At 40.1% G+C, this 576,716-nt stretch overlaps 4 protein-coding genes and 2 long non-coding RNA genes across 10 annotated transcripts; 4 read left to right on the top strand and 2 right to left on the bottom strand.

Moving 5' to 3' along the window:
- Positions 1-49,465: 49,465 nt before the first annotated feature.
- MBOAT1 (membrane bound glycerophospholipid O-acyltransferase 1) lies at positions 49,466-89,319 on the bottom strand. 3 transcript variants are annotated; one of them, XM_087707394.1, is made up of 14 exons: positions 89,119-89,231; positions 87,605-87,653; positions 76,611-76,756; positions 75,870-75,947; positions 69,316-69,411; positions 63,900-63,955; positions 61,929-61,983; positions 60,309-60,492; positions 59,595-59,787; positions 55,294-55,397; positions 54,506-54,570; positions 52,525-52,657; positions 52,172-52,323; positions 49,466-51,111 (listed from the first exon to the last, which is right to left on the bottom strand). In XM_087707394.1, the coding sequence occupies exons 4-14, from the start codon at positions 75,917-75,919 to the stop codon at positions 50,973-50,975; spliced, it is 1,227 nt and encodes a 408-aa protein (XP_087563520.1). In that variant the 5' UTR covers positions 75,920-75,947; positions 76,611-76,756; positions 87,605-87,653; positions 89,119-89,231; the 3' UTR covers positions 49,466-50,972. The 3 variants fall into 3 exon arrangements, with proteins under 3 accessions (XP_087563520.1, XP_087563518.1, XP_087563519.1); XM_087707392.1 differs by lacking the exon at positions 87,605-87,653 and having other exon boundaries at positions 89,119-89,319; XM_087707393.1 differs by lacking the exons at positions 69,316-69,411; positions 87,605-87,653 and having other exon boundaries at positions 89,119-89,318.
- Positions 89,320-102,208: 12,889 nt separating this feature from the next.
- On the top strand, positions 102,209-136,605 carry E2F3 (E2F transcription factor 3). Its single transcript, XM_087707391.1, has 7 exons — positions 102,209-102,558; positions 124,561-124,672; positions 125,362-125,581; positions 127,848-128,003; positions 128,625-128,739; positions 130,930-131,065; positions 134,267-136,605. Exons 1-7 carry the CDS (start codon positions 102,223-102,225, stop codon positions 134,530-134,532), a joined length of 1,341 nt encoding a protein of 446 aa, XP_087563517.1. The 5' UTR covers positions 102,209-102,222; the 3' UTR covers positions 134,533-136,605.
- Positions 136,606-140,404: 3,799 nt separating this feature from the next.
- Positions 140,405-466,364, top strand: CDKAL1 (CDKAL1 threonylcarbamoyladenosine tRNA methylthiotransferase). 3 transcript variants are annotated; one of them, XM_087707389.1, is made up of 17 exons: positions 140,442-140,481; positions 142,440-142,522; positions 144,134-144,173; positions 148,031-148,202; positions 151,707-151,819; positions 213,400-213,484; positions 243,011-243,107; positions 246,797-246,845; positions 257,772-257,892; positions 281,725-281,828; positions 355,261-355,427; positions 361,834-361,979; positions 383,104-383,284; positions 384,100-384,162; positions 432,861-432,944; positions 434,618-434,782; positions 465,871-466,364. In XM_087707389.1, the coding sequence occupies exons 4-17, from the start codon at positions 148,036-148,038 to the stop codon at positions 466,060-466,062; spliced, it is 1,734 nt and encodes a 577-aa protein (XP_087563515.1). In that variant the 5' UTR covers positions 140,442-140,481; positions 142,440-142,522; positions 144,134-144,173; positions 148,031-148,035; the 3' UTR covers positions 466,063-466,364. The 3 variants fall into 3 exon arrangements, with proteins under 3 accessions (XP_087563514.1, XP_087563516.1, XP_087563515.1); XM_087707388.1 differs by lacking the exon at positions 142,440-142,522 and having other exon boundaries at positions 140,405-140,481; XM_087707390.1 differs by lacking the exons at positions 142,440-142,522; positions 432,861-432,944; positions 434,618-434,782 and having other exon boundaries at positions 140,405-140,481.
- LOC148049257 (uncharacterized) lies at positions 149,225-150,288 on the top strand. The gene is made up of 2 exons (XR_015695687.1): positions 149,225-149,505; positions 149,793-150,288. It is a non-coding gene; the product is annotated as an uncharacterized LOC148049257 (long non-coding RNA).
- Positions 203,131-211,832, bottom strand: LOC148049256 (uncharacterized). The gene is made up of 3 exons (XR_015695402.1): positions 211,618-211,832; positions 203,461-203,600; positions 203,131-203,285 (listed from the first exon to the last, which is right to left on the bottom strand). It is a non-coding gene; the product is annotated as an uncharacterized LOC148049256 (long non-coding RNA).
- A 93,776-nt stretch (positions 466,365-560,140) lies between the features above and the next one.
- On the top strand, positions 560,141-564,824 carry SOX4 (SRY-box transcription factor 4). The gene has a single exon (XM_014057900.2). It carries the CDS (start codon positions 561,098-561,100, stop codon positions 562,391-562,393), a length of 1,296 nt encoding a protein of 431 aa, XP_013913375.2. The 5' UTR covers positions 560,141-561,097; the 3' UTR covers positions 562,394-564,824.
- The last annotated feature ends 11,892 nt before the right edge of the window (positions 564,825-576,716 follow it).

The raw sequence follows: 576,716 nt of genomic DNA, 5'->3' as shown, positions 1-576,716 counted from the left end.
CTCTCTTTGTCCAACAAGGCCGCAAGATGCAATGGCAAACATCTGTTACTTAATTTTGGGGAAAGACAGTGCTGCTTTAAAGAGTTGTAGGCAGGGTTGCACTCCGAAGCGAAGCACATTTTGGAAAATGAATTTAAAACACTGTGCAGTTCTGTTGCTGACATGGGGTTGCTGTTTTTTTGCTTTGGGAGTATGGAGAGAGTAGCAAACCTGAAGATTTCTGGGTCCCCTTGTTAAGCACAATACATTAGAGTTTTGCAAGGAAAAAAAACTTAACATTAAAACATAACTGGGCTCTAAATGACTGCCCTGGATAACTTTAAGGAGGTATGACATGATCCCTCCACCCCTTCAGTGTTAAGACCTTTATTTTGGACTGTAATGTTTATTGGGCTCACTTGTGTGAGTGGAGAATACAGGGTTAAAAATGGATGAGGTGATAGGCAAATTTCTAACTATATCTTGCATTATAATGCCGTAACATTTTTGGATATTGGGCTGATATATACCAGTACTTGTACTTTGTACTTGACACCTCTTCACCCATTGTGAGTATAGGCGACTTCCATGGAAATTTGACGCCACTGTGATACGGCGATCCATGGAAGCTGTTTCGGCTGGATATACCCAAGAGGACGCCAGTCCCAAGGGTCGACAGAGCCCGATTGGTGGGAACGGGGGGCACCACGTGAAGGCCGGGTTGTCGTTTGATAGTTGAGAGGCTTTGCAATAAGCGTTGCAATGTATATTTTGCGCATCAACTATCCTTGCCCGCCCTTATATACCAGTGCCTCGATATCTCACAGAGCAAACCTGGGCACTTCTAGCTCTATTCTGCAAATAGAATTATATTTCAAAGTCTCCCGTATAGTCCATTACACCAAACTCGTGTTATTTGCAACCTACAAGCTGAAACCATTTAAAAGCAGGATTCATCAAAAGCGCTTTAATATTTCATACCCACTGCCTGAGCTTTAAGCTAGGGTTCAAAGGAGCAGAAGCTATTAAACACAAACATACGATTGTCTTTGAAAGCAGCTTTCCCCCCCCTCCCCAGCCCTTCAGTCTTCCAATGAATGCACCCCCCCAGCATGATGCTGGGGCAATAATTGGAGATGGACCATCCTATATAAAGTGCAAAGCTTCTCAGAATCTGAGCGGGCAGCTGATTAAAAATTCCTCTTTCCTTTCCCCAAGGTCCGGAGGTGTAGATTCATGAGCCAGGATCTCGGCTAGAACAGGTGTCTATTGCTCTGTAAACAGCAATTAGGCCCAAATTTCAGACTTTTTCCCCCCTCTTTTTTTCCCCCCCTCAAATCCCTATCTGAGGAAATGCCCAGGAAGAAATAGTTGCTGTAATGGCCAGGGGTATTGTGTAGCATTATAGCCTCCAGCTGGGCTATTACATACTATAGACGGGTGAAGAATACAAGCACCTGACAGATGTGTTCTGTTAGCTTCATTAGGAAAGAAACAAAGAAACTCCTCAATTAATAGCAGTGGAGCCAACGAGAGAGGGGGGGGAGTGGGAGGAATCATAGCCTGTTATTTAAACAGAGTCAGAGAGCCTTTCACTGGTGGCTTAATATGATTCATTAATAAAAAAAAACAGCTTTCTGAATGCCCAGTTTAAGTCAAAAGAAATCACTGGCATTTTTTTTCCACAAAAAAGGAAGGGCAAAATGACAAGCTACAGTTGTTACATTCACGGAGGGGTTTGGGAAGGAGGAAGGGTCCCAGGCTCCCTTAAAACCAGGAGGTTGCTGGTCCCATTTCCCACATTAAATGCTCCCCCCAAAGTCCCATTAAAAGGGCTTTAAGCTGAATGCTTTTTCTGGGGTTCTATAACCCAGTTGCAAAGGTCTCGAAAAACTATGATTTACAAACTCTTAAAATAAGCGCCGGGGGAGTGGGGAATCTGCCCACAAAACCAAAACTCCCCCCCCCCCACAAAAAAAACCACTATGGAATTCTGCTACAATCGTGTTAGCTATAATTTGCTGTAGTTTTTTCTTGAGATAAAATGGGGGTCTCTCGCTTGTTTTGCTCTAAAACGATGCATTATCAAGACACAGGGCGACAGAATGTATTTTTCACTGCGTGCATTGTGTATCTCTGCAGAGGGTTCTATAGGGCATTCCTCTTTTTAAGAGAAAACACAAGACAGAATTGTTGCTTCTACTTCTAAATATGGGAAATGGGAAAAATAATGGTTTTTTTTAAACTTTCTTTAACAATAACTACCAGATTGTTATAATTCCAAAACTGCAGTGTGGTTGCCATTCTGAAGGCAGTAAGGAAGAGATTACTTTGATAGAGATATGGAGAAAACTGTTACCTATGCAGTGGTGGGATTCAGCTGGATTGGGTCGGTTCGGGCCGGTTTGGTGGAACTGGTTGTTAAATTATTTGAATCCCACCAACCTATGCCAAAGGAGCTGAAGCATTTTTCTTTAGAACAAAATAAATAAGGAAGTGGCTCAGGCAGCCGATACCTCCCTTACAGGTAGTCCTCGGCGTACGGCCACAACTGAGACCAAAATTTAATGGTTATCTGGTTTGTTTTTTTTGAGGTCCAGGTATCGTAGCTCTACTTTAGGTTTCCATACTCTGTATATTTTAACCTGTTAACATTCTATCCTTCCTTTCCATCAAGAGATTTAAATGGAATCTCCCTTCATTTAATCTCTTTCAACAGCAACTTTAAGAGGGCTGAAGAAAACTACTGGATCAACATCTCTCAGTGAGTTTCCATGATGAATGGATTTTAACCTGGGTCTTGGCAATCCAGTCCGATATCCTTAACTGCTACATAGCAAGCAATAGCAATAGTTAGACTTATATACCACTTCATAGGGCTTTCAGCCCTCTCTAAGCGGTTTACAGAGTCAGCATATTGCCCCCAACAACAATCTGGGTCCTCATTTTACCCACCTCGGAAGGATGGAAGGCTGAGTCAACCTTGAGCCTGGTGGGATTTGAACAGCTGAACTGCTGAACTGCAGTCAGCTGAAGTAGCCTGCAGTGCTGCATTTAACCACTGCGCCACCAGTACATCATACTGGCTCGCTCATTGTCTACAGTGGGAAGATCTTTGTAAGACATAAAAACTCTTACGAATATAACATGCCATATTTTGATCACTTCCTATATTTACAATGCATGTTTGTAGCCTCTATCTTGTCTTATTTTAGTTCACCTGTGTCTTTCACCTTTTCAGCATCCATACTGAAAATTGTTCTAGCTCCATTTCCTTGGTATATTAAAACAGCATCTTTGCCAAGCCCCAGTTCTCTGCTTAAAGCATCATAGGCTTGGGCATTTTTTATTTATATGTGATATCAGAAAATTATATTTATTCTCAAATGGCTCAAATAATGTAGCATTCAAATGAACTGATAGAAGTAGCTGAGAAAGTACTTTAAAAAAATTTCTTGCCCTTAGTCCCCTTATTGTTCAGTTTTTCTGTTGAAAATTGCAAAATGCATGTCATTCAGAGTATGGTTTTTTTTCTGGTAAAGAATTAATGTCAAAATGATGCCTGAGCTAAGTATCAGCCACCATATCCAGAAATATGTGCCTACAATATGGGTAAGGGGACCAGTTCAATGTAGGAGCAGATTTTCAAGCAATAAATGTGTGTGTGTATGTATGTGTGTGTGTGTGTGTGTGTGTGTGTGTGTGTGTGTGTTTATTTGTGCTGATAAATAAATAAAGGGAGACTAGTATAGATCTATTTCAAGCTATTTAGCTCTCATCAGCTAGCCATACCCTTACTGGGATTTGAACCTGGGCTATATTACATACTAGGCAGAGATCTTAGCCATTAGGCCACAGGCTCTTATCCATTATCAGCGAAGCCAGGGTGAAAGGTATCTATTAGATTTTTACAACCCCTGGTAAGCCCCAATTATGGGAGGAAGCTGCTTCCATCATCTGTCAATCGGCTCGTCACAAGAGTCCATCACGACAGAAACCCAATATTTTTATATTTGTGTTTTTTTATTTGTGCTGATAAATAAATAAAGGGAGACTAGCTGATGAGAGCTAAATAGCTTGAAATAGATCTATACTAGTCTCCCTTTATTTATTTATCAGCACAAATAAAAAAACACAAATATAACAAAGGCAACAGTAAAAATATTGGGTTTCTGTCGTGATGGACTCTTGTGATGAGCCGATTGACAGATGATGGAAGCAGTTAGCTTCCTCCCATAATTGGGGCATAACAGGGGTTGTGACTTTAAATATATACCTTTCTCCATGGCTCAGATGATAACGGATCAGAGCCTGTGGCTTAATGGCTAAGACGTCTGCCTAATATGTAATATAGCCCAGGTTCGAATCCCAGTAAGGGTATGGCTAGCTGATGAGAGCTAAATAGCTTGAAATAGATCTATACTAGTCTCCCTTTATTTATTTATCAGCACAAATAAAACACAAATATAACAAAGGCAACAGTAAAAATATTGGGTTTCTGTCGTGATGGACTCTTGTGACGAGCCGATTGACAGAGAATGGAAGCAGTTAGCTTCCTCCCATAATTGGGGCATACCAGGGGTTGTGACTTTAAATATATATATCATAATATACACATAACGTAATTTGTTTTCGTAGATTTTCACGGGTGTAGGTATGCTGGTCTTCTTGTATTCTGGTCTTTTCCCGTGTAAGATTGAGATTGTCTTGGCAACATTTCGGCGAGGTCTCACTCGCCATCTTCAGGCTGGGTTTTGGGCTTAAATCGTGGTCGGAGCTGCCGTCTTTTTATAAATCTTGGTGGGGAGGTGGGGAGTGCTGGCTTTGTTTCAGTAAGTGGAATGATTGGTTGTGTGGTTGTGTCATGATTGGTAGACAACAACGGACACACAGCCAGCACCTATCAGCACTAATCTACCAATCATGATACAACCACACAAGAAATCGCGGAAGGTCTGAAGGGTGGTGAGGGTACGAATCTCCACGGGGAGATCGTTCCAGAGGGTCGGAGCAGCCACCGAGAAGGCTCTCCTCCGGGTAGTTGCCAGTCGACATTGACCGGCTGATGGAATTCGGAGGAGGCCTAATCTATGGGAACTTATTGGCCTAGTGGAGGTAATTGGCAGTGATTGTCCAAAAGATGCTTTTTAGGAGGCAACTGGACTTTCTTGTTTTTTCTTTGAAGAGGTTTCATTGCTCATCCAAGAAGCTTCTTCAGCTCTGACTGGATGGTGGGGAATGGAAGGATTTATATTCCTTGCAGACAGCTGGTCGTTTGCATCCTTTTAGCGGGTCATTCACGCACTTGGAATATAAATCCCTCCGTTCCCCACCATCCAGTCAGAGCTGAAAAAAGCTTCTTGGATGAGAAGTGAAACTCTTCAAAAGAAAAAACAAGAAACTCCAGTTGCCTCCTGAAAAAGCACCTTTGGGACAACCATGACCTGGATGACTGAGAATCTCTATAGACTTTTGTCTATGTGATTGCTTCACTCAATGCTTCGCAATCCCAGCACGCCCAGTTGTGGTGATGAAGTAACCGTGTGCATTATTAAGAGGACAGAGCCCCAAGTAAAAAAAACTGTAATGTTAATGTGTACTGCATTTGATGCATTTCATATTTTGATGCGTTGAACTTTCCTATGTTCATGTTTCAATGTTCCTTGTTCCCACTGTAATTCTGTCTTCACATGTTGGATTTCCATCCCCTGCATCAGCAACTAGATGTCCTAAATATATCATAAATGCCATTTTAGTACTACAAAAGATCCCCAGTTCTTTCTCAAGAGCATATTGAATGCCATTTAACTCGAGCCGTTCTATCATCAATCATTTTATCCTGCCTATCCAGGTGGTTTTCTTGGTAAAGTACAGAAACGGTTTATCACAATCTTCTCTCATATAGCAAGAAATGATGCTTTTACTGTTGTCCTTAAAGTGACCATCTGTTTCCAACATTTTGTTCTACCCAGTGTAGTTGCCTGCTTGTGTATTCCTATTCAATGCCAACGCAATGAAACGCTGTGATGTTTCATCACTTTTGGCATTGTGGCTTATACAGGACAATGTGTTCCAATTCTTCAGCAATACAGAATTTACTTATCTTTATGAGAACACTGATTAAAAGGAAATCTATAAAATGCCATAATATTAACATTATTCCACTTTAGCCATTTGTCTAAGGAGACCTACGGAAATCAGTGAGAAAATTTAGACACAATTCTAAAATCTGAGGCAATCTATACACTTTATGTAACCTAAAAGGAAACAAATGCCAGAATGTGAATATCAAAATGGTATGCTAAGAAGATATCGTCTTTAAATATGTCATTTCAGCATGCTCTGTTTATCGATAGGAACATACTTCCTTCAATTATGTCACCAGCTTGCCAGTCGAAGCAAGAGTTCCAAAAGAGACATTGCCTTCTTTCTGGTCCATTTGTTTTGAACAACAATAGTTTGTGATTCTATGCTAATTAATAATCCTATAGAGGACAGAGCCTACCGAATCCAAGCTAGTTGTGTCTCCAAGGATTGTATTGGTTTTGCAACGCTTATAGAAATAGAAATCAATCCCATTATTTTTATTCTAAATACATGCATCTCTAACAAGTGAAAACATTTAGTTGAGGCACAGTTGCCTTTAATTCTGCTTTTTAACTTACAGGGACAGCAGAAATTCCTGTAATTTTAATCTTATTTTCTAGGATTGCCTAAATATTAAATGCTGTAAGCAGCATTCGAGAAGATGTCTTTTCCAAGCGCCAATTAAACTCCGTGGGACTCCTAAAGATTCAGTTTGTTGTAAAATCTTAATCTAGTAGATAAAATAAGTAGTACATAACAATTAAACAACAACAAAAGTGACATTTTGCTTCTCCCACCTAGACATTAAAGTTAAGGCAAAATAAGAAAAAGAGGAACTATTTAGTTAGATAAGAGTGCTTTTTTATTTATTTAAAGGACAAAAAGCAAAACATTGCCCCCCAAAATGAATTCAAATGTTTCCATTTAAGCTCTATTAAACCCTATTTGTATAATAATTTATACACACTCATCCAGATAACAACATATGAAGGACTGTCTGTTTTCCAAACTGCGGAAGAAGAATGATGATATAAGTTAAGAATTCTGGACACTTTGGTTTAAATAAAATTCAGTAGCTACAGTACATACCAAGATAACTGATCCCTGAACTTTGTCCCAGGTCCATTATTACCTCTTGCCAAAGTGACCCAAAGTTATGCAGATTCTCCTGCAGAGTTCAAAGGAAGGAAAGAGAGAGAGAGAGAGAGAGAAAGGGAGAGAGAAAGAAAGAAAGAAAGAAAGAAAGAAAGAAAGAAAGAAAGAAAGAAGGAAAACACATGGCCGGCAAGCCACTCCCACCAGGTCACATGGCCGGCAGCCACTCCCACAAAGAAGGCCACACCCACAGAATAGGTTCCAAAAATTTTCGAAACCCACCACTGATGAGAACCAACAGTATGATTCCTCACATGGCACTGTCATTTTAAAAGCTGCAGGAACTTTAATAAGTGGATTTTTTGTGCCAGAACAGCCTCTGTCTAGTGCAAGCACCGCAACTACCAGCTATTCATTAAAGGAGCTTCTCCTCAAGACGCTGTGTCAGCAAAAGAAAGTGGAAATATTCCTTAGAGAAAATGGGGAGGAATTCTACATATACCCTTCATTGTTTTTAACAGCTTGGTTTTATTGGGTGTACCAAAACCGCTTATAAAATGTGACAGCATTAGAGGCTGACTGAGATAAATGAGTAGTGGAAACAGAGCCAGCAAATTATGAAATCACATACAGCAGGGGTATCAAACTCAAGGTCCAGGGGCCGGATCCGACCCATGGGGTGTTTAGATCTGGCCCACAGGGCCACCCTGGAAACAGTGAAGGACTGGCCCACGTGTGACTCTCCCAAGCTCCGTTTTCACTGGCAGACGGTTGTAGGATAGTGTCACAGCCGAAAATGGAGTTTGGAAGCCCGTTTTCTCTGGCAGAGCGTTTTGGCCACCACAGGCACTGCTGACATGAGTGACATCAAGCTGGCCATACCCACCCTGGCCACGCCCACTCCCCCCCCAAGGTCAAACACAACCCTGATGTGGTCCTCAATGAAATTAAGTTTGACACCCTGATATATAGCATGATTTCATAAAGGTGAACCAAATGATCAGGAGAGATAGCTGGCCTATTTGTGCTCGGTGCATAGGACTATTCAATCCTTCAGGAGGTGCTGAATCCCCTGCCTCTTTTTGCTAATGCGAGAGAGCCTGCAACATGTTCCAAAATTCGCCTTTAATCTTTTAGGAACAATCCAAAAGATTCTTCAGAGAGCCCAAAGTGGAGTCACGGAGTTATTTCTAAGCAGCACTGAGATGGACTCCAGTGTAGAAACAATATATTTACTTAATGAAAATTTTAAAAATGTCTTGGAGGAAGGAACATTCCTGCAGTTGATTATTAAAAAGGAAAAAAAAAAAAGAACAAGTTGTTGCTAAATAACCAAAAAAAAAACCTCTTAGTCCTAGATTTACCTGGAATATCTGATAAAGGATCAGTTTGCTTTCACAATCCATAAACTTCAATTGTCATGCAAAGATTTCAAGTTTATACTAACAGTTCACTGTAGCATGTGTCAGATAATAGGCTAAGAAAGTAAACACTGGCTAGCAAATATTTAAAAAATAAAGACAAATGGCCCTTGCAAAAGGCAATACTGTTAGATCCAAACGAATGATGTTATCCACCAAATTTTCTTATCTTTTCTTCCCATATTAAGCTGTTTCCCCCCCCCCCGCGCCCCTCATCTACCTCCCTTTATCTGGTTCCCTCCACTTATTTTCCCATATGTCTTTTCACTAGCTTACCCTAATATGGATTTAGAGGCATGAATGTTGCTGAGGAACAGAAGAAATTGAAGTTGCTTAGAAAAAATTCAGAAAGGAACAGGAAAAAAATAAGACCGCAATTACACAGGTGGAGTTCCTTTAACAAAAATGAAGAAAGCATTCCAGTTATTTAAACAATCACATGTAATTCTATTCCAACAGTGAAATGCACTTGCTTTCGAAATGTATTACAGCCTGCAGTACTTTGACACAAATGAATTAGTTCCAGATTAAATATTACTTTATAATTTCTCTGCAACAATATCAGAGTTTATGATGTGGTTCTAAAATGCAACAAATATCCTGAAATGTTGATCAGCTGATGGAGAAGCTTGGAGAAGCTATCTCTATAAAATTTGGAATATCCATCACCCACTGGCTGTCTTTGGATTTGTTTATTAGAGAGCCAAAATTAAAGATTCTGCAGTTCTATATTCCAGTGTAAATATTAAAAATTGTATACTTTAACTTAATTCTACTTAACCTAAACATGAGGTGCTGAAAAACAATGTTTTTAATGTTATTAAAGATATATGAACAAATAGAGATTTCTTTGATGGTTTCATGTCAGCCTGGAGGCACAAATAGTCTTCTTGAATGAACTTTGATGAATATTCTAATACCTTATTTTATTTAACATGCTTACAAAGAGTTTCTTCTATGAAGATATAGATTTGCAGGTGAGACAAAGCTGAGGAAATCAGCTAACACTCACGACTCAAAAAGGATTTTGACACAGTTGATTGTTACATTGAAAATAAAAAGACAAAATTCAACATGGATGGCTACAAAGACTGGCATTAGGTTTTAGAAGTCAATCAAAACAAAGCAGAGATAGCATATGAGACCAACATGGCTTAGCAGTAATACAGGTGAAAAGGGTTTAGATTACTTAATTTCCCACAAATGACTATAAAGTGGCAGACCAAATGAAGCTGAGCTATTCCATTCTTTGTCAGCACCAATATAACATAACAACAGAATGAACTATCTTGATAGATGAAGGCTTTTTCTTTATGGGAAATATTTAAGTCCAGACCAGGTAGTCAAGCATACCTGATGTAGTAACTTGCAGGATGGAGTCATGAATTAAATTTGTGTTTCTCAACTTTGGCAACTTTAAACTGTTGGAGTTCAACTCCCAAAATCCCCCACAAATTCTGGCAGTTGAAATTCAGACAGCTTAAAGTTACCAAGATTGAGAAATATTGAACAAGGTGGTTTCTAATGGCTCTTTCAAGTCAGTGGTTCTATGATTCAAACCAAATTTAATAGACTCCTAACAGGCTTTATTTCCCAATTCAAATAATAGAGCTATTAGTGATCTAATTAAATCTCCTTCGGTTAAGTGTGCTAAAATTTCACATACATTTTGAAAAAGTGAAATCCATTTTGTAAGAAATAGAGTCACGGTTTCTTTTTGTCTTAGTTTAAGTGTGATGTATATTTTAATATTATATGGTGACTTTTGGTCCAACCTACCTCACAGGGTCATTGTGAAGAAATATAGGAAGATGGAGTACTATATGTGTGCTTTGAATTCCTAAAAAAATTTGGGATATACATATGTGTTGTGACTCAGCAGACGTCTTCTGTGAGTCATTTCAGGATGCAAGATTAATTATGCAGCTGGGGCTTGTTAGGGGCATATTCTGGGGATGAAAGGACGGATGGTGCCACGCCCTAGTTGCAGGAGTCAACGTTCCTTGGTTTGTTCAACATTGATCATCAGTCCTGGTTTATGTAAGATACACTTGGAAAAGTGCTTGGTTTTCTGTAACCCTGATTCAAGGATACACTTGGAGAAGTGCATTGCCGTAAGAGAGATTTGTTTTGTATTCTGTTATCTCGTCAGAGACTGTATTTATGTTATATTTGGGCTCGCAGCCAGTTTGAGCCGAGAACTGATAAAGAGAGTTCCTTTTAAGTTGTTTGCCTGTCGTATGTTTAACGAGCGGCGAAGGGGGGACAGAACACATATGCATGCATGGTTGTGTGCCGAAGAAAGAGCAATAAAAGCAATAAAAATATCCAGCCTTTCTTCATTCACCATAAAGTCATTGCTTCCTTAAGAGTCACAAGATGGGTCAATTCCTTTGCTACTGGGTTGGGGAGGAAGTGAAGGATTATGAGAGTGGCTGGGAAACTGTCACAGAAAATGAAGATCATGTGACTTTAGCAGCAACTCAACAGTGTGATAGCAATCAGTAGCACTGAAGCAGCCATAATTTTCCTACATGTCATTCCTTTAGGAATCATTGATCCCAGATTTTGGACATATTCTATAAATTAGCTCATTTCAGACACTTGGATTCAAAAATTGTTGCCCTTCGATGCATCATTTCACCCAGATGAAGATCATGATAATGAGAGTTTTAGTAGAATATGTTCTCATGATGTTTTCTTCCTCTCATTTCCAGTTCACAACTCAGGTGGTATCCTTTTTTAAAGCAGTGTTTTCTCTCCTCTGATACAATTTTGACCATCCTCCATTCATGGTGGGAATGCAGATATGGCTATTAATAGGAAAGAGCGCTAGACTTCTTCCTTTAAATGTGGATGCAGTGTTCTAGATCCATATTTAAAAGAAAAGACAAGTCTCTTTGTCTATCAGTTTAAACTGGGGAAAAACCCACTGCCTACCAACCATATATTGATGCTTCTGTCACCAATAAACACAATAAAAGTTTCCTGCTAATTGTATTGACAGTGAGTTTTGCCTGATTATATTTTTGTAAGTTTCTATTCTATAATTTCTCTGTCAGGCCAGCTTATCATAGGAAGAAGCTTTAGGGCAAGACCGACCAATGTAAAAGCAGGAAAAGAAACGATCACTTTTATTTCCTTTGAATGGGTTTTTTTTTTTTATCGGAAGGGAACAGAAACAGAAGAGTGCATAAAATGATTCTTTCCATCTCATATCCCTTCCACTGTTGCTACTTCTTTCTTATCTTTCCAAGAATGAGGAATGAAATAAACTGCTTTCTCTCTGTATTTCTGTTTTTGCCTTTTCTCTTGCTCTCCATGGGTGGAAAAAAGAAACAAGAAAAAAAAGTATTGGTACTTTTGGGACACAAAAAGACAAAACCTACGGGGGGCTTCTCTCATAGGGACTTAGGAACTATATCATCAATATCAGGGAGTTTCAAACTTTTTATAATGATACTAGTTGGATACCCATGCTTTGTGATGAAACTATGTGATAAGGCTATGCAGGAGAAATTTGGTCACAATCCATTGGCTCAGTGGTGGTCAGTGATTGAAAGACATAAGGGAATATCACTCCCACGTCCTTGAGTCTCGAAGCAGTTCCATAGGTGGAAGGCATAGACATTTTAGTGAGGTACTGACATTTAGTAAGGAGCCCCAGACCGCTCCTGAATGAAGAAATGGTTTGAACCGAGGTAATGAAATGTGAGGCAACTGGCAGTTGGAACAGAGTTCTTTTCAGGTGGGGAGGGGGAGTAGAATGCCTTAGCATCAGAGCATGTTAATACTGTATAAGGAATACTAATGATCTGATGGTCATTTTGAAAAATCTTTTCTTAGCGAGCACCTAGAAGCCAAGAGGAAAATACGTACCAAATTTCAAGTTTGTAGGCTTTACGGTTCTGGAGATTTTGTGATGATGCATGAGTGGCATTTCACTTGTGTGTGTGTGTGTGTGTGTGTGTGTGTGTGTGTGTGTGTGTGTGTGTGTGCAAATGACCTTGGGAGAAAGGAAGGAAAGCTGTAGACTGGACAACTGGTGTTTGAAATATATCTCAGGCCACAGAAAGAGGAGAAGCATGAGAAATGTTTCTAAAGGGATCTTCCCCAATTTTCCTTCTGAAACATTTCCCACTCCTTCCCTCCTTCTGGGGATTGAGGTATCTTTTACACACTGGTTGCCCAGTGTGCAGCTCTCCCTTCCATCTCCCAACATCATTTGCACATATCATTATAAAAAGTTTGAAAGTCTTTGATAAAGATACAACTCCTAGGTCCCTAGGAGAGAAACCCCTCCCATCTGTTTTGTGATTCCATTACATTTTTTTAGGCCGTGGAACTTGTTAGGATTTCTTTTTTTAAATTTCCAGGATTCTTGATCAAGAGGCAAAGCTGTAGTGGAAGCGTAGTCTTTCCTAGAACCCATCAAGTTCTTACAGTTGAAAAATCTGTCCTATGTCCTCAGAATGCAAACTAGTCTTATCAAATCACTCCTCTCCTCTAATAGCCACTATTAAAACTTACCTATAGAGGAAGCCTCTGCTCGGAGATGTGGAATTGCTTTCTAGTCAAGAAACAGTCCAGGGTCAGTAATCACTTTCCTTGAGTAAAAATGTCAAGCGTTGAAGTTCTCTATATCACTTCTTATAGCAGTATAAATGGGGCTTTATATCACTGGGAGGAAGGGAAAACTAGTTTGCTAAAGAGACTTGGCACTCATTTCTAGGCCTAAAAATGTCCAAGATGATAGACTAAGGTGGCTCACATTTTATAGCAAGAGGAGACTCTGACTCATTTTTATCTGCTGGCCAGTGGCTTAAACAGGGAGAGTGTCTCCCCCAGAGACCAGTCTCCTCTTTCCTTGTGCACCATCACCCATTCATTTGTTCAATTTCCTGGCTGTGTTTCTTCACCTGCCTCGATAAGCTTTCTTACACAATGTCCTTGGAGATATACAGCAAACAATGTAATTTTTCTGGATTCATACAAGATGCTACCACTACAGCACTAACAGTTTGTACTTTGCCATTGGCAAACATTCGCAGAGAACATGGGATCAATGCAGTGGTGAAATCTAATTTTTTCTGTGGACGTGGCTTGGTGGGGGGGTGGGGGTCATGTGACTGGGTGGGTGAAAAAAATGATTCCGACAATCACGCGGGTCAGCTATAAGCCGCGCAATCATTGGACCCTCTTTATTTCACTTTTTAAAGCATTTCCCCCTACCTATTCCCCTGAACTGGCAGGAAAAAAATACTTTTGTGGAAAGTGGAAAAAATGGTTCCGACGATCGCATGGCTCACAGCTGATCCTCGCGATCATCAGAACCAATTTTTTCACTTCTTAAAGCATTTTTTTACTACCAGTTCGGGTGAACCTTAGCCTTAGGGTCTGGATGGGAACGAACAAGCTTGCACTCAATCCCGACAAGACTGAGTGGCTATTGATGCTCCCTCCTAAGGATGGTCCAGCTATTCCATCTCTTAGCCTGGGGGGTGAAATTATACATCCCTCAGAGAGGGCTCGCAATTTGGGAATCCTCCTGGATCCGCAGCTGACACTAGAACATCATTTGTCGGCTGTGACCAGGGGGGCCTTTGCCTAGGTCCACCTGGTGCACCAATTACAACCCTATCTAGACCGGGAGGCCCTTCGGATAGTCACTCACCCCTCGTCACCTCAAGACTGGATTACTGTAACACGTTGTACATGGGCTGCCCCTGAAGAGTGTTCGAAGACTTCAGCTAGTCCAGAATGCAGCCGTGCGAGCGATTGTGGGTGCACCTAGGTACACCCACGTTACACCTATCCTCCGCGAGCTGCACTGGCTTCCCATTGGTCTCCGGACATGCTTCAAGGTGCTAGTCGTTACTTTTAAAGCCCTACATGGTATTGGACTTGGCTACCTGAGAGACCGCCTCCTGCCAATCACCTCCCAAAAACCTATTAGATCGCACAGACTAGGCCTCCTCCGGATTCCATCTGCCAGCCAATGTTGGCTGGCGACCCCCCCCCCGGGGGAGGGTCTTCTCTGTAGCTGCTCCGGCCCTATGGAACGATCTCCCCATTGAGATCTGGACCCTTACTACCCTTCCGGCCTTCCGCAAAGCGACCAAGACCTGGCTGTTCCGGCAGGCCTGGGGCTGTTGAATTATCCAGCCCCATCCTAAGTTATGAATGTTGTTGAATTTTTAAGTGTTGTTTTTATTTTTTTATATTCCCCTTTCCCTTCTTATTTGTAAGCCGCCCTGAGTCTTCCGAGAGTGGGCGGCATACAAGTTAATTAATTAATTAAATAAATAAATAAATAAATAAATAAATAAATAAATAAATAAATAAATAAATAAATTTTTTGCTACCGGTTCTAGCGAGCTGGTCAGAACCGGTAGCATTTCACCCTGGATCAGTGTTTCTGTATGAAGGATGAACATGGGGGAAAATATATACATATCCAAAAGTTTGACGACCAGCTCTATTAATCCAGATGAAGGTTCCAAAACCAAGATGAATGTTTTCATGACTTTAACATGATTTTGAATCAAACTGTGAATCTCAAGTACAGAATACTTTGCAATCCAATTCCGAACTCACAGTGGGACTCATGGTCAAGTCAATAGTTATATATCTGCAGCCTTCAAGAGATATTGAATAATGTTTTTACGGACAAACATAGAAGTTTTAAATTTGATTCTTAATGGTGGCAGCCACAACAGTTTTGTTTTCAGCTGTTCCCAAGCCTCCTTGAACAAAGCAAAGCCCAGCTTTGGGAGGCACTGAGAATGTGTCTTACCCTTACCTGCTTTGATATTTTTCCTTTGCAAATGTTTCTTTTACTTTTATTCAGAATACAGCAGAGGTGGTATTCAGTAGGTTCTGACTAATTCTGGAGAATCGGTAGTGGAAATTTTGAGTAGTTCGGTGAACTGGTAAATACCACCTCTGACTGGCCCAGTGGTGGGTTTCAAAAATTGTTGGAACCTACTCTGTGGGTGTGGCCTCCTTTGTGGGAGTGGCTTGCCGCCCATGTGACCGGATATGAAATTATGAATTAGTACTTAGGTCGGTCCAAGTAGCTATTCAGAAACTCTGGCATTGAAGCATGCAAGTCTTAAAGCTGTCAAGTTACAAGATCCTTGCAAGTGGTGGGTTTCAAAAAAATTTGGAACCTCTTCTGTAGGTGTGGCCTGCTTTCCGGTCCACTGGTGGAACTTCTTCTAACTGGTTCGATAGATTTGATGAACTTGTTCTACCGAATAGGTGCGAACTGGTAGGAATCCACCTCTGGACTGGCCCCACCCCCATCTATTCTCTGCTTCCCAAGTCCCAGCTGATCAGGAGGGAATGGGGATTTTACAGTACCTTCCCCTGCCACGCCCACCAAGCAATGTCCACCAAGCCACACCATGCCCACCAACCCATGCCCACAGAACCAGTAGTAAAAAAATTTGAATCCCACCACTGGAATACAGTGCTCTTTTCTATGGCCATACCAGAGATGGGTTCCTACCATTTCATACCAGTTCGGCCAAGTAGGTGGTAGCTCAGCCAGCCACGCCCCCCCAAACTGGTTCTATCGGCTGCTCCATAGGCGGCGCCATCTTGTTTTTTGTTTCTATGCATGTGCAGAAGAAATTTTTTAGTACTGCACATGTGCGCATAGCACGCTTAAGTGTGCGTGGGTGCAAAGCACATCCCTGAGCAAACCGGCAGTAACAGAAGCCGGAACCCACCCCTGGGCCATACTCACCTATTATTGGACGCTTTAATTCTTGTGATGTGACTGGACAGAAGACTATTTCTAAACTAATCAACTTTTGCCTTGATACTCTTTGTTTTGCCAACTACAACAGTAAATACAATCCATTTTTCCAAGTTCTCTCTTTTTATACAAAGACCTCACTTGTATCAGAGGACTCTAATAAATTGTTTTTAAATGATCTTCCAACTCAGCTGCTTATTGGAAAAAGTAAGCCGAGACATAACCTAGATCCAGATTTGGCCACCATATTACTGTTCATCATGAAACCCATCACTGGATAATCTTTCCAAACCTGTTCCTTCAACTGCAAAAACAATCCTATTTAAACGTGGGAAGCTACGATTATAATCACTACATCATATAAAATCAAGTGAAGTGCAAATATTTTCTTGATCAGTTGGTTTAGACTGCAGTCCTTTGTGCAATTATCCCTTTCCCATTTAGAGTAATTGGCTTTGTTCTCTTTTGGGCTAATGGAATTGGTGTCAACTAGACTTACATCTGAATAAGCATGCAGAGGCCAGACTGCATAAATCACCGTGCTTTTGCTGTGTACCTTGGCAAAAGGAAAACGGGAAAAGAAAAGAAAGGAAAAGTATGTAAGAAAACATCACTCACAACGCAACCCTTCGTAATGGCGGATTAAGCCATTTTCTTTCTCGCCGGTGTGATTGCCACATGCATTTTGCCACTGGAGCTATCAACAGGGGGTTATTTTGGGTAGGGGCTTCTCTAAGTGCCTCCCAACCTTATAGGAAAGTCAGTAAAACAAATCCCCCCGCCGCCCCCCCCGCAAGAAGCATGTGAAAATATAGCTGCTTTGACAACCGACGAGGTCATTGTCTGGAGGGTGATCTGTGCCCATCAGAGTGTTGCTGGTTTTGTGTGGGGTGTGTAGCACGTCTTCGTTTTAACAGAGTAGCCTGTCAGTGTCCCATTTTTCAATGATGCAAGTCTCCCCCCCCCTCCCTTCAAAAAAAAAACCCCTGATAACGCTCTAAATAACAGGTGAGTGACTCCTGGTAAGAAGGAGATTGTCTGACCTCATTGTTTGCCTTTTCTCTCTGCCTCTTTGTTCTTCACAAATAAAGGTTTTTTAATAAACTGAAAGGTCCTTCGCTCCTGCCTGATGATAAAATGAAAGGAACCAGTGAGGTATGGTACAACGAGGCAGCGAAAAAAGAGAAGCTCATCAGAAAATAACAAAGGTGCAAGTTAAAGATAAGGCAGCTGTCAGAGATTAATCCTGCTTCCCTGATTGTTTTCTTTAATACCAAGGCCTGCAATAGCAAGCGATAAGTTTGCTGAGTAATTTGGTTTTGGGTGAGGAAATAAAATTCAGGTAAGAGTCATAATTGATTTCCCTTTTCTTTAGTTTTCTACACATTAAAACAAGCAGACAGAAAATGTCCTGTTTTGACTACAGGTCTCCTTTTCGCCCCTCTTCCTTTCCCCTAGACAAGTTCTCACACTTCTTCTCAAGGCGCTGCCGAAGGTGAGAGGTGTTGTGGCAGTGGTGGGTTCCTACCAGTTCAGACCGGTTTGGCCAAACCTGTAGTAGCTTGGCAGCCTGGGTCAATGGAACCGGCAGCGACCCAGGCCTGCCATCCCACTCCACGAACTGCCGGTGGCGCCATAGATACCGCCATCTTGTTTTCTGCTTCTGCGCATGCACAGAGCAATAGCAATAGCAATAGCAGTTAGACTTATACACCGCTTCATAGGGCTTTCAGCCCTCTCTAAGCGGTTTACAGAGTCAGCATATTGCCCATACAGTCTGGGTCCTCATTTTACCCACCTCAGAAGGATGGAAGGCTGAGTCAACCCTGAGCCGGTGAGATTTGAACCGCTGAACTGCAGATAACAGTCAGCTGCAGTACAGCACTCTAACCACTGCGCCACCTCGGCTCTAAGCAATTTTAGTTGTACTGTGCATGCACAAGCAGCACGCATCAAGTGTGTGCGATGCATCCGTGAGCGAACCCACCCCTGTGTTGTGCCCCTCGCACAGTCCACGCCCGGCTGTGGAATGAAACGTTTCCATCTTCAAGAAAATAGCATCCGGCTTTTCCCGTACCAAAAGCTAGCATGAGAGTCACAAAGACTCTAGGTGTCGGAACTGCCATCGCACGTCTGTGTGTGTTATCATTCGATGCCAGTCTGCCCTGAACTCTGCAGGGAGGGAGCTAGATGAGAGGAGGGACAGCTCAGTATTCACTTCACCTTCTGGAGATACAGCTTCAAGGTCAGACGGCTAGGAATGGCATGCAGCTGCATATGGCCAGCCCAAAGTTGAGACCTTTCCCAAAACACCGTATTCAAATACAGTTGGACAATGAGAGGCCAGCATGGAGAAGTGCCTCGGGGGGAAGTTATACTTGGACATTTTGGTGCATGGATTTCAGTTCTGGCTTTGCTTTGCTTTATTGTATTTCACTTGACCTTTAGTAAAGTGTACCTTTCTCAACAAATGAAGTCAAGGATGGTTCTTACTTAAAGGTACAAGTTGAGGCAGGACTCGCATCGGAGCCTTACCCTTAGAATGAAATAGCAATAGCAATAGCAGTTCGACTTATATACCGCTTCATAGGGCTTTCAGCCCTCTCTAAGCGGTTTACAGAGTCAGCATATTGCCCCCAACAACAATCCGGGTCCTCATTTTACCCACCTCGGAAGGATGGAAGGCTGAGTCAACCCTGAGCCGGTGAGATTTGAACAGCCGAACTGCAGAACTGCAGTCAGCTGAAGTAGCCTGCAGTGCTGCATTTAACCACTGCGCCACCTCGCATGCTGCTTGATTCATGGCTTTCTAAGCTCCAGAAAGCTTTCCTGCCCAGATTGACCAGGGCAACTAATCATCCCACCCAAAGACCCCAGTGGGTTTCCAATGATGGGGGTGAGCTTTGGGCCTATGTGTTTCCCATAGTCACTCACATCACATTATTTTCAGGGATAGAGTGAATGGTAGTATAAGTGGGTGGCTTTGATAACAAAGCCATTGAGAAGCCATTAGTGCTTCATCCTTTTTTTTATCCAAAACAGTACTGGGTTTTCAAACCTTTTTGTTTTGTTATGCCCAAAGATCTCATGCAACAGTGTTCAGTATGTCCTATTCTGCAGAGAGCAGGGATTTCTAAAGCTATCCACAATAGGGATTCAACCCCTATATGATGCTTATTGCTGTATTTTTAAGGAATAGTTTGCAGTCACTATCTGCATTTAAGACTCTGAGGACATGGAGTTATGCAGCCAGGCTACAGTTGTTGGGTTTGCTGTGGTACTAATGGAGTCCTTGGTCATTTGCCTTCCTTCAGTTTGGAGTGGTTCCCACATTAAAAGGAGGCAGGGCAACACAGGATCAAAATAGGCTGTTTCTGATGAAATGTGGCAGGGCGTCAAAAGTGGAGACTCGTAGCAGTGACAGCCTCCAGTGAGTCAAGAGAGGAAACCTAGCCAATTGGAGCACATTTTGGGAACAGGTCATGAGGAGGGCTGCATCCTACACAGTTGGTTTCTCCAGTGAGGAGGTTTTGGAGAAAAGGAAGATTTTAAACTTCCTTTAGAACTCAGACTGGGGGAAATGGTACCAGCGGGAACAAGAGCTGAGGTGGCGCAGTGGTTAAATGCAGCACTGCAGGCTACTTCAGCTGACTGCAGTTCTGCAGTTCGGCTGTTCAAATCTCACTGGCTCAGGGTTGACTCAGCCTTCCATCCTTCCGAGGTGGGTAAAATGAGGACCCGGATTGTTGGGGGCGATATGCTGACTCTGTAAACCACTTAGAGAGGGCTGAAAGCCCTATGAAGCGGTATATAAGTCTAACTGCTATTGCTAACAGTGCGCCGAGGTGGTGTCGAGGTGGCGCAGTGGTTAGGGTGCAGCACTGCAGGCCACCTCAGCTGACTGTTATCTGCAGTTCAGCAGTTCTAATCTCACCGGCTCAAGGTTGACTCAGCCTTCCATCCTTCCGAGGTGGGTGAAATGAGAACCCAGACTGTGGGAGCGATATGCTGACTCTGTAAACCGCTTAGAGAGGGCTGAAAGCCCTATGAAGCGGTATATAAGTCTAACTGCTATTGCTATTGCTATTCCTATTGCTAAATTCCCGCTGGTAGCAGCTCTACCTGTGACAGCTCTACCTGTGACCAAAGAACATGAGGTGCCTGAAGATACAAGGATTAGGATTGGGGTTAGGTGAAAGAGCTGAAGAAGCTTCTTGGATGAGAAGTGAAACACTTCAAAGAAAAACAAGAAAGCCCAGTTGCCTCTTGAAAAAGCACCTTTGGGTTAGGCGAGAGGTTTAAGAAATCTACAACAGTACAAGAAACACATAACCAGATCCACTCTGTGCTGACATTCAGAAGCTACTCTGAACCAAAGACAAACCCAACCCTTAAAAGGCATTCATTCTGTCGAGATAAGTTTGTAACAGAAATAAGAGATAAAGCCAGAGGTTCTGAACTAGGGACAAGGAAGACTGTATGGTAAAATTGTGTTCAACGTCAAATTCAACAGATGGAAAGAAAACTGGAATACCCCAAGTTTATTGCCAGCCAGGCTGTAAATATCTGTAGAGCCAAAGTCACAACACAAGCTCAGCTACAAGCCATTTCAGGAGATGTGTTTGTTCCTCCTCTACACACTGTGGGGAAAACAGAAACCTCCTTACTGGTGGGATGTGTTGCTAGTAAACACAAAACTCCAGACAGACGTGCACAAAATGTAAACATATCTATGCAATGTGAGCAAATGTGCTGGGTGTTCACTTCCACAAAGACAAAATATAGTTTATATCGACGAGGTAAACTACGTGGGACATGTCGTCATTACCGAAGGTGTGAAACCAGATAAGCGGACATTAAAGACTGTAGCCAAGATACCTGCACTTAGAAACAAAAGGAGATACAACCTCTACTTAGAATGATACCGCATTCTGTACAAATGTACACATGATGCCGCATTTGTACATTCTGTACAAATGTACATTCTGCACATTTCCTTAATGCAAAGGTTTTCAAACTTGGCAACTTTAAGACTTGTGGACTTTAACTTCCAGCTATGCTGGCTGGAGAATTCTGGGAGTTGAAGTCCACAAGTCTTAAAGTTGCCATGTTTGGGCCCCCCTGCTTTAATGAGTCTTCCATAATGGCACTCCTGAGACTGAATGAGAGTGGGCCCAGAGCACCTGATACAGAGGTGGGTTCCTACCAGTTCGCACCTATTCGATAGAACCGGTTCGTCAAATCTACCAAACCGGTTAGAAGAGGTTCCACCAGTGGACCCGGAAAGCAGGCCACACCTACAGAAGAGGTTCCAATTTTTTTTGAAACCCACCACTGGTCCTTGGATATGATTATTCTACACTATCATGCTCATATTTATAAAACTCAGGGCCTCTGTGAAAGGTAAGGATGACAACTGCGTTTGTGGTGCAATCAGAACATTGCACCACAAACGCAGTAGTCATCCTTACCATCCAACATGTCTTGAAGTTGTTTTAACGCAAACCAAAGATGCCTTTTTAAAAACAAGTTTATATCATATTCTTATGCATGCCAGTGCTGTGTGTGAGGTAATTTAAGGTGGTTCTGACAAGTGTCATCAGCATCTTCATATCCGGTCACATGGGTGGCAAGCCACTCCCATCCGGTCACATGGGTGGCAAGCCACTCCCACAAAGGAGGCCACACCCACAGAGTAGGTTTGAACAATTTTTGAAACCCACCACTGAAAGTATTGGAGATATTAAAAGCAGCTCACTGCTGCTCCAGTAGTGGGGCTCTTTAACTTCAAAGAACAGTTTGAAGGGTGAGTAGATGCCTTCCAAAAAGGGTACAGGAACCCATTGCTTGTTCTTTGTCTGCAACTAAAAGAAACCAAGTTCAAACACAGAAAAGCTTTTTGGCAATAGACTGCTCGGACAAAGCTTCATCAATGAATTTCTGCGGCCCAAATTACAGTTGAGCCAGAACTATAATCCAGTAGTCAGTTTGTTGGGGTGGGGAGAGATAACAAACATTGAAATTGAACTGGAACCAATGAGATTCCTGACTTCCAAAGATTACAGTACACTTTTGTGTGTTTTGCCGACATGTATAGTTGGGTAGTGGGTTGCTTTTCAAAAGATCCTGAAGTGCTGCATATGGGACATGATAGTTTCTCTAAAAATACAAAATTGTATATGCAAAACGGCGTATGCTTAGGGAGTTGTTGAGTGATCTCAGGCCTGTCAACCTACATGATTTAAGTTTTTGATATTCAGTAGGGAATCAGACTCACCCATTCCAGTCCCACGTTGTCAGTTGCAAGCAGTCTTTTATATCCTGCCATCACACAGGGAATGCTTATGAGGATAAGCAATGATACCATTACAGTGAAAAGACAGTAGAAGGGGATATAGAAAGAAATGTCCAGAATGGCATCCAGTACTCATGAACCATGGTCATGTGAAATGCCAACCCTAAACAATGGTGGAATACGGGGCATATCGGTGCCTGCTGGGAGCACCAGGTATCGTTCTGGTACAGTGCTCCGGAGGGCCCGCCCGCCCACCCTCCTTACCTGTATTTGAGCCGATCAGGGCTTCCGCGCACGGAGCACACAGTGCCTGCGCGATGCTCCGCTAAGCAGCTAGAGCATCATGGGCGGTAAGTACGCATGTGTGCACTACGCACATGTGCGTGCGTGCTGCGCACATTCATGTGGTGGATACCCGGCCCCATTGCACCATACTGGTTGCAATGGGATCCGGAACCCACCACTGACCCTAATGGAAGTCACTTCAGAAAAAAAAATAAGACATCTAAGAAAGACAACTCTTGAACATGCAATCAAGCATCCCCCAAATCAGCAGTGCTTGATTCTCTGGGGGGAAAAAATAGATGGACTCATCTTTCTATTCATCTTTCAAGTTTCAAGACAAACCCCCTTACATTTTAGCTTGCTATCGACCAATGTTCTTGGAAAGGATGAATTATAATATTGCCTGAGATTATGCTATAAAAACTATGGTATATGGACCAGTGACAAAATCTGAATTCCACCCTGGCCTAAATGCTGGTATCCACTGGCCTTATGCTAACAGTAATATTGGTCAATAAATAAATAATAATAATAAATAAATAAATAATAACTAAATAACTAAATAACTAAATAACTAAATAACTAAATAACTAAATAACTAAATAACTAAATAACTAAATAACTAAATAACTAAATAACTAAATAACTAAATAACTAAATAACTAAATAACTAAATAACTAAATAACTAAATAACTAAATAACTAAATAACTAAATAACTAAATAACTAAATAACTAAATAACTAAATAACTAAATAACTAAATAACTAAATAACTAAATAACTAAATCCACTGGATTTCAAAGCTAAAAAAGGAGGCGCTGTACTGTTAAGAAACACATGGCAGTCAATTTCCGTAAGTGAGATTTTTGACCTGCAACCGAGCATCAAGAGTTAAGGTTAAAATCCTAAGTTTTGCTGTTGCATTAATAAAACCTTTAGGTACTTACCTATCTTAATTTTGGAGTCTGAAGAGCTATAGGTCAACAGGCTAATACAAGATCAGAACACATTTTTTTCAGGGGAAAAAGTGACAATATAAAGGAACATATAGATACTACCAAGTACAGGGCAAATATGGAAAGAAGATTTTTCTAAGTGCTGATGAGTTTTTGATCCAATCTACTGACAAACGATGAATGCAATACTTTTTTCCCCCCAAGGTTGTTTACAGCACAACAGTTTGTCATTTGCTTTCAATGACAGTTTCAATAAACTGGGAGATTCATTGTTTCCAGGCAGAGAAATAGCTAGGAAATAGACACATAAAGCCGGTCACTTTACTCTGTATGTTGATAAGGACTTTGCAAGAAAGTAGTACTCTTAGAGTACCAAATACTGTTTACTATTATTTGTTTTGTTGGACACCTATGAAGGCTGGAGGGTCAGACTAAGCTCCTGAACAAAAGGTGGTGTATAAATTTAACAAATAATAAATTAAAATATGAGCTGGGGAATAAAAGGAACAAAAAAAATCCTATTTCTGATCGTGATGTGTTAGTAGGTATACAGCAGGGGTGGGTTTCAGGCAGTTCGCGGTGGTCCCCGCGAACCGGTTGGTCGGCGAACCCGGAAGTAAGTAACTTCCGGGAACGCCAAAGGATCCACCCGCCCACCCGCGTTTCTTACCCGGTTTTGACGAGTTCTGCGCTTCCACGCATGCGCAGAACGCATACAGCGCCTGCGCGATCCTCCAGGAGCAGCTGGAGCATCGCACAGGTGCTAGTACGCATGCGTGCACTGCGCTCGTGCACGAGGACATCGCCGGCCCCATTCCAACCGAACCGGTTGGAACAGGGCGAGAAACCCACCCCTGGTATACAGGGTAGAGAAACTGTCATAAACTTCTGAAATTGCATGATGGCTGTTTAAAGAAATAACTCGCCAGGGAGATTCTTCTTCTGGCTCTAGCTTCTACTACACAAGCACTAGCTTGGTTTGGGCCTCCACTTGTGATAATTATCTTACACAGATTCAGAGGTGGGTTCCTACCAGTTTGCACCTATTCGGTAGAACCGGTTCCTCAAATCTACCGAACCGGTTAGAAGTGGTTCCACCAGTGGACCCGGAAAGCAGGCCACACCTACAGAAGAGGTTCCAAAAATTTTTGAAACCCACCACTGATTTATTCCCTTTGAAATACAAGTAGTAAGTAGTAAGCTACTTACCTTCTGTAAGTAGCTCTTTTATTGTTTTGTGTACTTATTTTAATCTTATTTAAGTAGTAAGTGCACAAAATAATAAATTTCCTTTTTTATATCTTCTTTTTGTAGATCATCCATTGGGGCAAAGAATTCAATGACATTGTCTTGGCCACTCCCATCCGGTTACATGACTGCCAAGCCACTCCCACCCAGTCACATGACTAAGAGTGCATTTGGAGAACTTCACAGATAATGCATTAAAACAAACCCCCAGAAAATGAGAATGAATAGACGTGTGGCATTGGAAGAAAAAAACGTAGCCCATACGTGCTTGAGATAATCCTGAATGGCATAGGTGGACTCTTTCTTATTTCCAATTGACATCTAATAATTTTGTTTTACGACCTGAGTGTCTTCATTCATTGGAACCGGTTAAAATAGTCTCACAATCCTCAGGGAATTTTAATGGCTACATTTAGCAAATATGTCCCTTTATATGCATGTACCCAGCAACCCCTACTCACAGAGAGAGTTTGACTTGGCAGTGAGAAAAATGAGCTGCTTTCATGGCAAATCTAGCTGGGTGGGCTTGTGCACATGAACATGTGCGGCGCACGCACACACACGCACACACACACACACACACACACACAGCCTTAGCCTCAGCCAAACCTTATTTATTGTGACAAAATAAACAGCCCCCAGGATGCTCATCCAGCAGCTAATTTCTCATCTTATCTATTATGTGAATGAGATAGGAAAACAGTTTCCTGTTTTTCTCAGATATCGCTAACATGAAAGATACAGAATGAATTCCCCAGAAAGCTATGCAGCCAGATCCATCCACAGACTCATTTGTTTCAATGGGACGAATTAATGCCATCAGGGCTGTTCGTTGATGGGAAATAAGTCTATAAAACCTGCCATCGAAGCAACCTCTCAAAGGCTGAGCAGACTGACAGGCACTTTGTTATCTGCTTATTAAATATACCGCCTGGAGATATTGTTCCCACTTCACACCAGGGTACGAGAGATACCTTGCCATTTCTCGCACCAGAAAGCACAAATGCAAGCTGCTTTGCATTATGGGTATTTGTGGGAGTCCAGTGTTTTCTCTCTTTTTTTGGCCATGCTCTAAGTTAGCAATAGCAATAGCAGTTAGACTTATATACCGCTTCATAGGGCTTTCAGCCCTCTCTAAGCGGTTTACAGAGTCAGCATATCGCCCCCACAGTCTGGGTCCTCATTTCACCCTCCTCGGAAGGATGGAAGGCTGAGTCAACCTTGAGCCGGTGAGATTTGAACCGCTGAACTGCAGATAACAGTCAGCTGAAGTGGCCTGCAGTACTGCACCCTAACCACTGCGCCACCTCGGCTCTTGTTCCCCAACATTGCATCTAGTAAAGGTAAAGATTCCCCTAACACATATGTGCTAGCCATTCCCGACTCTAGGAGGCGGTGCTCATCTCCATTTCAAAGCCCAAAGGCCAGCACTGTCCGAAGATGTCTCTGTGGTCATGTGGCTGGCATGACGGCGAAGGTGCACAGAATGCTGTTACCTTCCCACCAAAGGTGGTTCCTATTTTTCTACTTGCATTTTTACATGCTTTCGAACTTCTAGGTTGGCAGAAGCTGGGACAAGTAACGGAAGCTCACTCCATTACATGGCACTAGACATTCGATCTGCCAAACTGCCGACCTTTCTGATCAACAAGCTCAGGGTCTTAGCCACTGAGCCACCACGTCCCTAACATTGCATCTATGGGGCCCAAAATTCCTACAGATATCTCCGTAGGCTTCTGACTAAGTTCTCTGCCTCACCTTGATTTGATTGTTGTACCCAAAAGGGGTCTTAGCCTGGCGTCAAAGTCAATAAAGACCACCAGATACGAGGAATGGCTTTTCCACCTTCTTTTATTGGAGTAGTCCAGCAACAGGGTCTCAGCAGCTAAAGGAGCCAAGACCTCAAACAATGCACAAGCACAAATTTTATACAGTTTTGATTAAGGAAGTTAACGCCCTAATATTCCTATGTTGGTTCCTTGACACATGTTCCTTTTGATTGGATTATTCTACTTCGTGACCCGGCAAAAGGGCGAACGTCAAAACCGTGCCCGACTAAACTGCGTCGCTACAACCGCGACGTCATCAACGCGGAGACAACAGCGCGGAGACAACAGCACGGAGACAGAAGGGCGCTTTACAATAGCGCGGAGACAGAAAGCCGATTTAACTTAAGGTAAGGGTTAGGTTTAGGGTTAGGTTTAGGGTTAGGTTTAGCACTCCCACCAGGTCACATGGCCGGAAAGCCACTCCCACAAAGGAGGCCACACCCACAGAGTAGGTTCGAAAAATTTTTGAAACTCACCACTGCGCCCCAGCCACACCCACCCACCCCAAGATCAAACAAAACCCTGCTATGGCCCTCAATGAAATTGAGTTTAACATCCCTGGCCTGTACAGATCCCAACAGCAAATATAAATATACTCATGCACATTACATATACATAAAAAAATTTAACAAAAATTAACAAAAGTAAACACTGATGTGTTTGGGGAAGTCTGAAACCTGTAGTTTAAACAAGTCCCCTTTAGACCCCTTTGACAAGTTCTTAAGCATCAAGACAACCGCAGCTTTCTCTTTTTAGCTCCAAATATGGGCATCTCTAATGAGGCTCCTGCTTCTCACAGTTTTCTTAAGCAGAGTGAAAAGCAAAGTGGCTCTGGCTAATTTTCAGGCAGTAAAAAAATATAAAGAGTGCAGTGAGATGTTCTGTTTGTCATCCAAAGCCAATCCCTCAAGGAAACGGTTCTACTGCATGACCAAATCCGTGTGGAATTTTCTGAAAAACAAGCAACTGTTTTGGCCCTTCCACGCACCAGGCGCTAAGAAGCGAAGGCAAACAAATCATTGAAAACAATGGAAATATAATCTGCTTACTCGAAATTAATCCACATTGTATTTCAGTAATTTCTTCCTCCTCTAACTAGAAATCTTTGCCACACAGCCCATTGGTATGCTGCAGAAAGCTCTTCTTGGAAAGCATCTCCAAAGTTTGCAAGACAGATGACACAGAGTGATGGAAAAGAACAGCCCATCGTGCCAGCAGCCTTCTTTTGAAAACCCATATTTAATTAATGAGATGCAGTCAACTATTCTTCAAGGCATGTTATCGAACCGATACCTAAACTTTATGCAGCGTTCAAACACTTCTTATTTAGCAGTTACAACAACCCAACAGAAAAATAAATGAGTTTCCCCACCTCAGTCCCACCCCATGGGTACTTTAGTCCAGAGGTGGGTTTCACATAAATTTACCACCAAGTTCACCGCACAATGAAAATGTGAATATGCGGCTTCCACACATGCACGTGGCTTTCTGTGCATGCGCTTTGCTCGCGCACGCAGGTTGCACGCATGCATGCAGCTTAGAAAATGTGACTAAATAGAACCGCATAGTGCCGGGGCGGGGGGCTGTGCCCACCTGCAGGTCGCCACTATTGGTATTGGACCTGGGTACTTGAGAGACCGCCTGCTGCCAATTACCTCCCATAGACCCGTTAGATCGCACAGGGTCGGCCTCCTCCGGGTTCCGTCCACCAGCCAATGCCATCTGGCTACCACCCGGGGAGGGCCTTCTCTGTAGCAGCTCTGGCCCTTTGGAATGAACTCCCCACGGAGATTCGGACCCTCACCTCTCTCCAGGCCTTCCGGAAAGCCGTCAAAACCTGGCTGTGCCGGCAGGCCTGGGGTTGATGAGTTCCCCTCCCCTCTCGACTTGTATGGCTGTGTGATTTTCGTGTATTTTAATTACGTGTATTGTGTTTGTATCCCCTTTCCCCCTTTCGAGTTGTTCGCCACCCTGAGTCCCTCCCGGAGAAGGGCGGCATACAAATAAACTAAATCTAAATCTAAATCTAATCGCCCAAATCGGTCCAAACCAGCTGAATACCACCAATGCTGTAGTCCCTTGGTAGCCTTTTAATTTTCAGGACTGATCAGATGTCCAGCAAATGTATATTTGACTGTTTTCCTGATGCTAATGCTGGTTGAAAAGTAGACATTTTGAACAGAAACTGGGAAGGAGAGAGAAAGAGATGGGTTTTCCTTTTCTTGAGGTGACAATGGGAAGCCAACCACCATGTAAGAAGGCTTGGGAGAGGAAAGGAAGTCTTCAGTTTTCCTTTTTCTTCCAAAAAGTCTACTGAAGATTTTTTTGGAGAAATGCATTCAATGTGTGTACTGTGTGCATTTGTGACTGACTGAATGAGCTTCCTGTAAGAGTGACATAAAGGGTGTGCATTCCCTGGGAATGTTTTCCTGGAGTATTACTATTATTTAAATGTGCCAGATTGCAATATAAGTGACTTTCCAAACTGCTTAAATAGAATGCAACTTCCCTTTCAGGAGAATGGAGTTAGAAGGCTTAGTGCTTCTACCTTGTGCAGTGAGTGGTGCAACCAATTCCCCATCCTATTAATTTAAAATTCCCTTGTGCTATTAACCATAATATTGTGCTTTGTTTACATAACTTTGCTCACACAACAGGATTAGTAAAAAACAACAACCATACACCCTTCTGTTGTCCTCTGCAACTCTTTAGCTAAAATATCTTAGGTTTACTCTGCTGTCTAAAGTGCTACATAGTCACCCTGGGTTCATAACTACAGTACTTCTAGAAAAGCCTTTTATACCGGTTAAGAATCGGCTCAAATCCCAGCATCCCCATCGTTATCCATGTGCAGAATATTGATTTATCTATTTGCTGATAGCGTCTGAATTGGAATAAAGCTGTTTTTTGTGGTAGTGCAAGTCTACAGAGGTTGGAGATGGTCTTATATTCACCTCCATCTTCTGATCTGCGCTTCGGACTCCTGTTCATGGAACATGTCTGCAGGCATTTCCCTGGTTCTAAGCATCACAGCAACATGCTCCATAGATGTACAAACCTCTTTGATCCAAACCTGAAGCATTGATCCAAATCTAACTTCGCTTCCAGTTAGGAGGATCTGATTTCCAGAAACTGCCATGCTGGCTGAGGAATTCTGGGAGTTGAGGTCCACAAGTCTTAAAGTTCCCATTGGATGTGGCACGACAAAACCGCGCTCGTCAAAATAGTGGTGATAAAATCGCGTCGCTAAAGCCGTGACGTCATCACCGCACGTCATCACCGCCGCGACAACAGCGTGGCAACAGAAGGGCGCTTTAAAACGGCGCCAGGGCAGAAAGCCGATTTCAATTAAGATAAGGGTTAGGATTAGGTTTAGGTTTAGGTTTAGGTTTAGGTTTAGGTTTAGGTTTAGGTTTAGGGTTAGGGTTAGGGTTAGGGTTAGGGTTAGGGTTAGGGTTAGGGTTAGGGTTAGGGTTAGGGTTAGGGTTAGGGTTAGGGTTAGGGTACTGAGTGCTTGGGAATGCGCGGATTTGCCCTCCGCGATTATGTCATCGCGGTAGGGTCACGTTTTTCCTTAGTGCTTCGAACGGTGCGAATTAGTCTTCGCGCTTATGTCTCCGCGGATAAGGGCTTCGAGGATTTGTGGTGGAACCCCCATTGGAGACCCCTGCTTTAAAATCATGGCAATTCAATCAAATGCATTTATTTGATAGATATTGGGTCCAAATTTTCCAGTAGGTTTTTTTAATAGCTAAAGGGGAATTAGACCCAAATCTTCCCAATAGTGACCCAATGCCATAATGACTATAGTGCAGTGTTGGTGAACCTTTTCGGCACTAAGTGCCGAAACGGGAGCATGCGTGGGGGGGAGCACTAGAAACCGGAAGAGCAGCTCCCCACCGCTCATGTATGTGCCAGGAAGCTGAGTTTCCAGCCGGTCCATGTGCGCCAGTCACCTGGTCTTCCAATTTCTGGCACACATACATGTGGGAAGAACAGCTGGCTGGCGCGCATGTGCACACCAGAACCCAGAAGAGCAACGGGAGACAGCTGGTGTGCCCAGAGAGATGGCTCTGTGTGCCACTTCTGGGTTATTTGGCTATAGTACATCACATGTTCTATAACATGATAATCAAAATAGATTCCTCTCTGTAGAATTGAATGTGATAGCATTGAAATACTTTGCAGAAACAGACACTATCTATTTTGCAACTTGCAGAGAGAGCTGGGGGAGGGGATGAGTGATATAATGAGTCCTTTGACAGTGACAGCAATGGCCAATGAGTTTTATCACCTCATTACACTCCCTATTAGAGCTTTTTAACATTAATCTGAATTTTACTCATTTTCTCCTGTGTCAATTTCTTTCATGCGGCCAGCCATAGTCCTTAATTTACATGTTGCCTTGGGCACTTGGTTCAGCTCTCAGAATTTGGCCTTAAAGTTGACCAATCCAGGATATTTTCTTGGATCAATCATAGCCTTTGAATTCGGCATGATTGTAGCAGGCTTAAATCCTTTAATAATAAGCGAATGGATGTCCGTGACCCGTCAAAACCGCGGTCCACAAAAGCGCGCTCGACGAAAACGTGTACGTGACGTCATCACAGCATGACGAAAAAAATTTAAAATTGAAATAAAAATAAAATTAAAGCAAGCCGATTCACATAAAGGTAAGGGTTAGGTTTAGGGTTAGGGTTAGGGTTAGGTTAAGGGTTAGGGTTACGTTTAGCGTTAGGTTAAGGGTTAGTGTTAGGTTTAGCGTTAGGTTAAGGGTTAGGTTTAGGGTTAGGTTTAGGGTTAGGTTTAGGGTTAGGTTTGGGGGAGTTAGGGTAAGGTTTTTGCTTTAATTTTACATTTATCGATCACAGCGCGATGTTTTCGTCGCGCTGTGATGACGTCACGTACGCGCTTTCGTCGAGCGCGCTTTTGTCTACCGCGGTTTTGTGGTGGAACCATGGATGTCAGGCCAATACATGGCCCAAGTATTGATTGCTTTTAAGAATGGGGCTATCTATAAGGCCAGTCCTCATTTAGTGGCCACAGTTGAGACCAACAACTGAGTCATAAAGCAAAGTAGGTGCTAAGTGAAACCGTAACTGTGCTTATGATCTTATTTCAACTTTTTGCTATGAAGGTCATAAATAACAGGATTGATTGCACGGTTACTTTTTTTATCACTGTCATAGCAACGAATGACCACTAAACAAGGTAATTGGTAAAAAGGATTGCCTGAAATGCTTTTTTCTCCATGCCAGCGTTTTGTCCTAAGACCTGGACTATCTCTGTAATGTTGTATCTCATTCTTGCAAGTCTGCTTCTGCTGCCTCTTAACTTTACACGACTGCCAGCAAACTACAAAGCTGACACAACTGTGCTGTTCACCTGAAGTCTGTGAAAAGTGGTCCTTCCTGGAAAATGTGAAGTATACCTCTAGCTACTGACCCGTTTCTCCCCAACCTACCAATGTTAAGATGTGTGGGTTCAACTCCCATCTTTCCCCAGGGAGCTATGTTGGCTGGAGAAATCTGGGAATTGAAGTCTACAAGTCTTAAAGTTGCCAAAATTGAGAAACACCTTCCTGTCTCCTGACAAAACCAGGGATCAGAGGTATCAACCACCCATAGGAGCAAACCAGTGTTCTGTGATGTAAAACATTAAGCAGCTTTGAAAAGATTTGTATTTTAGTTGGAATAGGACAGAGGTGGGTTCCTACCAGTTTGCACCTATTCGGTAGAACCGGTTCATCAAATCTACCGAACCAGTTAGAAGAGGTTCCACCAGTGGACCCGGAAAGCAGGCCACACCTACAGAAGAGGTTCCAAAATTTTTTGAAACCCATCACTGGTCCTTGGATATGATTATTCTACACTATCATGCTCACATTTATAAAACTTAGTGCCTCTGTGAAAGGTAAGGATGACTACTGCGTTTGTGGTGCAATCAAAACATTGCGTGTGTTGAAGTTGTTTTAACGCAAACCAAAGATGCCTTTTAAAAAACAAGTTTGCATCATATTCTTATGCATGCCAGTGCTGTGTGAGGTAATTTAAGGTGGTTCTGACAAGTGTCGTCAGCATCTTCATATCCGGTCATATGGGCAGCAAGCCACTCCCATCCGGTAACATGGGCGGCAAGCCACTCCCACAAAGGAGGCCACACCCACAGAGTAGGTTCGAACAATTTTTGAAACCGACCACTGGAATGGAGATTTTGCAGGATCCTTCCCCTGCCACGCCCACTAAGCCATGCTCACTGAGCCACATCACCCCCACCAAGCGACGCCCACAGAACAGGTAGTAAAAAAAATTGAATTTCACCACTGAGCAGGATGCATAAATGTTGGCTCAGATAAAAGACATCCCTTGCCTTCTCCTTTCCACTATTTCTAGGTCTGGGGGGAAAAATGCATCACCATGAGTCGGTGTATGTTCCTCCTTGCTTGAAGAAAAAAAAAAGTTTTGCACTTGCAGCCAACCAGCCAGCAGACATCTGTGATTTCTGGTGCTCTGGTGTTAAAACAAATGTCAAATGCGTATGTTTAGATTGAAATGCTCGCCTCTCATTAAATAACCAGACTCAGCCACACAGGAGACTTGGGACACCGTTTCTTTGGACCGTATTACTGAGACAGTCCATATTGCTGGAGGTTGACTTCTTTTCTAAGAGGGCTCATTTGGTTTCCTGTCACGGCCTCCCAACTGTTCCTAAAAGTAGGGGTGGGATTCAGCCAGTTCGGACCGATTCAGGCAAACCGGTAGTTCTGGTGAGCATTTGGCCCCGCCCACCCACCCCTGTGCTTTCCTAGCCTATATTTCCCTGTTTTTTTACCTCAGCTGATTCGCGCGGCACAACAAATTGCCGTGAAATGCACACTCACTGAACCGGTTGTTAAACGAGTTGCATCCCACCACTGCCTAAACGGGGTCATCTTTCCTAAACATGCACCTTGCTCCATCTACCCATTTCTGGCAGAGGCAATTCGCAGTGCATTTTGGGAAATTCTCTTCTCGCTATCAAATATTTCGTTCAGACTGTCCTCCCTCCATCCCCTGAAGTTGGACGTAGAAATGAAGAAAATGAAAGGTATTTCATTCAGAATGGTATTTGTCAACTTTAAGATTTGTGGACTTCAATTCCCAGAAATCCTCAGTCAGCGTCAGTGGTGGGATTCAGCCAGTTCGCACCTGTTCGGGAGAACCGGTTGGTAACTTTCTAAGCAGTTCAGAGAACTGGTTGTTGGAAGAAATCTCATTTTGTTTCTTTTTCCACTTTACAGGGCTAATCCTGTAAGGAAGGCAGGAAGGAAACATTCTGGTGTTGTTTCTAGCCTAATCTTTATTGCCCTGCTTACAGAAACTGCCTCTCCGGTTAACCCTTATTACATTGTAACAGCTAAGGTGAAGCCCCATCAACATGAGTGATGTTGAGTTGGCCACACCCACACAGTCACATGACCACCAAGCCCCACCTACCCTGCTGGTCATTAGGGCAGAGAACCGGTTGCTAAATTATTTGAATCCCACCACTGGTCAGCATGCTGGTTCTTCAGTTCATGTGTCTACCATATGCTCCTTGCCAGATCTATAATAAATCAGATAGTAAAAGCACAAGCAATGTATTTATTTTATTTCCTTTTTGTATGGAATGGGGTAAGTGACCTTTATAGTTCCCGATTCCATAGTATTTTTTTTTTCACTTTACTGTTGATCAGCAGTGGTTTCCTTGTGGCATTTTCTATATGATCTAAGTTTTCAAGGTGGATCAAAGTAAAGATGAGCTCTTTGGGAGAACTGAGGGGTAGAAATGGTGCTGATATAAAGCAAGTTGTAATAGCCAAAATATAATTTTAATGAGTCTAGAACATGGACTTCTAATAATATAGAAAGTTTAAGATTTTGTTGAATGGCCAGGCATAATAAAGAGGAAATGTTAAAGTGGCAACATGCTTGTACTATATATATTTATACCAGTGGTGGGTTCTGGATCCCGTTCCAACTGGTACGGTTGGAACAGGCACGGCGGTGTCCACATGGATGCGCGCAAAGCAGGCACATGCATCTTACCACTTCCGCGAGCCTCCGCAATGCTCCAGCTGCTCAGCGGAGCGTCACGCAGGCATTGTATGCAGTGTGTGCGGAAGCACTGAAGACTTAAAAGACGGGTAAGGAGCTGAGGCGGGCGGGTGGGCCCTCCGGAGCACCGTACCAGAATGGTAGCCGGTGCTCCGGGAAGGCTCCGGTACGCCCGTACCAGGACGTACTTCCTGCAACCCACCACTGATTTATACCGAATTTTAGACTTTTTAAAAAAATGGTAGCAATGAAAACAAATAATATTTCTGTCTTTGTTTAGAAATTCCTGCATTTTCTAGAGTTTTCCTCTCCTCTTTTCCTTACAAACATCGGTCCTTGTGTTGTGAAGCAATGAAGGACTTGTAGTAACTTCTTTTCTTTGAACATATGAAGCAACTTCAGTAATTCCTTAACTTTCTATTTGTCATTTACTACTTGAGATCTCACGCTTAAATCTATTGAGGAGACCTAGACTGATTTAGCCGTGAAATGCACTGAGGCAGAAAAAACCAAGTATGCCACCTTGAGCCTTTCATGAATGATGAACATAATTGCATGAAATAGAGGACAGTTTTTATCATGCATACTAGAATTAAATGATAGGTTTTTATTAAGAACTGGCTAATGTTATTTTTAGGGACGCAGTGGCTCAGTGGCTACGATGCTGAGCTTGTCAATCAGAAGGTCGGCAATTCAGCAGTTCAAATCCCTAGCGCCCCATAACGGAGTGAGCTCCCGTTACTTGTCCCAGCTTCTGCCAACCTAGCAGTTCGAAAGCATGTAAAAATGCAAGTAGGAAAATAGGGACCACCTTTGGTGGGAAAGGTAACAGTGCTCTGTGCGCCTTCGGTGTTTAGTCATGCCGGCCACATGACCACAGAGACTTCTTCAGACAGCACTTGGCTCTTTGGCTTAGAAATGGAGATGAGAACCGCCCCCTAGAGCTGGAAGCGACTAGCATGCATGTGCAGGTGAACCTTTACCTTTACCTAATGTTATTTTGGCAATGTGTGATTGAACCATGGATAAATTATGTTACCTGTCTTCAGTTATATCACAAGGCTTTCCCAGATGGCACCCATCCACTTTAAAACCAGTTAGGCTCCATCACTCTGGGAAAAAGAACCGCATTTACCAAATTTACAAGATAGCAGATCTGGCAGAATATTACTCAGAAACCACAGTAAACTTACTGAGGTTTACATGAAGAGAATTTATGTGTGATAAATGTAGTATGAATGTATTATTTTTAATAAAGAATATATGTCTGTGTGTGTATAGATAGATAGATAGATAGATAGATAGATAGATAGATAGATAGATAGATAGATAGATAGATATAGATATATAGATAGATAGATAGATATATAGATAGATAGATAGATAGATAGATAGATAGATAGATAGATAGATAGATGATAGATAGATAGATAGATAGATAGATAGATAGATAGATAGATAGATAGATAGATAGATAGATATAGATATATATAGTGTCACAACCCCTGGTATGCCCCAATTATGGGAGGAAGCTAACAACTTCCATTATCTGTCAATCGGCTCGTCACAAGAATCCATCACGACAGAAACCCAGTATTTTTACTGTTGCCTTTGTTATATTTTGTGTTATATTTGTGCTGATAAATAAATAAAGGGAGACTAGTATAGATCTATTTCAAGCTATTTAGCTCTCATCAGCTAAATCGAATCCCAGTAAGGGTATGGCTAGCTGATGAGAGCTAAATAGCTTGAAATAGATTTATACTAGTCTCCCTTTATTTATTTATCAGCACAAATATAACACACACACACACACACACACATTTATACATACATACATACATACATACATACATACATACAGATTAGGAAGTTCTTAGGCAAATTTTGAACTACATGATAGTGCTTCTAATGCTTCATGATTCTATAAAAGCATGATTTTATTTTTTTTCTGTAAACCTTCACAGATAAATGTATCTTGCATACAAGAAATGCTGCTGTCACTGATTTATCTCAGTTTATCACACACACACAAAAAACACCCCCGTGCAATCATTTTAAAAAGGATTTGTAGGGCTTTCTCGGGTTGCTTGAAGTAGATAGCACATTGGATACTGAATAAGGAAAATGTCAGTACCACTGAGAATTTGTAGTATGCAGTAGGTAATTTTAGAATGTTACATGCACACAAACACACATAGGCACACATATCTACCTTGAAATGCATGTTTCTGAAAAAATAGTATTTAGAAATAAGATTCCCAGTAAACTACTGTTGGTGTACAGTTTGATGTCACTTTAACACATTTTAATTATAATTTGTTCCTATACAATTTCGAAACCAATTTCGTTGTATTTAAGTACAATGACAATAAAGATTATACTTATATATTTGTTTCAGAATAACTCTTAAGATATATTTTCATTTTAATAATCCATAAATACAACATACACACACACACACACATCCCTCTAAAGCAGTGTTTCTCAACCTTGGCAACTTGAAGATGTCTGGACTTCAATTCCCCTCGCTGGCTGGGGAATTCTGGGAGTTGAAGTCCAGACATCTTCAAGTTGCCAAGGTTGAGAAACACTGCTCTAAAGGGAAATTTCTGTTTTCTGCAAAGCTCTTACAAAGAGTGAGGAAAGAGTGCCATCTTCTGTTACAGCAGATGTCACAGGAACAGCTATTAGAATAGAGTAGAATAGAATTTTTCATTGGCCACGTGTGATTGGACACACAAGGAATTCGGTGCATATTGCTCTCAGTATGCATAAGGAGAGTAATACATTCAACAAGAATCATAAGGCACAACACTTAATGACAGTCATAGGGTACACATAAGCAATCAGGAAACAATCAATATCAATATAAATCATAAGGATACAAGCAACAAAGTTAGAGTCCTGCAGTCATAAGTGGGAGGAGATGGGTGATAGGAACAACGAGAAGGTAAGTTTATCCTTACCTTTCACAGAGCCACTGAGTTTTATAAATATGAGCATGATAGTGTAGAATAATCATATCCAAGGACCAGTGGTGGGTTTCAAAAAAATTTGGAACCTCTTCTGTAGGTGTGACCTGCTTTCCGGGTCCACTGGTGGAACCTCTTCTAACCAGTTCGGTAGATTTGACAAACCGGTTCTGCCGAATAGGTGCGAACTGGTAGGAACCCACCTCTGCTGCCTACCAACTAGAAGTCAAAGGCCGGCAACCTCGTAGGCTTCCAAAAGAGAGATGGCAAGACATCATCAACAAAGGCATCCAAGCTGCGGGCCTGTGTCCCGGAGATGCAGCTTGTTAAGTCCTCGGACTTACGAATGACAGCTCTGCAAAAGCTAGGTGCGCCAGAGCCAATCAGGCGCGACCTGCAGTTGCCGGGCTGTCAAACGCGCGGCTATTGGTTTCCCTGTCTGACAGCTCCGTATAAATAGCTGTCAGACAGGGAGGGGGTGCCGGTCTACTTGTTCATGTTTGCAAATGCCTGTTAATAAAGTTGATTGACTTTAACTTACCTCAGACGCCTCCCGCCTGGTTCTTCTAGGGAACTTAACACTGGCGACGAGGGTGGGATTCGAACCCACGCGTGCAAAGCACAATGGACACACAGCTGACTGTGCAAAGTGGCATTCAATGATCCAAAAAGCGGACCCTGCATCTGTGGGAATACGCTAGGACAAAGGAGATCCAGTCTTTTTCCTCCTAATTTTTTTAGAGCTCCAGTGGATCTTGACAAATAATAAAGCTCTACTAATGCAATCATTAAATACTGCAATTATATTTCTACCATTTCTACCATTTTTTCTGATTTCATTTTCATATTTTGAGATTGACAACCAAAGCACAAATAATATGCAAATATGCCTCTCCCCACCCTCCCCATATTTTAGGTTTATGTCAAATTGATTCCGGAAGGCTTTCTTGGTTTCTTTTTTTCCTCTTGTTTTTAAATGTCAGTTGTGTTATTATCCCCTCCCCCCAGTGGTGGGTTGCTAATCCCGTTCCAACCGGTTCGGTTGGAACGGGGGCGGCAGCGTCCTTGTGCACGCGCGCAGTTCACGCATGCGTCTTAGCACCTGCGCGATGCTTCCAGAGAATTGCGCAGGCGCTGTATGTACCATGCGCCTGCGTGGAAGCACAGAAGCCTTCAAAGACTGGTAAGGAGCGCGGGCGGGCGGGTGGGCCCTTCGCCGTTCCCAGACGTTACTTACTTCCGGGTTCGCCGACCAACCGGTTCGCGGGGACCGTCGCGAACAGGTTGAAACCCACCCCTGCCTTCCCCCCACAAATTTCTATTTTTTAAAAAAAACCATTTCAACATCTATTTAGTAGCAACTGGCATTCAAAAGAAAAATCCAAAATATTGGTAATGTAGCAATGTTCCGGATCATTACTAGGGCAAAATGGCAGAACATTACAAAATGATATGACATCTCTAGTATCCCCCTGTGAAAACATTGAACAAGTCATTAGATGGAAAATAGCCAAGTGAACTCATTAACCATGGTACTAAGCCAGAATGCCAAATCATTCAAACCTAAACTCAGGCTCCAATCGAAAAAAGATCAAACGCACAAAGAATAACTCTCTTACTGAGTTGAATTTCCAGCTTTTATTTTTCTCTGCAGGAGTTGCTTTTTAAGAGATTTTTTGTGGAAATATTGGGTAGGGGTGGGATGAAGACTAGGGTAGTGCCAGAGGTGGTATTCTACTGGTTCAGACCGGTTTGCCTGAACCGGTAGCAGAAATTGCGGCTGGCCCCGCCCACTCATCCCGGCTCTACAGCATCCCATTTAGGCCCTTTTTTTAGCTAAAAGTGCATGCGCGGAAGGCTTGGCACATGCACACTCACATTTGTAAACCAGTAGGGAAGGTAAGTAAATACCACCTCAGGGTAGTGCTTATGGATGGGGATAATAATACAGATAGTCCTCAACGTAAAGCCATTCATTAGTAGCCATTTGACGTTACAACGGAATTGTGACACATGACACTTCTTCATAGGCAGGATCATTGCAGCATCCCTCATGGTCACGAGATCAAAATTCAGATGCTTGGGAACTGGTTTATATTTATGACGATTGCAGGGTCAATGTTGTTAGGAATATAATCTAACGGTTGGGTTGGCAATATATAAATCATGTAACAATGTTGTACCTGTTTCTTTAAATCATGCTGTAAAATGTGATTAGTTGCTGTTTTCCTCAATCAGCCATAAGAGGGAGCCAGAATGACTGTTAGTTCTCTGTTAGATGCTGGGCTCATCTGATCTGAGTTGGCTGTTAGAAAGTGCCGTGAGTTATTGTAAGTTCTGCAACTGTTAGCAAACTTTGAGTACTGAACTGATTATATGATACTGGACTATGTTATTTGGATTATCCCTTAACTAAAAGATATTGATGACTGCCTGAATTATCCGTGCATGACTTGAACTGTTTGATGGACTCTGATACCTCTATTTCCATGAAAGTAAAAGCCTATTTAACTGCAGTGTCTCTGTATGCTGGTTTGTGTGTTCTCCAACACAACTCTCACAATGCTTATCTGAACGTACTCACTCCCCCAACGGGGAGCTTACCTAACAAATGTGATCACCTTTTGTGACCTTCTGACAAGGAAAGTCAATGGGGAATCCAGACTAAGTTCATTGTTAAGTGATTCACTTAACAATTGTGCCAAGAAAGGTTGTCAAATGGGACAAAGCTCGCTTTACAACTGTCTCCCTTAGCAGTAGAAATTTTGGATTCCGTTGTAGTCTGGATTAAGATGTACCCAGTTGGTAATTGTTAGGTTCAAATAAGACAGGATGTTTTAATATCCATTGGCCTTTTGTGCTTGAATTTTTAAAAAGAAATAGACCGAAAGAGAAGCTGGGCGTGGAAAGAGCTAAGCCAGGACTGTCCAGCATAAACTGAAGTTTTTGATCCTTAATCATCTTGCTTGCATAAATTTATGGGACCAGGAAGGAGAACTATAATCCTTCCATATATGGACCTTCACAGTATTTCAGTCTCAGGCACAAACACACAATGCTTGCAGGCGAAAATCAGAAAATAATGTTTTTGCAATTACAGTCCACAGCTGCTGCAGTTCCAGGATGCCTGCTATACACAGGTGCAGCCATTATGACAATGAATAGTAGACATTAAAGGTGCCATCATCTATAGCAGTAATAATAACACCAGGGTTGAAAAAAGGTATTTTCATTTGCAGCCGAATGTTAAGAGAGCAAGGGAAAAAACAGCATAAAATAAAAGAAGCAATTCACAGCCCTCTTCGGTGACTCAGATGCTACTTAGAAACGTTCAGATTTGAAAGAAAATTTCAGGCACTAGGATATTAGCCCAGCGGGTGGAAACCAAAAGCAATGAATGGTTTTAGGTGAATCCTTTTTAAGCATCCAGGAGAAGATAACATAATAGTTCCTGCCAAAGAGGTGCCATATTGCAGAAAAGCTGGCAAACACCATATAATTGCTGATCCCACCTGAAGGAAAATTAATGGAGAATGTGTAAACCCGCTAAGATTGTACAAATTTTAAAGGCATGGACTGAAATTATTATTTATTTTCTCCATTTTCTACTCTGCCAGGAAGAACTCAAGACAGCTAACGACATTTCAATAGCATTGAAATGAAGACTAAAATGAACAGTCAAATACTCCCAACAAAGAGATTATCAAAGCCCTAACAGCATCTCACAGCCCACCGGATGTTAGATTGTCACAATCTTGTTAGCCAGGTTTATTCCAAGTTAGAAAGAGGATCCATTTTAATGTACTAGCTGACAAATGCGAGCTAAAACGCACGTGCCCAGTTTCCAATAAACTTTTTTTTACCTTTATACCTGCAATAAACCTAACTAACGAAACATTTACCGATCCTGACTTAGGAGAAAGGTTAAGGAAATACAAAAGAAAGTCTATCTGTTCTTATTGAAGATGTGGAAATAAGAATGTAGCCAAGAACCAGTAAAGAAAAATGATAGACAAGTGAGTTTGGGGAAAGGGCAAGTTTCACAAGATTCAATTTTATTGCCGTTGCCGTTTCCCAAGGCTCACAGTTGTTTTGTGTGGTTCCAGATGGAACCCTTGAAAGTAAGTAACTCATTCATTATCATCATCATCATCATCATCATCATCATCATCATCATCTTCATCTTCATCTTCATCATCATCTTTTAACAATCCCATAATCCCTCACAATGTGGAGTCTGGGCAACTGAATGGCGCTAGCAGAGTATTTAATGGCTGGATGCCCTTCCTGTCACCAATGCAGAGTTTTGCTCAGCAGATATATTCTCATTATGCATAAACAACAGCAATGAAGACCGCTGGGAGCGCCATCACTGTTGTGACTCAGCAGAAGTTTGCTGTGAGTTGAGTCGGGATGCAGGAATAACAATGCAGCCGGGGCTCATTAGTGTGGTCTTCTGGAGATAAAGGACTGATGGTGCCACGCCCTGGTTGCAGAAGTCAATGTTTGTCGTTCGTTCATGGTTCATTGTTCATCAGTCGTGGTTTGTTTGTGAGAGGCACTTGGATAAGTGATTTGCTTTCTGTAACTTTGATTCAAAGAGACACTTGGAGAAGTGATTTGTTTTCTTTCTGTACACCTGGTTTTGCCATAAGAGCTATTTGTTTTGCATTCTGTTATCTTCTTGCCAGAGACTTTATTTATGTTTATTTTTGGGCTCACAGCCAGCGTGAGCCAAGGCTGATAAAGTTCTTTCTTTTTAAGTCTGTCTGCCTGTTGTCTTTGAACGAGCAAAGAAGGGGGGACAGAACACATCACTAAGCAATATGGGTCACATGGTGTTGCGTTTCACAATCACATGATTTTAGTGATGGGGATTTAGCCCAATTACTGTAGCTAAACGAGGACTACTTAATATCTACATAATAGATATTTTTATTTAATTTATTAAATTTATTTGCTGCCTATTTCATATTGATTTCATACTCTGGGTAGTTATCATATCAAGAACCGTATCTTAGTCTGGTGATCAGGCTAGTGCTGCATTTTGCACCAATTGCAAGCTTTAAACTTTAGAATAAATAGAGTCAACAGATAGAGAGACCTCATGTCAAGGGCTAGATTGCTCCTTGGTAGTCCATGAGGCATTCAGCAGACTTCCTACCAGTTACCTAGGAATCCATCAGACGTGTGGATTGGACTGTGTGTTCATTTTGCCATGGTTACAGGCAGCAATGCAGATTGCAAGGGAAGGAAATAAACCTATGATAAGTTCTTTATTTTCCTTTTGCAGACTAAAAGTAAAGATCAGCGTTTAATTTTTTTTCCAATTTGATTGGTTTTATAGCAAGATTTTAAAAAAATTAAGAATGCAAAGTTACAGTGGGAGGGAGGGAGAGAGAGGGGGGGAGAGAGAGGGAGGAGAGAGAGAACTGATCGTTTGGAGATATTCCTATCTTAAACGGCAAAGGAAGTGGTTAGTAGGTGGTCTTGGTAGGTCTTCAATTTTTAGAGTTTTATTCGTCTCCCCAAAATTCAGATGAGCATCAAAGAAACTAGAATACTACCTTTTGTAACCCACTTGTAAGTTGTATCAGAAAGCCATAACATCTGGCTGTTTGTCTCTTTCTCTCTCACACACACCCAATGAACCAGTGGTGGGATTCAAATTTTTTTCTACTGGTTCAGTGGGTATGGCTTGGTAGCAGGGGTGGGTTTCAACCGGTTCGCGGCGGTCCCTGCGAACCGGTTGGTCGGCGAACCCAGAAGTAACTAACTTCCGGGAACAGCGAAGGGCTCACCCGCTCGCCCGCGTTGCTTACCCGGTTTTGACGAGTTCTGCGCTTCCACGCATGTGCAGGACACATACAGCACCTGCGCGATCCTCCAGGAGCAGCTGGAGCATCGCACAGACGCTAGTACGCATGCGTGCGCCGTGTGCATGCCACCGGCCCTGTTCCAACTGAACCGGTTGGAACGGGGCGAGAAACCCACCCCTGCTTGGTAGGCATGGCATGGCTTGGTGGGCATGGCAGAGGAAGGATACTGTAAAATCTCCATTCCCTCTCCACTCCAGGGAAAGGATACTGTAAAATCTCCATTCATTCCCAACTCCAGGGAAAGGTTACTGCAGAATCCCAATTTCCTCCCAATTAGCTGGGACTTGGGAGGCAGAGAATAGATGGGGGCGGGCCCAGTCAGAGGTGGTATTGATCATTTCTCCAAACAACTTTCTGCTACCAGTTCTCTAGAACTGGACAGAACCTGCTGAATATACCGGTAATCTCTGCAACGAATCCATATACATAATATATATTCCTGTGACCAACATATTTTCAGTCCTTTCTGCTCTCTGCATATATACAACATTATGTTCTGAATGTTACATTCCTCCTCTCCAATAATTAAATCATGACAGCAGATTAATTGGATTTAAATTCCAAATGACTACAAAAGCAGAGAGATGAGTCAGTAGTCTATCCTAATGGGATGGTTTATTAAGAAGGTTTCTCCGACTGACATACAGAACAGGGTTATACATATTTATATTTAATTAATTGAGTGTTGCCCTTTCTCTATAATGCTGCCCTGAAACATTAAGGTATTGAGAAATAAAAGTCAAAAAAAGGTAGAACATTTTATCATTCATTAGATACAGGATGATCTCCCAACCCCAAGTCCTCTTCAGAATGCCTGAGAGAAAAATCGTATTACCACTTGGCATGTAATTTCGCAGAGGATGAAGAAACAGTTGAAATAATGACTTTGTAAAAGACATGTCTGGTTTAAAATCTGATGCAAACTGACTTCTAGATAAGCTTAGCTTCTCTTTGAACATGGCTCAATAGATGCAGGTAGACCTCGAGTAACAACCACAATTGACTCCAACGTTTAAGTTGCTAAGTGAAACATTTGTTAAGGGAGTTTGCCCCATTTTTAATCTCTCTTGCTACAGTTGTTAAGTGAATCGTTATAGTTAAGTTACTAACAAGATTGTTAAGTGAATCTGGTTTCCTCATGGACTTTGCTTGTCAGGTTGCAAAAGCTGATCACATGATCCCAGAAAGCAAGTGAATTTTGATCAAATGACCATCGGGATGCTGCAATAGTCGTAAGTGTGAAAAAAGGTCGTAAGTCACTTTTTTCAGTGTTGTTGTAGCTTTGAACAGTCACTAAAATGATCTGTTGTAAGTCAGAAACTACCTGTAGTTTTATTTAATTAAATGAATTGTAGAACTCAACCCAACTGCTATGGCTGACTTTTTAATTTCTTTTTTTTTTAAATATATTTTTATTCTTTTTAAACAAAACAACATATATAAAACAAAACAAGAGAAGAAAAAAGAACAACTTTCCTCCATTTCATCAAGCATGTCGTTTGGTTACAAGTTTTTGTGCATCAATTCTTAAGTTTAGGATTAACATCACTGGTTTACATTAAACATAACTGAATGCTTCACTGTCATTGAGCATTATGTGCTCAAATTACCATTAATATTCTTTCATTTGTAACAATCCTTATTTCCTTAAATTCATAATTATCTATCAAATAACAATGAGTCTTTAAAGTATTATAGTATCACCTATCTCTAAGGAGAGTTTTTAATTTCTAAGTTTCTTTTAATTTCTCTGAAAGGATCATTCTAGAAGTTTTAGGAAAAAAACTTAGCTGGTTTAGATTCAGAAAGCTGAAGTGCCATATTCTGGAAGAGACCAGATTGCAATCTATCTATCATCTATCTATCTATCTATCTATCTATCTATCTATCTATCTATCTATCTATCTATCTTTCTTTCTTTCTTTCTTTCTTTCTTTCTTTCTTTTTTCTTCCTTCCTTCCTTCCTTCCTTTTCTCTCTCTTTCCTTCCTTCCCTTTTTCTTTCCTTTCTTTTTCTCTTTTTCCCTCCCTCCCTTCCTTTTCTAAATATTTATTTAAACTTGAATGCCACTCATCTCAACAGAGGTAATTCTAGAAGACTTACAGACATCCAATTAAAATGCATTATAAAATATTAAAACAATAAATAGTAATAAATTTAAATTTCAATTAAAATAAAACTAACTAGGCTGGAGAGGAAGAAATCAAACTATGGAAAGAAAGAAGATAGAATGTTCTCTGTCCATTAGCCACCTCCAAAATGTCCCCCCCCCCACCAGTGGGGCCCCAGGCTATTTGACACAAGAAAAGGTTCTTCGGGATGCCGCCAAGCAAATTTCCTTTGGTGACGCATGTCCCTTCTGCCAGTGCAGGTGGGTTGGGTCAATCCCATCGGGGTTAGTCAGTTTCTCAGATAGCCTGTGTTAGGAATATAATCTAACGGTTGGGTTGGCAATATATAAATCATGTAACAATGTTGTGCCTGTTTCTTTAAATCATACTGTAAAATGTGATTGGTTGCTGTTTCCTCAATCGGCCATAAGAGGGAGCCAGAATGACTGTTAGCTCTTTGTTTGTTAGATGCTGGGCTGGTCTGATCTGAGAGTTTTGGAAGCTGACTGTTAGAAAGTGCCGTGAGCTATTGTAAGTTTTGCAACTGCTAGCAAACTTTGAATACTGAACTGATTATATAATACTGGACTATATTATTTGGATTATCCCTTAACTGAAAGACATTGATGATTGACTGTCTTATCTGTGTATGACTTGGACTGTTAGATGGACTCTGATACCTCTATTTCCACGAAAGTAAAAGCCTATTTAACTGCAGTGTCTCTGTATGCTGGTTTGTGTGTTCTCCAACACAACTCTCACAACGCTTCTCTGAACATACTCGTTCTCCCAACGGGGAGCTTAAGCCTAACAGCCTGGAGCCACATGCCACATTGCGACTTTTTTCCCCTTCACTAAACCGGAGGTGGCTGTGGCCAGTGCGTGATGCATCCGTCCCCCGCTCCGTGATTTTGACACTCCTGATGTAGGTGTTAAAAAGGGTAGAGAGGGTCCTGAGCCATTCAGCATGCCAAAAGAGGTGGATTGGCCCTTTCAATTGGGGCTGGCCTTGGAGAAAGGAGCCAAACCAGTGTTAAGACTGTATTTCAAAACCATGTAGCCAGCTCAAAAGGATATCATGGTCAATGGCATTGAAAACAGTGGTGGGATCCTGCCAGTTTAACAACCAGTTCGGTCACTGCGTGTTGCTAAAACACTTATCTTCCACATTACTTCTTGGGGAGTAACACACCTGAGGCATGGCAATCTGCTCTGCTGCTCTAATCAGCTGAAAGGATATGTAAGTAAAGGGCGGGCAAACTGGTTCACTCTCAGCTGATCATTGGAGCTACCGGTGCACCCAAACCGGCTGAATCCCACCCGATTGAAAATCACTGAAAGGTCAAGGAAAGCAAGGATGGATGCGCGGTTCCACCACAAAACCGTGCTCGACTAAACCGCGTCGCTGACGTCATCAACAGGGCGACAACAGCGCGGAGACAGAAGCACGCTGTAAACCCTAAACCTAAAATTAACCCCTAAACCTAAACCTAACCACCCTAAACCTAATCCTAACCCTAACCCTTAACCTAACCCTAAACCTAAACCTAACCCTTAACCTAACCCTAAACTTAACCCTAAACCTAACCCTTACCTTAAGTTGAATCGGCTTGCTTTCAAAGCGCTATTTAAAGCGCCCTTCTTTCTCCGCGCTGGCTGTTGTCGCCCTGTTGATGACGTCAGCGACGCGGTTTAATCGGGCGCGGCTTAGTCGAGCACGGTTTTGACTGATCACGGGATGCGCAACCATTATCCAGCTCTTGCCAGAGATCACTCTCAAGTGAGGCCAACGCTATTTCTGTCCCATAACTGAGCCTGGGGGCTGATTTTAAGGTGTCTAGATAATTTTTCAAGACCCTCTGAAACTGCCAAACAATAATCTTCCCTATCATTTTCCTTAAGGTGGGGGACTAGATAAAAATTGTCCAGATAGGACTTAGAGGTGCCTTTTTTTTAAGGAGGGGCAAACTAGGGTCTCCTTAAAAGGTCCCAGAAACATCCCTTCCTTGCAGTGTAGAATGTATCACTGCCTGAACCCACCTGGCTGTCACAGTCCTGGCAGCGTTTACATGGAGGTTAATTGCATATAATGAATTTAATTTTAATTGCATTCCATTGTAAAAATTAGGTTAAATTAGCTTTTACTCTTGCCCCGTTATTTTTTGGAAGGAAGACTTTTCCACTCAAATTTAATTTTTGGCCTAAAACTATTGCACATACTTGTCCTAGATTATCTAGTTATACTTATTTTGCTATTTGGAAACTGAGACCAATGTAAAGTGGTTTTAGTCACGTTGCAACTTAAATAGCTCGAGTCTGAGATTATTTGGATGACCATCTGTATATCAATGAACCCCAGGTTGCACTCCTATGTATTTGCATGATGTATGTCCATTTCCAGTACAAAGCTAAAATAAAGATACAAGATGTGGCAAAAAAAATGTTTAGGTTTCTCCATTGCTTATCAATCTTTTTTTTAAAAAAGACAAAGTTAATATATGTATGTGACCACTAGATGGCACTACTGCTATGTCTCATTTAAAAGCAGATACCTTTAAAAATATTATCAAAACAATTCTAATAGGAGTGGAGAAACTCTCATTCCATAGATGTTATTAAATTGCAACTCCCAGAAACCTTCACTATGAATTCACTGGCTGGGTCATTTCGTTTTTCTATTCAAATTAGATACTACAGGCAGCTGATTCCATAAAAAACCAAAGTAAACATTCAAAAGCCAAAGACAGTTTTGCATTTAAAGGCCAGGTTAAGGAAATGTATTATTTCCTTAACTTTTAGAGGTGGAGAGCATGAGGGACCAAACAACTCCCAAGGCAATTGCTCGGCACAGAGGTAAGGAAAAATTTCCTTTCCACGTGGTTGATAAACTGGTTTTCCAGGTGAAAAAGAAAAGAGTATCAGTAAGAGATACTCCTTGAGCTGACTGAAGATTCCTTCCTTCTGATTCATCGAAACTCGTGTCAATATGAAAAGACTGAAAATTTGAATTTGTATACTTTTAAAATAATGATTATACCACGGGGAAGATCAAGATGGACTGTATAGGCATGGAAGAATATTCATTTTCATTTAGGGACAGAGCACCTGAAGAAAGAGGAAAACAAGATTTATACCTTTTAAATGTTAATATTTTTGTTTTCTTGTCCTGCTGAATGAGTCCTTCTCAGATCCAGAACAAATCAGCTTATTTTCTGTTTCATACATTAAAATCATATAGAGATTTTTAAACCATTAATTCAAATTCCATATAACTCTGGCAACTTCTGGCAAACCAGAAATTGTCAAGACTTATACTGTTAGTTCTTAAATGATTTGCGGATCTACATTACGACAATTAGATTCTAAGATACTGAATAACCAGGGCTTCTGTGTTTCTTGTTTCTAATAGGAGCCCATTGACACGTTAAAATTGATAATCTTTTTAAAATTGCCCAATCAATCATACTTTTACCAATGATTTTATTACTGCATTTCAATATTTTTTATTGACATTTGTTGCATTTTTAAATCTGACTAATTAAGAATTTGGAAGACCACTCAGAGAAATTGTCCAGAATGCATAACAGACATAATGGTACAGTTCATAAAAACATAGTAATGAAAACTGATAATACTAATTCCCAAAGCAGTATGTTCTGGGAAGTGCATTACATAGAAGTCGCATAAACCAAGTTTACATGAATTACTCATGTTGATTTGGAACACACTGGCTCATTAATCTTTTTCTTTTTTAAAAAGAAAAGCTGCTGATTTTATAAAAGGAAATGTGAACTTATTTGTTTTTATTCTCTGATATGAATACATGGCTTTTGTCGGTTTCCACTCTTAATCTGAAAGTTTTTTCCCCCAACAATGCAACTTAACAACAAGCAGCCAACAAACACTCAGACAAGCTGAAAGTTATTCAACAATCCAATTGCTTAATTCTTATTAATTTCTCGTGTTTCCTCGTAGCATTTCTTTCTTTTAGAAAAATGCAAAAAATACTTCGCAAATTCTAGTTTAAAAAACATTTTTAAAATCAGACAATTTGAAAGAAGCATATTCTGTACAGTTCAAGTCAAATCATTAAATCATAAAATTGTCCCTGAGTTATTTCCTATAAAATTTTGCTTCCATGTAAAAAATGCTATAATGGAATGATGGTTCCATGATAGGCATCCTTCATTATTCAGCCTAGAACAAAGATGAGTAGTACGTACTTCAGATCACACAGAACAGAGGTATCTAATTTTACATCTCTAAGGAAAACCAGGACCACAAGATTTCACAGTTCTTTATCATTATTTTCCAATCAAACAGCACATGCTTTTCAATCCAGGTGAATAAATCTTGAATGTTAAGATCTGAATATTCCTTTTTACCAAAGATGAAAAAAATCATAAACCTAAGAGCTTTTGATATGTTATGAGCAGCTGTTTATAACATTTTACAGTCTATTCCTTGGGAACAATACTTCCAGAGGTTTTTGTTTTTATTTTAACCAATTTGAAAGGTTAACAAGAGAAAGGAAAACCTTAGAACAGTGTTTCTCAACCTTGGCAACTTGAAGATGTCCGGACTTCAACTCCTAGAATTCCCCAGCCAGCATTCGCTGGCTGGGGAATTCTAGGAGTTGAAGTCCAGACATCTTCAAGTTTCCAAGGTTGAGAAACATTGCCTTAGATGTTAGGTGAACCAACTTGCCTGAACAATAGATAATATATGTTTTCAACAAATGAAACACAAGAATAAATATTTAAATGCAGTAGAAACCTTCATTAAAATAGCTTCTTTAATTTATAAAAACTTATAAATCTTGCCCTTGAAGTATGTAAACATTACCAAGTAAGAGTTGTATTTCAATAAAAAGTCCAGTTCTATCACGTCCTTTAGAAAGCGTTTTAAATGAAGACATGGTATGCCTTCTCTGTAACTTTTGTTTGATGATCTTTTGGAGGATTTCCAGTCTCACTTTTGTTTCTTGATTTTATTGCAGCTGTGTGCCTCCATTCCAATGGCCTGGTTCCCTCTGCTGAGTTTTTGAGATTTGTTTGGTAGCACCAGTAATACCAATATACATAAAATATGCATATGGAAATACAGCGATCTGCAAGTGAGGAGAGACAATGTAAACCAGTTACCAACTGCAAAAAACGTGGCTTTATTAAACCACTTTAATAAGTTCCATCTCTCAGCCAAAGCCCATCTTGACAGCTGAAGTGATACTCTGAGCAGATAATTTAAGGGGCTTTACACGGGACATTTCCTGTTCATCTGTTCACACACCTGTCTAGTCATTCTTTTTTTTTTCTACGTAGAAAGTTTTTATTTTCCATTTTCATAGCATATAATCACATGTATACTATTACATAGGCAATATCATGTTGTATTATTAAGTAATTACGTCAATTCATCTTACCATCAACTACCAAAGAAAAAAAAAAGAAAAACCAAGTTATTGGCTCTTCTGCTCTCCATACACCATATTTATACCTTATCCGATACTTTCTTCCCGCTCTCTCCTCCCCCTTTCTACATCCTGTCTTCCCTCCATCATTTTCTACTCTACTTCCCCTTCCTTTCTCCTTCTCCTCTCTCCCCTTACCACTCCTTATAAACCTCATCTTCCACCCTCACCCTCTCTCCTGTCCCCCTCTTCCTATATTTCTTCTCTCCTCTGCTTCCCACTCTTCCTCTAATTCACTTGGTGTATTTCAGCTTCTGAGCAAACTCCCTTTTGTGTTGATGGTTTTTATAATTCCATTTCAATATACATAAAAAAGAAAAAATAGCAGTATACATGTACAATCATAATACCTTAAAATCCAACACCCCTCCTCCAACTTAGTAGACTCCACTCCCTCACACCCTGCCCCCAACCCCCCCAACCTCCCCCCCCCCCGACTTCCCAGAACCAATACAAGGTATAAATCTTTAACAAAAACAGTTTAAAATATACTTAAAGAGAAAGTAGAAAGTTAATAACGTCTTTGAATTGAGCTTAGCTCCACCTTGCTAGGCTAACTATAAACAATTTGTATCATTTCTGATCTTAATCATAAGCTATCTGAAATTTCCTAGACCCATATTTATTTTGAATATAGTCAATCCATTTTACCTGTCCAGTCATTCTAATGCACCATTTGAAACTAATATAAATAACTTACTTGTATAATTTAATTGTTGGCTCAACAGCAAGAAGAACAAAGGGTGCCACAGTATAGCACACCGATAGCTGGGTTGCAAACCAGGTGACCATATCATAGCCCACCTTGAGCAGTTTGGATGAGATGAAGACGGGTCGACAATTGTTCCTAACCTTATAACAAAAAAAATTGAAATGTTTTAAAAGAATTTTCACATGGTGCATCTCAAACAGATTTCTAGTCTATGCATATGCCGCCTGGTTTTGCTGTAACATATGAAAATATTTGCTTTTTTCTTCCTATTGCTAATTAAAAAAAAACTTTCAAAAGCTGTGAGGAAAAGGAATAAAAAAGGGATTAACAGGGATACGTACTCTTCTGGCTGCTAGTGTCATAAAGATGCCAGTGGTAAATGTAAAATAATATCCAGGATAAACACCATGCCAAAGAGCTGAGAGAAGAAATGTTAAGGCTGTAGGATACCAAGAAGTCCGATCATAACATACACTGAGAAGAAAATTAGAAAAAGAAAATGTATAAATATGCAGGTTACATGCAATTATATCTGAGTTTATTACTGTATCATAGAATCAGAAATGATACTCATTGTCTGTTTCAAACAAAACTGTTCTTAGAAGAGTTATTAAGGACTAGATGGTATTTACTGACTATTTCCCCTATTTCACTACACATAAAAGGAATGGCAAAAAAAATCTGATTTTAGATATCATCATTAATTGAACTCGGATATTTCATACTTCGGTAAATCTGAAATCTTAAAAGAATAAATATCTAGAGCACACAGTGGTTGTGCGGCTTTTGCAGTACAAAACTTTACTTTTTATTTTAAATTTATTGTTTTCTCGTAGAAAATAAAATAAAAAATAGTAAAATAGAAAATAAAATACAAAATAGTAAAACAGACAAACCCGTTCAACCCCAACCATAAAAAAGAAAACAATAATGTACAAAAAGGAGGAAAGAGTGGTCAATTAAATTTAACATTTAACATGTAGGATCCACCCTGGCTGGTTGCCAAAATAATAGAAAAAGCAATAAATTCTCCTCCCCTTTTACATATTGTATGTATGTATGCATGTTACACTAATTTTCAAATCCCTCTGTTAAACCTGTTATTATATTTAGCATGTAGAAAGTCCACAAACCCATAACTTTACTTTTGATCAGAAACTTACATAATTTATATTTACATTTTAGATTACATAATGGTTACCATTATTTGTAGAGAAGTGTTGCTAATGTGCAAAGCATCTTATGTTTGAAGCAACTCTTTTACTGCCTTTGTCAATGTTTAGAAAGATCATTCCTAAATACCTCTGACAATAATCTACGTAATAGTTTTTTTTTTTTTTCTGAAAAGGGATTTTTATCCTCCTCCATCAACACGTGGAATTAAAAGTGGTCAATGGTGTAAATTAAGAAAGCAACACTATTCCTGTGCAGCAAATGAGGAAAACATTTCACAAACATTTCTGTACCAAAAGCTCAAGCCACAATCATTTCAGTAAACAAGAAATCACTACATTAGTGATAATAACGGAGTGCACGTGTGCGCATGCACACACACCAGGGGTGGGTTCCTGCCAATTCTAACCTCTTCTATAGAAGAGGTTCCACAAATCTACAGTGCCGTTTAGAAGCGGTTTCAGCTCCCTCCCCCCGCCCGTCCGCACATCATCAAGATGAAGAGCGAGAGGAGGAATTCTGGGAGTTGAAGTCCACAAGTCTTAAAGCTGCCAGGTTTGAACACCCCTGGGGGGGGGGGTTCTAAAGGGTTAGGGGTCTTGTAACTTGACAACTTTAAGACTTGCGTACTTCAAATGCCAGAGTTTCTGAGCCAACATTTTCGTTGCTAAGCAAGAGCGTTGTTAAGTGAGTTTCATCACATTTTACAAGTTGGCCATGCCCACCCAGTCACATGGCTGGCAAGCCACTTCCACCCAGTCACATGGCCGGCAAGCCACTCCCACAAAGCAGGCTACACCTACAGAAGAGGTTCTAAAAATTTTTGAAACCCACCACTGACACACACACATTAACGGAGGATATAAGCGGAATAATACAAAAATTAAAATGAAAGTGTTTTATCCCAATGTTGTGTGTCAATTTTCAGAAATGGACATACAGAGTGCCCTTATTTGTAGGCAGTATCATTTGAAGTTTTATCTTAGAGCCAGGAGCATATTGTGAAAATCTTTTTTTTCTTTCATTGTTATAAAATGATGAGAATTTCAGGGGGGGAAATCTTTTTCGTTTTCACTGAATGCAACACTGTAAATAAGAGATTGAACCCCTGTCAAGGAAAACCACAAAACACTTAAGTTTTTTTTTTACCGTTTAAGCCAGGCAGTTGTTTGAATATTCCAGTTTTCTAAGTACATTTTAAAACTTGTTGCCATCTAAGAGTGAAACAAGCATGCATTATTATGTTTCCTAATACTAAGAATGTCAGTTTCTACCCATATTTTAAGTTATACTAGTTCTGTATGTTTCATTACAGCTATATTACACCCTATAGTACACTTTTTAATTGGCAAAAGACAATTTAAAATATATCATTTCACAGGTTTTGCAATTAAAAAAAACATTTCTGGGGGAAAAAATCCGGTTACTATATAGCAATAGCAGTTAGACTTATATACCGCTTCATAGGGCTTTCAGCCCTCTCTAAGCGGTTTACAGAGTCAGCATATCACCCCCAACAACAATCCGGGTCCTCATTTTACCCACCTCGGAAGGATGGAAGGCTGAGTCAACCTTGAGCCGGTGAGATTTGAACAGCCGAACTGCAGAACTGCAGTCAGCTGAAGTAGCCTGCAGTGCTGCATTTAACCACTGCGCCACCTCGGCTCATATATTTGGATATGAATAAGCAGCTTTCTCCTTTGGTGGGGGAGAGGGAAGAGGAGGAAGAAGAGGAAGAAGATGATTTAAAAGCCAGAATAATGGCTTTTGCCCTTGCCTGCATATTGCACCAGTGCAGCAAATCTTCCTGCAAGAAGTTATTGCATGAAATTTGGACTTTCTCCACTTTGTTTAGACAAGTTCTAAATATGGGGTCTGGAACAATTTTCAGTTCCAATGTTATCTCTAAAGAGGATTCTGACCATACTTCAACTTACCTCAATATTCCTGATATTCAAATTGGACAGAAGATCCCAGCGATAATTGCCTTTCGCATCCACACCGTTGAATCCAAAACCGGCTGCATTATTAATTGCATCAGCTGAAAAAAAAAGAGGAAAAAAAAACTTGGGATGAAATATAAAAACCTACCTGACATATGTCCTTAGAATGATCCATCCGATGTTATATCTTAATGGAACTATTTTTGGTTCACCGACAAATGCGCGCCCAACAAATGCGCGCCGACAAAACCGCCGCGACAAAACGGCAAAGTCAAAAGCGTGCCCACTAAAGCGTGTCGACAAATGCGCGCTGACAAAAACGCGAAAACAACGGTAACAACACTAACCCTTACCCTAACCCTAACCCAAAAACCCTAATCGCGCTTTTGTGGGTGCGGTTTTGTCGGCGCGCTTTAGTGGGCGTGCTTTTGACTTCGCCGTTTTGTCGCGGCGGTTTTGTCGGCACGCATTTGTCGGGCGTGCATTTGTCAGGTCATGCTATTTTTCAATTTCCACGTTATAGGGAATTATTACTAGGGAAGATATAAAATAGTTGTTTTAGAAACGATAAGTTAAATTCAGGGGTGGGATTCGACCAGTTCAGACCGGCTCGGCAAATCTGTAGCTCCTAAGATCAGCTGGGAGCGAACCAGTTTGCTCTCACAAGTGCCCGCCCGCCCCTGCACTTTACCTACCTTTATCTTCTCAGCTGAGTCGCGTGGCCGAGTGGATTGCCATGCCTGAGTTATTTTCCTTCCCAAGCAGCAATCCGGAAGGTAAGTATTCTCTAAACCTTGTGCGCGTCCTGGCGCATGTATGCACTCAGCGAACCAGTTGTTAAACTGGTAGGATCCCACCCCTGGTTAATTTTCCTTTGTATATATGAAAGGCATAATTGGTTTTTGGAAGCAGGCCTGATTTGGAAAACAAATTCAAGGAAGCAGAAGCCAAATGTATGTAAATATACTGTATAAATTAACAGAACAACTGTTTCTCAATGAATGTAACAGCATTTTATTTAGAATTCCAATTCAGTTTGTTTATGTTCAGAATTATCAAATCAAATTAAATCAATCTATTTTTAAAGTAACATTTTGGAATATGTAATTGTGGACCAAAACTAATACTCCGAAAACAATATTTTAACTTTTTTAAAAAAACAGCTTTGGAATTTTAAACACTTTTTAAATTTGATTTCTAAATATATATTTTTTTCAATTAACATTAGAACAGAATGATCTTTCATTAAACATTCTCCAATAGCAAATCCATACTGTTTTCCATATAAAAAGGAGGCTATCCTATTTATAAGCAAGAATAACAGCAGTTTTATTTGATTGACAAAATATTACATTCTGTAGATAAACTGTGTTGAGAAAAAAGGGGTAATTAATGCTACTCAGTTAAGAAAAATGATAAAACTTTAGGATTTACTGATATAAAAAAGCACTTTGCTTTTCTCCTTTCCCAATACAGAAAGGTATTTACTATCCCAATTGCTCCACAAACTCAATTCTACATTTTGTTTCTAACAACAGAGGAACAACATTCAAACCAGAGGTGGCATTTTGCCAGTTTGCACTGGTTTGGGCGAACCATAGTGGTGGCGGTATGAAGCTCCGCCCACCCACACATCATCACGGACCCTCTGCGCATGCCCAGATGCGATTGAAGTGAGCGTGCAGGCTCCTGCTACCAAACTGATAGTGAAGATAATAGGATACCATTACTAATTCAAATTATCTAATGTATCCTTTTGCATTCTTCTACTGATGCATTTTAATTTTTATGCGCATTACCAATTTGTTGATTAAGGGAAAATCCTTTGCTATGGAGGTTGATCTGTGCAGGACATTCACAATATGATTGCTACCACCTTCAAGGAATATTATGAAGTGAAAACACAAGCTTTGTTTATCCTCCAAAATAAAAAAAAGGAGTCAGTTCTAGCTTTTATTTGGGAACATCATACTCTGGACATTTTAGGACCTGAGTCAGTAGGTGACTCATCTTTCCCTCAAACTCTCATCATGAACTGTCTACATACTGTATAATTGCGTAAGTCATAATTTATTGGCTTTTCTCAATGCACTATGCCAAAACTAAACCATAATATGATTTAGAAGATGGTTTGTACCCTTCACAGAGCATGACTTGATCCAGTATTCCTGTTCCATCCTGTTTCTGTATGGATTGTTTTTAAGCCTTAAAATATCCACTGAACTTTAAGCCAGCTGAGCTTGAAGCCAGCAAAGTACAATGGCTGCTTAACTTTGGGACTTGCAAAAATGCAAACGCTTCTTACCCTACAGCTATATTTTAAGCAACAGTAATCTGTGATATGGTGATAGGGCAGGAATCTTTTTTCCCCCTTGAAATGTCTATCTGATCTTCTCAGAAACACTATTTTGGGAAAGGGGATGACGGGAGAAGCAGGCAGAAGGCACTTCTCTTTCTTTCAAAAGGTATCCAGGAAAGGGAAGTAAACCATATCATTAAAATACTTAGGGGCGCAAGCATTCTCTAAAAGGCGCTTCACTTTCCAGCAGTTGGGTGTAGAAGCAGCCTTTTCTCAGCCCAACTCACATTTGGTGAAGAAAGCAAAGGGAACCACTTTCTAACATGCAGCTATGGATGCCCCAAAATCAGATAATTTCATTCCTAAAATTAGGCTCTCTGGATGACTTCTATCCTGAGCGAGAATCGGTTAGAATTAGAATTACGATCCTCTGCATATTGCCCAGACGTGCCGCGCACAGTTGAAGCAAGCGTGCGGGCTCCCGCTACAAGGATATGGTAGGATATGGGGTCTACTTTGCCTAAACTGTCCCGGTCCTGGAAAATTTAGACCTGCCTTTGCTAACCTGATGAATGTGAGCCCCAAAGATTTCATTTCCTATAACAAGTACACTCACAATAAGTGGGAGATGATCCAACATATAAAGAAGATACTAAAACTTAATTTTAGTGTTGCTATATTTATGGGTGTTGCTATATTTATTAATACAATGAACTGAAAAACTGTTAATGTCCTGGACTGTGTGCTTAACATCACATTAAAAACTGTCATAGAACTGTGAGGGCATGTTCAACACAAAATAAGTAATTCTAAATAAAAAATATTATCAGATATTTAACGCATATATGAATTTTAGCTTGTCTGATATCCTCTGACACTTATTCGGACTGGTAAATAATTTCTGTTAATCAGAAATAATGTACTTAATGTTAACTGTATAATACAGCAATATTCCATGGTTCTGTATCACATTTGTGCCTTAATGGATGAAATGGAAACATCTACATCAAATACGGGTAGTCCTCAAGTTACAACAGTTTATTTAGTAATCGTTCAAGTTTAAGTTTGTAAGTTTAATTTTATTTATAGGACACCCAATCCCAAAGGACTCTGGGCGGCTTACAGAAGGAAAAATAAAATAAAAAAATAAAAATAAAATAAGACAAGTTAAAACGACACAGATACATTCATTTTAGTTGGGGCTGGACCTCAACAATGAGGTCAACAGCCCCAGGCCTGCCGGAAAAGCCAGGTCTTGACAGCTTTTCTGAAGGCCATGAGAGTGGTGAGGTCCGGATTTCTGGGGGTAGTTCGTTCCAAAGGGTCGGGGCAGCCACAGAGAAGGCTCTCCTCCGGGGAGCCGCCAGCCAACATTGTCTGGCTGACAGCATCTGAAGGAGGCCAACCCTGTGGGATCTTACCGGCCGCTGGGAGGAGTGTGGTAGTAGGCGGTCTCGCAGGTATGCTGGTCCTAGGCCATGTAGGGCTTTAAAGATAATAACCAACACCTTGAATTGCATCCGGAGACCAATGGGTAGCCAGTGCAGCTCGCGGAGGATAGATGTAACATGGGTGTACCTAGGTACACCCAATATCGCTCGCGCGGCTGCATTCTCCGAACGCTTTTCAATGGTAGCAAAGTTACAAAGGCACTGAAAAAGTGACTTATGACCATTTTTCACATTTATGAGCGTTGCAACATTCCGATGGTCACATGATCAAAATTCAAATGCTTGGCAACTGACTCAAAATTATGATGGTTGCAGTGTTGTTGTGTGATCCCCTTTTGTGACCTTCTGACAAACAAAGTCAATGAAGTATCCAGACTCACTTAACAGCCACGTTACTAACTTAACACCTGCAGGGATTCACTTAACAACTATAACAAGGGAGGTAAAAAAAATGGGACAAAATTCACTTCACAAGTGTCTCACTTAGCAACAGAGAGTTTGGGCTTCAATTGTGGTCTGAAAAACCATCTTAAAATGAATCTTACCAAGTGTCCAAGCAAAGTAGTATTTGGGCTTTGAGGCTTGCATGACAACATATAGAAAACCAAGCCTCGTCAGGAATGAAGACTGATTCATAAATTGATCGTCAACAATGTAAGTTGCTGGGAAGGTCTTGGTAAGCGTCAAAAACACTACCATAGATAGAAGTGTGATAGCAAGTTTCTGCAGGATGGCTCCCTACAAAGGAAAACAGAATAAATTATTGGTGTGATTACATCTGAGAGAATATAGCCTTAAAAAAAAACCTGTGTTTTAAGAATTGACCTACTAAAAGTATGATTCATTGTCTATACTTCCTAATATTGGGGGGGGGAGGTATTTTCTTCTGGATTATTACTATTAAAAATTATATGATCTCCAGATGTGGAGATAGCAGCACTGCTTCTTAACAGCCACATCTGGGGAGCACATATATAAACATAATCAAGTCCTCCTTGTGAGCTTCTCATAGGTTTCTTGTCTCCCTACTAGAGGTACAGAGTGCAGGACGTGAAGGTTCTTCTTCTAAACCAGGAAAGCTCTTTTTATATTTTCATCATAACGGATACTGTTTATTGTCAAAAACCATTTCCGCATTTCAGAATAAAAGCTTGTGATTGTAAGCCGCCCTGAGTCCCCTCAGGGAGAAGGGCGGCCTATAAATCTTAATAAAATGTCTAAAAAAATGTCTAAAAATGTCTTAGCATTTTGTGGCTTACCACTGGAGAAGGATCAGGAAATCTATCGCAACTCCTCTGTTTCCAACCGGACTTCAATAACTTCATCTGCACGTGTCTCCCTTCGATGAAATCTATATAATCCTTAAAATTGCTGCATGGGCCAGCAATAATACTCAGGAAGTTGAGCTGATAACTCAGATACTCTAATAGGGAAGGTCTTGTCCTGTCAAAACAATCAATATGTATATTTCAAGTATTTTTTTTGAGGGGGGGTAAGCAGCAAATACTACGTTTAAATAAATGGCAGTTTTATTTTAAACATAGTTCAAAAGTCTGAGAAAGAAAAAAGTAGTGAAACACATAATAAATTTACAAGACACAATTGTTTGGAGGACAATGTCAAGAGTGAAAATCCTCCTACAATGTTGGAGATTGATTATTTCATGAATAAAACAATTTGTGCAGTCAAGAGAGACGACATAAATAATTCATCCATGAGGTTGTCTGATTAAGCAATTACTGTATTTATACACAGATATTTGTATGAAGGGACATGGTAGCTCAGTGGTTAAGACACTGAGCTTGTTGATCACAGATTCGGCAGTTCGAATCCCTAGCGCTGTGTAACGGAGTGAGCTCCCGTTATTTGTCTCAGCTTCTGCCAACCTAGCAGTTTGAAAGCATGTAAAAATGCAAGTAGAAAAAATAGGGACCACCTTTGGTGGGAAGGTAACAGCGTTTCGTGCACCTTTGGTGTTTAGTCATGCTGGCCACATGACCATAGAGACATCTTTGCACAGCGCTGTCTCTTCAGCTTTGAAACGGAGATGAGCACTGCCTCCTAGAGTCAGGAACAACTAGCACATATGTGCGAGGGGAAACCGTTACCTTTACCTTATTTCTATAAGGATGTAAAATCAAATATTTTCAATTATGGGTGCAATTTCTATTATCTCTGCTACCATTTCACTTCTTGCTAGAGCAGAGATGAAATGCTTATTTATAAATGCCTTTTCTGGAATTGGGGTATTGCAGAAAACCAGGAACAAATGAGTACAAGTTTATTCCACTCTAGCTCTTTACAAGAATCTGAACTACTAACAGCTAAGGCAAATTGGCGGTAGTTAAGAATCAATGGAATTGGCTGGACTTTGATCTTTAGCGGGGGCGAAGGGACTCCAAACTGATGACATGCTTGACCCCCTCCCTTGGGCTCAGCCTGGTCATCTCCTGCAATTGGTTTAAATAAGATGCATGATGTATGTATGTATGTATGTATGTATGTACGTACGTACGTACGTACATACACACACACACATACATATATATATAAAATAAAGCTAGAATTCAAAATATCCTTTTGAGAATCTTATAATACAAGACACTCAGTTTAGATATTTGTACGTGAATCATAGTTGTAATGGGAGAAAGTAAAAATCAATCCTATTCTTTATACATGGAAAAAAATCTTAAAGTGAAAGTTTCACAGAGAATAGATCTGTAGAACATAAAATAATAAATCCAGAATGTAAAAGTGCATGGATAATTATTTACATTTTATTAATGCTAAATAGAAACTGCATACCAGAAATAAGCATCTAAAATAACGCAGATATTAGATTTTTTTAAAATCATTTAAGTGCCACTGTATTTTCTTACTTTATAGCAAGCTGCTTCTGTTCAGGAGTTAGATCTTCAGCTTTTTTACCTATTCCTATCAAAAAGACATAATAATTAAATCAAACTTTGCAAAAAAGATAAGACAATAAAAATCAATTCTAATCAAAATTCATTCATCAATAGATGCGGCATCTAACATTTATTTTCTGAGGGCTTCAGAAAGGGGATCTGGGCTTTTGAAACTACTTTAGACAATTCCTAGAAATTATGTTGGCTTATGGATAAAGAAATGCTTGATACATAATTTATTATAAACTTATATTAAGTGAACTTTCATAGTTCGTCTGATTAGGAACTATAGTCAGCAAGGGACTCCAGTTATGCCAATAATCTTATCAGACTCTAAATAGGTAAAGAAATACAGCTCTTAGTAGAATGTGTGTTTTTCTGCCAAAGGTGCTGGGCACTGCCAGGGATCTTTGTTTAAAAGAATAAATAGGTGAATGGTAGCTAGAAACTTACCAACAATAAAGGTAGATCGTAGTACAAATTAGTGTAATAAAAGAATAAAAAGCAATTTTATTGTCCCTATAAAATGAGATGAGATTAACTCCACAGTTTTATATGAACGTATTAAAAGAAAGTCTCATTGAATGGATTTCTGAGCAAAAATAGGAGCATGGGAGAGATGTAAACAGAATGTTTGATTCTTATTTGGACCTACACTGTCTGGTCCACCAATGCCCTTAGGCATTCAGATGTTAGAATTGGCTTTTTTCCAAAAAAACGTTAAGCAGAAAACTAAAGTTTATCAGGAAATCAGGAAGTTGAGAAATCCAGGACCGTTTCATACAATTATCAAGAAAGCTATATCAATGTGATAATGTGGTCTCTCAGGAGCCAGTCTTGATTTGAGGGAAAATTTAATTTTTAATCTTTTTTTTTTTTTTAAAAGTTAGACTCAACCTAGTTAGATTAAGTAATTTTGGATGGGCCAAAAGTTCACACTGTATATTACTGACATGACACTGAAGAGAAAAAATGATTTAAATCCTCCCCCCTCCCCCCCCCTAAGAATTTCAGGATGAGCCGTGGTGGCACAGTGTTAGAATGCAGTATTGCAGGTTACTTCTGCTGATCACTGTCTGCCTGCAATTTGGCAGGTCGAATCTCACCAGGCTCAAGGTTGGCTCAGCCTTCCATCCTTCCAAGGTGGGTAAAATGAGGACTCACATGGTTGGGGGCAATATGCTGACTCTGTAAACCGCTTAGAGAGGTCTGCGAAGCACCGTGAAGCGGTATTGCTATGGCTATCTAAATGTTCTCGTTTATTCCCGTCTCTTTCCTTGTAATACAGGTAAGGCAGAACACAATGTTTCAAAATACTGTTAAGAGAATGTTAAACCTACAAATGTTTGTTCTAAAATAAATATTTATACTTCTGCTGTCAAGGGGGAAATGAAATTGATAACTATTTGTGTAGAAAGGGTCTATGCAGCTTTTAAACTCTTCCATAACTAACAAAATCATTTAATTGGTTAAGGAATCGTTGTTTTTTTTTTGTTTGACAATTATATCTTTTCCTTCAAGGAGTTATATAGGGTGCATCAAAGTCTTTCAGATAGTTTCCATGGTTGAGGTTTGACTAAGAGCTGGAACTCCTGAATCCTGGTGAGTCATTAGCTACCATACCTTTTTCATATTTTTTTTAAATCCTTCCACAAATATGACTCAGTCCATCAAAACAATTAAGGATGCAATTTCTTATGATTTATACAGATTATTTGTAATGCTTTCAGTTCCATTTATAAAAAACAGAACAAATAAGGGTTAAATAAGCAAAACTTCAGGGTTTTTAAAATTATTATTACCAAACCTTAATTGTAACAAGATGACTTCAAGATCTTGGCAGAGAAAACACATACTGACTAATTTTTCCCCAAAGGCTGCCAATGCCTATTTAGAGAATTTAACACACAAGATGGCAAATGAGAAAATCATCTTCCTTACCATCGTGAACCTGGAATGCAAGAGTTGAGATCTTTTGTGTTACAATCATCAACGGGCTGTAATAAAATGCAGAAAGATAGCATTTTGCATGCTCCGATGTGTTCACATTTTTCACCTTAATGCATTCTTACGATTTAAACAAGCCTCAGATAAAATATTTTTACACCAATTCCCATCAGACACAGATAACATGGCAAAGACAATGGATTATAAGAATTATACTCTGAGTATCCAGAAATGCTCAGGATATCTCCCTGTGGCCACCAGTATATATACCAGAGGTAGGTTCCTACCAGTTCGCACCTATTCGGTAGAACCGGTTCGTTAAATCTACCGAACTGGTTAGAAGAGGTTCCACCAGTGGACCCGGAAAGCAGGCCACACCTACAGAAGAGGTTCCAAAAAATTTTGAAACCCATCACTGATATATACACACTGTGTTCACACAGCACAGGAAGATGTAATTTGCTTAAGCCTGGATTATTGACTAAACCACAATGACTCGCATTCATATAACCATCATAAATCATAGTTAACAAACTAAAAGAGATGGATTCACCCAGTGTAATAAAGCAAAATCGAGCCAGCTCAACTTTGGCTTGTGTGAGCTCAGCTATATAGAATTATTTGTATCATGACAATCATCCAAGTTAGGAAATATCACATACTAGGCTTCATATGTGTCTGAAAAAGTGAAACTCGTGTCTTCCCTGTTCAGAACTGATATTTGATATGGGTTTGACATTCCACAAACGGCAATACTCATTGGGAATCTATCATTTTGTGCACAAAGACTTTCCTGCCATACAAACATGCTTACGACTGCAGCGATAGTTCAACGGTAGAAAGAGGCCTTTATACATCAGGATTCACCTACTGAAATGGGAATCTTACAACGCTACTCTGAAGACTGCTTAGAAGTTACAAGCTGCATACAATGTGTGTATTTGCTACATGGCATGAAGGGCAAACGACTAAATAATATATTGTTGTTTTGTTGGTAGTGTACATGTATAACTTAATGTAAATGCATACTTTATACAATTTTAAAGGCTTAAATTTCAATACATGCTCTTTCTTGCTTTAGGAAATTTGTTCTGAATGGTAACATTGCACAGTGGTGGCAAAACTACAAGGCTATGTATTTAAAACAGCTGCTCAGCAATAGGTTGATTACATTCCCTTGTCAGCACATCTTCTCGATCAATTACTTGGGTGTTTAAACACACAGCTTACAAATCCAGCCAATTTTGTAGCAAATTCATTACAAGTTGATCTCCAGGTACACATAGTTCAAATGACATTGTATCTTCCCAAATGTGCATGAGTATGGTATATAATTAACAAGCACTGTGGCTTGCTTTGCAGAGAAACATTGTAATCAACTTAATCTGTGCACTTTCAGCTACACAACAGAATTTGAATGACTGCCAAGATATTAGCTTAATTTAGACATCCAATTCTCTATGTCAGTGATTCCTAGCTTTAATTTCTCACCTGTGAGAACAATGTTTTGTGAAGAAGAAACTATTACACGTGTTAAATGAGAAGCCACCCTAACAGCACGTAACACTGTGAGTAGGGTGATCACTTATCATTCCCTGTACTTTTTCTACTACTAGAAGCAGTGAGTTTGAAAAATTAGTAGCAGAATAATAAATGCCGAATAATTCTGTTAATTCTATTGAATGCTTTTGTACCAGAGACAAATTCTTCGTGCATTAATCACACTAGTATCAAGTATTCAAGGCCTTGTGGGGCTGGCTGATATGGTTAGGAGATATGATGCTGGCCAATGCTTGAGGTGGCACTTAAGCCAGCGCTAGCCCTGAAGTAGGCGCTCTGGGACAATGGCAATGGGCTGAAATTACTGAAGGGTGGCACCGCCAGGGAATGCTGCCTCAGGCTTTATACCAGAGCAAGCCCCTCACTTCCTAGTGCCTGCCATGGGACCCACTCTGTAGACCATACCTCACTCCTTGTGGCCTGCCTGGGCCTCCTACCTTTTTCTACATTGCAGTCATGCAAGATCCTCACTTAACGGTTCCACCACAAAACCGCGGATGACAAAATCGTTGACGCGACGAAAGTGCGTACGTGACATCATCACAGCGCGACGAAAACATCGTGCTGTGATCGATAAATGTAAAAATAAAGCGAAAACCTTACCCTAACCCCCCCAAACCTAACCCTAAACCTAACCCTTAACCTAACCCTAAACCTAACCCTTAACCTAACCCTTAACCTAACCCTAAACCTAACGCTAACCCTTAACCTAACGCTAAACGTAACCCTAACGCTCTAAACCTAACCCTAACCCTTAACCTAACCCTAACCCTAACCCTAACCCTTACCTTTATGTGAATCGGCTTGCTTTAATTTTATTTTTATTTCGATTTTTAATTTTTTTCGTCGCGCTGTGATGACGTCAAATGCGCGCTTTCGTCGAGCGCGCTTTTGTGGACCACGGTTTTGACGGGTCACGCACTTAACAACCTGCACAGTCCTGGGGTTATCATAGCAACTGGAATGGCACTTATTTGGTCATGTGGTCACATGTGGTTGCAGTTTATGACCCCATCACTTAACAGTGAAAATCCTTTGTCCCAATTGCCTTTGTAACCTGAAGACTACTTGTACACATACCGTATTTTTCAGACTATAAGACGCACCAGTGTATAAGACGAATCAGGATTTTGAAGAGGTAAGTAAGAAAAAAAAAGTTTTTGCCTTCCCTCAGACCCCAGCAGCATTCTGCAGACTTCAGCAGGGCTGGGGCAAGGCAAAAAAGCTTCTGTTTTTGTGAAAAACGGCCTGTTTTTCGCAAAAATGGGATGTGGGGGTGGGGCTTTTTTTAAGTAGGCAGGCACTGAGGGAACGATTCAACAACCTGTTTTTATTTTGAACAGCAGAACATTCCGAACGCGCGGGCAAGAACAGCGCCCGCCTAACAGCTATTTATACTGACAGCTGTCAGGTGGGGAGCCAATCAGACAGCGGCTTTTCTCCCGCCAGCCGCGCCAGAGCCAATCAGATCTTCTCTGGGCGTGGGCTGCGGCTGTTGGCTGCGTCGGGCCGGACGCAACAGCTTTGGGAGGCCAAAAATAGCTGTATTCAGTGTATAAAACACACCAACATTTCCATGCTCTTTTTTTTGCAGGGGGAGGTGCGCCTTGTACTCCGAAAAATATGGTAATTTCCAGGTGAAGCTTGGGTGAGAATGCAGGCAGGCTTTGAATGCCAACCATTCATTCAGTGACTGAAGTTATAGCGGTGCTGAACAAATGGCAAATATTGATCCCTGAAGCGCTACCCGCAGTCACTTGATCAATGTTTCGGTGCTTTACAGCCCAGTTGCATTTATGACTGCAGGGGCACTTCCAGTCCCCCAACCCGCTCTTCTGTACTTCATCTTTGCCCGTTTAGGACCCTGTGTAGCAGCACTCCTTGGTGGTGGCACTGGGACTGAAGTAGAGGCATAAGGCTTTTAGCGGTCTCAGTGACTACTATTGTCCCCGGGCATCAACTTTAGCCCCAGGGTTGCTAGCACCACCGGTAAGTGCAGCCTTAAGCCGTCCATAGCCATGGAATTATTCCAATGGAAATAATTTAGTTTCAGTTCAAATTTTGTCTTTATTCATTTACAGAAGTTTTGATGCCTTTCCTTCCAATACTTTTGAGATTTCTTTGTGTAATTACCACATGTGGCAAAATAATTTTTGTTTTAACATTTCCAATGTTGGTTGTTACGTAATTTGTTAGTCTTAGATCTCTGTCGATTTAGGGACACTTTCTCAACCCAACATTCTTGAAATGTATCCACCTATGCTGCTATGGAATTAAAGGCTTTGTTGTTGAGGACGCAGAAAGTCCTCGACTTACGACCTAGCGGCTAGCAACTAGCCAAGCCGTGGCCTGATTGGCTAAGGCGCGGCTTGGCTAAGCGTGGGCAGCTAAGGGGCGCGCTTATTGGCTTTCCCTGCTTGACAGCTCCATATAAATAGCTGTCAAGCAGGGAAGGTGCTGAATGACCTGTAAATAGTTCTGACCTGTTAATAAACTCTTCTGCGTTCTTCAGTCTTGGCTCCTGTCTCGTCCTTCCACCGATCCTCTAAATTTGTGACCCAGAATATCTAAAGGAAATGTTCCCATTGCTGGCAACAACATTTCTAAAACTCCTATCTGCAATGTACTAGGCTCATTGTACAGAGTCTATTTCCCACAACCCTTCATAAGTATGTTTACCATAAATTTGCAACGGAAGCCACAGGAATGGCTAGATTCAAAACAAGAAAGGGCCAGGAATCCTTTGGGGAAGGTCTGATGAAGATGCATACTGAAATGCCATTTTTACTGTACAACCATTAAAGTTGTAGGATTTTTCTGATTAAGCATGCTTTTGTATGTCTGGAACATTGGAAAAGATGAAGTGCTCCAACTGGTCAAATATCTAAACAAAGAGCTCTTGTCAAACCTCTTCTCTTTTGTCTGAATTATAAACAATTGCTAAAACTGGGGGAAAATAAACCAAGATAATCTTCTTGTTTAAAAAATAAGACATTAAAAAAACCTATATTTATAAATGTATACAATCCTAAAAAAAATACAAAAAGAAAATGGACAGCTAATGAAATGCAAGATTTCTGAACATTTTAATCTTTAAGCAGGTAGAAAAAACACTGAAAATGTATTTTAATTAAGATGTTTGAATACATTCAGACTGGCCATGGTTAGTTACTGTATATTAGTAATCCTGCAATGTTTCAAAGATTATTTTCAATAGGTTACTAATTCTACCTATGTCAGGTAAGCCAATTAAATTGCATAGACTTAAAAATGGACTCAATACACTTCCAAGAAAAGAGATGCAGCAAAAGAACAAGAATAAAAAAGCACAATATTTATTCCCACGAGACACGTTATATAAAGTACATTTCTAATTTTGAAACTGTGGCAGTGGTTAGCAGTACTGCAGGCTACTTCTCCTGACTGCAATTCGTCAGTTCGAATCTCACCAGGCTCAAAGTTGACTCAGCCTTCCATTCTTCTGAGGTTGGTAAAATCAGGATCCAGATTGTTGGGGGCAATATGCTGACACTCTAAACTACTTAGAGAGGCTGTAAAGCACTGTGAAGTGGTATATAAGTCTAAGTGCTATTGTTATGGCTATTGAAACATATAGTTCCAATATTCATCTTCTCGCTTTTGGCCCTATCAACAGGCTTGATTCATTTGAAATGTAAATACTTACTAAAAGACTGGAAGATTATTTCCCTCACCAACAGTCTAAAATTCATCTAGTTCCATCATCTACATGTACATTTTGACATGTTATTAATTAAAATAAATCATATGATACTGAATTCCTCTCATTTCTATTTATTATAGTATAAAAATATGTATTAGTACTACTTACCCTGAGAAATCTGTAGTGAGAATACCATACTGGAATATATATATTCGGCTAATGTGGCACAGTGTGAGGTATCCCATAGCTACCAAAAAAGAATACCTAGAATCATATGCATTGATAGTATGAAACAATTTAGCCAAAACACTGTAATCAAAAGTACAGCAAGCACAGTAGAACCTGGTTCCCAATACAGCTATTTATTTTACTTAGGTTTGCTTGTATATATATTATCAAAAAGTTTCAACAGCAAATTTTATGGCTTTCTTATAATCTGTGGCAGAGGTGGTTCTGATGGTTCCACCACAAAACCGCGTTCGACTAAAGGGCACTCGACGAAACTGCATAGCTGACGTCATCACAGCACGACAACAGCGCGGAGAAAAACACACGCTGTAAACGCTAAACCTAAAATTAACCTCTAAACCTAAACCTAACCCCCCTAAACCTAATCCTAAACCTAACCCTTAACCTAACCCTAAACCTAACCCTAAACCTAATCCTAACCCTTAACCTAACCCTAAACCTAACCCTTAACCTAACCCTAAACCTAATCCTAACCCTTAACCTAACCCTAAACCTAATCCTAACCCTTAACCTAACCCTAAACCTAACCCTAACCCTAATCCTAAAGCTAACCCTAAACCTAACCCTTACCTTAACTTGAATCGGCTTGCTTTCAAAGTGCTATTTAAAGCGCCCTTCTTTCTCTGCGCTCACTGTTGTCACCCTGTTGATGACGTCAGCAACGTGGTTTCTGTTGTGTATTGAAGAAAGTCCTCGCTGTTACGAATGACAGCTCGGAAGCAGCCAGGTGCGTCTTAGCCAATCAGACGTGCCTGTCAGTTGCCGAGCTGTCATCAGCGCGAGCTGTAACACGAGCCAGGTGCTTGCAGTTTAAAAGGCAAGCCGTTTAAACTGTTAACTGTCTTGTTAGAGCAACAACCTTGCTGATTGCTCTATTGTTTTCAGCTGTTCCTGCAGCCGCCCAGCCGGCTTCGTTTAATACATTGTTGTGAGTTTTGTTACACTACTTCAGCTACTGAATAAAAGGTTACAGTGTTTTAAAGGACCTGCCTGGTTTTTTTTCAGTTACAATACTGGCGACGAAGACTGGGGACCTGTAACCTGAAGAAAATCAACTGCAATTTTCTTCTCTCAGTTGTTTAGAGTTCTCCTCACCGTCATGGCTGGTATGCCTACTTTTGCACCTTTTGGAGTCGGAGGTGAGACTTGGGAAGCATTCCTGGAAAGGTTTGAGTGCTTCCTGATCGCAAATAACCGCCAGGGTTATTCTCAAGCACGAAAGTGCGGATTTTTTCTTACAGCTTGTGGTCCGGAAATGTTTGCCACCGCAAGGTCTTTTGCAGCCCCAAGAGCGGTTTATGACCTCTCGTGGCAAGAGCTCACAGATGGGCTTCAGGCTTACTATGCCCCTACCCCCTCCCAAATAGCAAGACGTTTTGCTTACCGCAGGCGCGTCCAAAAGCCTGCAGAGAATGTCAATCAGTTTTTGCAAGCTTTAAGAGTTGCTGCAGCACAGTGCGATTTCCCTGACTTAGAGGCTAATCTTGCAGAACAATTTGTCTGTGGATTAAAAGACATTTTCCTCAGACGCCGGCTTTTGGGCAAGCCTAAAGTCACGTTAGTTTATGCCATAGATGAGGCTCGTGCTGCGGAGTTGGCAGATTCGTCATCCAGCGAGATAGAACGTTACCTCGCGCAGATGACAGTTGCTGGCAGTTTACCAACGGGTCAAGCCTCAACTGCCTTGGTTCCTCCTCCACTACAACAGCCAACGTACATCACCAATTTAATTGATGAGCTTGCCCCTCTTCCAGACTATTTACTTAATTTACAGGTGGACAGGATTGGGGCACAGCCCCGCAGACAGCAACCGCGTCAGCAGCAGTCTATCAGCCGTCCACTTTCTAATTCAAATGCCTGTTTTAGCTGCGGTGGTCCGCATGCCAGGGCTTCCTGCCCCTTTAAGGCTGCAGAGTGCCGCCGTTGCGGGAAAAAAGGACATTTGGCCAAAGTTTGTAGAGCTGCTCAGCCTGCTACAGCTGCATCGTCTGCTCCTCCACCTCCTTATGGGACAGCTGCTTCAAACAGAAGTCCTCAGCCCCGCGCGTCTGCTCAGCGACAGGATAATTGCTTCAACGTCAAGCAAGCTGGCCTGCCGTTTCCTGATGTCTCCATCAATTCTTCCTCAGAGGGTACGAACAAGATAATTGTCACTCCATTGATCGAAGGTCAACCTTGCAACATGGAAGTAGACTCTGGAGCTTCCAAATCCTTGTTATCGTGGGACAAATTTTCTCTTTTGTGCCCCCATGTTAAACGCTGTCACCTTTCTCCTCCTGACTCTATCTTAAAGGACTATCAGGGGTCTAGCATTTCTATTGTTGGTTCCTATAATGTCAGAGTTTCTTATGGGCAGCATTGTACAACTTTGCCTGTTTTAATTGTGCTTAAGCCCTTGCCATCCATTCTAGGTTTGGATTGGTTCAGCCCACTGGGTCTCTCAATACATGGAATTCATTCCATGACAGACACTTCTGCTGATGTGGCATTAGTTTTGTCAGATTACGCTGACATTTTTGATGGCCAGCTGGGCCGGTACAAGGGTAACCCTATCTCTCTCAACTTGGATCCCCAGGTTGCTCCCATCAGACTGAAGGCCCGCAGGGTGCCTTTTGCTTTAAGGCCCAAGGTTGAAGCCGAGCTCGACAAGCTCGTGGCACAGGGCATACTGGAGCCAGTCGACCATTCACCGTGGGAGACCCCAATTGTCATTCCAGTGAAGGCCGACGGCTCCATTAGGGTCTGTGCCGACTACAAATCCACCATCAACCTCGCCTTGCAAGCAAACCCATATCCAGTCCCTGTTGTACAACATCTGCTCCATTCCCTGGGGCAGGGTTGTATTTTTGCCAAACTGGATATGGCGCAAGCCTACCAGCAGCTTCCTGTGGATGACGATGCGGCGGCTGCCCAAACCATCGTCACCCACCGGGGGGCTTTCCGTTGTCGCCGCCTACAATTTGGCGTATCCGTTGCCCCGGGGATTTTCCAGAGTCTCATGGAGCGGTTGCTCCATGGGCTTCCAGGAGTGGTACCATATTTTGATGACGTCCTGATCGCTGCAAACAGCCGATCAGACCTCATCAAAGTTCTAAGGAAAGTCCTCGACCGTTTCAGGGGCGCGGGACTTAAATTGAAACGCAGCAAGTGTTTCTTTGCTGTTCCCCAAGTGGAATTTCTGGGCTTCACAATTGACGCCCAGGGAATTCACCCTACCCCTTCAAAATTGGCAGCTATCAGGGACGCACCTGCTCCAACTTCCAAGGCGCAGTTACAATCGTTCCTGGGGCTTTTAAATTTTTATGCACCTTTCATTCCACACAAGGCTTCACTGGCCGAGCCCCTGCATCGGTTGCTGGACCGATCAGCGCCTTGGCAATGGGGCAGCCGCGAAGCACAAGCGTTCGCAGCTGTCAAATCCCTGCTGACGTCAGATGCAGTCTTAGTCCAATACAGTGACAAGATGCCTCTGACTCTAGCATGTGATGCCTCGCCCGTGGGTTTGGGAGCCGTTCTGAGCCATGTCCTGCCCAATGGTTCAGAAGCTCCCATAGCTTTTTACTCCCGGACACTGACATCAGCAGAAAGGAATTACAGCCAAATTGACAAGGAGGCTCTAGCTGCAGTGTCAGGAATTAAAAAATTCCACGATTACTTATACGGGCGGCATTTCACCTTGTTTACAGACCATAAGCCACTCCTTGGGCTTTTGGCAGGTGATAAGCCGACCCCTCCTATTCTATCCCCAAGAATGACACGATGGACGGAATTCTTAGCGGCGTACTCCTACGCCTTACGATACCGTCCAGGCAAGCAGATAGGGCATGCAGATGCCCTGAGTCGCTGCCCACTTCCATTGAAGGAAGTTAAACCAGTTCCTTGCCTTTCAGTTTTGGCAATTGCAGAGCTAGAATTGCCTTTGTCTGCTACAGACATAGCAGCCCACTCTCGGTCTGACCCTACTTTGGCAAAACTTCTTAATTGGGTCCTGAGAGGTTGGCCTTCTGGTACATTACCACCTCAATTCAAACATTTTAAAAACAGACAAGCAGAGCTTTCAATTCATTCCGGCTGCCTGTTGTGGGGCGACCGTGTGGTCATCCCAACGGTCCTGCAACAACAGATTTTGCAACGCCTTCATGAAAGTCATCCTGGGGTCAGTAGAATGAAAGCTCTTGCTCGCAGTTTTGTTTGGTGGCCAGGGTTAGATGCCGACATTGAAGCCTGGGTTGCCAAATGTGAGACATGCCAACAGTCCCGGCCTTCTCCTCCTTCCTCTCCCTCCCGGGAATGGGAGATGCCTCGAGGGCCTTGGTCTAGGTTACATATTGATTTCGCTGGTCCATTCCATGGGCAGGTTTTCCTTATAGTTGTGGATGCGTACTCTCGATGGGTGGAAGTATTGCTAATGCACTCCACCACATCTGACAGCACGGTGCGAGCTTTGCGACGGTTGTTCGCAACCCATGGGTTGCCAGACACAGTGGTGTCTGACAACGGCCCGCAATTTACAGCCACAACTTTTCAAACTTTCCTGGCTGAACTAGGGATACGACATGCGCTGGTTGCCCCTTACCACCCGGCAAGCAATGGCCGAGCGGAAAGGGCGGTTAGATCGGCCAAGGAGGCTTTGGGCCGGCTAAACCGTGGTGACTGGCAGGCTAGGGTGGATGCTTACTTATTGGCACAGCATTCCACACCTTGCCCTCTGACACAGAAGAGCCCCGCGGAGATGTTGATGGGCAGGCGCCTGCGGACCACCCTGGATAGATTGCATCCCGTCTATTCAGGAATTCAGTCTGGCAACCTGGGGCCTCCAACCCCATCCCGTTCTTTCCAACTGGGGGATCTAGTTTGGGCTAGAAATTATGGAGGGGACTTGAGATGGGTTCCAGCAGTTATATCACAAATAACAGGACCCGTTTCCTATAGGGTTGACTTATCCGATGGATCCTCATGGCGAAGACACCTGGATCAATTGAGGAAACGGAAGACAGCAGCCGTAGCTTCTCAAGCGGATGTTCAAGGGTTTCAACTGCAAGTTCAACAAAATCTAGCCGGTGTAAATGCTCCTCCCATTCCAAGGGTTCCAGATCCTTATATACATAGCCCAAACCCCTCAGAGGCAGACTACCAGCCTCATGCCCCTCCAGCATCATCTGCCACCATGTCTCATCCACACACTTCACCTTTTAGTTATGCAATTCCTCCACAAGTACCACAAGGACATCGTTGCCAGGATCCGCCTGCAATAGAATTAAGGCGGTCTGAGCGAATCCGTCGTTCCCCTGCTTATTTAAAAGACTACGCGTGCTTGCGCACAGCTGGGGGGGAAGAAGTGTTGTGTATTGAAGAAAGTCCTCGCTGTTACGAATGACAGCTCGGAAGCAGCCAGGTGCGTCTTAGCCAATCAGACGTGCCTGTCAGTTGCCGAGCTGTCATCAGCGCGAGCTGTAACACGAGCCAGGTGCTTGCAGTTTAAAAGGCAAGCCGTTTAAACTGTTAACTGTCTTGTTAGAGCAACAACCTTGCTGATTGCTCTATTGTTTTCAGCTGTTCCTGCAGCCGCCCAGCCGGCTTCGTTTAATACATTGTTGTGAGTTTTGTTACACTACTTCAGCTACTGAATAAAAGGTTACAGTGTTTTAAAGGACCTGCCTGGTTTTTTTTCAGTTATTCAGTTACAATAGTTTCATCGGGCGCGCTTTAGTCGAGCGCGGTTTTGTCGTGCCACGGGTTCTGACCAGCTCTGGAGAACCACTAGTGGAAATTTTGAGTAGTTCAGAGAACCGATAAATACCACCTCTGACTGGCCCCGCCAGTCCAAGCTGACTGGGAGGAAATGGGGATTTTGCAGTAACCTTCCCCTGTCACACTCACCAAGCCACCACACCCACCAAGCCAAGCCCACAGAACTGGTAGTAAAAAAAATTTAATCCCACCACTGATCTGTGGGTTTATAAACTATAGCTAAAATATAACCAGTCTCAATAAACAATAGTTTTAGCCATCCTGTGGAATTGATGCCTTGATTTGGTCTATTTGATGGGGCTGCTATCAATCTTATGAATGTGATTGTGTTATACCTCCTCCTTCTTACACTTCCGTGAATTAGGAAGGTGTCTCTCTGAGCCATTTCAGAGTATTTTCTGCTTGTTGTAGACTTAAAACAATCACCTTATAGGGGAGGTGTGTGACACAGGTATATTTAATAAATAAGTCAAAATATGCAGCATTTCAACCCATCACTCTGGCATTGGATTTTGTAATCGGGTAATCTTTCTTGCTCTTTGTAATAAGTGCATTTAAACAGTACTCCACAATGCCTTAAAATGGCTGAAATAAGAAGTACCACAAGACAAGAACACAAGATCATGAGCAACCATTAATTAGATCAGTAAAGGAACATAAAGGAACATCAACATTTAAAAATATTTCCGTTTTTAACACTTACAATAGACTTACAAACTTACCTATGAATGTTGGAAATACTGGCCATGTTCATGATGAAATAACTTATCATCACTAAAGTAAAAATATGGATGGAGTACCTTGGAAGAGAAGAAGAAGAAGAAATTCCATTTTCCAAAAGTCAGTAATAGCTAACAGACAACAATACTTTTCTGAATTAACTAAAAGTGAAGGTGTCCCTGCGGATTTTTTACTCATTGTAGGGTGCTCATCTCTGGTTCAAGACCATTCAGCCAGCATTGTCTGAAGATATTTACATGGTCATGTGGCAAGCATGACATAATGGAGCACTTTAACCTTCTCACCGAAGTGATACCTATCTACTCCCATTTGCATGCTTTCAACTGCCTAGATGGGCAGGAACACAAGTGGTACTCATGTTGTACTCGGGTCTCAAACCTCGGCTGCCATCTTTCCAGCCAAGAAACCCAGCATCCTAACCGCTGAGCCACACACCACCCTAAAATTAACTAAAAGTTGTGTAGAAAGAAAGAATCCAGTCTGAATCAGTGTTCACTTTTTTTTTTTTTGAAGTAAACTCCTTTGCTCTTGCTCTCTTCCTCTTAAATCACAGACTGAATACATGCTTCTTTCTTGGAAAATGTACCTGCTGATAAAAGAGCTTTGACGTTTTGTTTTCATAATGTTACGGTTGCCCAACGGAAGGTTTTACAATTCCCAGCATACACAAGCTACTCGATTCATAGTCACAGTGAATAGAAAGTTAGGCAGGAATGACTCACCAACCAAAGCAGAAGAGGGCAAAATATATTCCCAAAATTGTGGCAAATGCATGACGAACGCCGGAGTTGGCTTGACTAGGCTTTAAGTACAAGCGAAACCAAAATGCAGCCAAGAGTGCGCAAAGCTGACAAGCAACGAAATTGACCTAAAGGAATATGAAAATAGACTGGAATCACTCATAATCATTAGCAAGAAGGGAAAAAAAACCTGACATAAAATCCTGGAGACGTTGTAGGAAATTTCTCATCATCATTATCATTCTCCTTTAAAGAAGTGGGAGAAAGGAAGCACTATGTTTACATATATATAAAGCTTGGCAATCCTGCAAATGAGTAAATTGCCTTTGATGTTTATTTTAAGCAAAATAAGTCTCTGCCTTCAATCCGGCTTGGTTTTAAAAATCCAGACGTTTAGGTTAAATCCAGATTCACAGGGCCGTTCTACATATGTTTATTTAGACATAGATCCCCTAAGTTCAGTGGAGTTTGCAAGCTTTTTAAGGAGGAAGGAAAGTTGCTCTCTAAAAACATTTCTTTGAATTCAAAGGCAAGCAAGAAAATTAGCCAAATTAATTCCAAAGATTTACTCAAAGTAAATTAATAGACGTACCCCGCGGCTTGCTATTACAGAATCAAATTTGCAGAATTAAAGACTGGAATACAAACATACATATTCCACTTGGGCAATTCCCCATGAGGTTTTCATGTGCTAAAATAGGCATCACCAACAAACACACAACACAAGCTTTTCTGTTCTCTAGAATTCTTTCCCTGGCAAAATGAGAAAGGCATTATGACTTTTTTTTCTTACTTCATTATTTCTTCCTCTTGCCATTTCTGCAATATCTTGCTTAATGAAAATTTCTGAGAATTCAGAAGTCTACATATACTTTAGGTGGCTCAGTTTTAATGGGATAGGCATTTCAAGCCATATCTAGCACAAAACTGTGCTGAAATCAGAATTTTTAGCTACGATGCACATAAAGTAACAGAGCCTTATTTTAGAAAATGGCAAGCAGTTGCCTGCTGAAGGCAAAACAACCAGAAGAATAATTTATTTTGTAGAATGTTGGTTATTCTGAAATAGAAAATCATAATCTTCTCACAAAAATACTAAAACATATATTTATTAATTCATATCTTATTTGAATTAAATTGCAATTGAATATTTTATTTGGCCAAGTTTGTTTAAACCCACAAGAAATTGGTCTTGGATGCAAAAGGTCAGTGCACATACAAAGAAACAGAAAAATAATAATAAGTTCCGGGACTTGCAAATTGAAGTTGAACGACTGTGGAAAAAGAAATTGTGTGTTGTCCCGCTTGTAATTGGAGCCCTTGGAGCAATACCTAAAGGGCTACCTTACTATTTGGAAATTTTAAATTTATCAGACTTGAACATTCTGATTCTACAAAAAACCACCCTACTTGGAACAGCTTATACCCTCCGACGCTACCTTAACAGTTCCTTGGTCCTTGATTAGGACTCGAGCTGTTGAGCTACCAAACAGCCCCAAAGGCTGTGAATCTCACCAAAGATTAACCACATAATAACAACAACAACAACAACAACTGTCAATGGTATTTGTGATGCATTTTTGAATGTCCAGTTGAGTTTCATGTTGTTGTTGTAATAATAATAATAATAATAATAATAATAATAATAACTCCGCCGTTGCCGGTCCCAAGCCCGGATGAAAAAGGAGGAAGGTTGGGATCAGGTTGGCATCTGGTCCCGTAAAAAAAACCCCGCCAACCCATACAATATGGTGAAAAAACCGAATAAGAATTCCATACCGCATCGGTCGTCGCGCGGGTTAACAAGGGCCGCGGCGGATGTTGGGGTCCCTGGACATCCGTCGAGAAGTGGGCTACAAGTGGACCAGCCAACAAAACGACAAAAATATAGTGCAGATGAAAACCGTGCCATAATGGCCTGTTACTACAACTCAGAGCCAGAAAAAAGAGGATATTTAAAGCGAATGTATGAATTATGGAAACAACAATATCCAGATTCAAATGTTAGTGAACAACGACTAGCAGATCAAAGGCGATTTATTATACGGAATAAAGTGTTTAGTGAAGTTGAACATGAGGAGATTCAGGCAAATTGCAAAACCCAAAAAACAATATCACAAGCGGAAATAACTGATATTCAAGACACAACTAAAGACACTATAGTAGAACTCCCAGAAGAAGCTCTCGGGGAGGAAATAACATCACCACCACTAGAACCAGTTATCATTGAACCAACTGATGAACTAACTCAAAAACAAAAAGAATTGAAGGATAAGATCATGGAACATTTTCTACTTAATGAGGAAAGGCAACGTTTACCATCACTAAAAACTGTGCCTAAGAAAATTTTGGCCCCTATCATGAAAATGGTTAATGCAGTGTTTTCAACAATTGAACCGGGATCCATCTTGGAAACAAACCAGTTAATGTACAGCGCAGCTGTAATAGTCACTAATGAACTAGGCATTAAAATTAAAGTACCTAGTCACACAACAGAAAAAGCATCAAAGCCAAAGTGGAAAATCCGTTTAGAACAAAAAATCAAAAAATTAAGGGCAGATGCTAGTAACTTAAAGAACATGCATGAGCAACGGCTTAAAAACAACAAAATCATAGATCGGCTAATCAGAAGATATAGATTGGATACAAGAAACATCAATGAAGCTGTAGAGATTGTAAAACAGCAGATAACAGCAACAGCTAGAAAAATTGAAAGATATGAGGCACGAATCATCCAATATAAACAAAATCAGCAATTTCGATCAGACCAACGGCGTTTTTATCAAAGTCTTAATGTGAATGGTGACACCAAAAGTGAAAAACCAGAAAAGCAGGCCACAGTTGAATTCTGGAAAGAATTGTGGGAAAATGCAAAGGACTACAACAAGGAAGCAAAGTGGATACATGACTTTGAGAAAAGCATTGGCAACAAACAAATGCAAGTATTAGAAATAACAACTGAGATGATCAAAAATCGAGTTAAAAAGGTAAAGAATTGGACATCACCTGGAAAGGACCAATTACATGGTTTCTGGCTCAAATATCTGACCAGTTTACATGCAATATTGGCCAGGCAACTGAATGAAATTTTACAAAAGGGCCAAATTGATGAATGGTTGACAACTGGAAAAACATACTTGATTCAGAAAGATCCAACTAAAGGAACAACACCTGAAAACTATAGACCAATAACATGCTTGCCAACAACCTTCAAATTACTCACAGGCATTATTGCAGATAACATGATGGATTATTTGGAAACAAACAACATCTTGCCAGTAGAGCAAAAAGGCAACAAAAGAAGGAGCAGGGGCACAAAAGATCAGCTTCTAATTGATAAAATGATATTAGAAAATTGTAAGAACAGAAAAACGAACTTGAATATGGTCTGGATTGATTACAAAAAGGCATTTGACTCACTGCCACATAGTTGGATCATAAAATGCTTAGAAACAACTGGCATTAGCAAAAATATTACATCCTTTACTGAAAAGGCAATGAAACAATGGAGAACTGAGTTGGCAGTAGGGAATGAGAGCTACGGAATGGTTAATATCAAGCGAGGAATTTTCCAGGGTGATTCACTTTCACCTCTTCTCTTCATCATCGCAATGATCCCACTATCAGTAATCTTAAAAAAAATGAGATTAGGCTACCAAACAGCCAAAAAAGCTGAAAAAATTTCGCATTTACTATATATGGATGATTTGAAACTCTATGGAAAGTCAGAAATAGAAATCCAATCATTGACAAACACAGTCCGAGTATTCAGCACCGATATTTCAATGCAGTTTGGCATGGAAAAATGCGCCACTGTATCCATAAAAAGGGGCAAAATCACTGCATGTGAGGGAATTGAAATGCCCAATGGCCAATTAATTAAATGCAAAGAAAATGAAGCCTACAAATACTTAGGCATTCTGCAGTTGGATAACATCAAACATGGAGAAGTAAAAACTACTGTCAGGCGAGAGTACACCAACAGAGTTAGGAAAATTTTGAAATCTAAATTGAATGGCGGAAATACAATCAAGGCCATAAATACCTGGGCAATACCAGTTATAAGATACACAGCTGGTATAGTTAACTGGACACAAGCTGATTTGGACCTTTTGGACCGAAAAACCAGGAAACTAATGACAATGCACTACAGTTTACATCCACGTGGTGATACTGATAGACTATATCTGCCCCGAAAATCAGGTGGCAGAGGATTATTACAAGTGAAGCAAACAGTTGAAGAGGAAAAACATGCACTGGCTGATTATTTAAAAGAAAGTCAAGAACATCTATTAATCGAAGTAAAGAACAAAAATCTACTGAAGGCCCAACAGACAAAACAAGAATACAGAAAAGATGTGATAAAATCAAGAATGGAGAGTTGGCAGAACAAAGCACTGCATGGTCAATTTCTGGAAAAAATAAAAGATAAAGTGGACAGTGAACAAACTTGGTTATGGTTAAAAACAGGTACATTAAAGAAAGAAACAGAGTCACTAATCCTGGCTGCGCAAGAACAAGCTATCCGCACAAATGCCATTAAGGCCAAAATCGAAAAATCCTCTGATGATGCCAAATGCAGACTTTGCAAAGAAGCTGATGAAACTGTTGATCACATACTCAGCTGCTGTAAAAAAATCACGCAGACTGATTATAAATTGCGGCACAATTCAGTAGCACAAATGATCCATTGGAATTTGTGCAAAAATTATAATATTAAAACAGCAACAAACTGGTGGGAACATCAGCCTGAAAAAGTCACAGAAAATCAGATGGTCAAGATCTTGTGGGATTTCCGTATACAAACCGACAAAATACTGGCGCATAATACACCAGACATCACACTGGTTGAGAAAAATAAGGTCACAATCATAGACATTGCAATACCAGGTGATAGCAGGGTCGCCGAGAAGGAACATGAAAAAATCGCAAGATACCAGGACTTAAAAATCGAAATTCAACGACTATGGCACAAACCAGCAGTGGTAATTCCAGTGGTAATTGGCACACTGGGTGCTATTCCAAAAGCACTGGAATTACATTTAAAACAGTTAAAAATTGACAAAATCACCATCAGTCAAATGCAAAAAGCCGCACTGCTTGGATCTGCACGCATATTACGAAAATACGTTACGACGTCCTAGGCCCCTGGGTGGGGCCCGACTAGTAACCAATGCCAAATCCGGCGAAACAACTGGCCGCTGTGATACAATTGTATAATAATAATAATAATAATAATAATAATAATAATATTGTATAATAATAATAATAATAACGGACAAAATACTGGCGCATAATACACCAGACATCACACTGGTTGAGAAAAATAAGGTCACAATCATAGACATCGCAATACCAGGTGATAGCAGGGTCGCCGAGAAGGAACATGAAAAAATCGCAAAATACCAGAACTTAAAAATCGAAATTCAACGACTATGGCACAAACCAGCAGTGGTAATTCCAGTGGTAATTGGCACACTAGGTGCTATTCCAAAAGCACTGGAATTACATTTAAAACAGTTAAAAATTGACAAAATCACCATCAGTCAAATGCAAAAAGCCGCACTGCTTGGATCTCCACGCATATTACGAAAATACGTTATGACGTCCTAGGCCCCTGGGTGGGGCCCGACTAGTAACCAATGCCAAATCCGGCGAAACAACTGGCCGCTGTGATACAATTGTATAATAATAATAATAAGTGGCTGATTATTTAAAAGAAAGTCAAGAACATCTATTAATCGAAATAAAGAACAAAAATCTACTGAAGGCCCAACAGACGAAACAAGAATACTGAAATATGTGATAAAATCAAGAATGGAGAGTTGGCAGAACAAAGCATTGCATGGCCAATTTCTGGAAAAAATAAAAGATAAAGTGGACAGTGAGCAAACTTGGTTACGGTTAACAACAGGTACATTAAAGAAAGAAACAGAGTCACTAATCCTGGCTGCGCAAGAACAAGCTATTCACACAAATACCATTAAGGCCAAAATCGAAAAATCCTCTGATGATGCCAAATGCAGACTTTGCAAAGAAGTTGATGAAACTGTTGATCACATACTTAGCTGCTGTAAAAAAATTGCGCAGACTGGTTATAAATTGCGGCACAATTCATAGCACAAGTGATCCACTGGAATTTGTGCAAAAATTGTAATATTAAAACAACAACAAACTGGTGGGAACATAAACCTGAAAAAGTCACCGAAAATCAGATGGTCAAGATCTTATGGGATTTTCAAACGGACAAAATACTGGCGCATAATACACCAGACATCAGACTGGTTGAGAAAAATAAGGTTACAATCATAGACATTTCAATACCAGGTGATAGCAGGGTCGCTGAGAAGGAACATGAAAAAAATTGCGAAATACCAGGACTTAAAAATTGAAATTCAACGACTATGGCACAAACCAGCAGTGGTAATTCCAGTGGTAATCGGCACACTGGGTGCTATTCCAAAAGCACTGGAATTACATTTAAAACAGTTAAAAATTGACAAAATCACCATCAGTTAAATGCAAAAAGCCGCACTGCTTGGATCCGCATGCATATTACGAAAATATTTTACGACGTCCTAGGCCCCTGGGTGGGACCCGACTAGTAATCAATGCCAAATCCGGCGAAACAACTGGCCACTGTGATACAATTGTGTTGTTGTGATAATAATAATAATGGGGAGCATTATTTTATCTTGGATCTGTGTTTTGTACTACATCGCTGATTTTATCAGTAAGTTTAACTTTAAATACCCTACAAAGCTCCTGAGATTCCAAATTGAACCTTGGAACATCTCCTCTTCGTAGACCACCCACTGTGAAGCTGATAAAGTAGTAATTACCTGCCAGGAGAAGACAATGATGAAATCCATAAGTCAGCACAACATGAAAAGGGAAAGTATTTCAATTAACCTCTTTCAAATTAAGCGTAGATGTGAAGATTCTTTCACATGACAGTCAGTTACTCTTATAGTCTTCTATATGACGGTTGAAGAAAATGGTAGCTTTGATATAGACCATTTTTTCTCTGTGCCTTAATATTACTAATATATTTCTGATTATTCTGTTCTAAACAAGGAAACTCTAGTTCTGACCTTTGGATCAATCTCCTTCTGGGACACAAACATATGGGAAGGGTTTCTTGTGGGCTTAGAGATAATTATCTTATGGGGAGACTGTCATTAATTGCCATCAGTTATAAGAGCTTACTTGGTCCAAACAAACTTCTTGGAATATGTAGGTAAAACCTCATGCAGTTTCTCTCACCACACCATTCCCACACAGTAAAACTATTTGTACTGTGATAAACTGAAAAATTTTGAATCAGCTCCATAAACAAATAAAGAAGGCACACTCTGAAAGCAGTGCAAAGAAGAACAAATATTATTAGAGGACTGGAGGCTAAAACATATGCAGAATGATTGCAGGAATTGAGTATGTTTAGTCTAATAAAAGGAAGGACTAGGAGTGAGATGACATCCATATTCCAATATCTAAGGGGCTGTCACAAAGAAGAGGGTGGCAACCTATTTTCTGAAGCATCTGAAGGAGGGACAAGATGGAAACTAATCAAGGGGGAAAAAACCAACCTAAAACTAAGGAGACATTTCCTGACAGTGAGAACAATTAATCAGTGGAACAGCTTGGTCTCAGAAGTTGTGGGTGCTCTTATCATTGGAGGTTTTTAAGAAGAGATTGGACAACCCTTTGTCTGAAATGGCATTGGATCTCCGGCTTGAGCAGGGGGTTGGACTAGAAAACCTCCACAGTTCCTTCCAAATCTTGTTATCACAGCGGCCAGGTATTTCGCCGGATTTGGCATTGGTTACTAGTCGGGCCCCACCCAGGGGCCTAGGACGTCGTAACGTATTTTCGTAATACGCGTGCAGATCCAAGCAGTGCGGCTTTTTGCATTTGACTGATGGTGATTTTGTCAATTTTTAACTGTTTTAAATGTAATTCCAGTGCTTTTGGAATAGCACCCAGTGTGCCAATTACCACTGGAATTACCACTGCTGGTTTGTGCCATAGTCGTGATCAAAATTTGGATGCTCGGCAACTAGTTCATGTTTATGATGGTTGAGTTGTCCTGGGGTCTTGTGATCTTCTGACACACGAAGTCAATGTGGAAACTAAATTCATTTAACAACCGTACTACTAACTTAACAACTGCAGTGATTCACTTGACAAATGTGCCAAGAAATGTTATAAAATGGAGCAAAACTCACTTAACAACTGTCTTACTTAGCAACAGAAATGCTGGGCTCATTTGTGGTTGTAAGTCGAGGACTATTTGTGCCATTTGTTTAGCACTATCGTAACTTTCAATGTTCAGTTAACAAATGATTATTAAGCAAGGAATACTTTTAGCTTCTACTTAACAAAGAAATGACTTCTACTTAAAACAATAACAACATGTGAGTCTACATTCTGCTCATGGATGACAAATCCCATCTTCTCACCATGGGCCATATTGTCTAAAGCTGATGGAAATTAAGATTCAGCAAACTCTGTAATCTTGCTCTCTCTAAATATAAAAAAAAATCAGAGAAAGAGAAGAAAAAGCGGATAATATTGCCAAGATAACATTTAGTGACTATTTCTGCCACAGTGAAATAATTGAACCTGATAAAAACAGATAAACGTTAATTGATAAACTGTCAATTCATCTCTGGCAAGTCCATAAATTCTTGTTAAAACAAACGTCACACAAACGTCACTAGCCCTAGCCGTGCTTAAAACAAACGTCACTAAACGTCACTGAAGCATTCACTTTAAACACAAACGTAGCATTCACTTTAAACGTCACTGAAGCATTCACCTTCCTTTCGCGCTGCCGTCGTCGCGCTGATATCGACGCGGTAATGTGGGCGCGCTAATGACTAAGCGTAGTTGTCGACGCGTATTTGTCCGCGCTGTTTTGTCTAGCGCGGTTTTGACGTGCCACGAATAAATGCTATGAATTAATTAAAGACATACATTAACTACCATGAGATTGTATGTAAAAATATACATTTATCAACAGCTGGGACTCAGAAAAGGAACAAAGGACACTACACAAGTCTGAAATTCCTGAAATTCAGTGTATAGATGTGGTCTACACAAAGACCATATATATCACAATAAAAAGGTTTAGAGAAGTATAATGAGTGGAATTGGTACAAAATAGATTTAGTTAGCTGTCCTAGCCTTTTATTTCTTATCTTAATTTTACTTGACTACTTCTTACTTCTCTTCCATGCTAGGCGTACTACTGTTTATTTTGAAAACAACATTGTGGATGTGCATTAAATTCTACTCATAAAAAAAGATCCTATGACTGCATAAGAATAAAATCAGTCTTGCCTGAACTAGTTCGCCCTTGCTTATGGTTTTTTTTTTAAACTCCTATAAACAATCTACACTTCTATCTGGTTTATCAGTCAGTACAATCCAGTGAACCGATTGCTGTTAACCCAGCACATACTTCCTCATTGCTGAATGAATACACGTTTCCTTGTTGTGCAAAAAAAGCCAAAAAGCTAACAGGTGCCGGAATAAAAAGAAAATCTAACATACAAGCCTTAAGAAAAACATTTAAAACAGAATTCAAACACAACTACAGCTACCTCACTCTGCTCCCAAATTTATCAGTCCATACAAGCAAATACACTGCTCCAAATAGGTTTACTCCCTGCAAATGAATTTCCCTCATAGGAGTCAAATTTGCAAGGAGTTGCAAATAGCCAAAAACAATTGATCCAAGTGAAACCATACCGTTAGAACAGAACAGCGCATAAAACAGACTACTGTCGATGCTGCTGACACACACAAGAGTTACTTTGATCTAACAGCTCAAGAATGAGCATCATTCCAAGAATCCATGAAAAATTAGCATAACAATCTGAGACAATCTGTTCATGAAAATATCCAAGATGTGGGAAGGCTTAATATATTAATTTTAAAAATTAAAACTTGTAAGGATATGTTAAAGCTATTTCCTTAAATATTTGTGACCGAACTAAAAGCTTGTTTCTCAATATTTTACAAACTGTTGCTGTAATGCAATTGTCACGTACATTGTTGCACAATAAGTTTGACAACTGTCACAAGACAAGGCCAAGACTATGGCATACCATAATATCTGTATTTTGGAACAAGTATTTTTTTAAAAAGAAAACTAAGCATCAAAGTCACAACTGTTCTACTATAGGAAGTGGCCAGTAAGCAAAAAAATGAAAAAAAAAAAATCAGAGCACGGTCTTATTTATTCAAAGTCATCATGCATTGGATTTTCTGCAAGGATTGAGGCCTAGTGTCCTCTCTGCACCTGAGATTCCCGTGACCCGTCAAAAGCGCGAACGTCATAAGCGCGCCGACAACACCGCGGCGCTAAAACCGCGATTTCAAAAGCGCGCCGACAACAGCGCGCCGACCGAAGCGCGATTTCATTTAAGGTAAGATTTACAGTTAGGTTTAGGGTTAGGTTTAGGGTTAGGGTTAGGTTTAGGGTTAGGTTTAGGGTGAGGGTTATGTTACAGCGCGCTTCTGTCGGCGCGCTTTAGGGCTAATTAGTCGCTAATTCGTCGCGCGGTTTTGTCACCGTGCTTTAGACACCGCGGTTTAGTCAGGCGCGCTTTTGTTGTGCGCACATTTGTGGTAGAACCGAGATTCCTGCTATATTGGCTTTGTAGAAATGAAACTTCGTAGCCTTCTAAAGCCTGATTACAAAGTCCAGTTTGGCAAAAATAAAAACAATGGCTATTTCTCATTTGGGTGTAGACATTAAGGAAGATGACAGCGATGGAGGCATGAAGAAGCTGTTGGCAGGCAAAGGAGGCAGAAACATTTTGTAACTCCACAACAGTGAGATAACATCTGGAGGTAGTTCAGTTCCTCAACTCACTTAACTATAACAAAGAGAAGGAAGATACAGAACAAAATTAGACTTGCAAAATTCTGTAATTACAGTCAATACCAATAAAATAAGTTTCAACCTTCTGGTGGAGTTGATTTCCTGGTGTGGTCTATCTAGTACGGTTGACACTGAAGACACAAAAAGCCACAAAGTTTGGTTAAAGTTCACCATATAATAAGAAGTAAATGATAGGCATCATATTAACCAAGATGTCGGGATTATAGTGTAACATGAATAGAGCCTAAGGATATCAAAAATTCTCTCCACTGATGGTCATCTAACACTCAACAAGGTGACATAGCAAACCATGACTTTAGCTAAGTAGAGAATCAAAATGAGAGTTTTAGAAAGCACATTTGACACTGCGTATTGTCTTTGCAGTGAAACAAAAGCAATTGAAGCATTTGTTTCATTACAAGTGGCACTTTATAATCAAGTCAAGTGCAGAGTCCCATACACATGTATTCTGAAGCAAGTGGAACTGATAAACTTCCTACCTGCCAAAGTATTATAAATATATATATATTTGCATATTTTCTTCAGTCCGTGAAAGAAGTATTTTTAAAGGAATAAACCTGGGGCAAGGGACTTCATTAAAAGTAACAACAGTTTTAATGAAGTTTTACCTCCCTTCACCTCAGAGCAGTGGCCAGATTAGTCTGAATCTGGATAGTTTTGCCATGAAAAGGAGAGAAAAAAATTGTGTTTGCAGCACTGCCATTGTTCTTTAAAAAAAAATACTTTGCTAGTCTTTTACAAAGCAAAATAGAGACAGATTGTGGATAAGGAAGTTGCATATGTGATTAATAATTTAAAAAATATTTTCAGCAGTGCCTTGTGCTGACACGCTCCCTCCCTCCCTCCCTCCCTCCTCCTTTTCTGTTACTATTTCCTGCCCTTAATTCGGATGTCTTTCCCTTTTCCCCCTTCAGTCCTCTTCGGGGTTCTTAGACCCAAACTAAATCCCATCCTATCCTATCCACCTCTGCGGGTGGAAGCCCATCTTAAACTCTCCCTGCGGGTATAACATTGGAACTCAGGACTTATTTTTGAGCAAACATATGAGAATTTGTTGCTTGAATGTTATTTTATTTGTACAGCCGATTGCAATAAAGCGATGATCACAACGTCCTATCAGACACAGGTGCCTCTTTTCAAGCGCCGGGAAAGAAACGCTGCCTCGCCCTCTCTAACCACTGAGCTCTACTTCCCTCGTTTTCTAGCAAAAGGCAGAGCAAAACGCATCACCCATTTCAGCTATTCCCACTCGCCGGCGATCAACGAAGTGTCCCCTTGCCTTTAGCTCTCGCACTCCCTGGACCATTGAATCCAAATCCCAAAAGTCCTTTTTTTCCCCCCTCCAAAGGCAACCGGACTTCCTTGACTTGGATTTTTCTTTCTAGAGAACTGAAGAAGCTTCTCCGATAAGAAGCGAAACGTTTTCAAAGAAAGACAAAATCCCCTCCAAGAAAGTCCAGTTGCCTTTTGGAAAAAGCCACCTTTGAAGGGGGGACGACGGGACGGACAACCGTGACCTGGATGCCTGGGAATCTCCCTTTCCTTGCAAAGGGAAGCCGCGATCGGTTCGCTCACCTGCTCGAGGGGGATACCGAAAAGGTCGCTAATCGGGTGCAAGAAAGTGGAACCCGTCGTTCTACGGGGAATTCTGCCTGCTTCGGTCATCCTGCATCCCGGCCGGCCGCAAAACGCCGCCTTCGCTTCCTCCGGACCCAACCCAGCGCTGGAACAGACTCACACACAGACAACACACAACCCAGCACCAACGCAACCGCGCGCCTCTCGCCGCCTTTCTGATTGGCCTGCTGCGGCTCCCGCCTTGCTTTCCCCCCCGCCAGTTCCGCGCACAGCTCAAGGCCCGGCGCTAGGGGAGAGTCCCAGGGACTTTGGGCCAAAAAGGGAAGCCAGCTCCTCCTAAGCGGGTGAGGTCTGGGCTGCCGTCCAGATTTTGCGAGGGAGAAAACGCCCCAGGAAGGAGGAATGTGCTCGGAAGCGGCGGGGTTGTGGTCGCTCTGAGCGCCTGCTGCTATAACCGCCCGGGGAAGGCCATCTTTCCGGGTTTGGCTCGGAGCGACAAGCTTCACTTTGCTTGCAGCCATTCGAAGCCAGCAAGGCTGCATGTTGGAGCGCTGGAGGTTTTTTTTTTTTTGGGGGGGGGGAGGTGTTTCCCACGCGGGTTCAAAAACAGGTCGTGAGGAGGTATGCGTGTACACGCAGCCCTGGTCTCTGTGAACAGATTGAGGTCTGGGGGCGGTCCAGCCGAATCTTGGGTGTTTCCAAGCTCAGGCTTCGTGGTCGTGGAGAATTTGAGAAGTTCCTCTTGCGGCCAAAGTGAAACAGCCGCCAGTCTTCCCCCCCCCCCCCCCAGGCTGCATTTAGAGAAGCTGGAATTCTAGTGCTTTTTTTTTTTTAAGTGTAGGACAGGGACCTCCAAACTTAACAATTTTTAAGCCTTGTGGACTTCAACTCCCAGAATTCCCCAGCCAGCTAGGGAATTCTGGGAGTTCCCCAGCTGAATTTCAATTCTGGGACTTGAAGTCCACAAGGCTTAAAAGTTGCCAAGGTTGGAGGCCTCTGGTTTAGGTGCTTAATTTCTGAGTTCGGAGGAGAGGCTGCTTGCAGGGCTACCATATCTGGCCTGCGGGGAGACGGAAGGCCACTGGACTGGTCTCAGTTCCGATTTTGAAGCCTGGTGCTTTATTTCATTTCTTCAACTTTGATGCCTCACTAGGTTTTTTTGTGAGAACCTGAAGGGTGCACTGGTTGAGACATCAGGGTAGAAACTGGGAGACGGGCTGCTTTTTAGGCAAAAAGATAGCTGGGTGACCTTGAGCCAGTCGTTCTCTGGCGAACATTTTTCTAAAGGCATGCCAAAACTTTGCTCGGGCACACTATTGCGCGTGTGTGCCCCCCCCAACCCACAATTTAATGTGCATGCGTGCACACCCCTATTTATACGGAGCTGTCAAGCAGGGAAAGCCAATAAGTGCGCCCCTAGCGGCCCGCGCTTAAGTCAAGCGGCGCCTAGCCAATCAGGCCGCGGCTTGGCTTGTTGCTGGCTGGTAGGTCGTAAGTCGAGGACTTTCTGAATCCTCAACAATCCCCCCTACATGGGGGTGATTTTTCGCCCTCCCTAGGCTCTGGGGGCTTTCCTGAAGCCTGAAGAGGCCTCCCTCCAGAAGCCAGAAATGGATCGTTTTTTGCCCTCCCCAAGCTCCGGAGGCTTTCCAGAAGCTGGGGAGGGCGAATACGGCCTCCCCCAGCCCTCTGGAAGGCCAAAAATCAGATGGCGCGCACCAGAGCTGATGGCTCACATACTAGCAAGTATGGCTACGTGTGCCACCTGTGGCACGCGTGCCATAGGTTCACCATCACGGGTCTAGAGACTCACCAGGAGTGAGAAAGTGGCTTGAAAGTGCCTCCACGCACAAACACATTCTCTCAATGGCAGAAACGCTGCCCAAGGCCAGTTCTCTACAAGTATCCTTTGACTGCTGCTGCATTTATCTACAGATCATTTCCCACAGGGCAGGCAGTTGTAACACAGGTTTTGGTGATTCTAGCGTGCAAATGACAACGGTACATGCCAAATTACAAGATTGCTAAGCAGGTGAAAGGCAAATAGGCTATTCATATAGCAGCTTTTTCATTCATGGGATAGAAACAGCTTTCGGAGGCCTGTCATGGGCCCCACCTAGCTCAAGTTGTTGGCTACTCAGCATTTCAGGAATCCCTAAAGTTGCTAGGGTTGAAGTTAGAGTTTTCTTCATAAAGAGGATATGATGGAATTTCCTGAGCCTGAAAATGACAACAGGCCTTGGGTTGGTTTGCTCAATCTGCCATAAAGAAGACCAGAGCAGTAGGAAAGTATTGCCTTAATAAACTCATTTGAGAACTGAAGGCAAAGTAACACATATAGTTTTCAAGGTTTTTTCCCCCCTTCATCTCTATAAATTGGGAGTCTTGCTTAACAGAGTATCATTGAGTGCGTGACCCGTCAAAAGCGCGGACGACAAAAGCGCGATCGACAAAATCGCGCCTTTGACGTCATCACAGCGCGACGAAAAAGATCGAAAAATTCAAATAAAAATTAATAAAAATTAAATTAAAGCAAGCCGATTCACATAAAGGTAAGGGTTAGGTTTAGGGTTAGGGTTAGGGTTAGGTTAAGGGTTAGGGTTAGCTTTAGAGCGTTAGCGTTAGGGTTAGGTTAAGGGTTAGCGTTAGGTTTTTCGTTACTTTAACGGTTAGGTTTAGGGTTAGGTTAAGAGTTAGGTTTAGGGTTAGGTTTAGGGTTAGGTTTGGGGGGCTTAGGGTAACGTTTTCGCTTTATTTTTACATTTTTCGAACTTTTTCGTCGCGCTGTGATGACGTCACAGCGCGCTTTTGTCGAGCGCGATTTTGTCCTACGCGCTTTTGTGGTGGAACCCATTGAGTGCACCATTACTGCTTTTTGGGGTATAACTTTAATAAGCTCCATAATTGCACAACTTGCTAACTCATTACCCTCCTTGTCAGACTTTTGTCTTGCTTCAGTAATATCAGCTTCCTGAAGTCCTTAGCTGTAATACTGTAAAAAAAAATAATTGTGTGACTTGCAACGCGTGATTAGTGGGCTGTTCATTACCACATAACTGACTTTCTGAGTAAAGGATTTTAAGAAACTGTACAAAGAAATTCTAATGTAAAACAACAATGAAAGATGATCAAACTCATAGTGTGTTTTTCAGAGATCTTTCCCACTTTGACACCCCCTAAAATTTGGTGCCGTAGTAGGGGACTGCTTACATTGCCCAGGTGTACAATCAACTCTTGACTAAGCACATATTAACACAAGGCAACAGTAATATGGATGGTGCACATTCTTCATCCCCCAGATGTTCTGTACTGAAGAAAAAACTTGGCTTTTTCTACTTTGCAGAAGGCAACTGTGGGCTGATCTGACTTGGGGAATGGTTGATTCATTCATTATATGAAGGTTTTAGCAGGAAAACATTGTCCCTTCATGGTAATGGGGAGCATTCGTAGGTTTTACTGGGGAGCGGGCAAAGGAATCCATGCTATGATCCCTTTCATGAATTCTGCATTCATAATACTGCAATCTCACCGTCAGTCTAAGATGATACAATACAATACAATAGCAGAGTTGGAAGGGACCTTGGAGGTCTTCTAGTCCAACCCCCTGCCTAGGCAGGAAACCCTATACCGTTTCAGACAAATGCCTATCCAACGTCTTTTTAAAGACTTCCAGTGTTGGGGCATTCACAACTTCTGGAGGCAACTTCTGTTCCACTGATTAATTGTTCTAACTGTCAGGAAATTTCTCCTCAGTTCTAAGTTGCTTCTCTCCTTGATTAGTTTCCACCCATTGGGTGGAATGTTGAGTCAGAGTTCATAACTTCTCTTATGTTTCAGGTTTTAATATATAACCCAGGAGACTGCTTGACTTTGCTGTACCTGAATTAGGAAAAGGGAGTGTACCACCTCGCCCAAAACTCCGATAAATAACCCAGTTAACCCACGTGGTTTAGATAACAGGACTTGGGCTACGTCTAAGAAACAAGCAAAATGCTTTAAGCAAAAGCCATGTCAAAGTTTATTTTCCTGTGTACACTTAAGTTTTCTAAATACGTATTTCAGTACAAGCTCAATGACTATGTTTTATGGCAGTCTTGAATCTATATCAGGCATGTTTCAGATGACCGCTTATTTCCCCACTTTAATATCATAGTAGATCAGTGCCACCTTATGGTTTATGCAGAATATTACACTGACAGCTAAAATTCTTCTTTTTTCTTTTAACTAAGCAATGTCTATTTCATGTGACATGTGTCAGTGTTCCAAATACCTTGCAGAATTAAATCACAGTCGAAGGCAAAACTACGCTTAAAGTTCCAATTTAATAAGGCAGGCATGTTGGCATCGTGCTGTGGGATTCCAACTCTGGAAGTTAACATCAGAATCCCACCCAGTTAAAAGTTCATGATCTTGTCCCCACACCCACAGTCCATCACATGGTCCAGTCTTCTTCCACGCCGGCGTCTACACCCAACTTCTTCCGGTCAGGTGTGAAAGTGCGGAGACAAAGGATGACCTTGGCTTCTAGTAAAGAATGAAAAACAATACATTCCACAATCTCACTCCTGTCTATTCCCCCCTCCCATCGACTATACTAAAGAAACAGCATAATGAAATAAGAGAAAGTGTGGCAGGCCAAAATTCTAAAAGGAATATAACCATAGATTTGCATTTGAAGTATTTATGTTTAAAATATTTTTACAGTTTTACAGAGCCAGTTTGATGTGGCGCTGGCCTAGAAACCAGGAGTGTGTAAGTTCTAGTCCTGCCTTACGCATGAAACCCAGCTGAGTGACTTTGGGCCAGTCATTCTCTCAGCCCAACTTACCTCACAGGGTTGTTGTTGTGGGGAAAATAGGAGAAGGAAGGAGTAGTAGGTATGTTCACTGCCTTGAGGTTCTTTTAAAATAATTAAGGGATTTTAAAATGCCAGTAGAGAAGATTGCAAATGGTGATCTCTTGTTTGTGGGGTGCTTGGCAACTGGCCCGAGAACCAATTCTATCCCAACCTCTGAAAGTTGAGGCAATCAGAAAAACATTTGACCGGAGTGAACAAACAAATATTATATATGGAGAAGGCGATCTGTGATCTATCATGGTTTATTTAGACTTGCTAGAGCGCTCAAGCTGAGCAGGGAAAGGACATTTTCTGCAAAAGACGGTGGTTCTAATTGCAAACCTTATGAGAAAGGAGAAATAAATAGTGCCTTAATTTCAGGCGATGCAACTAAGGAAATGATGGGGACTTGCTGTACTTACCTTTATACTATCCATTTTCTGGAATTATTAGTGATTATTAGAGGAGAATAAGCAATCCTTGAACTGTTGGGTGAAGCTTTTCTCTAGGACAGTGAGTGTGTACTTGTGTAGTTAAACAAGTTTATAACCACAGGGACAGATTATACATTGTGATTTGCATATCCAAAGAACATTAGCCACAGTCTTTTTTGCAAATACAGACAATAATAGTGGGTGGATAGATAATATATAATAGAATAATGATGGAAGTCGAAATTAGGGTACGCACGAACCATTGTTATTTAGTCTAAATATATTTATTTATTAACTAGCTCTCTTGAAAAGTATCCAATGTCAAAAGTGAAAGGAATAATCATATGTCATAATCATCCATTTGAAAAACTTTGTTTTAAGGCTCTTTGAAAACATGAAGCTCCTTTTTCTTAAAAAAAAAAACCCAAACCTCTCTGCTTCTATTTTTCAGTGAATCATTTTTAACCCTATAAATTTAGCTTTGTATTATCTGAACCAGGTAGTCAATTTGGAGGCATTTCATTATTGTTAAAAATGGGTTGAGGTGAAAGCACATTGCAATTTTCACTTGTACTTCAAAAATCCAGAGAATTGGGAAGTTAACATTGAACCTCCATGTGAGATAACCTGTAAAATGTCCTCATATTTCATAGACTATTGTGGATTTACAACTCAATCCCTGCATTTACAATTTGTGTTCTTCTTCCAAATATAATCTGGTATTTCTTGAAGTACACTGAAATAATTGAAATAGAACCTAAGTACCAACAGCAAACCAACTATGGGCACATTGCTTCTTATTTGGTAAGATATGAAATTATTATCCACAATAGGATCTACTAGAACTGTGATTTTAAGTGCAACTTTACCTGACTGACATGTGACTTCTTTTCCTCGTCAGATGCTGGCAGTGAATTGCAAATGGCAGTTACATGACCAAGGGACCCTGTGACCATTTTTAAATACATCAAACTCCCAAATCACAATCACGTGACCCTGGGGCTGCTGCAATGGCTGGAATTTCAAGAACTGGACAGAAGTCTCATTCAGCATCTTTGTAATTTCAAGTTGTCACTGAATGTGTTACTAATCAAGGACTAATTCTCTAATTCCAAGTTTCCATTCTAGAATGTATACAATAATCATACACATTATTCATAGGATTTTTCCATGTATAGCTTTTACTTTTTCCTATTATCAATTTTATAGTTTAATTAATATGTGATAGAAATTGGATATAAAACATCTTATAGTACACAGTTGTTGCTTATATATATATGTGTGTGTGTGTGTGTGTTTTATTTGTGCTGATAAATAAATAAAGGGAGACTAGTATAGATCTATTTCAAACTATTTAGCTCTCATCAGCTAGCTATACCCTTACTGGGATTCGATTTAGCTGATGAGAGCTAAATAGCTTGAAATAGATCTATACTAGTCTCCCTTTATTTATTTATCAGCACAAATATAACACAAAATATAACAAAGGCAACAGTAAAAATATTGGGTTTCTGTCGTGATGGACTCTTGTGACGAGCCGATTGACAGATGATGGAAGCAGTTAGCTTCCTCCCATAATTGGGGCTTACCAGGGGTTGTAAAAATCTCTAATAACCAGCAGATCTAAAGTATCAAGTGGCTAATATATATATTAGCCACTTGATACTTTAGATCTGCTGGTTATTAGAGACTTGTTAGTCATCTCCTTTTATTTTATTGGTTTTGTTCTTGTTCGTTTGAGTCAGTATTAACTCCTTGGCAACTGCCTGGACAAGTTCCTGAAATTTTCTTGGCAAGATTTCAGAAGTGGTTTGTTATTGCTTGCTTCCTAGTGCTGAGAGAAAGTGATTAATTAGCCCAAGATCACCCAGCTAACTCCTGGTTTCTGTTCTGATGCCTTAACCACTACTCTAAATTGGCTTTCTTTGATTGCTTACAGTGGTTGGGGGTTTCCCCACTTTTTCTGTTCTCTTTCTAATCATATTTTATATTTCCAATGTTTATTTGTATCAGCATTATTTTTCTTTTTGAATAATAAGGCTAAGGATAGAAATACTAAGATTTACTTTACAATCATGCTATCTTTCCTTATCCCTGTATAGAATGACTTCTTAGAATTAGCTGTGAAGATGACCCCTACTGGTTGATATATAGGATACAACTTTAAACCACATAAAATGAAGCCAATTAGCTTTTCTGTAGAAGATCAAGTCTGCTTCTTAAGTATGATAGTAGAGGAAGTTCATAATATATTCTAAGATGGAATTTAAAAAGATGCTCTTCAGGAACCACTGAAACGTTTTCAAGTGAAAAGTTCTAATTATAATTAATAATAATAATAATAATAATAATAATTAGCTTAGAACACTTTATTTTCCTGGGTAATCTATTAGAAAAATAAACATCTTATCAATGTGATCATTGCATAGTTCTGTACAGCAGGAAATGGATTATGTGCCATCAAGTTGTTGCTGATACTTAGTGAATAGGCTGACTCAACAACAATCTGTTCCTAATCTAGTTCTTCTTCTCTTCCTACAATGTACTCATCACCACTGTGGCTGAGTCTATCCACCTTGCTGCTGTTCATCTTCTGTTCAAATAAATGGTCTATTTTTTTCAGCCAGTGTCTTGGGAACTTTATTACATAGTTTGCACTTTTAGAACCTTCTTAATTCCTAAATCTGTTACTTTAGAAGTCTTTTAGAAGGCTGTATGGCAGAACTCAAGACTTTGGGAATTCTAACTTGTGCTCTCAATCAATTTTAATCAGATCACTTTCACCTTATAGATTTAAATCATTCCACTGTTTTGACTTTGTTTTAGCTTGTGTTCAGCTTGCTTTGGACACTTTCAGCCAAAAGCCAAATGGCCATTATGTTTAAGAAAACCCAAACATGAATAATTTGCTAATGAGATCTTGCCAGAACAACTCAATGTTAGTGTTGCAGAGTGAATAGACGGGGTTTGCTAAAAGTTAGGACAGTGAATTTTTAAATTCTCAATTTTTATTGCTAATTACAAATCAATAACCAGCAACAAATTTGCTTTGGTGACATTCTGTTTTATATATTTTCTTTGTACTGAAACATGCAAAAAATAAACCTTTGATCAGTTTGTCAAAAAACACAGTGTTGGTTCAAAGGACACTGATAAGACTATATCTTGGAATCTATTATGAATGTAATCTATTGACCAAATACTCTCCTGCTATATTTTTAATCTGATCATTAGTTTTGCAAACTATGCAATAAATATGTTAAAGAGAAACATGTATAAGACACTAAGCTTTTCAAAATACCCTATAATATGTATTTTAATCATGGAGATGGTGTTGAGAGGTATAAAGGGTAATAAAAGGGAAAGAGACAAGTAGGAAAAAAAAAATAGGATGAATTTAAGAATTACAAAATTTCATGTACATTTATTTAGACTAGATGAGGAATGTGGATGTTGGTTAGTCTCTTCCAAATGTCAGTGTTAATTGCTGAATTTGGAAATCACAATCCAACTCATGCAGACAAAAGAGAAAAGGTGTAGTATTAACAAAGTCCTGTTAAAGATTTGGAAATCTGGCATTTATATAACTCAATGGCCCCCATTGGAAGATCCCAAATCATTGCTGGAAAAATAGTGCAGGTATTGTCTAATTTTGTAACAATAGGACCCAGCTTCTAGTTTGCATACTCAGCATACCCGCAATCATTTCCTGCATTGAGATTAGAGTATGACCCATGCCAGTCACTTCAATCAAGTAAGAAAGAGACATAGACAACAGACTAGTAGCAAAAGGGGAATGGGACTTAATATCAACAATTCACATATGTACATTAAAAAAACACAACAGAGAACCAGACGGTGCTTTCCAGCACTACTGGAAAACTTTTGTGGATAATTATTAGCATGGATAATCCCAAAGGGAATGCCCATTGGTTATTCCAGCCTTAAATTTCTTTAAAAATAATAAAATAGGGATGGAAATTAGGACAGCAGGTGATTCCCCTTTTATACCATGAAGGAAACTATTTGGTGAATAGGGTTGACATAACAATCACAAAAAGATATTAAAAGTGATACTCCTTTAGGAATTTCTCCCCTAAGCTATGGGTGTCCAACCTTTTGGCTTCCCTGGGCTGCGTTGAGTGAAGAGGAATTGTCTTGGGCCACGTATAAAATAAATAAGAAACTTTCTTCTTTAACGTATATCTTGTGTGAATGCATTACTTCTGCCGGTAGATGTCCAGGGCGATTCAGAGACCACCAATTGGATATGCCTGCCTTAAGTTATTTAAATCTTTATGCCTTTATCCCATTCCATGGAGATTGCTCTTCCCATTGCTGGGTTGAATACTAGTTTATTGATCTTCATCCAAGGTCAGTTCATCCTTTTTGCTGTGTTATGATCTATTTTGAAATTACACAAGACATGACTTGAAGTCTGGATGACTGTTAGAAATTTGAGAGGCAAGAAAATCAAGGTTAAAAACAAGGATTCATGCTCATCTCTTGGGCAAGTTATATACTAAACCTTACTGGTGTGCTTAGCAACACTTATGAAACTTTTTTTCTAGTAGTCCCTCTGGGTCAATCCGGAACAACCTGGTTAAGAGACTGGGGCACTTTACAGGAAGCTGTTAGTTGGAAAATACTGGATATATTGTTTTCATTAATGAAATGAGGCAATTATGGTTCTGTGGCATGAAGGCTAAGCTGGAAATATATAAAGAAAAAAACTTGGTGTAATTCCTTTAAACCAAAAAGTCCTGATAAGAAGGCCATGCAAACCATCTTTTCCCTTTGCATTGTATTCAACTTGTCCCCAACCAAATCAGAAGCTACAGGTCCTACAAATGTCATGTGGACTAGATGCTAAAACCAAACCATGATTAAGATATTCAACTAAGAAATCAGGACAGTGTGACTTCTAAGTTTCCCTTATACAAATTAGTGACTATGTCTTGTCTCAACTACCTGATAGGATTGCCTAAAATCCAAAATTAAAATAGTAATCCTGGTGATAAAATATTGCGAATTGACTTATGCATACCCTCACTGATAGCCCAAACTCTGCCTCAGCCCAACCATTTTCATAAGGTTATTGTTGTGCAAAGATAGGAGGAGGAGGTAACAAATGCCACCTGAATATCCTGAAGGAAAGATTGACTCTAACAATACATTAAAATAATAGCTGAGAAAATAAAATTAAAATGTTAAAAATGGATTCAAAATTAACTTATCATCTAAAACAGGGGTCTCAAAACCCTGGGCCATGGACTGGCACTGGGCCTTGGCATGCCAGCAACTGAGCCATGCAAAGAAGTGAAACCACGCCCCTATGATCTACAGCAGTGTTTCCCAACCTTGGCAACTTGAAGATGTCCGGACTTCAACTCCCAGAATTCCCCAGCCAGGGAAATTCTGGGAGTTGAAATCTGGACATCTTCAAGTTGCCAAGGTTGGGAAACACTGATCCACAGAAAAACCTTTCTCCATGGAATTGGTCCCTGGTGCCCAACAGGTTGGGGGCCGCTGATCTAAAATACAATCAATATTTGAAATTTATATCTGCTTAGATTAATGTGTATCTCTCCTAGCAGCAATGGTAACAGTTACTTCCAGTTTTAATAAATTATATAAATCAAGGGTAGGTCATCTCTTAAAAAAAAAAAGAAAATTTAGTATTTGGTATTAAAGGTGCTATTAATATGACCACTCAGTCATGTTATGTGCATATGAAGTACAGTATTGCAGTTATCCTCTTTTGATGCAATGCCAGCTCAAGGGTATATTACGCCCCTAGACTACCATGACCGATAGCCCCATCGCTCGCTGATGCAAATTTGCATTTTGAATTTTGGAAAGAGGGCAACAATGGCACCCTTAAGCTATGGTACCTTAGGCCATGGCCATAACCTAAAGCCAGCATTATTTGGGGGAAGGAATTGATGTATGTGTCTTTCTCATATTCTTTTAGGAATGCTACATTTACATAGATTATCTGTCTTATAATAGCAAACATGAATAGCTCTGCTGGATCAGGTCAAGGCACAGCAAATTCCATAATTTTGTTTCTCAAACCGGCCAAACCACATATCTTTGGGAGATGGAAACATACGCTTCTCCTCTACAATTAGTATTTGAAGCCATGACTTTTCAAGACTAATACTTCTTGGCACAGCTGTCATCCATACATTTGCCCATTCTTTCTAAGTTTCCCCATTATTGGTTATCAATATATCTCATGGCAATGAATTCCATGGGATAATTGTACTGTGTGAAGAAATGCCTTCATTTGTCTGTTCTAAATTTTTCCCATTCAGCTTCACTGATAATCCCCGATCCATGAAGAAAAATATATGCACTTTCGTAGCTATTTTCTAATAAACCCTACCATATAATTTGTTTTTTTTCACATTTACCAACACATTGAGTTGACATACAAATTGACTATCCTTGTGATCCTAAGATTTTTTTCCCTGATGAGCTCTTATTCCATCACTGTATAAATGAAGGGTGGAAGTGTTACTGAACTGCACATAGCTTGCATGTACAATTTTAAGATCCTTTTGGAGCTCTTCATTAATTGCTCTTGGTAAATAGTTTGATATCAAACTGAAGAAAGCTTCAAAGGAAAGGCACACACAAACACAAAGAGGATTGGAGTCACTTATATCCCCTGAAATCTGAATTACAATATCTGCCACAAAGTAAGGTAAATCTAATTCAGGTATGTAGGCAACACTTTGTATTTTTTTCAGTCTAAATCAGAACACTCTATCAAATAGAACCTAGTGCAAATTGCCATTAATTGAGTCCACCAACTGTTTGAATGCTTGAAAGCAATTTGTCCACAGATCTTCCAAACAAAATGCGGGTTTTTTTATGCTTAAATCACTTAAACAATTTAATTTGAATTTGTACTTCCAGGGGATAATTTTGTTTCTATTAGCAGTCTTTAGTGATCTACCGACAAGGTCAGATACCTATCAGATGACCAAAGGAAAGGGAGGGGTAAATCTTGTAGTCATTAAAAGTTTAATTGTGGCATAAATTACAATAGCCTTCAAGCAGCCGTTCCAGTGTAATTTCTTCCGAATCGAAGCTTGGATATCGGAGATTTTGTTTTTAATACTCCAGCAATCCACTGAGTTCAGTCCTACGTCTGTGACTCATTTTCAGTGCAAACCGGTAAAACAGGAGAAAAGTTCGGAGAGGAATAAAGACGAACGGTGGGAGGTCTCGGCTTTAAAAGTCCGGAATCCCGGCATCTCGAAAGGGAATCCCCCAACTAATCAACCAATCGGCAAGGACAATGCAAAACAGGGCAAACCCGTGCCTTAACGATCCAATGAGAAACTCGCAAAGTGTCCAAGACTCTCCCGATTGGGAGACCTGGCAGAGGGAGCAGACCAATGGCTTCACGATCCAGGCTCGGCACGCTGAAAGGGCGGGGCTATGCAAATCTGGTTTGAAAAGCGAGCGGGAAATCTGAGTTTCGCGGGAGGCTCTTGGCGCGTAACCCTTCTCCCTTCTCTTTATTCATTGTCAGCGGCAGCTGCCGCTGCTTCCTGGAGCCATTTTCCAGCTAGCCCCACACAGCGGGAGTGGCCGCAAAATCCATCCGCCGCATCTGCCCATAATGCGGGCTCCTTCGCCTTAGCAACGTCTCCTCCTAAAGCTGGACCCTTCCCCGGGATCCGCAGCCTGGACCATTTAGAGGCGGGCCCGGGCCTTAAGTAGCTAAAGACTCGGGAAGGCCCGGGGGGAAGGGGTGGCGAGCGAAAGGGGTGGGAGGAGACTCGGCTCCGGGTGCACATCCACCCAAGAAGGATGCGGAGGGGACTCCACCCGCACGGCCTCTCGGCTTGGTCGGCTTCGCCTCCCATGGATCCCGGAGGGAGCCCCGCGGTTGCCGTCAGCCTCCCCGCTCGTTTCGCTCCTGCCGTCGCCAACAGCGCTTTCATTCAGTTGCACAGCAGTTCCGGGGCATCCGCGCTGGGGGCGACTTGGGGCTCCAGCTTTCCCGGGGCTGATGGTGGCGCGGCGGAGGGCGCTCGGCCTACTCTCGTGAGCGGCGGAGGCACCTCCTTGTGCTGCACCCCGCACGGGCCCGCCGGACGGGTGGTGCTGGTGCATCCCGCCAGTGAAAGCGGAGGCCGATCCCTGGTAATTCCTCCTTCCCGGTCTCTGGGGGAGGGCTGAGTTTCCTTTCTACGCTGCGGGACGGGGGTGCGCTCCCTGAAAGAAGGGTGCCGTGGCCGCTTTTGTATGCGACGTCTCTCCCCAGTGCCACAAACTTTTTATCTTTTTTTCCCCTGGCGGGAAGCCACCATAGCCCGGCAGCAGGGGGGGATTGGGGACAAGTAGGGCGTCCCCAACTGATCGAAGTAAACCTCGAGGGTGGTAGTTCTCCGATTAAGGTGGGGGGATTACTGGGGGAGGGGGACAGTCCCCTTCCTTTGCCTTAAAGCAGGAACAAAGAGGCCGGCGTTGGAAGCAGAGCGCCCTGGCACAGGGGAAACCAAGGCTCTGGCGGCGTGGTTCGTGTGAATGCGCCAGAAGGCCGGCCGGGTTTCGACCTTTCTCTCCCCGGCGGTGGGGGGGGTCAGGGTCTGAACAGGCAGCATGGCCGTGGGGAAGAGGAAGGTTCTCTGTCCCGCTGGTCGCTTTTTTCGCTTCACCCCCGGACTCGGTGGTGACGTTTCGCACACGTGCGCCGAGGCCGCGTTTGTGACTGGGAGCCGGGCGAAGGAGGGAGAGAGAGAGAGGGAAGGAGGGGGCGCTGATCCGAGCGGGGGGGAGGGGGGACACACCAGAGCCTTCCTTTGGCCTGAGCAACCACACAGAACTGCACACATAACACAACAGGGTGCGCGCCTGTGCCCGCCTCGCCGCCTCTCTCGCCCACAGACACGCGGCCCTTCCCGATTCTCAACTCTTGGAGCTGTCGGGAAGGGGAAGGGGGGGCATTATTAGGCTTTGGAAATGCCCCTGCAGCAGGTAGGTTAGGGAAGCGTGTGTTTTTTTTGGGGGGGGAGAGGGGGTCGTGGTGGTGGTGGTGGGGCAGTTAAGGTGCTGCCTGCAACAGTCACTCCCCGAAGTAAGCAGATTCCGCTCGCCCAACAGAAATTCCCCTCAAGTGGGAAGGCTCCCTCTCTTCTGTTTCCGGGGAGGGGGGATGTGAAGTTGGGGTACTAAGTCCCCCCCCCTCAACACCCCCAAAGTGTCCCCTCGTGGCCTCTAGGATTCCCTTCTGCTAAAAATTACCGTTATGGAAACTCCCGCACTTCGCCCCCCCCCTCCTTCCCTCATGTTTTCCTCTGGAGTTGAGTTCTGGCGTTTCTGCTGTCACTGGAGATGGCTCCCTCAAAGTTGGCCGGTTCTAGTAACTGCTTCAGGCCAGCAGCCACCTACTTAAACTATAATATTTGAAATATCTTAAGGGGGTTTGGGTGAGGCGAGGTGGGTAGCCTTCCAAACGAAGCCTTCCCTTTCTTGTTCCTCAACTTTCAACCTCCCCCCCCCCCCCAACCTTTCCTGCTAAGTATAATTTGATTGTGTGTCTTGGCTGTTACCCCGAGGAGAGCAAAGGGTAACTGGGGGTGTTGTTGGGGGGGGAGTTAGTTGGAAAACCCTGTTGGGTTAAACTAAGAAGTGTGAGAATGTTTGGGTGTTGTGGAATAATTTAACTCCTTGTGCCCCTTCCTTGCTCTTTTGTGAAATGGTTCTTGGAAGTGCTTCCACCCCCACCCCCAAAAAAGTTCCTGCTTGTTGTAAACGAATACACTTGTCATCCGACTTGGTACACATATAGCTCGGAAGTTGAATGAAAATGTGGATAAAAGCGCAGAATGGAGATATGGGGGAAGACAGAAAGAAAATAAAGCTTTCCCCCTTTGGACAAGCGGGAGGCAATATAGGTAAGCAAAATAAAATGAAGGAGAATGGCTGTGGGTCTTGAATTCTAGGCCACCCCATCTTGGGCCTTGCTCGGAAACCTTTTCTGGTGAGGCTTATTAGATTTCAAGGCCTTTCACAGGTACAGTCAGAAGGCTACACAGATTTATTCTGCAAAGCTCCTTCCCAGCAAGCATATGCTGTTGGTTGTGGGCCTTTTGCATTCCTTTTTCTTTTCCCCCTCGTAAGATATGTTTGGATGATCAGCTATTTCATATGGTTTACCTCTCGAGCCATGCTTTGAAGCTAAAAGGTCAATATCTGTGTCCCTATATGACTTTTTTTAAAATTATATCTGTTTGGTTTGTCTTGGCTAGGGAAATTCACTCTAGCGAACCGTATACAGCAAGAGCAAAAACAAATCATACATTGTTTGTGTCATAGATAATCAGGGCTGACGATTGAAACTGTCTTATTACTTAAAATCAATTAAAGCAATTAGGCTTATGCTAGCCCCTTTTAAAAAATGCATATTCAGTTTTATCTTTTTGCAATAAGAATGAAAATATGAAACAGTAAAAATAGAAAAATGAAAACAAGGAATTGTTTTCTTGATTTAAATTTCTTTCTTGATTTAAATTTCTTTCCTAAAAAGTATGATGTACATTTCTGTATATGGGTTAGAGATGTGATATGAAAGAAAACCCTGATGGCACAATCAGAGTTATGCTAATTATTCTAAACATATCTAAATTGTGTCAAATACTAAAAAATTGTTTGCCCAACTCTTTCTGAATAACATTTATTAGTTCAATAAAAGTACTTTGTATTAATCCATGTTCCACTTTTATATTAAACTGTTGCATGGGTTCCTAATATGAAGACTTTTAGATGTTACTGAATCGAAACTTCTTTCTACTGAATCAAAACTTCTTTCTACTGGCTGTGCTAGTTACAGCAACATCTGGAAGGATGCACATTATGCATCCATGAATGGTTTAGTGTGAGATATTCACTGTTATATTCACAAGTTATGATTTAAACAACCCATGGCATAGTGGATACATGAACTTAAATCTGTTGAATAACAGATGACCATCTGCTTAGGATATTTGTTTCTAATAAAGGGTTTGTGCAGATCTTTTTTTAAATTAAAGAACAGTCAATTTATATTCTTATGGCAGTGTCCTAAATTGTAGCTATTAAAATTACAGTATTAAGCAAGTGTACAATCTATGTTGCAGCATTCCTTCTGTTCAGACACACTGTGTATTTTTAATCATCATGACTGCCATGATAATTTAGGTCCCGTAATGAAGAGTAAGGTATCCTTATCCAACTTGATGTTTTCCATATAGGTTGTGATTTCCATACCCAGAATCCCATTATAGTTTCAGTGTGTTTAGAATGAGATGGGAAGTACTAGAAATTATTTGTAGGATCACTTTTTCTCCATCTCTGCTCATCTCACCAGATCTAATAGAAGGGACATGTTTTAAATCTCTTCTATCAAACAGTATCTTGAACTCTGAAGTCATACCTTCTCAGTAGGAGCACCTGCCCTATGGAACGGGACTCCCTCCAGAGATTCAGATAGCCTCCACCCTGTTTTGCATTGATTACATGGCTGTTTCTCCAGGCCTTTGGGTCAGGAATTCAGATCAGCTTTGCTACTACTGGTGTGCTAGTTTGTTTATCCTTGGACATCAGAGTTATATGTTGTGCAATATTTTTGTTCTTAGTTTTTGTATACTATCCAGAGTCACCTGTGTGAGATCAATGACCATATACATCACACAGATAGATAAAGCAGTTTTAATCATAGTTTGCAGTTGCAGCTTTCAAGGTATCCTTGAAGGACCCCTCTCAGTGTCAAGAAAAATCTGTACACAGCTGAGTTTGAATTACATATAGTACCAAGAAACAATGACTCAGCAGTTATGATGGTGGTCTTATTGGTTGGAAAGCTGATAGCCCAGGTTCAAAGTCTGAGCACCACACAATGGGGTGAGCTCCCGTTACTTGCCCCAACTTTTGCTACCTAGTAGTTTGAAAGCATGCAAATACAAGGAGATAAATAGGTACCACTTTGGTGTGCAGCTCGGCATATTGTCATGCTGGCCATGACCATGGAAGTGTCTTCAGACAACATTGGCTTCCTCAGCTAAAAAAATGGAGATGAGCACAGCTCCCTACAATTGGATATGACTGGATAGGGAAAACTTTTATCTTTACTTTTATACTAAGAAAAAAAAGTACAACAGCCTCACTAAAATGAAGTACAGGTAGTCCTCAACTTAAAAGTGTTTGAAGGTATGACAGATCCTGAAAATGACTCGCTCATCTCCCAAAACTTCCCCATAATGAACAATGTTTAATAACCACTTACCTGCTGCATAAAAGGTTGTAAAATTGGGTACAGTCAAGTGATCCCCTACTTTACAATGATCACGACATGATTGAAATTCTGGGCTTAATTACAATCCTAATTCAAGGACTATCTCACGGGTGTCAAACTCTCAGCCTCATGTTGCCGTCATGTAGCATGATGTACTGTGGCGTTTTTTCCCTTTGTGGAAAGGGTACATGTGACCTCCGTGTGAACCATCCAGCCCACGGGCTGACAGTTTGACACCCCTGGACTACCGGCATTACTTTTCTATCTTTTATCTTTGTTGTATGTATTTACATGCAGTAAGAAAAAATAACCGAGTATTTGGTTCTTCCATATTTTTAGCAACTGCTTCAGGTTCACTTTCTGCTCTAGAAATGAATAGAAGCTGGAAAAATGTATGTAAATGCCAAAACACATCCATGAAAAAATGGAATCTATATGCATATTACTTGATAGACGGGGAACAGAAGAGACATTCAGGGTGTATGTTAGAATTCACATGGATGAATTAAAGCAAACATCTACAACAGTAGTATGACAGTTTCAAATGTTAAACTATCTAGCTTATATTTCCTCAGATCAAGAAAGCTGCTGATTACAATCTCACAATATGCATTTTTCTTATTTAAATGATTTATGGTGGGAAATTATTGGCATCAGAAAATGCTGCTTAAGATTTTAAAATGTCAGCTTTGCAGACAATTGCACAATACATAGATACAAGCAGATCAGCAATATCAAAATTAGTCATCTGTGATACATCGCTAACCTAAAAGTGGGTGAAGAGGAGAGCTACTGTACATTTTGCAGAAGCTTCCTTCTTCGGCTATCTAAAGCACATATTTGCAGATCATCAGGCAGATGGTTGTGTTCATGCTTGCAATAAATTGGTGCAGATACCCAATAAAAAAGGTTCTTCATGCTGTCAATACTTCCCGTAGAAATTAAAGAAGGAACAGGATTTTTGCCCATCTGTAACCTTGATGTACAGAGGCAAACAGATCTAAAATCTCTGACTGATTAAAAGCTGAGAGTCAAGTACTTGTAAGTACCGCTGGAAAGGTTTAGTCTAATTACCCAAATAAAAGCAGTTTCAGTTTGCTTCTCATTTTTACCTATGAATACGTTAACCATGGTTTATTCAAACTTATTTTTTGTTTTCTTTTGCACATAACCATAAACTATGTGACTGTATAGATAAATACTGTTTTGACCTACCTCAAGTTATAACCTAAATCAGTGATGGCGAACCTTTTCGACACTGAGTGCCCAAACTGGAATGCATGTGCACACACTGGAGTGTTGCAAATCCGAACACCAGCTGCCCGGTGCACATGCCCACAAAGGCCAGCTGGTCTTTGGGTTTCGGCACGGACATGCGCCCTGGCCAGCTGGTCTTCATGTGCTGGAGCACCAGAAACACGAAGAGCAGCTAGCTGGCACACCTGGTTTTTAGCCATTTTTCGGCCTGTTTTCTGGACCGTTCTTCGGCCCGTTTTCTGGCCATTTTCAGGTGTGAAAATGGCCTGAAGAACAGCCTGAAAACAGCCCAAAAAACAGCCTGAAAATGGTCCAGAAAACAGCGCTCCGCTGCCTGCGAAGACCAGCTGGCCGGAAACCAGAAGACCAGCTGGTGATGGCATGCATGTCCACAGAGAGGGCTCTGCGTGCCACCTCTGGCACACGTGCCATAGGTTCGCCATCACGGACCTAAATCATGGACAGTTTTATACATTTTTAGTCTGTTTATGCATTGTATTACGCTTTTTCTGTTCCCCTTATATCTGCCAATCATAGTAATATTCTAGCCCAGGAGTCCTCAAATTACGGCCCGGGGGCTGTATACTGCCCGCTGAAGCCATTGATCCAACCCATAAGGGACCACAAAGCTGCCCCACCCATATCGCCCCACCAACCCTGACCCACATTCTGGAGGCTGAGGTGACCACAAATGGACCCATTTTTGGTCTCCCCAGCCTCCAGAGAGAGGAGGTGGAGAGAGAGAGAAAGAGAGACATACACACATCTCAAGGTAACTGCATTCCTTCATTAACCTGCTTTCCACCCCCAAAAGCATAACAAATTAAAGTTTAATGTAATGTATTGTTTAATGGACTGCTACGTTGGCCATGACCACCCAGTCACATGACCACCTAGCCACACCCATCCAGTCAGTCTGTTTCCCCCCCCCCCAAACAGTCTGAGGACCATGAATTGGCCCCCTGTTTAAAAAGTTTGAGGACCTCTGTTCTAGCCCACCATCTGCTAGCATCACAAAATAGTTTCTATTTGCTAGTTATTGCCTTCGGGAAGCATTGCTGCAGGATGAGCCAGCTGGTTCTTCATGTTACCTTTGGATCCATAATTTAAGATTGATGACTACCTACCATTTTTTTCATAATGTCCAGATTTTACAGACATGTTGCCCCTGGGAGGACCATTATTTAAACTATTACAATCTTGGTTGCCACTTTATCCTTCAAATACCTTTATCTTGTATGACCTTACTTAAATTGGTGTTTCCCTTTCCCCGCCTACAATTATTCTCCTTTTTCTTCACTGTTATTCCTGGTCTACCAATAAGCTATTCCCCCTTCCCAAAATTATCACCTTTGCATTTCTACACTTAATATACTGGTTAACATTTTTAATCTTTAATATTCATTTTAAGACTATAAAGTCAAAGGGAATTTCATAATGATTCTTTTTAACTTGGTTAACAAAATGGTACTGCACACATCTCAAACTTATCCCTGTTTTGGAAAGAGACAAGAGTCTTAATATATTTTGTATTTTGGCATGATTAACACTATGAAAGGCATTGGTGTAGTCTATAAAGCAAAGAAAAACCACCTATTTTTATTTTCTTTATTAACCTTACATTAATTCTCTGATCTCATATATTTTCCATTCCTGAAAAGAGCAATTTTAAAATAAATCAATAACAAATATATAGAATTAAATGATAGCTGCCCAATCATTATTGCAAGATGGGTAGCTGTACAAATGTATTTAATAAATAGAAATATAGCTAAAATATATTTCCGAACCTACAAAATATAAAGTTAAGTAAAACAATACTTGGACTTACTCCATTTTGAAGGCATAGTTTACATTGCATCATTGGATCTATAGAGCAGTGTTTTTCAACCACTGTGCCGCGGCACACTAGTGTGCCGTGACATAGTGTAAAGTGTGCCGTGGGAGAATTACTTTATATATAGTCAATATAGGAACAGAGTTAATTTTTTTTAACATTTTCTAATGGTGGTGTGCCTCGTGATTTTTTTCATGAAAAAAGTGTGCCTTTGCACAAAAAAGGTTGAAAAACACTGCTATAGAGGATATATATAACTTCAATAATCTCATTTATAATGGATTTTAATATAGGCTTTCCATCTCACTTGAACCTTATTTGTCTCTGTTCTCTTTTGTGGTTATTAATGAGATCTTATGATAGCTTTAAATGTCGTCGTGATTTCTCTCACTCTTAAAAATACATCTCATCTTTTTTTTCTCCTGTATTGATATTTTCTGATTCAGGTGCATTTTCTTGTACTCTTAGTTGAAGCTGGAAAGCTGTTTTAAGTCATTATTTGCCATTTTGGTTATCCAAGACTTTCATCCTTTTATTTTTCCTTGGTTAACATGATAGCTTGTTTTGAAGCTGATTTGGATGTCTTTCCCTGTTTAAAACTTTGGGAAGTTTTTTGGTTGATTACATTTCTTCATTTTTTGTTACTTAATGATTTTAATGTTGTCCATCAAGTAATACCCAGCCTGTGTTTAAGTCGCTTGAATAGAATAGAATATAATTCTTTATTGGCCAAATGTGATTGGATACACAAGGAATTTGTCTTTGGTGCATATAGTGGTGTTAGCAATAAACTGTTGTAGTGACCTATTTTTTGCATTACATTATCACATTTTAAATATTCCTGTAATTTCAGAATTTACCATTTCTCCAAATTCAGCATTGCAGTTAACTATTACTACATCCTTCCTTGATGTTGTCTTTAGCACTTTTTGCACTGTGCCATAGAATTCTCAGTGTCTTCCATGTTATATTTGTAGTAGGCATATATACTAGCATTACACAGATGTTCAAAGAATATTCATTACTTATAATAGCTATGATCCAATCATAAACCAGGTTATAACCAAACATGTTTAACATGTCTTTTTTGTTATACTAATACTTAATTTCTTCATATGGTCTCATGCCACTATTAAGGGCCATCTGTTTTACTTTTTCCTAAAACATTAATTTACTTCATTACTATTCTGGTAACATTTTCCTTGTTTATCCTTTTCACACTGAATATTCTAATTGTTCATGTCCCTGTAAAATTACCATAGGCACCATTAAGATCTTGTTGGTTTAATTTGGCCATATCATCACCAGATTTACTTGTGAATAGTCTATATGCTTTGTAATAACTACAGGATTGCTGTCCAATTTGAGAGGCTAAACCTTTAGCACCCAAACTTGGGTAATTCTTTCTGCCACGTCGTACAGTTAGCTTCTTTATTTGGTTCTGGAATTCCTTCTCCTACATGGGTGGCCTTTCTCATGCCTGTAGATCTCAGCTTGCTCTTATTCACATTATGAATTGCCACTTAGCTTCACTTCTTGTCCTTTGGAATTTCCATGCAAAGGTGACCCTTTACTGCAAAGAATTCACACAAGTCATTGAAGTTTATAAATCATCCCATCATATCAGGATCCCCTGAAAAGATCTAAAGTGGCCGATAATATTTCATTTTGAGGAGTTTGATTTTTCTGGCAGTAATTAGAATGGAAATGCAAAAGAATGGCAGGATATATATTGTGGACACTGCACATTGAAATAGAGAGTAGTAGCATGTATTTATTATTAAATTTATATACTGCATATCTCATTTGACGGGGGGGGGGGCAACTCTAGGTGGCTATAATGCCAAAAATTACAATCCAAAGCTTCTGGTGGAATTGCTTTTGTGTCAGTAGTTGAAATGGAAATGAAATACAATCCAAGTTAAAAAAAATACCTAGGATTGGCAACAATATAGTTGGCAAAAGTACATTAGATAGTACCCCCTATGGTCATATCGAATGTACAACTTACAACTTGTGCTAAAACCTTCTGTTCAGAGAAAGTTGTGTTTAATCCTGATGTAACTCTAAATTACTTAGGATTAATTTAACTCTATTTAAATGAGTCTTATTTCTGGATTTAGCAACACAATCTACTGCTTGCAATTCTCTTTCAGGATTACAAACAAAGTACAGTTAGTAGATTTAACCATGATGAGGTGTTGAAGAAGGAAAATAGGATGGGTAGGGAATGGGCAAAGACACAAATCCTACAGAGTGGTACATATGTGATGGAACTTGAATGATGTACATTTTGTCGTTTTGACAAAATGGTTTGTTGAAGATACCGCTGAGTGTAAATCACAATAATATAATAGTTGAGAGCTGGATTATGCAAACTGGCAGCAATAAACTTCTATATTATCAAAAAAGAAAACTCCCTTGTGCCACAGCACAGAAAGGCTGTTAGAAAATCAGAAAATCTTTGCTATAGTGAATACAGAGATTTATTGATTTTAATTTTAATTGATTCTCTTTTTGGAATTTTTGTAGTAGCTTCCCATTACTTTAGTAAATCTTGCTAAATATGAGAATTTTGGTGGTGGGGGGAATCAAGGCAGCTGCTGGAAGTAACATCAATGCTAAAAAGAGAATAAAGCTCTGAAGCTTATGAGACTTTTCCTGTCTTAAGATATCCAGATTTCCTATATTAAGATATCCAAAAGGTGCTCCATATCATGAAAATGCAATGAGTCTTGTATCTATTACTAGAATATTAGTGTAGTTCGCTCTTCAAAACAATAGACTTATCAGGAAACCATACCAACAATTTTTGATAGTTGTGTTGTGGGGGTGCTGCTCAGACCACCAAAATGGACTGAGAAGTTGCCTTAGGGCTCACATTTTCCTACTTTTGGAAAACTATACAAATCAAATGATACACAGTTTCAAAGTTGTACTTTCAGTATGCTGCTATCCCATATCCCATGCTTTTTAAATATTGTTTGTAGTTGTTTGTCTGTTGTTTTTCCCTCCTGTTTGTATTTCCCCCCCCCCTACTTTGGTTTGTAAGCCGCCCTGAGTCCCTCCGGGAATAGGGCGGCATAGAAATGCAATAAATCAAATCAAATATCTTTCCTATTTGAGAGTGATAAGTGGGCAGAGCAATAATGTGATCTCAGCCAGATTGGCAGGACTGAATTTTTTGTGTATTTCAAGATTTTCTTTTTCTTTTTTTTACAAAAACCAAAATGAATGTCTTAAACCTTGTAAAAGATTCAGGAACCAGCATTAATCTTTAAACTTCTCCAAATCTGAAAAAGTGGCTAATTATGGGAATGGGAATAACAAATACTTTAAGCCTAATTTCCCCCCTACCATAACTTTAATCCTGAAATAAGGGAAGGAAGAAAAAAAAAAAGACAAATTTTAGTTCTTCCTGGGAGACTACATGCCATCTGCATGCTTAGGTTTCCATACAGATCAGCTATATGTATATGATGTATGTCAAGAAAACAGAATAGGACTTATTTACTGGCAAAAAAAAATGTCTATAAACAGGTGCAGGAGCTATCTTGGATGAATGAGTGGGTCAGTAATGCTTTGCCCCATAGTCTGTGTGGGACTTTCATTTCTGCCTCTTTGGAGTTCATAGACTCTAAAAATTTGCTACCCAGTTTCAGTACCATTATGTGAGAATTAGAACTGAAAATAGGTGACTGAAGAGTTGCTTGGTATTTGAAGGCCACTGTTGATCTATAGGTGACAGAGATTGATATAGGTGAACAAATGCATGTTGCAACCAGTTTACAAAGTGATCAAATTCATTCACGAGTCATACATGAATGACTGCAAAATCACAGATGAGTAAATTTAAGATATTATTTTGTTTGGGTTCTGTTTTGTTTAGTTCTTCTATTGAACTCCACTAAAGCTATCCTCATTTTTATTGGCCAAGTATGATAGACATCATTTCTTAAAAACCTCTGTAGTGCTGCTTATATTTAATCACAATACATTTTTCTTTCAGTATAAGATTCAATTAAAACAAATATACCCCTAATTTTAAAAGTTTATAAAAATTGTCAGCTTTGAAATGAAAAATCAAAATTTCCTAGGTGCATTTTGTATTTGCCTGTGGTACCTAGAGATATGCCAAAATCTTTTGGAATAGAAATTTGAAATTATTATTGAAAGATAATTTATTTATGTGAAAGAAAAATTTCATTTTAAAGTGTCTATTGTTTAATTATCTTTGTTCTATTTTTCACATTGGGAAATAATTCCACATACAGTAGATGTCTTGTCAAATAAGTATTTACAACTAAATGTTTTGATGTAGAAATTCCAAATTATCTTTTCTCACTACTACTGCTTTTTGCTGCAACTTCTCAGTTCCTTGTGCTGAATGCAGTTTTGTGACTTCAATGATAATGAAGAGAGAGAGACGGAAGGAGGAGATTAGAATATTCAGTATTATTTTCCAAGGTTTATGCTTTTGAGATTCCCACTTCATTAGGGTTCTGCTTCTTTCTGAAATATGATGATTTCCAGAAACTGTCTAAAACTGTATTCTCAGAACATGTATTTTAAAGTACCGGTATATAGCCATAAAATTATATTCTGAAACTTGAAGTGTAAAATCAAAGTTTCAACATGAGTCATAGTAGTAATACACGTATACCTCCAGTTGTTAAATTGCAAGTCCATAGGAAATAAAATTATTTAAGTTGGTAAGTATCCAGAATACCAAAAATGCTTCTGTTTTTCTCCAGAAGCCATTTTGGATAACTTAAATTTATTCAATTGTTTACAATCCATGGAAGAAGCCCAATAAGAATGTAAAGAATCATTCTTTAGGTTATTGACAGTATTGAACATCACTGAAAGGAATACCCAGAAATTTGTCACTATTACTCAATAAGCATAATTGCAGTTCAGCTTTTGTTCAGTAAGATTACTTTTGCTATTGTTCTACTCATACATTTCTTCCAAGTTTCAGGAAAAATTTACTGGTTATTACAAGAACTGCTAAGAATATGAATGCCTTTAGATTGCATTGCTTCAATATACTGAACATACCATTGGGATTTAAATCCTAAACAAATTATATGTACTGTTGCCAAAAATCAATCCCACTGAACCCAGTTCTGCTGATGGAATTGCATTGACAATATTAACATAAATTTGCTGTTCCACATAGGGTACAGCATGGTGGGAGAGGCAAGAAGAACATGAAGTCAGGGCACACTCATAAATATTGGTGATGAAGCCTCCATTTGATACTGGCAACAGGGAAATGGAATAAAATACATCATTGACCTCTAAGATGCCTTAAATGTATGTATGTATGTATGTATGTATGTATGTATGTATGTATGTATGTATGTATATATGTGTGTGTGTGTGTGTGTGTGTGTGTGTGTGTGTGTGTAATTGTGTGTTATTGTCAATATGTAATATAAAACTCAATGGCTCCCTAAATGGAGATCACACTGCAGAATTGGGGGGAGTGGCAGGGAGAAGATCAGCAGTCAACCCTTCCATCTGTCATGTTATCTCCTAAATGCCTTATAGTGGATAGAGGTAAATTCTCAATTATACAGCTATCATCACTCCCCTAATACTAATTATATCATCTAGTTATGGGATTGAATTTTTTTTTGCTACCTGTTCTGTGGGCATGACTTGGTGGGCATGATGTGGCTTGGGCATGGAAGGGGAAGGATACTGTAAAATCTCCATCCCCTCCCCATTCCATTCCCTGCCAATCATCTGGGACTTGGGAGGCAGAGAATAGATGGGGGCAGGGCCAGTCAGAGGTGATATTTACCGATTCTCCGAACTACTTAAAATTTCCGCTACTGGTTCTCCAGAACTGGTCAGAACCTGCTGGATGCCACCTCTGATGTCATGAACCTGTAAGAACAGATGCAATCGACACCCCGTAGTTGCAAAACAACAGCAGAGGTATGAATAGATGGAACAAAAGTAATTTTAAAATGGTCTTAGAATAACTGGCAGGAAGAGTTAACTTAGAAATTTGAGCACACTAGCCAGCCAAATCTCTCAAAACATGTTCAGATTTACAGTGTACGGTTTAGCTAATGTCTCACTTAAATTGGAATGTAAAGAACAAAAAATAGTTTCATCAGGATTGTGCACAGCTGAAAATTTATTTATTTATTAATTAGACTTATATACCGCTTCATAGAGCTTTCAGCCCTCTCTAAGCGGTTTACAGATTTGTTTAGCAAATTGAGTCAGCAAATTGCCCTCACAGTCTGGGTCCTCATTTCACCCACCTCGGAAGGATGGAAGGCTGAGTCAACCTTGAGCCGGTGAGATTTGAACCGCTGAACTGCAGATAACAGTCAGCTGAAGTGGCCTGCAGTACTGCACCCTAACCACTGCGCCACCTCCGCTCCTTAAATGTTATGTCAGACTGCAAGTAGGAAGATTAAACAATCTCCTGAGGGCCAATATTTTCCTTATTGAACTTAAACGCTCGGTCCCTTCTAGAGGAAAAACTCGCAATAAGGAGACATGCAGAAATTAATTCAATGCGTCAAGAAGAGAGATTTCTTTCACTTCTGGCAAATTACCAGAGTAGGTAGACCATTCACTCCCCTCCTACTCCCAGTCTGTCAATCCAGTGGCATTTTAAATCTGGGAGTATTTTACATGGACTCTGGTAGTAACACAAAGGAGAATGAGATCAATCTGGGCCAGGAATAAAATTAGTGTCCTCTGTGCAAGAAGTAAACCAATTGCTTAAGATGAGCAAAGCTGTAGCTGTTGATTGCTTTTTGTCTGAAATAATAATACTTGCAACTAGAGGGGGCTTCGGCTAGTATCTCTGTTGACATTCATTGATCAGAAAATATGGAGTTGGCAATAATATTTATAAAAAGGGAAATAGAATGAGCTATGCAATTATAGGTCTATGAGTCTTCTGAATGTTAGCAAATTATATGATAAACATTTGAACCATGAGCACCAATATTGGACAGACAGAACAGGCAGGATTCAGAAAAGGGAGCTCAACAATAGACATCCTGCAACAATATCTTTTAACACCTACCTAGTCCTGATCTGTAGGAAAGGCTCAGTACAGGTAGTCTTCCACTTATAACCATTCATTTGGTGACCATTCGAAGTTACAGCAATACTGAAAAAACGGATGTGACCATTTTTCACACAACCATCGGCATCCTCACCGACATCAAAATTCAGGTACTCGGCATGTATTTATGATGGTTGTAGTGTCCCAGGGTCATTTGAGCCCCTTTTGCAACCTGACAAGGAAAGTTAATGAGGAACCCAGATTCACTTAATCATATTGCTAAGTTCACAACTGCAGTGACTCACTTGACAACTATGGCAAGAAAGGTCATAAATTGGGGCAAAACGTACTTAACAAATGTCTCACTTAACAACAAAAAATTTGGGCTCAATAATATAAGCAGCAATAAAACAACCCCTCCATGGATCCCCACTTGTGATGCTCTGACAGAGTCAAGATCTACGATGGCAGGTATTGTATTCTATCAAAAAAGTTACTCATCCAGGCAGGTCTTGGCAGAAGAGCCAACCTATTTAATAGATTTTAAAAGCAGAAAAAGAATCCTGTACCAGATTGCGGATTGCTACGTCAGATGTTATAATTCCAGGGTATCTGTTGACAAGAGGGAATGGAACTCGGGAGCTATGGCAAGGCAACCAAGGCTTAGCCTTGTAGGATTACTGGAAGAACAACAACTGCAGACCAAGTATACTGTGTTTGAAAATTGCACCATTATCACTTGGCAATGATAAATTGGAACCAACTAAGATGGCCTACTTAAAGTGAATATTTGAACTGTGGAAAAGAATTTATCCACACTAAAATGCCATTGAACAAAATTTAGCAGATAAAAGAATATTTATTATAGAAATAAAATATTAAAGGATGCGGAACGGAAAGAGAATGTGAAAAGTTGTGAAAATGAAGAGCCAGATAACAACCATTCAAAATGAAAGAGCTAATGTGAATTACAGAAATGATAACTTAGAAGGAGTAATACAACAGATTGTGTCAGAGTCTACACTGAGACAACCTATGAACTGACCCACTAACAAGGGGAAAAAATGGAAGATTATGGCATATCCAGAATTATCTATAGCGAGGTAAGACTTCCATTGTTGAAAGTAGTGTCCCAAAAGAAACCTAGCACCTATCATGATGGATATGAATACAGCAGTGGCAGTTACTGAAGAAATCGCTATTGAAATTAGAAAACTAAAAGCAAAATATTTAAGTGGAAGATCAGACTGAAGGGCAAGATAAAGAACTTAAGATCAGATACAAATAATTTATATTATATAGAAAAGCAAAAATTGAAGAATATAAGAATCAAGACAAGTTTAATAAAATTGACTTAGTACCATATTTTTTTGAAGCTTTGGAAATCATAAAGCAACAAAAAACAGCAATAGCTGGGAAAATCAAACACTATGAGGCATGATTAATCCAAGTTATTCAAAATCAATAGTTTCAATCAGAAATTGAATCAGCAATTCAACCAAAGTATAGATGCCAATAAAATTCTGAAAATGGAAAACCAAGCAAAAAGAATACAATACTGTTTCAAATAGATCTATAGACATGTCAAAAATGCTATAATAAAAATACTGGATGGATAGAAGAATGCAGATGAATTTAGCAAAAATCAAATGTAAGTACTAATTACAGCAGAAATGGTTAGAGAGAAAGCTATTAAAAATGACATTTCCTGGAAATTTGGCTTAAATATCTGATTAGCTTGCATCGGATTAGATAGTTTACTAAAGTGTTGCATTAAAAAGACAGCAACTAGTTAATAATTGACAAAAATGTGTACTTGCAAACATTAGGAGAGGCATGGTCAACACCACCTAAAAGCTGTAACTTCACATTGTGTATAATATAATGATAATAGGTCTCAATAGATTGAACAAAAATACCAAATCAAGTCTATATATCTGACTATGTGACCAATCATAACTACAATAATAACACTGCACTTTCTTTTTCTAATACTGAAGTTATATGTCAACACAACTTTATGAGTGAAGTATAAGCCTCATGGTGTCCTCTGACACAATATTGAATTGTTCAGAAAAAATTCTTTCCCTTTCACTCTTTAATCTATATGTCAGTTCAATGATGGCCCCATATTTTCGTACTCCTAAATAATGGTACAAATCCCCCATGCTCCTCTACATTGATGATACTGGAATATCATAAGCCCCTTTGGACTGGGAAGAACAAGGGTGGTGATATTTTACTGTTGCAAATGAATTCAAGTGGTACTTAATTTTCAGGAATCTAAAATCTTTTGACAAAACAGCCATTCAGCGTTTCTCGACACTAGAAGGCTTAAAATAGAATTGGGTTTTTGCCTTTAAATCCTTAGCGTGTTTTTATGCACCAATTCAAATTTAAGAGACAAATTCTGCAATTGTACTAGTTATTTTGGTTTTAGGTTTTGTTTTCACATTACTGACTATAGTATTTTAGGCTTGTGAACCACTGAAATATAACTCTTTCAGTTAAAGGGTGGGGAAGATGTTGCCTTTCATTTTCATAAAGAAACATTTTTAAAAAGACACCATTGTAATTTATATCTGAACAATAAATCCACACATAAGTTTTACAATTGGCTGATATGTATTAGCTGAAAACATGTGATTCTGAAACCTATATATGTATATAAAGCTCTTGGCTGAAAAAAGTTGAATCAGTTTAGCAAAATATTCCTTATGTGACTTGTGTATAACATAGATTTTATTTTCATAACATATATTTATTCAGTTTGCATGAAACGTTGGTCTGCATATGTTTTAAATACAAAATTATAATGAAAATGTTTATTGGCTATTGTGGAAGGCATAAGTATCTCTCATGATAACAACTATATTATGTGAAAATACTCTGCTTCCTTTCCTAAACAGATGTCACATGATATGAAAGAGCTGAAATTCCCAGAATCCCAGTCAGTATGGAAATTTGATTTTATTGTATGGGATTTTTAGTGTCATTGTATATGTAGGACATCCCAGTGGGGATGGATGGTTATTTTCAAATGTTGAATATTTGAGCTGCAAGAGGTAAAATCTTCCACTACAGATGTTGCTGCTTAGATTTCTGCTATCAGTGGTAATTACGGGCTTGCATTTTCAGTTCATAGCTGACAGTGGTGTTTTTAAAGTGATGAGTCATTATAAAAGCTGCATACACCTCTCTCTCAGAGCAGGCTACAACACTTCTGAAGTTAAACTTTGTGAATTTTAAAAGCACATAGAAAACACTATATTCCAAAACTGAAATTCTTCCATTGCTTTCCATCATTCCCAGCCTGAAATATCACCTGAACTGCAAACTAACAAAAAAGCTCGAAGTCTTGGAAGAGGCAGAAATTGTAACTTTGTTTGAAAGAGGTAGAATTCTATTATAATTAAAGGATAATAGTAATGCACTGACCTGGGCAAAAACAAATTGGCCATATAAGCATATTTAGAATTGTCTGTGGGTAAAGTCATCTGAAATTCACTAATAGTAAACATTTTCCTACTTATGAAATAATTAAACCAATGTATCAGTGGGTGTATGACCGGAAAGATGTTTACTGACAAGTTGATTAGTGGGGAAACTGGGTTTGAACTTGCATGTTTTCCAGATGACTGTTGGTATGTTTTCCATTTCTAAACAGTCTTTGTTTTTGATGTAGAATTGGGCCTCTCTGAAAAGGATTCAGTGAAGCATTTTTAGTTTGCTGTCTTTTACTGTACTGTTAGAATACTCTCGCAACATATGTCATTTCTTGAGTATGCTTGAATAAAATCTCAAGGCTTCACCATTATTTGTAAATAACTACAAAAAGGAATTTTAAGGGATATGATTAGGTCAGAATATTTGACATTGAAACTTGTCATCCATTAGAATATTCATAGACCTTTTATGTTGCATCTAGCAATTGTTTGATGTAGCCTATCAGTGGCTTGTCAGTCAATAAGTCTTGTAAGCCTATAATCTGTCTTTGTTTTAACCAGATGTCTAAGAACAATATTCCAGGCAAAGAAATTCAGGATTATTCTTTCCTTTACATGTTTTACACAATTAGTTTGATTTTTAAAACAAAGCATAATAGCCAGATTGGAGTTCTATCTTGCCAGAAAACATTTGACAGCCAGAGATCTAACAGCAACTATAAAAGTTTTGGTAATGTATCAAGCAATGCTCCTGCAAATAGCTGAGTTAATAGGGTGTTTCTTAGAAATATGTTGATTTAGCAATTCTGGTGCCAATTTTTTGTGTGCATGTGTGTGTTCTGTGTATACATGTTTGCAAAAGTGCAGCGTCTTTATTATAAGACACATGGAGATTTTTGAGATAATACATTTATAATAAATCAAAATCTAGGATATCTTGTTGTTAAACATATGGTTTTATTTTTGGCCATCAATATTTGGTATCCTCTTGGTCACATCTTTAGTGTACCCTTTTTAAGTAATATATGGCCTAGTATAGACCAAGTGTCTTCTGACTAGTCAATGTAACTTTAATACATTATACGTATTAATATTATGTTTATATCAATAATATATTTATATCTACTGTGTACATCTCAAAAGTTTGCAATATGTGGCTGATCTTGTCTGTACTTATAAACTAAATAGGATTGGGCTTGGTTAGTACTTGGATAGAATATCTCCGGGGAAACCCGGAGCTATAGTCTAGACTGGGAAGTTGAAAAACATCCCAGAAGACGACAGTGGCAAACAACTTCTGGCTATTGCCAATAAACTGCATTGATGTGTCTATGAAGTCAGAAAAATACAATGTACTAAAATTGAGTAGGTAGGATTGAGCCTGCTCTATCAGAATTGTCTTGTTGTAACATGGTTGTTCTGGTCTAGGTAGCACAATGTAAAGTTTACGCAAGATGATTATGCCTTCATTGTCAATGGACAGAAATTTGATCAGTTTGGCTTGTTTTAATTACACTGGAATGATCTTTCAGACAAATAGAAGTTGGAAAGCTCCCAATGTTTTATGCCTCGCAGAAGATGCATAGAAGCAGGGTAGCCATTATAATCCCCACCACCACCACCAGCAATGCTCTTGAGAATAAAATAGAACAACACAAAGACTCTGAATTAAGACTAAGTAACCAATATGAACAGGCAAAAAGTTCAAAGCAGAGGTTTTGCAAGTCTTACTTTGGGTTTATCCTTCAAGCAACCCAGTATCTCATACTTTCTCAAAGTATACCTGAAAATAAGACAGGGTCTTATTTTCTTTTGACCCCCCCCAAATAAGTGCTTGGCCTTATTTTTGGGGAGGTCTTATTATTTTTGAGGTGCAGGAGGCCCCTTAACCTCGGCTCGTGGATCAGCTGATCCAGAGAGGGCCAGAAGTTCTGTTTCTGGCATACTCTTGCCATCCCTAGCGTTGGTGGGCCTGCCGTTCTTTTTCACATTTCACATTTTCACATTTTATTGAGATTTATAGGCCGCCCTTCTCCCTGAGGGGACTCAGGGCGGCTTACAATCACAAGGGGAGGGGGTGCAACCAAGAGACAAACAATAGTGAACAAAATAAAATGGTAAACCACAACATGCATTCAACAGTCAGCACTCGGGCGGGTAAATTGGAAACCTATCCCCAGGCCTGCTGGGAGAGCCAGGTCTTGAGGGCTGTGCGGAAGGTCTGGATGGTGGTGAGGGTACGAATCTCAACGGGGAGCTCTTAGTCTTAGTCTTAGTCTTTTTGCAGCCGTCACTAAGAGAAGGGGCGTGGTAGATAGAGTTTGTGGGAGCGGCCTCCGTGAGACCATTCCTCATGGATGGCAGGTACATATGTGGTGTGTGGGCATGTTCCCCCTTCCCCTCAAGAAATGGCAGGGACCGGCTGCACATGCATTTAAATATTTTAGGGGAGGACTTATTTTGGGCGGGAGGGCTTATTAAAGCGCATGTGCTCAAAAGCCCGATTGGACTTATTATCCGGGGAAACAGGGTAGAAGAGTATTCATTTTGATGATTTCCCATCAGCAATCCCTGAAGGAATATCTCAGAAGATCCTTCTGAGGACAAGAAAGACCCTGTCCGTGTGGCTTTGGAACATAGAAATTCTTGCCCATCTTCTTTTGTGCTGCCAATGGTATTTTTGTTACAAATAGAGCTTTGCTTGCCCCTTTGATGCAAAAGAATAATAATCAAATTCTCCACATTGGTAATCATGTAAAATACTATTTGAACAATTACCTGGCAAGTACCAACATTCTACCTAAGAGCATGCTGAATTTGAAGATCTTTTAACTTTATCTGGATAAATATTTTAAGATTTTTATTATATTACAGATCTCATGGAAGTTGATTAGCATTGTGATGAAAGCTTTTTCATTGTGGCAATGACTTGTTTTCTTAATAAAGAATTTGATAACTGTTTTAGTAAAATTTAGCCTAAATATTCTAGCACTTTAAATATTAATATGGTATGTTAAAATACAGATATATTAAAATATTATAGTACTTTTTGAGGCATTTTTGGGGTACAGTAATTTTTCAAAAGCATTTTATAGATATGGTATTTTATCTGATTGGTTTACATAATTTGGGGTTCCTAAATCACATAAATATTTTAGCTTCTAAACTTCCTTTTTTCTTAATATGTTGTTTCTTAACGTGTTTTTATTAATTTTTACCTGCCCAGAGTCGTGTATTTGATATGTGCAGCCATAAAATTGAATAAATGAATAACAACATATATCTTTATCTACAGTCATTTTAGGAGAACTTTTTTTCTTTTCTCACTTGGAGTTTATAATTTTATAATTTTACTTGTAAATCTGGATGTTGTATTGAGTAATGATTGCAATAAGACTTCTATTATGTTTATGATATACATAGATATTCTTTTTGAATTTAAGTATGGTGCTTAAAAAGAAACCACTTCTTTAAGATTTGGAATTAATGCTAGTATTGGTGGTTATATCCAGCGCCCACAGAACTTTATCTATAACTGTCACATTAAAGCCTACTATCTCACAACAGAGAAAACCATATGGAGATATCAGGAAATAAAAAATGAACACCGAATTCAGCAGAAGCAACTTGAGCATTTATAAAAAAACATATTACTCTATTCAAATTTTTATTAAGTAACCCTGTTTGAAAGTGTAGTAGCAATACTATGATAGAGTTTTTGTATCTATACACCTTTGTTAAAAGTCCAGATAGGAAACAAGGAATAGGCTTCTAAAAAACACAATAAGACTAGAAGGCATTTTTAAATTATGATTTCCTATTCAGTACCCCAAAGAATAAGCAATGATATCTTTCATCTTGGCTACTATGAAAAATACATGTAAGTTTATAAAGTTAATGGTAATTCTATGGGAGAAAGGTTTTACATTGTTTCAAGCTGTCTGTTGCATCCCTTAATTTAGCATTTTCCAACCTTTATCTATGTAAATTACTGCTCCATAGGTAGGTAGGTAGGCAGGCAGGCAGGCAGGCAGGCAGGCAGGCAGGCAGGCAGGCAGGCAGGCAGGCAGGCAGGCAGGCAGGCAGGCAGGCAGACAGACAGACAGACAGATAGATAGATAGATAGATAGATTTATCACAATTGATTTAGACTACAACTTCCATAATCCCCAGTGCTCATGCTGCCTTGAAGTGCTCAGAATCCTCTGCAAGTGGGATATTAGTTTTTAAACGATGCAAAACTGAGTTTGGATTTGTCTGATGCTGTTGAATTCTACTTCTTTGACAGGCAAAACGAAGATTGGAACTAGAAGAACCTGGACAGCAATTTCTACCTGAGGGATTGAGAACTCCGAAGGGGAAAGGCAGAGCTGCAACAAGAAGTCCAGAGAGTCCAAAAAGTAAGAAAACCTGTGCATAGTTATATGGAATGCATGTAGTCTCTTACATGTTCTTCCTGGGTAAATTAAACCTTGTGAATGAAAAGTAGTTAATTAATGCTTGCAGAGTCAGGATCAAAGCCCTAACAGACCCTGAGGTTTTAGCCATGAAAATTAGCCAAACTAATTACAGGTAATCCTTGACTTACAACCATTCGTTTAGTTACCATTCAAAATTACAATGGTTCTGAAAAAAGTACTCACAACTCTTTGTCACACTGAACGGCCGTTGCAGCATCTCCATGGTCACATGATGAAAATTTGGATGATTGGCCACTGGCTCATATTTATGACGGTTGCAGTGTCCCAGGGTCATGTGATCATCTTTTACAACCTTCTGACAAGCAAAGTCAAAGGGGAAGCCGGATTCACTTAACAGCGATATTACTAACTTAACAACTGCGGTGATTTACTTAACTACTGTGGCAAGAAAGGTTGCGAAATGGAGCAAAATTCACTTAACAGTTGTCTTGCTTAGCAACAGAAATTTTGGGTTCAATTATGGTCATAAGTCGAGGACTACCTGCAAAGTGCTGAAGTGAAACTATCTAAAGCGTTCTTTAATACAACTCATAAGGTACCTTAAAATTTTTTGTAACAAAATGGTATACCAGATTTCTGAATTGGCATTAAATGCTTTTTATTTCCAGCTCCCAAATCTCCTTCAGAAAAGACACGGTATGATACATCACTTGGCCTTCTCACAAAGAAGTTTATTCAATTATTAAGCCAGTCTCCTGATGGTGTGGTAGACTTGAACAAAGCAGCAGAGGTACTTAAGGTACAAAAAAGGAGGATTTATGATATTACCAATGTTCTGGAAGGCATTCATCTCATTAAGAAAAAATCCAAGAACAACATTCAGTGGATGTACGTATCACATTTCTTGCATTTTTCTTGCATTTTTCTTGCATTCTAGAAAAAGTTGACACTACTTTTCAACTTTGTAATTATGAGGGTAAAACTATATTTAGCTTAATTTTAAATTATTCAGGAAGTTGTTTTTAAGAAGGAAGAGATAAACTAAACTCACCAATCATTTTATAGGGTATTCCAACATATTGGATGGAGAAGGTGACAGTTTCCACAGACACACATAATTTGAGAACCACAATCTATTATACTTAACAAGCTTTGTAAGGTGTTCCATGCTCCTCAGAGTGCTAGACTAAGAAACTTAATAATGTGCCTGAAATGTTTCATGTATATGTTGATGGTTTATTCAAAGTTGCAGAAATATAAGACAGGACAGTCTTTTCTGTAAGTGTTGTTACGCATTATAGTTTATGGCACTAAACTCTTCTGTGATTAGGAATGGCATATTGAAAGAAACCTCTTCATGTATACAGACTATTACATATTTTTCTGCTATTGGGGGGGGGGCTCTGCTGTGGCCCTTCAGATGTTTAGCACCCCCCCACCCCCCAGCAATTTAACATTATTCCCACAAGGTTGTTCCTGTGCTGAATACATTGCATGTAACACAAAATTTACTTCATAGTTCCTGCTCTTAATACATGGGCCAGGATTGGATACCCTACTGAGCCATAATGTGCCTCTTTGTTTATAACTTAGTGTTACATGTGAACTATATTATTAGATATTAGATATTTAATACAGTGGTGGGATTCTGGGTTCGTGGCATGGCATGGTGGGCGTGGCAAGGGAAGGATACTGTAAAATCCCCATTTCCTCCCAATCAGCTGGGACTTGGGAAGTAGAGAATAGATGGGGGCAGGGCCAGTCAGAGGTGGTATTTACTGGTTCTCCAAACTACTCAAAATTTCTGCTACCAGTTCTCCAGAAGTGGTCAGAACCTGCTGAACACCACCTCTGATTTAATCCCACCATTTATATATGTAATTCAAGATAGTGAATATACTGTGCCTAGCACTTTTGCCTTCTATTTTCCCCACAACATCAGCCTTTTGAGGAGAGTTGGGCTAAGAGAGGGTGCCTGGCTCAAGGTCACCCAGTCAGCTTCCATAACTAAGGAAAGCCTAGAATTCACAGTCTCCTGGTTTCTTCACCAGCACCTTAACCACTGAACCAGACTGGCTTTCATACTAGCTTCATGCTTTGTAAATCATGGTTAATGGCTTTAGATGATTTAAGTACTGTCCTCCCCCATTCTGTCTTCTTGATTTGGATTGGATACAATTTATGAATCCAGCCATTGTATTATTTATTTATTTTCTCCCTTTATCATTCGTATAAATAACTCAAGGAAACAAAGGTACCTAATACTTTTTCTCCTCCTATTTTCCCCACAACCACCTTGTGAGATGTGTTGGGCTCAGAGAGAGTGATTGGCCCAAATTCGCAGAGCTGATTTACATTGCCTAAGTTTGGACTGGAACTCACACGGGTTCTATACTGGTGCCTTAACCACCACTAGACCAAGCCAGCTGTAACTCTTTGCTGGTTTGTATATATTGATTAAATTTATATGCCACCCATCGCACTATTGAGCAACTTTGGGCAGTTTACAGTGACATAAAATAACAGTATAGAACAATTAGAAAGTTAAAATATCTAAAACATTGGGCATAAAAAGTTAAAATTAACAGCAAACTGGATAACAATGAGAAATATGTAAATAGAGAAATATGTAAATCTTTTAATCTACCGTAGTCACCTCCAGAATGAGATGGTTCCATCAGGGGCTCAAGACAGGTGGAAGAGCCAGATTTTCAGGCCCTTTTGAAAGGCCAATAGGATTGGGGGAAGATTTCATCCAGAGGGGCATTCCAGGGGGCAGGATTCATGGCAGAAAAGCGTCTTATCCTGCAGCTGCAATTTCTTGGATGGGGAAATCGGCAGTATGGCTCTTCTGCCAGAGCAGGTGGGATAGGCCAATCTCATTGGGGTGAGATAAATTTTACAGTGATAAAATATAAATATTGTATCGATTCTTTTGTCTTTAATAACGTCCTTGTTGCTAATAAAGATATATTTTATTGGCCTTTTATTTCATTTTCAAAAAATGCTGTGCAACTCCATGTGTTCTTCTTTTGCTCTTCGTATTAATGAATTAGTTATTCCAAAATAAGAATCAGCTGGAATGAGACACACCTTTCCTCAGATTGGAACTCTGCCATGTGTTCCACGAACTGTTTGCTCATTTGTTTTGAAGGGGCTGCAGTCTGTCTGATTTCGGGGGCATGTTGGCACACTGTCAAGGCTTGTCAAAAGAGGTAGCAGAACTCAGCCAGGAAGAAAAGAAGCTGGATGAGTTAATCCAAAGCTGCTCTCATGACCTCAAGCTGCTAAAGGATTCTGAAGATCGGAAATATCCTTTTATAGTGAATGAAGATACACTCCTTTAATAAATATACTTCGTGCTCTTCGTTTTTTTTTTCCTTTTTTTTGGTTAAGGCCAGTGTTTTTCAACCTTCCAATGTGTGGACTTCAACTTCCGGAATTCCTCAGCCATCGTGCTTTCTTAAAATTGTCTAAATAGAAAAATACTGGCCTATGCTATAGGGCTGGTATTTGGCATATTTCATGGATGTGCTTAAGTAGTGATCAATAGCACACATGGGCCCTTATTTTAATATTGCAAAATATCAGCAAAAATGTCTTTCAAAAGACTATCAATAGAGAGTCTTGGGCTGACTTTGAGCCCAAGACTCTTCTCAAGTTGTCCCAAATCCAGGGACCACTCCTGCATTTTTGTGACTCAGCCTGGCAATGAGATTCTAGTATGTAATATCTAGATTGTAATTTGTTCACTCTTCACTATAATCTCTACATTACACATTCATGATCTTTTTTAAAAAAATAAAAAAAATAGTTTCCCAAATTAATGAAGGTAGGTTAATGGGGAGACAATATAAAAATGCCTACTAAAATATCTACTTTAGTTTGCTAGTTCTCAACAGCTGCTCAGCAATTCTTTAACACTGATTACATTAGCGTATGTTAGGTATGAAGATATTCAAGAAATTAGGAGCCTTAAAGACCAAACTGTCATACTTGTCAAAGCTCCTCCAGAAACAAAACTTGAAATGCTTGACCCCGAAAAGGTAAAAACTTATTTTATTACATAGCACAGTCATTTTTCTTTTCTACGTTTTAAAACTAACGTTTATTTGTAGGAGTGATTTAATGAAACAAGTTTTTATGGGTGACAAAAACCTTTATGTAACTTTGTTTACAGTCGTTTTTTCTGTTATATTTTTGCTTATTGATTGATTGATTTTTATTGATTTTTATCTCCCCTCATTTTTGTTCAACTCAAGGCAGCATACACACATCTAATGCTGCTCTCTCCTGCTTCCCCCACAATAACAGTCCAGTGAGGTGGCTTGGGCTGAGAGAATGATTGACCTACCAAAACTAGATATACCCAATTGCCTAAATGAAAGATAGAACTCATAGTCTTTCAATTAACTTTAAATAATAGTTTCTCTCTACTTGAACTCCATTCCTGGGGATTGCGTGGAGGCCTCCATGGTGCTTTCTTGGCAGCAAGATAAAAGTAGCCTTGCAGTTGTTTTCTTCTGGAATGAATGTTCAGTTTTGCTTTTTTAGAAGCCATGCACTGAAAAGGTAAATCAGCCAGTTTTCTAGATCCTGTCAACCTATGGGAATCTCTTCTTATGTTAAGTTCCATTTTACATATTCCATCCCATAACAATGCTGATCTACAACTATCCCATTGTATTATTTTTACTTTTCAAACAGCTGGAATTAGGCTTCTTTCTATAGCTAGTATCAAGTTTCTTTATATTCCGACTTACCTTCTTAGGATGCCTTACTGACTCTGCATCAAATCACAGTTACTAATGTTCTTTCCTTTCTCCTTAACTATCCTTTGAAGGGGGAGTGGGGTCTGAGCGATGATACAGAGCCCAAGTTTACCAGCTGAGCTTTCTGGCTGAGGCGGATTTTAAGCTGGATCTCTCTAGTCCAAGACCAGCTCTATAACATCTATGCCACATGTGATCCATGTTAAACAGCTATGCCTTTCATTGCTAGCAGCGCCACTGCCATTTGACTTTTTCTTTGGCAGTCTCTGCTGCTCATTTATCTCTCTCTCTCTCTCTTTCTGCCCTCCCGCAACATGCAGTAAATTATAAATTCTCTGAGATGGAACTATTGTATTTAGAAGTCAGATGCATGCTGTGCAGCTAGATATAGCAAGAACATTCCCCCTCAGTTCCACATTCCGGAGCAAACATGAGAAGGTTAGAAAAGTATTTTTATTAGGAAACCAGACATTCAAAGAGCACATTGGAAACCTATTTTATACCTGTATGTCCACCCAAACATTTAAATTCTGCATCTCCTGCCTTTTTGAAGCAATTGCTTTTTCTTCTCTCAGCCTTTCCATCATCGGTTCCATTCACTAAATGGCTGCCTCTGACATGAGAATCTGGGCCCACACATTTTGAGCCCTCATGCTGTGTTCAGAGCATCTTCTCAATCAGAATAGCTAAGTCATCCAAGCTTAGTATTAGTTGGGCTGTGCAAATCTTTAAGGGCAGCTTTAACAAGAAGCATCTCCTTTATTTCAAAAAGCGTTAAGGTCCCCTCACTTCTAAGAATAAAGCAGCCATGCTGTTTTCTTTAACTCTTGTATTATTTGGAAGAAGATGTGCTATATGCACATGGAACACATGGACAGAAATCTTTTCCAGCAATTGCAAGAGTTGTAAGAGAATGTAAGGCCTTGGATTGATCGGTTAAGAAATGGAGAAAGTTTCCTATTTTTTATTCACCGGATTGTCCCTCCTTATTAGTCAAGAGAATGGCTTTCTCAGTACCATAAGTAAGAGACTGACAAAATCTCCACTTTAGGAAATGCCAATTTAGATACGCTAAATTGAAGGTCAGGGGAGGGCAACCCCATAGTTTGAATTTCTATAACCTATGGTACCTTTTTTTCAATAAACCTCGGAAAAGAAACCCATGAAAGCATACTTTCTATGAAGGTGATTTGGCCAAGAACTTAGACAGGGAACATGACAAGACCTTGTTTTAAAAAAGACAGGGTTGCCTCATTGGCCCAACAAGGCACATGAATGCAACCTTGTTCCATCCCAATTCATATCTTCTGCTAGACCAGTTATTATCATTTTGCAAACTTTCAGCCTGCATTGGGCTTTTTTTTTTTTTGGCAGATCAACAGGTTAAGAATGAAAAATGTTCCACTAGTTATTTGCAGTACTGGCAAAAGGGATGCAGAAAACTGAAATTCTTTCTTGTTGTAGAATAAGCTGATACACTTATGTAGTACTCAAGGACCTATCGAGGTGTACTTGTGTCCAGAAGAAACCGACTACTCCACTCGAATAAAAACTCAGGATCAGGATCACAATGGAAATATCTCAAGAAACATTTCCAAAGGTAATCTGAACACAGGCGATAACCAAATATATGCAGAGCTTAAAGTCAAAGTATAAACTTTTGTACAACATTTTAAATGCTAGTCTTTAAAGTAAACAAAAGAACTGTTTTCCCTAATGCATTATTCTTGAGTACAGATTATGTTTTACTATTTTACTCGTGTTTATGACGACGTTTATAACAATTCCTAGTTTGCAACAATACCAGTGTTACTCCCACTCTGCATGCAATGTCAGACATAACACAATTTAGTCATAAATGCGTGCATTGGTTGGGAAATGATTTTTTTATGATCATATTTGCAAATCAAATCAATAACTGAGTAACTACTAAATAAAGAGTGAGTGAATTAAGGTTTTCTGCTTAACAGATAAATAATTTCATTTTGGCAATACCTAAAAATTAATCTGTGCCATGGAAATGTATTAAGTTGAATTGTCACATTTAAAAATAGTTTCTATTTTATCACAGGAGGCAGCATTTTTCTATATCGAATATGTTTGTCTTAAAGCATCCACCCACTTAGAAAGTCTCTACCCTCTGGCCAAAGCAGTAGAGCTTATCTGGGGAGGCCAGAAAGCAGGAGGAAGCATCTATCACTTTCTCCTACAGCCTAGGAGCTACCTTTGGACAACAACTGAAGGAAAAGGATCAGGGTTATGGCACACACTGCACTTCTCGCAATGCATTGCAGGCACAGCTTCTTCAAAAGCCAACCTTGACATTTCTTTTCCTGAAACCTTTGTTCCCCAGATGGATATGCTATGTAAATGACTGTGGGCGGATAATATGTGAGTGAGGGTGAAAGGCCTAAAGCCTCCTTTCCATTAGATTCTGCTAGGATTTACTGAATGCTTTTAGTATTAAATGAATTAAACAGAAGGTTTTCCTTGTGGAAAATTAATTGTATTTGAGGGTATTTCAAAGAGTTGTAGTGGCTAGAGTACAGCATTGCAGACTAATTCTGTTGACTGCCAGCAGTTCAGCAGTTCGATTCTTACCAGCTCAAGGTTGATTCAGCCTTCCATCCTTCCGAGGTGGGTAAAATAAGGGCCCAGATTGTTGGGGACAATGTCCTGACTCTGTAAACTGCTTAGAGAGGGCTGGAAAGCACTGTGAAGCGGTATATGTCTTAAGTGCTATTGCTATCCAGTGGCCAGTATATCTTCATTTCTTTCAATAGACCCTTAAATACCCTGATTTTCCCCCAAAGAGGGAAGGCAAACTAAATTTGGTGGTTTGCTTCATGTTGGCAAAGCACACACTAAAAGACGAAGTTTCTTTCTCATTCAGCTAGACCCTTTCTAGTTTTTCTCTTTTAACCTCAAGTCCAGAAGGAGGACAGCTGGAAGATTGAGATTTTGTGATTGATATTTATCCTGAAGTTTTATAAATACTTGCAAATTTTAAATACAGGTGAAACTCAAAAAATTAGAATATTGTGCAAAAGTTCGTTTATTTCAGTAATGCAACTTAAAAGGTGAAACTAATATATGAGATAGACTCATTACATGCAAAGCAAGATAGTTCAAGCCGTGATTTGTCATAATTGTGATGATTATGGCGTACAGCTCATGAAATCTCCTGGTAGACGGCTGCGTTGACCCTGGTCTTAATGAAGCACAGTGGTCCAAAGTCCTGTTGCTCCTTGGTCCAAAGTCCTCTTTTCTGATGAGAGCAACTTTTGCCAAAAGCACCAAAAACTGGTTTAATGACCACGGGATTACTGTGCTTGATTGGCCTCTCCATTCTTCCTCCATACTCTGGGTCTTTGGTTTCCAAATGAGATGCAAAAGTTGCTCTCATCAGAAAAGAGGACTTTGGACCACTGAGCAACAGGACTTTGGACCACTGTGCTTCATTAAGACCAGGATTAACACAGCCATCTACCAGGACATTTTGGTGCACTGTTTCCTTCTGCAGATGAGCTTTATGGGGATGCTGACTTCATTTTCCAGCTGCCCACACTGCCAAAAGCACCAAAACCTGGTTCAATGACTGTTGGATTACTCTGCTTGATTGGCCAGCAAACTCGCCTGACCTGAACCCCATAGAGAATCTATGGGGCATTGCCACGAGAAAGATGAGAGACATGAGACCAAACAATGCAGAAGAGCTGAAGGCCGCTATTGAAGCATCCTGGTCTTCCATAACACCTCAGCAGTGCCACAGGCTGATAGCTTCCATGCCACGCCGCATTGAGGCAGTAATTGCTGCAAAAGGGGCCCAAACCAAGAACTGAGTACATATGTATGCTTATACTTTTCAGAGGCCCGATATTGTTCTATGTACAATCCTTGTTTTATTGATGGCATGTAATATTCTAATTTTCAGAGATGGTGGATTTGGGGTTTTCATGAGCTGTAAGCCACAATCATCACAATTATGACAAATCACGGCTTGAACTATCTTGCTTTACATGTAATGAGTCTTATCTCATATATTAGTTTCACTTTCTAAGTTGCATTACTGAAATAAATGAACTTTTGCGCGATATTCTAATTTTTCGAGTTTCACCTGTAGAACTTTAACAAAGTTAAATCAGTATGATTCTTATATCAGTGAATATTTTCTCCCAAGTTTCAGAAATTTGGTGTCTCTCTTAGTGATTAAGAAAGTTGCATATAACATTTCTGATAAAGAATATGTTTCCTTGTATATGTGGCACATATATACTGTGTGCACTTTAATATATAGAAGGAAGCAAAGGTGTTTGAATTTCAGTTTGGTTTACAGTTTACACCTATAAAATATACATATTGGTTGGGGTTGTCAGATAAGGGTCCAAACTCCAAGTGGCTGCTAGAGAAGTACAATTTATCCTTTTCCTGCTATCTAGTGATTTTTCTGACTTTTTGAAGTCCCTGTCTGGTAGTCATGGCTGTTCATGGCTAAGGAATTAAAGAGCCACAGTGGCTTTCTTAAGCAGGACTGTACAGAACGGAAGAGATGATTCCACAGAAACCAACTTTGTAATTAGCATTGTCTTTTAATTGTGTAAATCCTGTTTATGTCACAAAGTCCTCTGGACTTAAGCAGTTCCTGAGGTGGAAGGTGTTGGGCTACTTTCTCTTTCTATACCTGTAGTAGCATAGTTAACTTTACAATAAGCTGGGTGGAAGACACAGCATTTATATGTAATAAAGTTGTGAAATGTTTCGGCATGCAAGTTTTGATATTTTGTTCTCTTACTTATAACAGATCTGAACTCTGATAACTCAGGAGGTCCTGACTGTTCAGAAAATGCCACGGCCATCTCCCCGTTAGTTTCTACCACTAATCTTTTGCAGCAGACAGAGGACCAAATTACTTCAAGTCTTGATGGCCCATTTGTAAACTTATTGCCACCTTTACTTCATGAGGACTATCTGCTTGGGCTTGATGAAGAAGAAGGGATTAGTGACCTCTTTGATACTTATGGCTTTGAAAAAGTACCTCCCTTGATGGATGGATTTTTATGCAGCTGATTTTTGTTTCTATTTTCTTTTTAAAAGTGAAAAACCAGAATACCTGCTGACATTCCACATTATCTCTCCTCTTATCTCCTAACCCTTATTCCATTTCAAAGATTAGAACGTATAGTATTTCATGTTTATATGGAAATACTTCACAAAATAGTACAAACGCAGAATGGCAGACTTTCTTATCAGAGTTACCTTAACCTCAAATTCAGGCAGCTACTGATTTAGTAATTATAATAGAACGCACAGAGAATTGGAGGAAATGGCTAACTCTATTTTACTCTGGTTTACTGTGGCTATACGTTTCATAAAGGGCTAAAGAACTGTTTTAGCCAAAAATAGCATTTTTTTTCCTTACGATTTCAAGTTGTGCCTTCTGTAAAACATGTCTGTTCAACTTTTTCAAAGAGTAACTACAGAGAAGTATGTTTGAAATGCACAAACAAAAATGTGAAATAAACTTCTTCCAAAGTTATCTAGAAATATGTAAACTTATCTATGCTCCATTTCTGAGCATTCACCTATCGCTGAGGACATTAATAAGCCTCAAATAATTTTTAATACAAATAGGCTTTAAAGATGTTGCTATCCAAGGTGAAATAGAGGTGGTGACCCCAGTCAATACAATATATCTGGGTAGCCTCTAAGTAACCTTTTAAAAAAATGAAAAGTTGTGCATATCAGCTGCTTTAGAAAGGGAGAGTAGGCCGTGTGGATTGATTCTAGCTTCTAGCTCTCTCTGTAGAATAGTCGTCTTTCCAAAGAGCTAGATTTACAGTATACAGCCCATCTTTGTATTTGGCTGGTGAAATGCACATCGTATCAGTTTCTGCATGTAGTTGTCAACCCACATCACCTTCAGAAGGCTGATGGTGATCATTTCCCCCCCACTAGAGAGAAATCTTGTACTGAGGAAGTCCCTTGTTATAATATAAAGCAAAGATGCCCAGTTCAATTTCACTGTTTGCAAAGTGCAATAGAACTGGCACGTGAAGTTTGTGGTACGAAGTGGGGCTCTGTGTTAAGTGCCTACTAGAATTGCACTGTGGGCTTTATTTTATTTTATTTTGCTAAGAAATACTATTTAAGCCAAGCTTCACTTTTTCAGTACTCTGTGTTTATTTGAGAAGGTTAGTTGCTTTCACTTTCCATTTTGGAAGTTGCTACAAAGCTGACATTTCACCCAAAGTGTAAATAATATACTTGTCAAGATTGTCCTTGCTGAATTTTGATTGATAGCTCTTTGCTGACATAATGTGCTTTCTGAAAATGGATAGAATTCATACATGTAAACATAGTTGTATGAAATGTTGTCACTTTGTTAATTAGTTGAATAGTTTAAGCAGTATACATTACTTTTTCTACATGATGCTTAAAACATTTCTAAAATGTTTGTTTTAAATAATATATGTGCAGGTTTTCTGGTACCATTGAAATGCTGCTACAGACACTCACAAATGAAATGGCTGAGTAATAGTATGAAAGTTGTACGATTAAGCCTTGGAAAATAATTGTGTAAAAAAAGGCAACACATTGAGAACTGTTAAACAGTATTAAGTGTGTTTTATATGTATACAAACATGTGCATAGTTAATTGGTTATTTAAGTTGTATGTTCTTAAACTATAGTCATATAACAGTTTTGTACAATAGGAATGAATTTGTAAAGCCTGCAGAGTATTTTATAGTTAGCTTGTTATTTCTTAAAAAAAACCATAAAACCTTAAATCTGTAAATAAAAAAAATGTAGTATTTAAGTATGTCATATGAAGAAACAGGAGTTTGTGTACGCATGAATACTTTTATTATATGAAGAGGATCTCTGGGTAGAATAAAATGAAAAGGAAGAAAATAAAATGCCATTTTGTACAATTGCATACTTCCCCCAGTGTATCAGCAAAATACTAACCTTAATATACTTTGATTAGTATGTTAGTTCTAAAATGTGTAAAATAATGTAAAAAAAAAAAAGCAAAAATAATTTTTCATTTGTAAAGGCAACCTGTTCTATAGGTGGAACTTTGCCTTATTAAATGTAACTGACTTTTAAAATGGTAATCAATAAAGCTTTATATCAGTACATACTGCATTAGTTTTTCCCCCCCGAGTAATTGTTTTCATCTGCTTCAAGTTACTTCAAATGCAATTTACCCCCAAAGGGATGAGCAACATATCCTAGTCATATAGAAGTTGACTGCCCATTCCACGTGGTGTTGGCAACAGTAAGATTTGCTCTTCTGCAACTTTTGCCATTCGCTGAACGAACCAATAATAAATTCTGTAACTTTTGTTATTGCCTACATTCACACAACACAAATATGAGAATGACGTAGCTAGCACAAAACTCAGTCTATTCAATTGCAGGTAGTCCTTGACTTAACAAACCATTCATTTAATGACTGCTTGAAGTTTACCCCCACCAGTTTATAAACAATGGCTGAAATCTTCTTGATTGTTCTATTGTCTCTCATTCAACATATGCAGATACTGTAGATAAATCCAGCATCTCAGTGATAAATACTGCCTAAAAATCAAGTCTTCCCCTGAGACTTAATGCCTATGGTGATCCTCAGTCAATCTAGGTCAGGGTTGTCCCAAAATGTTTCCAAAAGGCAACTGGACTGGATTATTATTTTTTTCCTTGAAAACATTTCACTTCTCATCCAAGAAGCTTCTTGAGTTCATCCAAGAACCGAAGAAGCTCCTTGAATGAGAAGCGAACCGTTTTCAAGGAAAAAATAATCAGTCCAGTTGCTGTCAGCTTCTGCTTTGCTATCGCTTCAGCTGCCATGAAACGGGGAGGGAGGGCATGGTATTTGGGAAGGGTTACTCATTGTGCTGGTGGAAGGTTCTGGAGTTCACCGACTGCTTTCGGACTGCGCATGCGTGGGTGTTTCCCGCCAGGTCTAACGGCACTGACATTCCATCTTCATGATGCCCTTTGAAGTTATCTTGCACCTGACATTTGGAAGACTTATGATTGGGCTGGGATTGTGATGCCAAGGGGTGGGGAATGGGCTATTCTATATATCAACTGCTTTCGCGCCTAATTAATCAGACTTCGCTATGCATTGCCTTTAACCATTATTAATTAGTAAAAGTACATTTGATTTCTACGCATGGAGTCTCATGGTCTTTCTTCCCTAATTAACTAATGGAGAGGAGCTGACAGTTGCCTTTTAAAGAAACACCTTCAGGTCTTCGTTCTTCATGGTCACACACACCAAGCTTATAAACGATGGCTGAAATCCTCTTTCTTGTTCTATTGTCTCTCATCCAACATACGCAGATACTGTAGATAAATCCAGCATCTCAGGGATAAATACAGCCTAAAAATCAACTCTTCCCCAGAGACTTGATGCCTATGGTGATTCTCAGTCAATCCAGGTCAGGGTTGTCCCAAAATGTTTTCAGAAGACAACTAGACTGTTTCCCCCCTCTCCTTGAAAACGTTTCACTTCTCATCCAAGAAGCTTCTTGAGTTCATCCAAGAACCGAAGAAGCTTCTTGAATGAGAAGCGAACCGTTTTCAAGGAAAAAAATAATAATCCAGTCCAGTTGCCTTTTGAAGAAACCCCTTCAGGTCTTCGTTCTTCGTGGTCACACACACCAAGCTTATAAACGATGGCTGAAATCCTCTTTATTGTTCTATTGTCTCTCATCCAACATATACAGATACTGTAAATAAATCCAGCATCTCAGGGATAAATACAGCCTAAAAATCAACTCTTCCCCAGAGACTTGATGTCCATGGTGATTCTCAGTCAATCCAGGTCAGGGTTGTCCCAAAATGTTTTCAAAAGGCAACTGGACTGGATTATTATTTTTTTCCTTGAAAACGTTTCACTTCTCATCCAAGAAGCTTCTTGAGTTCATCCAAGAACCGAAGAAGCTCCTTGAATGAGAAGCGAACCGTTTTCAAGGAAAAAATAATCAGTCCAGTTGCTGTCAGCTTCTGCTTTGCTATCGCTTCAGCTGCCATGAAACGGGGAGGGAGGGCATGGTATTTGGGAAGGGTTACTCATTGTGCTGGTGGAAGGTTCTGGAGTTCACGGACTGCGCATGCGTGGGTGTTTCCCGCCAGGTCTAACGGCACTGACATTCCATCTTCATGATGCCTTTTGAAGTTATCTTGCACCTGACATTTGGAAGACTTATGATTGGGCTGGGATTGTGATGCCAAGGGGTGGGGAATGGGCTATTCTATATATCAACTGCTTTCGCGCCTAATTAATCAGACTTCGCTATGCATTGCCTTTAACCATTATTACTTAGTAAAAGTACATTTGATTTCTACGCATGGAGTCTCATGGTCTTTCTTTCCTAATTAACTAATGGAGAGGAGCTGACAGTTGCCTTTTAAAGAAACACCTTCAAGTCTTCGTTCTTCATGGTCACACACACCAAGCTTATAAACGATGGCTGAAATCCTCTTTCTTGTTCTATTGTCTCTCATCCAACATACGCAGATACTGTAGATAAATCCAGCATCTCAGGGATAAATACAGCCTAAAAATCAACTCTTCCCCAGAGACTTGATGCCTATGGTGATTCTCAGTCAATCCAGGTCAGGGTTGTCCCAAAATGTTTTCAGAAGACAACTAGACTGTTCCCCCCCTCTCCTTGAAAACGTTTCACTTCTCATCCAAGAAGCTTCTTGAGTTCATCCAAGAACCGAAGAAGCTTCTTGAATGAGAAGCGAACCGTTTTCAAGGAAAAAAATAATAATCCAGTCCAGTTGCCTTTTGAAGAAACCCCTTCAGGTCTTCGTCCTTCGTGGTCACACACACCAAGCTTATAAACGATGGCTGAAATCCTCTTTATTGTTCTATTGTCTCTCATCCAACATATACAGATACTGTAAATAAATCCAGCATCTCAGGGATAAATACAGCCTAAAAATCAACTCTTCCCCAGAGACTTGATGTCCATGGTGATTCTCAGTCAATCCAGGTCAGGGTTGTCCCAAAATGTTTTCAAAAGGCAACTGGACTGGATTATTATTTTTTTCCTTGAAAACGTTTCACTTCTCATCCAAGAAGCTTCTTGAGTTCATCCAAGAACCGAAGAAGCTTCTTGAATGAGAAACGAACCGTTTTCAAGGAAAAAATAATCAGTCTAGTTGCCTTTTGAAGAAACACCTTCAAGTCTTCGTTCTTCATGGTCACACACACCAAGCTTATAAACGATGGCTGAAATCCTCTTTATTGTTCTATTGTCTCTCATCCAACATATCTTGTCTCTCATACAAGAGCCGAGGTGGCGCAGTGGTTAAATGCAGCACTGCAGGCTACTTCAGCTGACTGCAGTTCTGCAGTTCGGCTGTTCAAATCTCACTGGCTCAGGGTTGACTCAGCCTTCCATCCTTCCGAGGTGGGTAAAATGAGGACCCAGATTGTTGTTGGGGGCAATATGCTGACTCTGTAAACCGCTTAGAGAGGGCTGAAAGCCCTATGAAGCGGTATATAAGTCTAACTGCTATTGCTATATGCAGATACTGTAGATAAATCCAGCATCTCAGGGATAAATACAGCCTAAAAATCAAGTCTTCCCCAGAGACTTGATGTCGATGGAGATTCTCAGTCAATCCAGGTCCCAAAGGTGCTTTTTCCAGAGGCACCCGGACTCTTTGGTTTTTCTTTGAAGACGTTTTGCTTCTGAACCAAGAAGCTTCTTCAGCTCTGAGCTTATGTTTTTCCCCCTCCCCGAGGATGCCTTTTCCATCCTTTCCATTGACTCCACAGTGCTGGGGGATGCCGCGCAGATGATGTCCGAGGAAAGAGTTAAGCGTTCCTGACTTCGAAGGCTGACTTTCGCGAAGCGGAAAAACAAACGAGCCTAGTTTGTTCCCTCCGCCGTACCGTCGTAACGTCTTCCCGTGACGCGCGAAAGGGCGTGGCCACATCATGGCGCAGTGCATGTGCGGCTGCTCGGAGCGGAGCTAGGGAGCTTCCAGGTAAGCGCTTGGCTTATTAGGGTTGTCGCCGCTGTCAGAGCGCCGCCGGTCCGGGAGGGGACCTAGATTTGGTCTCCCGTGGGCTGGAGAATACCTTAGCCCGGTATTGGGTTGGGTTTCGGTCCGGTCCACCGGTGGATGAGATGCGCTGGTTTCTTGCTGTTTGGGGGTAGGGGGGGATCCCTTTCTGGGATCTCACCCGATCAATGGCGAAGCGGGTGATTCCGTATCTCCCAAGCAGATGGAGAGAATCTTATGAGGTGGCTAGGCCAGTGTTTCTCAACCTTAGCGACTTTTAAGTCCTGTGGACTTCAACTCCCAGAATTCCCCAGCCAGCTATGCTGGCTGGGGGATTCTGGGAGTTGAAGTCCACAGGACTTAAAGTTGCCATGGTTGAGAAACACTGGGCTAGGCATCCCAAACGACTTGATGGCATATAATCGGATATATTAGAAAATCGAAATGGAGAGGGTAGGAAGGGGAAGAGAGAGGGTAAGAGTAGGGGAGAGGTAAGGGAAGAAAAAAGGAGAGGAGGAAGGAAGGAAGTAGAGAAGGAAGGGAGAGAGAAAAGAAAAGAAAGAGAAAATAAGGTGGTGTCACAACAGGCGCTAGGGATGGTAAACAAAACAATCCAAACTGTACCATATAACCTTTTAAATGGAATAACAATAGTATAAGAATGGCAAAGAAAAAGAATAACCATGTGAATGTACACCTATAATTGTAGGTAAGAGAATAAATGACAGTAAGAATATAAAGCACAATATAAGTAAACAATATTTGGTTATAAATAGCCAAGTATAAATAAATATAGAATTGTACATAAAAATGGATAACGAATAATGAGACCATGAATGCAAGATAGAAATGTATAGAAGGGAAAACATTAACTGCAAAGAAACCGATATGGAACTGCTGTATGATATATGATGGAACTTTTTGTTCCTATGTTGTTTTAAGTCATGTGTTTGTTTTTGTTGATGTGTTTATGTGTTTAAAATAAACATTTATAAAAAAACCAAAAAAAAAATCGAAATGGATGGAATCGATGTTGGAGCGAAGGCAATTAATTTTTTTTCTAAAATACCCCCTTATCTACGACAGGTGGGTCTCATCACTTTAAATCTGTGTTTGTTACCCTGAGCAACTTGTAAATTGGGTGGATTTCAATTCTCAGAATTCTCCGGTTCGCATGCAATCACTCTATTGCAGCCATAAGACGGAAAGTAGAGTCGAGTCATGATTATTATGATTATTTTTTAAATTTAATTATGATTATTTAGAGTAGCTGCAGCATAGCAATAGACTTGTATACTGCTTCACAGCCCTCTCTAAGCGGTTTACAGAGTCACCCTATTGCCCCCCCCCCAAAAAAATCTGGGTCCTCATTTTACTGACCTCGGAAGGATGGAAGGCTGAGTCAACCTTGAGTGTGGTGAGATTCAAACTGTGAAATTGCAGCAGCTGGCAGGCAGCAGAAGTAGCCTACAGCAGTGGTCTCCACCTTGGCAACTTTAAGACTTGTGGACTTCAACTTCCAGAGTTCCTCAGCCAGCAAAGGGAGTTGAAGGTGGAGTTGAAGTCCACAGGTCTTAAAGTTGCCAAGGTTGGAGACCACTGGCCTACAGTACTGCATATCTTTCCTTTCCTTTTTCCCCCTTCACTTTTCATTATCCAGTGGACACAGAGAGGTGGACTCAGCCTTTCCCCACTTCTGCTCTCATTGATTCTAATTCTAGTCAAGTCACTATAGTTTGTACTGAAATGGCCAACAAAAACCCAGAAACTTGTCAATTTCACCAATCAGTCAAGCTGTTTATCAGAAAATGTAACTGGCTCCATTTGTTGTGTCAATGGATGTCAGGCTCATGATATAAACAGTGGGGTTGTGACAGGTTTGTGCAAAATGCACCCACCATAGCATATTGGTGTACACTCCTTCCCTGTGTTTTTGACAGGTATGCGAGTGTGGCTTTTCTGTACTATGTATGACTGGGATGCAGGAGTTAGAGTAAAGAGGATTTTGCCCAAGTTGCAAGCTGTGAGTTATAACATTTTTTTAGTTGGTGCCGTTGTATGCTGAATGAGAGCTAAAGTTTAATATGGGTTTAAGACTTGTTCCATCCCTTTTAAAAGTCTAAAAGCTACTGATAATTACTGTAAAAGTTTTAAGTATTAGGTTCGCTGACTTTTGTAAACCTCCATGAGTCTATTGATTCATTCATTTATAAATAGAGTGAATGAATGAATGAATGAATGAATGAATAAATAAACTACTGTAAGAAAGTGAATCACAAATCCATTTAAAAACTATTCGTTAAGCCAACTGAAGGTCACAAAATTCAATGTAAATATTTCAGTTCCCTTATCCTAGAGAAGCAGATAAATAAAGTAATAACGTGAAAAGGGGAGGTAGTCAGTGATGTGATTTGTTTTAAAATATCTTAAAATAGACATAACTGAAGATACTTAAATTAATGCTGGCTGGGTGACTTGGGCCAATATTTTTCTCTCAGGAAGGAAGCAGTACCAAACCAGTTCCGATAAAATGTGTCAAGAAAACTGCAGGGATGTGTCCAAGCAATTACTGATAATCAGAAATGAATGAGTGGGAAAAAATATTTGTATGTAAAAGCAAACAATGAATGTATGTTTCTAAGAGTGCACATTCAGAATGCATTGATGCCGTATTTAAAGATAACCTGAGACATTATAGAAAATAAAAAGTTAAAAAAGATACCAATTATTCATATCCACTTGCAGTGTGATTATTATTTTGTAGTTTTAAAACATTTATTAAACCAATTGATTTTAAAAAAAGAAAGTTTCTTTCCAAAAAATTCAAAATAATCCAATACAGTACATATGATAAAAACATTGACAATAACATAATATCTAACATGTTCTAAATATTTATATTGAGGGGAAAGAATCATAAAAGAGGGAAATTATCTCACAAAATACACTGGTTGACTAAAAAAATCAAGAAACACTGAAACCAGACACAGAATAATGTTTCAGTAAGCTGCACCTAAAATATGGCTAGGAACACATATTTATCTTAAGGTGTTTTTAAAAACATATTTTGTTCACATATTCATTTATTCAGAATCTATTCTAAGTTTTCTTTTTGTAACTTTAATTCTTATAACTCAATTTGAAGGAAAAAGTACTAGTTGTTTTGGATTTATTTGAGATTTTGAATTTCCCAAAAGCAAAAGGTTCTCAGGACACATAAATGTGCTTTGAATAAGTATTTAAAATACTTTTAAAAGTAAGTATTCACATAATAGGCCAGTGATGGTGAACCTATGCCATATGTATCAATGGTGCTACACCTCAATGTTTTGGGTGGAGCACCAGTATTCACCGACATTCAAGAACTATTTTTGAAAGCATGCCCCATTTTACTTAATTTTCAGAAGCTGCAAAGGCTGTGCAAGATTGGGCTGCATTCTTTGCATGGCCTCTGGACCCACCAGAAGCTGTGTGAGAGGGCCATGATCTCACACAGTTTTTGGAGGCTGTAAAGGCTTTGGAAAAGCATTCTCCAGAGACGTTTCCCTTTGCCAATACTATCAAAATGAGGCTTCTGTTTATTTCTCTTTGGTGATATAGGTGATCACTGTTAACAATTTTCTGTTCCTTTCAGGAAAAAATGCTGAAAGATCCCAATACCCACCAATATTAAGGTAAGGTTTTATTAGAAGATACTATCAGGGATATTGTATTTTGTTTCGATATGATTGTCATTTAGCTATTTGGAAAACAATATTTGATTCTTGTCCTGAACAGCAATTCACAGTATCATTTATTTTCCTACTTGCAGCTGCTGTTTTTATTTTTATTTTAACATTTCTATGCCACCTGTCTCCTAGTGACTGTATCTAGTACCTGTTGGCGAGTACAATTGTTCATTCAGCTAGGATTATAAATACTGAATCCCGTAGCTTTTGAATGACAAGTTCTGAGACTCATAGCCAGCCTGTATAATTGTCAGGAATTGTTGAAATTTAGTCCAAAACATTTAGTAGGTCACATATTGATATATATCAGAGTTTGTCAACACGTGGCCTACTAAATATGTATGTATGTATGTATGTGTGTATGTGTGTATGTGTGTATGTGTGTATGTGTATATATATATATTTGTTGTATTTGTGCTGATAAATAAATAAAGGGAGACTAGTATAGATCTATTTCAAGCTATTTAGCTCTCATCAGCTAGCCATACCCTTACTGGGATTTGAACCTGGGCTATATTACATACTAGGCAGACATCTTAGCCATTAGGCCACAGGCTCTTATCCGTTATCAGCGAAGCCAGGGTGAAAGGTATCTATTAGATTTTTTTTTACAACCCCCGGTATGCCCAAATATGGGAGGAAGATCACTACTTCCATTCTCTGTCCTTCGGCTCATCACAAGAGACCATCCAGGCAGAAACCCAATAATTTTACTGTTGCCTTTTTGTTACATTTTTGTTGTATTTGTGCTGATAAATAAATAAAGGGAGACTAGTATATTTAGCTCTCATCAGCTAGCCATACCCTTACTGGGATTTGAACCTGGGCTATATTACATACTAGGCAGACATCTTAGCCATTAGGCCACAGGCTCTTATCCTTTATCAGCGAAGCCAGGGTGAAAGGTATCTATTAGATTATGTGTGTGTGTGTGTGTGTGTGTGTGTGTGTGTGTCCCCTACTAAATACTGTGTATACGTGTGTGTGTGTATACATACATACATACATACATACATACATGAAATTTTATAATAACTTTGATATAAGTAAGTGTAGGCATTGGCAATTTCTAATTACTTTAGCCTGTTTTAAATGCTATAGAGAGCATCAGAGTGATGGCAATATTGAGTTTTGGGGACTTCCAGAGGGGATGATTTTCTAAAAAATTGATAGAGGTGCATTAAGAATATTTTGCATATCCCCCAAATCGATCAGATTGAAAATCACAACTTCAAATTCTTGTGGTATAAGTGGGTTTCTTAGATGTCTCTGGTGGATCACCATGTGTAATGGGCAGAAAGAATGACCTTATGGGACAGGAAGAAGAGCCGCTTACCAAGAAAGTGGGTCAGATAAAAGAAACCTGAGTCTGGGGCAGAACTGTAAGCTGAGAAAGCATCTCAGGCAAGAGCCTCCCTAGTTCTCATGTAGATAAAGGGAGGAAGAAGGGAAATGCATTCAGACTTGCAAGTTTCTCTTACTGTAATTTTCGAATAAAAGTACAGATAGCCCTCAACTTACAAACATTCATTTAGTGATCATTCAAAGTTCAGCACTGAAAAACGTGACTGACGACAGTTTTCACACTTACAACTGTTGCCGTAGCCCTGTGGTCCTGTGATCAAAATTTGTACGCTTGGCACTTGGTTGCAGTGTCCCTGGGTCTTGTGACCACTTTTTGTGATCTTCCGACAAGCAGAGTCGATGGGGAAGCCAGATTCACTTGACAACTGTTAAGTGTTAAGCTACTAACTTAACAATTACTGTGATTCACTTAACAACTTTGCCAAAAAATAATTGTTAATGGGGGCAAAACTATCTTGCTTAGCAGCAGAAATTCTGGGCTCAATTGTGATCGTAAGTCAAGAACTTCCTGTAGTATTGTCTGGCGTGACTTTGGTGTTGTGTTTGGTCAACCTTGAAGGGCTGATACCATGAAAGAGAGTCTCCTAACTAGGCCAGACCCGGCAAGGCTCCTATCATGCTTTCATCGGACTAAGAAAGTCGTTACTTTTAAAGCCCTACATGGTATAGGACCTGGCTACCTGAGAGACCGCCTCCTGCCATTTACCTCCCAGAGACCCATAAGATCTCACACACTAGGCCTCCTCCGGATTCCATCTGCCGGTCAATGTTGGCTGGCGACTTCCCGGGGGAGGGCCTTCTCTGTAGCTGCTCCGGCCCTATGGAACGATCTTCCCGTGGAGATCCGGACCCTTGCTACCCTTCCGGCCTTCCGCAAAGCGACCAAGACCTGGCTGTTCCAGCAGGCCTGGGGCTGTTGATTTATCCAGCCCCATTGTAAGCTATGAATATTGTGGAATTTTAATGTTGTTTTTTTAATTTTTTGTATGTTCCTCCTTCCTTTTTTATCTGTAAGCCACCCTGAGTCTCTTGAGAGTGGGCGGCATACAAACCCTATAAATAAATAAATAAGTAAGTAAGTAAGTAGATAGATAGATAGATAGATAGATAGATAGATAGATAGATAGATGATAGATAGATAGATAGATAGATAGATAGATAGATAGATAGATAGATAGATGATAGATAGATAGATAGATAGATAGATAGATAGATAGATAGATGATAGATAGATAGATAGATAGATGATAGATAGATAGATAGATAGATAGATAGATGATAGATAGATAGATAGATAGATAGATAGATAGATAGATAGATAGATAGATAGATAGATAAATAAGAAAGCCCTGCCTGAGGAAATGTGGCTCGCCCACTATTTTTTTTAGTGTGTTAGGCAAAAGCACCCTCTGTGTATTTGTAAAACTATTGCTGATAGCTACCCTGTTTCCCTGAAAATAAGCCCTCCCCAGATAATAAGCCCAGTCAGGCTTTTGAGCGCATGCGCTAAAATAAGTCTTCCCCTGAAAATAAGCCTTCCCCAAAAATATTTAAACATATGCTCAGACATTTCCTCTGGTTAGTTGCTTGCCATGTAAACAACACGAAGTGAGGAGGCAAGGGCGGAGGGAGGGAAGGGAGGGGGGAACATGCCCGATGTACCCCACATGCCCTTACCTGATGGCTGCTCCCGAAACCCTAGCCACCGTGCCCTTTCTGTCATGCTAATGGCCATCGCAAAAAGAGCAGCAGGCCCAGTGCGCAACATAGCAGCAGCCATGAGGTGACCATACTCACCGCCTTCTGCACCACAAAAATAATAAGACCTCCCCGAAAATAAGGCCTTATTTTATGGGTCAAAAGAAAATAACACCCTGTCTTATTTTCGGGGAAACACGGTATATAGTAGAAGCAAACAGTGGTTTGAAATGTATTGGTCCTAGCTAGTCCAGAACATAACAGGCTATAGATCTTCATATTCTTAAAATATGGTGCCGAGTTTCAGTACGGGTGATTTTTTTCTATTACTTTGAGATTAGTTCGGCTTTCCCTGAATGATCTTGTTAGCTGAAACCGTGGTTTCATTTATTCTTATTTTAACTTTCTGACATGAATGAACAGGTGGTTTTCAGGAGGGGCGGGACATGACAGGTCCCTAGGTGCTGTATGCAATTTGCATTATGGTTCAATTGATCCAAATTGCGTAATTTGTACCCTTTGGGCAATGATATCGTGATGTATGTGTGACATTATTGCGGCTTTTGCTGGAGACCTACAAATGGTTGCTGCTCTTTGCTCTTTAAAATGATCTGTTATCCTTGCAGAGTTTGTGGGAGGGGTCTATGTGTGTGTGTGTGAATAGTTGTGTGCTATTGTTACAAGGATAAGAAACCTTGTTTTATGCTTTTCCTCTTCTGCCACATATTTCTATCTCCCAGATAAAATGATTGCTGCTGGTGACCTTTGCCTTGAAGACATTGAAGATATTGTGTCGGCAGAAGATCCAAAGCCCTTTGATCGTCAGTTCAGTAGAAAAAACATTATTCCTAAAGTGCGAAAACGCCAGTCACAAAAGAACCTGGAAGTGGATGATCCTCCCCCTAGAGATAGGTACATATTTACCTTTCTTATAATTTGAAGTAAGATTTTGCCATACAAAGCACAAAATAAAGGAGAATATCTGAGGCTCGGGTAATGAGGCGGTCCTTGGTCCTCTCTGAGTTTGCTTGCTTGCTTGCAGACATGTCATTTACCCTAACTAGGTAACATCATCAGGGCTAGTAACAACACTAGCATTGATGATGTGACCTAGTTAGGGTAATGAAACATTTGCAAGAAAAACAAGCAAGCTCGGAGAGCACCAAGGGCCTCCTCAAAGTACAGTACCTTTAATTTGCGTTAGATTGAACTGTGTTTAGCATAGATAATTCTGCTTTTAACTTCGATCAACTTTCAGGGGATGAAAGACATGTGGGAATAAGGAATCTGAAAGACTGAAGCTAGATAGAAGGTTATAATGGTGATAGAGATTATTCTGTTCAGCAGGACACTAAAAGCAGAACTAAAAAAATGGAGACTTAACAGTTATCTTTATCTACAAGTCTTGCTGTACTGTCTCTTTGCAGGGGTAGGTTCTCTGTTCCCTGGGAAGGATGAGTGAAAAATACCATGTATCCTAGGAGTGCATACTCCAAGTAGAGTTACCCAAAATGTAAAGATCAGCTAGCTTCCCAACTAAAGCAAGCAGGTACCTATATCAGAAAGGTGCTGGGGGAAGTTTAGTGACAATGACAGAGGCATCACTTCATACTGCAATCATTCCTATATTTTACCAAGAAAACCACATGGCCGGACAAGATAAAATGATTGACAATATCATATCAGATTATGGGAACTTCAGGTCAGATGAGAGGCCACATGCTACTGAGGAAGAGCTGAGGACATTTCAGAACACTAATAATATTTATGAAGAGTAGATTACAGGACATCTAGTTGCTGATGGCACCATTCATAAAAACAAAGCTGCAAAGACATGCAGAACATGCCAACATCAAAGAAATGGGACTTAACAAAGCTCACAAACTATTGCACATTATTTTTAATTTTTAATATGCTATCAAAATTATGTTTAGGGGAGAGGAGGAGCCTATGTCGCTACGAAATAGTTGCCCGATCTCGATGCTCCGAGATTGCCGCCAATACTTTTATCGCTGGGTGGTCTAATTGGATCTAAACCGTCCCGTAGAGATGGTGAACAGGAAGACTACGTTCTGCTGGTCACAGGGACATCGCAAAGTCCCTGATTGATGCAGGAGAAGGTCTCTGAGCTGGCGTTAAAAGCTCAGCCCTCAGACTGACGAAGTAGGGACGGCTCCAAAATGGAAGGAAGCGGAAGAGAAAGTGTTTACAGCTGGTCAGGAATTTTTATCCATTTTAAAAGAGCCTGCCTATAAAAAACTTAAAGCTAATTTAAATCTAAGAATAAAAGAAATAAGCGGCGGAATTAAGCTTTGGATGGTTTTGTTCAGTGTGTTATCTTAATTTTTAAACGTTATTTTCATGGATGGCATTTATGCAAACCATTTGAAATGAATGGATCAAGTTTTCTACTATTTTTACTATTATTTTCACAACCTACGGACTAAACTTCTTATTCATCACTACATGTGTCTTTTACTCTTTCTTCTCTATTTCATGTAGGAATTTGACTTTTTTTAAAACTTGGAATATTAAAAGATACAAAAAGAACAAAGAGAATTGCAACAATTGTAACAACAAAGAGAGATAACACTGCTACTTGAAGACTGGAAACTTGAATATTGAAAACAAAATCTTTTTACTTTCACTACTGATTATCCTGGTCTGGAACTTTAAAGTCCCACAGTTTGTTTATAGAAAGTGATAAGAAGTAAAGCACCATTTGTTTTTACAAATGTTCCTTTGAAGTATATCCTTAACCAGAGATCTCATAGTGAACCTAGGTGTAACCTTGTAAAAATCTTCCAAGTCAGAGCAGAAGTGTTTTAACAGCTGGAAACAATGGCTTATTTCCAACAACAGAAAGAATTATCTTGCAAGAGATAATGTTTGCAATACAGAAACTATCAAATACATTTGAGAAAATGTTTGAAAAATTAGAGCACCTAACAGAAAAAATATGATGAAAAGGATGGAGATGCTTATCAAATGGGGAAAATAGAGGGTAGAGTAATAAAGAGAAAAATGACTACAAAGAAATCAAATCTGCTGACATCTATGGTGAATGGTTTCTGTCTGGAAATGGAAAAAGTGGAAAATGGAAAGGGGAACTAGATGGATGGGAACCCTACCCTAGATGGCAAGACACCGAAGAAGAAAAAATAAAAGAACTTGTGGACTTAAAGGGAGAAATTTTATTAGTAACACCATTGATAACAACACTGACAACTAAAGACAAGTTGATTAAGGAAAAAGAAGGGCATCACAATTACATGAGAGAATCAATAAACAATGAGTTGCAAAGAAGAGTCCATACAAACTTGATTAAGGAGACGATTAGAGGACTGATGCCACAAATGGCAGAAGACATGAGACTGTTTTGTTACTGGAAAGATACATGCTGATAGATGAAAGTGTTTAATCTAAAACTAGTTGGACTTAGTGAAATTTAGTGACGATAGATATGGTTAAATAAACAATTGAAAATGATAATAATGTATACATATGTATTGGTATAACAAGTAGTAATTGGATCTGAATATTGAATGCTACCTATGAAAGGAAGATCAGAAATGGTTTGGTTACATATAAAGATTAGTAAAAAAGAACTAAATTATGATAATGGATATAGTCAAATAAAGGAGAGATAATGATAACAATGTATATATAGGTATGGGTACAACATGGGGAAATTGGATGTAAATTGTAAACAGTGATTTGGAAAGGAAGATTAGAAACCTTTGTTACTAAATGTTATTGATGTTTAGCTAGAATAGGCCATAAGGAATAGTGTTATTGGGATACTAGAAATAGCCAATGTGATGCCAGTATGTGGTTATGCCTTGAGTTTTGGTATGTTTTATGATGGAAGTTTAAACAATTACAATCAAACGAAAATGGGGGTAGGATGATGGTAATATGTACAAATATATTTGATTTAAAATACTAGAATTAATATGAATCATGGGTGACTGTGAAAGAAACGCACGGAAATTTTTTGTAATCAACTAATACACTTTCTACAGTATGTAAAGAAAGAGGATTTTTTGTGTTGTGTCTGTTTTGAAAAATAAAAAACCTTTTAATTAAAAAAATATGTTTAGGGTCAGCCAGAGAATATTAGAATGCTGCATGGAACAGGAAATGCATAAATCCCTGATTTCAGCCATCTTCTTCTATTTTTTTTGTAGTGTCATCGTTTTGTCAAAATCAAGAGCAAATGTCTTTCATTAAGACCTGCTATTAATATTTTTACTTTATGTATGTATATTGCCTAAGCATTGCAATACATTCCCTCTCAGAGGGTGTGTGTGTGGTATTTTAGGGTTTGTGAGTCCTCTGTATCTGTAATCACTGCTGGAGAAAATTTTTCTATCGTGGGGAAATTTACTATGTTTGTGTCTTTAAACTTGGCAGTGTGATTCCCGGTATACAGAAAATTTGGATACGTACATGGGGATGTTCCCATAATAGTTCAGATGGCGAATACATGGCTGGACAGCTAGCCGCTTATGGATACGGTATAACAGGTAATGAGTTGAACATGTTGTATTTCTTTCAAAGATTTTATTTTTAAAATGAGATTTAAATATGCTGTTTTCTTTGCATTTGCTCATTTATATTATTTTCAGAGTACAGATTTTTCCATGCTTATTTAAAAAATAAATTGATAAAGTAAAATAGTTCCTTAAGTAACTGGAATTATTTTCATTGGTCAGCTAATAGACCAGAGGTGGGTTCCTACTGGTTCGGACTAGTTCGGCCGAACCGATAGCGGTTTGGCACCCTGGGTCGCTGGAAGTGGCAGCGGCCCAAGTCTGCCACGCTCCCAAACCAGTTCTCATACGGTGGCGCCATCTTGATTTTTGGTTCTGCGTATGCGCAGAACAATTTTCATTGCACAAATTTATTTTCTTTTTTTAACGTTTTCTGCATGGGCAGACCTATTTTTGTGCAAATGTGCATGCGCACACCAAACTGGCAGTAATGCTGGCAGCAACCTAGCCCTGTAATAGGCATGTTTAGTAGTTCAGGTGGGGCAGATTTTGAGGTTTCCTTTATAAATCCCCTTTCCAGTTGCTTATATAAGTTACGCTATTGCAGATCAAGTAGACTTGCTTAATTTACAGGTATATTAATGAAGTCTTATTGGCGAATACAAGCCTAGGCAACGAAGGAAAATCTTAATGTCATAGACTGGAAGGTTTGGGGAAACGTTATCTATTCACTGATCAAACGTAATATATAATTTCCTATTTAAATTTATTTTCAAAAGGTTTGAAATATTTTATTGCTGTTCATATTTTTATATTTAATACTTTTAAAACATGAATTTTATAGCAGCCTTGGACTCCCAAGAAAAAATAAGGGGTTAAATGCGTTACAGTAAATAAATAAAATATCTTGCTAACAAACAGCTGATCATCAAGATTGTTTTGCAGACAGCTCAGAATAAAAAATAATTGGATGTCAGGAAGACATTAGGGTAGAGTTAAAAGCAAGCTTGCTTTCTCAGAAGGAGACTGTAATGCATAAATAATGCCTCCCATAATTTCTACAATGTTTTTGCCATATATCATTGAATTTCTAACCATTGCCAACATTTGACATAATGCTTTACATGCTGCATTTAGGTATTATTTGCTTTATGTTCTTTAACTTACAACCATTATCTAAAATATTTTTTTTAAATTTATCTTGTTTGGTATTTTGCAGATTTTAATTTGTGTTTTGACAACATAATTGTTTAATTTATAGCTTGTATTTAAAAATGGCTGCTCACCAATGGAATAAGTAATGACAGTGAATAATGTTTGTATAATTGGTATATTTAACATACACTAGGTGGCAGTATTAACTAACTTTTTGAGTTAACTGTTATTCAATTTTGAAATTAATCTGTCATGCTTTCTAATTATTTTAAAGCCATACTTACGATTTTGATCTATTTTTTCATTTGAAATTGTAATTCAAAGAACTATTGCTATAATGGTATTAATTATTTTGGTCTTTGTTTAATTTTCTGGCTACAATAATGGAATTAATAGATTTCTGTTTATTTAGTAATTGATAGACTATCAACATCATATAACTAACTTTTGGCATATTTATGAATTCAATGTTAAACTTTCTGTTGACAAATTCTAGCTGTTTGAATTTTAATGTCCAGATACATATTTCTAAGTATGATTCTCCATGCTTACATTTTTATCTACACAATAAAGTCAAAGGGAAGTTCACTTAATAGCAGTGTAGCAAGAAAGGTTGTAAAACGGGGCAAAACTCGCTTAACAACTGCCTTGGTTAGCAATAGAAATTCTGGGCTTAGTTGTGATAGTAAATCAAGGATTATCTGTGTAACACAGCAAACAGGTGGTTTATAAAACGGTTTATAGAAACAACTGATGGTTTTTCTTCCTGAGTTGATTAGCAATCGGATCAGAAGAGATTTTTTTAAAAAAAAAAATCACCAATGTGGAATAATGGGTTTATTTATGTACTTATGCATTTGTCCCCTACCTTTCCAGAGATTTGACATACTTTTGGAGGTTTACAAATACAACAGAAGCCAAATGCAAAAATTCACAAAAGGACTAAAAAGTATAAAGCGTATAATACAGTGGTGGGTTTCAAAAATTGTTCGAACCTACTCTGTGGGTGTGGCCTCCTTTGTGGGAGTGGCTTGCCGCCCATGTGACCAGATATGAAGATGCCGACGACACTTGTCAGAACCACCTTAAATTACCTCACACACAGCACTGGCATGCATAAGAATATGATGTAAACTTGTTTTTTAAAAGGCATCTTTGGTTTACGTTAAAATAACTTCAACGCACGCAATGTTCTGATTGCACCACAAACACAGTAGTCATCCTTACCTTTCACAGAAGCACTGAGTTTTATAAATATGAGCATGATAGTGTAGAATAATCATATCCAAGGACCAGTGGTGGGTTTCAAAAAAAAATTGGAACCTCTTCTGTAGGTGTGGCCTGCTTTCCGGGTCCACTGATGGAACCTCTTCTAACCGGTTCGGTAGATTTGACGAACCGGTTCTACCGAATAGGTGCGAACTGGTAGGAACCCACCTCTGGTTTAATAGTAAACAAAGAGGTGTCAATGACCCAAGCACCTTCTAGAAGAACTTACCTTATTTAGTCTAGAAACATATCTGAACTCAAACAGGAGACCATTCCAAAGGGCCTGGCCTACCACAGGAAAAGACACCCATCCACACCCAGACACAGGCACACACACCCAAGTATTGTCTTTTTTGACCTCCTGAAAGTAGGGAAACAGTCAATTGCCACCAAATCCTGTAATAGTCAGTGATCATCTATTTTTTTAAAGGATGAGATAATTGAACTCGGCCACAATGCTTCAATCGTATCTTCGGGTTCATTGGTAACATTCTCCTAAATATTAATTGTTTGGAAGGAGCAAACAATAAATGGATTTTAATGTACTGCTACTACTGGTAACTGGATGCTGACATGTTAACATAGGGCATATCTGTGCAGTCTGAGGCCCATAAGGTGCTGGTGAACTGCAATTCATAGTATTACTGTCTATGCTAACTGGGCTGCTGGGAGTTGTAGATTATCAACATTGGGTATAGTGTCATTTATGAACACCATTATTGTGATTTGATCAACAACCACTGCTGTGTTCACACAGGATGCTAATTTACAATTTGGCTTATTTGGTTTTGGTTGCACATGTTATATAAATCCAGTCATTATGGTTTGGAACCCACAATCTGTGGCATAGCACGATAACTGAATCCAGCCAATTGTGGTTTAAACAACAAACCGTTAATGTAACTTGCAAATCTAATTGTCGTGTTGCTCGATGTAGATTTCAGCTCTACCCCCATGGCTTGTATAGTGTTTCAGGATTTTTTTAGACATCATCAGCTTAAACTTTGTATTGGTATCTAATTAGGAAAGTGAAATATATCAAAACAAAGGTATTTTTTCTATGCCTTCATTTTGTTTTGTTTTTTTCAAATTCCTTCCCCTAGGAGCCTGCCAGAATTGAGGTGGTAGATGCCACATTTCTGTCAAAGAATATTCTTTATTTTACTGACTTCTTAACTTGTTCACCTAAGATGCATCTGCAGCCTTTCCCCTCCCTTCCTTCCTTAACGTACAGATGGAAAGTCAGTTAAGTGCTATCACAGAAGGACTGACTTGGATGTCTTCTCAAAGACCAAAATGGTTGAGTTGCCAACCTAAGATGAATGTCATTTGAGATCTGCAGTCAATGGCATGCTTGTGAATATTTTTTGGCATTTCTGGCCCACCACAATGAAACATTATTGTGTATAAAAGCAGAGGGAGAGACTCCCACTGAGTAGAAGACACTGACATTTGTCTTGCATGTCAAAATCCTTGGCGCGGGGATCGACTTACAATGCAGAGCAACTTTGTCTTGGAGGCCTATAAATAGCTTTTTGACTTCATCCAGCCAAAAGTGAAATAGCTGTTGATTAGTAAAAGGTATTGCAATATAGAGGAGTAGGCTTTTTGGCTCAGTTTTAAATATAAGACAGATTTCTTGGCTGCTTATATATTTGTAAGACTTTTCAGACCTTCAGAGTTCACTGGCTCTATTTCAGGGTGGAAAACGTGCTTGCTCATTGGTTCTGTTTGCAAAACTAGGAAACTAAATTGTACTTCGATCTGCAAAAACCAGCTTTCCTTATTGATGGTGCGGTATTGTTTTGAGTTTATGAGTTTTATGAGTTTTATTGAACACTTATAGGCCGCCCTTTTCCCTGAGGGGACTCAGGGCGGCTTACAATAATGAGGGAGGGGAGTGCAAGACAAGACATAAAAGAAAATGTGAGTAAAAAATAATTAACAATAAAAGCACAACATTCACTCAGCATTCGGGCGGGGAGAGAGTAAAGTCCTATCCCCAGGCCTGACGGGATAGCCAGATCTTGAGGGCCGTGCGGAAGGCCTGGACGGTGGTGAGGGTGCGAATCTCCACGGGGAGATTGTTCCATAGCGTCGGAGCTGCAACTGAGAAGGCTCTCCTCCGCGTAGTCGCCAGTCGGCACTGACTGGCGGATGGAATTCGGAGGAGGCCTACCCTGTGCGATCTGATGGGACGCAGGGAGGTAATTGGCAGAAGGCGGTCTCTCAAATAGCCAGATCCACTACCATGGAGCGCTTTATGGATGGTAAGTAGGACCTTGAAGTGCACCCGGAGATCAACAGGTAGCCAGTGCAGCTCACGGAGGATCGGTGTTATGTGGGCGAACCGCGGTGTGCCCACGATCACTCGCGCGGTTTTGTCCTTCACAAAGCATGTAAGATGTAATCTAGCATGCAAAAAGGAAAGGAAATAGACCATGCACTATACAGATCTGTAAATTTTCCAAGTTTCAGTTACCGTACATACTTGTCTCAATTGATATGAATAGAGAAAAGTTTAACTTAACGTTCAGAATATATTAGAATAGATTTGGGGGTCTTGAAAAGAGCTTTATAATTGGAAACCTGTACTTGGTTATCTTGGATTAAACTATACTGGATAGTAAGACATTTTAAGTCTGACTAAACATTCTATAAGAGATGGGTTTTTCACAATCTGAGTTGAGAATTTTTCTTATCTCTGCACTTTTTTGTGGCAAACAGATTCAAACTGGATCTAACAAATGTTTCAAAACAAAGCATGAGAAAATATACCGCGAATAGAAACTTCAGGGAGATTTGAAAAACTCACATAAATCATAGCGTTCAACTATAGGAAACAAACTATTTCTTGTAATGTATTTTCTAAACAAAACCATTGGAGGGGGGGGAGGTATTCGAAAACATACCTGAAGAAATCAGATTTTAGTTTGTTTTGACTGAAAACTCATTTAAGATAAGCATGAAAAGCTTATGCTCCATATCCTATCTGACTAACCCTTTCTATGGAAAGGACGTCGTGTGCGTGGCATTTCTTATTTTTTATTCATGTAGCTGATCTTGATTTATGTAGCTCAGTGGTCTCCAACCTTGGCAACCTTTAAGACTTGTGGACTTCAACTCCCAGAGTTCCTCAGCCAGCTTTGAAGTCCACAGGTCTTAAAGTTGCCAAGGTTGGAGACCACTAATGTAGCTGATTAGCTCTTAGCAGATTGATGTATTTTAGGACTGGGATGAATTCACATTTTTAATCATGATAATAACACAACTGGTACAGAATGCATTGCTCAAAATACTGATAGGGAAATCCCTGTAGAAATAGCTTCTGTTTTGGGGTAGTTAGTAGCAATAGCAATAGCGCTTAGCACTTATATACCACTTTACAGTGTTTTACATCCCTCTCTAAGTAGTTTACAGAGTCAGCATATTGCCCCCCAACCCCCCAAAAAATATGGGTCCTCATTTTACTCACCTCGGAAGGATGGAAGGCTGAGTCAACCGTGAGCCTGGTGAGATGTGAACTGCCAAATTGCAGGCAGCAGAAGTAGCCTGCAGTACTGCACTCTAACCACTGTGCCACCTTGCCTCCAGTCCGGACCCAATTCAAAGTATTAATAATTTCCTGTAAAAACCATATAGGTTCCCCTCATAAGATTCCCCTCCTCAGGAGGTGACAGAGGCATGGACTAGAAGAGGTATCTCCAAACTTGGCAACTTTATGACTTGTGGACTTCAACTCTCTGAATTCCTCAGCCAGCCACACAAATTCTGAAAGTTGAAGTCCACAAATCTTACAGCTGCCAGGTTTGGAGACCCCTAGACTAGAAGTCTGGCGTTCTTTGTGGTTGCCTTCACTTTGTGGATCACACTGCCCTCAGACGGATGCTCAACCCATTCACTCTTGACATTCAGGAAGGTCCTGAAAAAGTTTCTTTCCAAATGGGCACTCAGTTGAACAACATATTTAGAGCTATTATTAGCAATAGCAGTTAGACTTATATACCGCTTCATAGGGCTTTCAGCCCTCTCTAAGCGGTTTACAGAGTCAGCATATTGCCCCCAACAATCCGGGTCCTCATTTTATCCACCTCGGAAGGATGGAAGGCTGAGTCAACCCTGAGCCGGTGAGATTTGAACAGCCGAACTGCAGAACTGCAGTCAGCTGTAGTAGCCTGCAGAGCTGCATTTAACCACTGCGCCACCTCGGCTCTGTGTTATTGTTAGTTTAATTACCGTATTTTTCAGACAATACGACACACTGATGTATAAGACACACCAAGATTTCGAAGAGGTAAGTAAGAAAAAAAAGTTTTGGTCCTCCCCGGCCCCCCCTACGAGTACTCTTCAGGCTTCAGCAGGGCTGGGGTAAGGCAAAAACGCCAAGTTTTTGAGAAAAACAGGCAGAAAACAGGCTGTTTTTTGCAAAAAGGGAGGCATTTTTGCCTTTCCCCAGCCCTGCTGAAGCCTGCAGAGTGCTCCTGGGGGCTGGGGGCAGGCAAAAACACCTCAGTTTTTTGAAAAAATGGTCTGTTTTTCGCCTATTTTTCGCAAAAATGGGATGCGGACATGGGGTTTCGGGAGACCAAAAATGGCTGTATTCGGTATATAAGATGCACCAACATTTCCACGCTCTTTTAGGAGGGAAAAGGGTGCGTCTTATACTCCGAAAAATATGGTATGCCTTTATCAGTGCTGCTGCTATAATGCCTCTTACAGTTAATATTTTATTCTACATCAACCAAGCATCCTTTGAATGGACGGTATAAAACGTTTAACAAACCGCAATAAATGAGCTGCAGAGAAGTAAGGAGATAACCTTGAAGAAGGAATCCAAGAATCCTTGCATGAAGGTTGGCTTAGCGCTGGGGAGGGGAAGCGGAATAACCGCAAGATGGCCCCTCCTGTTGGATTCTTTCCCTTATTGGATTCTTTTGAGGAAGGTTTTGAGCTCCTCTGCAAGTTTTAATTATAGCAATCCTTCATTTGCTTCTTGTCAGGAGGAATCCCAGTCTTCCATGCAAATTTATTTTACTGACCATAAGGGTGAAAACTACTGTCTAAATTAATAATGATGAGTGCTAATTATAGTTGGATCATAATTAGGCGTCATTGTCTTTTATCAAATATTTATTTTATTTCTTTAAAAAAAACCACAAATATTTCATCATTTGTCAATCATTAAGACATTGAAGTACAATTTTTTGTGTGTGTGCCCCCCCCTCCCTCCCCCCCCAACCTCCCCCTCCCCCCCCCCGACTTCCCAGAACCCATACACGGTATGGATTTTTAACTAACACAGTCTAAAATCTATTGAGAAAAAAGAAATAAAGAAATTAATGACATTCTACATTGACCTTAGCTTCTTCTTGCTGAACTAACTTTTAACAGTTTAAATCATTTCTGATCTTAAGCATAGGCTAACTGGAATTTCTTGGTCCCGTATTTATTTTGTATATAATCAATCCATTTTTTCCAGTCTCGTTTATATCTCTCATTTGAGTGATCTTTAATATATGCCGATATTTTAGCCATCTCGGCTAAGTTTGTTACTTTCAATGTCCATTCTTGGATTGTAGGCAAGTCTTCCTTCTTCCAATATTGCGCCACCAACAGTCTTGCTGCAGTTATCAGGTGCAGAATCAAATTAGTCTCTACCACTGTAAAGTCAGTACATATACCTAGTAAAAATAACTGAGGAATAAACTTTATCCTTCTTTTAAAAATATTTTGCATGACCCACCATATTTTTATCCAAAATGCCTTAACCTTTTGGCAGGTCCACCATATATGATAATATGTAGCATCAAGAGAACCACACCTCCAACATTTAGGCTGTACATTCGGATACATAGAAGCCAACTTTTTAGGATCTAAATGCATTGTCATTGTCTTGTTGAAGATGAGGTGTATTTCATAGTTACACTATCAACAATAAGAACTGGAAAAAATGTGTTCATTTTTACTTTGGCCATTTTTAAGAATTGGGAACATATGTTTTCTTATCTAGACCTGCAAAAACATGCATTTGCCAGAAGATGGCGCTGTTTATGTTTGCAGCGTATAACTTGTACCAGAGCTTCTTTAAAAAGACTGAAACGATACTGGTTTTTTTTAAAAAAGAATTTTTATATTTAATTTTTTCAGTTTAGTTATTTTGTAGATCTAATTAGGAATAATGCAATGATCAGCATTTTTGTTATTTAGCCTGAATTGGTTTTTTTAAAAAAAAAAATATGGTCAGTGTTAAAGGATGGTATTGAATTTGTTGTTAAAAGTTATTTTAAAAAGCTGAATATCTTCAGCTTTTTAAAATAACTTTTTAAAAAGTTAAAGGTGGCGCAGTGGTTAAATGCAGCACTGCAGGCTACTGCTAGATCAGCAGTTCAGCGGTTCAAATCTCACCGGCTCAGGGTTGACTCAGCCTTCCATCCTTCCGAGGTGGGTAAAATGAGGACCCAGATTGTTGGGGGCAATATGCTGACTCTCTGTAAACCGCTTAGAGAGGCCTGAAAGCCCTATGAAGCGGTATATAAGTCTACTGCTATTGCTATTATCCAAGGTGTGTAATATCATAGGAGAGATAATTTTGTTTCCACACCAATGGGTATATAATATTCTTTAGCAACACTGTTTTAAATTAAACTATCAGACACTGCATAGATATATTTATTTTTGTGTAGTAATGAAACATCTTAAAACACTCTTGATTTATTTTCAAGTATTTTATGAAATCAAGATTCTTAAAGATATTTTTTATACTGGCTTCTGTATGGAGCATAGAAAGTAATGGTGCTGCATTACATTATCAGCAGTTTTTGGAAATATTGTGAAATGAAGCTATATACCAATAAGATGGGTTTTTTTAATGTCAGTGATGTGCTACAAATTGAATTTTCACTGTCCATTTAGAGTACCATATACTCTGAATTTTGTTTTACTTTTGTTTTTTAATAGTTCAGTTCATTTTAACCAGCGAGTCCCATTTTTAAGCCCAGAAACAGAGAATATTAAAATTACAAATTGGATTTTCACTGTCCACTTAGAGTACCATATACTCTGAATTTTGTTTTACTTTTGTTTTTTAATAGTTCAGTTCATTTTAACCAGCGAGTCCCATTTTTAAGCCCAGAAACAGAGAATATTAAAATTACAAATTGGATTTTCACTGTCCACTTAGAGTACCATATACTCTGAATTTTGTTTTACTTTTGTTTTTTAATAGTTCAGTTCATTTTAACCAGCGAGTCCCATTGTTAAGCCCAGAAACAGAGAATATTAAACAATTGTGTTTATTTATCATAAAGGCTAGATGTTACCAGAAACTCTAGGCCTCCCGTGTATTTTTGTAATGTTCGTATGCTCAATTTGTAGACGCATCTTCGCCGAGTATGGAAAGATTTTACAAAAAGACCCAAAAGGCGGACAAAAACAAACATATTTGTAACAGTTTCCTGTCTCCCTTCTCCTTGTTACACTTTGGTAGGAGATAAACATGAACAGATAAGTAAGCAGACTGCAGGCTTTTTAAAGTAACATATTTTCTATAATGTGCTTATGAAGGACAACATTCCAATTCCTGCATAATTCTGTTTTAAATAACACTGTTGCACTATATGGTGTATTTATTTTGAAGCAGCTCTGTAATTCCTCCCTTAATTTCTTTGGCTTTTAAGATTTAAAGCTTGAATGTGTTCTTATGACTATGAGCCTAGAATAAACTTTGCTTCATGCAATTTCATTTAAGACTGTTTGAAAGTTTGTTAAGTGTTTTTATAGGAAAGCATGATTTAACTTGTTAAGTATTATAGTTGATTAGTGAACTTTAACATAATACAGTGTCTGGGTGATTAATACTGGTAATAAGATTTTTGTTTTCTTAAATAAGTATTGCAATCCAAGAATCTTAGTTACTGTCTGCATTACTAGTTCTATCTATTTTTCTAATTTCAGCTTATTACACATTTGATTTTAAAGAGAAAATCCAAAGAAAAAGATACATTTATTTTTGAGCAAGGAAAAAAAAATCTCTAGTGCAGATAGCACTTTTTCCTCACTTGTTTAATTCCTGGCTCCAGCCTCCCAAATTGAACATCATCTGCCAGAAAGAATGATTTTTCTTCATTGAAGCTTGGAATAGTTCAGACTCAAGGCTATCCAAGACTGCTGTTGCCAGAAATATCTTTCATTCAATGTTTGATATCACATTAGGTGCGTTAAATGTAATCTGTTTGGTTAAATGTATTATAAATGCACGTATTATATGGAAAGAAACTGAGAAGACTGTTCTTATTTCGTAAAAAAAAGGGGGAATCAGTAAAAAAAATGAAACTTGAAGATTGTCTTGTTAAAGAGACATGATAGCTAGATTCACACATGATGCTACAGCTTGTTTTATAGCATTTGTGGAATAACCCGTGTAATGGTTTAGTGAAAGCAAGAACCTAAGACAAAAGCAAATGTACTAGAATATGCCTTCTTGAGATATGCAATTCAGTCAATATATTAGTTAAATATTTAGGCAAACCATCCTTATGCAGACTCTATTACCTTTCCATATTCCATTTAGAACTCATTCAAAGATAGATGCACAAAGAAAACAATTTAAACATGACTCAGAAACAAGCCAAACATTTCCACAATAACACGTCCATATATAAAAATATATCTGAACATGCCAATCAATTACTCTGACCACTGGGCCTCGCAAACCCATAACAAATGCTACAGAGAATTTTGTGTGGTCAAAAAATTGCACACCTCACTAAGAGCTCTCAGCATCTTTCAGAGAGAAGTGCCCCCGATTTGCAACCTTACATAGGGCAAATCAAACGCTAATTACAGCAAAGAATCCAGGACCACAAGAAAGAACTTTTGACCTGAAATACCTAGCAGCCATTCATGCCCTCAGAATGAACCACACATTTGACTAGGATAATGCAGAAACAATTGACAAAACAGCCGAAGAGTGGAGAATTCCTGGAAGCCAGGCACTCAAATGTCCATCAACAGAACAATAGAACTGGATACCGTTTACCACTTAATTAAGCGCAGGTTCCAAGCCATTCACAGCTGACTGACAAGACAGATCAATTGGAACAGAACCAAGCAATAGATGCTTCCCAAGAACCAGCAAATCATCCATAGAATTCAAACTTAGGCAAATAATGCAGCAAGGCGGCAACCCCCACTTAGGGCCATTGTGCTGACAAAACTTTGCTGGAACCAGGGGTGGGTTCCTGCCAGTTCTAACCTCTTCTATAGAAGAGGTTCCACAAATCTACAGTGCCTTTTAGGACCGGTTCCAGCTCCCTCCCCCCGCCCGTCCACACACCATCAAGATGAAGAGCGAGAGGAGGAATTCTGGGAGTTGAAGTCCACAAGTCTTAAAACTCTCAAGTTTGAACACCCCTGGCTTTTTTTTCTAAAGGGTTAGGGGTGCAAAGGTCTTGTAACTTGAGAGCTTTAAGACTTGCGTGCTTCAAATGCCAGAGTTTCTGAGCCAACATTTTGGTTGCTAAGCAAGAGCGTTGTTAAGTGAGTTTCGCCACATTTTACAAGTTGGCCACTCCCACTTGGTCACATGGCTGGCAAGCCACTCCCACCCGGTCACATGGCTGGCAAGCCATTCCCACCTGGTCACATGGCCGGCAAGCCACTCCCACCCAGTCACATGGCTGGCAAGCCACTCCCACAAAGCTGGCCACACCTACAGAAGCGGTTCTAAAAAAATTTGAAACCCACCACTGGCTGGAACACATAACAAAATGCCTGCAAGTCGTGATCTGTAGTTCGATGCAGATCTTACTGGGCTCAGACACCACTCCCATCCCCACAACCCCTGCCAAGAAACAAGAGATTTGGGGCCACTGCTTTTCCAAGAGATCAACTGACATGTAGCTCAGAATCTGTAAGTACAGGTAGTCCTCGATTTACGACTACAGTTGAGCTCAACATTTCTCTTGCTAGAAGAGACATTTGTTAAGTGAGTTTTGTCCCATTTTATGATCTTTCTTGCCCCAGTTGTTAAGTGAATCACTGCAGTGGTTAAATTAGTTAACACGGTTGTTCAGTGAATCTGGCTTCCCCATTGACTTTTCTAGTCAGAAAGTCGCAAATGGTGATCACATGACTTTGGGACAGTGCAACAGTCATAAATATGAACCAGTTTGCCAAACATCTGGATCACGTGGAGATGCTGCAAAAATCACAACTGTGAAAATAGTCATAAGTCCCCTCTTTTGGTGCCGTCGTAACTTTGAACGGTCACTAAGTGAACTGTTGTAAGTCAAGGGCTACTTTGAGACATTCCAAACTATTCAGTCTCTTCCGCATATCATGTAATAGGGACAAGTGGTTCCAGGATAATAAATCATATCAAGAGACAGCCTGTAACTTGGTGTGCAAATTGAGTTACCGTACATGATCACCTACAGTGATATGCCATGAAAAATAACTTGTTTGTGGCAAGGAATACATTGATGGTTTGGGGAACTATTGAATTGTTCCTTCCATCACATCATTCCCCCCCCCTTATGTCTAATTAGGGTGTCCCACCATATGAGAACAGAGGCATTTGCGCATCAGATTTCCACAGAGTTCAAGGGTACTTGGTTTCTTTGCAGAAGTCTACTCCATGTTGGGTTGGAGGATTAGAAGACTTTCCCTTCCTGTTTTGTAAACACCTGATCATAACATTTCTGTGACTCATCAAGTTTTCATGCTTACAATCTTACTATTATAAATACCATCAACACAAAAGGGAGTTTGCTCAGAAGTTGAAATACACCAAGTGAATTAGAGGAAGAGGGGGAAGCAGAGGAGAGAAGAAAGATAGGAAGAGAGGGATAGGAGAGAGGGTGAAGGGGGAAGATGAGGTGTACAAGGAGGAGTGGTAAGGGGAGAGAGGAGAAGGAAAAAGGAAGGGGAAGTAGAGTAGAAAATGATGGAGGGAAGAAAGGATGTAGAAGGGGAGGAGAGAGGGGGAAGAAAGTGTCGTATAAGATATAAATATGGTGTATGGAGAGCAGAAGAGCCAATAATTGTTTTTTTTTTCCTTTGGTAGTTGATGGTAAGATGAATTGATGTAATTACTTAATAATACAACATGATATTGACTATGTAATAGTATACATGTGATTATATGCTATGAAAATGGAAAATAAAAACTTTATGCGAAAAAAAATATTACTATTTTTAGGAGTGGTGCAGTGGGCTAGAGGTGGAGCTCTCACCTCACAATCAGAAGGCTGTGAGTTCGATACTAGATTGGGGCAGATATTTCTCTCTGTGGGCACAATTCAGATTTCAGATTTAGTTTATTTGTATACAAATACAATGAGTATTTGTCTGCTGAACAAACCTCCTCATTGGTGACAGGAAGGGCATCTGGCCATTAAACACTCTGCTAGCTCCATTCAGTTGCCCAGACTCTACCCCGCAGCGGATTATGGGGTCGTTAAAAGATGATGATGATGATGATGATGATGAATATTACTATTTTTCTTTAACCCTCTGTACCATGTTGGTCCTGCAGGGGAAACACTTTTTAAAAAAGTGGTTGAGTTTATAGATTGTATAATACCCAGATTTATTTTAATGGGGCTACCTCTCTCTAACTGACAGGATTAGCATGCTTCAGGTCTCATCAATCACTGTCATCTTATAGGAGCCAGAAAACCTATTACAGATACTATATTATTAATAGATATTAGCATACATTAAATTAATTAGAATTTACCTGAGTAATACATACTTCAAAAGTTTCTATTGTATTAGCACTTGTCTTTTGTCTTCTCTTTTTCAATTATTACAAAATATAATTCCATTACCTAAGAAGCAAGAGGCAGGTTGTTGTAGTACTTCAATATCAGGGATGTGCAGGCAGGGGAGGCAGCCCCCCCCCCGTCATGATGAAAAGAAAAACAAAATTAAAAGGAAAAAGGCAGAGGTAGTTGCTGCCAGAGTCACAGTGGATGACTCTGGTTAGTGCTTAACTGCAGGGGGAGGCGAGAGAACCATGGGCCTCCTTTAGTCTATCTTTATGATCACTTGAGCAGAGTTAAGCAAGGGTTAAAAGGTGAAAAATTCCTTATGCAAAGGAGGCACGTGGCTCTCTCCCCTCCTCCTGCAGAGGGCACTTTGTTTAGAGGCTTTTTTAAAACAGTTAAGCAGAGTCATCCACGTGGTGACTCTAGCAGCAACTACCCTAGCCTGGCTAGAGCAGCTCTTGCCTTTTTCTTTTTACATTTTCATCGTGGCGGACAAGAGGAGAGTTGAAATCCTCTGACACAGCTGGAAAAGGTATGTGGGTGGGAGGGAGGGGGCAGGGGGGAGGAATTCAAAATTATTTGTAAGTAATTGCAATTTGTTTTATTTTAAGTAATTTGTGTGTGTGTGTGTGTGTGTTTTACCCGCCTCTGCTGGCGTGCGGGCTGGCACTTTTTTATTTTTTATTTTTTAAAGCCATGCTGCGGCGCCTCGCCATAGAGCAGGACACGCCGGCTTCCGGCCATACAGCGGTTCCTGTTGTATGGCCGGGGAGGCGGCATGCACTTTAAAGTCCCAGCGCACCTCCCGGCCATAAAGCAGGACCTGTTTCACTCTATGGCGGGGGGCGGCGTCATGCACTTTAAAGTGCCGGTGTGCCATAGAGCGAAACATGTCCTGCTTTATGGCCGGGAGGCGCACTGGCACTTTAAAGTGCATGCCGCCCCCCCGGCCATTCAGCGGGACCTGCTGAATGGCCGGAAGGCACACCGGCACTTTAAAAAGCCCGCTTTATGGCTGGGGCAGCGGCATGCACTTTAAAGTGCTACGTGCCGGGCTGGGCGAGTCCCGGAAGACGGGCGGGAGATGGTGCAGGCGGCCGGAGCCCCTTCTGTCACCGTCCCTAAGGAGCCACCGAGCAGTGACAGCGACGGCCACATCTCGCAGAGTCACAGCAGCATCTCTGGCATTGGCAGCTGCCGACCACGCCTCCTACCTGCTCCCTTCTTGCTGCTTCTCACCGCCGCCGCGCTCTGCCACCTCACCCCCCCGCCTACTCCGTCCCCACCGCTGTGTCCAACAGAGGTGCCTTGCGTCTATGGCAACATAAACGCGAGACGCCTGTCAGACACAGCGGCAGGGACGTTGCTTCTCGCCGCTGCCGCACTCTTGCCTCACCAACTATAATCCTCACCGCACGTCACTGTTCAATATTGTCCTCCTCTTTGGTGGATTTATTAAAATAGGGACAAAAGAAACTCAAAACCGCAAGACTAAGTTGGTGCATTCAGTTTGTGGGACATCGAGCAAGATGTGTCCCCCAAAACACCATCACTGCTATATGTTATCTACATTTCATTTATTTATGTACTCAGAACCAATTCTCCTTGTCCCTTACTTCACCTTACCCCCATGTAGTAGTGAAAGAGATGTAGACAGACATGCAAAATTGCAATCAGTTAAGCTTTGTTCCCATCCTTCTTTTATCTATCTTCGGAATTCTTCATCCCAAATCGTGAAGCTATTATTCAGTTGCCTTGTTTGGTGAGAATTTATGAATATTGGATGAGGCAGAGTAATAATATTTTAGAATCTCGTTGAAATGAGTTGGTTCTTATGTTCTCTAGATATGGGGCAATTAAAAGTTTAATTCTGGCTTATCTAACGTGTAACTCCGCAATCCCATTTTCCCTCTGAGAACTGCTTTTGGCAGATAGCATGCTGACACTTATAACATGCATTTTAATGCATACATTATTTCTACCACCAACTAGAAGCTGCAATGACTATTGACCTATAATGAATGTATATTTTAGTATTAACACTGCATCTTTCAATCCAGCCAGACATTCTGTTGGCTTGACATACACACGGTCAGAGTAAATTAATGTTTAAAGCCAGGATACTTTTAGGTTCAGCTAGAGTCTGCAACATTTGCAGTAATCCCTGGGAAGCTATTAAAGCAAAATTGCTGAGTTTTCTTTATCCTCAAGGTACCAAGTGTACAGGTAGGGTTGGCAGTGCTAGATAACCTCACTTAATTTAAACTGTCAATATCATTTTTACAGCTCCTGAAATACTCTTAATGGACAGTATTTGGAAGACATAGAAAATTCTAATCAATACAGTTTAATGGAGTATTCATGTTAAATAAAGACTGTGCACTGTATGCTAAATATCTTAATTGTAGAAGATAAAAAATACTGAATAACTTGAGCGTTGATTGGGAAATTTCACCCTCTGGCTTTTAAATATATATATATTTATATTAAAAATAAAAAGGTTAAAATTGCAACTAATACTCATCATATGAGACAAAGCAGCTTTAATACATTCTTTACATCCAATCTTTGATAATACCAAATTAAACAAAGAGATTTGGGAGGATCTCTAAATATTGAAAAAATAAATGTTAATGTAAACATGCATTACAGTAAAGCTGCCTTTGGTGTTTTTTTGAAATTGGATTCAGTACATTTTTGTTCAAAATTAGTGAGATTGGAAGCATTTAATTATCAAGTAATGCTTCAAAAGTGAGCATTCTATTCTGTTTTAATGTGAATAATGTCCCAATGTCACAATTAGAATGGGGGAACTGAATCTGCCATATGAACAGATACCATCAAACTGTTCCTTGTTCACCTTCCTTCTGTGTTTATCTTCTTATCTTCTCTGCTCTCTACCTGTCTTTCTTTCTTTCTTTCTTTCTTTCTTTCTTTCTTTCTTTCTTTCTTTCTTTCCACATAGTTATATTTCTTGTGTTCTTTTTTATTGTTTATTTTATTGTCTCCCTTGACTGCATGATGGTCTAGTGGTGAAGATTCTCGTTTCCCACTCAGAAGATTGAGAGTTCAGTCCTAGGTAGTGGCAGATGTTTCTCCTCATGTCGTAAAGGGAAAAAAAATCTGAGTACTCCATGTGGTGTCAGGAAGGGCATCTGGCCAGTAAATGCTCAGCTGCATCCAGTGTCTCTGATTCTACCCATAATAGGAACTACGGAGTCATACAAAGGAAGTTCTATTGTCTTACCTCTGTTCACACACTTTCATTTCTTCCTTTTTATTGTTGTAAGCCACCTAGAGTAGCCCCGTGGCAAAATATGTGGCAAATATATTTAACAATTAAAAACATCCTTGTGCCTTCGTTCCGTTGAACAGATCATTTGTGAATACATAAAGGGTTTGTGGAGGAAGAATCCATTCCTTTGGTAGATGCTATTACATCAGTAGATGGACCCAATTGAATATCTACTAGTATGTTTCATTTGTAATTGTTCTGTTCTATAGCATTTCTCAATCTCCGTGTGGCACGTGGAGACATTTCTTGGCATGCGAGACATTACCCTGTCAGCACCAGCGTGCATACGCACACTGGCGAACTGACTTTGGTCTTCTTTTAAGCCCGTTTTTCGCCCTTCGGAGCCTTCAGGAGGCTCTGGAGGGTGAAAAACGACTCTACGGCCAAAGCTGAAGTCACGGTTCCTGCATTTCCGGGTGGCCCGTAGGGCCAATTTTCGCCCTCCGGAGGCTTCAGGGAAGCTCCTGAAGCCTTTGGAGGGCCTCCGGGAGGGCGGGGGAGGCTGTTTTCACCCTCCCCATGCTCCTAGAAAACCTCTGGAGCCTGGGGAGGGCAAAAAAAAGACGCCAAAAGCAGGGGGCAGCGCTGGGGTCACGTGCGCATGCGTGCTGGGGTCGCGCACACATAGTTCCCCTCATCACTGCTCTATATTAACTGTCAGAATGTCTAAAGGAGGCCAGTAATAATCTGTGTATCATATGCCATTTTAAAGTCCATCTAAGTATTGTGAATTATATTGATTTTGAGTAACTCCTTATAACTTTAAAGAGTTTTTGCTCCTCTACATCCTTTTGAATGGTAGGGTAGTTACTAGACTAATGTAGTAATCTGGGAGCTGGTCCCGTGCGAAATGGCATTAGAAACACATCTTTTATTAAATTTCTTTTTCAAAAGGCCAGATTTGGCTGCTCTCAGCTTGTAAATCTCAGAGTTATGTTCTTTCCCTTAACTGCCTCAGTTTAATGGAAATTGATATATTATGGATCATTTACTCCAGCCTTAAGCCATAATGTGTAAACATTATGAATTTAGCCATTGTATTTGTAAACAAATAAAGATAATTAATTATGGTTTTCTCTAAAATATAGCTAACACATGACTCAACATGATGCACGAACCTAGACAATGTACAATAATACAGTCTAAGAATAAAAATGACTGATGGCATTTCAATAATAACTATTAAATTTTAAACGAGAAAAATAAAATCTAACAAACTAATAATAGAGAAAGTAAAGAGAGAACAAAGCTTTCTTTGTATTCTTTTTTTCTGCACTTTTAGCTGATGATATTTCATATCTAATGCAGTAATCAAGATGTGAACTAAAATAAATTTGTGGTTTTAATTGCTCTTTATATTGTACACCTGTATAGCCTTGGCGATATGTGACAATTATGTTGGTATATCTTTCATTTAAATATCATAACAGTCTTCTTGCTCCAAATATGTATTTATCTGAAATTGTTCTGCAATGTGACTTTTATCTTTTAAACCTAGTTCAGAACTCTAATTCTTATGTTCACTATAATGGGAATTAAAAATAGTGGAGAACCATGGAGTTGAAAATATTAGCAACTTAGTAGTATGGATCAATACGATAGCCATGGAATGCAAAGACCTTCATTGCTGCCACGGTCATTCTGCTGATTGTGTCCTAGTTAAAGTGTGATTTTAACTAAATAGTAACTAAGGAGTGGCATTCTCTCCCAATAGGTTAGGATTTTTTTTAAAAAAAATAAGCCATTGTATATTTTTCCAACGGTGAAATAAACATGACTTATATTGAAAGGACATTGTGGATATGTCTGTTGCTCGGCTGTCTTGCAGTTGTTTGGATATATCTTGGCAGGACACACATTTTGGGAATCTTTGGGTAAAATAATAGTTTTTAAATATATGACTCTGAAATGAGAGTTTACTTTAACATCGACTATTTTCTAAAGTTGGCATTCAGACATAAAAGCAACTGCAAGAGCTCATGTAAAATATGTGTAGTCTTTTTGGTACCTTGGTATCAGTTTCTCTGACGTTTAGCTAGATGATCCATACTAAAAAATAGTAGTTATCCATCCAAAAATGTAGTCTGGGTAGCAGAGGTGGGTTCCTGCCAGTTCGCACCAGTTCGGTAGAACCGGTTCGTCAAATCTACCGAACCGCTTAGAAGAGGTTCCACCAGTGGACCCGGAAAGCAGGCCACACCTACAGAAGAGGTTCCAAAAAATTTTGAAACCCACCACTCACACACACACACACACACACAGAGAGAGAGAGAGAGAGAGAGAGATAAAGAGATAAAGAGAAAGAAAGGAAGAAAGAAATAAATTAAAAAGAAAGAAAAAATGAGAGAGAGATGAAAGAAAAAAAGGAAAAAGGGACAGAGACAAAAGGAAGGAGAGAGAGAGAGAGACAGAGAGAGAGAGAGAGAGAGAACACATGGCCAGCAAGCCGCTCCCACCAGGTCACATGGCCGGCAAGCCACTCCCGCAAAGGAGGCCACACCCACAGAGTAGGTTCGAATTTTTTTTGAAACCCACCACTGCTGTGTAGTAAACCAATTGTGGTTTATTAAATAAAATCAAAGTTGGCTGGGTTCACATAATAGGCCTACCCATAACCCAAACAATTGATCCTATGCGTAATGTCCTGAAGAAAAGAAAAAGCAGTGTGTGAAGGGGATGTAGTTGTGGTGGAAGCAGTGATGGTTTGTGAGGAGTGAAAAATGTGGAGAGAGAAGTGATTGAGATTGGTATTAATTATGTTTTGCTGTGTTTTTTTCCATGTCTATTTGGCCCGCTACTCTGACCTTTGTCTTTGTCAAAGAGAGTGCATACAAATCAAAGTTGTACAAATCAGCGTACAATGGTATCTTGGTATTCAATGCTTTTGAAACTCATCAGATTTGGCACTCAGTGCATTTTGACATGAAAATTTTGTCCCGCCACTAATCATTTGTTTGGTGCTCAATGCACAAGCTAGAACTTGTCAGCTGCCTTGAGATTCACTACATTATTCTTTATGGGAAACATTTGTTTGGTACTCATTGTCTTTAATACTCATTGTGCCTCCTGGAACGATTAACAATGAGTACCGAGGTACCACTATATAGCAAATGTGAATTATTTAACCCCGAATTAATATATATATATATATATATATATATATATATATATATATTTTACCTTGGTCCAATTAAGAAGATAAATTGCAGTTTCACAACTACAAGTTTTGAACAAATAATGATTCCAGAGCAGGTCATTCTGTATCAGTTCTTGGCTTTATCAAGGTACTATTTTAAAGAAATAAAATAAAAACATAGTTTCAGGATTGGAGACAGGGAGAGGATGACTTATCTAACAAGAATTTATAGTCTGTTGATAAACTTATTTCACAATTTAGGAAACTGAAAGGAACAGCATCTTTACTCTGATTTTGAGTATTATATTGTTGCATACAAAGTTAAGTTTTTTAAAAACTTTTCTCCAGCTATCTTATAATTGAACTCCCTCTGTTTTACCATTCATTTATTTACTTGGAATTGAACAAATTTGTTTCTTAGGGATTGCAGAATAGATTTTAAAAAAACGGGAAGCAGTTCAAATAGTAAAAACGAAGCAGCGTGTGTTTCGCAGATTTTCAACTTTAAGTATTAAGTAGATTATTGCTATTGCCTTTGTTATCAGATCTTTGCACAAAAGATAGAATTATGTTTGAAGCCGACCATCTGCTGTATTTCTCAGTGTTGTCAGAACGATAAGAAATAAGCAGCTTCAGCAATAGTACCACAACAAGCTGGATCTCTGTGTATATGAGTGATGGGCTGGATTATACCAATGATTTAGGTGGAACACAGCTGCAGACAGTCATCTGACTCAGCTTAATGTCTGCCAGGATACAAGGTGATATCTTAGATGTAAAACCACTTCTGTTCAGATTAATAGCCAGCCTGGGTCACTTATAAAACTAGACTAGAATTCTTTTAAGCCTGATCTGTTGTACAGGGAAAGTTTCAATATAGCACTTTAAACCAAAGCAGCCCTTATTATTATTAGCTCTTTTATCTCGTTAAGAATTATTATTATTATTATTATTATTATTATTATTATTATTATTATTATTATTATTATTATTATTATTGAAGGAAGAGAAGTTACGAACTTTAAGGAACTCTCTTATTTCGATGCTTCTTCATGTGCAAAGAATTTCAGATTGAAAGATTAAAAATATCTGAATTCAGGGAATGAATGAAAAATGCGCTATGTGTGAGAGAGAGGTAGAAAAATATGGTAAATGCATTATCTTAGCTAAATATTACAAATGCACTGGAATTTTCATTTCAGTTTGGTTATGTACCCGTAATGGCCAGTAATCAAGCTTGAATCAAGGAAGACTTTAGTTGTTATGTCTGCAGAGATGGCAGTAAGCTGCATACTAAGCTGTCAGATGGAAGGAATTAGTGGGGAATTTAACATCACCCAGACAAGTCAGTAATGTAATATTTGTCCAAGGAAAATAGGGGAAAGGTACCTGTCATGTAAGTTATGTTTTTAAAAAGTATAAGCAGGATTTTCCCCTCAGATGTTGGGCCTTCATATGCAGTGTGCTTGTGTTAAAAACATGAGCAGGGTTAATCCACCAAAACCTCAGACCAAGATGGCTTTTGTTGGATAATTTTAAGGATTTTAACCAGCTATCATGGTGATCTCTGTGCCTGTTGGGTTGCACTGGTGGAGCAGTGGTTAGAATGCAGTAGTGCAGGCTAACTTTGCTTACTGCCAGGAGTTCAATCCTGACTGGCTCAAGGACTACTGCCAATTACCTCCCAAAGACCCATTAGATCGCACAGGGCCGGTGTCAGGCACCACTCCATTCCATAATTAGGAAAGAAAACTAAGAGACTCCATGGGTTGGAAATCAAAAGTACTTTTACTAATTATAAATGGTAAGCGAGCAGTAGCAAAGCAAAGTCTGCTTAATTTGGCGCGAAAGCAATTGATATATAGAATAGCCCGTTCCCCCCCCTTAGGATCAAAGCTCCAGTCCAATCATAAGTCCTTCAAGTGTCAGGTGTGAGATAACTTCAAAAAGACAGTCCGAAAGATGGAATGTCGAGGCCGTTGATGTAGGCGGGAAACACAGACGCATGCGCAATCCCAACGACTGGCACATCCTAGAACATTCCTCCAGCACATCAATTAACCCCTCCCAAATACAAGCCCCCCCCTTCCCGTTTCATGGCAGCTGAAGCAACAGCAAGGCAGAAGCTGACATCCGGCCGTCCCCCGGAAAAAAGGCTGTCAGGCCTGGAAGAAAAACAAACAAAACAGACAAACGACAAAACACAAAAAGAAGAGGGAGGGGAGAAAAGTCAAGGCTTGTCGGGATAAGAAGCATAAAATTTCTGTAGCAGGCGGGGAGCACGAACGTGGGATTTATCAACCCATTCCGTGTGGGAGGGGGGAAAGTGCTTCCAAGCTACCAGGTATTGGATGCGATTACGGTGCCTGCGGGAATCAAGAATTTCACGAACTTCAAAATGATGTTCCCCATCAATCAGCAACGGAGCAGGCGGAGGTTCATCTGGGGGGCGTAAGTGGGAAACCCGAACAGGCTTGATGAGGTTGATGTGGAACACCGGGTGGATTCGGTTGAGGTGTTTGGGCAATTGTAAACGAACAGAAACAGGATTGGTGACTTTCACAATAGGGAAAGGGCCAACATACTTGGGTCCCAATTTCTTTGATTTCTGTGTAGTGTGCAAGAATTTCGTGGACAAATACACCAAATCCCCAATGCGGTATTCATAGGGCTGAGAGCGTTTCTTATCGGCTAGCTTCTTATGGGCCTTATGGGCAGCGTCCAAAGTGGAAAGAGTCAGAGGCCAAATGCGACTGAGACGCTCACTCCAGTCCGCAACTGAAGGAACCTGAGGTTGGGCAGTAGGCAATTCGGGAATAGGAACAAAATCTTGGCCGTAAACGACCCGAAAAGGGGTGAACCCCGTGCTGGAGTGAACCGAGTTGTTGTAGGCCACCTCAGCATGTGGTAACAAGCCGACCCAATCGTCTTGTTGATAATTGATGAAACAACGTAAATATTGTTCAAGGACGGAATTTGTACGTTCACAGCCGCCATTAGTCTGAGGATGGTAAGCGGAGCTAAGGCCCCCGGCGGACCCAATGCGTTTGAGAAATTCCTTCCAAAAAGTAGATGTGAATTGGACCCCACGATCGGAGATAATACGGTCGGGAACCCCATGCAAATGGTAGATGTGTGAAAGGAACAGTTTAGCCAATGCCTTGGCGGAAGGAATTTTGTGACAAGGCACGAAATGAACTTGCTTGGAAAACAAATCAGTGACCACCCAGATGACGGTATGCCCCTGGCTCTCGGGAAGCTCAACAATAAAGTCCATAGAAATCTCCTTCCAAGGGGCAACCGGGCGAGCGACGGACTGGAGTAGTCCCTGCGGTTTCCCCGGCGGTTTTTTGGCGGTAGCGCAAACTGGGCAACTGGACACATAAAGTTCAATGTCCTTTTTTAAAGAGGGCCACCAGAATTGTCTCTTCACGAGGTGCAAAGTTTTTACGAACCCAAAATGACCCGCTAATCTGGAGTCATGAGCGCGACGAAGGACGACCAGTCGTAGGGATGCGGGGATGTATAATTTAGCACCAATCCACGGTAGATCGTCCCGCATGGTGCACTCGTCCCGATGGTTCAGAAACCAGTCGTCTTGAGGAAGAGCTTTTTTAAGGTCAGAAAGTAGATCTTGAGGCACTTCCCTCTGAGCTTGGGTCTGTTGACGTGTGCGTACCGGAGCTGCCAAGAGCGGTTGAACGATACTCAGTTTAGAGCAATTATATTGAGGTAATCGGGACAAAGCATCCGCCATGAAGTTCTTTCCGCCCGGGATATACTTTAGAGTGAAATTGAAACGGTTGAAATATTGGGCCCATCGCATCTGTTTGGGGGAGAGACGACGAGGCGTCCGCAACGCTTCCAAGTTCTTGTTTGAACTCACCCAGTGAGGCGATGTGTCGTCATCGGAGTCCTCCGAAGAAGAGGAGTTAGCGTCTGCTTCTCCCTTTAACGGCTGGGCAAAAGGAGGGGGGTTGGATTCCCCAGCGAAAGCCGATTCCTTCTTCTTCTTTTCAGGGCCTCTGCCAGACTTTTCCTCACGTTTGGGAGGGAGTTGCGCAGAGAGGGGTAATTTAGCACGACATTCGGGGGCGGTGTGCCCTAATTTGCCACAGCGAAAGCATGTTAAAGGCCTGGAGAGGCCAGAAGGGGGCCGCCTCGCTTCACTTCATCGTTTGAAAAGTGATTGAGTGGCTGGAGGGGGGAGGGACTTGGCAGCCCTCTCTTTCCGCTTCCTTCTTTCCTCTTTAGCATAACGGAGACGGGTTAAGTCGAGTTCAGCGTCCGCTGCATGCTCAAACCAAGTGATTAAACGTCTAGGCAGGTTACGATTGACACATTGCTGATAAATGTCTTCATTCAATCCTTCAGCAAATCTATCCAGTAGAGCGTCCTCCCCCCAGCCTCTCATGTATTGGGAAAGACACTGAAATTCCTGGATGTATTGGGCGACAGGTCTATCGTCTTGTTCAAAGGTTAAAAACTTCAATTTGCTCCGCTTCTCAGTTAACGGGTCATCAAAACGTTGGCGGAAAGCCTCCATAAAGCGGTTGAAATTCCCCAAGAGGGGAGAGCCAGACATATGCAAAGCAGTTGACCATTTAGCAGCCTCACCATCTAATGACAAAAGAATCATCATGACCCTCATGATGTCAGTTTCAAAGTCTCGGCCATAAATCTCCATGTAATTAAACACTTGCATAAGAAAAGAGGCCAGGCTAGCAGAATCACCATTGTAACGCACAGGCAAGGGAGGGATTTTAGCCATCCGATGTCTTCGGGGGGGAGGCCCTCCTTGGTCAGCAAAACCTCTAGCCGCAGGGGGTGAAGCAGGTCGAGGGGGAGGGGGAGATGTCGGGCGTGGGTAACGTTGCCAATTTCTCCAGTCTCTTTCCTCCTCCCCCCTTCTTTCCCCCAAATATGTTTGACCCCAATAATCAGGTAATTCACTCCGCTGGGGTTTTCTCATGGGCCCCTGGAGCTGGTAGCTTCGGCATTCTCCTTCATCGCCTCCCCTTCTTTCCCCAAAGTACCTTTGGCTCCAATAGTCAGGGAATTCAGTCGTCTGGGGTTTTCTCACGGCACCCAGCTCCAGCGAAGGTTGTCGGGGTGGTCTTTGGGTGAGTCCAGCATTCCAGCTTGTCTCTGTCTCTCTTTGTCCCACCGAAGTTGACCATCGGGGTGGGGGGGCAGGTTCGGGCTGGCTGGAAATTTGCAGTTGAAATAAATCTTCGTGTAAGGATAAGTCAGGCGGGCTGGGCTCGTGTAGAGAAAGGTCGGGAGGTCCTACTCCACTGGAATCCGCCCCTCCAACGGCCCCCTCCTCCTCTCTGATCGGAGAAGACATTATCTCCCTTCTCGGTAGACGTAAATCTCCTGGAAAGGGTTTCTTTTTGAGACTTTGCTTCTTGTCAGGCACCACTCCATTCCATAATTAGGAAAGAAAACTAAGAGACTCCATGGGTTGGAAATCAAAAGTACTTTTACTAATTATAAATGGTAAGCGAGCAGTAGCAAAGCAAAGTCTGCTTAATTTGGCGCGAAAGCAATTGATATATAGAATAGCCCGTTCCCCCCCCCTTAGGATCAAAGCTCCAGTCCAATCATAAGTCCTTCAAGTGTCAGGTGTGAGATAACTTCAAAAAGACAGGCCGAAAGATGGAATGTCGAGGCCGTTGATGTAGGCGGGAAACACAGACGCATGCGCAATCCCAACGACTGGCACATCCTAGAACATTCCTCCAGCACATCGATTAACCCCTCCCAAATACAAGCCCCCCCCTTCCCGTTTCATGGCAGCTGAAGCAACAGCAAGGCAGAATCTGACAGCCGGCCTCCTCCGGGTTCCATCCACCAGCCAATGCCATCTGGCTACGACCCGGGGGAGGGCCTTCTCTGTTGCAGCTCCGGCCCTCTGGAACGAACTTCCCGCGGAGATTCGGACCCTCACCTCTCTCCTGGCTTTCCGAAAAGCCGTTAAGACCTGGCTATGTCGGCAGGCCTGGGGTTGATGAGCTCCCTTCCCCTCTCGACAGGTGTGGTTGTTGGTCATTTTAAATGTTTATTTTGTATTTGTATGTTCCCCTTCCCGTTGACTCTCTGTAAACTGCTTAGAGAGGGCTGAAAGCCCTATGAAGCGGTATATAGTCTACTGCTATTGCTCAGCGTGCTGTAAAGGGATGGTACAAGTATGTAAGTTTAAAGGCTATTGTTATTCCAAATTAGCCAAAGGTTGCTTTTGAAATTATCTGATGAAATGTAGAAAGCTGCTGTGTGTGTCCCCCTAAATTGGCAAATCTTAAAAGGGGATGAGTAATAGTTATTTTCGATATAGTCACGGAAACTTTATTAGCTATTCCTGCCTAGAACGGTCTCCCGATGGCCTCCTTGCTTTTGGTTTATGGTTTTATTATTTATAGGCCGCCCTTTTCCCTGAGGGGACTCAGGGCGGCTTACAATATATAGGGAGGGGAGTACAAGACAGTAAGACATAAAACAATACATAAGTAAAAATAGTACACAACATTCATCATTCGGGTGGGGACGAATTACGATCTTTATCCCCAGGCCTGACGGGATAGCCAGGTCTTGAAGGCTGTGCGGAAGGTCTGGACGGTGGTGAGGGTACGAATCTCCACGGGGAGATCGTTCCAAAGGGTCGGAGCTACTACTGAAAAGGCTCTCCTCCGTGTAGTTGCTTTTGTCCTTACTTCTTTGTTCCTGTTAACTCCACCGGCTCCTCAAGCATTACTTTCTACACAATGGGCCTCGAGCTTCCCAAGGACCTTCCGTTACACCCGTAATGCTTTCTCTTTGACCCAACCCTTGCAAATGTCTTATGCAAACATCTAGTCCTTTACACACATATCCCGGCTCTGTATTTAAAAAAAACAAACAAAATAAAATAACCGGCAAGGATTCTTTCATACTATTTGCATAATGTGTTGGCTATCTTTTGTCAAGCAATCCAACGTTGATAATGAAAAGGATTAGTGTGCATACAATGCAAAAGGGAGCTTGAAAAGTCCGGTTCTCAGGATTAAAAAAAAAAAAACACCTTTCCATGCACTTTGCATGTTAAATGTGGCCTTGCACTTAACGTAACCCCTCTCTATATTTGCAGTTAAGAGTTGAAATTTGCATAATATTTGCTTACTTGCTTAGAGGAAGATCATCTGGGCGAACCTAAAAAGGAGAGCTGTTTGTATATAGTCTTTGTGGATTTGCCAGTGCTTACAAAACAAAAGATGAAAATGACCCCAGTTTCCCCCCCCTTTTTTTTCTCTCTTTTATGCTATAATAATGTTTTTAAGATTCAGAAATCATAAGTCTTCAGTTTTTCCAACGCTTTGACCTTTTGATTACGAAAGTATTGGGGGGGATGGCAACTTTCCAAAAGTAACATCTGTATCCTCTTGAGGACATGATCTTTGAAATTCACGTTTGATGCTACGGGTAGAGAAAAGGCACAGGGAACGTACTATTTTACTTGCATGTTCCTTTTCCCCCCCTTTTCCTTCTCAACCTCTTGTTTACTTGCATTGCTACTTACTATTAATCATTCTCAGTGTTGTCAGCCTCTATTGAAAACCTATAATGACATTTTGTCAGGCTGGCCTTGCTTGTTAGTCAGTACAGGCAGCTTAGTAACCCTAATTGAAGCTGGCAACTCTGTCACTGAGTGCTGCAGTCGTTAAATGAAACATCACATTACTTGATGACAGGCTGGTGACCTCACTTCCCCTTCCGTTGTAAAGTGAGTCACTCCAGCCTTTAACATCTTGTATCTGCCAGTTAAGAGTTTACTTCCACTTGATCTCTTCATTCTGCTTTTCTCAAGCCAGGTGTGAAGCACAAAGATGGAGACTGCAAGGTGTTGTGATGGTGCTAAAAGGAAGCTGGTTGAGAAGCACCCAAAAGCACCCTTAAAAAGAGCCGAGGTGGCACAGTAGTTAGGGTGCAGTACTGCAGGCCACTTCAGCTGACTGCTATCTGCAGTTCAGCGGTTCAAATCTCACCGGCTCAAGGTTGACTCAGCCTTCCATCCTTCCGAGGTGGGTGAAATGAGGACCCAGACTGTGGGGGCAATATGCTGACTCTGTAAACCGCTTAGAGAGGGCTGAAAGCCCTATGAAGCGGTATATAAGTCTAACTGCTATTGCTATTGCTAAATGGCGGTCCCAGGATACTGCGACAGCCGTAAAGCTAATTTTTAACATTGGGGTAACTTTGGTTTGGTTTGGTTTATTGGATTTATATGCCGCCCTTCTCCCAAGGACTCAGGGTGGCGTACAACATTAAAAAAACACATATTACAAAAGTTTAAAAAAATTAAATAGAATATCCAAAACAAACCCAATTAAGATTAACAATAACATTTTTTAAAAAAATCAATTAAAATTAATAATAATCAATAATTTATTTTGTTTTGTTCAGGCCAGGCTGGCTTGCTGGAAAAGTCAACTTTTTAGGGCATGTCGGAAGGACCGGAGGTCGGGGATTATACGAAACTCTGGGGGCAGCTCATTCCAGATGGTTGAAGGGTTGAAGGGTTGTTAAATGAGGTTGGTAGGCAAGGACTACGTGAAGTGTTGTGATGCAAACAAGAGGACAGTGATACTAACCCTCTTTTGCATTTGTAAGAAATAACACTACTTTGATGGAGAGGTATATTCACCTAAGGGTCATTTAGGTGAGATGGGCAGTGTAGAAATGTGAAAAACAAAAGACTGACTGACTGACTGTCTGTTTATCTATCTATCTATCTATCTATCTATCTATCTATCTATCTATCTATCTATCTATCTATCTATCTATCTGTGTACATATACAGGTGTGTGTATGTGTGTATATACACATATACGTATATGTATCTAAGTAATATAACTTATGATTAGTAATAATTCTAGTTCCAGGAATAATATTCCGAATTGGACTGTTTTTTCCCTCTGCTTTCCATACATGTGTCACAAGCATAAACATATGCTTAACTAAAATACTTTTTCCATGAGCTGTTCAAAGATCTAGGCCTAAATAAGAAATTGATTTCTTGAGCCCAAATCTGTGAAGACAAAGAAATTCAGGTCTGCACTTTTTGCATTCCTAGCAGCCTGTATTTCTTAACATGACTGTGTCTATTTCCCTTCCTGATATGCTAGCTGTGTTATTCTTGGAAAAAATAATTTAAAGGTAAGAAGCAGGAAAACATACTAATGGAAAGGAAAGGAAGAAGTTGGTGCTGGCTTTTGATCCTGTGGAATTTTATGGCACCAAAGAATAATTATAAGAAATGGAATTATATTCCTTGGAGACAACTTGTAGGATTTTTTAAATACCGTATTTTCACGACCATAAGCCGCACTGAAAATCCTAAAATTTGACAAAAAACCGGCAGTGCGGCTTATAACCCGGTGCGCTTTATGTATGGAAAAAGATCGAAAATCTCTCCCTCCCGATTTTACGCTCAAACTTGAAGTCCCTTGGGTAAGGTGACCAGTGTACATAAAGAAAAATAAAATAGTAAGATAGTGGGATCCTTCCCCATCAAGCTCAGAAAACAGCGATCCCACGATCTGTCGCACACCTCCTCTTTCCCTAAGAGGTGGTGGGGTGGGAAATCCTTGCCCATCAAGCTTAGAAAACAGCGATCCCACGATCTGTCCCACACCTCCTCTTTCCCTAAGAGGTGGTGGGGTGGGGGATCTTTGCCCATCAAGCTCAGAAACCAGCGATCCCACGATCTGTCCCACACCTCCTCTTTCCCTAAGAGGTGGTGGGGTGGGAAATCCTTGCCCATCAAGCTCAGAAAACAGCGATCCCACGATCTGTCCCACACCTCCTCTTTCCCTAAGAGGTGGTGGGGTGGAAAATCCTTGCCCATCAAGCTTAGAAAACAGCGATCCCACGATCTGTCCCACACCTCCTCTTTCCCTAAGAGGTGGTGGGGTGGGGGATCTTTGCCCATCAAGCTCAGAAACCAGCGATCCCACGATCTGTCCCACACCTCCTCTTTCCCTAAGAGGTGGTGGGGTGGGAAATCCTTGCCCATCAAGCTTAGAAAACAGCGATCCCACGATCTGTCCCACACCTCCTCTTTCCCTAAGAGGTGGTGGGGTGGGGGATCTTTGCCCATCAAGCTCAGAAAACAGCGATCCCACGATCTGTCCCACACCTCCTCTTTCCCTAAGAGGTGGTGGGGTGGAAAATCCTTGCCCATCAAGCTTAGAAAACAGCGATCCCACGATCTGTCCCACACCTCCTCTTTCCCTAAGAGGTGGTGGGGTGGGGGATCTTTGCCCATCAAGCTCAGAAACCAGCGATCCCACGATCTGTCCCACACCTCCTCTTTCCCTAAGAGGTGGTGGGGTGGGGGATCTTTGCCCATCAAGCTCAGAAACCAGCGATCCCACGATCTGTCCCACACCTCCTCTTTCCCTAAGAGGTGGTGGGGTGGGGGATCTTTGCCCATCAAGCTCAGAAACCAGCGATCCCACGATCTGTCCCACACCTCCTCTTTCCCTAAGAGGTGGTGGGGTGGGGGATCTTTGCCCATCAAGCTCAGAAACCAGCGATCCCACGATCTGTCCCACACCTCCTCTTTCCCTAAGAGGTGGTGGGGTGGAAAATCCTTGCCCATCAAGCTTAGAAACCAGCGATCCCACGATCTGTCCCACACCTCCTCTTTCCCTAAGAGGTGGTGGGGTGGGGGATCTTTGCCCATCAAGCTCAGAAAACAGCGATCCCACGATCTGTCCCACACCTCCTCTTTCCCTAAGAGGTGGTGGGGTGGAGAATCCTTGCCCATCAAGCTCAGAAACCAGCGATCCCACGATCTGTCCCACACCTCCTCTTTCCCTAAGAGGTGGTGGGGTGGGAAATCCTTGCCCATCAAGCTCAGAAAACAGGGATCCCACGATCTGTCCCACACCTCCTCTTTCCCTAAGAGGTGGTGGGGTGGAGAATCCTTGCCCATCAAGCTCAGAAACCAGCGATCCCACGATCTGTCCCACACCTCCTCTTTCCCTAAGAGGTGGTGGGGTGGGGGATCTTTGCCCATCAAGCTCAGAAACCAGTGATCCCACGATCTGTCCCACACCTCCTCTTTTTCCCTCTCTCCCCAGGCGGATTTTGCAGTATCCTACCCCTGGAGTGGGGAGGGAATGGGGATTTCAAAGCATTTTAAACTATACCTTATAACCTTCCAAATGGAATAATAATAATATAAGAATGGCAAAGAAAAAGAATAATTATGCTTTATATTTTTACTGTCATTTATTATCTTACAGGCAGACAGGCTAGGTAGGAAACGGAATGCAGGCAGGGAGGGAAACGAAATGAACGAGTGGCCAGCCAGGCTAGGAAACGGAATGCAGGCAGGGAGGGAAACGAAATGAACTAGTGGCCAGCCAGGCTAGGAAACGGAATGCAGGCAGTGGGGGGAAATGTTGCAAAAAAAAGTGCGGCTTATAACCCGGTGCGCTTTATATGTGGAAAAAGTTTGAAAAACTAACGTTAATTGATACTGCGGCTTTTAATCCGGTGCGGCTTTTGGTCGTGAAAATACGGTATCTATTTGGTAAACAAAAATAAAACTAGCAAATCTACAGAAAATAAAATCTGGCCCACAGCACTTCGTAGGTATTCTTCTTTTCGGAAGTCTAGAAAGCAAACCATTAGCTTTTAAACAAATAAGCAAGAATCATGCTGTTGTGATTTGTTATTGCTTTTGAGGTAATAAATCAAACACGTTGCTTTTAATGTACTTATGATCTTTCCTAACTGCTTAGCTGCAGGGCTACCCATCCATTCTTGACTCTGCAGAAAACTAAAGTGGCATGAAATTTGATGCCTCTGTACATTTGTCTTGAGTCCCCACCTAAACGGTGTTGTCCCGTTTACCGACCAGAGCATCATGTGATTTTGAAAAATACCGATGTCCTCCTTCTTGAGCACTGAAATGCTAGTAAATGCAACTTTAACTTGACTCAGTGGTGGTTACTTGACTCTGCCTCAATGGTATGGGTGGTGAATTGTAACAGATTTTATACACCTTACAGCTTCCGGGATAATAAGCTGGCTCAAAGGGGGAACTGTATTCTAATAGCAGTACATCGGTTCACCGACAAAAGGGCGAACGACAAAACCGTGCCCGACTAAACTGCGGTGACAAAACCGCGTGTTCTAAAGCGCTCCGACGAATGAGCACTGAATCGCGCCGACAACAGCGTGGCGACAAGTGCGCTGTAAAACTAAACCTAAATCTAAACCTAACCCTAAACGTAACTCTAACCCTAACCCTAAACCTAACCCTAAACCTAACCCTAAACCTAACCCTAAACCTAACCCTAAACCTAAACCTAAACCTAAACCTAAACCTAACCCTTACCTTAACTTAAATCGCCCCTCTGTCGACTGAAATCGCCCTTCTGTCTCAGCGCTGTTGTCGCCGCGTTGTTGTCGGCACGTTGATGACGTCACAGTTTTAGCGACGCGGTTTAGTCGGCGCGGTTTTGTCATTCGCCCTTTTGTTGGGTCACGAAGTACATCTAAGGACAATTGGAAGTGGTCTCACTCAGGGATTGGAGATGAAATGCAGGCAATGTCATAGGAACTTGGCAGGGAAAGGAGATTGCCAGGGTGGGTTTGTACCACAATTAGGTGGCAACTGCACGAATGCCCTTATTGTAATATGTGGGTTAAACAATAGGAGGAGCTTTCAACAGTAGCCCAGAACATGCTATTTTGTGCTGACATAGCAATAGCAATAGCAGTTAGACTTATATACCACTTCATAGGGTTTTCAGCCCTCTCTAAGCGATTTACAGAGTCAGCATATTGCCCCCAACAACAATTCGGGTCCTCATTTTACCCACCTCGGAAGGATGGAAGGCTGAGTCAACCCTGAGCCGGTGAGATTTGAACAGCCGAACTGCAGAACTGCAGTCAGCTGAAGTAGCCTGCAGTGCTGCATTTAACCACTGCGCCATCTCGGCTCTTCAAAGCAGAGACATTCCAGGCAACTTTTTTCAGCCCGATTTTTATCAGTCATTATTTGGGTTCTGCAGAAGATCTGTCTGATGGCAGCTTCAGTGACTAGAGATGTCTACCCTGTTTGTTTCTTTCGTCAGTAGAACAGATTTTTAAAATGTGAAATAGGTTGGTCAAACCTTCCAGCGACCTAACTCAGCCAAGTCACCTCTTTTTGGGTGTGGGAGGATGGGTGGCGGTGGGATGAGTTCAAAAGATAACAGTGCCAAAATTGGAGGGGGAAAAGGCATTAGCAAATTTGAGTGGTCTAATCTTGATGATTGAAAAATTGCAATTGTGGAACCATCTGCGAGTCTGTTGCTTCTGTCTTAAATATGATAACTTCAGATAGAAAAAAAAAACACTGTTTACCCAAGTAAGCATGTGTAAGGTGGCGCAGTGGTTAAATGCAGCACTGCAGGCTACTGCTAGATCAGCAGGTCAGCGGTTCAAATCTCACCGGCTCAGGGTTGACTCAGCCTTCCATCCTTCCGAGGTGGGTAAAATGAGGACCCAGATTGTTGGGAGCAATATGCTGACTCTCTGTAAACCGCTTAGAGAGGGCTGAAAGGCCTATGAAGCGGTATATAAGTCTACTGCTATTGCTATTGCTATTGCTATAAAAACCAGTACCAATTTCGCCTTGAATAGTAGTCTTTGTTTTTGCTTTTTTAAAATATGTTGCTCCAGTTGTAGCTTTTGTTATATTTGCATAAAGAGTTTGTTTTGTTTTGTAAGGTATTATATGCAGAGACTTTCCGGATAATCAACACCTTGTTCTTATGCCTCTTTGAGTCAGTCCAACACACATAGGCCATTTTTTTTCCACATTAAAGAATTCCAAACCAGTATAACTATGACTACTAATTTTCTTACCCAAGCATCATTTTAACATTGTCTTTTTTGTTTGGGTCAGTTTTCTCACTGTTAGGGGATAATTCTAGGGTTTTCCTAGGTCTGAAGTGAATTAAAGATGGGCTTCCATATCACTATAACACACCTAATTCAACAGTATATCAAGGAAGAAGATGTTAGAAAATGGCTGTCATAAGGGCATTTCACAGTCCTGTTTTTAGTCTGAATATATTTGATTCTTCAGAGAACTTTCTGTCCAGGCTTTGCATTGTTTTGATCACTCCCTTAGTTAAATTAGGAGATATCAAACACCAACTATCTTGAATATTATACAACGGCTAGTTGATTATTTGAGAGTTGCAACACGAAAGCTTTTTCAGTCTGTGATACAAAAGAATACAATGAGTCCAAATTAGAAGCTAGTAAATCACAAAATACTAGTCTTTGCAAAATACTATTGTGAAATAGAACTAATTGTACAGCAGAGCTACAAAACAAAGCTAATTCACTTTGGCTATTTAGCTAGATACATTTTTTTGCTTCAGCAAAATACTATTCGGTCTTAATATTCGGTTGAGACATATTTTTTCCCAAGTTCTAACTTCCATCCCAGAGCTGCCCAAATCTTGCCTTTCTTCCTCCTCCTTGCAGAACAGAAAGATCTTCTTCTCTTCATCTTTTTTCTCATTCCTTTTCTTTTTTTCCCTTTTTGCCATTTTTGGAATTCCTTGCCCAGCCCCTCAAGGTAAATTGATCAGTTTCAGCCTCCCTACTGGGCTACTTCTAGCATGCTCAGTTGAACAGCCCAAGCCTTCTGGCCTTTCCTCTCAGCTATTCCTGCCTGTGGAGTCTCGCACCAATTCAGGAGCAATGTCCACCACACATCATGGAAGCATGTCAACTCTGTGTGGCTCAGCTGATCCGGTCCTACAGTTTCTGGGGGGAGGGGGGGACGGGCCTGGTACATAGCTTCTGTTTAGTTGATATTATAATTGTTTAATCTCAGATGAGTTGATGCTGAGTCAGAGTGAAGCCATAGCCCACTACAGATCAGTTTGGGGTCTTGTTCTCAGTTGAACATTAATCAAGAACCAGCACACTGCAGTGACATCACTCTGTAGCCATGGCCAACCTTATTGGTCCTAGTGGACAATCACTTAAATATGAGCAGCAGCTGTCAAAAGCCAACACAGTTCTAGGCTGCATAAACAGGTATAGAATCAAGGTGATGTGAAGTGTTAATACCACCTTATAATGCCTTGGTAAGGCCACACTTGGAATACTGCATCCAGTTTTGGTCACCACAGTGTGAAAAAGATGTTGAGACTCTAGAAAGAGTGCAGAGAAGAGCAACAAAGATTGATTAGGGGACTGCAGGCTAAAACATATGAAGAACGGTTGCTGGAACTCGGTATGTCTAGCCTGATGGAAAGAAGGACTAGGAGTGACATGATAGCAGTGTTCCAATATCTCAGGGGCTGCCACAAAGAAGAGGGAGTCAACCTATTCTCTAAGACAGCTGAAGTCAGGACAAGAAGCAATGGATGGAAACTAATCAAGGAGAGAAGCAACTTAGAACTGAGGAGAAATTTCCTGACAGTTAGAACAATTAATCTGTGGAACAACTTGCCTCCAGAAGTTGTGAATGCCCCAACACTGGAAGTCTTTAAGAAGATGTTGGATAGCCATTTGTCTGAAGTGGTGTAGGGTTTTCTGCCCAAGCAGGGGGTTGGACTAGAAGACCTCCAAGGTCCCTTCCAACTCTGTTATTCTGTTATTGCTTGCCTAGGTAAAATGCCTTAATAGGCTAAAGAAAACTCACTGGCCTGGCCCTGACCAAATTCTCACTGGCCCTGACGAATTTCTTCAAGAAATTTTATACCCAAAATATAAGTTGCAGCTTACTCTCAGCTAAATGTGTCAGATTAAAAACCCCTGATGCATACCAAGTTCATGAGTCACCTACTTCTTCTGTGGACCTTTTAGGCAGTGGAAGGATAAGTGAGACAGCCGGAGAAAATCTCCCACCAAGGTCACCTTTCTCTTATGCTCCAGGGAAAGATTATTAGAGCAGAGACTTTCTTCAAGTTACCTAGTTACATGGCAGAAAATACAGCACAATAGGCAACAGTTGATATCTCCTGTGCCTGTCCAGGCAGGAAAGCAGAGACATAGGTAACACTCGAATAATATCTTAATATTATCTACCCATATGTGTACAACTGGTGATTTTTTAAAATTATCTTCTCTTAAAGCACATTTTCATGTTGATTCTTCAGATATTGGGGTGCCTATTTAAGAAGAAAGCATCACGTTTTTATCAATGGTGCCCCTTTGCTTGAAGACAAGTGTCTGCACGGCCGGATAAATGTGCTTTTCATTTGCATGAAAGTATAGATGGGGATGAAAGCAGATACCAAGTTTTGCTCATAGATGGATGGGACAATAAGGTCTGAAAAGTACTCTGAATCTGTTGTGGCCCAGCAGGAGCCGTTGGAGCTGCCACCAGACTCCGACAGCGAGGGGCCCTCTGAGTCGGCTCTGGAGGATGTGTAGGACCCTGGACAGGGTTCCGACTCCGAGCAGGGCGCAGAGAGGCTGGTTGTCCACCAGGAGGCACCTGAGCCTTGGACCAGTGGGGAGAAGACAAGGGAGAGTGAGCCGGAGACCAGTAGTGAGTTGTTCCTGGATGCACGCCATCGAAGAGCTACTAGGCATCAGGAACAATTACGTAATTACAGGAGGTAATTGCACTCAGCTGATGGTCATTAGGCTCCTCTCCAGACTATAAAAAGTCTACTTGTGCGCACGCCCTCTTTGCAGAAGTCAACACAGAATCGAATGTCGGAGAACTTTGTCTGAGCTTGGCAGGCTGGATTGCTGCCAAGCCTTATCTGTGTTTATTGATGCCCAAGCTTGTCTGTGCTGGGTTGCTGCCAAGGACCTGCTTGTCTGTTCATTAAATGCTGTAATTTATCTCTGGCTCGGAGTGTCCTTTGGTGTGGAACGTGGGGGGTAAGAACAGAATCATACAGTGGTCCTTTGGAAATCTAAGAACAAAATTATAGTTGGTTCTTATTTTGATTAATAATTGTATTAACAATTTCACTTGAATTATCAATTAGACTCAAACCTGTATATGTGGGTGTGTTTCCAGATTGCTAAATAATTCAGCTGCAATGGCTTGAATATGGATTAAAATCTGCCTTGAGAAGTATATGTTACAAGCACTTGTTATCTTCATAAAAATATTGCCTTTTGCAGTTGGGGAAAGAAGCATTTTTGAATTTTCTGTCCTCGTGTAATCAGAAAGTAACCACATTGTGCAGGTAATGGCAATCTAACTCTGGAGTTTAAATGTACCGTATATACTCGAGTATAGGCCGACCCGAATATAAGCCGAGGCACCTAATTTTACCACAAAAAACTGGAAAAGTTATTGACTCGAGTATAAGCCTAGGGTGGGAAATGCAGCAGCTACCGGTAAATTTCAAAAATAAAAATAGATACCAATAATGTTTTTGAATATTTATTTCAAAGAAAAACAGTAAACTAGCGGTGTATTCAATGAAATACTTCACTCACCTCATGATGCTGATGTCCCGCTGTGATGATGATGTCCCGTGCAGCCGCGGGAGCGATGTCCCGCCTCCTATGACACACGGCACAGTGATTCCTATCATTGGATCACTGTACCAGAGGAGGTGGGACATCGCTATGTGGCTGCTTGCCATAACAAGGAGGAGGTGGGACATCGTTGCAGAGCGGCAGGAGGGGGAGGAAGGGGAATCGTAAGACAGCCCTGCATTACATTAGAATGTGAGGAGGGGGGATGGTGCGGTGCGTGCTGCGCGGCAAACTGACACAGAGGGAGGGGAAACTCACAGGGGCACTGGGCCATTCACGAGTGTCACCCAGCGGCATGGCCCCGCCCCTTTTTCTCCTCCATTTCGGGCAAATTTTTCACTGACTTGAGTATAAGCCGAGGCGGCTTTTTTCAGCCCAAAAAGTGGGCTGAAAAACTAGGCTTATACTCGAGTATATACAGTATTTAAAAACAGAATCCTAGAATTACTAATAGTAATTGGTTTAGAGAGGTGGCCAGTTTTTAAAACTTTTTAACCTGGTTTTGTAGTGCTATAATTAATGCTCTGATTCTTGATTTTTAAAAATAAATAAATACTGCTTCTTAGAAACCCACTGGAAAAAACTAGATTCTTTTAGTGTAAATTGAGCAGTAACTTAATATATTTTGCATAACTTTTTATGATTGTACTTTTTTTTTTAGTATTTTGCTTAAGTTTTTCTTTGCTGGCCATAAGGAATGGCCATACAGATCAAGTACATGCAGTTCCAGGCATTGAAAAACAGATTTTACAGATTTCACTGCCCCATGTTTTTTGAGAAAAAAAAGTTAAATTCATATCTTGGGCCTTAATGTCCTTTCTGTTTTGCTGCCTTTAAAAAAAAATAGATTCATGACTTTCCGGTGGCACAGTTTTTAAAGTGAAGCATGGCTGGCAAACTCTGCCCACAGCCTGGAGTTTGATCCTGATGGGACTCAAAGTGGACTCAACCTTCCATCCTTCTAAAGTCGATGAAATGAGGACCCAGATTGTTGGGGACAATATGCAAATAGTGCTTCTGTATTGTAAACGGCTATAAAGTGCTATGGGGCACTATATAAGCCAAAATGCTATTGCTAATGCTATTCTTCCAGGACCATTGGCAATGCATATACAATTCAGTTTGGGCAGTGGGGGGGGGGCAGCCCTGCGAAGTGTGCTAAGCTTTAAGGGAATGGCTGCGCCAGAGTGCTCCAATGTGCTTCCATAGCTGAAATTGGAGCTTGAGTTTGTTTGATGTTAGATGGCTACCTTAACAGCTACGCCACTTGTATAGCTAGGGTGGATTAAAAAAAAAATCAATGATTTTTTTAAAAAATAAAAAAAATAGATTTTTTTTTAATAATTTAAATCGGATGTTTTAAATTTAAATCGGATTTTTAATTTTTTTTAATCAAATTTATTTTAATCAAATGCTTTCGGAGTAAAAAAAATCTATCTAAAGGATAGTTTCCTATTTAAGACATTAATAATTTAGTTTATTCAGCATGAAATGGAGCTTAGTTGTAGAGCATGAGGCTATATATTTCATTTCATTTCATTTCCCTTTATTTGTATGCCGCCCTTTTCCCTGGGGGGACTCAGGGCGGCTCACAGTTCAAAAAGGGGGGGGGGAGGACAAACAATTTTCCGACATGAAGACAGTACAACATATTAAAAGAAAACACAACAGTCACACAATTCGGGTGGGGTTAGAATCTTAACCCCAGGCCAGCTGGGATAGCCAGATCTTTAAAGCAGCGCAGAAGGACTGGAGGGTGGTGAGGGTCCGAATCTCCACGGGGAGTTCGTTCCAGAGGGTCGGAGCAGCCACCGAGAAGGCTCTCCTCCGGGTAGTTGCAAGTCTGCACTGGCTGGAAGATGGTATTCGGAGGAGGCCTAATCGATGCGATCGTATCGGTCTAGTGGAGGTAATTGGCAGTAGGCGGTCTCTCAAGTACCCAGGTCCACTACCATGAAGGGCTTTATAGGTGATAAGTAGCACCTTGTGCAATATTGGGACTGTTGGTGAGCCAACAGCAGATCAGAGAATGAGCCCCTGTGGGACAGAGATGACAGTTGCTCTTTAAAAATTATGATTTAAATTGAGTTGACTTAAATCAAGCCTTTTTACTAGTGATTTAAATCGTGATTTAAATTGTGGTTTAAATTGACTTGATTTAAATCAAATCCACCCTGTCTGTATAGCCTTTTGCTCTTCACTAATTCAGTGTAGAAGTCTTCTGTATACGTAGATTAGGTAATTACTGGTATTAACTACATATATTTGTTTGTTGCTGCCTTACAATTAGCAGAGAGTGTTATCTGGAAAGAATAAAACTGCAGCTACAAGACAAACAACCCTACAATATACTACGCAAGAATTACAAGTGTGTACAGCTTTTTTATTTTAAAACCTAATTATTGTTAAAAAAAAAAAAAAGCAACAGTTTATCTTGGACGGTTCTCTTTTTTCCTAATACTGTAGTTAGAAAACCGCTTTGTAGCTTGACAAGTCTGTCCTTGAATATATTCAGTTTAATCAAGTGAATGTAGCCACTGAGTCTATTTTTAAAACTTTGGGGTTGTCTTTGCATGACTGGATATCAGGTTCTGTTTCTACTTATGTGTCAACAGAATGTAATAAGATTTAGAATATTAAATCACCCTTAGTATGTCGCTAAGAGATAAGAGCATTTGGTAATTAGGGATGCTGATGAAACTTAACAGCCAGAATTTATGGCATGGAGTTGAGCTCTGCAGCAGCCTCAAAGGATTCCTATTGTTCCTAACCATTGGCCTTACTGGCTGATAAGTGGAATCTTCCAGAATATCTGTTTTGGAAGACATTGCATTCTATAGATAGACAAATCAAAACAATGCTGGAGTCCCGCAGTATCCAACCTTGCCATTGTTAAGACCTGTGAACTTCAACTCCCAGAATTCCCCAACCCGCATTGATATAGAATTCTGGGAGTTGAAATCCACAAGTCTTAAAAGTTGGATACAACGGCTCTAGAGATTAAAAGCAGGATCCTAGCCTTTTTACAGTCTTGAGACTATAGCAATAGCAGTTAGACTTATATACTGCTTCTTAGGGCTTTCAGCCCTCTCTAAGCAGTTTACAGAGTCAGCATATTGCCCCCAACAACAATCCGGGTCCTCATTTTACCCACCTCGGAAGGATGGAAGGCTGAGTCAACCTTGAGCCTAGTGGGATTTGAACAGCCGAACTGCAGAACTGCAGTCAGCTGAAGTAACCTGCAGTGCTGCATTTAACCACTGCGCCACCTCGGCTCTTATAAATTCACTCTAATTCTTATAAACTCACTCTAATTCTTTAAGACTAAATTCTTCTTCTAACCATGTAGATCCGGGTATCAAACTTGCGATGACACATCATCACGTGATGTATCACAACTTTTTCCCCTTCACTAAACTGGGGGTGGGAGGGCCAGCACATGACGTATCCGGGCCGCAGGCCGCGAGTTTAACACCCCTGATGCAGGCAAAGAGACGCTTCCTTAAAATGCTATGTAACCCTACCCTAACCCTAGCCTTAGCAGTCATAATCTAGGTTTGTATCAAGGTTATTAACTTCATTTTGGAGTGTTTAGTTTGGGCTATTTCTTTTAAGGATTTAAGATGCGCTCTATTTAAATAAGGAAAAGAAAATTTCAATTGATGTAATGTCAAAGATAAAGATAATCCAGTATCTTATGTTAGAAAAGATCATAAGTCTAGAGTTAAGAGTTTATTTTATTATTAGATACTGATTTATGCTCTGCCATGTGGCTAATAGCGAATATATCTGTTGAACAAAATACCACATTAGTGACAGGAAGGGCATTTGATCAGCTCCATCCAGTTGCCGAGACTCCACTCCACAAAGGATTATTGTGTCGTTAAAAGAGGATGTTGTGGCTAACATGTCATTTTGTTCTTTTCAAATGAGAAATTCAGCATAATTCTTGACCACTGGAGGATTCTCTGTTTTCAGTGTTTCCTCACTTAAGACAAGAAAGGTTTATCCCCCATTTTTTGGTTGATAATACATTTGGCTGATAATAATCCTTGATTTATGATCACAATTGAGCCTAATATTTCTGTTCCTAAGCAAGACATTTGTTAAGTGAGTTTTGGCCCCTTATACAATCATTCTTGCCATAGTTGTTCAGTGAATCACTGCAATTGTTGTTGGATTGCCAGGTTGTTAAGTGAATCTGGCTTCCCCATTGACTTTGCTTGTCAAGAGTTTGCAACAGGGGATCTCATGCTCCCAAGGCACTGCAACCTTCACAACAGTGGTGGGTTTCAAAATTTTTTAGAACCTATTCTGTAGGTGTGGCTTGTTTTGTGGGAGTGGCTTGGTGATCATGTGACTGGATGGGAGTGGCTTGGCGGTCATGTGACCGGGTGGGAGTGGCCAAAGTTGGAAAATGTGGTGAAACTCACTTAACAACCCTCTTGCTTAGCAACCAAAATTTTGGGCTCAACTGTGATCATAAGTTTCCTTCCTTCCTTCCTTCCTTCCTTCCTTCCTTCCTTCCTTCCTTCCTTCCTTCTTTCTTGTGTCTCTCTCCCCCACTTATTCTTTTTCTTTTCCTTCCTTCCTTCCTTCCTTCCTTCCTTCCTTCCTTCCTTCCTTCCTTCCTTCCTTCCTTCTTGTGTCTCTCTCCCCCACTTATTCTTTCTTTCTCTTCCTTCCTTTCTTATCGCTCTCTCTCCATCTTTCTTTCTCATTCTTTCTCTTTCTCTCTCTCATACACACACACAGATCATTTCCCTCATGTCTGCCACTGACAGCTCTCAAAGAGAAGGAAGGGCTCCTGCCTTGGGAAGGGGTTGGACTAGATTACCTCCATGTTCCCTTGCATCCCTCTATGTTCTCCGTCCCATTTAGTCACAAACAGCCCCATTCACTTTAAAGTTGGTCGCAAACACCACTCGCCCTCCGCGCACCCTGGTCCCACCCAAGGAGGCGAGCTGTGGGGTGAGGGAAAGGAGGGAGTCTGTGGCTCAACATCTCTCGATCTTCTTTCCCACGTCGGTTCTGCGGGTGAGAGGTGCTGCTGCTGAGGTGGCGCAGTGGTGGTGGCGGTTGCAGCAGGGGAGTAGGGGTGTTGCCCACTGAGCAGCGCGACCCACAGCTAGCCCAGGAGCAGTAGCCACCGCCAGCCACCCCGTGGCGCCATCACTTGCTACCACTTAGGCCGGAGGCTGGGCATGCAGAGGGGATGTGGCGGCAGCTAGGGCAGCCGAGCGGGGGCAGCGCTTTGGTGGGTGCTGAGGAAAGGAAGGAATGAAGGAAGCTGCAGGCTCATTTGCCCTCGGCTCAGCAACCTCCTTTCGTTCTCTGCTGCCTAAACGAGTGAAGTAGGCAGACAGAGAATGAAAGGAGGTCACGTAGCTGACGCAAAGGAGCCTGCAGCTTCCTTCCTTCACACATTTGGGCAATGGGGGAGCTTACTTGCATGCCTTCGAAGAAAGAAAGAAGGCATGCAAGAAAGCCTCCACTGCCTCTCAGAGGCGGGGCGATTGGTGAGCCAGCCAATCAGTGAGCAGAACATGTAGGCGACACCTACCCTGACTCCGCAAAGGCAAAAACGTCGTGATATGTCACGATATGCCATGTGACACAATCAAGTTTGACACCCATGGTCTAGTAGATCCTGCATTGAGTAGGTAAATTCTATGAAGGTAAAGGTAAAGGTTCCCCTTACACATATGTGCTAGTCATTCACGACTCTAGGGAGCGATGCTCATCTCAGTTTCAAAGCCAAAGAGCCAGCATTGTCCGAAGACGTCTCTATGGTCGTGTGGATGGCATGACTAAATGCCGAACATGCACGGAACGCTGTTACGTTCCCACCAAGGTGGTCCCTATTTTTCTACTTGCATTTTTACATGCTTTCGAATTGCTAGGTTGGCAGAAGCTGGGACATGTAATGGGGAGTTCACCTGTTACTTGGCACTAGGCATTCGAACCGCCGAACTGCTGACCTTTCTAATCCACAAGCTCAGCATCTTAGCCACTGAGCCACCATGTCCCTCTTCTAACTCTATGAGTCTGTGAATCCTTGGGCATATTTTTGTAAGTTTGCATATGCTCAGGAATTTGCATCTAAAATGTCAGTAGAAGTAGTTTCCTTATTTGTGCTGAACTTCTAATAAGGAAGCTGTATCATAGTATTTCCTTGTCCATATGTGGGAATGTTCAGAAAGGTTAGGTTAGGTTATCTGTCACTGTCCTTCCATCCGTACATCTCTATCCATCCATCCGTCCATCCATCTATCTTTGTATCCGTGATACATAGATGGGCAACTAGGATTAAGAGCACCAAATCAGCCTCCACAAATTACTGGGCAAAAGAATGGTCCAACTAGTCCAACAACCAAGATTATAACGTCATATCTAAGGAGATTTGGTTGAAAAAAATATATCTGAAGTAGAATCGGAGGATGAGAAATCTGCATGAGCGAAACAAGAGTTGAGGAGGTTTCAACTAGCGGCCTCCTGTTTCAAACTATTCCAACAAGTACATTAACTTCCCATGCGCTCTACTTTATTTTTGCTAACCTAAGCTCCTGCTGGACGTGGCTGGCTCTTAGCAATAACCTGAATAAGACTGTTTGGTCCAATAACTTTGGACTCCTGCTGCATTTTTCAATTTGTTGCTTTATTCTTGGTGACACTGAAATTCCATAGGAGTCAGACCCAGGGTCATGAGCAACAGAATCCATAGAGGTGAAAGGAGCAGGGTCCCAGTTAAAGAGAGACTTGTGTGCTGTCCATCACTATTTTTCCACCCCTCTCCCCTTGAAGTCTCTGCTGGACACAACAGGAAAGTTCTACTTCCAATATGAAATGCTTACAGTAGCTTCTCTCAGCTATATCTTCTAGTTTGTTGATTACACCCTCAATAATTTTGTTGCTGTTCTGTTTTCAGATGAAACAACAAAAAACATTTAATATTGCTTTTTGGGTGGTAAAATCTTTCTGAAAAGATTTCTGAGATGTGTTTATATTGGTGGGTAACTGGCTCTCTTGCACCAAACTAATACATTTCAGTATTTCTGAGAGTCATTCTTTCATAGAATATTTCTGAAATATTCCCATATGAATACAGTAGTTCTCCATGCTGGCTGGAGAATTCTGGGAGTTGAAGTCCAGACATCTTCAAGTTGCCAAGGTTGAGAAACACTGGCCTAGACTGTGGAATTTGTAAAACAAGATTTTTGAGTGAAAAAGTGAGCTGTCAGAAAACAAAAACAAAGCCTTAATAGGGTTTGCTGGAAGAGGGGGAAAAAATGCTGGTACATGTGAGTTCAAGGCTTGGTTTTGGCTTATACAACTTGGTTCCTATAGTCATGGGTTTGCCTTATATTGGAATGAGATCACAAGCTTATCGTAGATGTCTTTGAAATAAATCAGGGCTTAATCTGTGCTTGTGCAGTATTTTTTTTTATTTCTTCGTGGAAAACACCCATTAAAAATATCAGTTCTTAATATATCACCATGACATGTTCTTTTTTGTTTATGCCCTCAGATAATTATGTTTAAAAATATCCCAAAGCAACTTTTGTCCTTACTTTTTCCAGTTATTTGCTTGCCTCAGATTCTTCTCTGATAAATGCAAATACTTTTAAAAAACTGCTTCCTTTTACATTATAGGAACATTCTAGAACAGGGCCAGGCAACTAGGCCAATGTTACGACCTGGCTGACTCAAGAATTATGGGAGTTGAAGTCCACAGGTGGTAAAGTCGCCATGGTTGCCCACCCTTGTTCTAGAATATTGGAAAATATGAACCACTTCGGGTGCATTTTTTTTCTCCTCTCTGTTTGGTGTTGAGGACTGCATTTTATAGTTGCATTGTTTATTAGCAAATATATGTTGTCGTGTATGTGCAGCAGTGATAGTAAAGTCAGAAGACCTCTGACATTGAAACACACATCTTCAAATCCAGCTTACCCTTCCCCATAAAATAGATAAAGTAGTGCATCATTTCATCTTGGAGGACAAATCAGATGTCCTATGGAGAAATCTGAAATGAGTAATGCCTGCTCAGCATGAAAAATGGAGTGTTTATGCAATTGTATGACCATGAAGAACAAATCAGAGGATAAATTTGACATTCTGCTTGACATTTGCTTTGCTTTGTACTGTTAGAGCTTATGAATTCCTACTCTGAACTCTTACATCTTGCAGTAGGATGCCTCCACGGTCCGTGAGATCAGCATTTTTCTTACTGTACCTGATAGATGGGAATACAGGGTTATCACTGCCAACAACATTATGGTCATTTTCTGTACAGATGAAAGGAGAAATGCCACACTGTTGACAGAATCTGGATGTTAATAAGAGTAGCATTCTGTGAAACCCAAATTACAGTTGTGATCTCAGACTAATTCCTGTAAAAGGCAACATCAGTTTCTACTCGTGTTGCTTCTGAGAATCTAGAACATTGTTTTTTTAGTGTTGTTTATATAAATGACCTCTTTCCTCATCGACCTTTCAAAAAAGACACAAGTAAAAACAAAGATAAACATCTGTTTTCCAAGGGGTAGTTCTATCTAGAAGCTTACTATGCTTATTACAGAGCAGGAATAATGTTAGAGACTTGCTGGGCAATTTATTTAAAGTATATTAAATCAAATATCTTGAAGAACAGATGAAGGTCCAGAAGTTCATAAGAGAGCAAATGTTCCAAAAAGAGACAAGAGAAGAGAATGCAGGCAATCCTAACATCAAGCTGGATCCACTTAGTAACATTTAATTAAGCTGCCCATTTTGTAGATTTTAAAAAAAAGATTCAAAAAACACACTAAGCAAAATGTCTTGAAGAAGAGATGAAGGCCCAGAGCTCCACAAGACAGCAAATGAGCAGAGGCGGGGGGTGGGGGAGGTGGACGGAGGAGGAAGATCTAATATCTATGCCTGGAATTTGCTGAACCAGATGATAAATAGATTGATCTCTAAATATCAAGTGCTTCAAGGTAGAACAAATTGGAAAACACACTGTAGGAATTCTCTTGTAGTAAGAGAATCTTGAAAGCCTCCCAGAGATTCCCTCTGCCTTCTTTATACCATGCGGAATCAAGGCAGAGTTATTTTGAGTCTTTTTCCTTCCTTTCTCTGGACTGAGATGTTATTTACTGTCTCTTTTCTTTATCTGATAATGGTTGCTACATTTGTCAGTGTTTTCCTTTACAATAAATACCTTGAAAACAATGCAATATTTATCAAAAGACAATAAAATTGGTCAAGTCTTGAAAGACTGATGTGATCTGATTTTTTCTTCTTCAAATAACTTCTTTGTTAAATTGCAGGAATATTGTTTATTATTATTGTTAGTTGCAAAGTCATGTCCAACCCATTGCGACCCGATGGACAATGTTCCCCCAGGCCATCCTATCCTCTACCATCTACTATTAAATGGAGTCCATTTAAGCTCATACCTATTGCTTTAGTGATTCCAGCCAGCCACCTCATTCTCTGTCATCCTCTTCTTTTGCCCTCAATCTCTCCCCGCATTAGGCTCTTCTCCAGTGAGTCTTTTCTTCTCATTAGGTGGTCAAAGTATTTGAGTTTCATCTTCTGGATCTGGCCCTCTAAAGAGCAGTCAGCGTTGATCTCCTCTAGGACCGACCAGTTTGATCGCCTTGCAGTCTAAGGGACTCGCAGGTGTCTTCTCCAGCACCATAGTTCAGAGGCCTCAATTCTTTGGCGCTCAGCCTTTCTTATGGTCCAACTTTCACAGCCATCCATTGCAACTGGCAAAACCATAGCCTTGACTATACACACTTTTGTTGTCAGGGTAATGTCTCTTCTTTTTAGTATGCTGTCTAGATTTACCATAGCTTTCCTCCCCAGGAGCAAGAGTCTTTTAATTATTTTAAGGAATACTGCTAGCATAACCTAAATCGTTTTGGTAAAATGTTTCATGAAAATAGTATCAGATCAGCAAGATTGTTAAGTCTAAGTTAGATGGCATGACAAATTAATTACAGTAATTCATACCTATATCACAAATATACTGAAAGAGTGTTTGGTCAAGGATTCCTGATTATTCTGAAGAGTAGCTGAGTGGGTGCCTTGATTGGAGACAGATTCAAGCATAGATTTTGTATTTCTTAATATTATTAATGAAAAAGTGAAGAAAAATGCTTGTCGTATTTGTTGACACAAAATTAGTTGGGAAAGCTAATCACTTACAGTTGGAAAAAGTGCCAGAGAGAGGACAAAAACTAACATTGAAATTTACCAGAAGTTGTTGCAAAGTTTTTCACTCAGGGAACAGAAATCCAACGCATATAATAAAGCATCTTTAGTAAAAGTCCTTTGGATAAAATTCAGACCCTGTCTTGAATACTAGGTCCAGTTCTCGACACCATGTTGTAAGAAAGATTCAAATCAAGAGAAGGGTAATATGGGAGACCTCTTCTGAGAAAAGATTGAATGACCTGGGTATATTAGCTAGCAAAGAAAGACTGAAGGGTCTTCTCCAAGCACGTGATGGAATGCCATGTGGAGGAAGGTCATGATATGTTCTCTATAGCCATAGAATAATGGCTTTAAGTTAGAGGAAGGCAAATTTTGATTGACTGCTCAAAAAATAATAACAGGTTTTTCAATGGGAATCAGGTTACTCTGGGTAATGATGAGTTTCTCTTCAAGGGAGGCAAAGCTACTCTTATATACCGCTTAGATTTGATTGTTTAAAACGATTATAGATGATAGATAGATGATAGATAGATAGATAGATAGATAGATAGATAGATAGATAGATAGATAGATAGATGATAGATAGATAGATAGATAGATAGATAGATAGATAGATAGATAGATAGAGATAGAGATAGAGATAGAGATAGAGATAGAGATAGAGATAGAGATAGAGATATATTCATTTAAAAAACATCTCTCAAGTATGCTTTAATTTTGGTACCTGCATTCATCAGATAGATGGAATTGATAATGTGATTGGCTTTTTCCACTTACTTTTTTCTGGAAAAAAAAATGACTTCTTTCATTTTATGCTAGGGTTATAGTTCTTCAAAACTTGCATAAGAGAATTTGCATAATTGAGACATTGAGCCAGAAGGAAGAGGGGTGTGAGGTATGGTGACAATTTTTTTTAGCACAAAGGCATTGAAAAATAGGCTCATAATTTTTTACAGCCTTATTCTTAAGCAATCAAATGAGTAAGTTACTCAGAAGTGTTTTCTTCCTTGTTTTGTGCTGTATGCACATAGAAAGCATTCTCTTCATGTTTTCTCCATAGCCACAGTGAACTCATAGGGGCGCCAGAGGATATTTTAAAACTTCGCAATGTCTATTTGTAAAGCTGGATTTTATACAGTAATATCCATTTACGACGTCATTTCTTCGCTACACTAAGGGTGCTATGAATCAAGAAAGTTTGAGACGGTTTGCATAAAGTAAATTCTTGGATGAAAATGACCTGTCACATAACATTATATTTTCATAAAAAGAGGGTAACTTTTATATTAAGTAAATGCATGATATCCATATAAGGAAACATGCAGGTGGATAAGTCAAAATATAAGAAGAAGGCATTTGAGGAAAGTAGCTTATTTTTATATACATCCTGGGTATCTGTATGAAAAAGCCCAAAATTACAGAATTTCATGCATTTGGGATATGTTTACGTTCACAAAGACAGATAAATGTGCTCAGGAAAATCCTTCAATTCTAAACAGAAATAAAATTAAATTAACAGAGTTTAATGTGTGGCTAAAGGAGTGGTGTAAAAGGGAAAGCTTTGGTTTTATTAGTTATGATGTCTGCAGCTGGTCCAATGAAAAACTGTACAAAATAGATGGTTTGCACCTATCCAAGAAAGGGACTGAGTTACTTGGCAGATTTTCTGGATAAACATTTAAACTGAACAGCGGGGACAAAGAATTAATTGATACAGAACATTTCTGTCCCCAGCAATCTAAAAGTCATAGGGTTATCAGTGCATGTAACATAGATGTTTGTGCGGGAAAGATTATCACTCCTGCTGTCAAGCAAAACCAAGCACTTAATAGTGAGTGCAATACCATGTGCATGAATCATACAAGTGGCAAGAAAATAGGGGCAGTCGGGCATAACACAGGTTACGTAGACAGTAAACACAGGGTCAATCAAAATGGACTCAAATGTCTATACACCAATGCACAGTGTATGAGGAATAAACAAGGTGAATTAGAAATTTAAGTAAATGACGGCAGACACGATATTGTTGCCATTACAGAAACTTGGTGGGATGAAACCCACAAATGGAACACACAGCTAGAAGGATTTAAATTATTTAAAAGAAATAGACCAAATAAGAGAGGAGGTGGGCTTGAACTATATATAAGAAAGAACTACATCTCTACAGAAATAGAGCACAACAATGAGGATTATCTTGAATGCATTTGTGGTTAATATTAATATTAAAGGTTGGGGAGAAATGACATTGCCATAGGTCTATATTACAGACCACCCAACCAAGCAGAGGAAGTAGATGAACTTTTTGCTAGTCAGCTAATTAAGGTATGTCGGAAGCACATCACAATAGTAATGGGGGATTTTAACTACCCTGACATCAACTGGGAAACAAACACTGCACCAAGTGGAAGATCCAACAGGTTCCTAACAAACCTAGCAGACAACTTTGTTTCCCAAAAAGTAGAGAAGGCAACAAGAGGATCAGCCATATTGGACTTAATTCTCACTAACAGAGAGGAAATGATAGAAGGTGTTGAAACAACAGGAACTTTGAGGGCAAGTGATCATGCAATATTGGAATTCAACATTATGCAAACACAAGTAGTAGAATAAAGTCAAAGTAGAGTCTTGGACTTTAAGAGAGCTAGTTTCAATAAACTTAGAGAGAGCTTGGGAAGAATTCCATGGATGAGAATTCTCAAGGGGAAAACAACTCAAGAAGCTTAGGAAATTTTGAAAAAATGAGATTACAAAAGCCCAGTCTATCACAATACCAATGAAGAAGAAAAATAACAGCTCCCAAAATAAACCAGCATGGCTACATAAAGAACTCTCTGACAAATTGAAAGACAAAAAGTTAAGTATAAAAAGTGGAAAGAGGGGGACATAACTAAGGCAGAATATCAGCAAATAGCCCGAGCCTGTAAAGATGAAGTAAGGAAAGCTAAGGCTCACAATGAAGAAAGGCTTGCCACAAAGGTAAAAAATAACAAAAAAAGCTTCTTTCAACATGTTAAAAACAAGAAAAGGGTTAAGGAAACAATTGGTCCATTGCTGGGAGAAAGTGGCAAGAAGGTGACAAGCAACAGGGAGAAAGCAGAACTATTTAACTCATTTTTTTTGCATCTGTCTTTACACAAAGGGATAAAACAGTCCAACCTATCAAAAACAGCACCACAAAAATCAGATTAGGAACACAAATTGAAATAGGAAAGAAAATAGTAAATGAACACCTATCTACCCTAGACAAATTCAAATCACCAGGACCGGACGGATTCCACCCCAGGGTTCTGAAGGAACTGGCAGATGAGATCTCAGAACCACTGAACTATACCTTTCAGAGATCCTGGAGCACCAGGGAACTTCCAGAGGACTGGAAAAGAGCTGATGTGGTTCCCATCTTCAAAAAAGGAAAAAAAAATAGATCCAGGAAACTATAGACCTATCAGCCTGATCTCAATACCAAGAAAGATTCTGGAAAAGATAATTAAGCAACGAATTAGCAAACACCTAGAAGTGTGTTACAAAGTAATAGCCAAAAGCTAACATGGGTTTGTCAAAAACAGATCATGCCAGACTAATCTTATTGCATTCTTTGACAAAGTGACATCTGCTATTGTATTGTACTGTAAAAGTATTGTAGATACCTTAATACAATTTTACATACACTGGTAAAATATTAATGAGAAAATAATTAGCTATGTAGTGCTCTTTGAAAGTTTTAATTTTGTCTGTCGTAACTCAGTTATAATTCTGTTTATCTTACACCTCTACTTCTCATACTGTGTGAGAGAAAATGTTTTTAAAATTTCAGAAAAGGAATCCATTTAATTACTTGCTCAATAAGAAAATAAATTAGGGTGCAAAAAAAGGGTCACAGACTTATTTTCTCAACAGATAACAAAAGACATGGGAAAGGCTTGGTGTTTCTGAAGCTGACATCTATTTTAATGAGGACTTATTTTTGTGATATTGTCTTAAATCTATTTTCATAAAATATGGATTAAAATTTGGTAAAACACGGGGATTAAAACTTTGCAAATCCCTGGATCTTCATGGTGGTAGAAACATAAAAGTCTGCAATGATCTAATGGTGAACTAGATTCTAAAAAGATACTCATATTATTAAGTTCTTCATAACAGTTGCCCTTTTATCCAAAAGTTTGAATATTGGTTCACTCCAAGCTTTCAAAAGCTTTGTCATAAAACAATTAAGTGGATCATTTTTCCATTTGCAGGCTTACATGTTCTAAACTCGAAAGACCTGATTCTCCATTTTCATATACCGTAGCATATCTGTGAGCATAGAAAAATATAAGCAATCCAATAATACAAAATGTCAGAACAGTTTCAAATACAATGGAAGTGAAACAAGAGCAAGGAAAGTACTGCATTGTTTCTTCTCTCCTCAACACAATCCCTGTGTATCGGGTATGAAACTCAATGCCCAAGGGCCTGATCCGGCCCATGGGGTGCTTAGATTTGGCCCGCGGGGCCACCCTGAAAATAGCAAAAGACCAGCCCAGCTGCACATGGCCCTCCCAAGTTCCGTTTTTGCTGGCAGAGGGTTGCAGGAAGCCATCCCAGCTGAAAACGGAGCTTATGAGGTCTGTGGGTGCCATCCCGAGCTCCGTTTTTGCTGGCAGAGGATTGCAGGAGACTGTCGCAGCCGAAAACGCAACTCAGGAGCCTGTTTTCGCTGGCAGAGTTTTCGGGCCACCACAGGTGTCCCCACAAGTGATGCCATGCTGGCCATGCCTACCTGGCCACAGCCACCTCACCCCCACCCCCCGAGGTCAAACACAACCCTGATGTGGCCCTCAATGAAATCGAGTTTGACACCCCTGTTCTATGTCACTCCAGCCCCTTCATTGCAGTTTTGGTAACTGATCTTGGATTCTTCCTAGGTAATGATGTTGTAGAAAAAGAGATTAATCACAGGTATCAAAGAAACAAGCTTTCGTGTCTGTTATTAGAAACCTTAGTCCATTAAGAGTTAACTTAATTTCTGATACAGTCATTTTGAAAGGCATTAAGACAGCAATTTTGCTCACTTAATATAGTATCCTAGGCTAGAATATATCTACGCCTTGTAAGGTTTTAACATGGCTCCTGGGTGTGAGGCCTTCTGTGCTGCATCTCTTGAATTTTCAGAAGAATGACACACTAGCAAATGGATAAAGCATGAAGATAATTATGTGAAAGTCAATAACTAGCTGGAAGCTACAATTTAATAAGTGTTTGGGCATATCTGGCTCAGATAGGCTCCCTATATTTCCCTATTTTTCTCTGTGTTAAAAGTGATAGATGTAGTTTAAATCCAGGCTCCGTATGGGATTAGATGTCAGGGGAAATAAGTGGAAGCAAGGCATTTGAAATCAATATATTGCCTCTGGGTGCAACATAATACAGCCAGAATTTAAAGAAATATAAGCTGGGAAAGGAATATTGGAACAGAATATGTTTCAGTTTATAAGCTGACCTTGGCTCTTATGAAAACATATGTATGAAAAGCAGTAAGAGGTTTTGAAAACTGCAAGTCAGCGTCACAGCACAAAGTAGCGGCAACACAAATCTGAATTTTAAGAACCAAAACAGGAGTTATGTTTGAAACGCAACCTAAAATACTTCACATGTTATTTACGTTGGAAGGGAAAAAAGCATCTGAAATAGTTATTACCTTTCTTTCTTTTTTTTTCAAATCCAGTTTCCATTTGAGGATGTCCCTTTTGATTAATCTGCCCTTTGCTTTACAGAAAACTTGCAAGGCAGAGTTTTTGGTGCTAAGTTTTTCCAGAACGTTTTATGCGATGAAATTGTTTTTCTTAAAAGTAGTGATGTGGTCTCTGGCATTCTGTCTTTGTTTTCTTTTGGGCCAGCAAAAGGGCAAAAACCATCCATCAAAGACCTACTAGGGTTGACATCCTCTGGAACCTTTGGCTCCTGGAGAAGTGGGATTTTTTTTTTATTATTTTTTTTTTGGACCATGAATCTTTCCTAACTTTCCTAACTTTTAGTTATCTGGACATGCTCCTTCCAGATTTCCCAGCAAGCATGGTGATCTGGAAGACAGCAGCAATCGGGCTGAATAAAACTGATAGAAAAGGAAGTCTATATGTTTCATTCCTATCTGATGATGTTATTTCTAGTTCGTCATTAATCCACTTAGTGAAAAGCTTGTCTCGATCATTGATTGTTCGTAACAGCACATATATGAGAAACTATAATGTCCTGGGACATAAAGAGTTTCATCTTACATAGCTTTTTGATTTTCTGCACAGGGTTGCTTCTCAATCTGGCACTGATTTTTAAGCGTGCATTAGTCTGACATAGTCTTTGGAATATTCAGCCATATGGATGATATAGAGAATGTTTTTCCCTTAATGTTAAATTTATGAAATGACTATCTTGATTGTTTCATAAATTAGCAGAGCAGCATGTTGACATATAAGAGATAGGGTTCCAGGTTTGTTCACAGGAGACCTGTGCAGGTATCATAGCTCATTTGGTTGTGTATGTTGTAGGGCAGGTTCAGACAGAGAGTATGTGTAGGATTTTACCTGAGTCCGTTTTTAAGAAGTCATTGGGCCGCCATTTGTCTGAAATAGTAAACACTTAAGCAGGGGGTTGGACTAGAAGACCTCCAAAATCCCTTCCAACTCTGTTATTCTGTTACTTTATTGCAGAATGCAGCCGCGCGAGCGATTGTGGGTGCACCTCGGTACACCCACGTTACACCTATCCTCTGCGAGCTGCACTGGCTGCCCATTGGTCTCCAGACACGTTTCAAGGTGCTAGTCGTTACTTTTAAAGCCCTACATGGTATCGGACCTGGTTACTTGAGAGACCGCCTCCTGCCAGTCACCTCCCAAAGACCTATTAGATCCCACAGTCTAGGCCTCCTCCGAATTCCATCTGCCGGCCAATGTCGGCTGGCGACTCCTCGGGGGAGGGCCTTCTCTGTGGCTGCTCCGGCCCTCTGGAATGATCTCCCCGTTGAGATCCGGACCCTTACCACCCTTCTGGCCTTCCGCAAAGCAACTAAGACCTGGCTGTTCCGGCAGGCCTGGGGCTGTTGAACTATCCAGCCCCCTTCGAGGTTATGACTGTTGTTGTATTTTAAATTTCTGTTTTCTATTTTTATTTTTGTACCCCCTCCCCTTCTGATTGTTAGCCGCCCTGAGTCTTTCGGGAATAGGGCGGCATACAAGTCAAATAAAACCTAAACCTTATTGTTAACTGTTTTAGACTAGCTTCCTATATTTTAAGTCTGGGTTCATCTAACAGAATTTAGCCTTTTCAGACAAGCAGCAACTATCCAATGCTACAAGTAAATGTCTCTTCAGCCTCTCTGCCTGGAGTGTATGAGATCCAGAGGGACTATGTACCAGAGGTGGGTTCTGCCCGCCATTACTACCATTTCGGTAGTAAAAAAAAAAAATTGTGTGCGCACGTGTGGCTGAGCGTTTTCACCTAAAACGATCTGCGCATGCGCACAACATTAAAAAAGAAATAAAAATTACATTTTTTTCAATGAAGATTGTTCTGCACATGTGCAGAACAGAAAATCAAGATGTCGCCGCCGAACATAGAACTGGTCACCGGTCTACCAGAGTTACTACCTACTCGGCCGAATCAGACCAAATACATAGGAACCCACCTCTGCTATGTACCGTATTATCCCTGTTACAGCACAAACATCTTTGAAGAGAACGAGGTTGTGTGATAAAATGCATATTATTTCTTTTTTTGCATACATATGTCAGCTTTTGTCTGAGAGGGCGGGCACATTTCTTGGGGAGATGATCTTTCTTAATTTTACTACCATAACCACCTCCTTGTGAATAGCTTGAGCTGAGAGTAAGTGATAGCATAAATGATGCAGTGCTTGAGTAGGGATTTGAATGTGGATTACTTTGAACCACATCCTTTGTTCGGAAAATCTACATTTGAGAACCTGGAAGTTAACCATTCCTGATCTCGTATGTTCAAGAAAATGAATGAATCAAGAAAAGCTAGTATTACCATCTGAATCAACAAAACCACCTAGATTTGGAGTTAATCAATCAACAGTTTAAAAAGTCTGATTGAAAAGTAAACCTTTCCTTCCATAATACAGTTGAGAAGTTATATTGAAAAATGTTGGTTAGATTCAACTATTGACTCTAAAATGATTTCCTAGTTTCTGGGCCGGAGTCCAGTAAGTGGAGTCCTTTTGAGATAAATAACTTGATATCCTACAGATGTTGTGAACTCCAGTTTTTACAGTTCTGTGCTCCTGGTCAAAATGGATGGAGCTGATAGATGTTATTGTCCAGATCTTCTGGAGGACACTAGTATATATACCATATTTTTTGGAGTATAAGATGCACCTTTCCTCCCCTTAAAAGGTGAAAATGTAGGTGTGTCTTATAGACCTGAATATAGGTGTCTTTAGCCTCCCAAACCATCTGTGCATTGCATTTTCTCCCTCCCCGACTCCCAGAATTACTCTGTAGTGCTCCACACATCCCATTTTCACCAAAAAGGGTCCCATTTTTTGTCTGCAGAGTGCTTCTGGGGGCCCGGGAGGGCAAAAACGTGACGCACAGAGGCCAAAAACTATTTTTTTCTTGTTTTTCTCCTGTACATTTAGGTGCATCTTATAGTCCAGTGTGTCTTATAGTCTAAAAAATACGGTATATACCACAATTATGCAATATAAGAACCAGTTTTTGTGTCTCTTATTTTCTTGTTATCCTTCCTTTGAAAGTGATACTATTGGTTTCTTTTCTTTTCTTTCTTTTCTTTCTTTTCTTTCTTTTCTTTCTTTCCTTTCTTTCCTTTCTTTCTTTCTTTCTTTCTTTTTTCCTTTCCTTTTTTGTATATTGGGCTTATTGGTGTGGCATGGGATAGAATCATGGAGAAGCAAAATAAATAGTTGAACAAGGGGTAGAAACTTTTGGAGTAAAGCTGAAATGAAGGAAACCTGGACAGAAATTGGTGGAGCTGAGATAAATGAGTCCAAAGCCTAAACACAGAGGATAATGTCCCTGAGAAGAGAGGCATTATAGCTTTCAAGAACAGAATTATATATTCCAGAGTAAGGCTCATTCAGTTCATACTGGAACGATACGATGAAGTTAGTAGCAATGACATATTTAACTCACTGAAATAAAACTAATAGTTTCTGGTGTGTGTGTGTGTGTGTGTGTGTGTGTGTGTGTGTTTTAAATGCCACTCTGTGATAGTTTCAGTATCTTTCACATATTGTTAGGGGTGGACTGCTGCCGGTTCGGATTGGTTCGTGTGAACTGGTACTTCTGACTATCAGTTGGCTCTGCCCACCCACTCCCTCCCTATGCTATCCTATATTTCCTTCTTTTGGCTCAGCTGATTCACGCGGCACAGCTGATTTCCGTGCCTCTGTTGTTCTTACTGGGGCTGCCTTAGAAGGTAAGCAGCTGAGCTTCAAATTGCTGTATTTTGAACTCTGCGCGCATGCGTGTTAGACGCGCACACACAATCACCGAACCGGTTGCAGCTCAACCCTACATATTGTCAGTTTTGCTTTCATCAGCTCAAATACATCTAGCTTTTACTTGCTTCTTGCTCTTTCCCAAGTGATGTTTAAGATTGCTATTTATGGGCATTCAGAGTGACATGTAAAACTTTTAAGGAGCAATGATATAAACAGAAACACCAGCAAGAAAACCAAAGTGTAAATATTTTGGTCTTTTCTGTGGCTATCTGTACTGCTTACTCAGAGTTTTACCAAGTTTTCCTGTTTTTTTATTGCATAATTCTGACAATTAGTGCCGTCCAGAACCTCATGTTATGTTTAGATTGTTCAGAAGTTTCCATGACCTTTGAATTTCTTTGGTGTTGCTAGTGTCTTAAAAAACCCTCATGGAACTTGTGGTTTGTGCAGTATTTGTGGTTTTGGAGAGGGGAGCCTAAAGATAAAAGTCACTGCTTTGCGTTGTCTAAACAGTGTTGATTTAGTGATGTTGTTCAGTTGCTTGTAATCCAGTATACCTTGCATAAATGATGTTATTTGTGGTAGCTGAGATATTGAGGGATGAAGCATTTCTCAGCCGTATTTATGAGCAACTAAACTTTCCCATTCTAATCTTTAAAATGCAAGACATGTGAATTCCACACTGACCAGGGCTTTGCAACCGAGGGTGCAACGCCCAGCCTTCTTTTTGTGGCTTCTGGAGCGGTTCCAGATTGCTGCTGGTTTTTATTTTCTAATAAAATAAAGAGCACTTAAAAGTGTTAAAGTTAATGCATGTTAACATTAAAAATTACAGTTAAAATACAGTGAAAGCAACCTTTTAAAACATGAAGCCTGATCCTACCTTCTTCAAGACCCTGACAGGCTACATTCCCTATCGGGCTATTGGATTATAAATAAATAAATAAATATATCCCAAGCTGAAAAAGTTGGCTGCTGCCAAGATAAAAACATTGTTCTTTATAAAGTACTAGCCGTTAACCCGGCATTGCACGGGTATTTATTTATCCCAATCCTATATTAGACATTCACTAATGTCCGAACCAAACGTAATTTCTAATGTTGGATTACCAGAGAGAGCCCCCTTGTGGAGTACCATGAAGTCATTACCATGACATCTCCACTGTGCTATACAGTAGAAACCATTTTAAGGCAGTACAGTAGAAGCCATTTTCAGGCACAACAGGCTGTATCTTAACAGAACACACATACCCCGAGGGATTTTAGGGATGTGTTATCCCCACAATATTTTTTACCAGAGAGTAAGTCATTTGTCTACCAAGTTTGGTTGAAATTGCTTGAGGGCGTTCCAGATTTATGCTGGAACACACACACACACACACACACACACACACACACACACACTGTATAACCACTGTTTTGAAAGCATCAGATTCCTACAAATACATTCTCCACATGTCACTAAACATTGTTAGCTCTCTGTTATGCAAATTTCTAAATGCGTTTGAATTCTGGAAATATTACAGTTTTGGGTTTAAATTGTTATTTTTGGTTTTACACAATGCCACAAACAATCTAATTCTATTTGATCTGTTGGATGAGCTGCTTAGGGGTTTAGGATTTGCATTCCTCAAACATATTGAAAGGCCAGATTGTAGAAGGATAGAAAAGATACTGATATGAATATACAGTATCTTGAATAGGCAGCCTTTTTTTTTCACTTTAATGTGATGGCTTGATGCTAATATGTATTTTGCTTGGCTTCGTTTCAGTTGTAACAAATCTACCATCAAGTGTTAACAATTCTGAAAAATTTAAAGGGTTGCGCATGTGGCTGTTTTTCAACATTTGCATTTGTTTATGTGCCATTACACCAACGCCCACATTTTTGTTTGTATACAATGCTTTAAAAATTGTTGTCAACAATGTACTTTATACATGTTTTTCCCCCTGCTTTGAGTGACAGCTAGGGACAGGGCGCATCTTCATTTTAAAAACAACTGCCAAAACTGTGCTAAACATTTTAAATACCTGGTGAATTATAAAGGTGAAACCTGATGTGCTTGGAGCTTCCCTAACTGGGATATGGCTTCTCCTTCTTGGTTTTTCCCAGGTAGCCTCATAAAAATGCTTTCATTCGGTGAGAATGAGAAGTGTTTGTAATTTTGGTCCCCGTTCATGTTGGCATGAATCTTTGGACAGTTAGTCTCAAGGGGATGCATCCTTACTACCCATGCTTTTGGTATCTCTGCTGCAGAGAGAGCAAAAAAGGCTATGGAAGCATGTGAACTGTCTTAAGTGCTGGTACTATATGTAAGTAAATAGGTTCCACCACAAAAGCGCGTAGGACAAAATCGCGCTCGACAAAAGCGCGCTGTGACGTCATCACAGCGCGACGAAAAAGATCGAAAAAATGTAAAAATAAAGCTAAAACCTTCCCCTAACCCCCCCAAACCTAACCCTAAACCTAACCCTAACCCTAACTCTTAACCTAACCCTAAACCTAACCCTAAACCTAACCGTTAAAGTAACGAAAAACGTAACGCTAACCCTTATCCTAACCCTAACGCTAACGCTAACGCTCTAAAGCTAACCCTAACCCTTACCCTTACCCTTACCCTAACCCTAACCCTAACCCTAACCCTTACCTTTATGTGAATCGGCTTGCTTTAATTTAATTTTTATTAATTTTTATTTGAATTTTTCGATCTTTTTCGTCGCGCTGTGATGACGTCAAAGGCGCGATTTTGTCGATCGCGCTTTTGGCGTCCGCGCTTTTGACGGGTCACGAAGTAAATAACTTACTTAGATAGGAAAGTCTCAGCAGATCTCAGCACCTGGCTCTTCTTGATGAATCTTGGAAACTAAGCAGGATTGGGCCTACTGGTAGTTAATGCTTGTACCTTCTGGGAATTCCAGGCTTGGCTAGACTGGGATGTCCAAAAAGTATCCTGGAAGATGATAATGGCAAACCACTTGTGTATCTCTCTCAAGGAACCTGCGGGACTGCTGCAGTTACCAGGAACTAAGCTAAACTCAGGTTATCTGGATACACAAAACCGGATGACCTACTCTTAATAGAAAAGATCAATCTATGTTGCCTGCACTATATCAATAGTGGACGAAGGGCCTCACTTTGGTGAAAAAAAAACCAGTAATCTTTATATGATCCGATCTGTGTAAGCCAGGGGTGTCAAACTCAAGGCCCAGGGGCCTGATTTGGCCCTCAGGGTATTTAGATCTGGCCCGCAGGGCCACCCTGGAAACAGTGAAGGACCGGCCCGCAGCGCCTCTGCCAGTGAAAATGGAGCTTGGGAGTGCTGTGTGCGGCACTCCCAAGCTTTGTTTTCGCTGGCAGAGGGTTTCAGGAGGCTGTCACAGTCGAAACAGAGCTTGGGAGCCGGTTGTCGCTGGCACAGCACTTGGGCCGCCACAGGTGCCCCGACACGACTGATGTCAAGCTGGCCACACCCACCCTGGCGACGCCCATCCCAGCTCCCCAAGGTCAAACATAACCCTCATGTGGCCCTTAATGAAATCCAGTTTGACACCCCTGATGTAGGTGAAGACCTATTGCAAAAGCACTCTTGCTGATTCAGATCAAAGCTCAAATTATCGTATGATTTTCCCCATAGTATGTATATCTATTTTTGTTCATTTTTAACCATCTTTTTTTAATATTTCAGTGCTGCCACATATTCACAAATACTTAGGCAAACTTCACTCCTTTGATAAAGTGTTGAATCACAATTTCTTCTGTGTGTTGTCGTACAAAATAAAAGTTTGAATACATAACGTGTATTTATATTTCAGAAAATGCAGCAGAAGCCGACCTTTGGCTATTGAACAGCTGTACAGTAAAAAGCCCTGCTGAAGACCACTTTCGGAACTCAATTAAGTAAGTTGTTATCTTTTGGTAAGCACTCTTGAATTAGTAGAGATGATTGAAAACTCTTTCCTTGCTTAATGTCTATTCTTGTTCAAAGCAGAAATGTAAAATACAGAAGACAGGTATAATTTGATGTAATTGTACCAAAGTGTGGAAGTTATACAGTACTTGGTTAATTTAGTTGTTTTCTTTAATAAAATCCTTAAAAAAAACCCAGGATGGTACTTAAAAGTCTTGGATACGACCCCAGAAATTCCAAAAATGTTACCATCTTGTAATTTTAATGTAACATTATGGGAACATTATTAAATACATTCCTGAAGAATAATTATATAGGGATGCGGTGGCTTAGTAGCTAAAACACTGAGCTTGTCGATCAGAAAGGTTGGCAGTTCAACGGTTCGAATCCCTAGCGCCACGTAACTGAGTGAGCTCCCGTTACTTGTCCCAGCTTCTGCCAACCTAGCCGTTTGAAAGCATGTAAAAAATGCAAGTAGAAAAATAGGGAGCACTTTGGTGGGAAGGTAACAGTGCTCAATCATGTCAGCCACATGACCACAGAAACGTCTTCAGATAGCGCTGGCTCCTCGGCTTAGAAACAGAGATGAGCACCACCTCTAGAGCCAGGAACGAGTAGCACGCATGTGCGGGAAAACCTTTACCTTTCATGGGAACATTATTAAATATATTCTCAAAGAATAATTATATTGACTAATTGATTACAGTTATGTAGAATCTGTAACTATTATAATCATTCCAATATTAAAAAATCTACTGCTATCTTCCATTAAATAATGTTTTCTAAAAGCCTTGTGGAAGATAATGTTTTATATTTGTTTCCTGAAAGATGAAGTGCTGGAGACTAATATGATCTCAGGGGACAAACTACTCTTAAAGTGAGAGGGCTGTTATTGCAAATGCCATTTTATAGGTCCCCAACCCTATAAACTTCTGTGTTTTCTTGAATGATATTGCCACTTATAGCAAATTACACTAATCTGAGAAATGACAAAAGCAAAAGTTACCATCTTCAATACCTTTGATCTAGGTGCAACTAGTAGATCCACCCAAACTCACCAATGGATCTCCTGCCGTTGCTTCCATGTGCTGCTTCAGCAGGAGCTGCCACTCCCAGACAGTATTGTTATACCTCTTAACACCAGGGCAACCAAATGATGTCACAGAGATCTTGTCACAATACCTGGTGGCGGTTTGGTTCTGGATTGGGAGGACCAAGCTTAAACTCAACCTTGACTCCAGATTGAATGGCTGTCAGTTCCAGGTTCTTCTCATATTGTAACTTTTCCACCTTTAATTCTGAATGTGGTTATTCGCCAGAAGGAACTAGTGTGTAAGTTGGAAGTTCTCTTTGATTCATAAAGTAGGTAGCAATTATGGCCAGGAAGATCTCTAGTTCGATTGCTTGGTGTGTCAATTCAGTCACTTTCTGGGCTGGGAGTTCCTTCTCATAATTACTTATGCCATAAAGGTTAATGGACTTCATAAGTTAGTGGACTCTATAAGGCAGTGTTTCTCAACCTTGGCAACTTGAAGATGTCCGGACTTCAACTCCCAGAATTCCCCAGCCAGCATTTTTGATTGCTTGGTGTGTCAATTCAGTCACTTTCTGGGCTGGGAGTTCCTTCTCATAATTACTTATGCCATAAAGGTTAATGGACTTCGTAAGTTAGTAGACTCTATAAGGGACTATCTTTGAAGATTCCTCAGAAAATGCAGTTGGACCAGAATGTGGTGGCATGAAAAGTTTGAGGCATGGCTCATTGTACTCAAACTATGTGAGCTGCTCTGGTTGCCAGTAAGCTGCTGTGTATAGTCAAGGTGCTGGTTGTTACCTTTAGAGCCCTTTCCTAGGTTACTTGAGAAACCATCTTCCAGTTGTTTTTACCCATCCAGTCTGTTATGGCAAGATAGGCATGTTCTGGGCCCTGTCAGCGAAAGGACATCAATAGCAGTAGACTTAGCAATAGCAGTAGACTTATATACCGCTTCATAGGGCTTTCAGCCCTCTCTAAGCGGTTTACAGAGAGTCAGCCTATTGCCCCCAACAATCTGGGTCCTCATTTTACCCACCCCAGAAGGATGAAAGGCTGAGTCAACCCTGAGCCGGTGGGATTTGAACCGCTGAACTGCTGATCTAGCAGTAGCCTGCAGTGCTGCATTTAACCACTGCGCCACCTTGGCTCAGCTGGTGAAGACCAAAAGGCACGCTTTTTCTGTCTTTTTCTGTCTTTTAACCACTGAGCCAAGGTGGCGCAGTGGTTAAATGCAGCACTGCAGGCTACTTCAGCTGACTGCAGTTCTGCAGTTCGGCTGTTCAAATCTCACCGGCTCAGGGTTGACTCAGCCTTCCATCCTTCCGAGGTGGGTGAAATGAGGACCCAGATTGTTGTTGGGGGAAATATGCTGACTCTGTAAACCGCTTAGAGAGGGCTGAAAGCCCTATGAAGCGATATATAAATCTAACTGCTATTGCTATTGTCACAGCACCTGCTCTCTGAAACATTCTGGAGATTAGGATTACCCCGGCCCCACTGGTTTTTCGGAAGGCCTTGGAGACTTGGCTATGTGGCCGGGTCCTGAATTTATGGAGAGCCCTCTTTCCTGGTTAGGCTGTTATCAGTGGGTTATAATATATTTTAGCTCCTGTTTGTATTTAAGTTCTTTTTGTATCATGTTTTGATTAGTTTTAGGATTGTTTGCTGCCCAGAGTGGCCACTGGTTTGAGATGGGTAGCTACACAAATTGAATGAATGAACTTATGTAAAAGGCTGCCTTTATTCCATTGTTTCTGCCCAACTGGTAGGATCAACAGAGTGAACATGCTCCAGATTTCATCTTTAAAGCAGTATTATCTGTTCCTAGGAAATTGCCTTGCCTCTCATGGTGCCCACCCTTTGGAATAATTATGAGGTTTACATAGCCCCAACCAGGGGTGAAATCCAGCAGGTTCTGACAGGTTCTGAAGAACCGGTAGCGGAAAGTTTGAGAACTGGCCAATACCACCTCTGGCTGGCCCCAGGAATGGGGATTTTGCAGTATTCTTCCCCTACCACACCCACCAAGCCACACCCATAGAACCGGTAGTAAAAAACTTTGATTTCACCACAGGATTCTTTACACAAGCTTTGAAGAACTGACCTCCTTTGATTGTGTATTAATATATTCATGTTTATTTTGCTTACCTTTTAAGAAAATTAATTGTAGGCATCAGCCTATTTGAATTTAGCCTCTCCTACTTCATTTCCAATATATAAAGGTCTTATAGTATCATAAATTCATCTTTCTCTCTTTTCCTGAACACAAGCTCCACTCATAATCTGTTATTTGTTTCTTAATAGTAACAGGGTGAGTTAAGTTTGGCTAAGTGCTAGCATCTACAGTGAATAAAATATCTAGAGAAAGGGATAAAGTTAGATACAAATAAGTTTAATAAAACCCTTCATCATAAGTCAGTGCACTGCACACCAGAGATCCAAGAGATAAAATTGTTTCTATGTGGCAGAGTGTATGTCTGTACAAGGTCACTATGAAAGGATCCTGAAACCAAGACTAGTTTTCATTGGTATGACCATTAAGGTGATTTTAAACCCAGAAGTTGAATTCCTGGTGAGGCAGAGGACTAGCAACTTGACATTCTCTACTTCCATAATCTATGGCTTTTTAGGAAATAGGATGTCTTTTAGTTCTCTAACTTTTGACATCCTGATAACTTCTATTTTCATCACTTTTGGGATGGGTTTGTGACCTCAACTGTAATAATAAATGCCATATCTAGTGAAGTAGACACCTAATATTGTATTTAAGTACAATGACATAAAGATTATACTTATAAACTTTGCCTGGTCTTGAAAAATTAATATAATTAGGACCTGGTTAGGCTGAGAGATAACTGGCAATTCCCAAGGCCAGGGGTGTCAAATTCAAGGCCCAGGGGCCACATCCGGCCCTCGGGGTACTTAGAGCTGGTCCGTGGGGCCGCCCTGGAAACAGCAAAGGACTGGCCCGCAGTGCTTATGCCAGCAAAAACGGAACTCATAAGGGCTAAGCTTCATTTTCACTGGCAGAGGATTGCAGGAGGCCATGGCAGCCGAAAACAGAGCTCATGAGCCTCGTTTTTGCTGGCAGAACGCTCGGGCCACCACAGGTGCCCCCAACACGTGATGTTGAGTTGGCCACGGCCACCACAGCCACGCCGGGCCCCAGAAGTCAAACACAACCCTGATGCAATCCTCAATGAAATCGAGTTTGACATCCCTGCTCTAGGTTAAACTAGAAAATTGGGGAGGAAATCCCTAAAGACGGTGGCAAATGATACTTCTCTACTCTTGTGTAAAAGAATTACAGGGATTCGTCCAGAAAGTCCCCAGGAGTCATCTTTACTTGAAGTTTTTATCTTTTCTTTTAACCCCAACAATAGTTTCCAGGTGAACTAATATAATGATCTGTAACTACCTAATTTTTTTTAAATCCTGAACTTTGTGCTATACTTTCCTCCTAATTGTTATAGTACTTTTTTTTTTTTAGTGCAGCTTCCTTTTGCCCTGTGGAACAACATTATGATTCTAGTAGAAAGCTGGTTGTTTTGATTATCCACAGTTAGTAATAAGAATAGATGGAAACCTCATTGCAGTAGCGTGTCTCGTATAAACTTAAAAACTTGCTTGTTAAGTAAACAGTCAAATGGACTTTATGGAATCAGATGATTAGTGCAGCGTGCAGATGGGCTTCTATTGAGAGCGAACATGAGCTGTATTTTAATTCTACTCAAGCAGCTGGTGTACTCTGAAGAATAAAGCAGAGGGTGGGGCTAAAAGATGAACAGCCTGTGATTCCGTCTCTCCTTTACGCTGTGTGCCTACTTTAAATTGAAGCACTGGCAGCCTGGCTGGCCAAGAAAAACCGAGTTTCCTAAACACCCACCGTTAATATGTTGTTAGGCAACAATAATGGATTGGGGCTAGCCAATTATCTTGGTAACAGAATAACTTACTTGGTTCCAAGTGTTATAAGTGGTAATTTTGGACAATGCTGTAGGCACACGCATTGAAGCAGAACGGTGGAAATAACATGTTCTCAGTTATCGGAGCGCCTCTTTGTGTCCAAAATATAACCAAATCTTATTTTAATTAAAACCGAAATATTGTTCACCACGGAATTATCTAATGGCCTTTTTGTTGTGGTTATAGAGGAGATATTTTGTCTGCGCTGAAACATCTGTAGGGGTTTCCAGTATATTTCAAAACACAGCAACAAAAGTGTTGCTTTTGTCCTATAAAGCTTCCAGTGACTTGAGAATGCTTTGTCTCTCTTCATCAAACTGATTATTCAGTCAGATTCAAGTCATGATTGAGCTGCTCCTTTCAAACCTCTAATGCTGAAGATTAATTCAGCGATGAATCACACGTTGCATTTTCTCTGAAATGTCTTTGTAAAACAGATCCATTTCATATTCTACTTCGGTTGTTTATGCCAAACCATTTTTTCCCCAGAGTGTAGGTAGGTAGTCCTGAACTGGCAACAATTCATTTAGTGACTGTTCAAAGTTACAACAGCATTGAAAAAAATTGACTTACGAACATTTTTCACACAACCTTTGTAGCATCTCAATGGTTGTGTGATAAAAATTCAGACGCTTAGCAACTGAGTCACTTTTATGACCGTTGCCGTGTCCTGGGGTCATGTGATCACCTTTTGCGACCTTCTGATAAGCAAAGTCAATGGGGGAAACCAGATTCTCTTAAGAACCCTGTTTCTAACTTCACAACTGCAGTGATTCATTTAACAACTATGGCAAGAAAGGCTGAAAAATGGGGTAAAACTCACTTAACAAATGTCTCGCTTAGCAATAAAAAATTTGGGCTCAATTTGTGGTCATAAGTCGAGGACTATCTGTATAATCCACTGTCAGTCAAAGTAGTTTTGATACCATTTCTTGATACTATTCCTTCTTCTTGTTACTATTTTCTGTTTTAGTTTGCACTATTTACCTTAAGTGTGTATGTTAGAATGGTTGGATGATAATATTTTAAATAAAACTTTAAAATCATGACAGTGGGTGGTGTTTTTTTTGGAAATTTCATCAAAACATAATCTTGATAATTATTATATAACAATTTGAAGTACTAGTTAGTATTACCTTCTTGGTAATTTTGGGAGCCACATTTTTTCTAAACAGAGTTACCTTATGACTCTAAATGTTTAAAGTCTTGAGGTCTTCATTGTCCATGATTGGGAAAAGCACATATTTCTGGTCATGTGTGTTTATACCTGATTATCCCTGAGTCAGAGTTTTCTAGTGCCTCAGAGAACATAAATGCAGTCTAAATTCTAAATATCACAGAGAGAAGAACTGGCTTCTAGTTTGGGAATCAATGTTGGCAGAGATTACTTGTTTTTCATACTCCAATGATGAAATAGTTGCTGGAAGAGGTTATTTATCACCTTTCAAGCAATGGAGCTAGTCCCTTTTGTCTTGTAGGTTACTGGTGATTTTTCACAATTTCCCACATTTCTATCCTGAGCAAAATTCATTTTCAACCACAAGCATTTAAACAAATCTGTACAAACTGAGCCTTTCATATGAATATTTTGTCATCCATAACCATAGAGGGTAGTCTAAGCAATTATATAGCGTCATTAGATATAACAGAGACATAATTACATGTAATGATCTGGTCACCCCACAGAAAGCTTCTTCAGCTTTCTTTCAACACACACATTATCTTCCCTTGTTTGATGGCTCCTTCCTCTCTCTGATGAACATTAGTCATTATCAGATCATAGTCAGATCAATTCTGGCAACAGAATATTCATGATATTCCAACTGGAATTCTATCTCTCAAGGAGGGTCGATTGAATGTATAGATAACACATTCTCACAAATTGATCTACTCAATTTGAAAGAGTTGGATGATGGCAGATTATGTATCCTCCACCACCTGGTATGTCTTGATACTGTTTTTTTCTTTTTAACTGGAAGTTGTCCACCTGAAATTGAAAGGACAATGCAGTCAGAGAAAAGAATATTCTGTATTCTACATAAGTAGTCTTGTGGACTGGCATCCTAATTTGGATGCAATTCTAATTTGTTTTGGGTGGGCCTTCTCCAGGTGCCGTCAACCAGACAATGTCGTTTGGCGGCTCCTCGGGGGAGAGCCTTCTCTGTAGCTGCTCTGGCCCTATGGAACGATCTACCCCCAGAGATCCGGACCCTCCCCACTCTCGCGGCCTTCAAAAAGTCTATTAAGACCTGGCTTTTCCGGCAGGCCTGGGGCTGTTGACCTTTTGAATGAGGTCCAGCCCCACTACGGTTGAGTGTGTTGTGTTTTTAACCTGCTTGTTTTTCTTTACTTTTTAAAAACTTTTTAGTACTTTTTAAATTTAGTACTTTTATGTAAGCCGCCCAGAGTCCTTTGGGATTGGGCGGCATGTAAGTTTATTAAACTTGAACTTGAACTTGAAATATTTAGATTCTCTTTTTGCAGATGATTGCAAGGCATAAGAGGGTGAATCTTCCCACTTCAGTTACACAATCTAAACTGTCCAAGATGGATGGATGGTCCAGTAACTAATAGTTATACAAATTGGTATGCAAAATATCATGCATGCTGAACATACTTCTGCTAATTTTTTTCTGTGTCAAAATCTACACTTTTAAAGAGTGTGCTGATTGCCTCAGAATAAAAACTAAACTGAACTGCATTTTATTCATATTTATCTTTAATTAAAATTAAATATAAGTAATATTATTACTTTTGCATCATATATTAATATTTTTTTCTTCTATCACATTAAAATTAAAGTTTAGACCTCTCAGGGGGAGTTCCTTGTGGGCTCTATGCAAGTCTTGAGAAGCCACAATACATTTTCCTTAGGACCAGTGATAAAAAAGCACTAAATTGCAAAGGAATATTTTTTAAAAAGTTTATCCTGGAAAAAACAATAAGATCTAAGTCTAAATAAGGGGTGTTCAACTTGATTTCATTGCAGACCGCATCAGGTTTGGGTTTGACCTCGGGTGGCTAGGGTGGGCATGGCCAGTTCGACATCACCCGTGTCGGCAGCACATGTGGTGGCTTGAGCGCCCTGCCAGCGAAAACCTAGCTTCATTTTCTCTGCAGAGGCACTGCAGGTTGGTCCTTTGCTGTTTCCAGGGTGGCCCCACAGGCCAGGTCTAAGCATACCGTGAGCCAGATTTGGCCCGTGGGCCTTGAGTTTGACACCTCTGGTCTAAATGTTTACTAAATGCATTTAAAGATACCTGGAGTGTTTGTGACTTCCCACTTAGAGTGAATTTGCAACTAAATCAGGTGTAAGTTGTTTCCAAAGTCTAATAAATCTTCCTTATGAGATTGGAAATGATAAGAGCAGTTGGATAGATAAACATTTAGAAACTAAAATAGTAGCAAAAAATGGCCAAAGGTGATAAACCTTTTTTTTTTTTAAATTGACCAAGGCTGGCCAGGTGTTACCACTAGATCATAAAAACATTGTTAGCTAAACTGTGAGTCATTTGCAAACATTTTTACAGAGATTTCTTACTCATGTGAGTATCTTTTACAAGTCTGGTAAATTGTGATTTTGCTCAGCAAATTCTTACAGTATGTATCTTTTCACCAGATGAAATTTATTCTTAAAATTAAAACCTTTATTGCCTTCTATGAATTTTTGAATTTCTATCATGAATGTGAAATCTGTAAAAGAATTAAAATGATCTAATTTGCCCAGTTCACGGCAATGTTCATGATTGGTATACATTTCACTTGTGTTGATATCATTAGAAATATTTATATTGATATAATTGGATACTTGTCTGATTAAGTTTTGAAAACAACTGTCTTCTTCTGATTTCTTATTTGCATGTAAGGTATTTTACTATTAATTGAAACTCATCAAACAAGAGTCACTGGGAGTTGGGAGGCACATACATTTTAATAATTACCTATATACATTATCTACTAAAACTCTTATTTATATGACCTTGAACTGGGTGAAATGGTGTATCAAAGGCCACCCATTTTTGAACCAAGCTATCTCAAATGGGCTAACTTAGGGAAAGCTTTCAAAATGCAGGTCCTACAGTTCCCATGGAAATTTGCCAAATTTGTGGTTGCTTCAGTGCTGCTGTGCTACCACCCAGAGGCTTAAGAGCCGAGGTGGCGCAGTGGTTAGGGTGCAGTACTGCAGGCCACTTCAGCTGACTGTTATCTGCAGTTCAGCGGTTCTAATCTCACCAGCTCAAGGTTGACTCAGCCTTCCATCTTTCAGAGGTGGGTGAAATGAGGACCCAGACTCTGTAAACCGCTTAGAGAGGGCTGAAAGCCCTATGAAGCGGTATATAAGTCTAACTGCTATTGCTAGACCAGTTCCTGCTCTAACCCTAGACCAGGCTGGGTAGACTGGTCTTGCCATTTGCTGCTAAAGAGTAGTCAGCTGCAGTCAAGGGAGTTAGAAGGTGCTCCTGCTCCCACTTTCGACACCATCTCAGTCTAAACCTCTGTTTACATTCTGATTGGTTCTGATTAAATTTGTCGCCAAGGTGTTAAATTTAATTTGGTTGACTTCGGAAATCTCTGCTAAATTTTCCTCCTAATAATCAGGAAAGTAAAACCTTTTTAGAAGGAAGGTTAAGGTTTCAACCTAAGAATACCAGCAGTTATTTTCAGGTGAGGTACCAAGGTATAGACAATTTATTTTAGCAAAAATTTTAACATTATTTCATGGTCTTAAAGTGGATAGAAGCCTGACACTCTTGTGGAGGCTGAGTTACCTACATCTCCTTATGGGTTGGTAGCAGTTACTGGCTTCTTATCAATGTGAGAACCAATTTTCGCAAGGAGCAGATATGTTATCTTTAGGTTTGCCCATGATAAGAGCTGTGAGCTTTTAATATAGCAGTAACATTACTCTTAGAAAATATAGTCCAGGTACTTGGCCTTTCATTTATTTTTTTGGTTTAATAATGTCCCTATCTGTTTTCGGTGCATGTTCTCTCGTACATTCTGTACAGTTTTGACTTTTGCTGAGGTACTTCTCCTGAATTCAGTACATCAGGGGTGTCAAGCTAGTGACCTGCGGGCTGAATGCCTCACGTGCAGGTCACGCCTATCCCAGCGCCGCAAAGGCAAAAAAATATCGTGATACATCATGTGACCCAATCAGGGCCGGATTTAGATGAAAAGAGGCCCTAGGCTATTCCACTTATGAGGCCCTTTCACCTCCCATTTTTAAGTTTGTAAATTGCATGAGAGACAATAAAATACATCATTACTGTGATGTATATCAATATATATCAATATATATATAGCTGGCCTCCCGACGGAGGGCGGCTCTGCTCTGCGGCAAAGGCAGCGAGGCCAGCCGCCTCCCCTGCTGCGCTCAGCTGTCCGGCTCGGCCCCCTTGCCCTCACCTGCCTGGCCGCTGGTGGGCTCCGCGTCGACGGGGCGGCTACTGGGAGCAACCGCGCCTCTCGCCCGACCGCTGCTGGGAACGTGGGCGGGCTCCCCAACTGCCGCGGCGCTGGAACGATCTTAACCAATACATTTTTATGTTTGTTTATTAGTCATATGCGTAGAATTTCTCCTTATTTTCAGTTCAGTGTTTTAGTGTTCACTGTTTTTAGAATAGTGTAATTTTAATTTTGCTAACAATTTGAATGTAGGCCCCTCTTGATCTTGAGGCCCTAGGCTGAAGCCTAGTTAGCCTGTAGGAAAATCCGGCTCTGGACCCAATCAAGTTTGACACCCGTGCAGTACATAATGAGACACTCATGAAATTATTGACAGCAACACTGGAGATTTCTCACTCAGTTTCTAAACAAAACAATGGACAGTTTACAGAGACTACTACGTATCCTTTTCTTTAGTGGTGTTGATATCCAAGATTGCTATTCTTTGTCCTCTGAACAGTACTGTATCACTAATGTGAAAAAAAAAAGATCCTTTTAAAATGTAACTTATTTGGCAGAAAGTCTTATCTCATCAAGAGGGCTTTTTCCTCCCCCTTAATTGCAGACACAAAAATAAAACACTAATAACATAAAACATAATCCATTATTCCATATTTGGAGGGGCTGGTTTCTTGATATACTGTGGAAACATTACCCACTGCCTCTTAAAATGTAATTTCATAAAAGAAATCCGTTTTCCAAACTTCGTAAAGCATACAGACACTGGTCTGTTTGAACTGATGTCACCCTAGCTCCCAGGCACAACATCGGCTGATGGATATGACTGCATAAAGTGAAACTGGTTAGCTTTGTTTTTTATTAGTTCATACGGTAAATCTGACTGATGGAGCCATACTTTGTTTTCCAATTAGATATTAGACTGAGTTCAAACCCCGGACTGCTTTTCCAAGCGTCAGTTCTGTTCCAGGCTGGGTTTAAAAATGGGAGTTTTTCTTTCACAACACAGCTGATACATGCCTGCCTCATACTGTACTCTGCTGAAACAAGCCTGCCATTTCTGTTCACAACTAAGTTTCTTCATCACTTAGTGTTTTGCCAGCCCTTCTGGCCCCCAACGTTTTAAATATTTTCAGAACAAATCATTTTCAAACTAGAAAGTGGCTCCCGCCCCCCCAACAAAACAAAACAAGGTGGGGCATTTCCAGAGATGGGTTCCTACCAGTTCGCACCTATTCGGTAGAACCGGTTCGTCAAATCTACCGAACCGGTTAGAAGAGGTTTTACCAGTGGACCCGGAAAGCAGGCCACACCTACAGAAGAGGTTCCAAAAAATTTTGAAACCCATCACTGGGCGTTTCCCCCCTGATTTAAAGAAAGAGCAGGCAAAGCAAGCCAGAAATCACTCATCCTGACCTCAACAAGAGACATGTGGATTCCCGAGAACCCGACAATCGATTTGTATCAATTTGGCTCTATAGGAAAATAGTAGAGATGCAATTCTGTTTTCCTGGCCTAAGTTCTACCTGTATTTTCCACTGGAGGATAAAGCATCCGCCAGAGGTTCTGAACGCATATATATGTGTAATTCTACAGATGACATAAAATCGCCTGCTTTTAACTTTGTCTTATGAAGTTGGAATGTTATAAATAACCGTAGTTAAAATTGGAGAGCCAGTTGGGTGTAGTGGTTAAGGTTAGAAAGTGGGAGGCCGTGAGTTATAGTTTTGTTTGGCTCAAGGTCATCCAAAGCGAGTTGGGTGACTTTGGGCCAGGCAGAGCTAAACACATCTGAAAAATCTTGCCCAAAAAACTGCATGGACTTGTTCAGGCACTCTTCAAGAATCGAATATGATTGAATGGAAGAAAAATAAAGTTGGAATATTAAAAAATAACAATAGTTAAAATCGCAAATTTTAAAGTTTAGAAAGACATGCTTAGCTAAAATTCATTAGTGTTAGGCTGAGCTTCAGACAAAAAACAATTAAGTACTTCTAGGGCTGTAGAAGGAGCCTGTAATTCCTCAAAGCAACACCTTTTTGTTGTGAGACTACAGCATTGTGTAGCCCTAAAATTGACTCCTTGTGCTTTGGCCAGGGGAAGGCGCTCATTTGAATATTGCTGTTCTAACTTGAAAACCATGGTTTAGTTTTATGTGTAGGATTAGCCATAAATCCTAGTAGTTTTCATAATTTTGTAGAAACCCCCTCCCCCCATTGTGTACATGCTATGTGGAAAAAGGATAAAAACTATTACAAATCTTAATGATTTACCCTCAAACACACATTTTTTTTAAAGCTTCACTGGGAGATGGAAGAGTTTAATATGACCTCTGGTCCAAGATACTTAAAAGTTTCATTGGTGAACAGACGTTAATTATTTTTTGTTAATTTGAGAGATATTAGCAAATGACTATAAAAATATTCTAAACAATATTGTGGGGGTGTAACAAAAGGAAAATTGAAATGAATTCTGAAATCTACAATCACAGATCTTTAGAAAGTAACTAATACAAGAAATCTCCTTGAGAATATTCTTACTATTATTGTATTTCTCTCTGATATCTGCATACATTTTTCACTTTTCGGGTTAGTATTTAAAAATAGGAAATAAATTGAACAATAACCACTAAGTAGGCAATTTTCATTTTCCCTTACACCGAATCTCTGAAATGTGTTTATAAACTTGTATCATGACCAGATTCACACATGATATAATGAACTTTTTTTAAAAAAAATGTGATATTCAAACAATGTATGATTTTTGTTCCGGATTATTTATTTATCTTTTGCTAAAATTATAAGTATTCCTCCTTCTACTGAAACCAAAAATAGATGTCTTAGCTTAACTGGATGTCTTGAACAGAAATATTTTCTTCAATATATGTATGGAAATATTTATTTTTATTTCTGCATTTCCAACTGAAATAATGACTTACGGTACTTGCTTTAATGTCAGTGGTTATAAAGACATGCCTAACTGGTTAATCTTTACCTCTTTACCTCTCATTCACATATCAGTGGGAAAGGTTTATTCATTAAATATTTAAAAGCGGCAGATTTATTGGATAGGAAATCATATGACAAACACGATCACTGTCTATCTACCTCTGATTTGGTAGATAAAACTCACTTTCATATAACAATTTTCTTTAAAATTACTTCAAACAATTTAAAACATAGATTACCTCCAAATAGCATTGTATCTAAACCTTCTGGAATGTTTTTTACCCCCAGCTGTTAATCTTTTGCAGCCTTGACAGATAAACCCTTAACATTACATTAGTTTGGTCTGTCAGTTTCACAATATATTTCTGACATGACCCACATCATTGAAATAAATCAATCTCAGTCTCTCTCTCTCTCTCTCTCTCTTTCTCTCTCTCTCTCTCCCTCTCTCCCTCTCTCTCTCTCTCTCTCTCTCTCAAAAGCAATGCGTTCAGTTTCATATATGAGCATTGTGAAATCTGTATCTTGAAGAGCAGCAAGTAGAAAATGTTCTTAGTTAACAAGGAACTCTGATGTCTTTCATCCCGATGTTGCCTATTTCAGAGTGTCTCTGTTGCAGGCTGGTGCCTGGAATCAAATGTTACCTTGAGGGCCTGTCTTTCAGCTATCCTCCCCTACCCAATCTTATGAATGAAACCTGAACCATCTGCTTGACAGATGGTGCAGGCAGGTAGGTAACCAAAGGAATTGTGTGTGTGTGTGTGTTTTATTTGCAGATAAAGTTGTGCTTACCATATGTACTTTGTTTACCAAGAGTTACTAGACAGTTTAAAGAAAGACTCTTGGGCCATCTGGATTAGAAAGTCATAACTGGAAGCAAGGCAGTTGAAATCTGTACGGAGTGCCTTTCCTCAAACTGCTGTTCACTAGATCATTTATGACTAATTAATAGGGCTGACTAATTTGGATTGCTGAATAATGGGTGGGACTTTTCAGTTTTCACAAAGGACAATGGAAACATTTACCTTCACCCTCTTTTCCTTCCTCCTTGTTTAAGTTTCAAACCCAAGAAGCGGCTTTTTAAAACTGATGCTGCAATTACTGAATGTATAGGACGGTACGGTTTGGGGCGGGGGGGTGGAGTATTATATTACAGATGTTAAATCTGATTTAGGATTTTTCTCGGTGTTACAGAGGACAATAGGGGTTAGATTCATATGCCCGGGGGGCCCCCTTCTTCTCCTTGCTTTTACCTTTGCTCAGGTAAGCTGTATATTTGTAGAGGCCTGACAGATGTTAAAGTAAAAGAAGGGGGAAACCCTATCAATAACAATTTAAATATACCTTTAAATGTAAGCCTTAAGGGCTAACTTTAGTAAAAGGGGGGGGGGGAAAAACAAAGAATAAAAGAGGTGTGAAAAAACAAATAATGATAGCCCTAGCCAAAAAACACAACAGTTGTTAAGCAGCTGACAGATTTACCTGTGACAGGCATCTTTAGCTGGGTGATAATGTTTGGGATGTTGTGGGGTATTGTGTGTGAAGGCTTGCTCTGTGTTTTAAAAACCATCTGCAGGAAAAGCTGATAAATTGTATTTATTAAATCAAAAGTATATAGCCACCCATCCCACCAAAGGTGACTCTGAGCAGCCATGACAATAACAGAGTAGTATGTATGTATGTATGTATGTATGTATGTATGTATGTATGTATGTATATATGTATGTATTTTAGAGTCACAACCCCTGGTATGCCCAAATATGGGAGGAAGTTTACTGCTTCCATTCTCTGTCTATCGGCTCGTCACAAGATATTTATCAGCACAAATACTATATATATATATATACACACACACACACACACACACATATATATATATATATATACATACATATACATATACATACATATACATATACACACACACACACACACACACACACACACACACACACACACACACACACACACACACACACACACACACACACATATATATATATATATATATATATATATATATATATATATATATATATATATATATATATATATATATATAATGTTGTATTTGTGCTGATAAATAAATAAAGGGAGACTAGTATAGATCTATTTCAAGCTATTTAGCTCTCATCAGCTAGCCATACCCTTACTGGGATTCGAACCTGTGCTGTATTGCATCTTAGGCAGATGTGTTAACCACTAAGCCACAGAGGTCGACTCCTTATCAGCTGAGCCAGGATGATAGGTATCTATTTATTTATTTATCAGCACAAATACAACACAAATGTAACAAAGGCAACAGTAAAAATATTGGGTTTCTGTGTGGATGGTCTCTTGTAACGAGCCGATGGACAGAGAATGGAAGCAGTGAACTTCCTCCCATATTTGGGCATACCAGGGGTTGTAACACTCTATCTATCTATCTATCTATCTATCTATCTATCTATCTATCTATCTATCTATCTATCTATCTATCTATCTATCTATCTATCATCTATCTAAATAACTTGGTACACCCAATATCGCTCGCGCGGCTGCATTCTGGACCAATTGTAGTCTGAACACTTTTCAGGGGCAGCCCCACTCCGAACACTTTTCAGGGGCAGCCCCATGTAGAGCGCATTACAGTAGTGTACAGTAATGTTGGATGCAATAGACACCATTCTAAATCCCACTTTCAGAATGTCACTTTATTTATTATTGCAAGTAGGTCTTGCTTAAGAATTACATTTGGGACTGAAATTTCCTTTGCTAAGTGATGCGGTTGTAAAGCACAATGTCATGTGACTCCACGACTTAGTAAAAAGCAGTTCCTGCTGTCCCTTAAATGACATTTAGCACGGATTGTTAAATGAAAACATCGCGATCCCAACTTCCAGCTGATTTCCCCATTGAGTTTGCTTACTGGGAAGTGAAGGTCACAAATCATGCCACCTGATGCTGTGATGGTCAGAAATCCATGCTCTACATGGGCCGCCTTTGAAGAGTATTCGGAGACTTCAACTTGTCCAGAATGCAGCCGCGCGAGCGATTGTGGGTGCACCTCGGTACACCCACGTTACACCTATCCTCCGCGAGCTGCACTGGCTACCGATTGGTCTCCGGATACGCTTCAAAGTGCTAGTCGTAACTTATAAAGCCCTTCATGGTATTGGACCTGGGTACTTGAGAGACCGCCTGCTGCCAATTACCTCCCAAAGACCCGTCAGATCTCACAGGGTCGGCCTCCTCCGGGTTCTGTCCACCAGCCAATGCCATCTGGCTACTACCCGGGGGAGGGCCTTCTCTGTAGCAGCTCCAGCCCTTTGGAATGAATTCCCCGCGGAGATCCGGACCCTCACCTCTCTCCAGGCCTTCCGGAAAGCCGTCAAAACCTGGCTGTGCCAGCAGGCCTGGGGTTGATGAGTTCCCCTCCCCTCTCGACTGGTATGGCTGTGTGATTTTCGTGTATTTTAATTATGTGTACTGTTGTTTATGTTCCCTTTCCCCTCTTGAGTTGTTCGCCGCCCTGAGTCCCTCCTGGAGAAGGGCGGCATACAAATAAACCAAATACTAATACTAATACTAATACATTCCAGTTGCCAGGTGCCCCAGATCATCATCCTGTGATTGCGAGGGCCTTGCAATTGTCAGAACTTTGAGGACCGGTCATAAGTGCTGCTCATTCAGCAACATTGCACCGTCCTTAGAATGGTCACTGAATAAGTGGTAGTTAAATGAGGACCATCTATACTAGTAATGAAATCTGACATCCAGACTGTAGGCAGCACATTTCCTCTCCCATCCCATTTTAAAAAATGGACTGAAACCTTGGCTCTGTGAGATGAGCCGAGGTGGCGCAGTGGTTAAATGCAGCACTGCAGGCTACTTCAGCTGACTGCAGTTCTGCAGTTCGGCTGTTCAAATCTCACCGGCTCAAGGTTTACTCAGCCTTCCATCCTTCCGAGGTGGGTAAAATGAGGACCCGGATTGTTGTTGGGGGCAATATGCTGACTCTGTAAACCGCTTAGAGAGGGCTGAAAGCCCTATGAAGCGGTATATAAGTCTAACTGCTATTAACTGCTATTAACTGCTACTTGGTTGCCCCCTTCTGCCTCGGTTGATTGGCTATGGTGATGATGATTTAGTTTTGGAGTGAAACACAGGCTCAGATAGTGACGACTGCACCAAAGATGTATTTAATAAAGAAGTTCTGGCCATCTGTTGGGAGAAGAATGTTTTCAATGAAGCCACCTGGTGTTTCAGAATGGATTTCTTCCAGATAAGCCAGAGTTTACTTAACAAACAATAATATTAAGGGAGCAAAAGGTAGAAAACAAGACGCCAAAACTTTCCCTCCTGTTGCAAAGAAATAAGTTTGGATCCTAACGTTCAGGCTATCCCTGCTCTCCTTTTGTGATTCATCTGTCATTGAAGCAATTTTCTTCTTGCTTCCCAAATGGAAGGTGATGAGTAACGTTGAACAAAAAGAATCTCACGATGATTAGTATAATGTTTGGTGCAGTCTGTGATTTAATTTGGAGCAGTGCATAAGCCACCTGTCGTACTTTTTGTCTGAACAGTAATCTGGCAAGAAAGGCAGTGCTGTTTTGGTTACCCTTTTTTTTATTTGTGATATCTTTGCAACCATCTGACCCAGCTGTGAACAGAGAGATCAAGTGCTCAGCTACTGGGTGTTTATACAAATCAAACCAAGGTGTTTCTTTTGGGTTTGCACTATCGTAAAATGCTTTTAAGCATATTGCTACAACACTATACCTTTTATCAAAAAAACAGCTTGCGTTGTTGCCCAAAATCTCTGAAATAAAAAGAGAGGAGAGGATTCTGTTACTGTGGCAGATTGTGATTACAGATATGGCTTTTGGAGCTCCTTGTTCCATTTTAAATAAATGCATGGTTTATCACTAAGCTAACATTATAAGGGTAGGGTTTTTAAAAAAACATTTGGTTCCATAACAATTTATATGTCAATAGCAAGGTACCTTAAATTATCAGAATTGAGAATGTGTTAGTGGTAAACACATTAAGGTAGTAATGTAACAGAATCATCAACATAAAGTTTCAACTTAAAGACAATTGCAAAGAGATGCTAAAGGAAAAAAAAATGCTGATGTTAAAGCGGATTTCAAAATGACCAATCTGGGCTAACTGACTATAACATTGATCAGCAGCAACTCCTATCCAGTTTTCTTTGGGGAATATTACATGCAATTCATATACTGTTGTGAAGTCTTATTGCTATTGCTATTTCTGTTGTGATTATATGCCCCTGATTGCACGACATTAGTTTAATGCTGAAGGGATCATCTCTGGCATCCAGACAATCAATGTCACATAATTTAAGAAAAGTACGATTGGAAAAGATCCCATATGGCTTTTTGTGTATGTGTGTGCATTTAGGATCTGGAATATGGGTAGTTTTGTGGCTAAGTGCCGAGCTGGAAGTGTCCATAGAGGTTCTCAGTCATTTATTTATTTATTTGTCTTGTATGCCGCCCACTTCCGGAGGACTCCGGGCGGCTCACAAAAGACAAGGGAAAGGGGGGAACGAGACAAAGACAACATATTAAAAACAGAACCAACATTCACAATTTCCGTGGAGGTACATGCTTCTCAGCCCCCCCCCCCCCCCCGCCTGCTGGAACAGCCAGGACTTGGTGGCTTTGCGGAAGGCCGGGAGGGTAGTAAGGGTCCGGATCTCAACAGGGAGCTCGTTCCAGAGCTCATCCAGGTCATGGTTGCCCCAAAGCTGTTTTTTTCAAGAGGCAACTGGACTTACTTGTTTTTCTTTGAAGACATTTTCCTTCTCATCCAAGAAACTTCTTCAGCTCTGATTTCAGCTCCAGCCAGCATAGCTGGCTGGAGAATTCTGATCGTTCAAGTCCATAAGTCTTAAAGTTGCCAAGTTTGGGACCTCGGCTTTAGGTGAAGACAGTTGTGGTGGTTGTTTTTTGCTTTGCAATTGCTGGAGGGGGAAGTGCAGTCATCTGAATGAAGAATGTGGCTTTTTAAACTATTGTCGGAATAACGATTTTAGAAATAAATACTTGGTTGAACACATTTCAGTAGTGATATACTCAATTATAAAATGCTTCAGATTATGTCCCATTATTCTTTTATTTATATGCTCAAAATGCAAATGTTTCTTCTTATTTTTAGTTTAATTTTTCTTTCCTTACATAGTTGATACTAATGCTTCACATGTTAATATATTTCCTTCCCAGTTTTCTAAATTAAAAAACCCCAGTGCACTCAAAATCCTGAATTCAGTATGCTTCTGTTTTGGAGAGTTTAATTATCATTTAGATCAATGTTACCGATTCAGATTATGCTTACGTGAAATGCCCTTGGAATATTTTTTATTGAAGAATGAGATAAAAACACCAGGAAAATGTACAAATAGTTTTTATTTCCACTGGAGATTTCATTTTAACTTTATCAGTCCTTGGCTATTTGCAATGAGGCAATATTTTCCTTCCCATTGCAAGCATTACGATATTCAGTTACACTTTCGCAATTACAGATTCCATATTAGTTTTAGTATAAATGTTTTCATTCCTTACAAAAGAGCTATATTTTTCTAGATGCAGAAAATCTTAGTACGTCTCGTGCTTGACTGGAACATAACCTATTGAAAACAAGTGTGGATTTAGTAATGGTTCAGCTCTGCCAAAAGGACATGGCTGAGCTAAAAAATTAAAAGATATTCAAACAGGATTAAGGTTTTGGATGTTATTGTAACAGTGCCTTCTGAAACAAGATCACTATACGAGGATCTCCATCTTCAAGAGATTCTCTAATTAAAGGACTTTAGTGATGGTTGAGGGATATTGCTTTCTTGAAAGCCCGGAATATTGAGGGTTGTTTAAGAGTATACTGGGAATTACAGGCAGTCCTTGACTTACAACCATCCGTTTAGTGACCATTGGCACTGAAAATATGACTTATGACCATTTCCCACACTTACGACTGTTGTATAATTTTCATGGTTATGTGTTCAAAATGCAGATGCTTGACAACTGATTCATATTTAATGACGTCCGCAGTGTCTCCGGGTGGCATGATCACCTTTTATATGAAGTTCTGAAAAGTAAAAGTCAACGGAGAAGCCCGTTTCACTTAACAACCTTGTAACTAACTGAATCACTGCGGTGATTCACTGAACAGTTGTGGCAAGAAAGGTTATAAAATGGAGCAAAACTCACCTAACAAACGTCTTGCTTGGCCATATAAATTCTGGACTCGGTTGGGGCCGTAAGTTGAGAACTACCTGTAATACAAATGGAAAATAAGGGGAGTCACCTCAACTGTCATAGCTCTTTTTGACCAAGGCCAGGATAGCTATCAGAAACAACCTCAGTGATGGAGACCAAAGACCATACAGGCCATACGCTTTAAGGGAAAACAACCTTTCAAAGTAGCAGCCCTAATTTTAAGTGATGATACATTGCTCCTCACCTTTCCAGATCTGATTTTAAAAAACGAAACTATGGGGAGAGGTGGGTTGCAAATCTTGGCACTACTTGTTCGCCTGTGCTCATGCGCACATGTGACGCTTCTGCCCATGCGCAGAAGTATCCGGGTGGGTGGGCACAACCTCTTGCCACCACCACTACTGGTTCGCCCAAAATGGGCCGAACCGGGAGCAACCCACCTCTGGCTATGTGTCATTGTCTTACAAAACAATAGGGTCACCTGGAAGATCAGCTGTAGGAATATATGGGGAATCAGAGCCCAGAGAAATGCTACTGCTTCAGAATGGCTTGTCCTTTAGCCTGTCATTGCTCACTGAAAATACTTTGAGACTCAACAATATTTCATTTTGAGGAAGGAGAACATTAAGGCCTTTAGGAGAGGTGAGATGTCACCAACAGGCTACAGGTTTGTACAGGTAGTCATCAACTTATAGCCATGTATTTCTGTTCAAAGTTATGACACCACTACAAAAAGTGACCCACAACCTGGTCCTTGTATTCATAGCAATAGCAGTGGACTTATATACCGCTTCATAGGGCTTTCAGCCCTCTCTAAGCGGTTTACAGAGAGTCAGCATATTGCCCCCAACAATCTGGGTCCTCATTTTACCCACCTCGGAAGGATGGAAGGCTGAGTCAACCCTGAGCCGGTGAGATTTGAACCGCTGAACTGCTGATCTAGCAGTAGCCTGCAGTGCTGCATTTAACCACTGCGCCACCTTGGCTCTTATTCATGATCCTCACAGTCTCCCCGCAAATGATCAAAGTTGATGTGCTTGGCAACCGGTGTGTATTTACAATGTTTGTAGCATCCTGGGGTTTGTGTGATTGCCATTTGCAACCATCCCAAGTAGCTTCTGGCAAGCCAAGTCAGTGGAGGAAGTAGGATTTGCTTATCAACCATGGGATTTGCTTAATAGTCATAAAATCAGCTGCAACTCACTTAATAACTGCATTGCTTAGTGATAGAAGTTCTTCTAATATGGTAGTAGGTTGAGGGCTACCTGTCCTGTCCTGGAGTTGTTTCTCACTTTTAAGGGTTGTGAGTCTTTTAAAACTAAGACTCTGGAAACAGTACTACAAAAAAGAGGGGGGAAAACCTCCCTTTAAACTTTATTATTCTTCCACCAACTTTCTGTCAGTCTAAAGAGTACAAACATTTCTGACAATTTAGACCCAAATTCCATACGGCAAAGGTAGAAGGATGACAAAAACTCTGGCCTTGTCCTGTGCTGGCAGAGGAATTCTGGGAGTTGAAGTCCATGCATCTTAAATTTGCCAAGTTTGAAAAAGATTTCTGTTTAAACGGTTTTTAGCTTTGCAGACAGTGCTATAGGACAGTTTGCCTAAAATGTCAGATCGGTCGAGTTTAGGTATTCTAACAGAACTGAGAACTTTTCTTTCTTAAAAATTTCGTCCTGTTGTGCTGCAGTGTTATTTTCCCATTTTAATTTTGTCCAGCATCACAACTTTCATAACTTTGCTAACCAATATATATATATATTTGAAGTTAGCAAACAGCAAAGGTTTCTCTTCAGGGCTCTGTGGTTCCCTTTTACTAAGAATACTCATGCATTTCCAGACATTATATTCTTTCTAGATCCTGAGAAAGAGGTTTAAGGGAAGTCACATTAATTTTGCTTGGCCCATGAGTCATAAAAACTAAAACTATATTTTGATAACTACTCATTCTTTTTATTTCTTCCTTGAATTACCTGAGAATTGTATTCATATCATTCAGAAGTGGGTTTGGATTGGTTCTGCCGAGCAGGTAGTAACTTGGCCTGCCACGCCACCGAACTTGTTCTCTCCGCAGCGCCATAGGTGCCGCCATCTTGTTTTTTGCTTCTGCGCATGCACAGAAGCATTTTTAGTACTGCACATATGCACATAGCATGAATCAAGCATCTGCACACACAGTGCGTCCATGCGCAAATCGGCAGTAGCAGCAGCTGGAACCCACCTCGAATGTCATTGGCTCTGGAATATTTGGGATTTTTTAAAATTTCATTTTAAAGTGTGTGGCTTTTTCATGAGCTTACCTTGTGATTTGATTTGTTAAAAATGATTGTCACATTTTATTTAGATTGATTAACTCATTTTATTCGTAAGGTATGTCTGACATGTACATAGTGTTAAATGACCTTGAAAATAATCTTACTACTTCCAGGAATATGTTGCAGTATTTCAGGATTATTTTTTAAAAGACTAACGCATACAAAATTTTATCAGTAGATTTGAATAATGAAAAACACCATTGATTAAAGCCTGGCCTATTTCCAAAGGTATTAATCTACTTCCTCCTTCCTTTTTTCCACCTGCCCTCCAAATTCCAAATACTGAATTTGCATTACATGGACCCCTTTTGTTATCTTGAACTTGGAACTGATTTATGAATGCTTAGATATCTTGTCATCCTCTCCATAGTTTTCTGCTTTTAAAACCTTCTCTGCCATTTGCTTCTATGATCTCTGTTTCCTTATAAAGATACATGATGAAATTAGGAAAAAAAAAATCCTGTTGATCAAATTCAAATCTTAGTCCCCGAAAACATTACAATAGCTAGCATAGCAAAAACAAACGTTACTTTAGGAGATTCAAAGATGTTCTTCTGTCAAATTTGTCAATTTTAACAATTTATTATTGCAAAGACCTTCTATTAAATCAGTGTTTCTCAACCTTGGCAACTTGAAGATGTCTGGACTTCAACTCCCAGAATTCCCCAGCCAGCATTCTGGGAGTTGAAGTCCGGACATCTTCAAGTTGCCAAGGTTGAGAAACACTGTATTAGATAGTATACCATGGATTTCAGATATATAATACATTTCAGATATATAATACATTGTGATGTTGCATTTCACTAGATAATGTTTGTCACAGGTCATAACAGTATCTTTTAATTCTGAACTACAGACTATTCAAGTTGTGTGTGTGTGTGTGTGTGTGTGTGTGTGTGTGTGTACGACTGTGTCAGTTTTTTTTTTGTGTGCAGTTGTTCTGGCTACATTATACATTCGGGGTGTCAAACTCAATTTCATTGATGGTTGTGTTTGAACTTGGGGGGCTGGGGTGAGCGTGGCTGGAGTGGCCAGCTTGACATCATTCATGTCGGGAACACCTGTGGCGGCCTGAGCACCCTCCCAGTCAAAATGGACTCCCAAGCTCCATTTTTGGCTGCGACTTCCTCCTGCAACCCTCTGCCAGCAAAAACTGAGCTTGGAAGGGCCTCCCGAGCTCGGTTTTCACTGGCAGAGGATTGGAGGAGATCGCCATAACCGAATGAACTTGGGAGCCCATTTTGGCTGGCAGAGGCACCGCGAACTGGTCCTTTGCTGTTTCCAGGGCAGCCCCGCGGGCGAAATCTAACTACTCGGGCCTTTAGTTTGACAACCTTGTTACACATTTATTGTACCCACTGGATGGATGGGTGGATGGATGGATGAATGGATGGATGGATGGATGGAGATACACACACACACACACACACACACACACACACACACACACACACACACCAAATATGGAAGGTTCTCTGCTTCAAGTCAGCTTCCCTTGTGGTTTAAGTAATAATGCTTGTTCTCAGTTTTTCAGCTTTTCTCCTGCAGAAATCTGAATCAGCTAAAACAGATATTAGATGTTTCTAGATCAATAATAAATTGAAAAACATCAGTTTAGTCAGTCAGCATAAAAATGAGCAAAATTCTACTCTGAAGTCATGCTAGAAGTACAAGAAAGCCATTAAAGAAATGAAAAGAAATTTGAACATGTGGGAATATCATTATAGGGTTGAGGTTGTTAAGTATTAGAATTCATTTCCACTAGTATTTCATTTGGAAAATAATTTATGTCGGTTTCTCTGGCATCTTAATTATTCTACAGGTAAGTTCATTTAGTGACTGTTCGAAGTTACAATGGCACTGAACAAAGTGACATACAACCATTTTTCACACTTATGACTGTTACAGCATCCCCATGGTCACACGATCAAAATTCAGATGCTTGGCAACGGACTCATATTTATGACGGCTGCAGTGTCCCATGGTCACCTGATCCCCTTTTGTGACCTTCTGACAAGCAAAGTCAATGGGGAAGACAGATTCACTTAACAACGAGGCTACTAATTTCACAACTGCAGTGATTCACTTAACAACTGAGATGTGACAAAAAAGATTGTAAAATGGGGCAAAATTCACTTAACATCTGTCTTACTTAGCAACAGAAATTTGGGGCTCATTTGTGATCAAAGATAGTAGTGTTTGCAGGTGTTTTGAGTACTTAACTTCCTTTATTTTGAATTTTCAGTTTAAAAGCATGATCAGAAAAATTGTGTTCTTGGAGGAAGTTGAGCTGTTTTTCATATTAAAATACATAATTGTTTTAAAAGGACATAGTAACCAGTACTAAACATAGTTGAAGTAACACTGAATGTTACGGTGAAAAAGAACTATATAGCTATCACCAAGAAAATATGGATTATCCCATGCAATTAAATGAGTATATTATATTACAACAATACTAGAATGTTGGTCTTCAATTCCCATTATTCTCAGGCAGTATTATTCTTAGGAACTTGGAAATCTAGTAGTTGAAATCTAAAAGAGTATTTCTCAAGCTTGGCAACTTTTAAGATGCGTGGACTTCTCTTGTTGACTGGGGAATTCTGGGAGTTGAGGTCCACAGATCTTAAAAACATTGATCTAAAACTTGTGGAAGATACCAAATGGGAGATATTTGTTGTAGTGCTATCAGATTGTCTTCTGCTGCAATCAGAGTTGCCATTCTTGAAAATAACCTTCTATTTATTAATTCTAAACTTGTACCAGTCAACAAGTATTTTATGATAGAAGGCTCCTGTCCTTTGTGAATCACAACCTACTGCTCCCTGTACATATAATTTTCTGTTCATCAAGCTGGATTTTCCTCTGCCTGAAGATTCCTTTGCTTGAGGCATTGTATTATACCGTGGATTTGCTGAACTACAGCTTCTTGAATAAACCACACTTGCTAGAGTTTATACAACACAAACCTCTGTGGTTAGGTTCGTGCAGTATGCTACATCGCAAACATAGAAATTACTTGATGTAAAAACCCAGCTGAAAGGAGCAGTCAGTCAGCTCCATTATGCCTCTCTAGACCTTTAAATGTGAAACCTAGACTGTTTTTACTGTGTGCTGTTTTAAAGTTTAAAGGAAACTTTAACTACCTAACTTTTTAAAAAAGTGACTGTGGTATACACAGGTTTGATAAAAGGAACATCTGGCAAACCATGTTATTAGTCCAATTTTATTCTTTGACATTCTTTTCTTGCGAAGTTACTATCCAGTTCTTTGAGTATTTTTGGACAAAGCTTTTTATGGAATTATCATTAAGGGTTGCTTCTTTTCAATCTCCCCCAAGGCAGGAAAAAGAAAATCTTAGAAGAAATAATGGCCCAGCCTACTACTCCATCTCTTAGCTTTAGGGAATGCAATCTGCAGTCTTGTCCTTAAATCTCTAGCAGTAAATAACATACTGCTTCACAGAGATGATTCACGGCAAGACCTATACCCGGGATGGCGAACCTATGACACGCATGCCAAAGTTGGGACGCAGAGCCCTCTGTGGGCACGCATGCTGTCGCGAGCTGCTCTTCCAGATTCCATCGTGCGCATGTGCACCGTCCAACTGCTCACTTCTAGGTTCTGTCACGTGTATGCGTGAAGTCCAGCTGGACAGTGTGCATGCATGCAACAGAACCCAGAAGAGAGCAGCTGGACAGTGCACATGCGCGTGCTGAAACCCAAAAGAGCAGCTGGATGCACACCGCCGAGCTGTCCTTTTCTGGGTTGTAGTCAGGGGTGGATTTCAACCAGTTTGCGGCGGTCCCTGCGAACCGGTTGGTCGCCGAACCCGGAAGTAAGTAACTTCCGGGAACGGCGAAGGGCCCGCCTGCGCACGCCCGCGCCCGCTCCTTACCTGGTTTTGACGAATTCTGCGCTTCCACGCATGCGTAGGACGCATACAGCACCTGCGTGATCCTCCAGGAGCAGCTGGAGCATCACACAGATGCTAGTACACATGCGTGCGCCACGCACGTGCACGCGCGAACCGGTTGGAACGGGGCGAGAAACCCACCCCTGGTTGTAGTGTTCTGGCGAGTGCGCGTGTATGCATGCACAGACGCGCACTCCAGTTTCAAAGAGGTTAACCAACACTGCCCTACTTCATGTAGCAGATTCCTAAAGGCTCAATTAAGCCTTATTTTCTCTTCCTGATGAATTCACAAGTAGCAATACAAACTTGCTAGGCAGATTAGAAAATTGTACATTCCTCCTTTACCTAACCGGGTTTTGAGGGGAAATGTTCACCCACATTGACCAGATTGTTTATTCTATTGTAGTGGCCTTACAAGGGAAGATTATAGCTAACCATTAATATATTGTAGAGGTTTCTTTTTTAAAATAACTATTATACAGATATCTTTTCCAAAAATCTCAGAAGATAGTTGTTCTAATTAAACTTCACTGCAGTGAGATTGTGCAAATCAGATTTAAATTGAAGTAGCAGTCAGAAGCATATAAATTATTGTATAAATTAAGAGCCAATTAGATTTAAAATCAAATGCTGAAATTTATTATGCTGAAATTTATTTAACTACAGTGTAGGAAGGTTCTGAAAGTAGAAATGTATTCATTTATGCTACTGAAATTCTGTTAAGACTTCTCTCCCCTCCCCGCACCTTTCCACCAGCATTAAAAGATTTTGAAGGTTAAAGGCATTTGTTAACATTCCTGTACAGTATAGTCTTTTTTATCATAAAATAAACAAATAACATTAGAACTTTTATTATAAAGAACAGAACCATTAGGTGGTATTAAAAAGAAATTAATCTTGCATGAGAATGTGAGAAAAAAATATATAATTAAATTTTGCTTCCCATGTACAGAGGTCTATGTAGAGAATTTGTATTAATGTAGTTTATTCTAAATTCTATTATCTTTTGTCACATTTTATGGCAATTTAATTGAAAAGTTTGCATTTTTAATATGCATCCAATTGCCATATTTCCAGTTTTTTTCAGGAGAAAGAATTATATATTTTCATGCAACATAGAGCTACCAATGAGTGTTCGGTATATGATTTAAAAAGTCCTACAATCTTAAATCACCCAAGTAGCGATAAAGTTAAAATCTGGTTGAATCCAACCTCTGATGATATTCTGAACATGTTTATATAGTTTTCTTGGCAATTAATGGAAGTGATTTGTCAGTGTCTTTATCCAAGACATCAGTCTGTCTTCTGACCCAGGGACACACCAGAAACTGGGCCATGCAAATGAGTAAAGCCTCATCGGGTAGGGCGCGTGGGTTCCACCACAAAACCGCGGTAGACAAAAGCGCGCTCGACGAAAGCGCGTACGTGACATCATCACAGCGTGACGAAAACATCGCGCTGTGATCGATAAACGTAAAAATAAAGCGAAAACCTTACCCTAACCCCCCCAAACCTAACCCTAAACCTAACCCTACACCTAACCCTTAACCTAACCCTAAATCTAACCCTAACCCTAACCCTTAACCTAACGCTAAACCTAACGCTAACCCTTAACCTAACGCTAAACGTAACCCTAACGCTCTAAACCTAACCCTAATCCTTAACCTAACCCTAACCCTAACCCTAAACCTAACCCTTACCTTTATGTGAATCGACTTGCTTTAATTTTAATTTTATTTCAATTTTTTATTTTTTTCGTCGCGCTGTGATGACGTCAAATGCATGCTTTCGTCGAGCGCACTTTTGTGGACTGCGGTTTTCACGGGGCGCGTGGTGGTGGTGGGTCACGCACAGATGCATGGGGTGGGTGGGAAATGTGCAGGGGTTGTGTGCGCATGCATGGGATGTGCGCATGTGCAGGGGGCTGTGCATGCTGGGGGCTCATGCAAGAGGGATGCACATTGCATTTTGGGGGTTCTTAAAGTCTAAAAGCTTGAAACTGATAAAAATCTAAGTCAGAGAGGACATCTTTACCTTGAATAAGTTTAAATACCTAGGACCAATTGACTTGTATTCCAAAGTGTTGAAGGAACTAATTACCTTACAGAATCCTGAATAATTGTTAACGTGCTGGATCGTTTAGAGGAGACCAAATGGTCTTATCTTCAGAAAGGAGGATCTAGTGAGTTGTAAAGCGGCCTGATATCAATACCTGGAATCAAATGCTTTACGGATTATGGAGCAATTCATAAAGAGATGAATATGTTAGGTTGTTTTCTTCATCTTCACGACAGCCAGAAAATAAAGCACTAAAAAGTCCCCCCCCCCCCCCCCCGTGGGATGCATATGAATAATTTTATATGTGGAAATTCATATCACACCAGATGAAGTTTTGACTTGGATTTAATATTATGCAAACGGACTTTTACAAGTGCAACAGTCTGTGCTGTTATTGTCACTCCCCTCACCCCAATCCTCACCTGTATCCCAAATCAACTCTGGAGAATCCTCCAACCCTTCAGGGAAGATTTGAAGGATGTGTGTGGGATAGAAGTGCAATTAAGAATCTGTTTGCTGGCAGAATGACACAATTAGGCAGCGTTCTTGGTTTTTCCAATCTTTTCATACTGTGACAGAAGTGATGCAAAGTTAGTGAATGTTAATTAAACGAATGTGTTCTGCCACTGAAGGATTATTTGTTCATTTTAGGAAAGCACAAGAAGGAAAAAAGAAAGTTGTCGTAGCTGGATGTGTTCCACAAGCCCAGCCCCGACAAGACTATCTGCAAGGCCTGAGCATTATTGGGGTGAGAATATTATGGTTTGCGTTGAAATTCTCTCAGAACTTGATCCTGATGCGTTTTAAGAATCTAAAATGTTATCTTGGCTAAAGGTTTTGCTACTCTAATCTCAAAATGTTGTTTTCTGAACATCTGTGTAAGATTTTACCATATCCCACATTATACCATAAACCTGGAAAAATGATGAATTGTAGAGAACAGAATTATATAGGTTAGGTTAGGTTTATTGGTTTTGTATGCCGCCCACTCCCGAAGGACTCTGCGCGGCTCACAATAAACAGGGGAGGGAATAAATAAGACAATACAAACAATTTTAAAATCCACAACAGTCACAATTAAGACAGGGCTGGGGGCTTTAACAGTCCCCAGCCTGCCGGAACAGCCAGGACTTAGTAGCTTTATGGAAAGCCGGGAGGGTAGTAAGGGTCCGGATCTCCACAGGGAGCTCGTTCCAGAGGGCTGGAACAGCAACAGAGAAGGCTCTCCCCCAGGGGGTTGCCAGCCGGCATTGGCTGGCAGATGGAACCTGGAGAAGGCCAAGCCTGTGCAATCGAATTGGTCTTTGGGAGGTAATTGGCAGGAGGCGGTCTCTCAGGTACCCAGGTCCGATGCCATGTAGGGCTTTATAAGTAACAACTAGCACCTTGAAGCGAGTCCGGAGACCAATAGGCAGCCAGTGCAGCTCGCGGAGGATAGGTGTAACGTGGGTGTACCTAGGTGCACCACAATCGCTCGCGCGGCTGCATTCTGGACTAGCTGAAGTCTTCGAACACTTTTCAAGGGCAGCCCCATGTAAAGCGCATTACAGTAGTATATTCTTCAATGTAATATTTATTACTGATGGAACTGCCCAATGCTCTCCATTTTCACCTCACCAGTCAAGAAACTGAAATCTCTCAGCTTAAATTGACAGCAGGAAGGTTTTCTAGAACAGCGACAACCGTTATTTGACAGTTTGGGAATTTGAACATTCCTTGAACACATCCCATATTAGGAGAAAGAAGAGATAATGCACTCACAAAAAAAGCTCTGACGTTTTGTTTACTGTGTTTATATGCAGGAGGTCTCAAACCTATAGAATCTTTTCCCCAAAAAATTATATTGGATTAATATGCCCTTTCTTTTAAAATGGTCGCACTGAAAAGGCAGTTCATCCAGACATTGACATAAACAGGTAATCAATAAGATATCTCCCACTTTAAGTAAAGGCTTTACACGCTAGTTTGGAAGGTGTTCCGATACCAGTTTCCTGATCTGAATGTCATAGGGAAGCCGCCTGACATATTGAAGCAAAACTTGGAATGGGTGCATTGGAATCATTTAATATAGGGTTAAAATATTGAGCTCATAAAGAGATATAGATCATATGTTGGGCATAACAAGTGCAGGGAGGACAATTATCCCTAAAACCACAGTAAAGGTAAGCCTGACGGCTTAGAATTACAGCCCATTACATAAAAAAGTAAATCGTTATGTTTCATCTAATGCTACGTCATAATGTGCTTTTTTAAAAAAATTAGTGTAAAATGCAAGTATTCTGAGTTCATTTTATATGCAGACCAAGCCACTGTGGCTCTTTTAACAGAACATGGTTATCTATTCTGGATGTCTGAAACTGGAATTCCCAAAAGCATTTGCTAATTTCATTAAACACAACACATGCTACTTCCAGCTATGACTAAGATTTCTGCTTCATGTTAAACCTGTTTTTTTAAAGTATTCACTGATACAAATTGGATTCAACAATATGCGAATCCAAACAACACGTTTATCTATCGGTAGCCTCCTAGCGGTTAAGATGCTGAGCTTGGCGACTGTAAGTTTGGCAGTTCGAAACCCCATAAGTATAATATGACGGGGTGAGTTCCCATTCTTACCCTACCTCGAAAGCATGCAAACTCAAGTAGATAAATAGATATCCCTTTGATGGGAAGGTAACAGCATTCTGTGTGCCTTGGTGTGCAGTCATGCTGGCCACATGACCACGGAAATGTCTTTGGGCAATGCTGGGTCCCTCAGCTAAGAAACAGGTGAGCTCACCCACTAGAGTTGGAAAACGGTTGAACAGGGAAGCTCCCCACCCCACCCCTCTTTTGTGGTTCAATACAGATCTTAGTAACCTTTTCAGGCAGTAAAAGGCACTTTGGCTATTTCACACAATTGAATAGTTGTACCCACAGCATTACATTGGTTTAAAAAAGCAATGTGAAGTTTTTTGACATTCCTACATCTTTTTTTAAAATTTCAGTTTATATTAACCAATCTCATACAAGAACACTGATTGTATGTATGTATAAGGATGTTCTCCATTGGATTATTTATGGTCAGGCAAGAGGGTTCCACCACAAAACCGTGTCCGACTAAACCGCGTCGCTGACGTCATCAAAAGGGCGACAACAGTGCGGAGACAGAAGCACACTGTAAACCCTAAACCTAAAATTAACACCTAAACCTAACCCTCCTAAACCTAATCCTAAACCTAACCCTTAACCTAACCCTAAACCTAACCCTTAACCTAACCCTAATCCTAACCCTTAACCTAACCCTAACCCTTAACCTAACCCTAACCCTAAAGCTAACCCTAAAGCTAACCCTAAACCTAACCCTTACCTTAAGATGAATCGGCTTGCTTTCAAAGTGCTATTTAAAGCGCCCTTCTTTCTCCGCGCTGCCTGTTGTCGCCCTGTTGATGACGTCAGTGACGCGGTTTAATCGGGTGTGGCTTAGTCGAGCGCGGTTTTGACGGGTCACGAGGCAAGAGGTGGTATTCAGCAGGTTCTGACCAGTTGTGGAGAACCAGTAGCAGAAATTTTGAGTAGTTTGGAGAACTGGCAAATACCACCTCTGATTGGCCCTGCCTCATCTATTCTCTGCCTCCCAAGTCCTAGCTGATTGGGAGGAAATGGGGATTTTGCAGTAACCTTCCCCCGGAGTGGGGAGGGAATGGAGATTTTACAGTATCCTTCCCCTGCCATGCCCACCAAGCCATGCCCACATAACCAGTAGTAAAAAAGTTTAAATCTCACCACTGGGTCTGTCATAGCATGTGAATAAGATGTTGCTTAATTCCATGGCTTGAAGAGGATATTTTCATTGAGATTCTTAGTGAATGTTGCTGGTCCTTGTAACTCTGAACTTCCAGGTTTTTTCTCTGTAGACATTTTAAGTGACTGAGCTGTAAAATTGCTTATCAGGCTTTGTAGAAAGAGACTGGAGTGCAGAATTTGAATGTCTTCCAGATTTTCTACCATTATTCTCTTGCTCAGGGGATGCTGTCAATTCTTGCTAATAGTAGAGCTTATTGGCCACCATTAATAATTATATAAATTCTGTACTTTGTAGATTTATGTAAGCTGTTTTTCTGGGGGAAAAAAGGCCTTTCCTTTATAATTGGTTCTTACTGCATTGAGTAATTCTTTTTGCTGCCATGAAATTGGTGCTAAACTTTGTTGTAAGATGGCTTTTATATTTTAAAAGCACAATATGAGTGCAGTAAAACCTAGGCATTGACGTTTATTTGATTCCCTTTTCAATCTGTCTTGCAAGCAGAAACCTGCGAGTAGAAAGCATACTGCAAAAAGTGGAAGGGCTCCTTTTTATGTGGATTAAATACATTCAAAAATGTATTTGAAAAAGGGTCTTTCAAAGGTCATCTGAATATTCACAGCTTGATTTATTAATCTATTGCGTTTCAGGTTCAACAGATAGATCGTGTAGTGGAAGTTGTTGAGGAAACTATTAAGGGTAAGTTATTCAGCTGAAATAATGCACACATTCATTCTCCTCAGTGCTCATTCCTGATGTTGCTTTGATCACATACAGTATATCCCTAAGGAACCTCCTGTCGAAATATACCCCATACACGTTCCAAATACTGACTGAAATGTAAATATTTAGCAAGTGCCACATACATCACAAAAAAAATATACAGAAAGCTGACCCAAATTAATATAGATCACCCTAGCTGGCTTGCTCAGTAATTGTTTTTTTAATATTTAATACTTTTTTTTAAATTTGAATTTCAGTGTTCCTTTTTATATTATACAGATCACCATGTATTTCAGACAAATCAATGTTCATTTGCTGCAGCATTTAATCGTATCAGATGTCAAGTGTTCCATCAGAGATACTGGGTTTTTTAAAATACCGAAAAACGTGGTACGAATTTTATAAAGCATAAAGTGCCTTTATATTCTTAGTTCGTATAGCTTGTAAAGAAGACTCACAAGTCATAATTTGAATAGAGAAAATATTAAAATGTTCCTATACTGAAAATAACTGGTTTGGCCAACTTAAACATTAAGTGATCCGTTTTATTAAAGCTCTCACTGAAACCAGCTTCTTAATGGCAGCTGACCCCACTTGCATCCTGTTTGTCATTTGGATCCAATTGTTATAAAATCTTAACTTCCAATAAAATCTATGCAAACTTTGCCAAGATCATTAAACCGTAATGTAACAATTCACCTTTGGGATGATGGTCAGAAGATGTTAGATAAAAATATTAAATTTGGGGTTTGGCAGTATACATATAGTCCATATAAGATAAACATACAGAAAGAGAGAAAAATATGGAATTACTTATGAGAGACTGTAAGTGACGTTGAGGTTTACCTTAAGGCTTTATGAAATAAGAGAGGGGTCTAGTGAAAATGACTTTGTGCAGAATGCACACAAAAAGATTGTATATTTGAGAGAATATAGGTATTTGCAACATCTATACAGAGTCCTTTAAGCCTTCCTTCCAGAAAAGTATCTTCTATGGCCTTTAAAAACGGAATGTAAATCAGAGATACAGGATTTTAAATTTCATAATTATAGCCAAGTTAGCAGAATGTAATGTAATGAAAGGATGGCGTAAAAGCAGCAAAGTCTTTTATTGGATAACCATTTGTCTGAAATGGTATAAGAATTTCCTGCTTGAGCAAGGGCTAGAAAACTGCAAGATGCCTTCCAACTCTGTTATTCTATTATTAAAAGATAACTTCAGATGCCCATCATTCCTCTGAGGGGAACAAAGGGGAAAGAGAAGAGAGGGAAAAGAAAAAGATGAAAGATGGCAAATACAACGGGAAAGAGGAATAGAGCAAACTAATTCTGAACGCCATGGCTGTAGCTTCATAACTGACCTTAAAGATACCTCCTAGATCCACCTCCAAATATATAAAGTGGTGGGGGGGGGGGGAGATGAGTGTAAATCCACTGTTAAATAATTTTTGTGTGCGCGTGTGTAAACTGTTTCTATTATCTAAAGTCAAATTTCTGCATTTTCTGTGGTCCCCATGAAGGAACTACTTCTATGAGAGCTCATCTACCATGAAACACTGCTACATAAAATGTTGCTTTTTTGGAGCTTACCAAAGTGTATCTCCCAGTGTCTCTCACTATTAGCCAGTGGTGGGTTTCAAAAATTGTTCGAACCTACTCTGTGGGTATGGCCTCCTTTGTAGGAGTGGCTTGCTGCCCATGTGATCGGATGGGAGTGGCTTGCTGCCCATGTGACCGGATATGAAGATGCCGACGACACTTGTCAGAACCACCTTAAATTACCTCACACACAGCACTGGCATGCATAAGAATATGATGTGAACTTGTTTTTTAAAAGGCATCTTTGGTTTGCGTTAAAACAACTTCAACACACGCAATGTTCTGATTGCACCACAAACGCAGTAGTCATCCTTACCTTTCACAGAGGCACTGAATGTTGTAAATATGAGCATGATAGTGTAGAATAATCATATCCAAGGACCAGTGGTGGGTTTCAAATTTTTTTGGAACCTCTTCTGTAGGTGTGGCCTGCTTTCCAGGTCCACTGGTGGAACCTCTTCTAACTGGTTCGGTAGATTTGATGAACCGGTTCTACCGAATAGGTGCGAACTGGTAGGAACCCACCTCTGCTCTTAGCCATGCTGTGTAGACTGCTGGAGGTACAGCAACAATGATTTTGGACTCCAGCGTGGTAGGAGACTAGATAGTAGCAACCAAATATTCTTGGCATCTTTCACTCTTCCCATTACTCTTAGACATGTCAGAAATTGGGTAATATGGCATAACTCACAGCCTCTCAGTTTCCATGCTCTTTTTTGAAATATATAGATAATAATGGTGGACTCCATCTACAAAAAAATAGTATGATTTTTTAAAAAGTTACATATGTTGAGCTTTATCATTTAGAATTACGACTTGTGAGTGGATTGTAGACTTTAACATCTGGCTGACCAATTATTGTAGCAGGCTGAATTGGGAGGAGGAAAGTGCAGAAATGCACCAGACATGTATTCCTCAGGGCAACTGTTGCTTGTCTACAGAAACCCTTCTTTGTCCAATTCAACATTTCCTTGATAGGTGAAGGAGGAGTTTAGCATTCTTGTTCTAATATTTATTCCTTCTCCTATGAAACAAAATCAAGTTTTACAGCTTGCATTGCATGGAATTTAGAATGCACATCTTATATGCCCATCTCCTGGATTTATGAAACAGAGTGGACATTAGAAATATAATCCTACCTTAAACTGATTTTTACAGTATTCGTTAAAAAAAATATATATTGTGCCTGTGCTCTTGCTATTTTAATGCTGTGAATATTAGCTAACTTGAACACTTTTCTTGACACCATAAAGCTTCTTGCAAAACGTCAAAACAGCTGCATTTTGTCAAGTGTATCCATATTGGATTAAGAGAAGACTAGACTTTCCGGTTGAATAAAACCTACACTGGCCCTGAGTTTCACAGAAGATTTTGTGAAATGGGTCACTGGACAGGATTACTGTAAACAAGTAAAAGGAAATTACTTCAGTTTTGAACTTTTTCAGACTTCGTCTCACCCCTCTAAATCTCAATCACATTAACCTGTCTGGTTAATATGGTCTATCTGTTCCTAGTTTAAATATTAACTAATATTTGCCAACTGTTTAGCTACCATACCAATCAATCTGTTGTTATTGGTGGGCCACTAAAAGCTCACAAGATGATCTGTGTGTACATTGTGTAGGCTAAAGTAGAGAATGTTTATTGACAACATGTCTGTCGGTCTAGACACCAGCCTAAGCACAAAAGAGCTCTCCTGAATTCTCCTTGAACCATATTAAATGTGACATTTTCCCTCTCCATAAGTTCACTGCCCTTCTGGGGTGGGAAAAAGTCATCAATTTGTGAGAAACATACAGATATTTTTTTTGTACACACTGGATGGCTGACTGCAGTTTCCTAGTACTATGTACCCAGAGCAGAAAATATTTTACTATCGCTGCTGATATTTCTTCAGATGTGATCATAAAATCTGCGTAAATAAAATATTATAAATTCAACATCCTTACTTTCTGGGCTTCTTTAGTCATATAACTAAAGCAGTGGTTCCCAAACTTGGCAACTTTAAGATTTGTGGACTTCAACTCCCAGAATTCTCCAGCCAGCAGAATTCTGGGAGTTGAAGTCCACAAGTCTTAAAGTTGCCAAGTTTGGGAACCACTGAACTAACGGATACTTTAATTCTGTGCATGGTATTACTTTTTTTGTAACAGCATGGATGTAGATTAGCACGGTGCTAATTAACAGTGCTAATTACTCATCAGTGTTGCAAGTCATCATAAGAAGGGAACGTGCAGCTATTCAGGAAAAGACACAGCTTGTTTGAGGAGCTGTTGACAGGTATACCAAATACCCATGCTGGATCTGAAGCACCTTTCCCATTTCCAATCTAAACAAAGGCACATGAATCACAGGAAATTAAGCTGCCTGATGAGAGTTAAACTAATAGAATAAACTTGAAAAAAAGAAGTGTTAAAAGTCTTGAAAATGTTGTATTAGAACTTACCACTAAACTGGACATTTTAACTTTGAAAAGTAGAATCAATGTGTATTTGTAGTTAAGATTAAGCCATAGTTGTTTAAATGTAATTTGTTGAAAAACCCATATTGTTTTGGTTTACATAAAACTTGATTTAATTGATTTGATTTTGATTTTACTTTATTTGTATGCCGCCCTTTTCCCTGAGGGGACTTAGGGCGGCTCACAATTCAGGGGGAGGGAAGGACAAAACAAGTTACATACATGAAGACAATACATCGTTAAAAAGCGCAACATTCATACTATTCGGGTGGGGTTGAAGTCTTTAGCCCCAGGCCTGTCGGGACAGCCAGGACTTAAGGGCTACGTGGAAGGTCTGGAGGGTGGTGAGGGTACGAATCTCCACGGGGAGTTCGTTCCAGAGGGTCGGAGCAGCCACCGAGAAGGCTCTCCTCCGGGTAGTTGCCAGTCGACATTGACTGGCTGATGGAATTCGGAGGAGGCCTAATCTATGGGATCTTATTGGCCTAGTGGAGGTAATTGGCTTGTGTAATCATGTGTGGGTTCCTGTGTCACATATATCAGTATAACTTGTATGATTTGGGTAATTGGAGAACAGCTAATGAATAACTGAATTCTTAAACTGGTAATATCTTTCATCAATAAAATGTTACTTTAAAATGCCTGCTATCCATAATGATATTCCCACCACTCAATTTGTAAATATTCCGATACTGAAGTTACATACATATCACCTGCGTTTTTCCATAGTATCTGAATATTTTTTTTTAAAATTATATATCACCATAATAAACTGAGATATGACAAGGTATTTCCCATGTCATCAAGCTCTAGTTCTCTGATAAATGAACCAAGAAACTACGACTGTTGACTTTTATTAAGCCATCGTATTAAACCGCACTTTGAAATTAATAACCAGTTAAAACAATCCATTTCACTGAACTACTCCAGTAGTTTAATAATCTCTACAAAAATGTCAAAAATTTGGGTCCCATTATGTGATGTCTTGACTTACAACCACAACTTACAACTGTAATTTAGGCTCAGTTACAGTTCTAAGTTAAGGACAACCTATATGTGTAGATAGCAAATTATTATAGATTAGTATAAATTGTAATACAATTTATCGTATTTTTCACATTATAAGACGCACTTCCCCTCCAAAAGTGCATTTTATAAAGTGAATATTGGGGGGGGGGGTTAGTGCAGCGCCAGCAGGGAATGCTGCAACCTTTGCTGCTGAGCACTTGACTGGCAGCTGGATTGGCCTCCCAGAATACCGCCAATCAGTTGTTCTAAGCAGCAGGGATCACCATCACTGCCTGTTCGCCACTGCCCATTCGCCACCCATTCGCCACCCGTTCACCACCGATCATCACCGCCTGTTCACCACTGTCTGTTTGTCACTGCCCATTCGCCGCTGCCATTAGGGCGGCAGAAAATGGGCGGTGGCGAACGGGCAGCAGTTGATAGGCAACAATAGGCGGTGGCAGTGATCTCTGACATCTAGAACAGCTGATCAACAGTATTCCAGGCGGCAAATAATCGCCAATCAGACGCTCAGCAGCAAAGACTCCAAGGTTCTCCAGCAGCAGCAGCTCAGTTCAGTTGACCGGTGGTGGGCGCGACAGAGCGGAGCCCTGACGAGCCATGTGCTGGGGCTGCATTAATGTGCTGAAGCTGGCCAGGCTGTTTGCTGCAAGGAAGCTAGCCAGATGAATACTGGGAGGCAGATATTTTTTTCTTGTTTTCCTCCTCTAAAGGTAATGCATGTCTTATAGTCCAGAGCGTCTTATAGTGCAAAAAATACGGTAATCATTTGAGTTTGCTACCACCACTCATACAATTCATTGGTTCTATATTTATTTGCTTTGTCTGGCAAGACAAAAAATTAATATATCTACTAGCTTTTGGTTCCCTATGAGCATATATTTGAGTAATCAAATTATACCTGTTTGCTATTTCTTCCTTCTTTCCACTCTTTCAGTGAGACCTTGTGTGATATTCGACTATTTTTACTTTATTCACAGCTCATAATATACCAATATAGTTTTATAGTTTTATAAAACTATGTTTATATCATGGGGTTTTGACATAGTTATTGACCAATTAGCAACTGAAAACCAGTTATATAAAATAAATAAAAATCTTAATTTTTATTAACACTTTTTTAACGAAAGAGAATGTGAGACTCTTGATATTGGTGAAAATTTTATTTTGGCTATATTGAAAATAGAGTTCTTGGTCATTTCATGTTTGCTGCTGTGTTGCAATATTTTTGGGGATGGCTTATTTTCAGGGGAGGGGTTATTTTAGCGCATGCGCTTAAAAGTCTAATTGGGCTTATTACCTGGAGAGGTCTTATTTTCAGGGAAACAGGGTAAGTAAGTAAATGGCTTTCCTTTAGATCATTGTGCAGCGTAGAAACATTACAAAAGGAACTTTTTTCAAATAATAACTTCAGTATTTGTAAAAAAAAATCAACTAATATTATAAACTCCTGTTAAACTCCATTTCATTGTTTTAATTTTGTTACAATGTGAAATGACTGCATTGGTTTAATGGATGTCATTTAAAACAAGCATGTAATGTTTTGCCCATAGTGCAAAATAATATATTTACCATAAAATATTTTCTAATTTCTAAATCTGCTTCATCAGAAAATTAATAAAATGAGAATATACTTTACATATTTATGAATTTTAATTAATACTGTTATTAATCTAGCTTTGTTGGGTTAATTAATAGTTGCAAAGAGATTGCTTCAGTGCTTTAGCCATTTAGTAGTTAACATTTGCCAATTGCCAAAGTGACCTGGACACAATCCTTCATGGTACTTGATGTATTTGAATTTATTTAAATGTATGGGTTCCTGATTGTTGATTTGTTTGCTTGTTTATGATAAGAAACATTTTTAAAAGGATGTTTTATTTCTTTAGTATTTTTTGAGCATTAATTTTCATTAGGTATTTTTAGCTTTGTGATGACTCAGATATTTCCAACAGTGCGAAGACTTTACATTTATTTTAATTAACAAGCCTGTGTGCATATTGTTAAATCCAAGAATCCTTTGTAAGTAATAGCATTAGAAAATAGCTAGTTATTTAATTAGCTAATGATAACACCATCATTAATGTGATATAGCAAGAAAGAATCATTAGTGAATACTACAGATACAGCCTGTACATTCCAGTACTCTAAAATGGATTTCTTGATGTACTGTATCATGATATGAAAATAATAAACCTTTACAGTACTGTTTAATTTTTTTTCTAAATACAGTTCTGTTTCATCTTTCTCAGTGTACTGTTGTATTTTATATTTCTTTATCTTTTTTAAAAAAAAATAAAGCTTGGGTTCTGAACTGTAAATTTCAGCCTTACTCTGAAAAGGCTAGTGTGCTAATTTTCTACTTTGCTTGAGCAATATATCAGTGAAAAATTCAGTAAATTCGTCTATCATGGTAGCGTTAAATATTAGATTCCTTGTGCTCAGTTCACAAATGTAAACTTGTTTAAGGAATTCAGAGAGGGAGACGTCACCCTAAGCCAATTGTTTCTCAATTTGAGGGGCATTTTCTGGAATTCTGAGAATATGTCATGAGTGTTGTTTTGAGGATGTGGCCAATTGTATAAGAAAAGATCAGATGAGCTTTGAAGGAAACAAGGGAATATCCATGGATTAGTGGTGGGTTCCTCCCGATTCAGACTGGTAGTAATTTGGCAGCCTGAGTCGCTGGAACCGGCAGCAACCCAGGCCTGCCACATCCCTGAACTGGTTCTCCCGCCGGTGGCATAGGCACCGCCATCTTGGTTTTTTTGCTTCTGCGCATACACTGAGCACTTTTAGTTGTATTGAGCATACACTCACTGTGCGCATCAAGCGTGTGCGGTGCGGGCGGTGCATGTCCCTGAGCGGATTGTCAGAACCCATCCCTGCCCTGGATATTTTATCTTAACATACAGCCACAGAGTTGGACCATTGATTTGTTCAATTCAGCAGTGCTGACCAACATCAGATTTCTAGAACTTTAGACTTTGCCAGTCTTACTTGAAGAATGTGAAAGGCATTGCTTCTACTGCTGAGTTTCAGTCATTCCAGTTTATTTGTCCTTATAAGGCAAATGTGATTATTTTGTAGATCAAGTTCTATACAAATAGCTTGAGAAAGCCTTCATGCAGCTGTATATTAAGCAACACTACACAATGTATTTGGATACTATAAGAACATAAAGTACAACCTACGCTTATTTGATACTGATGCTTCCAATATTGCTACGATGTTTTTTTATTGCCAAAAATGCATCAAATATTTTAATCTGAAAACTGGTTTCTCTGTAATGCAATGGCTGGGTTTCTATGACCATGTCCACACGGGCAGCTTCCCCCCCCCCCCCCACTTTGTGATGCAAGCAAAGAGTGGAAGCCTTCTATTTACCGTATTTTCCGGTGTATAAGACACACTGGAGTATAAGATGCACCAAGATTTTGAAGAGGTAATTTTAAAAAAAAAAACCTTTTTGCACTCTGCAGGCCTCCCAAACCCTCTGCACACCTCATTTTTTGTGAAAAACGAGGCATGCAGAGAGTTTGAGATGCCTGCAAAATGATCCTGGGAGCTGGGGGGGGGGGGCAAAAAAATGGCTCTCTTTTTTGTCAAAAAATGGCATGCATAGCCTTTAGGAGGCTTGTAGAATGGCCGGTTTTTCGCTCGTTTTTGCCCTCCCCAGCTCCCAGGAGCACTTTACAGGCCTCCCAAACCCTTTGCATGTCCATGTTTGTGAAGGAGGTGGGGTTTCGGGAGGCCAAAAATGCTTTATTCAATGTATAAGATGCAGCCAGTTTTTCACCCTCTTTTTTGGGGGGGAGATGCATCTTATACTCTGAAAAATACGGTATTGTTTTCTCTTCCCATTAAATTGGGTTCATCTATTGTGCTAAGCTCAGGAGTGATATTCACTTACCTTCCCTACTGGTTTGCAAATGTGAGTGCGTGCATATGCTTCACTCGCATGTGCCCCATCCACACATGCACTCAGCCTTCCGCGCATGCGCTTTGGCTAAAAATAAAAGCACCTAAATGGGACGGTATAGAGCTGGATTGTCTAAACCCGAATTAAAAATGGTTGGGTGATGTCATATACGAACCAAACTACAAAGTAAGATTTTAGCTCATTCCAAAACTACTGGCATTAATACTTGCTTTTTTTAAAAAAGCTTTATTAACATAATTGTAGGTAAAAGAAAAACAAAATGTCTACATTTTTTATTTGATTACCTTGTTTTAAACTGTTTCACAAAGTCTAATCAGGAAGCCTTTTGATTTTAATTACAGTCAGACTGTTACTTCTAATTCAAGATTTTAAACTTTAGAAACAGCACTCATGCATGGACGGCGTATTAGTCCATGTAACCAAAAACAGGGCTCAGCTTGAAGAAAACAATATTTGAGTTATTACTTAATTCAAATTACTATAGTCCTCAGTTATAAAATCAACCATGTTTTAGAACTTTACTGAATACACTACTTGATTAATGAGTTTCCTGAGCGCCTTTGCCTAGGTACAAAAATGCTCTTTAAATAGAAGTTTTAACCTATTTCTATAAACTTAGAAAAGTTGTTTTTAATGGTTTTCAATAATGCTGAAATATGACCTTTATTCAGATGCCTAACTTTATTCTGATTTCCAATAATGAACAGAAATGATCAAGACAAAGTTAAAGATATTGTTAATTTAAACATTATTAAGAAATCCCCTAATATATTTTTTGAAAAGTACAGACAATCACCATTTAGTGACCATTTCATTTATCGACTTTTTACCTAGTACCGTATTTTTCGGAGTATAAGACTCACCTTTTTCCCTCAAAAAAGAGGGAGGGTGAAAATCTAGGTGCGTCTTATACACTGAATACAGCATTTTTGGCCTACTGAAATCCCACCCCCTTCACAAACATGGACATGCAAAGCAATAGCAATAGCAGTTAGACTTATATACCGCTTCATAGGGCTTTCAGCCCTCTCTAAGCGGTTTACAGAGTCAGCATATTGCCCCCAACAACAATCCGGGTCCTCATTTTACCCACCTCGGAAGGATGGAAGGCTGAGTCAACCATTGAGCCGGTGAGATTTGAACAGCCGAACTGCAGAACTGCAGTCAGCTGAAGTAGCCTGCAGTGCTGCATTTAACCACTGCGCCACCTCGGCTTTGTAAGGGTTTGGGAGGCCTGTAAAGTGCTCCTGGGGGCTGTGGAGGGCAAAAACGAGCGAAAAACCAGCCATTCACCAGGCCTCCTAAAGGCTATCCATGCCATTTTTTGGCTAAAACCAGACCCATTTGTTTGCCCCCCCCCCAGCCCCCAGGAGGGTTTGGGAGGCTTGCAAAGTGCTCCTAAGGGCTGGGGAAGACAAAAAAGAGCAAAAAACGGGCCATTTTTGCCCCTGTCCAGCCCCCAGGAGCACTTTATAAGCCTCCCAAACCCTTTGCATGCCCTTTTCTTTTTTGCAAAAAACAGCCCGTTTGTGTGAAAAACGGGCTATTTTTTTGCTTGTTTTTGGATACACCCCCAGCCCCAGGAACACTCTAAGACCCTCCCAAAGCTCTGCATGCCCCCCCCCATTTTTGTGCAAAAAACAAAGCGTGCAGAGTGCAAAAGCTTTTTTAAAAATTTACCTCTTCAAAATCATGGTGTGTCATACTCCGGTGCGTCTTATAGTCCGAAAAATACAGTAAGTATTTGGGAGTTGTAAGGTTTTTTTTACAAAAAAAATGTGTGTTTATTAACAAATTCAATAGGCTGAACTAGAATTTTCTAAAACCGATGGATTGTATGTATAATAACGGCATTTTCCTTTATTTGAAGGTCATTCTGTAAGATTGCTAGGACAGAAAAAGGATAATGGGAAACGGCTGGGGGGAGCGCGACTGGATTTGCCAAAGATTAGAAAGAACCCCCTGATAGAAATCATTTCCATCAATACAGGGTAAGCATCATTCAAACTGACATAAAATATTCAATACTGCCTAGAAATTCAATTTGATTTTTGTTCGTTCTTAATGCAGTGCTGCCCAAATGATACCATCAGGCACAGTTTACAATAAAATGTTGAAAACGCCAGTGGCAACATTGTAATACTTTAAACTGCTGATTACTTGCTTAGATTTTAGAGTCTTAAACATTGAAGATATTTGTGTATTTCTTCGGTTCTTTTGGGTTTGTTTCCTTGAAAATATTTGCAATGTTGCATATATGCTAAGTCTTTTTAGTGTGCAAACAAATTTTTCTTTCGTAGCTTTTAAAATCCAGATCCCATTACCATTTCGAGATTAAGAGGAACCATTCTGAGATATGTTTTGGCTTCAGTAATCACAAGTAGTCTAGGAAAGGTGACCTATATAAGAGTACAATTTTTACACCGTGGGGAATGATCAGATCACCTTGGAAAGGAAATAGTGGGAGTCAAGGTATAGCAACTTTAAGAGAACGCCAAATATTTTAAGCCATGTCTTGTTCTGCATATGCGTCAAACATTTACAGCAGATGGGCACATTAGAAAACAGAAACAAAACGTAATATATTGGAATCCACGTAAGATTATTTTTGAGCTTGGAACAAATAAGCTTCATTCATACATAATCTTTGGAGTTTGCCTGTACTCCAGTGTATTTGCCTCAGTTTTAAGGACATGATGAAGCTCAATATCTGCAGAACGCAGATTTTATGGAGAGCTTTGGAATTTACAATTTCCCAACCTCCAGAATAGGCAACAAGACAAATAGTCACTAGTTTCAGCAGGGGCAATGATTTTGTGGTCAGTTGTAGATTTGATTCTCCTTTCTGCATCCTCCCTGCTACTTTCCTCCAGCATTCTACCCTCCCTGACAATCCCATCCAACCTAAGCCAGTGGTAACATTATCATTATGAATTAAGCAGTGGTGGGATTCAAAAAATTTTATTACAGGTTCTGTGAGCATGGCTTGATGGACGTGGCTTGGTGGACGTGGCAGGGAAAGGATACTGGAAAATCTCCATTCCTTCCCCACTCCAGGGGAAGGTTACTGAAAAATCCCCATTCCCTCCTGATCAGCTGGGAATCAGGAGACAGAGAATAGATGGGAGCGGGGTCAGAGGTGGTATTTACTGGTTCTTTGAACTGCTCAAAATTTCTGCTACCAGTTCTCCAGAACTGGTCAGAACCTGCTGAATACCACCTCTGGAATTAAGGCGAATGTACATGTCCTGGGATAATGGTGCAGGATTCAATTTGGGTTTGTCATTGAGACCAGAGGTTTTGTCTTCCAAGCTTTCGGACTCCTGCTGGAGCCCATCCTCAGGCAAATTCTGTATGTTGATGTGATTTCAGCCTTAGTTTAGCAGATATTGAAGCAAGAAAATTATTCTCCCTTTGGATGCTGAAAAAAAAGTACACTATGTGAATTTAGAACACCTATACAAGATTTCTTGGACAACTTTGACTTGTAATTCAGTGGAATATTCTAGATTAATTCTTGGCAGCTGGGTAACTCTGGGCCAGTTGCTTCCTTTCAGCCCAACCCACATCATGGGGTTGTTGTCAGGAAAATAGGAAGAAGGAATACAATGCTGTATATGCTTGTCAACTTGAGTTACTTAAAAAATAATAAAGGTGGGATTAAAATTTAATGCTATGCTTTGGTGATTTGATTTGTTCTTATTCTGCCAGAAGTGAAGGGGAATGTACAGATTGCTCCCTTGTTTTTTCCAAAGAGAACTCAATGGAATCCTCATCTCATTTTCTAGAAAGAAAATTATATGGTCTCACTGGATCTGCAGTTACTCAATTACAACTGGTAACTGAAAAGAATGTACAGATAATGAAACAGGTGCTTTATTACAAGGATTAGAATTAAGTGTCTGTTAATTTCTCTTTTGCATTGGTGCTTTGCACGAATAAATGCCACAGTTCAATTTCCTGATCTCCAGCAGCAGGCCATGAATATATTTCTGCTTGAGTTTACTCTTAACCTGTGGCATTGGGCTCATGTTACAAGTTCATATCCGTGCGGGTTCATTACTGCATTGCTTGTTGTCACGGAGTGTGAAGAGTCATGACAAGTTGGTATTGATAATAACTTAGGGATATTTCAATTTTGATGGGCTGTCCTCTCTACCTAAGACTTCAAAGCATTCCTGTGTAATTGCCAAACGATCCAGCAGTGCTGTACAAGGAACTTGTCCAAAATGCAGCTTAATTATTTGCCATTCTAAGTACAGACATTTATGGGATCGTGGTAATTACATGATTAGACTTCTCTCTTAATCCTGCTCTTGCAAACCAGATTGCAACACAATAGTACAAAAATGTACTGGGTGGTTGAGTTTATTAATAGCCACTCCTCAATGCATTTTTTTTCCTTTCTTCTCTCTTTACCTTGACCTGTTTGAAGAACAAACTGAATGCTATACAACAAGCTGCCTTGTGCTGCAAGCCATGTTAATTCGAACTTGCTCAAACGAATGTTTCTTAAGAGTGTTTGTGTTCTTAACATTTGCATATAAACATAAACTAATACTTTAATCCGTACCTAAGAAAAGTTGTTTATCATTTTACACACTGTTATATTACAGATTTACTTAGACATCATGCCTATTGTTTATGGTGGAATTCACTCTTAGATAAATGTGCGAAGGATTCAGTGGTGGGTTTCAAAAATTTTTGGAACCTACTCTGTGGGTGTGGCCTCCTTTGTGGGAGTGGCTTGCCGGCCATGTGACCTGGTGGGAGTGGCTTGCTGGCCATGTGTTCGTTCTCTCTCTCTCTCTCTCTCTCTCTCTCTCTTTCCTTCCTTTTGTCTTCTGTCCCTTTTTTCTTTTTTTCTTTCATCTCACTCTTTTTCTTTCTTTTTTTCTTTTTTCTTTCTTTCTTCCTTCCTTTCTCTTTTTTCCTCTCTCTGTGTGTGAGTCTGTCTGTCTGTGTGTGTGTGTGTCTTTGCCTCTCCCTCCCACCCTCCCTCCCTCCCTCTGTGTCTCTCTATGTGATTCTCTCTGTGTGTCTGTCTGTGTGTGTGTGTGTATCTCTCTCTTCCCTCCCTCTGTGTCTGTCTCTCATTCCCTCTATCCAGTGGTGGGTTTCAAAAATTTTTGGAACCTCTTTTGTAGGTGTGGCCTGCTTTCTGGGTGCACTGGTGGAACCTTTGCTAACCGGTTCGGTAGATTTGACGAACCGGTTCTACCGAATAGGTGCGAACTGGTAGGAACCCACCTCTGGAAGGATTGCACCCACAGTAACATGGACTTCATTTTATACTCACTCCTATTGAATATGATTATTATTATTATTTTTTTGCAATCTATGTTTTCTTAAATCTTGCTTGTATGACAAGCGAATTTCATACTTGGAATGAAACTCCTGGCTAAAATTTGTCTAGTGACGTAAAGTGCTGCACTAGAATTGACCTTTATTTGCCTAGTAGAAAACTCTCTTTGTTAGTATAAAACAGAACTTTCAAGGACTGAAGCAAATGCTGACTGTTTAGTTTAAACAAAAGCTGATTATTTCTGTGGTTTTCTCCTGTTCCCATCCAGTGTTCAAGATCTTTCTTTCTAAACTAGCCCCTTCCCGATGCATTTTTTGATTTGTAGGTGAAGGCATCTAGAGGACACCAAGATGGGGAAGACTGCTCAGAATAATTGTTAATGAAATTTTTTTTTTGGCTGTTGCCTTTTTATGCGCCAGACTTTCTTATGGATACTTTGGTAAAACGAATGTTAAACTGCGGGGTTAGATTCACTCAATATAATAAACTAGAATGTGGTTTGTTGAGTTGCGGCTTAACATGATTTGTGAGCCTTCTTGTATTGATTGGGGAATCATAGCCAATTACGGAGTACTCAATATAAGTAAATAAAAGAGTGAAATCATTTGGGACTGTTGTCTAAATTAGGTACCAACTGGTTCTGACAATACTTCTGAGCTGTGTAGACCTCAGGAGACTAGTCCATGAGATGCCATGGAATTTACTCTCCCCAAATGAAAAATGAAGCCATTCTTGCATTGTATTTGGCGGTGGGGGGAATCTCAGTGTTAACCAGAGTGATATGGTTGACTGAGAGAAGAAACTTTTTCTCTTCATTTCTGGAATTGGTGCATTGCCAAGTTTAGGTGTTCCCTTAACTACTGTGTTTCCCCGATAACAAGACCCAACTGGAAAATAAGTCCTAGCATGGTTTTTCAGGATGCTTGTAATGTAAGCCTGTTGTGGCCCAGTAGGAGCCGTTGGAGCTGCCGATGGACTCCGATAGCGAGTACCCCTCTGACTCTGCTATAGAAGATGTGGAGGACCCTGAGCAGGGGTCAGACTCAGAGCAGGGACTAGAGAGGCTGGTTGGCCACCAGGAGGTGCCTGAGGCATGGAGCAGTGTGGAAGATCAAAGGGAGTTTGTCCCTGATGCCAGGCAACAGAGGGCGGAGAAACGGAGGCAGCAGTTACGGAGACAGACTCATAAGAGATAATCAAGCCCAGGTGGTTATGGCTTGGCCCCTCCCAAGAGAGTATATAAGAAGAGACTTTGGGAGGAGTCCTTTTGCAGGATACAACCGTTCATACTATTCTGGAGAACTCCTTGTCTGGTCTGCGTTGTGTTCCTGTGTCTGTTGGAGTCTGGGTTGCTGCCAACTCTTTGTCAGTGAGTCATGTCTGGGCTTTCAGCCAACAGGATTATAATTGCTGTGAATAAAGAGTGGCAAACAGCTAAGCCTGTGTCTGCGTTCATTACCGGACGGAGAGGGGGGCAGAACATAACCCCTACCCCAAAATAAGCCCCAGTTAAGATCGTCAACCAGACAGATGCATTTAGTAGCATATTTTCCCCAAAATAAGACCTAACTGGAAAATAACCCCTAACGTGTCTTTTGAAGCGAACATTAATATAAGACCCAGTCTTATTTTTGAGGAAACATGGTATGAGTAGACTAACTTTTTTAAACAACCAGTGCACATGAATTTGAGCAAACTGGCTAGACAATACAATATGACTTGACTTAGGTATGAAATCAGTCAACATAATTTAGAAGCCAACACATTCATGGAAATAGAGCCATAACCAGTAGTAGCTATTTTTCACTTGCTCCATTTCTTAATGCTCTTATTAACTCCTTTAAATAGCTTTGCTGTACCTCCGCTTTCTCTTAGTCTTGTGTGATTTAGAGAGGAGGCGGGCAAGAGAGAAAAATAAGTCTTCTTTGAGCCCCACAGAAAGCCAGTCTGTGAGTTATCCTTTTTCATGCTGACTCCTGGTGTGTCCTTCCTAAGGCTCCATACCATTCTTCACAAATCTCCCATTCTGATGCTTCTGGGCCTTCAAGCTGGCCATTTGTTCTTCCTGCAGAGATCCTTCCTTCATCCCTGTGCCTGCTTTCCAGTGGTGGGATACAACCGGCATGCTCCAGTACAGGCATACCAGTGCCTGCTGGGAGCACCAGGTACCGTTCAGGTACGGTGCTCTGGAGGGCCCACCTGCCCGCCAGTCCTCCTTACCAGTATTTGAGCTGATCGGGGCTTCCGTGCACGGAGTGTACTGCTCCTGCGCAATGCTCCGCCGAGCAGCTGGAGCATCGCGGGCGGTGGTCACCCGGCCCCATTGCACAGTACCGGTTGCAATGGGATCCAGAACCCACCACTGCTGCTTTCCTTCATCAGCTTCTGTCCTTCTCCTTGATTTATATGCAACATTTCCAGTTTATGTAGCACAAACACAACCACCTCCATTGCCCAATACATGGGTCTCCAAACTTGGCAGCTTTAAGACTTGTGGATTTCAATTTCCAGAATTCCTCAACCAGCATGGTTCACTGAGGAATTCTGGAAGTTGAAGTCCATAAGTCTTAAACTTGCCAAGTTTGGAGACCCCTGGCTTAACAGATCTGTCCTTTATAAAACTTCACTAAAAAGCAGACCTACCTATTCAGATATTTGAAAACTTCTCACTGTGTACATGACATGGAAAACAGACGAAAAAAAGGGTAAAGGTTCCCTTCACACACATGAGCTAGTTGTTCCCGATTCCAGGGGGCTGTGCTCATCCCTGTTTTGAAGCCGAAGAGCCAGCGCTTTCCGAAGACGTCTCCGTGATCATGTGGCTGGCATGACTAAACACCGAAGGCACATGGAATGCTGTTACCTTCCCACCAAAGGTGGTTCCTATTTTTCTACTTGTATTTTTACATGCTTTTGAACTGCTAGGTTGGCACAAGCTGGGGCAACTAACGGGAGCTTATTCTGTTACGTGGCACTAGGGATTCGAACTGCCGAACTGCCGACCTTTCTGATCGACAAGCAACCACCCAAATTGAGAACAAATTGCAATCCCACCTCCGTCAAGGCAACTGACTCTGTCACAAGTCGGACCTAAGATTTAAACCTGTTTTGAGGACAGCAAAATGGGTGCCTTTAATATCTCCCTGAGAAAAATATAGCTCAACTTTTGAGAACTCACCACCACCACCACCAAAAGCCAATAGAGTCAACCTTGCTTTTCCTCCAGACACTACAAATAATTTGACAGCTTCCATTTCAGTGCAACTTTAGAGTTTGCAAAAAGGACCCCTGGGGCTTCTGAAAGATTTTAAGTAAATAGCAGCACCAAAACTAAATCTGTATTTCAGATTGTTTGGAAAGAGCAGCCCACATTTTAGATGAAAGGATGCATGGCTGGTTAAGATTCTGACATTCCTAAGCAATCAATCAAGTATTCATCCTGGATGATAAATATGTATTACAGTAGCATTTTAATAATTAACATATATTTCACCCCGAACACAAACTTTGAATGTAAGTTTTGATTAAAACATGCAAAACCTGAACATCATAATATTTGATGAGAGTTAATCATGTTTAGAGTATGTCATTTAAATTTAAATCTTATAAATTAGGCTGGTTTAGTCACATTGGCCTTAAGGGATCTACCCTAACTATGACTCATCCATACTGTAAAATTATTTACCGCAGTTTCCTTCTTTATTCATCCTTAAAAATCTCAAATAGAGAAGTGAGTATTCCGATCTGTCTATAACTCTTAGAAGTGTGATACTTTGCACTACATAGTAGCATCAGTAATAGGTATCAATATTCATGGTATCAAAGATAAATAGCAATAGTAAAATGGAAAAACTCTTATATTTGCCTTAATCCGTGCAAAAACTCTATTTACAACTCATGACCTGCCCAGGGGTGGGTTCTGCCTGGCTTTACTGCTGGTTCGCTCGCGCGCTGGATTCTCGCAGCACATGCATACACAACTCAATTAAACTTGTTCTAAAAACAAGATGGCAACGGTGGTGACAAGGGAACCGATTCAGGGGCATGGCAGGCCTGGGTCACTTCCAGTTCCAGGGACCCAGTCCGCCATACCACTACCGGTTCGGCTGAACCAGGTTGAACCAGTAGGAATCCACCACTGGACCTGCCTTAAAATTATTCTAATTTAAATGGATGACACTGTCTATTTTAAGAAAATATTTCCATTTTTAATTAGAGAATACTTAAGGATGGTTGTTTTTGTACACGCCAACTGCAGCAAGATTATTATATACACAAAGATTTTGAAATGCTCACAATGGAGGAATGGTTAGCAAAGATAACAGATTTTATAGAGATAGCAATAGCTATATTTGTTAGGGACTGGAAACCCTTTGAGCACTTTTTGTTGACAATGGAAAAAAATAAATAACTGATTTATCAGTTTCATTAATGTTCTAGAATCCCTTTCCTTGCTTTGAACTGTTGAGTAAGACTGCCAGATTCTGTAACAGCTTTGTCCCTATGCCATCCATCTGGTAAACTCGCAAGATTAGTTTTGGTGCCATGTACATGTATACATCCGAACTGGACTATGTTGTTCCCCTCTCTGTCATATAATATAAGTGGTATATGCATATGTATGTATGTATGTTTGTATGTATGTATGTATGTATGTATCAGGGACGTGCAGTCAGGGGAGGCGGGGCCTCACCAGTGTCATGAGGAAAAGAAAAGAATAATTAAAATAATTAAAAAGGCTAAGGTAGTTGCTGCCAGACTCCAGAGTCACAGTGACTCTGAGTCTGCTTAGTGATAACTGTAGGGGGAGGCGGGAGAACTATGGCCCTCCTTTGCATAAGGAATTTTTTGCCTTTTAACCCTTGCTCAGAGTTAAGCAAGGGTTAAAAGGCGAAAAATTCCTTATGCAAAGGAGGAACGTGATTCTCCCGCCTCCTGATCTGGGAGCAGCAAATCATGCCTTGCCTAAGTAAGTTGCTTTTTTATTTAATATTTTACATTTTCATCATGGCGGGCGGACAAGAGGAGAGTTGAAATCCACAGCTGGAAAAGATATGTGGATCAGATGGAGGGAGGGGGGATTCAAAATGATTGTAATTTAATTTGTAATTTTTTATTGTGAGGAATTTGTGTTTGTGTGCGTGTGTTTCTTTTGGGGGGTGAGGCGGCGGAGCGCGGCAGTGGCAGGGACGTTCTCGCCGCTGTGTCCAACAGGTCAGGCATCTCGTGTTTATGTCCACCATAAACGCGAGACGCCTGGCCTGTTGGACACAGCAGTAGTGGAGGGAGGAATGGGCTGGGTGGGCGTCCCGGGCGGCAGGGCTTTAAAGTGGCGGCAGGGCCCCGGCGGCAGGACTTTAAAGTCCCGGTGCCGCGTCCACCATAGAGCGGGTCCCGGTCCCGCTCTATGGCGGATGCGGCGGTGGGGCTTCGGAGGGGCTTTCGCGCTTGCCTCACCAGTCATGAAGCTCACCGCACGTCACTGGTATGTATGTATATATGTATCAGGGGTGAAATGCTACCGGTTCGGACTGGTTCACCCAAACCGGTAGTAAAAAAATGCTACCGGTTCAGGCAAAAGGGGATTTCTGACGATCAGCTGTGACACACGATTTATATTAGCTAGAAAGCAGAATTTCCTGCTAATTAAATTGCGTGGCACAGCAGATTCCCCCCCCCCTCACTGTTCTACTTAACCTTTCATGTCCATTATTTATGTGTTGCACATGCGTGGAGGAGGCGAGAGTGGAGCGAGTGCGTGCATTCACATTTGTGAACCAGTAGCGAAGGTAAGTAGATTTCACCCCTGGTATGTATGTATGTATGTATGTATGTAGGTAGGTAGGTAGGTAGGTAGGTAGGTAGGTAGGTAGGTAGGTAGGTAGGTAGGTAGGTAGTCTTGTTTGTGTAGTGTATATTGGAAGTGGTGACCCTTTGAGAGTTGTATGCAATGTAATTTCATTTTAATGTATGCCGATTACTGTACATTCAAAGTGACAATAAAGTTATTCTAAGTCTAACTGTTCTCTATTTTCCTCTGATGATGATTCATTTCAGCTTGCAGGCTGTTGTTTTCCTTTAAGGGTAAAAGTCATGTATATAGAACTTATTATATGTTGAAGTGATTTTACTCCTTTAAGGATAAGTATGATTTATAGAGTTCTTATATGTCGAGGCAGATGTACACATGCCCAGTCTACAGCTTCCCTAAAGTTAAGGAAATACTGACATCTATTTATGATTGGGGGTGACCTGTGAAATTATTTTTTATTTTGAAGATACTGGGGGGGAGTTAGAATTGTTCCTGCAAATGCCAAGCATGAAGCACTCATTACTTTTATCCCCTTTTTAACAAACTGCACATATTTGGCAGCCCCAGAAACTTTTTTACACTGCAGACTGGAGCCAGACTTGGTGTCTTTTCTATGTCCCAGAATGTCTAATGTTCTTATGCTTTGGGGTTAGTGTGTGAGTCATACGTGTTTATGTGCTATGTTTAAAGTGCTTAGTTATCTCGGAGCAAGGTAGCTTCTTGCTCAAGAACGAGAGTTCCTGGTAGACCGAGAGTACAGCTGGGGAGTGTGTTTACAACAAAAAAATAAAAAACACATTTGCTTAGTCATCTCTTTTGGGCAGCCTTTGCCAGTCTGTTTTCCTTCTTTTTTTTGATAAACTGCCCTAATTTGCTGGCATATACTTCATCTTCCGCAAATTGGATTGTGTTTGATTCATTGTGCTACTTTCCGGAGTTTTGAGAATAAATGACCCATCCCCTCTTGTCTGATATTTGTATCGATTTAACTTTATTCCTAAAACATGTCAAAAGAGGGAAGAGGACCAATTTTAATAGAGAAAAGCAAGCACTTAATTCCTATAAATAGAAATAAATTAAGCGAGGCTTTTGGGTTGAAGAGGCTTGAGGACACTGAGAAGATGAGTCCTCTTTGCATGTCTAATCCTTACATGTTGGTTTATGTTGAACTCTCTTTGTACCTCCAACCAGACATTCTGGCAACAAGACAGCACACATAAACTTTTGATGATCCAGGATGGTGGTAGGAATTATAACTGTTTACACAACAGGCTGTCAAAATAAAGAGGTAAAATATTGGCGAATGGATTAGGAGCTTTCTTAAGCAAAAGAAAGTCAATTAGATGTTGGCAGCGTAAATAATTGTTATTATATAGTTTCTTGATACCTTGGCTGAATGATAGTAAAGCATTCAAGTAAAACATTCAAGAGAACTGAGTTACAAAAATAAATACACCTAAAATTAAGTTAGTTGGTCCTGGCCTGAAGTCAAAATGGACCTTTTGCATGTAAAATCCAAAGTATGTCGGTGGAATCATTTTACAGTATAAGAATAGCTTGAATGGAAGCTGAAAGTATAAAACAGCTGTTGAAATTGGGACCATGTTTGGATCTCGCACACAGGAAGATAAGCCCCTACCAGCTGTTGTTGGGCTTACCAGGAACTGCTTGCTGGAAAAGCCACATTGTTCCATAAAAGTTGTGTGGGGGTCCGCTTACTTTTCAGAATGCAAAATTTTAAATGGCATTGGTGAGTTGTTGTTTTTTTAAAAAAAAATGTTTATTAGATTAGTTTATATTAAAAATATAAAGTAACCATTTTAAAAAACACAATGGGAAATGGTGCTGGATATAACACTTTGTTATTATTTTATCTCACATGTATGAATGATTAGTAAAATAATTTTAAGTTAAATAGTATTCAGATGTGAGAGTAATTTTTTACCGGGCACAAAGAAATGGGTTCACTGAAGATTCACAGATATTTTAAAGCTAAAGCAGGATTCTCTTTCCAGAGAAAGCCATTTTATAAATCAGGACAGATGCCAGAGAGTTTTAGAACAGTAGAAAGGAATAGCCAAAATTGACTTAAAATGGCTTAAATTGGGATAAAATGACAAAAGACTGAATGTGACTGAATCTCAGTTAGATACCATAGATCAATAGCAAATTATCTAACTTTATTATATATACTTCTGCGTTCCCTAATCTGTCAGTTTCAGGTTTAAACCTTCCCTTATTAACTTGCTGGTCACATTTGCCTAACACAGTATTTTGTAAACATTTTTCTCTTAGGACCCCTCCTACTTTCAAAAATCACAAAGGAGATTTTGTTATTCAGGTTGCATTGATTTTTAGCATGTTAAAAATTAAACGTGGCATATTTGTAAAAGATTTATTGAATCATAAAAATAACAATTTTAAACCCACTGAATACTAACGTAAGTATTTTTCAGGAAAGCACCTATATTTTTAACAAATAAAAATAGTAATGAGAAGGGTAACATTTTAAAGTTCGTAAATAATTTCAATATTTGGCAAATAATTTTGATTCTGTGACCTTCTGAGTGTCTTAGAAGATCCCCAGGGATCCTTAGACCATCTTTTAGGAAATACTTAATAAAACACATATCTTTCTGACACCAAAATAAGCCAAAATAGGAGTTAAACAAATCCAACCTTTTCACCCATCTTTATTATGCCATTGCTCTCCTAAACCTGCCTCCTCCTCTTCCTCCTACATGATTTAAATAAGCTCTCTTTCATATATTCTCTCACCCAATTTCCACCATAACTTAATTCACCAAAGTGACCAGTGTCATCTGTTTTAAATTAGTATCAGGAGTCAGAATGAAGTGAATTCAAGTAATATGGTCTAATATAGTATATTAAAAACATTGAGGCTGATTTTTTTTTGTCCATTTTTATTCAAAACTTCATTGTAGTATTTTGTTATTTTTAGACTGTTGGCTGGAAAGTAACACCCTAAAGCATTCTCTGAAATATATTTTGTGATTTATCTTACTAGTTGGAAGCTTGATTTGGCCAATTATATGTGTGTTAAGAATATTTCTTCTCCATGTCCCAGGAGTCAATGTGAACATGTGTAAACAATTATTTCTGGCAATTTTATCAGTAGGTGACCTGGGATGTTTCCAGGCTTAAGTAACTTAATAGAGAAATTGAAAATAGGCCAAGGTGTTTGAGAGCAGTTGGATAGGTTGGTTAGCAACTCCATGAAAAGACATGGCAGGACAGGTGCAAACAAAACGTATCATAGTTATTCGACGTCAGGGTCAATGCTGTATTGCCTCTAAGGCAGATGATTCCCAGTAAGGGTATGGCTAGCTGATGAGAGCTAAATAGCTTGAAATAGATCTATACTAGTCTCCCTTTATTTATCAGCACTAATAAAAAACACATATATAACAAAGGCAACAGTAAAAATATTGGGTTTCTGTTGTGATGGACTCTTGTGACGAGCCGATTGATAGATGATGGAAGCAGTTAGCTTCCTCCCATAATTGGGGCTTACCAGGGGTTGTGACTCTAAATATATACCTTCTTCCCTGGCTGGCTGATAAGGAGTCGAGCTCTGTGGCTCAATGGTTAACACATCTGCCTTAGAGGCAATACAGCACAGGCTCGATTCCCAGTAAGGGTATGGCTAGCTGATGAGAGCTAAATAGCTTGAAATAGATCTATACTAGTCTCCCTTTATTTATTTATCAGCACAAATAAAAAACATATGCCTCACATTTGTCCTTCCAAGGACTGAAGTTAGTTATATATTACTCCATACTGATCTGTTCTGTCAGTATTTATGCCAGATTTTCTATTCACAGCATCGTTTATTCCTAAAAAGGCAGTTCTAAACTCACAGTGGGAAGGGCTTTAAAGGACTGAAAATACAGTAAGATTTTTTTTTTTAAGATTTGAAATTTAAATGTTTGTTGTTCAAGAAAAAAAAAAGATATCTCCCTGGATCTTTTCTGAAGCTGCTGACCAACTGTTTAATATGAGCAACTGGCATGTTGGAACAGATTGCAAGTTTAGGATTGGCTGGCTGGGATTAGATTTCTGGCTTCCTGCTCCTAATGCTAGTACTGTAATGCATTTAGTAAAATGGCCAAGTGTCCAGTGCAAGTACTTCATTTAAGTCTTGCTTTCTCCACAGCAGGGCTCTCCAAACTTGGCAACTTTAAGACTTGTGGATTTCAGCTCCCAGACCTCTCTAGCCAGCTGGCTGGGGAATTCTGGGAATTGAAGTCCACAAGTCTTAAAAGTTGCCAAGTTTAGAGACCCCTCTTCTACAGGAACCAGGCATAAATTGGAAAGCAGAGTACCACACAACGTTGTAAGCTTTTTTGGAATATTTATCCAATTGATTCATGGCTAATGTCATGCTTCTAGAAATTTGGATTATAATTATTGTGGTAAGGGCTGAAGTTGGTGAGTTGGGAACTGGCAGTTAAAGGCATCGAGGTTAGAGGATTGTAATGTAAACACGATGGATGCACGAAGGCCACCAAGTAAGTTGCCAGTCTTGAATCATGCCAAGGCTTTCTATATAGGCTCTGCTCATTGTGTTGTTGGGGATTTCCTACTTTGGTATTAAAGATATAATTAGCTTTTTCCTCAGATTGATTTCCTCAACACAGACATTTAAGAAGAAAGGATGCTAAATTTATTGACCTATTCATGTAATTTCACAGAAAGTCCTGTAAATCTTTTTATTTGTATCTTTAAATTCACACTGACAGTACATCCGTTTTTGTCCTTTTCTGAATATTCGGGGGGAAGGGGGAGATTGGCCTTCCACAAGCAATTCCAACAACAGACACATTGACCTACAACTAGCCTACGAACCCCTCAGAATCCAAATCAACCACACAACCAACCAGAGACAGCACCGACCCTCAACCAACCCACACAGTTCCTTCCCCACCAGCAGTTCACCTCCCAACAACCCTAACATGAGGTACTCACCTTATCATGAGACCCATCACAAGACTCACTGATGACTCACAGCTGACCCATCACAATAGCCTCACTTGACTCACCCACACCTGAAGCCCTTATAAACAAGACACTGACACTGACATCCCCTAAACTCTGCTGAAGATGTTACCTAGCCTGTAACAAAACGTTCAGAAACCAACCCACAAGCTTGGAGAATGAACCTTTACCCTCATCCTACACCTGAGCTACAGATATTTGCCACTATTGCAAAACCAGGCAAGTTGTTGCACCAAAGCACTGTTCTTGTTTGCAATAATGATTCTAGGCTACCTAAGTCATATCTGGAAATCTTCCATCAAGTCTAGCCATGAGCTGAATTCAGGATTAACTGTCTGGAGAATGTGATTAAACCTTGATGTGGAGCCTAATAATTCAAGCTTGAAGCATGCTTTTTAAAGCACTGCATGTTTTTCTGGAGTTATGCATGATTTATCAAGAATATAATTGTGAAGCATGCTTCTTACCACAAGAACTGTTTTTTAGAATAGGCTTCAATACTTTTTTTCCATATGAAACGGAATTCTAGATTTGCTAACCTCTTTTGGCTATTACTAATTTAGATTAAATCATGAAAACCAAGTTATCAGGGACACTTGTCTCGTATTGTTTTATAAAATATAACATTAGTAACTCTCCTGTATTATTAGTGTGCTATCAGCCTGGAATCATTTCTCATTCTCACCGCTGTAAGAGAGACAAATGCAAATTCTAGACATTTTCTCACCATAAGGTAGCTTACTTGAATAGTTATAGTACTGTGTTTTTGATTACTTAGTGCTATTCTTCTTGCCATCGCTTCCTCCTCACAATTCAGAACTTGTGTTCCCACAATGGCCACTAACATAAACCTTTTAGGCAATTATTTGTTTGTTTGTTTGTTTAAAGCAAGCCTGATAGCTATCTTTTGTCTAAATTAAGATTGCCAAACTTCTGCCCACTCACACAAAACTCTTCACCTCTCTTTCTCTCTCCCCCGGATGTTTTGACCAGTCCTAAAACAATACCTTTTATCCCAAGAACCTGTTACATGTTTCTGAAATCACTGTAGCCTAATGTTTCCTGCAAGACTTCACCACTTTAACTGGCCCTCTTCCATAAGCCATTGAGGAAGTGAAAACAATGGGTCTTATCGCAGGCAAAAGTCTACCGTTCAGCTGAGGTTTTTTGTAAGGCTGTTATAGATGTCTCAGAGGCCTCCTTGTTTTACTAAGAGCGTTACTCAACAGCCAAAGTGTGGCCGATCATAGCTTTCTTTGTTTCATTATTAGCTTTCAAAAGGCATTAAACCCTTCTTGTATGTAACAATACAGATTCATTGTTTTACCATAGATGTGACTTTTTTTTTAAAACCAATAGCATATCAAAAACGTAGAATTTTCTTCACTCAGGGAAAAAGAAAAGGAATGGAGAAAGTTGAAAAAGAAAATACAAATACAAAAAAGCTAGGCTTCAATAATTGTTGCATTCCAGGTACAATTTATGAATGCCACATTTATTCTGTGCTGTAAAGGATGCCCCCTGTTTCCCCCTCCTGTAAATTGATCACACTGAAACTTTTTTTAAAAAAAATTACTATTCACCCTTCTCAAGTAACACCAATCGTTAAAAGTTCTCATCCAAATAAATGTGAGGTTGTTTGTTGAATATTTTTTTTTGCTAAGGTGAGGAAATGGAGCGTTGTCCAACTAGGATTGTGAAGTCACAACGTTAGCTTCTACAAAGAAAGAAATCAATAAAGAAAGCAGGGTGTTGATGGTGAAAGGAGACAGATGAATGTTGAGAATGTCAGATAAAAGGGGAGTATCAATAAAAGGAACTGGGGGAAGGATTCAAGAATGTCTTTTCAGCTTGTGTATATGTGGGGGGGAAAAATACAACCTATGCCTTTACTTACATTGCAATTCATATATTAACAGTTTGTTCGAAGTGCAACAAAACTCTAAACACCCAACTCTAATTAGCAATCAGAAAAATGTGGTCTGCTTCTTCCCAGTTTCTATTTTCTTTTTCCATTGATTCAACAGTATCTGAACTGGAATAACTGTATATACCAGAGGTGGCATTCAGCAGGTTCTGGCCAGTTCTGAAGAACCAGTAGCGGAAATTTTGAGTAGTTCCGTGATAAATACCACCTCTGACTGGCCCTGCCCCCATTCTATTCTTTGCCTCCCAAGTACCAGCTGATCAGGAGGAAATGGGGATTTTGCAGTAAACTTCCCCTGGAGTGGGGAGGGAATGGAGATTTTACAGTATCCTTCCCCTGCCACGCCCACCAAGCCACGCCCACATAACTGGTAGTAGAATTTTTGAATCCCACCACTGGTGTATACAGTATCTTAACACCAAGGTATGGCCTCTTGATCTGTGCTGGAGCACATCGCAATGGCATGCTAATCGCATTTATCATCTCATTGAAATCTCCTGTATAGATTGATTATTCATCTAGATGTCTGGTAGATTGCAGCTGGTAAATGTTCCATTCAGAGCTGGCCCCAACATCATAGACTCTAGTTCTGCCAAGAAATGCCTCCCTTAATTAGAATGCAAGCATGCATGTATGTATGTAATTAACTTACATAGCCTTCCAACTGATATGGGACCCAGGGCAGCATGCACAATATTAACAGCATATAACAACCTGAAAAACATTAAAATATAATCAAAAATAAGATACCAATGCATCAAATGTAATGCACAGAACTTATCCTCTGTGAGTTCCTTTCCAAGACAATGAGAGGAAAATGTGGGCAAAGATTTTGCCTGGAATGGACAGCAGTGAGATAGCTCTGTGATTTCTGAAGTCTGGTTTGCTTCTCTTATTTTTTGTAGAGAACAGCAATGAAAACATCATGGAAGTCATCAGACATCTGTGGACCAAATGTCTTCCAAGATATCTTGAAAGGTCTATAAGATGTTTGAGTTCTAGTGCTTTGTAGATCTTAGCAGGAATGCTATCCTGCCCAGTTGCTTTATATGAGGTCATCTGTGAGATCACATTCCTGATCTCATTACTAGAGAGAGGCAAGTCTAGGACAGCCAAGTGAGAGCTAGGAATCTGCTGTAAGACATTATGGTCAGTTGGATAATCCATGAAGCAAGTTGGGAAAATTTTCAGTCCAGTGGTTTTTAGTCCTCCATGATCTTTGATTAGGCTTGACTCATCAATTGTAGCAAAGGAGAGCATCTTGATTTAGAAGGACCATGAATTGACTTTATGGTGCTGAAGAACTGGTGGCACGCATGACGCTGCACTGGTCAACCTTCCTCTGCCACCACTCAGCCTGCATTTCTTGCAGGTCTGCCTGTGTTTTAGATTGCAGGTGCTTAAACCTGTCTTCCTTTGAGACAGATGATGGATTGATCTACCAGTCTGCATAGACCTTGTTCTTGGCCTGGAGGGCTGCTGAAATGATTTTGTGTGTTTTATCAAACCAGCCTTCTGCGCCAAGTACAGTCTGTATGGTGACACCTTTAAACTGCATCCACTTTCCAGAACAGGTTCCTGCAAGTGGTAAATTGCCGGTGAGTTTTTCATTAAGTAGAACTTGGAAGCATTGTCCTTTATCTAGGTCTTTTTAGTCTGCCGATGTTTCTGACCGTCCTTGGCTTCTTACAATGTAAAGGGGCCTCTCTGTATGTTGAGAATCAACTGGACTACCCTGGGATCTGTCCAGCACTCAACCTCTCACCTGGCACGGTTGATGATATCTTTTAAGATGTTGTCATTTAAATAAATAAACTCTAAAATATTGCATAATATATAATGTAAATAAATTAGGCTGGAAAAAAACCCCAATGCCAATCAGTGATGCAGTGGACTGGCTCCCAATTTGCTAACTCGCAGGCTAAAAGCCAAGTGAAATAGAGAGGTTTCCCCTCCCAATGGAATACCACAAAGGGGAAGAGGCAACCCATATGTGAAAGTATACTCATTGGGTGGATTCAGCCAGTGCAGGCCTCCTGTCCTCTCCTCCCCTCTCCTCCCCTCCTGTCCCATCCCTTCATTTAAAGCATGTTGAGCTTCCTTTTCTGATCCACAGTGTTACAAACTGCCCAAGGGAAATAGTCGCAGTCTTTTGAAGCTTATGCTTCAAAGCCCCATAAAGCTTCTCAATACCTCTGTTATTATACTTAAGATTGCTTATTACAATAATTAAAACTACAGTAGCCATAATATCAGCAATTTTATTGTTTTAAATTGTTTTTTAAACTTTTAATTCCAATGTATGTTCTGAATTGTAAGCCACCAGAGTCATTTAATGAAACAGGTGGCTATAAAAAAAATTGAACAAATAAATAAATGTTACATTTTTAAATGATTTTGTTTTTTGAAAAACGTGGAACATTAAAGAGGCAGGGAAGTAAGTTGTTGTTACAAGGCCACTTCAGGCAATTGGTCTCCACAACAGTGTGTGTGTGTGTGTGTGTGTATCTATCTATATCTATATCTATCTATCTATCTATCTATCTATCTATCTATATCTATATCTATATCTATATCTATATCTATATCTATATCTATATCTATATCTAATATATATCTTATATCTATCTATCTATATCTATCTATATCTATATCTATATCTATATCTATATCTAATATATATCTTATATCTATCTATCTATATCTATCTATATCTATATCTATATCATTTATCTATCTATATCTATCTATCTATCTATCTATCTATCTATCTATCTATCTATCTATCTATCTATCTATCTATCTATCTATCTATCTATATATATATAGAGAGAGAGTTACAACCCCCGGTATGCCCAAATATGGGAGGAAGTTCACTACTTCCATTCTCTGTCCATCGGCTTATCACAAGAGACCATCCAGACAGAAACCCAATATTTTTACTGTTGCCTTTTTGTTACATATGTATACATACATACATACATACATACATACATACATACATACATACATATGTATGTCTTTTGTTATTCGGGTTTTCTCCTGCGTAAAATTGGAAGTGGCTTGGCGACGTTTCAGTGAAGTCTTATTCGTCATCTTCAGGCTTGTTTGCTTGGCTTCGTGCTTCCAGGAGCAATGTGAAGCCGAGCAAACAAGCCTGAAGATGACGAATGAGACTTCGTTGAAACGTCGCCAAGACACTTCCAATTTTATGCGGGAGAAAACCCGAATAACCAAAGACCTACATACTAACACCCGCGAAAACCTCAGAAAACATATATGTATGTATGTATGTATGTATGTATGTATGTATGTATGTATGTATGTAGAAACATTGTGTGTTAAGGGGGAAAAAATCCATTGGATTTGTAATCACTGTGAACATAAAGAGATTAAGTTCTTTCATAAGGTGACCAGATTTTCAGATTGGTAAAGAAGGACACCTTTGACCGGGAGGGGTGGGCTTGATTAAACATTTTACTAAATAAATAAATAAATAAATAAATAAATAAATAAATAAATAAATACATACATACATACATACATACATACATACATACATACATACATACATCAGAAATTGTTACTCTAGAAGAACCTCACTATTTAATATGTTCTTGCTGTATTCAGTCTGGACATGAAATCCTTTGTAATTATTTTCAGTTCAGCATCCTTGCAAGTTTAATATGTGCATTTGGTTGACAAATGTTGCCAAGAAGGCCTACATTTTTTTCTAAAAGACACAAAAAGTAGAGATGGAAGGAAGTAGAAGAGATTATTGTTCTGCTTATTTCTGCAGATGTACATTATAATGGAACCCCCAGTTTGGTCTGAAATGGATGAATGGATGCAAATTATTTTATAAAGTGATTATTAGGCTCCATTACATATTTTCATGACAATGAAACAAAATGTTAAAAGTACTTAATAATTGCAGCTGGATTTCTTCTCAATCCCTTTAAAAGTTTTTTGGCTGGTCTCTTAGAGTTTGCTCCATAAATCTAAAAAAAAATGGATTTGGGTACTAATAATTCATTCATGCCAGTTTTAAATACATGCTTATTCACATGACCTGATATCTTTTATAGCTTTAAGCTGCCAAATAACTACTTATGTCTCATCTTGAGCACTTGATGGCATTATGTGAAAACGTTGCAGAAAATTTCATAAGATTTAGATTTTACAATTGATTTGTGTTGCTATCAGAATGTCAATCATGAAAAGAGTGCTACATTTTTGAATATTATTCTGTTTTGAACGCTGAAATCAAAAGCCTGATAATATAATGGAGTGTTTTTATGATATTTTCTTCTTCTTAGTAGTTTCCTGCAATCAGGATCCATTTTTTTCTGATTAACCAAGTCTTAATCAATTGGTTGTGACAGGAATTGGCAGACTGTCTTGTCACGTAATCCTGACATTGTGGGCTCAGCAAGAGTGACTGGCCTGAAGACACCCATCTGGCTTTGTGCCTAAGGAGGGACTAGAATTCCCAATCCTCTGATCTCGAGCTTGGTACCTTAACCCAGTGTTTCTCAACCTTGGCAACTTGAAGATGTCCGGACTTCAACTCCCAGAATTCCCCAGCCAGCGAATGCTGGCTGGGGAATTCTAGGAGTTGTAGTCCGGACATCTTCAAGTTGCCAAGGTTGAGAAACACTGCCTTAACCACTAGACCAAATGGCTTTTTTATTACATTTAATATTTTAAACATTAATTTAATAATTAATTCAATTAATAATTAATACAATAACTGAAGTGTTAAACATTTAACAAACTGGCTCCTTTTATATTATATTTGTAATAAATATAATATGCATAAGTAATTATTGGGAAATACATTTCTCAGTAATCATATTAAGAATTATATTAAGCCCTGAGCAGAATGGTCTTTGTAAGATTTGTAAATTGAAATACATGATTTTTCTCTTGGTGTTCATAGTATATTAGCTGTTTTCAGGAATTTTACATAAGTTCATTTTACTCAATGAACTCTGTAAGAATATCATAGTTTGAAGCAGGGGTGAAATCAACTTACCTTTGTTACCGGTTCACAAATGTGAGCACACGCGCCACTTCTGCACATGTGCACAGCAACTTATGCACAGAGCGTCAAAAACAGGATGTGATGACGTCCAGGAGGGTGGGTGGAGCCTCCCGTCACCACCGCTATTGGTTCATTCAAATTGTACCACTGGTTTCCACCAATCCAAGATTCTCAGTATAGTATTCAGTACTGTGGTTTACATTTTTCTAAGTGTTTAATATTAATGAGTAAGTTGGCCCCAATGATTTAAGGGCTCCTTTTCAACATTATGAAATATGTAAACTTTAGAAACTTAAAATAGTAACTACAGCATTTGTTTGTTTAGTCATTTAAAGTGAGTTATGGAATGACATAATTAGGTAAATGATGTTACAAGTTTTTATGGTAATGAACAGGGATGACCAGATATCATCATTAAAAGAGGTCATCAGGCCTGGACAAAGTCACTGATAAGACTGTTGTGTCCACCTAATGGTATCTTCCATAGTGTCTAAGAGTTCTATCAGAAGCCCAGAATCTTGATCACATAGCCATATTAAATTTCTAGGCCTAGATAATTCGTTTTGCGTGATCTAGAATCAGACCTACTGTCATAACAGTGCATGGAGGAGACTTCACCAATGGCACAATTCGTATTAGTATTTGCTGTTTCCAAACTGCATGTTGACTAGGTTCCCTGCATAAAATTAAAAGTCAGGAAACACAACAGAAGGCTGAAAGTTGTATGAGTTCTGTATAAAATAAGTAGGCCTTTAAGAGAGAGATATCTTCCAAGAGCAGAACAGTTTGTGGCCAAGAAAGTTGAAATGAGCTTCTTAACAGTTACTATATTCCCTAGCTTGATGGCTGTGACTGAAATGATCTTTCAGTCACAGGAAAAGGAAAAAACATTTTCCGAAGATGGAATTTGGAACTTACTCATAACATCTTCGTTTTACAGTTTCATGCTTCTCTTCCTTCTTCTTATCCCTTTTGTACTCTTCCTGGCTTCAGCAACTGCTTTTATTTGCCTTCCTAATAATAAAGTTTGCATTTGCATTTCTATGATGCATTTGAATTACTATGATGATGATCTACGAAGCCCCTGAAGGCAGAACAAGAAGCCAGTGGATGGAAACCAATCAAGGAGAGAATCAACCTAGAATTAGGGAGAAATTTCCTGACAGTTAGAATAATTAATCAGTGGAACAACTTGCTTTCAGAAGTTGTGGGTGCTTCATCACTGGAGGTTTTTAAGAAGAGATTGGACAAGCATTTGTCTGATATAGTATAGGTTTTATTTGCTTGAGCAGGGGGTTGGACTAGAAGACCTCCAAGATCCCTCCCACCTCTGTTTTTCTATTGTTCTGTTATTTCCTTTTAGAATAGAATTGCCGAGTAATGGTTTGATGATGATTTGGAGGACAACTTCCAGCAGAAAAGCCCATTTCAATCCTGGCTTCTGAAAGAAAGGGGCCAAGAGGGCTTTTCCCTACTTCTTTTAACATTACAAGGAGGGAGAATCGAGAGCATTTTATTCATAATTTTGGCAATCAGCAGCTGATTGAGGCAACAAAGTTGAGCCCAGGGATGGACAACTATGCCAACTTTACGACTGTGGACTTCAGCTCCCAGAATTCCTGAGCCAGCACGGTTGAAGTTCCTGTAGTAAAGTTGCTACAGTTTCCCACACCTATATCCATAATGCTTTTAAGGTACAGAAGAAAGCAGACCGGATAAAACTTAAATGAGAACTGTGAAAATAAATGTTTCTTTTGTGCATGATCATATCCTCATTATGCCAGTCAACTTTGATAACTAATAATGATAATGAAACTGAGCTGGAAACAAAATGCTCAAAAACAACTCATCTTTAAGCAGCAAGGAATAATGCACCTCTTACCGTTTCATTGTCTCTTATTTGCTCATTTCCTTCTTATAAGACCTATTCCCCTGTTAGACTTCAGTGATTCATCTTCACTATTTTCTATTTTTATTAATGCACATAACACGTAAACATTTTGACACTTGAAGTTTCTAAGCACATTTTTAAAGCTATAGGACTCGTGCTTGCTGGTATGAATTCAGTGGGCATTGGAAGTTGATTTAAATTGAAGATACTTTATTTTTGTCTACACAGTATGTCAAAAATGTATTTTTAGCATCTACTACTTGTTCTGTCTCATACAATACTTAAGATCCGTAGGCAGTTGACCATACATAACTTAACATTGACTAATTATGAGTTAATATCCCATGTAATAAACTGTTTAAAGAAATATAAAATATTTGTCTTAGCTTGACTATTGTTATTATATTTTTATTCCTAAGTCCGGCATCATCTGTTCTGGGAGACAAAAATCCAGATGGCCACTACACCCTATAAAGATTTTTTTAAATTTTAACTTCTACTGCCATTCAGTGATTGATCTGATTTTTTGCAGCTCCCGGCTAATTTTAAATTATCCACCATGCAAGCAAATGATTGAGTAGCACAAAGATGACAAAAGCTTGCACAATTAATAAGAAAATCATTTTTGAGAGACAATATATGCCTTGATTAAACTTGATTTTGAAAGGATTAGTTTGTCAATAATGTCATGTAATGCTTTATGTATAACTACAATAGCTGTCTATAAATACATTTTGAAGAGAAGAGCAACAGGGTTCATAATCTGGATTTGTGTGGATGTATTCTTTTAAAATGAAATAATATACTTGCTTTTTTTTCCAGGTGTCTGAATGCATGTACTTATTGCAAAACCAAGCATGCCCGAGGGGAATTAGCAAGTTATTCTATTGAAGAATTGGTCAACAGAGGCAAACAATCCTTTGAAGGTAGGTTTTTCTCATTTGTTTAATTTTGTATTCTAAACATACTTTTCAAGACATCTACTAATGTGATATACTGTAACTTAATCTATCGCAAAATATATAGTACTAAATGCACCAGAATTTACTTTAAAAAGCTCATCTATATATATATAGGTTTAAATAATTAATTTTCTTTTTTATCTGTGTATTTTTTTCAAATCTGGAAAATTATATGTATTCGTATACTACTAAAACTATTATTGTGTTTACCTGTTTCTCTGTTTGTACTCTCAAGTTAGGCCAAATCGTGCTTTATACCGCAACAGCGTTTGAATCAAGGCATCTAAAATGTGCTAACTTAAGGATGCGTAAAAAATTTGGGACCCATGATTTTTGTAAAATTAAATTTCCAAGATGTTCAGACTACTTTTATTTCCAGTGCTGCTTCAGTGTTACTATGGTCGTGTGATTGTGGTTCCTAATGCTCCTTGCCAGCTTCCCACAAGCAAAGTCAATGGGGAAGCCAGCAGGAAGTTGGAAGTCACTCCCACTGCTTTTTTGCCCACTCATGATGTTTAGGTAACTTATTAACTTATTATTATTATTATACAATTGTATCACAGCAGCCAGTTGTTTCGCCGGATTTGGCATTGGTTACTAGTCGGGCCCCACCCAGGGGCCTAGGACGTTGTAACGTATTTTCGTAATATGCGTGCAGATCCAAGCAATGCGGCTTTTTGCATTTGACTGATGGTGATTTTGTCAATTTTTAACTGTTTTAAATGTAATTCCAGTGTTTTTGGAATAGCACCCAGTGTGCCAATTACCACTGGAATTACCACTGCTGGTTTGTGCCATAGTCGTTGAATTTCAATTTTTAAGTCCTGGTATTTCGCGATTTTTTCACATTCCTTCTCGTCGACCCTGCTATCACCTGGTATTGCGATGTCTATGATTGTGACCTTATTTTTCTCAACCAGTGTGATGTCTGGTGTATTATGCACCAGTATTTTGTCCGTTTGTATGCGAAAATCCCACAAGATCTTGACCATCTGGTTTTTGGTGACTTTTTCAGGCTTATGTTCCCACCAGTTTGTTGCTGTTTTAATATTATAATTTTTGCACAAATTCCAATGGATCATTTGTGCTACTGAATTGTGCCTCAATTTATAATCAGTCTGCGCGATTTTTTTACAGCTGCTGAGTATGTGATCAACAGTTTCATCAGCTTCTTTGCAAAGTCTGCATTATTATTATTATTATTCTCCATTTTTTTTATTTTTTTGAATAAAAAACAAACAAAATCATCCTCCATTAGAAATTGTAGAAAGTGTGTCAATTGGTTACAAAACGTTTTTGTACGTCCCTTCCAGTCATCGCCTCTGATTCATATCAAATTATCTATTTTACATCACATATATTTATATATATTGTTATCATCATACCTCATCCTTCAAATGACTATAGTTGTTTTAACGTCCCTTTATAACAAACATTCCAAAATTTAAAACAAAACCACCTAGTGGCATTCCCTTAGCTATTTTCAATATCATCTAACCACATTATACCTTTATAACACATTAAAAAAAAAAGATTGATTATGTTTAATAACAAAAATTTTAAACCCCTTTTCTTAATCATTGTTTTACAATTTATATTTCCCTTTTATCCTGTCAATACAAATTATTACATTATCATTATCAGTCATTTATTTAACGATAGTTTGACTAAATTTAACTTACTTTTTCCTCTTTTTTTCACTAGTTAAAATTTTTACCGAATTTCCTCTTATCAAACCAATAGATATAGATACATTGTTATCCTTATCAATTATTTATCTAACTTTATCCATTAACACTACATTTTTAACATAATGCTCTAATTTTAACAAAAAAATTTAAACCTATTTTCTTAATCATCGTATATAATTTATATCCAATTTTCCCTTTTATCATGTCAATACAAATTATTACATTATTATCATTATCAATCATTTATTTAACGATAGTTTGACTATGTTTAACTTACTTTTTCCCCTTTTTTCACCTTTTAAAAATTTATACCAAATTTCTTCTGATCAAACCAATATATATGTGTACATTGTTATCATTATCAATTATTTACCTAACTTTATCATTATCGCTACATTTTTAACATAATGCTCTAATTTTAACTAAATTTAACTAGTGTTTTATTATTAATTTTCATATCTCAACCTGTGTCTTTCCAGTAATAGTGTAGTCCTATTTCTTTTGCCATTTGTGGAATTGGTCTTCTGGTTATTTCCTTAATCAAATTTGTTTGGACTTCTCTTCGCAACTTGTTGCTTATTACATATCTTGTAAAATCTCAAAACCGTCCATCAGCTTCCTTAATCAATTTATCTTTGGTTATCAGTAGTGTTTTGGTCAAAATTTCTCTCCTTAAGTCCATCCATTCTTCTCTTTTGTCTTCTTCTATACCTTGAAATCTGTAGTAAAACACCTTTCCATCTATCTTCCCTTTCCTTGTTCCACTCTTTCCATCTCCAACCACACTCAATTCACTGTCAATATCTACGGTTATCTTGCCTCTTTGTTCATTTTCCCCCTGAGTTGTTGAAACTCAAGTTTCCACTTTTTCCATTTGCTGAATATCTTCTATTTGCTGAGTATCTTCCATTTTTCAATCATGTTTTGCCACATTAAAGTTTATATTTTCCAATCTCTTCTCAATTCTCTCTGTTGTTTCTAATAATTTTTGAATTCCAGACATAATCTGTTGAAATGTTATGGTTTCTTTTTTAATTCGTGTCATCCTTCCAATTAATAAACACTGCCACTCTGATTTAAAAACAAATCTTTGTTTTCACTTCTTTCCAGCTAGCAACAAGCATCCAAAGGGTACCTGCGTAAACAATCCATGCCCTTCTTTATAAACAAGCTGAAGCCTTTGAACCAATATTGTAGGAGTAAAGGAAAAAATTTAATCCATAGATTAAAAAATAAATAGAAGGAGAAAATCCAAAACGTTCACTTTAAAAAGTAAAAAATATTCACAAAACTTCCATCGATAGAAAAAAATAAAATAAAAAGGTAGTAACACACTGTCCAATTATGCTTAATTCCGCTGCTTATTTCCTTTTCTTTACCAATTTGATTTAACTTCAATCTTTTTTTGGGCAGTCTTTTATAAAAATAAAATTTCCTCACCAGATGGACACTTTCTCTTTCCGCTTTTCCTCCCATTGTCCCGACTTCAGCAGCTTGAGGCTGTGCTTTTTGTCACCGGCTAGAAGAGATTCTCTTTGATCAATAAGGGACTTTGCGATGTCCCTGAGATCAACAAGACATACTCTTCCCTGTCACTGTCTCTTCGGGACAGTTTAGGTCCAGATAAACCGTCCAGCGGCAAAAGTATCGACTGCGATCTCGGAGTCCCGAGATCACACCTCGTGTCATCGTGACATCAGCTTTCCCCAGTATTAACTTATTATTGAAGTTCATTTGCCGCAACAATTATTTTTCTATGTATAATGTATAATAGGATCATCTCTTCTCAGGTAATCCTGGGATCATCCACCATCAAGGTGAAAATTTATGGACGGCCTAAAATTTAATGTTTATTCTGGTCACAGAATATGTATGCTACACAGAAACTATGCTACTTTCTTCCCCGAGAATGACCTAACAGGTCACGGTGTTGTCTAGTATTATTTATTTTCAACTACAGGTAGTCAGCAACTTACAGTTGTTTGTTTAACAATGGTTCAAACTTACAACGGCCCTGAAAAAAGTGAGTTATGACCCATTCTCAAAGTTTTGATTATTACATCACCCCTATGGCCACATGATTGCAATTTGTGCATTTGACAATTGACCCACAACTGATTATACTGCCCTGTGGCCACGTGATTGCAATTTGTGATCTTCCCCACTAGTTTCTGATAAGGAACGTCAATTGAGGAAGTTGGATTAATTTAAATGACCAGATGATGCACCAAACGACTGGGGCAATTTACTTAATGACCATGGTAAAATGGCATTGAAATCAAATCCAGTGGTGTGAACACATCACTTGGCAACTGAAATCCCAGCCCTGATTGTGGTTGCAAGTCAAGGAGTATTCCATGTATTAATGAATGGCTTTCAGTTCAAGAACTCTTTTTGACACAATCATGATAACCTCTATTGTCAGAAGTTGAAATTCCAGTGCTGGTTATGTGTAGAGTACATATCCTTAAAGTACCAGCTGGAAGTAGATTTCCTGAAACTTGTCTATGGAAAAGAAAGTGTTTCTGCCCTAGGTGGGGACCATTAAACAGGCAGGAAAATCTACCAATCAAGATCTGTTTTTTTGTATTGTATTGTATTTATTTGTCTTGTATGCCGCCCACTCCCGAAGGACTCCGGGTGGCTCACAATAGACAAGGGAAGGGGGAAAACTAGACAAAGACAACACTTTAAAAACAAAACCGCAACATTCACAATTTCCGCGGGGCTGGATGTTTCACAGGCCCCCCGGCCTGCTGGAGCAGCCAGGACTTGGTGGCTTTGTGGAAAGCCGGGAGGGTCATAAGGGTCCGGATCTCGACAGGGAGATCATTCCAGAGGGCTGGAGCTGCAACAGAGAAGGCTCTCCCCCGGGGGGTCGCCAGCCAACATTGGCTGGCGGATGGAATCCGGAAGAGACCTAACCTGTGAGATCTGATCGGTCTATGGGAGGTAATCGGCAGGAGGCGCTCTCTCAGATTTTTTAATTGTGATCCAGACAGATCATATGCCCAAGGTTGAAACCTAGAAAGGGACTTCTTCAGTTGGCTTCATTTCAAGTGGCTTATGCATGGCAGACAAGCAGAAGACTCCAGTGCTGGTAAAATTGTTGCAACAGGTGATGATCTAGGAATGTTAAAGAGCCAAGGTGGCGCAGTGGTTAAATGCAGCACTGCAGGCTACTGCTAGATCAGCAGGTCAGCGGTTCAAATCTCACCGGCTCAGGGTTGACTCAGCCTTCCATCCTTCCGAGGTGGGTAAAATGAGGACCCAGATTGTTGGGGGCAATATGCTGACTCTCTGTAAACCGCTTAGAGAGGCCTGAAAGGCCTATGAAGCGGTATATAAGTCTACTGCTATAATGTTTAATTTTAAGTAGGAATGTTTAATTTCAAGCTAGGTTGCATTCACAGAATATCAATAAGAAATCCTTTGGTGTCAGATTTTTGCTACTTCCTTCTGGAGAAATACAGACAAGATTTTGGCTTTAATTCCTATTGAAATGTTATATTAGGAATTTCCTGAAAACATTTGTTATATTTAATGCTTTATCCTCTTGCTTTGATATATTGCTTTTTCATTCTCTAGTATTGTTTAAAACTTGCTTGAGTTTTTGTTTTTATACATATAGCAACGCTTTTTTGGCTTGGGCTCATTTTTTAAACTGGCTCAACATTAAACAATTTTGTATACCATGACATTGTTTCACTGTCTTTTGTTGAAGTCCCCTAAGACTTTAAGTGACATGTTGGTAGGCATAATGGAAGGAAGGTCAACAGAGAAAGATTGTTTGTTCTTTGCTGTGCAAGTATTTGCTTTTGATTAAATCCCCCCCCCCCAAATCCATTTTTACCGTAGTGTTTGCTAAAACCCTTTTAGTGTCTTTGCTTAATAAATAAATATCATTCTCCATTTATTAAACACAGAAGATCTGATAGGCACATGCAGATGGGTTTGTAGCAGTCGAATGCTACTGTTGTTCCTAACAAATGATTTTTTTACTTAAAACATATATCTGACTTTTGTATTCCACATGTTAGTGCAAAATAAGAAAACAGAAACGTTGAACAGAAACTTCAACAGGAAAAAAAACAGTTCTTGAAATAAGCTGTTTTGGATATAGTAGAACTGAGCAGACCTTATAAAGCAGCAAATCATGGGTTTTATGTAGGGACAAAAGAATATTTTATGTATGGTCTGTAAGAATGGTAGAATAGAATCTTGCATCAATTTAGCCACTCCAAGCATTTGATTAAGTTAGCTACAGTTCATGAAAGTTTATCCTTTTAATAATATTTGTTTGTCGGAAAAGGTATAACCAGATCCCTTCTGATCTTGCAAATAGGTACCCGTAGCTACAATTCACTTTTCATTCTCCTTGGAGTTCCATCTTCTGAATTAAATTCTCCTCAATAGATTCCTCTCTGGTCATGGTGGGTTTAAGTCACTTATTAAGTGGCTTATTTATCTTCCCTTAAAGTCCTTTGCATCCTCCTGAAACTCTCTGTAGCCTGCTGTAGAGAGAGAAAAAAATGTTGAAATTAGCCTTCTGTCCTAGGGATTCTTTGCAGGATCTATGGGCTACTAGAATCGGATTTTTGAGAGGGAGTGTTTGCAATTCGAATAGTGTTTGCAATACCAATAGTTTATAGAAATGTAACATAATATATGACTTAATATTAGGCTAATAATAGTAAACATTACTTGTTCGTCAAAGCAATGCTTATGTAGTAAATTATCCTGTATGTGTTTCTAACTTAAGGGTTTAGGTGTTTGTTTTTAAAGGTGCAAGAGTCCATCTGTTTTTTTTCCAAGTCTGCAGCTCATGATGGCGAACCAATGGCATACATGCCTCTCTGTGGGCATGCGCGCCATCACCAGCTGCTCTTTTGGGTTCCATCCCATGCCAACTGCTCTCTTCTGGGTTCTGTTGTGTGCATGCGTAAAGACCAGCTGGCTGGGGTACATGCATGTGACAGAACCCAGAAGAACAGCTGGCCAGCGTGCACATGAGCACTAGCCAGCTGCTCTTTTCTGGGTTGTGGTACTCCGGCATACGCGAGCACAGATGCGTGCATGCACATGCGTGTGCTCCAGTTTTGGCACTCGGTGCTGAAAAGGTTAATCATCCCTGTCATATAGAATTTATGTTTTTCCAGCATGGCTCAAAATAAATCCATTCATCTAAATATCAATAAGCAATTCTGGGCTTCCAAAAGAATGGGAGAAAAGGGTGTTGATACATTGACATGCATTCATTCAAGGAATGAATTGAAGATAAAAATATGAATCAACTCTCTTCATGCAAATGGGTTTCCTAGCGTGCTTGTCTTTGGTTGTGTGCATGTGTATTTGGGGACAGGGTGGAACACAAGTATATGGATATACCAATTCACACATATCTGTACCTAAAGTCTTCTGATTACGCCTGATTTTGACACATGGCTTCAGTTAGTTTGGCAACAAACAAGATTTTCTTCCTTTCTCAAACGTTTTTTCTTGTCATCATTTTGAGCCCCAAAGAAGAAAGATACCAACTAAATGGGAAGTTTTTCTCTTGAGAAGTTTAGCCTTGTATTTACTTTATTTCTTCCCTTTTTATGTTAAGAATGTTCCAGTCTCAGTTGCTGACTCTGCTAATGTAGAAACACTATAATGCCAACATAAATATTTTGATACCAGTCTGTCATTTTAAAAGCTATTCAGGACAGCATAAATAATTAGGTGTTTTTTTCATTATCCCATGTAATTCTTCCTAAAGGCTCCTCAAGAGAAGTAAACATATTTATAGTCTTTAAATTCTTCTTTGTTGAATAATAATTATTGATATTCATAATAATTATGAATAATCATGAATTAGTTAAATTATTATTAGGTTACTGTATGCAACAGTATAAAAATGTAATATTCAATGCTTTATTTTTCTTTTTAAAAATAGTAGCTTTTATTTTATGTTATTTATTTTTTTTAAATGAGACTTGTTTGCATTTTGCTACTACACAAGCTATTAATGCTAGTGAAAATAGCCTCTGACTATTCCCACATGTTTAAACCAGAGGTGGGTTTCTGCCAGTTCGGCGAGGATTAGGTGAACCAGTAGTGGCAGCAGCGGGAGGCTCCACCCCACCTCTCAGACGCTTCTGGTAGTAAAAAAAAATGGAAACCCACCACTGGTTTAAACCATTGTTTCTATGTAATTTCTCTCTGATATAGCTCAGCCTCTGGTCCAGAAGGCTACCTCAAATGGATCCTAACCCTAATTTCAGAGGTATTTCCCTAGTATATGAGGAGAAACAAGAATAAAAAAATCCAAATGGAGGTGACCGAAAAACAAAAATCGTGGAAGAGGAGGCTCTTTTCACTGCAAATTAACATAATTCAGGTATTGCCCTGGTATGGATTTTGAATTATTAGTATGATTCAAAATAATAATATTTTAAGATTTAATCTTTGTTCCACGCTTTGAATAATCCTCTGGTTGAGAGGAAAGCTTACTAGATGTAAGCTCTTTCTTCTTTCGAATCCTCTTACCTTAGTTACCAAAAAAAAATCTAGCTTCGCTGGAGTTTTCAAATATGCGCCTAATACTTTGATTCTGAAAGAATCCCACATATTTAGGATTGGTGATGTATTATGGGGGCTTGATATGTAAAGGACAAACACAAAAGGACGGGATGAGCTTTCCATGGTAACCATACCGTGTGCAGGCCCTGTTCATTTGCAGATAAGCAAGAAGGATGTATGCTAATGTCTAACTCTAAGCCTATCTCCTTCGGCGCCCAGGCATTCCTGGGTATACACATGTTTGAATTGAATCAGTCGGAGAGCTGAAGATTAAAGCAGCATTCATGGCAGAAAAATAACTCTTCAGTTATTAGCACTCTTAAAAGTTTAGGGAGCTCCAGCCAATGTTTTGTTCCAAATCCCCTGAAAAACCAGCTCCCTTGTTCAGGTTTTGCACATTGCATTTTACCCCCATTTTTTATGTTATTGCCTCGAACATACAGTATGTCCCCAGAAAACCTAAAATTTTGGAGAGAATAGAGGCAGGTTTTTTTCTTCTTCATTTCCGTTTCTTTTCATCCTGGTAGCTTTAAATAGGTTTGTTAACCTCTTCCCCCAAGCCTCCATTCTCCATATTAAAGTTTGCTGCTTTGGATTAGTCTAATTAGGAACTAATTATTTTCAATTATACTTCTTCAGTTTTTCTCAAACCATGTCAAAATTAAGTCAGCTGTGGTGTTTCCCAGATCTGATTTGTGTGTGTGTGTCCCCCCAAAGGATCCAGGAGGGGCAATGATCAAATGCACAGGTAGCCAGTGACAGACTTCATGGAAGTCCACAAGCGAAGAAGAGCGTTAGATGACATGGCAAGCAAGACTCAGTCACCCACAGTGGATTCTTTGCACCAGGCTTTTTGTAATATGTATCTTCCAGCTGACCCCAAAGACTTAACAGAATAACAGTTGGAAGGGACTTTGGAGGCCTTCTAGTCCAGGGGTCTCCAACCTTGGCAACTTTACGACTTGTGGACTTCAACTCCCAGAATTCCTCAGCCAGCGCATGCTGGCTGAGGAATTCTGGGAGTTGAAGTCCACAAGTCGTAACATTTTCAAGGTTGGAGACCCTTGTTCTAGTCCAATCCGTTGCTCAAGCAGGAAACCCTTTACCACTTCAGACAAATGATTATCCAACATCTCCTTAAAAACTTCCAGCGTTGGAGCAGTCACAACTTCTGAAAGCAAGATGTTCCACTGATTAATTATTTTAACTGTTATGAAATTTCTCCTTAGTTCCAGTTTGGTTCCCTCCTTGATTAGTTTCCACCCATTGCTTCTTGTTTTTCCCTCGGGTGCTTTGGAGAATAGCTTGGCTCCCTCTTCTTCGTGGCAGCCCCTGAGATATTGGAACACTGCTATCATGTCAACCCTAGTCCTTTTCTTTACCAAACTAGACACATCCAGTCCCTGCAACCGTTTTCTGTATGTTTTAGCCTCCAATCCCCTAATCATTTCTGTTGCTTCTTCTGGGCACTCTTTCTAGAATCTCAACATCTTTGTCTGTGAAGATTCAAGATTTGGAGGATATGAATAACTTTATTAACGAAGGGCTGAAGAAGTAGTCAGATGAAAAATCGCAAAGGAGATGGGAAATGATAGATTTACAGTAAGGGGAAACACAAGCCAAAGCTTAAGATAACAAGTCATTTCCATAGCACAATTTCCTGTTGTATTATGACTCTTAAGTGCAATATCTGAAAAATACATACCGATCAAGTGCCCAGGTACTTTATAGATACGTGAATGTTTGGTTATAGGCATTCTCCGCTGGATCAAGATGCTCGTGTACGATAAACTCCAGCTTGTATGATAAACTAGCATTACATTTTGAATTGACAAGATTGCTCAAAACCATTGGCAAGTCATTCTTCCAAATTCTATAAAAATCTCTATTTAGCTTCTGTTTGGCTCGGGATGACTTCTAATGAATTAGATCAGAACCTTCATTGAAGAAGTTCCTTATAATGACAGATTGGAGAAAAGCTATATATTAATTGTGTTACGGAGGAAAGTGATTTTTCAAGACTGTGGTGACTCCTTTAGACGCTTTTATTTATATTACCTTGTGTCTCATACTGCGGGAACTTCACAATGCATTGCTGGCATAACTAGATTTAATGAGTAAAAAGCAAGAAAAATTGATGCTGTGTGATGCTGAGTGCCCACAACAATCATAAAGATAAATATTTTTTAAAAAAAGAATTGCTCATCAGTTAACCATAATAAATCCTTCCCAGAAGCCTAGATCAGAATCTGAGGCGTGCTTCTGGGTTTTATGCAATATTCCTGTTTATATTGTGGAAAATTACTGTATATGGGATAGTCACCATGGAGCTACATTGTGGCAAACAAAGGAGGAATATTGCTTGAGAATGCCTTTTTCTTTGTCAAAGAGGTTTTTCCCCCTGCCTAGTTTATTGTCTGTCTATATCTAATGTAGAAAATGTTCTAGTTTGTGATTAAAAAAATATATCTATCTCTGGCATATTAATCTGGGTTTGTTTTTAATATGTTGTTCTTAATAAAGAATAGGAAAGAATGATTTTATAATAAGCTGCCTTTTTTTGTAGAGCGGGAGTCTCCAAACTTTTCAGCCTGAGGGCCACATTGGACATTTTGCAAATATTCGCGGGTTGTGGGGGGGAATCAGTTTAAAATATCAGAAAATAAGATTGGGCCTCCCCCTCCCCAATTCAGGCAAAGAATCAGGCATGAAATCCTCTTACCTTCGCTACTGGTTTGGAACAGGGAACTCGTGCGCAGCGCTTCTGCGCATGTGCAGAGCATCTATGATGACGGCTGGGCGAAACCTCCTGCAGCTGTCACTACCGGTTCGCCCGAACCAGGGCGAACCGGCAGAATACCATCTCTGCAAAGGATGTAGCCCTCCAGCCAGTTTCCTCTTCCTCGTGACTGTTTGCACAGGGGGTTCTTCGTTTGGTGGGAGGCAGTTCAAGGGAGCACAGCACATGGGAGGAGCTGACGGGCCAGAAGGAACCTTCCGGAGGGTCAGATGTAGCCTGCAGGCCGTAGAGAAATGTATTGTAGCTTTAATTGCACATTACTAAAACTGCATTTGTACCATTTCTCTCATTCTATAGTTCTTAGTCATTTTAGAGTCTAAAATACTTTTTCTGAGTTTGGGAAAGCTGCCAGATCTGTGCTACCTGTGGTTGGCTTTTTTGTCAATAGCATTTAGTAGAAAACCATCCAATCGTATCGCCAAAACCTTCTCTGTCAATATCTATCTGTCAGTGAATAAGAAAGGGATACTAGCTTATCAAAGCTTTTGTTTTTTCCAAAAGGTTTTAGATTTATTTCTATGGAGAACAGAAATCTAATAGCACAGAAAATTACATCAAAAACCTGAAACAAATCAAGAATGGATCCAGGGTCTTCCAAACACTGTCTCTGGTGTGCAGAAAATTCCCAGGGAATAAAGGATAGTGAATGGAGATTAAACAGGTCAATTGAATATGTGTTTAGTGGTTTCAAAAAGCTTCTGGTGGGTGCTTTCACTATCCTTCTCTTATCACAATTCTGCCCTCCTAGGGAGATTTTCCAATAAGCCAGTTCTCTTCCAGTTCTAGCACTGTTTAAAAAGGAAGAGAAATTGTGCCACGACACGATGAAAATCAAGAGTTTTTTCTCCAGTAATAAAATGTATTTTATGTAACTCAAATAGATTTGTAAGTTTAATTTGAGTGTATATAAGACTGCTGTTTTCCCTGATCAACAGAGATTACATATTTTCATTAAGGTTCCCAATAGCTATCCTAAGGAAACCAACCCTGACTGTTCTTTGGAAGGTCAGATACTGAAGTTGAAGCTTAATTACTTTGGCCACCAAATGAGAAGAAAGGACTCATTGAAAAAGACCTTGATGTTGGGAAAGATTGAAGGCAAAAGGCGAAGGGGATGGCAGAGGGCGCAATGTCTAGATGGTGCCATTGACACAGTAGGCATGGGTTTGGGCAGACTCAGGGAGATACTGGAGGACAGGGGAGCCTGGCGTACTATGGTCCATGGGATTGCAGAGAGCCAGGCAGAACTTACAAACTGAACAACAAAACTAGCCTGTTCAATTTGGCTGTTCCATAAATATGTTAATGTTTTATCAGCCACATTTGAGCTTCAGTCTTTCCCAGATGAGGAATACAGTCATACAGTTGAGGATGCAAATGACCAACAAATGTGCGCCCGACAAATGCGCACCGACAAAACCGCGACACCATCAACAAACAACATAGTGGGACGCGAAAACAACGTTATAACCCTAACCCTAATCCTAATCACGCTTTTGTGTGCGCGGTTTTGGCGATGCGCATTTGTCGGGTCACGCTTGGCTTCATGTGCAAAAAATCCAATCTAAAAACAGAAAAAGAGGAGCAATTCTACTACTGCTGCTCTGGAATACAACTTTGAATAGGGATTGAACCTACATTTGTTTATCTGCCGCATGGCTGCCCGGAAAATTCTGAGAGTTGAAGTCCACACACCATCAAATCGTCAAGATTGAGAAACACTGGTTTAATGTATGGCAAGTCATGAAGTGGAACAAAATCTTGCTAAGTCTTAGACTTAGCCTTAGACTTAGTTTTCTGGGAAGCCAATTTTCCCTTCTATCCCATTTATGAGAGAAATGTTAAAAACTTTATTACAATATTACTGAAAGATATTGTAACATAGTTCAGTGCTCCCTGGCCCGAGCCCTTTTTCTCAATACCCAGAATTGGTAGCCTTCAGAGGTATTGTTAGGAATTCTGAGAACTGGTCTCCACATCAGGAGGGTATTCCAGATGGGTGAATTAATGTCAAAGATTACTCCTGCTGGACTGAACGAAGTTGGAATGTTAACTTTTATCTGCCTGTTTCAATTGATACTTCCACATGGAGTGATTTTCCTTCTGCAACTCCTCCAGCTCTTTTTGAAGTTGGCCATGCAATTATCTTTTCCCCCTTTTCAGTAACAATTTACGGATTTTCCACACATAAGGCCAAGGAAAAATGTGCAATTCAACAATAGAAACAGATTCTGTTCATAATAAATTAAATAAAGATAATAAATATGAACAATAGATAGGAATAAGAAAAGTCTTGACCACATGTTAACCATATTGTTTGATCTCTCCTTCCTCTCTCTAAATTCAAAGGTCAAAGTTAACACATTTCTTTAAGCCCACTATTAAGATTGTAATGCTCATTCATTCTTCCAAAATAGCAACATCATCTTCTTTGCTACAGTTCAATCACCATACATTGTTGTTGTCTCCTTTAAGTCATCTTTTGTGCTTTGTTTTTATCTGTGAATCCAAGTAAAAAAGAAAAACACTGATAAATATCCCAAATTCTTCCTAAACTGTAAAATTCCAGATATTTAAGATATAATTTAATGGCATTTTAATATCTTCAAATCTTAATTTGGGGCTATTGAGAACAGCAACAACCAAACTGACGAATAAGACAAAGCCAAAAATAAAGTAGCCATGTATTGGTAATCCTACACTCACCCTCCATCCCCATCCTAAACTCACCCTCCATCCTCACCCTCCCTCCTATCAGGGAGTATTAGGCCCAGAAATTCTCTAATAGGGATTTTGAAATTGAGTAGAAACTGATAAGAAGATGAAGATCAGACTCATTCATAAAACCACACATCAAGTCCCTTAAGGTACTAATTCGGATTACAGAAAGCCTGGTAAACCTCAAGCAAATGCTGCACCCTGCAGGAACTCCAGCATTCCAAATCTCAAAGCATATATTTGATTATTGTTATTGTTAGTTGCGAAGTCATGTCCGATACATGGACAACATTCCTCCAGGCCTTCTTGTCCTCTACCATTCTCTGGAGTCCATTTAAACTCACGCCTACTGCTTCAGTGATTCCATCCAGCTACCACATTCTCTGTTGTCCTCTTCTTCTTTTGCCCTCAATTGTTCCCAGCATTAGGCTCTTCTCCAGTGAGTCCCTCCTTCTCATTAGGTTACCAAAGTATTTGAGTTTCATCTTCTGGATCTGGCCTTCTAAAGAGCAGTCAGAGTTGATCTCCTCTAGGACTGACTGGTTTGATCGCCTTGCAGTCCAAGGGATTCCCAAGAGTCTTCTCCAGAACCATAGTTCATATATTTGATTACTCAAAATATTTCAGACCATCTCTTAAAAGTTATACAGCCCAAGTTACTATTCAACAGCAGCCAATAGAATAAAACGGTGATTATGCAAGAAAATGAAGTTAGTGGGAGGTATATTCATCCTTCAATTGGCTCTGATTGCGACCTCTGCCTTAGCTGTCAAAGGGATGCAAAATATTTTGGCTTGCACCTTGGTAACCAGGCAAGTTCATAGGAAGGGATTCACCCTGGTCCCAGGCCATCTATGAACACATGTTTTTAAAATGTTACTGCACAATACTTGAAAATGAATGAGATTTTATTTAGTGCATGGCACCCACAGAGGTCGTGCAGTGGGTTCCACCACAAAACCGTGTTCGACTAAAGCGCGCTCGACGAAACCGCGTAGCTGACGTCATCACAGCGCGACGAAAAAAGCACGCTGTAAACGCTAAAGCTAAAATTAACCCCTAAACCTAATCCTAAACGTAACCCTAAACCTAACCCTTAACCTAACCCTAAACCTAACCCTAACCCTTAACCTAACCCTAAACCTAACCCTTAACCTAACCCTAAACCTAAACCTAACCCTAACCCTAACCCTTAACCTAACCCTAAACCTAACCCTAAACCTAACCCTTACCTTAACTTGAATCGGCTTGCTTTCAAAGCGCTATTTAAAGCGCCCTTTTTTCTCCGCGGTCGCTGTTGTCGCCCTGCTGATGACGTCAGCGACGCGGTTTAATCGGGCGCGCTTTAGTGGAGCGCGGTTTTGTCGTGCCACGGTACAGTGAACTAGGTGACTGTGGCATACTATTTTCAATAGAATCAGATCCAGTTAAAATGTGTGCCGGTGTATTTCACATTTGCTGCCCTTTCTGAACTGCCTTCAAACTCTTACCCACACGCATAGTGAATTGCCATAGCCTAAACAAGACATTACCATGATATGGATAACTATGCAGACAGCATTACAAATAAAGGCTGTGTCTGAGAGTATGCAGCATAGCTTCTGTGGCATCTGATTCACTAAATTTTAAGCTGTCTCAACAGAAATTAGGATTCTAGTCAGATCTAATTAGTTGTAGAAGAAGCTATGCCTTCATGCTACTTTTAACTGTCTTTGAACTATTTCTGAAGTCTAAAAAATGTGCTTCTGCGGTAAATGTGAACATATTCTTTGCTCTGTTTTGTCTCTACGTGGGAAGTCCTGAGTACTGGCATGACCTGGAGAAACCAAGGCATTTTTATCTGATGACCAGATTAATTTGGTGGAGAACTGACATTTTCTCTTTAGCAATAGGGAAAGGCTATCTTACTCAAATTCCTGGAATGGGTCAAAACCCAAAATACCGAGAAAAGGGCAATCTTACCTGCATTGATTCAAGCATTGTTTGGTTGCACACTGTTACAAATTAATAAATTCTTACTTATCTCAACTAGCAGTAGTGTAATTTTAATCAAAAGATAATGTATAGCTATGTAAGGAATGAGACCAAATTCTTGATCCATTTATATAACTATTTTCGTGTGTGATTAAGCCTTCCCTATGCCTTAGGCATTTATTTTCCATTTCCATCTCACTACCCACAGGCCAAAACTTCCCTCCATTTTATGATATCACCAAGTTACTGTCTCTATTCTAGACTGTTTCTAGTCACAAAATATAATGTATCCCTGTTCAGCAACTACCTATGATTCGGTTTAGTGAAGTGAGGTTCATTAAGAAAGAGTCTTATGTGCAATGTTGTTTTTATTTTCCTTTTTTCCCCTCCCTTCCGTTGTTTTTAATTCATTCATTAGATATTTTTTAATCCCACCATTATTACTTGGTACAATCACCAAGCCAAGCTTTCATGTCTAAGGCAGGACTAGAACTCACAGTCTTCTGGTTTCTAACCTGGGGCCTTAATAACTGCACTAAACTGGCTATGTTCGTTTTATTCCTGATTTATTTTACTGTTCCTCAGTTTAATTAGCCTGCGGCCTTCGATTGTGCCATTTATAAAACTTTTTCCCCAGTGCTCTCTACCTGATTCTGAAATTGCTCCTACTTGTATATTACTCTGTGAGATACCTGACTACCTGCTTACAAGGTGCTGTCGGAGTCTGTTGCCTTTTTCTAATTCATTGATTTATTTTTTTTAACAAAATGTGCACTTAGCGTTTCTATTTTTGAATTTCAAAGGAAAGTATTAAAAGGATATCTTAATCAGCTTTTCCTCCTCTCAGTAAGAAATAATCACCTTTGACATCCGGTTTGCATTTGTGATGGTTACGGTGTCCTGTGGTCACATGATCATCACTTGGCGATCATTCCTGCCGGCTTCACAGAAGCAAAGTCAGTGGGGAAACTGACAGGGAAAGTCAAAAGTCACACTAAGATGGTTACAGTGTCCTGTGGTCACATGATCATCACTTGGCGATCATTCCTGCCGGCTTCACAGAAGCAAAGTCAGTGGGGAAACTGACAGGGAAAGTCAAAAGTCACACTAAGATGGTTACAGTGTCCTGTGGTCACATGATCATCACTTGGCGATCATTCCTGCCGGCTTCACAGAAGCAAAGTCAGTGGGGAAACTGACAGGGAAAGTCAAAAGTCACACTAAGATGGTTACAGTGTCCTGTGGTCACATGATCATCACTTGGCGATCATTCCTGCCGGCTTCACAGAAGCAAAGTCAGTGGGGAAACTGACAGGGAAAGTCAAAAGTCACACTAATACAGGAGTCTCCAACTTTGGCAACTTTAAGACTGGTGAACTTTAACTTCCAGAGTTCTGGGAGTTGAAGTCCAGAATTCTTAAAGTTGCCAAGGTTGGAGACCCCTGCTCTAGTAAGTCACTCCCATTCCTGATTTATTTTTTTTTATTTTTTTATTTTTTTGCTGTTGAGAAGTTTAAGTTTAAGTTTTTTGTTTTTTTAAAGTTTTATTTGTCTTGTATGCCGCCCACTCCCGGAGGACTCCGGGCGGCTCACAACAGACAAGGGAAAGGGGATAAATAGACAAGACAACACTTTAAAAAAAAGACGCAACATTCACAATTTCCGTGGGGCTGGGTGTTTCACAAGCCCCCCGGCCTGCTGGAGCAGCCAGGACTTGGTGGCTTTGCGGAAGGCCAGGAGGGTAGTAAGGGTCCGGATCTCCACGGGGAGGTCATTCCAGAGGGCTGGAGCTGCAACAGAGAAGGCTCTCCCCCGGGGAGTTGCCAGCCGACATTGGCTGGCAGATGGAATCCGGAGGAGACCTAACCTGTGAGATCTTACCTGTGAGAAGTCCCCAGCAACCACCCAAATAATGGATCAAGCACGTGCTGTTCACAACTATGCCTACCCCTGCCCTCGTCACACTTGCACTGAACATCCCCAGTCTTGCTATGTTTGCACAATGCCACAGATGTCCACTTCCCCCACCTGAAATCCTCTTTAGCAGTCACTTACTTGCTGGCCTGGTTGAGAAATACCTAAGGTATAGCTTGTTGTGACCAGGAGTTACAAATTCCTGCTGGCTTCCCCATTGACTTTGCTCATAAGAAGTTGGCAGGAAGTTACAAGTCCCATCAAGTGGAGGTCCTTGTTTAATGACCTGCGATCCTTGTTTAACAATGACTACAGGGACTGCCGGAATTGCTATCACTAAGAGATGCAGTCATATGATGTGTGCTTTACAACTGAATTATTTAACAGAGCTTATTGCTGACAGATAATTGACAGAAATCCTGCTCCCAATTACTGTGGTTAAGTGAGGACTACCTGTTCAGGGGACACGGTGGCTCACTGGCTAAGATGCTGAGCTTGTCAATCAGAAAGGGGTCGGCGGTTCGAATCCCTAGCACCGTGTAATAGAGTGAGCTCCTGTTACTTGTCCCAGCTTCTGCCAACCTAGCAGTTTGAAAGCATATAAAAATGCAAGTGGAAAAATAGGGACCACCTTTGGTGGGAAGGTAACAGTGTTCGTGCGTCTTTGGCGTTTAGTCATGCCAGCTACATGACCACAGAATTATCATCAGACAGCGCTGACTCTTCGGCTTAGAAACAGAGATGAGCACCGCCCCCTAGAGTTGGGAATGACTAGGACATATATGCAAGGGGAACCTTTACCTATGCCGGTATGTTCAGAATCCATCCACTGTAACAACCTGTAAAATAAAAATGGTTAGGTTTAGAAAATGCAATGCATTGCAATAGAGCTGAAAGCCACATGGGAGATAATAAAAATGAAAGGGAACATGATTAAATTCTATTCCATGTAGTGTCGGAGGAGATTTTACAGTTAGTCTTTTACATATAAAATACTATTATGCACATATCATCTATGGCGAATATAGCTCGTGATTCGAGGGATGTTCGATGGGCAGCATTGCCAGTCATACAAAAGTGGAAGTTGTAAGATGCTTACTTGTCTTCCCCTCCCCCCCCTCCAGATCAAGCGCCCCAGAGGGAGGGGAAAAATCCACTCTTGTTCCTGGTTTATTTGCAAACCGGGTCGGGTGCCTTTGATTAGGTCTCAGCTGGAGCATAATTTGAATCTTGACAGATTGAACCTAAGCAGGAGGCTTTCCCGGATCAGCCAAAGAGGGATGGAAGGGAGGAATGGGGCATAAAAAGCTAATTCCATTTCACAAGCTGAAGAACAGTGCTGAATAAACGTGCAACTGTTAATGAATAGCTATTTCAAATATTTACAAAAGACTGGGGGGGAGGGAGAAATTGGCATCCCGGGCAGCTGTTCCAGGTGAAAATTATTAAAAAATAAACATGAAAAATAGTATTTGTGACTAATATATCTGTCAAACATGCATGGACTCAGGAGGGAAAATGAGCTTGGAAAAGACTGGATGGGCCATGTTATCAATAAGAATATTTCTGAATTTTGCTTTGCTGTTTCCCCAGTTTAAGGTTTAACGGATCACACTTGTGGGAATATGAAGAACCAGCTTCAACTGCAAATTACCAGTCTGCTTTCACTGAATGTATTACTGAAGGGAAGTGAAAACAGGCAAATATCTGTAAAGTGCTTTTCAAGATCCTGGAAATTCATATAGAATTATTACTTCTCTTCAGTGCCAAAATGTTAAAATATTACCGTGCTAGTTTGTGAAATAATTGTGATTAATTAAATTATAGAAATATGGACCATGCAGAGGGGAAATTGAGATCTCCAAATTTAGAAACTTTATGTTGTGGCCCGCCAGTGGCAAGTGGAGCTGGCAGTAGATTCAGACAGTGAGGAGGTTGGGGAGGAACATGGGCCAGTCCTGGAGTCTTAGGAAGGCTCTGATGAGAGCTCTGTGTTGGAGGTAGAGAGGGGGCCAGAGCCGTATGCCAGTTATCAGCTGCTTTCAGAGTCAGACATCAGTGAGGCAGTCGAACAGCTGGAGCCTGTTCCCAGTGTGCGCATGTGCAGAGTTTTCAGACGAAGGAAACAGCTAAAGAACGGGTTGACTTGGGAGTGAGGCCACAGGTGGACGATGAATGGCCCCTCCCAGAGGAAATAAAAGAGGAGACAATTAATTTGCTTAATTGGTTGTGACTCTTCGAGACTCCTTGCCAGCTTTTGAAGATACTGGCCTGGCAGCTCTCCAAGTCAGATAAGGTCTGTGACTGTAAATCCTCCCTTGAAATACTTTGCTGGATGTGAATGAGCAGAATAGACAGTAAATTAATAAAAGGAGTTTTTGTCAGGACAAGGAGTTTGCTTCATGTTCTTGGGAAGCCTCGGTCAGAACACTTTAAGACTTGTGGAGTTCAATTCCCAGAATTCTTCAGCCAGGCTTAAAGTTGCCAAGTTTGGAGACCCTGGGGCACTATCTTCATAGAACTAAACTAAATGTATCCATCTGCTTCCTTCACAGTAGTAAAGGCTATTTACTACCACTGAGCCGAGGTGGCGCAGTGGTTAAATGCAGCACTGCAGGCTACTTCAGCTGACTGCAGTTCTGCAGTTCGGCTGTTCAAATCTCACCGGCTCAGGGTTGACTCAGCCTTCCATCCTTCCGAGGTGGGTAAAATGAGGACCCGGATTGTTGTTGGGGGCAATATGCTGACTCTGTAAACAGCTTAGAGAGGGCTGAAAGCCCTATGAAGTGGTATATAAGTCTAACTGCTATTGCTATTGCTATATTCTAGAAGTGTAATCTGAATTTAGACTTTGCAGCACCTAATGAAGTAGATAGTCCTTGACGTGTGACCACAATTGGACCAGAATTTTAGTTGCTAGAGGATGGCCATGTCAAAAATCGTGGTTATGTCAGGTCCTTGTTTAATGAATTGCACGGTCCTCTCTTAAGAATGGCAACCAGGGCCACCAGAACTACGTTCAATAAGCAACACAGGCACATGACATTGTTCTTTATGACCCTTTCAAAACCTAGAAATTGCAACCTTTGCTTCTCTTTGCCTTTATTCGACTTCATATTTCAGTGTTTTGAGACCTTCCCGTTTCCCCCCCCCTTTAATTTCTTTTAATCTACATGTCGCACTTAGTGCACTTGCAGCGCCTTGAAAAGAGTTTGTTTTATGTCTCCAGCTGCTTCCAAGCAGCCATTGTGCTGAATAAGCACTTAGTTCAGTGTGTCCTTGATAAAATTAATGAAAGCATCTGCAGAAGTGGCAACAGCAGCTGCAACGCCTTCTGGAAGCCAACTTCTGCTGAACATTGAAATGAAAGGAATAGTTTTGTGCTGGAAACGAATGTTGACTTACTTGTAGCAGGAAAAAAAAGGAGGGGGGGGGCATTGCACCTGCCCTTGCTAGTCTAACTGTGTGTGGTTTGTTGATTATACCCTCTTGTTAGTGCCATTGTCGCTGGCAAAATGATAGTGATGTCATTGTTCTGGAGCTCACTTGGCATCTAATAGGCTGACAAATCGTTTGCCCACTAATGCCCCTCACTCCCTTCCCAATGGAGCATATGCCTTGTTTTAAAGGCAGAGAAAATATCCAAGTCCCAAAAGTGGTTGAATTGTGAAGATGCAGGAAACCGAAAGGGGCTGCTGATCTTATGTGATCACGATGTACACAGTGATGAAACCCAGCGCTTCACATATGTAGAACCCATCTGAGAGATCACATACGAAGGGAGAGCGATTTGCAATGCCATCTGTAGTTTTCCTCATTCAGTTCTCCGTTAATCCAAATTGTTTCTGAATGTCACATGTTGGCTCAGCCCTAATAGAAATCAGGAAGACAGCAAGGCTGCTAGGTATTTTCTGAGCTGCGTAGAAGATGACTTTCATTATACGTTCCCTTGTCCATCATTATACCACAGTGCCCCAATTTGTGTTTTTCTAATTGTAATTCGTAATTTAATAAGCTTATATGCCGCCCAATCCCGTAGGACTCCGGGCGGCTTACACATAGAAGATAAAACCAAAATAAAAATAGGGGAAAGACAAGAACAGTTTAAAAGAGACACACCATGCACTCAATTTAGCTGGGGGCTGGACCCCATTCATGGGTCAACAGCCCCAGGCCTGCCGGAACAGCCAGGTTTTGGTGGCTTTTTGGAAGGCCGCGAGGGTGAGAAGAGTCCGGATCTCTGCGGGTAGATCGTTCCACAGGGCCGGAGCAGCTACAGAGAAGGCTCTCCCCCGAGGGGCCGCCAGCCGGCATTGTCCGGTTGATGGCACCCGCAGGAGGCCCAGTCTGTGAGTTCTTATCGGCCGTTGGGAGATATGTAGCAGGAGGCGGTCTCGCAGATAGCCAGGTCTCAGGCCATATAGGGCTTTAAAGGTAATAACCAGCACCTTGTAGCGCATCCAGAGACCAGTAGGGAGCCAGTGCAGCTCACGGAGGATAGGTGTGACATGGGTGTATCAAGATACACCCGATATCGCTCGCGCGGCTGCATTCTGGACCAACTGTAGTCTCCGAACACTCTTCAAGGGCAGCCTCATGTTCTTTGTGCAGAGACTCTTAGAAAGTCTTGATTTTGTTACTGTTCTTGTAAATGTTGTGTTCAGGAATAAGTGTTCCTTAATTGGGTTGTCTTGAGGCTTCATCAATATATCTGTGGTTTCAGTGGTCACTGTTACACTTCCTCATCTGATAGTGGGTATTTACAAAAATCTCAGCACTGTGATCGGATCAATTCTTTCAATATATTTCTTCAAATTGTATTAATGGAAGAAGAGGTAACGGAGGAAGAAATAATATTTTAATATTCCTCAAAAGAGCTAGCATCTTCATTTGTTACACGCACACATAATTATGGGGCCAAATAAAAAAAAACCTAAGTGTGTTGAAGGGAAGAAAACAGCTTTCTGGCAAGCTGCTTGTTTGACTTACCTGCAGATAAACATCAATCTTCACAAATGTGATATATTTAGAATTCACTGCAGAAATACCGACAGCATGAAAGAAAGGTCATGAGGATGTGGTTAAAGTTTCTAACCCGTTGAATCTACACCAGTTACAAAAAGGTTTTCAGAGCTGTATCTATTAAGGAAGTAGCTGGGACATTTATAGTGTCATAAGCAGCAATCAGTTCTAATTCAGAAAAAAAAATGAAACATTTTAAACACGTATGTTCTTTGCCTCTAAAATCTAATGACCATAATCTTGTTTTTTCATCTGTCACATCCGTTTAATCTTACTACATCACAAAAGCAAAACAAAATCACAAAACCATGCAATCACAGATTGCTATTTTAAAATACTTTCAATATAAATTCAGGTATAAAACAGTTTCCAGTGTATCATTGTAAGACTAGAACCAGAGGTGGGTTCCTACCAGTTCGCACCTATTCGGTAGAACCGGTTTGTCAAATCTACCGAACCGGTTAGAAGAGGTTCCACCAGTGGATCCGGAAAGCAGGCCACACCTACAGAAGAGGTTCCCAAAATTTTTTGAAACCCACCACTGGTCCTTGGATATGATTATTCTATATACTATCATGCTCATATTTATAAAACTCAGTGCCTCTGTGAAAGGTAAGGATGACTACTGCGTTTGTGGTGCAATCAGAACATTGTGTGTGTTGAAGTTGTTTTAACACAAACCAAAGATGCCTTTTAAAAAACAAGTTTACATCATATTCTTATGCATGCCAGGGCTGTGTGTGAGGTAATTTAAGGTGGTTCTGACAAGTGTCATCTTCATATCTTCATATCCGGTCACATGGGCGGCAAGCCACTCCCATCCGGTCACATGGGTGGCAAGCCACTCCCACAAAGGAGGCCACACCCACAGAGTAGGTTCAAACAATTTTTGAAACTCACCACTGACTAGAACTTACATTCTCCCAGCATAACACAGCAAAGGTAATTGTGGCTTATGCATTTCACTCTGAATGACATAAACTGTGTAAGTTATGTATGCTTCCTAAAAGTCTGTCCATGTCCCTTTTCCAGGAAAAAATCTTTAAACTGATTTCAGTGGCATGTTTTGCTTAACTCTTTAAATTGCTAGCCTCAATCTGCAGAAAGTATCTTTCTTCAAGTGTAAATCATAGTTATCCAATCATACAATGGATCACCAGGCCATATTAATCATCTCCACATCAATCTTGCTGATCTTGCATGGGGTGGAAGTTAAACAGGGTCAAGCCTGCTTAATACATGGATGAAAGATCTCCAGAAAATAACAGATTATAGATTACACTGGGAAAAACAACAACAACAACATTCCCCCAAAGTTTGTGGCAAATTATTCCTGAAGTATTGCCAGAAAAACTGAAGGGATATATCAGTGAAATTACCAGTTCAAAATACATTTCCTTTTAATGTAAATAGTATAATTTAACTAGGAAAATATGGTTCGCTAAACATTCTCTGATCCAAACTGAAAAATAGATTTTTATTAAATGATTCTAAATAAACTTTTTGCAAATCGAGAAGTAAAATGTAATACTATAATGCTAATAAAGGAGACACATGTGGGACCCTTTGACTGATAGCACCCTTAGATTTGATCATAATACAATTTATAATTTTAATAAGAATTTTTTTTATTGTGATTCCTTATTTTAAGGGAACATGGAAAATAATAACTTTCAAGATGTGTGAAATCAGATTTACCCAATTATTTTGACATATGCCACTCAGTAACACAAGAATTTAATATTCACATTGCATCGCTGTGAATTAATTAAGAGCCATCATAGTGCTATGGTGTTTGACTAAGAACAAGGTTCTAGTTCTTAGGCACAGAAGCTGGCTGGGTGGCCTTGTGCCAGTCACTCCCACTCAGCCCTCAATGGCATCCGACTTATAACAAGCTGGCTGAAGAACAAACCTTTTGCTGCATTATTCATTGATAGCTTTGCCCTATGAATAATAGGGCAAAGTAAGCAAAGCCTGCAGCTCAACAGGACAAATGATGTGAATGTATTTATTCAGATGGATGGATGGATAGAGATAGATATAGATATCCTGCTTTTATTATTTTTATAAGCAACTCAATGCGGTGAGCATATCCAACACATCTTCCTCCTATTTTCACAACAAATTTGTGAGATGGATTGGGCTGAGAGAGAGAGAGAGAGAGAGTGACTGGCCCAAGCTCAACCATCTAACTTTCATGGCTAAGGTGAGACTAGAACATACATTCTCCCAGTTTCTAGCCTGGTGCTTAATCACCAGACCAAAGACCATTAATAACTGTTCCAATAGAAGAGAATATAACGAATCAACAACCGCATTGGCTTCCATCTTAAAAGCATGTAGCCCCAGATACTGCATATTGCAGGGGTCTCAAACTGGATTTCTTCGAGGGCCGGATCATCACTGTAGTTCTCTGCGGGCCGACCGGGGGGTGGAGATGGGATGGATGCCTCTTGCAACACCTTTCCGGCCAAAACGGGGCACAGGGAGGGTGCCTTCCCCCATTCCCCATTTTCAGAATGGACAGCCTGCAGCACTCTGCCAGCCAAAATGGGGTGCGGGAGAGGTGCATATGTGCCCCCCTATGCCCCATTTTGGCTTCCAGAGGTATTGTGGGGCAGTCTTTGGCTATTTCCAGGCTGGCCCCATGGGCCAGATATAAGCATCCCACGGGCTGGATTTGGCCCATGGACCTTGAGTTTGACACCCCTAGTGTATGAATGTATTGACATTAATTGGGAACCAAGATACTGATTGCTGTATCAGCAGTGCTGGATCAGGAGCAGTTCTAAGATTACTTTAGACATGGAAACCATTGGATAACATTCTGCCAGTCACTCCTTCTTTAATTGCTGTCATCCTCTGCAACGAACTGCTTGAAAAACAAAACCCTTTGTCACATTGTGCACTGATAGTTGTGCTGTATGAAACAGCAAGAACACTGCAAAAACAAGCGGGCTGTGCAACCGAGCATGACATACACAAAGAAGGACAATAAGCACAACATTAATTAGTGAACAAATATAGAATCATGCATTGGAAACAATTGCAGCAAACATGTTTTTGCAAGAACATACAAATATCTTAAAGTGTTCTCAGGAATGTTGTTAAAGGGGACAACTTGGTAGAAAACATCCTGTGTGTTTTTTGCTTCATCACTACATTTGAGAACATCGTGCAGCATGGATCCATGCAGGATATGAAGTACAATTAAAATTAACATCTGGCCCTTTGACACAATTCAGACTGGATTCTTGAGCATAATCTTAGAAATCTTGTGGGAGGCTGGATGTGTTCTGGATTGAGGACGTGGAAGAAAACACCTATCACATTCTACAGAAAGTGCAGAATGGGAAAGCAGAATTGAGATGGAGTGGATTATAGGTCTGTATTCAGAATAGGGAAAATGAAAAGACTGTAAATTAGATTATTGGGACTTGAAATGAATAAAGCAAGGGAAGTCTAGCTTTAACAGGATATTTAACAGGAAACACACAGCCAGTCAAACACCAACTGTTTTCAATATATGACATTACTCATATATTCAGTTCTTTGTGCTTGGTGAAGATTTTGTTAATCCTTAATCTTTGCCCCCTTGACAATCTTCAACATCACTTTTATTCCCAAGAAATAAAAGATTCCAAACAGGTCTCTGAAAGTCTTCTTGGAAAATAAAAACTAAGAGCAAATTTGACTCAGTGTTTTTTTTGGGGTCAAGTGTGACTACTTATCATGATATAATCAAGAAAGGAAAACAGGAAAAGTATCTTGTGGAAGACAGTTACTAAATTTATGAATTGGTGTTTTGCTACCAACTATGCTCATGACCATTTTACAAACGGCCAAATCACGACGAATAAACTCCTGTTAGCTATGTTAAGAAACTACCTATAATAATTTCTCAGTGTTCTAAGTATGGTCAGTTCCAAACATTGGAAATATATGAATTTGGGATAAATAAACAAGGGAACACATGAATCAATTCTAGATATTAAATTTTTATTTGATCTATTTTAGAAAGATGTATTTTGCCTGAACAGGCAAGCACGTTCTGTAAATAAGCGGGCTTCAGTCCTGGAGGGTAGTTTTCAGTGATAAAAGTAGATTGAATCAGCTACCCTGAGTTTATGCTTATTTTATTTACAGAACATACTTGCCCATGCCAGTAACTAAACTTGAAAAACTTGCTCAGTGAAAGTTTATTTATCTAATCAAAGAACAGAGTTTTGAGCAGTCCTTAACTTTTCATACTGAAGTTTCATGGACTTCTGGCAAAGAATGGTTTGTATGAATTTCAGGAGGGGAAAAAAAATCTCATTTCTTTCATATGCTAATTATGTTTCACAGTGTGGGTCTGTAGGGAGGAGAAGTACTCAGATAATCAGTTGATTTCACTGGGCAAAACAGCTGAGGTTGGAGGTGGGCTGTGCAAAAGGCTTCCCACTGTAATTGAAGTACATTTGACATCATTCTGAGATTACATTCCTCCATCAGAAGACCAAAGATACTCAACTGCAGAATTTGAGAGTACTTTGGCAACTTCCAAGTCTTAGAAATATAATTTATTTTGCAGCACATACCCGTTAAGTGCAGTGCGGTCATCTCTTGGATCTAGTGCATTTTTTAAACGCTATTTTTAACAGTACATTCCTTTTTTTTTTTCCAAATTAAAGGAAGTTTGTAGACTGTCTCAGAAATTTCAGGTTTTCCTTGGGGATTTTTAAGAGATTTTGGTTGGCCTTTTCCATTTCTGTTTAAGACCAAAGGGCAAGTCCCAAGGACAAAAATGACCTTTATTCTGAAAAGGACCTCCCCCTCTCTTTAAGTTGCATATCCATACGAAGCTTGGGCAAATTCTGAATAAGCTTGCTGTTGGGAGCTTTACTTGTCATTGGGGAAAGGTGAAAGGTTAACATATGCATGCCAAATCAGTTGGAGGCAAGCTGTGTGTGGGAGAAGGAAGAGAATGATCCATGCATCATGAAAACAGCATGTAGTGAATCGTTGGAGCTCTTGAACATTGCATGAACTTGCACTGGAAGTCTTATTTAAGGATTTACTAACAAGCTGTTGGTGGCTACAACAGAGGAGAAAGGGCGATTTATTTTGTGTTAATGTGTGTTGATTTAGATTTCCATGTGCCACAGCTTTTATTTGCTGCTAAATGTCAGTTGGATGTGGAGCTATGATCTCTTCGGATCACACCCAGACCTGAGAGAGACAAGGTTTTAACCAGTGGTGGGATTCAAATAATATAACAACCGGCTCTCTGCCCTAATGATTTCTTCCAACAACCAGTTCACCAAACTGCTCAGAAAGTTAACAACCGGTTCTCCCGAAGTGGTGCGAACTGGCTGAATCCCAACACTGGTTTTAAGTTCTTTTATGTCAGTCTGTATGTTTGGGGGTATGTGGATACATGTGTGGGGAGGGAATAGTCACAGAAATACTTCCTTCAGAGATGTTTCCAATTTATTCCAGATGTTTTCTTGCTGACGTTATTTGCATCAAACTTACTTCAATCCATATTTCTTGGTGCTTGGTAAAATCACAATCATTCAGCAACATATATTTCACTACTAGTGAGTTATGACTCCTAACACACTTTTTAGCCTGCGCGGCACACACTGTTCCGAAAAAAATTAGTTTTAATTCAGTAACTTTGAGCATGTGGTGGTTTGTAGAGACCCTCCTGATCTTAGTATTAAAATGTTAGAAGTATTTCAGTTGGAGAGAATTTCAGGCCAGAAGGGGGCAGCAGTGTTGTGTAGAAATTGTCCCAATATATTGTACCTGATTGAAGATTGTCAACATGTTTCAACATTTCCTAGATAAACAGCATGTGTACAGAAAACAATTTCTATTGAAAGGGGAAGTGTTTTCTTTGGAGGGAGCTATACTCTTTCTCTTGTAAATTTTAATTTGTAAAATTGATGTCCAGTTCTCTCCGCTGTGATTTCAGTTGGCAATCTTGTCACTCGCTATTTGAAAGGGTGACCATAAGTATAAAATGAATAATGCACGAGGCTCCTTGACGTTTTATGGATCCAGAAAGAATCAATCTAATAGCCATAAATGAATGTATTAACAATGTATTTATCAAACCCTGTCTTGTCATCCACTTTGCACTGAACCGTATTATTAGGTTCACTATTTGTATTCACACCACAGTGTAAGTAGTGTATTTTGGTAAGATAAATTAACTTAAAGTAAACTTCCATCAAGAATCACTGTGGAATAAGATTATTTGTTTGTTTGTTTGTCTGTCTGTCTGTCTAATCGATCTATCCTTCCATCTCACCATGGCATTTGCTCTTTTGCTTCTTGTATGAGTTTTAAAAACATTTTTAAAATGTTCTGAAGCGGCATTAGAATTTGTATCGAATATTTTCCTTCAGATTGACCTATTTGGATAAGTGGATTTTAGTTAAATTTAGTTTTGTATTATAGGCTCTTTGTGGTATTTGTGGGAACATATTAAACAAATTACATTGCCTTATATTTCATCAGACCCACGTAACTCAATATTGTCTTGTCTAGTTTATAAGAGCTAATCATATCTGGTTCAATTAATTATTAGAATTTGAAACACTTGTTGATATGTACCACCGTGCTGTTCATTGGGAAGAAAATCCTGAGCCATAGAAACCTATGATTTTCTATCCCCCTCACTTGATACACAGATATCTTCAAATTTCAACTCTTCCATCAGAAAGTCTTCTGAATGGAAAGCTTATTGGACATTCCACTAGCCTATGATAATTCTGTAATGAAGACAAATTAATCTGGTTACGCTTTTGTTTATCAGTAAAAAAAAAAAAGGCCCATATAACTTTTTTTTTTATCAGTTAAAAAAAAGGTCCATATAGTACTGAAATCAGGGACAGGCAAGTTTGTTTTTGTTTTACTTTCCACAAGGCTTGTCACCTTTAGAATGAAACTTGAGAAGTTATATTTTACCATTGGTGCTGTTGGTAGAAAGAAAGAAAAAAAAAGTTTTAATGAGCTTGAGGTATTATACCTGAAAAATGGTGTGTGGGGATGTACACAAGAGAGCCAAGTAACAAGAAGGCAATAGAAGTTTCCTTTTTCAGATTTGTTCACCTTCTGAATGAACAGATTGGCTGTAATTAGACAAGCAACTTTTATTGTACCACTCAGTTACTCTAATCAGATTGGATAAACAAGGCAAAGATTAAGCCAAAGATATGTGGGTGTGGCTATCTTGGTGTCCTGGTGAACATCTGCTGTGGTGACAGGTATACAAAGATAATTTCTACTGGGTTACCATAATTTGATACAGCAGGTGATAGTTTGATTTCTTTCTCGTGCACCTGCTTCACTTCAGGTAAGCAGAGGCTATTGCTGTGAACAGAACAACATTGCAAAGTTAAGTAGGAACTTAAATATGGCGCTCTTCCCTATACCTGTTCCTTCAGTTAACCCCTTGGAATCAGTGATCCCAAACAACAGGTTTTTTTTTAAGAAGATTTGAAGATTCAGGAAAAAATGTAGTTCCGAACCTTGAGCAGAAGCAGAAAAATAATATGATACTGAAGAGGTTTGCATGTTTTGTTTAATATTAAATCAGTCTAACGTTGATGCGGTGAAGGAAATGTAAAGAAATCCACAGTATTACTTGGCCCTAGAGTCATGGGTGTCAAACTTGATTTCATTGAGAGCTATGTCAGGATTGTGTTTGACCTCGGGGTCCCAGGGTGGGCGTGGCCGGGGTGGGTGTGGCCAGCTTGACATCAATAGCAATAGCAGTTAGACTTATATACCGCTTCATAGGGCTTTCAGCCCTCTCTAAGCGGTTTACAGAGTCAGCATATTGCCCTCAACAATCCGGGTCCTCATTTTACCCACCTCGGAAGGATGGAAGGCTGAGTCAACCCTGAGCCAGTGAGATTTGAACAGCCGAACTGCAGAACTGCAGTCAGCTGAAGTAGCCTGCAGTGCTGCATTTAACCACTGTGCCACCTCGGCTCTATCGTGTCCAGAGTGCCTGGGGTAGCCCGAGCACTCTGCCAATGGAAATGGGCTCCATTTTCGGCTGGGACAGCCTCTTGCAACCCTCCGCCAGCGAAAATGGAGCTCTGTTTTTGTTGGCAGAGGCACTGTGGGCGAATCCTTCACAGTTTCCAGGGCAGCCCCGCAGGCCAGATCAAAGCACCCCATGGGCCAGATTTGGCCCGTGGGCCTTGAGTTTGACACGCCTGTAGGTGGTCACTAGGCTGATGAGAGCATGGATGTTTAGATGGAGCTATAATTCTTTTTTTTAATACTTCATAGGGAAAATAAACTTAAGCCATCCATGATGGCCTGATGAGCTTTACTGCACTCTTCCTTTTCTTCTCATTTTTCACTTCTTCCTCTTTGTAGCCTTGGAAAGAGAAAGGGGGGGGGGGGAAGAGGGTGAGTTCGTAGCGAAGTCCTGTTTTCCTGGCGTTACAGTTGTCTCTGGCAACTGTGCAGGCGTATTAATCCTCCAACCCACTCATTCCTCTTCACACAGTGTGGTTCATTGCCACTTCCCTGACTGAGTCAATCAGGGTACTTACAAGATATACTAATACCACCTCTTGACTCATTTAGCCTACATACAAACAGGCCCTCTGGATATTGGGTTAGGAAAGAGGGAAGGAGTTAATTATTCTTAGGGAAGGCTGTGGTATGTCTCTATAAAAATATTGTGTTATGGCTAGAAAAATCCAACTGTTGGGCTTTGCTTGACTGGACTTTATAGGCAAACTGACACCCTAGCTTCTTCCACTGAATGCTAAAATATATCTAGATTTGGGGAATGGGACTTTCAAAAATATAAAGAACTATGAATAAAATGCAGTAGGGAAAAATATAGGCTTCATTTTGACTTAGTTTTTTTTCTTTCCTTTTCAGTTCTACTTGTAAACTTTGCTGTGATCCCTTGTGGATCATCTCCTTGTTCTTACAGCTGATCGTTTTGATGGATTTTTAGGTGCGGTGAGCAAGTAATTTTGTGAAGTTTCAGTGGCATGGTTGAATATGAATCGGTGAGGAAAACACTAAGCTTCTTCTCCAGGGATCTTCTTTTAAAAGGGCTAAAAATCTATTTTGAGATGACTAGTGGCTCCACTTCCACCTACATTCTCCAAGTGGAGTTATATGTACAAATAATTTTATGTCTAGAACCCTTAAAGGGGGATTCTCTTGAAAACATTCTAATTGCTCGAATAGTTACAAAGTGGTTAATCTTATAAATACTGTTACTGCAGCATTTGAAAAAAGTCATAACTATTTTAAAGTGTGTGTATACGTGTGTGTTTGCTGTAGATTTCTACTTTAGGGGTAATTATTTAAAACAGAAATAAAGCAAATTCCTGTATTGCCGCTCACTATAGATGTATATATAATGGCTTTCGTTTCACTCAGTTTGCCTTTCACATCACTGAACATCAAAGTTGTCTAAATTAAAAAGCAAATAATAAATCGTTCAAACAATCTATTTATTTATTTACTTGCTTAGATTTCTAGACCACCAAACCAATTTATTTGACTGACAAATCATTGAATGCTTGAATGTATGTGTCTTTGTGAGGGTAATATGAAACTGCAGTCTATGACTTACAACAGATTTGTAGGGATAAATGTTCTATTTTACTAAGTTCTAGTAAAAAGCGAAACAGCGCTGGAAGCTGCTATTGCTTAATACATGCCTAGACAAGTTACTTTATCGTTATCTTAGCTTCATCTCATATCAGTCTCTTAAGGATAATAATGACCTCATTTACAGGGCTGCTTTAGCAATTATCAAGACGGCTATATAAAATATTTCACGTTTTTGGAAAAGTCCAGTCCGAATATTTAGTGTTACTATTGTTATAGAGGGGCAATTTGGCGTAGTGCTTTGGGGGGGATGGGAGAGAAGGATGCATGTAGTTGCAAATTGTTCTTTATTTATAAATTCTGTATGCCCCCAAAAACTTTGCAAAGGGGTAAATGAGATCTGTGAAATATAATAAGTTGTATCTTAAGATTCTGGATTGAGAAAAAAGAGTGAAATTATGGGGTACAATCCTGCGTTACTAGTTTTATGTTTCCGATTTTGACTGCTTTCCCCTCTTATTAAAGCCCTATAAGGTAATGTGATTGAGGATGCTGGCCAAAGTAAATGGATAAAAAAAGTCAGTACTTATTTGTAATAAGGATTGGGAACCTCTATCCACAAAATGAAAACATTGTCAGCTGGGCTTTATCAGCAAAAGGAGGATAAAACCTCCCCCAGCTTATGTTTTAATGAAACAAAGGAAATATGACAACTCCAACAGCAGCCTTCTTTTCCTGTCTGGCACTCACTGAAATTCAGCAAAAGCGAAAGAAAGGAGAAACAGGCCTTATCTTCTGGGTGATGAAGATTTCCTTGGACTACAGTCCCAAGGCTGTCGGTATTGTGCTTGGATATGTATGCTGTTGGAGGTGTCTGGATTGGCGATCTTCTGGGTGAACTCAGCTGTGATCAGGATTTCCAGGAATTGAAGTCCAAAGGTCATAAATTTGCCATAGTTACCCACTCCTGCCACACTCTTTTCCTTGGAGTTGAATGTGTTCGACAGCGTGTTAAGTCCTAGACACGACATGCCCCTACACCAGAGGTGCTACTCCTCCCTGAACACCCCATACACTTTTGTGGACACATTGAAAGCCTCCTTCAAGTCCCTGGAAATTGACACCACCTCCTGGGAAGCCCTGACACTAGATCGATCGATATGGCGCACATTGATCCACCGAGGCTGCCAGACATCTGAGGACAGAAGAACAGCCATGGCACAAGAGAAGTGAGCACTCCGTAAAGCCAGAGCTGCAAATGCTGCAACAATGGTGACTACACTTGTCTGCCCGACATGCAGTAGAACATTTCATCGTGGCACGACAAAACCGCGGTCCACTGAAGCGCGCCCGATTAAAGCCCGTACCTGACGTCATTAGCAGCGCGACAAATACGACCGCGGAGAAAAAAGGGCGCTTTAAAAAGCGCTTTTAAAGCAAGTCGATTCACATAAAGGTTAGGGTAAGGTTAAGGGTTAGGGTTAGGTTTAGGGTTACGTTAAGCGTTAGGGTTAGGTTTAGGGTTAGGTTAAGGGTTAGCGTTAGGTTTAGGGTTAGGTTAAGGGTTAGAGTTAGGTTTAGGGTTAGGTTAAGGGTTAGGGTTAGGTTTAGGGTTAGGTTTGGGGGGGTTAGGTTTAGATTTACGTGTTAATTTTAAGTTTACCGCTCACAGCGTTCTGTTTTCGTCGTGCTGTGATGACGTCACGTACACGCTTTCGGCGAGCGCGCTTTAGTCTACCGCGGTTTTGTGGTGGAACCCATTTCATGCCCTTATAAGCCTTACCAGCCACCTGCAGACACATCGTGGACAGCCCACAACCTGTTAGATGTCAAGGTCCTCTTCGAACACAATGGGTGAACATCAAGAACTTCATAGACAAGCCATTGACTTTATTGTGAAATTGTTCTTCGCAGCATTACGTTGTAAAAACATATGGTTGTAATGCCAAGTATCATGGGTATGTATTTGGCCGGAGGGCATCCTTCATGGATAACAAAATGGAGATGGGTATCAATGGGAGTTACTATAAAAGAAGACCCTGCCAAGTATAACTATGTATGGTTTTTATGTTTTTGTTACTCTGTTTGTATTTCCCCTCCCCTTTTGAGTTGTGAGCCGCCCTGAGTCCCTTCAGGGAAAAGGGCGGCATACAAATAAATTAAACCTAAACCTAAACCTAATGACAAGCATGTAATAGGCAATGTTTTCCTTTTAATTGGAAAATAGGCCCCTTTGGCTAATTTTCATTTTCATTTGGGGATTACATGAATCTGGCCCATTCATCAAAGAATTTTTCTTTTGCTTTGAGGGGTGGAATAATCCCAACTCTCATTTAACCTACATAGATAGTCAACTGACCTCCTCTAAAGTTATTTGGGGTGGGATCAGGATGGAGTTTGCAATAATGCCCCCATTCTGGAGACTAGTACTTACTGATGTTCGATGTACAGAGTGTGTTAACTCTGATTGGAAATGACAATATCATCAATATATGCAGTCACAAATGCCTGATGTGATGATACAAGCTTGCATGTGAATTCCTGAAGATAGGAGCCCCTGCAAACCAAACAGCATTTGACAAAATTGGAATAATCCAGCGCAAAACCAGACCATTCTTATGAATCTTGAGTAAGGGCTGTTTGCAGTGGTCCTTGGTAAGGTCCAGCCAGCACAGATGGATACTGAACTCCAAAGAGTTCCAATATTTGTGTTTTCCTGATAAGCATCACCTCTTAATGCCTCCTTAACAGTAATTAACATTCATCATGCTTCTGTATTAGATCACTACTGTGGGTCTATATCACTCAGTCTGGGAAGGTTTCGTTTCTCCAACTTCTCCCATTTTCTTTATTAACAGTTTCCCATATATTTTGTTCAATGCTTGTTGGTGGCACTATAACTGATGTATCACTGTTGTTTTACTTCCATGGTTTGACTGCTCAATAATGTACATTACTAGCCCCATTTGTGTTAACACTGTGTAAAACCTTGGCAGTCTTTCTGAGTACTCTTTCACTGCATAGGAAGAAGTGCTGAAATTTTGGTGGAGTTTTTGTTCTTGCCAATTGTACATTCTAAATGTTGCCAAGCTCTACTTTCATAGAGATGGACAGCAATGTCTGAATGTAAAAAGGGAGAGTTCTTATTTCTTTTCAAAATACTTTCCCTACTTAGTTCTGGTTTACAAAGGACTCTGGATGAGAAATTCTGGCAATTGAAGTCCACGTAAAGTGGTCAAGATTTGAGAAAGGCTGCCCAGGGTTAATGCATAATTTCAATAAACAAGATCGTGACCTGACTAAACCGCATCCGATTAAACCATGTCGCTGACGTCATCAACAGGGCGACAACAGCCAGCGCGGAGAAAGAAGGGCGCTTTAAATAGCGCTTTGAAAGCAAGCCGATTCAACTTAAGGTAAGGGTTAGGTTTAGGGTTAGCTTTAGGGTTAGGTTAAGGGTTAGGGTTAGGTTTAGGGTTAGGTTAAGGGTTAGGATTAGGGTTAGGTTTAGGGTTAGGTTAAGGGTTAGGTTAAGGGTTAGGTTTAGGGTTAGGTTAAGGGTTAGGTTAAGGGTTAGGTTTAGGGTTAGGTTTAGGGTTAGGTTTAGGATTAGGTTTAGGGGGGTTAGGTTTAGGTTTAGGGGTTAATTTTAGGTTTGGGGTTTACAGCGTGCTTCTGTCTCCACGCTGTTGTCACCCTGTTGATGACGTCAGCGACGCAGTTTAGTCGGGCGCGGTTTAGTCGAGCGCGGTTTTGTGGTGGATTGATGCATAATATCAATATATCTGCTCTGAATGCATACTAAGATAAACTAGAACAGTGTTTTTCAACCACTGTGCCACGGCACACTAGTGTGCCGTGACATAGTGTAAGGTGTGCCGTGGGAAAATTACTTTATATATAGTCAATATAGGCACAGAGTTAAATTTTTTTAACATTTTCTAATGGTGGTGTGCCTCATGATTTTTTTCATGAAAAAAGTGTGCCTTTGCACAAAAAAGGTTGAAAAACACTGAACTAGAATATCCCTTTTACACATCTGAAACATGCTTTCTGAACAGCTGTCTGCCTGTCATTAATCCAAACTGGTCAGCTGAGGAGGTGGCAGCAACATTAAATACTTATGAGGTCAATTGGCAGCCAAGACTACTCTCTTTAATGTTGTTGGAATGGTTTGTATATCAACTTTAGTTAGCAAGTCAGAGAGTCACACCTGTTTTGGGGACAATGCTTCTATCAGATACTGTTGACTTCAATGCTGTGCGTACATGACCAAGTAACTGGCTTTGTAAAGTTGATTAATTAAGATGATCTTAAGTGTCCTTTAACTGTCTTGATTTGAATAGCCCCTCTGAATCCATTATAAGTAACAGCTGATTTTCAGATACTTCTGGTTTTCAGTATTATCATTACTGAGGATGCTGGCAGGAGAGGGAAAAGTCAGGACTTATTTGTATCTGGACACACACATCCTGCTAGAAAGAAGTTCCTTGAAGATGGGCTCCAGCATGAATCCGAATGCTTGAAAGACAAAACCTCTGATCTCAGGACCAACCCGGATTGGATCCCATACCAGGACAATTTGGCCTGGTCCTAAAGAACTGGAGGAAGAAGGTTTGTCAGCTTTGGGATTTATTGGTGGAAGTAGGACACAAACATACTACAAATGCAAAGGAAGGAGAGACAGGCCTTATCTACAAGGTAACTAGGATTACTCAGATTACAGTCCCAAATTGTTTGGTGTCTTGTTTAGCAATAGCAATAGCAATAGCAGTTAGACTTATATACCGCTTCATAGGGCTTTCAGCCCTCTCTAAGCGGTTTACAGAGTCAGCATATCGCCCCCACAGTCTGGGTCCTCGTTTCACCCACCTCGGAAGGATGGAAGGCTGAGTCAACCTTGAGCCGGTGAGATTAGAACCGCTGAACTGCAGATAACAGTCAGCTGAAGTGACCTGCAGTACTGCACCCTAACCACTGCGCCATCAATGCCATGGGAAGTGTCTGCGTTGGTAGACTTTCAGAGGTAGTATTCAGCCAGTTCAGACCGGTTCGAGTGAACCGGTAGCGCCGAGGATCAGTTGCCCACCACTGCCCTATCCTATTTTTTATCTCCTGCTTTCTAGCTCATCTCAATCGTGCGGCACAGATTATCCCCCTCTCAATGGTTCCACTTACCATTGCTGACTTGGAAAGTAAGCAGCAGAACTTCCAAATGCTCAATTTTCAGCGCTGCATGCAAGCTCTTTGGGCAAACGTGGACGCAAAGCTCACCACACCAGTTGTTAAACCGGCAGCATCCCATCACTGTAGACCTTCCCCACAAAACTCTCATGGCTAGCCTGCTTTTAAGAAATGAAGTTTCTTTCTGTTTTGTCAATTTGAGATCCTGGTACTCCTGGGTTGAATTCCTCTCTCTCGCTTGTTCTGACATACCCTTTGAGCTATTCTTATCCTTACTTTTGCTCCTGTTCTCATTTGGTCTCAGCTGCAGCGTTTTGTTAATTTGTTCATCAATCCTGTAACTGTTTAGAAACGGGGCATTTCCCCGTCCAATAACCTGCCTTCATATTCCTTGCTGTACAGTGAGTGGAAAAATGCCATTTTTGGCTGCAGGCAGCATCCACAAAGTTCCGTAGTAGTTCCTACTTGAAACTCTTGTTAGAGCCAAGGTGGCGCAGTGGTTAAATGCAGCACTGCAGGCTACTGCTAGATCAGCAGGTCAGCGGTTCAAATCTCACCGGCTCAGGGTTGACTCAGCCTTCCATCCTTCCGAGGTGGGTAAAATGAGGACCCAGATTGTTGGGGGCAATATGCTGACTCTCTGTAAACCGCTTAGAGAGGCCTGAAAGGCCTATGAAGCGGTATATAAGTCTACTGCTATTGCTATTGCTGTTTTCATTTTTTCTTTCTTTCAAACTTTTAACCAAGCACTTGCAACAAAGCTCAAAGTTCATCATAGCAAATTTCATTTGATATTTTCCTTCTGATTTACATTTTTTTCCCCCAGTTGTACAGGGTTGCATGCCACAATCTCGTTTGTAATTCTCAACTTTGGTGTAAGGTGCCTGGTTTCTACATAGCGCCGTGTGTATATGATGAATACAGTGGTTTTTCTCAGAATGAGATGCACCTCTGAAACATTTCTTCAAGAAGATGTGTAAGGGTTGAGCATTTACATTGAAACAAACTGCATCTTGCAACCTTAGTGCAATCGGCGTTATTTACCAAAGGATGTGACTGTAAAGTTTCAAAGTCAAAACCAACGCGAAGTTTTGAATTATATGCAGGAATATTTCTTGCTTTGTTCTCAAACCTGTCAGCATTACCCTCTTCAGGGGTACAGCTTTAATCTTTGCCAGGTGTTTCTTCTTGAAAGCATTTCACAGAAAGGCCTGTTTGACATCTCAAACAAGACTGATGTTTGTGGATGACTGAGTTGGATATAGAGTTTATTGCTGAATAAATAATAAATGGCCCACTCTCACTTTCAAATTTTGTACATATACTGTTTGAAATAAATATGGGAATTTAATAATAATGCCATCAATCTTACTATGATGGTATTGAGAAGCATGGAAGGCAGGAAAGGCAAATGATACCAGGAATTGCCACCAGGTCTTACTGATAATTAGTGTAGTGGGGGGTGGGGGAGATTTTTTAAATCTCCGCCTCTCAACTTTTTAAAACTTATTGAATAAAATAAGAAAAAAGTAAATATAAAAGAAACAAGGGTATAGAAATGGCTCAGTGCATCTAATTGCTGGTTTCCTTGAAAATGTCTGAAAGAAGTAGCATTCAAGGTATTTCGCTTGCCAAGAAGCTAAATAGACTGCCCTAAATATTTCAGACAAGATAAATAAATGTTAATCGGTAATTTCTATTCTTGTTTTTTTTCCTTGGTTGTTATGGTTAGTGGCATTGTGGGCAACCGAAATAAAATACTAAGGTCAAAGAGCTGAATTACTGAGGGCCTGCAGTGGTGGGTTTCAAAAATTGTTCGAACCTACTTTGTGGGAGTGGCTTGCCGCCCATGTGACTGGAAGGGAGTGGCTTGCCGCCCATGTGACCAGATATGAAGATGCCGACAACACTTGTCAGAACCACCTTAAATTACCTCACACACAGCACTGGCATGCATAAGAATATGACGTAAACTTGTTTTTTAAAAGGCATCTTTGGTTTGCGTTAAAACAACTTCAACACATGCAATGTTCTGATTGTACCACAAACGCAGTAGTCATCCTTACCTTTCACAGAGGCACTGAGTTTTATAAATATGAGCATGATAGTGTAGAATAATCATATCCAAGGACCAGTGGTGGGTCTCAAAAAAATTTGGAACCTCTTCTGTAGGTGTGGCCTGCTTTCCGGGTCCACTGGTGGAACCTCTTCTAACCAGTTCGGTAGATTTGACGAACCGGTTCTACCGAATAGGTGCGAACTGGTAGGAACCCACCTCTGAGGGCCTGGCTCAGGATGACAAGGCTTAAGGGTGTAGAACAAAAAAAAAAGGGGGGGGGAGAGGTTAAGGAAAGGGTGGATTGCCTAACCTTAATTAAAATCCTTTGATTCTGAGATATTAAAATGAAGAGCATGACAAAAGGGAAAGTAGATCGAGTGAGTAACTTCGAATCAAGAAGTAGGAGTAAATGTTGTGGAGAAGGGCCAGAAACAGACAAGAGGGGGAAATATTACTGCAAGATGAACCACTGAACTGAATGTTTAGCATCTGCTGAGGTAGTTTATTATCCTTGGGTCTTGATCGACCTTGTTCTCAAGGGAGGCTCAGGAGTTTTATTTTTTAGTTGAACTGATGTGATCTACATCTCCAAATGTGCAATTATCCTTTGGATGTCATACCTCCTTCAAATGTGGCAGTGTAATTCTTGCAACAATTGGAATGCCTCCTTGGAGTGAACAACATTGAGATGTGACTGTTTTGTGAGGAAACCTCTTCACAATCAACACAGACAACATTTGATTGATCTAATGGGGTTCTAGTCCTCCTCTCCCTGTAATGTTCCAATATTAATAGCAGTTCTATCCTCTTGAGAGACCGCCTCCTGCCAATTACCTCCCTGCGACCTATTAGATCGCATAGATTAGGCCTCCTCCGAGTTCCATCCGCCAGTCAGTGTCGACTGACAACCACATGGAGGAGAGCCTTTTCAGTAGTAGCTCCGACCCTTTGGAACGATCTCCCCGTGGAGATTCGTACCCTCACCACCGTCCAGACCTTCCGCACAGCCCTCAAGACCTGGCTATCCCGTCAGGCCTGGGGATAAAGATCGTAATCTGTCCCCACCCGAATGATGAATGAATGTTGTGTACTATTTTTACTTATGTGTTGTTTTATGTTTACTGTTTTGTACCCCCCTCCCTATATTTTGTAAGCCGCCCTGAGTCCCCTCAGGGAAAAGGGCGGCCTATAAATAATAATAAAACTAAAACTAAAACTCTTCACTGACAGGGAAAAGGGGCCCAGGTTTCTTTGGTCTGTCATGGCTATAATATTTAATGACATATTGTACGTTGATGTTCCTCCTTGCACATTCCCAGATGACAAAGATACAATAAGTGTGATGGAGGAGTATTTTTTTTTGTTCTTCTAGAATTATTAGATAATAATTAAAGAGTCAATTTGGTCTAGTGGTTAAGGCTCCAGGCTAGAGACCCAGAGGCCACAACGCATAAAAGCCTTGCCACTTTCTGAAAGCTCAAGGCATCTCAAAGCGTTGTTGTTATGGGGAAATTTAAAAGGAAGAAGTAGTATTATGGACTTTTTATGGACTTTTGTCAAATCAGAATTATGCAAAGACAGGATTCATTTTTTAAATTTCTTTATTTACCGAGTCAGAGATGATTCCCCCAGGCTTACACTCTTTGATGCAAAAACCAGGCTAAAACACTTAGAATCAAAAAATGCAGGAAACCTAAAATGACCCAGCAGTAGAAATTATAATCAACAATCTAACTTCACCATCATTGTGAACAGTCACCCTAATGCTGTTCCTTCAGGAGCAAATCAACTATTCAGACCATTTCAGAGCCCTCTGGAAGGGTCCGTCTGTAGTTGTCCTCCTGAATAGTAGGAGAGACAAGCTGCCCTTATCTCAGGGAGAGAGGGAAAGTTATCAAAGAGAGCTTCAGTCTGGGGCTCATGAAGGGCAACATTCTATAGGAATCAGGGCCTTCTGATTTCACCGGCTCAGAATATTGTTGTTTCAGAGAGATGTAGACCTTGAGCTATAATTGAATTCTAGCAATAGTTGTAGATAACTTCCTGCTACCTGCCTATTCCTGTCATGAGAACAGATACAAGAATTGTGTTGATACAGAGAAAATGTCAAGAGGCATCTAAACCTCAGAGCAAAGGAAGGTGTCATTTTGGTTTACATGGCAATATTTGGTTTAATATAAGCAAATATTGAAACTTGCATTGTTATGCAGAATGGACATGCAAAATTAATGAGCCTCCTTGAGCTGTGAATCTTGCTCGGATGTTAAATTATGCAAATGGAGCTAATATTTTAATTTCCCTTCTTCCCAAAAGCAATAATTTGGGGCAGTATGACCTCTTGCACGTTATCGCTTTTCTGCAATTAAATATTATTGGGTTAGGTAAACAATGTACCCAAAGGTCTGTGGAATTCGGCAGTGTTCAGTGCATTCAGGAACCAGCACTGTTTACCAGTTCAGATATCAGCACTATTTGATTGTAGTTTGAATTCTTCATTAGGCCAAGATTCTGCTTGCGTTCATGTCAGTATCTCTGCTGTTCCCATCAGTTGTTCCTGTACTTCTTTAACCCACAATTAGGCTCTGTAACAAAGCTTATACATGATTCTCCCATATCAGTTTCAAACGCAGTACTTGCTGGCTTTCATTAATGCTGTGATTTGGCCTTAGAAGTTGCAGTGAATCTCACGCAATGCTAGGAGGAAAAACATGTCTATTTATCCATCCATCCCAGACTGAACTTAGTCTTTCTATATCCTATAACAGGTGTGTCAAATTCAAGGCCTGCGGGCTGGATCCATCCTGCAGGGTGCTTAGATCTGGCCCACGGGGCCACCCTGGAAACAGCAAAAGACTGGCCGGCGATGCCCCTGCCAGCGAAAACAGAGCTTGTGAGGGCCGCCTGCGACCCTTACGAGCTCTGTTTTCGCTGGCAGAGGATTGCAGGAGGACGTCACTGATGGAAACAGAGCTCGGGAACCCATTTTTGCTAGCAGAAATGGGCTCAGACCACTACAGGCACCCCCGACGCGGGTGATGTCGAGCTGGCCACACACACCCCTCAGCTCCCCCAAGGTCAAACATAAGGTTCCACCACAAATCCGCGAAGCCCTTATCCGTGGAGATATAAGCGCGAAGACTAATTCGCACCATTCTAAGCGCTAAGGAAAAAACGCGACCCTACCGCAATGACATAATCGTGAAGGGCAAATTCGCGCATTCCCAAGCACTCAGTACCCTAAACCTAACCCTAAACCTAACCCTAAACTTAACGCTAAACCTAAACCTAACCCTAAAACAAACCCTAAAACAAACCCTAAAACAAACCCCTAAACCTAATCCTAACCCTTACCTTAATTGAAGTCGGCTTTCTGCCGTGGCGCCATTTTAAAGCGCCCTTCTGTTGCCGCGCTGTTGTCGCGGCAGTGATGACGCGCGGTGATGACATCGCGGCTTTAGCACCGCGATTTTATCACCACGATTTTGACGAGCGCGGTTTTGTCGTGCCACGAAACATAACCCTGATGCGGCCCTCAATGAAATCGACTTTAACACCCCAGTCCTATAACGATTTCAGAATTGTTATTTTGAAAGATTTTCCATCAAATGAAGAATAATAGAACATAACCACCACCCCCATTGCACATTAGGTCTTTCAGCAAGGTCTGATTAACGTCTGAAAATTCTAGGTCTCGAGGAGCTTCAGTGTAGACTTTGAGACAAAGATATTTTTTAGACCATAAAAAATATAATACGATATCTGATGGCTACCCTTAAGGTTCCTTACATGGAGGAGGTCTTGTAACTGTTATTTGGTCGTTCGATACTGGCAATATCTCAATTGTGTCATCAAGTGCATCTGTAAAGCAGCTTTGAGTGCATATGTGGGGTTTAGAAATGAGATGATTCAAAGCAGATGATTTCCTTTTGTTATGCTTTGCAAATACATACTTTCTCCCTCCACTTTTTGTATCTTAATGTCCTCTTCTCTAGATGTTTTGTTTCAACTGTATAACAAGAACCTCTAATTCTATCCGAGGAATGAAAATGGGAAACAGGGAGAAATATTAAAGGAAATGAAGAACTCCAGATCTGTATGCTTACTTAAAATGTTGTCAGTAAACATACTCTATATAAAAGAGAATCATACTTGCCAATTACACCTAAAACATAATTTTATCTTTTGTAGAAAATAACTGAACTTTCTTAGACTGTGCTGTGTGTTAACATTTTTTTTCTGGAATGCAGTTTATGAGATAAATATATATTTGTAGATATAAATATTGAGCAACTAAACATTGGAAATATTTCCAGGATTTTAGGAAAACTATATTTTTAGTCAACCTTAAAAATAGCATTGGAGAATGCCCCTTTTTTTCTATGCTAATGGCTCATTCCTTTGTGCCTCTTTGTTCCTCTAATATAAAACTAGCATATGGATTTTTCTCTGTCATCTGTTGGCAATGTATGTTGATTGCACTTTGTCCAAAAAATATTATTCATTATACCGTAGTTAACTATCACAATGGCATTTGGTTGATAAGATAGTAACATGCTGGAAGGAGTTTTATCATCTCTTTTACCAATACATGCTTTGCATGCAAAATGCACATTTATCATGCACTCAAATATGAAGGAACAATAGACCCTTCTCCAATTTGGGGAGGAAATTGCTAACACTCACTAGCTTGGATCCTAAGTAGCTCATATTTTCTAACCACATATTTCTCCTGATGTTTGACAACCTCTCTGTTGTCCTTGGATAGCAGATTTCAGGCTGCAGCTGGTGGATAGCAGTGGTTGACACACACAGCTATGGGCATGAAGAAGTACCTTCAAGAGTGAATTTGGATCCAAGCCATTACTTTGCAATATGAAAACATTAACCTCATTGTGGTTAGAGTACCTTTCATGTCTCTCCGAACCAAAGAGTAGACAGGGTACGTGTGTGTGTCTTGTGCCTTTTCTGACACTGTTGACAATGTATTACTCGGTGTAATCCATCAGCCAACTTTAATTTCACAAGCAATTCATTGTGTTTAAATAGTCCCTTTCTCGTATTAAATATTTATGGAAGCCTCTGGGCAGAATACATTAAGGAGGCAGATGGGGGTCATTTTGAGCATTTTCTTGATTGAAGGCAAGGTACCCCTGTGAATTTGTACTCTGCTTTCAAGGAAAGTTCACAGCACCGAAGGAGGCAAGAACACTTCCAATTCCCCAAACTGTGATTTCAGAAAGCAACGACGGCCTACAATCTTCATGCTTCAGCACCTTTCATTTCAGAATCACTTGGAAATGCAAGGGAGACAGGTGAACCATTTTTTTCCCCTAACTGCATTGCTTACTTTAATAATTTAGTTGACCTGAGACAAGTTTTTTATATTAAAATTACTTTACTCATTGATTTTTAACTAGTGGCTAAATGGAAAATCGTGGTTTTTATAGCTGCCTATTAAGGAGGGCATCTATAGATAGATATAGTAGAGGTGCCTTAGGCTATGGATACGGGTGAATTTCTTTTCTGATGAGGAAGTGAATAACTCCTCTCTTAAAGCGGGTACATTGTAAGATAGCACAACACCCAATACAAGGAAGCAACAGTTTCACAGCAAAGGACAATTTTAATCCCAGTTTAGAAAATTTAATAGAAATATATGACTAAGTTTCTTGATTTTTTTTTTAAAAAAAATCATTGTCACCTGTTGTAGTGTCAAACATGGAGCATCTGCCTCTTTTTCATTGTCTCTGTCTCCCCAACAATATTGGAATAAGTTAGGCAAAGTGAAAGAGAAATCAAACTTAATATAATGTAATGTTCCTGCACCGTATACCCTGAAGATTTAAAACATATACTAACATATAGATTCACTTTTTAATATGTAGGAAGCTTTACTGCCAAAGAACTGTAGAAGGTTCTAGTTACTAAAGTAGCTTCTTCAGCTGGTACCCTGCAGATGTATTTAAAGACACATCACTCTTAACCAGCAGGACAGATGGCTGCATTGGCTATGGTTAATGGAAATAATTGGAAGCTGGTGCTTTTCGGTATACCAGTTTCTTTTTATGTGTTTGATGAAAACAATGTTTAAAATAAAGAAAAGAAAAGAAAAACTACTGGGATATGTACCAAAGATGTTGTTTATAAGCACATCTCCCCCATCACCCAAGGAATGACTGATGTAATGGTAATAGCAATAGCAGTTAGACTTATATACCGCTTCATAGGGCTTTCAGCCCTCTCTAAGCGGTTTACAGAGTCAGCATATTGCCCCCAACAACAATCTGGGTCCTCATTTTACCCACCTCGGAAGGATGGAAGGCTGAGTCAACCTTGAGCCGGTGAGATTTGAACAGCCGAACTGCAGAACTGCAGTCAGCTGAAGTAGCCTGCAGTGCTGCATTTAACCACTGCGCCACCTTGGCTCTTGCCGAGATCTTTACATAAGTGTAAAGATGAAAAGAAGACACATATGCTCAATCCTACATCTTCTGACATTGGTTGATTTACTCTGGTTGAAATATAAGAAAGGCATTCATTTTAACAAAGGGCTACTCATCCTATCCATAGCGCCCCGCAAGGTTGCATTGTTCATACAGCGTTTTCCCCAAAATAAGACCCAGTCTTAGTTTCTTTTGGGCTCCAAAATAAGTACTTGGGCTTATTTTTGCGGAAACACAATTTCAGGATGATCAGCCCAGCTGGACACCCCAGTCCCAGTGCACACACAAGAGCCATCAGTGTGGGGACCGACGGTATCCAGCAGCGACTGCAGCCTGCCAGTCCCTTCGTTGGCCCACTCTGTAGCTGCACAGAGCAGAAGGCACAGAGTAGAAGGCAGATGGTGCCGGCCCACCGCTGCTCGGCCTTCCCATAGCCTGCATGTCTGGATCACCTGCCTCCCCCCTGTGCCTCTGTCTGCTGCTTGCAACTCACCTGTACTGTGCGGGCTGCGGCCCACCTCCTATGCTGACCAACCCCACTCCCCTTCAATGGCGCTTACTTTGGGGGGAGGGCTTATATTAGGTGCACACATAAAAACCCAGGCTGGGACTTATTTTTGGGGTAGGTTGTATTTTCAGGGAAACACTGTAGTAGTCAGCAAAAACTATGCCATTGACTTGAGGGAAATCTTATCAGGAGAAACAGCTTAAGATTTGGGTGCCTAACTGAATATGGAACTTCATCATGAAAAGGAGAGAGCAAGACTGGATTACTGTAATGCGCTCTACTTGGGGCTGCCCCTGAAAAGTGTTCGGAGACTACAATTAGTCCAGAATGCAGCCGCGCGAGCAATACTACACCTATCCTCCGCGAGCTGCACTGGCTTCCCATTGGTCTCCGAGCACGATTCAAGGTGCTGGTTATCACCTTTAAAGCCTTACATGGCCTAGGACCCGGATACCTGCGAGACTGTCTTCTGCCACATACCTCCCTTAGACCAATAAGATCACACAGGATGGGCCTTCTCCGGGTGCCTTCAGCGGGACAATGCCGGCTGGCAACACCTAGGAGTAGGGCCTTCTCTGTTGCCGCTCCGGCCCTATGGAATGAGCTGCCCCCAGAGATCCGGGCCCTACCTACTCTCATGGCCTTCCGCAAAGCTATTAAAACCTGGCTTTTACGGCAGGCCTGAGGCCGTTGACCTCTTGACTGAGGTCCGGCCCCTCTCTGATTGGGTGTATGTTGTGTTTTTTTCTTAACTTTGTTGTGTCTCATTGTTTTAATTCTTTTTAAATAATTTTTCATTTCTGTAAGCCGCCCGGAGTCCTTCAGGATTGGGCGGCCTAGAAATTCAATAAATGAAATGAAATGAAATGAAGAATGGTTTCTGTACTGGTACTGCTTCATTTTCTCCTGTCATGCAATTGATGATTGAAATGAATGGACTGGTATCAATAACTTAAGCGTGGTGTTTTTCTCCTGTTCACCAACCATCATGCTTAACTAGAGAGTCAGAGCAAATGATTCAAAGGATTCGGCCATTCCCAAATAGCTTGGGCAGATTTAAAGTAGACTCTCTCTCATCTTCCAGTAAAATCTTCATAGCTAGGCTCTGTGTAAAAAAATAATAATCAACCAATTAATTATAGCGAGCTCAATCTTGGTTTCTAAAAACCACATTAAGTTCCAAATGGCAGTTTCAAGTGAGCCTTTCTGGCAATTTGGGGATCCGGGTGGCTGTTTAAATATTCATTATGACAATTACTTCCTATTCTTCTTTCCATTAGAGATTAGCTTCTGCCTTCAAAGTTGCCTTCAATGTTTGTGTGTGCCATAAGATTCTTTGAAAATAGATATTCTACTAGCCTTCAGTGTTATTTATTTACACTCAACATAGTTAGCTTATTTATCTGCCATCCCTCCCGAGTGCCCTTGGTAGATGGACAGCCATTTAAATACATTAAAGGAAAATAAAATAATCTTGTGTTTTTTTTAATTTAAAAAAAAACAGATGTATGGATATTGCTCAGGATTAGAGTGAGAACAGGGCCATAGAAAAAAGCAGAATGACAGCCGAGCTTTGCCTTGGCAGAGGCCTTATGAAAAGCATGAACATGCTTTTTAAATAGTGTAACCATAGCCCTTTTTTATTGTTTTAGTGGCAAAGCAATGCCTTCGCTTTTAAAAATCTCCAGGCTTTGTAAATAAATGGCTGCCTGCCTCAGGCAGAAAGTGTTACTGATGCAGTGAGACAGAAGTAATTAAGAAACTTGTAGACTGATGGGTAATTAAATCCATTGGAAGCATTTTGTACCTAATTGCTATGCTCTAATCACATACTGCTTTCTATTTGTCAAGGTAAATATATATAATTATACCGTTCTTATTTTTCTTTCATCTAAAATTGTACGAAGTCGGGCGAAGTTCATTTTACACTGCAGCGAGAGCAGAGACTCTCTTGCTTATGTTTCAAAATTCACATCAGGGCAGCAAGAAGGCTGGGAATTCTCCAGGATGAGTTTGCAGTTTTGAGTTAGGTGCGTCGGCTTCAGACCTTAAGCGGAGAAACTATCCTACTGCCCGGTTTATAATCTCATTCTAGTATTCTGTAAACAGTGAGATGTGCTTATTATGAATATATCATAACTTTTTACTCTCTGGGATGTTCACATTAAAGATTAACACTGTGAGGTTATTTAAATACTTTACTAAGGGCTATAACAGTAACAATAATCAGGCTGTCAAACTACAAAGAGATGGCCAGGAATGTTTTATGCAACAGGTACGCATACACATATACGTACCTCTGTGTGTGTGTGTGTGTGTGTGTGTGTGTAACATAACAATCTTGGGAAAGGTTACTTTGTATATTTCTGCGTGATTTTGTTATAATTTAATTTAATTTTTAAAATGTTATGTTAATTTGAGAATCAGCACTATTGTGCTCTGCACTTCTGGCTCAGTATATTACACAGTTAAAAAGCTCCCCAGTTCTGTCCTAAAAACAAATCTTGTGAAAAACTATTTCTTAATACCAGTTTAAAAAGGGATGCGGTGGCTCAGTGGCTAAGACGCTGAACTTGTCTATCAGAAAAGTTGGCAGTTCGGCGGTTTGAATCCCTAGCATCGTGTAAGGGAGTGAGCTCCCATTACTTGTCCCAGCTTCTGCTCACCTAGCAGTTCGAAAGCATGTAAAAATGCAAGTAGAAAAATAGGGAGCACCTTTGGTGGGAAGGTAACAGCGTTCCGTGCACCTTCGGCATTTAGTAATACCGGCCACATGATCACGGAGAGGTCTTTGGAGAGCACTGGCTCTTCGGCTTTGAAACGGATATGAGCACCGCCCCCTAGAGTCAGGAATGACTAGCACATCTGCGAGGGGAATCTTTACCTAATACCCGTTTAAATAGGTTTCCCTAAAGCAGGGATGGGCAGCTATGGCAACTTTATGACCTTATGAGTTTGCCTGCGATGCTGTATTTTTTTTACTCATTATACTGAGTATGAATGACTGTATAACTGGGAATAAGAAAAGAAATACTGACAAAGGAGTTGGGCTAATCAGAGAGATGATAACGAACAAGAACAAGCACCTCAGTGGTGGGTTTCAAAAATTGTTTGAACCTACTCTGTGGGTGTGGCCTCCTTTGTGGGAGTGGTTTGCTGCCCATGTGACCGGATGGGAGTGGCTTACTGCCCATGTGACCGGATATGAAGATGCCGACGACACTTGTCAGAACCACCTTAAATTACCTCAAACACAGCACTGGCATGCATAAGAATATGATGTAAACTTGTTTTGTAAAAGGCATCTTTGGTTTGCGTTAAAACAACTTCAATACACGCAATGTTCTGATTGCACCACAAACGCAGTAGTCATCCTTACCTTTCACAGAGGCACTGAGTTTTATAAATATGAGCATGATAGTGTAGAATAATCATATCCAAGGACCAGTGGTGGGTTTCAAAAAATTTTGGAACCTCTTCTGCAGGTGTGGCTTCTTTCCGGGTCCACTGGTGGAACCTATTCTAACCGGTTCGGTAGATTTGACGAACCGGTTCTACCGAATAGGTGCGAACTCGTAGGAACCCACCTCTGAAGCACCCTAACATGACCAACCCAAAATGATAAAATGTGGATCTTGACAGCTCCACTGTTTTGTACCTGTGCGACAGCATCTTCTACAGTTATGCAAGTAGCAGATTTTGCAACCTGTGTTCATTTTATCATGATTGATTTGATTGTGTACAAGGGAGTATGGGGGAATTTAGAGAAGCATACAAGATTCTGCATGTGGAGCAGACCATTATTTGGTGGTGTCAAGATTGGTAGCAAAGTTCCCAGAATACTTTCTGCTGCTTCTAGTTTTCTCAGAAAAGAGTTGAACATAGTTGTTTTACTTCCGGAGGAGGAGAACAGAGGTGGGTTCCTACCAGTTTGCACCTGTTCAGTAGAACCGGTTCGTCAAATCTACCGAACCGGTTAGAAGAGGTTCCGCCAGTGGACCCGGAAAGCAGGGCACACCTACAGAAGAGGTTCCAAAAAATTTTGAAAACCACCACTGGTGGGTGTGTAATGTCCCGCAGTTATCTACGCATTAATAATGATCTAGTAATATTTCCTTATACGTTTTAGGGACCTTTCCTTACATAATTGGTGTTTTCTTTCATACTTTTGGATTTCTAATTTCTGTTTCCGTTAGTTGGCAATTGCTAAAACCAATCCCACGTGAAAAAGTCTTCAAAGCCTTCTTGATTTTAATTGTCAATTTATTTATTCCTGCACATTGTAATATTTATTCATTTACATATCTCTGTTTTTCCACTTGTGCAAACACAATTCCAGCAGCTGCTAACATGTGTAAAATTAAATATATATATTATAATCCCTTTCAAATAGCCAACAAAATATTTCTGGTTTTAATTCCATATCTTGCTTTACGATTGCTTCTAACCACTAACTTCTGAATAGCTACTTGGACCGACCTAAGTACTAATTCATAATTTCATATCCGGTCACATGAGCGGCAAGCCGCTCCCATCCGGTAACATGGTCAGCAAGCCACTCCCATCCAGTAACATGGGCAGCAAGCCACTCCCATCCGGTCACATGGGTGGCAAGCCACTTCCATAAAGGAGGCCACACTCACAGAGTAGGTTCCAACAATTTTTGAAACCCTCCACTGGAGGAGAAGTAAGTATGTCAGAGAGGTCTGCCAGGTTTAGAGTAACAATGGTAAACTGTAGTACTACAGTAACAATGGTAATCCAGTGGTGCGAGTTTTAGATCTTACTTCCAGCAATGAGATAGTGCTAGCTTTATACTAGAGGCTGTGGCCATCCTGTTGACATTCAGCTGAAAGTTCAGTTACTATCAAGTAAATCCTGTTCTTCAAGAATCACTTATGAGCAAATTTGTTGATGCCTTTTGACTTTGTGATACACGAAATAAAGGGAATACCATTTAAATAGCTGTAGGGGAAGAGTGTGATGAGTGGGGATAGTGATGAGCCTTGGACAGAGAGTTTTATGATGGGTCCTTGGTGCTTACTAAATTGTTTCACTACCCCAACTAGGTAACATCATCAGGGCTAGTGATGTTACCTAGCTTGTATAATGAAAAACAGCCAAGCTCAGAGAGGGCCAAGGACCCCTCGTTTTAACTCTGAGCTACAAATATTCTCCTTTATTAGGAGTCTTATTCTAGAGGAAGATTCATCTGTTACAGTTGTCTAATTATTCTTCCTCAGATGGTAACTAAGATTTATCATTTATATAAATGCATGAAATCAAATGCCCACCCTTTGATAATAAGCTACATGGCTCCTACCGTGTATAAATATATATTGATTTTAAGAAGACTGGTATTCCCACTAATATATTTTATGTGTTATTATACTTTATGCCATATATTATTCACAAGGGTGAAATAGAGGATTTATGGGCTGTGAAATGCAGCCCTTTCCCCGAAATTCCTATCACAATGTATCTTTGTTTTCATTCTTCAACTGTTGACAACTCCAATGTTGTGTGTCTAAACTCTTTTCCATGCCACCTTAACTCATTGTAGAGGGATTGTCAGGTTGTGTTGTAAGGATATTCAGCAACAAAAACTAGACAAGCAGCCGTGCATTACCGGGGTATCTGCAAAACACTTCTCTTGAGCATTTTGTCTTCAGTATTCCAAGGAACAATAAATAATGACTACTTTTATATGTTTATTTTTTTAATTAATTATTGCACGTTGCCCAGAGTTACTTTTTGTGAGATGAACAGTGATAAAGATTTGACAAATAAAAAATAAATAAATAAACAATAAATAAATAAACAATAATAAATAGATAAGATAGATAGATAGATAGATAGATAGATAGATAGATAGATAGATAGATAGATAGATAGATAGATAGATAGATAGATAGATAGCCCTGTCTGTGCTTCCATTCTTTTAAGAGTAAATTTCACTGTTTTTTACAGGAATGCTTCAAGATCATCAATTAAACAGGGAGAGTGCTTAGAACTTAATACCCACAGATGCAAAATTTAGATGGGTTATTAAATGTCGGGCTTAAAATTAATGTAAAATGAAAATATCTCCATGCACAGATGGTGGTAAATCAGCCCCAATTTTTGCTGACCTGGGAGCAGTGACATAAATAGGACTTATGTGAGTTCAGTGAGACATAACTTTTGTGTGTGTGTGTGTGTGTGTGTGTGTGAGAGAGAGAGAGAGAGAGAGAGAGAGTGAGAGAGAGAGATTGAGAGAGAGAGAGAGAGAGAGAGAGAGAATTTCAAATCATTTGATTTCCCATTGTTTTTATGTACCCTGATATGGGAATATATAGTTTAATAAATTGTCATATTCAGTTACATTTGTTAGATTTAGTAACTGCTATAGGCGGAAGATCAGAATGGTAAATCATCACCATGTCCAGATTGATACTGAAAGACTTCAGTGTCATCTCTAGCCCAGGATTGTATGTCATTATAATTCAACTTTCTCAAAACTAGAACCTTCCAGGCATGCTAGGACTAAAGGATGGATCTCTTGTAATTGCAAGAGTTGTAGTCCCAACTCACGTTCCATTTCAAAGATTATGAAAGGTTCTCGGTTCATATCCCTGACATTAGGAAATATATAGCTGAAACTGAAAGAAACATTTTGGCAGTTATCATACAGTTTGTTTCATATCTAGGAATAGTTGAATAATTTAATGTGTACACCAAACCTTCTCGAGTATAAAAATATTTATACCAAAACTTTTAACAGTCTTGAATATTTACTGTCTACTTTGTCTTTCCCATTTTTTTGATGCCATTATAGTCCATTATGCAAATCTGCATCTAGTTGAAGTTACAGTGCTCTAAGACTTTCACTTTAAATCACTATTTCTAATAAAGTTATGTGGCTGCTCTTTTTTCCTCTGTGTGAAATAAACACACCGAAACAGCTCATCGCCACAGTTTTTATGCCACAGCTAAAAACACACCAGGGCTGTGTGCTCTCTCTCCATTACTCTTTTCTCCCTACACCAATGACTGCATCTCAAAGGATCCCTCAGTTAAAATACTGAATTTTGCAAGTGATACAGCAGTCATAGGTCTCCTTTGAGATGGTGTTCAGTCTGCATACAGATAAGAGGTTGAACAACTGGCCTTCTCTTGTTGAAGTTATAATTCCATAATTATTATCTTGTTGAAGCACTTCAACAAGACAATAATTATGGAAGCTTATCGAAATAGAGAAACACCCCCACAACATGAATAAACGTGACGATACCTCCCACCTACCAGACATCTGGAAACCAGCCCTGGTAAACAAATGAGCCCCACCCACCACCCAGGCCATTACAGCACAAAACAACAACAGACCCACAGCCAACACCAATCAGCACCAATCTACCAATCATGATACAGCCACACATCCAATCAATCCACTTACTGAAACAAACCCAGCACTCCACACACACACACAAGATTTATAGAAAGACGGCAGCTCTGACCACGCTTTAAGCCGAAAACACCAGCCTGGGGATGTTGAGTGAGACCTCGCCAAAACGTTGCCAAGACAATCTCAATCTTACACAGGAAAAGACCCGAATACAACAAGACCAGCATACCTACACAAATAAAAATCATATACACTTGGCCAATAAAGAATATTCTATTCTATCTCTACTCTACTCTACTCTACTCTATTTCTACTCTACTTCAGGCTTTCATTATAAAGTCCCTTTTCTGCATATAAACATATAAACTTTTGTTTCTAGACTTAGCTACTCTAAAGTGTATGGATTTTGGGGAATTCCGCAAGTGAAGTCCACATATCTTAAAGTTGTCCAGGTTGAAAAATACAGATGTATAGACACTTCCCTTCGCCACTCTCCCTCTCCCTTGAGAGACCGCCTACTGCCAATTACCTCCACTAGACCAATTAGATCCCACAGACTAGGCCTCCTCCGAATTCCATCCGCCGGCCAGTGTCGACTGGCGACTACCCGGAGGAGAGCCTTCTCTGTGGCTGCTCCGACCCTCTGGAACGAAGTCCCCGTGGAGATTCGAACCCTCACCACCCTCCAGGCCTTCTGCATAGCCCTTAAAACCTGGCTGTTCCGACAGGCCTGGGGCTAAAGATCTGCTGCCCCTATCTCGAATGGTATGATTATTGTGCTTTTTAACTATGTATAGTTTTGTGTTCTTGTTAAACTGTTTGTATTCCCCCCTTCCCTTTTTGAGTTGTGAGCCGCCCTGAGTCCCCTTAGGGAAAAGGTCGGCATATAAATGAAATAAAACTCAAACTCAAACCCACAAAAAAGTACAACAGCCAAACTATATTTGCCCAATGTAACTAATGGTATTACACAGAATAGTTTGGCTATTTTCCTTATTCACTCATCGAAGATGTCTACCTGGTTCTTCACTAGAGCCATACCTGGAAATACTTCAACTCTCAATGGGAATTTGCTATGTTTTTAAGAAGTGGATCTGGCTTATTCAGATTGCCCAACTACAGTATTATTCACCAAAACATTACAGAAGGTTTTTAATTGTCATATTCATAGAGGTAATAATTGACAACTCTTAAACTTGTAGTAAGAAAGAAAAATGGACAATCTGAACACATTCCTTTCAACGCTATAGGTTCTTGAACCACTGTTCTAAGTACCATGGCCTAATCCAGGAGTGGGGATGAGGCAATTATGATCCCTTTACAACCTGTGGGCTTCAAATCTCAGAATTTCTGAGCCAGCATGGTTGGCTCAGGAATTATGGGAGTTGAAGTTCATGGCTTATAATGCAACTCTAATTGCCCACCTCTGGCCTAGTCCCTTCAAAACCCCTTGGGAATCTGTCCTGTCCCAAAATGCTTACTTTATTCTTTCAGAAGGGGGGGAAAGAAGAATTTAATATGCCCTTCCTTGTCAATCATTGTATAGTCCTGCGAGAAAAATCTGAGAGTAAGGTGAGGCTCATTACGGTTTAAAATTTCCCTCCTATATATGTTGAAGTCCCTTTTGAATAGTGATCCCTAAAGCATGTTGGGCTGGAGCTGAGCAGAAAAACGAAAAATATTCTTAGCTGATGAGTTTTAGGAATTTGCTTCCTTTACGTAGAAGATACTCTTAGGAGATTGCCCATTTCTCTTCTTTTCCTATGTAAGTGATTTTGTTAGTAAGATAATTGAGAATGCAGACCTAAATTCATATTCCCTTTAGCAGTCCCAGTCTCATGGATTATTTACGCTTGATCATGTTCAAAAGCAGGAGAAGGAAGAGGAAAATGCTATCTTAATAAGGAATGAAATAATTATTTTTTTAGTTGTCGATTTTTTCTTAGCTGCTTCATCTCTTCTTCTGTCTGTTTCTCTGGGCCAGAGCCTGCCACTTCCCAGGAGCCAGTGTGATGATCAAAGCCAAGCACAGGATTTTTCCATTTTGCTATCATTTTCTCTCCCCTTTTGTGCTTATTTAATTATGTCTTGTTTCAAACAGGATGGGGCTGGACTGCACACAATTCAAGACCTTTTATGCTATTTCTCTTCATTCCCAAAGGAGTAATTAATACCTTCAGCAATTCTCAAGTAGAACCTTTCTTACCACAGAAGTTTCAAAAGATAAAGAATAAATGCAACATACTTCATTTTTTTCTCCCCTCCTCCTTTTAATAAAAGGTTAGGAAAGAGTTGTATTGTTGCTGTTCCAGTGGAAGCTTGCCATGGTAACTAAATAAACTAAGGGGTCTGTCCTCTTGACTCTTCAACCTCATTTAACCATTTGCAGCTTAAATGCAAATGCCCTTTTCCTCTTACCTTTAAAACCACCAATCTTTTCATTATTATTTCACCAACATTCTCTCAACCCAAAATTTGACCTACACAGATTTAGATAGCATCCCACGATTTTTAATGGGATTTACAATTAATTCAGTGTGTACAGAACTGAGGTGCATATAATTGGTCTTGTAATTTTTCTGTGTAATTTTCTGCTAACCGTTTTCCGTGTCGCTTATAGAGGAAAAAAAGTTCTTTAGAATATTGTAACCCTGATCCATACATTCTTACCTGCAGTGTGGAGCAGAGGTGGGCTGCAGCCGGCATTACTGCGCGCAACACTGGAAAATTTTAAGAAGAGATTGGACAACCATTTGTTTAAGATGGTATAGGGTTTCCTGCCTGAGCAGGGGTTGGACTAGAAGATCTCCAAGGTCCCTTCCAACTCTGTTATTCTGTTCTGTTCTACCCTGTTCTATTTAGTGTGTGTGTCTATTGATGCTTTGGTATTGCAAAAATGTGGGAAGACATCTGTTTTTATAGAAACAAGTTATGCAAAGTGCTTCCAACTCTTATTTAGTATAAATAGTTTAAAATCATCACCACATCCTGCCATGTGTGTAGGTCCCATTAACATTTCCTGTAATTCTTCAAAATAAGGTCCTTTGTGCCTTATATTTTAGCTATAACTATCGTGTATATTTTAATAATAGCAGTCCATGACCGTGTTAATATTTCAACCATCAATAAATAGCCTGCTGTTCCTTTACTATTTATTTGTTTCATTTCCTATTCTTTAGACAAAAAAAAATCCCCAAAGAGATTACAGATATGGCATAATACATACAGAAAGGGCATGGAGGGAGGGAGGGGGGAGGGAGGGAGGGAGGGAGAGGGAGAGAGAGAGAGAGAGAGAGAGAGATCAGGTACTAGAATTTAATTATGGAAAGCAAATCAAGTTTCTTGTAACCGCTGTTTCTATCTAGAATCACTGAATATAGGAGGGTTTTATCTTTGTCTTTATTTTCTCCTTGGAGGCAGGATCCTTGATTCCCTTGCATGAGATCAAAGAGTAGCATCCTTCAGCTGTGTTGGAAGGAGTCAACTATCAGAACATGCAAATAGTCCTCGTTAAGGATAATAATGGGATTAAGAACTCGCTTGCTAAGCAATGGTTCAAGGTTCATTTTATTTATATGCCGCCCTATTCCCGGCGGGACTCAGGGCGGCGCACAAACCCAAGGAGGGGAAGGGAAACACAAAAACTACAACAGAAAGTACAGGGCATTTAAAACAACCAACAGCCACACGATTCGAGAGGGGAAGGGAACTCATCGACCCCAGCCAGGTTTTAACGGCTTTTCGGAAGGCCTGGAGGGAGGTGAGGGTCCGAATCTCTGCGGGGAGCTCGTTCCAAAGGGCCGGAGCCGCCATAGAGAAGGCCCTCCCCCGGGTAGTGGCCAGATGACATTGGCTAGTAGACGGAACCCGGAGGAGGCCTGCCCTGTGTGATCTAATGGGTCTTTGGGAGGTAATTGGCAGCAGGCGGTCTCTCAAGTACCCAGGTCAATGCGGCCGTAAAGCACACATCATCACATGGTGTGATGACTTATGGCAACGTTTCAGTTGCAGCTACTGGGTGCGATGTCACGTGCTCACCATTTATGACTTCTAGCTGGCTTCCCCATTGACGTTTCCTCTCAAAAGCCAGCAGTGAAGTTCCAAATGGTGATCACATGACCACAGGCGCTAACACTGTTGTCATTGCAAACACCGGTTGTCATAGTCACAATCTCATGACTATGGGGGCGCTGTGATGGCTATAACATTGAAGAACTGGCTGTAAGTCTCCTCATTCAGCGCCATCGTAAGTTCGAATGGTCACTGAAGAAATGGCCATTAACCAAGGATTAAATTACTGTAAAGGACAGCTGGTATTCCTCTTTAAACCTAGTAGCAGGCTGGTTACCTGCACAATGGATTAGATTTACTGTCTTTATCGTGGGTCATATGTAGTAGTCATATAAAAAACTTCAAAATGGGGTGTTTTGGGGGGGGGGGGTTCCTTAATGGGGAATCTTTCCAGAAGAAATAAGTTAAATGTATCACAATTTATTAAGATATATGTTTGATGACCATGAGGGCAAATTTAGCTAGCAGAGAGATTTAGCCCAGAAACGAGATACTTTCCCAGCAATATCAGATTGGAAAATCATATTTGGAAGATGTGCAGCAATGGCAAAATTAATAGTAAATTTTCCAAACAGAAGTTTGGTTAAATTGTAGCAATAATGGCTTTGATATATATTATATATCACACAGTAAGGCAAACTCCTTGATAGTATGCTGTTTCTCACTTTCTTCTCTTTCCTTTTATGTGATCTTTTATTTTATTTTATCCGTGTTTTAATTAGTCCCTTAAACCAGCTCCTAGAGTCTTAAGCAAGGCAATGAAGAACAGCGTAATGATGGCTCTCAAATCAGTGGTGGGATTCAAAAAAATTTACTACCGGTTCTGTGGGTGTGGTTTGGTGGGCATGGCATGGCTTGGTGGGCGTGGCTTGGTGGGCGTGGCTTGGTGGGCAGGGAAGGATACGGTAAAATCTCCAAACCCACCCCACTCCAAGGGAAGGTTACTGCAAAATCCCCATTCCCTCCCGATCAGCTGGGAGAATAGATGGGGGTGGGGCCAGTCAGAGATGGTATTTATCAGTTCTCCGAACTACTCAAAATTTCCACTAGCGGTTCTCCAGAACTGTTCAGAACCTGCTGAATCCCACCTCTGTCTCAAATATATTTTTGTTCTTTTTTTCTTACACCTGGACTGAATGCAGGACTATTTCTTTGTACCTTTTGCCTAGGTCACATGGCAAAGCTATCTATGCATAATGCAGTGAGAGCTTGTTCTTCAACCATTTTGCATAGAGCTGAATGGCTTTTGGGGAGATGAGAAAGAATGGTTTGCCCAAGGCAGCCCAGATGACCTCTTTGCCTAAGGGAGTACTAGAACCTGGTTCCTCCACTCTTAGTCCAGCACTATAACCAGTACACCACACTGTCTCTCCATCAGCTACTGAGCCGTGGTGGCTCAGTGGTTAGAATGCAGTACTGCAGGCTGCTTCTGCTGATTGCTGGCTGCCAGCAGCTCGGCAGTTCAATTCTGAGCACCTCAAGGTTAACTCAACTTCCATCCTTCCAAAGTTGGTAAAATGAGGAGCCAGATTGTGGGGGGAAATATGCTGACTCTGTAAACCGCTTAGAGAGGGCTGTAAAGCATCATCACTGTGAATAATTTCTTTATTTTTCTTTAAAAAAAAAACACAAATATGTCATCATTTGTCAATCATTAAAACATTGAAGTACAATTTTTTTTTGTGTGTATACCCCTCCCTCCCTCCACCCCCCCACCTCCCCTCCTCCTTCCCCCCCCCCGACTTCCCAGAACCCGTACACGGTATAGAATTTTAACTAACACAGTCTAAAATCTATTGAGAAAAAAGAAATAAAGAAATTAATAACATTCTAGATTGACCTTAGCTTCTTCTTACTGAACTAACTTTAAACAATTTAAATCATTTCTGATCTTAAGCATAGGCTAACTGGAATTTCTTAGTCCCGTATTTATTTTGTATATAGTCAATCCATTTTTTCCAGTCTCGTTTATATCTCTCATTTGAATGATCTTTGAGATATGCCGATATTTTAGCCATTTCAGCTAAGTTTGTTACTTTCAATGTCCATTCTTGAATTGTAGGCAAGTCTTCCTTCTTCCAATATTGCGCCACCAACAGTCTTGCTGCAGTTATCAGGTGCAGAGTCAAATTGGTCTCTACCACTGTAAAGTCAGTACATATACCTAGTAAAAATAACTGAGGACTAAACTTTATCCTTCTTTTAAAAACATTTTGCATGACCCACCATATTTTTATCCAAAATGCTTTAACCTTTTGGCAGGTCCACCATATATGATAATATGTAGCATCGAGAGAACCACATCTCCAACATTTAGGCTGTACATTCGGATACATAGAAGCCAACTTTTTAGGATCTAAATGCCATCTATAGAACATCTTGTAAAAATTTTCTCTCAGATTTTGAGCTTGTGTAAATTTCACATTTCTTACCCAGATTCTTTCCCATGTATCCAACATTATTGGTTCCTCAATATTTTGAGCCCATTTTATCATACAATCTTTAACTAATTCTGTTTCCGAATCCATCTGTATTAATACATTATATATCCTCTTTATATGCATTAAGCTTTGATCTCTTATTTGTTTAAACAGATTATCCTCAACTTGAATAAAACCAATTTTTTGATCTATTTTCCACCTAGCCTGTAATTGCCCATACTGGAACCATGTTTGAATTACCTTCTCCTCTTTTAATACCTCTAAAGATTTTAATTGTAATACCCCCCTTTCCGAGGTAAGAAGCTGTCTGTAAGTAAATCTGTCCTGTTTTTGTGCTGTATTCATATTTTCAATTGCATGTCTAGGAATTGCCCACATGGGTATCTTGTCATTTAATTTATATTGGTATTTCTTCCAAACCCGCAATAAAGCATTTCTTAAAATATGACTTTTAAAGTTCTTATCCAATTTTTTGTTGAATAACAGGTAAGCGTGCCAACCAAATACCAGATCGTGTCCCTCAATGTTCAATATTCTATCATTGGTTAAATGAATCCAATCACTAATTACAGATAATACCACTGCATCATAATATAGTTTTAAATTAGGTAGTTTCAGTCCTCCTCTCTCACGTACATCTTGCATTATTTTCATCTTTACCCTCGGCTTCTTTCCTGCCCACACAAATTTGTTGATACCCTTCTGCCATTCTAAAAGGTTCGCATCTTTTTTAAGTATAGGTAACATTTGGAAAAGAAATAAAAATTTTGGTAAAATGTTCATTTTCACTGCCGCTATCCTGCCCAGCAAAGATAAGTGCAATTTCTCCCATTTTTTCATCTCTGTCTGTATGCTATGCCAAAGTGGTTCATAATTATGCTTATATAACTTCCCATTTGAAGTTAAAATGTTAACTCCAAGATATTTGACTTTTTTAACTACCTCACATCCTAGCATCACTCCTAATTCTTCCTTTTGTTTAATATTCATATTTATAGCTAATGTTTTGGTTTTTCCTAAGTTTATTTTAAAGCCAGACACTTGACCATATTGATTAATCGTATTCATTAAAACCCTACTGGATTCCTGCGGTTGTTCCAATATTATGACCAAATCATCCGCAAAAGCGCGGACTCTATATTCTTGCTGCCTAATCTTGATCCCTTTTAAACCATCCAAGCCCCGTATTTTATTCAACAATACTTCCAAAGTTATAATAAACAATAATGGGGACAAAGGACAACCCTGTCTTGTACCTTTTCCAATTTGAATAGAGTCTGTTAAACTTCCATTGACTATGATTTGTGCTGTTTGCTGTTGGTATATTGCTTTAATTGACTGTAAAAAATTATCTCCTATCTGCATTTTTTGCAATATCTTCAACAGAAATTGCCAGTTAACTCGATCAAAGGCCTTCTCAGCATCCAAAAATATAAACGCAGCAGGGATCTGGTTGTTCTTTCCCAAATATTCTAATGCATTAATAATTAATCTGACATTACTTTTCATCTGTCTCCCTTGTATAAAACCTGTTTGGTCCGTATGTATCAATTGTTGAATGACCAACATTAACCTATTTGCTAATATTTTAGTAAAAATTTTATAATCTACATTCAGTAATGAAATGGGTCTATAATTTTTGGGTTGAGTAGTATCTTGATCTTCTTTGGGTATCAAAGATATAAACGCTGTCTTCCAAGATGGAGGGACTTTACCTTCCGTTTGAATCATATTAAATAATTCTCTAAGAGGTTCTACCATTTCTAACTGTAAGTTTTTATAGTAAACCGCTGTCAAGCCATCTGTACCTGGTGCTTTCCCTGGCTTTAATTGCTTAATTACCTGCAGGATTTCCCCCGAGGTTATTGGTTGATTCAATTTTTGCCTGTGTTCTTCTCTAACTGAAGGTATTTTCTCCTTGTCTAAATATTTGTCTATGTCTAAACCATTAATTTTATCCCCTTTATACAGTTCTGTAAAAAATTCCCAGAAAGCCTTTTGAATCTCTTCCTGTTGGAACACCTCCTTCCCTCTGTAAATCATTTTAGATATATTTCGAGTTTTCCTTTTTTTCCTAATCTGATAAGCTAACCATCTGCCAGGTTTGTTTGCATTACAAAAAGTATTGTGTTTTGCATATAGTAAATTAGTAGCTACCTGGTCAGAGATCAACATGTCAAATTGAGATTTTAATATGTTAATAGTTTCCTTAACCTTTGTATCGTCTGGTTTCCTTGTTAACTCCAGCTCTTTTCTCTTAATTTCCTCTTCCAGTTCTGTTCGTTTTAACCCTTGCTTATTTCTATGTGTTTTATTTATATTCATCAAAACTCCTCTCATATACGCTTTGCTTGCATCCCATACAAATTCCATAGATGTACCCTTATTCATATTCAAAACAAAATATTCAGATAGCTGTAAAGCATCATGAAGTGGTATATAAGTCTCGGTGGTATTGTTATTGCAATATCCTTCTGTCCCATATTTGTAAGTGAGAATTTATATTCTGCAGTCTCGTGGATTAGGCATATTCTTCTACTGGTTTGTAAGACATGTGGATGGATGTATATACAATATATGGAGAGAGAGGGAGGGAGGGAGGGAGAGGAAGCCAGTTTGGTCTAGTGGTAAAGCATCAGACTAGAAACTGGAAGACTGCGAATTTTAATTCTGCCTTAAGTACACAGCAGGCTGGGTGACCTTGGGCCAGTCACCTCCTTTCAGCCCTAGGAAGGAGGCAATGGCAAATCACTTTTGCAAAACCTTGCCAAGAAAACTGCAGACATTTCTTCAGGCAGTCTCCTCCAAGAATTGAACATGCTTAAACAGAGGAAACACGTGTGTGCGCACGCGCGCGCACTCGCACACACACAAATATACACAGGAAGAGAGAGAGAATGGATGTGTGTGTGTGTGTGTGTGTGTGTGTGTGTGTATGCATGCTTCAGTGGTGGGTTCCAGGTCCCGTTCCAAGCGGTACGGTTGCAACAGGCCCAGCATCGCCCACATGGACGTGCAGCAATGCTTGCGTTGTAGCTGCCAGCGATGCTTCCGCAAGCCTCTGTGACGCTCCAGCTGCTCGTCGAAGCATTGCGCAGGCCCTGTATGTGCCATGCACATGCACGGAAGCGCTGAAGACTTTAAAGGACAGGTCAGGAGTTCGGGCTGGCGGGTGAGTCCTCCGGATGGACCACTGTACCAGAACAGTACCTGGTGTTCCGGGTAGGCTCCAGTATGCCTGTACTGGGGCATACCACCTGCAGCCCACCACTGGTATGCTTGTCTATATGTGTGCAAACACAAACACTTACGCACATGTGATAATGCCCCTCATAAACAGGACATTAATGGGAAATGCTTAATTTTTGGCTCATCAGAAAACCTGCATTTTCTCATCTGCAGTTCAATTTTCCCTATAGCTTTAGAGTGGCCAACTAATCCTAAAATCATGACAAATGATATTACTGATTCCCCACCTCCAATAGAATACACATGATAATCCAGAAGTACTGGTTAAAATAACAGTAGAGACTTTTCTGTCTGTCTTGTTTCCTTTAGAGTCTGTTTTTGTTAATAGAGCGTAGCTATTGTACTGTTTGCACTGATCAAGTGAGCCATTATATTTTTTTTATTTCCCTCCCTTGCTACCTACTGTGAGAAAGGGCTCTTAGTTCAGACTCTGCCAGGCCACAAAAGCAAAAACTCCCTATAGGGGTAGAATGACCTCTTTTATAAGCAAATACAATGCTTTGCATTCGAATAGGAAAAATAGTTATGCTCCATTTAGCATTTAATGATTGCACAGACCTATTTACTGCTGAAGTGAAAAATGTATAGCACACCTCTTTTAAGGGAGAATCTGTCTTTAAAACCTCCTTACCTTTACAGTTAGCCTCTTAATTCAGGAAATTGCTTTATTTTTACCTTCAGTACTTTTTTTAATCAAACAAGCTAAGATGAAATGGAATTAGTTTGATTTTTCCATCAAATATTTATGTGGGATTTTGTGACACGGCAACAATTGTTACCGAGGAATTCAGGCTTGCAATGAAATCAGTTCACCTGATTTTTTCCCATTGGTTATAGCAAGATCCAGGTTCAATGACTTATTTATTTTATTATTTATTTATCAATTAATAATTAATTATTAATCAATGGATTATAGTTTATGCCAGACTACAGATCATGCCAGACTAATCTTATTGCATTCTTTGACAAAGTGACAAAATTAGTGGACCAGAGGAAAGCCGTCGATATAGTTTACTTGGACGTCAGTAAGGCATTTGATAAGGTAGACCATAACCTACTACTAGATAAAGTAGAAGAATGTGGGTTGGACAACAGCACCACCAGATGCATTCGTAACTGGCTGACCAACCGCTCTCAACGTGTAGTCCTCAATGGAACTGCATCTACATGGAGGGAAGTATGCAGTGGAGTACCCCAAGGCTCTGTTTTAGGCCCAGTACTCTTCATCAATGATTTGGATGAGAGAATAAATGGGGAACTCATCAAATTTGCAAATGACACCAAGCTGACAGGAATAGCCAACACTCCAGAAGACAGGCTTAAGATACAGAAGGATCTTGACAAGCAAAGTCAATGGGAAGCCAGATTCACCCAACAAACGTGTTACTAACTTAACAACTTCATTCACCTACTGAACAACGGTGGCAAGAAAGGTCGTAAAATGGGGGCAAAATTCACATAACTGCCTTATTTAGCAACAGAACATTTGCTCATAAGTTGAGGACTACCTGTAATGTTTCACCTTAAGTAATAATTAATGACTTAAACCAGGGGACCTCAGCCCCCAGGCCGCAGCCCACTACTGGGTCGTGAGTTATTTGGAACTGGGCCACAGAAGTGGTAGGCGGCCACCATATGCATGATCCCCATTTGCGCAAACAGCAGGCAAGCATGTGTGCACGTGTTCCATTTGCACAAGTGGTGGGACCATATGCCAGCCATTCATGCAAATGGAGTGTACACGCTTTCTGGCTGCTCACGCAAAGCCCTCCCCCCCCCAAGCTGGTTCGCAAAGGCGGAAAGGTTAGAGAACTCTGCCTTAGGCCTTTCTTCGGTAGCATATGAAATTTTACTTCTTAGGGGGATCCAGGCCACGTGAAGGTGGCAGCACCTGGGTTTCTTGCAGTTGCTTGTCCAACACCCCTCTTAGTGTTTCCTTGCAACCAATGTTCCTTGTTGTTAACTTTGGCCCACTTCTTTCATTGCCAAGGCTCAGTGGCTGCAGTGCCTCAGAGAGAAAGTCCATTCAGAGAGTAGTAAGGACAGCCGAGAAGATTATAGGAAGCTCACTTCCTGTCATTCAGGATACTGCTTTAAGAGCTATGTGCTTAGAGCTCAAAGCATTGTCAGAGATCTCACACACCCACTTTACGCTCTGTTTCTGTTGCTCCCCTCTGGGAGGAGGTTTCAAAGTATTCCTAGAAAGACTACCAGATTCTGTAACAGCTTTGTTCCTAGGCCATCCGTCTGGTAAACTCACAAGTAACTCACTGGTAAACCTCTCGCCATGTACACGTATATATCTGAACTAGACTGTATTGTTTCTCCGTGTCATATAATATATGTAGTTATAAGCATAATTCTGTATTTATTTATTTACTTAGTCATGTGTTCTGACCCCCTCCTCCGTCCAGTAACGAAAGCCGAGACAAGCTTAACTAGAATGTGCTTTAATAGCAATAGCAACAGATGAAAGTATTTCCCCTTTTCTTTCTTTCCATGAGAGATTCTCTCTCTCTCTCTCTCTCTCTCTCTCTCTCTCTCTCTCTCTCTCTCTCTCTCTCTCTCTCTCTCTCTCTCCCTCCCTCCCTCCCTCCCTCTCTCCCCCACTCTCTCTCTCTCTCCCCCTCATTATCAGTTCATTCTTTATAGCAGATTTTTGCTTTTTGGAAAGTACAAGTTTCCAATGCTATTTCTGAAGTTGTCACACTAGTTTGCTTAATCCATAAATAGGATTTATCTCTAATTATTATGTTTTAGCTTAAGGATATGCAGTTAATCGAAACCCACAAAATTTAGCCAGAGCGAGATTAACCTTAACAATGAGCTTCAATAAGTTGGATTTTTAAGCTCGCTACCTATATCTGAGTTAGTTTTTTGAAGGCTAATGTTATGTCACTAATGAATTCTGAAGGCATGAGCAGAAATGGCAATTTCAGATTAATTATTCTTGAGACTGCGGGCAATTTTTGACAAATGCTTTAAAAATCAGACTTATCCTTGGCAGATGGTCTTTTTAAAAGGTACATGGGAGAGAGGCTTCTCTTTTACATAGAGAATATGGCAAACTGCCAGAAGAATTCTCTGCTGAAAAGGGAATAACAAAATGGTCAGGCCATTATTGATAAGAATGAGGCGGGGGTGAAGGTATTGAAGGTCACAGCTAGGATAATTTTTTTCCTAATATGGTTTCCCTACAGTGAATCTCACTCATTGCAATAGGATTGAAATGTTCCCATTTCAATTTTTTTCTATTTTTTTTCATTTCCAAAGTTAAAATGCAAAATAAAGACAAAAAAAAGAGAAAAGCAAACTAACAACCATCCGACACTAACAATAAAAATGAAAAAACATATACAAAACCAAGGGGGAAAAAACAAATATGAATATGTTAATCTCTCTAACACACAGGGGTGTCAAACTCGTGTCGTCACAGTGGTGTCACTTGATGTATCATAGCAATAGCAGTTAGACTTATATACCGCTTCATAGGGCTTTCAGCCCTCTCTAAGCGGTTTACAGAGTCAGCATATTGCCCCCAACAACAATCTGGGTCCTCATTTTACCCACCTCGGAAGGATGGAAGGCTGAGTCAACCCTGAGCCGGTGAGATTTGAACAGCCGAACTGCAGAACTGCAGTCAGCTGAAGTAGCCTGCAGTGCTGCATTTAACCACTGCGCCACCTCATGACTCCCCTCCCTTCGCTAAACCAGGCATGGGCGTGGCCAGCACATGACGCATCTGGCCCAAAGGCCGCGAGTTGAACAGCCCTGCTCTAACATAAAACATAAAAAGTCAACCCTATCGGAATGCTGACAAATATACTAAATATTATCTGATGTGTTCTCTTCTCCTTATATAATAGGTCTGCAAATAGTTATAAACTTTCCCATCTATATTTGATTTTTAAAAAACACTATATTACATAAATATATGTCCCTGGTGTGGAAATCTGTTTATCTAGCAATCCAAATGACCCAGCCTCTGTTTACACACACACACACACACTCACTCACACACTCAACGGGTAACCTGTTCCCATTTTCAAAGTCTTCAGTAAAGCTTTAAGAAAGAACCATAGAGAGAAAAATGTGTGTAAGTGGGGGAAGGAAAGTTGTAATCTTTTAGCTACCCCAGTTGCTGTTTCACAGATCGTCTTGGCCTTTGATAGAGAATTTAATTTACTTTTTCAGATTTAAGAACTGGTAGGAATGTGATTTAAACTGTTCGAAAGGCATGGAATAAAAAAAATTCTTGAAGACAAAAACTTTTTTTTTTACAAAGTGCAGAGGTTGGAAAGAGGATCTTTCAACACAGGACCATCCTTTTCTTAAACTGGAATAATCTAAGGAAAAAAGTGTATTCTCTGTATTATAAACATGTAATCTAAACAATGTTAAAAGGATATATATATCAGGGATGGGTTTCAACCGGTACGAACCAGTACAGCTGTACCGGATGGTGAATTTAGCATGCCTTCCCGTACCCATTGGTCAGGAGGCCCCGTACCGGAATGCTCCCTCCCCTCGTTCGCTCTTTCACTCGCCCCGCCCATCCTCACCATGCTGCCCAAAAGTTCTCAGAAGAAGAACCAGAAGAAAAAAGAACTGGTGAGTGGCTGAGGTGGGGGGGGGGAGAATGTTGGGAAAGAGGGAAGAGACAGAGGGGCTGCTAGAAGAGTGTGTCCGTGTTCACAGGCTGTGGGTTTTAAAAAACGTCTGAGTGAATCCAGGAAGAGAGAAGAGGCAGAGGGGCTGGAAGATATTATAGGAACACACCCTTCCAGTCCCCCTGCCTCTTCCCTCTTCCTGGATTCACTCAGATGTTTTTTAAAACTCACAGCCTATGCACATGCACATACTCTTCCAGCCCCTCTGCCTCTTCCTGGATTAACTCAGATGTTTTTAAAACTCACAGCCTGTGCACAGCACACACACTTTCAGCCTCTCTGCCTCTTCCCTCTTCCTGGATTCATTCAGACGTTTTTAAAAGAGTGTTTAGTTTAGTTTTAGTTTTAGTTTTAGTTTTATTATTATTTATAGGCCGCCCTTTTCCCTGAGGGGACTCAGGGCGGCTTACAAAATATAGGGAGGGGGGTACAAAACAGTAAACATAAAACGATACGTAAGTAAAAAATAGTACACAACATTCATTCATCATTCGGGTGGGGACAGATTACGATCTTTATCCCCAGGCCTGACGGGATAGCCAGGTCTTGAGGGCTGTGCGGAAGGTCTGGACGGTGGTGAGGGTACGAATCTCCACGGGGAGATCGTTCCAAAGGGTCGGAGCTACTACTGAAAAGGCTCTCCTCCGTGTGGTTGCCAGTCGACACTGACTGGCGGATGGAACTCGGAGGAGGCCTAATCTATGCGATCTAATAGGTCGCAAGGAGGTAATTGGCAGGAGGCGGTCTCTCAAGTGGAAGAGTATGTGCGTGTTTGTGCACAGGCTGTGAGTTTTAAAAATGTCTTGTGTGTACACAGGCTGTGAGTTTTAAAAACTTTGGGGAAAGAAAAATTTATGAACGTAAAAAAGCAGGGAAAGCAGACAGTACAGTTCATGGAAGACCAAATCGACACCTGAAGAGGCAAGGGAGGGAGCTGCATGCTTCCTTGGAAGGTCCTTAACAATGATCTGGACTCCGGTCCAGACTAAAATTTTTCTGTTGCTATTGCTACCTCCCTGTTCTCTTCCAATGAGTGCTTGGTTGCAAAACTGTTGTTGTTTCCAAAGCATGCAGCTCCAACATCCATTGGTCTGACCCACACAGGTTGCCGTGCATTTGGGATTGATGCACTATATGGGAATCTTGGTAGACTTTCAGCTTCTGTTGGAGGAATAGGTGACAGCTGTGGCCAAGAAGGCCATTGCACAGGTGCAGTTTACACATCAGTTACATCCATTCTTGTATTGAGAGACCCTCTTTGCTGTCATTCAGGCTTTGGTTGCCTCATGGGTGGAGTACTACAATGTGCTCTACATGGAATTACCCTTGAAGACTGCTTAGAAGCTGTATCTGGTCCAGGATGCTGCTGCATAAGAGTACTGGACAAGTCTTGCTCTACCTATATAACTGTGATGGGGAACCTATGGCACATGTGCCAGAGGTGGCACGCAGCACCCTCTCTGATGGTACGAGAGCAGTCGCCCAAGTTCACCTCCGCCGCACATGCACGTGCCCCTCGTGCTGGACAGCTGGTCTTTGTGTCTCTGCTGCGCATGTGGGGGAGCAGAGCACATGCGGGGATCATGCAGGCGTGCATGGGGGCGGGGCACGTGTAAGGGATTGTACGTGCATACGCAGGAAGCAGGGCACATGGGGTTTGCACATGCTTGCGCAGAGGGCAGGGTGTGTGTTCATTGCATTTTGGGGGTTCGAGCACAGAGTTGCTTTGAAACTTTGATAATTCTGATCGAAAAAGGTTAATCATCATTACTATATAATATCCCTGCTACCTGAGTTACACTGATTATAGGTTAATTTCTGAATGCAGTTCAATGCTAAATGTTACCTATGAAGGACATTTGAAGCACTACCTATCTCCTGGAGCATTCATCTGCCCCATGTAGTCCAACAAAAAATGCCGTGGTTTGGTTTAGGTCCAGTCAATTAAGCAATGTCACATAATGGATCCAGGAGGCCACCTTCTGTGTCACAGTGACATTGTACCTTCTATTTGGAATAGCATCCTGATGAAGAAGTAGATTGAGAAGTTTGCAGAATCTGTTTTGCAAAAGTTCACTAGATTTTAGCTTGCTTTGAAAGTTGATGGCAGTCTTTATGTATTGGTCTTCCTGTTGAAATTTGGATTGTAAAATACTAAAGTAGTTAAATGTTGTTTTACTTTATCTCTAAAAAAGGAAGCAAAGTTTCTAATGAAGATCAATTCAGCTACCGGTAATAGATCAGATTTGACGGAGGGGAGAGCAAACTCTTGTTTAACTTGACAACACAAGTGTTTTAATTTCTTTATCTCCTCATAAATCGTGTGTGTGTGTGTGTGTGTGTGTGTGTGTGTGTGTGTACACGGTACACATACCTACATACAAACATACATACATGAAATATGTATGTTATAAGAATATTCTGTAACATTTGATATTGCATTTGTATTTAAAGTAGAGATTCCCTGTTTAATATCCTGGTGTCAGAGCAGTAAAGACTTATTCCTGTTGTTGTTAATTTACTGTTACAGCTGCTTCCTTGTTATGCAATTTAATTTTCAACCCACCAGGGGGCTAATGATCCTCACCTATGTAGTTTTCGAACAAGGCTGTTATTTTCCATGTCAATATTGTTTGTATTCCTATTCTAGGTGATTCTTTTTTACACTAATTTGGCATTCGCAAGGCAGCATACCATAACTGTCTTCATAGGTCAAAATGAGGAATGATTTGTTGGAAAAATTATAAATCTGAACCTTTCATTGGAAGCGCCCGGTGTTTCCATGAATATTTCTAACGGGAAAACAGTGGATAATGTCTACTTACACTATTTCCTAAATATTTTTGTATCCTGTTTTTTTAAAAAAGTGTTCTGCCATCCTGTATAATGTATCTGGCAATATTATTGATTCAGATAGAGATAAGCACATTGTTTTCATCATGGCCAGATAATAATTCAAATAATCTTCTCTAGAGTTATAAAGCCAGGAACAATAGGCTTCTAAACAAAGTTCTGTTTCATGTTTTAGCAGATTATTTCTGCTCTGCTTTGAACCATAATTTGCTGCTACGTCGAATGTCAGCTTCTTTAGTGTTGGTCAGATACTTAGAATGACAAGGCAGGGTTTCATTCCACTCAGATGCAACCCAGTAATGAATAATAAAATGATGACAATTCCTCAGAGACCATACAGTTCAGTCCCTGACATTTCCACTGCCACGTTCCGGCGTTCACGTTGCATACAAACAGAGATTCAGTTTGTTTGGTGAAAAACCTTTATCTCTCTCTAGCAAACTACGTGATAACCAGCACTAAATGACAATGATACCAAGGTAATCAAATCCAAGTCAGTTCTAACCAAGTTAACACCATCACCCATATATGTAGGAGGATAAAGGAGGAGAACCTTGTGGCTTAGTGGTTAACACAACTGCTTAATATGTAATACAGCACAGGTTCAAATCCCAGTAAGGGTATGGCTAGCTGATGAGAGCTAAATAGCTTGAAATAGATCTATACTAGTCTCCCTTCATTTATTTATCAGCTCAAATACAATACAAATTATATATATACCATTACCCCACCCAGCTCCACCCACAACTCCACCCACAACTCCACCCAGATGACACCCACCCACCATCACCAGTCACCATGACCCACACCCTCAGCCACACCCCCTGGTTAGCCGCATCCTAGCAAAAGAGTTACATCAGAGTAAGCAGTTGCACCCAAGTAGAAAAGTTACATCAGAATAGGCAGTTGCACCCGAGTAGAAGAGCCACATGCAGCTACAGGCTCAATCGACATCAGAGAAGCAGCATCAACGTGGCAGCGTTAGTGGCGTGTAAGCATGGCTGAGCGGGCATGGTGATGGAAAGGGTCCCCCTGGATGGCAGCCTGAGGGCTGACATCCACACATTCTTTCCAGTGCTGTTGGTTGGAAAAGAAGGGAATACATCTCTTCCATCTTCCCCATGGCTGCCATTCACACAGAAGGCTGTTATTTCATCTTTCCTTCATCTTCTCCAAAATAAACATGGCCTGCAGTTCCTCCTAATGCAGGATTTCCAGAACTCACGCCAATATATCAGTACCTTCCCTAAAATATCTGAGCACAGTTCTCTTGTACAGTGTAATAAAACAGAATTAGAACCTCCTGTCATTTTCCAATTGAAAACTCTTAATATTGATTTTTATGTATAGATTCACAATTAAAATAAGCTTGGGACTGAAATATTAGGCACTTCTTCAAGGTTGAAGACTAGTCTAGTTTTGGTGGGAAGGATCTAGCTGCACGTTTCGGGGGTTTTTTGCCTCATTTTTACAACATTGCATTCGGAGGCAGCAGACAGAAATGACAAAATGTCTCGAAGTGATAACTTATTGGAAAAAATCTTTATTACCTTGCATGTACAAGAGTTTTATTCATTTTATGGTGCAGCCGAAATATTTGAGTTTCTTGCAGCTTCATTGAAAATATATGTCAGTTGCTTGGAAGGGGGGAAAAATACAACTTTTCTCGAAATGACTCTGTCTGTAGGTGACATTGAAGGTCTTTGCAATTAACAAATTTTAATGGCCTTGTAAATATTATATAAAGGTTCCGTGTTGTAACTGTAGATGATAATTGGATTAGTCAGCAAGTCGCTTGTTTTATCTCCCAAGTACTTGGGACTTTTATAGGCTGTAACTAAACTATTAGTCAGCTCACTTTTAGCAGTTTGATCAGTGCAAAATACTACATGCTTAAGTAGTACTGCTCAAGACGCCCAATAGGCCAGCAACTCCCCAAGATGAGAAAGAAGCTCTCTACTCATGTTTAACTTGCATTAGTAAGGCGTCTCACATTAGTCACTGGCTGTGAATGTTAATCACTTTCAAGCAATAATTCACAGCGTTGTTGTAGTACTGTGGTGCTCATAAAATGAACTCAGTAACCCACCACTACCCAGGGGATATGTCTCTTTCATTGCAATTGAATACCCAGCCTGGCTGCATAATAGTTAGGATTATGAAATAGTGCATTTTTAAAAAGGGTGAGCAGCTGGATAATAAAATAACAAGCTCCAAAGCAGGTTTGTTAATTATCTCTCTGTCTGTCTCTTGTTGACAGAAGGAGTATGCGAGATATGGCTGACCAGCGAAGATACCGGGGCTTATGGCAGAGACATTGGCACAGACCTCCCGACTCTCTTGTGGAAGCTAGTGGAAGTGATCCCTGAGGGAGCAATGCTAAGGCTTGGCATGACAAACCCGCCGTATATTTTAGAGCATCTGGAGGTACGTTCGCGAGCAAAGCAATTGCAGTGACTAACCAGCTTCCTTTGACATCAGGCAGGGGCTGACAGCCTGCAGCTTGTCTCTCTTGCAACCGCATTCATAACACAAAAACGCAAGGTAAGATGGGATCAGAAATTGCACAAGCAACGGGCAAGTTCATGAAGAAACATAACCCAAAAGGTTCAATGAGGCCCATTCTGGATGGAACGGTTCATAAACAAATTGCCAAGGAATATATCAAAAGTGTCGGCCACCGGGGAAATAAATAATGCACATTTTCTCATCCTCCCCTGAGCTGATGCCCTGGAGATGCGTGTTTGGATTACAAAACGCTGTAAGTACCATTCAGCAAAGCTGAAGGCAGAAGATACTGCAAATTGTAGCCCATATAATACCACGCGGAAGGACAGGCTGCTATTTAACACTTTCTTTTCCTCTTGCATTCACAAGATTGTGCAATGTTCTAGAACAGGGCTGTCAAACTGCAGGCCGGACGCGTCACGCTCTGGCCACGCCCATGCCCCGTTTAGCGAAAGGGAAGAAAGTGGTGGCAACGTGAGTGAAACCCCTGTTCTAGAAACTTCTCCAACTGAAATGTTGGCACTTCTCAATGCAGCACCCAAGACCTATGCTATTTTTAGATGAATCATCACAGGTTAATGGGTAATAACATACTTCAGAAGATTTTGCATAGTTTATTTATGCTGTTTTGAACTTCTTTGAATACATTTTATCCCAAGATGCGTACCAGAATTAGTTAGCAGGATTATACAGCAGCAGAAATACTGATATATTTTTTTCATTTTTTCATTTCATTTTATTAGGGTTTATAGGCCGCCCTTTTCCCTGAGGGGACTCAGGGCGGCTTACAATCACCAGGGAGGGGGTGCAAATCAAAATAAACAATATACAAACAAATAAAGTAATAAAAACACAACTTGCATTCAACATTCAACACTCGGGTGGGGCAAATTAGAGACTTATCCCCAGGCCTGTTGGGAGAGCCAGGTCTTGAGGGCTGCGCGGAAGGCCTGGACGGTGGTGAGGGTGCGTATCTCGACGGGGAGATCGTTCCACAGGGTCGGAGCTGCAACAGAAAAGTCTCTCCTCCGTGTAGTCGCCAGTCGACATTGACTGGCGGATGGAATTCGGAGGAGGCCCAGTTTGTTCTTAACTTTTTCTTTAGGATTTGTTTACATGCAGAATGGCTTTATTTGCATGTTTATAAATATACATAGTATATTTATATTCTGCATAAAGGCCAACCAAAAGAACAAGGGGGAAACATAACATGTCAGTTCAATTTTTAAGTAATGCAAACTTTCCAAGGGGGAGTTATACATAATATACAGTCTGCAGTCAGTAATCTGCTTCCTTGTCTTATTTATCTTGAGTGTGGCAGCGCATTTCAGAAGATTGGCTGCAAAGATGGCAGTTCTAGTCTTTGGTCTGCTGTTTCTCACAGAACTACCTTAATCCTCCCTTCGGTAATAAGTTCACTTTTTATCACTTCTCATTAAATATAGTATTAACATGCATAAATGCATTTTAATGGTGCGGTTTGATTACTCCAAGTACATGCAGCCTGCAACCTCTAGGATATACCTCTCCCTAAACCAGGGGTGTCAAACTGGTGGCCCGCGGACCAGATGCATCACGGCCAGACCACATCCGCTTCGGTTCCGCGAAGATAACAATGTCGCAATACGTCACGTGACGCCGCGGGTTTGACACCCATGCCCTAAATCAATCTTTCTGCAATTCTTAGAAACCTCTGATAGGCTTGTTTCTTTAAAAGTAATTCCCCCTTGAAAAAGAACAGAGGGGGAAAAAAAATCAAAATTCCAGCCCACCCCTTTGGTAAAAACTTGCCTCCTACAGCTCTGATGGACCAAAAAGTAGCGCCCCTCTGCCATAAATAGTTGCTCATTGGTAACTACAGTGTAGGAGTTTGTGCAGCAGGAAGTGTCAGCTGTACCAGGTAAACTAGACCAAAAACAGGATTAGATGAATTTTATTGTAAGGCTACATTAACAAAATCTTGCAAGTATAAAGGTGCAAACTTTCTGCCATCACTTTTAACCGCTTGATTCATTAGGGCAGGCCCTTCCTAAATGTCATGGTTTGACTGTTAAGCCACTGGGGAGCTCCTGCATTTCTTGGCTGATAGTTTCCTGGACAGCATCTCTTGCCATCTTTCCCCAAGATCATTCATGCATTCCTTTACAGGAAGTCTCCAAAGCACCCTTGCCTGCCAAATTTATGAATCTGTAAATACTTCCGAGCATTTCTGAAAATGCATCCATAACTATTCCATTATTAATTTGCCTGTCACTTGGCCTGCGTATTTTTTCTGTTCTCATCCAAAAGAAGAATGAAGGACAGAATCCCATACTTACTCAGCTTTACATCAGTGGCATTATATAGACGTCACCAAATGGGGCTTCTGTCTCCTTGACTCTGGATCATAAAGCAGTCTCGTTATAGATATTAGTCCATTTCTGCATTAAAAAGGGCTCGACATTCACACAACTTTGGTCAGCAGTTTTTTTTTTAAGGACATTCATTGTTCTCTGGGAGAGAAAAATCAAGCAAGCCTCATTTTCCAAGATACAAATAGCTCTTTCTGAAAAGAATATTAACAGACACATCTGTTGGTGTGGCAATTTATCTCAAAGCAATACTTTTCAAAGAAAAAACAGAGGTCAGATGTTGCCTTAAGATACTCTTTGTTCAGTAAGCTTCAATTGGCTGAGGAGATGCAACACATTAAGCCATAGAAAATGGGCAGACAAGCTTTCATATGTAACAGGAACAACTGTTCTTAAAATAAAAACCCACAATTGATCTCTAGATAGTACACAAACACAGTGGTGATACATCAAAAAAAATCTATTTGATCTTCTGAACATATTGCTTCAGATTTTACCAAGCTAATATTCAATTAGCCCAGTAGCTAGCAAATTCCTTAAGAATATAGACTTTTTTTGTAGTCTAGTACCTTGCTAACAAAGGGAAAGCACATGGGGGCACTCATACATTAACTATTGGGCATTTTTGAAACTGAACATTCTTTCTCTGGATCGTGTAACAGCTGACAGCCATATCTGGGGAAAACACATGGCTGCTTTAAAGAGCCGGTGACAGGCTTTGCTCCATCTCAACCATCTGATGACTGAAAATCTTTCAAAGGGACCTAAGGGTAAAGGTAAAGCTGAGTATAGATTGGAGGAGCTTGTGGAAATCTACAGTTCATGTATAATGCATTATTTCATTTTTATTTATTTTTTTGTCTTTTCAGGATACTTTCAGCTTTATGAACTTAAGGAGGGAAGGTTTCCTTAGCTTTTCTTTCATAACATCAATAAGAGGCACTTGACATTTCAGGAGCAGGAGATGAATTCAGACCTCCTTGAAGCCTTCCTGTCATCCAGCCTTGTCAAAGATGCACACTTTTTTAGATTTTAATAAATCTAAGCCCCATTAAGTTTCAGTAAAAGGGCTTTCATTCATTTCTTCCTCATTTTTAAATATTGTAACTGCTTTGTTCTTCTCAAGGTTAGGACATAAGGACATTTAGATTAGATTAGATTAGATTAGATTGCTTTTATTTATAGGCCGCCCTTTTCCCTGAGGGGACTCAGGGCGGCTTACAACCTATAGGGAGGGGATACACGTAATGACATATACAGACAGTACATAATTAAAAAAATAGAAGCAACATTCATTCAATAGCAATAGCAGTAGACTTATATACCGCTTCATAGGCCTTTCAGGCCTCTCTAAGCGGTTTACAGAGAGTCAGCATATTGCCCCCAACAATCTGGGTCCTCATTTTACCCACCTCGGAAGGATGGAAGGCTGAGTCAACCCTGAGCCGGTGAGATTTGAACCGCTGACCTGCTGATCTAGCAGTAGCCTGCAGTGCTGCTTTTAACCACTGCGCCACCTTGGCTCTATCATTCAGGTGGGGACGGATCCTAATCTTTAACCCCAGGCCTGGCGGGATAGCCAGATCTTAAGGGCTGTGCGGAAGGTCTGGAGGGTGGTGAGGGTACGAATCTCCACGGGGAGGTCGTTCCAAAGGGTCGGAGCTACTACTGAAAAGGCTCTCCTCCGCGTAGTTGCCAGTCGGCACTGGCTGGCAGATGGAACTCGGAGGAGGCCTAATCTGTGTGATCTAATCAGTCGTGAGGAGGTAACTGGTAATTTACTGTCCTTATGTGCTTGTTAAAGTATATGTGCTTGGGAAAGTTACTCAACATTAAACCAAACCTTGTTTTTTTAAACATTTTGTTAAACGAAACAATATCTAGATTTGAATAACACATTTAGTCAAAACTTTTTTAAAAAAAGAATCCCCCTCTGCTATAAAATTTGTGAACCCAGCTTGTGGTTGACAGCTAATGGGGGTTGCTTCTCTGATCACCCAAAGGTTTTCTAGAATGTTTTAGGAATTCTCTTCTTAATACAACTTTCGATTTTGATCCTAAAGAAAGTACAAGCCTCTAATAATAGGCAGAGTTGCCTTGAAGCCATTGTGGGTAATCAAAAGTGCATTTGCACAATAAACATTTTTAAAAAGCCATTAATTAATCATCATCAATTATCTTGAACAGTTGGAAAAAATGCTATTGGTAAATTTGACTCTGCTGATTATATTGCTTTTCCTTCAGAAATCACTTGATTTCTATCATAGACGTTTTCTGTTTTTCATTGGGGGGGGGGGATAAGGGCTATGTTTGTACCTTGTTTCTGAGTGTGGAGAGAATATACAAAAGTCTGTATTTTAAAGAAGTTGTTCACACCTGCCAGTGCCTTTTTAAACGCTTAATTGCACATGATGAGATGCATAGGCTTCCATGTCACCTGTCAAGATGAGTCATGCTCAAAGTGTGCAATATGCCATCTGTGGTTTTTTTTTATCTTCCTTATTAATTCAGGTTATTCCAATGAAACCCTGACCATTGAGAGGAATTTTGTATGCTGTGTATTTTTTTTCCCCTTTGAAGAATTTGAAATGCCTTAGCTCTCCCATTCTTTGATTCCTTATCAGCTGAGCATTTGTGATCTGTAGCTTCATTTGAGCAAATAACTTTACAGATGGCTTCTTTAGACATGCCCTGACACAGAGCCTAAAAATGGAGGGTAGAACAACAGCTAATCTCTTCTTTCTTATTCTTGGTTCTTGTACAAAAACTCAATTATTTAGTAGTACAGTGGTAAAGTTGCTTGCACACCGTGCATTCTCTGTAATGCCTTTTTCATTTTTCATACCAGTTTTAAAATGCTTTGGTCCAGTTTATACAAAACTACTTTTAAAACTTTATAATACTTTATATTATAAGGCAGGGATGTCAAGCTCACGTCGTTACGGTAGCGTCACATAATGTATGGGATTTTTTCCCCATTTGCTAAACTAGGCATGGGTGTGGCCACACATCTGGCCTGTGGGCCAGGAGTTTGACAGCTCTGTTATAAGCCATAACAAGTTTGCATTTCACACTCTTCCAAAATACATTTACCTTAGGGCTAAATGTTATGTCGGAATCAGACCAGTATTTCAAAGCTGTAGTTCCTCTCATTCTTTAGTTAAGAATAATTAAATAGATAAGTCAGTGATAAAAATTCCATTTCCTGATATTCATATTGTACCCATTCATTTTAGTAGGCCTTTCATGCTGTTAATATAAGCCTATTCTTGTGAAGTAAATGTGTAAGAACTTCCTACTCATTTCCTTGGTTACAATGGGGAAGTGTTATTGTTGAATGGTTTATTATGGTTCCGAACCAGATTTCTATCATGAGAATTTTATTTGCAAATTTGAGTTTTTCATTTGTTCCTCTCCACGGAGCCATTGGCATCCTTTCATGAGTTGTTGGAAACTTCCACAAAACTGTGGATGTCACATGGTGCAGCAATTAGCTGGAACTCATGGCAATTTGGAAAGCACTCTAATATAAAAGGTATTTGTTTACATATTCCTATGACAGTAAATAAGCAAAGAAGGGCTACATCATTTTATGTTCTATGCATCCTACATTCCACATTTATGCTGGCAATCAATATGTACAGAAGCTGAAGTTTCTGACTCAATGGGAGTTCTGTTCTGTTCGCCCATCTATTTTTAACTAGTCATATTGATGCATTTTCTTTGTTTATTTTATTATTTTATTTTATTGTTCTATCATTTTACTTTGCATCAGATTATCAATCTTCCAATGAACAAGGGGATACATTTTTACTGCAAATTAGACAACTGTGAGCGTCTGGTGCCATCCTCCTTGACTGTCTTACTCAAAAATATGTGCATCACATTTTTTTTTAAATGCTGGAAATACGTAGAACTAAGGGTGTATTTACTAGTGTGTAAAAATATTACTGATGTTACTTTCATGTCTCTAGGAAATGGCAAAAATTCTCAACCACCCGAGAGTCTACGCTTTTCTACATGTACCAGTTCAATCCGCTTCTGATAGCGTATTGATGGACATGAAGAGAGAATATTGTGTAGCTGATTTCAAACGTGTGGTGGATTTTCTTAAAACTAGGTAAGTTTAATATTTGAAAAGTTAAATAATTTGATAATATAAATTTTTAAAAGATAATTGCTTTTTTGCATCTTCATGATTTGGCTATGATTTTCAGAGTAATTGATACAGAATGCAAAAGACAAAAAAGTGCTGCTCCAGTCATGTATTTGGACATTTGGTTATTTGAAAGTATCTTTTTATTCCTAGTTTACGATTTGCAATATGTGGATTTTGTGTGTTAATCCAGGAATTTTTATTAGCAAATTATGACAATCAATAACTATATTTCAAAATACTTTTTCACAACAGTATACGTTATTTTGTCACCATTTAAATGAACTTTGTAGTAAATTCCTTTGGTAACATTCATGGAGAATTCCTTAAGTACTAGCAGTAGGAAAACTTAGTTAGACTGTAATCAATGTGAGTACTAAGTTTTCTAAGTAGAATTTTTACTGAAAATAATACTCTGTGATTTTGTGAGGATTGTCTGGCATATGATTATTTCCATTGAGTATAAATACATGTAGGTATATGTGATTTATTTTACTAGTTGAAGGTTAATTCCATGTAATCTACACATCACCTTTTGTGGCGACTCCCCAAAACTTAACAGTAGATGGTTTGGTATATATATGTTGTATTTGTGCTGATAAATAAATAAAGAGAGACTAGTATAGATCTATTTCAAGCTATTTAGCTCTCATCAGCTAGCCATACCCTTACTGGGATTCGAACCTGGGCTGTATTACATATTAGGCAGTTGTGTTAACCACTAAGCCACAAGGTTCTCCTCCTTTATCAGCTGAGCCAGGGAAATAGGTATGTATTTGGTGTCACAACCCCTGGTATGCCCAAATATGGGAGGAAGCCTACTGTTTCATTTCTCTGTCTATCGGCTCATCACAAGAGACCATCCAGACAGAAACCCAATATTTTTACTGTTGCCTTTGCCTCTGATATATATATATGTGTGTGTGTGTGTTGTATTTGTGCTGATAAATAAATAAAGGGAGACTAGTATAGATCTATTTCAAGCTATTTAGCTCTCATCAGCTAGCCATACCCTTGCTGGGATCCGAACCTGGGCTGTATTACATATTAGGCAGATGTGTTAATCACTAAGCCACAAGGTTCTCCTCCTTATCAGCTGAGCCAGGGAAATAGGTATGTAATTAGTGTCACAACTCCAGGGGTTGCATTGATATATATATATATATATATATATATATATATATATATATATATATATATATATATATATATATATATATATATATATATATATATATATATATATATATATATATATATATATCAATGCAACTGATTGCACTGATTATATATATATATATACATACATACATACATACATACACACACATATACATATACATATACATATCAGTGCAACTTAAAATTATTCCATTTTTGCTGTTTTTTACTCTGACATTTTTCAAGCTTTATTGATATAATTGGTTTTATTTTAAATAAGATGTTTTGTTTAAAAATCTGTCTGAGAAATTATTTCCAACATACAGTACAGAAACAGAACAAGCTCAGTCTATAAGAGTGAAAAATATTGGATATTGGAATCTACTGACATCTGTAAACCTCATTTATTTTTATTTCTGTATTAGTAGGTCTTTTTTCTTTGTGTCATCTGCTAAAAGCAGCCAAATATGACGTTCCTATATAACTATTCCCCAGTAGACATCTCATCACAGGCATTATGAAAGCAAAACATTGCAACAGATTCCTGCAGTTTCTCCCAGAAACAAATTATCTATGAATCTGTTCTTATGGACACATTCCTTGTTTCTCTTCCAAGCTGCAATGATGGATACAGGAGAGTAGATAGCGTTGAAGAACTCAGAGGGCCACTATCATTCAGGACAATACCATGTGCTTCTACATTCTGTGCTTTCAACTGAAACAATTTGCATGAAACATTTGTGAATAAAAATGCTTTTAGATGAGTCTAATGCTAGGCCAATGATTAAATAGCATTTCTCTACTACTTTTAAACTGATTCAATCCATAACAATTGGAAATGTACTGAAACTGCTCCCTCCCAAAAAAAGCAACATAAGATTGTTCTCTTTTCTGAGAAACTAATAGTTGCATGAAAGCCATTCTTAAGGGTTAAATATTATAAAGATCCATCTCTAGGTTGGATGGAATCAGTGGTGGGATTCAGCCAGCTCGCACCTTTTTTTGGGAGAACCGGTTGTTAACTTTCTAAGCAGTTTGGAGAACCGGTTGTTGGAAGAAATCTCCTTTTGTTTTTTTCCACTTTACAGGGCTAATCCTGTAAGGAAAGCAGGAAGGAAACATTCTGGTGTTGTTTCTAGCCTAATCTTTATTCCCCTGCTTACAGAAACTGCCTCTCCGGTTAACCCTTATTACATTGTAACGGCTAAGGCGAAGTGCCCATCGACGTGAGTGACTTTGAGTTGGCCACGCCCACTCAGTTACATGACCACGCCCACCCAGTTACATGACCACTGAGCCCCGCCTACCCATTAGGGCAGAGAACCAGTTGTTAAATTATTGGAATCCCACCACTGGATGGAATGGTAGCCACAAAGTATAACAAAATCTCAGCAATGGCATTGTATTTTTTGCTGGATTATTCCCTTGGTTTCTTCTCGTTGATTGAAGAAAACACATTTTTGTCGCAAAATGAAAAGTCCTACAGCAGGGCATTTAAATTCCCTAACTGAAGGAGAAAAAAGAGGGACCAATAGCAAAATCCTAGCTGCAATGTATATGTGTAAGTCACTAAAAACACTTTTTCCACACCTGCATTAAAACAGAAGGACCATAAGCCTCTTTTTAAAAAATTATGTCCCCATCTTGGATTGGTTCAATTTATAACAATAACTCAATATTGTTACTCTGCAGTGTGACAATAATAGTGTTTTGACATTAGGTTTCCCATTTAGATTATGTCACTTAACTGATGCTACTTCTTTCTATATTTTTCATATTTCATAGGCAGCATTTAAATGTTGGTACCCTATCTTTAGATTGATTACAACTATTCTAAATTAATTCATTAATATACAGTGCACTGAAGGAAGATGCTTAGATCATCATAAATTATCATTCAGGGCTTTTTCGTGCACAAAATCCCTCACGTTTTGTAAAATTAAATCTTGGAATATGCAGCCTTTCAAACTCAGTGCTTTTGCTTAGAAACATTGCAGCCCAGTTCACTTCCTGCTAATGCTCACAATCAGCATGTAAATAGTATTAACAGAAGCAATTTTTTGACAAACACCTTCCGATTAATTACAGTCCTTTTGCTGATCCTTCTTCATTTACAGATCACTGCCCCAATAGATCGTAATGTCTTTCAAATGAAGGATTTCTTAATGGATTTTTAAAATATGGCTCTTAGATGTCCCTGCACTTACAGCAGTAACATTATCATTTCAAATGCTTGATGAAATTTTCTAAATCTCATATTTATTTAAATTTCTGCCTGAGTATGCAGAAAGGCATCAAGCGCCAGCCGAGAGGAAACGTGTTCCTATGCCCTGAATAGCCGTGCTTGCAGTTAACGAAAGCTCCAGTCAAAGACACTTGCATCACTGGGCCATATCTATTAACATTTCTTTGCATCCTGTTATTATTGAACCGGGTTTGCGAACAGTACAATTGGAGAGAGGACTTTGTGCACCAGTTTGTCCTAACAGAAGGAGAATTTATACTATACAAAGTGCCAAATTACATACTGTAGAACAGCAGTCCTCAACCTTTGTGGCTTGACAGCCTGGGGGTGGGGGGGAGAGAATAGCAATAGCAATAGCAGTTAGACTTATATACCGCTTCATAGGGCTTTCAGCCCTCTCTAAGCGGTTTACAGAGTCAGCATATTGCCCCCAACAACAATCCGGGTCCTCATTTTACCCACTTCGGAAGGATGGAAGGCTGAGTCAACCCTGAGCCGGTGAGATTTGAACAGCTGAACTGCAGAACTGCAGTCAGCTGAAGTAGCCTGCAGTGCTGCATTTAACCACTGCGCCACCTCGGCTCTTAGAAGAGAAGAGGAGAACTGGGCAGTGCAAGCGGCAAGTCGACATGCATACATGTGCATGTGTATGCAGCTTGACTTGCACAAGTTGAGCTGCATATACACATGCCAGCCTGCCACCAGCGCAAGTTGAGCTGCGTGCATGTGTCCACCAGCCCACCACTCACGGGGCCCGGTTCTGAATAAGCCATGGTCCAGTAGTGAACCACAACCCAGGAGTTGGGGACCTGTGCTGTACAGCAACATTTTATATATAATATCTATGGCTGTTTATATCTATGTGCATTCTTATTTTTAAAATTAAAAATTTTAAATTAAAATTCTAAAATTCTAAAACTTGGTTTGCTGATATCAATCTATGAATCCTGGGATTGATGTCTAATCCTATCCTGTCTTGCTCATGTTTTAATTTTAGTAAAAATTGAATGTCTTTTAATCAGGGGTGGGCATCAAAAATTTTAGCAAGGGATTTTCTGCCTGGTTCTACCAGTTATCCAGAACTAGTCAGAACCTGCTGAATACCCCCTTTGGATGGAAATTAAAAGTCTGAGGTTTTCATAGGGAGAAAAACTTCGTGACCCGTCAAATGCGCGATCGACAAATCCGTGCTGACATAACCGTGCCCACCGTCAACAAACAGCATAGTGGGACGCGAAAACAACGTTATAAAGGGTTAGGGTTATAACGTTGTTTTTGCGTCCCATTATGTTTGTTGATGACGGGTGTGGTTTCGTCGGTGCAGATTTGTCGATCGCGCATTTGTCGGTGAACCGAAAAACTTTGAAGCTCCATGAAGATTGTCTCCCTTTAATTCAGGAAAGAAGAGTGGGTAGAAAAATCAGATTAGTTAAGAACTAAACTTCTAGTTTAGGACTGGTTCTTGCTGCCAGCGCATTTGGTGCCTCTTTCCAGTCTGGAATGGTTCCAATAATTCTAATAACTACTGATGTACAAGTCTTTAAATAACATATTCAAGCCTGCTGTGTATCCACTTAATTGCCATGCTATCCAACCCACACTTCTGTAAACCAGTTAAGTGTGAGTTTGATAGCATGATAATTAAGTGGATGAAGCATGTCACAGACACTTTGTCAACAGCAATGCTGAAGTCAAGATACCTTATGCCTACAATGTTTTCACAATCTATCAAAGAAGTCGTTCAATGAAAAGATGATTCAAGATTAACCTTGCAAGATTTGTCCTTGAGAAATAAATGCTGATGCAACTGCTTTCTAATAATTTGCAGAATAGTGCTTCATTTACCCTCCTATCGTGTATCCCCAAAAATAACACCTATCCATTGGTGAAATGGATATTTATGTAGCCGGGAAACCAAAATAAATCAGTCTCAAAGCCAATGCACCCTCCTAATCATTCCAATGGTCTCCAAATCCATTGACTATTTCCATTTTTCTCTCTGAATTAATGGAGACGTAACCATAAGTGGATTTTACCCCAATGGGATTTTTCCTTGTATTTTGCCAGAAAACGTACTGTACATGTTGTGAAATATCTCTTTCTAACATTTTGCGGATTTGTGTGGTTTTTCTCCCCATAGCCTGCCTTTTCTCTTGAGAGTTCAAAACAATTTTGATAATAAGAGGTCTCCTTTATTATTAACTCTGTCCTTGTGAAGCAAGTCTCGTCCAGAATGCAGCCGCGCGAGCGATCGTGGGTGCACCTCGGTTCACCCACGTAACACCTATCCTCCGCGAGCTGCACTGGCTGCCTATTGGTCTCCGGATACGCTTCAAGGCGCTAGTCGTCACTTATAAAGCCCTTCATGGGTCCTCGAGAGACCGCCTGCTGCCAATTACCTCCACTAGACCGATTAGATCCCACAGATTAGGCCTCCTCTGAATTCCATCCGCCGGCCAGTGTCGACTGGCGACTACCCGGAGGAGAGCCTTCTCTGTGGCTGCTCCGACCCTCTGGAACGAACTCCCCATGGAGATTCGAACCCTCACCACCTTCCAGGCCTTCCGCAAAGCCCTTAACACCTGGCTGTTCCGACAGGCCTGGGGCTAAAGGACTGTTGCCCCCGTCTCGAATGGTATGACTGTTGTGTGTTTTAAAGTATGTATTATTGTGTCGTTTTAATTTTTTGTTTGGTATCCCCCTTCCCTGGTTTGAGTTGTGAGCCGCCCTGAGTCCCCCTCGGGGAAAAGGGCGGCATATAAATAAAATAAACATTCAAACATACATTCAAGTTTAATTTAGAAAGAGTGATCGGACCATAGTTATTCACTAGACCCTGGTTTAGCTAGGACTTGAACTTAATTCTTTCTGATTCATATTCTTTAACCTAGCTATTAAGCAGTATTATTGATATGTTACTTTACTAGAGGAAACTATTCAGATTAAAAATACAAATGCAGGTGTATCAATTGTAGCATTTCCATTTTAGCAAAATTCCATTAATGGTGGCTCAGTCTTTATAAGAAGAGAGTAGAAAGATTTTAGTGCCCATTGATCCGCCCCTGATGTCGAAGAGCAGAAAGTGAAAGATTTTAAAGATATTCTTCCCTCTACTCTGCAGGCTGAGAACAACTAGCCTATTTGGAACCCAAATGAAGGCAAATATGCAATATAAAACATCATAAGATAAACATGACTAGCTTTAGGTATTTCACTTGTGACTCTCATTGATCTGTTAATTGCTAATCCTAAATTCTGCAGTATTCCTATTTAAGATTTTAATTTCTAAGCATACAAATTGATGAACTTAAGCCTGTAATTTAAAACATGTATTTTTTAAATTTAGAGGCCAGCTATTTAAATTTAAAAAAAATAATACTTTTTGTTGGTTGTTCATTTGTTGGTGAATTCTGACCTTAAAAAATCTTTCTATTTGGGTTGCTTCCCAGAGCTGTGTAAAGTTCCAATGTTTTGATCACTAGATTGTAGCAGGAATTATGTGAAGTAGTAGCTTTATCCACGTGACTTCTTCAGTTTTCGAGTTAACTTGGGACGTACATCTACTGTTGACAGTTGCCTGGGTTAGCCAGTTCAGTAATCACTAGAAAACTGCCATGTCTGTCTGCTTCAAGTTTTGTAATACTCCTTCTTTGAACTTTACATTAATAACACTTATCTGTTTATATATTAATTCTACAGCCTTCAGATACAGCCTTTATTCCATTCATTTCAATCATTTACAGTTTATATCTAAATGGTAATTGTTTTAATACCATGGGATATGTAGAATAGAGTAGAATAGAATAGAATAACAGTGGGAAGGACCTTGGAGGTCTTCTAGTCCAACCCCTTGCTTCCAATCTCTTATTTAAAACTTCCAGTGTTGGAGCATTTACAACTTGGGGAGGCAAGTTGTTCCACTGATTAATTGTTCTAAATTAAATAAATGTACTTTGTTTAGATTTTGCATGCAAGTTTTTCCCTCCACCATACCTCAAACCACATTATTTATTCCTGTAATTTCTTCATAAGCTTTAATATACTTGCCGTGCTTATATTCTTCATAATGAATGTTTAATAATTTTGCACGTTTGCAATGTATCCAAACTATTGTTCATATTTTCATAGTGATATATTCTTGAATATTTATTGATGTCACATAAAATCAAGAAATACAACTCAATCTGTAAAAAAAAATGTAAACATTTATGTTTGTACTCATAGAAAATAAATATTCTACTAATCCCATGCATCTTTTATATCTAATGTGGTAGTGGCATTTCATTTCAGAAAACCAAAGATTTTCTAACAAATTGCTTGAAGTTAAAATATTTACTTCAATATTTATGGGAGATTGATGGAAGAGTAATGTAACTTATGATTCTTATTATCCTATCAAAAATGTAATCAAGATGAGAGATTTGAAGAACTTGCCCTTAAAAAGTGCATCGACTTTTGATTGAAAGTCAGCAGAATGTAATAGAGCAGGAATGTGCCATCATTGTGAATTATATCTGGTATGCAAACAGGGACAATGGGCCATTATGCTTAAAAAAATATCTAACACGAGTAATAGATTCACATATTTATTAGTACCTTCTGAAATCACAAAACTGTAACTCGCTTTTGAATTATTCCAAATGGTTCGTGGATTGAATGTTACTTTTTTTTAAGAGGTGGACATGTTGCTTTTTAATGCGCCTGGCAGAAACCCCCATCTGCAATTTATTATCATCTTAACATGGGGATGGGATTCCAATCGCCCAGCTTTATTGGTTTGGTAATTTTATCCAGAGCATGTTCAGACAAAACTCCAAAGAGGATAAACAGTTATTTCACTCTGCCTCTAGCATTCATTGAACATTTGTAAAAAATAAATCCAAAGCAAAGAAAACCGTTGTTGTCCTTTGAGACTGAGAAATGAATTTTGGATGACATCCTGGGTGTGAATGAATAGATGCCACATTGGATAGATGGGTATTCTTCCTTCCTTTGGATGACATTTCACATAGGCAGTTGCACATACAGAAATTTTCTAATAAATCAATTTAAATAGCATAAGATAATGCTTGGGAACTTGCCTTTTTAGGTGATGCTAGCCTGTATCTTATGGATAATTCTCATGCATTCATTATCATGGTATTGCCACTGTTGACATCACCATCCAAGAAGATGGTCGAATCAAGGTTCATGGAAATGTGAGCAAAATCTCTAGGGCATGGGGGTCAAATGCAATTTCATTGTGGGCCGCATCAGGGCTATGGTTGATCTCAGGGGGCTGGGTGAGTGAGGCTGACTGGGTGGGTGTGGCCAGCTTGACCGCCACTCAGTGTGGGTGTGTCTGACTGGGTGGGCATGGCTGACAGGGTGGGTGTGGCCAGGTTGACACCACTCAGTGGGTGTAGCTAACAGAGGGCATGGCCGACTGGGTGGGTGTGGCCAGCTTGACACCACTCACTGGGTGGGCATGGTCAACTGGGTAGGTGTGGCCCGTTTGACATGACTTCCAAAACTGCTGGCATGTTTCCTCTTCTCATTAGGTAGGCTGGGCCAAAGCAACACAGGTAGACCAGGCTGAAGCAATGTGGGCCAGCCCCTTACATTTTCCAAGATGGCCCCGTGGGGCGGATCTGACCACATCGCAGGCTGGATCCAACCTGCGGGCCTTGTGTTTCACACCCCTGCTCTAGGGGAACAAAAGGTGGTGTAATAAGTAGACTCAGTGGAAACAGAATTCTTTTTTTTTTTGCCTAGTTTTTTATTTTATTTTATAACATATGAAATCATGGAAACAAAATTCTGATCAAGTGTTGGAAAGTTGAAATGGAATAGATGTTTTGGGTGGCTGGAATGACAGAATTCCTGAATATGGCTTTTGAGCTGGCTGTAACGAACAAGCCTTTTCCACTGGTACTTTTTATTTTATGTTTTTATTTAATGTGGGTTTTTTTGCAGGTCCCAGTGTGGCTTTCATTGACTTTGTATATTTCAGTATGCTGGCTAAAATAAATCTCCAGATTTTCATTCCTCCAGTGATTGTGCCCATAGCTTTTAAAGTATGTTGTCTGGTTTAATTTTTCCAAGCAGCATTCACTCTGCTGCTGTCTTAGTAACATGTTTCAAAACATTGACTGATTTGTGAAGTAATCACGAATTTAGTGAAGCGTGAAAAAGAAGTATTCCACTGGCATAAACAATATAAAAGGTAAATTCATGCCTTAAGGCAAGGGGTTTTTATTCAGTTTATAGTGTTTGAAGTTAAATTGCTTCTGGCCTGTGTAATTACTGATAAACTAATTCTCATGTTTTCCAGTCTCAACCCTTTTTTCTTGTCCTAAATCTGCTGAAGAGTATTTCTCAAGAGGCAATCTCTGGACTTGGAAAAGGGTTGGTTTATTCATGATGATAACCATTTTCAGAGGCAATATGTAAGTTATTTAACTACAGTCTGATTAGGCAACCCAGCGAAACATAGCTGGGCCTAATTCTCCCCCCACCCTCCTCTTTTTCACCATGTGTCTGCTCAGTTGAAGGACCTGATAAGCTTTCTTCCCCAGATTTTTCTATGGAAAAGAGGCAGAAAGCTTGATGGCTTAGCCCCCCCTTTGTTGCTACAGTGGTCTTTTTTATGAGTTGGGATTGAGATTTGTTTTTAGAAAGAATGAACTCCGAGAGCCATAAATAGCAAGGACTACATTTTCAAAGAAATAATGCTGCAGGGCCACAAAAACGGGTGAAAAATGCATTTTTGACAATGGCCTTGAAAATTTAAAAAAAAATGCACCTCGTCATCACTGTCGTTATTAAACAATAAGACCTGGATGATTTCATTCAGGCTTTATCTGAGTATCTAAGCCATAATATGTCAGTTTCAAATTTGCATGCAGGTCCATGGGATCCTTGAATATATTAATACTTCCTTGTGTGTATATATAACATCTACCAACATCTGTGATCTCTTATTGCATGTTAACATAAATGGAATTACAATAGAAATACTCTATGGTGCGGAGATAACTTTCACAGTAATGTCTCTTGTAAAACAGAAATTGTGTGTTTTCAATTTGTAACAAGGTGACACACCACTACTAAGTGTAGACTACTGAGCAAGTATTTCTATGGCAATATTTCTATAGTAGCCTTCCCAACCTAGACGTTCTCCCAATGTGGGGAATTCCCAGAGAACCTGTTACTGAAAATTCTGGAAGTTGATACACAGACTTTATCCTCACGTATGAATATGATATGCTTGGTTTTGTTAGCAATCTGAAGGGAAAGGGCCTCTCGAAGTTCTTGTAGCATTGATTGATTATGTGCCATCAAATCATTTTTAACTCCATCACAATCAAAGACAAGGGTGATTCAGCAATATCCGAAAAGGCATTTTTCTACCCCTGAATGAAACATCTAAAGTAAATGAAGTTTTCTTCCTGAGTATTCCATTATATAAATCTAGCTCGAAGCTTAATGTGATTAGAATATAGTTGTGATCTTTTCTCAGTAGCCATTATGTTAAGCTTTGGAGAATGTCATTCTTCCATATATGAATTCTTACCAATGTAGTAAAATACTAGCAGCCAAAAAAAAGAGGCAGTTTAAGCTAAGTAAGATTGTCTCTTAATAAAGAATAATAAGCAACATCTTACTATATCCAAAAACCTTTAATTCTAAATGTGGAGAGAGAGCAGAAGATTAGTTGACAGTTTTCAGTTATCATGAAGCAAATCTTAAACTTGTTCTCATGATTATTTCCTGGATGCAATCCTTAATAAATGCAAACCTTAGTTTTTATAATAACCTTTGGTAATGTGAGCCTTGATCCATTAAGATGCCATTCATTTGTGATGCATCTCCAAATCCCCTTTTTATGCATTTTCAATCAACACATGCTTGCTCTGAATTTATGCATGTGCATAGAAGGAGATGTAATTTAAACACATCTGTTCAAATATGCATTTCAGATAAACTTGGTGCTGGTTCTCATAATGTGGCTGAGGTTTTGACGTGTATTATATCCCCAAAGTACACACCAGATGGTATTTATTAGAGATTTAATGGAAATGAAGTTTCAGGATGTTGAGCTTTTGTCACAAGTCTCTCATTTTAAAGTCATAAAACAGTAATGATCTAAAATTATCAATCTTTAATGAAGTTTTGTACACGGTTTCATTTGTATGGGAAGAATATACCGTGTAAAGATAAGTAAGTTTACATGGAAGGAGGAGGGTCAAAAATAAACTTATTCCTTGAGTGAAATCAGTGACAAAACGTAGACGCAGAGAGAGAGAAATGGATGTGTCTGTTTCGTGCTTTTCAGAACCTGGGCTACCTGGAAATGTTAAAAATATGTTTGCTTTTTATCAGCATTCACATAATACAGAGGTTTGTCCTATACTTGGTATTAATATAGCATTTTGTTATTTTTTTATATGTGAAAATTAAATACATCTTTGTGATAAATTGTTTTCTCATTGTTTTCCAATGAGAAAACCAAACCGGCTTGCGGTATCATTTCCTTCCCAAATTTACGTAGTTTGGATAAAATTTGGTCATTTTATTTATTAATTAAGAAAAGCCCCTAAAACCATTTATTTCCGCCTATTTTCTTATGCTAGTAATTTATTAATATGTAACACATTAAAGTTTTACATTTAATTAGATGCAGGAATAGCATATGAGAGATATAACTTATAAAACAATCAAATCTGTACCATCTGTTGTAGATTTGTGTGTATGCATATTTGTGAAAGGGGTTCCAACTCTAGGCTGTTTGTGTGGATGGTTGTGAGAGGTGTGTGGACCGATATATCAAATAATATAGTATTACAAGGAATAATAACACAACAGTTCATTTAGTGACCATTCAAAGTTACAACAGCACTGAAAAAAATGACGTATGGCTATTTTTCACACTTACGACGTTTGCAGTATCCCCGTGGTCACGTGATTTATATCCGGCTGCTTGACAACAGGTTCATATTTACGACAGTTGCAGTGTCCCAGGCGCCATGTGATCCTCTTTTGCGACCTTCTGACAAGCAAAGTCAATGGGGAAGCCAGGTTCACTTAACAACTGTGTTACTAATTTAACAACTGCAGCGATTCACTTAACAAATGTGGCGAGAAAAGTCACAAAAAAAGGGGAAAACTCACTTAACAAATTTCTCACTTGGCAACATAAATTCTGGGCTCCATTGTAGTCGTAAGTCGAGGATTATCCTTATGGAGATTTAAAATAGGCTGTCACAGAAGGTATGCTTGAAGGAAATCTCCCTCTGAAAGGGCCTTAAATATTCAAGACTTAACCCACCGTCCACGGAAGCTGTGCAACTCTAATTGATGAAACTGGATTCTCCAAAGCTTCAGTTTCCATCAGATGCCTGGCCGGCAAGCGGTGGTTCCTTTGTCTTAACACACTTGTGGCTCTCCATATGCTGCTGACAGCATTCCTGAGAATGAAAAAGGCTTTGCCGCCAGTTCCAGATCAAGAGTGCTTCATATCGGGTTCAGGGGTGGCAGGTTCTTCCTATGCTGCATATTTGGACCATTTTGAGAATGTTTTGTGCTAGAAACAGAGCTGATTTGAGTTTGAAACACTTCTGAAGTTATTGCAATAGCTTCTTTTGTAATGCAAAGCAGTTGTTTCGAACTTAAAACAATGGCTTCAAAGTTGAAATGGAATGTGATGTACACTGACTTTGGGTGACTTCGAAAGGTGTGATGCACAGATAGAGATACTTTAAATATGTAATAAACTCTTGAACAAAAGATATCCTTCAGCTGCTGCATTTCAGTTCCGGGGGAATGATATCACCAGATCTCAGCTGGCTTTATTAATTATATTTGCCATATATAGCTACTTCCTGGCAACAACTTTTTGCGTAACATGTAACACGTGTTCAATGTTACCATGGCACTGGAAGAAATGGATTGCAAAGTTCTTGTATTTACAACTGTTGCAGCATCCCCCCACAGCAGAGATGGGTTCCTGTACCAATTGGTAACGATTCACTTCACATGCGTGCCTGCCCGCCATGCAATTGACTGAAAATTGTTCTGTGCATGCGCAGAAATATCCTGGCAATGGCATAAGAGACCGGGAAACCGGTTCAGGGGCATGGCCAGCCTGGGTCGCTGCAGGTTCTGCTACCCAGGCCAGATCACCACTACCGGGAGCAACCCACCTCTGCCCCACAGACTTGTGATCAAAATTCGGCCGCTTGACAACTGGCATGGATTTACCATTTACCATTGCAGTATCCTGGAGTCACGTGATCACCATTTGCAACCTTCCCAGCTAGCTTTCAATATGCAAAGTCGGGGATTTGCTTAGTAACCATGCAATAAATAAATAAATCATAAAATCAGACATACTTCACAACAGCCTCCTTACTTAGCAACAGAAATTCTGGCCCCAGTTGTGGTCGTAATTTGAGGATTACCTATAAGTAATGCATAAAGCTACATTAAGAATTCAAGTTTGCATTGTTTATTTCCCATTCCTTGAAGCATGATTATGTAAACAATTTTGTGAATTAATGTTCTTCCTGATTTTTCACCGAATGATTTAATGCACCCAAGTACAGTTGATCTCTTATTTTCTCTCACTACAGCTATCTGAAAGGTGCTTTTTCAAGAGGCAAACTGGCGTTTCTGGTTTTTGTTTGAAGAACGTTTCACTTCTCATCCAAGAAGCTTCTTCAACTTCTTGGGTGAGCGAAGAAGAGCTGAAGAAGCTTCTTGGATGAGAAGTGAAACATCTTCAAAGGAAAACAGAAACTCCAGTTGCCTCTTGAAAAAGCACCTTTGGGGACAACCATGACCGAGCGTCTCTATAGACATACTCTACAGCTAGAGCCGAGGTGGCGTAGTGGGTAGAGTGCAGTACTGCAGGCCACTTCATCTGACTGGTAGTTCAGCGGTTCAAATCTCACCGGCTCAAAGGTTGACTCAGCCTTCCATCCTTCCGAGGTGGGTAAAATGAGGACCCAGATTGTATGGGCGATATGCTGACTCTGTAAACCGCTTAGAGAGGGCTGAAAGCCCTATGAAGCGGTATATAAGTCTAACTGCTATTGCTATTGCTACTTCAGATGTGGTATTCAGCAGGTTCTGACCAGTTCTGGAGAACCGATAGCGGAAATTTTGAGTAATTCAGAGAACCAGTAAATACCACCTCTGACTGCCCACCCCATCTATTCTCTGCCTCTTGAGTCCCAGCTGATTGGGAGGAAATGGGGATTTTGCAGTATCCTTCCCCTGCCACGCCCACTAAGCTATGTCCACCAAGCCATGCCCACAGAACCAGTAGCAAAAATCCCACCACTGGGCTACTTCTTAACTATTTGGGTACTGGAGAGCAGCCTAATGCTGGCAAAGATTGAGGGCAAAAGAAGAAAGGGACAACAGAGAATGAGGTGGCTGAAGTCACCAAAGCAGTCGGTGTGAGCTGAAATGGACTCGAGGATTGTAGAGGACAGGAAGGCCTGGAGGAATGTTGTCCACGGGGTTGTGATGGGTTGGACACGACTTTGCAACTAACAACAACAAAGGCTGTTTCCCATGCTTATTTGTTCATGTTATGGTTTTATAACCCAACTAAAAACTCTAGCAGTATATAACAGAGTACAAATTCAAAATCAAGATAAAACAAGCAAGGAATAGAAATCTGCCGGATGGCCACCAAAAGCATGTTAAAAACAGGCTGAATAGTTTTGTCCTAAGAAATTTAAGTGGGAACTGTTCATAATCAAGGAGTTTTATAGTATCAGGACTGTAACAGAGAACAGCTGCTGCCTGGTTCATATCTTACATGGCATAGAGACTCTAAGCCAACTTTCTTGTCATGTTCTTCCTGGACAGGCAGATTCAACTTCGGTGAATTGTTTAAGGTATAATAAAATTCTCTTTAAACTTGCCAGTATGTTACATAAGGTTAAGAGATCATTAGTTATCTTGATATATATGTGATGAAATTGCTATATTTTGCTATATTTTTTGCTACATTTTTGGCCGCACATTCTCATATGATAGGCAAAAAAAATTCCTTTGTTGTTTGCCGGAGTGATATTGGCAGAGATAATTGATTGGACTCTGATAGGAATGCAGGGCATGTTACCAGCTGATAAATGTTTCAAAAGCTTTTGCTTACCAGTCAAATAAGTGTATATAGTGTCACTCTTAGATTAGATAAGGTTGCAGACAGGCTGATTTAGATTGTTACCGAGAGGTTGCTCAATTATTGAAGGAAAAAAAACTGGTTCTTAAAGTAGACACCATCCATTAAGAGGTGTCTAAACTGTGTGTGAGAGAGTGTGTAATTATATTTAAGCTTGGTTAACTACAAATGTTGGCAATGTACACCTTTTGTAGGCCAGTTCAGCCATGGTTTAATCAGAGATTAAACAGAACAGCAAGAGTTGCCAAAAGATAGCCTCAGTTTTGGATTGCAGTAATTACATGCAAGAAGAGTTGGAAGGAGATAAAATGGAAGGGAAATTATCTGTTATGGCTTGAACATTGATTTGGGCAAGAAGGCCTTTTACAGAACCAAGAGAGACTTCAGACATCACAAAGCTCCTAACTTCTAAAACATACATTTATTTTTGGTTCAGTTGATATCTATATGGTACAGTAACAAATAAAACATGATTTTGTTCATGCTCGTTGGTAGAATTGTACAATACACCCCTCAAAAAATTGCAGAGATGTCAAAATAATTTCATACTTAAGCAAATACTATCTTTTTAAAATTTTGCAGCTTAAAATAACATACCTTTCATATAAAATGTGGTGTGGGTAGGTTATTTAAAGTGACTTTTTTAAAAAAAACAAGCATTTGCTCTAGATTTTATCTAAGGTTGTGAAAATTTCCATTGGCTTCCTAATTGTATAATATTTTCTTCATGCTACTATATGTACTAGCATGTGCAATTAATTGAAATGAAATGTAGACAGGGGCTTATTGTTGGAGTTGGTTTAATAATGAATAATTATTAAACAGAAGGGAAGGTCAAGCATGTCATCAGTCTTGAATCCCATCATGCCCACCAGAGGTTTAAGTCCAGCCCACCTTGAAGTCTTTTGACTCTTACCCACCTCCAATTTGCTTTGATGGTTAATACTTCAGTTTCTTGTAGTAAGTGTTAGCATGCAATAAACCTGCATTCATTTGAACCATCTTGGCTTCAGATTTCCTGTGCTTGACAGCCTAGTTCCTACTGAAATGATAAACTAAACATACCTAGGCTGCATCACACTATAAGTGGCATCATTTTTTTTTTAATCCTGTACATATAAAAAGAACAAGAATATAATTAGGAGAGCTTGGGCTGCAACATTTTTTTTTCTAGCAAGCTACATTTCTATATAATATATATATGAACTGGTGTCATGAGGAGAGAGTCCTGGTTTGGATTCTGAAAGAGTACAAACCGTATACATTTTTTATTACCTTGGTGAAATGTTAATCTTATCATCGGTTGAATAGCATTTACTTGCATTCGGTTTGGGATTTATGGTGAGTAATCCTATTTAGGAAAAGTGAATTAGCTTGCAATTTCCATATTAACATCAAAGAAAATGTGAAGATATCCACATATATTCCTTGTCACTCTGAGGGAATTGTTGCTACTTGAAGGAGTAGTGATTTTGTTGCTTCAAGCATAAGTGGAACTTGCCATTCATGTTTCCATAGAAACAGGAAAACACAAGTAGGTGATCTGGAAATGCTGTAGATATTATATTTTTTGCTGTTGCCGTATGTGTCATTAAAATGACTGGTGTAACTCTGACTGTTTTTTTTATCAAATAGAATGTACACCCTATTAATCTTTGAGATGTCAAACAGTGCCCCTTTTCATTCATCCCTAGAATAATATAATTCCTCTCATTTAAGTCTGCCAGAAATGCTTACTTTGCTCATATGAACAAGAGCAAAATTCAGAATATTCTGCTCCAATAATTTGGAGCACATGCAAAGTTTTTAAAAGCATATTTAATATATATTAGAGCTAATGCAGGGTCTCCTGCCACTGTCTACCACTCGTAGAAGGGGGTTCAGTCCAGTACTTGGCATACTCTCTATCCAAGTTGTGTATTAGCAGCAAATTGGAGCTGAAAAATATCATTAGACATATTCAAAATGTCAATTGACCAGAAATTCTAGTTTATTGTTTATAAGAACACATAGATATATCCTTGCTTTTTATTTGATTGATTTTATTTTTTTATTTTATCTTATCTTATTTTATTCTATTTCATCTCATCATATGTATTTTCACTTATTTCAATGTATCTTACCTTACTTCATTTTATGATGCTTATGCTTTCATAAGGTCAACTGACTAATTAATAAAGTATTATTGTATTGTACTGTTTATTATTTATAAAAAGCATGCTGGTATACAACATACGGAAGTATGCTCCCTATTGTAGATAAAATTGACCAGGAATGGACAATTTATTTCTATATTCAAACCTGAAATCCTAGTTTCTTTATTTTATTTATAATTTGGGGGTGTTCCTGTTTTATGAAGTTTGGTTTATTTGAGAGCAATTCAACAGAATCTTTGGTTCAAACATGACAATAATCTGCTCATTCCTGGTTAATTTTATTTGCTCATAGAAGGAAAAGATGAATAACCAATCTGTACTGGTAAATTCTTCACAATAAACCAGGAATGTTAGTTTATTGTTATGTTTTCATTCTATTCAATTATATGAATCTGATTTATTCTTAGTGTTCTACAATAGATCCGGAAACTGCAATGTAGCTATCTCTTGATGGCTAGCATATTCATTCCATTCCAGAAAATTTCTCTGTCTTCAGTTTTGGTAATCCCAGAAGTTGGACTTCTGGAAGAAAAATGACAGGCCAAATATCGCTCAATGAAAAGCTGTTCAGACAAAGCTTGAGTAGTTGAGATCATCTCCAGATAGCAGCTGTTGATTTTTTAAAAATATGTTTTGATTGAAAGGTTTTCTTCTTAATATAAAATACAAATGAAAATGAAGGCAGTGGGGGGAAAGGGGGAAGAAAAAAGAGAGAGGAAAAGGACAGAAAGAAAAGGGGGGGAAAGCCATGGAAAAATATTTTGGCTTTGAATTTTTTTAAAAAGCACAATACGTTTTTTAAAAGTGGACCCTTGCAACTAAAGATTACAATTAAGACAGACGAACACAAATTACAGAATGAAGCAAAATATTCCAACAATGGATATATTGAAAGATATTCAGGGGGGGAAAACCCTTAAAATTAATTTTAATAGTATCAACAGAAACATCTGCCTTTATGTATAGACTGAATCTAAAAATGTTATGGAAGAGGAGCAAGGTTTACCTGACAAAACTGACACAGTTGAAAATGGATTTACAAATGATAAGCTACAAGAATGACATAGAAAAAGATGCTACCTTAGAGATACAAAAGGAACCAGATGTTATTTTAATAATTAAAAAGGATGTACAAACAATAAACCAAGAGAGTGACTTGGAGAATTTTCCCATATTGGATCTGCAGAAGAGGTTTGTTAAAATTTCGAAGGATATCATGAGAAGAGAGAAAGAAGGAAAACTTCTCAGGGATTATTTGAATCAACTTAGATTTTGTTAGAAGTAAAAGGAATGAATATAAAGTTGATTTGTTTGATCGAGATTAAAATAAATATGTTGTTAAAACCTGGTAACCCATAAAGGGCTTTTACTGATATCAGGATGGAAATGATTATGCTTTATGGATTTATTTATAGATAAGACAAGGGAACGCAGAGATCGTTTGTTGTATTTTAAGAGAAAGTGATGTTACTAAAATTGTATATACTGTATATGATGAAATTGGAAAGGCATTTCTTTATTATTTTCCTTTTTCTCTATTTTTTTCTATTTTCCCCTTCTTTCTTTTCTGTACTTTCTACTTTTTATCTGTATTTTTCACTTTGTACTAGTTTTTATTGTTGTAATTAGAATTATTAATAAAAATATTATAAAAAGGGTAGTGATAGATAATGTTCATTAAGTAGAATGAGATTTTTTTTAAAAAAACACACAAAAGATAAGTACTTGTGTTCCCTTGTGTTCCTCTTGAAGCACATAGGCAAAGAATGCGTAAAGGTTTTTACAACTATCAACACTGACAACCATAGCTGAGCTTAGTAGCGCCAATAGATCAGTAACAGCTATATTATAGACTTTTTAAAGGTTCCCCACACTTTCATGTGGTGGCAGATTTTGATATATGGTCATCTGTCTTCAAATGCAAAAATGGATGTAAGAACCACTATATGAAATACCCTGTTTTCCCAAAAACAAGATCTCCCCGGATAATAAGCTCAATTTGGCTTTTGAGCGCATGCGTTAAAATAAGCCCTCCCCCAATAGTAAGCCTTCCCCAAAAATATTGTAACACAGCAGCAGCCATGAGGTGACCACGCTCACCGCCTCCTGCACTTCAAAAATAATAAGACCTCCCCGAAAATAAGGCCAAGTGCTTTTTTTTGGGGGGGGTCAAAAGAAACTAAGATCTTGTCTTATTTTCAGGTAGTATGTCCATGCATTATTTCATGCCATACAATACTACTTTCCCTTAAAAAAATATATGTTCAGGACCCAACTGTGTTTAAAGATCTGTAGAGATTCTCAGTCATCCAGAGCATGGTTGTCCCAAAGGTGCATTTTCAGGAGGCAACTGGACTTTTTTGTTTTTTTCTGAAGAAGCTTCTTGGGTGAGAAGAGAAACGTCTTCAAATGGAAAAAGTCCAGTTGCCTCCTGAAAAAAGCACCTTTGGGATATGTTTAAAGATATTTCTAGGGACGCTTCAAGATTGTTTATTTACACAGAAACACACACCGATTCATACATCCAAAGAGTCAAGGCAGTTTGCAATTAAATAAAGCAGCAACAAAGTTGAATATAAATATGTGGCTGTCGTTCTGCCTTCACCACCCAAACACCCAAAGTTGTGGTGTGGGGCTCCTGCCCCCTTCTTGAACAGTGAGGGAACGTTCAACATATCATCCTTCAGAGACTTGTATGGAATGGCCTGAATCTTAATAGGAAAAGAATACAGCTCTGCACAATCTTGATTGGCCTTTGGCTTCAGATTAACAACAACAAACAGTAATGAAGATTAACAAAGTTAAATCTAGCGTTACTGTTTCCCGTCTCCCAGTTGCAGCACTGCCACACGCTCAAGTGAAGTCGTTTCTGAAAATTAATTTCTTTTTTTTTCTTCAGATTGGATCCGTCTTGTGTTGCCGAAAGACAAGATATATTGTCTTTCAAAATTTATCCTGTTTAGCTACTTCTTTAGAGTCTTGGCAGCCATCTGTATTATAAGCATCCAAACCATTTGGCAGTCTTAGCTTCTCTGAGTAAACCTTGGGAATTTCAGGTTGTGGGTTTTGTTTTGTTTTGTTGAATGCTGAGAAATTTCTGTCAGGAATTGTACATAACCCTCATGAAATGAAATTGCAAAGTTTCTTGGCGAGAAACCAGGATATTTAAATTGCTTGTTGAAGGTTGCTGTGTAGACTTTTCTGCATATGAAGATATTTATAATGTTATTTTCCACAGGCAATGCATTTCAAAACTATTAAAAGTAATATGATGCAACACTAATTGTCCATTTTGCTGAAGGAAAAGTTGTCTGGGATTCAACTTAATTTTTTCCCCACTCATTTCAGAGTACCTGGAATAACAATTGCTACAGACATCATTTGTGGGTTTCCAGGGGAAACTGATGAAGATTTTCAAGAAACCATGAAACTTGTTGAAGAATACAGGTTTCCAAGTCTTTTTATTAACCAGTTTTATCCACGCCCTGGGACTCCAGCTGCAAAAATGCCTCAGGTTCCAGCTCAAATAGTAAGTGTTGCTTTTTCCTTTTCCTTCTTTAAAAAATAAAAGATTTTAGGTGAAATATTATCCACATGGTATAGATATATTGGATGCTACTCGTTATTATTTTTTAAACCCTTTATCTTGCAATAGATGAGGGACATTCAGTTTTATTGACGTGATTTAGTTCAAGGCTTTCTTGAAAAGTCTTACATCATAATACTGTATACATAACCTACATTACATATGTACATGATGTAGAGTGTTAACTAGTACAACATCAGAACTCTAGTTATACCATTTTTTATAGCACCAGGTTCCCAATGATACTAATCAGAGGACAGGAGAGACAGAGCAAAATAATGTTAGAGAAGGGACATATATCACAGTGAAGGGATCTGCTCAAATCTACCAAATAGTCTGTTTCCAATCTCAGTGACCAGACAGTGATTCTCTCTGGCTCCTTGAGGATGTCAAACTTTGGTGCATATTGATCCAACCTCACTGATGATGTTACCTAGTTAGGGTAATGAAATGTCTGCAAGAAAAGAAGAGGCTCAGAGAGCATCAAGGACCCCACATGGTGGGGAGAGTTTCTGGTTTTGTTATTTTCATTGACCAAAAATATACACAGGTGTATAGTAACAAACTGGGGGATGTTCCCCTTCCATAATGGTATCTGTAGACATTGCTTGCTAGTAATTTTATGTCTCTCCTTAGACGAAGAGAACTATTTTTAAAGGAGGAGGGATTTTTTTTTCTTTGCAAAATTGTATCCATTGGTATTTTCTGAACACATGAAATATGTTATTTCTTAAAAATCATGTTTTCTTTCCCTACAGAAGAAACAAAGAACAAAAGAACTGTCCAAACTATTTCATTCATACAATCCATATGATCACAAGGTAAAAATAAAATGCAGAATATTTTTATGATATTCATATTATTCAACTATTAAAGCTGAGTAATGTCTTGGTCTATGCATGTTGGCTACAAAAAGGTATTTTAAGGATCCATTATGGGAAACAGAATCTAAATATAAGAAAAAACAGTATTTTTCTTTGGCTGGAATTTAGGGCCCTCCATTTTGCTAGCTCTTAGTCATTGCTTTTCATGGATCGATGAATTGTCATGTCTTCCTTTTTTCTTCTTCAGTAGTATGCAGGGGTGGGTTTCAGGCGGTTCGCGGCAGTCCCCGCGAACCGGTTGGTTGGCGAACCCGGAAGTAAGTAACTTCCGGGAACGCCACAGGATCCGCCCGCCCGCCCGCATTTCTTACCCGGTTTTGACGAGTTCTGCGCTTCCACGCATGCGCAGAATGCATACAGCACCTGCACGATCCTCCAGGAGCAGCTGGAGTATCGCACAGGCGCTAGTACGCATGCGTGCACTGCGCGCGTGCACGAGGACGCCGCCGGCCCCGTTGGGCGAGAAACCCACCCCTGGTAGTATGTTTTGTTTTTAATTAAGTCTCAAGAGCTTAGCAGGACTTTGGAACATTGGGTTCTTTTAACATGGACAAGAATCTGCAGTTTTTAAACTTGTCATCAGTGGTCCATTTATCAGTCAGCTGAATTACTCGATTTGTTTATACTGTTCTGGCTGGAATTTCAAACCATACTGTAGACATTTCTGTGGAGATGCTTCTCTCATATTTCCTGTAAGTCAGACATAATTTTAGAGTGGTATGTTGGAGCAGAGCTGCTCCCATGACTGACAAACTCTGTGAAATGAAATAAGAAGGGGTGATACAAACCCTGAAAAGTTAAGCTACCATGTTGGATAATCAGCTACTTAACTTTTCTTTTGAGTGGAAAAAAAACCAGGGATCTTCACTGTGATCCTGTTGCTGTATTTGAGAATCTTATTCTCAGGAAAGGAATTAAAAATACTATAGTTGACAAGTCAAGAAACATAGCCATTGCGCAATTATGCTTAGGGCCAATTGAGGCCTGACATGAGTCAGCAATAATGAGGGCATGATTGTAGAGGTGAGTTAGCAGTACTTTATTGCATATGAGAAGGTAATCCCTGCTCTGTTCTAGATGTTTCTTGACTTCCACCTCCTCTTCCTCCTTGTAATGCCAGGATTAATAGGACAAATTTCAAAACATGTAAATTGATTAAAAAAGGAAAAAGAAGGGAAACACATGGAATTGTTTCATTGCATGGTAGAGCAGAAGATGCTTAAATTAAGTGTAAGAGTATCTCAGTTAAGAAGCAAGAGAGGCAACTGAACATCCGGAAACCTTTGAAATATTTTCACCTCGCAATTTTGCGGTGGGACATTTTTTCCATGCATAGTACTGCACCTCCTCCTGTTCTTTTATTAGCCCTTCTGGCTAGAGTTTGGTCACTGGTGTCCCTCAGCTCCATTCCAGTTCATTTATATTGTGGACCTTACATATCAAGATATTCTGAAATCAATCTGACTTTGTTTGTGAGCATGTACATTCATTTTTCGTGTAAAGGGTGGAAAAGAATATAAATATTTAGGTTTGTTATTCCAATATTTTCTTGGGTATTTTAACATATCTAAAATAACAAAGGTGGCAGAGAGTAATGACAAATAGCTTTTGAGAGATATGTTTTGCAAGATTAGAGGAATTCAGCAAAGTCAAAGATATGATCTCCCAAACAAATCTGGGTTCCAGAGATTTGAAGTTGGTATCTATTAATCTTAATTAATAAGTTCCCTTACCCAGATTCATTCCTGCTACCGGAAGCAGCTCCTATATACAAATCCTATGCAATTGTTTTTAGCTTAAACATTTGCTGTAACCTAATAATGTTCACAGGACGTTAAAATTTCTAGGTTATAGTTTCTGTAATTCAATACATTTGTGCAGCTGCTGCCTTAGGGTGGCCCAGCTATTTAATTCACTTTACATATTTTAGTTCTTAATATTTTCCACAGATGCAGAGCTTAAGACTATAATTCTTTTCAATTCTTTGAAGTTAGCCGAAATGACTTCAGTGATTCTCTCCCCCCCCCCCGCCCCATATTATGGCTACAATCCAGCAAAATCCTAATCTTTAAAGAAGATAGTGGGTGGCTTGTATTCTTCACTGTCCGTCTCCCTTCTGTTCAGCGCAATTCCAAAACCTCTTTTGCTTTCCAACTGGAAGAGACGGCTGAATTAGACAGGACACCAAAAGGAGGGTGTGTGCATAAACCTCTGAAATAGGGCCAAGGGGATTAGCGTAGTGCCAGAAATATTTCCACGTAGAATCTAAATCATACGATGCAGTAATTGCATAATATGGATTTATCTGCATAGCTGCAGGGTTTGTCCCTATTAGCATTTAGAAATTTAGCTTCTGCAAGTTTCTATACAAGGGAAACTTAAGGAGAAGGCACAGTCTAGTTTTGGGTGTTTCAAACACTTGTCTAGTTTGTCATCCTCCCCACAGACATGTGCAAAAATATGTGCATACTTACTGCGATTGAAGCACTGTGTCCATAAAATAGAGAAGAACTCTTCCCAACCATAAAGTAGAGTAAACCATTCATTCATTCATACATTCTATCTCACCTTTATTATTTCTAGAAATAACTATATATAAATATATCCCCCTTTCTCCTCCTATTTTCCTCACAACAATAACCATGTGAAGTGAGTTGGGCTTTGAGAGTATAACTTACCCAAGGTCACCCAGCTGGCCTTAACCATGAAAGGAGGGACTAGAATTCACAGTATCTTGATTTCCAGCCCGTTGCCTTCACCACTAAACCAAATTGGCTCCCCCCCCCCACTTTTCATCCTGAGTTTTTCAGATGCAAAGAAAGCATATTTTTCTAGTTCTTGGGATATATCTACCTCCATAATGATTCACACCTCAGAGACTGTGAACTGTGAGTTTCATAGCTCACAGTTCAAGGACACTATAGTTGTGTTAAAACAAACAAGCAAACAAAATGGCAGAGGTTGATACGTGCCCCAGGAGTCTGTTGAAATCCTTCAGAGAAACAGATGTCAGAATTAACAAATAATGATGGGGTTTCTTTTATCATTCTGAAAGTCTTTCTCCAAGTTGGAAAAACTGCAAACTAGAATTTTTCTAATTTAGTTTTTCCTAAATTATGTGGTGGGAATGGATTTTATTCAAACTAAGATACCTTCCATTCATGTAGTTGAAAACTCTAAATTCATATCTTGGTTTGGGTTTAAGCAACCTTGTTTCATTTAGCATATAAAGTATGAATGAAGGCATTTTTATATTATTATATAATAATAGTATATTATTATATGAGTTAAGACCTGTCTGTAACATGAAAATACAGTATGTTTGTGATTCAGATTGTCTTCATTCTGCAATTGTATCTGTTTCAGGGATACTGTTTTGCCTTGCATTTTAGAAATCAACTTGCATTCCTAAATTCTGCGGCCTAACATGTAAAAAGCTAGCTATTCCCTTTTGATCTCAACTTTGCTGTTGACTATAATTTCTTTCCTCAGTATTAGCTTATATTTACTCAAAACTTGTAAGGTGAGCTATAATCTCAACATTATTTCTAGTATTGTGTTATGCTTGTTCAAAATTACGTGATTATGATTCCTTTCAGATTCAAAAAGGAAGTTTCAGTGTTTTTTTCCAATCCAGTATGATTCGCGTTGTTAAAATTTCATGTCAAGTCTCCATTAAACTTTTTCACTTTCCCAATATCAGCTATTTCATTTTTAAAGATGTTTTCATGCATTGCATAGAAGAGAGTGGTGTTTTTTTCCCCTTTTTTAAAGCAAATAAGAGATGTTTAAGAACATGGAAGGTATGTTTTCCTTGAGGAAAAAATGTTTTTATTATAGCATCTCCCGTCTTGCAAAGGGCAATTTTTCTAATGAATTTTAAGTTTGTTTCCCTGAGGTAGAGTAGTTTCTACAACTTCTCTTAATAAAAGTCACATGAAAGGACACATTCTGAAGAGTAGCTAAATGGTGAACTGAAACTTATTAAAAAATTTAGTTAACTGTGTTGATTACAAGGTAAGTTCAGTAATCAACATCTGGACAATAATTTTATTAAGCCAAATTCAAAATTATAAAATAATACCAAAAGCTTTTAAATTTTTAATTGCTCTATTAGCTAAGACAGAAAAAAAATAACTGAAGAGTGGATAGGAAGATAAACCTACATGTAGTTTCAATCTAATGGAATATGAAATAGCTGACAGATATGCACACTGATTTATGATGTGCTGAGATGGTTTCAGATTATGCCAGTGATTTCCCCAAGGCTGCCCTCTCCTGAAAGAAATAATTTTTGAAATTATAAATCCAGCCTTTCTTTCAGTCTCGTTTCCATGTTTTTGAAGGTCAAAACAGCTAGGCGATTTTTCCAGTAACATTTATCTTAGAAGATTTTCAAAAGCAAGCAAGAAATATATACCAAGTCCTTTGCAGTGTACCTCCCCTTCATTAGGCTTTTAAACAAGGCTATTCTGAGACTGTATTGTGTTGCATCTTAGAACCTTATAATATATTAGGCAGTATAATAAAACCCACTTATGGGATTGAAGCTTGGTTGTGCCTTATTTTTTTCAGCTTTCCCTTAATAAGGTCTCTATTCCATGGGTGACTAATAACAATAAGAAGACTCTCTGCTTGGCTAACACACCAGAAAGGTTATAAACCAGCTATTCAGAATAATACACAGTGTAGATTATTTCCATAGGGATTGTTAATTAGGTTGATGCTGTTGGGTACATCATCTCCAACCACCAATTTTTTCCTGTTATGGTACTGAATAAAGGAGATATCATCACCTGGTGTTCTACTTTCCATCTCTATTCTGCTGCCATTATGCCCACAAAAGATTTGAAGATGGAATAAACAAAGGCCACTCCCTTGGGATTGTCAATGCTAATTATTCAGTAATGTTTCCTGTGGCTCTGAAAAGTTCTGTGCTGTAGATAAATTCATTCCTGTTGTTCACATCTCCCTCCCTGCTCTTGGCCCATTGCCTGTTATATTTGCGGGGGGGGGAGAGTTTCTGTTTAATGATATGTAATGAATAAACATAAAGCTATATTTTTGCTAGCTGTATTGAGTGGTGTGTGCTTGCTCTGATCTGGATAGAGGAATTGGCTGGGAGTATGCTAGGTGCTAACCAAACTGGAAATTACCCAGAAAGATTTTCTAACAAATAGAAGAAATGAAAGTATGAGGCTTGAGCCTTTTCTGAACATGGGCAGGATAGATATATGGAAGAAAATAAGATCAAATCCAGGAAGGCAAGCATGGAAAGAACACTGCAGATGTCTTGAAAAAGCAAGCAACTTGAAGCTTGATAGCTCACCTATGGTGGCATCTCCCTTAACTCCCTTCACTACTTCAACTTCAATTTGAAACATTTTTATGAATGAGTTTTCAAAAAATCAAATGAAAAATATAAAACTAAAAGTGAACAACTTGATTCATAGGGTTTCATGATAGGAAGATTTCTGATCGGTCTCTCTTAAAAATAGAAGAAATGCTTAACCAAGCAGCTTTATTTAAGCTTGTTTATTTCAATAGACAACACTAGATTTGTTTGTTTTATTAAATGTTGTTGTTGTTCATTGCAAAGTCGTGTCCAACCCATCACGACCCCATGGACAACATTCCTCCAGGCTTTCCTGATATCTACCATCATCTGTAGTCCATTTAAGCTTACGCCTACTACTTTGGTGACTCCATCCAGCCACCTCATTCCCTGTCGCCCCCTTCTTCTTTTGCCTTTAATCTTTCCCAGCATGAGGCTCTTCTCCAGTGAGTCCTTCCTTCTCATTAGGTGGCCAAAGTATTTGAGTTTCATCTTCAGGACCTGGCCTTCTAAAGAGCAGTCAGGGTTGATCTCCTCCAGGCCTGACCAGTTTGATTATCTTGCAGTTCAAGGGACTCACAGGAGTCTATTCCAGCACCATAGCTCAAAGGTCTCAATTCTTTGCCATTCAGCCTTTCTTATGGCCCAACTTTCACAGCCATACATTGCAACTGGGAAAATCATAGCCTTGACTATACACACTTTTGTTGTCAGGCTGATGTTTTTAGCATTCTGTCTAGATTTGCCATAGCTTTCCTCCCCAGGAGCAAGCGTTTTTTAAATTTCTTGACTGCAGTCCCCATCTTTGTTAAATATTCCTCTCTTTTTTTGGACAGTAGGTTTGTATACTATTATATCCAGATGCATTTTTAATCCTGTGTATGATCCACTCACTGTATGAGGTAAAGTGTACACATATCTTAAATAAATAATAACACATATGCACATCAAGCATAAATTCAGATTTTGTGTAAGAGTACGTTATCCTCTGATTTCTGGAAGGGTTCTCATATTTGGAAGGAGTTTCTGCTGTACTTTTGTGAAATTGTATACTTAAGATTTTAGATTTTTGTAGGATGTACTTTGGGAATAATGTAGTGTTTCTGAAAAATAAGTTGTGTTTCTGTCTGTATCCTTAAAAAACCAGACTTTAACATTCTATCACTATTTCAAGAATCATGTCCCATTAGTCTTCCTATTGTGATTGCTCCAGCAAACTAACTGAAAAGAAGAAAGCAAATCTTCTTTTCTGGGCTAGGTAGCCTCAGAACCAGCTAATATCAGTCTCTCACCTGGTTCCAACTTTTAACATGATTGAGGATGCTTGATATCCTCTATTAACGTTTTATTTTAGATCAAAGCATGGAAAGGAATGGTTCTTTCTACAGATGTATGTATGACATTTGCATACCATTAATATATTATATAATAATATAATATATATGTGTGTGTGTGTGTTGCATTTGTGCTGATAAATAAATAACACAAATAGCACAAATGCAACACAAATGTAACAAAGGCAACAGTAAAAATAATGGCTTTCTGTCGTGATGGTCTCCTGGGGTGAGCCGATAGACAGAGAAAGAAAGCGATATGCTTTCTCCCATATTTGGGCATACCAGGGGTTGTGATACAATACATACCTATTTTCCTGGCCTAGCTGATAAAGGAAGAGAGCCTGTGGCTTAGTGGCTAATATAACTGCCTGATATGTAATACAGCCCAGGTTCGATTCCCAGTAAGGGTATGGCTAGCTGATGAGAGCTAAAGAGCTTGAAATAGATCTATACTAGTCTCCCTTTATTTATCAGCACAAATGCAACACAAATGTAACAAAGGCAACAATAAAAATAATGGCTTTCTGTCGTGATGGTCTCTTGTGATGAGCCGATAGACAGATAAAGGAAGCAGTATACTTCCTCCCATATTTGGGCATACCAGGGGTTCTGACACAATACACATGCATGCATGCATGCATGCATGCATACATACATACATAGATACATACATACATACATACATACATACATACATACATAATTATAGAGCCAGTTTGGCCTAATGGCTAAGGCACCAGGCTACAAAACAGAAGACCATGAGTTCAAGTCCCACTTAGCCATGAAAGTCAGCTGGGTGACTTTGGGCCAGTCATTCATTCTCAGCCCAACCCACTTCACAGGGTTGTTATTGTCAGGAAATAGGAGAAGGAAGGTATGTTGGTTATATTCACTGCCTTGAGTTATTTGTGAAAATAATAAAGGCAGGAAACTAATGAACAAATGAATGAATACTTTATAGTACATATGACACGTAGTGCCTATTTACAGCACAACATTATAAAATCTTGTGTCAATGAACTTATTTTATTAATTCACAGAATCGACTTTCACTAAGAGATTTTTTTTCTGTTTTCTATAAGGTAGAGATGTATTTACAAAGGCAGGACAGAATAAAATCCTCAAATTGAGAGCCTGAAGTGTTTTTCCTGCTAAACTCTAAAGGTTACCATGTGAACCATTCATGCCATCTTGATAGTATTTTGTTCTGGTTTAGTAGGACAAGATACCTCTTTTCTAAGAGTCATTCTCAAAGCTTTGTCTTCAGCTGGAATGTCACTCATAGGCACCCATCATAGTATGTGGTGTATTTTAGTGTTGAAATCTATTCACTTGTATAAAACTTACTGATATCATTTTTAACAGCATGCCTTACATATTCATTCTAATATGTATGTATTAAGTGGCTTGTAGAATTATGTGATACATTCCAACAGGAAATAACTTTTTAATAAGGGATTTTAATCCTATGTGAAACCATTGGGGTGAAAAAGCATGGAATGGTATAATTAATGCATAGCTAGACTGATAAATATATACTTTAAAGTCTCAACAAATAAATCCTTAATGCTTTTACTCCCACAATCATATATTTATGAAGGTATGCATTGTCCGCATATGCGTGTATATCCCAGAAATACAAGTGATTTATTTTGAATTTTCACACAGAATTGTGTAAACTCCCCCACAAATACTCTGTGAAATTTGCTAATAGTACATTCACAATGGTTTTTCTTTTCTTTTTGCTGAGAGACATTAATCGGGATGCATCCGTAACTGTTTAATGTAGAAATGCACGAACATTTGTTTTCTTTCACAAGTTTTGAAGGGAAATGGTGCATATTGTAAAACCGAGACATTCAGAATTACTGTATTACCGTATCAGCTGGAACAACGGCTGATGACCTCTTTCTATCGGTCCACCATAGAAAGTGTCCTCACATATTGTATTACAGTATGGTATGCTGGTTTAACAGCTGCGGACAGAAACACACTACAGAGAGTGATCAATTCGGCACAAGAAACCATTGGTTGCTCTCTGACACCACTGGATGACATCGCCAGATCTCGCTGCTTTAGCAGAGTAAGGAAGATACTCAGAGATGATTCACACCCTGGTCAGTGTCTCTTTGCACTTCTACTATCAGGCAGAAGGCATCAACGTCTAGCCAGCCGAACAAACAGGTTTAAAGATAGTTTCTATCCTTGGGCTGTCAGACTTTTAAATACAACCACAATCACTCCTTGCACACGCTAGTTTTTTTTTCCCTTTTTCTTTCTTTTTACGCTTCTGCTATAATTTTACACCAGTGAGGTTAAAACCAATTTCGTTGTATTTAAGTACAATGACAATAAAGATTATACTTATTTAAACTGCTTGTGCAGGACAAGTCATTAAATGCTGATTCTTGTGTCAGGCAGACAGTGGCAGCTGCTTATTAATGCATGGCATTATCCCATATTAAATCAGCAACGAATGGACAGCTTGACAGAATCTGTCATCAGAGGAAACATTATTAAAATAATTTCAAAACCCACTTTTAACTTTTTTTTTTTTTTTTGCTACCCATTTGGGTTTTTATTAATCCTTCCTTCTCTGAGCAGCAAACATTGCTTCTTCAGCTCTTTACCGCTTAACAAAGCCCTTCCTGCCAGCTTTTTGGCGACTGTGCAAGCTTATTTAGGGTTTGCTCTGCAGATTGTGGCCAAGAGCCTATGAAGAAAATTTCCATTTCCAAGCACATCATTGTAGAGGAGCACTCTCTGGTCTTTTCATTTTGATTGATGGGTTTGGTTTTGCACCATCTGGCTTCTGATAGGCTGCATTAATCATTGCTGGGGAAAGAAAACCAAGAAAATATATTCATGACTGTTTAATGTGTAGACATGTCACCGTTAAGAGTGGTGAGGTGTTTTTTTGAGATATTAGAAACGGTCATATTGGTAGTTAAAAATTTGTTAGATGTTCAATTGTACAGTTTACAAAATGATCTGTTTACATATTTCAGAGTTGTTCAGGAACATAATTGTGCTTCACTTCAGATGCCATAATGTCTATTTTTTTAATGAATTGTTCCTATTTTTACTCATTATGTTGTTCTACATTTATTTAGCATATTTAACACTTCTATTTGTTTATGAATGTGGGGAGTTTTTTAGAGTTGGGGAAAGGGTTGATTTTCAGCCTAGTCCAACTGACCGTTCTGCAGAAATGTGCAATTTTGACTTTCATATCCCTTCACTAGATTTATGGGAATTGAAATATAACTTATCTGTAAGATAATAGTTTGGGAAAAGCTGTTTTTGGCAGTATTTAAAGTTGCCCTGATTTGAGCACAAGCAGGGATATATAGCATTTAACAGCATCTGCCCGTATTCTATGTGAAAAATTGTATTAATTTTTTCGTAGGAAAGCCTTGGGATTGCTATTAAATCCACAGTTCTTGATGTTTAACTGAAAGGTCAAGAATATGCTCACATGGGTTTCTTTAAGAATAACATTGTCAGTATTTAAATATTATTTTCTCTTTTGTTTGCTACAGACATTTGATAAAATTAAATTGAGCCTGTTTGGTGAAGTAATGGGCAGAATATAATCAGTTCACATAAAATAATTTTCAAACAATTTTGAAGCAGAATTAGCAAATTTATGTGTGGTGCTAACTTTACACCTTCTTTCACTTCTGCTATAAAACGTTTATTAAGATAGAGCCGTGATGGTGAACCTATGGCATACGTGCCACAGGTGATGCACAGAACCTTCTCTGTGGGCATGTGAGCCAGTGGTAGGTTGCAGGCGGTACACCCCGGTACGGGCGTACCGGAGCCTGCCAGGAGCACTGGGTACCTTTCCGGTATGGTACTCCAGAGGGCCCGCCCACCTGAGTTCCTTACCTGAACTTTAAAGCCTTTGGCGCTTCCGCACACATGCATGGTGCATACAGCACCTGCGCAATGCTCCACCAAGCAGCTGGAGCATCGCAGAGGCTTGTGGATGCATTGCTGGCAGGTACGAGGCATGCACTGCGTGCGTCCATGTGGACGACTCCGGTCCCGTTCCAACTGTACCGGTTGGAACGGGATCCGAAATCCACCCCTGACGTTAGCTGTCACCCCAGCTCAGCTCCACTGCACATGTGCACGCGCCTCGCAACGGCCAGCTGATTTTCAGATTTCTGCCCCACATGGGGAGAGTGTGTGTATGCACAGGGGTGGGGAGAGCCTAGGGGCTGGCACTCCCACCATGACCCATTTTTGGTCCCAGGAAGCTGCAGGGAGGCCTACTAGGCCCCAGATGGGGGAATGTGACACACCCTGTGGCCTGTTTTTGCTCACAGGAGGCTGCAGGGAGGCCTACTAGGCCCAAACCTGGTGTGGGGGTTATGTGTGCATGCGCGGGTGTGGGGGGAGTACGGAGGGTCATACACACACGCATACACAGGGGGGGCAGGGCATGGGGGTTGTTGCACATGCTTTCAGCATGTGATGACAAAAAGGTTAGCCATCACTGGGATAGAGCATACAGTAATCAGAACAGAAGTTTTAGTATACATTCATCTTTCTTCTAATTAAAGAAACAACACCTGTTAACTTTAGTTTATTTACAGCAGTATTTTAGATCTAAGTTAGGAAAAAATGTTTAAGGTTTCTTTGGGGCCATACAGCACAATTTGTTTAGGATGGGGAGCTGTCTTACATTTGAAGAACTATTTGAAGGAAAGCAAAATCAATTCAGATTAGTTTAGTTATTCTGTATATTTGCTTCTGTGAAAGTTCAGTGATCTTAATCACTGTAGCCCTGATTCTAAAGATTCTGTGTGTTCATATTTTAAATACAATTGCTTCATTGAATACAAAGTTCTGGTGCTTTTTAAATACGAGATGTCTAATATATTAAAGCCAAGAATTATCACCTGGATATCATTTAATATAGAACACACTAACTAAGCCTGTCTTTGAGCTCCAGTGATTTAGTTAGTCGGCTTCTTATAGCAAACCCAACACGATAATCTCCTAAGAATTGTGAATGAAGGTGTAAATCTGCCTTTTAAAAGCAAAATAATATCTTTGCAGTAGAAGAGAAAATGTGCAGCTCAGTGTTTGTTTTATTTATTTCTATCCCACCTTTAATATTTTTACAAATAACTCAATAAAAGTGGGACATATTCAACACCCCTTCATCTTCCTCCCCCCCCCAAAAAAAACAATCCTTTGAGGTGGATTGGTCTAAGGGAGAATGATTGTCCCAAAGTCACCAACTGGCTTTCATGGTTTTATGAGTTTCATGGGTTGAGCTGTAGAATCCTTGGTGCACTCTGAGCTTAGTTGTTGGCTTGAAGATATTTAATTACTCAACTAAATAACATCACCAGAGTGAGTGAACGTAAGGCTTGGTCCCTGTTTATATGCAGTATAAAAACCAACAAACTATTCCATCCATTGCCGTAGCACAGAAACCAATTTAAGCCCTCCAAAATATCTTGAGTAAACCAAAAGGCCTAGTAATCCAAGAAGAAAAAGCAGACTGATCTACAATATACAATGGAAGGATTGTAACATCTACTACGTAAGACATACTCCACCGCTCAACCCCAAACTACATATATTCTCTTTACCAAAATTGCTAAATCCCGAATTACGTACTTGGGCTACTGTATCTGGACTAAAAAATTCTAGAAGGGAACAAAGATATACTGAAAATGCTAACTCTTTGTAGTCCATATGATAGCCCTAATACTGCATTTTACATTTCCGGGTTTAAAAAATCCCAGAATCACAGAAAATAAATCATCTGCAGAAACGATTTTTACAAGCAGCAATGGCTACTATTTTGGCAGGTGACAAGAAATAAGGTCCAATAAAGGAGAACATACTAATCCTATATAAGCAGCCCTAACATTGGTGAGGTTTTTTTTTTCATTCTTATTGATGAATTGGGGAACAACTATACACACAGAGACCCAGAACTCATGCTACATTTATTTATTTGTTTGTTTGTTTGTTTGTTTGTTTATTTGTTTATTTATTTGTTTATTTGTTTATTTATTTGTCTTGTATGCCGCCCACTCCCGGAGGACTCCGGGCGGCTCACAAAAGACAAGGGAAAGGGGAGAACGAGACAAAGACAACATATTAAAAACAAAACCAACATTCACAATTTCTGTGGAGGTAGATGCTTCTCAGCTCCCCACAGCCTGCTGGAACAGCCAGGACTTGGTGGCTTTGCGGAAGGCCGGGAGGGTAGTAAGGATCCGGATCTCAACAGGGAGCTCGTTCCCGAGGGCCGGAGCTGCAAAAGAGAAGGCTCTCCCACGGGGAGTCGCCAGCTGACATTGGCTGGCAGATGGAATCCGGAGCAGACACAACCTGTGCGATCTAATTGGTCTGAGAGAGGTAATCGGCAGGAGGCGGTTATATACATATATAGTATAAACTTCCATTATCCCATTTAGCGCATCCATCCTGCAGAGTGGCTGTGTGAGTGATAACCAGTCGTGCTTTTCAATGCAAGTTTTATTTCCGAAATGTAAGTAGCTTCATTATAATCATAGAGTACAGTCATCTGCACTATAAAAAAGATTATGAGTTTATTCTGTCACTCATTTTTGAACATATCTTTTTCACATGTTTTTAAATAATTTGTAAAATTTGGGAAGATGACGATGACGCAGGTCAACAGCTACAAATCTTGCATGGTTTTGCATGAAATACGGTATTGGAATAAAGCTAGATACATTTTTGGATATGTTACCGGTTTTATTTTACAGTTTTTGTAACCGACCCAAAACGGAAAGCCAGTCTTGATTTTTCTAGGTAATGATTTTTAAATGTGTAAAAGCAAATAAAGCAAAAAACAAAAACCCATCAATTTTAATAGAAATAAATCTGTACCGTGCCATAGTTGCCCATACTCTGAACAAGTCTGAGAATATTATTTTCACAGGAAATCATAGCAATGGCATTTTCCCATGCAATTATACCATGATTTGTTAAAACTACATTTCCCATGAATGCCCTGGAATCACCATGGAAACCTACACCATCTATTGGTTGGAGAAAGGAGGGTTTAGGAAGATGATAGAATTTAAGAAAGTTTGTCGGTATTGAGGCAGTTAGAACCCTGTTTGTAGCAGGGCGATCCATATTGCCTGATGTCAGTATGTTTTAGGTCCAACAAAATTGTCTTGCTTAGGCCAATTTAAGAAGATACCCCCCCCCCCAAAGAGTTTAAGTTTCTTAGGTATAGTCAAGTTGGAATAGAAGAAAAAGCAGGAAATATAAATGTAGTAACCAAATTGTGCTTCTAGAATTATTTGCAAGAGCCGAGGTGGCACAGTGGTTAAATGCAGCACTGCAGGCTACTTCAGCTGACTGCAGTTCTGCAGTTCGGCTGTTCAAATCTCACCGGCTCAAGGTTGACTCAGCCTTCCATCCTTCTGAGGTGGGTAAAATGAGGACCCGGATTGTTGTTGGGGGCAATATGCTGACTCTGTAAACCGCTTAGAGAGGGCTGAAAGCCCTATGAAGCGGTATATAAGTCTAACTGCTATTGCTATTACTATTTTATTCGGCATCACATGATCAAGAGATTGGGGACTTAAAAATGGCCCAAGCTGTGGTCTAAGTCTTTCTCCCATGCTTTTTTCTAGATTTCTTTTTCTTCCGTAACCTGACTTGGATTTAGCTCACTTTCAGATTTGATCTTTCTTTTTCCAGTTTCTTCCCACACTGTTTTGATTTGGAATTGAGATCCTATTGATAGATAGTACTGTCCTTGTGTCCCTTTACTTTGTTGATATGTATTTACTTTGTAAATATACTTACATGTTTATATAAATTTATAAATTCAAATATAAATGTGTTTATGTAAATAAAGTATACTTATATAAATATTTGTTTATATTTGTTTACTTTATTTTCCAACATGCTCCTGGGTTGGAAGGAATAAAAATAAAGTCTGAAATACAAGGAGGTCTTAAGGAAAATAGCAGTTGATTGGAAAGGAGTTCTGATGATTAAACATTGCTCTGAGCAATTGCTCTGAGGATTAAGAAAAAGGAGAAGTTATTAGGAAGCCAAAGAAACAAAGGAAAAAAATAAATGCAGAGGGTATGGACAATGGTTCTTACATGGATGATCTAAACACATATATTAAATAGTAATATAGAGTACATTAATCACATGTGTCAGAATTTTAATTTTAAGGACAGGACCTGAAACCTAGAAGGGCAGAATAGTACACACCAATTCCACACAGGCATTTTAACATTGTTGTTCGTTTAATTATAATTTTAAATTTATGGAAATGTGATATATTGAGAAACGGTCTCCAAGATTTTGTGTAAGTGTTAAGGAATTTGGGAAGAAAATGTTCTGTGAATATTCAGTTTTGATATTCAATAAATATCTGAGAATATTCAGAAACTGAACTAAGGAACATATATAAATTGATATAACAATTCATACTACTATGCTCCTGTTTAGTGGTTGATCACTTGTTCATTTGTTTTCAACTTGTTGTGACCCAATGGACATCAAAAGGGACCAAGATTGTCATTAACTGCATCTTTAAGTTCTTGTAAGCTTATACAAAAAGAGCCGAGGTGGCGCAGTGGTTAAATGCAGCACTGCAGGCTACTGCTAGATCAGCAGGTCAGCGGTTCAAATCTCACCGGCTCAGGGTTGACTCAGCCTTCCATCCTTCCGAGGTGGGTAAAATGAGGACCCAGATTGTTGGGGGCAATATGCTGACTCTCTGTAAACCGCTTAGAGAGGGCTGAAAGCCCTATGAAGCGGTATATAAGTCTACTGCTATTGCTATTGCTATTACATGCAGTTGCAGTATGTTGGCTGTGATAGCATTTAGCCATCCTGTCTTTTCAACTTTTTTCAAGCATTAGGATATTCTTTTCTAATGCTCACTTTTCCAATGTTTGTCCGAAAAAACTAAGCTTTTGCTTATTTATCAATGCCTCTATTTAGCATTTTAGTTTATCTAACATTGAATGATTTGTTCTTCTTGTAGTCCTAGATATTGCCAATGATTTTTCCTCACCATCACAATTCAAAGACACATTTTCTTTCCTTCATTCAGCCCTTCTAGTAATCTAGCATTCAAAGCAGTTGCAAACCATGGCCTTGACAACGTTAATGATGTTGTCAGTGTAATATGTCTGAACTATTTTGTTTAGATAAATTTTTATCTATTATATAACTAATGAAAATACTGATGAAACATATTCTTAATGTTGACCGTTTATTTGTTAGGCAGTAGAGAAGCAATGGGGAAAATGGCAAAATGGACTTTCCCATCCTTCATTTTCTATTTGAAATGCAGTCGGATGGAAATTAGGACAGAGCTTCAGCAATAGGTCCAGGAAAGTCATATCATATCCAAAGGTGGTATTCAGCCAGTTCTGATAGGTTCTGGAGAACCAGTAGTGGAAATTTTGAGTAGTTTGGAGAACCGGCAAATAGGCTGGCCCTGGCCCCCTCTGCCTTCCAGTCTCCCAGCCGATCTTCTTTTGTTGCCTTGAACAGGAGAATGGAGGTCGAAAGCAGGTTAGTGGGGTGGGGAGGGAATAGGGATTTTGCAGTAACCTTCCCCCAGGAGTGGGGAGGGAATGGGGATTTTGCAATATCCTTCCGCTGCCCCACCCACAAAGTCACACCTACAAAGCCACTCGAATTGGTGCACTTGTTGAGACCTTTTAAAATTGTTTTGTATTGTTGTTTGTTTCTGTTGCCTTCCCTTTTGTATTGTCCCCTCCCCTTCCCTTGGTTTTGTTAGTCGCCCTGAGTCCCTCGGGAATAGGGCGGCATACAAGTTGAATAAAACCAAACCAAACCAAAACCAATCACGCCCACAAAGCCATGCCCACAGCACTGGTAGTAATTTTTTTTTTGAATCCCACCATTGATCATACCACTGTGTTTGTTCTACATGGCCAAAGAAAGATGAATGTCTAGTTTAATATATATATATATAGTATCGTAATGATGTTTCAGAGGAAAATAATAGTTTTATGATATCTGTGTGTACCAGACACAAATCCTATGGGAGGCGCGTAATGTCCTGCAATACTGCATCCGTGTCTTGATTTGTTTTCCAAACCTCCTGTATGTTTATAAATAACTTGTGATGCCGGGCTGTTATGTGCTCTGACTTTGCGTGACATAGTGCGGTCACATTTCTCTTCTGAAATGAAAGACTGCAAATCTCAGCTCAGGAGAATGCAAGTCACTTTTTTTTTACAGCTGAAAGCACAAGAATTGTTTGCTCTTCATGGCAAAGATCAAAGGAATAGTTTAATGCTGAAACACAGACATTCAGACCTCAATTCATTAAACAAATTTGGTTTTTTATTCCCAACTCCCGCTGTTCCAGCGTATTTGCTTTACAGCATAATATGTGACACTTTAGGTTTATATAATTTAATCCTGATATACGTGTCGCTATTGTCTGCTAAGTCATTGCCTCTTAAAGTTTTGTTTTTAAATCTTTACATCCTATAAATTAAATAAGCATGTCTGTGCTGTAAAGGTAATAAATGTCCTTGAACCTGACTGTGATACATATGCTTCAAATGTTCTTGAGACTTGAATGTGTATATATAAAGTTGGAAGCTGTCTAGGATCGAGATTGCTGCCTCCTTTTGAACTTATTGATAGATTGAACAAAGTCTCAAGATGATTACAATGTCCAACCACCATATAAATTTAATTAATAGGACAAAGAGAACATGCTCTATGGCATCTACATTATTGTGGTATAAAGTAGTCACTTAATAATTCCTGTTATCTTCTGTTTTATTTTTATTTTGCTGCTTTAGCATAATTTTGTCTTCCAAAAGCATGAATTATCACAATCCATCAAGAATCACAATGGATTGCATGTGCTATGTAATACTATGAAATCCATTACATTTGGTTCTGTTCTCATTGAGAGCAATTAATTGATTATGTGTCATCAAGTTGTTTTTGATTCCTGCAACTATATGCTTTTTCTCCAAAGTCAGTGTTATCCTCTGTAAAGTGTTGAAACCATTTTCTGTACTACTGAACTTTGTCCCACTGTGATTTTGAGTGTGTGTGTGTGTGTGTGTGTGTGTGTGTGTGTGTACATTTGAAAGAAGGAAGGAGGGAGGGAGGGAGGGAGGGAAGGAAGGAAGGAAGGAAGGAAGGAAGGAAGGAAGGAAGGAAGGAAGGAAGGAAGGAAGGAAGGGAGGAAAGAGCGAGCCCTAAATATGTTATGGTGCTTAAAATAAACTAAATGTAGCAAAAAGAAAGAACAATTAACAGATAAAAGATAAAAGATCCATATAATATCAATTGGTATCAATATAAAGTTAGCCCAATTCTTAAACTAATCTTTAATCTAGACCATATAAAAACCTATCACCTCATCTTCTCATTTTTAGAATATAAAAAAAACTTCAAAAATAGGTAACGTAGTTTGGAATCTATCCCTGAAAATCAGAAAATAGGTTTCTTTCCAATTATCCTCTGTGTTGTGCCATGGGCTGATCAAATTATAATGACCTGTTCCATACATAATGCTAAACCAATATTTGATTCAAACCCAAATTTAAATGCTAAGAAAGGTACTTAATTCTTTCCCCAAGTAATCCGCTCCAGATATGTTTCTCCTCCAGCAATTCCCCCTTCAAAAGTGAATTTTTGCTTGTAACTTTCATTGGCCTCCTTTCATTTGCTGTGTGGTATGTTAAGTCACAAGCTCATGCACCATCATTTTAATGTTGTTATGTATGGCTCATTAACAAGCATTTGTGCCTTGCTGTGCTCTTTGAACCCCAAACAGCAACAAATGTTGCTTTGTCACAGTTCTGGAAAACCAAACGACAGGATAAGATGAAATTGGAATGGATAAAACCAAGTAATGCTGTTTTAGCTGTGCATGCACTGCAAACAGAGGCCGATTCTGTAGCAGAATAAAATTATTCCCAGAAAGCAGAAGGAAAGGTAAAATGCCTTTCTAGTGTCATCCAGGATCTGAGAACAGATCTATGGCCAAAATTTTATTCTAAGATTTCTGGCAGTTTAATGCAAATTGCTTTCTTGAAGGCTGACCCTTGGCCACACACATCAAGAAACCAGAATCTGTTAGGGTCCATTGTCGGTTTCTGCGCTCGCCTCATAGCATTTCATTATTTATTGAAGCCCAAATTTAACCAATTTTTTAAATTCCTTTGGTTAAATTGTACTGCAAGAGCTTCTGTTTTAGATCTTATTTACAAAATTCTATTAAACATGAACAGTAATGGTTAACTAGTTCCAGTGGTTATTTAAAACATCATAGAGTACAAAAGAATGGGAGTGTGTGTGTGTGTGTGTGTGTGTGTGTGTTTATTCGGGTTTTCTCCCGTGTAAAATTGGAAGTGTCTTGGCGACGTTTCGACGAAGTCTCATTCGTCATCTTCAGGCTTGTTTACTCGGCTTCGTGCTTCCAGGAGCGATGTGAGATCTCAGCTGTTTCTTCCTTTTAACTGCCAGTGGGGGTTTGAGCTGATTGGGTGGGAGCTTGACTGTGTTCTGATTGGGTGGAGGTGTGTTCTGATTGGGTGGGGTTTTGTGCTTCATGTATGGATTGGAGGGGTTTAAAGTGGCTAACCCAATCAGAACACAGCCAAGCTCCCACCCAATCAGCTCAAACCCCCACTGGCAGTTAAAAGGAAGAAACAGCTAAGATCTCACATTGCTCCTGGAAGCACGAAGCCGAGTAAACAAGCCTGAAGATGACGAATGAGACTTTGTTGAAACGTCGCCAAGACACTTCCAATTTTACGCAGGAGAAAACCCGAATAACCAAAAACATGCATACTAACAGCCACGAAAACCTCAGAAGATGTGTGTGTGTGTGTGTGTGTTTGTGTGTGTGTAAAAAGCTAATTAACCCCAAATAAGCTTTCCTAGAGAAGCAGAAACTGCTTTCTTTATAGATGAAATTGGTGTCCTCTGTTTTGCTATATTAAATTTTAACACCATCTGTACCTTGAAAATGATGCTAATATCTTGCACAGTTGGAAACACTTGTTAATGAATGCTTGGGATACATGTTCTAAGGGATAGATGTCATTCCACAAATTGAGTTACCTTGTAAACAAAATGTGGTGAGGAAGATTGTGCTTTTATCATTTTTATGCCTTACCAATTTCATTTCCTAAATGTAATCTGCTGCTGTATGCTTTCATAGAGTAACAATCTTTGACCTTTCCTTTCTGTCTGAAGACATCTTTTGATAGAGCTAAATAAATATGTTGTGGTCCTGCATCACCCTGTGGATGAAATCAGTGGATAACAGCAACAGCTATTCAAGTTCTTATTCTGTAAGCCTTGCAAGTTCCTTACATCCTAAAATATTTTAAATTGGGTATATTAGATCTGTAGTGACGTAAATATAACAACACCAAGTATTCCTAGTTGTTTTCCCTGTTCAATTCAGTATAGAAGGTACGTGGAATATCTTGATACTTCTAGATCGGCAGTCCCCAGCTTAACAGCCTGGCTGAGGAGAAAGAGGGGAACCAGGTCATGTGAGTGGCGGGCTGGCACACATGTGTGTGTACAGCTTAACTTGCATGAGTGGTGGGCTGGCATACATGTGCAAGTCAAGGTGCACATGTGTGTGCATGTACCCCAGCCCACTGCTTGCACAAATCAAGCTGTGCTCACCGGCCCGTCACTCACGTGACCCAGGTCCAAATAGGATGCAGCCCGGGGGGTGGGGGGGTGAGGCAGCCCTGTTCTAGATACGCTACTTTTTATCTACTTAAGGGTTCCTCCTTAAAATATTGAAAACACCTTTCTTAAATCAAAGAGTGGTTATTTCTACTTCATGCCAATCATTTCCTATATATGCTAAGGTGGTGCTATTTAGAAAATTCTGTATTTCAATAGTTAAATAAACTGGGGAAAAATACTGTAAAGGTAAAAGAGGTTTTTCCCCCCTCCCAAATATAGAAAAAGCTATATACAGATATTTAAAATATTCCAAATAGCCCTGTTTTTTTTCTGAATGCGGGACATTTTTGCATTTTCCTCAACCCTTGGCCATTGGCGTGGCTTGGGTGATGCCCAAAATCCCTATCTAATCTTCCAGTAGTGGTTCTTGCTGTTGCTCCCAATGATTGTTTGATAGTTGTTTTACATTAAGAGAACAGTTTTCTGGATCCGAGTAGCCCATTCTGACTGCCTGTTCTGTTTTTCATTTGATGCTGCTTCCCTCACTCATTTGCAGCCCCCACTTTTCTGAAAGACCCCCCAGCTTCTGATCTCCATGATCAGCGGACTTAATAGAAAGAAGGCCCTTTAAGAAATCCACTATGGAGGCTGCAGAACAGTAACAACTAAGGAGGACACAGGAAAGGGAGGAGTAGGTACTTGAGAGAGGTGGCTTTGCAGAAGTAATTGGCTGTTAATTTAATCTCCCTAATCCATTCTAGATATCCTATTGTGGTTAAAATCTCTGATGAAGCAAGTCTTCAGAAAGCTCAACTGTATTTGACTAGGAGCTGATTTAGGAGAGATGCTGCTCAGGGCAGAGAATGAGATATCTGGCTGAATTTATGTGTTGGTGTGCATGAGTGACGTGTGTGTGTGTGTGTGTGTGTGTGTTTCTAATCCAGCAACGAGCATTACATCCACTGTGACTCAAACAAGTTGCCCTACTCTGCAAAATATTTTTCCTAACAATACCTGAAAAGGATGGTGGAAGAATACAGAGCAAAAAAAAACCAAGTTAATCCTCTTATTTCTCTTGCTGGAAAATGAAAACGGGGCTTTTAAAATTTGCCCTAGCATTTATAGTATTTATAATATATCTCTATCTCTGTTATCTCTTTATATAACACTATTTGCTCATGTTCTACTGAATAGGTAGAACCAGAAGCATAAATGAACAAGTCTTAACATTTCCTCTGCTTTTATTAGTCCTGTGTAGAGGATGGATATATATATATATATATATTTTTAATGGTTCTATCCATGATTTGGGGGGAAAAGGTACATCACTCTCTTTTGCTTGAAACCTTGTGGTCAGAGCGTCATTGCCCTAGTTATGGGGAACAAAATATAAACCCTTTAATTAAATATTCAGGCTTACCAGCGCTCCTCATTTCTTCTTCAAAATCCTAAAAATCTATTTAAGGGAACCATCTAGAGAAGGAAAGGCTCTCTTGTTCTCTATATAATTTGAACTCTGCAAAGGAAACGGATGTATGAATCAACCATACTTCCTCTCCTCCTGTTTTTGGTGGAATATACAAAGCTTCCCCATACTGGGGTTGGTGGACAATTTAGAAACATGATTTAAATCTCTTGTTTCCTCCTTTTTCTGAAGTTTTTTTTTTTTTAATTTTAGCTGTATAGTTGATACTGATTTTTTTTTTAAAAAAGCACCCAATGTGTTACAAGCTGTCATACTTCTCTTCTGGCACTATAAAAAAATATTTGTGCACCCTCTCCCACCAAATCATCTTCTCGAGTGCAGAGATATATAATGTCCATATTTCCTCGCTCCTTGTTTGTAAATATTTTTTATTTGTATTTATCCACAGACGTTGAGTGATCTGCTATTTTCTAGAGAGTATTAAAGAGAAGAATTCATCTATTTTATTGTTGGAACTGTCATAAGAGATGGGATTTAGGTTGGGGGCTTGTTATTGGGTTTTTGGGGATGTCTCAGGTTAGAATTACTGTCATGTAAGAAATAGCCTTATGACTGACTGACAGTGCAATATCTGAGAAGGGATATAGACTCTCATAATAATGTGACACTTCATGAGCAGTTTGACTGCTTTCATTACCTGGATTTATACCTCAATTTCCATATGAGAGCTGCTAGTGGTAGGAAAACTGTCAAAATCCAGTCTGTGTGGCTGTTTCTAATAGGACTTAGGAATAGTACTTTAAATATTTTAATTGCAAGAAAACTGTAGTTTTTTCAGGAAAGAGAATTTCCAAGTTCCAATTTCAACATATTCAGAATGATTGCATGCAACTGTTGAACTCCTGTTTCTTTGCCATGAATAGGCAGAATATTTTACTTATACAAACACATACCTAAACACACAAACACACACACAGGGCATGGGACACACACACAAAAGGTCATATAGATAGATAGGCACCATTTTACTTATAGCAGTAAACCTCTTGGGGTTTTGGTCAATAGTGTTTTTCATTGGGAATATATAAGTTTGGGTCTGAAAAAAGTTGGTTTTCTAAAATTTATGGTATCTAAATATATTTAAAACTGAATATCAGTGTTCCACATATTTGTCAGGATTCTATTCTTGAATTATCAGTAAAAGATTGACCTGCCACGTTGTATAGATTATACTCGCCTATAAATTTATAAAGATGGAGGATATTTACTACAAAAGTATGTCTCAGTGATTTTTGATACAATGGGCCAGAGTTTTCTTGCTGTCATAGATCAACATATAATGATAACAACTGTGACCTAAAATATTAAAAAAGAAGAATGAAGCTAATATTTTCTAACATAGGGCAATATAACAATGCTTTACTATACTCCTTTATACTATACCCTGCTTCCTTGAAAATAAGACATTTCAAAAATAAGCATGTTTTTGTTTGTGTGCCTAATATAAGCCCTACTTAAGAACCTGCGCTGCCACCCACCAATTCCATCTGGTTGCTCACAGTGACGCAGCCACGAGGTGAGGTTGGGTGGTGGAGCTGCTCCACATGCCCCACACCAGCTTACCTCAAGGCTCCCACAGCCAGGCCATCCATGCCCCAACACCTGCCTCGCGACCATGTGCAGCGGGAGCCTACATGGCTGCCGGCCCACTTCTGTTTGCTTGCAGCCACAATGGAGCAGGCTGTAGGAGGCCAAGTGGTGTGTTGTTGCCACAACTGCAAGGTGAGGCAGCGTTCGGGGTGTGGATGCCCTGGCTTCAGGGGGCTTGAGGTGGGCTGGTGCATGTGGGGCAGCTCAACCCTCCCCCACCTCACCTCGTGGCTCCAGTACCTCACTCAGCCTCCTGCTCCATTGTGGCTGTGAGCAAGAAGAAGTGGGCCAATGGCCACATAGGGTCCTGCTGGATGGGGCTGTTGGAGCCGCCGCCATGAGACAAGGCAGGACTCTGGGTAGCAAACTATTGTGTAGCATGGGGCAGCTCTAGCCCCCCCTGCACCACATGGCCTCCTGCCCCATTGTGAACATGCAGAAGAAGTGGGCCTCCCGTACATGGAAAAAAATAAGACCCCCCCCTAAATAAGTCTCAGTGCTTATTTTGGGGCCCAAAAGAAAATAAGACCATCTTCTTATTTTCGGAGAAACACAGTACCTATGCTTTCCTTATTGTGGGCATAAATGAGCAATACTGTACCATCTTTGTTCAGATTTCTGAAGATTTATCCCTAATAAAAAATGTTGTGTTCTCCACAGTACAGTTGAGCTGATTAACAAAGAGGGGTAATTTCATTCAGAATATTATATATGGCAAAATGGATAATTTAGCAGCATATGAAATGTTGATTCAACAAACCCAAACCAGCTCCCCATGCAAAGACAATTCAATCTTGGAAGGAAAGTTTGTTATACCTTTTTTATTTTCACAACTCCTGATGGCAAGGCCTGACGAGAGAAAAATTCATCTGTACAACCCAGGGCAGAGAAAATATTGTATAAATATTTAGGGAAAAAGATCTATCCCAAAAGCCAATGTTATAATGGTGGGTGTGCCTGCTCATCCTTCTGTATGTTTAATTTAGGATACATTGTCGGATCTCTTATAGGGCCCTCTCCAACCTTCTTGTTATTGATGATTGAAACAAGAATTCACAATAAGATAATTCAGAGGCTGTACTTTTTTCTCCCACGAGTAATTGAATTTATTGACAAGGATTAACTGTGATGGTAATCTCTCTCTGAAAATTAGTTTTAGCCAGTGTTTTAAACGGCAAATCCTCAAGGCCCCAGCTTGCATTGGAAATGTAGTGAGGGACAAAAAGCATTCCATTAAGTTAGAATGAATTGCCTTCTCTTTTTTTCCCCATTATTTATAGGTACTAATTTGTGCCCCTAAGAATATTATGCTCCACATCTTGGTCTGAAAGAGTGTACTTCAAGGGGACTTAATTGTTCCCATGGTGGTCATTACAAATTTTAATTATTATATTAGAATTTTTTCCCTGTTATTTCCCAGTATTACAGGATTTTTCATTACAGTTCTTTAGTAGCTAAATATCTTACCTTGTTCAGCATGATTTCTGTAGGTTCCTATTTGTAAATGAGATTAGCCCAATATGTTGGAAATTTGATCATTTCTGTTTTTACTAGAGTCATTTTTTATTTTGTCTTCCCTACAATAATTGTCTTAAGAATTGTAGGCCTTGTTAGAAACCAACTTGTATCAAATAGAGGATACAGATAAAGCAGAACAGATACTGATTACTTGCTAACATTGACGGGTAGAATTCATTTTTGATCAAGGTAAGAAGGGAGTAAGAAGACTGCCTTGTTTTAAGTTTTTTTACAATAGAAGTTGGGCCTCCACTTGACATCAAATTTGCATATATTGTCATAGAATATCATGATTAATTTTAATGAAGTATACATCCATAGATGTGATACAAATTACTTGCTAACACTGAAGAGTAGAAAATTCTTTCAGTGGAATTGGGAGAGGAAATGGGAGGAAATCAGGAAGGAGGAAAATCTACTTAGCCCTTTAATGCCCCTGCGCATGAGAAAATCTTACCTCTCTTGGCTACTGTCATTTGCTTTTCTGGATGCAGAATCACTAAATCATTTCTGCTTCAGAATAATACAGTCTATTGCTCCATTATTAGACCAATTAGGTGGAATTTAGATAAACTAACAAATAGCCAGAATGGTGCAGCCTAATTGAAGAGCATCTCTTGGCCCAAGGAATCGCTTCAACAGATGGTTTTCCAAACAAATGCACAGTCATCATTAGTTTTCTTGATTTCTCTTTCCAGTACCTTATGCAACATGTACTGTAGGTCCCTTTTGGCTTTGAGAAGCTGTTATTAGAGGGTTGGAAGAGAAAGCCAGAAATTCTTCTTGATTCTGGTTTCATTCTGAGCTACTTATTAAAAATTTGCTGATGGTGTTGCTGCTTTAATGTGGAGATTACTAGACCTAAATTCAGGGAGATTGCAAAACAGGGAATTTAGTCAGTATCTCTAGATCAGTCCACTGCTCAGCCCAACGTAATTTAAAATGTACCTTTTTTACATAAATGCCATTTATTCCTCCTATAGTGTTTCATCAATTCCTGATTCCTACATAAAGGAGAAAAAGAGAAAACTAGAAAACAGGGCATCTCTTTCCTAATTTTGTGTAAAAAACTTCTTTTTTAAAAAAAAAATAGAACATTTTCTAAAAAGGCAAATGTTGCAGTAAGCACTACATTAATACAAAGGCTCCTGGGGTTTTAGAAAGGAAGTACCCACATCAGAAATCGTATGTAGAATTTGTATATCTAGGGCTACACTTCCAAAGGAGATTCCAACACGTAAGCTGAGAGTTCCTGATGCTATATCCAGTTGACTTACATCTTCTGATGCAGAATTATGGGTGAAATTGTGGTTATACTGGGGCTAGTTGATGTTTGTGCTCCTGCTGTAGCTGAATCTGATTCTTGGAATGAAGTCATGAAAACATTCATTTCACATCTAAGCAACATCTTGAGTTCTGTATGACAAAATCTCCCTATTGGGCTATTAATATCATAATATATACCAGTGAACACAGCTGCTGGCTTGGAAAAAAAAAGTGAGGAGAATTACTAGTTGGTTTGGGAAATAGAGAGAAGACATAACAACTTCATCCTGGGCTCAGTAATAAATCTCTCTAGGAATGCAAGTATGGACTCATAAGCTTAGTAGTGAAAGATCCAAGAACAAGGCTTAGATAAGTTGCTTTTATTGCATATATTCAACAACCTCTTGTAACTCTGAAAATGAACTACTGCAGAAACTATAATTTTAGATGTATATATATATATGTCTGCTCCTGAGTTTTGAGCTTCATGTGTCTTCCACCCTGAATGTGGAGGTAATGGACTTTTTGCTTCCGGTTTCTCAAACGTAAATGTTGAGAGCCCCTATGCAATGTTGGTTCAACTCAGAGGCGGGTTCCTCCTAGTACGGTATGGTATGCCAGAAGAGGTAGTGAAAATCTGGCATACAGACTGGTAGCGATGGTGGCCAGGCCACGCCCCCAAACGTGGGACAAAGAGCACTTTCTCCTTCTCTTCTCTGGTAACCTTGCAAAAAAACAAGGTCTTCCTCCCAGTTGCTCCTGGCCTATAAAGGCAGCAGCAGAAGCTTCCTCTTGGGCCAGCAAAAGGATTGGCAACTCTAGGCAGATGAGTTTCTCCCAGGATCCCGGGCTACGAAATCTCTTGCGGGGTGTAGCAGCCCAGTATGGTGGGGAGTGGGGAGAGGCGTCCTGCCAATCTTGGGAAAGGAGGCACGCGATAGCAAAGGGTGAAGGTGCTCTCCTTCGCCCTTGGTGGGGGGGGGCTGCTTTATCACATGCCTCCTTTCTTTCTCTGCCCGCTTCAACGAGCGAAGGAGGTGCCAGTCCCAAACCGCCTGCCTGCATTCAAACCAGCCTGCCTCCTCTCTCCCCGCATGGGTTCTCTGGAGGGGGAGGGAAGGTCCCTCCCAAGACCGGCTTCTTTCATTCCCTGCTGTGGCATCAATCCATAGCGGGAGGACATGGACTGTAAGGGAGGCTTCTTTGCCAGCTTCCTAGCTGGCAAAACAGAAATTTTCACCAACTGGAAAGGATGTGTGTGTGTGAGAGAGAGAGGGTGGAGAGAGAGAGAAAGAGTAAAAGAAAAAGGAAGGAAGGGAGAATGAAAATAAGAGAGATAAAGATAGAAAGTGAAAGAAAGAGAAAGAAAGTCAAAGAGAGAGACACGAAAGAAAGAAGAAGAGAGAGAGACAAGAAAGAAAAAGAGAGAGATAAAAGAAAGAAAGAAAGAAAGAAAGAAAGAAAGAAAGAAAGAAAGAAAGAAAAAGAAAGTTGGAGACAGACACGAAAGAAAGAAAGAGAGAGAGAGACAAGAAAAAGAGAGAGACAAGAAAGAAAGAAAGAAAGAAAGAAAGAAAGAGAAAGAGACAAAAGAAAGAAAGAAAGAAAGAAAGAAAGAAAGAAAGAAAGAAAGAAAGAAAGAAAGAAAGAAAGAAAGAAAGAATTTATGACTACAATTGAGCCCAAAATTTTGGTTGCTAAGCAAGAGCGTTGTTAAGTGAGTTTCCCCACATTTTACAAGTTGGCCATGCCCACCCGGTCACATGGCTGCCAAGCCATGCCCACAAAATAGGCCATGCCCACAGAATAGGTAGTAAAAAAGATTGAAATCCACCCCTGGTTCAACTCCAGAAACTTTACTTCTGGTCTTGCTGGGTTCAGCCTTCACAGGAATTCTGGCTACTCCTTTTGATAGAGATTACATACAATAGTTTCCTAAAATAATCAAACACTTTAGTTTTCTATGTTAATAGTTTACAAGCCAGTGGTTTCATCCTGATGTACCACGTAGTTTATTTCTGACATGAGAACATCCTAAAATAGTATTTGGAAGACAGAAAGAAAAGATTACTGGAGCAAGAAACTTTGCTTTTCAGTCTGTAGAAAATAGAGTAATTCTGAAATTAGATGTTATGGCCAAAAATGTCCTGTTATAAAAAGTATAAACTGTATTTCCTCCTTTCATTCTTGCCATAACTAGAGCTACCCAGTATATACTATCATCTTGCTATAAATTTCTTCTCTCTACCTCCTTGGCTACTGAGACATCATGAATCAAAAGGGAATTTAAAAATTTAGGACTGTTCTGTAGTATTTCTCCTTGCAGAAAGTATACCATTTAACGGAGATGGTATTCAGCAGGTTCTGGCCATTTCTGGAGAACCGGTAGTGGAAATTTTGAGTAGTTCAGAGAACCAGTAAATACCATCTCTGACTGGCCCCGCTCCTATCTATTCTCTGCCTCCTGAGTCCCAGCTGATCGAGAGGAAATGGGGATTTTGCAGTAGCCTTCCCCTGGAGTGGGGAGAGAATGGAGATTTTACAGTATCCTTCCCCTGCCATGCCCCCAAGCCACACACCCCAAGTAACATCATGCCCACCAAGCCACGCCCACAGAACCAGTAGTAAAAAAATTTGAATCCCGCCACTGATCTAAGTGCGTGTACCAAGGAACTGGAATGAATTACGGTTTTCAGGAGTCTTCTGCATTGGAAATTTAGATTAGACGCCTGTATTATAGAAAATATAAGTGTTTAAAAAGAGCCAATTTTTGGTATATAGCAGTTAGGGTGTTCAAATGAACAATTCATATCCTCCATTAATCTATCAGGATTGGTGATTAAAACTCTCAATCATTCAAAATGGTTGCGTGTATAAACCAGTGTAATACTAAAAAGAATATGTCTACCTCAAATGAAATTAGAGTTGTGACTATAGCAAAAAAAAAAAGTGATGTGAGATGAGGGGAGGTTAATATATAAATTAAATACAAGTTCTTATATATTTCATTTTTAACATAAAATCCAGATAGCAGCCGAGGGGGGGGGAAGATAGCTGCAGAATTATAACATGAATCTGATGCAAAGGATGGGTGCGTTTTTAGCCACACAGCTGTCTCCCTCAATAATCTTGATATTGCGTGATAAGAACAGAGTAGGAAAAGTTCATTTTACAGATATTCCTTTTCAATAAGGATTTCGGTTTTTTCCCAGTAATATCAGACTATCCCGCAAAGTAAATGTTATTTCCCTTATCTGCATGCCAAACTGACTTCACCATCTGAAAAGCTTAAGAACTCAATGCATCAAATTACCCAGCTCAAATCGTTGTCTAGTCCAGGCCATTTTGCCCTGTCATCCTATGACAGGATGTCAAAGCTTTCCTTTCCATTGCCAGCATCTGCAGGAATCTGATATACTACCTTCTCGTACCTTGGGGTGGGGGTGGGGGACATCAGGCAATGGTGATGAAAAGCAGCCAGTCAGACAGCTGCAGAGACTGGAGGTTGCTGGAGCTAAATTGCATCAGCCATATACTGAAGTCCTGCTACCTATATTTCTTTATTCCATTTTATTAACGTGAACATTCTGTTCACCTCACAACAGTTGTGTTTCTCCGTGGCACGACAAAACCGCGGTCCACTAAAGCGCGCCCGATTAAAGCGCGTCGCTGACGTCATCAGCAGCTCGACAACAACGACCGCGGAGAAAAAAGGGCGCTTTAAAAAGTGCTTTTAAAGCAAGCCGATTCACGTAAAGGTAAGGGTTAGGTTTAGGGTTAGGGTTAGGTTAAGGGTTAGGGTTAGGTTTAGGGTTACGTTAAGCATTAGGGTTAGGGTTAGGGTTAGCATTAGGTTAAGGGTTAGGTTTAGGGTTAGGTTTAGGGTTAGGTTTGGGGGGGTTAGGTTTAGGTTTACGCGTTAATTTTAGCTTTACCGCTCACCGTGCTTTTTTCGTCGTGCTGTGATGACGTCAGGTACGCGGTTTCGTCGAGCGCGCTTTAGTCGACCGCGGTTTTGTGGTGGAACCGTGTTTCTCACCTCATATACTTTTGATTGATTTAAAAGCCACAGGGATGGAGCCAAACTTTGAAGATTTTTCCCTTAGATATTATACAGGTGAAACTCGAAAAATTAGAATATCGTGCAAATGTTCATTTATTTCAGTAATGCAACTTAAAAGGTGAAACTGATATATGAGATAGACTCATTACATGCAAAGCAAGATAGTTCAAGCCGTGATTTGTCATAATTGTGATGATTGTGGCTTACAGCTCATGAAAACCCCAAATCCACAATCTCAGAAAATTAGAATATTGGGAAAAGGTGCAATATTCTATGGCCAAAAAACAGCCAAGACAACAATCTTCAGAGATATATTTATAGGCTTCAATAAAAGCTCTAAAAAGAGGAAATATTTCAGCTAGGAAATGAGATAAAAAAATATGAAATGTTTCTGCATGCATGTTCATCTTCAGTGGTGGTCCTAGCAGAAGTTCTCTCTGGGCATACAGACAAAAGTAACTGCTCCTGAGTGCAAACTACAATATATACAGCTGTTTTAATGCTTCAAGGAGAGGACCTCTTGGATAACATACATTGGCATCGGACCTGGGTACCTGAGAGACCGCCTCCTGCCGATCACCTCCCATAGACCGATTAGATCACACAGGTTAGGTCTCCTCCGGATCCCATCTGCCAGCCAATGCCGGCTGGCGACTCCCCGGGGGAGAGCCTTCTCTGTCGCAGCTCCAGCCCTCTGGAACGATCTCCCTGTGGAGATCCGGACCCTTACTACCCTCCCGGCCTTCCGCAAAGCCGTTAAGTCCTGGCTGCTCCAGCAGGCCGGGGGGCTCTCGAAATATCCAGCCCCTCAGAAATTGTGACTGTTGTATATTTTAATATGTTGTTTTGTATTTAGTATTTAGTATTTTATTAATATTTATAGGCCGCCCTTTTCCCCGCGGGGACTCAGGGCGGCTTACATAAAATAGGGAGGGGGGTATAAACAATAAACATAAAACAATACATAAGAGTTAAAATAGTACTCAACATTCATTCTTCATTCGGGTGGGGACAGATTGTGATCTTATCCCCAGGCCTGACGGGATAGCCAGGTCTTGAGGGCTGTGCGGAAGGTCTGGACGGTGGTGAGGGTACGAATCTCCATGGGGAGATCGTTCCAGAGGGTCGGAGCTGCTACTGAAAAGGCCCTCCTCCGTGTAGTTGCCAGTCGGCACTGACTGGCGGATGGTATTCGGAGGAGGCCCAATCTATGTGATCTTATAGGTCGCAGGGAGGTAATTGGCAGGAGGCGGTCTCTCAAGTTTTGTCTATTATCCCCCTCCCCTGTTTTATTGTAAGCCGCCCGGAGTCCTTCGGGAGTGGGCGGCATACAAAATCAATTAAACTATAAACTATAAACATTGCGATGCACCTTTTCTCAATGTTTTGCACTACCTTAAACAAATATCATTATTACAGTAAACATCACATTAAACATTTGAACTATCAACAATTGCAAGAGTTTTTGGGAGAAGAAAAAGTTTATTTAAAACTTGACAGATAATGAGGTCAGTTGTCACCATATGGCAAATGGCAGATCAGGGCTAGCTATAGAGAAGGTTGAACAATAAATCACCTTTGGATATGATCTCAATGTACTTAGGCAAACTTCCACAGATAGTTTCTATTGGTGTGGATTTGGGGTGATGGGAGAATTATCTAAAAGTATTGTCTTCGTTAACTCACTCACAAGCATATAGTGCTTTGAAGGTATTCATGAACACTTTGCATCTTTACCTAGATCTGAAAAGGCAACTAATAGATGTTTTTCAGCCCAAGTAAAAGACAGCCACTTTAAAACCTTGCAGAAATCAACCTGGCTACTTTGTCCTATACTGACTGACAATTTCAGACTAGATAGAAATAGACCCCAGATAGAGCATATCACAGTATTCAACGCTGGAGACTACCATTGTGGTCACTGTGGTTTAAGGTTGTTGTTTTTTTCAAATCCTTTCTCTAATTAGGGCCAGGACACTGTGAAGCAAGGCTGTTAAACTTGGGGCCCACGGGATAGATGTTCCACTCACTGGCACAACCGGTTTTATCAAAGCGGGGAAAAGTCACGATAGTCGCGTGATCCTGCCATGATGACGCGAGTTTGATACCCCTGCTGTAAAGTTAAGCAAACGAGATGCAATTTTATACCACCTTAACCAGAGGTGGGTTCCTACCAGTTCGCACCAGTTCGGTAGAACCGGTTCGTCAAATCTACCGAACCGGTTAGAAGAGGTTCTACCAGAAAGCAGGCCACACCTAAAGAAGAGGTTCCAAACATTTTTGAAACCCACCACTGACACAGACACACACACACACACCCACACAGACAGACTCACACAGAGAGAGAAAGAGAAAGAAAGGGAGAAAGAAAGAAAGAAAGAAAAAAGAAAGAAAGAAAAAGTGAGAGAGAGATGAAAGAAAAAAAGGAAAAGGGGACAGACAGACAAAAGGAAGGAAGGAAAGAGAGAGAGAGAACACATGGCTGGCAAGCCACTCCCACCAGGTCACATGGCCGGCAAGCCACTCCCACAAAGGAGGCCACACTCACAGAGTAGGTTCGAAAAAATTTTGAAACCCACCACTGACCTTAACTCTTGAAAAACAAAGTCAAAATCTGAGGAGGAAAATAATAAAGAAATTGAACATTGATGGGATTAGGGGTGTGTGACTCAGGGACGACTATGGGACAACAAAATATTACATGGGTGACATGTATAAGATGACATCATACAACTGTTGCAATTTGCATGTGTGTCCAACATGATGCAAGTACAGCTATGACTTCATTATTCACCTATGCTCTTATTGGCGTCCCTGTAAGGTTTCTTACAGGTGTCACAGTTTGGCATGGCATTCTACTACAGTTCAGCAACTGTATTTCCTTCATGAAATGAAGGAAATCTGTCCCGGAGGTTTTCACCATGTTGGTAGGACCAGGGGTTATTCGGTTAAGCTCATGAGAAAGAGCCTTTGAACAGACAAAAGAAAGCACATGATAAAACTCTATAATTCTTTAGCACGATTGTGGTGATGGGCACTAACTAGAAGGCCTTTACAAGAGAACTGGATAGATCCAAGAAGACAGGTCTATCAATGGTTGTTACTTTTGAAAAGTCAGAGTTAACTATAGATTAGGGGTGGGCTGCTACAGGTTCGCCCGGGTTTGGGAGAACCCATAGCTAAAGTTATGGCCGGTTCAGAGAATCTCCAAATCCCACCCCTCCCCTCCCAGGAGTCTCCAAGAAGCCCATGTTGGATGCGAGGTAAGCGCAGGGCCTGCGCCAAGGCTCAGGGAGGGGGGGGGAAACAGGCCTCCCAGAAATTCTGGAAGGCCGGAAACGGGCCCGTTTCCAGCCTCTGGAGGACCTCTGGAGCCTGGAAGAAGCAGTTTTCGTCCTCCCAGAGGCTCGGGGAAAGCCTCCGGAGTCTGGGAAAGGTGAAAACACCCCCCCCTGTGGTGCAGGAGGCCAATTAGGCCACACCCACCCAGCAACCTGGCAGAGAACCCGTTGCTGAAATTTGTGAAGCCCACCTCTGGCTGTAGGTGATAGTAGCAGGAAAGGGTGTGTCTCCATCTTTGGCTTATGAATGTCACAGAACATCCATTGGCTACTGTGAGAAAATGCTGGATTAAGATGAGCCTTGATTTGAACCAATAGAGCTAATCTTATCTGTCCGTCTTGATACACCTATGATAATATTGCCACAGAAGCATTTAGGCTTTATCTTTCCGTTCCCAAGGAGCTCATAATGGCTTATAGCAATAGCAATAGCAGTAGACTTATATACCGCTTCATAGGCCTTTCAGGCCTCTCTAAGCGGTTTACAGAGAGTCAGCATATTGCCCCCAACAATCTGGGTCCTCATTTTACCCACCTCGGAAGGATGGAAGGCTGAGTCAATCCTGAGCCGGTGAGATTTGAACCGCTGACCTGCTGATCTAGCAGTAGCCTGCAGTGCTGCATTTAACCACTGCGCCACCTTTATCTATTTAAAGATACCATTCTCTCCTTTTTCGGGGATTGGGGGGGGTTGGATACTTATTCTTGAACTGCTTCCATACAACTAAGGGGGGAAACTACACAGGCCTTTTCCACAGAATTGCCATTCATCTTCCACGTGATTGGCTATTATTCATGTGTTGGACCATGGAAATATTATCCCAGCCTTCACAGATTAGATGTTTCTTTGAAGCTTGGAAAACCCTTAAATGTTACTTCTGAGGGTATAAAATCAACCAGAATAGAAGGGAAGGTCTTTTGATCCAAAATAAAAGGTAAGTTACAAATCATTTGCCCAGCCATTTGCTTATACTCTGGCTGTCAGCTATGGGCTCTTAATAATACAGATTCAAGCAAAGCTTTGTAGATTTATTGCGGTGTTTCCATCGGCATTCTTCATTTATACTTCCCACTTTCACACCCCATGCAGTCCTCATTTGATGGACTGCTTCTGATCCCTAGAGTTATGCTCCTGGTTTTTTGACAACTGTAGTTAAAAATAGAAGCTATTATTTATAATCAATTTCATAAAATGCAATTGGATTAAACTGAAAAATATTGATCTGTCTGAAGAAGGTCATGGTGCTTCTTCTGAATGTTCAGCTTTTGCAGCCAATATGGTTCTACTCCTGCAAATAATTACCCTAGATCCATAAGTTTGACCTTGCATATCACTTAGCAGCTGCAAAACATTTGATTTGATAACTGGAGACAACTGAGAAGCTAGAAATGCCATATTCTATTTATTTACTGGAGTCATTCTATGCTTTTCTCCCCTAGTTGTGTTTTCTGTCCCTTTTCCAGACCTGAAATTTCCTGTTTGAAGTGCAACAATCAGATCTCTACATAGTACGTCAAGATTTATTACAGGAGTAGTTCTAAATATATTTACAAGCATTTGTATGCCAAAAACTAATTGTCAAAATTGTTTTTCAAGTTACATGGAGCAATAATTTGAAATATGCAAAATGAAGTCTTCAGATTATTCATTAGTCACTTTAAGTTTTAAGTGCTGCTCCCAGAAATTCCTTTTATCACTGAAATTCTAGTGATTATAGATCCTTTTATCTTTAAGCCATTGTAAGTCAAAGCAGACTCTTTCATGATGGTGAGAACTCCTGGTCAGCCTGTCCCTTGCATTTAAGGAAATTAAATGAAATTAACCTTAGCGCTTAGGTGACTAATAAGTTAACTCACTGCTAATTATTTTGTGTCATTCTTTTTTAATAAAAAAAACACCTAAATTATTTCTGACTTGGGTTGCTAAATAAATATATTGGTGGTGAAGTTGGACTTCACTGGAGAAATTGTGATCAACTCAGCCAAGAAAATCATTGGCTAATTCTGGGATTGTAATTCTCTCACACGCACTCCTGCTTAGGGACGTGGTGGCTCAGGGGGCTAAGACGCTAAGCTTGTCAATCAGAAGGGTCGGCAGCTCGGTGGTTCAAGTCCCTAGTGCCGCGTAATGGAGTGAACTCCCGCTACTTGTCCCAGCTTCTGCCAACCTAGCCGTTCAAAAGCATGTAAAAATGCAAGTAGAAAAATAGGGACCACCTGTGGTGGGAAGATAACAGCATTCTGTGCACCTTCGGCATTTAGTCATGCTGGCCACATGACCACAGAGACGTCTTTGGATAGTGCTGGCTCTTCGGCTTTGAAACGGAGATGAGCACCGCCCCCTAGAGTTGGGAATGACTAGCACATATGTGCGAGGGGAACCTTTATCTTTAATTCTCTCACACACTAACCTTTCTCATAAGAACTATCTCAACCTTTATCCTCTTATTCCAACACAAAACCAGGGTATAAATATGAGAAATAAATGAAATTAATATGCCCCTTTAGTTATAATGGCTTGGTAATTTGTTTTGTCTAAACCATTGGGTACATTTTTCAACCATTTCAAGACTTAAGAAAAGCTCTTGGGACTAAGTCTATACTTCACCGTATAAATCAAATGCTGGGATTTTCAGACTGTGCTTCTCCAGTGACCTTTTGGGGGAGGAAATCAATGGGAGAATCTGATATTCTTATTTTGGTTGACAAATGCTGTGGCAGGAACAGATTGATGAGAGGCCATTCCCTTATGCACAATATCATTTTGTAATTGTCCAAAATGCTTCTGTAATACTAACCATCTTTAACAATATATTTGCGCTAGAAGTGGCTTCCAAGGTTTTTTGGAAAGTAATTCTAGAAATTGGAGATTTTGTCTTCCTTTTAAAACTCTTTAAAAGTTCACCATACTATTCTGCAGTACTTCTAGCTGAACAAATGTGGAATAGGTTTTGGTTTATAGCATTCAAATGTTGGTTAATTTTAAGAGATTTAAACAGTAACCTTTTTTTTTTTTTTTTGGTCTAGGATTCTTTTGATTTCCGTTCTGAACATTTACTGTGTGCAGTGGTGAAATTCAAATTTTTTTACTACTGGTTCTGTGGCCATGGCTTGATGGGCGTGGCAGTGGGAGGATTCTGCAAAATCTCCAATCCCATCCCTCTCCTGGGGGAAGAATATTGCAAAATCTCCATTCCCACCCCACTCTGGCATCAGCCAGAGGTGGTATTTGCCAGTTCTCCACACTATTCAAAGTTTCCGCTACCTGTTCTCCAGAACCTATCAGAACCTGCTGAATTTCACCCCTGACTGTGTGCCTTGTCTTTCTGTTTCTTGTTTTCTAACTCTTGCACTTTCTGCTTGTAGTTTTCTGTGGTTATGTTTCAATTTTTCTCCTTTCCACTCTTTATTATTCTCATAAATGTTGTTGTGAAAATGGGAATTCTACCCCTGGGGCTTAGCTTACAAGTTTGAGAGCCAGCCTTGTGGCAGAATACAAAGGCATTGTTGCATTGTTTCACCTGACCCAGTTCAATTGGCCTTTCCCAATTACATTCTCTCCTGTTGTTTTGGATTGTATCTCCATCAGTTGCAAGCAGATTGGGGTTTTGCTAAGAGAAGACAATATGATTGTAGCCAAGAATCTGTAGGAAACAGACTGTGAAGCAACGTAGCTATAGCTCTTTCAATAGAAATCCAAACAGTTGCCCAGAACAGAGGTAGGCTCTTAATCAGCTCTATTTAGAGTTAGAACAGTCTTCTTGGCATTCTGCACTAAGCCGAGGGCTGAAACAACTCTCTGATTTTAGTAAGTTGAAACCTTTGAATCCTATTCTCTCTGGCTGTCCGTTGCTGTGAAATATTTACTTAGTTATTCTAACATTTCAGTTGCATCTACTGAATTTTGGAATATGTTGACACAAAGTAGGCTTTTCTATTATAGTGTAGTTATTTCATCCTGAATAGGAACCTTTTTTTTCATTATCAACATTTGTTCATTATATGGAAAGATAGGCCTTTGTTGTTGTTCTTAGTTGCAAAGTTGTGTCCGACCGATCGCAACCCCATGGACAATGTTCCTCCATGCCTTCCTGTCCTCTACCATCCTCTGAAATCCATTTAAGCCCATAATGACTGCTTCAGTGACTCCATCCATTCTCTGTCGTTCCTTTCTTCTTTTGCTCTCAATCTTTCCCAGAATTAAGCTCTTCTCCAGTGAGTCCTTCCTTCTCGTTAGCTGGCCAAATTATTTAAGTTTCATCTTCAGGATCTGGCCTTCTAAAGAGCAGTCAGGGTTGATCTCCTCTAGGACTGCCAGCATCTGCAGTCAGTAAATTTAGTGGGGGGAAAAATAAATATTTAAGGCTCCATTATGGATATGTTATACACAGCAGAAAAAATAGATTTACATAAACTTAAAATGTAAATTTTGGAGTGTTTTAGGAATTCTGATGAACTTCAGCTCAACAGTTTTATATTTTAAGAATTAAGAGTGTGAAGAAATGGAAACTATGGATTTCTTTAATTGAAAATCATTTATATTATACTCCTCTATCAGTGTTCTAGTAGGTTTGTAGTTTGAAAGCCAACGTGAATGCTATAACTCAGTGTAATCTAAAACTGTACATATCATACCTTAGAATTTCTCTGATATCATTGTAGCCTGAATTACATAAAATTGTACATGGAGATATGTTCAGACACATCAAATAGGACTAAGTGTACATATTTCTTTTATATGACATAATATGCTATTTTTATTTACAGATGTCATGCAAATCTAAGAACTAAGTTTCTTAATATGCAACAGTAAAAGAAACTCTTAAGTGATTATTTAAAAAATCCTTGAAATATACAAAATATGCCTCATTAAGTTTTGAATGAAATAATTCTATTTCAATAAAAATATTTTTTCTATTTCTATCTATCATTTCTGTCATCTATCAATCTATCATTTCATTTTTGATCTCATACCAGTATTTCAGCATAAGAATTTAAGATCTAAAATCAGCTTTAGGTTTGGAGGATGGGATGTTTATAATGTGTGTTTGTGTGTCTGTGTTCTTTGTTTGTTTATATAGCTGTTAAGCTGCATACAGTATTTTAGAAGTATGTGGCTTAATACATTTCTTGTAACATTGGGAAAGAACCAGGATGATCATTGCTTATAGGGAATTTCCACTTCACAGTAGGACTATTTAAGCAAGCCATGATCCATTAGGCAAATATTGGTTTTTCTAAAAAGTGTTTTGAATTATTATAGAAATAGCTAATATAAAGGGACTTGGTGGCTCAGTGGCTAAGATGCTGAGCTTGTCAATCAGAAAGGTTGGCGGTTCAAATCCATAGAGCCACGTAAAGGAATGAGCTCCTGTTAATTGTCCCAGCTTCTGCCAACCTAGCAGTTCGAAAGCACGTAAAAATGCAAGTAGAAAAATAGGGACCACCTTTGGTGGGAAGGTATAACAGTGTTCTATGCGCCTTTGGTGTCATACCAGCCACATGACCACAGAGACATCTTCGGACTGCCCTGGCTCTTCAGCTTTGAAACAGAGATGAGCCTTAGAGTCGGGAATGACTAACACATATGTGCGAGGGGAAACTTTACCTTTAGTATTCTTAGGCCCCTTCCACATATAAGGACTGCACCTGTCTATGTTCTTTCTCTGGGCCTCTGTTTCTCTCACACATACATATGCTACCTTTACTTGGAAAACTGATATATCATTACTTTGGTTCCGGTTTCAGAGGAAACACTTCAAAAACAGTTTCACATTTCCTCTGGGGCTGCAGAACAGGTACTTTCCTCTTGGCAGAGGTTCTTAATTCGGCTTGGCTCCTGAATCCTCTTCACCCCTATGTTCCAGAAGCTTTGCCAGTCCCACAGAGAATTTGGCTTTCTCCCTGTTTCTGTTTTCCTCTCTAAACCGGGATAAGAGAAATAAGGCTGAAATTGTTTGCAGTTGATGGAGCCAGCAGTAGTTTCAAGGAAGGGTCCCTTGTAACTATTTTATCTAGCATGCATTTCTACATTGTGACATCTAAGTTACTAATTTTTAATGGAAATCTGCTGAAATTTAACTAGCTTCTATGTAGTCATCCCACAAATTATTTAAAAAAATATCTGAAGGTTATTCATCTTATTTGTCAGAGCAATAATTAATAAATTCTCTATGAATTTTGTAGTTCGTTTAGATATTTCAGATGCCAGTGGAAAATAAATTTCACTAATGCATAAGTTTGAAGAATTATTCATAATATTTTTCTGAACTTAAAAAAAAAATTGTTAGCATTACTTGTTTTTACAATTACATTGTTTTTATATTATAATAGTATGGGATTATACTATTACTGCTATTTGAGGCTTATTTGTATTCCGATCCAAATCAATAATAGGATTATTGAAATGCTTCTTGATAACATTTCTAACATTATTAGAGATTATTTTGTAAGATCTGCCAAAAGCAATAATTTTGAAGTGTATAAAACCTACAATGTTTATGCATAGCTGGTTTCTATAATTCTTCAGATTTTGCATACCAGCAATAGTATTAGTAACTAGTGCTACTCCATTATAATCAAACGTCATTAAAAGTATAAAATTCAGAATTCAGATTTTATATCATCTAGATGGTAAAATTCAGAATTTATATCATCTAATTGGTACAAAAAACTGATCCAATTCATTACTTTCCTAATTAATCATTAACCAAGACTAAGTTCTTGTTACTTGACCATTTAGCTTCATGTTTAATAGTAGTTGAGTTTTCTTTATTTTTATTTCATTCATAAAATGGAAATGCAGAATTCATAAAGCCAACATCTGTTCTGATTTCCAGCTTACTGTCAAGAAACTAAACAGACCATTCATGATGAAGTTTTGGAAACAACTGAAAAGGATTCTAATTTCCTGGCAAAAGGATAGTTGCATACTGGACAGAATCACTAGATGGGTCAATTTCAACATGTTATAGTTACGGAAAGTATAAAATTTCATGCTCTGGAATAGTGAAGCAATTGAGCCAAACATGCTGAATCTATTTAAACAGAACCTGCAAAACTCAGGAAAGGAGCACTATATATATATTTTTAAAGCATTACTTCACAAAAATTTCAAAATATTGATTCACCTTCCCTCCATGGAGAATGCAGAATATATTATACAGTTTAGCTTCCTATTAACGTTATAATAGTGATCATAGTTCTGTACTATATCTCTTTATAATATTTTATGCTTTATCAAAAATGGCAATGTGAATTGTTTCCTGGGCATATTTTGTACATTGATATTTAGTATGTTGTATATTTTATCACATAATAACATTTCAATATCTTATGCACATCATCTTCTGAAAGTTTCCCTCCAGTTATCTATTGCTTGAGAAATGCAAATTCAATATATAGGTTGGGAGTTGAATTCATGATATTTTCATCAAGCTTATCCCCACAAGTGCTGGGCTACACATCTGTTATACATGCCATTATTTTCTTCAAGCTTTCATTTCCTGATGTGGACTCTGGAAGAATTTGATAAATTGTTTATAATGGTTAGGAACTGAATATGATTTTTTTTCTGATTTTTCATGAAACTGGCTTGGCTTATTCTAGAACTTGATTCATTCTAAAATTCTAGTATCAACTATGTGTTCTATTCACAACTATCTGTGCTGTTCACCATATCATTATGTCCTTCAGCCTAGTCATCCATCTTCTAGTCCACCACTTTTCTACAAGTAGGAGTCACAAGTTCTTCATTGTCCTACCCCAGTTCACCTCTATTTAACAATCATATTAGCTTTCTTCCCAATCAAAGCTTCAAGATTTCTTGGAGGGCTTCCTTTATGTTCAGTTGAATCAGTGACTACATAGACTGAAAGAATATGCATCAGAGGTTTTATTAATTGTGTAATTCACCTATAAGTGCATCCATGTGCCAGAAATAATATTCAATTGCAGAGAAGAATACTCAGACAATTAAGAACTTGACTAAATTTGTTAATTAAGGAAAAGTAGGGTTGCTTTGATTTTCTTTTCGGTTAATGAATTTCTTACAAAGTAGGATTTCTCTAGCACACTAAATGTTCACGAAACATGGTGTCCAATCAGATGCCTTACCTTTTCTTTAAAAGGGGGCTAATATCTATTTGAAACAGTGCAGTATCACAAATAATTTAACCGAAAATCTAAATATCAGGCCACCGTAAAGGTTCAGTGCTATCAGTTTACATAGAAGACCAGGAATGGATATGTTTTAGTTTGTTCTCAAACCTCGACAAAAAGAAGTGTTATTGGAGAAGACCTTGATGCATGAAAAAAATCGAACACAATCAAAATAGTGGTTGACAGAAGACAAGGTGACTAGATACTATCACTGATGACATAAACAGAAGTTTACAGGAAAAAGCCGTTTAACAGGCAATCCTGGGGAACTGCCGTCCATCAGATCACAAAGGATAAAAACTGAGGCTACCCTGAAAGCACTCTGTTTCATCCGTGGTTATCTTAGACCAGTGTTTCTCAACCTTGGTGACTTTAAGTCCTGTGGACTTCAACTCCCAGAATTCCCCAGCCAGCTATGCTATGCTGGCTGGGGGATTCTGGAAGTTGAAGTCCACAGGACTTAAAGTCACCAAGCTTGAGAAACACTGTCTTAGACTTTGTAAAGAATATAAAAGCCATCTAAGATGAAAAATAATTGTTCCTAGTCTCGCTCAATATTAATATTTGTTTTAACGTTATTTTTTTCCTAGCAAATTTAGCTTCCACATTCTGATCATCTGTTGTTCTTGAGTTTTAAAGGGCTGAGGCAATTCTCCATTTTTCCCCCCTCTATCTTACTTTGCCCTGGCTAAAGTAATTTTTATTATTATTATTCTGCATTAAAGTACTGAAAATTGGAAAAAGAAAGAACCAGATAAGGTCATAGTCTCTTTTGTATTTATGTTATTCATATGTAAGACTGATTCCAACTACTACAATCAGGCAATTTAATCTTATATGAAACAGTAACTCTTTCCATTGCCTCCAGCTAAAAGGGGAAATATTAAGCTATGGTAATATAAATATGCATACATAGATAAGGGTTCATTTGAAAACAAAAATCATTGGAAAAGTGATATGTTGGAATTGCATGTATGCTTTCTGCATTTTTAACCCCCCCCCCCATAAAACTATGTTATTGTACATGATAAATACAGGCTTGATGCATTTGGTAAACTAGGGTAAAAAGTTCTTAACACTTTGATAGCAATCTGTCTTTTAAATAAAATTTATGAAACAACCATTAAAAAGTTAAGATAAATATGCTTACTATAGGTTTTTTTTTAAAACAAAGTCTCTCTCTCTCTCCCTCCCTCTCCCTCCCTCTCTCTCCCTCTCTTTCCATCTCTCTCTCTCTCTCTCTCTCATGAATATGTGTGTTTCCATAAAAGTTAGAAATCATTAAAAGTGATAATTCTAGATTGATCCTTTTTCTAATATGAAGCTAGGAAGCAGTTGGAGATAATGCACCTTCTTGATCCTCGTTAGACCTCTGGATAGCGTTTAGTAACACTGACTATAGTATCCTTCTGGACTATCCACAGGATGGGAAATTAGAGGCGCCACATTCTGACTTGGCATTGAAGTACCTATAGGGTTGCCTCCTCCAACCAGTATTGGTGCACCCACGGCAAAAAAAACTCCTGATGATAATCCCGTATTAGTGAAGTGAGATGAGGTAAGAGAAGTATAGCCTAGGAAACTCTACTTGTCAGTTATGGTACCAATATAACAGAACAGCCTTACTCTGGAAGCTACAGTAGCTTGGTGCAATTTGCTTCCAGAAGTCGGTTAAGATCAGCACTTCTGTAGCGCATTTGGGTTGAGATGGATTTCACCATCAATATTTACTTTTTCATTTTTTTTCCTGTTTGTGGTTGCAGTTTGACTGCTCTGTGCATTATCCTATTCTGTGGGTGTTTCATGATTTCTCACTGTATGGTTTTTATTGCTGCCAGCTGCCATAAGCATTGGAAGAGTGGCAGCACATACATTTAATATATAAAGGAAATCTGACTCCAATTCGCTGCTCGTCTGAATCCTCTTTTGAGTTCCAAGATCTTTATGAGTTTTGAATACAGCTGTAAAATTCTTTTCAGTTGTAAAACAAAATTGTCCTATTCGTTCATAATTGTTAGGATTTAATTGATGGCATTAATTGCTTCTGAATTTCTCCATGAGGAACCTGACTGTGGCTCTGATGGGAATGTCAGTACTTGATAATTAGGAAATTCCATTGACACCGTGACACTCTGTGGCTCTTGTTTATTTATTTATTTTCCTTTGTTAGGTCATTTTATTATTTTGCACAATGGTGAACTGGACCACTCTGTTTAGAATGAATAGCACTGCAATATCTATACTGAGCAGTATAGGCTTGCTTCAAAAGGCTTGCCATAAAGGGAAAGTAGAATTGTAGACTGATTCTATCCAGTCATTTATAAATGTGCATTTTTTGTTATATTGACAGAGATATGAGCTGCCTTTTGTGCAATAGCCCAAGCCGAATGGGATGGCTAGGCTACTCTTAACCCATTTTTGTTTCCTTACTAATCATCCTCATAATCAGAGGTGGGTTCCTACCGGTTCACACCTATTCGGTAGAACCGGTTCGTTAAATCTACTGAACCAGTTAGAAAAGGTTCCACCAGTGGACCTGGAAAGCAGACCACACCTACAGAAGGGGTTCCAAATTTTTTTGAAACCCACCACTGGTGGGTGTGTAATGTCCCGCAGTTATCTACGCATTAATAATGATCTAGTAATATTTCCTTATACATTTTAGGGACCTTTCCTTACATAATTGGTGTTTTCTTTCATACTTTTGGATTTCTAATTTCTGTTTTCGTTAGTTGGCAATTGCTAAAACCAATCCCACGTGAAAAAGTATTCAAAGCCTTCTTGATTTTAATTGTCAATTTATTTATTCCTGCACATTGTAATATTTATTCATTTACATATCTCTGTTTTTCCACTGTTGTGCAAACACAATTCCAGCAGCTGCTAACATGTGTAAAATTAAATATATATTATACTCCCTTTCAAATAGCCAACAAAATATTTCTGGTTTTAATTCCATATCTTGCTTTATGATTGCTTCTAACCACTAACTTCTGAATAGCTACTTGGACCGACCTAAGTACTAATTCATAATTTCATATCCGGTCACATGGGCGGCAAGCCACTCCCATCTGGTCACATGGGCAGCAAGCCACTCCCATCCAGTCACATGGGTGGCAAGCTACTCCCACAAAGGAGACCACACCCACAGAGTAGGTTCCAACAATTTTTGAAACCCACCACTGCTCATAATTAATTCAATTTATATGCAGTTATTAAGACATTTAAAAAAAAAACAGGGGCCAGTACAACAAACATGAGAACCACACAAGGCAAAGCAAGGATAATGGCAAAGGGGAACAGAAAGTGAAAAGGGGAGCAGCAGCCCATCTCTCCAAAGGCCTGGGAGGAGAGCCAGGTCTTTAAGGCTCTTGGAAATGCCTGGGATTTCTGAAGTAACGCTCTTGGCTTCCATTTTGTTTCCTAGTGAAAGCCCTGAAGGAGGCCTGGCCAGTCAGATTCCCTTGGATACTAGAGTGAAGAGGGAAAGGAATTGAATTTGGTGAAGGCACATTTCCAGCTCCTGCTTAGAAGACAGATTAAAATATACTTTTAAAAATAAACATTAGTAGGAAATTGTAAATGTATACTTTAAAAAGTGGTATAGGAGACTTGCACGTAACCATAGTCAATTATTCTTAGTGAAAAGGAGGGGAGAATGTTTCCCTCTGACCGCATCCCCATCCTTGTTCTCTCCCCCCACCCCACCCCAATTCTGCAGGAAAGGGTAAGAGTATCTCTGTGCGTATGTCCCTTGGTTTATGTGTGAGAGAGAAAATGCTGGGTATTTTCATATCGTCCTTTGTAAAGAAATCAGAAATCAGGAAAATATAACAAATGAAGTGCGTGATTATAAGTCAGATAAAGATGCAGATAGGGTAATACATTATTTTCTTGTCCTGCCTATATAGTTTGATGGAACTGCATCATATGTGCAAGATACTATTGTAGAGAAGAAATCAATTAAACGAAGCTGAATTTTAAAAGAGTGCAATTGAGGCCCATTTGTCATTTTTAGGTCACTGCTGACATCTCTGAATATAATTTTCATATGAGCTGCATTTCAAGGCATGTCTGTGCTTGAAGAAGCAACATTTTCACAGCAGGAGACCAGATCAAAATGAAGCAGTGAGATGCAGGTGCGCAGTACTCAGAAGTGGGCGATTTACCCTGAAGCAGGATTGCTGGGCTGAGAAAGCAGCAGTTCTCCCCACAGATTGGACAAGGCTCTCTGATACGGAGCCTAGTGCCAGAAACAGTCATGGGGGGCCTAAATAATTGTTCTTTCGCTTGGGTTTAATGAGATGCATTGCCCAATGCTCAACAGAGGTATTCCTTTTGTCATGCTAACAAGATGCTATTCAAGCCCTGCTTCCTTTGATTTCTGTTTAATCCTTCCTGCTTCTCAAGGCTCCGGCCAGGCAGTGAAAGAGTTGAAAAGATGGAGGTTTGCACTGTGTGCATCTGTTGCTTAGATCAATTCTATTTGGCTAAATGAAAGAGAGGAAACAAGAGTTTCCGTGAGCAGCATTACAAATGCCACATACATTGTGCGCATAGGGGCAATATGCAAAGTTAGAATCATCAACAACGCTAAGCCTCCGAAGTGTAATCATGGAGAGCCAGTTTGGTGCAGTGATTGAAGTTCTGGACTGGAAACCACAAGACGGCAGATTTTAGTCCTCCTTTAAGCACCAGAGCCATTTGGATGATTTGAGGCCAGTTGCTCTCTCTTTCTCTCGGCCCAACCCATCTCACATGGTTGTTGTTGTGAGGAAATAGGAAGAGGAAGCGTTATTGTAGGCTGCTTTCAGTTGTACAAAAATAAAGATGAATTAGAAATATAAAAAATAATAATTGTTTCATTGTTGTTGCTATACTGGGTGATGCAAGGATTTAGAAATGAGAATTTGAACAAATCCAAAAGATATTTAGTCTGCAATATACAATTAGGTTTGGGGAGAGGCAGGCTTAAGAATAATATTTACTCAAAATGGCAGCTTGGAGGCAGCCGTGAGCCAATAACCTACTATTGTTATTAGATTGTTTGTCAGCCTCTGCTTTGCTGCTGCTTCGGCTGCCATTGAAACGGGGAGGGGGGCATGGTATCTGGGAGGGGACTACTAAGAGGACTACTAAGAGCCAAGGTGGCGCAGTGGTTAAATGCAGCACTGCAGGCTACTGCTAGATCAGCAGGTCAGCGGTTCAAATCTCACCGGCTCAGGGTTGACTCAGCCTTCCATCCTTCCGAGGTGGGTAAAATGAGGACCCAGATTGTTGGGGGCAATATGCTGACTCTCTGTAAACCGCTTAGAGAGGCCTGAAAGGCCTATGAAGCGGTATATAAGTCTACTGCTATTGCTATTGCTATATTGCTACTAATTGTGCTGGAGGAAGATTCTGGAGTTTCTGCTGCCTGTCTTACTGCGCATGTGGAGGAGGTTTCCCACCAAGGCCAACGGCACCGACATTCCATCTTGGTGATGCCTTTCGAAGTTATCTCGCACCTGACACTTGGGAGAATTATGATTGGACTGTAACTGGGATACCAAGGGGTGGGGAATGGGTTATTCTATATATCATTTGCTTTTGTGCCTAAATAATCAGTCTTCGCTTTGCTACGCTTCTGATCATTTATAATTAGTAAAAGTACACTTGATTTCTATCAATGGAGTCTCGTGGTTTTCTTTCCTAATTATTCAATGGAGGAGTGCTGACATTGTTATTCTGAGGAAAAATTGTTATTGTGAGGAAAAATTGAAGGACAGTGTGCAATATAATATATTAGAGCTCTGTAGTACTTCAGATCCTCTTCTGAAGAGCTATTTCAGAGAGAATCATTTGCCAGCAGTTCTTTGAAATACAGTGGTGCCTCAGTACTCCACTGCTTCAAAACTTGTCAAATTTGGTACGCGATACATTTTGCACATGAAAATGTTGTCCCAGTACTCATTGTTTGTTTGGTACTCGATGCCCTGTGATAGGAAAAGAGGGAAGGCCAAGGTAAACAGACAGGCACTAAGACATTGCCTTTTTTGGCACTACTGGCTCATATTTAAGTGATTGTCCATTAAGACTCCAAGATCCACCTCACAGTTTGTACTATTGAGCCAGGTACCACTTATACTACACCTGTGCATTTGGTTTTTCTTGCCTAAATATAGAGCCTTATTTTTCACTATTGAATTTCATTTGTTAGATAGTGTCCAATGTTCAGGTCTGTCAAGATCCTTCTGCATCTTAAGCCTATCTTCTGGAGTGTTCCACATCTATCCCCTCCTCCAAATCATTGATGAAGATATTGAAGAGTACTAGGCCTAAAAGTACTTGGCCCAAGAGCCACACTGCATAGGTCCCTCCATGTAGATGCAGTTTCATTGAGGACTATATGTTGAGTGTCGTTGGTCAGCCAGTTACTAATCCATCTGGTAGTGATGCTGTCTAACCCATATTTTTCTATCTTATCAAGTAGTAGGTTGTGGTCCACAGTTTCCTGCCACTGTGGAGGAAGCTGTCATCACCGTGTTTTCTCTGGAGCATAAGCCGAGATGATTAACTTACAGAGCTAATTGGTTCAGCTTTCCAATACAGCTAGAAGCAACACAGTGTTAGGGAAATAAAAGAGTCGCATCAATCTCAGATCACCGCGTCCCTTATATGTAAAAGGGGGCCTTAATCTCTTATCTGTCCAAACGATAATTAGATGTAATAGGTTTTTTTTTTCCTCCAGTGGCTATTAAATTATTTCACATCAACCTGATAATTGCATGAGAAAGAGGGATTTACAATAGCATCTTTTCACTCACTGCTACTTGCATTTTTTTATTTTATTTCACAGATTGGGGAGAGACAGAAAGTGCTTGTTACAGAAGAATCCTTTGATTCTAAATTTTATGTTGCTCATAATAAATTCTACGAACAGGTAACATTTTAAAAATAAGAAAAAAGATTGTCCTTTTTGTCATCTTTAACTGTAACTGTCATACAAAGTAATGTTCACGAATTTGATACCTAGTTTCCACCAACCCTTTGACTGGAGCTGTTAAACACATCAGTTTTCTCCAGGTTGCAGAAAATAGATTAATAGAAATGATTTTCCTATTAATTGATTTCCTCTAATTTTTTCATTAAAAATTACATCTCTCATGTTAAGATATCTCTATTTAAATTATCATTTAGATTCTAAATAATTAGAAACATGGAATCAACTTCTAATTGGAGAAATATTTTGTGGTTCACTGCTAGCAGTAACAATAGCAAGAGCACTTGTATAAGAGACTTATATACTGCTTCATCCTGCTTCACAGTCCTCTCTAGGTGGTTTACAGAGATAACATATTGCCCCCAACAATTTGGGTCCTCATTTTACCAATCTCAGAAAGATGGAAGACTGAGTCAACCTTTAGTCAGTCAGGATCTAACTCCAGGCAGGAGATTAATACGTATTAATCTCCAATGGATTCCAAAGAAAAACAATTACCAACCTAATCCAAAGGGAGACTCCCCCCAAAAACCGAGACATAGAACAGGACAACGGCATCGCCCTCCTCCCTTACATCAAAGGCCCCACAGATAAAATCAGCAAAATTCTCCACAAACACAATATCAAGACAGCCTTCAACACTGACCAAAAAATAGCCAACATCTTAAGAAACCCCCAAAGATAAAATCCAGCTAGAAAACCAAGGGGTCTACGTAATACCATGCAAAATCTGCCCTGCAACATACATAGGACAAACAAACAGGAGAATAAATGCACACATCGCAGAACACAAGAACGCAGTAAGAAGAAAAGAAAAAACTTCCTCCCTTTTTCAGCACCTTAAAGCTACAGGACGTGAAATTAATTTTGAAGGAACCAGGTTAATCTCCAAAACTGAACACGTCAACAAGAGAATAATTATGGAAGCTATCGAAATAGAAAAACACCCCCACAACATGAATAAACGTGATAATACTTCCCGCCTACCAGACATCTGGAAACCAGCCCTAATCAACAAATGAGTCCCACCCACCACCCAGGCCATTACAACATTAAACAACAATGGACACACAGCCAGCACCAATCAGCACCAATCTACCAATCATGATACAACCACACAACCAATCATTCCACTTACTGAAACAAAGCCAGCACTCCACACCCACCCACCAAGATTTATAGAAAGACAGCAGCTCCGACCACACTTTAAGCCCAAAACCCAGCCTGAAGATGGCGAGTGAGACCTTGCCGAAATGTTGCCAAGACAATCTCAATCTTACACGGGAAAAGACCCAAATACAACAAGACCAGCATACCTACACCAGTGAAAATCTACGAAAACATGCACACACTCACACACACACAAACAAAATTATATACATGTTAAAATCTTAAGCATCATTAATATTATAATTATCAATAAAATGATGAAATGGTTTATATAGAAAAACTTTAAAAAATTTCTAATATTGTATAGGTTTCTGTTATGGCAAATGCTATCAAATGTTAAGATACCACATGGCATGATTTATGTTTGTCTTCCTTTTTGAATGTAAAATCATAAGCACTTTTCAAAGTATTAGGAAAAATAATCAATATATTTTCTTTTAAAGATTCTTGTACCAAAGAACCCAGAATTCATTGGTAAGATGGTGGAAGTGGATATTTTTGAAGCAGGGAAGCATTTTATGAGAGGACAGCCAGTATCAGAGGCCACAGTGTTCACTCCATCCATCAGAAGGCCCTTTGCTCGAGGAGAAGTTTCTGGTTTAACAGAGGTGAGTAGTACACTTTCTTATACTTAACTCAAAAGAGTCATTCTTAAGTCATTCCAATTCAGTTGGCATTAGTAATTTTTGTTGTTATTGTTGTTATATCTATGTGTGCTTGAATTCTAAAAACAATTAGAATTTTTAAAATGTAAGTTTAGTATGTCGGGCTTGGAGAAACAATAGTAATTTCAATCTTATTTCTAAAATATGAGATGAGTATTTTTTGAAAAGTTAAATATAAATACCTCTAATGCTTACCCAATATTATTTTGTTTTTCTGAACTTAACAGCCATTGGACATACTATACATTTCCTGGGTATCAGCCGCTGAGCTTTCTTGTTACCTCAAATGGCTGTTTATCTTCTTGTTTTTAGGTTGCTAATAATAATATACAGTAACTCATTCCAGTTCAGTTACAGGCATAATATTTGGGCATGGATCTCAATAGGAGTAAAAAGAGTGCAGTACCTTAATTGTTTTTTTTTTTTGTTATTAGTTTTTTTTTATTTTTTTATTTTCAAAACAAACATATATTGTAAAAAGTATATCAGCTGGTTACAAAAAGCTTTTGTGCATCTCTTCCACCGTCATCAAATATAATTCATATTAATTCAAATATCTTAACTCAAAAATTTACTATATTAACATCATCATACCTCCACTTTTATTTGACTACAGTTATTTAAACATTCTTCATCCTTAAGTATACCAAGCTTCAACCCATAACCACATGCTGGCATTTCATTTACTTATTTATAAAATCCTCCATTAACATTAAGTCCTCATATCCTGTTTTAGATAAACATCCATAATATTTAATACCAAAGTTTTCTAATCCTCCATGTATATAATTTATTATCATTATCCTTTCTTTATTTAACTATATCCTATATCATAGCATTTTCCCCATATTAGTTAAAATTTAACTGTATACAGTTTTGTTTTTTTATTATAATTATTATTGTTATTAATAATCTTTATATATAGTCCAAAAATATTTCTAACTTTCCCTTCTCATATCCAATTATTACTTATCATAACAGCTCAACATTGTATACATTACTATCTTTATCAATTTTTATTTAACTATACCTATTACCAATGGATTTAACTAAGTTTAGCTAATTTTGAATTATACTCTTCCATCTATCAACCTGTATCTCTCCAATAACAGAACAGTCTTATATCTGCTGCCATTTGTGGATCCAATTCTCCAAACATCTTTTTGAACAAGTCCATATGAAGAAATCTTTGCACCTTCTTGTTTGTGGTATCTCTCATATAATGTTGATGACCAACAGTACCTTAATTGTCACACAGTCAGTCAAATGTTTAGACTGGATTTGACATTTTTATCCACCTATCAAGTCATTATTGTTATTATTATTTAAATCTCTTTATGGTATAAACATTGTCATTTTCTTTCAATTTGTCATGTTGCCCAAGCTGACATCCATGGTCAATAATAATTTCAGAGAGGTTATGCTAAGCCTGTATTATTATTCCCATTCTAAGATTGTCTAGTCTTTGAGCTGTTTTTCTGCCCCTTTTCTGGCTGAAAGACTGGTTTTTTAATTGATTATGTGCCATCAAGTCAGTATTGACAAATAAACATTCTTCAAGGTGTTCTGTAACCACCATGGCCCTTTAATATTTACGGTGATGCACCCATTGCCTCTGTAAGCAAGTCCCTCCACTTTGTTCTTGGTCATCCTCTTCTCTTTCCTTCCACCTTTCTCAGCATTATGGATTTGTCAAGGGTTCCAGATCTTTGCATCATATATCCAAAATATGATGATTTGAACCTGGTCATTTTTGACTCAAGCTTGTTTTGGATCCACACATTATTTCTGCAGCATGCTGGATAATTAGGAAAGCCAAATAATATGAAAAAAGCATCTTGATTTAGGACTCTAATCTGCATTTGGATAACCCGAAGTATTGTTTTTCTAGCATGTGCAATTAAGACTGTTGTGCTGTACTTTGAACACTCTATGTCCTTTCTTTGGAATTGTTTGGACTGACCTCTCCCATCTGTTGGACATTGTGTTATTTTCCAGTTTTGCTGGTATAGTTTTGTTATTTTTTATTTCTTGCTTTTTTTTATTTCTTCTCTCTTTTTTTAAGATTCTCCATCATATTCCAACTTGGTAATAACCAGAGTCCTGATCTAACTTAATCTTATGGGATTAAAGGTTCTTGTAAACAAGCAATATCTTCTAAAGTATCTTGAACGTTGACCTCCTACTGCATAGAATTTCAGTATATTCCTCCTTAATTTGACCTTCTTTGAATCAGTTACTGCCTCCCATTGGCATCCTTTAGTATATGAATCTGTAGTTGGAACGTTATTCTGAATTTGGAGAGCTTTTGAAAACTTTCCATGTTTTCTGTATCTGTTTCTATCTACAGATGCTTTTTGCCTCTTCTAATACCTCTCTGACATTTTTTTTTTGTTATGACTCTTCCAGATTTCTTCATTTTGGGTTTTGTTTTGTTTTTTGCCTTTGGCTTCTTTTTTCCTCTTGGCAATTTTTCATTATCTGTTCTGACATCCAATTTCCTTCTTTTGTGTCTTGTGTCTTTGGCAGTCTTTTTTCATTCATTTTTTCGTTCACATTCATCCTTAACAACTTACTTGATTTCATTCTACAGATCTTCTCGTTATCAATGAGATTTAGGGCAGCTGTCCTCAGCCCCCAGTCTGTGGCCCTGTATTGGGGTGCAGCCCATTGGGAACTGGGCCAGCAAATGATGGTGAGCTCAGGAAACTCAATTTACCCAAGTGGCGGGCACACATGCAAAACCATCCCCTCCCTCTCTCCACTCACCCTTCCCCCAGTGCCACTGCTGGTCCACAAAGCTGGAAAGCCTGTGGACCACTGACTTAAGGCTTCAAAGCAATTCCTGATGTTCTCCTTGAAAATAGTAGTCACATGTTCAAGTTCCAAAATAGTAGTCATATGTTCAAGTTCCAATCATGAAAACTGGTTGATTTTGTTTTTCCACTTCAACTTGGAACCTACACATTAGCAGGTTGTGATGTGTTCTAGTTAATCCTTAACGGCATTTTGCTGTTATATTTGTGTTCTTCCACATCCTTATACCAATAATTGTCAATTTGATTTCTGTGTTGCCCATGATGATCTAGATGTATATCAGCATTTTAGTTGTTTGAAGATGTGTTTGTTTGTTTGTTTGTTTGTTTGTTTATTGGATTTATATGTCGCCCTTCTCCCAAGGACTCAGGGCAGCGTACAACATAAAAAAAACACATATTATAAAAGTTTTAAAAAAATAGAGTATCCAAAAAACAAACCCAATTAAGATTAACAATAACATTTAAAATTCGATTACGATTAACAATTAGTAGTGAAGAAATCATTGGCTTGGCAAAAATTCATGTCATTCTCCTACTTCACTTGCTTTTCCTAGATTCTACAACCCATCTATTTTTAGCTTCTCACTATTTCCAACCTTGGAAGCTTCATCCCAAAGTGACATAGAACGGATGGAGCTGAGAATTTTTGTCAGTTATGCTAACTTGCAAACCAGTTTGTGATTTTTCAGAACTACCAGTCAGAAATGTATTTTTAACAGTATCATTTCTCTAAAGATTGACTGGGATCTTTGTATCAAAGTACATTAATTGTACTTAAGAGTTATTCAGTACTCTACATGAAACATTCCATCTGCTAAACAGAGAGAAATCAAATTAGCATTCATAGTGCAACCAGAATTATGGATCTCATCCTCAAGTGTCAGTTACTACAACTTATCCAGTGAAATTAGATAGGATAGGAGGAATCTTTGGGTGCTTGTACTTTAATTTATTAATGTAAAGTTGAGAGTTTCTCTCATAAAATATTCAACAAAATTGAATGTTCAATGGTAACAACTCTGTCTCTTTAGTCCACGGGTGGGCAATTAATTTTCCCCAAGAGGACATTTGAAAAATCGTGACTGTTGTGGAGGGCCAAAACAGTAGGCTGAATTTAATTCTGCACAATATTAATTGTATCACTTTATAAAAAGCAGTAAATTATATGGTTTTGATTAGCTGCTATTGATAAGAATACATGTTACGTCTTGATTTCTAATTTCCGATTGGCCTCACACAGGTCAGACAGGGATAGCCAAAGGTCTAGATGTGGCCTGGAGGCCATAAGATGCCCAGGTCTGCTCTAGTCTGAGATGTGAAAATAAGGATGATATAATATATGCCACTCATGGATTACTACCGTGATATGTAAACCCAGCCATTATTTCCAGAACTGCCTAATGATTTAAACCAGAGCTCTCTGGTTCAAGTCCTGGTTATGGAGTACTTTCATCTTCTCTTTCAGACTTAGGTTCCCAGAATAAGTGTGATAATTTGAGCTTCCTGGGAATTAGTTCACAGTAAGATCTTCAAGCTGCTTTTCTGGAACTTTCAAAATTTAGGTTTCAGAGACATCTGTTTCATCTTCAAATGGAGAGTTCTCCAAAAACACATGAAATAACTCTGCTAGTTTCCTCCCTCAGCTATTTCTCTCAGTAATGAATAGTGCACAAGCAGTGATAATGTAAAAAAAAAAACCAATCCCAGTGTTTGTAAGTATTGTTCAGAGACAGCACTCTGACACACAAATACTATATGTATCCACACATACACAAACACAATATTTTGACTAGAAGCTATTTAAAGTTAAAAATCTGAAGCCCGGAACACCAAAACAAATCCACCCATATAATTTAGCCTTTGTTTGTCAATGTTATCTCAGCCTGAACACTTTAGTTTTTGCACATTAACTTCCAAGGTAGCACGAGTTAATGAATTCTCGCCTTTCATTAAGGCTGAGTGGCTTTTGGTTAATGTAAGTTAGCAACTTTATTAACTCCAAGTGGGGCCTTAAATACATGAGCAAAGTAACTTGTTGCTCACATTATCACATTTAAGAAACCATCTTTTATTAAAATAATGATCGTACCTTACTAAAATGTTTCAACATCACTGCATTATTTCGCTATTTTTAGATCATTATTTCTGAACAATTGGTATCTGTTTGAAATCCATGTAGAAGAGTCTCTAATTTAGTGCTAGGTATCCCACTAATACTCAGTACACCCAGATTATTTTGGTACAGGAAGATGGATTAGATTAGATTAGATTTGTTTTATTTATATGCCGCCCTTTTCCGGGAAGGACTCAGGGCGGCGAACAACTCAAAGGGGGGAAAGGGAACATAGAACACAATACAAGCAGTTAAAATAGCCAAGAATCACACAGCCACACAGGTCGAGAGGGGAGGGGAACTCGTCAACCCCAGGCCTGCCGGCACAGCCAGGTTTTGACGGCTTTCCGGAAGGCCTGGAGAGAGGTGAGGGTCCGAATCTCTGCGGGGAGTTCGTTCCAAAGGGCCAGAGCTGCCACAGAGAAGGCCCTCCCCCGGGTAGTAGCCAGATGGCATTGGCTGGTGGACGGAACCCGGAGGAGGCCGACCCTGTGTGATCTAATGGGTCTTTGGGAGGTAATTGGCAGCAGGCGGTCTCTCAAGTACCCAGGTGGATTCTGCAACTATCCTAGGTTAATTCAGAGGAGCGTTCCTGTTGGCAAATGCATCAAACTATGGGCTGTGTTTGCTTTAATTTAGTAGGGCGTAATGTTATTTTGTGTTCCATGTCAAGCTGCAGGTGACTTATAGGTTCTTCTGGGCCTGGCTGCTGAACAGTCAGCTGTATCAAGACACCTGGATTTCCACTTGTTTCATTTAGCTGTAATTCATTGTACTGGGTTTGTTTGGAAAGCGCTAAGGGGCAGTGAACCTTCTCTTGAGGACCATTAAAAGCAATCTTGGGAGTAGTAAGATCAGTCTAATGGAGCTATATCTCTGTGTTGAATAGCATATGGAGCAACTAATTCTTGATATTGTTCTATATAACCTCTTTGTTAGAGCTCTTTTAAAATCCATAGCACTTTCTTGGTTTTATTTCTTTTAAAACACAAATATTTCATCATTCGTCAATCATTAAAACATCGAAGTACAATTTTTTTGTATGCCCCTCCCTCCCTCCACCCCCATAGCACTTTCTTGATACATGTGGTGGCAGTGGTTAAGCTCACAGAAAATTCTAAATCCAGTTGAAGGCCAAGAACATCCAATCATCTGGACTCTAGTTCATAATGTCAAGCTTGCACAGATGTGTTCAGTAATTGAACAAGGAAACTGAGGTGGACATTTTTATATAATCAGGACAAAACCATTCCGGGGGTGGTGGGGAAGGAAACTAATAGAAGAAACAGGACAAATGAAGAAGAGAAAGAAAGGGGCGGAACAGGTAGACTCAGGAAAACAAAACAAATTAACACAAAGTTTCTGGGACCATTCAGTATATTAAACTCTGGTTTTCTGTACCAATGTCTGTTGCATAAACCACTTTTGGCTGGATTCACACATCACATTGTTGTAAATCATCAACTACAAATCACTTTACTAGGTTTACACAGTTTATTAAACCAACATCAAACATGATGCACAAAGCTTATTATGGTGTGAATTTAGTCATTAAATCTGTTTCAAGAAAGAACTGTTGTCTAGCCTGCCAAAATACAAAAACACTAGCTAGATTAATCACTCATAAATCTATTTGCAAAACAACCCTGACAATAAGAGACATTAAATGTCACTTCCTTTAATGTTGTCACCTGCTGGGACTTTGGAAGCACTCCTTCTCCATAGTGGCCCCTGCCCTATGGAACACAATTCATCCTCAAATCAGGCAAGCCCCTAATTCTTCTTGCCTTCTGGAAGGCCTTGAAGAGCTGGCTGCTTCCTCAGGAGTGGAGCTGGATCCTAGAAAAAACCAGGTGTTGATATATAGAGAAGTGTTTGCTTTGGGGGGGCTGAAAGGTTTTTTTTATTATTATTGTTGATCTTCTTTCATATAATATTATTGTTTTTAAGCTACCCGCGTTATGATATATAATATGGGTGATCATATAAGTCAGGGATCCCCAACCTCTGGTCTGTGGACTGCAGTGATGTGCGGTGAGCCGTGACCCGACAAAAGCGTGAACGTCATAAGCGTGCCGACAAAACCGCGGTGCTAAAACCGTGATGTCAAAACCGCATCGACAATAGCGCGCCAACAACAGCGCGCCAACAGAAGCGCAATTTAAGTTAAGGTAAGGTTTAGGGTTAGGTTTAGGGTTAGGGTTAGGTTTAGGGTTAGGGTTAGGGTTAGGTTACAGCGCGCTTCTGTCGGCGCGCTGTTGTTGGCGCGCTTCAGGGCTCATTTGTCGCTCATTTGTCGCGCGGTTTTGTCGGTGCGGTTTTGTCACCATGGTTTAGTCAGGCGCGCTTTTTTCGTTCGCGCATTTGTGGTGGAACCGCGGTGAGCTTCATGGCCGGTCAGGCAAGCACAAAAGCCCCGCTGCTGCGTCCGCCATAGAGCGGGACACGTCCCGCTCTATGGCGGATGTGGCGCCGGGACTTTAAAGCCCTGCCGCCGGGGCCCTGCCGCCACTTTAAAGCCCTGCCGCCGCGTCCGCCACTGGACTGACACTAGTCCGCGACATGCCAACAACGGGTCTGCACAAACAAGTGAAGCCCCATCCATGGAAAGAAAAAGCTTTCTCCATGCAACCAGTCCCTGATGCCCAAAATGTTTGGGGACAATTGATATATAAGTATTTTAAATGAACAAACAAAAGAGAAAGAGAGAGATGATTGATGTCTATGAGTTTATTAGTTAATTTCCCTATAGTCATTATTGTAATCCAATGCTAATCACTTCTCTGATGTGCCATATTATATATGCTGTATAAACTATGAGGAACTATAAGACGCCAATTTGTAATTCCTTAAAACAATCTTTATTGAAATTGAAGCAGTGCAGCCATTGTGAGAAACATATGCTGTTAGTAAACTCATAGCTGGGGTGGGAACAGCAGATAATAAATATATTGTGCATTAAAAAGGAAAGAGAAGCCGAAATAATTATTAAAAACAACAGGAAAGAAATGGTTTTGATAAGAAGCTCTGACGCTGAGGTGATCAAAGTACATTGTTCAAATGTAACATTGGCATCCCTTAGCTTCTAATAACTGGTTTTTTTTTTAATTAAATAAGAATATAGAATCCCAACCAATGTTTGTAGGATGCTGGGGCTGGGGATATTGTTCTTCAGACAAGGTGTTTTTATTTTCTGCAAAAAAAACAGATAGAGCCCAATTTTGGAATTATAAGTGTCCTGGAAGCACTTATGTTGCCTTTTGCGTGTTGCCAAATGGACCTATTTTCTACCATGTAGATTTCACTACTTTATATATTTTAGAAATAACGCTGGGTTGCCATGCTGAAACTGGCAGATATGCACTCCTGAGTGGTTGCATACATCAATGGCTTGCCATGTAGAGTAGCCTTATTTAATTTTGATTTTTGTGCAATTGCTACATTGTGCAAACGGGCTGTAGCTAATTTGGAGACTGCACCAACTTCTTGTTGTTGCAAGATGTTACAATGTGTGTTATCATTGCTATTTCAAATATCTGCAAATATTAAATAATGTCGTGGACTACTCAAAGTATATATTCAGTCACAACTATTTAAAAATCAGTATTTTTTCATCATTAATAACATCTGCAAATTGACTGTTTAAATAAAGCTTGAACATTAAGTCTATTTGTAATACCAATAGAGTATAATGTGAAAACCATGTTGAATTTTAGCTCAAAGCTAAATTGAAGCTAACTGTTTTGATCATCTAACCAAGCTTTTAGAGTAAAGTATGTATATAAAGTATACATACTTTATACATGCTTTTAGAGTAAAGTATGTATATAAAGTATACATACTTTATACATGCTTTTAGAGTAAAGTATGTATATAAAGTATACATACTTTATACATGCTTTTAGAGTAAAGTATGTATATAGAGGGACAGGGTGTCTCAGTGGCTAAGACACTGAGCTTGTCGATCAGAAAGGTCGGCAGTTCGGCAGTTCAAATCCCTAGCCCCGTGTAACAGAGCTCCTGTTATTTGTCCCAGCTTCTACCAACCTAAAAGGTTTTTAATCCAGTTCAGTGTTGTTTATCCTAATTATGAAAGGGTTAGTCCCTCTGGGTGATACATCATCACATTAATATTTTGAATAATTAATTAATATTAGAGGAATATTAGAGGAAATTTAAGGATCTAGATGCTTTCAATAGATGTCTTATATAATCATGTGACCACAGTATGTGGCTACAACACCTGGTGGTTTGTTAGGATTTTTAAAATATGACATGTCTTTCAAGTGTGCTATGCCTAGAGAATATCTTGGTTTAGTTTTTAAAAATATGTTCCATAGGTATTCAGTTAAAAGGGGCTGCTACCATCAAAGACCATGCTATAAAGCTATCTTGAAAGACTCTGGCTGAATCATCAGAGAAGAACACCGCTGCTCTGATATGATTTCATGAGAAATCTCAGTTGTGCATAAAAATAGCAATTGTAGCTTAAAAGTTTTTATATGTTCATCTTGAGTCATAATCCTAGATTCCTTAATATGCCTGAAATATTTTTACACTTGAAATAGCTGCATCTCTGGAATTAATTTTTTACTTGGTTTGCTTAACATAACTCACTCCAGATGTATTTTACCCTTTGGATGAACTAATTCTGCCTGCTTGTTCATCTACCATTAACGTTATTTTCCATAGCTTAATCCCCAGATTCTCCATTCGAATTGGCATTTGTTGCCATTAGAACAATAACAGCAATAAAATAAAGTAAAATCAATCTCCAATTACAGAATGTTATTTTTGATGTATGGGATGCTGGTAGTATTATATCCTAGAGAGAGCAAAATTATAAAAAGTAGTAGAGCAAAAAAACCCCACTCTTTGTTGGTTCATGAGGAAAAAGATTCAATCTATGATTTTGTAACATTTGTTTTAGGCCCAACCAAAAATGAGATAAAATAAATATGCATGATCCAGGCTTTTCAGAAATTCAAGACATACAAAAGCAGGAACACTAATCCCAATGTTTGAGCTATAGATTTGCCAATGCCATGTTACCTTAAATAAGACATTCCCTATTTTACTCTTTGTATAATGTGCAACAGCCAGAAAGTTTAGTTTAATTCAAGAAAACTTCTTGGAAAGAGTTGGTCTGTAATAATTTTTGAACTTTGTTGTGAGGACAGCCAATGTAATATATAAACTATGATTTGTGGCTTACCAAAGCTTTATCCAACTAGGTGCCTTCCAGTTTTGATGGGACTATAACTCAGTGCAATCACAAGAAGTATTAAAAATAAAAATATAAGTAGGAAGTATCTTTTGGGTCAACTTCAGCTCTTATTGACTTTGTGGATCATTGGTGTGGTTTTCTAGGCAGAAATATGAAAGTACTTTGCCAGGGCTTCCAAGGTTTTGGTGTTTTGTTTTATTTTCAGACTTGTCTACTATCCTGGGATTTTCTTATGGTTTCCTGTTCTGACCCCCTCCTCTGTCCAGTAACAAATACCGAGACAAGTTTAGCTGGAATGCCACAACACTTTATTAGCAGGACTATAAATCTCCGACAGATACAGATAACAGCTTCTCCAGCATTGATAATTAAGTTGAATCCTGCAAACAGCCTCCTCCCAAAGTCTCTCTTTATATACTATCTTGAGAGGAGCCTAATTACAACCACCTGGGTCCAATTATCTTCTGTATCTGCGTAGTTGTTCTCTGCGTCTATTTGCCTGCCGTTGCCGGGCATCCAGGACCAACTCCCTTGTCTCCTCCCCATTGCTCCAAGGTCTGACGTCAGGGGCACACTCCCTTTGGATTTCACCACTGCTCCATGCCTCAGGTGCCTCCTGATGGCCAACCAGCCTCTCTGGTCCCTGCTTGGAGTTGGAACCCTGTCCAGGGTCCTCAACATCTTCCAGAGCCAACTCATAGGGCCCCTCGCTGTCGGAGTCTGTTTGCAGCTCCAACGGCTCCTGCTGGGCCACAACAGTTTCCCATCCATGTACTAATTAGGTCTAACCCTACTTCCCTTTTCAAAATCAGCTAAGCAAGGATCTAATTAAAAAACAGTCAAAAGTCATAATTAGTCTAGCTAAAGGGTAGATATGAACACACTGGCATATACCTTCTCAAAATTAGAAGGGTTATATGAACTATGCTCTGTTGAAACCAAAAAACCAATTAAAAATAATACTCAAATAAACCCTAACCTTCCATAAATTCACATCAATTCTTTTGAGCGGTAACTTGATTTTAAATAGACCAATTATAAAATGTTTATTAGGGCCTTCCCTTTTCATCTCATAATTTTTTGGCTTCAAAAAGTTTGACTTAGCTCCCAGTAGAGCAGTCATTCAGAAATATTTTATAGTGATCAATTTATAACCATCTATTCCATGCCATTGAAGCTTTCAAATCGTATATGTCTAAGACACTGATATTGCCACTGCAAAAATTCAGAATACCTAAAATAATTCCTGAGTTTTATCTCAGTAATGAAAAGCTACGTCCATATTCTGAATTTTACAAGCAGTGATGATGGTTTGACCCTTAAACTTTGGTTTAACATTATACAATTTTAAATTTGTGGGCATTTTCGAGAGAAATAAAAGCTACATAAGAACATAGTACTCAAAGTTGACTGATACCCATAAAATCAGTGACCAATTATAAAATGTTTATTAGGGCTTTCCTTTTTCATCTCATAATTTTTTGGATCCAAGAAGTTTTATTTAGTTTCCAGTAGGAGTCATTCAGAAATGTTTTATAGTAATCAATTGCATCTATTCCATGTCATCGAAGCTTTCATGTTACATGTGTCTAAGATACTGGTATTGCTGATATAGAAGGAAAAGATTTATATAATCTGAAAAAGACCCAGAATGTAAACATTAACTGTTTTACCTAAATCAGATCATCTAGCTCGATATTATTTCTAGTACTTCAAGTAGCAGCAAAGCTTCTGAATGGGAGCTTTTCCCAGCCATGTATGGAGCATCAGAGTTTTAATGCTGGCCATTATGTGTGCAGAATTCATGCTCTATCACTAAGCTTACACATCCTTCCCTAATTTTCTAAATGAAATATTTTTTTCAGAACTTCCATCTATTTTTTTTATTGTGAAGCTACCAGTTTTTAACTGTATGTGTGTAGCGACATATTTGAGTATCATTGGAGTAGCACGAAGTGAAGACACCTTTTAGTGAGTTCAACTCCAACTATCTTTGTGGACAAGTCCATACAGTTTTCTTGACAATACAAGAGTGATTTGCCATTGCCTTCTTTTCGGATGTTTTTCAACTTTGGTCTGAGATTTTCTGGTGATTTCCAAGAAAGTTAAAGGTTTAGCCTTGTATGGCTACCCCACTTACAGTAATGTATTGAGCTTCCACTATCATTCCGTTGGGTGAAGCATTTGTAATCCAAGTACTGTACAAGTTGTAAATCAGTGCCTGATTTCTGGGAGATTTGCAAATACTTTTTTCAAGACATTTAGACTTTGTCCTCTTTTCAATCTGAACTGGACAATAATGCTCTTTGTATTAATTTTATAAATATTAGAATTCCCCTGAAGTGATCTCCCCCAAGTAGAAAGGCATGCCCAACTCATGGCTCAAGGGCTGCACGCAGCCCCGGAAAGCAGGTAATGTGGCCCCAAAAGATCGTAAACATTGTTATGCACATTTCTATGCATTATATTATATACTTTATATATGGCCCAAGATAATTCCTCTTCACTCAATGAGGCCCAGGCGAGCCAAAAAGATGGACACGGCTGATGTAGAATTTGGGCTACATAAGCAGTGACACTTGGATAACCGAGATCATTATTTAGTGTATAACAGGGGTCTCCAACTTTGGCAACATTAAGACTTGTGGACTTCAACTCCCAGAATTCCTCAGCCAGCTTGCTTGCTGGCTGAGGAATTCTGGGAGTTGAAGTCCACAAGTCTTAAAGTTGCCAAGGTTGGAGACCCCTGGACTGTATAACATAACAATGAGTTGTCTCATTCCTCATGAAGAAGGAAAAACTATTCTTCACATTTCCTTATTATTTCTCATCGTTTTGTGCAAGCAGATTTTAACTTTTAGACTTCCCTTTTCAAAATTATCTCAGTGAAATGGGACTTGGATCCTTGGATCTCAGTTGAGCAACAGCTAAACTAGGAGCTGGTCTTTCAGAGGGTTACTATTAATCTTCAGCTCGAAATGGCAGTAGAAAAAGTAAGAGCATCCGAGAAAGTAGATCATTTTCCTCCAAAGATCTCTTCGAGGAAAAACATATTGCCCATTCCTTCAGGGCTATTATGTATGTTAAGCATTATAAAAAAAAATTGTGTTTATCTTCCTGGAAGATTCTTTCTTACCAGAAGAATTTTAACATGCCTGTCTGCACATAAACAAAGGGGCTGAAAGTTTGGTAAGCTTGTAAGCATAGATTAATAGCTCAGAATTCCCTTGGAGTTAGATTCATGCTCCCGTTTCCTTAGAGATCCCTTTAGTATTTCAAACTACTGTGGTGGCCTGTGTCTGAGAAAGTAACAGCCAAAAATAACATCTGAAAACATTAACTAGTCAAGGTCAAAAAGTTTTTGTATTCCTTTCTCCTCTGGGTCTGTCTCATATGGTTGTCATTTTCAACTGTCCCCTCCTATGTTTTCTTTCTTTGAATTGGCGATAAGGTGGTTTTGGCATTACCAGGTTCTATGAAACTACACAGGGTTTCACAAAAGCAATTACAAAATACAAGAGAGAACCGGCTGTCAGAATTCCTACTAAGCTTGTAAATGCAACAAGAGACTCAGCTCCTAGGAATTATATTGCCTACAGTGGCCGAGATTGTACGTATGTGATACAGGTAGATTGTTTCCAGAGTAAACATTTTAAAGGGTTTAATGTAATTAACCTGCAGAGAGGAAGAAATTCTTTATTTATTTTTTTCCTCCTTCCAGTCCTAGTGATGCATGAGTATTAAAAAAAGCATTCTTGCAAATATAATTATGGCATGCCTCTTGCTGGCTGGCTGTTACATATTGATAAGCTTATATCGCTGGCAGCTCTTTCTGTTCAGCGACTCAAGTTGGAAGAACAGGAGAAATGCTGCTTTTCACATCTGAATGGATGTTTGAATGTTTAGTTAAAAATTATATCTTGCCACGATATAGAAAAAGACAGGTATTTTTTTTAAAAAATAGTTCTGTTTATTTATTTGTTTGTTTCTGAAATGTATATCCTACATTTCCTCCAAGGGTTCAGGGCAGCCCATTGGGAATGTACCCCAATTCTACTCCCATAGCAACAACAATGTTAGTTTAGTTTAGTTTAGTTTATACTTTATTTGTATGCCGCCCTTTTCCCTGGGGGGACTCAGGGCGGCTCACAATTGAAGGGAGGGGGAAAGACAGACAAGTTACAAACATAGAACCATACATCATTAAAAACACAACAGTCATACCATTCGAGTGGGGTTACAAGTCTTTAGCCCCAGGCCTGTTGGAACAGCCAGCTTTTAAGGGCTATGCGGAAGGCCTGGAGGGTGGTGAGGGTACGAATCTCCACAGGGAGTTCGTTCCAGAGGGTCGGAGCAGCCACCGAGAAGGCTCTCCTCCGGGTAGTTGCCAGTCGACATTGGCTGGCTGATGGAATTCGGAGGAGGCCTAATCTATGGGATCTTATTGGTCTAGAGGAGGTAGATAGGTTGGACTGAGAGGGTGACTGGCCCAGAGGCACCCAGTACTAATCGAACATCTTAACCACTGTATGTCTATGGAGATTCTCAGTCTTCCAGGCCATGGTTGTCCCAAAGGCACTTTTTCAAGAGGCAATTGGACTTTCTGGTTTTTCTTTGAAGATGCTTTGCGAAGAAGTGAAACATCTTCAAAGAAAAACCAGAAAGTCTGGTTGCCTCTTGAAAAAGCACCTTTGCTCAGATCCCAAACTCACATCCAGGTTTTAGAGTGAAAATCCCAAGCCAATACAAAAGTCTGTGTATGTTTGCTGTTGAAACACAGGTGGTCTTGGTTTCATTAGCATTCATTCCGAAACCATTCAGGATGTGATGATGCTAAATAAGTAGCTACAACCAGTGTTCAAAGTCCCGACTATTGCAGCACTCCTCTGGTCCTGTGATTGTGATCTGGGCAATTAGCAACTGGACATATTTCTGACTGCTGCAGTACCTTGTGGGTTCCATGATCACATTTTGCAGCCTTCCCTGCCAGCTTCCTACAAATAAAATCAATGGGAAAGCCAGCAGGAAATCGGAAGTTTGTGTTCATGTGAGACCCTTGTTTACTGATCCCTGCATGGTCCTCACTTAAATACAATAACTGGGGGCTGTCCAATTGTCATCACTATTCAGTCACAAGACATCATTCTTTACAACTGCATTGCATAGTGATAGAAATTCCGGTCCCAATTACTGTTGCTAAGTGGAGATGACCTGTACAAGGGAAGAGCAATCTAAATGAGAGATAAACTATCCTCTTTAGCTTATACAAAACTTCTTAGAAGTCAATTTACTTCCATAAATTATAATCTTATTTGATTCCAAATAAAAAATAAGTTCATAAATATAATTTTAATTGAATTCTTTCACAGGCTTGCTGCTCTTCTGACTTCAGATAATAAATGATATGGATTAGATATAACCTTGCTGGTGAATATGAATTAACTATTTCTATAGCCATTTTGGCATAACCTTTATTAAATATATATTCTATGGGTGTATCATGATAGCAGAATAAAGGAGTATATCAGAGGTGGGTTGCTCCCAGTATGGCCCGGATCAGGTGAACCGGTAGTGGTGGCGGCGGGAGGTTCTGCCCACCCACCCGGCAAAGAAGCATCGCGCGCATGAGCGAACCGGTAGTAAAAAAAATGGAAACCCACCACTGGAGTATATATATATAGGTGGAATATGCTCACCATGAATGCAATCAAATAACAGAGATTTTTTTTGCAAGCTCAGCTATTTCTGGAAAATGGTTATAAACATGGGGTAGGATCTCAACTTTTCAATTTGTGTCAAAATAGTTCCATATAAACTAGAAATCTGAACTTGCACGTGCCCTTCTTGACAGCTTCCCATAGATATTTGTTGACTGCCATGGACTGTTATTATGTATTTAACGTATTTAACGTGTATAACGCACACATTTTTAAAGTGCTCCCTGCAAAACATCAAAATAGATGACACTTGCTCCCAACATGCTCTGAAAGTAATAGACATGATACAAAAAGGAAAACAGAGAGAGTGGAAATAGGAAGCAAGCACTGGAGCAATAGCATTCTCTCCTCCTTTAGCAAAGATTGAGACACGGTTCTGTTCCATTATCGTGATACTTCAGTTTCACTACTGTGGAGAAAAGGTATCTGTTAAACCGGACAGAAATTTAAAAATGCCAGTTCCAGAATTACTGAAAGTATATAAATTGATGAAAATAAGTAAATTATGCCAACTGTCTGGCAAACATCAGATTTTTCAGTAGTTTTTTTAATGTATTTATATCCCACCTTTATTATTTTTATAAATAACTCAACATGGCGAATAGACCTCATACGCCTTCCTCCTCCTATTTTCACCATCACAAACCCCCTGTGACTGGTCCAAGGTCACCCAGCAGGCATTAATGCTGCCATTTCCAAGTGACTTGTAGGTTCCTTGGCTCTTGAATTCCCATCTCTGCTTGATTGTATGAAGCAGATGTTACCGTTTATCATCCTCTCTACGCCATACAATACTTCATGCAATACATTTATTTCTTTGTTTTTCTGCTGCTCATCCTTCCGAAGGACTCAAAGCAACATGCAATGGATAATTGGAGTTAAAATCAGAAGTTCTAAAAAGTAATTAAAATACAGCTCATCTTAAGGAAGTCAGAAAGATGGGTTGATCTTGGCCATTTGTTCTTGGGTTAACGGTATATATTTATCAATCATTGAAAGGTGACATGAATCAGCCTCTTGTCAAACAACATTTTTAAGCTGTTGTAAGGAGATTCTGTGCACAATCAGACACAAGCTCATACAGATTTCAGAAAAAAACCTGAATTGAGTCATAAACAGGGCACGTTTCCTAAACTGAAGTACTTTACTTCAGTGTCTCATAGAAGAAATGTATGTAGATGGATTAGATAAGCCTAAATAAATAGTTCTTTATAAGGCTGTGAATAGATCCAGGCGTGAAGGGCAAAATTTAATTTGAAGCATGCATGAGCATGAACAAACAAAACACCTGTTGGAAATCTTAAGCGAAACCCTTCTTTTCCAGAGATTGTATGTCAGCTGCTCAGGACAGCCACATGAACCCAAGAAAAGATAAGATGCGGTATGCACAACTCTGAATCATACTTTGAATCCAAATCTCAGCACAGGCGTACCAAATATAGAAGATTGTGACTTTTTAAGGCCTTATCTCTAAAAAACACACATTGTAGAAAACTTTCTTCCTGATAGAATATGTAGTGTTTTGGCCACTTATCACGTCGCTCAACAACAAAATAGCACCGAGGATCTTCTAACTTGCTCAGATAGAGTAGTTTAATTCACAGTGATAGGCAAAGGCGTTTTGTTACACACACTAGTAGGTCCCTTCCAACTCTGCTATTGTATTGTATTGTATTTCTGTGGGATTGTTCCAGTACTGATTAGGTCAGATAAACCTTCCTTCCCTATCACAATAATTCCCAGAACTTGGTATTTCAAGTCAACGTTTCTGTTAATGACTTTTAAACTTGACTGAGCATGAAATTAAAAAAGATTCTCAAGTTACTCCCTCAGGTGCTTAGATGCACACCAGCTGGCACAGAAAGAATCTCAGCCTCTTGCAAATATTAGGAGACGCTGGAGCTATGACAGTTTGATATAAAGAAGTATGCTGCACTTAAGAGGAATCAGTGTAGCCTATTGCTGGAGGCTGTTGGGCTCATATTTGTTTGATCAATGTCTTAATGCCAGGTTGTCCATCAAGTACAATGTCGTTGGCATCTGAAATATGTTAATGATGCTAGGCCCTACAATTCCTAATTATCTGACAGATCCCTAAGAAGCCTTGCTGGCACAGGAAGAGTTATCCAATTTGGAAGCGGGGGAGCAGGGCAAACTTACATAGACAAAGCATATTTTTGAATCCCAGAAATCCATGAAGGACCAGGCAAGAAATGTCATTAAAAAGCAGAAAAGGAATTAGAAGGAAGTAAGAACATGAGTAAAAATCTTTGGATTGATCACAGAGCAGTGTTTCTCAACCTTGACAACTTGAAGATGTCCGGACTTCAACTCCCAGAATTCCCCAGCCAGCGAATGCTGGCTGGGGAATTCTGGGAGTTGAAGTCCGGACATCTTCAAGTTGCCAAGGTTGAGAAACACTGTCATAGAGGGATCAGTGATAACTGATCGGTGTAATTTGGATAGGGTGCTAATAGCAGAAGGCAGATTGGAGCGCTGTCAAAACTACAGCTGCAGAAGTAAACCAGGGTGAGCAGCTGGAAAGAAATTGAACAGTATTGAGAAAAGATAAGAGGTCAAAGATGTAAAAAAAATATGTTTATTCTTGAATGGGTCATACTGCAAGTTTATATCCAGCAGAAATGATCTCATGCAGAGATGGAAAAGTGATAATAAGGAAGATACCACTTTATTATCCCTTGGTAAGGCCACACTTGGAATACTGCGTTCAGTTTTGGTTGCCACGATGTAAAAAAGATGTGGGGAGTCTAGAAAAATTGCAGAGAAGAGCAACATAGATGATTAGGGGACTGGAGGCTAAAACATATGAAGAACTGTTGCAGGAACTGGGTATGCCTAGTTTAATGAAAAGAAGGACTAGGGGAGACATGATAGTAGCAGTGGTCCAATATCTCAGGGGCTGCCCCAAAGAAGAGGGAGTCAAACTATTCTCCAAAGCACCTGAGGGCAGAACAAGAAGCAATGGGTGGAAACTAATCAAGGAGAAAAAGCAACTTAGAACTAAGGAGAAATTCCCTGGCAGTTAGAACAATTAATCAGTGGGACAACTTCAGTGGTGTAGGGTTTCCTGCCTAGGCAGGGGGTTGGACTAGAAGACCTCCAAGGTCCCTTCCAACTCTGTTATTCTGTTCTATTCTGGTAAAATAAAAGGTTCAAGGTGTGGATGTGAAGCCATTTGGTGAGCAGATAATTGTTTGTTGGTTTGTTTTTTTTAAAAAGGGGGAGAGGGTGATGTGGGTCAAAGGAAAATTAGGAAAAAAGAAGAGCAGTAGGAAAAGAAGATGGAGTCGTTGAGGTCACCTTACAAGGCAAAATTGTGAGGAAGTGGGGAGACTGGCTGATTAGAGATACCTAGAATCGGTATGGATGAAAGAAATATGTATTGTTTCACCAGATGGCTGGCAGATGAGAAGAAACCATTACTTTTCAGAGAAGGAAATTGGCTATCTCTTTTGTTATGTTTATTGCTAGATGATACCGTTTCTGAAAAGGAAAAGAGATGTTGACGGTAAATGACAAGGAACTAATTATTATATAGTATCATGGTATGCAACCCTCTATAATGTACTTATAACAGCTGTGCAGTGCTTTGAATTCTGTGAGGAAAAGATCCTTTGAAGGGTGGGATCGCAAAAGCAGCACCTGTCTGCAATTCATTAAAGCAGCCACATCTGTTTCAGGTTTGTATAGTTGCTGAAAAGAGGTTTATTAAGCTATTTTTTTTATTTAATTGTTCTCTTTTCCTTTACAAGTGTTTAGGTTTCTGCAAATCTGAGCATCACACCTTGTGTTTCCACACTTTCTAATGCATATAGCTTTATAGATATGGCTTGATAAGAATTCGTGAAAAATTGGGTCGTGACCAACACATGCAAATCTCTATAATTTAAGCAAGGTGCATCATATGAAACAGTAAACGTGAATAAAAGTTTAGTACTACTGGTGCATATCATATCGGAATTATTCAGAAAATAATCTGAAATGCATTTGATCATTCAATACACTGGCAGTTTTAATAATTTATAATGTACCTTATTAGCATAGCCTTGTGCTTCAGCTATGTTATTGCCAAAACAAGTTGAAAGACCATTGCCACTGCCTTGCCTTGTGGCTGGGGAGTTTCCTTGTCTTTGGGAATTTCCCCTCCCTCCTCAAAAATAATCCATTTCCCATATTTGATTAACAAACCCCTTTTTTAACTTGTTTCGCATATTTCTTTTTCTATGAGTTTGTTCTTTCTAACGAGTGATCATTAAATTTATGAGGCATTTCTGTTCTCTTTTCAGTTGTTTCTTTCTAAGGAAAAATGTATGTTCCCGGCTGCATTGTAAAAAAAAAAGATTAATAATTAAAATACCATCATTATGGGACTTTTTAAAGACTTCATGTCAGACTGTCATGTCCCATTAAATCTAAAAGTTCCATTAAGAATGAGCCTTAAGATGCCTTCAGTTTTAAGCATTAGTTATAATTTTAAAACAATTCAGGATGCAAATTTGAAAGTACGTTCTGAGTGGGAAAAAAATATGCAAAATGTTGCATCAAATCAATATAGACGCCAACTGTTATAATGTTAATATTCATATGCTTTTATAGTGGACATAGGAAATGTAGGGTAATACATTGCTAAAACGTGCTGGAGCATTCTTATGATGATGCAATTAGCACATTGATGATGCAATTAGCACATCAAACAAGTTTAGCTTTAAGATTTTATTCATAGGGTTTTTTTTCTGATAAAATTACTCTCACTTGGGTTTAGACTCTACATGAGCAGAGTCCAATGATGTGATTGGTATGACCTCTTATGATGGCATGTCTGTGAATTCTGAAGAAGAGGAAAAGATTTTCTGCAGCATGAGCTTGGCCATCTGGGGATGGAGCCATGCCATTCCTGGCTCTTTTGTGCAGCAAGGAGAGATGTAACTGATTGGATTCAAAAGTTGGTAAATGCCATCTTGGGAGGGCATCATGATAGGTCCCCTGGAAAGAGGCAGTGGTGTGTCTACTCATGAAAAAGCTTCTCTAGTTCCAATCACATTGTTCCTTTTTAAAAGGAGGTTCACCACTAAGATCAATTGGGTGCATTTCTGGACCTCCTATGAGGATTGGGAGTTAGCATTACTGTTTTACAGTAGTTCCTGATTGGAATTCTTTAGGACGAGGATGTCAAACTGGTGGCCCACGGATGTATCACATGCAGCTCCACAAAGGGAAAAAAATGTTGCAAAAAGTCATGTGACAGCAACATGATCCCACAAGTTTGGCGCCCATGGTCAAACTTTAGGAGAAGGAGAGCTTGAGTTGGTGGCCATTCCTGTATGGGGTGCTTCAGGATTTAGCTGTTTGCCCACTATCCTTTGAAGCCACTGTTAGAGGTTATCATTAGTTTGGGGTGAAGTATCATCAAATGCTGATGATACCCAAGTGCTCTACGTGTATGTTATGTTTGTTTGTTATGTTTATTTCATTTGTATGCCGCCCTTTTCCCCCGAGGGGGACTCAGGGCGGCTCACAACTCAAAACAAGGGAAGGGGGGATACAAACAATTTGACAACAACACAAAACAATACATAATTTAAAAGCGCAACAATCATACCATTCGAGATAGGGGCAACGGTTCTTTAGCCCCAGGCCTGTCGGAACAGCCAGGTTTTAAGGGCTTTGTGGAAGGCCTGGAGGGTGGTGAGGGTTCGAATCTCCACGGGGAGTTCGTTCCAGAGGGTCGGAGCAGCCACAGAGAAGGCTCTCCTCCGGGTAGTCGCCAGTCGACACTGGCCAGCGGATGGAATTTGGAGGAGGCCTGCTCTGTGCGATCTAATCGGTCTGGTGGAGGTAATTGGCAATCAGAGATGCAGTAAAGATCCTGACCTGGTGTTTGGAAGCTATGGGGGGAAAAGGAGTGGGAGAAAAAAATAAAGCTTAAACCCAGTAAGATAGAAATGTTGTTTACACAAAAGACTATGTGGGTCTTCGTTGTCTCTTAGATTAATACTAGCACTTCCTCTGAAGTATCTGGTCCGTTTGGAGGTTTTTCTGAATTCTGCTACTAGAGCAATAGTGGAGACCATGTTCAAGGAATCAGATGAGCCTCTGCTCAACTTCAGCTGGCGAGCCAGTTGTAGCCTTGCTTGGAATGGGAAACTTTGGGCAACTCTTTAATTATTAAAGCCCTTGAGTTTGCAATCTGCATTGCACTTGACATAGGGCTGCCTTTGAAGACTATCTTAGAGTTATAATTGGTGCAGAATACTTTGGCCTGAAGTTAGTGATAAGAGTTACTACTACAACAAAGTGATCAAGAGTTTTAGGGTGTTCCATTAATTTTATTTGTTTGTTTATTAAATTTATATAGCTGACTATCTCATTATTGTGACTCTGGGCGATAAGTTAAAAATAATACAAAGCAATCAAAAAATAACCACAAAAGACATTAAAAACAATAAAACGTTAGAAACATAAATCAGTGGGAGAGACCATTTGTTTTCCTAAAAGTGCAATCACTTCATAAACTCTCCACCAATATGCATTTCTCTAGCATCTGAAAATCTATAATTTTTTACTATTATTCCTTGGGGAAGCTATTTTTGTGGTTCTATTGCTCATATTCCCATATTTTTCTAACCAAATATTTATAGAGATTTTTTAAAAATTTTCAATATATTGCAAATAAAATGTTCTGTGTATTACTTGAGTTATATTTTAATTAACATCAGATCCCACAGATTAGGCCTCCTCCGGATACCATCAGCCAGCCAATGTCGACTGGCGACTCCCCGGGGGAGGGCCTTTTCTGTGGCTGCTCCAGCCCTTTGGAACGATCTCCCCGTGGAGATTCGGACCCTCACCACCCTTCATGCTTTCCGTAAAGCCGTTAAGACCTGGCTGTTCCGGCAGGCCTGGGGCTGATGAGTTCCCAGCCCCACTCGAATTGTTGACTGTTGTGTAGTTTTAATTTGTCTTTGTATCCTGTCTTGTTTCGTTCGTTTTTTGTATTGTCCCCTTTCCCATATGTCTGTTCGCCGCCCTGAGTCCCTCCGGGGAATAGGGCGGCATACAAGTCTAATAAATGAAATGAAATGAAACATAAACTAGAAGAAACAATGTTATAACAGAATAAGTTCTGTGTTCTAATATTTTCATAATTGTGTTAGGAAACATAAATATCTACAATGTAGGTGTTACAGAGTTACAACAACCCATGACAGTTTCAGCTGTAGTTTTTGTTGGTTCGCTTATTCATACACAATAATATATACTTTCAAGTATCTACTTGTCTGTCTGTCTGTCTGTCTGTCTCTGTCTCTGTCTCTGTCTCTGTCTCTCTCTCTGTCTCTCTCTGTCTCTCTGTCTCTCTCTCTCTCTCTCTCTCTCTCTCTCTCTCTCTCTCTCTCTCTCTCTCTGTATAATCTTAGTAATTTGATCTGAATTCACTATTTTGTGAAATCAAGGTAGGTAGTCCTCACTTACCAACAGTAATTGGGACCAGGAAATAAGTGACAGGGTCGTAAGTCATGATGTCGCCTAACCATGCCAATTTATTTATGTGCATAGTTAGGATAAGGCGGCTTCTACTAGCAGCCATGCTTCTTCGGTCTCTCTCACTACTTTGAATTGTTCTTTCCTTGAGCTAATATATGTCATGAAAGGCTGCCCCCACGTAATTAAAAACGAGGCATACTTAGTTGTGACACTACTTGTTACAGAAGTTCATTTTTCGCAAAGACTTATGTTTGTTTGTTTGTTTTGTAATTTATATTTGAATATTTTCCCGAACAAAAGGCAAAGATTTGTAAGCATTTCTACAGCCCAATTAAAGCCTTGAAAATATCATGACATCTGCATATAAAAGTACAGCTAGGGGGGATTATCTGCCAGTCTAGGAGATGAAAGTCTCTCTTGGTGAAGCAGAGGAATTGCTGTTCAATCTTATCTGGCTTCTTTCTGAGCACCTTATAGAACCAAGGAATTGTCCATAATGGTCTAAAACAGTGTTTCTCAACCTTGGCCACTTGAAGATGTCCGGACTTCAATTCCCAGAATTCCCCAGCCAGCGAATGCTGGCTGGGGAATTCTGGGAGTTGAAGTCCGGACATCTTCAAGTGGCCAAGGTTGAGAAACACTGGTCTAAAATACAAGGGTAACTTCAGTATCTTAATATTCCTTTTTCTTAGGCAGTCTATATTCTTTATGCATTGAATTCTCAGTCATCGTTTGCAGACATTAATACAAATCTGAGCACTTATTCATATTTTCCCAGACCTATACAGGTTTTTTTCCCCCTCAGACATACATTTTTGTTGTTCTTTAATAATGCTTTGGAGAATACCCAGTGGTGCTTTTTATCAAATCAAGATATTGTGAAATTTGATTTTCTAATCAATCGATGATGTTTTGACATAACAATAAAATTCATAGTCAAAAGAGTAAGATTTATTATATTAAGTGTCAGACTAATACTGAAACTCTATACATGTCTTTTCAAAATGAGGTACATATATTTTAAAAATAAGTCTACTGGATTTTTCTTGTTAATGTGTATTTCATTGCAGTCTAAATGGAACGCTTGTTCTTGTGAAATTATGAAATGTTAGTTTAGGGACTCAAATGCATTCACTTAATCTAGACTGTACTGTAAATTGATAAAAGAATTTAATTTTTTTTAAAAAATAGACATCCAAGGAAATAACTGATACCACAAGTGAATACTGCTATGTACAAGCTTTTCTTCCAAATTTAATCAGTCTACCAAATGAAATATATTATGAAATAGCTTTTGTTGCAGATTAGCAAAATGTTTAATAACTGATACTCTGTAGTTTCCAGTTTATTTCTTCATATAAAGGTTAATTAGCTTTGACTCTGGGAATGGAATACTTGTAACCAGTTATTAATTTTTCAAGATTCATTAGGCAATTTATTTTAATTACTCTCACTATCATGACACAGAAATAACCATCTATTTAAGTAATATTGTATGATGAACTCCAATACATTCTTCTGACTGGTAGATATAGATATGAACCTGTTTATTTCCTTGGACTATGTACTGTATTAGATTTCCTTTTCTCCCCACATTTTAAAGTAATTTTCCATAGGTTCTCTGAGTTCCTGACACCATAGTTAATCTTTGCATCATCACTCATGGTTACTCTAGATCAGGGCTGTCAAACTCACGGCCCTTAGGCCAAATACATCACGCGCTAGCCACTCCCACGCCCAGTTTAGCAAAGGGAAAAAAGTCATTATACATCACATGACGATGCCATGACAACATGAATTTGACACCCCTGCTCTAGAGATTTTTAAAGGATTTGTTTCTGCTCACCTCTCTCTCCTACCCAACTTCCATCACTGACTTTAATTACTAGTTTTCTTACCAAATCCTATGCTAAGCAGAGTTCTAGAGATGCTGGGGGGTTGAGTGGTTTCTCTCAAAAGCTCAGTGCAGGAAGAGATTGATGCAAACAGATGTCAGGGCTGCATCCAGCATGTTTGATATCATCTCAGAGAACACGTAATTGAAACTTGATCATTACTGCCAGTATCAGTTTAAGAGTATATGGCACTACAAAACCACACTGAATGATGGCACCATCACTTGCCAATGCAAAGATTTGCATTTTTATAATGCTTTGGAAAGAGGGACAGTGTTGGCACCCCATAAGTTTTGGCATCCTAGGCCAGTGCCTGCTTGGTCTCAACCTAAAATTGGTTGTGGTTGCTGCAACTTTATTTTGAGGAAAATTGGAATTTGGGGGAACAGGCACTTGAGCCAGATTTCTAGGAGATCTTCTGCAAATAACTGTAACGGCTCAGCTAATGTTCTAATATAACGGACTTCTTTTTCTAAAGTCTAACCAATGGTGGGTTCCTATTGGTTTAGACCGGTTCGGACAAACCAGTAGTGGTTTGGCGGCCTAGTCACTGGATCCGGCAGCGACCCAGGCCTGCCCCGCCCCTAAACCGATTCTCACACGGCAGTGCCATCTTGATTTTCGGTCTGTGCATGCAAAAAATTTTGCGCACAACAAACCGGCAGTAATGCCAACAGCAACCCACCCGAGTCTAATAATACAGGCTGCTATATCTCTGTGTGCGTGACCCGACAAATGCGCACCCAACAAAACTGCGCCGACAAAAGCGCGCCCACAAAACCACGACGACAAAACCACGCCCACAAAAGCGCGATTAGGGTTAGGGTTATAATGTTGTTTTAGCGTCCCACTATGTTGTTTGTTGATGGCGCGCTTTTGTCGGCACGCTTTTGTGGGCGTGATTTTGACGTCGCGGTTTTGTCAGCGCGGTTTTGTCGGCGCGGTTTTGTCAGCGCGCATTTGTCAGTGAACCCTCTGTGTGTGTATGTGTGTGTGTGTGTGTGTGTTGGCAAAACTATAATCCTTTACTCAGATTATCACCATTCAGGAAAGATTAAGGGTATCAAAATTCTGGATGCCAGAAATCCAAAATCGAATTCCCGTTCAGTTAATCAACCCAAAGTCCTAAACTCACAATTAAAAGACTCACATCTTATGACTGAATGACTAAGATCCATCCCACAATGTTTTATTCTGATGACAGCAGCTCCTCAGATTCTCACACAGAAATTTTTTCAAGCTCCCTATCCGAGGTTCTTAATTTAAAAAGCAGCAAACAAAGTTTTAAAAAATCAGAGTTAATACAGGAGGAAGAGGACAACACTAACCAATCACTTCTTTGTTGTGGAAGTGACGCTTCACTCAAACTCCTTGTTTTCTGTTGTTCCTGTTTAAATCCTTCGGATTCTATATTCCACTTACAGGAGTCACAGGTTTCTGTTATGCCTGTTAAATCATATTTGCCTCCCTATACTAAGAATTCAAATCCATCTTTTTTTTTTTTTCTGTTGTCAATCATTGTATAGATAGCAGAGGCCATGAACCTATGTTCTTCCTCATTTTTTGTACTGATTTAATAGGCCACATTATAGGAACCTTTCTGCTTCCTTCTCCATTCTTTTCTCTGGTTTTTTTTCTTCAAGATTCTTGTCTCAAAACTCCAGGGAATTCAGTTTATGTCCTTCCTAATTAAGCTTGCCATTCTTTAGCCAAACACTTTTTAGTGGTCCTTCCTTGTGAGTTGAGTCATTTTGCTTGAGGTTGTGTTTCCTTCTTGGTGCAGGCACATTCATGGATGATCTTTTAGTTTTCTACTAATACTGTTCCAAGATAGCTAGAAATGGATATGGAGATTGCTTGCTGTGTTAGATTAGTTGTTACAGATTATTAAGGGAAAAGCCTGGGGCATAACTGCCATTCAGCTGGAAGGACAAGGGGCCATTATGACCAGGTGGTCAGAATTCTCTTCTGTGGTTTCACTCTAGTTTTATTATTATTATTATTATCATTATTACTGAATGTACCCAATCTTTCTTGTTATAAACATTTAATGCATCTTACAGCAATGAAAAAACGGAGCAAAAGCCAGTACAGAATCAGTATCATTAGCATAACTTCCAGTTTAAAATCTTGACAAAAGAGATGGCTTTTGCTGTTTTCCTAAATACTGAGGAGGGGAGGAGGGATAGACCATTGCACCTCATTGGAGCAGGTATGCCATAGCTGGGAGAAAGGGTGGGTTCTGGCAGTCACTACTGCCGGTTCGCTTGTGGCCAACACCGCGCATGCGTTCTTGATGCGTGTGCATGCGCAGTACAATAAAAATTGTTCTGTGCCTGCGCAGAAGCAAAAAACAAAATGGTGGTGCCAATGGCGCCGCCTGGAGAATCGGTTCGGGGGTATGGCAGGTCTGGGTCACTGCCTGTTCCAGTGATCCCAGGCTGCCAAACCATTACCGATTTAGCGCAACTGGTCCGAACCGGTAGGAACCCACCACCGGCTGGGACCCATGCAAGATAAATCCCACACACATACACACACACACACACACATACACACACACACACACAAGACAGCCAGGTTTGTCATAAGAGGGGCATCTTCAGAACGCCTTTCTGGTTAATCTCAGTAAAGAACAGTTTCATAGAAAGAGAGACAATTTCTTACCTTTTTTACTTTTTAATGGTCAGTGCCGCTATGTTAAATTGTTCCATGTAAATAAATGGTAGGCATAGCAGATCTCTCAGTTCAGCATTTTGCAATCGATACGATTTGTGCTAGTTAGCCTCCTGTCCTTCACATCTTGCCCCAGTTGTAATTCCAGACCCTTTTCAAGGGTATCCCCGCATGAAGGGGATTGCGCCACTACTCATGGCCTGTTCAGCAAGGCATGCACCACTCCGCTAGGGCCAGAGTCTAGGTAGGGTACTGCACTTTGTCTTCTGTTTATGCTACACAACTGCTACGTTGCTGTCCTTGCCTGTCATAGTGGGTGCTGTTCTGTCTCAGGTTGCAGGCTCATGTATGCAGTTGCCAAGGAATGGAAGTATTTAACTACGACTAAGCAAATAACAGTGGACAAAATTGTAAACCAAAGTCTGTGCAAAGAGTGCTTGCCTGAATAAGTCCATTTGAGATAGAACTAGAAACAGAATACTCCAAATTCACTCTAGGAGTCAAAGAGCCAAGTTCAGGTGGTTCAATAGTCAATGTTTCAAGAGCAAGGAAAAACAGGAACAAGAGTCATGAGCTGGAATTTCGAAGGGTGGTTTCCAACAAAGCCTTAGGGCAGAAGAGCCACATAAACTTTTTCTGCAAACAGCTGGCTGCAGTTATAGGCCTTGCCCTTTGTCTAGTGAGGAGCCATATTGAATAGCGTTGCTCTGCTGACCACTGCGTGCATTGAGACCTGGAGCTTGCGGGTCATGCTTCCTCATCCGACCGCTCTAGCTGATCAGCAGATTCCTGTGGTTGATCAGCCTCCTCAGGTGAATCAATGCTTGTTAAGACTGACAATCCACATTCTGAATTTGAATGTGGCCTGTGACAGGTGGGGGAAATTGAATTGAATTGAATTTATTGCATTTATATGCCGCCCTTTTCCCCGAAGGGGACTCAGGGCGGCTCACAATCCAAGTCAGGGAAGGGGGTACAGATAAGGGATAAAAAAGACGAACAGAACAAAACACAATTTAAAAGCACACAACAACCATACCATTCGAGGGGGGGGGGCAAAAGCTCTTTAGCCCCAGGCCTGTCGGAATAGCCAGGTTTTAAGAGCTTTGTGGAAGGCCTGGAGGGTGGTGAGGGTTCGAATCTCCACGGGGAGCTCGTTCCAGAGGGTCGGAGCAGCCACAGAGAAGGCTCTCCTCCGGGTAGTCGCCAGTCGGCATTGGCTGGCGGATGGAATTCGGAGGAGGCCTAATCTGTGGGATCTGATCGCTCTATTGGAGGTAATTGGCAGCAGGCAGTCACTCAAGTACCCAGGTCCAATACCATGAAGGGCTTTATAAGTGACGACTAGCGCCTTGAAGTGTATCCGAAGACCAATAGGCAGCCAGTGCAGCTCGCGGAGGATAGGTGTTACGTGGGTGAACCGAGGTGCACCCACGATCACTTGCAGTAGAAAGCAGTAGAAAAGCATAACCTGTGAGCTACAATTGCGGCTGGTCATGTAGCAATGCTGCCAATGCTGCTGCTGTCAAAGAAAAATACCTTTGCACTATCCACTTTCCTTTGGCAGCCTTCTTGTATCCTGTTTAAGCTAGATCTGCTATTGCTCTTTAATTGTCCTTGCTTAATGGAATCTTGATACTTGACTTATTTTCAAGAGTCTGGTAGAGATCTGGTGTGATGCCACTGTGCCTGCAACACCCTACCAATTCCCCCTGCTAGAAATGATAAATGAGATGTATTATTTCGTTCAGGAAAACTCTTAATTGGAGAAACAAAATAACCTCTAAAGTAGATGAAAGGACAGTTAACCTTCTTTGGGCTGTTCAAGAGATAAGGAGAATATCTGCAGAACCTGAGCCTGATATTGAGTTGTGCACTCATTAGAAATCACATAAAGTACCTTAGCTGGGATACAGAAAGCAAAATCATGTAGTTAGCTAAGGCTGCAAAGGGGTCAGATTAAGTAAAAGAAATCCATCCAAGGAAGGATTGAGAAACAACATAAGCATTGAAGGGCGACTAAATGTTTGGGCATCATAGGAAAATCGGATTGATCCACAAAGTAGATCAAAGTAAAAGAGCCGAGGTGGCGCAGTGGTTAAATGCAGCACTGCAGGCTACTGCTAGATTAGCAGTTCAGCAGTTCAAATCTCACCGGCTCAGGGTTGACTCAGCCTTCCATCCTTCCGAGGTGGGTAAAATGAGGACCCGGATTGTTGGGGGCAATATGCTGACTCTCTGTAAACCGCTTAGAGAGGGCTGAAAGCCCTATGAAGCAGTATATAAGTCTACTGCTATTGCTATTGCTAAGTAAAGGAAATATAAACCAGATTGAGACTGTAAAAAGCTCATATCTCACTTTTATAGTCTGGTCAAGCCAGTAAGAGAAGGAGTGAAATTTAACCAGGAAGGATTGGCTGCTAAATATTATCAAAGCTCAGGTCTGTATCAGATGAAGCAGTGGTGCATTTTGAGCACCTGGTGCGCATCACTTTTCTTCTGAAAATATACACAGGTATCCAGTGGCATACTTTTAAAATTCAGGTACTAGGAAATTGCATCCACTCTTGGCTTCCCAAATGTATATGCTCCATATTCATACATGGCGAATAAATATACATGATCATCACGTTGTTCTCAATCCAATCAATAAAATGAATGTTTCAGTGAGGCTGCCTCCTGAGAGAGAGAGAGGAGGAAAGGACGGTAAAGGGAATATTGGGACGTGCTGAGCTGACATACTGTGGGACAGAAATAATGATCAGACTTGGTTCTGCTGAACGGTGTAAATGACAACAACGCTACTGATTCCCTTTAACGTTGACTTGGTCTTGTAATGACACTAAAAACAAGTGAATGAACATAATTGAAAACAGTGGGATTTTAGTCCTCTAGCTGGTGATAGCTGTATTGTTTTAGCAGTTGATGTCTTTGAAGAGATTAACCAAGTTTTTCCACTTAGAGTAAGATGAAAGAAGGATTAGCTTATTCAGACTTAATGTAAAATATCCTTTGTGCTTGATATATATGCCAAATGTTCTCTGCAGTTATTCTCAATTTAATTTCTGCATTTCTCCACAGGAGTTCAGACATGCACTGGAGAATGACTCAGAATCAAAAGCCCGTCCATCTGTTGAGCGGCAAATCGTACAATTGAGCCACAGGATGGTGATGCAGTTGCCTTGGCAACACGAGGGAAAACTGCTGAAGATGCTGTCACTAAGTGTGGCTCTTCTAGCAGTTCTTATTGCCTTTTACTATGGAGACATTTAAATAGAAAACTGTGCTGAATGGTTATTCCATCAGCAGAAAACAGCTTGACTGTTGAGAACTTCAGAATCTAATGTTTGATCATCAGAATCTGTATAAAGCTTTCCTGAACTGGTAGAAATTCTTTGTCTTCTTTTTTTTTTTTAAATCAAGATTTCAACATCTCAATTTTTCATAAAATAGCTCCATTTTCATAAGCACACAAATGAAGGTTTTTAGACAGTTACAACTATATTTCTTAAATAACAGCTAATTCCTTGTTATTGTGTTCACCTGAAGCCTTATTAAAAACGACCGTTAAAGCACCTTGAGTCACTCTTTGTTCAGTCATGAAAATAATCAGTTCAAAATTGTCAGGTCACTAAATTTATACATATCTTTATAATCATAGGACATCCATGATCCAAACCAACAGCAAAACTGTTGTCCGATTGGTATTTAGAAACACAGAGAGACAAAGTAGATGACTCGATATTTAAAGACTTTAGTGTTTTGCTTTTCACATTGAGTGTTCTTCATCTTCTATGATCAATGCATTGTCGATTCATATAAGCTTCCCTAAGCAGAAATGTAATCAATTCCATTTACTCCAGTTTATACACATTCCCAAGCAATCAAGCTTTCTGAATTCATTGCAGTGGAAGGCTTCCTTGCCATAAGATAAATTTCTCTCTTCCTCCTATAGCCACAGAGGAGTAATGTTGTCATCTTCTATGGTCCAACACATTTGAAAAGTTTCAAAGCATTGATTCAAAGAATATAGAGCAGCTCATCATATCGACAGACATCTCAGGACTTCTCCCCATTTTGGTAGCCCGCTTCAGATATTCTAAAGTTGTAATCCACCGCTAATGAAGTGAAAGGCCCAGTTTTTGCAAGAGGTTCTGAGTTCTATATTGAGCAGACTTTATGGTCCCAGGAGGTTTATAGGAATTGGGCCTTTGAGGAAGCCAACAACCATAGAGTATTTTCAGGACAGGAGCCAGAGCATCTGCTTTTACTTACCTGCTGGGATTATTTTGTGGTCTCACGGCCCTTCAGAACACTTGGCAGTAAGTCAGAGCAGACAAGTGGGGAGGATGGAAATCTTAAAACTATTCTCTCTAGGAAATTCAACTAGCGTGAGATCATTCCTAGCCTAAACTCGAGAAGAGGTTCACTTAGAGACAGTAATGAGGAGCTAGTAATTCTAACTCAGTTTATTTAGTCTATTCTTTGTTTTTGTGAGATTATGTACCAATACATTCCATACCAAATTATCTAGAGTTACAGAAAATATTTTTAAAATATCCTCCGTGACCTTAAAAGAGGCCCGTAGAAAAGAATAAAAGTCCCAAATTAATTTGCCCTTTAAATGTAAATAATAAAATCTTATTATTCTGCTTTGAAATTACCTAATCCATTTTTATTGATATTTTACGTACTCAGTTAAAGGCATTTAAAGTCATACTTTTAAGATTAATTTAGATTGAGTATTGTTTATAACAATCTGTGAGTTGTGTACTTTTTGAGCTCGGCCACCTCTGTCACATTTCGGCCAATAGATTTCAGGACATCTGATAGTTCCTGTTTGTTTCCATCCCAGTCCAAATTCCTAGATGGAAAGCCGGTTATATTTGAATTACAGCAAGTGATATTTAAAGTGGCAGCAACTGGCAATTCTGATATTGAGCTTAGATGGAGCCATTACCCAGAATCCCTCTGTCCTGTTTGAGAAGCAATTACAATTTCACAGGTTGGAATTAAAATTCCCTGCAGTATGCAATAGAGTAACAAACTGTCAAAGTGATTTCAAGCTGCTAATCTCTCACTGTGGTATGAGTGAAAATAGAATTTCTCATATCCCATGTATAGGGCTGGCAACTTCAAAAGCTACGGATTCCTTCAAATCAGAATACATGTGGGAAAGCAGCATGGACTGCCCACACGCATGATGTTCCTAGTATGGGGTGCTGCCTTTTTTTAAAAAAAAAAAATTAGCTTGACTTATATAATAAAAGAGTGTTATGTGTGTCAATTTGAGATGCCACCAAGACCAACAGACCATCCCTTACATTGGCGAATAGGATATCGTCTGGCATGCTAAGATAACATAATTCTCATATGCACCCAGTTAATACAACAGATTCTAGTAGCTCAAATTAAAATGGACTTGTAGGCAAAGAGAGCTGCACCAAATAGGTTTTAAGAGTTGTAATAGTTATAAACACTATTTCTGAAAATGTATAACACACATATACGTATATTTCACTTGGAATGTGCATCTCTGATTTGTTTATATTTAAATAATATATATGGTCTCCCATTTCACAACAGTGACTCTGAGTGGCATACAAGGATTAAAACACATAATCACACCAAGTACGTATGCCCCTAGGATATTTTCCACAAGAATAGATGTTGGTGCTAGACAGAGGAAGCTCAGGTGGAAAACATGAGTTGCCCTAAGACCGTGATGGCAAACCTATGACACGCATGCCACAGGTGGCACATCGAGCCATATTTGCTGCTATGCAAGCCGTCAGCTACGGCGTGCATGCGCGTACCAGCCAGCTGATTTTCGGCCTTCTGTATTACTGGGGGAGGCAGTTTTCGCCATCCCCAGGCTTTAGGAAAGCCTCCAGAGCATGGGGAGGGGGAAAAAACAGGCCCAGCGGGCCAACTGGAAGTTCATATGAGATTTCCACGGTAGTGGATAATAAATCATCCCCAGAATCCTTTTTGGAAGGCAGCCAGTCATGGGTTGCCAATTTTTTTACTACCGGTTTGGGCGCGCTCCCATGTGCGTGTGCCACTTCTGTACATGCGCAGAAGCATCCAGGTGGATGGGCGGAACCTCTCACCGCTGCTACTACCAGTTTGCCCGATCCGGGCCGAACCGGGAGCAACCCACCTCTGAAGGCAGCCATATTATTGCAAGATCACCAGTAGGTTTTGCTATAATTCTTTGATCATATATCCTGAACTAGAAAGTTGCTTTGTAATCACTGCTTGTTCACAAATATCCATTACTGATTAATATTACATTTCATAACCATTAAAGTCCAGTGGCCGATATTAAAATGCATCCAAACACAGGTGAACTGCTGTTTTACAAATAAACTACAGCAAGAGGAATTCCTGGGAGCCCAACTTCTTGGCCTGTTCTGGTACAATATTAAAACAAGATTTCTTTTAGCAATCTATTTTCAAAATAATGCATCTAGCTTTTCTTTCTTTTTCTTAACTATTTGCCTAAGCTAATCATCTTTTTTTTTAAAAAAACCCTCTTTGTCGGCTTACAAAACAGAAAACCAAAAAGAAAAACCCCAGTTGGTCTTTGCTGCATTCTTCTATCAGCAACATCTGGGTCAAAGGCTGATTGCTGAGCCACCAGACTTGATGAACCAAGAAGTATATAAAACTTGCTGCTACAGAGCAAGTAAAATGTTTTAGAAAGAATATTGCTTCTCTTGTAACTGAACAACAAAATCCATAGTTCTTGGAGAGGCTGGAAAAGGTGGCTGTGTCATCTTGCATCTCCTGATGCAGTCAGTGGCATGGGTGCAGACAGTCGTGGACAGTAATGGTTTCCTCTTCACTACCGGTTCGGAACTGGGAGCGTAGAGCGTCCATGATGATGTCTGGACGGGTGGGTGGAGCATCCTGCCGCCAGCGCTACTGGTTCACCCGAACCGGGACGAACTGGCAGACTACCACCTCTGGTCTTGGACAAGGGAAGCAGATCAACCATTGATTTTGGTAGGCATCCTGTTCCTTTCCTCTATTTCAGTTATGGGAAGCTCATCTCAAGCTGAGTGAAAAATGAGTATACTAAAATGAAGAGAACCGCAATGTGGAATTGTTTGGCACAAAGCAGCACCAGTTTTCTTTCTTTTTTAAAAAGGAATTGCTGTGGACAACCAGACTCTGCATGAGTCTTGGAGATTAGCAGGCTACTAGTAGTGGTGGATCTACAACTACTATATTAATCCTATATTAATACAAATACTCCTAACAACCCCTGTATTAAGAGGCTGCAATGCATTTTTTATCCTGCATGTGAAAAAAAGGCAATAAAGAATGTTAATTGCTTATATTGTGACATTCTATCTCTTTCCATAACAGGCTCTCAGGCTTTTCAGAACTGAAATATTTCATCTTGCAAAATTTATTTGCCTGAAAAGTGAAATGAAAGAAGAAAAAAATAGTTCCTTTCTTGAAATAATATGTAGAACATAATTTCCAAGTTCCTGTTTCATATACATCAGCTGATCACTAACCTTTATGTTCTCAAGCGCATAGCTAGAATGTTCTGAGCAGATGACAATAAAATGTGTTGTATTATGTTGTCCTGCGAAACTGCAAAAAGAAAGAACTAAAAAGTGGTCTCCCTTTGATGAAATCCAGACTAAATAAAGGAGAAATTTCCTGACAGAACAATTGACCAGTGGAACCACTTGCCACCAGAAGTTGTGGGTGTTCCAACGCTGGAGGTTTTTAAGAAGAGATTGGAGAATCATTTGTCTGAAATGATATAGGGTTTCCTGCCTGAACAGAAGGTTGGACTAGAGGACCTCCAAGGTCCCTTCCAACTCTGTTCTGTTCTAGTCAAACAAGTTAAATTCTTTAAAATAAGTTAAACTGATTCTAGTGTTATAAAACTATTTTTGTCTAAATAAAGGAATATAAAATGTTAAGTTATATAAACCACTTTACCCAAGAGGTTATGGGAGAATCGAATTCTAAAAACCAAATTGTTATGTTAATTTCAAATGTATAGAGGTAAATAATAAGACTTTTTGTTTTATTAGAAGCATTGAAATTTTGTTAAAGAATATGAAAGACAATACTTATAGTTCTTTGGGTAAAAAGAATTGGATTTTTAAAAAATGTCTGTGAAACATCATTTAATAGTCGTGAATATAAACCAAACCAAGATGATTGAATTGGGATATTCCCTCAGCCTATAAAAAACATCATGAGTTATTTATTTGGAAAGAAAGAATATTAGTGTACAAATAATTTCTGAAAAGAAATATTTGTTCCATCTGCTCAAATCATCCCCACCCTAATTCTATCTCATACCAAGCATTTACATTCTCAGGGGTATAAAATTCATTTTTCATTGTGGGATTCCATTGTGGGAAAACCTGCGCTTAACAGAAATACATCTGAATGTTGTACTCCTTTGAAATCCCTCACGTTGTGGAAATATAGTGTAAGTACCCAAATGGAGAGGCAGGGAAGCATAACACACAAAAACCATTTACTGGTCATTTTTTTACTAAATGCTTTTTTATTAGAGGTGTTTGAATGGCTCAGCAACTCACATAGCATCCAGTGGAGCCCTTTTCTGCTCTGTAGTTTTCTGTATCATCTGCATTGCTTTTTCATCATTGTCCTGCCCATAAAAACCTGAGTTCACATCTAAGAAATCGCCGTAGGTCAAAAGAGTGAGGTGCTACATCAGTGTGCTCGAACCTACTTTCATAATATTGCACTTTTGCATATCACTTCCTTGTACGGCCTATATGGAGATTAATGTTGTTTGTAATTATTTGCACTTTTTTTTAAAAAAAGATTTTTGCTAGATACATCAACAGCCCAAATCTATGTTGTGGTGCAAAGAGTTTCTCCAGCCCTTGTTGAAAAGAACTGGAAAGGTGAGTGTACGCCAGAGGTGGGTTCCTACCAGTTCGCACCTATTCGGTAGAACCGGTTCGTCAAATAAACCGAACCGGTTAGAAGAGGTTCCACCAGTGGACCCGGAAAGCAGGCCACACCTACAGAAGAGGTTCCAAAAAATTTTGAAACCCACCACTGGTCCTTGGATATGATTATTCTACACTATCATGCTCATATTTATAAAACTCAGTGCCTCTGTGAAAGGTAAGGATGACTACTGCATTTGTGGTGCAATCAGAACATTGCGTGTGTTGAAGTTGTTTTAACGCAAACCAAAGATGCCTTTTAGAAAACAAGTTTACATCATATTCTTATGCATGCCAGTGCTGTGTGTGAGGTAACTTAAGGTGGTTCTGACAAGTGTCGTCGGCATCTTCATATCCGGTCACATGGGCGGCAAGCCACTCCCATCCAGTCACATGGGCGGCAAGCCACTCCCACAAAGGAGGCCACACCCACAGAGTAGGTTCGAACAATTTTTGAAACCCACCACTGGTGTACACAACCGTTTTTAGAATCACTTTGTGTGATGGATGAATTGGACTCTTGCATTTGTACGGACAGTGTATGAAGACTTCTTAATCATGGCATATAGTCACAGAAATCTAGTTCATATCTGTATCTCTGCATGATATTTTTACCTCTCCTGATAAATATTTGTATACGGTCCCATTCTCAAAATTCATCCTTTGGATAGTCCTGTGAAAGAGATTAGCTTAAGAAAAAGTGACTCAACTCATCGGTCATCCTTAGGCCTTGGATGGGTTCTCCTTGGTCCTAATCTAGCATTCTAAGCTCGGCTTTCTCCATCTTGGCACTTTTAGGACATATGAATTTCAACTTCTAAAATTCCACAGTCAGCATGGGTGGTTGGGGAATTCTGGTCCATGCATGTTAAAGTTGCCTAAGTTGAAGAACCTTCTCTAAACAGAGCATCATCCTGGCCAAGCTCGACAGCCAAAGCTCAAAACTACCAAGGACTTTCTTTTTCTGCCCTCTGACACCCCCCCATCCCCCCAAAGTCAGCAAGATTTAAAAAAAACATTCATTAGAGAAAAATTGGGCAGGGGGCCGTTAATTTTGTTCTACACTGCCAAAAAAAACAACTCCAATCACAATTTTTTAATGTTGCATTTTTTTCTCTTTTTGTGTTATATCTTTATGTTTGTGAGACTATTTTATGACAGTCTTAATATGCCACCAATTGATTGATTGATTGATTGATTGATTGATTGATGTAAAATAAATGAACCAGTCTGTCAGGCCTGCAGCGGTTCCTTTAAGAATCTTTGGCCTGCCACACTCTCATTAAGGGGGCGGGGGAATAGCAAGGGTTAGAATGTGTTGTTTTCAAAATAAATAAATAAATCCTTTCTAGAAGCTCAAGGTCATCATTTGTCTCGGCACCTTTGCACCTGACCGGAAGCAGCTGGGCGTAGGTGCTAGCGTGGAAGAAGAAAATTGGACCATGTGATGGACTGTGGGTGTGGGGACAAGATCATGAACTTTTAACCTGGTGGGATTCTGATGTCATTTCCAGTATTGGGATTTCATAGCATAATGCCAAGATGTCTGATTTATTAAATTGGAACTTTAAGGATCGTTTTGCCTTGGACTCTGATTTAATTCTACGTGATACTTGGAACACTGACACAGTCCAAAACTGAATAAGGCCAATAAAACAACTCTGCTTTTTCTTAGTGTTTGTCCCACATGATTGCAGGGTCTTCATTTTTGCCTTCATTTTTATCTTCTAAGCCTAAAGGAGGAACCAAAGCTGGTTCTTCCCCACTCCTAGTCTAGCAATTTAACACTATGCCTCTTTCATTTATAAAACTACTCCATTCTGTATAATTTCTTCCTTATTCATGAATCTCTGGTTTTGGAATACACCTTTTGTCAATATACTATTGTTTAGATTACAATCTTCTGATTTCTATCAAAGCTAGCGGTGTTTGCAGTGAACTAATCTTCCTATTTTATAAGCGTTCCCCTTATTTATGCACAATTATAAGGCACAGTCGTGGAAATTATTAGGCATCTGATTTTCTTCCAGGGTGTTGTTTTTCTTCCATGGCTTTTTATTATACCCAGATTTATTTTGCAAGCATGTCAACTCTGCACATACGTGTACTCTGAAGATGAGTGCATCAGCATGCATAAATGTTAGTTAAACTGAAACTGCCACCGTGGAGTCATCTTGTTATGAATCCAGGTAGTCAGAATAAATTTCTTCTTAACAATACAGATGGATCCTAGGCAACTAAGCAGATGTGTTGCAGCTAATCAGACAGAGGCTCAGTGGGGTGACTGAAATCTCTGTTGGCATTTCATATCCCTTCAAGGAGATTTTAATTAAGGAGTGTTTTTGTTGGGTTTCCTTTTGTTTTATCTGTTGCCAGTAACTTTGCCTTTTGCCACTATGGGCAGCTCTTCCAACAAACCATTCAATGCCTAGGATAATCTGGAGGAGAAGAAAAAGGAGGTGGAGAAATATTCTGTTTATATTATGGGACAAGACAGAGGGCACAATGGGTAGCGGATGAATTAACTGGCCTTTCTGCTAACCCAAGGCTTCTGTTAGCAGATAGAGCTTCAATGTTGATCATTATCAGTTTGGTCTTGTGGTTATGGCATCATGCTAGAAACCAGGGGAATCGTGAGTTCTAGACCCTCCCTAGGCATGAAAGCCAGCTAGGTGGCTTGGGCCAGTCACTCTCTCAGCCCAATCGACCTCATACAGTCCCTTGTGGGGAAAATAGGAGGAGCAAGGAGTGTTAAATAACATTAGTGATACAAATAACAAAAATGGGATAATTTATTATAGTCCAAGAAGTTAGAATTGCTGAGCCGAGGTGGCGCAGTGGGTAGAGTGCAGTACTGCAGGCCACTTCAGCTGACTGCAGTTCTGCAGTTCGGCTGTTCAAATCTCACCGGCTCAAGGTTGACTCAGCCTTCCATCCTTCCGAGGTGGGTGAAATGAGGACCCAGACTGTGGGGGCGATATGCTGACTCTGTAAACCGCTTAGAGAGGGCTGAAAGCCCTATGAAGCGGTATATAAGTCTAACTGCTATTGCTATTGCTATTGCTGAGCATCCAGAATACAAAATTTTAAAGAAGTCTGAAGACCCATGTAGACAAGAAGAGTGCTTCTACCGAGTGTGGTAAAAGATACAGAAGGAAACCACACAAATGTCTGAACTTCTGTCACACGCCAAACAAAATAGTGTCATGCAACAAGAGCATCTTTAAAAGAGACTAAAATCAGTTATTCTTCTCTGTTTGGTGCTTCCCTGCTTTGAATAGATAAGGTAGAACTGGACTGGGGAAATAAAAGGCCCAATATTGAAACTGCTGGTGTTTCCTGTATTTTAATAATATGGTCTAGATCAGGAGTGTCCAACTCACATTGTCACAGCAGCGTCAGGTGACGTATCAGGACTTCCCCCCCCCCCCCAGCTTCACTAAACCAGGCATGGGTGTGGCTCTAGTGCATGACGCATCTGGCCAGGAGTTTGACAGCCCTGGTGTAGATTAAATGTGAGAATAGAGATTAAAGACAGACAGGCAATTGATTTGATTTAATTTGGTTTCTTTGGCTGCCCATCTCCAGAAGTGACTCTGAACTGCTCTTTTGTAGACTAGTTTTCAAAGTAAATTATGAGGTGTGGTTTATTGTACTTCCTGAATATCTATCAGCTTTTGTATTGTCTCAACTTTCATTTCTTTCTGTTTCTTTTCATATGTTTCTTTAGATTTCTCTAATACATTATGGAACTATAGCTATATATATACATTTATGCATACATACATACATACATATATATATACATACATACATACACATACATACACATATATACATACATACATACATACATACATACATACATACATACATACATACATATATAGGGTGCAGTACTGCAGGCCACTTCAGCTGACTGTTATATGCAGTTCAGTGGTTCTAATCTCACCGGCTCAAGGTTGACTCAGCCTTCCATCCTTCCGAGGTGGGTAAAATGAGGACCCAGACTGTGGGGGCGATATGCTGACTCTGTAAACCGCTTAGAGAGGGCTGAAAGCCCTATGAAGCGGTATATAAGTCTAACTGCTATTGCTATTGCTTTTGCTATGTGTGTGTGTGTGTGTGTGTGTGTGTGTGTGTGTGTGTGTATAATGTCTGTGTGTGTATAATGTCTAGAATAATATTCTAGATTATTTATCCAAAATATATGTTTAAGTCTTGAGCTCCACGTTTTTTTCTCTCCTTCTCTGCTCTGAGCCATTGTGATTTAAAATTTAAAAGAGATCGCTAGTTTCACCCCATTTCCATATAATCTCCAATGGTCTCCTAGACTGAAAAGTAGCATTGCAAGTTATGTAAAGTATTTAAGAAGGGAGCAAGAAACATTCAGTGTCCTCTAAATTTTCTGAATTTAGAATTCATACATTGAAAATTACAGTGTTTCATCCCATAATACCTTTTGGGATAAAGAAGAGAATAAATCTGCTGAGATGTTTTCAGATAATATGCTAGTTGAGGTGACAGAGTTATAATCCAACAAATATGGAGAGTGCTAATTGGTTGTGCTCTAATCTGTTCTATAGTCTAAAATTAGACTCTGGAAAACCAGGGCGATACTATAATCCTAGAAACCAGGATATGGTGAATTCTAGTTCCGCCTTAAGGATCAAACTGGCGGGATGATTTTGGGCCAGTATCTGTCAGCTGAACCCACCTTACAGTATTGTTGTGAGGAAAGTAGGATCTCTACCTATCCAACCACATTCACATCACACACAGACACACACACACACTCTCTCTCTCACACACACTCTCTCTCTCACAAACACACACGGTATGTTTTTAAAAATGCAAATACATTTTCATTTCTAGCAATGTAATATAACTGAAGTAAGGTACAGGTTCTAAAATAAGTTCTAACAATGGGTGCCCTTCATCAGTAGATGTCATTGTGAGTAATGACGTTGGCGTCTCTTTCCGCCTCTACAGTAATCCTGAATGTCATCAATGTCTCCAAATGACTTTCTGGATGAAACATAAAAGCTTTAAACCCTGCTTCGCAAATTACTAGAACAAGGCGAACGTTCCATTTCATATCGTTATTGGCATTATTTTACCTTGACATTTCAACTCTGCAGGCATTTGTTATCTTTCTTCTATAGAAGGGAGAGGAATGGTGTTTTCTGATTGGCCAGAAAAATTGCCCCCGTTACAAGCCTCCTTTCAAAAATTGGAAATGCAGAATTAATTTGCTCCTAATTTGTTGCTTCACGAATGAGAAGAAAAGAACACCTATTAAAGATGTTTTAAAATTGATCATGACAGGAACAAACTTTATTTTAAATTCTCCAAACTAAAAAAAAATAAAAATTAATCCATTCTTTTCACTCTGGGGAACAGTCTATTTGACAGAGAATATGTTTGCCCTCCTTGCTTCCTCCTTTAAAGGTCAGGGGTATAAATCACCGAATGTTAAAGACATTGTTCTGAGGCCTTGTCATATTAGCAGTAAAATGTTTTAACCAGATATTTTGAAGGAAGGAGATTTGTATCTGCCCCATTATTATTTTTTTAAAGATAATGCTAATTGGGGACATATACCATGTTTCCCTGAAAATAAGACAGGGCCTTATTTTCTTTTGACCGTCCCGCCCCCCAAAAATAAGCACTTGGCCTTATTTTGGGGGAGGTCTTATTATTTTTGAGGTGCAGGAGGTGGTGAATGTGGTCCCCTCATGGCTGCTGCTATGTTGCAATATTTTTGGGAAGGGCTTATTTTTGGGGGAGGGCTTATTTTAGCACATGCGCTCAAAAGCCCGATTGGATGTATTCTCCGGGGAGGTCTTATTTTCAGGGAAACAGGGTATTAGAAATATTTTGCACATAAATAAATAAACAAACAAACAAATAAACAAATAAATGCATAAACGCATAAACACATAAACACATAAACACACAAACACACAAACACACAAACACACAAACACACAAACAAAACAATAAACAAATAGATAGATAAATAGATAAATAGATTAGATAAATAGATAAATAGATAAATAGATAAATAGATAAATAGATAAATAGATAAATAGATAAATAGATAAATAGATAAATAGATAAATAGATAAATAGATAAATAGATAAATAGATAAATAGATAAATAGATAAATAGATAAATAGATAAATAGATAAATAATAGATGATGATAGATAGATAGATAGATAAATAGTTAAATAGTTAGATAAATAGATAAATAGATAAATAGATAAATAGATAAATAGATAAATAGATAAATAGATAAATAGATAAATAGATAAATAGATAAATAGATAAATAGATAAATAGATAAATAGATAAATAGATAAATAGATAAATAGATAAATAGATAAATAGATAAATAGATAAATAGATAAATAATAGATGATGATGATGATAGATAGATAGATAGATAGATAGATAGATAGATAGATAAATAAATAGATAAATAGATAAATAGATAAATAGATAAATAGATAAATAGATAAATAGATAAATAGATAAATAGATAAATAGATAAATAGATAAACAGATAAACAGATAAACAGATAAACAGATAAACAGATAAACAGATAAACAGATAATAAAGTCAAATAGAATATCTGGGCTTCATAAATAAATATATGCAGACCAGATTGCACTGTGAACTGGCCGCAACATTAACACTGGCATTTTTTCTTCCGGGACAAACTGAAGAAAAAGGAGGGGGGAAAAAACAAGGTAATTTCACTTTTTTCAGGGCTGTTGTAACTTTCAACGGTCACTAAATGTAATGCTGTAAATTGAAGACTACCTGTAGTTTTGGCCTTCTGATGAAATTGATTTCCAGGTTACCTAGAGGGGCTGACCAACAGAAGTGCTCGGGCGCTATGCCATCTCCTCCTGAGCTGGGCACTATAATCTCTTGTTACGCATCTTCTCTTTAGCCCCTGCCTTGGGGGTGGCAGTGGGTTGGAAGGGGTAGGGCCAGCCAGTGGGGGATACCCTCGTGTTCCTTAGGCAGCTGCTCACCTACTATGGGCTTCCTTAAGGCATGATCAAAGCTGCGGTGGGAAGTAACTATGCATAGCCGCAGACTTGCATCAGACTGGTAGAGCTACGCTCTCCTGCTTTAATACCCACTTTGTTTGTCCAATTTCTTTTTTTAATGTACTCTCTTTACGATCCCTTTCAACTTCCAGTGCTTAATCTTTATCAAGAAAAAGGACAGGGTGTCACACAAGTGTTAGCGCCTGTCCCACTCCTGGACCGACGTCGTGATTGTAAAATATTAACAAAGGCATTTTTTAAGGCCCCGCTGAAGTGGTTATTAGAACAGTTCAAAAGATTGGTTGCAGACTTGTTTGTTGGAAATAATTGGTGCCAGCTTCCATAAACTGTTTAATTTTTGCTTCTTAATATTACACCTGATTGCTTTTACTTATGATCATCCTTCCAAATCTGAAGGCTTCGGGCTCTTCCCCCCCCCCACTTCCCCCCACCCGCAGGCCCCACGAACTGCCTCTTGTGAATAATTACTCAGAAGCAATCATGTTTTGTTTTGTTTTTTATTTTTTTTTACTTCTTTATCCTCATGAAACATTAAAGGAGGAATTTTTTTTCCCTCCCTCCCTGCAATCATGAAGGGGCATTGGGGAGTTTCTGCCGCAGAGAATATAAAACAAATGGCTTGAAACTTTCATTTCTTGACAGGAAGCGTAATCTCGGCCCAACTACCTAAGTTGCGAGGGTGCTTTCTGAGTGGCGGGTACTTTGCAGATCTTTCAAAACACTGTTTTTCTCTCGCTTTCTGACTCTGTAGACCTTGACATGTCAAGATGACTGCAGGCTGCGAATTTTCAAAGGGCTCTCTCAAGTACAAAGACCACCCTGACGGGCCCGACTTAAATCTGCTGTTGTTATTAGAAGGAACTTTCCAAGCATTTGAACTGCAGAGGCTTTAAAGTAATTAAGGAAGGCTTGTTCAGAAGCCACTTAGGAGAAACCCATTTTTGCCTAAGAGCTTTTTTGGTCACTGACAAGGAAAAGAGAGAGGGGGGAAAAAAAGCCTTCAAAAGGACGGTAACAGATGCCATTCTTCTGACTTTCTGATTTATTCTTTTTCGCCCAGCAATTTGGCCTTTCTTGGCTTTCTTCAATAGCTTTTCAGAGCCCTGAGCTATTCTTCAGGGTGACTTCAGCAGCCTCCATTTTAAGAGCCACTTATTTTTTTCTCTCTCTCTTAGCAACAACCATCCCTGTGATGGGGAGGCCTGAAGGCCTGGTGGAAGCCTGCAGGTAGATAAGTGTTTGCTGCCTCCAGATTGGCGGGGGGGGGACGTGTACAAGGGATGCCACACAGATCATGGATTGGGGAGGGTGTGAGAGATGTGGGTGGGTTGGGGGGTATGTGGGTTAATGGGGAGTGCCCAAGAGATGCACTCCCCCATGTAGGTTATAGCAGTTAGCAATAGCAGTTAGACTTATATACCGCTTCATAGGGCTTTCAGCCCTCTCTAAGTGGTTTACAGAGTCAGCATATTGCCCCCAACAACAATCCGGGTGCTCATTTTACCCACCTCGGAAGGATGGAAGGCTGAGTCAACCCTGAGCCGATGAGATTTGAACAGCCGAACTGCAGAACTGCAGTCAGCTGAAGTAGCCTGCAGTGCTGCATTTAACCACTGCGCCACCTCGGCTCTCGGTTGGGGAGAGTGTGTAAGGGGAGAGTGTGTAGGTCTTTGTAACTTTAATAAGATTTGTATGCCGCCCACTCCCTTGGGACTCTGGGCGGCTCACAACAGAAGTAAAAACATATAAAAATTTTAAAATACAATTGTTAAAATTAATCTATCATCCATTCAATCAAATGGGGCTGGATATTCATCAACAGTCCCCATGCCTGCGGGACAGCCAGGTCTTGGTTGCTTTACGGAAGGTCGGGAGAGTGGTGAGGGTCTGGATATTGGCGGGTAGCTCATTCCACAAGGCCGGTGCAGTTACAGAGAAGGCCCTCCCTCGGGGAGCCGCCAGCCGGCATTGTCCGGTTGACGGCACTCAGTGGAGGCCCAACCTGTGTGATCTTATTGGTCGTTGGGAGGTGAATGGCAGGAGGCGGTCTCTCAGGTAGCCAGGTCCAATACCATGTAGGGCTTTAAAAGTAACGACTAGATCAGGGAGGGTGTGAGGGGAATCACAAAAATTGAGCGCATTTGCAAAGCCAACTGGCAGTAATGCCGGCAGCAACTCACTCCTGGAGGGTGTGTGAGATTCAGGGCCACAAGAGGTGCTGGATGGGTTAGGGAGGGTGTGTGTGCGGGGGTGTAATGCAAGTCAGGAAGATTGTGCAAGGGGGTGGCAAGTGGCTGGTAGAGAAGGAGAGTTCCTAATCGAGGGACATGTATTTATTATTTATTTGCTAAATGTATTTGCTGCCTAAATCGCCATGGCTATTCTAGGTGGCTTAGGTTAGGATAGATTTATTAGATTTATATACCGCCCTTCTCCCAAGGACTCAGGGCGGCGTACAACATTAAAAGAAATGCATAATACAAAAGTTAAAAAAAATTAAATAGAATATCCCAAACAAACCAAATAAGAATTGACAATAACATTTGTTTTTTTTAAAAAAAAATTCGAATTAAAATTAACAATGACCAATAATTTGTTTTGTTTTGTTCAGGCCAGGTTGGCTTGCTGGAAAAGCCAACTTTTTAGGGTGCGTCAGAAGGATCGGAGGTCGGGGATTATACGAAGCTCCGGGGGCAGCTCATTCCAAAGGGAAGGCGCTCCCACAGAGAAGGCTCTCCCCCTGGGGGTCACTAGCCGACACTGTCTGGCCGATGACAGTACTGCAGGCTTACAATCATAAAAAGGAAGAACAATGAAAGGAGTGAAAAACAGAAGTAAAATAATAGAACAGTGAAATAAACAATGACAAAGGAACACAAGAAGAAGAATACATCGACATGATAACCAAAATCTACCCCAGCAACCTGCGATCTTCCCTGCCAGCTTCCCCAATGACTTCTGGGAAGACCAGCAGGGAAGCTTGCAAATGGCAATCACGTGGCTCTGGAGGTGATGGGATGGCTGGAGTTTTGAGCACTGGTGTAACTACCACTTGTTCAGCACCATCAGCACTTGGAAACACTACCAAGTTAGAGCCCTGTAACTTGGAACAGTCACCGACAAATGGTTGTAGATTGAGGATTGCCCATAGTTTCCCCCTTCAGGGAATATAGCATTTTTTTGTAAGGTAGGCTTTCTGTAGAAGTTCCTCTGAGGACAAAGTGGCTGGTTGTTTTTAAAGAGACTCCACGCCTCTTGAGTGTGCATCCGTGGACAAGCAGTTATAGTCTTCTTTTGCAGGACTGGTGGTCATCTTCTGAAAATGTTTAACAATAGTTCTTCCTTCGTTTTAATACTATCCAAGTCAAGATAGAGGTGTAATACAATTGGCAGCCCTTTCTGAGTATCCCAAAGCAACTCTGTCCTTTAATATAACTTCCCTTGAATCTATCTGCCTGTTTTATTACAAATATGCCGTGTAGTTGTCAGGTTATAATCACTCACAAGCAAGCTCTGGGTTCAATGTACAGGTAGCCAGGGCCAGATTTAGATGAAAAGAGGCCCTAGGCTATTCCACTTATGAGGCCCTTTCATCTCCCATTTTTAAGTTTGTAAATTGCATGAGAGACAATAAAATACATCATTACTGTGATATATATCAATATATCAATATATATATAGCTGGCCTCACGACGGAGGGCGGCTCTGTTCTGCGGCAAAGGCAGCGAGGCCAGCCGCCTCCCCTGCTGCGCTCAGCTGCCTGGCTCGGCCACCTCACCCTCACCTGCCTGGCTGCTGGTGGGCTCCGCGTCGACGGGGCGGCTACTGGGAGCAGCCGCGCCTCTCGCCCGACCGCCGGTGCTGGGAACGTGGGCGGGCTCCCCAACTGCCGCGGCGCTGGAACGATCTTAACCAATACATTTTTATGTTTGTTTATTAGTCATATGCGTAGAATTTCTCCTTATTTTCGGTTCAGTGTTTTAGTGTTCACTGTTTTTAGAATAGTGTAATTTTAATTTTGCTAACAATTTGAATGTAGGCCCCTCTCGATCTTGAGGCCCGAGGCTGAAGCCTAGTTAGCCTATAGGAAAATCCGGCCCTGCAGGTAGCCCTCAGCTTACAACAGTTCATTTCGTGACTGTTAAAAGTTACAATGGCACTGAAAAAAAATTACTTATGACCATTTTTTACAATTACAACCTTTGTAGCATCCCCATAATCGTGTGATCAAAATTCAGATGCTTGGCAACTGGTTCACATTTAGGATTGTTGCTAAGGTCCCAAGGTCTTATGATCCCCTTTTGCAACCTTTTGACGAGCAAAGCCAATGGGGAAGGCAGATTCACTTAACTGCTAGGTTACCAACTTCTCAACAACAGTGATTCGCCCAACCACTGTGGCAAGAAAGGTCGTAAAATGGGGCAAAACTCACTTAACAAATGTCTCACTTAGAAACAGAAATGTTGGGCTCCATTGTGGTCTTAAGTTGAGGCCAACCATAGTACAGACCATGAGATTAAAGGCTCCTCTTTCAAAATTCCCCCACTATGAGTTTTCATTAAAAGGATAAAAAGGGGAATTGCTGTTATTTTGATTGGAGGAGAATGGTATTATAATGCACTATATAAATTTCCCCCCAGGAATGAGGTACAATCCTGAGATCTCACTCAGGTTATCATGTCTGCACTCATACAATAGAAGTCTGGCTTGATTTGGAGGCTACAATCATACCGATCTCCAGAAGAAACAGCATTCACAAGGCCGCGGTGCTGCAGTGGTCAGAATGCAGTACTGCAGGCTATTTCTGCTGACTGCCGACTGACTGCAATTTGGCAGTTCAAATCTCACCAGGCTCAAGGCTGACTCAGCCTTGCATCCTTCCGAAGTCGGTAAAATGAGAAGCCAGATTGTTGAGGGGGCAATATGCTGACTCTGTAAATCATTTAGAGAGGGCTGTAATGTGTTATGAAGTGGTATATAAGTCTTAGTGCTATTGCTATCTCGCTGCAATTGTCATTATCATGAAAAGAACAGCTTTATACCATCACGTTGCAAGCTCCACCAATCTGTGGCGTGTGTGCAACACACCTTATCTTGCTACAATAGGGCTTTTTTCCCCAGTTTCAATCTTGTGTCCTTGCTGCTGCATGCATGTTTGTATGTGCACACATACATACACGGACATATACATAAAATGGATGCTCTTCTCTCCTAAAATGCCTGGAAACCCCAAAGACAGGGAACTGAGAGTTACAGGAATAACTCGGTTAGGAGGAAAAGAAAAAGCCTTTCTTAGGAAAGTGAATTATAAAAACTTTTAGTGGCAAGCAGACCAGCTTGGCAGCCGTGATTTTTGCTGATGAACCCAGATGCCCTTGGATTCCAAATCATCCTTTCTTGGAATATGAGCTGGTGTTCTTCGCTTTCTTTTTGATCTCTTGTTGATCTTTGGACTGTTGATTAACTTCTTTCTCCGTTTCTCTTTTGATCTAAAGCGGAATGAAACAAACTCCACAAGAGTGGAACAGGAAAAGGTTCAGGCTCTCTTATATAAGTGTGGTGGCCTTGATCCAAATTAAGAGCCCCAAATCATCATCTTAGTAAAAACCATGACTTTAATGAATAAGGTGGGAGTGCCTGTTAAATCTGAATGTGGGTCATTGTATCAATTTGCCTCTTTTACATAACTACATAACTGACATGACTGGTATAATTTCTGGCAAAGCCTCAGATAAATCGACAATGCTACCTAATTAATTAATTAATTAATTAATTATTTTATCATATTCATATGGTCTCCCATCTCACAAGAAGGGGCTCTGGGCAGCTGACAACAATTAAATATCAGGATAAATATTTATAAAAAGATCATTATTAAGCCACATAAAGCAGTCATTATTAAAATACAAACGACCAGATACAGGCGAGAATAAATTAAGCATAATGAAGGAGCCATCTTAGAACATCACCATATTTTGATAATTAGACAGGAATAAAGTCAGATTGGGGGGAAAAAAATTATCCATTGTGCTATAAATCTATTACACCAAGTTCTATTAATTAAAAGCAGAAAATGCTATGCTGTAATTTTAATCTAAAGCAGATGCCCAACCTGTTATGTATTGAATGTATATAGTTGTGTTAACTGTGCTAAAGTGAAACTAATCTTTAGATGACCCACAACTGTTTTGGAGGGAAATGTAGAATATTTATTTTGGGAGGGGGCTTTTTCTAGTTGTATTATTGGTTAAGGCCCTGTGGGTCTAGAGTATAAATCACCGGCATTTGCCTGCAGTTTCTCAGTTCCATTTTTGAGCCAATAAATAATGTTGCAGCTATGCTGGTCTGGTTCTTGCCTACTGAAGCCCACTACTCAATACAACCCATGCCCTGCAGACCACATGTGATCCTGGACAGTTAGTAAAACGAACCCACAAGATTGTAAACTAGAGCCGAGGTGGCGCAGTGGTTAAATGCAGCACTGCTGTCTACTTCAGCTGACTGCAGTTCTGCAGTTCGGCTGTTCAAATCTCACCGGCTCAGGGTTGACTCAGCCTTCCATCCTTCCGAGGTGGGTAAAATGAGGACCCGGATTGTTGTTGGGGGCAATATGCTGACTCTGTAAACCGCTTAGAGAGGGCTGAAAGCCCTATGAAGCGGTATATAAGTCTAACTGCTATTGCTATTGCCATTTTAACATTATTATATGATTTTTAGCTATAGTTACTATCATTTCATATGTGGCCCAAGACAATTCTACTTTACTCAGTGTGGCCCAGGCAAGCTAAAAGATTGGACACCCATGTTCTCATCTAAGGCATTTCTGTAGCTTATTTCTTAAGATGCAGAGGACAGCATTAGAAGCATATGAGCTCTTCCATAAACAAGAATTGTTGGAGTGGAGCAAAGAAGAGTGCATTGTACTGTGCTAGTTATTTTTTTCTTTTTTTTAAAAAAAAAGGAGTAAACCAAATGTGAGCCTTGCAAAATTATTGTTGTATTCCTCCTTCAAAGATAGATTCTTTATGCAGTAAAGATTTCCTGGCAGTTGCTGCACCAAGACTGGTGAGAAATTTTTTTAGGACTTGCTTTAGGGCCTGGGAAGCTGATTATGATTCACTGTGAGACTCTCATGACTCAAAGAACTTCCAGAGTTAGGAGATATTTCCAGCCACTTTATTAATCATTCTGAATTATCACCAAACCAAGCAAATATTTGAAATGTTCGGTCAGGGTTTTGTGACGCTATCGGTTGCATTTAGGCATAGATGCCACTAGTGATAGAAAGAGCAGTGTTGCAAATAAGAAGTAATTTGAAAGTATATTGCTGATCCTGAAATGCTGCCTTGGCAGTTTTAAATTTTCCCTCCATGTGATGAGAAAAGCAAACAAAAAAGCCATTAGGGGACCAATATGTTAAAGATGGTTAAAAAAAAACTTAAAATCCATATATTGAATCTGTGAGTAATGAATTGATCACCAATAACATCAATAATATTGCCTCTATTGATACTACTGCTACTTATATAAGTATGTATGCATGTTTGTATTTATGTATATGTATATATGTATGTGTATATATGTATATCTATAGCTATATCTAGACAGCTAGGTATGTATATATGTATGTATTTATCTATACATGTGTGTGTGTGTGTATATGTACACAGCTATCTATCTATCTATCTATCTATCTATCTATCTATCTATCTATCTATCTATCTACCTATCTACCTATTTATCTATCAAACTATCTATCTATCTATCTATCTATCTATCTATCTATCTATCTATCTATCTATCTATCTACCTACCTACCTATTTATCTATCTATCAATCTATCTACATTATCTATCTATCTATCTATTATCTATCTATCTATCTATCTATCTATCTATCTATCTATCTATCTATCTATCTATCTATCTACATATTTATCTATCTATTAATCTATCAATCTCTCTATCTATCTATCTATCTATCTACATATTTATCTATCTATTAATCTATCAATCTATCTATCTATCTATCTATCATCTATCTATCTATCTATCTATCTATCTATCTATCTATCTATTTATCTATCTACCTATCTATCTACCTACCTACCTACCTTCCTACCTACCTACCTACCTACCTACCTACCTACCTACCTACCTACCTACCTACCTATATCTATTCTGTGTTTAGCTAAGATGTTTCCTTTGTTCCTTTGACAAGCCTATTTCAGCAGAGGTGGGCTTCAAAAATTTCAGCAATGGGTTCTCTGCCTGGTTGCTGGGTGGTCGTGGGCATGGCCATGGTGGGTTGCTGCCAGTTTGGCCCAGTTTGGCCCAGTTTAGCCAAACCGGTAGTGGAATTCAGGCCTGGATCACAGAACCGGCAGCAACCCAGGCCTGCCACGCCCCCGAACCAATTTCCTCACTGTTGCTTGGCCATTGCCATTTTGGATTTTAGAACAATTTACATTGAATTGCACACATGCATTGAACCGTGTGCAACATGCACACAACAGCGTATACATGTTGCGCATGGGTTTCAAATGCCAGCAGCAACCCACCCCTGGCGTGGCCTAGTTGGCCTCCTGCACCATGGGGGAGGGGCTTTTCACCTTCCCAAGGCTCCAGAGGCCTTCCGGCCAGAAATAGCCCTGTTTCTGGCCTTCTGGAACTTCCGGGAGAGCCGTTTTTTCCCCCTCCCGGAGCCTCCATGTGCGCCCTGCATTTACCTCACATCCAAAATGGGCCTCGTGGAGACTCCTGGAAGAGGTGGGGTGGGGTGGGAGGGGCTGGGCACGCTGGGCAGGGCCAGCCAGGGATTTGGAGTTTCTCTGAGCCAGCCGCAACATTAGCTACGAGTTCTCCTGAACCTGGGCGAACCCGTACGAGCCCGCCCCTGTATGTCAGTCATTGGCAACCATTTATACACAGCTATATGGATTTCAGCTATGTGTTTAAATGCAAATTCAAAGTATCTGTGTTACACATAGATACTAACAAACCAAATAAACATCAATATTTTGAAGCCCAAAACAAAGATCTCAATCCAACCGTTAGATTCAATGTAACTGCAGGAGCCAATAGTCAATTTCTAAGTTCATTTGGGAGTGGGCTGGACATGAATTTGCGTTTCAGTTGTTGGGCCCTCTTTTTCAACTGCCATAATGTATGCAGATGTCAGTGCAGTTCTGAAATGTCAGGCTGGAGAGGGAAAATCTTCAGTTTCTAAGTACACCAAAAGTATTGCCTTTCTATGCTAATTCTAAAATGATGGGATTGGCCAGAGGAAAACTTCCAGATTCAAGACTTCTTGAATTCTTCCTTGATTACTTGAGAACATATTTTCAGTTTTGGTTCTCATCATCAATGAAAGAAAAGAGTAATACGATCTGGTTTCACATGATATTAAGTCAAAGTTAATGATCTGGCATATGAATTACTCATGAGTTACTGACCTGAAATCAGAAAAGAAGCAAACTGCGTGCAAAGCAGGATCATCCAATCTCTGTGTGTGTATATACTTCATCTGTTTAATCTAAAAAACCCTGGAAGTTTTCTGCAAATTCCTGAGTAGCACTGAGTGGGTGAGAACCAATAAACCAAGCAGGGAAGTGTGAGATCTTTTTAAAAATAGAAAGTGTCTAATCTTAGATATTGGAATTTTGGGACTTTCCACTTGCTTGTCTCAGTGGGTGCATTGTTATTCAAAGTGCATGCCAAAAATAATCACTGCTGACTGTGGGAGATTGGAGAAAAGTTGCCGGGCAGAGTTGCTTGTCGTATGAAATAAGCCACACTGTAATGATTGATTTATTTGCTGTTCTTGCGAGGAGTAGGTGGTGTTGACAGTTGGTAAAAGACAGAGCCCGAAAAGGTTTGCGTGAAACAGTTGTCACAATATGGCCCTGTTACATGTGTCCAATCTGTAGACAACATTTTGGACCGCAATGAATACAGCTATTTATCAGTGCACATGGAGCCTAACAAATAAATTATATGTGAAGTCAGCTTCCTATCTAGTATGTGATAGAGGGGTAAACATCAAAGAACTGTGCAAACAGAGACAATGATAAAAAAAAAATCTTTCCTGCTTCAGGTATAAGTGAGAGGTTTTATCATAAGTATATACAACTTGTGACCTTCAACGGCTACTTCAATTTTAATGTTTAAATGACAAAGGGGAAATACTAGTGATTATAAAGTCCAAGGGACTAAAACTCAAGTCTTTCAGTTTCGAGTTTAATTTCTTAACTACCGCACTAAAGGGACGCGGTGGATCAGTGGCTAAGACGCTGAGCTTTGTCAATCAGAAAAGTCAGCAATTCAGTGGTTCGAATCCCCAGCGCCACGTAATGGAGTCAGCTCCCACTACTTGTCCCAGCTTCTGCCAACCTAGCAGTTCAAAAGCACGTTAAAAATGCAAGTAGAAAAATAAGGACCACTTTGGTGGGAAGGTAACAGCGTTCTGTGCGCCTTTGGCATTTAGTCATGCCGGCCACATGACCACGGAGACGTCTTCAGACAGCGCTGGCTCTTCGTCTTAGAAACGGAGATGAGCAAGGCCCCCTAGAGTCAGGAACATTTAGCACATATGTGCGAGGGGAACCTTTACCAATAAAATGCAATCATTAAAAAAACCTCTATGTCTTTTATTATACAACTACATTAAATAAAATTTACTTTGACCCTGCTTCAGCCCACAACCAAAGTTGTGAGTTTGGTCACATAATATATTCAAAGATTAATACTTAAGCAAGGCATTATGAATGTATTCTGAACCACTGCATCATGTGTGGAAATGGCTAAATTGATATAATTTTCATGGAATGAATGGAAACAAACAAAAGCACTAAATTCCACGCTGCTGTTGTATATTTTGCCATATTATCATTAAAAAAAATCAGGATTGGAACAAATCTTGGGAGAGTTTGGAAAGACTGCTAAGGGGAAAGCTTTGGGCTGCTTATGAATGATATAATTCTGCTGATTGCATTAGCAGATCACTGCATTTAAAATTATTGTGTATGTTTTTATATAACCTTATACTTGAACTAATAGGAGTATTGTGCTTCACTACAGGAAAAAAGTTACTGATTTGAAAAATAAATATGGTACTTTATTTTATTATCTATCTATCTATCTATCTATCTATCTATCTATCTATCTATCTATCTCTATCTATCTCTATATTTATATCTAGCTATCATCTATCTGTCTGTCTGTCTGTCTATCATCTTGATTTGATTTAATTGATTTATTACATTTATATGCCACCCTTTTCCCCGAAGGGGACTCAGGGTGGCTCACAATTCAATCAGGGAAGGGGGTACAGACAGGGGGATAAAAAAGACAAGACATAACAATACATCTATCTATCATCTATAAATAATTCTTCAGTATCTTGTACAGACATTATGAAAAATAGAGAAACTTGTCTTATTCTGCATATATATAACATTGTAATGTCTACATACTCAGTCTTCAACTGGTAAATTGCAACAGCAGCCGGGTCTCTTCCCAGGCAAAAAAAAGGTGTCCTTGTTTAGTGATTGCCTCATTTAGTGACTGATCATAGTTATAACAGGATGAAAAAGTAACTTTGTGACCAATCCTAAGGAGGTCTGTAATGCAAAGGAAAGCAGAAGTAAGATTATAAGCACAGTCATAGTTTCACTTAGTGACCATTTTGCTTAATGACTGAGTTGATAATCCCGTTGCTAAACAAGGAATGATTATAATTGATAAGCAAACAAAGTATTTATAGAGCATCCAACATGTTTATATCCCTTCATGTTATTCCCCATAAAATAAGCAGTGTTATGCAAACTTCAGAACGGCAACAAGAAACGGTAAGCCAAAAAATAAACTCATGTTTTGTTTTTTTTTTAAAAAAAGGAAAGAAATCTAACTAAATCTTGTTTTTTACACTAACACAGTGTTTCTCAACCTTGGCGACTTTCAGTCCTGTGGACTTCAACTCCCAGAATTCCCCCAGCCAGCTCATTGGTTCCATTTGTGGGTGGTATCTGGAGGTTTCAGAATGGAAGTAGTATGACTGTCTTCCCATTGCTAGATCTCTTGGGGGCTTTCAATATCATTGACCATAGGTTTGGGAATGGTGGGTATTGTTTTGCTCCTTCCTCCATGATTTGGTCCAGTTGGAGATGGAGGAGAGAGGTACCCTTTAATGTGGGGGGCCTCAGGGCTTGGACTTCTCACCGGTCCTTTTTAATATCTACATGAAACTGCTTGGAGAGATCGTTTGCCCGCCTGAGGTGTAGTATTGTCAGTATGCTGATAATACCCAGCGATAAATCTCTACCCTTGTTCGAGCAGGTGATGCAGTCAGGCCCAGTGCCTGGAGGGTACAACGCAATTCTAACAAAACAAAATGGCTTTTGGTTTTTCCCCAGGATCCAGAGAGGTCTCACCTTTGACTCTTGATTGGGTAGTACTTTCCCAGACAGAGTGTATAATTTAGTGGTTGTCAGAGCAACCAAGTAAACTATACAGACCAGACCAAGGATCAATTCCAGTGGAAGTCTAAGACTACTTTTATTCAGAGTGGTAATAAAAGTATAATAAAAGACTCTTGCAAGCTTGCCTTTTGTGAGTTAGGGAGCTGCCTGAGCAACTTACACATACCTTTTCACTTGTTTTTGAACTTAAACCATATGTATTTCTCCTTGCCATTTTGACAACTGGACAACCCATTTAATGTGCCAGTTGTGTCCATTGTTCTAGGGACTTTCTCAAGTCACTCATGCTTTGATCATTTCCCACTTCGATTCATGCAATGTGGGCTATGTGAGGCTACCCTAGAAATTACAGATGGTCCAGAATGTACTGGCACATGCAGTACCATGTGCAGTTTAGGTGCTGATTATCATCTTTAAAAGCCTGCATGGCAAGGAGCTATTTTCCTCCTCAAAATCAATAAATAACACCCACTAGTTTTCTATCATGCACATACACTATATTGCCAAAAGTATTCGCTCACCTGCCTTTACTCACATATGAACTTACTGTAAGTGACATCCCATTCCTAATCCATAGGATTCAATATGACGTCGGTCCACCTTTTGCAGCTATAACAGCTTCAACTCTTCTGAGAAGGCTGTCCACAAGGTTTAGGAGTGTGTTTATCGGAATTTTTGACCATTCTTTCAGAAGCGCATTTGTGAGGTCACACACTGATGTTGGACGGGTTTACGTAGCCTACGTCTTCGTGGCTGAGTTGCTGTCATTCCCAAACACTTCTACGTTCTTATAATACAGCTGACAGTTGACTGTGGAATATTTAGGAGCGAGGAAATTTCACAACTGGATTTGTTGCACAGGTGGCATCCTATCACAGTTCCACGCTGGAATTCACTGAGCTCCTGAGAGCAACCCATTCTTTCACCAATGTTTGTAAAAACAATCTGCATGCCTAAGTATTTGATTTTATACACCTGTGGCCCATGGGAGTGATTGGAACACCTGATTCTGATTATTTGGGTGGGTGAGCGAATATTTTTGGCAATGTAGTGCATCTAAAAATATCTTCATTCATTTCCCTACATTTAATAAACAATCTATCAACTAAGTTGATTTTTTTAATATACGCACACATACACAAAATCTACAATTTTTCACACAACTATCTTGATTTGGATACATTAATTTTTAAATGCAGAGTTTAGATACTGCTTAATAAATTATATACATTCTAATAACATTCCCTGCAAATAATTTGGGCTCAGTCAAAAACATGGCATCATCTGTTTACAAAGGTACACATAAATTCACATCTCCAACCAGCAATCTCTAACATCACCAAAAGCCTTTCCTACATATTTATACATAAATATATTATATGAGTCAAAGGACCTCATACCTGTTTGTCTTAGTCACTGCTAAATATTGAATAATCTGTTAAGTATTCGATTTATTCCCACACATGTCTTAATTTGATTATATATCACATTCAGCAACCTATTTATAATTCCATACTTTTTGCAAAATAAGTCATAATTCAAGCCAATTCAATTGTAAGCCGGCATTCTTCAAACTTTGCAATGCTATGTTGTGTGGACTTCAGCTCCCAGAATTCCTCAGCCCCGTAGCTGAATTCTGGAAATTGAAGTCCATACATGTTTGGGAAGTACTGCACTAAATCAATAAGTCTATGTTTCTAATGACCTCCTGAAGAGCAAAATCGGATCTGTAGTTCCCACTTTGTTCACAGTCCTCTCTCACACCCTTTCAATCAGAATTCTGCCAAAGATTTTCCCAGGCAAGCTTAACAAACGAATCACTTTGTAGTTTCTGCAGTCCTGTTATCTTTTCTTTGGTATAAAGAATAATAACAGAACTCTTCTGGTTGTCAGGCAAAGATGCAATTTTCACAGCACCTGAAACATGTATCTCAACCACTCGGTGAGCAAACCACATGTAAAAATTTCACCAGCTACATTTCACTATTACGCTTTCTACACTTCCAAACAAACAGCCATTCTAAATTTGTATTTCCTCCACCTGCATACATGGTTTATCCAGCACTTATTTTTACATTGGCAATGTTATTTTAAAACCTGATATATCAAATATTTTCTGGCAAGGATTTAATTTGGAGTCTGTTAGTTTTGTTTAAATGTTTTTTTTTCCATACAAGAATAGAAGCATTGTGAATATATTTGCAAGTTGCATTTAAGATGTGAATCTGAGACAAAAGTAAGCATTGGAAAATAACCATTGCAGCACTAATGTTTTGCCAAGAAAGGTAGCTTCATGTCTAAGCTTTCTTTCTCCTTTATATGTCATAATGTCACAGCACTGATGCATTGAATATATATATAAAACCCAGATAGGCTCTGATTTAACTTTGGCATCATTACTGTATATTATGTGGAAATGCACTGGGATAAACATAATATATGACTACCATTTTCAAGGGCAGCTCCATGTTTTTTGTACATCTTTGCTACTTCCATCTTGAGCTTGCCAAAAGTGTTTTCTAAAGATCCACAAACTTTTTTGAGGATGCTACACTTGTAGAATCACCATGCCTTTTTTTCCCCTCTTCCAACATTTAATGAATTCCCAATCTGGAATTTCATTTTTAATTGATAACAATTAATTATACTGAGATGGATTGATTTCTTGCCTTAAATGGAAAGCTCACAAGCCAGGTTCAAGACCTGCGCGCCATTGGATGGGATGAGTTCCCATTGCTTGCTCCAGCTCCTGCCAACCTAGTAGTTTCAAAGCATGCAAATGCGAGTAGAAAAATAGATACCACTTTTGGGGGGAAGGTAATAGCATTCTGTGCGTCTCAGCATAATAGTCAGGGGTGGGATTCTACCTGTTAGGACCGGTTAGGGCAAACTGGTAGCCCCAAAGATCAGCTGGAAACAAACCAGTTCGGTCCCACTAGAAAATGGGATCATCCACCCGTCCCTGCGCTTTACCCACCTTTAACTTCTCAGCTGAGTCGCGTGGCAGAGTGGATTGCTGCACCTTAGCTGTTTCCCTTCCCAAGGAATAATCCAGAAGGTAAGTCTTCTCTAAACTGCACACACATGGGCAAGCACACACTCAGCGAACCGGTTGTTAAACTGGTAGAATCCCACCCCTGCATATAGTTATGCTGGCCACATGACCACGGAAGATCTTTGGACAATACTGGCTGCCTCAGCTAAGAAACGGAGATGAGCAATCCCTACAGTTAGATGCGACTGGACAGGAGAAACTTTTATCTTTACCTTTATATAGGAGTATATATAAAATGCCTTTATAGGAATTACAATAACAGATCACATAGCTTTGTTTTTGTTGCTTTATTTAACAAATTACAAATTACACACACACACACACACACACACACACACACACTATCAATTATCTTTTTTAAAAGCCAATATATACAAACCTGCAGAAGGATCTTCTGCAGCATTTACTCCTTCCCTGTCTACCGTTCTCCATAAACATCTGAATTAGCATACAGTTAATTAGACAGATAATTAATCACATATCTAGGGTGTATTTTTTTTCCCCCTGCACTACTTGATTTGCTGAGATGGCGGTTTCCATTCAGTACTTGGATGTTATAAAGTGCAAAGATTAACACCTTACAATTGTAGAAGTTTAATGCAAACGAGAAGAAAGACAAGCTGTTGACATTTTTAAATGCAAAAAACATCTGATGAATAATTTCAGCAATAGCAAACTGCATTAGACCTCTTATTACCATTTTCTCTTTTGCAATTTGCACACATGGCAGTGATTTTTTTTAAAAAAAATCCCATTATTATTCTTCCATATGGCAAATTACTGTCAGTGAAAATTTTATACTTTAAAGATTATAACGTTTTTGGATGGATTTACTAGTGACAGAATGAATTATCTTACTTATAAGGGAAGGAGAATATTGTTTCTTGAGACATTACAAGCATTTTATTTAACAATTGTACCAGCTGGAAACAAATTATTGTCTTTATTTTAAATAACAATTCGGAACCCAGTGCTTTAATTTCAGCTGGAAGTCATCATTTTGACAGAGTTGTTTCAAATTTGGCAGGGAGAGAGAAAGTCTGGAAAACGCAACACCCCACACAGTTTCTTTTTAAATCTTTTCCCATTTCTGCACCTATTCAGAATAAGGAAAATGGATGGAAGAAATTATTTCAGCAAGAGCCAAATAAAGAACAAAAGAATTCAAGGTGGAAAATCGAATGTTTTCTTCATGAATTGTGCTGCATGTACAAATGGATAGGACGTTCACTTCATCCCTCACACATTCAATGGGTCTACGTTCCTGTACAGGTAGTCCTTGACTGACAACTACAATTGAGCCCAAAATTGACGTTGCTAAGTGAAACACTTATTAAGTGAACAACCATAATCACTGAATCACTCTGGTTGTTAAATTAGAGACACGGTTGTTAAGTGAATCTGGCTTCCCCATTGACTTCGCTTGTCAGAAAGTTGCAAAAGGTGGTCACGAGACCCCTGTACACTGCAACCGTCATAAATACATGCCAGTTGCCAAGCCTCTGTGTTCTAGCTGGGAGAACGTGGTCAGACAAACGGAGGCGAGCCAGGACTTCAAGTCAGCTAACAGTTTATTTGTAACAGGTTGCCAAATGCGGCACTTCACATTTCGCGTGTATTAGCTAACTGGCAACAGCTGAGCCCTGTTTGACAGTTCTTTATATACCCCAGCTGTCAAACAGGTAACCAATCAGTAACAAAGACATGCCCCCCCTAGCCAAACGGACCAGAGAGAAAACTATAGTACACAACACTCTGAATTTTCATCACTGACCATGGTGATGTTGCTGTTGTGGTCCACTAGCGGCCAGCACAGCTGGTGGCAAGTTCAGCAGTGTGGAGGTTGGGGAGGAACATGGATCAGTCCTGGAGTCTGGGGAAGGCTTTGTATTGGAGGCAGAGATGGGGCCAGGGCCGTACGACAGTTATCAGCTGCCTTCGGAGTCAGATATCAGTGGGGCAGAAGAACTGTTGGAACCTGTTGCTGATGGGCGCATGCGTAGAGCCGCCAAGAGAAGAGAACAGTTAAGGAACAAGGGCCGACCTACGAGTAAACGCACTGGTGGATGGTGAATGGCCCCTCTCATAGGGAATAAAGAAGAGCGAAAGCGGAGGGGAGTTTGCAGGAGACAATTAGTTCAATTCATTAGCGTGAAGATCTGTTCCTGACTTCTTGCCAAGGAATTGCTGCTACAGTGTGGCATTTGGAAGATATCAGCTATCAGATATCAGCGGGAAGGGCCGAGGTGGGGCAGTGGTTAAATGCAGCACTGCAGGCTACTTCAGCTGACTGCAGTTCTGCAGTTCGGCTGTTCAAATCTCACTGGCTCAAGGTTTACTCAGCCTTCCATCCTTCCGAGGTGGGTAAAATGAGGACCCGGATTGTTGTTGGGGGCAATATGCTGACTCTGTTAACCGCTTAGAGAGGGCTGAAAGCCCTATGAAGCGGTATATAAGTCTAACTGCTATTGCTATTGCTATCAGCTCTCCAAGCCTGATAAAGGTCTGTAGTTGTGAAATCTCTTGAAAGACTGTTGTCATAAATCACTTTTTAGTGACATTGTAACTTCAAACAGACACTAAATAAATGGTTGTACCTCAAGAACTACCTGTACTATTTGTAAACTTTGGGTCATTGCAGAAGAACTGATGCATGTTGTGGGAAGTGGAAGTAGGGTGTGGCATTTGTGCTTCATTCAGAATCCTTATTGTGTCCCCGTGCTCTTTTATATCACATAGGGTTGGAAAAGAGCACTTGTGGTATCCCACCATTTGATCAAAAAAATCAAGAAGGTGCCCACAGTGGAGTAACCACAGCTTTGCCTACTTTTAAGGTGCTACAGATCACATATCAGATTATACTGATGTAATATGTGGTGGTTTCACATCTCCCTCCTTTTATTAATATTGTATTAAAGACAAAATATGCTAAAACATTAGTAATGTCTATTACGAGTTATTACTGCCTGACATAATCTTAATTATTCTCTTTACTACATTCTGTTAAATGAAGCAGATGACTTCAGATGGCCTTAATTTAGGAAAATTAAATTATTTCTATCAGGTAATTATTACACATTGGAAGATGGCAGCAGTAAACTTTTTTGATTACTTTTTGATGATCTATAATAAAGAAGTCAGCCATTTCATAATATGACTACTAATTAATCAAAGCCACCATTCATTTGTAAGAAATAGGGCCATTCCCTATTACTTCCTCTGGATCACATGCTGCCAATCGATTATTTCTGAAAACCTGATTTCATTCATTATCATAGATTATTAGAGAAGGAACAAAGAAATGAATTATCTTTCTAGAATTTTCTAGAATTCTAATATCTAGAGGCAAAATGGTGACTAAGCTGTAGCAGAAAAAACTTCATGAATCCCCAAACTCTTTGGACTGCTCTGACCAAAATTGCTAAAGCTGAAAGCCCAGATTTTCACTATTTTGACATGAAAACCCATGAAAACTATACCACAAGCCTTGACATAAAAATTTAAATTCAGGTGCAGATGGGTCACACACATACGCACATATACACATATTTGCGATATCTTCTTCTGAATGTTTTACAAGAATCGGGCAAAAATTGGGGGGGAGGGGGGAAATATAGTTTGTGCCAATTTTTAAAACAACATGAACGCACTTGTATACTGTTGCCTTTTTTCCCCTTTAATTCTAGTATAAAATAAGAAGCTGAATATATCGATGAATAGTAGAAATACACCGAAGTGAGGAGCAGAGGGAAAGAAGAGGGAGGGGCAGAGAGGGAGTGAGAGGGGAATGGAAGGAGGGTGAGATGGAAGGGAGGGGGAGAAAGGAGTGTTAGAGGGGGAGGGGAAGTAGGAGAGGGGAATGTTGGAGGGGAGAAAGGAAAGTTGGAGGGGGGAGAAAGAAAGGGTGTATGGAGGGTTGAAGCGCTATATTGGTTTTGTATTTTGGGGAATATAAGGAGGGTTGTGTTTATTGCTCAATGTTACATGGCCTCAATCAGGCACAGTATATATGTGAATGTATGAAATGAAAATGAAAAATGAAATAAAACATTTGAACACAAGACTCAGGCAAAAATTGCATGTTCTATTGTCCCCTCTCCCTCCCAATATCTAAAATAGAATAGCTAAATAAATATCAAATGAATAAACAAACAAACAAACAAACAAACAAATCTAAAATAGAAGCCTCACCAATGAAAGTTACCTCTCATTGCTCTCATTACAGAAAAACAGGATAACAGAGTTGGAAGGGACCTTGGAGGTCTTCTAGTCCAACCCCATCCTCAGGCAGAAAACCCTATAACAGGGGTGTCAAACTCGCAGAGTCCCGGAGGCATCACGTGACGTATTGGGACTTTTTTCCCTTTTGCTAAAATGGGTGGGGGTGGGGCAAGCACATGATGCATCCGGCCCGCGGGCTACAAGTTTGACACCCCTGCCCTATAACATTTCAGACAAATAGTTGTCTAATCGCTTCCTAAAAACCTCCAGTACTGGAGCATTCACAGGTTGACTTCCTCTTCAGTACTGTGGCACACTTTACATGGGTCTGCCCTTGAAAACTATTTGGAAGATATAGCTGTTTCATAACTTGTGACACAACTAATTATGAGCATAAAGCATACCCCATTTCGCTTCCGTGACACCTCCGCTTTGCGAGCTACTCTGGTTACCAGTTGCCTTCGGGATGCAATTCAAGGAACTACTTGTCTCCATCAAAGCCTTTATTTTTATTTATTTGCCACAATGTGATTTAGCTTACAGCTCAATAGCTTACAGTTTCTTTTCTTTGGGACCAAAAAGCACATATACAAAATGGAGGATAGGAAAGGGAAGAAAGGAAATAATAAAAGCACACTGAAGTCAAGAAGAAGGTTAATAACAAATATATCATGAAAGTAAGGAAGCTCTTAAAGTCCAAACTCAGTGATGGAAACACCATCAAGGCAATTAACATTTGGACACAAGCTGAAGTAGGAATCCTGTATAGGAAGACCAAATCAATAAGGACAATGAATCATGCCCTTCAGACTGGCCTATAGGAAAGGCCAAATGAAGAATAGAAAAGAGACAGGGCAAGACAAAGTATTACATGGCTAGTACACAAAGAACCTAGCAGGCACAACAGATAACAACAAGACCAGGCAAAGGCTACGAGCAGGAAAGTTGAAGAAAGACAGAGGGGCGAATTCTGGCTGCACAAGACCAAGCCTTAAGCACAAATGCATATAGAGACAGATTTGAGAGGATAGCAACAGATAGCAAATGCCATTTCTGCAAAGAAACTAAAACAGTGACCACAGAAGATCACACCGACTGACAACAAGCAATGGCATGACAAAGTCGCAGTGATGTGTGGTGAGGTTTATGGCTGGTGAGGCAGTCCTCTCCCCCGACACCTCACTGACTAAAACACTTTCTTTTGCCCGCCTGAGCTCACAGCAGCCCTCCTGAGCTCTGCCGCGAGCACAGGCGGGCGAAAGAAAGTGCTTTAGTCAATGGGGTGTCGCGGGAGAGGAGAGAATGCCTGAGTATTGCATTTATTAAAGAAAGAAGAAAAAAAGGAAATTTGAAGGAAAAGAGGGAGCGTGGGGTGGGGGGCATCAGAAACGGAGAAAGAGAGGAGGAAGAGTGAGCGCGACGCTGCAGCTTTAAACAGAATGACAGAGTTGAAGCCTCTAAAAAATGCGCCCTCTACTATGAGGCAGGAGAACTGCGTGCCTCAACTACCTCGGGATTTTTTAGGCTTTTAACCCTCGCTTAACTCTGCTCGAGCGCCTAAAAAGTCAGACTAGATGAGGCATGCAGTTCTCTTGCCTCATAGTAGAGGGCGCTTTTTAGAGGCTTTTTTAAACAGGCTGTCATTCACGGTGTGGCAGCAGCTAGCTAGCCTAACCTCAGCACTCGCCTTTTCCTGTTTACATTTTTTTTCCTTTTCATGATTGACAGGGGTGAGGCTGTGCCTCCCCTGACTGCACGTCACTGCAAAGTAGCAACAATAGTGCATATGAATATCTGCAAGAAATACTGCTTGCCAGCAGCAAGAACTGGCGGGAACACAAAGTAGATAAACTAATAGAAAATGAAGACGTCAAAGTACTCTTGGATTTTAGAATTCAAACAAACAAGCATTTGCCACACAACACCTTAGACTTAACAACTGTTGATAAGAAAGAAAGAAAGAAAGAAAGAAAGAAAGAAGGAAGGAAGGAAGGAAGAAAGAAAGAAGGGAAGGAAGGAAGGAAGGAAGGAAGAAAGAAAGAAAGAAAGAAAGAAAGAAAGAAAGAAAGAAAGAAAGAAAGAAAGAAAGAAAGAAAGAAAGAAAGAAAGAAAGAAAGAAAGAAAGAAAGATGGAAGGGAGTCTGGACTGTGGACTTCGTAATACCTGGAGCCAGCAGAAGAGAGGAGAAACAATTGGAGAAAATCACAAAATATAAAGACCTGCAAATAGAAGTAGAATGGCAAAAGAAAGCAAAGATTGTAGATATTGTAATAGGTGCCTTGGGGGTGCTATTCCAAAATATCTGGAGCACCACTTGAACACCATTGATATTGACAAAAACTGCTATCAGCCAATTGTGAAAGGCAGGTTTATTATACCTGTGACAATCAGGGGTGGGATTCAGCTGGTTCGGATTGGTTCGGGTGAACCAGTTATGGTTATGATTTTGCGCAGTTCAGAGAACCAATAAAATCAATCACCAGCTAGCCCCGCCCCGCCCCGCCCACCCCACTCCACCCCGCCCTGCCCTATATATTATCTTCCCTTTGCCACACAGTACAGACAGTCCAGCTAATCTCTGTGCTTTGCCAGCTCTGCTCACCAAAGTTAAGCATGCTTCCTGTTCACCCTTTGCCTCGGATTGGGGCCCAGGGACACACTATTCCCCAACTCCAGCCTTGCCCTGGATGTGCCTTCTCCTTGCCACCCACCTCAGCCGGGTTGGGGAATGCACCATTCCCCGTGTCCAGCCTTGCCCTAGGCCTCCGCCCACATGCCTCCACCCGCCTCTGGCCTCAAACTACCACCCCCGGGACTGAAGCAAGTTATTTGGCCTATGGCCTACTGGGATAAGTTCTTCTTACCTGTAAATTATTCAGCCTATGGCCTGCTGGATGGTTCTCTTACCTTAAGAGGTCCCATCTACAAAGTGCTGCAATGGAGATCTTCCAGCCCCTTCTTCCATTCCTTCCTTCTTCCATCCCTTCCTTCTTCCATCTCATGTGCTCTCTGGATCGGCAGCTGCTTCTCTTGCTGGGAGAGAGAGCATCTCTTGTGCAATTTAGCAGCTGTGAGCCACCGCTTTCCTCTAAGTCCCATCCGGAAAGCACTGTGGCACAGAGAACCAGCATTCAACATGGCTGCCTGTTCTCTGTGCTGCACGCTTTCTGGATGGGACTTAGAGGAAAGCAGCAACTCACAGCTGCTAAATTGCACAAGAGATGCTTTCTCCCCCAGCAAGAGCAACAGCGGAGAGAAGCAGCTGCTGCCCCAGAGAACAGAGATGGAACAGAGCAGGCCCCAAAAGGCTGCTTGGTTGACCATCGCCGTGTGGCGGAAGCACTGCATGGTGACTCTGGCAGCAACTAGCTCAGCCTGACCTCAACTCTTGCCTTTTTCCTTTTACAATTTTTTTTCTTTTCATGATGGCAGGCAAGAGCAGAGTTGAAATCCTCTCTGAAACAGCTGGAAAAGGTACATGTGGGTCGGAGGGAGGGGGAGGAATTCAAACTTCATCCTCAAGTGTAGATCCCTCCCCATGTAGTTTGATTGCAGGCAGAGTCACGTTGCCTTTTCAAACACACACAGACACACAGCTGGATAAAACTATATAAACCCAGCTTCACTGATTACAAGTTTGAAAAGGCAACGTAGCTCCGCCTGCAATCAAAGGCTCGGATCGGCTCCAATCCAACTTCTGTGTTTGTGTTTGTTTGAAAGAGAGTGAGTGAGAAAGGGAAGGAGATAGTCCAATCCAACTTCTCTGTGTGCGTGTGTCTGTTTGAGAGAGGGGGAAGGGAGGGAGGGAGAGAGGGAAGAAGGAGGGAGAGGGAGAAGGAAAAGAATGAAGGAAACTTTTTCGCAAAGCAGAAAAACAAATGTTGTCACTTTAAATCGGAACTGAGCATGCCTAGCTGTGGAATTCTGGGAGTTGAAGTCCACAAGTCTAAAAAAATTTCAGTGCCTTACCAGCCATAAACCTCACCGCATGTCACTGCTCTGAAGCCAGCCAGAGGTGGTATTTGCCAGTTCTCTGAATCACTGTATTTTTCGCAATATAAGACACACCTTTTTCCCTCAAAAAAGAGGCTGAAAATCTGGGTGCATCTTATACACTGAATACAGCATTTTTTTTGCCTCCCAAAACCATTCCCCCTTCACCAAAATGGCCGTGAATAGCTTTTAGAAGGCTTTCAGACAGTTCCTGAGGGCTGGGGAGGGCTGAAGTGAGTGAAAAATGGCCCATTTTGGGGGGGGCCCTGGAGCACTCTACAAGCCTCCTAAGGGTTATTCATGCCCTTTTTTTGAAAAAAAAATGGGCCCATTTTCACGAAAACGGGCTGTTTTTGGAAGGTTTGCAGAGCGCAAGACCTTTTTTTTTACAATTTTCCTCTTCAAAACATTGGTGCGTCTTATACTCCAAAAAATATGGTACTCAAAATTTCCACTACCGGTTCTCCAGAACCTGTCAGAACCTGCTGAATTTCACCCCTGGTGCACATTCACATTTTCGGCGAACCGTTTGTTAAGTGGGTTGAATCCCACGACTGGTAACAATACCTTTAATATTATTAAACAACCTCTGCCTATCTCAGGTCCTTGGAAAAGACTCCCTAAGTGGACAAAAATGCCAAATCCAGGCTAAACTTCTGGATGACCTGTACCAAGCATCAGAACAAGAGGAGTTATAAGTAGTATTTCCTAGTGCAGGGGTCTCCAACCTTGGCAACTTTAAGCCTGGTGGACTTCAACTTCCAGAATTGAACTCCACCACGCTTAAAGCTGCCAAGGTTGGAGACCCATGTCCTAGTGCTTTTTTTATGAGAACCAGTCGCAAAAGTTCTCCAGAGCTGTTGCCCCTCCTTCCCCAAATGAGCCTAAACATAATCCCATCCTTGGAATGCAGAGGCCAGACGCTTCATGCTTATTATTACTTGTTGCTTTCCAGGAGGAGAATTACATTCTTTTGGCTTTTGCCTACACTGTACAATGAAGTGGAGCTATAAATCATACTTTGCCAAACTCACACGGGTTTTGATGCCTGAAGAGCTGCCAAGTTCCTTTTACAAGGAAGCCAGCTGGCTTATGGGCCAAAGTTACAGATTAGAAAGAGAAGGATGATAACTGTCTAATTGCTAAAGCTGCAATTTCCATTCCAAAGTCTGAAGGAGTCGCTTTCTTCAACTTAGTCGAGGCTGAGCTGCCCCGGCACTTGGCTAAGAGCCACGAACCAGCTGATGTGACTCAAATGATGGTAGCCAATGGGCAAGATGTACTCCTTTGATTGCACTATTGTTATAGCTGCATGGAGCACCCTGCCCCTGTTGGTACGATTCTGGGATACCCTGAGGAATGAAGGGTTCCACCACAAAAGCGCGTAGGACAAAATCGCGCTCGACAAAAGCGCGCTGTGACGTCATCACAGCGCGACGAAAAAGATCGAAAAAATGTAAAAATAAAGGTAAAACCTTCCCCTAACCCCCCCAAACCTAACCCTAAACCTAACCCTAAACCTAACTCTTAACCTAACCCTAAACCTAACCCTAAACCTAACCGTTAAAGTAACGAAAAACCTAACGCTAACCCTTATCCTAACCCTAACGCTAACGCTAACGCTCTAAACCTAACCCTAACCCTTAACCTAACCCTAACCCTAACCCTTACCTTTATGTGAATCGGCTTGCTTTAATTTAATTTTTATTAATTTTTATTTGAATTTTTCGATCTTTTTCGTCGCGCTGTGATGACGTCAAAGGCGCGATTTTGTCGATCGCGCTTTTGCCGTCCGCGCTTTTGACGGGTCACGGGAATGAAGTGCTATGTATTTGCTTTGGAACAAAGTATTTTAGAAAGCAAATAGAGAAAGAAGGGATGAGCTCCAGGTATGATAGAAGTCTGAGATCTCTATCAGTTTATAAATTTTTCTCCTCTTCCTGCATCTGCCGCAGGGGTGGGTTCCTGCCAGTTCTAACCTCTTCTATACAAGAGGTTCCACACATCTGCAGTGCCGTTTAGAACCGGTTCCAGCAACCTCCCCCCGCCCGTCCGCACATCATCAAGATGAAGAGGCGAGGTGGTGCAGTGATTAAATGCAGCACTGCAGGCTACTTCAGCTGACTGCAGTTCTGCAGTTCAGCTGTTCAAATCTCACCGGCTCAGGGTTGACTCAGCCTTCCATCCTTCCGAGGTGGGTAAAATGAGGACCCGGATTGTTGTTGGGGGCAATATGCTGACTCTGTAAACTGCTTAGAGAGGGCTGAAAGCCCTATGAAGCGGTATATACGTCTAACTGCTATTGCTAAGAGGGAGAGGAGGAATTCTGGGAGTTGAAGTCCACAAGTCTTAAAGCTGTCAAGTTTGAACACCCCTGGGGGGGTTTCTAAAGGGTTAGGGGTGCAAGAGTGTTGTAACTTGACAGCTTTAAGACTTGCGTGCTTAAAATACCAGAGTTTCTGAGCCAACATTTTGGTTGCTAAGCAAGAGCATTGTTAAGTGAGTTTCACCACATTTTACAAGTTGGCCACGCCCACCCGGTCACATGGCTGACAAGCCACTCCCACCTGGTCATATGGCCAGCAAGCCACTCCCACCCAGTCACATGGTCAGCAAGCCACACCCACAAAGCAGGCCACACCTACAGAAGCAGTTCTAAAAAAACTTGTAATCCACCACTGATCTGCAGGCATTCTTTGTACTATTCTGTGCTTCTGCAAAATAGTTGAATGTTTATAAGTCATGTAATTGCCTCAAACACACTCCTCACCCTGTTTTTTTAGGATAAGCTAACTCGCACTTCTTCTGTATAGTCACCCCTCTAAAGAGCTAATTTCATCACACATTTTTCTTCCATAATTTTTTCTCATGTATAAAAATGCCTTTGAGGTATAAGACATTCAGATCTTAAGTGGATGAACAAGAAAGCAATATATAATAAATTTCAATACATATTAATTTCATAAAGTCTTGCCCAGCTTGGTGTTCACTAGATGTGAGAAATTACAGGGGTACCAGGTTGGAGGCAGAGTGACCTAATCTAATGTCAACCCAGAGGAGGGGTCCTACCAGTTCGCACCTATTCGGTAGAACTGGTTCGTCAAATCTACCGAACTGGTTAGAAGAGGTTCCACCAGTGGACCCGGAAAGCAGGCCACACCTACAGAAGAGGTTCCAAAAAATTTTGAAACCCACCACTGGTCCTTGGATATGATTATTCTACACTATCATGCTCATATTTATAAAACTCAGTGCCTCTGTGAAAGGTAAGGATGACTACTGCGTTTGTGGTGCAATCAGAACATTGCGTGTGTTGAAGTTGTTTTAACGCAAACCAAAGATGCCTTTTAAAAAACAAGTTTACATCATATTCTTATGCATGCCAGTGCTGTGTGTGAAGTAATTTAAGGTGGTTCTGACAAGTGTCATCGGCATCTTCATATCCGGTCACATGGGTGGCAAGCCACTCCCATCCGGTCACATGGGCAGCAAGCCACTCCCACAAAGGAGGCCACACCCACAGAGTAGGTTCAAACAATTCTTGAAACCCACCACTGTGTCAAACCATATGATTGGAGGAGGAATGTTTTAGCTCTGTCTCATATAATTAGTGTCAATCTGCTATTTGTCCAAAGATCTATTATGACTCTTGTATATGCAAGTGGTCATTTTTAGCTTTTAGCTTTTTTGTTGTAGTTGTTTTTTTTAAAATACCATTAACAATAAAGCATGTGGGTTTTATATGTACAGAGGTCACTCCACATGCTGGGTGTGGTTCCTGATGTGTGCCAAACTGAAAGAGATATAAACACACGAACAATTAGGGATCACTCCCAGCTGTATTAAACTATTTCCATGCAATTAACATTGTTTCTAAAGCACCTAGTGGAAAAAAACCTTTCATGTTTAAAAACCCAGTGCCTAGAAAACAATCTGACTTCATACTATTTCAATATTATCATTTGTTTGTTTGTTAAATTTATTTGCCACTTATCTCACTGGGGGGGGCTACCCTAGGCAACTTACAACAATAAAAAGGAAGGAATGAAAAGAATGTAAACAAAGCAGTATTAAAAGAACAGCGAAATAAACAATGAAAAAGTAAACAAAAGAGAATATATCAATATGATAACAAAGGGATGGGCAGAGAGCAGAAAACAAGGGGTGGGGAGAGGTGGAATCTGTCACCAGGGGAGACATGATAGCAGTGTTCCAATATTTGAGGGGCTGCCACAGAGAGGAGTGGGTCAAGTTATTTCCCAAAGCACCTGAAGCTCAGACAAGGAATAATGGATGGAAACTGACCAAGGAGAGAGTCAACCTAGAAATTAGGAGGAACTTTCTGACAGTGAGAGCAATCAACCAATGGAACGGCTCGCCTTCAGAAGTTGTGGGAGCTCCATCACTTGAGACTTTCAAGAAGAGATTGGACTGCCATTTGTCAGAAATGGTGTAGGGTTCTCCTGCTTGAGCGGGGGCTTGGACTAGAGGACCTATAAGGTCCCTTTCCAACTCTGTTAATCTGTTAATCAATCCAGCAGCTCCTTTTCCAGCGTGGAGATCCCATTTGTCAGTATTTGCCAATCTAGAATGTAATCCAGTTTATTTTTATTTATTTATTAAAATCACATGCCACCTATTTCACTGTTAAAGTTACTGCAAATATCAACTCATACTTGTAACAATGAGGTATTCAACAATGTAGGTTTTTGCTAGTGTTTTTGTCCCTCAATGTCCCATTGTAGGCATCCATACATTCATATATGTTCTTCCTCTACAGAATAAACTAGGTTTTATAAGGTAAAGGTTCCCCTTTACCTTATAAAGGTTTCTGGCTCTAGGGGGCCCTGCTCATCTCCGTTTCTAAGCCGAAGAGTCAGCACTGTCTGAAGACGTCTCCATGGTCATATGGCCGGTATGACTAAATGCCAAAGGCTCACGGAACGCTGTTCCCTTCCCACCAAAGTGGTCCCTATTTTTCTACTTGCATTTTTACATGCTTTCAAACTGCTAGGTTGGCAGAAGCTGGGACCAGTAACAGGAGCTCACTTTCTTACGCAGCACTAGGGATTCGAACCGCCGAACTGCCGACCTTTCTGATCAGCAAGCTCAGCGTCTTAGCCATGAGCCACCGTGTCCCTAAAACAGTGCTATATTTGAGTTGCCTAATTACACTGGGGCCACCTGAGTCATGCCTGCTCGAAAACAACTTGAAATGGGACAACTCACTGCAGCCAACTCACCACAGGACAATAGCAATAGCAATAGCAATAGCAGTAGACTTATATACCGCTTCATAGGGCTTTCAGCCCTCTCTAAGCGGTTTACAGAGAGTCAGCCTATTGCCCCCAACAATCTGGGTCCTCATTTTACCCACCTCGGAAGGATGGAAGGCTGAGTCAACCCTGAGCCGGTGAGATTTGAACCGCTGAACTGCTGATCTAGCAGTAGCCTGCAGTGCTGCATTTAACCACTGCGCCACCTCGGCTCTTAAACTATTCAATTTAATTGTTTAAAACAAATAAAAAAATATTTTCATTTTTGTCACTCACATTTCATTCTGCCCCCTTCCTTTTCCATCCCTTCTTTAATGATTCTATTTCACCATTTCTTTGATATTCCTGTAATTCTGAGTTGTCCCATGGCACGTTGGCTGTGGCAAATTGGCTGTGGTGAGTTGGCCATGGTGAGTTGTCATAGACCCCAAACAACTGGTATTATGTTCAAGGGATTTATGGTTTATTTCTTAATCCCAGATATTTATATTGTCTATTGCAGATTTACAGTACTGGGTGTCAGGCCTGCAACGGTTCCTTTAAGAATCTTTGGCCTGCTACACTTTCATTAAGTGGGGGGGGGGATAGCAAGGGGTAGAATGTGTTGTTTTCAAAATAAGAAATTCCTTTCTAGAAGCTCAAGGTCATCTTTTGTCTCCCAAACCTTTGCACCTGATCGGAAGCAGTTGGGTGTAGGTGCTAGCGTGGAAGAAGAAGATTGGACCATGTGATGGACAGTGGGTGTGGGGACAAGATCATGAACTTTTAACTGGGTGGGATTCTGATGTAACTTCCAGAATTGGGATTTCATAGCAGAGCCGAGGTGGCGCAGTGGTTAGGGTGCAGTACTGCAGGCCACTTCAGCTGACTGCTAGCTGCAGTTCAGCGGTTCTAATCTCACCGGCTCAAGGTTGACTCAGCCTTCCATCCTTCTGAGGTGGGTGAAATGAGGACCCAGACTTTGGGGGCGATATGCTGACTCTGTAAACTGCTTAGAGAGAGCTGAAAGCCCTATGAAGCGGTATATAAGTCTAACTGCTAACTGCTATTGCTATAGCACAATGCCAAGATGTCTGATCTATTAAATTGGAACTTTAAGTATCGTTTTGCTTTGGACTCTGATTTAATTCTACATGATACTTGGAACGCTGACATTGGGTTATACTGTAGAAAGGGAAAAGAGGGGCCGAACTCTGAGGTGAGTTGCTACAATCAGAAGTTAAGAACTAAAATAATCAGTTTCTGGGGCAGTTTCTCTTGAACAACGTTTCAATGTTAAAATTGATAGAAGTAAAAATAATAATCCCAGCACTACAGCAAGGATGGGTGGTTAAATAGCTAGGGAAAAGAGAGCCCACCCTTTCTACTTTACTCCTTTTTTTACAATGTATTGTATTTTACACCTCACACCAAACTTTCCAAACAGGCAGAGCTCTCACAAAAAAAGCCTTAGTTTATGTATGATAATGAACCCCATCCTTTTGTGATTATCTGAAGCAGACTATATGGAAAATACCAGCTCAGAGCCAACGTCTTTCCCTTCCCAAAGCTTATTTGTTCATTGTCCACTGTTGATAAAATGAGGTAATCTAATATTTTAAAATAAAGTGTAGCTGGGAAGACCAGGCCAGACTAGACTAGACCATCAAGTTTGCGAGTCTTGTGAGTGCTACTATTAAACTACTGCAACAGAAAAAGATCTGGGGACGGTGATAAAGGGAAGGCAGCATTTTGTCTGCTCCTCCTTCACCAATTCTTATGCTATCTCAGCCATATTTTGTAGCCTTTATACTTATTGCTATTTAGTTATAGTTTATGCCAACTAAGAATACTTCTATTCACATAAAGCAGGGGACTTAAGAACAGCATGGTCCATCGTCAAGCAGTATTTTAGAACAGGATACAGAATAACAGAATTGGAAGAGACCTTGGAGGCTTGTAATCCAATTCCCTGCTTAGGCAGGAAGCCCCATACTGTTTCAGACAAATAGTTGTCCAAACTGTTCTTAAAAACTTCCAGTGTTGGAGCATTCACAACTTCTGGAGGCAAGTTGTTCCACTGGTTAATTGTTCTAGCTGTCAGGAAATTTCTCCTTAGTTCTAGGTTCCTTCTCTCTTTGATCAATTTCCACCCATTGCTTCTTGTCCTGCCCTCAGTTACTTGGGAGAATAGCTTGACTCTCTCTTCTTTGTGGCAGCCCCTGAGATATGGGAACACTGCTGTCATGTCACCCCTAGTCCTTCTTTTCATTAAACTAGTCATACCCAATTCCAGCAATTCTTTTTTAGTTGTTTTAGCTTCCAGTCCAGAGGTGGTTTTCAGTCGTTTCGGACTGGTTCATCTGAACTGGTACAGAAATCGCACACCCGCCCCAGCTTTATGCCATCCCATTTAGGCATGTTTTTGACGCCAGGCACATGCGCGGAAGATGCACACACGAGCGAAGTGCAAGCCTGGGCACATGCGCAGAAGGCCGTGTGCGCCCAAGAAGTGAGCAGGTGCATGCACAGCAAACCAGCGGTAACGAAATATGAAACCCATCACTGCTCCAGTCCCCTAATCATCTTTGTTTTTCATCATGGCCAACCAAATATCACATAGTTATGAAGTGTCAACATATTCCTTCCCTACTGGGAGGGGTGATGGTGGTAATGACAAATCATTCCTATATTGGGAGCCGAGGTGGCGCAGTGGTTAAATGCAGCACTGCAGGCTACTTCAGCTGACTGCAGTTCTGCAGTTCGGCTGTTCAAATCTCACCGGCTCAAAGGTTGACTCAGCCTTCCATCCTTCCGAGGTGGGTGAAATGAGGACCCGGATTGTTGTTGGGGGCAATATGCTGACTCTGTAAACTGCTTAGAGAGGGCTAAAAGCCCTATGAAGCGGTATATGTCTAACTGCTATTGCTATATTGCTGCTAGGAAAATTACATGAACTTAACTCTGAAGACAGAGCTCAGACTGAGGGAGTTTTAACTTATTTTATTTTTATTTATTTGGTATCATTGACAGAGCTCCCAATTCCTTGTTCATCATGTGCAGCTGGTTTTTTGGATTAAATGCGTTTACATCAGAGAGAGAAAAAAATGGAAGTTGCCAGTGTTTCTCTCTACTTCAGGGTGTCAAACTCACATCATCATGGCGGCATCACGTGTTGTATCACTACTTTCCTCCCCCTTTGCTAAACTGGGCGTGGCCAGTGTTTGACACATCCAGCCCATGGGCCATGAGCCCTGCTCTGCATGATCTGGCCTCATTCCATCTCATTCTACCAGGTCATTCAGAATGGTCATTGTCTGACTGCCTACATTTTAATAATTCTGTTCATTTACGTATGGATTTTTTTACAGTATAGTTCTCCAAAATGCTTGGTATACATTGATTTTTTGTATATTCAGGCAGTGTAAAAACAGCAGGATGTAATTTCCAATATGGTACATAAAACCTGCATTACGGATGCCAGAAAGAACAAAATCTTCGTTGGTCTTGATTGAGGAGATGGAAATTGTGCTTCTTGTGGCATTTTATGCTATGTACTTAAACATCTGAAGAGCCGAGTAATAGATTTACAGGGAGATTGTCTTGAGGGATTTCCAAAATGAGAATTTAATACAGTCTTGGATCCATAATATTTTGATAGGATTTTATGTATGAATTTAACAGGGAATATTTGGCATCCTCTTAAATTTTCCCAATGTGAACTCACTTTTTCCCCCCTTTTTTTTGTCATAACATTCTTTTCATTTAGATTTTTTTCTGGTAACCCATCAGTGCCTAAAGTTAAAACATATAACATATATCATAACTAATTTATTAAGGAAAGCCCAGGAATGGGGAATCTCTCTCTCTCTCTCTCTCTCTCTCTCTCTCTCTCTCTCTCTCTCTCTCTCTCTCCCTCCCCCTCCCTCTCTCTCTCTCTCTCCCTCCCTCCCCCTCTCCCCTCCCTCCCTCTCTCTCTCTCTCACACACACAGGGACTATTTCACTACCATTTTTGATATGGGATACTGGAATGCTATTTATTTGGAAATATATACATTTCTTATAAGGTAGTTAACTCCTTACAAAATTGCATGTCTCCTGAGAAATATACCTCATTGATATTTGCAAAATAAGAATTTAATATGTTGTATGCTCCAGAATCAGATATTTTACTACCGTATACCAGGCAATGATACTGCCAAGTTTCCCAACCACAACTTGGCAGTAAATCATAGATCCCTTGACTTGAAATGACTAAACCCATTTCCTACCTAGAGTAAGACTCAACAGAAGTCCCACCTATACAGTTTACCTAGATAAGAATCTTGATAGCAAATAAAACTAAACTGAAACAGTTGCCCAATCCTAGCATAAAGGAAGAGGGCCCTTTTCTAGCCTCAGTAATCTGAACTTGTAGCTTTTTCTTTCTATTCCTCCCATGAATGAACAGACTCTTTGCAAAACTAAAGCGGAATTGTGCTGATAGAAATGCCAATTTTGCTTTCAGAACTGTGAACTCTTGGTTTGTTTCTTAGAGATAACTTTGAACCACAAAAATGGCAAGTTAATGTCTGTTAGAGTTGACAAATTAATAATGTAATAGTATTTTTGTGATATACATAGAGATGTGTATGCATATAATATATAAACTCCACAAGATTTTTACATTATAAATTCTATATTCCCAATATCATCGATAGAACATGGGGTTATTGTAGGACCAGATGCTAAACTTTCTCTTTCATTCTTTCTCCTTTCACCATTTGTTTACTCAGTTTATCTACACAATATTTGTTTTAACAAGTGTTCGTTTGATTAAAAAAAACATATATGAAACAAAAAGGGAGTCCAGTATATAAAGGTTGCTATATATTCAATATGATATATATGCACTGAATACAGATTAGATACTTACATCTGTATTCAATCTGTCACATGAATCCAGAAATAGTGTGTGCTTTGGTCTCATCAGAAATAACTCTTAAAATATATAAACAGCAACAAATGAGATTAGAGATGTGGAAGAGCTGTCTGGTTTTAAGAATTGTGTGATCTGTTTTCCTGTTTATTAGGGAGGGATCCCTTGATCAGATCTTGGCTTAAAAAATGGAGAAAGTAATTCTAAATACAGAAAATTGTTTTGAATACTGTACCAGAAACAAACAATGCTATTCAGTGCCTGAGTTTTATATGTGTGCATCTACTCCTAGTTACTAAAAGCTGCATTCCTTTCACAATTGTTGGAAGGAAAATCCATCTGGTTCAGGTCCCAGCCGGGAATAAAATAAAATGGAGGCTGATTGGAAAGGAAGTTTAATGACGAATGGAACCAACAGCAGTTCTGGGTCAGCTGAACAAATGGTTGAATGAGTGGATGAATCTTTATAGGTTTCTGTGACTTTGAAGTTTGGACTGTTTGGGGGGGGGTTGTGCAATGAAGGGGCTTGTGTCTTGGTGGTGGGTTAATCCTACTATGTCCTAAAGGGTCCTGTTCTTAGAATTTGGGTGGAGGAGAATGTAAATTTTAATCCCATTCTTGGGGGTGAAGTTATTTTGTTTTGTGAATAGGCTGGCCCAATCTTTCTTAATAGGCACAAAATATCTACTGGGGGCTATTAAGAAAGACCGAGTCTGCTTTCCGTCTTTAAGAACATGTTTTTCCATTTACATTTAGTGAAATATTATATTCTGCCTTTTTTAATATGTCCCAAAATATTTCATTCGGGGGGGGGGAGGGGGGGCCTTCCCACACATTAATATAGGGATGATGGTTTGTTTTGTTGAAAAAATAGAGAGGGAGACACATAATCCTTGATCAGAGGTGGTTTTCACCCGAACCGGTGGCAGAAATTTTGCCCAGTTTGGCGAACTAGTAGCAATGGCTGGCTGGCCACACCCCTGAACTGGTAGCCCTGTCGCCGGTTGTTCACCCCACCATCCGGTCGCTGCTTTCTTGGGACACCTCTTTGCATACTGGCTCTCAAAGAGGCCAGTGGCTGGCCGCAGGCCACTGGAAAGTCCTGCAGTTGGCGAAAAAGTCGCCACCATCTTCTTCACGCATGCACATCCCATTGCTTTGCAAGAGACAGGGGCTGGGAGGCTTCTTTCCCAGCCAGCCACTTCCCAGCAGTGGCGGCTGGCTGGGGGCTGCTGAAAACTCTGGTCAACTTGTCTTCTGGACTGGACCAGCTGCCGCAGAAAGTAACCAACCAAAGAGGCAGTGTTGGGGGAAGAAGTGGGGAAACGGGGGCAACTAGTGAAGGGAAGGTGAGGGTAGATAGGGAAAAATCCTACAAATTTTCCTATCTTTTCCTGTGGGTGTGGCTAGGTGGGGTCATGTGACTGAGTGGGCATGGGTGTGAGTGACGTCACATTGGCCATGCCCAATCAGTCACATGGTCTCCCACCTAGCCAGGCCAGTAGCAAAAATTTCTGAATCCCACCATTGTCCTTGATGCTGTATTTTAGATTACCAGAAATTAATTGTTTTATAAAAGTTTTTTTTTTCCTTTAATACAAACATTTCATCCTTCATTAATCAGTGTGTCGTATGAGTATAATTTTTTTGTGTCATAATAATTAAAGTTTACCGCCATATTTGATTACCAGAAATGTATCAAAAGATCTACTATATTTACCTTCTATCCCTGTTATAGCATAACACTTTATGACTAGGATTATGAATTAACCAGTTTGACAAGTGTGTAGCAGATGGTTCGGACAAGGTAGATGGAGTGTTCAGTGGTCCAGTTAGTTTGTCTGAAGAATCAGGTCATCCTATGACAAAATCTGGCACTGATTTGACATCTACATAATCTAGAAGGACGATGAACAGCCTCTTCAGACTCCAGGAGCAAAATTAATCATTTCCACTGTTGTTTTCTCAACCTGACAGCACTACTCTCCTCTTCCAGATCAGTAAACTGATTGCAGAAAATATGTCTGTGTCCTTTTCCCACCCCCAGCCAGAAGTGTCCTTGTAGGCTATTTGTGAAGGAGGCAGATGGTTGCAGGGATCGAAAATTCTCCTAGCCCCCCCCCCCAATTTTTTTAACCAAGGTTCAATTTCCCCCAAATTTTACAGTGCGGGAAACTATATGTAGCTACTAGTATACATGACCCTTGTCTCATTCATAGATCATGAAATGACCCAAGTTATATTTTACATGGTAAACCTTATGGCAGACATACAAATGAATGAGCTCCAGATGAACTAATATTCAAATAGTAGTGTACTTTTCATATTGTCAATAATATAGTCGTTGCTTCTTATTTTTCTCTTGGGCCATACAAGCTTACTGTGTTTGAAGAACCCATCAAATATTGGCTAGGATTTCTAATATTGACCCATATGGAAGAATGGAAGAAGCCAATAAAGAAAAAGTTGACTTCTAATATGTCTAGATCAGGGATGTCAAACTCAATTTCATTGAGGGCCACATCAGGGACTGGGTAGGCGTGGCCAGCTGGACATCACTAACTGGTTGTGGCCAGCTGGGTGGGCATAGCCAGCTTGACACCACTCTCCAAACTGCTGGCATGGTTCCTCTTTTGCATTGGGTATACCAGGCTGAAGCGATGTGGTTAGACTCGGCCAAAGCGATGCAGGCCGGCCCTTACATTTTCAAGGCTGGCCCCTTGGGCTAGATCCAACCACATCGCAGACTGGATCCGGCCCACAGGGCTTGAGTTTGACATCCCTGATCTAGATGGTTTCTATCACATATAACTTGAGCCGAGGTGGCGCAGTTGTTAGGGTGCAGTACTGCAGGCCACTTCAGCTGACTGTTATCTGCAGTTCAGCGGTTCAAATCTCACCGGCTCAAGGTTGACTCAGCCTTCCATCCTTCCGAGGTGGGTGAAATGAGGACCCAGACAGTGGGGGCAATATGCTGACTCTGTAAACCGCTTAGAGAGGGCTGAAAGCCCTATGAAGCGGTATATAAGTCTAACTGCTATTGCTACTGCTATTTGACCCGGTTGGAAGTGGAAACTACACTACATGTATTCTGGATGTTATGGTTGTATCCTAAGCTGATATTTCCTCACCTGTGAAAAGCTCTTAATAGATCAGTCCTAACCACAATGTTTATTTCAATTAGCTCCGCTGATTTCATCAATTTAGCAATAGCCATAGCAATAGCAATAGCAGTTAGACTTATATACCGCTTCATAGGGCTTTCAGCCCTCTCTAAGCGGTTTACAAAGTCAGCATATTGCCCCCAACAATCCAGGTCCTCATTTTACCCACCTTGGAAGGATGGAAGGCTGAGTCAGCCTTGAGCCAGTGAGATTTGAACAGTCGAACTGCTGAACTGCAGTCAGCTGAAGTAGCCTGCAGTGCTGCACTCTAACCACTGTGCCACATCAGCTCCTTCAAATTTACTTTGAAGTTACTGTAATGTTACTAAGATCATGTGATTACTGAAATGTTAGTATCCTCTTATGGAAGAATATTTTAGGAAATAATATATGCTAAACCATTTTGTTGGGAATCTGCTGTGAACTACAAGTGTTTGAAAATAGAAGTCAGTCCTGGATGAACTGAGCTACCTTCTTACAAGAATCGGTGTCACTGGTTTATTTCAAAGTGCAATTTTTGTGTTTAATGAAATGCTGTGCTATTTGTTTAAAAACCAAAGAAAGCAAGAATTACGGGACAACATGTTTAGTACCACTCTGTTTTCTGATTTGACTGCTTTGAATGCAAATTATATTCTAACACTTTAAAATAAGGTGGCCCTACAATGAAATTGTAGCAACTTATTGCTAATTTTTGCTACGCAGATGAATTTTTGGTTCAGTTCTGCCCCCTTTCAATAGGCGTTTATAAGGCAGCCAAGCAATTTGAAGCAAGTTGATCTAAATAAACAGAAACATGTTCTGCCCACAGAACAGCTATTCCTATTCCTATATCTGGCAGATTAATTCTTGAATTTTTTGGGAAAAGCACATCTCTGACAGTCATGTGTGACAATGAGTGCTGCCTTAAGCATTTTTATGGATGCAAGACACATCTAGTGCTCAGGTTTATGCAAATAGCGAAGAGGTGATATAGTTCATTGCCAGTCCAGGTTGTCAAAAAAATCTAGACCAAAAGCCATGATGTGGAACAGGCCTGATAGCCTAAAGCTTGTTTTTCCAGCAGGGAAGAAGATGAAGGAAATGTTAAAAACAGTAGAAATGATGGGGAAGAAAGTTAACTGACCCTGAAAAGGCATTGAGAAAAGTAAGGCAATGGAAGGTAGGAAGAAATAAAGGCTACCGTCATCTAGAATCTGCATTTATGACATCAGTTTGAATTAGTTAATTTCTCATAATATCTCTGATAGAGATTTTGATACTCTAGTTACATTTCCAACAGTGGTGGGTTTCAAAAATTGTTCGAACCTACTCTGTGGGTGTGGCCTCCTTTGTGGGAGTGGCTTGCTGCCCATCTGACCGGATGGGAGTGGCTTGCTGCCCATGTGACCGGATATGAAGATGCCGACGACACTTGTCAGAACCACCTTAAATTACCTCACACACAGCACTGGCATGCCTAAGAATATGATGTAAACTTGTTTTTTAAAAGGCATCTTTGGTTTGCGTTAAAACAACTTCAACACACGCAATGTTCTGATTGCGCCATAAACTCAGTAGCCATCCTTACCTTTCACAGAGGCAATGAGTTCTATAAATATGAGCATGATAGTGTAGAATAATCATATCCAAGGACCAGTGGTGGGTTTCAAAAAAATTTGGAACCTCTTCTGTAGGTGTGGCCTGCTTTCCGGGTCCACTGGTGGAACCTCTTCTAACCGGTTCGGTAGATTTGACGAACCGGTTCTACCGAATAGGTGCGAACTGGTAGGAACCCATCTCTGATTTCCAATGTGTTGAGTATCTTTCGAAAACTCCTCTAAGCAAACTAACAAGCTCTGATAGTATTTATACCTCCTTGGTGCCAGCTGGGTTTCCACTCTCTTGCTCTGGGTTTAGTAACCACGATCTGACTAGGCCTTTTGTTCCTTAAGTTTTCTTGCTGCATAATAATTACATGTTTTATATTATCCACCTTTAAATAATATTTATTTGTTAGTCTTCTTTTAATAGTGTGTACGCAATCTAGGCTATAAATAAATCTCAGCAAACAGAGAATGTCATGGATGCCACCTTGAGTTTCTGTAGAAAAGGTAGGATGTAAATGAACAAAACGAACAAGTTGGTAATTATATATTTAAATGTATATTGCATGCTTCATCCTATGCAATATTTTCACTGGTAGTCCTCTGTTGCTCCCCTCTGGGAGGAGGTTTCGAAGTATATTCTGGCAGGACTAACAGATTCTGTAACAGCATTGTTCCCTATGCCATCCATCTGGTAAACTCACAAGGTTTTTTTTTTCCTTGCCATGTACATGTATACATCCAAACTACACTGTGTTGTTTCTCTGTCATATATGTGGGCCTATGCAAAATATTTTTATTTATTCATTTATTCATTTATTTAGTTATTTATTTTGTCTTGTTTATGTCGTTTATTTGGAGGTGATAACCCTTTGGGGGCTGTATGCAACAAAATTTCATTTAATGTATGCTGATTAGTATACATTCAAAGTGACAGTGACATGCGGTGAGGTTTATGGCTGGTGAGGCACTGAGACAGGGGTTTCAAATTTTTTTAGACTTGTGGACTTCAACTCCCAGAATTCCACAGCCAGGCATGCTCAGTTCCGATTTAAAGCGACAGCATTTGTTTTTCTCCTTTGCGAAAAAGTTTTCCTTCATTCTTTTTCTTCTCCCTCCCCCTCCTTCCTCCCTCTCTCCCTCCCTCCCCCCTCTCTCAAACAGACACACGCACACAGAGAAGTTGGTTCCCTCTCTCACTCACTCTCAAACAAACACAAACACAGAAGTTGGATTGGATATATTTTCCAATGGCTTGAAAGCAGCTCCTCTGCCATACCCCCCCCCCCATTGCCCTGCTGCTTTCCGATCCGAGCCTTTGATTGCAGGTGGAGCCACGTTGCTTTTTCAAACTTGTAATCAGTGAAGCTGGGCTTATATACTTTTATCCAACTGTGGGTGTGTGTTGTGTGTCTGTGTGTGTGTTTGAAAAGCAACATGGCTCTGCATGCAATCAAACTTTTTGAATTCCTCCCCCTCCCTCCGACCCACACACGCACCTTTTCCAGCTGTTTCAGAGAGGATTTCAACTCTGTTCTTGCCTGCCATCATGAAAAGAAAAAACATGTAAAAGGAAAAAGGCATGAGCTGAGGTCAGGCTGAGCTAGTTGCTCCCAGAGAACTCTAAAAAACCTCTTAAAAACCTGACCTCTACAGGAGGCAGGAGAATGAAGTGCCTCATCTACCTCAGGAATTTTTCGGCTTTTAATCTTTGCTTAGCTCTGCTCGAGTGATCATAAAGTCAGACTAGATGAGGCACCTCGTTCTCCTGTTGCATCCTGTAGAGGGCACTTTTTAAGAGATTTTTTTTAAACAGTTAAGCACTAAGCCATGGTGATTCTGGCAGCAACTAACTCAGCCTGACCTCAGCTCTTGCCTTTTTCCTTTTACATTTTTTTTTCTTTTCATGACGACAGTGGTCAATGCCTCCCCTGACTGCACGTCACAGTGACAATAATGTTAGTCTAAGTCTATAAGATCGGCTTGAATATATTGCTCTAAGAGAGCTTCCCCTTCAGGGTAGCATGTAAAGAAGCTATAAATATATATAAATATGCATATGGATAAAAACAATCCTGGTTAATGCATACATTAACCTATGTTGCAGATAATATTCTGCGGTGCTTACTCATTCTAATTTATTGCTCATAACAGTACTCATCTTTCAAAGAAATTAAATGCAGCGGCACATATCCTGACAATATTCCATAATATGTCATTTGAAACTTTTTTCCTGCAATTCAAGATCTTTATGCTATGTCTTGCATCCTGAGGTGATAAAGAACTAGTCCTGATTTTCTTCTCCATGACAGCCTATTATGGTTTTCTTGAGCTGAAATAAAACTTAGCTGGTTTTTTTCTGCCCCACTAGGGTTTGTTTCATTATATGAAAACAAGTGTTTGTAATAAACCTTCTTTTAATTCTTAATTTTAAAGCTAAGCTTATGCATCTCTTCCTGTTTTTAGATTTCTGTCTGGGGAGTTACCTGAAGTTAGCTTGGTCCAGCTGCTATTTTGCAGATGCTGATCATGTTTTAGCCTTGTTTCAGGATGTCTTCCTTGAAAGGTGGTTTGCAGTTTTAACACCAGATAAATTATCTAGGTTGTACCAAGATATGCCAAATGAATGTTGAAAACGTAAAAGTAGTAAAGAATGGACTATTTATCATGATGGTGGGATATGTGATAAAGCAAAAAAAAAAATTATGAATCATATTTTAATACAGAAAGCTTTGAAAAGGAAGATAAAGATGAAACCAGAATTTTTCTTTTGTGGCCTAATGGAAAAAGTCCTGGAGAAAAATTTTGAAATTTTGATACTATGTTGACAGCAGCAAGATTATTGTATGCACAAAAATGGAAGGATACTTCGATTCCTACCATGGATGAATGGTTGCAGAAGTTGATGCAGTTGGCTGAAATGGCAAAATGGACTATTTTGATTAAAGAAAAGAATAAAAGTACTTTTATTTCCACATGGGGACTGCTTCTAAACTTTGTGTTTGAAATGGAAAAGAATGAAACTTTGAATTTGGGGTTTACCAATTAGACTTATAGATCCTTATAGAAATGGCCAGTTGATATTATTATGAAAAAACAAAAAGTTGTGAATTGATGTTAATGCCTTATTTTACTGCAACAGAGAGAGTCAGAAGTGAATGCTTCTTTTTCTTTTTCCTAATCGGAGGTGGTATTCAGCCAGTTTGGCGGAACTGGATATCGCCGATGATCAGTTGGCTTAGCCCACCCCCTCCTGCCCTATCCTGTCCTTTATTTCCTGCTTTCTAGCTCATCTCAATTGTGTGGCACAGCTGATCGTCCCCTCACTGTTCTACTTACCGTTGCTGACTTAGAAGGTAGGCAGCTGAGCTTCTAAATGCTCCATTTTCAGTGCTCCATGCAAGTGCATTAGCACACACAAAGAATGCACTCACCGAACTGGCTGTTAAACCAGCAGCATCCAACCACTCAGGGGTGGGTTCCTGCCAGTTCTAACCTCTTCTATAGAAGAGGTTCCACAAATCTACAGAACCGGTTCCAGCTTCCTCCCCCCGGCCATCCGCACATCATCAAGATGAAGAGCGAGAGGAGGAATTCTGGGAGTTGATGTCCACAAATCTTAAAGCTGTCAAATTTGAACATCCCTGGGTTTTTTTTCTAAAGGGTTAGGGGTGCAAGGGTCTTGCAACTTGACAGCTTTAAGACTTGTGTGCTTCAAATGCCAGAGTTTCTGAGCCAGCATTTTGGTTGCTAAGCAAGAGCATTGTTAAATGAGTTTCACCACATTTTATAAGTTGGCCACGCCCACCCAGTCACATGGCTGCCAAGCCACTCCCACCCAGTCACATGGCCAGCAAGCCACTCCCACAAAGCAGGCCACACCTGCAGAAGAGGTTCTAAAAAAATTTGAAACCCACCACTACAAGCACTGTTCCTAATCCTTCTCCCCTCTCTCCCCCTCTTCCTTCCCACTGCTTTACTTTTGTATTTTGCATCTTATTTTATCTTATAACTCAATAAAAATGTTAAATTAAGAAATGTGGGTTGCAGTTCTAGCAACTATGCCAAGTGAGTAACAGCCTCACCATCCCTGAATTAGATCTGATAACTGTGACTATACTCCATTTAGTTCTTGAGAATGTAGTTTGAAAGCAAAACATCAGAAGGCAAGGAAAGGAGTGGTCAGATAAAGCTGAATCCATCAGAAATACTTGGAGTCAATTGCTGAAAGAAATGAGCCTCCATGAGGTACTGGTGTGTAGCAGTGGTGGGTTTCAAAAATTGTTCGAACCTACTCTGTGGGTGTGGCCTCCTTTGTGGGAGTGGCTTGCCACCCATGTGACCAGATGGGAGTGGCTTGCCGCCCATGTGGCCGGATATGAAGATGCCGACGACACTTGTCAGAACCACCTTAAATTACCTCACACACAGCACTGGCATGCATAAGAATATGATATAAACTTGTTTTTTAAAAGGCATCCTTGGTTTGCGTTAAAACAACTTCAACACACGCAATGTTCTGATTGCACCACAAACTCAGTAGTCATCCTTACCTTTCACAGAGGCACTGAGTTTTATAAATATGAGCATGATAGTGTAGAATAATCATATCCAAGGACCAGTGGTGGGTTTCAAAAAATTTTGGAAGCTCTTCTGTAGGTGTGGCCTGCTTTCCGGGTCCACTGGTGGAAGCTCTTCTAACCGGTTCGGTAGACTTGACGAACTGGTTCTACCGAATAGGTGCGAGCTGGTAGGAACCTACCTCTGATGTGTAGCCTTACAGAGACATTTCAAAGGCATTAGAACCCCATCAATCTGTGAGAGCTGTCCTTGACTCCTGGTTGAACAAAACCTTTATTACAAAAAACTCCCTGGCACTAGATCTCAACTTATTTCTTGACCTTAAATGCTTGGGAGGTTGATTCCTTTGTAAGCTGGTTTTCAAATTAGGACTGATTTTATAATTACAAGGTTTGTCTGACAGATTTATTGGGTAATAATAAGGAATGAGCCGAGCTGTTGTTTGTGAGCTCAGGTCATTTAAAAAATGTAACGTTCTAACCCTGGCCTGATAGTGTGGAGGTAGAGGATGTACTTGGGGCGGAGCATGTAGGATATAATTCCCACGATTTGGAAATGAAATACCTTTTTGATGCAGCCTAAAGCTATGCCCTTTTCCATAAGTGTACACTGCTTTATTTCAGAAAGCTGTCCTTTGAATGTATTTATTTTTCCAAAACTCTCTTTTGCCCTTTATTTATGGTCATTTAACTTTCATTGTACATTGTACCACTTAATGCACAGTCTTTCACAATATATACAACATAGGAATTGAATTGTCTTTTTCAAATGAATGTACACATAAAGTTTGCTTCTTCATATTTTTATTAAAATATAAGTGTTTGTAAATTAAAATATTCCTGTGTAAACCAGTCATGAAGATAGACAATTATTCATCCTTATGAACCTCTTTCCAATTTGTCTCTTTCTCAGGTTGCCCCTTATTTCCCCCCAAGAAACTATAAACGCTGTAGCTAGAATAAATGCACAGGATACTATAACTTTATGATTTGGCGTATGGTTGTAAAAATCTAAGCAATTTCTCCAAAATGAGGGAATAAAAAGTCATGGGAAAACATTGGGAAGTACTCACTAGAGAATCTATGGAAGGAGATTAAGGAATTTACTTTCCAACATCTTGGTTACATCATGTACAGTACAAATTCCATTAATTTAAAAGGTGGGACTCATATAGTAATTGTAGGACACATACCTTAGTTCTTCATTTATGTTCACTCATTTGTATAAAGGTACAATGATTTCAAAATCCAATAATCCCCAAACAGGAAAGGTGCAGATTAGGAATCCTCAACCCCCAGGCTGCGAACCAGTACTGGTCTGTGAACCATGAACCAAGCTGTGCAACCAGCGGGCAAGGGCACATGTGTGGAAACTAGGTTGCACATATGAAACTATCCCCTCCCACCCAGGCATGAAATCCTCTTACCTTCACTACTGGTTTGGAACTGGGAGCGCACTCGCACACGGTACTTCTGCGCATGCACAGAGCGTTTGTGATGACGTCTGGGTGGGTGGGCAAAGCCTCCCCTTGCCACCGCTACCAGTTTGCCTGAACCAGAGTGGACTAGCAGAATACCACCTCTGCTTCTACCCCCAACCCAGTGGTGGGTTTCAAACATTGTTCGAACCTACTCTGTGGGTGTGGCCTCCTTTGTGGGAGTGGCTTGCCACCCATGTGACCGGATGGGAGTGGCTTGCTGCCCATGTGATCGGATATGAAGATGCCGACGACACTTGTCAGAACCACCTTAAATTACCTCACACACAGCACTGGCATGCATAAGAATATGATGTAAACTTGTTTTTTAAAAGGCATCTTTGGTTTGCGTTAAAACAACTTCAACACACACAATGTTCTGATTGCACCACAAACTCAGTAGTCATCCTTACCTTTCACAGAGGCACTGAGTTTTATAAATATGAGCATAATAGTGTAGAATAATCATATCCAAGGACCAGTGGTGGGTTTCAAAAATTTTTGGAACCTCTTCTGTAGGTGTGGCCTGCTTTCCGGGTCCACTGATGGAACCTCTTCTAACCAGTTCGGTAGATTTGATGAACCGGTTCTACCGAATAGGTGCGAACTGGTAGGAACCAACCTCTGAAAGGGAGTCAAGTTGTACAAGACAACTTTATTCTCAAAATATGTTGAATTGCAACACCCATCTTTTGCCATTTGTTTTTCCTGACTCTGAACCCATCCTATATAAATCAGAATCCTACAAACTCCTGCAGTTTGTAATCCTTCTATTCAGTCCTGTGCCTTAATTTCCTGGGTAGAAAATCACTTCATATTGGTTATAATGTACAAACGGATTTAGTGAGAGAATATGTGGTCAAAAGGATTGAGATTTAGAGCAATGGATTAGTGTAGAAATAGACATTTCTCTCAAAATTCTTTCTGTGCTTTTCTGAAAAGAAGGACATTGTTGTAAATATTGTTGTTGTTGGAAAAATTAATATTTCGGCCAATTAAAATAAGCAACAATGATAAAAGTTTTTCCAGAAATGGTTTCAGTCCAAAAGATCTTTTTCATCCAAAGAACAGCATATTTTTCAAGGATTTTCTGGTGCAACTAACTTGTTTTCCTAGAAAGCAGCACTCAAGAGTAAATTTGGACCATATAATTCTTGAAGTTAAAATACTATTGCTTGTCTAAGGTTCCTTATATCCTCTATCTATTACTATATTTTGAGCATTCTATCTATTACTATATTTTAAGAGCCAAGGTGGCGCAGTGGTTAAATGCAGCACTGCAGGCTACTGCTAGATCAGCAGTTCAGCGGTTCAAATCTCACCGGCTCAGGGTTGACTCAGCCTTCCATCCTTCCGAGGTGGGTAAAATGAGGACCCAGATTGTTGGGGGCAATATGCTGACTCTCTGTAAACCGCTTAGAGAGGCCTGAAAGGCCTATGAAGCGGTATATAAGTCTACTGCTACTGCTATTTTGGGCATTCTGAAACATTAAAAATATTGGAAGATTTCTTAACCATGTTTATACTTCTTGCTATTTTCCCCCTTTCCTCTTTGTGTCTCAAGAAAATCCTGTTACTGTAAAAGAAAAAAGCTTTCAAAATAGTAGAGTGTTAAATAATTCCGGAGAAGGCCCAACATTGATGCCAGTGTCGTTGTACCGAATCACTAAATACCACTGAGCACACAACAGCCATTGCAATATGGTGATTGCATCACTGTAACAAGATAAACTGACTCAGAAGACTGGCTCTCTAACTGTGATAGAAAACTGAAGGTTGATTCAAAGATATCAGCAAAACTGTTGAGGTTACTTTAGACCTATCAAAATCTGTCAGCCTAAACTCATAGTTGTCAAGCCCAAAACCAAGAGTGACACCCTGAATTCTTTATTGTTTCAGACCTAAAGATAAAACCTCACCATACTCTACTATCTGCATCTACAAAATACTCTGTGAAATTTGGGGAGGGGCTGTCTTGATGTGGCTGAAAGCAGTTTTCTTCAACCCCCCCCCTTTTAAATTTTTCAAAATTGTATTTTCAAAAAAGATCATATCTAAAAATGGATAATTATTAAAGTTACACAATTAAAGTTCAAGGCCACATTAGTAAAAGAGAAACCATACCAAGCAAACCACATTGAATTCTTTTTACATTATTAAAAAGTATAAATTTTAGCTTAGTATCAAAATCTCCACTACATTATTTACAAATGTTCAAAAAATAAAAAAAAGGGAAGGACTCTGAAAAATTATTTCTGCCTCCTTTGTACCCCAACTGATTAGTAGTACATATTGGTAAAAACTTTGAAACTTAAAAATAATCTTCTATAGTGAGGGTGTTGAATCTTGGCAACTTTAAGACTTGTGGACTTCAATTCCCAGAGTTCCCCAGGCAGTCTAGTATTGAAGAAGAACTTTCAGCATCACCAACCATCCAACACCCTGAATGGTACCATGTTGGAGAGGACTCTTTAAGCTAAGAGTCTTTCAGTATAGGAGTTCAACTTTGTCCTTTTTTTGGCTGTTCATGCATGGTTTTCACTATGCCAGTACTCTTGGCATGGGTATTCTTTATTCAGCTGGCACTTTTCATTACCTCCCTGCCTCTAATATGTAACCTAGCTGCTGTTTCAGTGGCAACAACTCAACACTGAAACGTGATATGTTTTTTGTGGATCACGTGTGCAATGTCTTTGAGTTTGTAATACATGGACTATATCTATCTGACAAAGTTCCTTAGTTAGCCGCCTCTGTTCTCAATGCCAGAAGGAAAATAGCTCAAATGTGTTAGCAGGTTACAGGCCCAAGCATGCTTGTTTCCAGCAATTATTGTAGCTGCCCCTTTTAATTTCCATTTAAACTACTGCCCATTTTCTGTACCTAATCCTAACTAGATTAGGTACATGTTACTCCTATTTGTGTTTATGCTACCGAAATGGTTACTACTGAGAAAAGTCTAATTCAGAAAGTTACCCATTTCTCACCTCCTGTGGGTATCTAGCGGAAAGCTGAAGTAATGGGCTTTGGACAATTTTATAGGCAAAGCATAACAATTCACGTGTATATAGTTAATCCATGTATGGCACTCATTGCGGTCTCTAACAACAGTCCACATCATCTTCATGCTCTCTAAATGCATAATTATGAATTTAATTTCCAGAACGCCCTTTGCAATTACAGCAAGGAGCCACGAGAGTATGCAAAATTTCAAACATTTAAATTATAACTAATATTGTTGCTTTGGCTTCCTTTTTTCCGTTTGTTTTGTATAAACAAACTTTCGATAAAGTCTACCCCTTCCCGGACATACATTCTCTGAGCAGTTTGACAGTGTTTCTCCATTCTGCAACCTCTTCCTGTAGAAATTCATAGAATTTTGCAACATTGAGGAATGTTATATGCACATTGGCAGACAAGAGTTTTCAACACATCTTCAAAGTTTGAAGAAATTTGAAGAGAGAGATCTTCCCTGTGCACAACCAAGGTAACATGACTGCTCTTCCCTATTAATAAATAACGAATCCATTTTAATGGATCTGACTGACTTATAAGTTTATACATCACCTTTAAAAACCAAGTTGCCTAAATCATCTTATGGCAGGCTAAAATCACCAAATAAAAATCTACATAATTAAAACACACAATGATACAAATTTACTATAATCCTTATTAGTAAAAAAAAAAAAAAGACAGGCGAATTAAAAAATAAACACACAAAAACCAGTAATTTCTCATTTCTAAACAGAAGATATGTTTAAAACCAACACATGAATTATTTAAAATGCTTTGGTGAATAAAACTGTTTGCATAGTGTTTAAAAGTCAAACAGATTTCCCTGGTTTTAGTGGGAATGAACAAGTCAGCGTGATGCTCTTGCTAACATAGAACAGGATAAGGCTGCAAATGCTGAGATACAGAGAAAGCTTTGGAGGACACAGCTGTTGGTTATACGCACTTCCAACAGCACTGAAATAACACTGTTTTGTTGCCAATGCCGAAATAAGATTAACTAGCATTCCATTCTAAGTTGAGAATTCTTTTGTTGTCTCAGGCAATGAAATTTCTTGGGCCATCTCTGCTGAGGATATCATGTCAGGCTTTGATTAAATTCAAAAGTGTGTTTTCACTTTTAAAGCAGCTCACGGCTGGGACTGGCATAAAAATCTTGCAAAAGACTTTGTTCAAAATACAGCTTTGATGGCCTTTAGAAGGTACTACCTGTTCTTAGTTAAAGATGATGAGTATTAATTGAGTTCATCATAAGCAGCCTTTATAAACAGCTTTGCAAAGAACACTGTTTTAGAAATATTGTTTAACTGCTTTACTTGGTTTGAAGTATGTTTGTAAGCTTTCTGCTGTTGTGAGATTTGAATGCAGGTAGTCCTTGACTTATAACAGTTCATTTAGTGACTGTTCAAAGTAGTAGTGGGTTTCGGATCCCATTGCAACCAGTACGGTGCAATGGAACCTGGTGTCCCCCACATGCATTCTTACCTCCACGACACCCCCGCGACGCTCCAGCTGCTCGGCGGAGCGTTGCACAGGCGCCGTATGCTCCCTGAGTGTAAGCGCTGAAAGCTCAAATACAGGAGCTCGGGTGGGTAGGTGGGCCCTCCGGAGCACTGTACCAGAACGGTACCCGGTGCTCCCGGCAGGCACCGGTACGCCCATACCGGGCGTACCGCCTGCACCACTGGTTCAAAGTTACAACAGCACTGAAAAAAGTGGCTTATGACCACTTTCACACTTATGACCGTTGCAGCACCTCCATGATTATGTGATCAAAATTCAGAAGCTTGGCAACTAGTTCATACTTATGACCATTGCTGTATCCCAAGGGGGAGCTTTTGCTACCTTTTGCTGCCTTTGCCAAGCAAAATCAATGGAGAAGCCAGATTCACTTAACAACTAGGTTACTAACCTATCAACTGCAGTGGTTCACTTTACCACTGTGACAAGAAAGGTTGTAAAATGAGGCAAAACTCACTTAACAAATGTCTCACTTAACAGAAATTTTGGACTCAGTTGTGTCATAAGTCAAGGACTAAGGTAAAGGTTCCCCTTCCACATAAGTGCTAGACTCTAGGGGGGGGTGCTCATCGTTTCAAAGCTGAAGAGCCAGTCCGAAGACGTTTCCCTGGTCATGTGGCCAGCATGAATAAACACCGAAGGCGCACGGAACTCTGTTACCTTCCCACCAAAGGTGGTTCCCATTTTTCTACTTGCATTTTTACATGCTTTCAAAATGCTAGGTTGGCAGAAGCTGGGACAAGTAACGAGAGCTCACTCTTGTTACGTGGCACTAGGGATTCAAACCACCAAACTGATCAGACTTTTCTGATCAACAAGCTCAGCGTCTTAGCCACTGAGCCACCGCGTCCCTTCTAAGTTGAGGACTACCTGTATTCAAAATACGAATAAAATAGTAAACAGAGGATTTGTATTTACTTCATTGTGGTGGAATTTTCTCATATCTATTCCACTGCTGATTTGATGAACAAAAGATTTACCTGAATCTTAAGTGCATCTATTATTAAATGTCAACACGCTGGATTAAGGAGCCATGGTGGCGCAGTGGTTAGAGTGCAGTAAGTACTTCAGGCTAATTGTGCTGATTGCCGGCTGCCTGTAATTTGGCAGTTCGAGTCTCCCTGGCTTAAGGTTGACTCAGCCTTCCATCCTTCCGAGGTCGGTAAAATGAGGACCAGCTTGTTGGGAGCAATATGCTGACTCTGCAAACTACTTAGGCACTGTGAAGCAGTATATAAGTCTAAGCACTATTGCTATTTTAAAAAATTGTGAAGCCTATAGATGCTTAGATAGGCATGGAATTAAATAGGGGGACTTTTTAAATGGAAATCTAATGGAATTACTGTACATGCAAGAAGGCTCTTCATTGATACAACCTGGAAAACAGGGAAAGCAAAGATTCCTTCTATACATAGTTGTGTCTACAGGCTTTTGCTGCTCTTATCGAACTGATGAGATCAGTGTCACAGCATTTCAGTGAAAGCTCTATTCCATGTGTGCAGGATTGCAATGCATGTAGAAGAGGATGGGGCTTGTACTGGGGTCTGCAATGCTGCTTTTGTCAGTCCCTTGTTCCTAGGATGTTGCTGCTTCTATAGCAGCGATAGCAAACCTTTTAGACACCAAATGCCCAAATTCTGTGTGTACACGCATGCTCACTGAAAGGTGTGCATGCGCGCAAATGTGCAAATGCACATGGATGCACACGTGTATGTGGGACATGTGTAAATGTGCATATGCATGGACATGCACAAACGTGCACCTGTGTGAATGCACGAATGCGTGGACATGCGTGCATGCACAGCAGAGACCCGAAAACCAGCTGGCTGGCGGGAGGTGGGGCAGTGGTTAAATGCAGCACTGCAGGCTACTTCAGCTGACTGCAGTTCTGCAGTTCGGCTGTTCAAATCTCACTGGCTCAGGGTTGACTCAGCCTTCCATCCATCCGAGGTGGGTAAAATGAGGACCCAGATTGTTGTTGGGGGCGATATGCTGACTCTGTAAACCGCTTAGAGGGGGCTGATAGCCCTATGAAGCAGTATATAAGTCTAACTGCTATTGCTATTGCTATCCCAACACCGGCAGCGCGGCAAGAGGTAAGATCTTTTTATTTCGTGAGCTTCTGTTTTGTTATTTGCAAGGAAACCGAAGCTCAGGAAAGAAACGCCATGGAATGAGCTGGGGCGACGGCGCTCGTGCCAGCAGAGAGGGCTCTGCGTGCCACCTCTGGCGCACATGCCATAGGTTTGCCATCATGGTTCTATAGCATTTCCAGAATAGCTGTTCAATGGCCTCTTCCCATGCTTCTCTTCCCTCCTTCTAATAATTGTTCCTGATAAGGCAGGATTAAACATGTTACAAGCTTTTCGTATCAAGCTGCATTATCACTTTTCAACAATTATTTGTAAGAAGTACTTTGAACCTTGGGTACATTACAATTCCTCTCTGCTGTTCATTAAAACAACTGGTCTAGTTTCAATCTCCCAACTTAAGTCTAAAAAAATATAGCTGCTTTAAATCACATGAATCGACTCCTTAAAGCTATTTCGCCTTTTTTTCCCCCCCCATATGACCAATCTGAAAAAAATGTGGGTCGGTTCTAAGGGACATCCTCCAAAAAGTACCACCTAATTCCAGAGCCGAACAACTTTATCTAATGCCAAACTCACAGATCACAAACAATAACATCACCTGAAGCACAAATTTAAATTTGGATTTCCCTAGGCTGCAAAGAACGCTTTCAAAACAATTCCCAAACCAAGAATTCAGTACAAAATTAACTGAAGCAGCAACAAAAAGGTAATGCAAATATGCAAATATTTACATTATGTCAGATTATAAGGCACAAAGTAGTTACAACATACACCTACATATGCACAGATATAATATTCTACTTTAATTTTAGGGACCATACTTTTTTATGTTTATGACTTCTTGCTTGATAGGAAACTATTTTCAAAATAATATATAATTCTAAGAATTTTACTAGGTCTGTCTTGTTTCCCATTTGCTTAAACCTTCTTTTTGCTTTATCATATTAATACATATTAACACACAAAAAGTGTATTTAAGCTAACAAAAAACTAGGGACTGAATAATTCTTTTAATGAATCTCCCAAATTAAATGTAAATTATATTTTTAACTGTCTCTGTGTAAGGCACCCATTTTTGGATTATATATTTGGTTAGTTAAGCCTTAGCTGCCGGTTGCAACAAAAAATCTTTTTGTTAACTTGGAGGCAATCATTCAAACATATTTCAGGGTACTTATCTAATTCAAAAATACATTATTTTATAGCTGTACAAATTATTCAGCTAAATTTGCTGTTGTATAAGTCCTGGAACATTATGGTATGAACAACCCTGTAACAGAACACCATCCTACGAACAGGAAAATAATGCAATCATCAAAAATGCTAGCAAAATAAATATATGGCTATAATCATTTTAATATAAAGCTGCATTTTCCCCATAAAAGCATCAAACACAACACATATTTACCAAGCATTTTTTATCACATTCTGATATAAAATCCAAGGAGCCAAGCATTTAGATTTGCTCATGAAAACCAATGCAGTCAGCCTTAGAAAATTAGGTATATTAGAAATCATTTGATGGCACTCTATTGTTGCTATTGTAATCACTGTAATTTTCATTCCTAACAGTACTTCGTGATTAAGTAGGGTTCTCACAGAATCACTGTGAAAGATACCGGAAGAATCAGGATACAGCATCTGGTTGTAAAAAGCTCTTCAGATTCAAGTTGGCATTATATATATTTTTTTTCTTGAAAATTTATTAGAGATTCATATCATGCCATTTTAAGTGGAAAAGGTGAAAGCAAAGTAATTTTGTTCTATGAATTATTCATAATTATTCAGACTGGGTAAGATTACCATCCAGGCACTGATTTCGCTGACAGTTTCTTCTCCATTATGCTTGTCATTTTTATTTCTTTTATCTGCAATTGCTTTCTTAGTTACTGAACTCGCCCCTTAGGGCTTCCTCCTCGCAAAAACAGCGTATTTCAAATCAGCAAGAATGCAGACCGGGTGCAACTTGCCTCGAATCAGAGTTCTCCACAAACTATCTACCCTCCACCCCAGAGCGTTTTGAAATTCCCATCCACACAGGTGCCTATTATACATATATACTCTATAGTATATATGTCTATAAGTCTATATATATGGTATTTATATCTAAAGCTACATATAAAAGATAAAGCAGAAGACATAAAGCATAATACACTGAGAAAGAGTTATATTTTTCCTGAAAGATCCCAGGAGTCGGGGTATGTGGTGATCCTTCTTCGGCTGTCAGTGTAACCCATCCCAGCTGCATAGCACCACGCAGAAAGAAGCCACAGTTAAAGCAGGCTGACTTCAGCTCTCTATTTCCAACATGACGCGGACAAGGAGTGCCCTCGTGACAGGCTAATCCATACAAACATACACTTCAGAGACCACAAAGCCATTAACAGCTGCTGATGGAAAAGAGAAGGTAAAAGGAAGTCAGCAGCGCTCGGGACCGACTGCAATCCCAGAGAGGCTCCACTTGATGGCTGGTTGTGTCCCTGCCAGTCGGCTGATCTCCTGTACCCATCCAAAAAGGACTGGAACTGAGCTGGATCAGGGAGCCTGGCTTGAGTTTTTTTGCTCTGACTGATCTTTGGCTACCTACAGAACCAGGATTAAATACTACTCTGGGATGTCAAGAGCGAAGAGCTGTGGAAAAACAAAACGAGAGGAGAAGGGGGGAGAGAAGGAAGGCCCCAGGCAGTGACAAGTAGCATCTCCTTTCTCCCGTTCTTGCAGGTGTCTATCGCAGTGGCACAAGCAACGGTTGGCACGCAAGGCAGAAAGCGAATCATTCTCCATCAGAGGCATGTAGGAAAAAAAAGACTCCGAGCAGTGCCTGCCTCAGTTCAACATCGCTGCTAATGTCAGAAGCCTACATCCACATCCCAGGTGGTCTGCTGTGCCTGCACTCTTACGAAAAGCAGAAATGTGCAGTGCATTAAAACAGACAGTTTCTCTGCAATAAAAAATAATAAAAGCTATGTTGCTCCGTGCCCGGTTCTAGGCGTCTGCTTTGCCGCACTGCGGCTAGAAAACTGCAGCAGGGAGAGAGGTCTGGCACTTACAGTAATGTAGAAAGCAGCATCTCTGTGACAAAGCAGTCAGCTGACTCACACTGCTATAATTCTGCGTCCTCTAAAAATAAGACTAGCCGTGAAGGTAGTGCCAGAAAGATGACCCAGCATCCCAAATCTGGCTCTCAAAAAGTAATGATCACCCAGGTAGTGTTTGGAATTCTCAATTTTCTTTAAATTGCATGATTTTTTTGTGATTTGGGACTGTTTTGAACAGGCTGGTTTTCTAATGAATGGGGGGGAAAGCAGACTTTGGCTGCTTTATATGAATTCTGGCGTACAGAATTGCTCGTGATATTTATAAGGATAACAGGGGCTTTGAATCGGAGGTACACGGGAAACAGGCAGAGTTCTTTTTCTTTTTAATCCATTGTCAAATCTGCCCTTTTCTATCAAAAACACAAGGATGGTCCTCAGAATCCAAAAAGATAATCGAGGTTTTGTACTTTTTAATGAGATAAACGGAGGAAAATTAGTAAATACACAGGGGTAATTAAATTAGTATTTTTTTAAAAAAAAATCAGTTTAATTAAAATCTAAACAATTATCTTGGCCTCAGCCACTTTTTGAATTCAGCTGCCAGTCCTTTGAGGTAGCTCAGGCAAGAAGCACAAACCTTAAGAATTAACAATACCGTTGTTGTAAGGTTACAGTAACAAAATCTTGCAAATCTGAATGCATCTCTCCCCCCCTCGCCATATTTATGGTCCAAGAAATTATGAGGGGACCCTTTTGACATTTTTGCCATGCTCCCATTCAGTGGTGGGTTTCAAAAATTGTTCGAACGTACTCTGTGGGTGTGGCCTCCTTTGTGGGAGTGGCTTGCTGCTCGTGTGACCGGATGGGAGTGGCTTGTTGCCCATGTGACCGGATATGAAGGTGCCGACGACACTTGTCAGAACCACTTTAAATTACTTCACACACAGCACTGGCATGCGTAAGAATAGGATGTAAACTTGTTTTTTAAAAGGCATCTTTGGTTTGCGTTAAAACAACTTCAACACACGCAATGTTCTGATTGCACCACAAACGCAGTAGTCATCCTTACCTTTCACAGAGGCACTGAGTTTTATAAATATGAGCATGATAGTGTAGAATAATCATATCCAAGGACCAGTGGTGGGTTTCAAAAAAATTTGGAATCTCTTCTGTAGGTGTGGCCTGCTTTCTGGGTCCACTGGTGGAACCTCTTCTAACCAGTTCGGTAGATTTGACGAACCGGTTCTACCGAATAGGTGCGAACTGGTAGGAACCCACCTCTGCTCCCATTCCTTCTTCGGGTGAAGCTATCTCTTATATGATCATGTGGATCAGTGGCTCTTCCTGCCTCTCAAAAGCATTCTCACAGACCAGCACATCAGACTGTAGTACATTAGGCCAAAGGCATTCTTGTGCTAAGGCGGGAGTGTCAAACTCAAGGCCCAAGGGTTGGATCCAGCCCGTGAGGTGCTTAGATCTGGTCCATGGGGCCTCCCTGGAAATGGTGAAGGACCAGCCCACGGTGCCTCTGCCAGTGAAAACAGAGCTCCATTTTTGTTAACTGGACATTACTTTATAAGGGAAGAAACAAGAAATCTATAAAAACACGGATAGAAAAAGATGAAAAAATGACACTGTTGACAGGTCATCAACAGTGAGGTGTGGAAGGGGGATATTTAAATGTATAAATCAAAAAAATAGGGAAGAGTGGGTACCCTTGTGACATCACTGTATACCTCAGCACTAGGGAAACGTTTTGTTGAAGATTATCTGGTTGTTGTTCTGACTTTTTTCTTAGTATTGTTACATGGCACAGATTTATTTATTAAAAAAAAATCTTTATGAAGTCTGTAAAGACAATTTTATCTGCCATGTAAACATTCAGCATATGGGAGATACGGAAAAAAAAAATCTATACTAAATATATAATCCCAAAATTGGTATAGCATGACTATTTTTTCTTATTGTGATGCACTTGCACTGACAAACCATTTTTGAAGCTCTTAAACTATCTTTGTCAATTTGGTAAATGTACAAAAGTATAAGTGTTCAACTGCCATATTGTACACAATCGTTATTGGGCAATAACAAGATACTGGTTAGCAAAATACTATAATTAAACATTAATATCAACATTAAAGATGACTCCTTGGATACATGTACACACACATACAGCACATGTTATTTTTCACCACAGTAAGCAGTTTTACTGAAGTTCCACAGGGAATGGTTGTGCTCATTCAAGCACATGTATCTGGCTAGGTCAGACGGTAAAATAAATAAATAAAAGGCAAAATAAAACCAAACCAGAATAGCCTCACCCTGTTAGGCCAATTTAAAACAGGCCATGTGCCAAGTTCATTTGGTTTATACAAGCACATAGAGACAAAACCGCAGGCGCAATTATTCTTCCAAGTGTTGCAAAACAAGAGTTGAACATACCGTGCGCCTCTTAATATGTCATAAATGTATAAAGGTATTGATATGATGGTGTGCCTGGTTACAAAAATAATTGTAATGCTGCTTGGCAATCTTTAGGCATAACGTATGTTGCCCAAAAGATGGTAGATGTAGAAACAGTGGTCTCAAGGGTACACTACAAAGAAGAAATGAATGGAATGAATGAAAATTCCCTGTGCTCTCATGAAATAATGGTCCAGTTTTCACCTGTAGCTGAAATCCAAACACAAAATAAATGAACACGATTTGTATGACTAAGGTAGTAAAAGGAATACACCCACACACATTTTAAAACCCGTTCGCAAGGACAAAAGCTGTATGTTAAATGTTATGTAAATATTATCCCTAAAACTTTTTTTTTAAAGCAGACTTTGGGGAAAAAATCCGATCTCAGAAATCCAGTAATTACTGCTTGTCTGCACGCTGCTTTTCTGTTCCAATTGCCTTTAGCAGCTGCTTTTTCCCCTGCAGAGTTCAAAGCAAGAGCATACGTTGAATGCCATAGGTAGGAAAAATACTTGGGGGAAACTGTTGAAAGTAGAGAGAAAAGGGGTGTGAGTAGGACTGTTCATGAAGCTGTTTTTCTGCTTTTAGGCAGTGTTTGACTCCATACATTATGCTGTTCCTCAACACGGAAGAAAATAGTAATAATAATGCTCACTACACATACTGTACAAGTGTTAATCTCTAAACCGTAAATAGCCTAATTTCCAAATACATTCAACTGCTAATGCACATGCACGCCTGTTCAATAGTACAATGTTCTAGAACTAATTCAGGAAGCAGCAAAAAAAAGGAAATAACATACTTGATAGCAAGTAAACTATTAACTGACACCAGCTATTCCAACTGCGGGCAAAACAATAAATGATAACACAGCACCTGGCCTTCTATAAAATTCTTCCTGGGATATACTGTGGATATTGTGGTAACTGAGTATTTTCTGACTGGTAGATAAAATAATAATAAAAGCTTATGTGGTTTGTCAGAAAAGTTGATGATGTGTTTTTTCAACTTTTCATTTCTTTTTCAGTCTTACAATTCATAAGACAAGAAAGAACACTGGGAAAATAAAGAATGGGGCACACTGACTGAAATCATGACTTAGCCAGGTCAACCTGGGTACTTGAGAGACCGCCTGCTGCCAATTACCTCCCACAGACCCGTTAGATCGCACACGGTCGGCCTCCTCCAGGTTCTGTCTACTAGCCAATGCCATCTGGCTACTACCCGGGGGAGGGCCTTCTCTGTTGCAGCTCCGGCCCTTTGGAATGAACTCCCCGCGGGGATTCGGACCCTCACCTCTCTCCAGGCCTTCCGGAAAGCCGTCAAAACCTGGCTGTGCCAGCAAGCCTGGGGTTGATGAGTTCCCCTCCCCTCTCGACTTGTATGGCTGTATGACTCTTGTGTATTTTAATTACGTGTATTGTGTTTGTATCCCCTTTCCCCCTTTCGAGTTGTTCGCCGCCCTGAGTCCCTCCCGGAGAAGGGCGGCATACAAATAAACTAAATCAATCAATCAAAATCAATCAAATCAACAATGTTTTGATCAAGACAGAATTTGTTTTTTAGCACAGGAACACCCTATTATCCTACCTGGCACAGGTGTTTTCTCAAAAAAGAGACCTGCTTGAGACTTTTGCAGACATCTTGTTAATGGGCCTGCCAGTAAGATCCATTAGGTTAAGAGGCAAAAGACAGAAGCCCTTTTCTGTGGTTGATTCATTCTAATGGAAAACTGTTCTAACAGGTTTGAGCCAATTCCGTCCATTTCTAAATGAATCTTAAGACGGCAATTCTATGGCCCCAGGGATGAAGAATTAGAGCATTACAGTACTACCAGCAAGAGCCCTGGAAGCCAGCAAAATAAAAAAAGCAAATAAAGAACCAAGCCAGATTTTAGAAAGCTGTGGAAAAGAATAGATAAAATTATTTTATGTATCACATTATTGTTTGTCTTTTGGTTTATGAAAACTACCTTGAATTATGTAATGGGAGGTAGAACATAGCTATTTATATCTTTTTGACTGCATACCACCATATAGTTCATGCAAAACATTTTTATACTAACACCTTGAATGTCACAGTAAAATGTGACCACATCTTAATTAAACTAGGTTTCCAGTTTGGTTCTGCTCACTCACTGCAATATTTATTGAGCTATAGATATTTCATTTCTTCATTGGTTTTTCATTTCTCTTTAAAAATATATAAAAATTAAGTTCAGTTGCAGTGGAGACAGACCTCCCGACTTCCTTTTCTTTCCTGAAAAATTTCACTCATACTGCTAGCAAGCTAATTCTTTTTTTCACTGAAATATAAATAGGTTCCTTGCGTTTTGTGTTGCTGGGTCAGTTGGATTCTGCCCATAATGTTCATTTTCACAAATAGCAAGTGTCTGTTTAAATTTTCACGAATTGAACTGAAAACATTTTATGCCATAGTCTTAGAACATTATTTATAGAGCCTTTTCGTGCATTTTAAGACTTGCAAACGTAGCCCTACATATCAATTTTCCCCAACAAAATATGTGCTGGGATGTTGAGCTATACATTCACTTTGAATAACAGGATCCAGTCCTTTGCTAAGTCACAGCATGACTTGGAACATTGGGAGCTAATCTTACGATTGGTAGCAGTAACCAGGATACTTCTAGCTGCTGATCTGCCTAATTTAATTAATTTCCCATACAAGTCTTCAAGTAAGTGATAATAAACCAAGGAGTGTTCCTACCTGCAGATACTATCATCCTACTACTGCAGAGGTGTCAAACTCAAGGCCCGGGGGGGCCTGATCCACCCCACGGGGTGCTTAGATCAGATCTGTGGGGCCACCCTAGAAACAGCAAAGGACCAGCCCGTGGTGCCTCTGGCAGTGAAAACGGAGTTGTGAGGGCTGCATAGCAATAGCAGTTAAGACTTATATACCGCTTCATAGGGCTTTCAGCCCTCTCTAAGCGGTTTACAGAGTCAGCATATTGCCACCCCCCCAGTCTGGGTCCTGCATACAGTTGTGAGGCTCCATTTTCGGCTGCAACGGCCTCCTGCCGCCCTCTTGTCAGTGAAAACGGCAGAAAATAAGAGCTCTGGAGCCTGTTTTTGCTGGCAGAGCGCTTGGGCCACATCACGAGTGACATCAAGCTGGCACCCTGATGCCGCCTCAATGAAATCGAGTTTGACGGTTCCACCACAAATCCGCGAAGCCCTTATCCGCGGAGACATAAGCGCGAAGACTAATTCGCGCCGTTTGAAGCGCTAAAGAAAAACGCAACCCTACCGCAATGACATAATCGCGGAGGGCAAATCCGCGCATTCCCAAGCACTCAGTACCCTAACCCTAACCCTAAAACAAACCCCTAATCCTAATCCTTACCTTAATTTAAATCGGCTTTCTGCCGCGGCGCCGTTTTAAAGCGCCCTTCTGTTGCCGCGCTGTTGTCGCGGCGGTTATGACGTTCGGTGATGACATCACGGCTTTAGCGATGCGATTTTATAACCGCTATTTTGACGAGCACGGTTTTGTCGTGCCACGGAGTTTGACACCCCTGTACTACTGTATTCCTTGAGCCACTTTTCTAGGCGCAGCAACTTTCCTGAATTGACAGTTGACAGCTTCATATGTAGTCTTGTATCTTTATTTCAGGAGCACTTTACCCTCAATATTATGCAATAAAGACTTTGACAGGTGTGTTTGTTATTAGTGAATAGTAGATAAAGATCTTTTTTTCCACACTTTGTTTGTCTGGCTCAACTTTTGTCTCAAGACGCAGCTCCCATAATGGTTATTATCTGGGCTCTGCGCTTTGTCAGATCAATGGATCTGGTTCCTTCTCTGGATTTTGAAAGGACAGGATTGTAGTGCTGCTCAAATGCAGTGGGTGTCACTGCTAGATTGTATGGAACAGTCATCAGGTTTATTTTTGTTTTATTTATTAGATTTGTTGGCTGTCTATCTCACTTCAGGGCAATTCTGCGCCGCTTACAAAGGTTGGGGTAAAACTCCTTAATTGGTAACAATGATTGCTTCACTTTGGCTGCTGGTGACATCCAACTACAGGTAATCTTTGACTTACAATTTATTCAGTAAACATTTAAAATGTCAATCCAAAGTTATAGCCCCTGCAGTGCAGTGGTGGGTTTCAAAAATTATTGGAACCTACTCTGTGGGTGTGGCCTCCTTTGTGGGAGTGGCTTGCTACCCATGTGACCGGATGGGAGTGGCTTGCTGACCATGTGACTGGATATGAAATTAGGAATTAGTACTTAGGTCGGTCCAAGTAGCTATTCAGAAACTCTGGCATTGAAGCATGCAAGTCTTAAAGCTGTCAAGTTACAAGATCCTTGCCAGTGGTGGGTTTCAAAAAAATTTGGAACCTCTTCTGTAGGTGTGGCCTGCTTTCCGGGTCCACTGGTGGAACCTCTTCTAACCGGTTTGGTAGATTTGACAAATCTGTTCTACCGAATAGGTGGGAACCCACCTCTGCTGCAGAGCACCTAGTCATGTGAACAAAATTTAGATTATTTGCAATCCTCTCACCTTCATGACCGACTACAGAGACACTGCAGCTGCCCTCACCTATATATCCTCCGCCCACTCCATCCTACCCACCTGAACTCCTTGGGCTTACATCCCACCCAGCTGGGTCCCCACAGGCCTTGGGCCTGCTGCTTCCCACCCCACTGAATGCCACACCCTTGGACCACACCCATCATGCCTCACTTCTGTTCTTTTTTTTTAAAGGAGAGCCGGTCAATGTGCTGCATGGCTTTCTTGTACAGAGGCCATGTGGGTAAGTCTTAAAAGGCGCCACCCTTGGGAGTTTCACCAGCTAAGCGCCAAATCCAGCTAGGAGAGCGCGCTTCTGCAGCTCTCGTCCAGCGGGAGCGCCAGCGCCCCCTGCCTTTATGACGCGGCATCGCACCACACCCTTCTCCCCTTTGCGACCGTCGGCCGCAAGTCGCGTGGCGTTTCGCGGCGCTCCCTCCTTACTCTTTGCTTCCAAATCGGGTTCGAGACCGAGGAGGGTCACGGGGGAAAGAATTTGGCAGGCGAAAAGTTGTTGCCGACACTGGACTCGGGCAGGACCGCCCTGGAAATCAAGTTGAAAGCAAGCCGACGCCGATTTACTGGGAAGCGCTGAGCCAAATGCTTAGATGGGACGGGCATTGCGCCCCACCACCACCCCCGAGTTGCATGGCATGCCTGAAACGCACCCACGGGCGCAGCTGCGGCTTAAAAAGTTGGTCCTAGAATTGCAGTCTAAAACAGGCAGCCTTTTGCTCGCTGCGGTGCCCACTCGTGGGGTTTGGACGGAGTATCTACACGCAGGTGGTTTAGGGCCGGGGGTCTCCAACCTTGGCAACTTTTAAGCCTGGCGGACTTCAACTTTGCTGGCTGGGGAATTCTGGGAGTTAAAGTCCGCCAGACAAGGTTGGAGAGCTCTGGTTTAGGGGAGTAATCCCCGTCCCCAGGACGACGCGCTCCTAAGAACGAGTGGACGAAGCCGGGGGAGGGTGGTGGTAGTGTCGGCGGGGCTTTATAGAAAGTGCTTCGCGAAATCCTTCAGCAGGAGAGTCAACCCTCCGCGCCGGCTTTCCTTCGCGCCGGCGATTCGGGGAGAGGAGACTGACTGACGCTTCCTCGCTGTGGCCCCGGGTGAATCGGCTTTTTTCCATTTGCTGCGCGCCGCGCCAGGCAGAAGCTGGCTTCCAAAGGCTGGGTCAGCGCGCGGCCGCCGAGCGCGCTCTCTTCTGCGGTGGAGGCGCCTGTCGCGGGCTCCCCTCCTCGGCCGTCGGCTCCACCTCCGCGTCCCTTCGCGCCGAGGAGCCAGCCTCCTTCCCCCCCCCCCCCCATCGGCAGGTGCCTTCGCGGCTCCTAGCCTGCCGGCAGCTGCCGCTTTGGGTGACCTCGCCGCCACCCCCTGCGGAGAAAACAGGAAAGTGGGAGGTGGAGAGCCTGGCGTGAGCGGGGTCAGAGCTGCCGAGCTGGAGCTGCAGACGGCCCCGGCCTTCCTTTCCTCCTTTTCCTGTGCAGAGGGCTTCGTATAATTATTACCCTTTTCCGCTTGGCAGTTCAGAAGCGACAGAGATCTAACAGGGATTTCCACCATGGGAAACATCTGACACGGTGCAGGAACAGGGCTGACACCAGTCTGGTTGAAGGCTTCCAGAGGAATGAATTGCACCTCTTTTTAGGCTACAATTCTCAAACCTGGGTACCTTCCTACTTACCTGAACGTGGCTAGATGCTGAGCTTGTCCATCAGAAAGGCGGTTCGAATCCCCAGCACCGCGTAAGGGAGTGAGCTCCTGTTACTTGTCCCAGCTTCTGCCAATTTAGCAATAGCAGTTAGACTTATATACCGCTTCATAGGGCTTTCAGCCCTCTCTAAGCGGTTTACAAAGTCAGCATATTGCCCCCAACAACAATCTGGGTCCTCATTTTACCCACCTCGGAAGGATGGAAGGCTGAGTCAACCCTGAGCCGGTGAGATTTGAACAGCCGAACTGCAGAACTGCAGTCAGCTGAAGTAGCCTGCAGTGCTGCATTTAACCACTGTTCGAAAGCATGTAAAAATGCGAGTAGAAAAATAGAAACCACCTTTGGTGGGAAGGTAACTTGTTCAGTTGCCTTCGGTTTTAGTCGTGCCAGCCACATGACCAGGGAGACTTTGGACAGCTGTAAACATAGCAATCCTAAATGGTCATTTTGAGATTCAAACTCCGTTTTCAAGTGGGATGCAGTGAACTCTTAAGATAGCAACCCCTTTCCTCTTATCTGATGAGATCGCTTCTTCACATAGATTGCATTCATAAAGTTGTGAATTAAAGTTAGGTGCTTTCAGAAAACAGGTGTTGTGCGCTGCAGGTTTAATATTTAACTTGCTTATTGTGGGTATTTGAGCTCAGAAAATAAGCAACTGATGGGTGGTTCCATTAGATTTGACTCTTCTGCATAATATTTTCAAATTGTACATTTACTATATAAAACTATTAAGGTGTATATTTAAGATATTATTGGAAGTTGTTAGGAAGTTGTTGGGAGAGCGAGTATGTTCAGTGAAGTGTTGTGAGAGTTGTGTTGGAGAACACACAAACCAGCATACAGAGAGACTGCAGTTTTTACTTTCGTGGAAATAGAGGTATCAGAGTCCATCAAACAGTCCAAGTCATACACGGATAAGACAGTCAGTCATCAATGTCTTTTCAGTTAAGGGATAATCCAAATAACATAGTCCAGTATCATACAATCAGTCCAGTACACAAAGTTTGCTAACAGTTGCAAAACTTACAATAGCTCACGACACTCAGATCAGATCAGCCCAGCATCTAACTAACACAGAGAGAACTAACAGTCATTCTGGCTCCCTCTTATGGCCGATTGAGGAAACAGCACCCAATCACATTTACAACATGATTTAAAGAAACCAGTACAGCATTGTTACATGATTTATATATTGCCAACCCAACTGTTAGAATTATATTCCTAACATTCTCCCCTTTGGGTAGGACTATAGATTTTACAATCTTAATCCGTATTGTTCACAACAACGTTTATGCTTTATATTACCTTGGGCCTTAGTAAAATGAACTGCGATGTTATCTTCATACATACAATACTCCAGTGTAATCAGTTTACTACTAACACTTTGTCTCACGTTTAAATATCTCAAGTCAGTGTGTTTTGACCTAGTTTTTACAGCGAGATTGGATGCCATCTGGATTGCTGCTTGATTGTCTTCATAAACAACAATAGGCTCTCGTATGTCAATTCCCATATCAAGTAGCAGTTGCTTATAATAAAACAAATCAGTACATAATAATGACAGACATGAGAACTCAGCCTCCATAGGCGATAGACCTAAATGCTTTTGTCTAATAGACTGCCATCCAATTAGTGCCTTTCCCAGGAATACGACAAACCCTGATATTGATTTCCTGGTAGACACATCTGTAGCAAAACTTGCATCAGCATATGCAGTCAAGCTCAGATCATCTCTAGGTTCTAAATACAATGCATAATGCATCGTTTGCTTAAGATATCTTAATATCCTCTTAGCAGCTTGCCAGTGCCTTTCAGTCAGTTCAGCATTAAACCTGACTAATTGATTTACACTATAGGCTATGTCGGGCCTTGACCAATTACTCAGATATGATAAGCTACCAATTAATGATTGATAAATACCTTTATCAAACACAGTGCTTTTTGCATCATCGTGGCTAAATTCCAGACCTATTGGAGTTTTAGCTGGTTTACACAGTTCCATCCTGAACAGTTCTGAGTAGCTGGTTAATCTTCTCGTTTGTGAGATTTTGTACCCTCCCCTAGTTTTATCTATCTTTAATCCAAGTTATTGCCTAATCTCACCGGGATGTTTTATACTGAACTTCGTTTTCAACAGTGTAATAATCTCAGTAGCTTCTTGCTCAGTTTTAGTGATTAATGCTATGTCATCAATGAACAATAGCAACAATGAAATCACACCATCACTTTCTTTCTTAAACAAACATGGATCAGCCATGCCAACTTTGAAAACTATCTTAGTTAACTCTTTCACTATACATTGATTCCATTCATAGCCTGATTGCTTTAAGCCATAAAGACTCTTAACTTCCAGCAATCAGTTTTACTATCAGTGTTTAACCCTAAAGGCTTCTTTAAATATATAGTATATTGCAATGGTGCATGGAGATATGCCGTCTCAACATCTAAATGATTCACTACATATCCATGCCTAGCTGCCCAAACTAATGATGCATGTAATGTAGCCTTTAGACTAGGTGCAAATACCTCATCATAGTCATTGGCTGACTGATCAAACCCTTGTGCTACCAATCTGGCTTTATGGGTAACATCCCCATCTACACTTGTTTTAATCTTGTAGATCCATTTACATCCTATGGCATGTTTACCTGGGGGTAACCTTACATTTTCATACACCTCTAACTTTTGTAAGGATTTCAGTTCCTTTTCCATTGCTGTTTTCCAAACTATCTGCTCCTCCTTAGGATACATGGATAGTTCATGATACATAGCAGGAACTTTATCTACTTGACAAGCTATACTAGCTTGATATCTATCAGGTAGTCGTGTTACACGGGTTGAACGTCTAGGCAACTCAGGGCTCTCCAGTGGACTCTCCTGTTTCACCCGCTCCCGTTCTTCTAGTTTCTCCTATACCTGCACTTTCTCTTCAATTGCTGGTTTTACTATTTCATCACTAGGGACACCTGAGTGTCGATAACTACATCATCAGTTGGTTCTAATTTATTCCACCCCATGTGTTCTATAAACTTAGCACTAGCGCTACAGTGAACCTTAGTTGTGCCTTTCTCCCAAAACTTAAATGATCTATGGTTAGCCTCGTAACCTACAAAAAATAACTATCGAGCTCTATGCTGCCCTTTCAGTTGCACTTGTGATGGTATATGCACCCATGCTGGGGCTCCGAATGTATGTAGGCAACTCAGATCTAGTTTTCTGCCATGCCACCTAGTGAATGGCAATTCACCGGTTGTTGTATTCACCACATTATTTAAAACATGGTTACTACACATCATAGCTTCACCCCACAGTGTTTTCGGGAAACCTGAATCAGCTGTCATAGTTCGAGCCATGGCCTGTAATGTTTGCCCCCTTTGTTCTACAAACGAGTTATGTTGTGGCCTATAAGGAGCAGAACATTTGTGCTCGATTCCAGCTGTTCTTAACATAGTTTGGAATTTATAGTTGGTAAACTCCGTCCCATTATCAGTAACTACAGTGATAACCTTGGCTTTCATTTTTCTCTCCGCAAACCTCAGCCAATTAAAGAAATGCTGAAAAATTTCTGTTTTGTTTTTCATCAAGTAACAGAAACCGTATCGGGAATAATGATCCATGATACTCAAAACATAACAGGCACCTCCCAAACTGGGTTTCTTAGGTCCTATTATATCAGCAAAAAACAACTTTCAGAGGTTCCTTTGTTTTAAAACCATTCAGTCTGTTTGCAGGAGTAACTTTGCTCTTCTCCTGATAGCAAACATTGCAATTTAAACATTTACTGCATGGATTTAGTTTTACTCCTTCTGACAATTTAACAGTTTGTTGCAGCATCTTGAAATTAATGTGCCCCCTGTGTCTATGTAGTAAATGTATACATTTGTCATGTGGATTCACATTATCATAAACTGAGTTAGCTATTTGGGCATCAGATATAACGTATAAACCATTTGTTAATTTGGCAGTAACCCTATTACCTTTTCAATTATACAGTTATCTCCCCTAAAGGTTACTACATAGCCAATATTAACTAGAGCCCTTACTGATAATAAATTAAAGTTCAGTTTAGGTACCTATAACATGGAGAAACGCTCATTTACAAATGAACAATATGCAGTACCTTCAGCCTCCTTCATCTTCCATCCATTCACCAAACATACAAACCTTTTTCTATCTCTAGCAATGCACTGTGATGCTCCACTATCAACAACCCACAAATCATGGTTTACTGGTGCATTGCTAGACATAGCCAAAGTAGACATAGCTAAATTGAGATTAGCATTCTTTCTAGCTCTTTCGGCATTCTGTTGTCTTGCCTTTTTATAGAACCTAGCTATATGTCTCCTAGCCCCACAAGAAAAACATTTTTGAACAGTATAGGCAGTAGAATGTGACTCCTCATGTTGTGGTGGTTTCTCTCTCAGTTGTTCCCTCTCCATCCTTCTCCTTGACTCTTCCAACAATCGTGCAGTAATGTCAGTCAATGTAAGTTCATTCCGGGTTAGGACTTCAAGAGAAGATACAAAAACATCATAACTCTCATCCAGTGTGGAGAGTATGATATAAACTTGATGTAGCTCAGGAAGGATTAATTCTATTTCATGTAGCTCCTGGAAAACCCCTTTCATAAAGGTTAAACCTAACATATCTCCACCTTTCAGAAGATGTGCCCTAAACAGTTTGCGTGTGAGATCTAGGTGTGCACCTACAGTGTCACGTACATAAATTCTCTTCAAATTCTCCCAACATCTTGCAGCAGAATCTTCTCTACGAATGTGTACTAATTGTTGGTCATTCAGTGTTAGATCAATTATACACAACGGCCATTCGTTGCATCGCTGAAAATCTGTTATCTTCTTGGCATCATCCTCGTTATCTGGATTCCAAGCAGTTACATCCGATGGATTCTGTACAGCATTCTATAAACCTTCCCTACGCAGGAATAGTCTGCATTTCATAGACCAGGAAACATAGTTTGTTCCATCCAACCAGGTTATCATCGATAGACTTGTTGATGGGTCGCTCACCATCTTCTCCAGGATAGTAACAATCACTAAATAAACAGATGTCTGTCTATGGTATTGTGTATCAACACCAACTCTCCTTTAGCTACGTCTGGTACACTCTGGGCCCATAACCAGTATTAGGTAAGCTCCCCATTGGGAGAGCGAGTATGTTCAGCGAAGCGTTGTGAGAGTTGTGTTGGAGAACACACAAACCAGCATACAGAGAGACTGCAGTTTAAATAGGCTTTTACTTTCGTGGAAATAGAGGTATCAGAGGCCATCAAACAGTTCAAGTCATACATGGATAAGACAGTCAGTCATCAATGTCTTTTCAGTTAAGGGATAATCCAAATAACAGAAGTTACTTAATTACACCAGCTACATAGACTGGGCTTATGCAGCCAAACCTGATTAGTAGGTAAATCATCTCTCCCCCCCCCCCCAAATAATGTATGAAACAGCCCTGAAATTATAACAGCCTTTTGAATGGTTTATAATATGATACTCTGATCAATGAACTAACCACATTTTAACCCAGACAGTGTGAGCCCAGACAGTGAATAAAAGCAGTTCAGATAATGGAGTTTCTATTTGGGATGAGTAATGAGGAAAATGGTCTTCTCTGAATTTTTTGAACTGTGTTAGAGATCCTACATGTGAGAACAAATATGATCAAAGCTGCAAAAGAAATTTGCAGTTTTAGGGCCAATCAACACAAGGCACACAGAAGAAACCAAAGTTAGATGGTTTTAGGAACAACCGTGCAACAAAACATGTATTTATTAAAACTTCCTATAAACAAATGACAATTTCTTTTAGTTGCATTCTGCTTTGAGGCGAGGTTGCACTCTATAAGGTTGTTTGGGAATACTCTTGGATGTAGCATTATTGCTTGATAACCATGTAACATCAGTGGCTCAGAAAGCTGTTTATATAGCCTTTCCTTCAATCATTATTTGGAGAAAAGAGGCTTAGTTTTTGTGACTCATGCGCTAAAGCATGAGTTACCTTGGTAACTTGAAGATGTGTGAATTGCCTGCGGGCCGGGGAATTCTGGGAGCTGAAGTACAAGAAGCTTTTAACTTGCGAAGGTTGAAAAATATGGTACTAAAATAATAAAGCAATGTACAAGTTAGATTAATGTAACATTCCCACTTAGTGTAAGGTAATTTTTAAAGAAAAATTACAGTGGGTCCATCATACAGCAACATGGATGATATGTGGTGCCTCTCAAGTACCCCCTATGTGGAATTTAAATGGTTGTCAAGTTCACCAATGTTCACAATAGTGTATAAAACTGTACATTGTTGTTTAGCTAAGAGCTAAAAATACTTGTTTATCTAGGCATTTGAATGTTCTCAGTTGTTGCAATTGTTTTTAATCATTTTCAGGTAATGAATTATTATTTTAACATTTTATTTATTTATGTTCCACCTTTATTATTTTTATAAACAACTCAAGGTGGTGAACATATGTATTACACCTCCCTCCTCCTGTTTTCCTCGGAACAACAACCCTGTGAAGTGGTTGGGCTGAGAGAGATTTAAGATTTGTTTTAATTATATTTCTGTTGCTTTAATTTTTCCTTTAAAAGCTGTCTGGTATTACTGAGAGAGTGGGCATCTTTACAAATAAAGCAAAGATAAAATATTGTACAGGGGGAAATATTTCTAATGAAGGACCGATCTATGCTGTCAGGTTACTCAGCCTTAGAGCAGTGAAATCTAAAATTACAATCGTCCTTAAAATGTGTGCCATAGAGGCTGGGAGACTTTATCCAGCACCCATTTATCAGGAGGCAGATTAGTAATGTCCCTTCCCACTTTTCTACAATCCTCCCTATCCCATTACCACCTTAACTTACAAGTGGTTCTTTCCATGACCTGCATATGCAGCCATTGGGATTTCCAAGAAAGTATAACTAGCAAGCTGTGGTTTGCTTTACCGTGGGTTATTCTATAAATCACAATAAATTGGATTGATACAACATATTAATTCTTAATCCATTGTTTACAAATCATATTCAAGTTCATATAATGTGATAAACGCAAATGAGCGGCTTTATGGCGTGGATGATATCCGAGGACTGCCTTATTTCCTCTACTGAAACTAGAATTTCGGTGGAATTCCAACCCTTTAGAGAGCCAGTTTGATCTAGTAGTTAAGGGACCAGGCTAGAAATCAGGGAGACTGAGTTCTAATCCCGCCTTGTGCCAGTCACCTGCTTTCAACCCTAGGAAACAGGCTGGGGCAAACTACTTCTAAAATCTTGCCAAGAAAACTGCAGGGACTTCTACAGGCAATTTCCAGGGGTCTGTTGTGACCCGCCAGCATAGCTGGCAGCAGATTCGGACAGTGAGGAGGTTGGGGAGGAACATGGGCCAGTCCTAGAGTCGGGAAGGCTCTATCAAGTACTCTGCGTCAGAGGCAGAGATGCGGCCAGGGCCGTCTGACAGTTATCAGCTGCCTTCGGAGTCAGACATCAGTGCGGCAGATGAATAGCTTGAGCCTGTTCCCAGTGTGCGCATGCACAGAATTGCCAGATGAAGGGAACAGCTAAGGAACAAGTAAAGCCACACGTGGACGGTGAATGGCCCCTCCCATAGGGAATAAAAGAGGAGCGAAAGGGGAGGGGTGTTTGCAGGAGGCAATTAGTTCATTCCTGCATTCTTGCCAAATATTGCGGTGTCTGAAAGATATTGGCCTGGCCACTCTCCAAGTCTGATAAATGTCGGTAATTGTGAACTATTTTGAAAGATTGTGGGCTGGAACTTTGCTGGAAAGGAATTCACTGTAAATTAAATAAAAGGGGTTTATCAGGTTGAGGACTCTGCTTCGTGCTGCTAGGTCAGAACAGAGTCGCCATGGACTTGAAACCATACACTTTTTAGCCCTGCACTCATATCTAAATGCTCCATTTCTGAGAACTGTCCAAGAAAATTACCAATGCATTGGGGTTGTTTGAAATGGGAAAATATGGACTATGCCATCCATGTGAGGGTTCTTTGCTTCCCAAGGACGACACATCACAAGCGCAGCAAATCTACACAATGTTTTATTGCAGCACACACTTCCTCCAACAACAGACTATTGCTCTCCACTCTTTTAGGCTTTGCAAGATGTTGCCAGGTAGATACACAATACTTAGTCTCACAGTCTGTAAAGTGGCTTACAACCTTTGCCTTCTTCCAAAAGTTCTTAATATGAGTTAGGATGAGGTGCTGCCTCAAAGTGGTAGTTCTTTTTCTGGTTGCTACTGAGCTCCTGGCAAAGGTCCATGCTCCAGGCAGAACTCCTACCGGTTCCACCACAAAACCGCGGTAGACTAAAGCGCGCTCGACGAAAGTGCATACGTGACATCATCACAGCGCGACGAAAACAGCACGCTGTGAGCGGTAAACTTAAAATTAACCCGTAAATCTAAACCTAACCCCCCCCCAAACCTAACCCTAAACCTAAGCCTAAGCCTAAGCCTTAACCTAACCCTAAACCTAACCCTATACCTAACCCTTAACCTAACGCTAAACCTAACGCTAACCCTTAACCTAAACCTAACCCTAACGCTTAACGTAACCCTAACCCTAACCCTAACCCTTACCTTTATGTGAATCGGCTTGCTTTAAAAGCGCTTTTTAAAGCGCCCTTTTTTCTCCGCGGTCGTATTTGTCGCGCTGCTGATGATGTCAGGTACGCACTTTAATCGGGCACGCTTTAGTGGACCGCGGTTTTGACGGGTCACGCTCCTACCAGGGTATGTTGTTCATGGTCCCGACAGATGAATGAAAGTCCTCTTGCTTTCTTGTTCATAGCTGCCCATCTGCAGACATCGCCTCTGCTTCCTTGTCCATTTGCTTTTCACCTTTTCTCCTACACACAGTTGCTGCCTTGGCATTTGCTTTTGTAAGCTAAGAGCCTGGGTGGAATGAGGCTGCCCCTGGATGTTGGCACATCCTTAAAAAATGCCAGGGTGTGGTTTTAATTGTTACAGACAGCGAAAACACCAGTTTGGATACTTACGAGTAAAGTTGTGAGTGAATGTATTTGTGCATGAGGGAAGTGGGGGTGGGAAATATTTTTGCTGGGCTACTCTTTCCCAACTTTGGAACGAGCTCCCCATGGAGATTCGGACCCTCTCCACCCTTCAGGCCTTCCGGACGGCTGTGAAGACCTGGCTGTCCCAGGCAGCCTGGGGTTGAGTTCCCCCTGCTACTCGAATTTGCTGTGTCTGTTGTGATTTTAAACTGTTTGTATTGTCTGATTGTCTTTGTCTTACTTTTTTGTAATTTCCCCTCCCTTGGCTTTGTTTAGCCACCCTAAGTCCCTTCGGGGAATAGGGCGGCCTACAAATTGAATCAAATCCAAATCCAAACTTCACTCCCTCAGTCCAAAGGCTTCACCAAATCTTAATTGGGTCCTCATTGGAGGTTGTGAGTCTTCTTTTGCACCCAAGATGGACTTAACTTCCAGAGAGGGCCTGAGACACTTACTCCCTGTTGTTTGTCAATTGTTTACTAATCATCAGGCTATAATCAATTACAGCTATAGAGATGGTCAACAGTATGGAGTTCTGGGGGTGCAGATAACTAACAATCTGAACTGCCCTCTCCACATGTCATCCTTAGTGAAGTGTGCAAACCAGCATCTGCATTTCCTGCATCAGCTGAGGAGAGCACATCTTTTTCACCTCCCAACGACCAACAAGATTGCACAGGCTGGGCCTCCTCCAGGTGCCGTGAACCGGACAATGCCGGTTGGCAGCTCCCAGGTGGAGGGCCTTCTCTGTTGTTGCGCCGGCCCTGTGGAACGATCTACCAGCAGAGATCTGGACCCTTACCACTCTCCCGGCCTTCCGTAAAGCCGTTAAGACCTGGTTGTTCCAGCAGGCCTGGGCTGTTGATGGATATCCAGCCGCCGCTTAGATGTAATGGATGATGTGAATTTTTAATATTGTATTTTTCTATTTTTAAATTTAAACTGTTTCTGTCTTGCTGTGAGCCGCCCAGAGTCCCGATGTGTGTGGGCGGCATACAATTTTTAATAAACCTTAAACCTTAAACCTTTCCTACTGTCCTGGCCACTTTTTACAGAGGCACAATTAAAAAGCTATTTAACACACGGCATCACTCTTTGGTTTGGTGGCTGCAGTGCCTCAGAGAGAAAGAGAGAAAGTGGTAAGGACAGCCGAGAAGATTATAGGAAGCTCGGTTCCATCTGGTAAACTCTCAAGTTTTGTTTTTCTCACCATGCACATGTATACATTTGAACGACTGTTGTTTCTCCATGTCATATAATATATGTGGGTATATGCATAATTCTGTATTATTTATTTATTTATTTATTTATTTATTTATTTATTTATTTATTTATTTATTTATTTAGCCGTGTTTATGTAGTGTGTATTAGAGGAGCTCCCTTTGAGAGCTGTATGAAACGAAATTTCATTTTAATGTATGCCATTAGTATACATTCAAAGTGACAATAAAAGTTAGTCTAACCCTAAGCCTCTCTTTCTCTCTTTTAAGTCATTGGAGCCATTTGGTCTCGGTATCAAGAAGCAGACTGAATGCAGGCCCTGAACAATTTGAACCTTTTACATCATCTTATGTTCTATCATAATTGATAAGTGGTACGGCTTTGCAGAAAATGAAGTGAATTATTTACATTTCCCAGTCTAGACAAATACTTGAAATAAACATCTGCATGTGCATAGAGTATTTTCCTTTACGAAAGTGTTTCTAAAAAAAAACATTTGCATGTCGGAAACATGCAGCTGTATTCTGTTCAATAACTCCTGGAAAAAAAATACCTTGTGTTAATTGTGTCCAAATTTTTTCCATAACTTAACTCTCTACAGAGGAGGCTTTGTACTGCCACCTAGTGATCTGTTTTTCATGACATAATGGCCAAGCAGTCTAATAAACAGTGAAAAAACATCCAACTGTGAACAGGGGACTTCGGTAAATTGATTGCTGCAAACTATCAATGAAATACAGGAGCTGTATTTCAGAACTGAAACCACAAATTCCCATTCTTTTAGATTGCAAGATACTATTTCACAGCATCACTACTGATAGATTTAATCACTAAGTTACTGAGCCCACTTACCCTGGTTCCCCCCCCTAAACTATAAACAATAATTGTTAATTTAGATTACACAAAAAAAGACCTTAATGAGTAGCTTCAAATCTATCTTTCCTTCTGCACTATTCAAAATGTTTCTATTTGCAACCTAAATTTATGACTTAGAAGAACTGATTGTAAATATATTGCAATTTATGGTGTTGTGAGTAGATAGAGCTGTTAAATTGTAAGACAAAATTGTCTTCAGTTCAGAAGCTCTATCCACGTTGCACTATAAATTGTGTTTATATGATACGTTGAGTTTATTTGTACAAAGTAACTGAAAAGAGTGAAGAGTTTTATCCCTTTTCAGGTTACAATCTGATCTAAAAGATCAGCACAAGCAAATACACTGGCGACATACAGCCTTCCAAAGATTAAGACTATCCAGGCTAGGAAAAAACCCATCAGTGTAATTTGAAAACCTTAGAGCAGTACCCCTCTGTATTTTTTAGAAGGCTTTCACCACTTATCCTTCCTACAATAGCCACACTCTTAGTTACCCCTTGAAAATTATGTTTTCTCCAATAGACGGTGGATAAAAATGAATGATGAGCCTGCTTGTCTCATTCATTATGAAGATAAAGCTGCTGCTTAAGTTATTATAGCTTACACTTATATAGAATAATATATGCTTACCCAGCGGTGTAAATTCATAAAGTGGTGTGTATGATAATTCTCTGGCTGAGTTCTTATCGTAAATCACCACGTAGTTTATTTGGTTTGGCTAAGTCTAATAGGTGAATCTTGGAGTTGGGGTTTTTAATAACCCGGTGGTTATTTAATTTCTAAACCATTGCTAAACAAACCATGCCTTAGCACAATATAGAAAACAGGCCATAGATTGTTATGCTCATTCAAAGAATAGTATATTAATGCTTTTGTTGGCAACAGTTATCATGCTTGGATCAACTGTAGCAGTTATAAATGAATATGCTGAAGACTTAGGGCAGATTGGACATTGTGCCTTCTTACAACATCCCTGAACGCTGATTGTGTTCAAAAGTATCATCCCAACCATCCTCCTGAATATTACTAGTAAATATCCATCCTATACAGCAGATGAAACAGATGTGTGTTGATTCATGTGAGATATTCATGTGAGATATTGCCTTAACCTTTCCAAATAAGCATTGAACTAAATGTAACATGCATTCACACAAACATATTTACAAACTATTAGTTTACTTCTTAATTAAAGAGCAGTATGATATATAAGTTCTGTGGAAGCAGAAGAACAATAAGGGAAAGAAAGTGTTGAGTAATTTTTTATCTGTTACTATATCCTTTAATTCCCCTTCCTAGTAATTTTGCTATGTTGTAATGTTTCAGGTAAGATGCAGTAATAATAGGTGATTCTGCAAATCAACTGAACTCAGATTGCATTAATTCCCATTGTTCACTTGTGAGTAACATTTTTTCCCTAATTTGTGTTTTAATCTTGTTAAATGAATATATATGTGTGTGTGTGTGTGTGTGTGTGTGTGTGTTTATTTGTGCTGATAAATAAATAAAGGGAGACTAGTATAGATCTATTTCAAGCTATTTAGCTCTCATCAGCTAGCCATACCCTTACTGGGATTTGAACCTGGGCTATATTGCATACTAGGCATACTAGGCATTTATTTATCAGCACAAATAAAAAAACACAAATATAACAAAGGCAACAGTAAAAATATTGGGTTTCTGTCGTGATGGACTCTTGTGACGAGCCGAATGACAGATGATGGAAGCAGTTAGCTTCCTCCCATAATTGGGGCTTACCAGGGGTTGTAAAAAATCATATATATATATATATATATATATATATATATATATATATATATATATATATATATATATATATATATATATATATATATATATATATATATATATATATATATATATATATATATATATATATATATATATGGCTTTTGCTAAATAAAGATTTCATTTGATTTGATATACACTTTTAGGCTCCAGAAAAATACAGATTGCACATTATATGATATGTGAACCCAATCATTGTGGCATAAACATAGTGCATAGTTTAGCGAACGTGTAAACGACCCCACGGCACAGCAGTGTCTTCAATTAATGGTGAGTACAATGGGTCAATCTACTTCAAAATGTAATTTTCTAGAATAATAAACTAGCCAGGACTGGAGAAAAAAAATGAGGCTGAAATCAAATCTTACGAACATATGGTTAGAGTACTAGGATGTATTCATTACTATTATTGACTATGTTCGGTTATATTTCCATGTATTAAATAATGTTTGTGAAAGGGGCAGTACATAAAGAAAATATATGCTTGTGTTTAGGTGTTGAATGTGTTCACAGTGAAATTATCGCTGTATGTGTAGTATAAGAAATTTAGTAGTTGATTTGCATCTTTGCAGGGTTTTTATTCCAGTGGGCTTAGTAAGCACTTAGGCAGAATTCCTAAATGCACTTTCTTAGAAATTAATATCATTTACACAAATGGGATTTTAATGTAAATGGATTTAGGACTGGGTACTTAGAAAGCAATGGTGCCAGTAAAATTACTGTCATTTTGCATTACTGGAATATTTGAGGATATTTCTAAGTATATTTATCCAGAGCAGAATCAATGCTTCTGGTGGGGGAAATGCCTACCCATCTTCCCATCTGCTATGGAGCTTCAGAGACCCTAGAGGAGATGTGGGAAGTCTAGGGACACTGCATAGGAGGGAGAAGGAGTGGGGTGTCAGCATACATGTTAACTGCACAGAGTCATCCATAGGAGATAGGCAGCCATATAAATGTATTAAATAAGCAAATAAGACATTGAATTGATTCCTTGGTTTAAATCAGCATAGTTACCTGGGAATTCTGGTGGACTTTCCTTCAAAAACATTTTGGTCTGAACTTATTTGTTTGACCTTACTTTTTTGTATGATTACATTATAACAGAATGTAGGCAAATGTTTTTGTATACAGTATTCTATTTCTGTAAATAAAAAGCAAGAAATTGAAGTGCTATTGTTAAATTGTGCAGTTAAATTGTAAATAAAAAGCAAGAAATTGAAGTGCTATTGTTAAATTGTGCAGCCTGATTTAAATGTTAAAACATTTATTTTCTCTCCAAGTGGCATCTCTGGGGAAGTGTAAAAAAAAAAAAGCCAGTCATGGCAACTGATTGAAACCGTACCCCCTTGTACATGCATGTGTTTTGACACACATACAAATCAGATGGGGTGTGGATTGCCGCAACCTCTATCTGAACATTTTTGACACACCCACGCTAGTTGGATGCTCTGAATCCCACCTTTTCAGTTCATTTGAAGACCCCAGCATTTAAAACAGTTTAAAAACAGTAAAATCAGGTAGAAATTTCACATCTAGTAGCAACAACAAAAGTAGCAGTGAAAGAAAATATTTATTGAAATTAAAACCAGTCTAAAAACAAAGAGGGCATGAATATGTTTGTTATAATTGTCCTACAGATGGGTACATTGGAGACAGTGATCAGACTCTGTCAATATAGCTTTTAGCTTTATGAGCTTAAAGTTAGAAGATTTATCTAGATCTAGAAATAAGATTTAGAAAGCCATTCTTTAGAAAGTGGATAACTTCAGTTGATATCGTATGCATGCATTATAACGTTTTAAAATCATATGCAGGAAACTTGACAGACATATTTAGGAAAATATCCAGTCTAAATGTAATTAATAGTGCATTTTTAATTGTTTTTAATATTCCTTTCAAAAGAGTGTTTTATTCCAACTACAAACTTATTTCGTATATCATATTGTACAACAAGTTAAGAGCTCAATAGCCTTTTATATATGACATTATATTTAAGGCTGGCTAACCTGAACCAATCCTGAATTACTAGCACTTTATCTGTTTATTCTCATAAACAAATGGCTTGATTGGAGATTGATTCAATGACTTTAATACAAATTTAATATTTGAATACAATTTTTACTGATTGCATGATTAAGGTCTTCGAATGTGGGTACAGCCTGGGATTCCCTTGATTATAATCCTTTTGCTTTATTATAATTTTATAAAAATATGATTACTTTTATGAGACTGAACAGATAGCTCAAATTAGTTTTGTAAGACACTAACAATTCTATTTAACATACATTAATTTCTTAGGTGCAGATGATTAGGAGCAGAATATAGGCAATAGTCTTCTATTAAGTAAGATCTCTGTACATCCAGTTCATAATTATTTCTATTGATAGTCAGTAGGTCTCTTGGGTGGGTGGGGGGTTGAGAAAGGAGTTTTGAGACATGTGATACCACTATCAGGTGCTGTCAGTCCCTTACAATGCCCCCCTCCAGACAATGTATTGCTGTTTTATATCATTTGTTTCAGGAAAAAATGTTTGGTAAAATGAAAAATAAACATTTCTGTAAATTATTTTCTGCCTGGTGTGTGACTTGTGAGTAGTTTCTGCCTTCTCAATATTCTGGCTCCATAGTTTAATATATTTGATTAAACTGGCATAAGTAGTAGTTGGAATCCTTATTAACAGTGTGAAGTTAACATTATTGGCAGCAGTGGTGAGATTCAATTTTTTTTACTACCGGTTCTGTGGGCATGGCTTGGTGTGTGTGGCAGGGGAAGGATACTGTAAAATCTCCATTCCCTCCCCACTCCAGGGGAAGGTTACTGCAAAATCCCCATTCCCTCCTGAGCAGCTGGGATTTAGGAGGCAGAGAATAGATGAGGTGGGGCCAGTCAGAAGTGGTATTTACTGGTTCTCTGAACTACTCAAAATTTCTGCTACCAGTTCTCCAGAACTGTTCAGAACCTGCTGAATACCACCACTGATTGGCAGCCTATACTAAGTTTAGGTGGGCTGTCCAGTCATTACCTACAACATATCTATAATGGTTTTATAATAAAGTAGTCCCAAAGTAGAATAGGCCCAAGGATGACTCACTAGTGGAGCAAAAATATTTATTTATTGCCTTTTCTGTTTCTCTTTATAAATACTTTACTTAGGATAAGAAGAAAGAGAGAGGGAGATTTTTCATCAGTCCAGCAATTGGAAGCGTTTGGACAAGCAAACCTAACTTTAGCTGCTGTGATGCCACCTGATTCAGGTAGATTCTGACTATAGAGGATCAAACCACTATAAAGAGAGGGACAGGTTTTCCTCTGTCAGATATCCTATTCTACTCTTTCAGTTATTTATCTAATATTAGACTTGCTAAGGCAACTTTAATGCCTTACATTCATAGGTTTAGTTTAGCTAGAGTTCGTGACCCGACAAATGCGCGCATGACAAAAGCGCGTTGACAAAACCGCGGTGCGAAAACTGCGACGTCATCAGCGCGCCAACAACAGCGCGCCGACAACAGCGTGATTCAAGTTAAGGATTAGGGTTAGGGTTAGGTTTAGGTTTAGAGCGTGCTTCTGTCGGTGCGCTGTTGTCGGCGCGTTTCAGTGCTCATTCGTCGGCGTAGTTTAGAACTCGCGGTTTTGTCATCACGGTTTTGTCGGGCGCGCTTTTGTCGGGCACCCTTTTGTTGGTTAGATTCTGTCTCTGGTAGTCTTTTGATCACTATTTTTCATTCTTCAGATTTATATAGATCTGAAGAATGAACAATTGTCATCAAAAGATGACTCTGGGTGACTTTTGATCACGATGCCACCCAGAGTCATTTTGGTTTGTGCTGGTTGGCCATACACAGTGTATATGATAAATAAATGGTAATACGTCACATACATCTTTTACTAAGCATCAACCAACCTTTATTGTAAAGGGTTTGTACTTTAGATACACACCTACGTACAGGTGTTGAAGGATCAATTTCATCTTGTCATTTTTGAGGTTAAAAAGTCTTCAAGGACCACTGTCAGTCGCTGTCATTACTAATATGTGAAAGGGATAACCGTCTTTCAGCACGTAATTCATCACACACATCGATTTAATGGGTACTGCTAAGCCAGTTTGATTCGCGTGGAATTAATGTAGATCAGGGAAATGTACAAGGGGAAGTGTAATGTTAAGATGCAGCATACTTGAACAGCAGTGAGAAACGCAGGGAAGTATATGATACTAACTGCATTATTTGCCCTGTAAGCCAGTCTTGTTACAAGTCTGCTGGATCAGACCTTTCCCCAAGATGACGATGGGGGAGGGAGCAAAAGTGACAGGAGAAAGGACTGCTCTCCATACTGTAATTTGTGAAATACAAGACTGCCCCTTGCACAATCCAATCCATTTAGCCCTTCTGGGGGGTGGGGGTGGGTGGCTTTAAGAGCTTCAGCTGATTGACAACATTTATCAGGCAGACCAGGGGGAAGTAGGACGAAGCTGCTGCATATGAAGAACGTACTGCAAAGAAGCAGGTAGAGGTATTTTGTATACACTGTAAATACTGACTTGTAGATTTAATTAGATATACCCCGAGCCAAAATCTTTTTAATTGGAAAAAACAAGCCCTGCTCGCATGGATCTTGAGGGGTGGGGGGATGTAAGAGAAATACTGCGCAGCAGGGTGAAGGTACTAATTGTATTGGCAGCGGATGGTCCGTTTCCTTATCAAGTCTCAGAATAAGGAGATTAAACAAAAGCACGTGTCATTTTTATTTTATTTTCTTGGCGAGGTAAGGCAAGCAGTCGCTTTGATTTCTAGGCAGATGCTGAAGCTCCCGGCACGGAACGCCTCCTTCCTCCATCCCCCCCCCTCTAACATAGCGGCCAGAGATGTCTCTTCCCCACCCCTTTCTGGAGGAGAGTTTCGCACAGGCGCGCAGCTGCGCGCTCTTTACAAGCTCAGTCACTCTCATACTGGGTCCGTCTAAGCATGCTGTCTCTCTCTCTCTTTCGCGCGCCCGTACGCGCGCGGGCGCGCCCCCACAAATACACACGCAGGCGCACACGCAGGGAAGTAGGAGAAACGCAAACGTAAAAAAATAGGGAGTCTATATGTGGTGATGTCGGGGCGGGGGGGAGAAATCTCAGTTGCACTTCTGGCCCTTTTAAAAAGTTTGTGTAAATTGGAATGAGGTCAGATTTGGAGCTTCTCATTGCACACGGTTATTGGGTTCCAAGCCAATCGGAACCGAGGGGCGGGGTTTTGGCACGACGGAGCGTTGGATACAGCCTACGATTGGCTTAGAAAAGAGCTGAGGAAGGATAAAGCCGCACGAGGCGGAATTGAGCGCCGCTCTAAGCTTGCAGCAAGAGAAAGTGTGTGTAGTGGGGCGGGGGGAAGAAGCCAAGTCTGTAATCCCGGTTTGTACATGTCTCTTTCCTTTTTGGGGGGGCTGTGCATCTACAGGCGAGCAAGACGGGACTCTATGCATTTGCTGCACCAGTCACTGTTTTTCCTATTGGGAAGACACCCGGTTATTAATGCTACTCGGTTGCACGAGCGGGGCTTTTTACCCCCAGCTAACTCCCTGGCAGCCGCTGAATAACCATAGAAAAAACTCTTGAGCCCTCTAATTACGAGTTCTTTGGACGAAGAAATTTTTTTTAATCGTTATTACCGGTTTCGCTTGCCGACGTGGGCATTTTCAATTTTTTTAGTGGGTTTTTGTGTGTCTATCTTCAAGATTTTTTTTAGTAGTGGGCGTGCTGCTTCTGCCGAGACACCTCGAGTACAGTATTAGGAGAGAGTGAAAGACGGGGAAAAAACCACCCACTTGTGAACGCCAGGGTGGGGGAAGAGGTGGAAAAGAGAGAGAGAGAGAGAACTGGGATTGGCGGCTGTTTTGTTTTTTATTTGCTTTTTTAAAAAAAGAAAGGCACTCTTTCCACTTAGAGCCGGGAGTCTGCTCTTAAACTCGCGGTGCAAAGTTGCGGCGAGAGGCGTGCGCAAGTGTTGGAAGAGGCAAACGCGGTGTGGACCTACAACTACTTCCCGGAGGGAGTCGTGCCTTAAGTAACGGGGGACTTGACGAAGCGCTGGCCAAAGGGGGCTTGGAGGGCTCCGACTGACCGGCAAAGTTGAGGGTCTTGTTCCAAGCGGGTGGCCAAGCTGAGCCCCACCGACTTCCCCGCAGCCGCTGCGGCGCGCGCCGACCCCCCGAAATGGTGCAACAGACGAACAACGCGGAGAACACGGAAGCCCTCCTGGCCGGCGAGAGCTCGGACTCCGGAGCCGGCATCGAGCTGGGCATCGCTTCTTCTCCCACTCCGGGCTCGACCGCTTCGACGGGGGGCAAAGCGGACGATCCGAGCTGGTGCAAGACGCCCAGCGGGCACATCAAGCGGCCCATGAACGCCTTCATGGTGTGGTCTCAGATCGAGCGGAGGAAGATCATGGAGCAGTCCCCGGACATGCACAACGCGGAGATCTCCAAGCGCCTGGGCAAGCGGTGGAAGCTGCTCAAGGACAGCGACAAGATCCCGTTCATCCGGGAGGCGGAGCGGCTGCGCCTCAAGCACATGGCGGACTACCCCGACTATAAGTACCGACCAAGGAAGAAGGTGAAATCGGGCACGAACTCTGGGAAGCCGGGTGAGAAGAGCGGGGGTGGAGGGAGTGGCGGCGGCGGCGGCGGCGGCGGCGGCAATCAGGGAGCAGCCGCCTCCGCTGCTGTTTCCAACTCTTCCAAGCTTGCCCAGAAAAAGGGCAGCGCCGCCAAACTCTCTCCCAGTGGCGCCGGCAAGCCGCATCCCAAACTCAGCCCGAGTGGAGGCGGCGGCGGCACGAAAGCTCCGTCCTCTTTTCCATCGGACCAGCCGGCTGCCCTCCTGCCCCCGGAGCACCATTCTCTCTACAAATCCCGCGCCGCCTCGCCGGGCTCCTCCTCGCCCTGCAGCAGCAGCAGCAGCCACAGCAGCCGACATCTCCCCGAGAAGAAGGCCAAGCGGCTCTACCTCTTCTCCCACTCGTCGCCCGGCGGCGCCGTTCCGGCCAGCCCGACCCTCAGCACTTCCACGGAAGCCAGCGACCCGCTGAGCCTCTACGACGAAGTGGCGGCCGTGGGCGGGCGGCAGGACGGGGGCGAGCCCTCCTCTTCCCCCGTGGGCGACTGCTCCCCGTCGGACCACCGAAGCTACACCAGCCTGCGGGCGCCGTCGCCGACGCCTTCGACCTCGCACTCTTCGTCGGCTTCCTCCTCCTCCGCCTCCTGCGCTTCCTCCTCCTCGGACGACGAGTTCGAAGACGACCTGTTGGACCTCAACCCCAGCCCGGGCTTCGACAGCATGGCCCTGGGGAGTTTGAGCTCCTCGGTCCTCGACAGGGATCTGGATTTTAACTTGGAGCCTGGCTCGGGCTCTCACTTTGAATTCCCAGACTATTGTACCCCGGAGGTAAGTGAGATGATCTCGGGAGACTGGCTCGAATCCAGCATTTCCAACTTGGTATTTACGTACTGAGTTGGCGGGGGGACCGAAGGATTAAGAGGAGAGCAAACGGCGCGCTTGGGGGGGTGGCGGGGAGGAAGGAGAGAGAGACGCGGACATGGCGTTCAACCCCCCAGGCGCGCTGCAAAACTGGAGAGCGAGCATTTCACCCACGGTTGAGGATGGTCCCCCGCCCCCCGTTACCGAAACTGACTTGAGGGGTGTGTGCACGCGTGGTTCTTACTTCGCTAACGCGGCCAACGCGCTCTCCACCGAGAAAGCTACCGCAGAAATAACACCGGACTAAAAATCGATCCCCACCCCCTTTTGCTTCGTTCACGTTTCATCCTCCTTTTGCAGCCGAAGAATGAGAAGCACGTTTCAGACTCTGGGTGAGAATCTAGTGGCTTAAACAGGAATGACAACTACAAGCAGGAGGGGGGGGGGTGGAATTCGTGCACATCTTTGCTTGTTGGATTGGAGGGAGGGAGAGAGAGTAGATTCTGCTATGTGTATTAGGTTGTGTATTATGGGTTAGGAGCGAAAGCTCGGGTGCTTCAGAACAAATGTGCAGAGCTGCAGTCAATTTGCATTTTTTTGGAAGGTTCTCTTTGTACATCAAAAGGGAAATGGCCCTGGGAACTGGACTGAAATGGGATGAAAAGGCGAGAGGAGCATTTGAAAACCGAACTGGAAATTTGGCTGAAAACAATAATAAAAACGGAAAAGGATTTGCACGTATGTGGGAGAAGGTGGCTGTGATTTTCTTTGCCACGCATTACCTTTATGTCCATAGAAATCATATGTGGGAATTTCAGCAACGCATAACTTTTTTTTTGTAAACTGAGACAGTTATAGAACATGCCAACTGTCTAATAATGTGGTACAGGGGAAATTGAGGGCGATTGCTCTTTTCTTGCAAAAAATGTGTTTTTCTTACTCAGAATCGTGATGGTGTTGGATTATTTCTCTGGTGGGTTTTAATATAGCATGTTATCCTATCTTTTGGAGTTTTTTTTGTAAGACTGTTGAACAGTTTAAAAAGAATAGTGTTAGAATAATATAAAAAGCAGATAGATGGCGCTATGTTTGATTCCTTCAAAAATTATCACCAGCTTTTTTTCACTCTTAACTCTTTAAAGGATTCAAACGCAACTCAAATCTGTGCTGGACTTCAAAATGAACACAGGACCAAATTTTTCCTCAGTGTGTGTGTATGTGTGTGTGCGTGCGCGTGTGTGTTCCTCTGTAGCTGTAAATGAAGACTTTTTTCACACCAGGATTCATTCTTGAAATGTTTTTTTTTTTCCTTTCTAAATGGAATTGGATGCCATTTTATAAGTGAAGTATTTATACTGGCCAAATGTTTTTACTCGTATTCCTTTGTCCTTTTTTGGTAGTTCTGTTTGTTACCCACACCATTTTTATGTCACCTTCACTGAAGGGCTAGAGTTTTAACTTTTAATTTTTATATTTAAATGTAGACTTTTGACACTTTTAAAAACAGAAGAGAAGATGAAAACGTTTGATTATTTTCTCAGTGTATTTTTGTAAAAAATATATAAGGGGTGTAAATTGCTGTTTTGGATTTCCTGATTATAAATAGGGCTGCTGGTTAATCTCTCTCACTCAAAAATCAGTCCCTACTTTTCATCATGTTTACACTCCAATCTGCAGGCTTCTTAAAGAGACAGTATCTCTTCTATCTACCATTCGACTCTACTTGTGAGTTGAGAGAGGGATTGAACTCTAATCCACTGTAGGGCTAATTTCTAACAAATCCTCCCTCAAAATAAACGTTACGTTGTACAGAGAAAACAATATTTTTCAGGAAAAAGGGATCCTGTAGCTTTAACTTCAAAACCACATCTTTTGCACTTTTTGTAAGCAAAAACAAAAGTAAATGAAAACCATGCCATTTAAATCACTGGACCTATCTAAATGCCGATTTGAGTTCGCAACACTTATGTACTGCATTTTTCATTCTTGTATTTGACTATTTAATCCTTATACTTGTCGCTGAGTATAATTGTTTTAGTCTCTTATGGCATGATGATAGCATATGTATTCAGGTTTATAGCTGTTGTGTTTAAGATGAGAAAAAGTGAAAACATCTTTGTACATTTAAGTCTGTATAATAATAAGCAAAAAAAAGATTGTGTGTTTATGTATGTTAATATAACATGACAGGCATGAGGACATCTGCCTAATGGAGAGGTTCCGTTAAGGGTTTTTTAATCTGGTTTCCTTTTTCGTTTTTTGGTCATCCATCCTGTGCAATATGCTGTGTGGAATATCTTTGTCTAAGGATCTGCCCATAATAACAATGTTGGGTGGGGAGGGGAGGGGAGGGGAAAGCTGGCTAATAAAAGCCAAGTTCACTGCCTGTCAGATTGTCAATATTCTTTCTGTAAATAACCTTTTCCCCAAAGGAAATAAAATCAGCTGGAACTGAACCCTAAAACCCTGGTCCTATTGTCATTATTTTAGACTTTCTGGCTGTGTATTTTTTGCCCTGTGAAATTAAAACATTTTACAGTGATGGGTCTTGTATATGCTGTTAATACAGAAATGTGTCCTTTGCCCCCCTCCCCTCCCACTGAAGCTTCATAGCTGTGCATCTTTGGATGTGTTCTATGCTTGCATGCTTTCTAGGAATACGCATGTATTAAGGAAATGTTAATAGCATTTTCAGTGAAAGGCCAAAAGACTAGAATGGGAGATGGGCTCAGAGAAGACTATTAGAAAGGAATGTGCTTTAAAAAGCCCTATAACCATTTTGTCCTATCAATGTGACCTTGCAATGTGAATTCCTGACTTAACATCCTTGATTGGGGCACTTCTAGAGTTTCCAAGTGAATTTTATAGCTGAAGAATTACATCAAGCTTATCTTCTATTCTTTGAAGAAAAAAACATAATTTAAATGCTCTTAGCTCGATTCACTGCCAAAATAACAAACTTATTTCCCTTTTCTGGTATCCCATAACCAATTGCAGAAGACCCTATAACAAAAACCAGGCAGAGAGCTGGGAACAGAAATACACACTATGAACAGTCTTTTTCTTGGTGTGAGTCTCTTTGCAAGGTGTCATCTGGCCCTTTGTCTTTTATATAACCCCTTTTCAAGCAGATGTGAAATAGGTCAGTAGGCGAACTGTTAAGTATTGTGGCAGCTTTGATGAAGCTTAGAATATGCACTGCAAACCAACTGGGGGTGGGGGAAGAACCTCTTACATAGCCACAAACTCAGACTTCGAATTGAATTCCACTGTGAATGCATATGCACTGAATATATCGCTGCTCAAATTATACTTAATACTTAAATGTTAAACAAGTCCTTAATTGGAAATAAGCTAAGTTTTTTAAAGTACGTTTGTTTTTCAAATGAATCCCGTAAATTGTGAGCACATTTAATGGGCTGCTAAGTACTGGTATGGTTATGGGAGAATGTCACAAAAACATCAATAATGGCTCCATTCTAAATAGACAATGTTTCGATGATGAACTTGCGCAGTACTGGATGGACACTGTCTTCATGGATTCCTAGAGTACAATAGATGAGCTGTGTTTACATGATAATTTATCTACTGTTTGCTTGACCGTGGTTTACACAATCTGCTTGCAGGACCTAGTGAACCATAAACTAACTACATGGGTTGGGTTAGGTTTCTATAAGCTACCAGGGTATGATATATGGTTTGGTGGGCTTTTTAATGAATGAACTGTTAAACATAACCATGAACTAAAAGATACATTTGGTTTTTAAATAAGGAGCAGCATACTTAGCATAATAAGGCAAGCGAATGTTTACAATACTGCATATGTTTTCATTTACAAAGATTGCCAAACTGCACGATTAACAAGAGAGAAAAAAATAGAAAAATGTTTCAAAATATAGCTGAATCCTTTGTAGCTTATTTCATAAACTGCCTTCCCTAGGGATTTTTATGCATGAAGGAACATTTAAATAGGCAGCTTATATTCTGTTTGCACTACACATTTCCCCAAGGTTAACTATATTTTGGAGTCAAGCTAGCATTCTGGGTTTGCATACCATATTGATATAGCCATGTGGGCTGGAATAAAATGTAGCCAACTAGTTTATGATGTGATATAATACAAGAAATCTTACATAGTATAATTCAGATACATTAAACTAGTCCACTAGCTTGGATTATCACAATGGGATGCATAGTAATCAGTTGTTAGAAAGCTTTGAGGAGGGGGTCTCTGTGACCGCCTCCTGCCACATACCTCCCAGCGTCCGATAAGATCTCACAGAGTGGGCCTTCTCCGGGTGCCGTCGACTACACAATGTTGTCTGGCGACCCCCGGGGGAGAGCCTTCTCTGTAGCTGCCCCGGCCCTATGGAACGATCTACCCCCTGAGATCCGGACCCTCCCCACTCTCTCGGCCTTTCGGAAGTCTACTAAGACCTGGCTATTCCGGCAGGCCTGGGGCTGCTGATCCTTGATTGAGCTCCAGCCCCCACTGAGATTGAGTGTATGTTGTGTTCCTTTTAACTGCTTTGTCTTTGTATTTTAAATTCTTTTAATATTTTTAAATTGTTTTTTATGTAAGCCGCCCGGAGTCCTTCGGGATTGGGCGGCATACAAATTTATTAAATCTTAAATTTATTAAATCTTAAATCTTTCTAATTTTGCAGATAAATGAGTAGGAATTAACTGATGTTATAAATTAAGTGAAGGCTATATTGCTTATATTTATAGGCACTGGGATTTGTTCCAAGTTAAAAGTCTCTTCTGGATTCTTGAAACTCTATATATTTTCAGTTTAGCAGAGATTCAGAAAATTTTTATTAAAATGGGATACAAATATTAAAAATACTGGTTTATCCACACACACATTCAACCATAGACTAGTTCATTGATACTGTGCAGTACTTAAGATGCCATTTTCAAATTCATGCTTAGTCATGAGAACCGACAGATGACTTTTAGTCCAACCTACAGCACAGGATTGTTCTGAGGATAAGATAAAGGGACAACCCTGTGTAAGATACTTTGCACACCTGGAGAAAAAAAATGGGATAAACTCAGTACTTTTTAGTTCATATATTTTATACTTCATACTTTAGGGTTCAATCTGACATTAAATTGAGCAAACTGAGTACACTGAATCAACTATGTTAACTATGAATTGGTACATTTTGGAAGAAAGCCAAAGAGGATCAACTCATCCTCTTAATATTTATTCAGTTTTAGTACTGAAACGACTAAAATCGGAGCCATTTGCTACTTGAAACTTACAGAAAGTGTCCCCCCCCCCCGCTTCACCAGTCCCTCTGTGCATTTGTGACTGAATCTGCCTTCTGTCCCAGAATCTGAGTAATCAATTATCATATTGAGGATAGAGAGAATATTCTAAGTTTACCACATATATACCCAGACTTTAATGCTCCTCTCTAGGATACAATAAATTGTCAGGACCGCAAACAGATTTCTCCACATTTCTTTTTTGTCCCAATTATTCTACGTAGGAACTACTGTGAACCACAGATTTAATTGCTGGTCACACAAGTTGCTAAAATTCTTGTATTTTTAGCCCTTTCAGGATAGGCTGCATAAGGCATGTCCGCCACAAAATAGTCCAAGTACATTTTAGCCTAGCATATTGTGAAGAGTCCTGCCCTTGTGATTTTAATGTGAATAAGCTGCTGCCTCAATTGTGTCATCTACTGTAATAAGGCTTAAACCACATTGCCGATTATACTGTAATTGACCCTGTTGACAATGATTGTGACTTAATTTTGTCAGGATGGGAGGTAGAGGCCTTTAACTGTTCCTCCCATGCCATTTTCAAATTACACTGCTGGTTGCTTCCCTCAGTATTATTTCCTGATGCATGGGAAAAAAAAAGCTTTGCATTGTGTTTTCAAGCAAGCAATTGTGTTTGTGTATACTAACCAGTGGTGGGTTCTGGATTCTGTTCCAACCGTACCGGTGTTGCCCACATGGACGCGCGCATGTATCGTACCTGCCAGTGACGCTTCCGCAAGCCTCGGTGATGCTCCAGCTGCTTGGCGGAGCGTTGCACAGGCGCTGTATGTGCCGTGCGCAGAAGCGCCAAAGGCTTTAAAGGACAGGTAAGGAGCTCAGGTGGGTGGGTGGTTCCTCCGGAGCACCGTACTGGAACCGTATCTGGTGCTCCGGGCAGGCTCTGGTCCACCTGCAATCCACCACTGATACTAACCTATAAAAAAGGACAGTGAACAAATTGTAGGGTTACAACTCTCTTTACTAGCTTCATGGTATTTCCCAAGTCACATATCAACAGATTCAATCCCAACAGAATAATAATTGATTTTGCTCTTTATTTTTCCGTTAAGCAGTTTATATACTGGTTTTGCATATTCATAAAATAGTGGCTTCACATAATACCTTTCATGGATGAAGATTTTATCTTAAATCATTTACAATTAGTACAACTGAGTTTGGAGTCCTTTATGTTACTCCCCCATTGAGATACACACAAGTTGTGTGTTAAAGTATCCGATGTAAGAATGTGTGAATATTTCCCAGAATAGGAAAGACCGTATGGAATATCAGGCAACAGATTATAACCTGTCTACAAGACATTGTATGAGATTTCTGCCCTGGATGTCACAATCACCAATTTTATTACCAAAGAGCCAGCATCTCAGATAACAAATCTCATATTTCAACTTTCTTATCCATAGTCCTCTAGTACTTCAGAAGGATTAAAAATTCATGGGTTCCATTTATTTAGATCTATATCCCATTTTTTTTTAAAATTAAGGTGCTTGAAATGGTGTACAGAGTTTCCCATCCTTTATTTATCTCACCTCAATAACACCCAAGAGGATTGGACTTAAAAAAAGATTGGCCCAAAATCACCCTTAACCTAGTGATTTCCAAACGCCTATACTATGGGGCTCCAGAGCCCTGAAGCAGTTCTGTATATTACGTAGCAAAATATACTGCTGGGCCCCTATGAGTTTGGGAAATGCGGCCAATGAATGACTGACTTTTGTGCCTAAGGCAGCACTAGAACTCACAGTCTCCCAGTTTATAGCCTTGTGCCTTAAGAGACCAAATTGTCTCTTCTAAGTTCTAGTTTGTGCCCCCAAAATGCATTCTTAAAATAAGAGAATGCTGAATTCAGCAATGATTTTTTTCAGGAAAAAGTTGTTTTTTGAACATACATTTGCTACCTGGGTAACACATTTAAATAATTATTGTAGAAAACAAAGGATAGTTTCCACCTGAAAATTGGTATTTATATTGTCAAAAGATTATGTAAAACTCATGCATGCATATATCAACCCAGCAAAATTTTTATTTTTTGTATCAGACTTGCAGGAAAAGGCAGGGTTGATTTATCGAGATGGCAGAATACTCACAACCTTATTCAGAGAAATAATATGCCATGTTTTCCCGAAAAGACAGGGTCTTATTTTCTTTTGACCTCCAAAATAAACACTTGGCCTTATTTTCGGGGAGGTCTTATCATTTTTGAGGTGCAGGAGGTGGAAAGCATGGTCACCTCATGGGAGAGCTTATTTTTGAGAGAGGGCTTATTTTAGCGTATGCGCTCAAAAGCCTGATTGGGCTTATTATCCAGGGAGGTCTTATTTTGGGGAAAACAGGGTAGTAATTGAAGAATTATTAAATTCGAAATACAACATGGGTAAATAACAACTTCTGTAATGTGTAGACTAGGAAAATACAAGATGGTTCTTTTAGATATCAAAAGAACATCATTGAAGAAGGCTGTCAGACCAAACATGGGAGAAAAGATTTTATTAAGATTGATAATCCATATTATCATTGCTTAGCTTAAGCCATAATATATTTTAATCATGATTTTCTGAATAAAATACAGAGGCTGATTTCAGGTAACATCCCAAACCAAATAAACAATGTTACAGGATTTGCATATTGTATGAACCCCAAAGGTATTATTGGCGATATTGCCAAAAACTGGGTTATATATGAGAAGAAAAACCAATAGCATTCCGCTGGGTATTGCTATAAATGGATGTGTAACTTTGCCTTCATAGACAAATTAATTCATAGATTTTATCAACAAAGGAACTAATTAAAAAATAATTCTATATTTTTTTAGTATGTGAATCAAAGTCAGCAAGTTGAATCGTTTTACAAAGATTGGCTTTTCTTGCACTAAGGATAAATATTGTGTATTAGTTAATATCTGATTCTTCCAGATAGCCCAATTTTATTTAAGTTTTTATTTAATATCATTTATATGCTGCCCCAATCCTGAATGACTCACAGCCACAAGAAATGTATCATGTTGAAGGGGAAAAATCAGAAATCTCAAAAAAATAAGCAACAACTAAGGCATCTGAAATTACTAAGATGAGGGCCACAGCCAAATCAATTAGCTTGTTAGGATCCAAAGATACTTGGGAGTGCACATGTACCTCCAGAGCAAGGATGTTCCAGAGTGTGCCATCTGTAATTGAATAGCCTATTAAATTGGCCTTCTTTCAAGGAAGATAGCACTATCCATCCCTTCCAGGGGTTCGGGCGAACCTGTAGTGGAAATTGTGACTGGGTTGCCAAACTGGTAGGGACAGCAGGCTCCCCACACCCCCGAACCGATACTCTGGTTGCCGCGGCATGGTTTTTTGGGCATTTTTATGTTCTGCGCATGCGCAGACCTATTTACAGGCAACTGCGCATGCGCACCGGACCAGCAGTAAAGTTGGCAGCAACCCACCCCTGATCCCGTCCCTCAAAGAAGCATTCTTTCCTGCACCCAACTTTCACTAACTGTCTAGCCACACAATGGAGCCTGAAAGAGCAGTGGTTAAGCCAAGGGTGGGTTTCTCGCCCCGTTCCAACCGGTTCGGTTGGAACGGGGCCGGTGGTGTCCTTGTGCATGCGCGCAGTGCATGCATGCGTACTAGCACCTGTGTGATGCTCCAGCTGCTCCTGGAGGATCGCGCAGGCGCTGTATGTGTTCTGCGCATGTGTGGAAGCGCAGAACTTGTCAAAACTGGGTAAGAAACGCGGGCGGGCGGGTGGATCCTTTGGCATTCCCGGAAGTTACTTACTTCCGGGTTCGCCGACCAACCAGTTCGCAGGGACCGCCGCGAACCGCCTGGAACCCACCCCTGGGTTAAGCCCATAGGTTGCAGAATTCAAACTATGGAGAATCCTGTCCACTTCATTAGGATCCACAGTTTCTGAAAAAAAAATCCCAGATTACAGCACCAGACACCAACTCACTTTCTCCTCCAGGTTTATCCAATTGGCAGTCAACCACGAGAGGGTACCAGCAAATTTATCTGCCAGGAAAACTGAAAACTGATCCAGTGTGTTAGCATTTTGTCCCATCCACCTTTTGGTAACATGGACCAGATAACAAACAAGGCAGCTTTACAGGATCTGCAGAACCAATTAACACAGAAAATTACTGATAATTTGCTAATTTTATGGCCAGTAAGTGTTTGTTTCTTTAAACACATTTTAACCAATGTGATTCTCAGTTAAGATACCTTTAAACATTTATCTAATAAAATAAAAGAAATGCTGGCTGCCTTAAAACAGAGTTTGCTAAACTGTTAGGAAAATTTTCCAGTGCTCTTTGGAAGCCCACTCGATCAACTGTGTGGACTAACTTCTTGTTGCCACAACCCAAGGCAGTTGAAAAAAGTAGTCAAAAGATATTTATGTCTTCCATATTCAGACCCAGTTTCAGTTGCTCTGAAACAAAGATGAGATCCAGGATTTGCTCTCCCGTAATGGTCAGAGGTGACAAGGCACCTGGGTATGTTAATGTATCTGCACAAATTTCCTTGGCACCCTCCAGACATTTCTTTCTCTTTTCATTTTAAAAATAGAACGCTGGAATTCTACAAATCGAAATATCTGTTTCCACCATCACTTTTCTTTCCAGGAATGCTTCTGGCCCCCACAGGGGCTGCATAAGATTCCTTAGGAAGGAAAATGGTAAATGGTGCATTTATACATTACAACATTTTTTTTTGCAAACTTGAGTGCATGTTATTTATGTGCAATTATTTATAGATTTAAAATATGAAAACAGTGAATGTAGACAGTGCAGGAACTAGACAGCCTTCCATACTTTTTTTTTAGTATAAAGTTAGGCCAAACGATGATGGACTTACTGGCCTGCAGTTCACCAGGTGAAGGAAATTCTATACATAAACAGTCTGACCCTTCTAATCTCTCAGACTATTGCAGCTGTTGTTCTGTCTACTTTCAACAACTGTAGATTTGTCTAAGCAGCGTCTGAGCATTTGAAAATAAAGATAATTCACCCTCACGAAGCAGGGTAAGGCTATTAAAAACCTCTTAAATGTTTCCAAATAGCAATTTCAACTGTGAGAAACATTTTAAAAAGAAGTTATAAATAACTGTTGAAGTCAAAGCATGATCTGGAGGACTAAGATAAATGGCTGTTCCAACCTGCTTGAAAGCTGGTCAGATCCATAAAACCGCGAGAGAGGGGGGAGAGAGAGAGAGGGAGGGAGGAAGGAAGGAAGGGAGGGGGAGGGAGGGAGGGAGGGAGAGACCACTGCAAACGATCTGCTGAAAAGTCCAGCTAACATTGCATCCATGTAGCACAGATCCATTGGACAGCATTGCTTATATCATAATTATCTGTGTGGGACAGTTGAAGAAGGATTTTTTCCCCTACGACTTCATCACCAAGGCAATTGTAGGCAAAAGAAAACCCTGATAAGTCTGAAAATTTTTTGGAATATCCTCAACTTCACAAGATAGGTTTCAAGAAAACTATGAAGGAAACATTTGAAGAGGAAAAACACATTTCCAGCTGTTAAGCATGGTGGTGGCTGTATTAGTGTAAGGTTGTTGAGTAGCCAATAGCACAGGGAATGACAACATTTTCTAGAAGCGATTGCCCCATAATCAATGAAGAAATTGAAAAGCAATAGTCTTACTCCCAAGCCAATCATGAAGTATCTACAGAAAGAAGCGTGTCCAGATTTAGCTATTATTGAAAATGTGTGAGATCTCAAACATGCATTGCATGCCAGGCAGGGGTGGGTTGCTGCCGGTCCTCACCGGTCCTTGCAAACCGGTTGGTCAACGGACCCGGAAGTAAGTTCCGGAATGCCTGTCCCGCCCCCGGCCCTGTATACCTGGCTCAGAAAAGCAACTCCGGGAAGAGCCGAGGTGGCGCAGTGGTTAGGGTGCAGTACTGCAGGCCACTTCAGCTGACTGCTAGTTGCAGTTCGGCAGTTCTAATCTCACCGGCTCAAGGTTGACTCAGCCTTCCATCCTTCCGAGGTGGGTGAAATGAGGACCCGGATTGTTGTTGGGGGTGATATGCTGACTCTGTAAACCGCTTAGAGAGGGCTGAAAGCCCTATGAAGCGGTATATAAGTCTAACTGCTAACTAGCTAACTAAGGTCCTTTGGTGGCACTGCCTTGTCTTTCGTAGCCGGGTCACGCTCCCTTGTCTTTCAAGCCGCCTCATTTCCAATGGGGGGGGGAGAAATTGTTCTTTTTTGTCCTCTCCATGACTCTCCTTCCCAATTGGAAATGAGGTGGCTATGAAAGACAAGGCAGCACGACCCGCTCGGCATGTAGAAACAGCAAAAGAAGGAACAGGAGAGGAGTTCCAAGCGGGGCTTTTCAAACAGCCGAACTCCTCTCCTGTCCCTTCTTTTGCTGTCTGAACAAGCCGCGCGGGGTTGCGATCCCTTTTCTTTCACAGCCAGCTCGTTTCCAATTGGGAGAGGGGGGAAGAAATCGATTTTTTCTGTCCCTCTCCATGGATCCCCACCCCAATTGGAAACGAGGTGGCTATGAAAGACAAGGGAGTGCGACCCGCACTCCATGTACAGACAGAAAAAGAAGGAGCAGTAGAGGAGTTCCAAGCGGGGCTTTTCAAACAGCCAAACTCCTCTCCTGTCCCTTCTTTTGCTGTTTGAACAAGCCACGTGGGTTGCACTCCCTTGTCCTGGCTGCCCCGCTGCCCACGCGCGCCTATGTTTTCCAAGGCATGGAGCGATTCTGGAGCCCATCCGTCACCCTTTGGAAAACATAAGCACACATGCACAGCCTGCACAATTACAGCCCTGGAGAGTGGAGACTCTCAGAAGGAAGGCAGCCGGGTCTCTCGCCCTCAGAGGGAGGAAGGGCCAATTGGGAGAGGGGCTTTGGTCCTGCTGCCTCTGGTGGAAGAAGCTTTACTGGCCTGCGGCGAAGATTCCGTCCCTCATCCCGGAGCCTTCAGAACTTGTTCTCATTCACCCGGGCTTGTGTAGAGGCTTCACTCTCCGGGCCTGTAATTGTGCAGGCTGTGTGTGCGCACATATATTTTCCACGGGGGTCACGGATGGGCTCTGGAGTTGCTCCACGGCATGGGGCCGTGGCTGGAACACGAGGAACGTGAGGGGGACCAGCGGGGCCTCGTCCTTCTGAAGAGGACCTGTCCCCAAAGAAGGCAGATGTGGTGGCATTGGTCTTGGGATGTTCTGCGGAGCCCCCCAGGGAAGAACACCGCTGCCAGGTACTTTTAACCATATATTTTGCTCCCATGTCTGCAAAATGCTGCAAAAACACCCATGAATACAGGCCAGTTGTTGAGTGTTTCAAATGTGATTGGAACACTCAACAAGGTGACCACAGTATGTGTGTGTGTGTCTGTCTGTTTCTCTGTGTGTGTGTGTGTGTGTGTGAGTGAGATAGAGATAGACAGACAGACAGAGGCACAGAGAGATAGAAGGAATGAGAGACAGACACAAACACAAAGGGAGGAAGGAGAGATACACAGACAGACAGACAGACACAGAGAGAGAATCACATAGAGAGACACAGAGGGAGGGAGGGAGAGAGAGAGGCAAAGAGCCACACACACATACACACACACACACACACACACACACAGACTCACACAGAGAGAGAAAGAGAAAGAAAGAAAGGAAGAAAGAAATAAATAAAAAAAGAAAAAAGAAAGAAAAAGAATGAGAGAGAGAGATGAAAGAAAAAAAGAAAAAAGGGACAGAGAGACAAAAGGAAGGAAAGAGAGAAAGAAAGAAAGAAAGAAAGAAAGAAAGAAAGAAAGAAAGAAAGAAAGAAAGAAAGAAAACACATGGCCGGCAAGCCACTCCCACCAGGTCACATGGCCAGCAAGCCACTCCCACAAAGGAGGCCACACCCACAGAGTAGGTTCCAAAATTTTTTGAAACCCACCACTGATGCCAGGAGACCTATGAAGATTTCTGAGTTGGAAGAGGTCTGCCAAGAATGAAGAAAACCCCAAAACAGGAAGATTTTTAGCTGGCTTCAGAAAATGTTTGGGAGCTATTATGTCTGTCAAGGGAGGTGTAAAAAGGTACTTGTAATGACTGTGTCTTTTTCCAAGCATGTATGATTGCTTTAGAAATAGTTTTGGCTGCCTCCATGCATCTGTGTGCACAGCTATTGCTCCAATGATTCCAAAAGTGATAATTTTTATGTGCTCCTGTACATTTCCAGCACCTCTTTCAGGCAACTGTACATTCCTAATGTGTGAAACTGCTGACAAAATGATTCGAACTTCTCTATGCAATTTGTGTTGTATATTTAATATGTTGCAATAATTAAATCATTATAACCTCTATCTGGCTCAGAATGATTATTCACTGATGTTGTAATTGTTAAGTCTGTCTTATCACAAACATGGAATACATTGTACACATTCCTATCTTCTAGAAAACAGTTTGTATTCAACGGATTTATAGAGCTCACATTACCAAAATATAGATTAATATTAGAACACAAAACAAAAATATATTTCTATCAAAATAACAAAGGAGTTGGTGCAAATAACAAAGTTATTTTTTAAAAGACAATCTTTTATGTATCAAGAATTCCTAACCTTTTGGGGCTGGTGAAAAATATGTTTTGTTATTGACCAGAGGTGGGTTCCTACCAGTTCGCAGCTATTCGGTAGAACCGGTTCGTCAAATCTACCGAACCAGTTAGAAGAGGTTCCACCAGTGGACCCGGAAAGCAGGCCACACCTACAGAAGAGGTTCCAAAATTTTTTGAAACCCACCACTGGTCCTTGGATAGGATTATTCTACACTATCATGCTCATATTTATAAAACGCAGTGCCTCTGTGAAAGGTAAGGATGACTACTGCGTTTGTGGTGCAATCAGAACATTGCGTGTGTTGAAGTTGTTTTAACGCAAACCAAAGATGCCTTTTACAAAACAAGTTTATATCATATTCTTATGCATGCCAGTGCTGTCTGTGAGGTAATTTAAGGTGGTTCTGACAAGTGTCGTCGGCATCTTCATATCCGGTCACATGGGCGGCAAGCCACTCCCATCCGGTCACATGGGCAGCAAGCCACTCCCACA

The sequence above is a fragment of the Thamnophis sirtalis genome, unplaced genomic scaffold (assembly GCF_051295495.1).
Source record: "Thamnophis sirtalis isolate CommonGarterSnake01/CBP01778 unplaced genomic scaffold, rThaSir2_p1.2 scaffold_2, whole genome shotgun sequence".
Taxonomy (NCBI): domain Eukaryota; kingdom Metazoa; phylum Chordata; class Lepidosauria; order Squamata; family Natricidae; genus Thamnophis; species Thamnophis sirtalis.
Note: the sequence above shows the minus strand (reverse complement) of the source record. Positions and strands in the feature narration are given on the sequence as shown.

Bases quoted from the DNA above. Each gene is read 5' to 3' on its own strand.
- E2F3 (XM_087707391.1), top strand. From the start codon at position 102,223: ATGCGGAGGGGACTCCACCCGCACGGCCTCTCGGCTTGGTCGGCTTCG. The intron at 128,004-128,624 runs ATATCCTTTTAT...AACACTGATTAC, and splicing joins AAGGATTCTGAAGATCGGAA to ATTAGCGTATGTTAGGTATG. The intron at 128,740-130,929 runs GTAAAAACTTAT...TTCTTGTTGTAG, and splicing joins AAATGCTTGACCCCGAAAAG to AATAAGCTGATACACTTATG.
- CDKAL1 (XM_087707388.1), top strand. From the start codon at position 148,036: ATGATTGCTGCTGGTGACCTTTGCCTTGAAGACATTGAAGATATTGTG. The intron at 243,108-246,796 runs GTGAGAATATTA...ATTGCGTTTCAG, and splicing joins AAGGCCTGAGCATTATTGGG to GTTCAACAGATAGATCGTGT. The intron at 434,783-465,870 runs GTGAGTAGTACA...ATTTCTCCACAG, and splicing joins AAGTTTCTGGTTTAACAGAG to GAGTTCAGACATGCACTGGA.
- MBOAT1 (XM_087707392.1), bottom strand. From the start codon at position 89,208: ATGACCGAAGCAGGCAGAATTCCCCGTAGAACGACGGGTTCCACTTTC. The intron at 75,948-76,610 runs GTGAGTCATTCC...TTCTCTTCCAAG, and splicing joins GCCCTCTTCTGCTTTGGTTG to GTACTCCATCCATATTTTTA. The intron at 55,398-59,594 runs GTAAGATTCATT...TTTTTTTTTCAG, and splicing joins CTACTTTGCTTGGACACTTG to CTGATGCAATTAATAATGCA.
- SOX4 (XM_014057900.2), top strand. From the start codon at position 561,098: ATGGTGCAACAGACGAACAACGCGGAGAACACGGAAGCCCTCCTGGCC.